This window comes from Natator depressus, chromosome 2 (assembly GCF_965152275.1).
Source record: "Natator depressus isolate rNatDep1 chromosome 2, rNatDep2.hap1, whole genome shotgun sequence".
Taxonomy (NCBI): domain Eukaryota; kingdom Metazoa; phylum Chordata; order Testudines; family Cheloniidae; genus Natator; species Natator depressus.
Genome location: NC_134235.1, coordinates 181,078,125 through 181,654,840, shown reverse-complemented (window position 1 = coordinate 181,654,840; position 576,716 = coordinate 181,078,125). Strand labels below are relative to the sequence as shown.

The 576,716-nt window shown below is 42.1% G+C and overlaps 4 protein-coding genes, 2 long non-coding RNA genes and 1 pseudogene across 55 annotated transcripts in view; 2 read left to right on the top strand and 5 right to left on the bottom strand.

Annotated features, from left to right (window-relative positions):
- The window catches only part of SUSD5 (sushi domain containing 5), a 67,155-nt gene extending 41,596 nt beyond the window's left edge, over nt 1-25,559 (bottom strand). The window contains exons 1-3 of the mRNA XM_074943259.1: nt 25,260-25,559; nt 14,548-14,725; nt 663-781 (exon numbers count right to left, since the gene is read on the bottom strand). Of these exons, the coding sequence (XP_074799360.1) occupies nt 663-781; nt 14,548-14,725; nt 25,260-25,359 (397 nt within the window). The 5' untranslated portion in view covers nt 25,360-25,559. The remainder of the gene's footprint in view (nt 1-662; nt 782-14,547; nt 14,726-25,259) is intronic.
- Nucleotides 20,920-59,888, top strand: LOC141981634 (uncharacterized). Its single transcript, XR_012637869.1, has 4 exons — nt 20,920-21,056; nt 24,872-24,919; nt 25,206-25,321; nt 59,786-59,888. It is a non-coding gene; the product is annotated as an uncharacterized LOC141981634 (long non-coding RNA).
- Nucleotides 53,193-53,890, bottom strand: LOC141983491 (zinc finger and SCAN domain-containing protein 29-like; annotated as a pseudogene).
- Nucleotides 59,889-66,127: 6,239 nt separating the features above from the next.
- FBXL2 (F-box and leucine rich repeat protein 2) lies at nt 66,128-194,823 on the top strand. 2 transcript variants are annotated; one of them, XM_074945488.1, is made up of 15 exons: nt 66,128-66,246; nt 93,570-93,631; nt 139,101-139,155; nt 140,810-140,884; nt 150,003-150,097; nt 152,852-152,920; nt 153,007-153,102; nt 153,401-153,527; nt 153,718-153,792; nt 158,885-159,015; nt 173,401-173,461; nt 177,182-177,226; nt 177,977-178,033; nt 191,068-191,280; nt 192,462-194,818. In XM_074945488.1, exons 1-15 carry the CDS (start codon nt 66,244-66,246, stop codon nt 192,567-192,569), a joined length of 1,272 nt encoding a protein of 423 aa, XP_074801589.1. In that variant the 5' UTR covers nt 66,128-66,243; the 3' UTR covers nt 192,570-194,818. The 2 variants fall into 2 exon arrangements, with proteins under 2 accessions (XP_074801589.1, XP_074801590.1); XM_074945489.1 differs by lacking the exon at nt 153,007-153,102 and having other exon boundaries at nt 192,462-194,823.
- Nucleotides 186,641-190,255, bottom strand: LOC141982917 (uncharacterized). Its single transcript, XR_012638242.1, has 3 exons — nt 189,560-190,255; nt 188,753-188,935; nt 186,641-187,991 (listed from the first exon to the last, which is right to left on the bottom strand). It is a non-coding gene; the product is annotated as an uncharacterized LOC141982917 (long non-coding RNA).
- A 952-nt stretch (nt 194,824-195,775) lies between the features above and the next one.
- On the bottom strand, nt 195,776-255,124 carry UBP1 (upstream binding protein 1). Of its 2 annotated transcripts, XM_074945485.1 has the most exons (16): nt 254,878-255,124; nt 242,295-242,446; nt 233,974-234,050; nt 231,117-231,222; nt 230,405-230,511; nt 228,540-228,692; nt 228,303-228,413; nt 227,650-227,757; nt 212,675-212,778; nt 210,855-210,909; nt 210,527-210,620; nt 203,329-203,419; nt 202,454-202,566; nt 200,086-200,228; nt 198,391-198,442; nt 195,776-196,681 (listed from the first exon to the last, which is right to left on the bottom strand). In XM_074945485.1, exons 1-16 carry the CDS (start codon nt 254,988-254,990, stop codon nt 196,644-196,646), a joined length of 1,617 nt encoding a protein of 538 aa, XP_074801586.1. In that variant the 5' UTR covers nt 254,991-255,124; the 3' UTR covers nt 195,776-196,643. The 2 variants fall into 2 exon arrangements, with proteins under 2 accessions (XP_074801586.1, XP_074801587.1); XM_074945486.1 differs by lacking the exon at nt 227,650-227,757 and having other exon boundaries at nt 195,777-196,681; nt 254,878-255,120.
- Nucleotides 255,125-295,097: 39,973 nt separating this feature from the next.
- Nucleotides 295,098-565,582, bottom strand: CLASP2 (cytoplasmic linker associated protein 2). 48 transcript variants are annotated; one of them, XM_074945431.1, is made up of 43 exons: nt 564,594-565,580; nt 552,179-552,257; nt 539,047-539,150; nt 535,683-535,774; nt 534,398-534,473; nt 530,928-531,025; nt 514,407-514,477; nt 470,455-470,601; nt 448,082-448,161; nt 437,740-437,832; nt 437,196-437,341; nt 433,544-433,679; nt 429,767-429,837; nt 428,417-428,476; nt 425,674-425,751; nt 422,304-422,471; nt 418,199-418,254; nt 416,128-416,301; nt 409,357-409,380; nt 401,041-401,058; nt 398,773-398,874; nt 398,607-398,633; nt 388,932-388,958; nt 383,206-383,376; nt 382,028-382,135; nt 377,153-377,215; nt 376,320-376,426; nt 372,782-372,805; nt 372,057-372,301; nt 368,500-368,563; nt 357,598-357,761; nt 356,942-357,020; nt 356,764-356,814; nt 345,540-345,683; nt 335,403-335,546; nt 329,394-329,500; nt 328,562-328,715; nt 326,046-326,274; nt 316,756-316,949; nt 314,668-314,796; nt 308,789-308,995; nt 301,513-301,629; nt 295,099-298,635 (listed from the first exon to the last, which is right to left on the bottom strand). In XM_074945431.1, exons 1-43 carry the CDS (start codon nt 564,786-564,788, stop codon nt 298,549-298,551), a joined length of 4,710 nt encoding a protein of 1,569 aa, XP_074801532.1. In that variant the 5' UTR covers nt 564,789-565,580; the 3' UTR covers nt 295,099-298,548. The 48 variants fall into 48 exon arrangements, with proteins under 48 accessions (XP_074801547.1, XP_074801562.1, XP_074801532.1 ...); XM_074945433.1 differs by lacking the exon at nt 372,782-372,805 and having other exon boundaries at nt 564,594-565,582; XM_074945440.1 differs by lacking the exon at nt 377,153-377,215.
- Between the last annotated feature and the right edge of the window lie 11,134 nt (nt 565,583-576,716).

The window sequence follows — 576,716 nt, the reverse complement described above, 5'->3', positions numbered from 1 at the left end:
CTGGTGTCTGGAGCCAGCCCTGGTTCATGGGTAATTCCAAAAAAATGTGGGGGGGGGAGGGAATCATTTTGGGTCAAACAGAAAAAATGTTTTGAAATTTTCAGTAAATTAAAAGTAAGAAAAAAAAAGTGGGGGAGGTATTTTGTTCATACTGAAAAGAAAAGTGTTATTTCAATTTTGAGTGTTTTAAAAATAAGTTGGAAGGCAATTTCTAAAGGAACCAAAAAATCAAAACATTTAATTTTGCAAATGTAAATAAATGTTCAGATTCTTGAGATTTTGTTTGTTTTTTGACATGAACAATTTAGCAAACTACTTTGCGAAGTGTTTGTGTTGCTGAATCTGAATTTTTTTGGCAGAAAAAAGTTTTGGACAGAAAGAACTAGCCCAGCTCAGGTTGTAAGATGTGTTATGTGAACACCAAAATGGTTCTGTCAGAAGCTTTGTTGCTGTGTGAACCTGCTAAATTCCCGCAAGAATAAGTTTGACCATCATGTCATGCAACTCATGTCCTTGCAACAGATTCCTCACTTAATGGAGACACACTGTAAGGATTTATTTCGTAAAATTTCCCATCATTGCTCCCACTAGTAGGAAAATTTAAGAAAAAAGTCCTTTTTCCTGGTGACAGTACATTGTTTCAATGACATATTAGTACTGACCTTGATCCTTCACACAAAGTGCATTGTATCTGCCACCTGGAGAGGGATCATTTTCAATGTTAACATCGATAGCTTTCACACTCTGCTGGTTGCTGCCTGTCTTACTGCACACCATTGTCCTAAAATAGAGAAGAAGGAGAAAAAAATCAGAAGTTCTGCAGGAAGTGTACTGCACATATAGGTGAAATTGGTTGGCCTTATATCACTTCAGTCAGGGAATAGCATTGCATCCGTCTTTATATTGTCAGGACTGAACTTCTGAGGAGCTTGCACTGGGGTAGTAATGTGGAAAAGGCCATTCTGGGAAAGAATAGATAAGAGAGACAAGTAATTTTTTAAAATGCCGGGTCATATATTAATTCAAGGCCACAGGAAGCACTAAAAGTTTAGGACTGGCATTTGAAAGAGTGATAGCACATTTCAGTTTGTGCACAGTATGTCTAAACATTGGGACAAATCCCAAGTCCTGCCTAAGGACCATATTTTGCTTCACTTACAACAGTGTAAATCCACAGCAACAATGTTGGCTTCCACAGTGTGCTCTAGATTGAAAACAGTTTAAATCAGAGCAGAATTTGGCCTTCTGTCTTTTTTAGTTCTTTACTCAAGTAAAGAACTCAAGAGCACCCTGTAAAAATCCAGGTAGTGCATTAAAAACAGCAGCTTAGCCAAGGCTGCACAGCTGGTGGCATGGGGCAACCTTGTGAGTATACACAAAGGATCTTGGAGGAGATTATACTTGGGTGGCTAGCCCATGCTGCTGCTTGCGCTGCTGTGACTACACTGCTATTCATAGCATGCTAGCTTGATCAAAGCTAGTGCATATACGTCCGCTTGAGCTGAAAACTGCACAGTGTAGATATACCCTGAGACAGAAAATTGAAGTGACTTGCCTACAATGTTGCAAATCAGTGGCAAACAGGGATTAACTGAACAAACATGATAAAATCCTAAAAGTATTATTTTAATAAATTATTTTCAATTATTGGTGATAATAGGAAATCCTGGAATCTTTACCTAATTTGTACTCAGACAAAACTCCTATTAAATCCATCTCTCTCCCTCTTAGATATGGTGTCTCTACAGAACTAAGAGGAGCAATCAGTAGTATATTATAGATGAAGCTGTTAGCACTGCCTATACTTATGGCTACCCAACACTTACCATTATAAGATCCTATTTTGAGTTGCTTATAATTTTGATTAACTTTACCTGTTCAGGCTGAAACTTCCCATGCTGGTGTCTACCTTAGGCTGAATTTTTTTGGAAAATTTCAGCAAAAATTGGTTTAGACATTTCCAAGGATTAGATTAGGGAAAAATACACTGTTTTGCCCAAGCTAAAAAAAAATCATTGAGAAACTGTAGCACCTTCATGCTTTAGAGAAGGGACATGACATTTTGGCAGGGATACACTAGATGGCAGGGGTCGGTTTTGTTTTCTGTTTTTTGCCATTCTTTTGAAAATCTGCTTGAATTTGGCCAAGTTGAAAGCCTTTGAAAAATCTTTTCCCATATGCTTAGCAGAGACTTGTTAGACTTTGGCAGCTAAGTTCTCCAAAGATTCCATCTTCACTGAGCATGCTCCATCCCAAAGATGCAGGGGCTATCCAATTGTACCACTCTACTTGGCACTGGTGAGACCTCAGCTGGGGTATTGTGTCCAGTTTTAGGCACAACACTTTAAGAAAGATGTGGATAAATAGAGAAATACCAGAGGAGAGCAATAAAAATGCTAAAAGGTTTAGAAAACCTGACCTATGAGGATAGGTTAAAAAGAAAACTGGTTATATTTATTCTTGAAAAAGGTAGCCTGAAGGGAGACTGATAAGTCTTCCTATCATACTTATATGTGTATATGTTTTTACGTGTTCAAAATATTGTTATTCTTAAAAATTCTTTTGAAGGCTTACAAACTTAAAACAATATTAATGAACTATTCAAATATACTACATCACAAAAATTGATGGTCTCATTACTTCCTTTTTAACTTTCTAGAATAGTTAAAAATGTCATTTACGAGTTGATATCAGAATCTAATTTCTGGCACCATAAACAAAATACAAGTTATGTTCATGTAAATATTTCATCATACAGAAGTTCAAAAAAATGAAAACTTGGAAAACCTCATCAGAAAGTCCCCCTCACACACACCCCACATCCCACCCTTCTGATGCATTTTTTCCTCCTGGAAAAACAATACTGCACTTAATGGGCTCATTTTACATAAAAAGCATTCATATGTGTGCGTGTGCATGTGCCTTCACACATGCATGTGTGAGTAGGAAGGAAATCTTTAGATTTTCCCTCCTACTGCATAAGGACATGGTCCTGCCAAGACTTATGCCCATGCTTAACTTTACTATTGAAATAAATGGAATTACTCATGGTAATAAATTAGTCTTGCAACGTCTGTGCCTAGCTGTTTGCTCCTTTCAACTGTAACAATTTGTTTGCATCATTTTATATGCAAACAGAGTCTCACTGAAAGTCAATGGGACAAAAATTAGATTTAACTGCCTAAATCACTTAGGCTTTGCAATGCTGAGCAGCGAAACATCTAAATATCTTTAAAAGTCTGGATCTATGTGTCTAAAGTTTAGTGCCCAAAATCTGAGGCACTCAGAATCAGAGAGTGAAAATTTGCCCCACAGTAAATTCAGTGGGAATTTTGGTCACTCATGATCTCTGAAAATCAATCCATGTCCCTTTGGATAGGACAACACTGGAGCTGGAAGTTGTAATTTCCAGCTCAAGGAGACATACCTGTGCTTGCTCTGATCAAGCCAGAGCACTAAAAACAGAAGGTAGGTGTGGTGGTGCAAGTGGCAGGATGGGCACTGCCCGGAATACAGTCTCATCCAAGACCCTAGATATATATTCACGTGATTAGTGCCACTTGCACCACTCTGGTTAGCACGGATATGTCTGCTCCAGCTGGAAATTACACCTTACATCTCCAGTGTAGGCATACTCTGTGTGTGCCTAAGTAAGGACTCAATGCCTGATCTTAGGCATCCAGTTCTGAAAATTTGAGCCTGCATTTTCTGACTTTTAATCCTCTGTTCTAGCTATTATCCACTACTGCAGCCCAAAGCACTACTAGTCAGTGTGCTATTTCTGGGATAGACTAAAAATTTCTCTTTGGCTGACGGATCCTTGGAATTTTGCTATCATGTCCAAAATAGGATACTGTGAATCATATGTAGGATTGTGTGTTTAAAAAACGAAGTGCTTTTTAATTTTTTTCAGATGCCATATAAAGTTCCTGTGTGGTTTGCTGTTGCAAGGATATAGGTGATGGAAATCTAATATAGTACATTGACTTGTTAATCCTTAGAATAGCATTTATTAGTTACTGTTGATAGAAATAAGACTTAATAAAAAGGCTATGAAGTAAGTAATTTTTACCATTATACACAAAGTAAGATTCCAGTGTGTTTGACCTTTTGAATCCCTTACAAAAAGATCCAAACTGTTGGATTTATAGCTAAACCATGTTCCTTCATTACATTTAAAAAATGAAATGCTCTTCCTGTAGATTAATTCATTCCTGCTTCAAACAAGATTTTAAGTGACACTGCACTTAAGAGTTTAACTTGGTACTGTATATTATAAAATTAGAATTGTGAATTTGTTTTGATTAAAATTGAAAACATCCAGATACAATTTCTCTGGGAATGAAGAAATCCTGTCTCATGTAAATAGGGAAATAACAAAAGCCTATTTGATTCTTCCAATCCCACATTCTCTGTCTGTATGCTTCCTGCATAGAGCCCAATCCTGCAAGGTGCTGAGCATTTCCTATGAGGTGTTGACTGCACTCAACCCCCACTGAGCCCTTCAAATGAGAGGGCTCAGCACCTTATACCATTGGGTTTAAGGATCCAGCAGGCCTATAAAGCCTTACTTGACTGTTTGAAGTCAATAGGCCTACTTGTGTGAGAGTAGCAAAATCAGGCCCTTTTCTGTAAATTCTTTGGGATGGGTATATGTCTTTCTACATGTCTGTAAAGTGCCAACTGCTATAGAAACAGTTATTGGTGAAGCATGTAGCAGAGCTGTTAACAAAAGCTGTACATGTATCTCAATTCTAAAGGGTCATTTTCAGATGCTTGTATCTTTGTTAAACTTTTCCCTTTGGGACTAAAATATATGAATTTATTTTAAAGGGTTTGTGCAAAAACAGCAAAGCTTTGCTGAAATCAGAGCCAGAAAGTGTGAAAATCATATACTTTTCCCATTAATTGTTTGCCACTTTTTTGGAATAGCTCCAGCACTTTCATGGGAGATGGTAAAACTTGAAACACAGTATGTTTTTTATTCACCATTCCCAGTCTTAGAACTATTGCTGCTTAAGAGTCACAATGGTTAAGAGGTTTCAGCGTAGCAGCCGTGTTAGTCTGTATCCGCAAAAAGGAGTATTTGTGGCACCTTAGAGACTAACAAACTTATTTGAGCATAAGCTTTCGTGAGCTACAGCTCACTTCATCGAATGCATGCCACACTCTGAATACGGAATAGAATGGAAGAGGGGGGTCACTCTGCATATGTCTACACTGCAATAAAACCCGTGGCTGGCCCGGGTCAGCTGACTCCAGCTTGCAGGGCTCGGGCTGGGGGGCTATAAAATTGCAGCGTAGACATCTGGGTTCATACTGGAGCCCAGGTTCTGAGACCTCGGGAGGGGGGGTGGGTCCCAGAGGCCAGCATCCAACCCAAGCCTGAAAGTCTACACTACAGTTTTATAGCCCCTCAGCCTGAACCCCATGAGCCCGAGTCAGCTCACTGAGGCCAGCCACAGGTGTTTTATTGCAGTGTAGACATACCCTGTGGGATTTGAATTTGAGTGGATGATTTCAGTTCTGATTTGAGCCCAGATGTATGTGGAATTCTACATCTTTTTAGCATGTCCTTTAGTCTGTTTCTTAGTTCAGTCTGTTGTGTGATTTATACCCAGTTATTTCACAAGTAGGTACAATTTTTCTTCTCTCTGCAGAGGTCTGTGTAACACTTAGATATACATAAAAGGAACAGAATGAGTCAGAATACTGATCAGCCGTAATAATTATGTGTTTTGGTAAACATCTGACCTGGATGTCAGCTATTTCTGAAAACCTCTTACAATACCATGAATACAGAAAAACTGTTCCTCCAATCATCATTAGGGGAAAAAAACATCTATACAATTATTATATAGAGGGCGCCAGTGGTGAGCTGGAGCCAGTTCGCACCAGTTTGCGCGAACCGGTTGTTAAATTTTGAAGCCGGTTTAGAACCGGTTGTTAAAGGGTGGGCAAACTCCAGCCCGCAGGTTACATCTGGCCCACAGGACCGTCCTGTCCGGCCCACCTGAGCTCCCGGCTGGGGAGGCTTCCCTGGCTGAGAATCCCTTTTTAATTTTTACTCACCCGGCCACGCTCCAGGTCTTCGGCAGCACTTTGGCGGCAGGTGCTTCAGTGCTGCCAAAGACCCGGAGAAAGCGAAGGACATGCTGCTGAAGTGCCGCCGAAGACCCAGAGCGACTGAAGGAACCGGTTCTTCAGATTTTGGCAGCTCATCACTGGAGGGCACTAATAACATATTGGATTAAATTCAGATTCCATATGTACATTCCACTTTCTTCCATTGCTCATGACTCTCTCAAACAAATTGTTTTAATTGTTCCTTAGTTACCCGAATGTGAAAAATATATTTTTCCTATATGTTACAATTAACTCACTTATATAAATAACAAAATAGTTTCAAGTAGAAGGTTCACTCTGTGGTTGTCTTGTACATCTCAATTAAAGTAAAAAAATCAAGCCAAATTTGAAGACAAAAAATGGTTCCGTGGTTTTACAGTTACGAGCATTTAGAGATGCCGGTTTCACACGTAGGCATTAGAATTTTTATTTAAGGTTTTTCATGGAGCTTTTAAAATGTTGGTTCTGCCAATCAGCCCTTCAGCTTTAGTGGTGCCCTTAAACTGAGAGTTTAGCTGAGACATGCATATGAGATGAAGGCTTTTTAGTGGCAGTGGTGCTAACTATAGTTCTTGCCCTATTCAAGGAATGTTGAAGTGAATCAAGTGCAGCTTGTAATCTCCCCATGCAAATAGCTCTGGATTTCTTTTTTCATTTTTTCTTTAAGGAAACAAGATAACTAAATATAAAAATACTTCATTGTTAAGCTTGGGAAATCAAGCACGCCCAAGTCAAGAAATTGAAAAGTTAAGGCTGCTTCTGCTGTATTAACTCAGCTAAATTGCACATATGTATTTTCTACTCCTCTTTTACTTGTTAAATGTTAACTTTATTGTGGTTGTGTTGTAGTTTATATCATAAAAGTATCAAATGATCAACCCGGTGGAATTAATGTCCCAAGAGCAATGCTAGTAAGTTTTGATGCCATTCAATAATCATACAATTATGATTAAGACATTTTAGTGTTTGTGGCCTCAAATTAGACATAACTTATTTTTAAAGAGAGTACAGATTTTTTTCACAATATTTTCCCTTCATAGTATCACTATAGGGGAGAATCAGAATTGTTTGAGGATCTTAATTTTGTATTTCCATACTTTAACATGTTTGGAATCTTTGATAGTTTAACCTTACCTTTGAATTCACTGGGTTAGTAATGCTTGCTTTTAGGATAATTGAAAACTTCCTGTGGTGATCTTTTTCCTTCAAACTACCCTCAAGCTTCATTCTGTCTTGCCTTAGTTTTTTGTCTGGGAATAGTTAAGAATGTTTGATTAACGTAATAATGATTATTTTAATGTTATATTGCAGTATAATTATACTTCATCTTTGTTTTATTATATATTTAAAGAAATCTAATCTTTTAAGTTGTATGCAATATACAAGATACAGTATTGTAGTATCAATGACTGTAGAAGGAAGCATGTGGAAGTGGGTTTAACCCTGAAACAAGATTATCTGTAGCCAAATAATGCCCATTTAATCTTGCAGCTTTTACTGGAGGAGGCTAGGGTTTAGCAATGGGTAGGTCTGAGACACTAAGGGTATGTCTACACTGCAATTAAAAAGCCACAGCTGGCCCATTCCATCTGACAGGGGCTTGCAGGGCTCGAGCTAAGGGACTGTTTAATTGCAGTGTAGATGTTCGGACTTGGGCTGCAGCCCTAGCTCTGGGACCCTCCCATCTTGCAGGGTCCTAGAGCCCAGGCTCCAGCCTGAGCCTGACGGTCTACTCCATAATTAAATAGCCCCTTTGCCCGAGTCCCGCGAACCTGAGTCAGCTGGCATGGGCCAGCCATCGGTTTTTAATTGCAGTGTAGATATACCCTAACATGAACAGGCATGAGCTTGTTGCAAGAGGAGGACTTCAGTATGTAGGATGCCATGAATAGTTCTGATGATGTTGAAATGCAGGTGATCAGATGGAGTACTACCTATTTGCCAGTTATTCCTATTATGCTCTCACTCTTATATTGAGAAATACATTTTTTGACATCCACGATGGGGACAGAGTGAGGATATCTGAATGGAGGCATCCTCATTTGCTAGTCAGAGGATGCAGCATGTACCATCTGCTGATTTGACCCTGACCTCAGAAATTGTGATGGCTGGTCCTGTCCAAACTTCTGACAGGACACTCCTTGATCTGTCAGACGAGGAGCACCACATTGACTGTCCCGTTTCTTCCACAGACCACTCCAAGTTAGGAAATTCAACCAGAGAGAAGTGTCAACAACCATGATCCCTTCACCTCGGATTAAAAAAAAAAGACTGAATTCCCTGGTGGTGGGGTGTCGGAGCAGGGCACCTGGGTGATGTGAATTTCCTGACAAACTGTGCCATCATGGTCAAAAAGAGCCATGTCCTTCTTGATAGTGAAAGCCAGTAGGGAACACCTCAGTCTATTGCTGACCAACTTTGTAAAATCCTGCCTCGGGAGGGTCTTCTGCTTCACACATTCTGCCCTCTTAACTGCCAGTTCAATATTCTATTCAAGATATTGTTCTAATCTTTAAATCCCTGATGGGTCTAGGTCTGATCTGTCTCAGAGATCAGCACTGATTCTGTGACACGGGATAACTCTGATCACGAAAGATACTGCAGCTGGGAGTCCCAGAGATGAAATTCAAGTGCTGGAGGCAGGGTGTTCTCGGGGGGGGAGCCCGAGCTGCAGTGTTCCCTGCCAACAAAGATCCGGGTGATCCCAAACCTTACTACTTTTAGGACACAATGTAAGACCCTTCTGTATAGTCAAGCCTTCCAGTAGTGGAGCTATACAAAATGGTTTAGCCTTCTAGACAACAACAACCAACATGATGTGAGGGCAGAGTGAAAAGTCTAGGTCCTATTTTTGGAAAGAAAATATTTTTACATATTTATTTAGTGCCTAGTGCTCCTTTGGGAAATACTTAGATTAGATATTGGCAGCCAGAGCAGAAAAGAAACAGTCTGAATGACTGATTTCATTTTAAATGGAAAAGTCATTGGTTTCGTGACACATCCTTCTCTCCTTCTACCACACACACACACATACCAGAACATTACATCAAGCAATATTATGTGGATCCTTTCATCTCTAGATCACTATTTCAAATTTAGCCCAGGTTGGTAGTGACCAAAAGTTGTTGCCATCTGATAGCAATGCTGCAGTCTTAGTGGGTGGTCACAGTCCAGTTCCGAGTAAATAGATGTCCACAATTGAAATTGGTAATTTCAGCAGATATGTATCAAGGATTCAAAGCCCACAGAAACCCTCTCACTCCCAAAATTGGCTCTTTTTAGGACTGGGGCACATCAGCAGGGCAGCACTGGGGAGCTTGCACTGCCATTGCCTTTTACCTGTTGTGTGGATAAATAGAGGACTTTGGTTTTAAGAGAGATCAAGCCGATGCTTTTCAGGTTACTGTCAGTTTAATTTTTGAAAATCCGTTTTTCACATGCGAAGATTTAGAGTGGTGTTTGGTGGGTTCAAAGGAAAAGCTCACAAACATTTCTAAAATGAATTCTAAAATATTTAGCACCTTCTGGAGATAAGGTAGTATACATTTTTATATTTTAGGAAGTGAAGTGGTGTTAAGTTTTCCAGCCTCCCTGCTGTAATTCTCATTTGTCATCTTGGAATAAGTGCTAATAGCTATTTGCAACAAAATGACACTCTTGTGACATATTTGCCTGTCAGATTAATGACCCAATAAAAGCAGTAAGTGAGCTGCCAGTGAATGAAAGGAAGAAAGAGGTGCAATGCTTTCTGAAGGCATGATGATCTTTTGCAACTACTTTTTGGATTTAAACATTCAATCTGAAAACCCTGTGTGAAGCCCTCCAGCACGGTACAGTATGTTCTTTAGGTTTTCATTCCAGCCTCTTCTTTGTGTTTATTTTTAGGTTTCCGAAAGTTGGAAAATGAACATCCCACAGATTATTCTGTCTTCCTTGAATCTCTGATGATCAAGCATGGTGGGGGCTCACATACAGTATATTATAAAATAGCTGTTCTTTATAGTGAAAACCCTATAATCATTCTCGGTGTTCTGTACTGAAGTTCTCAGGGCAAATATACTCATTCCCAGCCCCTCTCCACAGCTGCCTTTCATCCCCACCAGAGCTGTCATCTCCTTCCCTAATTTTCATTGTCTTCTTGAAGAGAATGAGACCCTTTCCACTCCACCTAGCCCTATGCAGGAGACCTCGGTTCTGTTCCTGGCTCTGCCACTGACTAGCTGGGTGAGCTTGGACAAGTTACTTCACCTCTCTGGGTCTCTCTTTCCCCTTTCTTATCAGCTCTTTGAGGTAGGGGCAGTCTCTTACTATGTCTTTATACAGTGTCTAACACAGTGGGAGTCCTCACCAAAAAAGAGCCCCCCTCAGGTATAAAGCAGAGTAACGGTTTTAAGAGCGACCATTTACTTCATTGAGACTTGCATTTTTTGTTTTCTTTTCTCTAATTCTTAAGAAACACATCTTAATTGTACTTTTCTGTCAGGGTTTGCCATATGACCCTAGTGTCCTATTTTCCCTCATAAAATAAGAGTTACATGTATTCCATATGCTTCAAGACATGCTTTTGTTGTTTGGGGGTTCTTTGTATTCTTCTTAATATTTTACATAGTGAGACCAAGGTTTGGTGCCTAAATTATTTAAACGTCTAAACAGGTGGCCTAATTTTTCAAAAGTGCCGAGGATCCAGCAGTTCCTAGTAATTTTAATGGGAGCTGCTGGTATTCAGTCCTACAGAGCTATTGCATTCTGATGTGCTGCAGCAAACTGCTGTTAATTATGAATAGTTTAGCATTCTTCATAATCACGTACTCAGGGCAAATCCTCAACTGGTGTAAATTGTCATAGCACCATTGACTTCAATGAGCAGTTGAGATCAGCCCGTCAGCCTATTGTGGCTCAGAAAATAGAAAATATTGTTGTCTTCTTGCACCTTTAAAATGCTGACAGTGCTTAGAGGGAAGAATGGGGACACTTCTTGTCTCACCCACCCCACCCATCCCACTTCCTCATTTAATACTACTGAAAAGTTGTATAAAAGGACCCGTTTAATAATCCTGCCATGTACATTGTAGGGATGAAAATAGTTTTCTTGGCTTTCAGGCCTGCAACCTATTTCAGGGACTGGGTTGGTAAGAGAAAAAAAGAAAAAGTTTGAGTGATGGAACCTATCTTATTCCTTTTTTTTTAACTGGATTTTTTTTTAATTTCAAAAGTACTTTAAAATTAATTTTAAACACTTTCATTTGGACAAAAAAGAGTGCCGGAAATAATTACTTTCCTTTGAAGTTTTTTTCATTTATAGTAAAATTTTCTATCCTTTGGAAAAAAATAATGGGAAACTGTATTTTATCATTAAAAATGCATATAGCCCAATGCTATCTAAAATAACTAATAACAGTCACCAAAGCTAATAATTCCCTAAAGTTTAAGAACTTTTAAGGGGACAGTATTCTGTGGAAAAACATAACTTTGTCAACACTAGACACTGACAGTAAATGGGCTAATGTACTTTATTCAAGAGAACTTTGCAAATACAAATTGAAGGAAGCAGTAGAGTAGAGCAAGGTTAAAGAGGTGAGAAACCAGCTGAAGGCAGAGTTCACAAGTTGGAAAGATGTACTTGTGGTTAACTCTCAAAACTAGGAATCAGATGACCTGGGTTCTGTTCCTGGCTTTGCTATGGAATTGCTGTGTGACTTTGAGCAAGTCACTGTTTCTTTCCTATGTTGTTATAATGCACCACTGGCCATAGTATTGTATCTACTGATATGTGCCACATGCAAAAATAAATGTGGCTATGTGTCTGTCCAGGAGGACAGAATTTTGCACTCTTCCATTTTCTTAAGTGGGATTATCATGTTGATGTTGCTGTGCTTCAGTTTCTGCATCTGTAAAATAGGGATAAGACCAACCTATATCTTCTCCTGGGGGAATTCTGCACCAAAACATTAAAAATTCTGTGCACAATATTTTAAAATACTGCATATTTCATTTGTCAAAATAGCACAATATAATTATGCCAGTTTCAATTATTTTGGTGATTTATTTCAAAATACCTGTCAGCAACTATGTCTGTAACAATACAGACAACAAAAAAGATTCAGGAAATATTTTTTGACAAATAGATTCCATACTAGGCATATTAATACAGAACTTTGAGTAATAATTCATTTAAACTACAATACAGAAATATATTTCCTGCACCCCTCAGAAGCAGTGCAAAGGCTTAGGGGAGACAAGGGTAACGGAGGAGCTGAGGGAGAGGGAAGTAATTGCTGCGAAAGAGCCTGGGTGTGAACTTGAAGGTTGTTGGGTGTGGGTGAGTGAAGGATGGATCAGGGGTTTTTTGGGGTAGGGAGGGATTGTTAGGGAGCCTCCACCATGCAGACCTTGGCTGTACACCAGCCTGTTTTATTCAGTCAGGTACAATGGTCCCTGTTCCCATGTGTCAATTTTAGTTATTTTTGTATACAATAGAACTATAGTAAAACACTCTAGATTAAACCAAACCTAACTTAAAGTGTCCCAATCCATACATCATACAGGAAAATACACTTTTTCGCTTGTTGTGAAGATGGTAAACATTCAAAGTCTAGCTTTCAGAAGTGCTGAGCACCTACAACTCCTGTTGAAGTCCATGGGAACTGTGGGTGCTCAGGATCTCTGAAAATGAAGGCCGGATGGTTTACTGTATGAGGGAAGGAAAGAATGGCTTTGTGCTTAACGCACATGATTTGGAGCCAAAAAATCTGGCCTCTGTTCCCATGTCGCTAATGACTACATAGATATGTACCATTAAGTAAGTCTCTATGTCTCAGTTTTCTTAACTATAAAATGAGGGTAACTATACTTCCTTACCTCACATCATATGTTGGGAAGGTTCCTGAATGTTTGCAAAGCACCTTGAAATTCAAAGGCTTTGAAGTGTTACTTACTGCTCTCTTGTTTCCTGAAGAAACTTATTTGACAGTTGAGAACTCTATTTTATTTTTATCAGCTTGCCTGTCCCTGACATAACTATCCAGTCTTTCCCCTTCTTCCATTTTTGTCTTTGTGCTTTTTTTCCATATGGCTTTCCCATATCTGGGACCAGCTCCCTGACCTCATCCACCATGCATTCAACATTCTTCTGAGAGTCTCTCCCTAATACACCCTTCTTAATATTTATTATTTGTTTTGTTATTTTCATAGTGCCCAAAGGTGTACTAGGGTTCCTCACAGAAACGAATAAAAAGACATGGTCCTGTCATAGGGAACTTACACTTAGATATCATGTGACCAGTGAGGGTAACAAACAGGAGGGGATAGGATGAGAAAGAACATTGCTTCAGCAGTATGATCACACAGTGACTCCATTTAAACATGAACACTCAGAGACCTCAAGTGAGATAATGGCCCCGTGATGTTAGGCCCAATAGTTTGGCACCCTTGCCCCAACAATTTTACCATCTAGATAAATTACACCTGTAAATTTTGGTCCACTGATCAAAAATTGTGTAGTTCTTCCCAGTGCCCACAAGAAGTCCATCAATTATCACAGTTATCTAAACCATCAAGATGTCCTCATGCCTAAACTGAGTCACTGTGTGATCATATAGCTGAAGCAATGTCCTTTTTCATCCAATTCCCTCCGGTTTGTTACCCACACTCATCACGTCAGCTCTAAGTGTAAGTTCCCTATGACGGAAACATGTCTTTCAATTTGTTTTTGTGAAGAACCTAACACTCCTTTGGGCACTATAAAAATTAATAATAACTAATACAGTTACGCTGCATGGCCCCATTGACTTCAATGGGCTTTGGATCAGACCCTGTGTTTGTTATTTATTTTGTCCACAGGGTGCCCAACCCTGCACTACTGAAGTCAATAAGAGCTTTTCCATTGACTTCAGTGGCCGCAGGATTGGGCCTGTAAAGTGTAAGGCTCATATCCTCTAAAGCATTTAGGTACCTAACCTAACTCTCAGAATGGGAGTTAAATTGAGGATCTTGGCCTACATTCCTTTAGAGCTTGGTACACTGTTGGTATTCAACAAATAATAGCGAATGACAACATCCAAGATATTGACAGCTAGCTACTCAATATTTTCTGGATTTAAACAAGATATTTTGTGGGCCAAAGGGAATTTGATTGAAACAATGTATTTCTAAGATTAAAAGGAAGATGAATATATTTTAGAACTGTGTATTAGGTGATCTATGTACACTCACATCTCTGCAGCATCAGCTGTACGTGACTGATTTTGTGCAAGGTAACAGCATAGTTAGCTTATCTGAATGAAACACTTGAGACTTGGTTACATAAGCATTTCTTTGTGGCCAGTGTTTCTCGGTAATAATATTACCCAAAGTGGGAAAGCTTGTTTGAGAGCAATCATTCATGCTGGTTAGGTTGGATTTTGCTGTTTCCATTCTCCTTACCCAATGGTACCGTCGGCCAGCCAACCTCTGGTGCATGCGGCAGAAGAACAGTCCACTACAGCCCGTCTCAGTTCCTCTGCAGTGGCTAAGCGAGCACCCAGGTCAGCACACAATTTCTGAGCTGCGGTTAGGTCCAGATCCTGAGAGCTGTTTCTGGATTCAACTGTGAACAACTTCCCTGCAGCACCAAAGACAGACACACATAACAACAAAATGTGTCACATGTCACAGTGTTGTATTAAATAAATACACAAATATATTGTGGATTGTGACAAACCTATCAACTGCAAAATTAAACTTATTTTCTTTTATGATCTCAGTTTAATTTTAACTGAGCTCCTTGATCTTGGGAGCTAGTAACTTAGGCCTAGATCTTCAAAGATATTTAAGTGCCTAATGTCTATTGAAATCAATGGGAACTGGGCATCTAAACACCTTCAAGGATCTGGTCCTTGCTTCTGGCCTGTACCACTAGTAAATTACTACTCCTGTATACAAGCGTGTGCACGCACACATACACATAGCTTGGTTTAGCTACCTTGGTCAGTAATTAGAGAAGTGGGGCTAAGTTTCCACATATTTCTGATCCAGGTGAGTGGCTCCCCTTACTCCTACATGCCTGGATCCAAAGTCTGTACAGCTCTTGAAGTGTAAATAGGGGTTCTTAATCCCTCATATGGGTGTATAGTCAGAGTCAGAATCTATCCCATAGGAACTGGTAACGGAAACCATTACAAAGGCACCTGGATGCCTTACACTTAATTTATAAAATCAATCAAATTTATAAAATAACAAATACCAGTTTAAAAAGCTAGCAGTGTAACTCGCTCTTCCATATCAGCAACAAATTAATTCCCAGTCTCTGCTAGGAAAGGAAAGGTTTCATATACTTTGCAATAACCTGGACCTAAATTCTGCTGCAAATCACCATGGTTTTCATATCATACTGGAGCTGCAGACTGGAAATTATGCAGAACTTTCAAGTACATTTTTAAAAAGTGGAAGGCTTTTATTGAATGAAATATGAAAATGACTAATAGAATCAGCAGAGTATTCCTTACTGTTTGATTTTGTTTTAAACTCAGTTTATTTTACCCTGACTTTAAATTTTCAGTGCACTGTAGATTTTTGTTTTTACAACGCACTCCTGCATTGTGGACTTTATCGGGGTATTAGCTGGAGGTTGTAGCAGTTGGGCAGAGGGCAGGTAGGGTTTTGCATCAAAGGCAGCCTAGGTCATGACTGATTTGTAGAATAAGCATATTTGCTAGATGATTCCGCAAAAAATGATAAGCAGCAAAATAATTAACAATGTTGACATTTACATTTTCATAATAAGGTTTTGAAGTTAACACCCCACTGAGTTAACGCAAGTCTCGGAGCATTTGTTTTTGGATGTCAGCAGACCCAGGAAGACAGCAGTACATCAGATTACAACAGTTTATGTCAGGAAGGGCTTCTTTGTTATCGTAAGTAACATTTTATTTAAATAAAATCTTAGATTCTGCTGCACAATTCGACAGCAATTGGGGCATTAGGTAGCAAATTCCCTCATCCCAGATTACATGGGCCCTGACTAAACTAAATCAGGAATCCTTCAGGTGATCCATCCTACATTGTATGCCAGGCCCATCACCTTCCTCAAGCACTTCTGGCTTTAGCAAACAGATAACCCCAACCTGGATCTAACTAAACTTTGGCTCTAGCAGACTGCTGGCGGGAATAACTTCCAGAGATGTGGCCCTATGACTGACAACATCCTGCCATCAGCAGCAGAGATTTTAACCCAGTAACTGACAATGAGATCAATCAACAGGATAACAATTCCTGCAATGAGAAGTGTTGAGTTATGTTTCAGGTAACACACAGAGACCCCAATCAAAGATTTGGTCTCTAATGTGATAGGCACTGTATATACACCTTGAATTCCCATCAGAAATGAGCTGGAGCCAGGGCAGAGCAGAGACGGCAGCAAGCCTCTACATTTTCTACTACTGAAACTTCTGAATACTTTTCAAAGGCAACAGATAGAGTGCATGGCAGTAATGTAGCCTGATGGTCACAAATATGCAGATGACTGTGTCACGGTCTTCGTCAGAGGAGACGTTGGCAGACCTGCGACCAACTATGGCCTGAAAAAAAGGTGCCACAGCTGCCACCTGAAAATCTAGCAGTGATAATGTCTCCAGTGAGACCTCCAAAGGGAAGAAGAACATGTTTTCACCATCACCATCGGGGATCTCTCCTCCAGCAGGGAATTTGTCCATATTACAAGCCATCACACAGGTCAGCATAGTTGAAGGTCTCTGTTCAGGACTGAGGTGCACCAGCAGAGTTGTCTGGAGCAACCATATGCAGCATCTGGCTTGAGCACTAAGTGTTAGTCCTTCTCCTTAATAAGCACTACTTTCATCCACAAACATTTTAATTAAATGAATAAAGGAAAAGACTAAGTTGGTAAGTGATCAAGCTCCATCAAAATGTAATCTGAGGTAGTGCCGCTCATCGTTAATTTTTTTACCAGCCGTCCCTACCAATTGCAGCTTTGCAGGATTGCAGCAAAGGTTGTTTCCTTTTCCAGCCAACCAAGACTGAGAGCTAAGGGACAACTTTCCTTATTTATTGTTATTAGTGTGCTGGTAATTATGGCTAATCAAGCACTGCTCTTCAATGAGGCTTTATTGAAAATTCTGAAGATTCTGACAACCTATTTAGTTTTTTCGTTTTTTTTTAAATATAATACAGTCCTACCTGTCTGAAAGGTTTTGTGGATGTCCAAAATATTTGGATAAATAGATTTATGGGGAACATGGGACTGATCCATTGTGTTGGGGAAAGTTACTAGGAAGTTTTGATTAGATGGGGTACAAATAAACAAGACTGACCTGGATACCAGATTGACCTATATACTTTTTCTAAAGTTTTCAAGAACATTATGGCTATCTGCCTAGTTTGCAACAAGCGTTCTCAGTTTTATTTGCTTTCTCATTTAAAATGAAATAAAATGAATAAGCTTTAATCCTCTGGTATTTGACTTGCAAGACAGTTGGCATTTCCAATGTGTCTACATCATTCACAGTAGTGTCACATTAGAGCAGTGTTTTGGGGAATGAAAGAAAAAATATACTAGTACACCTACTTGGTAAGTTCCCTTATATAAATCAAAACTACAATATTGATTTTGAATTCCACATCTTATAATGGTGTTACAAAAGTTTTTGGGGCTATTAACATATAATTTTATTTTATAGGTGGGCATTCTTGGGAGCCTCGTCATTTGATAACTGAAATGAATAATCAAATTGTAAAAGTAGCTTTTGGGCAAATTCAACCCTCAAGTATAAAATTGCAGCTCTTAAATCAGTGGATGTTTTTTGCACATATCCCAAGACAGAATCTGGCCTGGAAACATTTCTAATGGAGGGCTTGCAAAATATATATGAATAGAATTTCAAGTGCATCTTTGCCTGTTGAAATTGCAAGCTCTTTAAGGCATGGCCTGCCTTTTTGTTATATGTTTATACAGCACCTAGCACAGCGGGGCTCTGGCCACTGGGCACTAGAGTAATGATAATAATAATTAATAATTAATAAAATTTTGATTTTTCAGGTTGCTGGTTGAAAAGGCTTATCTACATTGAGGATTTTTACACCAGTGTAGTAACTGCTTATGAGCCCTTCACTTTTATCAGGGGCAAATTCATATGCACATAAAATGTAAATGAGGAAAACATTAATGTTCTGGGGGCACGTATACTGACATTAGGGCTGAGAGCTTAACATATTGTGACAGAAGTACTAGATAGATGGAGTTAATCCTTTTGAATTGATAACCTCAGGAGGTTCACATGTTCATTCTGCTTTAGATAGCCTCCTGGAGGTACAGCACAAAAGGCATAGCCCATGGGCTGAGGAGGCAAAGGTGGCTTTAAGCCATCAATATGGCTCTGGCATCAGTTAGTTAGCCACAAGGTGTTCTGTGCACTCAGAGCAGCCCAGAACTCCTCTTAGCATTCTGGTGCTATTCCCCCACCCTTTCTTACTTCTAACATGCTTCCGCACATCTGATCTCTGTCCCACCATGCTCCCACACCAGGGCTGGCCAGGGGGACTAGTGTGGAGACAGAATCCCTCCCTAAATTTTGCATGCTTATTTTTAGCCTGTTCAAACTAGTCACCTCTCTTTGGCCTAGAAATTGATCTGGAATTCTTGTGAAACTTTCTCAAGAGATTTCATGTACTTCTTGGTTCTGGCAAGTTCAGAAATACCGTGAGAATAGTCTTTCTTGCAGTATTTTGGTACTTCCTCTTCAGGTCCCAGCTGAAACCAGGAGGAGTAGAGACATAAACAAACCTTTTTCTAACCTCAAAAAGCTCATTTCAAGTTTTGGGCAAAAATTTGGGTCTCTTCTTCCAATCACTAATCAATAGTAATGGCCTCAGTGCTTTAGTACTCAGGCAAGATTCCTTCTTGAAGTCAGTAGGAGTCTAGCCTTAGTAAACAGTGCAAGACATTAATATTTAATGACTTTCCATTTACAGGCAATGTTTTTCTATACTAAGAGCAGCCAGTTAGATATAGTTGGGAGCATTTTATAAGAAAAGGTGTTATGTCTAGGACCTTTAGAATTTCACAGCACGTAAAGGTCTATCCTGATAGCAGGTATTGTTGGATTCTGTGATGTATGTCTCTCTTTGTGTATGTAAAACATAACAAATCCCATTGTAGTAGATGCTGATTTCTGCTGCAGATTTTTTGTTTTCTCTGTCCTAATGCATAAGACAACACAGTTCACAAAAACACGAGCATATGTATCAAAATTATTAAGTATTTTAAATGGCCTTTGTTTTTGACAATTGTAGTGTTCTTGATGCTTGATTAATTTGCTGCAGTTTGCATCTTATAAAGCAAAGGTAAGTGAGTCGTTTTCACAGTCATTGCATTGGTTTTTTAGCCTCTACTGTAAATGTACTGATATTATTACACTATTCTGTTTTTAGCTTTTGATCTGTTGGAAAAAGAAAAGCTTTGCCAGAAGCTGGGACTGGACGACAGGGAATGGAGGATCGCTCAAAATTGCCCTGTTCATTCCCTCTGAAGCATTTGGCACTGGCCATTATCAGAAAACAGGATACTGGGCTAGATAGACCATTGTTCTGATCCAGTATGGCCATTCTTATGTATGTTCTTATGAAAGTTATTATTTATTATTTGATTAGCATGAATAATATATTCAACACCCTGTAGCGCACAAATGTAAAGATAATATCTGCCCCAAATAGTTTACAGTAAAAATAATGCATTCTGATATATAGAAGACATGGTGCCTTGGAGTATCCAGAGATATATAGATTTTAAGGCCAGAAGAGACCATTATGATAATCTAATCTGCCCTCCTGTGTAACAAAACTTAGCTTTCATCCTGTGACTCCTGTCTCCGGACCAATAATTTGTGGCTGAACTAGAATATGTCAGCTAGAAAGACATCCAATCTTGATTCAAAGACTCCAAGAAATGGAGAATTTACACCTCATTCCTTAGTAATCTGTTCCAATGGTCCTTACATGCACTGTACCTTATTTCCATTTGAAATTTGCTGACTTTAACTTCAATCACTGAACCTTTTTATGCCTTTGTCTGATAGATTAAAGAGCTCTCTACTTCCAGACATCTTCTCCCTCTGCCGGTGATTACAGACATAATCAAATTGCCCTTACCTTTTCTTTGATGAGCTAAATAGATTGAGCTCCTTTGGGTATGACTTAAGGCCAGAACAGACTTTACATTCCTAACATTTCTAAGATAAAAAAAAGCCAAAAATAAAACAACAACAATAAAAAACCCTTTTTCTTTGACCAATACTTTTCAGGCTTTCTTTATGCATTAGAGAAAAGCAAAGCAAGAAAAGCCATAAACTTAGCATTCAAAAAATCCTTTGCAGCTCATTTTTATAGAGGGTTCCCAACCATGGAGCAGTTCCATTGAACAATAATACAGCCCCTTTCCTGCTTAATCTCCAAAAACCAGTAGGCCAGTGGTATGGATTCCTCCAATCCCACCCCCAGTTTGTGCCCATCCAACGTAGACCTGCTGACTCCCCAAAAATGCCCACCTAGTTTGCTGACCCCATGACCTGATGCCAGCAGGCTGGTCCCATAAAGTTATATAACCTGATGAGTCACATCAAACCAGAGGTGGTGACCATTTGGAAATGGAGAGAGGTACATTTTGTGGGGGTCATTATTCCATCTGTAGTGAGAAAGCAATTTTATTGCTGTTTCTATGGCTATGGAGTACAATGGCCTTGGCTGTAATAGCAAGGGTGGAGCGTTCAATTACAGACAGCAAGATTTTGGCAATTATCAGCTGTGCTTGTTCATGAATGGAGAGTTTATTTCTGTAAGGATCTAAAAGGATTGATTGCTTCTCATTTAATTCAAACTGCTTAAAATATTGCATAATTGGAGAAATAGCAAAGTGGGAGACCAACTCTGCAATTCTTACTCAGGTAAATTCAATTTTACGTTCTGTTTTACCATAATAAGGGCTGGATTTTTATTTATTTATTGATGCAGCTGACAAACTTATTTTCTGTGCTTTGTAAATGGAAACCTGAATTGCTTGCGCGTGCTGCTCATGCACAAGTGCCTGGAGATAATAAAACAAAAATAGAATCATAGAGTTTGAGGCCAGAAGAGACCACTAAACCATCTAGAATAGGATAAAGGAAAATTCCCATTCATTCTCGTGGGTTTGATTTACACCCTAAATGTAAAGAATCAGTATCACTTTTTTTTATTATTATTATTATTTTACATTTTTTAAAAATCATTTCCCCTTCCATCTAAATAGATAAAAGCAACAGGAACCAAGTGCTCAGGAGGGAACTGGGAGCTGCCTTTGTCACAGCTTTCTTAATCCATTTTCAGTACAGGAAGTTGCTTCTTATTACTTTCCCCTTATTCTTTGAAATGTATCAGTTTTTCATCTGTCCATTAGTTCCTCTGGCTTTTTTGTTTACTGATGGTTCCATAAGAAGAAACCTCACATTTGAAATAGTGGGGTCTAACCTGCACTCTGTGTGTGTGTGTGTGTGTGTGAACATTAATGACAGTTTTGTAAGCACATATTGAGATGAGAATACTCTCAATTGTATTTGAGAAATGAACCAAAACCCCATATTTGAGTCCCACAAAGCCTAATTTTAGAAACATTAGATATGGTTTGAGGTCAGAATTTTGTAGCTCAGGCCAGTGTCTAATTGTGTCTAACTTTATGGATTCAGAATTCCTGGAATTTCTTCCACTTGCAGTCTATGTACTGACCCAATTAATGAAGTGGATGTAACACAAAACTTAAAAAATAAAATTACTTCTTGCTGGAGCAATTTTGCAAGCTTTTGCCAAAAGTAAACTACTGATGTTCACTTCAATATTATATTAATTGTACTGATTAATTATTGTCATACTGTTACAACATTTTGTTCATCTGACCAAATGTTCTATGGAAAACTACTGTTGGTACATATGGACATTTTGGCAGCTCTGAAAAAGGTAAAACAGAGAGTAAAAGTGTTAATTCTTATACAACTTCCACAGGGCCTGATTCATTTAACTCAGTGTAAATGCAAACTCCAGTTACTCCCCATTTATACTGGTATAGCTGAGGCCAGTCATGATCATAATGACATAGCTAGAATCTCCGTCTTTACAAGGGTGAGGGTTAGAGTTTATTTTGATGTGCAGGTAGTTGTACTAATGCAAGCTATCCATGTAAATTCTTGTACATTCCCTCCATGTACAAATCTGGAATCTACCTGTGATTGTCATGGATGAACAGCCTAAGGGTTTAGTTCTCTACTTACCCTTGTTTTATTCTGTAGTAACTCCACTGACTCTAATGGAGTTGAAATACTCCTGATTTACACCAGTGTAAATTAAAGGATAAATGGTCTTAGGGAAGCTTCTAGCTGATTGACCTCAGTCCAGGTGCCATTAGCAGACACATTTAGGCTATGTCTACACTACACAGCTTTCAGCAACAGGGCTGTGTCACTACAGCCGTGTCGCTAAAAGGCACACAGTGTAGCCGCTGTTTGTCACTCTCCTGCCGACAAAAAACTTCCACCCCCAACGAGCAGTGCTAGTGTTGTCAGCAGGAGAGTGCTCCTGCTGACAAAGAGCTGTTCACACTGGTGCTTTTCGTCAGCAAAACTTTTGTCTTTCTGGAGGTGGGGGTATTTAAAACCTCTGAAAGACAAAAGTTTTGTTGTTCAGTTGCCAGTGTAGACATAGCCTCAACTTATAAAAGTCACACAGAAATCCTAAATTATATTTTATTTTAGCTTCTACCTACATCTTCATGGATTCTAGCTACACCACGTCCATGTGTGTTGTGGTAAACTATTAGTCAAAAGAGATCAAAAAATGCTTGAGGCTTTACACCTCTACCAGGCCTGTATGATCTCTAGTTATATTGTCTACACTATGTCATTATTTGGATGTCAGAGAATAAAGCCAGCGTCTCCCTTAGGGAAATATATTGTAACAAGTTTCTGAGGTTTGCCTATACAGAGACCAGGCTTGGTTTCATGAGGTTTTTACAAAGTATACACTAAATCCCCTGAGCAGTTTGCAAAACATTGTTATTTTTTGTTAAAAGTAACAAATATATATATATTATCCAGAATTGTTCCTTGTCATGTCACCACACACATCTGCAGACCTTACAGAGCAGGAATTGTCTGTAAAATTAAATTTTCATCTATAATTTTCACAAATGAGAAGATGGTTTCCTGTTCAGGCCAGTTCAGAATCTATTATGAAAGGAAATATTGTTCCTGGTTTATACTCTCAGATTTATTTAAACCTGGCAATTCTACATAGTGACATAACTTCACATAAAGTGATTTCTCAGCATTACAGGAGTTGGCTTAAATCACGATATTAAGAAAACACTTTGAATAGCTTGGTAATAATGAACCAACAAGTTTTACAGAATGTCATTTAGAAGAAGTTAAATAAAAATGGAGACTATTTATCATTTTATAATAATGCTTTGCACTTATATTGTTCTTTACATCTTCTTCCCTGTAATTTTTAATTATTTTACCATATCTATGTATATTTCATGTGTAAGATGGATGTGACAAACTATTGAATGCCCATTAAAATATGTCATGAACTCCCTTAAGTAAGCCTTTAAAAATGGTCACTGAAATACTGTTCAACAACATTTTTTCCTCTCTGTGTAAAAGCTCCGAAGCTTGTCTCTCTCACCAGTAAAAGTTGGTCCAATACAAGATATTATCTCACCCACCTTTTCTCTTGGCTATCTCAGAGGAGGTCAGTTTAGGATGGAACCAGAAGCCAGTCATTCCAGACATGCAGTAAGGTCTCTGGGATAGCTACCACTGACTGATACTTAAGAAAAAGCTTTCTTAACCAAGCAAAATAATTATTCTTTTCTCTGTCTCCATGTTTCCAAATATAGTGAAGTATTTTTTCTCCCCACAAAGCAGTTTTGCTATAAGAGGTTCCTTCACTAAAACTGGAATTGCAGTTTTGCAAGCTGCAGTGCTTTGAAAGGATGTGACCTTTCCTTCTTCATTCTTAACTCAATTTCATTGTCACCAAATTTATGACAGTGGGTTCTGCTACATAAACCTTTATTATACACCGCATGCAATAAACGTACACATGCAAGGAAAGTTTGTCTCCATTTTTTCTTCCTTCTCTTATTTCGATTATCAAATGAAATAAATGAAAATCGAAGACAAAAAACTGAGACGAAATATTCTCGGAGCAAAATGAACACATTCTTGTTATTCAATAGTGTTTGTCTTACCATCCTCTGTAATCACATAGCAAACATCAGTGGAATGAGGTTAGTGTACTTAAAAAACTGAAATCAGGCATAACTCTACCCCGATTTTGAGCATGAAGAAACAAGCGTGGCCATTCAGCACTGCTCTCTCCCAGGAAAACAGACTTGTTTTTAAAATAAATCATATTCTTGTTAAGGCAGTTTGATCATTAATTAATCAACCATTAATTAAGGTGAAATAGTTAAAACTGTACAGGCTTTTAGGAAGGAAAAGCATACAGTCCATTCAGATTATTGTCAAACAGCAAAACGGATCATTTCAGGGTAGCTGGTAGCTGGTGCTTTCAGCCAAATTCATGTTCCATTGAAATCACCTCGCAGTGAAATGAAGAAATTTACGCTCATGCAGTAAGGTTGGCAGATGTCTTGAGCGTGTGTAGTAACGGAGAGAAGACGGTACAGGGGAAAGTCTTTGACTTTTGTCTTCCTGTTTTTCAGATACCTGATGCTTACAACCCAGAGGGACCTGTACTGAGGAGATGTCAAGTTCGGTATTTGGGGAGACATTACTGTTTGTGGGAGAAGCTCTCTAAAATTTAACTAATTCTTCTTCTTCTTATCCTGCCTTTTTATTATTTCCCCTGGACAAGTTCCCTGTCACATAATTTTGTTCTAATAACATAATCTCATCTTTATGAGATCTTAATTCCTTTCTCTGTTTAACCCCAGGATATTTGGAGAGTTTCAAAAAATAGTCAAAATCAGACGTTCCTTAACCCGGAATGGGGCGTATATTTAAGTTGTTTTTGTTTAATTTTTGTTTCAATAACAGCATACCAATCGGATTCCACTAATACTAACTCAGCCCGAACTGCATTGAACTCACCATCAGCCTCAACAGAGACGATCTGGAGGAGGAAACAGACAGATCCCATGTACTGGAAAAAGGTGAGTGTGAATCTCTTAGAGCCTGGAGCCATTGCCATGCTATTAAGTCCTCAGCCGCAGGAGGTTGGCTATAAAGGGATTTTATTTCCTCTATGAGCCTCAGTCGCAGGATCGGTGGCGGTGATGATTTCAGTGAGCACTTTCCCTCGGCAGGATCCTGCGTCTTGGGCTTGCACGAAAGGAGGGAGGGATGGGAAAAGAAAGGGAAAGAAAGAGGAATCGTTCGCTTGGCTGCTACAGTGAGAGAGTGGAGGGGGAGGAAAATGTCCCGCCAGCTGGGTTTGGGGAGCGGTTTTATCTGGCCCAATTCTGCAGGGCAGTGCACATGGAGGACCGGTGTTAAAAGTCACATGGCGCTGTCAGTAAATACTTAATGGGTCAGAGTGGAAGAAATATAAAAGCCCAGAGGGAGAGAAAGGGGGAAGCTGCAAGCATCAAGCAGGCGAAATCCCTGCCTGAAAGGAAAAGGGGAGTTAGATAGCGGGTGGTGCTGTGAGTGGTGAGTTCACGGAGGGGCCTTTCGTCTCTGGAGATTTGGGTTCAAATGTATGGAGATTGTGTGGTCGGCACCGCATAATCATCACCACGCAGTTTGGCAGCCTCAGCTCAGAAGAGGTCCAGGTCTGGGATAGCAAGGGGTGCTGTTATCAGGGCTGAGTGCCTGGGCTGAGCAGCGTGGATTCCTAGGGCTGGAGCAGCAGGAGGGATGCTGCAGGTCAGGCTGAGGTGAATTGATTAAATTGTGTGGGAACCCAGGACTGAAAGGGCAGAGCAGAGGCTAGTGCAGGTCAGGAGCCAGGTGCATTCTCTGGAGGTCTGGAGGGGAGGTTGGGGTGAGGGCTGCAGATCAAGATAGAAGTATATCAGCTAGCTATGCACAGACTAACGGGTTAGGGCCGCTCGGGAATGAAGGCCACGCACAGAGCTTTGTGTGGGAAGATTGCAGCTTCTGTCAGCACTCTATGTCCCTTACTGTCAGCACTCCTCGGTCCCTTATTCTCCCGCACCCTAACACGTGCCCAAATAAGACTAAAAGGAAGCCCCCAGGAATGGATGCAGACCGAAAGGGACTGACAGTTGTGCCAGGAGCCATTTCGTGAAATACATAAACGGCACATAGTTTCGTGTTGCTATTGGAACTGAGCAGAGCTCAGAAATGTTGTTTTTCATAGTCTCGTTTGGGGATGGGTTTTTTTCAGCTTCTTAAGATTCCCCTCCCTCCCCCCCCCCCCCCCCCCAGACATGTGAGGTTGGGCAGGAACGCGCAAGCCTGCTGGAGAAACGGAGAGCCATCGAGAGAGGAAACTGCAAGCGGAGGCTAGCGCTGCCTTCCCCCTCCCCCAGTGTAGTAAATGAAAGGGGGCTGATACCTAGCTGCAGTGCAGACTACGTTGCTACTGTGTTGAACCTGCAGAAAGTTATTTTCACAGTCTAGTTGGAATGGCTGAAGCTCAAGAGTCTCTGTGTGTGAGCTTCAAGGGAGACTTTGGTGCTGGATGCCCTAGAAATACCTTAAATAGAATGGATTTGATTAATCTAGATACATAATGCTCTCCCTCAGCATTCTCTCTCTGCGCCTCTCTCTCTCTCTCTGGCGTGTGTGAATTTATCCTTGCAAAGGGTTTTAGATTGATAGCTTTGAAGTCTTCTATTTATGCACAGAAAACACATAGAAGGGAGCTTCTCTACATTGCTCTGCCAAGCTGTCTCAAACCTAACCTGGAAGGACAACCACCACTAGGGGTTAGAAGTTAGGTCAGTTTCCTGCCCATTCAGTCCTTGGCCTAATGTCATTATTTGATAACTTTATTTATTACAGCAAATGTGTGCTAAATATAACAGATATTAATGTACAACATGATAGCAAGGGGGAAAAGAACCTTTTGGAGTTCTTTGGATTTATTCATTTGATTCTTTTACTAATGATGTAGCTACTGAAATAAAACAAACCTGATATTTGCTATTTGTTAACCCTCTAAAGGAGCCTATATTTTGGTAGTCTTACTCATGCAAAAAAAAAAATCCTATTGGCCCCAAAATACATGCATAACTACAGTGTGCAGGATTTGGCCATCTGTCTTAAGACAGAACACCAATGTTTAGGTATAAACTATTTAAATTATTTCAGGGGGGAGCGTGTATATATATATTTGCCTTCTTGGGAACTAGTTTCTCAGCCTGGAATTTTTAAAAAATTCATTAGAAAGTATTAAATTTTAGATCTGCATGAGATAGTAAATAAATGGTATCCTGTACATTTTTAATTTTAAAATCTTTAGATTCTTAACAAACATTCTATTAAACTTTTAAAATCTTTTTGTGCCAAAGGAGAATAAGCATGCCAGTCTGTGGGTGGGTGAAAACAAGATCAGTAAAAAATTCCTTCCTGGCTCCTGCCTCCAAAAGAGGATTTTGCTACTCTTTTAAAATGCTAAATTGAGGATCATCCATCAGACCTGCAGAATTGAGGTGTTACTTGTTTAGTGTGCTGTTAAGCTTTTAAGTATTCCAGAACAATATACCAACAGTGATGATTCACATATATAGCTACATGCAAATATACAGTGCTTAAGTGATATATAAGAACTAGGTATTATTATTAGTAATAATAATAATATTGAGGATGTCCCATTGGTAAAGGGCCCTGGCTTGTCTCTGGGCAATGCAAAGAGTCAGATCACATCTGGAGGAAACAAGAAGCTAGGCTTCACTATGTCCTAACACATGCATATTGTTTTATTGTCAAGACATTTTATCTCCAGCACACATCTGTTAGGGCAGTGGTTCTCAGCCAGTGTTACATGTACACTTGGGAGTATGCAGAGGTCTTCCAGGAGGTACACCAACTCATCTAGATATTTGCCTAGTTTTACAACAGGCTACATAAAAAGCACTAGCTAAGTCAGTACAAACTAAAATTCTATACAGAAAATGACTTGTTTATACTATTCTATATACTACACACTGAAAAGTAAGTACAATATTTATATTCCAGTTGATTTATTTTATAATTATATGATAAAAATGGGAAAATAAGCATTTTTTCAATCATACTGTGCTGTGTCACTTTTGTATTTTTATGTCTGATTTTGTAAGCAAGTAGTTTTTAAGTGAGGTGAAACCTGGGGTACATAAGACAGATCAGCCTCCTGAAAGGGGTACAGTAGTCTGGAAAGGTTAAGAGCCACTGTGTTAGGGCATGTCATAACTTGTACCTTCTAGCCCTTCTCTCCCCCTTATTGGGCAGCCTTTATATATCAAAACCCTATGATTTTCTCTCTTCCTGGTATAGAATCATAGAAATGTAGGGCTGGAAGGGATCTCAAGAAGTCATCAAGTTCAGGCCCCTGTGCTGAGGCAGGACCAAATATATCTAGATCATCCCTGGCAGGTGTTTGTCTAACAACCTGTTCTTAAAAACCTCCAATGACAGGATTCCACAACCTCCCGTGGAAGCCTGTATATAGCATTAGTAGCAAAGACATATCTCTTTTGTCCATTGCTAGGAGAAGGTGATCCATCATGTTAAGGTCTTTCTACATGGTGTGGGATGATCTAATCCAGAATGAAAGGTGTCAAAAATATAATTGTTTCCAGATGGGACTGAAGCTGCTCAATCACCATCTTCTGAATAACCTTTCCCAAAAAGGGAAGATAGAAGGCAAAAATATCAAGAAGGCTGAAACAGTTCATTTACTTGGTCATCACTATATTAGTGAATGGAGACCTCAAGAAAGAAGTGACATCAAGAATAGGAAAGGCATCCACAGCATCCACTAAATTCAACAACATATGGACATGAAAGATACACAGTACCAAAACAAAACAGAATTTTCAACTGGAATGCAATCTCAGTGCTAACGTATGGTAGCAAGAGCTGAAGACCTATTAAAATGTTATCTAGAAAACCAGATGCCTTTGAAAACAAGGGTCTGTGAAAGATTCTAGTCCTTGGATGGAGAGATTTGATCACCAATAGGGTGACCAGACAGCAAGTGTGAAAAATCAGGATGGGAATAGGGGGTTGTCATAACCATACAGCTAAGGGTAGCCTAGAATTCCTCCTTACCTGTAAGGGGTTAAGAAGCTCAGATAACCTGGTTGGCACCTGACCAAAAGGACCAATGGGGAAAGAAGATACTTTCAAATCTTGTGGGTGCTGGGGGGGGGGGGGGGAGGCTTTGTTTTGTGTGTTCTCTTGGGAAGTAGAGAAGCATCAGGTCAGAAAACTGCTTCTATAAACCATCCTAAAAGTCTCTCATATTACAAAAAATGTAAGTAAAAGCCAGGCAAGGCATGTTAGATTATCTTTTGTTTTGCTTGTGAATTTTTCCTTTGCTGGAGGGAGGTTTATTCCCATTTTTTGTAACTTTGAAACTATGCCTAGAGGAAGTCCTGCTGTGTTTTCAAATCTTTTGTTACCCTGTAAAGTTATTTTCCATCCTGATTTTACAGAGGTGATTTTTACCTTTTTTTAAAATAAAATCCTTCTTTTAAGAACCTGACTGATTTCTCTATTGTCCTAAGACCCAGGGGTTTGGGTCTGTGATCACTTTGTAACCAATTGGTTAGGATATTATTCTCAGGCCTCCCCAGGAAAGGGGGTGGAAGGGCTTGGGGGGATATTTTGGGGGAATAGGAACACCAAGTGGTCCTTTCCCTGATTCTTTGTTAAATCACTTGGTGGTGGCAGCGTACCCTCCAAGGGCAAAGAATTTGTGCCTTGGGGAAGTTTTAACCTAAGCTGGTAGAAATAAGCTTAGGGGGTCTTTCATGTGGGTCCCCACATCTGTACCCTCGAGTTCAGAGTGGGGAGGGAACCCTGATAGGGGTAATAGGAGCCTATATAAGAAAAAAAAAAACCAAAATTGGAACTGTCCCTAAAAAATCAGGACATCTGGTCCCCCTAATCACCTATGAGGAGATTTGAGAAATAGTAGTTTTTAGTAGTTAGACAGAGGAATAGAAGCCCGGAAGAGCTGGATTCTATTCTTGATTGTGTCACTGACTCTCAGTGTAACTTCATGTAACCTGTCTGGGCATCTTAATCGATAACTTAGTAATATTTCATTGTTATTGTGGCAAATTTTTACCTTCTGAAGCCTCCAGCATCAGCAATGCCAGAAACAGGATATGAGACAATATAAAAGTGCCTGGCCTTGGATGGCAAATCTTATGTAAAGGGAACTGAAATATCCAACAGACAATGCAGCATTTACATACAAGCACTGCAATGGTGGACATATGGATCCTAAGGGATGTGGAGCCTGTGTGCCTGAGGTACTCGGAAAACTCTGGTAGTACTGTACAACTATTGTATGCATTGATAGTACTGTATGCTGTCAGCTGAAGGTTTTTTTGCAGCTATATCCAAGCTTCTAACCCCCAAAACCAGATGAGAGGGATGAGGGGGAGAGAAAGAGAGAATGATTTCTTTGTTTATAAAATTTGAATTATTAAGCAACAGCAATGGAGACAAACATTTTTCAGTGTGTGGCAGTCAGCAGCAGTCTTTTAGCCACAGGGAGCTTTTTATTTTATTTATACAGAGTGTTTGCACCTCGTTAAATGAAAAGCAGGAACGTGCAGAGGTACCTAAAAGTAATTCAGGGAGCTGCCAAAAATAAAATAAAAAGGCATGTACCCCAGTTTGTGGGTGGTGTGGTGAAAACTGTGTTATGGTTCTGTGAGAATGGGTGTGATTCTTACACTTACATCATGTTGTGCAGGTCAAAGGACATCATGTGACAGGCCAGGACCCACATATAAATCATTGCAATGCAATGTAAACTGTAAAAATCACACTTCATTCCTGGAGGACTGAGCAGACTCAGGGAGAGAAAGCAGAGGATGCCAGGCCAGTAAGCAATAATATTAATAATAATCAATAATTACTAAAAATATAAAGTTCACATGTTTTATTGAGATCAGTTTAATCTGCTGAAGAACATAAATGTACAAGACGCTATCAGGGTTATTTTGTTTGTTTGTTATTAGATTTTTACTTTGCTTTCCTCTCCATTGTTTATAATATCCTCTTAGAAGGTTAAAAGAGATGAAAATCATGCAGCGTTTTAAAAGGTACTTTATTTAACCCGATTGTATCCCCTAGTTCTGTGCACCCTCTGCACATGAATTTCCTCCTCCTGTGTGGAGGTTGGAAGGGTCAGCTACCTCTATTTCATTGTTTCCCCCTTCCCTAGGCCCCGGAAAGGGATTCATTGGGTTCTGGGGATGAGCGGAGGCAGCAAGTGAGTCAGACGAGGAGTGGGCAAGTCAAGGGGATGCATTGCATCCTCCCACTTCCCCTGTGTAACAGTCAGGGCAAAAAGGTAATACAGTTTTGGGCAGGTCCCAACTAGAGCTGGTCGGGAATTTTCTAACAAAATGTTGTTTTGTTGGAAGATGCTGATTCATCAAAACCAAAACTTTTTGTGGCAATATATCAGTTTCTATGGGAGGGTTCCTCAGCTCCAGAATGGAATTTCTTGTCACAAGGACCAAGCGTGAGAGAGAGATCAGAACAGCCAATAATCCAGTGGTTAGGGCACTCACTGAGAAAATTTTTGAAAGGTCTCAGTTTCATCTTGATGCAAAATGGCAAAAAAAAATATGGAGAAAACCATTTTTTACCCAGCTCTAGTCCAAGCCTTGCTGGGAATCCCTTTAAAGGGTCTGTGCGGTGTGGGATATGTGGGCATAGTTTTTGATTGCAGTAGTCTGTCTACATAGCACCCCTGCTGCGGCACAGAGATGTGGAAGTGACTAGAGACCCAGAGCCAGCATGAAGCCACACCTTCCTCCCTAAACAATTGGGGAGAAATATCTGGGAGGAAACTCTCAAACAAAGTATTTCCAGTTTAGCTCCCTGCAGCTACAGGCTTTCTTGCAAGAGGAAGCTATGAGGGCCTCTGTTACAAATTTGGAAGCAGCATGCTCTAGTGGTTAGAAAATAGGACTAGGAGTCTTGGGGCATAAAGCACGTGCAGGTCGTCTGCAATGGGATGGATTTTTGCCTTCAGTTTCTCAATCAGCAAATTGAATATGAGTACTGTCATGGATGGATATAAACTGTTCAGGAAGGACAGGCAGGGCAGAAAAGGTGGGGGAGTTGCACTATATGTAAGGGAGCAGTATGACTGCTCAGAGCTCAAGTATGAAACTGCAGAAAAACCTGAGTGTCTCTGGATTAAGTTTAGAAGTGTGAGCAACAAGGGTGATGTCGTGGTGGGAGTCTGCTTTAGACTACTGGACCAGGGGGATGAAGTGGACGAGGCTGTCTTCCTGCAACTCACGGAAGTTACTAGATCGCAGGCCCTGGTTCTCATGGGAGACTTCAATCACCCTGATATCTGCTGGGTGAACAATACAGCGGTGCACAGACAATCCAAGAAGTTTTTGGAAAGGGTAGGGGACAATTTCCTGGTTCAAGTGCTGGAGGAACCAACTAGGGGCAGAGCTCTTCTTGACCTGCTGCTCACAAACCGGGAAGAATTAGTAGGGGAAACTAAAGTGGATGGGAACCTGGGAGGCAGTGACCATGAGATGGTTGAGTTCAGGATCCTGACACAGGGAAGAAAGGAGAGCAGCAGAATACGGACCCTGGACTTCAGAAAAGCAGACTTTGACTCCCTCAGGGAACTGATGGGCAGGATCCCCTGGGAGAATAACATGAGGGGGAAAGGAATCCAGGAGAGCTGGCTGTATTTTAAAGAATCTTTATTGAGGTTACAGGGACAAACCATCCCGATTTGTAGAAAGAATAGTAAATATGGCAGGTGACCAGCTTGGCTTAAAGTGAAATCCTTGCTGATCTTGAACACAAAAAAGAAGCTTACAAGAAGTGGAAGATTGGACAAATGACCAGGGAAGAGTATAAAAATATTGCTCGGGGATGCAGGAGTGAAATCAGGAAGGCCAAATCACACATGGAGTTGCAGCTAGCAAGAGATGTTAAGAGTAACAAGAAGGGTTTCTTCAGGTATGTTAGCAACAAGAAGAAAGTCAAGGAAAGTGTGGGCCCCTTACTGAATGATGGAGGCAACCTAGTGACAGAGGATGTGGAAAAAGCTAATGTACTCAATGCTTTTTTTGCCTCTGTCTTCACGAACAAGGTCAGCTCCCAGACTACTGCACTGGGCAGCACAGCATGGGGAGGAGGTGACCAGCCCTCCGTGGAGAAAGAAGTGGTTCGGGACTATTTAGAAAAGCTGGATGAGCACAAGTCCATGGGGCCGGATGTGCTGCATCCGAGAGTGGTAAAGGAGTTGGTGGATGTGATTGCAGAGCCATTGGCCATTATCTTTGAAAACTCATGGCGATCCGGGGAAGTCCCGGACGACAGGAAAAAGGCTACTGTAGTGCCCATCTTTGAAAAAGGAAAGAAGGAGGATCCTGGGAACTACAGGCCAGTCAGCCTCACCTCAGTCCCTGGAAAAATCATGGAGCAGGTCCTCAAGGAATCAATTCGGAAGCACTTAGAGGAGAGGAAAGTGATCAGGAACAGTCAGCATGGATTCACCAAGGGCAAGTCATGCCTGACTAATCTAATTGCCTTCTATGACAAGATAACTGGCTCTGTGGATGAGGGGAAAGCGGTGGACATGTTGTTCCTTGACTTTAGCAAAGCTTTTGACATGGTCTCCCACAGTATTCTTGCCAGCAAGTTAAAGAAGTATGGGCTGGATGAATGTACTATAAGGTGGATAGAAAGTTGGCTAGATTGTCGGGCTCAACGGGTAGTGATCAATGGCTCCATGTCTAGTTGGCAGCCGGTATCAAGTGGAGTGCCCAAGGGTCAGTCCTCGGGCCGGTTTTGTTCAGTATCTTCATAAATGATCTGGAGGATGGTGTGGATTGCACCCTCAGCAAGTTTGCAGATGACACTAAACTGGGAGGAGAGGTAGATACGCTGGAGGGTAGGGATAGGATACAGAGGGCCCTAGACAAATTAGAGGTTTGGGCCAAAAGAAATCTGATGAGGTTCAACAAGGACAAGTGCAGAGTCCTGCACTTAGGATGGAAGAACCCCATGCACCGCTGCAGACTAGGGACCGAATGGCTCGGCAGCAGTTCTGCAGAAAAGGACCTAGGGGTTACAATGGACAAGAAGCTGGATATGAGTCAACAGTGTGCCCTTGTTGCCAAGAAGGCCAATGGCATTTTGGGATGTATACGTAGGGGCATTGCCAGCAGATCGAGGGACGTGATCGTTCCCCTCTATTCGACATGGGTGAGGCCTCATCTGGAGTACTGTGTCCAGTTTTGGGTCCCACACTACAAGAAGGATGTGAAAAAATTGGAAAACGTCCAGCGGAGGGCAACAAAAATTACTAGGGGACTGGAACACATGACTTATGAGGAGATGCTGAGGGAGCTGGGATTGTTTAGTCTGCGGAAGGGAAGAATGAGGGGGGATTTGATAGCTGCTTTCAACTACCTGAAAGGGGGTTCCAAAGAGGATCGATCTAGACTGTTCTCAGTGGTAGCTGATGACAGAACAAGGAGTAATGGTCTCAAGTTGCAGTGGGGGAGGTTTAGGTTGGATATTAGGAAAAACTTTTTCACTAGGAGGGTGGTGAAGCACTGGAATGTGTTACCTAGGGAGGTGGTGGAATCTCCTTCCTTAGATATTTTTAAGGTCAGGCTTGACAAAGCCCTGGCTGGGATGATTTAGTTGGGGATTGGTCCTGCTTTGAGCAGGGGGTTGGACTAGATGACCTCCTGAGGTCCCTTCCAACCCTGATATTCTATGATTCTATGATTCTATGAATATAATACTACTCACCTTAGAACCTCATGGATTCTGTTGCATTTGCCAGGGAGTTCACCTCATGCACCAGAATTGTGCTCCAGCATCTCAGTTTTCATTTTTTTAAATAATAGTTTTAGTCCTTTTGGTTGCATACAGAACTTTGAAAATGCAAACAAAGCGTAACCAGTGCAGTGATGCTCACCAAAGTCTGCACACAGCCTGGAACAACAGCCCCACAGCTGTGAGCTGCCCCAATCAGGGCTCTGTGGACTCTGCAATGCCCCGCTTGTGGAATCTGTGATTTTTCTAAGAATTTGTGATATATGCCTCCCCAAACACCTGACATTTTGTTTCTTTGTGTTCCTTCCTTGCTGGACCTTCCTGCAGCAGCCTCTTGCTCTCTAGCTTTTCCTATGAAGGGGAGTTAACCGAATCATAGTGCATGCTCCCTGACTCTGTTCGATGTCCTCTGCTCCTCGGCTCCTGCCAGGGTGGCTCTACCCCTTCATGAAGGGGTTTCTAAGATCACTAATGCCCTGTGGCAGACCCCCCTCTTCCTTGGCCCCATCTCTAAAAGGGCCGAATGCAAGTACTTCGTGCCAACCAAAGGGCATGAGAACTTATACTCCCACCCAGCCCCCAATTCCCTTGTAGCTGAGGCAGTTAACCACAAGGAGAGGCAGGGACAACCTGGGGCCACCCCAAAAATAAAGACTTGAGGAGGATGGATCTTTTTGGATGAAAGGTTTATTCGTCTTCCAGCCTTCAGCTGAGAGTGGCCAACCACGAATCCCTCCTTGGCCAATATGACTTCAATATGTCAGTGAAGCCATGGCCAAGTTCGAAGGGGCGCTCCCTGAGTCTTCCAAGAAGTAGTTCAGAGCGATCCTCAATGAGGGCATGACCTTGGCCAGGGCGGCCCTTCAGGCGGCGTCAGATGCTGTGAATGCTGCTGTCCGCACCATGGCTTCCGCTATCTCCATGTGGCGAGCCTCTTGGCTGCTCTCTCTGGGTTGTCTACCGAGGCTCAGCAGTCATTGCAGGACCTGCCCTTCGACGGCTGGGCCCTATTTGCAGAAAAAACAGATAGCAAATTGCATGGCCTCATGGACTCTGGCACCACCCTAAAAACCCTGGGTCTCTGCGTCCCAGCCCTGGTGCGTAAGCGGTTCAAGCTGCAGCAGCCACGGGGCCAAGGGAGTCAGCCTTGGCAGGACCAGCCCCATAAATGAGCCAAAGGCTACAAGCACCTCCCGAGCCACCCGCCTCCACCCTCTGCCCAGTCGGGCTCGACCTGTAATAATCAGGGGGCCAAACGGTCTCATTGTGCCACAGAGTGCACAGACCCTTGCCTGCCTCAGTGGGATGTGATGAGGAGGCTTGATATTTGTAAATTGTTTTGAAATCTTTTGAAGAAAGGTATTAATAAGAACACTATTTTGCGCTTTTATAATAAATCCTTAAATTATGAAAACTGAAAGTTTTTTAAAAATCTAATTTATTTTCCCCCGTTGATTTCTTTTTTGCATTTCACTCAGCATGGGCAATGAAACTAGAGTAACAAATGTTCTTTCAGGTGTAGTGGTTTGCTTTAAGGAATCCTTTACTTCTCATTAGCAGAGTTAATGCTGCCCTCTAGTGCTGCACAGAGCACTAGGAACCGGGCCTGTATTATAGCAGAAAGAAAAGGAGTACTTGTGGCACCTTAGAGACTAACAAATTTATTTGAGCATAAGCTTTCATGAGCTACGGCTCACTTCATCGGATGCATGCATTGTCAAGGTGCCACAAGTACTCCTTTTCTTTTTGTGGATACAGACTAACACGGCTGCTACGCTGAAACCTGTCATTATAGCAGAGTGGCAGTTGGCTATAGTTAAGATTAAGATTCACTTACTGTTTAAAAGACAACTGTTCTAAGTAGGGTGACCAGATGTCCCTATTTTATAGGGACAGTCCCGATATTATGGGCTTTGTCTTATATAGGCGCCTCTTAATCCCCCCACCCTGTCCTGATTTTTCACACATGCTATCTGGTCACCCTAGTTCTAAGTGTTCTACAAACCACATGCTTTATTTGTCTTGAAATTTACTGTGTCTTATGGGATGTGGGGTAGGATTAATAGTTCAAATGTGTGGTCATTTGAATAAGTGGTTCTTGAGATACAGCTCCCCCGCCACAAATTAGCACTTTACAAAATCACCTGGTTTATATAACATGATTTTGTGCACACCTGGGACTCAAATTATGGCTCTGATTCTCTCCAACCTAATCTGCTTCTTGGGATTTATCTCAGTGTTACACTAGAGAGTTTACAGTGGCACAGCTGTATCGATGCAGCTGCCTCTCTGTAAGATCTCCCATGTAACCACTCTATGCCAACGGGAGAGAGCTCTCCTGTCGACATAATTAAAATACCCCAACGAGTGGTGGTAGCTATGTTGGTGGGAGAGCATTTTCCATCAGCATAGTGCTGTCCACACCGGCGCTTGTGTCGGTGTAATTTATGTCGCTTGGGAGGGTGTTTTTTTCACACTCCTGAGCAGCATAAGTTCTTCTTCGAGTGATTGCTCATGTGCATTCCAGTAGGTTCCAATAGGTAGGCATGCGCCATGTGCATGATCGTTGGAAGGTTTTTCCCCTAGTGGTACCCATCAGGTCAGCTGTGGAGACCCCTGGAGCGGCACCTTTATGGCAGTGTATATAGGTACCTGCCGACCTGCCACCTGCTCAGTTCCTTCTTACCGCCAGTGATGGTCATTGGAGCAGTTCAGTCTCTTGCATTCACAAGCGCCTACCTAGTGGTTCCCTTTTCTTCCTTGTTGTTGTTCTTCATTCTACATAGTTGTTAGTTCGTTATATAGTAGTTTGTGGCTAGTTGGACTTACTTTGGGGGGCTTCCCCCATGCCCTAGTTTCCCCAGGCATCGGGGCATGCCTCGGTCGCAGGGATTTAAGGTGTGCAAGAGGTGTGCAAAACCTGTGCCCACAGGCGATCCACACGCTGTCTGTCTCAAGTGTTTAGGAGAGGGCCATCAGACAGATAAGTGCCCAATTTGCAGGAGCTTCAGACCCAGAACTAAGAGAGAGCAGGACTATCATTTGAAGCTCCTCCTGATGGAGTCGGCCCTCCACCCACAGCCGGCACGGGAAGCGGCACCAGCATCATCAGTGCGCAGCACCCTGGCACCGAGGAAGGACTCCTCCAAGGAGCACCAGTGCTGCTCCCCGACTCGTAAGGCCAGTGCCACCAGGTGGCACCGCTCACATTCCACGGTGCCGCATAAGAAAAAGAAGGCAGACAGGGGACGTTCCCCTGTCAAGAAGCCATGAGGGGACTCCAACAGGGTGCGTCCTCTGGCGGGACACCCACGGTCTGGGCCTCAAGACCCGGCACCGTTGACTCCGACCCCAACAGGAGGCCCGTTGAGTCTGGTGCTGGTGGACTCCCCAGCTCGGGAGGATTTGGAGGAAGAGCTCGACCTTCCCTCCATGCCAGATATCTACGAGGCAGCACGGGACCTCATTGCCATCACGGCTCCGTCCTGGCCCCGCAGGTGCAGGCCCCAGCACCGCAAGCCCAGGCACTGGCAGCAATACCAGCTGCAGCGTCTGTCCCGGCACTGCATGTGGCTCCGCCACCCTTTGCGGCACCTCTGTTTCATCATTGTGGCAAGCCTATGATGTTATGACGCCGCTCACCATCTCCCTAGTACTGCTTCCCTGCACTGTCAGGCTCCGCTGCCCTGTGGTCAGGCACAGACTACTCGTCCGAGTCAGACACCGAATCTTCTGTCTCTTGACGCAGCCACTACCACTCCTGGTCCTGGCACCGGTCCTGGCATCGCAGACCGGTGGAACCATTGGCACCAGCAGTTGCCTGGCTGCCCCAGTGGCAGGGCCCAGTCAAATGGTCCTTTTGGACCCCTTGGGCCTACCATCAGGCTCAGGGTCAGGGCTCCAGGCTGGCATCAGTGGCATCTGCACCACGTGTCCCGCCCTCAGCAACGTCGCTGGCTTGCCACACTCCCAGGGCTTTTGAGGACCCTGCACGAGACAGGGACTCTGGGCTATCACGCTCAGGTGCAGCACCTAAACCAGGGCCATCAGTGACACTAGAGCCACCTCCAGTCATGGGAGGCTCCGAGGTACCTGATCCAGCCTCCAGAGATCCAGAAGGGCAGGAAGACCCTGTCCCACCAGCCTCCTCCTCCTCCTCGCCAGACGAGGCGGTGGCAGGCACCACCACCACCCTACCAGTGATGAACACCAAGGGACACCAGGACCTTCTTAGGAGGGTGGCCCTAAACCTCAATCTCCAGCCAGAAGAGGTCATGGAGGAGTCTGACCTAATGGTGGGTCCTTGCCCCGGGGGGTCCTTCTAGGATGGTCTTGCCCCTAATAAGAACAATCCAAAACATCACTAACTCCGACCTCTATACCGCCCACCGCTAAAGGGGTGGAAAGACTCTATTTTGTGCCGCAGAAAGGGTACAAACACCTTTTCACCCACCCCCAACTGGGGACTCTGGTGGTCGATGCGGCAAATCACAAAGAGCGGCAAGGACAGCCAGGTCCCGCGCCTAAGTCACGGTACGCTAAGAAGCTGGACCTTTTCGGCAGAAAGGTCTACTCTACTCGGGGGCTCCAGCTTCGAGTGGCCAACCAGAAAGCGGTACTCAGCCACTATGCTTTCAACTCTTGGAGCTTGCTGGCAAGCTCCTTGCTGACTTGCGCAAGGAGTTTAGTGCACTCCTTGAGGAGGGGAGGGTGGTCTCCAGAACCTCCCTCCAGGCCGCGTTAGACGTGGCGGACTGGGCGGCTCGGACCATGGCCACTGCTATCACAATGAGGTGCAGTGCGTGGCTCCAGGTCTCTGGGATACCATCTGAGGTCCAGAACACAGTCCAGGACCTCCCCTTTGACTGTGCGGGCCTGTTCGCCCAAAATACAGACTCTCGCCTGCACAGCCTTAAGGACTCGCGGGCAACTTTGAAGTCTTTGGGGATCCACACTCCTGCACCTCAAAGAAAGCTTTTTAAGCCTCAGCCCCCGTCCTGCTTCTACCCTGCTCCTATTCTGGGCCTCCTAGGCAAGACTCGTCAAAGAGGTGGGACAAAAATAATAGGAGGCGCCCGCCACAATCCTCCTCAGGCCAAGGCCAGGATTCAGCCAAACAACCCCCTGTCCCGAAGCCAAACTTTTGAAGATGCGCCTGAGGATGGAGCATCAGTTTCAGTCTCAGATCCTTATCCTCCCTTTGTGAATCAACTCTCCCACTTCTACCATGCTTGGTCCCAGATCACATCAGATCACTGGGTCATCAGCACGGTAGGGGTGGGATATTCTATCCAATTCTGTTCCCTCCCACCCCCCTCCCCGTCCCTCTTCAGGGACCCTTCTCATGAACAACTCTTCTTGCAGGAGGTGCAATCACTTCTCACTCTAGGGGCAATAGAGGAGGTTCCTCAGGAGTTCAGGGGCAAGGGGTTCTACTCCCACTATTTCCTCATCCCCAAGGTCAAGGGTGGGCTCCGGCCTATCCTGGATCTGCAAGACCTCAACACATTCATAAGGAAAGTGAAGTTTTGCATGATCTCTCTGGCCGCCATCATTCCTTCCCTGGATCCAGGGGACTGGTATGCCGCCCTCGACTTGAAAGATGCATACTTCCATATATCCATTATCCCGGCCCACAGACGATTCCAGAGATTCGTGGTCAGTGGCCAGCAGTATCAGTTCAGGGTGCTCCCGTTTGGGCTGTCGGTGGCCCCCCAGGTATTCACTAAGTATATGGTGGTTGTGGCAGCCTTCCTCCGCAAACGTCAGTTGCAAGTAGTCTCGTACCTAGAGGAGTGGCTCATCAAGGCCGAGTCACAAGCATGGGCCTCAGAGCATGTGTCCCTGGCCTGGGCCACATTCTGCAAGCTAGGCCTCACATTGAATGTGCCCAAATCCACACTGGCCCCAATGCAGAGAATAGAATTCATAGGGGCTCTCTTGGACTCCACGCAGGCCAGGGCATTCCTGCCCGAGCTGCGCTTCCAAGCACTCATGGACATTATCGAAAACCTTCGCCGATTTCCCACAACCGTGGCCAGAAATTGCATGAAACTATTGGGGCGTATGGCAGCCTGCACATACATGGTCCAGCATGCCAGGTTATGCCTTCGGCCCCTCCAGGCGTGGTTGGCACGGGTACACAGGCTGGGTAGGGACCCACTGGACATGATAGTTACACTCCCCCCTCCCATCCTCGAGTCTCTCCTTTGGTGGCTGCAACTGCAAGTTGTCTGTGCGGGAATACCCTTTGCCAAACCCCAACCTACGTTATCCCTAGTCACGGATGCCTCGGCTCTCGGTTGGGGAGCGCATCTGGGCAATATCAGAACCCAAGGCCTATGGTCCCACACAGAACTATTGCTGCATATCAACGTAAGGGAGCTGAGGGCAGTTCGTCTGGCCTGGCAAGCATTCCAGGCCCTCCTGCAGGGTGCATGTGTGCATAGGCGCCAACTCCGTGGGTGCTCCACGGTTGGAGCACCCACGGGAAAATTGGTGGGTGCTCTGCACACACCGGCAGCTTGCCCCCCGCCCCCCAGCTCACCTCTGCCTCCTCCCCTGAATGCACCATATCCCGCTTTTCCCCCTAGCTCCCAGCGCTTGCGTCATGAAACAGCTGTTTAGCAGCGGCAAGTGCTGGGAGGGAAGGGGGAGGAGGGGGAGGAGGCTGGGCCGGGGCAGAGATTTGGGGAAGGAGTCCAAAAGGGGCAGGGAAGGGGAGGAGTTGGGGTGGGGACTTTGGGGAAGGGGTTGAATGGGGGCGGGGCAGGGGCAGGAGGGGGTGGGGCGGGGGGTGGAGTCGGGGCAGGGCCGGGGGGCAGGGCAGGAAGCAAGCATCCACCGGCGCAGGAAAAAGTTGGCACCTATACATGTGTGTCGGTGCTACTGACGGATAACACTGCAGCGATGTTCTATATAAACAAACAGGGTGGTGCTCGCTCCTTTCCCCTGTACCAGGAAGCCCTCGAGCTGTGGGATTTTTGCATTGCCCACTCGATACACCTAGAGGCATCGCATCTTCCAGGAGCCCAAAACGAGCTAGCCGATCGTCTCAGCTGCTCGTTTTATGGTCATGAATGGTCCCTCAGGCCAGACATAGTGCACTCGATTTTCCAGAGGTGGGGCTCTCCCTACATAGACCTGTTCTCCACACAGAGCAACAGGAAGTGCTAGCGATTCTGCTCTTTCCTGAACCACAGCCCAGGCTCCATCACGGACGCCTTTCAGCTTTCATGGACCAGTCACCCATTGTACACGTTCCCGCCCTTCCCTCTCATACACAAAGTCCTCTTCAAGACTCGCTGGGACAGGGCTTCCTTGATCCTCATAGCACCAGCGTGGCCCTGCCAGCACTGGTTCACCATGTTGATGAACCTCTCAGTGGAGAGACCAGTAGCACTTCCTGTGTGCCCGACCCTAATCACACAGGACCATGGCCGTCTGCAACACCCCAATCTGGAGTCCCTCCTCCTCATGGCGTGGAAACTCGATGGCTGACCCCTCTTGAGCTTCAGTGTTCAGACCCAGTGAGAGAGGTCCTATTGGGAAGTAGGAAACCCTCCACTCATGCCATGTACCTGGCAAAGTGGAAGCGTTTTTCCATCTGGTCTCTGCAGAGGGGAACCGAACTGCAGCTAGTGCCAATTCTCCTTATTTTGGACTACCTGTTATACCTTAGGTAGGGGCTGGCAATATCATCTCTCAGGGTACACCTGGCTGCCATTTCGGCCTTTCACCCAGGGGCAGCAGGTAGGTCAGTCTTCGGTAATCCCATGGTGGGCAGGTTTCTCAAGGGCTTGGACAGACTTTATCCCCAGGTACAACGGCCCGTTCCCCAGTGGGATCTCAACCTGGTCCTGTCTGCACTCATGGGGCCCCCTTTTGAGCCCATGGCAATCTGCCCTCTTTCCTACCTTTCCTGGAAGGTGGTCTTTCTGGTGGCCATAACCTCGGCCAGAAGGGTATTCGAGCTCAGAGTGCTGACTTCCAAGCCCCGCTATACGGTCTTTTATAAAGACAAGGTGCAGCTACGCCCTCACCCTGCATTTCTGCCAAAGGTAGTCTCCCAGTTTCATGTGAACCAAGACATAGTTTTACCTGTGTTCTTCCCTAAGCCCCATGCCAATAACAGAATGCATGTTCCATTCCCTGGATGTTAGGCGTGCCCTAGCATTCTACATTGGGCACACAAAGCCATTTCGTAAGTCACCACAGCTCTTTATTGCAATTGCAGAAAGGATGAGGAGGCTCCCGATCTCATCCCAGTGCATTTCATCATGGATCACATCCTGTATCAGGACTTGCTACAACTTGGCAAAAATTCCAGCCCCTCTGCTTATGGCATACTCCATGAGAATGCAGGTCTCATCTACAGCATTCCTGGTGCAGGTCCCTATCCAGGACATAGGCAAGGCAGCAACATGGTCTTCCATCCACACCTTCACGTCACACTACGCCATTACCCAACAGACAAGGGACGATGCAACACCTGCCAGCCTGATAGGCCAGGAGCTACAAAGGCTGGGAAGGAGGGGGAGGGAAAAAGCAAAAGCAAGTGGAAGTCCTCGAGTTGGTTACTGACCCAGCCTGTGGTAGGTGAGAAACATATAAGGATTGTATATAGTTAGACGCTGGTGGTGGGAAAAAGCTTAAAGAATAAAGGACACAGGTGTTGCACAGAGCTGAAGTCCCCCTGGACTTATTTGTGAGGGCAATCAGGCCCAGAAGAAGAGGGGCTGGCCCATGACACACTACTACAGCCTAACCAGCTATCCCCCATTTTATATTTGTGCATTTGATTTATTTTCCTTCTTAAGTGTAATGCTTTGCACTTGTCTTGATTGAATTTCATCTTGTTAGTTTTAGACCAATTTGTCAAGGTTATTTTGAATCCTGTCCTCCGAAGTGTTTGCAACCTACAAATTGGTATCCTCCACAAATTTTATAAGCATACTTCCACTCCATTGTAAAAGTCATTAATGAAAATGTTGAATAGTACTGGACCCAGGACAGACTCCCTGGGAGACGCCCTAGATATGTCCTCCCAGTTTGAATGAAAACCATTAACTACTTTTTGAATATGGGCTTTCAATCCACCTTATGGTAGTTTTATCTAGACCAGTGGTTTCCAAACTGTGGGGCATGCCCCCTAGTGGGTAATGGAGGAACATTCAGGAGCGTGTGGCAAGGCCCAGGCTAGCCCCCAAGGGGAAAGAGGACACCATCCAGTCCTGCTCTATCCCCTAGCTCTCCTCCTGCTCCACTCCTTGCCCCACCCCAAGCTGCGGCCCCTGCCTCATCCCCTGGCTCCCGGCCTGGCCACAGCTCCGTACCTGGCTGTGGCCCTGCCTGCTGGCCCGGCTGTGCCTTCACTCCTGGTCATAGCCACAGCTCCAGCTCTGCCCCCAGTCTTGGGCCCCAACTGCAGCCCAGCCCAGCCGCAGCCCCAGCCCTAGCCCTGTTCCCAGCTGTGGCTCTGGCTCCCAGCCCAGCCACAGCTCCAGCCTCAGCCCCTGGCCCCAATTGTGGCCCAGCTCCCAGCCATGGCTCCAGCCACAACCGTGGCCTGGTTCCTAACCCCAGCTCAGGGGCTGGGAGTAGAGGGGTATGGAGTGGGGTAAGGAGGTCATGAGGTAAAAAGTTTGGGGACCACTGATCTAGACTATATTTCCTTAGTTTGCTTATGAAATTGTCCTGTGGGATTGTGTCGAAAGCCTTACTAAAATCTAGATATATCAAGTCAATAGCTCCCCACCACCCATTAGGCCAATAGCCCTATCAAAGAAGGGAATAAGGTTGGTTTGGCATGATTTATTCTTGAAAAATCCATGTTGACTATTACTTATAACCCTATTATTTTCAAGGTGCTTACAAATTGATTGATTAATATTTTGTTCCAGTATCTTTCCAGGTATTGAAGTTAGGCTAACTGGTCTATAATTCCCCAAGTTCTCTTTGTTCCACTTTTTAAAGACAGGTTCTGTGTTTACCCTTTTCCAGTCCTCTGGACCCTCACCCATCCTCCATGAGCTTCAGAGATAATCACTAACAATTCCAAGAATGGATCAGCTAGTTCCTTACATATCCTAAGCCTGGTCTATGCTACAGAATTAGCCCTGGTCTACACTACGAGTTTAGGTCGAATTTAGCAGTGTTAAGTCGATTTAACCCTGCACCCATCCACATGACCAAGCCTGTTTTGTCGACTTAAAGGGCTCTTAAAATCGATTTCTGTACTCCTCCCCGGCGAGGGGTTTAGCGTTAAAATCTACCTTGCTGGGTCAAATTTGGGGTAGTGTAGATGCAATTCGATGGTATTGACCTCTGGGAGCTATCCCAGAGTGCTTCATTGTGACCACTCTGGACAGCACTCTCAACTCAGATGCACTGGCCAGGTAGACAGGAAAAGCCCCAGGAACTTTTGAATTTCATTTCCTGTTTGGCCAGCATGGCGAGCTGATCAGCACAGGTGACCATGCAGAGCTCATCAGCACAGGTGACCATGGAGTCCCAGAATCACAAAAGAGCTCCAGCATGGACCAAACAGGAGGTACTGGATCTGATTGCTGTATGGGGAGAAGAATCCATGCAGGCAGAACTCCGTTCCAAAAGATGAAATGCCAATATATTTGCCAAAATCTCCAAGGGCATGGTGGACAGAGGCTACAACAGGAACACACAGCAGTGCCGTGTGAAAGTTAAGGAGCTGAGGCAAGCCTACCAAAAAACAAAGGATGCAAACAGTTGCTCCGGGTCAGAGCCCCATACATGCCGCTTCTATGATGAGCTGCATGCCATTCTAGGGGGGGCCTCTACCACTACCCCACCACTGTCCATGGACACCTGCAAGGGGAGAGTCTCACGCAACAGAGATGAGGATTTTGTGGATGAGGAAAATGAGGAGGAGGACGTTGAGGATAGCGCACAGCAGGCAAGCGGAGAATCCCTTCTCCCCAGCAGCCAGGAACTGTTCATCACCCTGGAGCCAATACCCTCCCAACCCTTCCAAGGCGGGCTCCTTGACCATGAAGCCGGAGAAGGCACCTCTGGTGAGTGTACCTTTGTAAATAGAATACTGGGTTTAAAAGCAAGAATGTTTAATGATTAATTTGCCCTGAAGACTTGGGATGCTTTTGTGGCCAGTATAGCTACTAGAAAAGTCTGTTAACGTGTCTGGGGATGGAGCGGAAATCCTCCAGGGACAGCTCCATGAAGCTCTCCTTGAGGTACTCTAAAAGCCTTTGCCATGCAGTGGGGGAGGCCCGTTCATGCTGAGCTGTTCGCGTTTGGCTGAGAGGGATCTTCCCTGACACTAGCCACGCAGTGGAGGGGAGGGGGTGAAGCACATGTGCTATGTAATGTGAATCGTTTGATTCAGTGTGAAATAGTCTTCCCTTTGTTCTCCAAAATGTATCTTTTTAAATACTACTCTCCCTTTTTTTCCTTCCGCAGCTGCAAATGTTTCTATGCTCCCACTATCATCTCCGTCCCAGAGGCTAGTGCAGATTAGAAGACGAAAAAAATGCACTTGTGATGACATGTTCTCATAGCTCATGCAGTCCTCCCGCACTGAAAGAGCTCAGCAGAATGCATGGAGGCAAACAATGGCAGAGTCCAGGAAAGCATTAAATGAACGCGATGAAAGGAGGGAGGAACATGCTGAGAGGAGGAAGGATGCAGTGCTGAGCCTAATGGGGGAGCAAACTGACATGCTCTGGCGTCTGGTGGAGCTGCAGGAAAAGCAGCAGGAGCACAGACCGCCGCTGCAGCCCCCGTATAATGCCTGTCCTCCTCCCCAAGTTCCATATCCTCTTCACCCAGACACCCAAGAACGCGGTGGGAGGCTACGGGCACCCAGCCACTCCACCCCAGAGGATTGCTCAAGCAACAGAAGGCTGGTATTCAATAAGCTTTGAACTGTAGTGTGGCGTTGTCCTTCCCTCCTCCCTGCATCCACCACCCCACCCGGTGCTTCCCTCCTCATGCACCCCTCCTGGGCTACCTTGCAAGTTTTTCCCCTATTTGTGTGATGAAATAATAAAGAATGCATGATTTTGAAACAATAATGACTTTATTGCCTCTGAAAGCAGTGATTGAAAGGGGGAGGTTGGTTGGCTTACAGGGAAGTAGAGTCAACAAAGGGGGTGGGTTTTCATCAAGGAGAAACAAACAGAACTGTCACATCATAGCCTGGCCAGTCATGAAACTGGTTTTCAAAGCTTCTCTGATGCGTACCGCGCCCTCCTGTGCTCTTCTAATCGCCCTGGTGTCTGGCTGTGCATAATCTGCCATCAGGCAATTTGCCTCAACCTCCCACCCTGCCATAAATGTCTCCCCCTTACTCTCACAGATATTGTGGAGCACACAGCAAGCAGCAATAACAATGGGAATATTGGTTTCGCTGAGATCTAACCTAGTCAGTAAACTGCGCCAGTGTGCTTTTAAACCTCCAAATGCACATTCTACCACCATTCTGCACTTGCTCAGCCTATAGTTGAATTGCTCCTTACTACTGTCCAGGCTGCCTGTGTACTGCTTCAAGAGCCATGGCATTAAGGGGTAGGCTGGGTTCCCGAGGATAACTATAGGCATTTTAACATCCCCAACGGTAATTTTCTGGTCTGGGAAATTTTCCTGCAGCTGTTCAAACAGACCAGAGTTCCTGAAGACACAAGTGTCATGCACCTTTCCTGGCCATCCCACGTTGATGTCGGTGAAACGTCCCTTGTGATCCACCAGTGTTTGCAGCACCATTGAAAAGGTACCCCTTGCGGTTTACGTACTGGCTTCCAAGGTGGTCCGGTGCCAAGATAGGGATATGCGTTCCGTCTATCGCCCCACCGCAGTTAGGGAACCCCATTGCAGCAAAGCCATCTAGTATGACCTGCACATTTCCCAGAGTCACTACCCCTGATAGCAGCAGCTCAGTGATTGCGTTGGCTACTTGGATCACAGCAGCCCCCACAGTAGATTTGCCAACTCCAAATTGATTCCCCGCTGACTGGTAGCTGTCTGGCATTGCAAGCTTCCAGAGGGCTATCGCCACCTGCTTCTGAACTGTGAGGGCTGCTCTCATCTTGGTATTCTTGCACTTCAGGGCAGGGGAAAGCAAGGCACAAAGTTCCATGAAAGTGCCCTTATGCATGCAAAAGTATCGCATCCACTGGGAATCATCCCAGACCCGCAACACTATACGGTCCCACCAGTCTGTGCTTGTTTCCCGGGCCCAGAATTGGCGTTCCATGGCATGAACCTGCCCCATTACCACCATGATGTCCAAATTGCCAAGGCCCGTGCTTTGAGAGAAGTCTATGTCCATGTCCTGATCACTATTGTGATCGCGCTGTCATTGCCTCCTCGCCTGCTTTTGCAGGTTCTGCACATACTGCAGGATAATGTGCGAGGTGTTTACAATGCTCACAACAGCAGCGATGAGCTGAGCAGGCTCCATGCTTGCCGTGGTATGTCATCTGCAGGAGAGCAGGAGAGTAGAGTTGCAGCGGAAGCGGTGGATGACGACGGATGCCACGAAAATAGATATTTATACAGAACGACGAGAGGACGTGCAAGGTGGATTCATGGGAGCAGGAGAGCAGAGTTGCAGCAGAAGCGGTGGATGATGACGGTTAGCAGTCCTACTGCACCGTCTGCTGACAGCAATATGGTATCTGCACGGGAGAAAAGGCACAAAATGATTGTCTGCTGTTGCTTTCACAGAGGGAGGGGCGACGGACGACATACCCAAAACCACCCGCAGCAATGTTTTTGCCCCATCAGGCATTGGGAGCTCATGCCAGAATTCCAATGGGCAGCGGAGACTGCGGGAACTGTGGGATAGCTATCCACAGGGCAATGCTCCGAAAGTCGATGCTAGCCACAGTACTGTGGACGCACTCCGCCGACTTGATGCGCTTAGTGGGGACACACACAATCGACTGTATAAAATCGCTTCCTAAAAATCGACTTCTATAAATTCAACCTAATTTCGTAGTGTAGACATACCCTTAGGTCAATATAAAGCAGCTTACATTGATCTAGCTCTGTAAGCATCTAAACTAAAATGTAACTCCCACTAATGTAACTTGCCCACGACACCGACTTAACTCCACTGCCCTGAGAGGCATAGCATTTAAGTTGATGTAGTTAGGTCGACGCAGTGTCAATGTAAATACTGTGTTGCTTACATTGATTGTTGCTGCCTTTCAGAAACCATCCCACAATGCTCCACACTGGCAGTTAACTTGGTGCAAGTGCTTCTGGTGTGGACATGCACCACCAACACAAGAAGCATAGTGTGGATGTGTAAAACTGATTCAGTAACTGAGGTGGCTGTATGTCAACGTAACTTAGGTGTATTCAAATTGGTAGGGCCTGACAAAATTCACCCTAAGGGCAAGTCTACACTACAAAATTAAATCAACCTAACTTATCTAAATATTCTTTAACTTGTTCTTTCCTATTCTGTTTTGTGTTTCTTTCCCCTTGTTAATATTAATTGTGTTAAGAATCTGATCACGATTAACCCATTTAGTGAAGACTGAAGCAAAATAAGCATTAAACACCTCAGCCTTTTTGATGTCATCCATTATTAGCTCTTCTTCCGCACTAAGTAGTGTACTTACACTTTCCTTCATCTTTTTTTGTCTGCTAATGTATTTATAGAACCTCTTCTTATTGCCTTTTGTCCTTTGCTAGGTATAACTCATTTTGTGCCTTAGCCTTTCTGATTTTGTTCCTATATGTTTGCACTATTCTTTTCTGTGTTTCCATTTTTTTGTAGGATTTCTTTTTGATTTTCAGGTCACTAAAGAGCTCCTGATGGAGAACTATTGGCCTCTTAGTATTCTTTCTATCTATCCTTTACATAAAGATAGCCTTTAATATTGTCTCTGAGAAACTCCTAGCTCTCCTGAACTCCTATTTCCCTTAGATTTTCTTCCTATGGGACCTTACCTACTAGTTCTCTGAGTTTGTAAATCTGTGTTTTTGAAGTCCATTGTTCTTATTCTGCTGTTCTCTCTCCTTCCTTTGCATAGAATCATGAAATCTATCATTTCATGGTCACTTTCACTCCAATTGCCTTCTACTCTCAGGGTACATCTACAGTACGAAATTATATTGAATTTATGTAAGTTGATTTTTCGGAAGAGATTTTATTCAGTCGATTGTGTGTGTCCCCACTAAGTGCGTGAAGTTGGCGGAGTGCATCCACAGTACCAAGGCTAGCATCGACTCTTGGAGCGGTGCACTGTGGGAAGCTATCCCACAGTTCCCACAGTCTCCACCGCCCATTGGAATTCTGGGTTAAGCTCCCAATCCATGATGGGGCAAAAACAGTCTCGCGGGTGTTTCTGGGTGCATGTCGTCGGTCACTCCTCCCTCCGTGCAAGCTACGGCAGACAATCGTTTTGCGCCTTTTTTCTGCCATTGTCAACTGTACACCACCGCTTCCGCTGCCACTCTGCTCTCCCGCTTTCCTGCAGCAGACGCTGCAGTAGGTCTGCAAAACTCTGCTGTCCTGCAACTCGTACAGAAGGCCTGAAAGCCATCGTAAACGGTACGCCGCCACTTCTGTGGCAACTCTGCTCTCCTGCTCTCCTTTGTTTCACACCTTTTTTCGTGGATTACCCGTGCAGTCGCCATAGCACGGCAATGCACCTTTCCCGGCCATCCCACGTTGATGTCGGTGAAATGTCCCTTGTGATCCACCAGTGCTTGCAGCACCATTGAAAAGGTACCCCTTGCGGTTTACGTACTGGCTGCCAAGGTGGTCCAGTGCCAAGATAGGGATATGCGTTCCGTCTATCACCCCACCACAGTTAGGGAACCCCATCTCAGCAAAGCCATCCACAATGGCCTGCACATTTCCCATAGTCACTACCCTTGATAGCAGCTGGTCAATGATTGCATTGGCTACTTGGATCACAGCAGCCCCCACAGTAGATTTGCCCACCCCAAATTGATTCGCAACTGACCAGAAGCTGTCGGGCATTGCAAGCTTCCAGAGGGCTATCGCCAGTCGCTTCTCAGCTGTGAGGGCTGCTCTCATTTTGGTATCTTTGTACTTCAGGGCAGGGGACAGCGAGTCACAAAGTTTCATGAAAGTGGCCTTACGCATGCAAAAGTTTCGCAGCCACTGGGAATCATCCCAGACCTGCAACACTATACGGTCCCACCAGTCTGTGCTTGTTTCCTGGGCCCAGAATTGGCGTTCCACGGCATGAACCTAGCCCAACGCCACCATGATGACCCAATCACCACATGCCATGCTTCTAGGAATGTCTGTGTCCATGTCCTTATCACTATCATAATCGCGCTGTCGTTGCTTCCTCGCCCGGCTTTGCAGGTTTTGCACATACTGCTGGATAATGTGTGAGGTATTTACAATGGTCACAACTGCAGCGGTGAGCTGAACGGGCTCCATGCATGACACTTGTGTCTTCAGGAACTCTGGTCTGTTTGAACAGCTGCAGGAAGGAACTTACTTCCCAGACCAGAAAATTACTGTTGGGGATGTTGAAATGCCTATAGTTATCCTCGGGGACCCAGCCTACCCCTTAATGCCATGGCTCATGAAGCAGTACACAGGCAGCCTGGACAGTAGTAAGGAGCAGTTCAACTATAGGCTGAGCAAGTGCAGAATGGTGGTAGAATGTGCATTTGGCTGTTTAAAAGCGCACTAGCGTAGTTTACTGACTAGGTTAGATCTCAGCAAAAACAGTATTCCAATTGTAATTGCTGCTTACTGTGTGCTCCACAATATCTGTGAGAGTAAGGAACAGACATTTATGGAGGGGTGGAAGGTTGAGGCAAATCATCTGGTGGCCAATTTCGCACAGCCAGACACCAGTGCGATTAGAAGAGCACAGCAGGGTGCGCTGCGCATCAGAGAAGCTTTGAAAACCAGTTTCATGACTGCCCAGGCTACGGTGTGACAGTTCTGTTTGTTTCTCCTTGATGTTACCCGCCCCCTTTCTTGACTCTAATTGCCTGTAAGCCAATTTACAGGAAAAAATAAATTATTTCAAAACCATGCATTCTTTATTAGTTGATTAAAAACACAGGGAGATAAATCACAAGGTAGCCCAGGTGGGGTGGGGGGGGAGGAGGGAAGGACAAGGCCACACTACAAATCAAAATTTAGGATATGCCAGCCTTCTGCTGCTTTGGCAATCCTCTGGGGTGGAGTGGGTGGGTCCCCGAAGCCTCTCCCCCCACGAGTTCTTGGGCGTCTGGGTGAGGAGGCTATTGAACCTGGGGAGGAGGGAAGGCCATTATACGGGGGCTGCAGTGGCTGTCTGTGTTCTTGCTGCCTTTCCCTCATAAGATCCACCAGACAGCGGAGCACGTCAGTTTGCTCCCCCATCAGCTTGAGCATGGCATCCTGCCTGCTCTCATCGCGCACCTCCTTCCTCTCATCACGGTCATTGATTGTTTGCCGGGACTCTGCCATGGTTTCTCTTCACGCATTCAGCTGGGCTCTATCAGTGCAGGAGGACTGCATGAGCTCAGCAAACATGTCATCCCAAGTGCATTTTTCCTGCCTTCTAATCTGGGCCAGCCTCTGGGACGGAGTTGATGGGGGGCGTTGAAACATTTGCACCTGTGGGAGGAGAAAAAGGGAGGGCAGAAGTTTAAAAGATACATTTTAGAGAACAAAGGGGAGACTGTTTCTCAGTGAAACAAGCAATTCATAGTACACAGCACATGTTATTTCTGTACAAGGTCGCATTTTGCCTTTTATACTGAGTGCCTGCCAGTTTGGTGTGACTGCATCACACGCGGCTGGGCAACAGCATTCAGCTTGCAGGCAGCCATGGTAAACCCGAGGGGCACGCGGGGTTCTGCTTCTTCCACATTCATTGCCATGCTTTCAAACTGCGGCACCCTCCTTTCCCATTCGAAGCAATGCCTGGTGGGTTGGCCATTTAAAAGGAGGGCCTGCCGTCTCTCTGGGATGATCGTTTCACACACACACACCACCCCGTGCCCTTTAGGCCAAACACCAACAGGTCAGCGTGGACAGGTTTCCCCGCACTGCAGAGCTCTGACCCTTTAAGCCAAACGCAAACAGACTTTTCCTGTAGCTGTACTGGACATGAATGCATCCCAAGTCTTCAGGGCAAATGAATCCGTAAACACACTTTCTTTTAAACCATGTATCGTATTTACAAAGGTACCCTCACCAGAAGTGCCTTCTCCAGCGTCATGGTCCCGGAGCCCACCTTGGGAGGGGGTGGAGGGTATTCGCTCCAGGTTGATGAACAGTTCCTGGCTGCCGGGGAGAACGGATTCACTGCTTACTGCCTGTGCAGTGTCGTCCTCCTCCTCCTCTTCCTCCTCCAAAAAGTCATCCTCCCCACTCCGTGAGAGTCCCCCCTTGCAGGTGTCCATGGACAGTGGTGGGCTAGCGGTGGCATCCCCCTGAGAATTGCATGCAGCTCATCGTAGAAGCAGCATGTATGGGGCTGTGACCCGGAGCGCCTGTTTGCCTCTCTAGTCTTTTGGTAGGCTTGCCTGAGCTCCTTGATTTTCACATGGCATGGCTGTGTGTCCCTGGTATAGCCTCTGTCCATCATGCCCCGGGAGATTTTCACAAATATGTTTGCGTTCCTTTTTTTGGAATGGAGTTCTGCCTGAACAGATTCTTCTCCCCAAACAGCAATGAGATCCAGTACCTCCCGCTTGGTCCATGCTGGAGCTCGTTCGCGCTTCTGGGACTGCATGGTCACCTGCACTGGTGAGCTCTGCATGGTCACCTGTGCTAATCAGGTCACCATGCTGGCCAAACAGGAAATGAAATTCAAAAGTTCCCGGGGCTTTTCCTGACTACCTGGCTAGTGCATCTGAGTTGAAAGTGTTGTGCAGAGCGGTCACCATGGACCATTCTAGGATAGCTCCTGGAAGCCAATACCGTTGAATTGCATCCACAGTACCTCAAATATGGAACAGCGATGTCGATTTTAGTGCTACTCCCCTTGCCAAGGTGGAGTACAGAAATCGGTTTTAAGAGACCTAAAAGTCGACAAAACCGAGTTGGTTGTGTGGACTGATTTAGTTTTAATTCGATATAACATGGCTAATTTCAATATAATCGCGTACTGTATACCAGGCCTCAGAGTCACAACCAATTCTTCTCCGTTAGACAGAATCAAGCCTAAAATGGCTGACCCCCCCCATTACTTGCTCCACCTTCTGAGACAAGACGTTGTCCTCAATATATTCCAAGAACTTATTATAGATTTTGTGTTTTGCCATGTTACATTTCCAACAGATGTCTGGGTAGTTAAAGTCCCCCATTACTACCAGTAATTGTGATTTGGATATTTCTGTTATTTGTTCTAGAAAAGGATCATCCACCTTCTCCTCCCAATTTGATGGTCTATTGGACTCCCCTACCATGATGTCACCCCTGTTTTTTCCCCCCTTTATCTTCACCCGGAGACTTTCATCTGATCTGCCTCTCACCTCCTTCTGGACCTCAAAACAAGGAAATATATTCTTGATGATGAATAATGCAACACCATCTGCCTTTTCCCCTGCCTGTCCTTCTTGAACAAGCTATACTCCTCTATACCAATATTTCAGTCATGAGATTTATCCCATCAAGTCTGAGTGATGCCAATTAAGTCATAATCTACTCTGTGTACTAAGACTTCCAGTTCTTCCTGTTTATTTCCCATTCTCCTTGCATTTGTATAAAGCTATCTAAGATGTTAAGCAGAGTCTTCCACTGTGGTAAAATCAATGGAAGCTCCTGGGTATTCAGCAGTTCTGAAATTCAGGCTACTTAGGTGCCTCAATATGGATTTAGGAGCCTAATTTATTTATTCCTGTTTTTAAAACCTTGATTTAAATGTCCATCCACAAATGTTATGTGTACAATTATTTGTATGTGTAACTACTTCATTTGTCTACACAAATGGTGCTTTACATGTAGAAACTGGGTAGATGGGCACCTCTCTGATTTGTGTATACAAACAGATGTTTGCATGACAGATACAGTTAATGCTCATGTAAATTATTACATACAGCTTTTGGTGAACACCTAGAATCTAGTTTTTGGAAACTTTGTGAATTTTTTTTAAATGCAGGGCAATTTTGCATTTCAATGTTCCTTAAAGTTGCTTAATGTGGTGCTTTCATTTAAATTATGTTAAACTAGTATTCTGATGTCCCCAAATTCTCAGGTACCCCAAGCTAATTCTGCAAGCTTGGAGTTGGTGAACATCTGGAAAAGGATGACAGGAATCATGTAAAATCAGGGCTATCTTTCTAGTTGATAAAGGTACATATATGGTCCTCTTGAGAAAGTTATAAAGCTCTGTGACCCTTTCACCTTCTTTCCCCATTGTCCCCACTCCTGCAGTCCCACCCTGTACTCTTGTATTGCATCAATGAATGTCAGGAATGCAGAAAAGGGATCACAGTGGATTATCCCTGAACAATTGTATAAAATCATGGTGAATACATCATAAAGGGTAGATAAGGCGGAACTCCATAAAAAGTAATGTTTTGTAAATGATGATGTAATTTCAATGAAATACAGTACTTTTTCCTCCATCAAATAAAATCATTCTGTTTGCCATCTCTTAAGGATTTATAGAACAGGGCATAAAATTAATTGTTTTCCTATCACATAAAATCAAAGTATACATTAATATGTAGTATAGTAAGGAAATTACTATGTTTGGCCCCAGTCCTGATCCTACTGAAGTCAACGGTAATACTGCCAGAAATGATACAAGATGGGGTCTCCAGTGAATGGATCTCAGGAGTTTTGCATAGTCATGATATTAACTAGTGCTGGTAATGGTAGACGATAAACCAGTCAGCTTAACTGTGGTACCCAAAAATATAATGGAGAAAATCATCAAACAATCAATTTGTAAACACTTAGAATATAATAAGGTGATAAGTAATAGTCAGCATGGATTTATCAAGAACAAATAATGTCAAACCAACTTAATATCCTTCTTTGACAGGGTAATAAGTTTTGTGGATAGGGAGGAACCAGTAGATGTGATATATCTCAACTTTAATAAAGCTTTTGGTGCTCTCTCACATGATCTTTTCTTAATCAAATTAGGAAAATATAGCCTATATGAACCTACTAAAAGTGGGTGCACAACTGGTTGGAAAAGCAAACTTAGAGTAGTTATCAATAGTTCATAGGCAAGCTAGAAGGGCATATCAAGTGGGGTCCTGCAGGGATCTGTCTAAGGTCTGATTCTTTTCAATATCTTCATAAATGATTTGGATAATGTTATATAAGTGTACTCTCTAAAGTTTGCAGATAACACCAAGCTGAGAGGGGCTGCAAGCACTTCGAAGGACAGGATTATACTTCAAAATGAGCTTGACAAACTGGAGAAATGGTCTGAAATGAATAGGATGAAATTCAATGAGGACAAATGCAAAGTTCTCCACTTGGGAAGCAATAATCAATTGCATAAATATAAAATGGGAAATGACTGCCTACGAAGGAGTACTGCAGAAAAGGATCTGGTTCTGCATCACCATATGCATAGTGTCCATGAACTTCTATGAGAGTTCCACACATAGAGCCAAATGCTGGTTTCATCGAAATCAATGTAGTTTTGCTAATTGGCTTCACGGGATCATGATTTTGCCTGCAGAGAAGTTACAGTATCAGGCCCTTTCAGGTATACATTTTAAGGGTTCATTATATTTTTACATACTGTATATTTGTTGTATTTCAGAAGAGGCCTTACTCATGTAAATTGTCTACAATTTCCCAATAAAAGGCCATCCTCGTACAACCACATATTCTTTAGACATGTGCCAGACAAGTAAGGAATAGCTTCTGCTGGATCTGTTTCCTGAGCAGGTTAGCAGCTAAGCTGAAACCTCCATGATTGTGCTAAGAAATCACTTATGATTGATTGGTTGTCAGTGTTTTCCACATAAAATGTAAGTAAGAGAATTTTTTGGAAATTCATGGGCCAAATTCATCCCTGAACTAACTCCATTGACGTCAATGGAGTTATAACAGGGATTAATTTATCTCTGTGACTGTCCAAGAAAGAAGCTGGTAAAGCACAAATATGGATATATTGGCATACCTTTATTATTCTTTTAAATAGATTACAATACCACTGTCTGCAAGATGCAACAATATATTCTGTAGGGATCTATAAATTGTCCTAACAATGTATCCAATCTGAAATTAATGTGATTCCCCTTGTATAATTTATTATACTCTTTATTAATAAGTATTTTAGGGCAGACATCTGAAGAACTTGTTATTAGGACTTTACCAAGATTTAACTTAACAGAAAATAAAAATTATTTTTAGATCCCATGTATTCAATATTTCAAATGTACTTTGTTCCATAAAGATTTGTAGATTATGGGAATTGTTTAAAAATACCGTCTTGGCTTTCATGTTGCATATTTTTCTATGTTGCAAGCATTTTTTGATATGTTGCAATGTTTCCAGTCAGCCATTGGTAACAGATTTAGCAGTTGTTTGTTTTCATAATTCTTGTTCTGTTTGTATGCCATCAGAAATAATTTAGAGACCCATCCTGAAAACACTTGCTACTGGGTGCAGTGCTTATTACCATAGTCCTCCTGAAGGCACTTTACCTGGTTATAAAAGTCTGCAGGAGGTTGCTAGCATTTGTTTGATTTTGGGGAAGACATTCTGACATTACATAGTTTTGCACTACAAGTCTATACCACATTCTAGGTTTCTGTGTTCTATTTCTTACACTGCCTCTAACCTGCTGTTACAAGTCACATAATCTCTTTTCCCTCAGTTTACCCTGGTTTAAAACAGATATAAATTGCATACTTCACTGGGGTATTGTGAGGATTGATTAATTATCTTTTGACAAAATGCTTTGAGATCCTTGGATTGAAAAGCACTATTTTAAAGGTAAAATTTTCAGAAACCTTAGCCTAGCCTTCATTTATGCATGCACAATATTTGCACTCGTAAGTATTTTTATTTGCATTACAGAAGTTGCTAGAGGCCCCAGTCAGGTTCTCATTATGCTGAACATAACGTGTAACAAAAGATGGCCCCTGTCCTAGGGAGCATATACTATAACTTGCACATACATGTCATAGCATTTTTATATGTAAAATCCATTTGTGCTTCATTTGTCCACATAACATGGGTTTGTGTGTGTACATTTTTTTCATTTGTGTGCAAAAGCGTTAGTGTACAGAAATTATGTGTCCAAGTGATTGAGTGTTCAAAGTTGATTGCACACACATACAAATTATGTTTTGAAAATTAGGCCCAATCAATGCAAAGAATCTTTATTTATTTACTTAATATTTTCAATCACCAAAAGCCAATTGTACAGAACACACTATCATACCACAATAAATAATACAAAACAACCTCTTTATCTAGTTGCTTATGCTACATAGAGAAGTTACAGTGAGTTTTGTGGTGTAGCCCTATTCTGAAATATGTAACAGGTAATACCCTTGGGATCTCTGTTATGGAACTTTAAGAATAATTAAACTTGATGAAATATGCAAGGAGATTTAAAAAAAAAGAAAGTAAAGCATTTCCACACCCAATGGAAATTATTAATTTGGGAAGCAAACATTATTGAAATGAGCAATGTTTCTGAACCAGTCAAAGCAATGTAACAAACAACCTCCAGGTTATTCCTTCCTCTAGGCTCTCCAGTATGTCCTGTCTTTTCTGTGTTGTCTGGCCTTTGCCTTATCCAAAGCGTAATGGTTTCAATGGGCTTTGGATCAGGACCGTTGTGTCTTGTAAAGGTGCTTAAGAAATAATAATGGAAATGGTAGAAGGATAAAAATGTCTGTCCTACCAATGTAATGGCAGGTATTTCAAGCATAGAGGTTTTGCCGACGCATTCATACATAATATAGTTCATTGCCCTCTCAAAAGTCTGACATTTTTCTTCTCTTCCACTTCTATCCAGGAAAGTTTCATCATGGTTTACCTTTGATGCCCAAAACAGCTTGATTTTTAGTTTATTTGACCAATGATTATGTTAAGAGAGATTTTTTTTTTCCAGGAGTAAAACCAACTTTATGAGAGTATTCCAAGTGAAATCAGTCTACGTATTTAAGAACCTTGTTAAACATCAGCTTGCTTATATACTGAGACTGTAAACAAGTGTAAACAAATACAAAGAAGCAAAGTGAGCTGCCAGGCAGGCAGTGAAGGAGGCTGAAGAGTGCCCTAGAGAATTAGTATGCCAAGCTTTTAAACAACACACAGTTGGCTGGCAAAAAGATACATAGCATTGCAAAAATGAGACGCAAAGAGAAGTATGGAAATATAAATGATGATCAGGGAGACTGCTGGTAACACCTAAACAAGTGAAGGAGAGATGGAAACAATACTTTGAGAGTCTCTTAAATGAGGTAAATCCCTTTAGGGTGGAGTTGCCAATTTGTAATCCTAATGTGGTGCCTGAACATAAGATAAGAGGAGATGGTGAGAAATGCAGTCCGGGAAATGAAAAATGGTAAGAGTCAGCATGAGTCCCAAATATGGTGAGTTCACTGGGGGAGTGGGTGAGAAGGGGAAATGGGCAAGAAGGGACAAAGCGTCTGGGTGGTTTGCAAAGGGGGTTCCTACAAGCGCCTAGAGACATTATTCTGAATATTGGAATCTTTTTCCACAGCTGGGGTAGTTGAACCCAATATCTCACTCCTGAGGATAACGCAGAATGGAAGGGTACATCTCCTGCATGCATGTGGCTTCAGTCCAGCTCCATATGCTGCTTGCCAGTGTGCCACTCTGGTCCCTGAAGAAATAATCCTGGTTGGTGCAGCAAAGTTTCCTACAGCGGGGAATAAACAAGGCAGTTCTGCCAAGGAACCTGCAGCAGAGGATTGCAGAATACCTACAGGAAAGTTTCTTAGAGTTCTCTATGGAGGATTCCCAAGACATCCCGGTGTACATTAACAAACTGTTCCACTGGGCCCCCACTGAATAGCTGCATTGGCTCTGTTTTTAATTTCTGTTCCTTATCCCTCTTCTACCATATAACAAAGTACATGACAGCTCAATCTCTTCTCACTATGCAGTATCAAAGCAAAATGTGTGCTTACCAGAGCTTGTGTCCCCTGCTTCATGTGCACCAGAGTCGGAGTGGTTAGACCCCTTTGGAGTCAAAAAGAGGTCCTGACACACTGCACCACAAGACGACCCTGTCGTGTGTTCATATCCTCCTCCAACTCCACTCCCTCGTCTAACACTTTGTCCTCAGGGTTGACTCTGCTGGCTGCTGCCTCCAATCCCCTTGAAGTATCCATGGGGCTCTTGACAGTGGAGGTGGGGTCACTGCAAAGGATGGCATGTCTTCAGTGCCGCACCAGAGCGACGGTTGGCCTCCTTTGCTTTGTGGTATGCCTGCCTCAGCTCCTTGATCTTAGTACGACACTGCTGCGTGTTCTTTTCATGCCCCTTCTCCTGCATGCCACTAGCAATTCACCTGTAAGTATCAAAGTTCCTAAGGCTGGAGCGAAGCCTCCTCTCCCCACAGATCCAACAGTTCTGCTGTACTCCACGCTGAAGTGTGTCTGCGGCAGAAAGCCAGCATGGTCAGTTGGGAAGATGGTGTGTGAACTGTCCAGGCCAAGCAAACAGGAAGAGGAATTTCAAAAATTCCCTGACCTTTACACAGGGGAGGAGTGCATATCTGTGTAACTTCACAGCAGTGGAGTTCAAACTCCTGACAAGAACGGTCATGATGAGCATTGTGGGACACCTCCTGGAGGCCAAGCTAAGTGAGTGCACTGTCGACACTGACGCTGTGTCGCTCTAACTACGGGTATGTCTTCACAACCTGCCGCATCGGCGGGCAGTGATCGATCCAGCGGGGATAGATTTATTGCGTCTAGTCTAGATGCAATAAATCGACCCCCAAGCGCTCTCCCGTTGACTCCTGTACTCCAGCACCACAAGAGGCGCAGGCAGAGTCGACGGGGGAGTGGCAGCAGTTGACTCACCACGGTGGAGACACCACGGTAAGTCCATCTAAGTACGTTGCTATTAACATAGCTGAAGTTGAGTAACTTAAATCGATTCCCTCCTCCCCCAGTGTAGACCAGGGCTTAGTTGCAAAAATCCCTATGCCTCCCATTGAGGTGGTTTTATTATGTCGGTGTAGTAGGGGAGTTACATCGGTGGGAGGAGCATTTCAGTATGTACACCTCCACTGTTTTGTCAATGAAAATTTACTTTTGTTGACAAAACTGTATAGTGTAGACAAGGCCTTAGTCAACTGTGCAGGTCTTTCTTACAGGAGGAGTGAAATAGTTAACAATTTTGACATCTGAATTATCACTGCGTGTCTGAGTTAACACCTCACTGAGATGAATGGAACAGTTCACACATCAGAGCTATTGGTCTAAGGTCTCCTAAATATCTCCGCATCATTTCTACTTGGTTCACATTTCTGAGGTTTTCTCCCAACTATAAGAGCTAGAGACTTTTAAAAAAAATTTGAACCATACAAAATGAACATGGCGTATATTAAATGGATTAAAAGATGGCTAACTGATAGGTTTCAAAATAATACTGTAAACAGGGAATGATAATCAAGCAGGTGTGTTTCTAGTGGGGTGCCACAGGAATGCTATTTAACATTGTTATTAGTGACCTGTAAGAAAACAAAATTATCACTGATGAATTTGCAGATGAGAGAAAAATTGGGGGAGTGATAAATAATGAAGAGGGGAGTTCACTGGATCTGGATCACTTGGTAAACTGATTGCACACAAACACTATGCATTTTAATGTGGCTAAATGTATACACCTATGAACAAAGAATGCAGGCCATACTTACAACATGGGGGATTCTATACTGGGAAGCAGTGACTCTGAAAAAGACTTGGGGGTTATGGGGGATAATCAGTCAAACATGAGCTCGCTGTGCGACGCTGTGGCCAAAACAGCTAATGTGATCCTTGGGTGGATAAAAGGGAATCTTGAATAGGAGCAGAGAGGTTATTTTACATCTGTATTTGGCATTGGTGTGACTGCTGGAATACTGTGTCCAATTGTGTTGTCCACACTTTGAAAAGAATGTTAATAAATTGGAGAGTGTTCAGAGGAGGTCCATGAGAATGATTAAAGAATTAGAAAATAGGCCTTATAGTGAGCTCATTCTATTAAGTTTAGCAAAGAGACAGTTAAGGGGTGACTTCAGCATAGTCTATAACTATCTACATGAAGAACAAAACTTTAATAATATGTTCTTCAATCTAGCAGTCACAGACAATGGTATAACTCAGTCCAATGGCTGGAAGTTGAAGCTCGACAAATTCAGACTGGAAATAAGGTGTACATTTTTAACAGTGAGGATAGTAAATCATTGGAACAGTTTACCAAGGATTATGGTGGATTCTTCATCACTCACAATTTTTAAATCAATACTGGATCTTTTTTTAAAAGATCTGCTCTAGGAATTATTTTAGGGAAGGTCTATGGCCTGTGCTTTACAGGAGGACAGACTAGATGATCACAATGGTCCCTTCTGACCTTGGAATCTATGAATCTATTAAATGAAAATTCAGATTCTGGAAAACAAGAGATTGGCTTTAGAAAGGTAGCCGTATGGTGTGTGCATGTGTAACCCACGTGCCTAATAGGAAGATATCTCTTTAAGAGGTCTATGGTGGGAGGCTGGGTAGGACTGAGTTGTGTCTGGGTCTTTGTTGCTAGGCAGACTTAGCACTCCACACCCAGAAGTTGCTGGAATTGGGTATGTTAGTTTTGGATATGCTCCACTAGGTTCCCTGTTGCTGGGATCAGACTCCATGAGGGCAAGTAATCAAGGCAGCTACTTTGCAAAAGGCCATATGCCCTGTGCGAGTTGAGAGAAGCTGAACCCAGGAGTAGAAAGCAGGCTGTTTACCTTAACTCTGATGCATTTTGAAGTAGGTTAGTGATTATTGTTAACCCTCCAACAGGAAAGCATGGGCAATGTTAATCATAGAAAGGGGAAATTGGGAGGGAAAATTCATTTTTTATTTTAATTGTACACTTTGAATGTTGTTTGATTTTAGCCAAACTGTTTTAGTTAAATTGTCTCAGCTAGTCTGATTCACCAACTTCTCTTTAATATGATAATGAGGAAAGAGTTGTTGGGGACACTGGGGCATGGCCACTAGGTAACTCGAGGGGATGGAAGACCATGAGTGTCGATGAAGCCCCCTCACACTAGGCCCAAGTGTCCTTGGCCCACCCCCTCCTGCCTGGAGGCACTTGCAGCAGCTCTGCGTACTAGGCCCAAGTGTCGTTGGCCCCCCCAGCCTGGAGGCACTCACAGCAGTTATGCTGAGGATCTGCAACAATGTGTTGCAGAGTCAGACTGCCTGAAACTAAACAAGGCCAAACAGGGCAGATATGGAAGAAAAATGCTGAATAAAGCAGCTTTATGTATAGTTTAACAAATGATACAAAAAACAAGGGAACTAGCTGGTAACTGGATTCGCTGACTATATGGATACTTAGGGCAGCTGGCTATTGGATAAGTATGCTGAAGAAAGGATGTATAAAAGCCTGTGTAACTTCCTGCTCTGTGTGCAGGATTTGAGATTCTATTCTCCCTGTACCTTTTTGAAGCGTCAAATAAACTTTTCTGCTTCTCCACCCCGTTGTGATTATTGGGTGAAGCACACCGGGTAGCGAACCAACCCCTGCTGTTGTTTTGCCTCTCAGCACTGGGTGCCGGCAACAGAGTCATTTATATTTTGCTACTCTCAGTTTCGTATTTTCTTGTAACAGGTATTTAAAAAAATATATATACATAACTGAGTGGTTGATAATCTGTTAGCTGACTGGCTAACAATGATTTCAGCAGAGGAAGTGGAAGAGTCTGCTTGGATTGCAGCTGAAGATTCCTACAAGCAAATGGAAGGAAGATTTTTCTTTTGACTCAGCAGATTGTATAGATTTGGTGATCAAAGACTCTAACTGAGACTCAAGTGCGCTCAACGAAAACTTTTGGGAACTCTGAGTTTCTTCTCACTGTGTTTCTGTGGGGACTGACCTGTTTAGATTTAGTTTTCTTTAAGTTTATGTATAACTAAAGATAATAGCCATGATATGTTGTAAACATTGTTATTATTATTTGTTTTTTTCTTTATGTTAAGATTTATAATGTTGATACTTAATTCTTTTTGTTCTTTTGGAGATTTGAATGTGGGGAGGGAGGTTGACCCTGTGCAATCCTTGCTGAAAATTCTTAGGCTGAATTCTGGGTCTGCAGCTGCTTTTCTATGGGAGTTGGATTTAGGGTAGCCAACCCTCCTGGATTGGCTGGGAGTCTATCGGAATCAGCATTGATCTCCCTGTGGCTATTGAAAGCAATCCAGGAGATTTTAATAAGCTGCTAAAAGTCTGGTCTGTGGCGCAGAGGGGCCAAGACAAGCTCCCTACCTGCCCTGGTTCCGTGCGACTCCTGGAAGCGACCGACACGTCCCTTGGGCTCCTAGGCAAGTGGTGGCCAGGGGGTCTCTGTGTGCTGCCTGGAGCGCTGACTCTGCAGTTCCCATTGGCCGGGGAGCTGCGGGGGCGATGCCTGCAGGCAGGGGCAGCGTGCAGAGCTGCCTGGCTGCCCATGAACCTAGGAGCCGGACATGCCAGTTGTTTCTGGGAGCCACTTGAGGTAAGCGCTGTCCAGCCAGAGCCCTCACCTCCTCTTGCACCCCAACCCCTTCCCACACTCTAAACCCCTCGGCCTCAGCCCAGAGCCCTCTCCTGCCCCCCAACCCCCAGCCCCAGCATGGTGAAAGTGAGTGAGGGTGGGGTAGAGCAAGCGACGGGGCAGGGGGAGTGAATGCGGACGGGGTCTCAGAGAAGGGGCAGGGCAGGGCAAGGCAAGGATGTTTGGGTTTGTGCAATTAGAAAATTGGCAACCATAGCTGGGATTTTTAAGCTCTAGAGAAGGGCAATGAAATGAACTCTAGCCCACCCAAAGGTTACACAGGCTACTTCCCTATGGACTCTGGCTTAGTGTATACAAAACTAATTGTATTGTTAATCAATGTAAAGGAAATGAATAAAAATCCATTCCTAAGTGGGAATAGTGAGTTCGTGTATTTCTTTTGTGGTCTTTTGTTTCTTAAAAATGTAAAGGTCAAGATGGACCAACACCTGCTAAGACCTATTGTCTCTACCAGCCTCATCTCCCAGATTTCAGACTTTAGGCCCTAGCAAGACACCCGCAAGGACCCCAAATGGATGTAAGGTGCAAGGGTCCTATGGGAATGTTATCATGGGCTTTAATGCTAGTTTTATGCAGAGGGTACCCACACTATCCTGTCATTACTTAGCCCTTGAGCCATCTTAAGGTGCTGAGGGTCAGTGAAGTGATGTTTTTGGCTCAAAAGCTTCTCTCTCTCTCTCTCTCTCTCTCTCTAATAGAAGTTGGTCCAATAAAAGATATTCCCTCCCCCCAACCCCCATCTTTCCTATCGTGGGGGAGACCCCTACACTGCTTATTAGAGGGTCTCTTTCAAATCCTGAGAGTGAAAACCCTTGGAGGGCAGGCACCTGGAAATCCTGGCGAGGCACAAAGGAGTTCCCAACGGGCCCTCTGCTCTTACACATCTTTGGTACAGGATTACACAGTCACAAGGTGCCAGGCTCTCGGGGACAGGGAGAAACCGCCCGTCCGCCTGGCCCAGGAACGCGCTCGGCTCTGGGACTCCCGCACCTCCTTTGCTTAGCGCCTATGAGACGTGGCGCGTCCCCTCCCGCAGCGGCTCATTGTGGCGAGCGGCAGAGACCTCTAGGGGGCGCTGCGGCCAGCAGAGTGTCCGCCAGCCACCCTGCATTCAAGCCGCGTGTCCTCTCCCGCCCCTCCCAACTCCGTCGGGCTCCGCCTCCCCGCAGATACGTGACCTCTGATGTGGACACGTGACACCCCGACCCCACCCCTCTCTCTTCCATCTCCGCCCCTTCGGGTCACGTGAAGGGGATGGGCCGAATCAGCAAGGGTGTTCCCGGTCACGTGCCCCACTAGACTCGCCCACTGGGTTCGGCTTCTCGCGCAGGCTGTGCACCTGGCAGTTGCTGCTCTGGGCTCGTTGTCACCAGGACAACCGGCCCCGCCGTAGCGCGTCTGCCATGGTGAGTGTCTTCCCTCCCCCGACTCCGCGACTCGAGCGCCCTGGCTGGGGGGAAGGCTCAGTGTTGGGGGGAGGGGTGCGGTGCGGGGGGAAGACTGAAGGGTGGGGGGTGCGGTGCGAGGGGGAAGGCTGAGGCGTGTGGGGAGGTGGGAGGGGAAGGCTGAGGCGTGTGGGGGGTGGTGGGAAGGGGAAGGCTGAAGGGGGAGGGGTACAGTGCAGGGGAGGAAGGCTGAAGGGTGGGGGTGCGGTGCGAGGGGGAAGGCTGAGGAGTGTGGGGGGAGGTGGGAGGGGAAGGCTGAGGCGTGTGGGGGTGGTGCGAAGGGGAAAGCTGAGGGGAGGTGGGGGGAGGGGTACAGTGCGGGGGGGGAAGGCTGAGGGGTGTGGCGAGGAGGGGTGCCGTGTGGGGGGAAGGCTGAGGGGTGTTGGGGGGGAGGGGAGGAGCCGGGGTGAGTGAGAAGGGGTTGCGGTGAGTGAGTAGGAGGGAAGGGAATGGGGGTATGTTTATGTCCTGGGAGGGCTGTGTGCACTGTGGTATGTATCTCTGTGTTTGAGGAGGAAGGTGTGAGTATGAAGCCCTTTTCCACTGACTCCTAGAAGGGATCCCGAATCTCAGTTGTTTTCACTGTGGTTGCTTCCTGTTGAAGGGGAGCAAAGCTCTGCCATTCTTTGATATACTTGAGGATACTCTTGTTTTCTAAGGCAGAAGGTTGCATAACGAGAGATCTGTACAGGTTTAATCAAATGTGGTATATGCACAGAGGTCGTATATAATCCTGTAATGTCCTCATATGTGTAAAAAATATAAATGGTAGGAGGAGCTCTAGGAAGAAGAGAGGTGTGGATGTATCTTGTGTGTTGTTGCCTTTGATTCTCTATAGGGCTTTTAGTTAGTGATAACTGGTGAAAGGTTTCTTTCCTTTTCCTGCACACCCAAGCATTTCCATCCTCTCTTCCTTCTCTCCAACCCTGCTACTAGTCTGTACATTTTAAATGTGTATTCATTTAAAAGAAACAAAAAATAAAAAGCTATTGGGGAAAAAAGGAGATTTCCTTTGGCTGCAGTACACTGTTCTTCTGTGTAATCATTTTTGTTTCTGGGAGGAAAACAGTTAATTGTGGAGGCCTTCTTTACACTAGGTTTGATTTGGAAATCTCCATTACACCACCACTAGACAGACTTCAGATGTTTGCTGACACTTTTCCCACCTTTTCATGTAGTGCTGCTGAGAGCAGTATTCGATGACCTGATGTGCACCCTTTCCACTTCCCCCTCCAAAAATGTGTCCTGTCTACACTGGTGTTTCCATTATCACTTCCAACAGAGGAGCTGCATTGATGGAGTGCTTCCAAATAAGTCTAAAATAGGCACAACTCATCTTCTAAATGTAGGGAAAACTAAGATTTTGAAAATAAAACGTTAACGTTGTATAAATGAATGTATTGTGTAAGTAGATGCCTTCTAGCTACTGAGATTCAATTATAGACTTTCTTTGAAGAATGTTGTAAGGGATTTTCCCTCTTTGCTGGTGGTAGAGGTTCTAATTAAAAAAAGTTTTTTGCAGTCTCATTGCAACAGACATGCGATTTGGAAAGTAAACAGGCAATGTAGTTCACAGGTGAAATCAAGTTAATGATGCTAGATAAGCCCTCTTGCTGTTCTAATTTGAGTCTAGTTGTTGGGCAGCCCCATACTTTTAATTGGAAGGCTAATGAAAAAGGTCTATTAATGAATGGAATATATTGTTTTTAATTTTCCAGTATTCACTGTGTGAACACTTTTACATGGACCATTCTCTTTATAAAGATTATAACAAGTAAAGCGGCTGTTTCCCCACTTTCTTTCAGATCTGCATAATTTCAATAGTTTGCTGTTAAATCGAATGAGCAAGAAATTATGTTGACCAGTTAACACCAGGTGTTAAAATGATGAAACAATGATGTTCCCTGCAAAATAGTAAAAGGGAAGTAAATTAGGGCTATAGAAGTGCCTTTAGAGTTAATCTGAGATAAGGTAGGGCTGCTAAATGTGGAAACCTGTGTTTTGTTTTGTTTTTTTTTAATGAGAGCCAGAGTCAGATTTCCACTGATACACAGCAGCTCTTTTAGCTTGGTCTAGAAAAGCAACACTAATTTCAGAATTATAGCAGTGTTGTTTTGAATGGTAATCTTAGATCACTCGAGTGGTGAATATTAGCAGTCTTTCAGGTGCTTTGTGAACTAAAAGTCAATAACTTGGTATAATTTGTTAACTAGATGTACAATAATTCTGCCCTTGTTCATGTGAGTTTTTGGATACAGAAAAGGAAGATGACAAAGAGTTGAGTGAGATGGATTTCATAATTAGTGAGTTTTTTCATAATGATTCATCTTGGAGCTCTTTCAGCCAATTAGCCACTCAGTTCATGTACATTCCTTACAATACATATTTCTCATAGATTTCTAATTTCATTCTCTAGTGAAATGCCACATCTGTTTGTTTCTAATAACCTTTTTATTTCCTATTTAAAATTAATTTCCCTGTTCTGAGAGTACTTACGCATTTTGTAAAACTGATTTTTCCAGTTGTCATCTGAAATAGTGACGTAATCCAGCTTTCCTGTTTTAACTCATGCAAAGTTGGAGTTTAGTGATATTTTAAAAAGTTCTCTCTTTTAAAGAGTGCAATATTTTATTGATAGTTTATGAAGAACAAAGCCTGCTGTCTGATCCATTGCTCAATATTGTAAAATGCTATGAATGTGAGAGGATGTGCAAATGACATGTTTTCATGCAGCTGAAGTTGATGTTAGACTATTTTTGATCCTTGGGATTTGATTATTATAGTCCCTGTGATCAGCATTCTGGTGCAGATTGCTTCTGAAACTGGATACCATAACAAGTATTCATTTTGTACTTATAAAGTTTCTTGAATGGTCAATGGAAATATCTTCAAATATTTGAAATCCAGATTCAGGTGTATACAAGTTTTTAATTTTAGTCTACTCAATTTATCATTATTGATCAGAACAGAAAATCAAACTAATGGAATCTGATAACAGATGCAAGAGAGGTTCTAGAATCATGCAACACTATTAGATGATCAAAATTATTAATTGCAGTTAGTGTGACTTTTCAATTTAATCAGCTGAATCTAAAAAGATTCAAAACATTAACAAATTGCTGTTGCTAAAATCAAACCAAATACTGTAAAATGGGAAATTGTTGAGGTTTTGTTATAATTTGAGAATAATATCCCATTTTAAAAGCTGAAATAGGAAATTAAAACAGATTTGTAATTTACGACTCGTTTTTGGTAGATTCCTTGTTTGTTTTATTTGGGGAAGGACAGCCCATTAAAGATATATCTTTGATTTAAAGAACTATAAAACAGTTGAGTGTGTTTGTACATTGGGACTAAATTTTTTGCCATTAGATATGTGCTTTAAAGATACGATTTGTTTTGTTTTGGGGGGGAATATATTAGAATATATGCATAGCAAGTGTGTGAGTTTATATATACACTCTCTCTCTTAGTGAATATGACTTCTCTGCCAGAATTGCTGCTTTTAAATCAATAACAAAATTATTTCAATGGCTTCCAGAATTCAGTGGCTGTGGAATCTAACCCTAAATCTGGAATAAAAGTTATCATTTTTATACATGGAGTTTGACCTTAACCTACGTCGCCTTATTGGGAGGCATGAACGTGCTCCGATGTGGAAGACCGCTCACTTGAATAACATGCTGTTATTCGTTAAATACTGAATGCTGCTCTGAGTACTAACTTACTTCATGGGTATGGTTTCTCAGGAGTTGATTGACAATGTCAGATCAGCATAATCCCTTTAAAAGAAAACACAGGTTTTCAGTATGTTTATTGGAGCTCTACTGTAGGGCATTTCCTGATTCTAGGTAATAATGCTCCCAGCAGAGTTCTGGCCATTACTAGAGAGGGCTAAAATCAGATTCCTCCATTCTTTCTTTGGAGCACAAGGAAAGGTAAAAGCCCAATCAAGACACAGATAAGGACCAACATTTACAAAAGACAGTTTTGTGTTTTCTTCTGCTTTACAATAGAGTAATCCAATAGTTGCCAAGTGCCACTTTGAATTTATATTACTTTTTAATTTTTTGAACACTTCTTAAGGTTCAGGGTGCAACTTGTTTTTTATTGTCACCCTGACTCCTCATGTGGTTATGTCACCTCCCATCGTTGTCTACAGTACACTTGCCTTTAGGAAAAGAACTGTGTGGGAGTACACAAGGCTTTAAATATCACTTTCTGAATTTCTGTGAAAAGATGCTTCTTGATTGGGGAAAAATATTTCCTGCTCCAGTGGTTTTTTTTTTTTTTCCTATCCTGTTTCAGACTGAAACAAGGATTTTTTTTGCTCTGTTGGATTTGATTAGTGATAAACTGGCTAACCAGTTCTGTCCTGAAAATCTAAATCAATAAGCAGCCATCAGCAGCTCTGCATAATTGCTAAACTCAGTCAGTATTCCAGACTTTTGTCTCTAAGGTCTGGTTTACACCTGAAAAGTATATCAACTCAGCTACATGAGTCAGGGCTGTGAAAAGTTTATGCCCCATGTGATGTAGTTAGGTGGATATAACCCCACTATAGATGCAGCTAGATTGACTAAGAGTCTTCCGCCAACATAGCTACTGCTTCTTTGGGAGGTGGATTGCCTACATCAATGGAAAACATTTTCTCTCGATGTAGAAAGCATCCATGCTACAGCAGCACTGCTGCAGCACCATAGTGCTGCTACTGTAATGTAGACATGGCCTTAGGCTTTGTCTACACTAGAGATTTTTTGACAAAAGAAAGCTTTGATGCCAGAACAGTGGAGGTGTACAAGCTGCAATGCCACTTTTGGTGACAAAACTCTCCTGTTTTGCCAACAAAATAAAACTACCTCAATGAGAGATATAGAGCTTTTTGCAACAAAGTTTTGTCCACAAAGTGCCAGTGTAGACACCGTGCATGGTTTTGTCGCTGTAAATAGCTCCAGGAGGTGTCCCACAATGCCCATCCTGACCACTCTGGTCAGCAGTTTGAACTCTGCTGCCCTGCAGCTGGGCAAACAAGCATCCACCCCTCCCCCCTTTAAAGGCTTGGGAATTTTTGAAATTTCACTTCCTGTTTGCTTGGCCCGAGAGCTCATGTCGCATCTTCCCAGCTGGCCACGGCAGCTCCATGTGGCAAACGCTCTCCCACTTAGACCACTGCAGAGTTGTTGGATCTGCTGGGTATATGGGAAAAGGAGGCTGTCCAGTCCCAGCTCCGCTCCAGCTGTAGGAACTTCAATACCTATGGGCAGATTTCTTGTGGCTTGTGTGAGAAGGTCTATGATTGGGACACGGTGCAGTGCATAGCAAAGATAAAGGAGCTGAGCCAGGCGTACCAGAAGGCAAGGGAGGCAAACCATCACTCCGCTGCTGCACCCAAGAGCTGCCGCTTCTACAAGGAGCTGGACGCCATCCTCTGCAATGATCCCACCTCTACCTCCAAGAGGCTCATGGACGCTTTGGTGGGATTGGAGGCAGAGGACAGTGGACCTAACCCCAAGGATGAAGTTGTGGACAAGGAGATGGAGTTGGAGGACGTTGTGGAGCCCACTGCAGGGTGGTCCGGTACCACGTGAGTCAGGAACTCTCTTCTACTCTGGAGGGGTGTAGCCAGTCCCAGCACTCAGTCTCCGGCAAGCATGATGCAGGAGCGGAGACCCCGGTAAGTAATCTTTTTGAGTTGATGCTGTTTGGTTACATGGCGTACAGCTGTCCTTTGCTCTGAATACTGTAGAAGTGGGTGAAGGAAGGGATAGAAATTTACAAGACTAGCTGTGTTTCATTGTGCTCCACATTTCCCTGCGCAGCTAAGCAGTGTGGTGAACTGTGTATTGATGCACACTGAGATTTCACGGGAACCCTCCAGAGAGATCTCTAGGAAACTTTCCTGGGGGTACTTGGTGATCCTTTGCTGAAGGTTCCTTGGGAAAGCTGCTTTGCTCCTTCCCCCATTGTAGGAAACTTTCCTGTGCCACTCTGCAATCGCTTGTGCAGGGACCAAAGCAGCACACAGGCGAGCAGCATAGGGACTGGGTCTGAACCCAGACACGTGCAGTAGATGTATCTTTGCTCACCCTGAGGAGTGAGATCGGCTTCAGTGACCCCTGCCTGTGGAAAATGGTGGCAGAATTTAAAATATTGTCCCCAGTTGCTTTTACTGATCCCCTGAAAGCATCACTAACACCCTTGCCCCATTTTGAATGCCCACCCAGGCCAAACTCACCATGTTTAGGGTTCAGAGTAGAAGCCGTGTTAGTCTGTATCTGCAAAAAGGACAGGAGTACTTGTGGCACCTTAGAGACTAACAAATTTATTAGAGCATAAGCTTTCATGGGCTACAGCCCTCTTCATCGGATGCATAGAATGGAACATATAGTAAGATATACACATACACGCATACAGATAAGTTGGAAGTTACCGTTACAAACTGTGAGAGGCTAATTAGTTAAGATGAGCTATTATCAGTAGGAGAAAAAACCTTTTGTAGTGATGATCAAGATGGCCCATTTAGACAGTTGACAAGAAGGTGTGAGGATACTTAAGGAAATAGATTCAATATGTGTAATGACCCAGCCACTCCCAGTCTCCATTCAAACCCAAGTTAATGGTATCAGTTTGCATATTAATTCAAGATCAGCAGTTTCTTGTTGGAGTCTGTTTTTGAAGCTTTTCTGTTGCAAAATTGCCACCCTTAAATCTTTTACTGAGTGGTCAGAGAGGTTGAAGTGTTCTCCTACCGGTTTTTGAATGTTATGATTCCTGATGTCACATTTGTGTCCATTTATTCTTTTGCGTAGAGACATCCGGTTTGGCCAGTGTACATGACAGAGGGGCATTGCTGGCACATGATGGCATATATCACATTGGTAGATGTGCAGGTGAACGAGCCCCATGATGGCGTGGCTAATGTGGTTAGGTCCTATGATGGTGTCACTTGAATAAATATGTGGACAGAGTTGGCATCGGGCTTTGTTGCAAGGATAGGTTCCTTGGTTAGTGTGTTTGTTGTGTGGTGTGTGGTTGCTAGTGAGTATTTGCTTCAGGTTGTGGGGGCTGTCTATAAGCGACAACTGGTCTGTCTCCCAAGATCTGTGAGAGTTTAGGGTGTTCGTTGAGATGTGTGCATGCCAAGGGACGGAGAGAAAGTGATAAGAGGTGTATTTTACTGTAATGATTCAGTGCTGTGAGTGAACTAACAATCATGCTTCTGTGAATTTTCTTGTGCTTCTGCAGATGTGGCCTTCAAGGGAACCCCCTGCACACTGGCAGAGCGCCTCTGCCAGATAAGGAAGCAACCAAGACAGAGCAAGGAGGACATGTTCAGAAAGGTGCTCCAATCCTCCGAGTTAGAAAAAAGAGAGCACCATGGAACTGAGAGAAATGGAAAGACGGGATAGAAAGTATAGTGAGGAGTGCATTTGAAAGGCCCATGAGCAGATAAGTGATAGAGGAGCAAACAGAGATGTTGAAGTCCCTAATCACACTCCAGGCAGAATAGATGCATGCCCGCCCCCCCTTTCAGCCTATACAGAACTGTTTTCCATGCCTTCCCCAAACTCCTCCCATACATTCCTTGCAACTTCCCCGAACATCTCGATATCCTGTTCACTCCAGCCCTTGAGACACCTTCCAAAATGATAGCTGGATTTATGCACAGCTATGAGAGCCTCCACTGCTCAGCACTCTTACCTCCATTCCCACCAACCCTTTCGTGTGAGTTAATTGGTGTTTAATAAAAACAAACTCTCTGAAAGATAACCAGTCTTTATTTGTGTCCTACATGTAGTGATTGCTGCTGCTGGTAACATATACATGGATTCTAATAATTTGCTTACTACAAATCCCAGTCAGGAATCATCACAAGTGCTAGGCCAAATAAGATGACTGAGCTTAATGATGCATGGCAGATTGCTGTATAGAAAAAGCAGATTACTGGTGCTCATTGTAAGAATGTTGCCTCAAAGCCTCCCTGATTCGAATTGCTCCTCCTTGTGCCCCTCTAATAGCCCTTTTATTAGGCTGCTCGAAATCAGCAGCCAGGTGATATGCCTTGGAGCGCCACTCAGGGCAAACTTTTCACCCTTAGCCTCCTAAAGATTATGGAGCATGCAACTATGACCATTGAAGTGTGTTCCTCACTTAGATCTAACCCGCATGAAGGCAGCACCAGCACATTTTTAATCTGCCAAAGGCACATTCCACAGTCATTCTGCACCTACTCAACCTGTTGTTGGAGCACTCGTTGCTACTGTCCAGGTTTCCCTGTAAGACTTCATGAGCCGTGGGAGTAAGGGGTATGCTGCGTATCCCAAGATCACTATGGACATTTCAGCATCCCCCCAGTGTAATCTTTTGGTCTGGAAAGAAAGTCCCTTGCTTGCAGCTTTCTGTAGAGGCCAGTGTTCTTGAAGACGTGTGCATCATGCACCTTCACAGACCACCCCACATTGATATCCGTGAAACACCCGTGTGATCCACAAGCACCTACAATACCATGGAGAAGTGCCTCTTTCTATTGATGTATTCTGTCACAAAATGGTCCAAGGCCAAAATTGGACTATGCATTCCATATGTTGCCCTGCTGCAGTTACGGAATCCCATTTTCGCAAAGCCATGCACTGTTTCAGAGCACTTTGCAGAGAGTCATGTGATTAGCAGAATGTGATTAATGGCGCTGCACTCTTGTGTTAATGCAGCCCCCACAGTTGACTTCCTGACTCCAAACTGATTCGTGCCTGACTGGTAGCAGTCTGGGGTTGCCAGCTTCCACACAGTGATCTCTATATGCTTCTTCATTGAGAGGGCAGCTCTCATTTTGGTGTCCTTGTGCCTCAGGGCTGGAGTGAGTTCCGCACACAGTTCCAGGAAGGTGGCTTTCTGCATTCAAAAGTTCTGAAGCCGCTGCTCGTCATCCCAGACCTGCATAGCAATGCAATCCCCCCACTCAGTGCTTGTTTCCTGAGCCCAAAACCGATGTCCACTGTGTGCAGCTGCTCCATGAATGCCAAAAGTAATCTGGTGTTGCTTCTTTCCATCGCACAAAGCAGGTCAGGCAACTCTGATTCCTGGTAAGATTGGTAGCTCATGATTAACTGCATTACCATCTGTGATGTGTTAATAACAGTGACCACAACAGTAGAGAGCAGTGCAGGATCCATCCTTTCACACAGAGATGGCGGGCACACCATAAACAGGGGCCATTGAAAAATGCTTTAAAAAAAGTCAGACTGTGGAATGCTGGGCCAGAAAATAATGCATCATGGGACGTTGACTCAACATCCATAATGTGCTGCGATCCACTCTGTCTTCCCACAAGTCCTAGCTGCAGAAGGTGGCAAGTAGCACACTGGGATAGGTACCCACAGTGCACTGCTCTCACTGTCGATGGTAGAGCACCAAGTGTGGACGTGCTCTGCCAACAGAGAGCGTAATGTGAACATACAATGATAAAATTATAGCGCTTTTTGATAGTCGACATAACTTTTGTCAAAAAAAACTCTGTAGTGTAGACAGCCTTAGGGGCTGATACTGAGGTCAGAGCTTCACTAAGGAAAAAATCTCCTTCCATTTTATGACTTCAGTTTGCTGTGGAATAGGAATGCTACTCAAAAGTAAAGGGATATAATATTTTAGTGTGCTTGCAATTCTGAAACTTGTCTCTATTTATATTGGGGTTAGGGCAAGAATAATTAGGATCTTTTATTTCTAGTATTCAAAGCCTTGGAATTTAGACAAAGGTCAACTGTGTAGAAAGTTACATAAAAGTTGTGCATTTCCTCCAATTCTCAATTTCTTACTTTTGTTGGAGTGTTTTAAAAATAGTTTTTGAAAGCTTGAGTCTGATCCTGCTCCCAGTGATGTCAGTCAGAATTTCTATTTTGTGATTTCTCTGTGATTATGAAAAGGTGCCCTTGTAACTGAGGGCCATTATATTATAGGCAGAGTGAGTATACCGTTGTGACTGTGCCTCAGTGGGTTACAACTGAGACTACCAAATTCAGGACAAACTGCTAAGAAAGAGGGCAGGCACAACCCAAAACTGGTGGTTATTCTTCCATAAGATATACCACACCAGCAACAAAAGTAAACTTCTATCTCACCACATTGAATTTCTGACTTGTTAGCCAGCCTCCTTAGAGACACGACTTAATGATGGGTGGTTATTTAAAACCAATTTCATCAACCAAGGGGGGGTTCTGCTCTCAAAGGAGCAGCCACATACCCAGGTCAATATATAACTCAGATCTGACCCAATGATCATGCTGATGCCAATCCTTTAGTATCTAATATCTAAAGGTTTATTTATAAGAAGAAAGAAGTGAGAGCTAAAATTGGTTAAGGGACTCAAATACATACAACAATTGCAAAGTTATTAGATCAGGTTTGAAGCAGTAATGCGTAAACTGCTGGCTCAAGTTAAGTCTCTGGTTGCTTCAGATGAGTGGAAGGTCCTCAGTCATTTGGTTAGAATGCTCCCATTAGTATGAGTCCATAGTCCAGAGATCAGAACAGGAAAGAGGCAAAATGGAGTTGTTTCCCGTGCCTTTTAGCTTTTGCCATGTGGAGGGAAACTCATTGTTTCAAGCAAAGCCCTCAGCACAGTTTGTGGAAAAGTACAGGCACGAGATGGAGTTCAGTATCACATGATCTAGTCACATGTCCTTGGATGCTTCAATGAGTCATAGCAGAGCCATTACCCATATTTTAGCTACAATCCTCCACAGGAAAGCCCATTAGGTGGGGATAGGCTTCTACTATGGCCCATTGTGTTTGTTGATGGGCCATTAACTTGAATACTCCATTCACAATGTGCTGCCTAGACTGTATGTAAATTACCTTGTGGGTATTACCACTGGAACAAACATATTTGAAATGCAGGTACATAGTCAATATTAATAACTTCAGATACAAAAATGATACATGCATACAATCATTCAGCAAATCATAACTTTTCATTGACACCTTACATGACATACTTTGTACAAGAGATGTTGCAATTATATAACAAGATCATATAATGCTCTACATGGTCATATTTTAATCAGATAATGTCACAACTGTGGGTTGTGGGAGTGCAAGGTTCACCCTACCCTGCTCATTCAGATTCCTGTTCTGAAAGGACTGCCTCTAGGGGTAAGAGTAATAGGACACTACCAGTTCAATCCTTGCTCTCAGTATCAACAAGGATGTGAGTTACAGTGGTGAATTTGTAAAGTGGATCAGTAGTGATTTGGAGTGTGGTCAGAGCAGCTTCTTCTGAAACCTAAGGGACAGTTGGGATGACTTATCTGCTTCTGGGGTTCAGTCATTCTCTGGATAGTGCAGAATCATCCCTGTAATGAATGACACTTTTATATCTGAGGCTCAGAAAAAATATTTTTGAAGAATATATGCTCTTTGCTTCTGAAATGTAATAAGCTATTTTTCAAAAAATCTTCTGTGGGAGGGATTCTGCCCCCTCCCTATTGCTGCCTTGACCTTATAGGGACAATCAAGTTGAATTGCATGTGAGCTGCCTCATCCCCAGAGCTGTGCATTAGAAATGTATGGAGGCATGCTGTTTACATGAGATGGGTACAACTGACCATCAACAAAACTCCTGCACTCAACAGCACTTTGTGTAAACAAAAAAAAAATTGAAGTTATTTTTAGTCTATTTTTTCAGTCATAATCTTAAGGGTCATTTGTTTAAAGCAAAGCAAAACAAAACATGTAAATAAACTTTCCAGGTTCAAATGTCCCTTTAATCTCTGCCAGCACATAGCAGATTACTTATATTGAAATTTGTACTTGTTGTTTTTCAGGAATAATGTGTAAACATTTCAGCAAGTATTAAACATGAGCAATACAAGAGTAGAAGAGTAATGCAAGAACAAGGGGACATTGGATTAAATTAAAAAGTGGGAAATTCAAAACAGATAATACAAAATACTTTCCCACAAACATGTAATTAAACTGTGGCTCTCAATGCCAGAGGAAGTCATTGAAACCAAGAACTTAACACCATTCAGAAAACAATTGGATATTTATATAGATATTAAAAATATCCAAAAATCACATTGCAACAGATGTGAGAACTCAGAGTGTAAGTTCAACTACTATATTTAAATGTGCAAGAGAAGCATGGACTTCCAGAGTAATAAGTATAAAATGGGTTTTCTGGGAAATCACTAGGGACTAGTTTATGCAAATTACACAACTGCAGTTATGCAAAAACCCAGCGTCTTGAAGCTCCATCCTGAGGATAGGACCATTGACTAGTGATTACCTGTTCCTGGAGACTGGACATCAGCAGCCTGAACTGTATAAAGAAATAGTTGAACTGTCCAGTTGGTGTCTGGTTCCTGATCTAAACACTGATATGAACTTGTAATCAAGGGGGCAAACTCAGTTTTGGGGTTTGAAAGACTGATATCTACCAGAGTCCTACATTGGACTTAGAGATGACCTCTGGTAATCTTTCAGCATGCATGTAGGTTTTTAGGTGTTTTCTTTGTAATACTTTTGCCCTAAGAATACATGTAATATGCTTTGAAGACTGGTTGGTAATTGGTGTACAGTATGCTAGCCCTTGGAGAAAGAGATAACCACAGGTGCTGATACCAGGTCAGACCTGCTTCAAACTCGTATTGAAGTGCAGAAGGATTGCAAGCCTAAACCCCTGGTCTGAAGGAGGAAAGAAATGGGTTTCTGCCCCCAGAGAGGTGATGGCTGGGAAGCCCAAAACCTTAAGTGGGTGCCTTCAAGGAAGACCTGGGGTGTTTGTGTCAAAGATGCACTTAACCCTGAAACTATGACAATCATAAGTAATGACAGTAACTTTAAAACTTGTGCTTTAGGGCTTAAACAAATCCCTAATTATTAGACATCAGGTTGAAATCTTTGTGTGGGGATAGATTATTTCACATATGCCGATTGCAGAGTTATTATGCTGGTCTCTGGAGACAGGATACTGGATGAGATGGGCCACTGGTCTGATCCAGTATGCGATGTCCTATATTAAAGATGTGCCCACTTATTTTGCCTCCCTCCTTGTTTATGAGAGAGAGAGTAGATTTATAGGTTACGGGAAAATTTTTTGAGAGCCCATTATTTAAAATACTGGTAACACAGTACTGATGTGGATTCTGTAGTACTAGGAACAGGTCTGAGGTCCACAACTGAAACACATAGGCCACCAAACAGTCAAATGGTACTAAATATTGATTATTACTGACCTAGACTGCTTTTGAATCAGTTACCTAATTATTCACAGCTCTCTCCTGAAAAGTTAACACAGTAATGGTGAAAAATGTATATAACTTTCAGTATGATTGCCTCTTCATGCCTCTTCAGCTTATATCAATGTGTGCAAGGCTAACGTGCTGAATAAGCCCTTTCTTTGCAGTTTAAATGAATTATGGTGCTGTTTAAATAACTTTGTGAAAGTATATTAGATATCTAGAGCAAGTTAAGATGACTGCTATATCTAGTAGTTCTTCCCTCTCTGCACCAAGATTACTCTGTTAAAGCATCTGTTCCTGAGTGCTGGAACCAATGGTCCTGCTCCCTAGCCTGACTCCCTTGTAGCCTAAACACACCCTCTCCCAGAACTCCACCCAAAGGTGTGAACATTCTGGGTTAACTTTTAACACTCTCAGGAGGCCTGTGGTAAGTGTAAAGCATACAGCACATTCTTTGCCCAGAGTCTAACACATTATTGCTCTTTAGTAGGCTGAGATATACACAGGTCCATACAAAATAATAAACCCTATACACACTTCCCTACCTGTTTTCACACCACTCCAGAGCATGCTTTGGGATGGAGGCTCGATCCTCTGGGTTGTTCAGATCCTTCTGCTGCAGAGCACGGTTTGTGTGTTGAAACATGGAGTCTTCTCCCCCAGCTCATCTCCTCTCACTTTGGCTGTCTGTGTGTGCTCTTCCTTCCCTTCCTCCTGCCCAAACTTCCTTCCAACACCTAGCTTTCTTTGTTCTGTGTTTCAGTAACTTTCCACTCTGCCAGCCCTCCTCTCCTCCCTTCCCCAAGATCAGAGGAGGAAGTGTCTTCTCCCAACAAACTCTCTTAGCATATTTGTCGAGCAGTCATGAAGATTCAGTTATCCCTCATTGTCCACAGTTTGGTATGTACCTGCAGCAGCTCTTGTCTGCAAAGATGTATACATATACTACTAGGGGAATTCTGCGCCAAAAAATTATGCGCACAGTATTTTAAAATTCTGCATATTTTATTTGTCAAAATAACTGTATATTCACACCAGTTTCAATTATTTTGGTAATTTATTTCAAAATATGTCCCAACAGCTATGTCTGTAACAGTACAGACACAAAATAATTCCTCCAGGAATAGAAAGTTAAGGAAAACCCCACGACAACCCAGTTCCTGTTTCTCTGTCCCCAACCCCACCTAGAGCCCAGTAGGGGGCCGGACACCCCTCCCCATCCCCCCAGAGCCCAGCTGCTTGGCGCCCTCCAGTCCAGACACTCGCATGCACCCCCTACCCTCCAGATCGCAGCCGTGGGGCCCCCCCAGCCAGACACTCGCATGCACACCCTCCCTATCAGCTGCGGTCCCTCCCCAGTCCAGACACTCTCATGTACTCCCTACCCCTGCCCCTCAGAGTCCAGCCACGGGGCATCCCCTAGCCCAGACACTCGCATCCCCACCTCCGCCAGACGCCAGGTGTGGGCCCCCCTTTCCTAACACTCGCACCCTCTCCCCACAGAATGTTTAAATTTATCTGAAATTCTGATTATCAATAGTTTCTGATTGCCGCCTCCTCCCAATACATTTGGATAATCTGGTATTATAAGTACAATAACCTTCTTTCCACTATACTGGAAAAGAGAGTCTAGGGGGATATCTGGTCTTGGTTACTGTGGGTGTTTTACATGTTCTAAAATAATTTGATAATCTGAGTGGTATGCATTTTGAGTAGAACTGAAGAAAGAGCTTTCTTGAGCTCTGGTGGCAGTAGATAATTGTGGTTACTGTTAGGTATTTATACTGTATTCATCACCAGAGTATCTGAACACCTGATTTAAACAATAATACTGATGCCACGTGTCATACATATAAAGGGAAGGGTAACAACCTTTATATATGCAGTAACATCAAATCCCTCCTGGCCAGAGGTACAGAATCACTTAACTGTAAGGGTTAATCAGTTCCATTAACCTAGTTGGCACCTGACCAGAAGGACCAATGGGGAAAGACGATACTTTCAAATCTGGGAGGGGGGGCGGAGGTTTTGTTTGCTCTCTGTGTGTTCCGTCTTGAGACAAAGAGAGAGACCAAGCAAGTAATCCAGCTTCTACTGAAATGATACATCTAAAATTGCGGTAATTGTAAGCAATGGCCAGGAAATGCGTTAGATTATCTTTTGTTTTAGCTTGTGAATTTTCCCTGTGCTAAGAGGGAGGTTTATTCTTGTTTTTTGTAACTTTGAAGTTTTGCCTAGAGGGGAATCCTCTGTGTTCTAAATCTTATTACCCTGTAAAATTACCTTCCATCCTGATTTTACAGAGGTGCTTCTTTTACTTTTTTCTTTATAATAAAGTTCTGCTTTTAAGAACCTGATTGGTTTTTAGTGTCCTAAAAACCCAAGGATCTGGTCTGTGCTCACCTTGTTTACCTATTTGGTTGGTATATGATTCTCAAGCCTCCCCAAGAAAGGGGGTGAAGGGACTTGGGGGGATATTTTGGGGAAACAGGAACTCTAAGTGGTCCTTTTCCTGAATCTTTGTCTCGCTCACTTGGTGGTGGCAGCAGTACCATCCAAGGACAAGGAAGGATTTGTGCCTTGGGGAAGTTTTTAACCTAAGCTGGTAGAAATAAGCTTAGGGGGTCTTTCATGTGGGTTTCCACATCTGTACCCCAGAGTTCAGAGTGGGGAGGGAGCCCTGACATCATGAAAAAAAATAAAAATTATATAAAATATTGTCATAACAGGGGTACGAAAAAGGAGATATTTGTAAATCTGACTAACTAAATGTTTATGGCTTACAAGGCAACTAATCTGAGTCTAAGGCCAGGTCTACACTAAAAACTTAGGTCGACATAAGCCGCGTTAAATCGATCTAATAATTTATGTATCTACACTACTGAGTCCCTTCCGCCGACCTAAGTGGCCTGTAAAGCCGACTTCTGTACCCCACCTCTGCAAGAGGCATAGTGCTTGATTCGACACCCATGGGTTGACATGGGGATAGTGTAAACACTGTGTTGTGTAATTTGAATGAAATTGGCCTCCAGGAGGTGTCCCATAGTGTTCCGCTCTGACTGCTCTGGAGAGCACTTTGAACTCCACTGCACGTCAGCCAGGTACACAGGAAATAGTCGCTCCCCTGTTAAAGACCCAGGAACTTTTGAATTTTCATTTCCTGTTTGATCAGTGTGGAGAGCTCGCCAGCACAGCTGATCACGGAGACTTAAGGCCGCAAACACGCTCCAGCATGGAGTACACAGGAGATAGTGGAACTTATTGCTGTGTGGGGAGAAGAGTCTGTGCAGGGAGCTCCGATCCAGCAGAAGAAACGCTGATATCTATGCCAAGATTGCACAGGGCAAGGGGGAGAAGGGCTACACTAGGGAGACTCAGCAGTGCCGCATGAAAATAAAGGAGCTTTGGCAAGCGTACCAGAAGACAACGGAGGCCAACAGTCGTTCTGGTTCTGCCCCACAGACGTGCTGCTTTTATGAGGAGCTGCATGCGATTCTTGGCAGCGACCTTACCACTACCCCAAAATGATCTGTGGATACCTCCCAAGAACCCCGGGCAATCTTGAGCAACAATGAGGACATTGTTGACAAGGAAGAGGAGGAGGAGAATCTGAGGCAGGCAAATGGAGGATCGATCCTCCTCGACAGCCAAGAACTGTTTTTAACCCTGGAGCCCATCCCTTCACAGGAGCAGTTGGCAGTGGAGCGTGATGCCGGGGAAGGCACATCTGATGAGTACACATTTCCAATCAAGCTGTAGGGGTTATGTGCTATTATTTTTTATGTTAAATCTGAACAAAAAAGTAGGTGTAGTGGGTATTGTTGGCACTCCAGCTACGCAGAGGGTGCTCTTCAAAAAAGACTGTTTATGTGCACAGAGATGACCCAGGAATCCTCCTTGGAGATCTCTAGGAAGATTTCATGAAGGTTCTCATGAAGGGCTGCCTTATTTCGTCCACCATGGTAGGACACTTTCCCACGCCACTCCAGTATTAACTCTGTTGGCATCATTGCAACACACACTATTGCAACATAAGGACCAGGTCTGTACCCAGACGCTTGCAGCATCTGCTCCCTTGCAGCTTCTGTTACCCTCAGGAGAGTGATATCACACAGAATCACCTAGGGGAAACGGGGAAAGTCTTCATTGCTAGCCCTTAAACCACAAACAATTCAACAAGTAATTGGCCCCGTTTGGTGAAATCTGGGTCACACAACCACGCTTTCCCAAATATACCATGGTTGTGGTTGGAAGGGATCACTGTGTATTGCAAGCAGCATTTAAAAAAAAGGGGGGGGGCTGTGGTAGCGGCTTCCTGTTTGTCTCCATCACCCCCCCCCAAACCCAGTGTTGCTTCTGTAAAAAATGAACTATTTGGGGGGCTTTATGCTGGTGCCTGTCCTCAAGCACCATCCAGGGGAAAGGGGGCTTTTCTCAAGTTCCAGCCTTTGATTGCAAGGATGTTTTCACAAAAGCAGCAGCAGAAGACCTCTCGCCCATGCCTCGTTGCCTTACTCACCCTGGCTAGAGCAGCAAACTGACTCTTGCAATAACCGGCAGTTGTGATTACGTTGTGGCTTGCAGTGAAGTGTACTAGAGGTGTTTTTTTTAATTAAAAATATTAACTGTGCACCAGTAACAATGTATGCACTGTCAATGCTACCCTTGCGAGTTGCATTCCTTGCAGCTGAAACCTTGTCCATTGATGCATCCTCCACACCGGGACAGAGACATTTTGAGATTAGAAGGCAGAAAAAGAAGACTTGGGAGGACATGTTCAATGAGTTAATGCGCGCCTTCGAGAGTGACAAGATGGAGGTCAGACTATGGAGGATTACACTGTCCGACAACCTGGACGTGGAGAGGGACAGGAGAACATGCAGGGAACAAGAGCATGCCACATGGGAAGAGATTCTGCAGATTATGAAGGAGCAATCAGACATGTTGAGGCGTCTGCTTGAGGTTCAAGAAAGGCAGCTGCTGGATACTAGAGTCCCTCTGCAGCCTATGCTGGACCTGATGCCATCATCGCCCAGTTCTACATCCTCCTCCCTGAAACGTTCTGTGAGGTGGGGGGGGAAGTTCGCTATCCCTTGCACTCAATAGCAGGGGAGGATCCAAGGACCAGAAGGTGCCCATTCCCACACCTTTGTTATTGCAGTGCATCTGTAAGCAAGCTGTCCTTGTCCTCCCTTCCCCCCCAGTGTTATCAGTCCTTTTGCCCCAGGTTATTTTAGTCTTCTTTGCTGTCTCTGTGTGTTTGTGTGCATAGTAAATCCTAATGGATTGAGGAGAAAAGGCTCTTTATTAATTGAACACACAGTGGTTGATCGGGGTGGAGTTTACAGGGAGGAAAATGCAATAGAGGGGACAGTTTGGTAAGGAACAACACAGATAAGTATCACATTACTCTGGCTCATTGCTGAAACTGTTTTTCAAAGCCACATGGAGACGCAGAGCCCCTCGATGTGCTCTTCTTATTGCCCTGGTGTCTGGCTGCTCAAAATTGGCTGCCAGGCAATCTGCCTCAACCCCTGACCTTGGCAGAAACTTTTCTCCCTTTGCCTTATAGATGTTATGGAGCACACAGCAGACAGCAATAACAATGGGGATATTGCTTTCACTGAAGTCTAGCTGAGAAAGCAAACAATGCCAGTGACCTTTTAAATACATTCCACCATCATGCTGCACTTCCTCGGCCTATGGTTGAATGGGTCCTTACTGCTGTCCAGGCTGCCTTTGTACAGCTTCATGAACCATCAGAGCAAGGGTTGGGCTGGGTCTCTGGGGATCATGATTGGCATTTCAACATCACCAATGGTTCTTTTGCAGTCTGAAAAAGAGAGTCCCTGGTTGCAGCTTTCTGAAGACCTGTGTTCCTAAAAATGCACGCATCATGCACCTTTTCTGACCATCCAATATTGATGTTGGTGAAATGCCCCTGTGATCCACCGGTGCTTGCAACACCATTGAGAAGTACCCCTTTCGGTTTATATGCTCTTTGGCAAAGTGGTCTGGTGCCAAGACAGGGATATGTATTCCATCTATCGCCCCACCACAGTTAGTGGGTGTTTTTGCTGTGATGGGTTCCCTATGTCCTGCATGTTGCCCAGAATTTCACTACCCTCTTTGCAGAAGTGTGTTGATGGCCATGAAAACTTGGATCACAACAGATCCCACAGTAGATTTACTCACTCCAAATTGATGCCCCGCTGATGGGTAGCAGTCTGGTGGCTTCCACAGAGCTATCGCCACTCGCTTCTCCACTGTCGGAGCAGCTCTCATTTTAGTATAGCTGCACTTCAGGGCTGGGGAAAGCCCTTCACATAGTTCCTGGAAAGTGGCCTTATGTATTCGAAAGGTCTGCAGCCCTTGCTTGTCATCCCATAGCTGCATAACGATGCGGTCCCACCAGTCAGTGCTTGTTTCATGGGCCCAGAAATGGCACTCAACCATGTCAAGGTGATGAGTGACTGTCACCGGCAACTGCGAATTGCTCTGCTCTGTCTTCCAGCAGGGCTGCTTGCATGGCATCACATAGTTCCGTGTGGTGGCTCCTGTATTAGCTGTGTAAATACTGCAGTATAAGGCTCGAGGTGTTTGTAATGCTCACAACAACAGCGTACAACTGAGCAGGGTCCATGCTTTTCATGCTATGGTGTCCACGCGGATAATCCAGGCTTACAAAAAAAGATGTGAAAAAGGCTTGGTTTGTTTGCTGTTGATTTCAGGGAGGGAGGTAAGTGCATCATGGGAGGCTAACGCCATGTTCCCGTAACCACCCGTGCCTATGTTTTGGTCCCATAAGGCATTGCAAGCCCAACCCAAAATTCCACTTGGCTACGTGCACTATGGGATAGCTACCCACAGTGCAGTGCTCCGTGCGTCGATGCAAGCCCTGGTAGTGAGGATGCACTTTGCGGACACAATGAGTAGTGTTGACATGCAAAATCGACTTGCTTAAATTGGAGGCTCGATGTCGACTTACATGCAGTTGACTTAACTTTGTAGTGTAGACATGGCCTTAAGGGTAAGACTAGACCTGTCAAACTTGTTTTGAAGCTGGAATTGTTTAATCAGCAATTTAGTGGCAGGCTCCTTTTCCCCAAATAAGTACTGTTTGCCCGAGACCAAACTAATGAGTCTGGCAGGGAATGGGTTTGTAGGGCTTGGGAGATTCTTATAAATGAATAAGAAAGTGTGCATGATGCTTTGTTTTTACTTGGTTGCTAGAACTATGATTCAGGAATTAATATTTTTGTCTTTTGTGTTGGTATTAGGAGTAGACAGTGCCTTGGAGGTTTTCAGCTGCAGCCAACCACCATTTTTTGTGTAAATTTCAGTGTGTGAAAACAATAGGCTGATGTCCAGGTCCTTATCTTACCTGTGCACCTTCCTTTGACATATGATGCATACTCATCCACTTGCTGGCTCTCTTATATATTATATACTGTCCTCCATAATGTTTAACTTAAAGAGCTGTGGTACCCATTCCACTAAAAATGCCAAGTTTCAGAGTAGCAGCCGTGTTAGTCTGTATTCGCAGAAAGAAAAGGAGCTGTAGCTCACGAAAGCTTATGCTCAAATAAATTTGTTAGTCTCTAAGGTGCCACAAGTACTCCTTTTCTTTTTTTAAAAATGACAAGTTATTTGTCTCCACTATCTTTGAAAGGCTATCAGCCTGAATTTTTTTCACATGGTGCTGGTGTTAGAGGTTGTCTTGTTTTCCATAATTTTTTCTTATTGTTTATGCAAGAAGCTTTTATCATATATTCTCATTTAGTTGTAATGAGATTTCATCATGCTCTCAACTGTTTGGGTTTGGTATAAATTACTACAGTTCTGTTTTCAGTATAAGCAATCAGATTATATGTCTGTTCTCTTGACCAGCACTCCTGTTGAAGCCTGGATGCTGTTACATTTATTTTGGAATAGCCTTCCAAGAGAAGCAGTGGGGGCAAAAGACCTATCTGGCTTTAAGATTAAACTCGATAAGTTTATGGAGGAGATGGTATGATGGGATAACGTGATTTTGGTAATTAATCTTTAAATATTCATGGTAAATAGGCCAAATGGCCTGTGATGGGATGTTAGATGGGGTGGGATCTGAGTTACTACAGAAAATTCTTTCCTGGGTATCTGGCTGGTGAATCTTGCCCATATGCTCAGGGTTTAGCTGATCGCCATATTTGGGGTCGGGAAGGAATTTTCCTCCAGGGCAGATTGGAAGAGGCCCTGGAGGTTTTTCACCTTCCTCTGTAGCATGGGGCACGGGTCACTTGCTGGAGGATTCTCTGCTCCTTGAAGTCTTTAAACCACGATTTGAGGACTTCAATAGCTCAGACATAGGTGAGAGGTTTTTCGCAGGAGTGGGTGGGTGAGATTCTGTGGCCTGCGTTGTGCAGAAGGTCGGACTAGATGATAATAATGGTCCCTTCTGACCTTAATATCTATGAATCTATCTATTTATTAATATTATTCAGAATGGCAGGAAATGATTCTGTTTGTCTGCCTAAATCTGCTGCATCATTTACTTGTCAGGTTCAAGTGGGGATCCATGGTGTCTGATTTCTAATGTATAGTAAAGAAAAATACTGTCTTTTTTTATCTGTTTGCCAACTTTGTGTATAGACGGTTTCACTATGCTATTATTGGTTAATTTAATCACTCTCATGAACTGCCTTTGGGGGAGCTAATCTACTCTCTTGTCAGTATCTGCAAGTGGTAATTCACCAGCAGCAAAGCACAATTAGAACAGGCAGCAATCAGACAAGTGGACAGAAATGGAGGGGAGAGAGCAGAGAGAGGTTCTGCAGCATGTTTGTTGCAGTTCTGAACATCAACAAAAGAATACTTAACCATTTTAAAGAGGATTTTCAGTAAATACTGTTTATAGGGTGCTCTATTTAAATACTTATTTTTAAAAATTCAGTATGATAGTGTCCCTATAAATATTAAATAATATACCCTTCTACTAAAATAGGCAGTTGTTGGGACACTCAAAATACAAACAGCTTATTGCATTGCAATGCTTATCCTACTTGTGACTACCTCATAGATTTGATGCTGTTAACATACTGGAATATTTAACATTTAAGTGATTTGCTATCAAGTTTGCTGTTATGTCAATAGCAGGGGAAGGGAAGTTTATGCATTTAATTTCAATATCCTATCTCCTTTGGTTTCTACTACACTGACCCTTCCTTAGTTTTGTTCGTAACTTCACAACTGCTCTTTCAGCCATGCCTTGGTAGATCCTTTTGCCCCTCCTTCCCTGTCTCTCTCCCACCCACTACAACTGATCAGTCTCCTTCCCTACGTGCCCCGCCCAGTGGGTGACTTCTGCTCCTGTAGTCTAATGTCATCTCAATATCAGTGACTCAGTGCCCCTTCTCTTCTCCATACTTTCTCTATCACAGTTGACAACTCCACTCTTTACCTGGTCATATCAGTGGGGTTATCTCTGATTCAAATTGATTACAGTTAATTTACCAATTTGAAAAATTGGCAGGACCAGATGTTATTCATCCAAAGGCTCTTAGGAATTCGAGCTTCACAGAGCTCTTCTTCAGGTCTGGGGAAGTTAACCAGAGTGGTTAAGCTAAATTCAAGTTGGGACAGATTGTTAAGTGCAGGGGGTTCATGCATAATGTAGGTGACCACTTAAAATGAACTGGGCAATTAATGGTTATCAGGCAGTAGTGCACGTTGCAAATGGTTGTAATGAGCCATGAAACCAGTGGTGCCTCTATTTAGTCCATGGTTTTTAATGTCTGTATACAGAATGAAGAAGACTGAGGGATCTATATCAGCTGAAGTTTGTAAAAGTTACTTTTTTTCTTACTTAATTTTTTTGTATTCCTGTTATACAACAGTTAACTATTACATATGAAAATTTCGAAACATTAAAGGTGACGCTGCACGATCCTGACACCACAAACTGCAAGAGTAATTTTGTAGGTAGTTTTGGCATTCTTTAAAAAACTGTCTTTTAAAGAAAACTGGTGCTCTAAGTACTTGAGGCCTGTAGGCAAACATTTTCTTACTTGGGTATAGTTTCCATTCTTAATCTCTTATTTTAACAGATTGCATCTGTTCCAAGTCAGAAATAATCATGCACGTATACTGTATTTGTTTATTTCAGTAAGAAAATAGCTGCTTTGACTTAATTGATTTTATTAGGTTTGCAGGACATGTTTACAGAGGCAATAAACTTTTTTTTTTCTTCTTCAGGCTTTCACATCAATAAGTTAATTAAATTCTAGTTAAAGAATTCTACCTCACTTGTCCCATGACTACACCTGTAGTATGTATTAGTTGGGGTAGGATTACTGGTCAATGGATGAGCAAGAGAGCGTAACTTGACTTTTGGATATCGGGAACTTGAGGTTTTAAAAAGTTTTTTTGCTTGCAGAGTGAGCAGATTTGATCTTGGTGTCCTTGAATCACAGATGTGGAGCCCTGCATAATACCATTTTTGTAGATCTTTTAAAATATATTTTTCAGAGTAAAAGAGCACTTTAAGTGTTTATTTTCATTCAGCTACATATTCTGCATCCACAAAAACAATACTATATTATATGACATTTGCTACTGAGGCACACAAGAATACATATTATGTAAAGAAAACTTTGTAACAGAATGACTGAGGTATGACTTACTTTTCATTAACAGATGTACTATGTAAGTGGATACTTCACGTGTAGTTGAACCACTCATGGAGGTTAACTTTCTTATGTGCAATACTAAAAGTTGAACATTTTTTCCATTATAAACCAGGATTCCTGAAGATTAATGTCTTGGCCACCATAGATGACTTTGGGCTGAAATGTGATGTACAATTTGTCAATCTAGCTGTAAATTTAAAAAAATCCATCTCATAAGTATTTTTTCCTTGCAGCGTTGCCAGAAATTTTGAATGCAGTTTTAGATTTTTAAGATCTAAAAGAGGAATTGCTTAGTTCCCCAAATTTGTAGTATGTCTTTAATAATGATATGGCTTTTTGATACAGAAAGTGATAGACAATTAAAAATTGCTGAAGTACTGAGCCATGTGTTTTAGCTGCTTTAAATATGTATTAATATTCTGATGCCTTATTTACTTAAATGCCATGCTGCATTTGCATAACAAGTGTGTGCCCATATTAATGGACATGTGGGGAATTATTAGGTTAAAGGGTAAATAAATGTCAGCATTTGCATACAACAAAATAGTGGCACATATATGTAAATTGGTGGTTCGATCCTACATAACAAGAAGAAGTGTCATTCTTTCAGCCTCATTCTTCTTTGGTGTTACAGTTCTTCTGGAAGAATTTTGCAGATATAGAATTATGAAGTGGTGGTGTAGTTAAGGCCCCAGACTGTAAATCAGGAGATCTGGGTTCAGTTCTCAGGTTTTCTCTGTGCTTCAGTTCCCCATCTGTAAGACAGGAATAATTCTTTCTTTCTCTCACTCTTTGACTGTCTTGTCTATTTGTATTAAGTTCTTTGCTGCAAGGATTATTTCTTACTATCTGTATTAACTACATCTAGCCTAATAGGGCCTCAGTCTTGTTTGGTTCTTTTAAATGCTGCTATAATACAAATTAGTAGATGATTATGTGTTATGGGCTACTTACCACGTTAGCGGCTAAAAAATGACACTGACATATGTGTATTTAATCTCAAGGCTTCTGAAGCAATAAAGCACCTCAGGCACTGATATTTGAGGTCTATAGTGTTTCAGTGCAAGGCTGAAAATAATCACCCAACAGCAGTGATCTGATGGTTAGAAATAATCAAAGATTAGGGTGAGTGTATGGTCAGCCCTGCTGGAGTTGCTCTCAGCCCTGAGAGTAAAATCTACAGTCCATCATTTCCTGGGTAGCAGGGGCTGGCCCACTGGAACCGTGATCAATGTGCAGTCTGACATCTGAAAGGACAGTAATTCATAATAATTCCAACAGCATCTCAGAACTGGAAATCTTCCATGTGATGTTTTAGTCTGTGTACACCCACAGAGTCTTTCTCCAGAGCAGGGGTGGCCAACCTGAGCCTGAGAAGGAGCCAGAATTTACCAATGTACGTTGCCAAAGAGCCACAGTAATACGTCAGCAGCCCCCCAGCAGCTTCCCCCACCCTCTCCCAGCGTCTCCCACCCACCAGCAGCCCCGCCAGTCAGTGCCTTCCCCTCCCCGCACCGCCCTATCAGCTGTTTTGTGGCATGCAGGAGGCTCTGGGCAGAGGGGGGGGAGGAGTGAGGGCAGGCTCAGGGGAGGGGGCGGAAAGGGGTGGAGTGGGGGCAGGGCCTGTGACAGAGCCAGGGGTTGAGCAGTGAGCACCCCCTGGCACATTGGAAAGTTGGCGCCTGTAGCTCCAGCCTTGGAGTTGGTATGTATACAAGGAGCAGCATATTAACTTCTGAAGAGCTGCATGTGGCTCCTGAGCCACAGTTTGGCCACCCCTGCTCCAGAGCCACAAGAAATGGAATGGATGCTTAAATAAACTTGCATCTGCTGTTTGCCCCAGTACACATTGCAAGCAAGGACAGAAAAAAATCATACTCCTCTTCATTTTTATAAGAGTGGTGGATCATACAATGCTTACCTGGCCTGTGTGTGCCAAAATTGGGCTGGCAGCATTATCTAGCTAGGTCTCAGAGACCTGGGTAACAATCCATGATGGAATCAGGAGTCGTAGCAGCCTTATTCAGACCTAGTAGTGTGTGTGTGTGTGTGTGTTTGTGTGTTATGGGTAAGGCTAAGATTATGTAACAGAGGTCTCATAAGACATGGAATCCGTGACTTCCAGAGACCTATGTGCCGTTTTCCACTTCAGTCCTGGGGCAGCAGGGCAGGAGCTGTCAGCCGGGGGGGACTCCACTGCTCCCAGCAGGCGGGGGAGGGACACGGACCCTGGAGCCACAGCAGTGGTGGGTGCTGGACCCCCTTCCATCCCCATTTTGTCACAGTTATTTTTAGTAGAAGTCAGGGACAAGTCATGGGCGTCCATGAATTTTTGTTTATTGCCTAAAAAGAAAAGGAGTACTAGTGGCACCTTAGAGACTAACAAATTTATTTGAGCATAAGCTTTCGTGAGCTACAGCTCACTTCATCGGATGCATAATATATATATATATAACTGCAGTCATGAGAAATCCCCTAGCTACCACCTGAGCTGGAACAAGAACTGTACCAGGGGAAAGGATTCGACCCAAACTAGGAAGGAGTCCAGTCTGTGATAGAAGCTTATTGAAACATCTCTGAGGGATACTGAAGGGGGACAACACACCTGAAAGAATCATGGTGAACCAGTGACAGTTATCCACTGACAGGACAACCACAAGAGTATAGCATGGTCTCCATACCCAGGCTGAAAACACAAGTGACCAGGAAAAAGGAAATCCGAGGACACACTGTGATGTCAGGTTTCAGAGTAACAGCCATGTTAGTCTGTATTCGCAAAAAGAAAAGGAGTACTTGTGGCACCTTAGAGACTAACCAATTTATTTGAGCATGAGCTTTCGTGAGCTACAGCTCACTTCATCGGATGCATGTCAGTGACTCACCAATTCCTCCCCCCTCCCCGCTCTCCTGCTGGTAATAGCTCACCTTAAGTGTTCACTCTCCTTACAGTGTGTATGGTAACACCCATTGTTTCATGTTCTCTATGCATATAAATCTCCCCACTGTATTTTCCACTGAATGCATCTGATGAAGTGAGCTGTAGCTCACGAAAGCTTATGCTCAAATAAATTTGTTAGTCTCCAAGGTGCCACTAGTACTCCTTTTCTTTTTGCGAATACAGACTAACACGGCTGCTACTCTGAAACCTGTTTATTGCCTGTGACCTGTCTGTGACTTTTATTAAAAATAACTGTGACAAAATCTTAGCTTAATTATCGGTATCAAAAGGAGGCTATTAGATACTAGGTATAGTGATGTCGCCTAAACTTGCAGAATTTGTTGAGTTAAAAAAAAAAAAGAGAGAGAGACACAATGCATGGATTTTCTTCTTGGCCTAATGAACTAGTGTTTTTTTCATAATGTACTTTGTTTCTTTTTTCAGGTTTTCTCAAACAATGATGAAGCCCTCATTAACAAAAAGTTACCCAAAGAACTTCTGTTAAGGTAATTCTAGTTAACTTGTGCATAAAGAGTTACAATTTGAATGTGATGCTTAGATTTGTGTGGCTTAGTGAAATGAAATATACTGTTCTTATGTAAGTCTGTGATTCAAAATAAATAGTTCATCTGATTTTATTTTTTGACAGTCCTTGAACTTACATTTTATTCTGAATGGAGAATGTAGCAAAATATATGGCTTTGCTCCGGAAATCTGTTTTAAAGTATGGTAATTACATTATACTGTTAAGTGCCAATTTATGCATTGGTAATCTGGTCATATTATCAGATAAAGCAGTAAGAGACTATATTTGGAAAGCTTCGGTTGATACAGGATTCTTAAAAAAACAAAAAAACCCAAACTTTTGGGGATCTAACAAAAGTGCGGATATTGTTTGTCTGCTCTGTTAACTGCATATTGAATAGACTAAAAACTTTTCCTTGTCACACAGTATTACCTTCATATTCTATATGAATAGCATTCTGTTCTTAATGCAATTATTCCAGTGGCTGTTTGGGCTTTTTGTTATAAAATCTCTTTTGTTATTAAAAATAAATGAAAACATGAAAGCTTTCAAAAATTTCTTTTAATGAGACACCTCCTGTAACTGTGTTTTTGTTGCTGTGTGCTACATATAGTTCAAGCAGACTGGGAATGAAAAGAGAGAACAAGCAGACTGAGATTTTATTCATGCTAATTCAGCCAGCCTTAGACTTGCTGGAGTGTTGTTGTCTCTTCTGGACAGGCTCAAAGTGGTCAGGAGTTAGCTACAGTGTATGCTCAAAAAATACAATATGTGGTTAAAGAATTGATGGATGTCCCAGCTCTCACACCTGAGTTGAACTTTATTTCAAATAAAACTTTAACCACCTATAATGACAACATCCAGTGCTGAAATATCTGAAGACATTCCATTTTTGTATGAAGCCAAACCTGGCCTGAAACAGACAGCTCAGTAGTTTGCTTGACATGGTTGTAGTTCTCATTACAGCACTTCCTTTATGCTAACTTGTCAATATATACTTTGGTGCAGTTGCCATTCTTTGTGGTGGTGTCACTAGAATTGAGTTCACACTACATCCTTCATACATTGAAGAGAGGCATAGGTTAACCAATGTGTCCTCACGTCCTTCCTAATTTTAAATGGAAGAATGTTTGCAATGCTTTGTATTTTCTATCTTGTTTTAAAAGGACTGTTCCCAAAATATTATGCATGCTTCAAATGTGTCCATTTGCTAGAACACTGCTATTCTTGTGGCATCAAAGAAACTAATTTATGTTTAAAGAAATTAGACTAATTTTTTTCAAGTAAGCTTGAATTTTCTTTGAGGGAAAAATTAATTCTTCACAGTGAACGTGGTGTAGCTTGCATCTACAGACTTGTTAGAAAATCTCTGGCTGTTATATTAACACACAGCACATAGCACAGTGTGCTATATTAATACATTTTAAAATATTTCACGTCTGCATATGAACTTTCAATTTGTCAACATTTTTTATTGTCATAAGTATTTTTCACATCTTGAAATTGCAGAGATTTGATATGAGAACAAATTTCTAACAATTTCATTTTGTATTGTTGCATTCCAAACTTGTGACCCAGAGGCCCATTAGTGCCAGCTGTCAGAAGGTTCAAAGTTCTGTAACAGCAATTCCTAACAGGCCTGACAAATTCACTATAGCTAGCACACTGCTTTCATGGTATTTATCCATAAATTATGTCATGTGAAGTCTCTAATAAAAGTTTCTCATACTGATCCTCAGAATGATTGTGACATGTATGTACAGATGATATTTAAGGAGTTGTGTGTATGTACTGAAAATACAGTGTAAAGTCTATATCCAAGGCAGAGTTGACAAAGGGGTTTCTGCAAAACAAAGGATGTATATTCACCTTTCTGCCTTGGTTCACGTGTAAATTAAACATCGTAAGCCAACACCATGGAAGCCAAGCCTTGTTAGCATACAAAGTCAACATGAGAATATGAAGTCCTCCTGGAGACAGCACACCAGGGAATAGGGGGACTTCTTAACTCTGGGGACAAACAATGACTTTGAGAAATGTAAGGGTAAGGCAAAAAGACACCTCTTTATCCTGTACCTGAGGAAGTAATCAGGGAGTGTGATCACATTCATGATAACCGGATCCCAACCTGCGCTGTTTGAAAGCACTGTGAAAGACTTCTGACGTGAGAGAAACTTCTTTAGGCAGAAAGTTAGCCTGTTAAGTTTAATGTCGAGAAAGTATACACTGATTTTGTTTTATATGTAACGTTCTGTTTCCATTATCTGTACTCACGATCTCTTAAGTCTTAACCTTTGATGACAAACTTTATGATTAGGGCCCTACTTGAATTGCAGGATGATTGCCAAAAAAATTGAGGCTGAGTTGTGGACAAGTAACAATGGACCTTATTATTTGTGATAGTAAAGTCCATTATTACTTTTCCACAGGTTTCCACTGTTGGCCGCCTGGGGGCTGAGAGTGGGGACTCCCACTGTCAAAATTGCTATGGAAGCTTAATATTGTGGAATCCACAATTTCTGCAGTATAGCAAGTTAAGTAGAGTCTTACTTATGATTTGCTTTCACTGTAAATATAGCTCAGTGCTGTGATATTATATAGGAGCTTATCCTCAGTTGAGTCAAACAAGCTGGTGTGTACACTATTCTCTTGAGGATAGCAAACTTGGTATTTCTGTGAGTAGCCAGTGATGGGTTGGATATCACAGGGGAATGCTTCAAAGGGGCTTGGGGGTTGGGGTGTACCTATTGCTGACCTGCAAAGCAAAGTGAGGGCTACCATTGCCCCAAAGAGATTCTGTCCATGGCTAGCAGTTTCGTGGTGTCAGGATGCTGGCACACATTTAAGCATGAGCAAGCCTGTCTCTCACTGAAGGCAGGAGGGTAACAAGGTGACCCTCAGTCTTAGGCACCCTAAGAAAGCATCATAACTGTATGTGGACTGCTTGTTAAAATATAATTTGTCCTGTCCTCCTTCTAGCAGATACTTACATCTTAAGATCTGTCATGTTCCTGAGATAACTGCACATCTGACCCTCTCATGCCCTTCTTGAGCGCATCCCACGTAAGTCTCAGGCCTCATCTTTCTTGTGGCAGGATCTCACAAGTCTCTCCCTCCAGACCAGGGACTTAAGCAGCAGACTTCTGCAATTCATTATGATTATCTCAGCAGGTCTGACTTTAATTAGCACCTGCAGTCCAGTAATTAGCCATTGTTCACTAAGCAAAGTACTGTTTGTTGAGAACAAAAACATTACAGAGAAATCATGTAATACAAACAATAAACAGTTTACATGTAGGTCTAGCTTACCAGGCAGTCACCCATTTTCCACATGGAGACCCTGATAGAATTCATGTATTTCAGGCCCGTTCTGTAGGGCCTGTCTCTTGTACAGAGTTTTCTATCAGTTCTTGGATAGAGTGGTGAGTGACTTCTCTCCCTAGGTCAGGGCAGTAACTTTATATGGCTTCAGTTTCTCTATCTGTGAGGCCTCTTGAACCAGGTCATACCAGTATATGCTATTTTCCCAGGGAAAAAGACTTCTACAGATTTGTTACCTGCATAAGGGATTTGCATTAATTACCACCCCAGTGATTTTATTTCATTCAGAAACTAATTTTTAGCTTATTCATTGAGCCAGCAATGCAATTATGAGCCCGTTCATAAAGATACACATAACATTTATAAAGTTGATACAGTGATCTTTGAATAGTCCATGTGCCCATTGTATCTTCAGAGTAAGATTCTGAGTCTCATGACTTCCCATTTCCTTTTTCAGTTCTGCATTCCAAATATGGCCGCCTTTATTATGGCAATAACCAACCACATAACTGTACCAGGTATCTTTCCTGATGCCTCAAGACCACTGCTGTCACACCTGGGGGGAAAGTAAGCTGGTACGGTGTATAGGTAAAAAGTGGCTGGCGGTACTGGTCTGTACTCAGCTGATGTTAAAGCGCTGCCGCGGCAGGGCTTTAAGGTCCTAGTTAAAGCGCTGCCCCTTTTGTGCCCCTCCCCAATCAGTGGCCCTGCCCCAGGGGTGGCACAAAAGGGGCAGCGACATTAAAGTGCTGTGGCAGCAAAGGACCATGCTTTAATGTCGTTGACCCTTTTGCACCCCCCTTGGGCTGCCGATGGGGTGGGGGCAAAAGGAGCAGCTGCCCCGGGGCTGCGATTTAAAAGGGCCTGTAGCTCCGGGTCGGCGGCTGCTACTGCAGCAGCTGCCAGAGCCCCAGGCCCTTTAAATCGCCGTTGGAGCCCCGGGCGGTGCGGGCCAGGCAGTGTGGATGGGCTGGCTGGGGGAAGCTAACCCCCAGTCCTGCCCCTTCTTCCCGAGGCCCCACCCCTTCTTCCCAAGGCCCCGCCCCTTCCAAGGGCTGGAGCTGGCCCCCATACCGTTAAGTGTTGAATGTTACTTTCGTGCCTAGTCACACCCCACTTATCAAAATTCCTTTCCTGCACCTTTTTCCTTGCAGCCACTATTCCCTTCCGAAATAATATTTTCTTAGCTAATCACCTAACAACCAATCAATCATTTCCAGTGTGTAGTCTGCCTGTTTTACAGTATAGATATTGATTTGATGTGCAGTCAGTCATACAAATGTAGTGCTGGAAGGCACCTCAAGAGGTCATATAATCCAGCCCACTGTGCTAAGACAGGACAAAGTAAGCATGGACATTTCTGGACAGGTTTTTGGCTGTTCTTAAACTCCAATGACGGGGATTCCACAATCTCCCTTTGAAGCCTAGGTCAGTAGGAGAACCTCAAAGATATGGACACCAGAGTTACGAACTGACTGGTCAGTCACACACCTCATTTGGAACCGGAAGTGAGCAACTGGAAGTAAACAATCAGGCAGCAGCGGAGAAAAATACAACCAGGTACTGTACCTCTATTGCATCTTAAAGGTAGGCACATCTGGGCTTTCACGGCACTCTTGTTAAGAAACTGGCTCTGAGCCTGTCGCCTGCAGTCTCTCCAGGTGCACTATCAGCCTCGGGGGCTAAAACCAGCTGCCTGTGAGCCCCCAGTCCACGCAGTCTGCTCTGAGGAGCATCCTGTCCCGCTCACAGTGACACAGGGGCAGCAGTTCCTCTGCCACCTTCTAGCAGGACTCGCTGAGCCCCCACTGCCAGCCCAAGGCAGCCTGAGCAGGGAGAGCAGGAGCAGCACTGGGGTCTGCACCACTTTCCTGTAATCTGTGGGCACTGTTTCCGCCCCCCGCCCCCCTTCGGCCCGGAGGGGAACAAGCTTGCACAGGTCACTCCAAACCCGGGAAAGAAGCTGGCACAGACCGAGCTGCTGAGGCGGCAAGGGGCAGGAGCTGCTGCTCTTGCAGCTGGAGCTGAACCTGGCCTGGAGCTTGAGCTGCTGGAGCCATAGGCGCTGACTCCGTGGGTGCTCTGGGGCTGGAGCACCCACAGGAAAAAAATGGGTAGCCCCCCGATCAGCTCTCCCGCCACCCCACCCAGTGCCTCCTGCTCGCCTGCGGGCCCTGTGGATCAGTGCAACCCCACCCTACCCACGCCTCCCACTCACCGTGATCAGCTGTTTTGTGGCGTGCAGGCAGGAGGCTTGGGGGGATGGGGGAGGAGCGAGGGCATGACGCACTCGGGGGAGGGGATGGAACTGGGCAGGAAGAGGCAGAGTGGTGCAAGGTGGGGCCTTGGGAGAAGGTGTGGAATGGGGGCAGGGCCTGGGGCAGAGCCGGGGGTCAAGCACTTCCTGGCACTTTGGAAAGTCAGCACATGTGGCCGGGGCCTGAGCTGCTGCTGGCATGCTGCACTCTGGAGGAGCATCTCAGTTTTAAAGAGCTGCAGCCTGCACCGTGTGCCCACTGAAGTGACTCAAGCTTTGTCCGCAGCTGTGCTCCTGAGTTTGAGGGGTGGGGAAGGAACGGGCACTAGTGGCAGACTCTTGGCCACTCCCTGCTGCGTGCTTCCTCTGGAGCATGGCAGGCAGTGCAGAGAGCAGGGCGAGCCTCGGGGAGAGGTGGCTGTGGGCTGGGGCTTGTAGCACCAAGGGTACAGGGCAGGCCCACCAGGGTGAGCCCAAGGCAAGAAATAGGAGTAGGGGAGGGAGCTGCTTGCTAACCAGGCAGTGCTACCACATTCTTCTTTGGGTACTTGCACATGTCTTCACCCACATAGGTTTGTGTGCACCCTGAGCACAGTTAACAGAAATTTTTTTGTATTCATCAGGTCGGCTCTAGTGCCCTCTGTGAAGGGCCGTCCTGACCCCGTTCCCATTCAGTCCCTTCTTACTGCACGTGATGTTGGCTGGAATCCTTCATTGCCTAGGCAATTCTCTCCTAGTGGTTTTTCATACCAGTTTTAGTGTAAATAGTTGTTATAGTTAGTGGTTAGAGTAGTTTTTAGTAGTTCTAGGTTTGAGATAGCTTGGACGCCTCCGCACTTAACTTGCAGGCTTGTCTGCCTTCCCGGTGCTGGGGCATGCCTTGGTTGCCGGGTTTCAAGCCCTGCACTGCTTGTGGTAAGCCTGTGCCTTTGAGCGACCCTCACTCGAACTGTCTCAAGTGCCTGGGGGAAAGCTCATAGGAAAGACCACTGCCAAATCTGCTGGGACTTCAGGTTCCAGACCAAAAACGACCAAGAAGCCTGACTGAAGGTCCTCCACATGGATGCAGCCTTAAGACCGGCTTTGGAGCCGCGCTTGGACTGAACACTAAGTACCTCAGCTTCGGTGCGGAGTGCTCCTCCAGTGACCCAGGACTCTCCGTGCTGATCACCGTCCCTGGTTCCTAAGCAGAAGTACCACAAGCAATAAGAGAAGACCAGATTTCCGGTGCTGAAATCGAAGGGAGACAGGGAAAGAGATGTCGGCAACTTCAGTGCCACAGCAAGCTCCTCAGACACCTACAAAAGAGTGACCTCAGTTTAGACAACGCACCAGTCAGTTTGCGGTGCCATCAACTCCTGAGATGTTCACAGTGGCTAGGGACCTTCTCACCCTACTCGTACTAGGATCCCCAGAGGGTCAAGACTTGGCACCGCCGGTGCCACCTGTGGCAGGAAGCCACACCCTGAACCTCACCCAGTGGCGTAACCGCTGTCTAGGGGGGGGAAACCCCTGTTATCAACCACGAGATCACCTCATCAACCATCTCTGGCACCGAGCAGCACAGCGCCGACCCTGAGCACCATAGCTCAGAGTCTTCACTGGAGGTCGTATTCCCCTCCTCAACATAGCATAACATTTTGTAGTTGTGCATTTGATTTTTTCCTTCCTAAGTGCAAAGTACTTCACTTATCTTTATTTAATTTAATCTTGTTGATTTCAGACCAGTTCTCCAATTTTTAAGGTTATTTTGAATTCAAATCTTGTCCTCCAGTGTGCTAGCAACCCTCCCGGTTTGGTGTCATCCACAAATTTTATAAGTATATTTTCTAAGTCACTAATGACAATATCAAATAGTAACAGACCCACAACAGACACCTGTGGGACCCTGCAAGAAACTCCTACCAGTTTGACAGCAAATCATTGATAACTACTCTTTGAGTATGGGCTTTCAGTCAGTTATGCATGCATCTTATAGTATTTTCATCTAAACCACATTTACCTAGTTTGCTGATGAGAATGTCCTGTTAGACTGTGTTGAAAGCCTTAGTAAAATCAAGATGTCTCACATCTACAACTTCCCCCCCATCCACTAGGCCAGTAACCTTGTCAAAGAGAAAATTAGGTTGGTTTGGCATGATTTGTTCTTCGCAAATCTGTGTGGACTACTGCTTATAATGTATTATCCTGTAGGTGCTTACAAATTGATTGCTCAATAATTTGTTCCGGTATCTTTCCAGGTATTAAAGTTAGGCTGATTTGTCTATAACTTCCCAGGTTGTGTTTGTTCTCTGTTTTAAAGGTAGGTAGTATATTTGCCCTTCTCCAGTCCACTGGGACCTCACCCATCTTTCATGAGTTCTTGAAGGTAATTTCAAAAATATTTCCAAGATTGCTTCAGCTAGTTCCTTAAGTACTCTGGGGTGAATTTTGTCTGCCAAATTGAATACATCTAACTTATCTAAATATTTTTTAACCTGTTTTCCCCTATTCTGTCTTGTGTTCCTTCCCCCTTGTTATTAATACTAATTGTCGAGTATCTGGTCATCATTACTCTTTTTAGTGAAGATTGAAGCAAAATAGGCATTAAACACCTCTGCCTTTTTGGTGTCATCTATTGTTAGTTCTCCTTCTCTGCTTAGAAGTGGATGTACACTTTCCTTTGGCTTTCTCTGGTTGCTAATGTGTATATATAGAAACTCTTCTTATTACCTTTTATGTTTCCTTGTTAGGCATAGTTCATTTTGTGCCTTAACCTTCCTGATTTTATCCTTACATGCTTGCACTATTCTTTTGTACTTATCTTTAGCAATTTGTCCAAGTATCCACATATTGTAGGATTCCTTTTTGATTTTAAGGTCATTAATCTTCTGTTCCACTTCCCAAAATTATATAATGCCAGTGAAACTACAGAAAATGGTCTCCCATGTCAATCTGAGAATTTCCGATTTTGAAAACAGATTTTGGCTGTTCGGTATAAAGAAGTGTGTCTTATTTATAGGGTTTAATTTTTTTTTCTATGGGGTGTGTCAACTACCAACATGGCCAACATGTACTGTTCTTAAAGAACTGTTTTGATGATGTGGTAAAGATCATACCTTCTAAAATGTATATAATTATCTGTTTAACCAAGAATAAGCATTTATTTGAAGTCTTATAAATTTATGAACCAAAAATAGTGTAATTAATATTGACATCAACCAGCAGCATTCAGAAAGTTCAGTTAAGATAACTAACGTTCTCCAAAATATACACAGTCTGAAAAACCAAAAGCACAGGTTGTGTCTGTGTGTAGTGTTCAATTTTTTTATTGTTTTTCGGTATTACTACACCATAAGAGACTCCAAATTGCTCTACAGACTATAATTAACATCCTCATTATTTTTCACTAAATTAATTCTATATCACCTCCTTTAATTAAGGAGTAATTCAATCTTAGTAGAAAGACTTTGCTCACTGTTTAGGAATTAGTAAGTACTGCTGAAAGTAAAGTGATATCAAACGCTCTATTGCTAGTTGTCATAACAAAATTAGTTATTCTCCCATTTATAGTTATTTATAACAATGTGATATTGACCGTTCTCTATTTTCCACATGTACAAAAAAAAGTAATGTTTAAAAATAAAAGCTATTGTATTTTCTTACCATATTGATATATTTGGACTGTATAAACAGAAGACAATCAAAATCTTGTTTTTATTCATATTGAATTCTTTTTTCTTTAAACTTAGCTTGTTTCATGAAACTACTTATCTCCCTATCCTCATGAAAATTTCACGTAAAACTCCACTTCTAACTTAGTATTTAGGAGAAGCAGGTGCCAGTTAAAAAAATAGCTTCTAAGATGTTCAGCTACGACAGAGTAACCAAGCGATCTTCTTACCGGATATGTTGTGCTTCATTACCATGCTCCCCTCACTTGTGTCGCATCTGAAATTAGACTGTAATCTTTTCAGGGTAAGGACTGTCTTTATATTTGATTTACAAAGTACCTAGCACACTTTATTGTAAATAACAGAAAAGTTCAGCCTTACTGAGTGGGGGAAAGGTCTGTCTGAGGTGGAAACCAAACAGACCTCTTCAAGTCATTGGATGCAGACACAGAGGATTGGGCAGGGCAACAAGAAGACATCTGGAGGGAATGAGTGTCTCCAAGAAGACAGTCTTTGTATGGAGGGATGTCATAAATATAAAGGGAAGGGTAACCACCTTTCTGTATACAGTGCTATAAAATCCTTTCCTTTCACCTGTAAAGGGTTAAGAAGCTAAGGTAACCTCGCTGGCACCTGACCCAAAATGACCAATGAGGGGACAAGATACTTTCAAATCTGGAGGGGGGGACAAAGGGTTTTGTCTGTCTGTGTGATACCTTTGCTGGGAACAGATCAAGGATGCAAGTCTTCCAACTTCTGTAAAGTTAGTAAGTAATCTAGCTAGAAAATGCATTAGATTTTCTTTCATTTTTTGGCTTGTAAAATTCCCTGTGCTGGAGGGAATGTATATTCCTGTTTTTGTGTCTTTTTGTAACTTAAGGTTTTGCCTAGAGGAATTCTCTATGTTTTGAATCTGATTACCCTGTAAAGTATTTACCATCCTGATTTTACAGAGGTGATTCTTTTCTTTAAATAAAATTCTTCTTTTAAGAACCTGCTTGATCTTTCATTGTTCTTAAGATCCAAGGGTTTGGGTCTGTGTTCACCTGTACCAATTGGTGAGGATATTATTATCAAGCCTTCCCCAGGAAAGGGGGTGTAGGGCTGGGGGGGGGTATTTTGGGGGAAGACGTCTCCAAGTGGTCTCTTTCCCTGTTCTTTGTTTAAATCTCTTGGTGTTGGCAGTGTATCAGGTTTTTAACCTAAGCTGGTTCCCAAGGCAAGAAAGAAATCTGTGCCTTGGGGAAATTTTAACCTAAGCTGGTAAGAATAAGCTTAGGGGTCTTTCATGCAGGTACCCACATCTGTGCCCTAGAGTTCAGAGTGGGGAAGGAACCGTGACAAGGGATATCATTGTTTCAATTCCAGGTGGGAAGGAGGCTGATCTATGTGGAGAGTGGTCTACTTTGTGTACCTGTTCTTGTTTAATGACATTATGATCTTAAACCGATATTTGGGTAGACTTATTCTGCAAAGAAAACAAGCTGCTTTTATAATTGTTAATTGCTGCTTAATGCCATTGTCGAAGCCAAAAGAAAAATTACCACATTTGTCAGCTGTTGTGTTGTTAGTTTGCCACTTGGCCAGGGACATTCTTTTCCTTGTGCTATTGTATTGTTGGGGACCAGACCAGCTGCTGGCCTGCTCCCTGACTGATTGTCTAGCAGCGCAGTTAGTGAGCCCTTTGCTGCTTTGGACCTGACAGTGGCCTTAACCCCCCTTAGTTGCTGGTTTATCAGCCCTGCTTAGAAGCCTAGCCCCCACAGCAGACCAGCAGCTGCTGAACACATACCAGGCCCACAGCTGTTCTTGCCCTTGTTTGGTCCCTGCTCCTGCTTATTTTAGTCCCTGCGCCTGCTTTGTTCCACTCCTTATTCCAGCGCCTGCTCCAGCCTGCTTCCAGTCCCTGCTCCCCTCTGGCCTCAGACTTCTGGCTTCAATCCCCAGCTCTGCTTCTGGCTTACGATTCTTACCCTCTAATTCTGGCATTCAGCTTCTGTCTCTCCGGTATTGATCCCTGGCCAGGGCCGGCTCCAGCGTTTTTGCCGCCCCAAGTGACAAAAAAAGAAAACAAAAAACCTTGCTGCCGAACATGGAGGTGGAGTGATGGTGTGGCCGCTGAATTGCTGCCGGTGACCGAAGAAGAGTCGCGTCCCTACCGCCGAATTGCCACCGAGCGTGAAACGTGCTGTGACGGAGTGGATGCCGAATTCTCGCTGCCGCCGAGGGCGGATTGCTGCCCCAGAGCCCAACGTCCTGCCGCCCCTTTACATTTGCCGCCCCAGGCACCTAATTGGTTCGCGGGTGCCTGGAGCTAGCCTTGTCCCTGGCTCTGCCTCTGGCTTAGGACTCTGGTTTACCCTCTGGCTCTGGCATGTGGCTTCTGTCTCTTTTTGGTACTGATCCTTGGCTTATTTCCTGGACTCTGCCTACCTTCGCTCTAGCTCTTAACCGGTAGGCAGAACTCTTGCTGCCACCACCATGCCTGACTGTCTATGGCCTGGTCAGTTACATATATATTAGGAAAAGTGAAAGGTTAATGAATATTTAATTTCATAATTGAGTAAGAATATCGGAGAGGTACTTAGTATCTAATTTAAAAAGTATCTTCATACAACTGTAGTTAGTGCTTTTTCTTTTTCTTTTTCTCTGTATGTATGGTAAAACATTATTTGATTATTCAGTTTATCAGTTACTCTAATACAGGGGTACATCTGAGAAATAGGTTTCTTAACCCCAAAGTATAATGGCAGAAGTTATAAGTCAAATCCAAGACGTTATTGTAAATCTAGACGCAACTACTTTTCTATTGAGATGGCACAACCTTCAACTGCTAATACTCAAGAAGGAATTAAAGACATCTGAATTGTTAATTACAGGAGATATTTTTCTGTTGGTAATAGTAACTTTGACTTGCTGGAAAAATGAAAGGATTTTTTTAGTCTTAAGCTAAAATTTTAATTAAAGCATTAGAAATTAACCCCTTCAAATAGTATAGTTATAGTAGTCTTGTGAAACTGTTTTTGAAAATATTTTAAAAATGTGATGTGTATTTAATACAATGAATATAACAGTATATGATTGAAAAAGGAAGCATGTCTATTACTTACAATTTTGGCAAGAAAAGAGAGGTGACAAAGGTTTTTTGGGAAAAAAAAGTTTATTATTTGAAGTGCTGACATTGTAATAAGACTGAAAACACACTGCCCCAGAAACAAACAATGGACTTGCTTTGAAAGGCCTTTTTGAAAGAGTATAAACCAGGGCTCGGCAACCTATGGCACGTGTGCCAAAGACGGCACGCGAGCCGATTTTTAATGGCACGCTGCTGCCTGCCGAGTCTCAGCCACCAGCCCCGCTCAGCCCGCTGCTGAACCCAGGTCGGGACCCAAGCAGGTATTGTGCCATTAAAAATCCTTCCGCCCCGGCCCATTCTTCTCTGCCTCCCCTCACCCCCGGGCAGGGTGAAGAAGCTTGGTCTTGCCGGCTGCTACTGCAAGTCAGGCAAGCTCTCCCTCCTCTGCTTCTTCTCCCAGCATGCTGGGTTCCTGCCCCTCTTCTTCTCCCTCCCTGCCACCGATCAGCTGGTGGCCCTTGTGCGGGAGGGGGAGAAGCGGAGCCGCAGCACTCTCACTGCTCTGGGGAGGAGGCAGAGAAGAGGTAGGGACGGGGCCTAGGGGAAGGGGGGGTGGAATCAGGGCATATCCCTTCCAGCCCCCTGCCATGAGCCACTCAGGGCTCTGCCCTGACCCCTGCACCCCCACCCCAGGACCCCAGCCCTGACTCCAGCACCCCCTACACATACCCAGCCCCCCTACCCCTTGCCCTGACTCCTGCACCCCCCTCACATACCCAGCCCCCCCACACTCCATGTCCTGACTCTTGCACCCCCCACATTCCCACCCCCATCCTGAGCACCAAACGGGAGCTCCTGCACCCTCCCCTCCACCCCCCCCACATTCCCACCTGCACCTCTCGCACCAAATGGGAGCTGCCCAGGTAAGCACTCCACCCCCAAACCTCCTTCCCCAACCCTGAGCCCCCTCCCTCATTCTAGCTCCTGGCCAAACCCTACACCCCAACCCCCAGCCTGCTCCTTCACCCCCAGCCCTGTGCTCAGTGCACTCCCACCCTCAGCTCAGTGTAGAGAGAAAGGAAGAGAATGGGCTAGAACCAGGGAGAAGGTAGGTACCCACTCTATGTGGGCAGGGCTGGGATCCCAGACCGGCAGCAGGCTGAGCCAGGCCGGCAGCCGGGATCCTGGCTGGCAGGAGCCGGCGGACGGAACCCCAGACCGGCAGCAGGCTGAGCCGCTCAGCGCACTGCTGGTCTGGAGTCCCGGCTGCCGGCCCCACTCAGCCCGCTGCCACTCTGGGGTTCTGCCGGCCCCTTGCTGGTCTGGGGTCCTGGCCACCGACCCCGCTCAGCCTGCTGCCGGCCTAGGTGAATGGAACCACAGGCCAGCAGTGGGCTGAGCGGGCCGGCGGCGTAAGATCAGCATTTTAATTTAATTTTAAATGAAGCTTCTTAAACATTTTGAAAACCTCTTTTACTTTACATACGACAATAGTTTAGTTATATAATATATAGACTTACAGAGAGAGACCTAAAAAACGTTAAAATTTATTACTGGCACGCGAAACCTTAAATTAAAATGAAGACTCTGCACACCACTTCTGAAAGGTTGCCGACCCCTGCTATAGACATATCTATACAGGAGAGAATACCTTTTGAAGTAATTGATTCTGGATACACATAGATTCTAAGGCTAGAAGAGACCACTGTGATTGTCTAGTCTGACCTTCTTTATAACACAGGCCATAGAGCTTCCCCAAAATAATTCCTAGAGCAAATCTTTTAGTAAAACATCCAATCTTGATTTAAATATTGTCAGTGATGAAGAATCCACCACAACTGTTGGTAGATTGTTCCGTTGGTTAATTACGCTCACGATTAAAAATTTATGCCTTATTTCCAGTTTGAATATATCTAGCTTCAGCTTCCAGTCATTGATCACATTATACCTCTCTCTGTTAGACTGAAGAGCCCATTGTTAAATATTTGTTCCCCATGTGCGTACTTATAGACTGTAATCAAAGTCGCCCCTGAATTTTCTCCTTATTATAGATGGACCACCTTAAATCACACTGTAAGGCATATTTTCTAATCCTTTAATAATTCTCATGGCTCTCCTCTGAACACTGTTCAAGGTATCAACATCCTTCTTAAGTTGTGGACAGTGGAACCAGACACAGTGTTCCAGCAGCAGTCACAGTAGTGCCAAGTACAGAGGTAAAATAACCTCTCTACTTCTACTGGAGATTTCTGTTTATGCATCCTAAAATTGCATTAGCTCTTTTGGCCATAGCATCACACTAGGAGCTCATATTCTGCTGATTATCCCCCACAACCCTCAAATCTTTTTCAGAGTCACAGCTTCCAAGGATAGAGTCCTCTATCCTGTAAGTATGGCCTACATTCTTTGTTCCCAGATATATATATTTCCATTTAGCCATATAAAACACACACAGTTTGCTTGCACTCCATTTACCAAGCAGTCTAGATTTCTCTGAATCACTGATCTGTCCTCTACATTATTTACTTCTCCCCCAATTTATGTGTCATCTGCAAACTTTATCTGTGATTTTGTTTTCTTCCAGGCCATTAATAAAAATGTTTAGATAGTGTAGGGCCAAGAACAGATCCCTGTGAGACCCCACTGGAAATAGACCTGCTTGATGACAATTCCCCATTTACAGTTACGTTTTGAAACCTATCAGTTATCCAGTTTTTAACCTATTTAATGTGTGCTGTGTTAATTTTGTATCATTCTAGTTTTTAATCAAAATATCACATCATCAAGTCAAACGCCTTACAGAAGTCTAAGTATATTACATCATTACTTTTACCTTTATCAACCAAACTTGTAATCTTGTCTAAAAAAGATATGAAGTTAGTTTGACAGGCTCTATTTAACATAAACCCATGTTGATTTGCATAAATTACACTAGCCTTCGTTAGTTCATTATTAATTGAGTGTCATATCAGCCACTCTATTATCTTGCCTGGGATCAATGTAAGGCTGACAGACTTATAATTACCCGGGTCATCCTGTTTACCCTTTTAGAAAATTGACACAATAGCTTTCTTTCAGACTTCTGGAACTTCCCCAGTGCTCCCAAGACTTACTGATAATCAACATTAGCTGTCCAGTGTGTTCCTCAGCCAGCTCCTTTAAAATTCTTGAATGCAAGTTATCTGGGCCTGCTGATTTAAAAAAGTCTAACTTTAGTAGTTTCTGTTTAACATCCTCTAGAGATACTAGTGGAATGGAAAGAGAGTTTTCACCATATAATGAGACTGCATCATCTGTTTTTCCCTAAATACGGAATAGAAATATTGTATTTATTGAATACCTCTGCCTTTTCTGCATTATTATTGATGATTCTACCATTTCCATCGAGCAATGGACCAATACCATTATCAGGAGTCTTTTCACTCTTAATATATTTTAAAATTCCTTATTGTCCTTAATTCTGCTGGCCATAAATTTCTACTTGTGTCCGTTGGCTTCCATTATACATTTTCTACAATTCCTAACTTCTGATTTATGTTCATTACTATCAGCTTTCTATTTCTTCCATTTGTGTGTGCGCGTGCACACACACACACATACAGAGCTACCTTCACTTCCCCTATAAACCAGGGTAGTTTTTTTAACCAGCACATCCTTCTTCCACAGTTGTGGAATTGTGGCTTTTTGGGCATCTTGTAAGGTGTTCTTAATGATTCCCAATTATTATTCACATTTTTCTGATTGAATTCTTCCTCCCAGCTGATTTGGCTCATAATTGTTTTCAGCTTTGTGAAATTGGCCCTGTTAAAGCACCGAGTATGTATATTACTGGTCTGGACTTTATTCTGCTTGCATGTTATAAGTGTGATCAAGTTATGATCACTTGTACCTAAGCTACCATTCAGTTTTAGTTCTATGATCAATTCCTCTTCATATGTTAGGACAAGGTCTAATGTAGAATTCCCCTGTGTCGGCTGCAACACTTTGAGTTGGGAAGGCAACTCTTTTTGAGTTAGGAAATTATCATCTATCATGTTTAGAAATTCCAAGGGTGTTTTAGTACTGGCAGCATGAGACCTCCAGCATATGTCACTCAAATTGAAGTTCCACATGATCTCAGATTTTTTTGTACAGATTGTAGATAAGAAGTGTTCATCTTGTTTCCAAATGTGATTTGATGGTCTGTAGTAGACACCAACTAGTACCCCTTCTTCTGGTTTATTTGTTAGGACATGGATCCGTAAGCATTCAAGATGATTTTCTTCTGAGTTATCTGTGACTCGCAAACAAGTATAAGGCCATTTTTGATGTAGAGTGCAACTTCTCCTCCTCTTTTGCCCACTCGGTCCTTTCTAAATAGGTTATAATCATTGATTTTAACTTTTCAGTTGTGTGAATCACCCCACCTGGTTTCAATAATACCAGCTAGATCAAATTTATGCTCATGAATGAGCAATTCCCATTCCTACTGTTTGTTATCCATGTTCATAGTATTAGCATATAGGCAATTCAGGAATTTCTTCTCTTCATGTCCTTTTTTAAATTTTGTTCTCAAGATCTGTTTTGTGCTGAGTGTTCATATCTTTCCTTTTTTTACCCTCTCCTGTTGCTATTAGTTTAACCCACTCCTGACTACTCTGGCCAGCCTCTCCCCAAGGAGATTGGTCCCCCTTCTACTGAGGTGACGACCATACAGCCTTCTCTCTCCATAGTAGGTAGATCAATGTTCCACAAAACCAAAGCCCTGCACCCTACACCACTTACCTAGCTAGGGTGAACTTTCTACTCCTGGGGGCATTCTGTGCCACAAAATAAAATATTCTGTATTTTAAAATACTGCAAAATTCTGCAAGTTTTATTTGTCAAAACAATACTACATAATCACACCAGTTTCAATTATTTTGGTAATTTATTTCAAAATACCTGTCACCAAGTATGTCTGTAACAATACAGACCCACACAAAAATTTCCCCAGGAGTAGAGAGTTAAACCCCTATGACAACCCAGTTCCTGTTTCTCTACCCCCTTCTCCCCCCACGCCCCCCAGAGCCCAACTAGGGGGTCAGACACCCACAACCCCTCCCCCTCAGAACCCAGCCCTGGGGGTCCCCCCAGCCCAGATAACTGCACCCCCCCCCGAGCCCAGATAACTGCAATTCCTCCCTCCAGAGCCCAGCCATGGGGTCCCTTAGCCCAAATACCCGCACCCCCTCCCCCCCAAGAGCCCAGCCGCAGGGTCCCCCTCGCCCAGATACCACACTCCTCCCCACCCAATCCCACTGTAGGGCCCCCTCCCCAGCCCAGACACCACCCCCTCCCTCCCAGAGCCCAACTGCAGGGCCCCCTTTGCCCAGATACCCACACCCCCTCCCCGCAGAGACCAGCTGCAGGGTTCCTCTTCCCCCCCAGAGCCCAGCCGTGCACCCCAGCCCAGACATCCGCTCTCTACCCCTCAGAGCTTTGGGTCTCAGGCTTGTGTGGAGTTTCCTGCATGCTGCTGTCTCCTTCCCTCTAGCTCCCTCCCCTGCCCCCGGCGGTGTCTTTTATGTGTAAGTTGGACTCTGCCAGGTCCAGCAACCCCTAGTGGTGGCCAGCAGCACTGGAGCCCATTTCTGTGGGGGGAAAGGAAATTCTGTGTGCACAACATTAATTTCTGCAAAATTCTGCATTGCATAGTGGCACAGAATTCCCCCAGGAGTAACTTTCAGAATTTTCCGCCTTCTGTCATCTTTTTCTTGTGGGACAGGAGGGATCTCAGAAAAGATTGCTTAGATATCCTTCTTCAACATGTTTTTGAGTTCCCTGAAGTCATCTGTGAGATATCCTGCAACATAGTGTCATTAGTGCTGATATGAACCATCACCAATGGATCCTTGCTTATAGATTTCAGAAGCTTATCCAATCTTAGAGTGACATCTTGTGTCCTACCTCCAGGAAGGCAGCACATTGTCCTGTTGTCCACCTGTCCCTTGCAGAATTTTCTTTCGATTCTTTTGACTATTGATTCTCCAACAAGAATAGTCTGTCTTGGATGATTGGAAAACTCTTTGCAGGTAAGCTTGATTTTCATACAGGTTGGTCTGAGCTGCCATCCACACGTATCCTCTACATTTTATGTTCCCTTAGACCTGTTGGATCTTGAGTTATCATCCATAGTTTCCATGCTCAGGACCTGATATTGATTTAAAACTTCTAACTGTGTAGAATTCCCTGTTCTCTGTTGGCCATAGTCTGCCTAACCTCATCTGTCTCCAACCATGTAGAATGCTGCCATGACTTCTTGCCTCTGGTGGTTACAAATTACCAGGCCTCCTCTCTGACTTCCTCTCTCACTGATTCCTTTGTGGCCAGCTCCATTCTTCCTTGAATCTGAGGTATTGGTGTTTCATGAACTTGGTTGTCTAGGAACTCTTCAGCTTCTTTGATTCTTAGTAGTTTCGCAACTTGTCCCTCCAATTCATGAATCTTTTCTTTCAGCACAGCCCCAACTCACACTTTATGCACAGGAAATGCTTCTGTCTTCAAGCAGAAAAGAGAACGTGGGACATCTGTTGTGGGTCACCACCATTCCATCGCTTTTTATACCAAGTTTCCCTTGCTTAGGTAGGCTCCGACCCTGACCACCAAGTAGTGATTAACCACACAGACTTCAAACAGCTGGGCTGATGAAAGGTCCAGGGGCTAGAGTCTCATGGCCTTTAGCAAGGCACTGAACAAAGGTCAAGGGCTTACTAATAAAGCCTAACCTAGCCTGAAGTAGTCTTCCTCAGTTTTCCTAGTTTTCACACTTTATTTTTTTATTTTGACGTGTAAGCTTGAGAGTCAAGAAGGGAAAACCACAGTCAATATCTGTAGGAAACAGCTCTTCCTTTGTTACTTAAATTATGCTTTTCAGTTCCTTCATGACTCCAAGTTACCGATCTTTATAAACTCTGCCAAAAACATAGATTCAGCTACATGCCCTACAAAACGTTGGGCTATCCAAAGGTAAGCAATCCAAAACAGATACTTATGCTTGGGTCTCGTACCTTAGGCATCAGAGTCAAAATTGGCCTATCCAGCTAAAGGTTTACAATCCGCAAAAGAAATACATCCACGGGACCCAAGTGGGTAGATGGACTCTCCTTTTGACAACTGCTAGTGATTTTTCTTGTATGTGAGAGTATACTGCTCTTGAAGTGCCTTACTAAATGGTACATAGGCTTCCATGTTCTGTTCCTGTTCATACTCTCATTACTTCAACTTGCCATTCTGTTCAGTTTTTCCTTATTACTTCTGTTATTGGAAAGAGGAAAAATTGATAGAGGCATAAAGTGAACTAAAGTGTAGTGTTACAATTTGTATTTAAGTGGTATATTATCATACTGATGTTAATCATTTTAAATTGTTTCCTGTCTCTTTTCAGAGTGATCTCTGGGGCAGGATACAGTAAGAAATGTCATAATGCACTTAGTGTTTCTTATCTATCTTAGTTACTTATATGGCCCCCGTCACTTTAGTATCTCTGAGTGCCTCATTATCTTTAATGTATTTATCCTCACAACACTCCTGTAAGATAGAGGAGTGCTTTTACCCTCATTTTACTGATGGGGAACTGAGGCACAGAGAGGCTAAGTGGCATACCCAAGGTCACACAAGAAGTCTCTGGAGCAGGTTATTGAACCCAGGTTTCACAAGTGCTGGAACTGCTAGAGCATTCTGCCTCTCCTATGATCCTCTCTTGTTTTATTCCTTGCATAGAAATAGAAGTTAGTCAGATCTCTGAACTTAAGTGATTATTTTATAGGTTTATGCACTCCAGTGCTGTAGCCAGAAGAGAAACTGTTAGGAATAAAACATTAAATTAAATTCTAAAGGCCTTTGCAAGATCTGACTTTAATGATCAGTTTGCTAAATTCATTTGTCCAATCAAATTTCTTGTTCTCAAGGCCCTAAATGCAACTCTGACCTTGTCTATTGTATTTCCTTTGCTGTCTCTGCTCTCCTTGTGATGTTAGCCAGAGCATCCCTTCATCTTTTGCTACTCCTATCTGTGTTTCTTGTTCCCTGCTCTCATGTCTGAAACACCATACAAGTTCCAGTTCACTAAGCCATTATACTCTCTTCATTCATATCCAACCTAATAACAGTTCTTCCTTGTCACTTTCAAAAACTGTGTTAAACAGTTTTTAAATAGTGGAACTGAATATGTAACCCTGGTGCTTCCTCATGGTATCATCCTTATTGTTAATCCCATTAGGGTATTTACTGTGTAAAACACCTATTTGTTCTATAAAGCACATAGTATGTTTTCTAGGGTGCTGTATAAACAATAATAAAGGGACACTGTGGATTTAATATAGTAATTTCAATATATTTAGTTAAGAGTAGCTTCAGAAGCTTTATCTGTCTGTTAGCTTGCCAGTTTTTGTCATTTTATAACCATGATTTCCTTAAAAAAAAAAAATTACCCCCACCCCCAAACAAAATCATCTCACACTTCCTTGGTGCAGTCTGAAAGACCCATGCAAACAGAAGGACTAAGTAACTGAGGGTATGTCTACACTACGAAATTAGGTCGATTTTATAAAAGTTGATCTTTAGAAAGCAATTTTATACGGTCGATTGTGTATGTCCCCACTAAGTGCAGAAGGTCAGTGGAGTGCATCCTCAATACCGTGGCTAGCATCGACTCACGGAGTGGTGCACTGTGGATAGCTATCCCACAGTCCCCGCTGCCCATTGGAATTCTGGGTTAAGCTCCCAATGCTTGATGGGGCAAAAACATTGTCGCAGGTGGTTTTGGGTACATGTCGTCAGTCTCCCCTCCCTCCCTCCTTGAAAGCAATGGCAAACAGTCATTTCACACCTTTTTTCCTGGGTTACCTGTGCAGACGCCATAGCATGGCAAACATGGAGCCTGCTCAGTTCAGCGGTGCTGTTGTGAGCATTGTAAACACCTTGTGCATTATCCTGCAGTATGTGCAGAGCCTTGCTAGGAGACACCTGTGAGGACTATTGTGAAGAGGACATGGACACAGACATTCCTGAAAGCACAGGTTGTGGCAATTGGGACATCATGGCAGCAGTGGGGCAGGTTGATATAGTGGAATGCCAATTCTGGGCCCGGCAAACAAGCACAGACTGGTGGGACCGCATACTGTTGCAGGTATGGGATGATTCCCAGTGGCTGCGAAACTTTTGCATGCGTAAGGCCACTTTCATGGAACTTTGTGAGTTGCTTTCCCCCGCCCTGAAGCGCAGGAATACCAAGATGAGACCTGCCCTGATAGTTGAGAAGCGAGTGGCGACAACCCTGTGGAAGCTTGCAACGCCTGACTGCTACCGGTCAATCGAGAATCAATTCGGAGTGGGCAAATCTACCGTGGGGGCTGCTGTGATCCAAATAGCCAAAGCAATCAGTGACCTTCTGTTAACAAGGGTAGTGACTCTGGGAAATGTGCAGGTCATAGTGGATGACTTTGCTGCAATGAGTTTCCCTAACTGTGGTGGGGCGATAGACGGAACTGATATCCCTATCTTGGCACCGGACCACCTTGCCAACCAGTACATAAACTGCAAGGGGTACTTCTCAATGGTGCTGCAAGCACTGGTGGATCACAATGGACGTTTCACCAACATCAACGTGGGATGGCCGGGAAAGGTGCATGACGCTCGCATCTTTAGGAACTCTGGGCTGTTCACACAGCTGCAAGAAGGGACTTACTTCCCAGACCAGAAAATTACCTTTGGGGATGTTGAAATGCCAATAGTTATCCTTGGGGACCCAGCCTACTCCTTGCTCTCATGGCTCATGAATCCGTACACAGGCAGCCTGGACAGTATTAAGGAGCAGTTCAACCGTAGGCTGAGCAAGTGCAGAATGGTGGTAGAATGTGCCTTTGGACGTTTAAAAGCTCACTGGCACTGTTTAATGACTAGGTTAGACCTCAGCACAACCAATATTCCCATTGGTGTTGCTGCTTGCTGTGTGCTCCATAATATTTGTGAGAGTAAGGGGGAGACATTTACGGCAGGGTGGGAGGTTGAGGCAAATTGTCGGCCAGTTTTGAACAGCCAGACACCAGAGCAATTAGAAGAGCACAGGTAGGTGTGCTGACATCAGAAAGGCTTTGAAAAACAGTTTAATGAATGGCCAGGCTACAGTGTGACATTTGTGTGTGTTTCTCCTTGACGCAAAACCGCCCCTTCGTGGAATTTACTTCCCTGTAAGCCAATCCCCCTCCCTTCTTCAACCACAGTTGGCAAAGGAAATAAAGTCCCTATTGTTTTGAATCCATGCATTCTTTATTAATTATTTTTAAAAAGGGAGATCACTGGCAAGGTAGCCCGGGTGGGATGGGGGAGGAGGGAAGGACAAGGCTGCATTGCTTATTGTAGCCACACTACAAATCAAAGCTGTTCGCATGACAGCCTTCTGTTGCTTGGGCCATTCTCTGGAGTGGAGTGGCTGGGTGCCTGGAGCCTCCCCCTTGCGTTCTTGGGCATCTGGGTGAGGAGGATATGAACTTGGCGAGGAGGGCAGGAGGGTTATACAATGGATGCAGGGGCGGTCTGTGTTCTTGTTGCCTTTCCTGCAGCTCCACCAGATGCCGGATCATGTCAGTTTGCTCCCCAATTAGTCTCAGCATCTCCTCCTGCGTGTTCTGATCATGCTCACTGAATGCTTTCCTGGTCTCTGCCACCAAATGCCTCCATGCATTCAGCTGTGTCCTATCAGTGCGGGAGGGCCGCATGAGATCGGAAAACATGTCATCGCAGGTGCATTTTTTTTTTTGCCTTCCAATCTGTGATAACCTCAGGGACGGAGTTGATACGGGGAGTATAGAAACATTTGCACCTGCAGGGGGATAAAAAGGGAGAGTAAAATTTAAGAATATAAATTTCTGAGAACAAAAGGGAGACTTTCACAGTGAAACAAGCAATTCACAGCAGACAGCACATGTGCTTTAGGTACAAGGTCGCATTTTGCTTCTTATATTGAGTGCCTGCCGGTATGGTGACACATCACACATGGCTGGGCAACAGAATTCCGTTTCCAGGCAGCCATGGTAAGCCAAAGGGTACGCAGGGTTGGCTTCTTCCGCCTTCATAACATATGGGAATGGTTTCAAACTGCAACACCCTCCTTTGCCATAGCAAGCAATGCCGATTGGGTTTGCCATTTAAAAGGAGGGGCTGCGGATTTGGGTTGGAAGCGCAGCACACCCCTCCTCCCACCGCATGGCTATTCTCCTGGATGATCTGGAGAATCATCTTTAGCCAAGCCCAAAAAGCCCAGCATGAACGGGGTCCTTTACTGTTCCCTTACAAAAATTCCCCTATTTCAGCCTGGTGACCATGAATGATACCACTCTCCTGAGGCTGACACAGAAAGATAAAGACCGAATGTTACATGAATGTGACCAAAACTCAGGACCATTCGCTGCCATGCTTTGTGCTGCAGTGATTCCAGACTACTTGCTATTTGCTTGGCGTGGTAAAGTGTCCTATCGTGGAGGATGAAATAAGGCAGCCCTCCCCAGAAACCTCTGCAAAGGCTCTCAGAGTACTTCCAGGAGAGTTTCATGGAGATGTCCCTGGAGGATTCCCGCTTCATCCCCGGGCATGTTAACAGACTTTACCAGTAGCTGTACTGGCCACGAATGCATCCCAATTCTTCAGGGCAAATCAAACATGAAACACAATTACTTTTAACCCCTGTAGTGTAGTTACAAATATGCACTGACCAGAGGTGCCTTCTCCGCCTTCAGGGTCCAGGAACCTGGCTTGGGAGGGTATTGGCTCCAGGGTGGTGAAAAGATCCTGGCTGCCAGGGAGAATGGATTCTCCGCTTGCCTGCTGCGCATTCTCCTCCTCTTCCTCATCCACAAAATCCTCCTCCGTGTTGCGTGAGACTCCTCCCTTGCAGGTGTCCACGGACAGTGATGGGGTACTGGTAGGGTCCCCCCTAGAATAGCATGCTGCTGATCATAGAAGCGGCATATATGGGGCTTTGACCCAGAGAGACCGTATGCCTTCTTTGTCTTGTAGTAGGCTTGCCTGAGCTCCTTAACTTTCACATGGCACTGCTGTGTGTCCCTCGTGTAGCCTCTCTCCACCATGTCCTGTGTGTTTTTGGCATATATATTAGCATTTCTTCTTTTTGATTGGAGTTCTGCCTGCACAGATCTGCTCCCCATACAGCAATCAGATCCAGTGTCTCCCGTTTGCTCCATGGTGGAGCTCATTTGCGATTCTGGGAGTGCCTGGTCACCTGTGCTGCTGAGCTTGTCACGCTGACCAAACAGGAAATTAAATTTAAAAGTTCCCGGGGCTTTTCCTGTGTACTTGGCTAGTGCATCAGAGTTGAAAGTACTGTCCAGAGTGGTCATGTTGGAGCACTCTGGGATAGCTCCCAGAAGCCAATACCGTCGAATTGCACAACGCTGCATCTGCACTACCCCAAATTTGGCCCAAGAAGGTCGATTTTAGTGCTGCTCCCCTCGTCGTGGAGGAGTACAGCAGTCGATTTTAAGAGCCTTTTAGGTTGACGGAACGGGGTTGGTTGTGTAGTTACATTGCTTATAAAATCGACCTAACGTGGCTAAATTCGACCTAACCTCGTCGTGTAGACCAGGGCTCAGTGTACTGGAGAAGTGAAATTGAAGTTGATGTACCTTTAACAGTCCTAGTATACTTACGTGCATTCTATCATCGTTGTCTGGCTTAATTCTTAATGCAGGAAAAGCATTTTAAGCTGTTATCTTAAGCCTGGTCTTCACATAATTTTTGTATCCATTTAATGGAAATACTATTTAGTGATATAAGCACCTTTTATGCTGGTATAACTGCACTCTCACGGGGGAATTGAACCAACTTTACATGTGTTTAGAACTGATAGTTGTTAAATCAGTACAAAAACTGTGTAGACAAGCCATATAGACCACCCTGTTAGGTAAGGTCTTTTTGTGATTTGGTTTTATGCATGTATATATATTCTAAAACATAACCAGTCTTTTCACAAGAATTAAAAATGGCTTTGTTGGGACTTCAGCATTCCCATAGCTCTGTTCACCATTCAAACCAGAACATGAAACAGTGTCTTGTTTTATTTGAGTCTATTGAAGTAGGAAAATGAAACAGCATAAGTGGTTGACAAGTAAATCATCTTTGTAGGAACATTGTAGGATAGTCTAGATGTCAAACACCTATTTTAAACATTTTTAAATTACCACAAACCGCTATGATAAATATAACTGTATGCGTGGTCTGAAACTTACTTGTCTAATACTTACAATGCTGAAAGACTGTGTGCATAGATTATCTTACAAAATGCATAGCTGAAAATATCACTTTAGTCACATTGGCATATGGGATGCTTCTCGGAATATGATTGGTTTATCTATGAAATTCAGGCACTACATATTGTTTCATATGATGTGCTTTTTTTATCTGTTAATCCATATATTGAGAGTCTTCAAAAGTGGTAAAATGCTAGTCTCTTAACCACTCCTTCCTCAATCTTGTGCGGTCAGTGAGAATTTATTTTGTTTTAGTTCCCAAATGCACTAATATTTCCCAGATTTTTTCACTCAGTTTTATTGAAGCCCTGTTTACTGTGTAACATTGTAGAGTAAATTAAACGGCTTTTAAATAACATGACAAATATTGACTTTTCAGACTTTTCTCTCACTTGTCCTGATGAAGACAATTCACATAATTAACTTTTTTTGATATGAGGTTTGTTTTTAAAAGCTCATTACTCTTTTCCCTTCCATTGCCATCCCATCATTTTTTTTTTTTTGGTCAAATGTACATATTTCAGATAAACTCTTATTAATACATAATATGTAAATAATGCCAAATGGCTATGGAGAAACTTCTGTAGCTTATCAGCTGCTAAAAAGCAATGATCCATTGTCTCTCACCTTTTTTGGAATAAAAAGAAATTTATACCCATGGTGATTATTTGCAAAAGATACTGGTTCCTACTTACATAATCCTCACTTGCCTATTCTGTTCCCTTGGGATTCAGTCTGCTCCCACTGAAGTTAGTGATAAAACTCATTAACTTCAAAGGTGTGATCCTGTACCATTTGAGTTGTTTTTAACTGAAACGTCATAGAAAGTTAACTGGCAGCTGGAAACCAGAGCAGACCACTGGCCACAAATAAACTGGTAGTGTTACTCTGACAAAATCTAGCAAAAACAAAAACAAAATTAATGCAACCAAAAGCTGCACTAAACAAAGACATCATGTTCTCTGTGTGTTCTTCATCTATGCTCTGAAGGACACCATACTTGGCCTCAGGTGGACTGCCAGCAAGAGTGATTATCTGACCTGCCAGTAGGAGTGATTATCTACAGTTTAGCTAGTGAGCTTCTGATTAGTCAGGATTGGGTCAAAGTAGGAATATAATGTAAAGAACAAGAATTCCAGGTCAATTTCTTTTGCAGATTTTCTCCATTGCTGTTGAACCCTATCATCTGTCTTAGTTTAGACCCTCTATTTAATTTTTTTTATAAGAGAATAGATTTTCTAATGCAAAAATCTATGAATTGTCTCCAGGCTGGAATTCCTGCCACCTTTATACGGAGCGTCTGTGTTGGTCTTATTTTCAGTTGCAAGTTGATCAATTAGTGCTTAGCAATTCATGTCCTTTTTTGTTGTTGTTGTTAATTCTTATTGTAAAAACGCTTCACGCACGGTACTAACAAATCTTGATATTAAAACAAAAATCAAAATGAATAAAAAGGAATATACGTAAATGACAAGCTGATACATTAGGTATTGAAAAAACATTGATTTACTCAAAATCCTGTGTTTAATGCTATGTCTTTCTATTCTGAAAAGTAGAACTGAAATTGTAGAGATCCATATTTATTTTCCACTGAATGCATCCGATGAAGTGAGCTGTAGCTCACGAAAGCTTATGCTCAAATAAATTGGTTAGTCTCTAAAGTGCCACAAGTACTCCTTTTCTTTTTGCAGATACAGACTAACATGGCTGCTACTCTGAAACCTATATTTATTTTCTGTTATTTTGGTTAAATATGCTCAGTTAACAAGTAAAGTTTTTTTTCTAACTGTCAGCCTTGAAATTCTACCTGGGCTCCATGAATCAACCTGGGTTTTTTTTTATCACTGATGGTAAAGGTTCTGCGGGGTAAAGCAGACCCTACTTTACAATTCTGTTGATGATGCAGCTCACTTTCTTATTTTAGTTGGCTCTACAGGCCTAAAAGGAATAAAAAGCGGTATAAGCTTTTTTTGGTCATTTAAGCAAGTGAGAAGCTTTTTATTCCTTTTATTTTTAGTTTTTTTAAGAAAGAACATGCTGGAGCAGAATGGGAGACACAATACAGATCTATAAAATGTAACAGATAGGTATGAAAACAAGAGAAATCAAACACAAATGTGGAATCTACTAACTTAACAGGAGAAATGTGTATGTGCATGGGTGTATGTGTAGAAATGATCAATGAAATTGTTTTTAATTGTTCACTTTATTAATGTAACTTCATAAGCAAAGTTTTATGAATGAAACAACATTAATTCATAAAACCGGTTACCCCAATAACTGGCTAATTGAGTTTCACTTTCAATCCAATTGCTGCTTAAATCACTGAAACTTGCACTGTTTCAACATTGTAACATCTGTTCACTGTTTGTCATTTATTATATTTGTCTATATTGAAACTTCTGTTCCCTGTTTGCCATTCCTTACACTTGTCCATATTGTAACTCAAACTCCATTTTAACTTGTCCCAAACTCCATTTTAAAATGCTCACTTCATTTTTGCTAAACCCTGCTGTAATCTTATTAGTTTAGTTTAGATGTGTGAATGAAGTATGTATGGATGATGGAATCAACCTCAAGCCCCAGCCTGTCCTGATGAAATAAAGTGTAAACACCAACGGCTGAAGATGCAGACAACAGCCCTGACAAAGCAAGAAGAGTCCACGCTAAAAAGAAAAGAACAAAAGTACAATTGAAGAAACATCAAAGCCAGGTCCTAGGCTGAAAGTCATGTCTGCAATTGACAGGTGATCAATCACACCGAACCCAGAGGCAGCATGACACAGCAAGACTTATAGGCTCTGGATTCAAACTAAAGCCTACAAAAAAGGATGGGTGAGATGGAAGACTTTGGAGGGTAACATTCCGCTGCCAACATGGAAGGGGATCAGTGCATGCCCAACAGAGACCCAGTTTTTCCTTGTGCCTGGCTTTCCTGGCCAGTTAGCAGCCACAAGCTACGAACCCAAGCCACGAACTCAAGCTACATTTAGGACTGGTAACTATACAGCAGCTGCAGAACATTTGGGGGGTGTGTGTGTGTGTGTGTATACATAGGTATTAGATATTAGTTATTGGTCTTAAATCAAATTGTGGCGTTATAATAAACGTGACATCTTGTCTTGTCCCCTGAAACGATCCTATGTAGTGTTGTCTGCATAACATATGTGTATGTGTATATATATTAGGGCTGTCGATTAATCACAGTTAACTCACACGATTGACTCAAAAAAATTAAGCACGATAAAAAAATTAATCGCAATTAATTGCACTGTTAAACAATATAATACCCATTGAAATTTATTAAATATTTTTGGATGTTTTTCTATATTTTCAAATATATTGATTTCAATTACAACACAGAATACAAAGTGTACAGTGCTCACTTTATATTATTTTTATTACAAACATTTGCACAGTAAAAATGATAAAATAAATAGTATTTTTCAATTCATTTCATACAAGTACTGTAGTGCAGTCTCTTTATCATGAAAGTGCAACTTACAAATGTAGGGTTTTTTGTTACAGAACTCCACTCAAAACCAAAACAATATAAAACTTTAGAGCCTACAAGTCCACTCAGTCCTACTTCTTGTTCAGCCAATCGCTAAGAGAAACAAGTTTGTTTACATTTACGGGAGATAATGCTGCCCACTTCTTAATTACAATGTCACCTGAAAGTGAGAACAGGCATTCGCCTGGCATTGTTACAGCTGGCGTTGCAAGATATTTATGTTCCAGATACGCTAAAGATTCATATGCCTCTTCATGCTTCTGCCATCGTTCCAGAGGGCATGCTTCCATGCTGATGACACTCATTAAAAAAATAATGCGTTAATTAAATTTGTGACTGAACTCCTTGGTGGAGAATTGTATGTCTCCTGTTCTGTTTTACCTGCGTTCTGCCATATATTTCATGTTATAGCAATCTCGGATGATGACCCAGCACATGTTCGTTTTAAGAACACTTTCACTGCAGATTTGACAAAACGCAAAGAAGGTACCAATGTGAGGTTTCTAAAGATAGTTACAGCACTCAACCCAAGATTTAAGAATCTGAAGTGCCTTCCAAAATCTGATCTAGACGGGGTGTGGAGCATGCTTTCAGAAGTCTGAAAAGAGCAACACTCTGATGTGGAAACTACAGAACCTGAACCACCAAAAAAGAAAATCAGCTTTCTTCTGGTGGCATTTAACTCAGATGATGAAAATGAGCATGCGCCTATCTGCACTACTTTGGATTTTTATTGAGCAGAACCCATCATCAGTATGGACTCATGTCCCCTGGAATGGTGGTTGAAGCATCAAGGGACATATGAATCTTTAGTGCATCTGGCATGTAAATACCTTGTGATGCCGGCTACAACAGTGCCATGCAAATGCCTATTCTCACCTTCAGGTGACATTGTAAACAAGAAGTAGGCAGCATTATCTTCTGAAAATGTAAACAAACTTGTGTGTCACTGAGCGATTGGCTGAACAAGAAGTAGGACTGATTGGACTTGTAGGCTCTGAAGTTTTACATTGTTTTATTTTTGAATGCAGGTTTTTTTTGTACATAAATTCTACATTTGTAAGTTCAACTTTCATGATAAAGAGATTGCACTATTGTACTTGTATTAGGTGAATTGAAAAATACTATTTCTTTTGTTTTTTACAATGCAAATATTTGTAATCAAAAGTAAATATAAAGTGAGCACTGTACGCTTTGTATTCTGATATTGAAATCAATATATTTGAAAATGTAGAAAACATCCAAAAATATATAAATAAATGGTATTCTATTATTGTTTAACAGCACGATTAATTATGGTTAATTTTTTTTTATTGCTGGACAGCCCTAATATATATATCCTAATAAAGTGAAGCATTTGTATTTGTCCTCATGGATGTTTGAGAAATTATTTTATTCATAGTCTAACAGAAGCCTGATTTTTAAAAAAATCCTAGTTATTTTCATATCTGAGTTTCTCCATGTGTCTCAGACTCTTTTAACTCAATTAATATTAGGTGGCTGTTTCCTTTTTTTTCAGTATTCAGTTAAAGATAATCTTTCCCCAACCAGAAGATAAGAAATTAGTCTGGAGTAGTTTTTCAGTAGGTCAGCTCTTTTCCTACCGGAGTTTGAAAGAGAACTAGTTGGGCAGTCTAGATCAAGTGGTTTCAGAAGCTTAATCTAAGATAGACGAGAAATTGGCCATCTTTGAACCTTCCCACCAGGTATGGAGAAAGGTATATTTTCTCATGCAGTTTCTAACAGGCATCATAGAAACTTTAATATATGTTTTTTTTTATTTGAGAGCAAGAAAGATACCACTGAAACATCACCTTTTTTTTAATGGCAACACATATTCAGCGTAGATGAGGTAACTGCAAGCATATTTTTTCACCAATTTTGTATTACTATAGAGGGAAACTCTCAGAGTACTTTTATGGGAATTTTGGGTGAAAGAGAAAACAGACCATAGGTGACAGGATTTCTAGGTATCTAGCTGTAAGCATTTTGATTGCTATGATCCTACAAATACTGGAGAGAAAGTTACAGTCGATGAGATACTTTTAAAACTGTATTATAAGGGGTAGAAAAATCGATATCAAATAGATCACTGCCAGGTACATAAGCTCTATATTTAGGTGTTTTATGTTTTACTTTGCCCATTTAAATTTAAACTTAAGAATCTTTGAGTTCACTGGTCAAGGCCTAGTTCCATCACTTTGGAGCCTTAATAATTTACCTTGAAACTGGAAACCACCTTAAAACTCCACAATTTCTGCTTAACAGCAGGTATCAAAACTGAGGTTTCAGATGTCTCCAATAAAACATTATTAGCATATAAAGCTCATTTATTCTCCGAGCCTCTAGTTTATGTGCCAGGAATGCCACTCTTGTTCCTAGTTATCCGTGCAAAGAGTTCTGTCAATACAGCGAAAAGAAGTAACAAAGGATACTCTTGCCCAGTTCCACTGTGCAAAACAATTAATTTGTTTTAGTGCCCAAACTATAACCTTGCCTGTGGAGTGTTGTGTAGTAACTTAGTCTGGTGCATTATATCCCCCAGATTTATGCTTTGAATTGCCCCCTTTAAATAATTCAACAACTTGATTAAAAACTTTTCTTCATATTAGGGACCTTCAACTGAGCTCAATGGATCATTCCAGCCGACCTCTTATATTGTGTGCCAGTTGATGCCTTGAAAAGAACAGGTCTGATCTCTGTTCACCAATCTAGGTAAGATAGGTTCTATCCTCGTAGCTGGAACTTTGGCAAAAATCTTATCATCCAAGTTAAGAATAAAATTAGTTGAAACATACAATGTTGTGGAAATGACAGGCTTGCTGTAGCTGTTCTGTGAGCCACAGTAGGCTCATAGCACTGCCCAGGGAGACTGCTGTAAATTTACAGGCCCTCAGGGTTATCAAAGTTACACTGTGGGCCTTTCCAGCCCTCACCACAGCCCAGGATCGTGAGGACACAAAGGTGGTTTGAAGTCACCTTAGCTCCTCTACCCTTGGGCTGTGAGTTCTGGGCTGCTCCTCTTAGAGGCACAGCACAGGATCACACCCTATGCCTTTTTGAAAAGTAACACTTAAATGGATGACCTCTAATAATAAGTTCCATGACTATATTTTTAGAAAGCATTTGTGGGAATTTTCAGTTTTTTATTTCTGCCTTAATGTGTTCCTTTGAATCCTTTTTTTTCTAGAGGCAGTACTAACTAATGAGTTTCCCTCTTGGAAACACTCCCATGAGCTTCCCAACCAATATCACTGGAGGCCATAGGTACTGGATCTGGGGGTGCTGCTGCACCCTCTGACTTGAAGTGGTTTCCATTGTATTCAGGGTTTACAGTTTGGTTCAATAACTCTCAGCACCCCCACTATAAAAATTGTTCCAGTACTCCTGTTGGAAAGTTCTAAATTTTTTAGTTTGAAATATATTTGAGGTTCTTTTCTAAAGTCACTACCTTTGAGCAGTAGGAAATCAAGTATACCTAATTTTTGCCGCTCAGTTTTTCTGACCTGTCTGAAGTTGGATTAAGTATTGCTTTTTAGTTGTATTCCAGTGTGTTTTTACTTGTGAACTGAACAAATTTGAAAAGCCATTAAAAGTCAGTGGAGATGGAACCTATTATAATGCCTTTTGTGCTCAGCTTTCAGACTACAGCTGCACTTCAGCTTTGATCTGCTTAACTTAGTGGGTTTCCATTGTGTGTAGAATTGATACTGCATTCATTTCATATATATATATACAACATTTCTGATACTCTGTACTTGGTCATAAGATGGACTGAGCAGATGGAGTATTAAATCCTTTTCTCAAATATATTGTTAGAGCTTTTGGAACTTTAGATGTTAAAGCTGTAGTTACTGTACATATTGAGGTTTAATGTTACAGTATACATTAATTTTATGAGTAAGCAAAAACATTATTTTAGGGCATTGTAATGTGGGGCTCTGTACTCTTTAAAAGCAGTGTCTGAACTATAAATAGAGACATCGGTCTTACAGTATAAGGAAAAGTTGATTAAAACAAAGGCTTAATGGTATCAATAGGGTCAGCTGTGATGCCCCCTGGAGTTCTGTGCCCATGCGTCGGTATATTATGTGCCACCGGTCCTACGCTCTCTCACTTCCTTCTTACCACCTGTGACAGTTGGTTGGAGTGCCTGGTCTTGCATAGCAAAAGAGTTAGCGGTTCTTAACAGCCGATTGTTGTTCCCTTTCTGTTTAGTTTTAGGTACTTAATTAGCATTTTAAGTAAGTGATTAGCATTTTAAGCAGTTGTTAGTTTAGTGGTTAGAGACCTGCCTGGGACTTCGCTCTGGAGTGGAGCATGCCCCGTTCCCCAGGCTTAAGCTGTGTTTGTCATGCAACAGGCCGATGCCTATCAGTGACCCTCACAGCAGCTGTCAAAATGCTTGGGGGAATCCCATATAAAAGATAAGTGCAGGATTTGTAAAAACTTTCATCCCAGAACCCAAAAGGAGAGGGACATCCGCTTGAGAACCCTCCTGAGAGCCGTCTTGGAAGCCTTGTGGGGTACCGATGATACCAGTTCCATACTCCCTGTGGCCGACTCGGACAAACCGCCAGCACTGGGCTCGGAACTGAGGAATCCACCGTGGGGACAACTCAACAGGCACAAACGCCCAAAGAGCCATCTCCAGAAAGGAAGGGGGAACCCTCTTTCCTGACGGAGGCTGTGCTGTGCCCAGTGTCGCAGCCTTCCTGACTGGATTCTGCTCGTAGCACCTCAGCATTGGTGCAGAGCACCCCGCCGGCACCAGGATCCTACTGGCACCACCCCCCCCTTGCCAGTGCCCAAGAAGCAGCCGAAGAAAAAAGGCTCGCTGGCACCGTCCAAAGAGGGGAAGGGGACTTTGGGCAAAGGACCCAGTTCAGGCCACATGCCCGCCCCAGAGCTACAAGGGAGTACCATTAAGATCGGACCCCCTAGCCCAGCCAAGGATCTGCCTCTGACTCCTGGGAGTGGTAGGGGATATCCTGGCTTCCATAGCGACCTTCGTTGTCTGGGACGGCCCAAGCGGCCAAAGACCTGGTGGTCCTAACGGTACTGCAAATGTTGTGCCAGGTGCCGGAAATGGCTAAGGCCCTGCAGCCCAAGGGCAAGCCGGTCATGGGACCTCGCCAAAGGGCAGGGGAGTACCATTGGTCCCTGGATCGCAGGCATTCATCCCTGTCCCCATAGCCTAGGACACCAGTCCCATAACCCTGGTCGCTGGCTATATGGCATAGGTTTCCAGCACTGCACTCGCCTTCCATGAGGTATGGATCACCGGAATCAAGGCACTAGTCCCCACACTCCTGATAACAACCAGCCTCCTACCTAAGAACACCTTGGTGCAGATCTATCACCCAGGAGGTCTCGTAGGTGCCGATCACCACCGTTGTGGGACTACTCACCATTGCGGCACCGATCTCTGCTGCCTCGGTACCACTTGAGGAAAAGGCGGCAATCCCCGCCCTCTAGACATTGGTCTCTGGCAAGAGTTAGTTGGCACATGCAGGCCTCCACAGCCCCACTGTTGTCACTGGAAGGGGACTGGTCTGAGTTGGAGCCGGGGTTCAGCCCTTTGCCAAGTGGGGTACAAATCCCTGTCAGCCCATGAGACCAGCATGACGCCGGCGGCGTGGCAGCAGGGACAGTAGCCTGCTCAATGGCTGTCTTGGAGGCCTTCGGGGGGGTGTACCGGTGATGCCAGTTCTATATTCTCATCGCTCCTCTGTGGCCGCCTCGAACAAACCGCCAGCACCAGGTTCGGAACACGGTGAGGAATCCACTGTGGGGACAACTCAACAGGTGCAAACGCCCAAAGACCTGTCTCCAGAAAGGTAGGGGGAACCCTCCCTCCCCCGTGTTGCCCTCATCATCTTCGTTGACAGATGAAACGGTGGCCAGGCCCTCCCGGTCTGGCAGTCCCCCCGACGACTTTAAGGAGCACCAGGCTCTCCTTAAAAGGATGGCTACCAACTTGAACCTTGAAATCAAAGAGCTGGAGGAACAATCAGACGACTTGTTCAATGTCATATTGTCCTCCACCCCAGCCCACATTGCACTACCTGTCCATCCAGGGGTCCTAAAGATTGTTAAAACACTGTGTCAGACCCCATCTTCAATTCCACCCACGTTCAAAAGAGTGGAAAAGAAGTATTTCGTCCCTGCAAAGGGGTTTGAAGATCTCTATATGCACCCACCAGCGGAGTCGTTCGTCATGTCCACAGTTAACGAGCGGGCCAGGTAGGGCCAGGTGAGTGGAACATCAAAAAATAAAGATGCCAAACAACTAGATCTCTTTGGCAGAAAGGTTTAGTCGATGGCCAGCCTACAATTCCGGGTATCCAACCACCAAATCCTGTTGGGCAGGTACAATTTTAATTTATGGGACTCCCTTATGAAGTTCAGGGAGGCCCTTCCACAGGAACTGGCCCTCAAGTTTGCCATGAGCCTGGAGGAGGGCAAAGCGGTGGTGAAGGGTGCCCTCCAGATGGCCTGGGACACTACAGACTCAGCCCTCGGGGTGGTTGCCTCAGTAGTGGCCATGAGGTGCAGCTCTTGGCTACAGTCTTTGGGTTATCCCAATAGATGCAGGCCACAATCCAGGACCTCCCGTCTGAGGGCGCGCGGGGCTCTTTGAGCTCACTGATGCAAGGCTGTATGGCCTGAAAGCCTGCAGTCGCTGGGCCTCCACACTACACAGTAGGCCAGAAAGCAGTTCTGGCCTCCTCCTCCTCCATCTCGGTCCTGGGGATCTTCCCAGCAGGTGTCCTACAGGAGAAAGCGCAAAGGCAAAGGGTTTAAGTGCCGCTGCCCTTCGTCTTCTTGCTCACCGGCTCAACCTGGCCCTTTGAAACACCACGGGTGCCAGAGACAGTGTTTTGAAGGTGTGACTGGGGACAGTGCCCCAGTCAAGTACCTGGATCCACCCTCCTGTTCTTTCCTCAACCGCCTACTCCCCTTCCAATTGGCATGGTTGTAAGTGACATCAGACCGTTGGGTGCTCAACACAATATCCTTGGGCTACACCCTACAGTTCTCAACTGCCCCTCCCTTTCCCCTCCCTCTTCAGGGACCCTTCTCACGTGCAATTTGCTCAGGAGGTGGAAAACCACCTAAGGCTGCGCGCGGTGGAGGAGGTCCCTCGGGATATGAAGGGAAAAGGATTCTACTCCCGGTATTTCCTAATCCCGAAAGCAAAAGGGGGCTTAAGACCCATCCTGGACCTGCGTTGCCTCAAAAAGCATTTCAAGAACTTGAAGTTTTGCATGTTCCAGGAGACTGGAACACTGCCCTCAATTTGAATGATGCATTTTTCCATTTTCCCAGGATGCAGCTGGTTCCTGTTTTGTGTTTGGCTAGTGCCATGTCCAATTCACGGTGCTGCTCTTTGGTCTCTCGTCAGCCCCGAGAGTGTTCACAAAGTGCATGGCACCAGTGGATGCTTACCTGAGGTGTTGGGGTGTTCAAATTTACCCGTACCTCAACAACTGGCTGATCAAGAGTCGGTCTTGGCATCAGGTGAGGCGGCACCTTGGGCTGGTGTGCTCCATATGTTGCGATCTAGGTCTATTGATAAATGAGAAAAAATCAAAGTTAGTTCCGGTGTAATGCATAGAGTTCATAGGAGCGGTTCTTGACTCTACTCGGGCCAGGGCCTTCCTCCCTGAAGCCCAGTTCTGCGTGATGTCAGACCTAATCTCACATATGCAAACCCACTCTCTCACCACCGCTCACATGTGTTTGAGGCTGTTGGGCCACTTGGTGGCCTGCACTTACATGATTCGGCATGCATGGCTCCATCTCAGGCCCCTACAGGCATGGTTGGCATTGTTCTATGTCCCCAACAAACACAACATAGACCAGTTAGTCAAGGTTCCGGACCACATACTGTCGTCGCTTGCTTGGTGATTAGACCTGCATTGGTGTTGGAGGGAGTCCCCTTTGTGGACCCAACCCGGAAAAATCATGGAGCAGGTCCTCAAGGAATCAATCCTGAAGCACTTACACGAGAGGAAAGTGATCAGGAACAGTCAGCATGGATTCACCAAGGGAAGATCATGCCTGACTAATCTAATCGCCTTCTATGATGAGATTACTGATTCTGTGGATGAAGGGAAAACAGTGGATGTATTGTTTCTTGACTTTAGCAAAGCTTTTGACACGGTCTCCCACAGTATTCTTGTCAGCAAGTTAAAGACGTATGGGCTGGATGAATGTACTATAAGGTGGGTAGAAAGTTGGCTAGATTGTCGGGCTCAACGGGTAGTGATCAATGGCTCCATGTCTAGTTGGCAGCCGGTGTCAAGTGGAGTGCCCCAGGGGTCGGTCCTGGGGCCGGTTTTGTTCAATATCTTCATAAATGATCTGGAGGATGGTGTGGATTGCACTCTCAGCAAATTTGCGGATGATACTAAACTGGGAGGAGTGGTAGATACGCTGGAGGGCAGAGATAGGATACAGAGGGACCTAGTCAAATTGGAGGATTGGGCCAAAAGAAACCTGATGAGGTTCAATAAGGATAAGTGCAGGGTCCTGCACTTAGGACGGAAGAACCCAATGCACAGCTACAGACTAGGGACCGAATGGCTAGGCAGCAGTTCTGCGGAAAAGGACCTAGGGGTTACAGTGGACGAGAAGCTGGATATGAGTCAGCAGTGTGCCCTTGTTGCCAAGAAGGCCAATGGCATTTTGGGATGTATAAGTAGGGGCATAGCGAGCAGATCGAGGGACGTGATCGTTCCCCTCTATTCGACATTGGTGAGGCCTCATCTGGTTTCTGTGTCCAGTTTTGGGCCCCACACTACAAGAAGGATGTGGATAAATTGGAGAGAGTCCAGCGAAGGGCAACAAAAATGATTAGGGGACTGGAACACATGACTTATGAGGAGAGGCTGAGGGAACTGGGATTGTTTAGTCTGCAGAAGAGAAGAATGAGGGGGGATTTGATAGCTGCTTTCAACTACCTGAGAGGTGGTTCCAGAGAGGATGGTTCTAGACTATTCTCAGTGGTAGAAGAGGACAGGACAAGGAGTAATGGTCTCAAGTTGCAGTGGGGGAGGTTTAGGTTGGATATTAGGAAAAACTTTTTCACTAGGAGGGTGGTGAAACACTGGAATGCGTTACCTAGGGAGGTGGTAGAATTTCCTTCCTTGGAAGTTTTTAAGGTCAGGCTTGACAAAGCCTTGGCTGGGATGATTTGATTGGGGATTGGTCCTGCTTTGAGCAGGGGGTTGGACTAGATGACCTCCTGAAGTCCCTTCCAACCCTGATATTCTATGATTCTATGAACCCCGTCGGTCACCCTGGTTTCCGATGCTTTGGATCTGGGGTGGGAATTCCATCTGGACGACCTCGGCACGCAAGGTCGTTGGTTGAGTCATGCTCACTTCTTACACATAAATGTCAAGGAGCTCAAAGTGATAAGCCTGGCCTGTTAACATTTCCTGCCTCATATAAAAGGGTGGTTCAAGTTCTGATGGCCAATATTGCCACTATGTTCTATACCAAAAAGCAGGGTGGAGCCTGGTCCTCAGCCCTTTGCCAAGAAGCCATCAGGCTCTGGAATTTTCTATGTTCAGCACGCCATTCATCTCATGGCCGCTCACCTCCCAGGGACAGGAACACTCTGGCAGATCACCTCAGCAGGACCATCTTGTCTTGCCACAAGTGGTCGCTCCATCTTGAGTTAGTCAGCATCATTTTCCAAAGGTGGAGGACTCCCCAGGTGGACTTGTTTGCATCCAGGCACAACAGAAAGTGCCATGCTTTCTGTTCGATTCGGGGGAGCTGACAGAGGCACCCTGTTGAACGTTTTCCTGCTCCTGTGGTCGGGGGCTATGGTGTATGCCTTCCTTCCAGTGTCATTAATTCACAGAGTTCTCATGAAGATCAAGCAGGACAGAGCAAAAGTAATCCTCATTGTGCCGGCTTAGCTGCGCCAGCACTTGTTTGGCACATTGCTGGACCTCTTGGTGGCTGCCTTGTTACAGCTACCACTCTGGCCAGACCTATAGTCTCAAAACAATGGCAGACTGTTGCATCCGAACCTGACAGCGTTGCACCTGATGTCCTGGCTGCTGCATGGTTGAATGTGGATGAGCGACTGTGCTCAGCCGGTGTCCAGGTCCTGCGGGGCAAGAGAAAACCCTCTACTGGAGCAACCTTTCTGGCCAAATGGAAACAGTTTATATGCCCGACTTCAGATAAAGGCATTCGATCCGAGAGGCCCTCAATGCATTTAATCCTGGATTACCTCCTGCATCTTCAACTCCAGGGTCTGTCTCTTTCATCTGTTAAGGTCCACTTGGCCTCTATTTCGGCCTTTCATCCTCCACTCGAGAGCAGGTCAGTTTTCACCCACAACATGACGGTCAGGTTCCTCAAGGGCCTAGTGTACCTATACCCTCACGTAGGGACCCCATTCCTCTGTGGGACCTAAATCTTGTGCTGTCGCGACTCACGGGAGCACCCTTCGATCCTCTGGCTTCCTGATCCCTCCTCCTTCTCTCCTGGAAGGTCGCTTTCTTGGTGGCAATAACATCTTCCCGCAGGGTCTTCGAGTTTAAGGCACTTACCTCGGAGCCGCCCTACACACTGTTTTACAAGGACAAGGTCCAACTTCGACCACATCCGGCCTTTCTACCCAAGGTTGTTTCGTTTTTTAATATGACTTAGGACGTATTCTTATCTGTATTCTTTCCTCAACCTCATAAGTTGGCGGAGGAGCGCAGATTGCACTCGCTCGATGTCAAAAGGGTGCTAGCCTTCTACATGGAGAGGACCAAGTCTTTTCATAAGTCGCTGCAGTTATTTGTCGCAGTGGCTGACAGGATGAAAGATCATCCAGAGTCAGTCCAGAGGATCTCGATTTGGATTACTGCGTGTATCTGCTACTGCTACAACCAGGCCAAGGTGCCCCCTCCGGCGATTGTAACTGCCCAGTCAACCAGGGCACAAGCCTCTTCGGCAGCTTTCCTAGCCCAAGTGCTGATCCAGGATATCTGCAAGGCTGCCACCTAGTCATCCGTCCACACGTTTACATCGTATTATGCGCTTATCCAGCAAGCTCGAGACGATGCTGGCTTTGGTAATGCAGTATTGCAAGCTGTATGACTGTGAACTCCTTCACACAACTCACAGTCAACCTGTGTAACTCGTTGTCAGGGGATGTTGTGACAGCCAAAAGCATAACGGGGTTCAAAAGAGAATTAGATAATTTCATGGAGGATAGGTCCATCAATGGCTGTTTGCCAAGATGGGCAGGGATGCAACTCAATGCTCTGAATGTCCCTAGCTCCTGACTGCCAGAAGCTAGGAGTGGACAATGGGTGATGGATCGCTCAATGATTGCATGTTCTGTTCATTCCATGTGAAACCCCTAGTATTAGCTACTGTCAGAAGGCAAGATATTGGGCTAGATGGAACATTGGTCTGACCCAGTATGGCCATTCTTATGAGATCATGTCATTGCATCATGCTTGTTATAAACAGGCCTATTTCTTGGATACACTAAAAAGGTCAGCATCCGTAGTTTAAAGGTAGATTTAAAAAGATCCCCCGAGAACAGAACAGAACCATATGTTGGGGATTGGTCCTGCTTTGAGCAGGGGGTTGGACTAGATGACCTCCTGAGGTCCCTTCCAATCCTGATATTCTATGATTCTATGATTCATATATTGGAAGGGATGGTACCAGGGAAGGGACACTACAAGTACAAGTATAATTAAGTTTGCCAAGAAAAGGGAGGGGAAGAGGGAGCTCTGTTGGCGTGTGGAGCTAGGGGTTAGGAAAAGAAGGGGGTTCTATCGGCGTATAGAACTGTAGTTGTGGGAGGGGAAGAGGAAAACTCTATTGGCATATACAAATAAGCCCAACTGGTGTGAAGGGGTTCGAAGTATGGTTAAACTCTATCGGCGTATAAAAATAGCCCAGTCAATGTAAAGGGCTTCAAAATATGCTTGCTTGTTTAGCCCCAATAAACCCATCAAATTGCCTGCAAACTGAACTCTGAACTGTTATTTTCCAGCAAACTAAAACTAAAAGGGAAGAGGGAGCTGGACCCCTGTCAACACTGCACAGCAACAGTAGCTGCCTTTGATGCTTACTAGGCACAAACTACACAGTATCCACAGTGCCCTATAAAAATGGATATTTATTTTCACCTATCAGGAAAAATTGAGTATACAGTTTAAGACTCAAGGCTGATGTCAGCTTTTTCAGATGCATCTGTACTGAAAATGACATAACCAGGGTAAAAAGAAAAAAGAAAAGGAGTACTTGTGGCACCTTAGAGACTAACCAGTTTATTTGAGCATGAGCTTTCGTGAGCTACAGCTCACTTCATCGGATGCATAGCTCACGAAAGCTCATGCTCAAATAAACTGGTTAGTCTCTAAGGTGCCACAAGTACTCCTTTTCTTTTTTCTTTTTACGAATACAGACTAACATGGCTGTTACTCTATAACCAGGGTAAACATTATAAAAATTAAACCTTAAAAGGTGAATGGCAATTTTCGGTTTCAAATATCCATACACTTTCAACTTTGATATTTCTCACCATCCACAGTCCAGAGTTCGATTAGTTAGTGAATGGAGTGAAGAGGTACTCCTAAGAGATATCACTGAAATATACTATGAATATTTGTGTTTTGACTAAGTCAGTCACATCTCACCTTTGCTGCGTCTTGATATTTGGATTTATAGTTTGTGCCATCACTCCAGGCGTAAGAACAATACAGATTTTCAAATGCATTCAAAAATAATAATCCGAATTAATATGGGGGGAAAAACTACTCCCAAATCAGCCAAAGAAAAGAGAAAACTGGTACTGCCCCAATTCAGACCACTTCTTTAGAACAAAACAAAGTAAATAGTTCTTGCATTGTGCCCAGAAAGATGTCAAATTTGGGCTCTCTTAGACCAAAATTTGGGTCGGTGGTGTATGCATGTACATGTTTGATACTTTTGTTTATTTTGTTTTTAAGGCAAATGGTGCACCTATGCATAGCACAAGTTAGCACTAGAAAATCTATTTTTGTAGAGAATGAATAATTACTGTATGCAGGGCTGGTTTTGACAAGTTGCAGAAACTTTGATTTCAGGTGGCCCCAAGTTGAGAGGAGTCCTCAGGGGGCTGGGAGGAGAGGCTGTTTTGCCTATGTTCAACTCAGCTTCTCACTCCATACCTTACACAGTATGATGTGTTGAAGTAATGTAAAGAACTATCCACCCAGATCAGCCCATTGGTTCAGATATGGAGCTGTCCAGGAGAACAGAGAATCTATGCAACATGAACTTCATTTCCAGCACCCCTGTGCTAATCCGTGTCTAAGTACTAAGAGGAAATTAATCTTCCTGCTGGCTGCATTAACTTCTGCATAGCTCTGGTTGTGAAGGACAGGTGTGCTGCAGGTCTATCAGCTGTCCTATTGTGTATATTTTACATTTGAAACAAACAAAAAAAACACTTAAGTGCTGGGAAGTCAGAGAGAGTCTGTACTTCTCAATCTTTTTTTCATTCAGACGCCAAAGTCCTTTTTCTGGCTGTCTCTGGCTAATTCTGTTAAGGAATTGTCCGCTAAGGAAGAGTCAGTGTAAAAGTACACAGTGTTTTGCAAGTGCATAAAGGACAAAGCCCTTACTCTGAGGAACTCAAATCGAACTTGAACAAATTTAATATGTATTTAAATTCAGATGCAAGATAGCATGTAAACTTTGTTAGTGATTGCATCAGATTTGTGAGGCTTCATGAATGATGTAGATTTTTATGGCAGGATTAGAAGGCTACAAAAGAAATTACTTGGTGTTAGGAATTATAAAGCTCCTCTACTCAAAAGGGCCTTTAAAATCATTTTAAAACTGCAGTGTGGTAGAGACAAGTGGAGAGGTTAGAGAGAACTGGACAGAGGGAAGGAGGAAAAATAGGAGAATAGGCGGAAATGAGAGTAGCTTTTGCCATGGTTGACTGTTGACTTTGAGCACATTGGATTCTGTTCATTTCACGGAGTCTCTTGCTGTCATTCCCAAGACTTTATTTGCTATATTTTGCACTTGAGCTAGGTGAGAAATTACTTAGACTCTGTTGTTGAGAAGGAGATGGCATTAATTGTCTAATTTGGCATTCATTCCGCAAACACAGTGGGAGAAGGGAGTCCCTATTTAGGATAGAGATTAGCCAACTCCAAGAGGCCTGGAACCTGATCAGAAGCCTACTTGAAGTTACTGAGGGCTTTTCCATTGACTTCAGTGAACTCTGAATGAGACATTTATAGCAGTATCTGCAGAAACAAATTTCTGTTAGATTGGTCAATAATACGGAAGGCAGATAATTGACTTTTCAAGATGATATGAATGAAATAAGCAAGAAGAATTGAAATCTTTTCGCTTAATATTTCAAGCAAAAAGAATGGCAGTGGATAAATTATGGCATTGGTGAAATGACTCATAGCAATTATAGCTAAACATGTCAATGGTATCTCATGCTATCAGCTATAATACATAACAATTGCATAGCATTTTACATCTTCAGAGTGCTGACAAGCATTAATGCCTGTAAAGAAAAGGTGAGGTATGATGCATATATTCTGTTGCCATTATTTAAGTTGTCTGTTTCATGGGGACAACTTGGCTGACTTCCAAAGATGGTAGAAAAGTTGACTTGATCAGATAAAACTAAAAACTTCTCCAATTGAAGGTTAAATCAAAGAGAATCTCCTTGTAATGCAAAGCAACTCCCTGTAGAAAGTTTTCTCTGCTAAAATAATGGCCAACTGCCAGAGGAAAAAGAAATAAAAGCCTAACTGTATGTTTGCCCTTTGTGTTCTTTCCTTCTTTTAAAAGAGAGTATTGATGTATTAATGTGCACCATCATAAATAGTGATTATCATTAGGACAAACTATTAGAGAATTCAAAGTAATGGGATCTACAAACTCCTTTCCCCTTCTCCTGTTCCCAGATCTCTGTATAATGTTACCTGTGACAAAATGAATAAGACTAGTATGAAAGCCAAAACACTCCTCCTCCTCTCCCTTCAAAACAAGAGTGCCCCAAAATGGTTTGTCACCGCCCTTTATTTTTGACTAGATAGAATGTGAAGGCAAATTTACTGAAATAATTTGGAAAACTGTTTTGAAATGCGCATGTATAAATCTGAGACCTTCGAAATCCATTCACATGGTGTTGGTATTTAGTTTTATAAAGTGCCTTGAGCTTCAAATGGGTATTCCAATCACAATAAATATTGTCAAAAATGCTTTTTTTGTAAAATGCAATTCATACCTTAGAAGGGTGCTCATTCTTCTGAGTTTGCATGGTAAATGGATTTATTTTAATTCATGTATATTTTTATGTATTGATAAATACAATGTGTTCAAATGTGATAATGGAATATCAGGAAAGACCATTTTGAAACCTGGGTGTCTAAAATTAGGCATCCAAGTGGCATTTGTAGATCCTGTCAACTTCCATGGGTACTGAACTGAACATTTGGCAACTTATTTAGGTTCCTAATTATGGGTTTAGGTGCCTTGATTTAAGCTTCGAAGTTTGAAAATGTTGGTCAGATTTTTTTAGATCATTTTTATTAATCATCATCTCTTCACCAATAAATCAACTGTATTTACTCATCGGTGTTAAGGTTTTAGTACAAGATGATACTGATAGCAAGTTAAGATTTTCATAATTTTGAGCATAAAAAAGGTTGATGGCCTCGTGAGCAGGTAATGTTTTTTAACTTTAGTATATATTCTTGTGAGTGATTGTTGTAGAAAATAGTTTTGGAAAAGAATCTGCATTTTTGTGCTTACACCAATATCCTTTCCTCCCCTGAGAACATCCCCTGAGCTGTCTTTATTGATCTTTGGAACTTGTGTTCATCTTGCCAGTGCAAATCTCCTTCAGAACTGAACAGTTAGAGTACGCAGGTTTACAGAAATGGTATCGTGTTTAGATAGTAATGGTGAATACTGAACTCCTGTGTCATTCTTTCTTATAGAGTAAACCTAATTTTTTTAAATGATTGAATTTCACAGGCTTAGTAAGCAGTATGTGACCTATTAGAAAACTGGACTGTTTTTCTTCAATAGTATTTAGATTTTTCAACTGGGGGCTGATCAAAAATAGCATATGTATCCTATTTCCAAATGATTGTTCTTAGTCAGTGTATATATAACTGTTGTCAGCCTATCCAGTACAATTTTGTAGTATTGCAGAGTTAAATTTAATTTAGCTTTTTATGTAACTTGAATTTTTTCCTATGATTATGAAACTGTGAGCCTGTATATTAGACTGGATTAGTAATAAAACATCAGCATAATTTGATTCTGTTCCTTTTCTTCCTAGAATATTTTCCTTCTTGGATATTGTTACTTTGTGCCGATGTGCGCAAGTTTCTAAGGTACAGTATTTGCTTTACTTGGGTCATTTTGTGCATTGGGAAGGACTAATTACCAGCAAAAAATGAGCTTTAGATTAGGCTCTTAGAAATCAAAGGGAATCTTACCATTGACTTTGAGCAATGGATAAGAAACTGAGCACCCAATCCTGCAATCAGATATGCAGAATGAATCACGTGTGTCTGGAGTTTTCTCTTAAGGGGTGGCGGGGTCGGGGCAAGAGATGAACAATGATACATGCTTTGTATCTGCAGAAAGAATTAGGCCTTTTTTGGCATAGTGGCATTTGCTATTTAAAGTTTGTGACTTTATAACACTATTTTTCAGAAGTATTTTGTGCTTAAAAGTCCATGTAGCTCTGTTAATATTCAACATATGTTTAAGAAGTGTATCCATGGTGTTTGTCAAATGCTGAAGGTATTAAGTAAATCTACTACTAATAGAGAAAACGGCATTCATGTGAAGACAATTGAAAAGGCATATCTAAATACATCTTTATGTTCATCTGGGTGGTTTTGCTTGAATTAAAATAAAATAGATTTTATTCTTACATGAAGTGTGTAAAAAACAAACTTTATATGCAACCAAACTACCATAGTGAACTTTTTTCTGTATTATTTCAAAAGTCAGGCTTTTAAATCTTCACTTTTTTTTTTCAGTGAAATTCAAAACTTTTTTTTCTAATTCAGAACATAACTCTTTTATTCCTGCTTCCATCCCACCCAGAACTGTGATTTAATAAGCTAAGCAGCATCAATCTTGGTCAATAGCTCCAGCTAAAACCTAGGGTGCGGCAGAAAATAATGCTGATGAATCAGTAGGTGGTATTCTTCCGTCTGAGTCAGTATTGAACTGGTTGGGTAACCACGTGTCCCAGCAGTTTCTATTGAATAAGGAGCTCCTTTTCACTTTCTAGCCTGAACTGTTGTGTAGAGATGATGTGTGCTGTTTAACAGCTGCCATGTTTCACCCCAGTGGTGATGAAGAAATTTGTGTGCGTGTGCGTACTATATAATAAAATATGGTCCAATCCTGAGAGGGGCTGAATGCCTCCATTCCCATGAAAATAGGGAGGTTCAGAAGCCAGCATCTTGCAGAAGATTCTGCTCCTCTCAGGACTGAGCCAATAGTTTGTAAAGGTTATAAAGAATTTTGGAGTTGAAAACCTCTATATAAATACATTTATTTCAGTGTTCCCAGCTCTTCCTTTTTATTCTTTGACTAGAAGCAGCTAAGTTTTAAATTCTTCTTCTTTACATACAGCTCTAATAAAAATAATTTATTGAACAATGAACTTACTAAAATTGCTTTAAATGATGAGGTTAAAATTCTGACATTATACTCTGTATGTGTGTGGCTTGCATTTAAGTCAATGTTCATGCACGTATCCATGGGCAGAATTTGGCCCTTACAGTCTGAAAACATGCAATCCCAGGATTTAAAAGAATCAGTCCAGCAAAATCTGTTTTTAGCCATCTGCTTTTTCATAAGCCTCAATGCCTAAATTACTTTTGATTTACATACAAAGTAATGCATTCTGAAGGAATACTTGTGTCATGTCTGTGATTTCAAGACACTCATACTATAGTGATGAGGGGAGGGCTATATAAGTACCTGATAGAGAAGATTTATTAAACATACGTATGTTTTTTCTAGGCATGGAATGTCTTGGCTCTGGATGGAAGTAACTGGCAAAGAATAGATCTTTTTAACTTTCAGACAGATATAGAGGTTAGTACTATAGTTTTTTTTTTTTTGTCTTTACATTGGATGTTAAAAGCATAAACTGTCTTAATTATCCCAGAGACCTTATTCAAAGTACAAATATCTCAGTCTTAAAATACAAGATGGTAATGCTGTGAAGGAACAGTTGGAAAAAGCAGATAATTGTATTTGGCTCACTTTTTACCTTGGAATTGTGTCTGAGTTTTGATCTTCAGCTAAGTGACAAATAATTTATTTATTTTGGTTTAAGTAATTCATGTGCACACATTGTTCACAAAAGGTAGGGATTGACTGTTCTGGAGACTCAAGACTTCTGTTCATAAAACAGGTATCATACAGACAGTGAAAATGTCCCTCTAAGGTTCCTCAGTCTTGACTGAGACCCTCAGAATTACTTCTGGGAGTGAGAGGGTAGTTTAATTTCCATGTCTGTTGGCTCTCTGGCCTCCCAGCTGAGAGCGCCATTTACAGTACAGACCCGTTTACGCGCGGATGTCGGGAGTCAAGCCACCATGACTGCATGTTAACAGACTGCAGGTTAAGAGGGCCATGCTGAAAAAAGTGTCTATGATTCACCTAGAAAAAAACGCTGTTATTTTCTGCTCTTTCTGGCTCGCGCTTTTTTTCTTTCTTATGAAGTCTGTCATTCGCCGCAGATGAATGATTTAGATATTTTCCACATTTTGTGCCTCCATAAATCTTACAACAGTTTCTACAGCACTAAGGGCTTCTGTGGGCGAAATTTTGACCTTTTCAACGACATCCTCGCCATCACTTTCGCGGTCTGACGTAGTCTCGCAGCCCATTAATATTTCTTCCTCGGACAGAAATTCTGAAGTTGGGCAATCTTCATCCATCTCCAGCCACTCAGTAATGATTTCCGGCAACGTATCCAAACTAAAATCTTTTATCATTTGAAAGAGAAGTTTACCTTTATCCTCTTTTGTCTGTGTGCATGTTTGTAGGACGTCTTCTTCCAAAAATCCTTCAAAGTCTGGCTCTAAATCAGTGCCACTGCTGGAGTTTTCCAAGTCTGAGCCATCTTTGACAGAAAAGGCATCACTGAGAGCCTTCATCATCCCAAACTTTTTTAACTAAATAAATAATTTCCTTCATGTTTAACTGTTTCAGGAATTCAGAAACGCCTGAAGATGTGCATGACACGATCGCCAAAATCAGTTCCCGTCGATAATTGTTTTTAAAATTCTGAATAATGCCCTGGTCTAAAGGTTGAATTTTTGATGTTGTGTTGAATGGTAGGTATATATACAAATTTTTCCATCACTCGATACCAGTGATTTGGCTGGAGGATGGGCTGGACAATTGTCAAATAGCAAAAGTGCTTTGGCTTCGAGTTTCTTCGACTGCAGATGCTTACAAACAGCTGGAACAAAGCTGTTGTGGAACCAGTCGTTGAAAATGTGTCTTGTCATCCAAGCATTTTTGCTGTTAGCATATATTACTGGCAGTTTGGCTCTGTTGAGGTGATTAAAGCAGCCAGGGTTATGAAAGCGGCCAACGAGAAGAGGGGCAAGCGTATGGCTGCCCATCTTATTACTACAAAAAAGAAGAGTCACACGATCTTTTATCTTTTTAAATCCAGCTGTTTTCTGTGTCTCGTATTTAAAGGCTAAAGTTTTATCAGGTAGCAGTTTTGCAAATAAAGCTGTTTCATCACAATTATAAAGTTCTTCTTCATGGTAGTCTTCATTTTGTAAAATAGATTTTAACTCAGCGGGAAATGCGTTTGTGGCCGATTCATTGGCTGATCGGCTTTCTCCAGAAATCGATACCTGCACTATGCCATGACGCTTTTTAAAACGAATTATAAACCCCTTGGTGGCTTAGAATGATTCATCCCCCGTTAAATTTCCAAATTTTGTCGCTTGGGCTTGAAGAATTGGCCCACTTAGCGGCATTCCTTTCAGCCTTTCCTGAGCAAATCACGTGTGCATGGCTTTGTTTATTGTGGGTTTTGCTGAATAGTGCGCACATTTTTGCTTAAGCCCCGTGGCAGAATCGATATTTTGTACAAAGCCATTCAGTTTAGATTAGTTTTTTAGCCATCCTCAGAGAGTAGATTCGGCAGTCTCAATATCTTTTGAAACTTTGACCTGGGTTTCTCCGCTATTTACTTGATCTATTGCAGCTAGCTTTTCTTCTACAGTGTAGGAACGCTGACGCTTGCCCTCTGCCATTATATTAGGCCTACGGTTAAAATTTTCTAATGTATGTAACAAAAAATGACCTCTTTTGAATGTTTTTAGTGTTGAGAGAAATTTAAGAACCAATCCTATGGAAAATTACTTCACTGACCCATTAATGGTATATTTACTGAGTCATATTAGGAATTAAAACCCAGAAGAAAATAGTCTCATTCTCCTCTGGCATGCTTGCCCCATATTTAAATTCGTCTTACATGAATAAAATCTATATGGTGATCATTGGATAAATTTTGCTAAACATTGTCGAAACATACAAAGCATAGAAATTCACTAATTTAACTTAGAGGTAAATTCTGTCAACAGCACTTTGAAACTTCATTGTCAGCTTCTTTTTGGTACTTTAAAAGCCAACAATAGATGTTGGTTATTATGAGGATCTGTACTAAAGTGGAGAACAGATTCCAGAGCCTGCAAGCATTTAAACATATCTGTACAGGTTGGGAGGGATTAACTGCTACTCCTGTTTATTCGCACATAGAAGGCTGAAAATATTTTTGTTTCTTATTTGCTGAGCAGTAATAAATGTATTTTAGAACTATGAGCTTTCTATCTGATAAAAGTATATGATGCTTGAAGGTTCTGTTTTTTAGAAGGATAGTACTGGATTATTATGCTTTTGGTTTGGGACATACGTTTTTCATATGCTGTAGTTTTTCTAATTCTTTGATTATGTAATGGATTTGTAGCATAACCTATGTGCTACAAGGCAGTATTGTGTTCTTGATGTGTCCTGGGACAACCATGTTATAACCTGGTCGCAGGATGTAGTTGGTTTTCAGTATAGATTATCCCTTTATCATTTAGATTTAGAACAATACAGTGGCTGCTATACTTTGAATTTCAGCTCAATAGTAATTTAAATTTACCTTTTAATTCATTTATTCACTGTTTATCTAAGGCACACTAAAAAACTTTTTAAAAGTAGTTTTAATAGAATATTAAACAGACACCCACCCAGGGCCAGTGATCTCAGAAGAAGAAATACAGCTCTTTTGATGTCTTTCCATCTCAAAACAGCATCTGTTTGGATTACTGTGTTTGAGGACCACAAATTGCAAAGTCCCTGTACACACGATCTTTTGCTCAGCATGACTTCACAATATGCCCTTGTTGGCATCATATACACCATCGAACAATATCAAAGACTTGAGTCTGCCATTGGGTTAAGATAGTACATTGTTTTGTAATGTATAAAACAAATATACGTATTGATCTTGTATACATAATACCAGAGAAAAAACAATAGACTACCTTACCTTTATAAGCGTCTGTCTTAAGGATTTATCAATCTTATGCCAAAGAGTGTGTGCTGGGGTGTGGTGCTGAATGCTAGCTGGCGATGGTGAGGGAATTGCACTTTGCTGGTCTCATAAACAAACATCAGGAAAAAAGTAAATTTAAAATAATGCGCCAAAATACCTCATGTTTTATTCAGGGCATTTAATTCTTAATACTGAAACTGCCTGTCTGTTTTTAAATACATTTGAAGACAGTGACGGATTAGCCACTGGGTCAACAGGGCCTGTTCCCAGGGGCCCCAGCCAATTGGGGGCTCCGGAAAAATGGGCTCACCTGCACCCCGACCCACTCAGCCTGCCTGGCGCTCCTGCCGGGGAGTAGGGGTAAGCCCCCTGTGCCCCAACCCTGCTCCCTGACAAGAGCGCAGTGCAGATGGGGGAAGTCCCCGCGCGCCCCAACCCCACTCCTCGGCAGGAGCATTGGTTGGGCGGAGCAGGGCAAGTCCCCGTGCCCCGACCCTATTTCCCTGGCGGGGGGACTGCAGGCAGAAGGGGTGGGGAGGGGCCGCCACTTGCTCTGTCCCCAGGCCCCACAAAAGCTTAATTCACCTGTTTACAGATCATCGCTGCAGCATAGTCTTTCAAAGGGTCCTTAATTCATCCTCTAAGCTTGTGCCAAGCAAATTGACTAAAACTGTGGAAAAGAATAGAATTATCAGACACACAGCTGAACACGATATGTTGGGGAAGAGTCAGCACGGCTTTTGTAAAGGGACATCATGCCTCACCAATCTATTAGAATTCTTTGACCTCTGTGACTTGAACCTGCGGCATATGGGAGCTACGAGGCCCCCCGCTGCCCGTGGTGCCTGGGAACTGTGCGGGCCCCAAGCTCCACGCCGCTGCAGGTGGCGGGGTTGCCCCGCAGTTCCCAGCCACCGTGGACGGCGGGGGTGTCCCGAGCTTGGAGCCACAAGCAGTGGGGGACCCCCCCGAGGTGGCATGGGGACCCCCCAACTCCCCATTTTGTCATGCATGTTTTTAGTAAAAGTCACAGATAGGCCACGGGCTTCCATGAATTTTTCTTTATTGCCTGTGACCCCTCCGTTACTTTTACTAAAAATATGCATGACAAAAACTTAGCCTTACTCATAAATAAGGATACATTTTAGTCACAGATATTTTTAGTAGAAGTCATGGACAGGTCACGGGCAGGAAACAAAAATTCATGGACCATGACCTGTCCATGACTTGTACTATACACCCCTAACTAAAACTTGGGCTGCGGGTGCTCTGGGGGAGCATCCAGGAGCTCCGCACGTTTTGGAGGAGGTGGCCTGGAACCACCTGCTGGTGCTGGGGGCGGGGGCAGGCTGCGGCATGCAGCCTGGGACCCCTGCTGGTGCCGGGAGGCATGGTTGGCAGGGCTGGCAGGTTCCCTGCCCGGCTCCATGCAGCTCCCTGGAAGAAGCCAGCATGTCCCTGCAGCTCCTAGGGGGAGGGAAGGCTAGGGGGGCTCCGTGTGCTGCCCCCGCCACAAGTGCCGTCTCCGCAGCTCCCGTTGGCCGGGAACCACAGCCAAGGGGAGCTGCAGGGGCGGTGCCTGCAGGGACATGCTGGCCACTTCTGGAGAGCCCCTCCCCGAGGTAAGCATTGCCCCGAATCTCAAGCCCCTACCCCAGCCCTGAGCCCCCTCCCACAGCCAAACTGCTGCTGCTGGCCCAGGGGCTGCCTGAGCCCCAGAGCCAGTCACACTGGCTGCTGCAGAAGTCACAGAGGTCATGGAATCCGTGACTTCCGTGACAGACACGCAGCCTTCCTCATAAATGTTCTGGAAAAGGGCATAAATAGGGTGGTGACGAAGTTTGAAGACAGTACAAAATTACTGCACTTAATGCAGTGGTGGTGTAGCTGTGTTGATCCCAGGATATTGGAGAGGGAAGATGGGTGAGGTAATATATTTTATTGGATCAACTTCTGTTAGTGAGAGAAACAAGCTTTCAAGCTTACAGAGAACTCTTCTTCAGGTCTGGGAAACTGACTCAAAGTGTCACTGCCAAATACAAGTATTTGAACAGACTGTTTAGCATAAGCAGATAACTCACATTTCAAGGGATTATTCAAGGTGACGAGGCCCGTTAACACTCCTCCATTTATAGGGAGGAAAGGGAAGGGGAGAGACACAACTGGGGGTGGGAGTTGTTAGTGGGTTACAGTTTGTTGTAGTAAGTCATAAACCCAGTGTCTCTATTCCGTCTATGATTTTTAGTGTCTAGCAAAGTTATGAATTTAAGCTTTCAGGCTCATCTTTTGAAAGTGTTGTGCAGGTTTCCTTTTAGGATGAGGACTGATAGATCAGGTACAGAGTGATCACTTTATGAAAAGTGTTCACCCACAAGTGACAGTGTTTTTGTCTTTTATCAATTTTCTGTGTGAGTTCATTTGAGAGCATAGTGATTGTCTGGTCTCACCCACATTGTTGCTATTGGGGCAGTTAGTGCCCTGGATGAGGTACACCAAATGCTTTGATAAGGATGTGTCGGACCCATGGATCTTGAAAGGTGTGTGGGGGGTGGGGGGTGGGGGGGGGCTGTTGATCATTGTAGCTGTGGAGATATGTCTGCAGGGTTTGCATCTGTTGTTCTGGCAGGGTGTGGTGCCACTTTGAGTTGATGTGTACCGCTCTGGGTGGAGCTTGCTTCTGATGATGAGCTTGGAGAGATTAGGGGTTGTTTGAAGGCCATACTTGATGCAGACCCCATCCTGAAAGAAAATTTTCCCTGAACCCCCTCTTCTGAACTGTTCACCTTAGAAAAGAGACTAAGAGGGGATTTGCTAGAGGTCTATAAAATTAGAAATGGTGTGGAGGAAGTGTTGTTATCCCTTTACATAAACCCCCCCCAAAAAACAGGGGTCCCCCAATGAAATTCATATACAGCATGTTTAAAACCAAACATAAGGAAGTACTTCGCACACTGTACAGTCAACCTGTTGAACTCGTTTCCAGAGGATATTGGGAAGGTCAAGTTTAATGGATTCAAAAAAGAATTAGAGAAGTTCATGAAGGGTATGTCCAATCAACAGCTATTAGCCAAGATGGTCAGGGATGCAATCCCATGTTGTGGGTGTCCCTAAACCTCTTGACAGCCAGAAAGTGGGAGTGGTCAACAAGGGATGGAATCACTAAATAATTGCCCTGTTCTGTTCGTTCCTTCTGAAGCATCTGGGCATTGGCCACTGTTAAAAAACAGGATAGTCCACTAGATCAATTAGTGGTCTGACCCAGTATGGCCATTCCGATGTTTTCTTGTCTAAGCTTTTGTGGATCCAGATTGGGTAGTTAGACATACCAGATTTGTGCAGACAAATATGGTTTTTACATATGCAAGTTTAGTCATGAAAATTCATGTGCAAAATTTCAGGTAAGTCTTTAGAATATATTTTTGAAAGTTTGTCCCACAAGGCAGTAATTATAGCTAGTCGTGTTAAAAATCATGTGGATATATTTAAATTTGTAGATTCATAATCTATACTGTGAGGCCACTAATGAAGTGGGACTGTATTTCAAGAAGAACTATATGTTGCCTTTCTCTTATCTGAAAGATATTTTCAATACAGAATCAATAACTGATGCAACATATTTTTAATAACTTTCATCATGAGGCAACTTTTAGTATGAGATTTATAATTCAATTTAAGCCTTGTGCACAATGGCCCTGGGGCCATGTGCACTGGGGCCATGTCATTATGACCCATTGGTTCACAACTCTGTGGCCAACCATATACAACTTAGTTGGTAATATTTTGAACATTCCTAAAACAGTTGGGTTTGGAAAATTTAAAATATATTTTATTTGTGCATCTTTTAACTTTAGATTAAATCTGAAATATTATTGTTCTGGAGCTTTTTCTTCAATAATTACATGTTACAGTTGGCATTTGTGCATTTTCGTGGTTTATGTATCTACACTATATTCCATTTATTTTGGTGATGTTTTTTCTTCTTTTCATTAGAGGTAATTAGCTTCAGTTAGGAAGCAGTTGTGACTAATCAGAGCCTAGATTAAAAAAATCACAGCATCTCAGGAAGTGTATTATCAAATTTAGTTTGTCGTCTTTACTCTAGAAATCGTATAGAATTTAAACATTCTGTTACTTAACAATGAGAAATGATGCCTCATAATAGAGCAAAATGTTTTCACATAATGTTAGCCAGTACGTTTGGATTAGCAGTGAATAATAAAATATTAAAAATACTGTATTTGGGGAAGTTGTGTGTTTGCCTGTATTTCAGTATAACTTTATTAGTTATTAAAGTTTTAATTGCTCCCTTAAAATTATTCCACTTTGTAAGTATTTAGCAAAGTGGTGGTGTGGTCAACAATATACAATGCTTCTGCCTTTTGGTATAAACTAATGTAGGGTTCTCAAACTTCATTGCACCGCGACCCCCTTCTGACAATAAAAATTACTACACGACCCCAGGAGGGGGGGACCGAAGCCTGAGCCCACCCGAGCCCCATCACCCCAGGCGGGGGGCCAAAGCTGAAGCTCTAGGGCTGCAGCCCTAGGCAGGCAGGGGGCCTGTAACCTGAGCCCCGCCATCCAGGGCTGAAGCCCTTGGGCTTTGGCCCTAGGCAGTGGGGCTTGGACTTCAGCCACAGGTGGTGGGGCTTGGGCTTGGGCTTCAGCCCTGGACCCCAGCAAGTCTAACAGCAGCCCATGCCCATTAAAACAGGGTTGAGACCCACTTTGGGATCCCGAACCACAGTTTGAGAACCGCTGAACTAATGTATCCCCCTCCCCCCCCCACTAAAAAAAAAAAAATCAGGGTGAAAGAGAGGGGTGTAATACCATAATTCTCTTTAAGGGACATTTTTTAACGGTAATGCTATTTTCAGTCTGCATGTTGAATCATGCCATTCAGTTGAGAGACATGAATAAATAGTGTTCTGGAGCAAATGCCTGTAAGTTTAGAAATGCAGAGAGGTGTATAAAGTATGTGTATCTTTGAGGACTTAAACCTAAGCTTAGCAGTAATAATCAGATTTTGTAAACACAGGTGTGAGCCCCATAGTTAAGCTGACCTAACTCCCGGAGTAGATGCGGCTAGGTCAAAGGAAGGATTCTTCTGTCGACCTAGGTACTGCCGCTTGGAGAAGCGGATTAGCTACAGTGAAAAAATCCCTTCTGTTGCTGTAGGAAACGTTTACCATATGGCATTACAGGAGCACAGCTGCAGTGCTGTAGCGCCTGTAGTGTAGACAAGGTCTTAAATATATAATAACTCAATGGGATGACTAATGTGCATTAGTGTTTGCAGGATTGGGGCCTAAGTGTACAAGTATCTGTTTCAAAAAACTTTGTTTCAGCAATATATTACCATTGAGTTTTGCTGAAGCAAATAGTAGTTCTTTTCACCAGATTGCCTGAAGTCTCAGTCCAAAACCACTGAAGTGAGCGGGAGTTTGGCCATTTACTTCAATTGGAGTTGGTACAGATCTTTAGTGAGCAAGTACTTTTTTCCTTACATACTTTAGAAATCTCCTTCTGGAGGAGGATGGCAGGGGTGGGAACTCAGCATTGAGATTTTGTATTTGTTTATAATATTAGGTGTGTCAAAACAGCATTTATTAAAACTTTATTTTTATATGGTTTAAGGGTCGTGTGGTGGAAAATATTTCCAAAAGGTGTGGTGGGTTCCTGAGACAGCTTAGTTTGAGAGGATGTCTTGGTGTTGGAGACTCCGCTTTGAAGTAAGTAATCTATCCACAACTTGATTTAGACATCTTTGTACAAATCTTTCTGACTTATTGTAATCACTCAATGTGAATTCCAGTTTGGGCAGAGAATAGTTAATATTTTCTTGAAATGAATTAAGTAATGAGAAGAGTGAGAGATCATTTTTAGTTTTCCCAGCTATTACTGATTTTGAATATTTTAAATGCTTAACAATGGAACATATTTTTGCTGACTAGTTGTTTGCACCTGGAAAAAAAAAAGTTTTCTGGAGTAAGTATTCAACAAATTTGTGGTGAACAGTTTATTTCTTTCCTTTTCATGACTAGTCTTAAAAGATAAACTATGTTTTCTCAATAGAAGCCTTGTTGCTTTTAAATAGCTAAGCCATATATAGAACTAACCAAATTTTCTTTTCAACATAAAAAAAAAAGTTGGCAAGAAACAATGCATTCTTTTCAAAATGAAAAACCCATACTAGTAACAGAATTTCTTTATAAAGAGTAGGGGAAAAAGCAAGAAGCAACCAAATTTTCTGTTTCAAATAGAACATGCTCTGCTTTGTAAAACAAAGTTATTGCTGGAATCAGTTAAAAATTTCCTATTTAAAATGAAAAATTATGTTGGAATCAATAAAAATATAAAACTTACAACAAAAATCATGTAGGAACAAAACAACGTCTTTTAAGGAAAAAAGCCATGTTTTATAAAAGGAAAGCTTGTTTTCCAGAGCGTAAAAAGGAAAGGAAAAGACCAGTTAAACCTAACATTAATATTCTCTATGAAGATGTCTGGAAACTTTTTCAACCTTTACAACTGTTTTAAAAACTGAATAACTTTATAATTTACTAAAATATTCTCAAGAGGAAACCTTAGTTTTTCCTTATTTTTTTTTTTTCCAGTGAGAAGCTCTTATCCTTCTGGAATAACTTACTTTACATCAATTATCTGCACTGTAACTTTGACATCTTAGCGTGCTTCCATTTGGATGAGCCGTGAGGCCCATAGCAGAGAAGTGAGATGGGCCATAATTTCATTTAAGAGTACTTAAATAACCTCACTGAGTCTCTTCAAATCCTGAGGCTGGTTTAGTCTTTTTTCAAATGTTGGGATTTGTTGAGAGAATCAGGTTCCCTACCATCCCTGCCCCTTCCCTGTTATGAATACTAACAGTGTTGACATTTATAACTGTTTATTTGTGGTTCAGATTACAGGCAGGTGCTGAAAAGATGTATGAGGTTATACAGATAAATTAAACAAGTACACAGAATATTCATGAGCTCATTCAAGTAAATGATGCAAACAGGAAATAACAGAGAGTTAGATGACATGGTTTACATGCTGGTGGCCCGCGTACACTAGTGTTTCCACAGTGACTACCATTGGTGGAGCTGCACTGGTGACAGCAACTAGTGGGAAAAGGCTGTAGTCTGTATACACTCCAAGTCAGAGAAAATCCAATAAATAGTAAGTGATCTAAGCTTTCTTTAGGGAAATAGTTAGGAAGTGCTGTTCTGTTTTCAGATCTGCTTTCTCACCCCTTTTGTTTTACCATGCTTATGTTAAAAATAATTCCCAGTCACTGAAAGAGGTGTCAGATGCATAAATATTGCTTAGTTGAGGTACCTGTATCCACACATGGGTTTTGCAGGACACAATTTTCCCAATAGGTTTACTATTCCTACAGTTTATTGCAGACTGGAGAAAATGTTGAGAGTAATCTACAGAAGTCTCGTTTGTCTCATAAATGTAAGTTTCCCTCCAGTAAATACTTAAACTTTGGAATAGCCGTTTTGAAGATTCAAGTGGAAACTATCAACCATATAACTACAAGCTGTTTCCTCTCTCCCCCAGCCCCCTTGTTTTCAATCCACATTGAAGAGCCAGCAACTATTACCAGCGGTGTGTGTAGTCGCATCTGTTAACCAAGGCAAAACTCCAGGCAAAGCTGTTCTTGTGTGTGTGCCTCCAACTGTGCCCATAAAATTAATAAAGTTGGAGGAAACCTAGATATAAAAATACTGTTCTCAAATGCTGTGTAGCTGTAAATTTTCTTTTCATCTGTGCAGTCTGATATTTATGCATTTCCTCCAGGTAATTAGGGTAATGTTCTATACAGGTTTTTAACACGATAGTGACAACAATCATCTTTACAATTCAGACCCAGCTGATGGTAGTACTTCATCCAGTTGCATATATTATAGTTTATGAATGACCAAAGTATAGGTCTAGGGGACCTACATGGATAATCCAGTAGCTTCAGGGCCTCATCCTGTAGCCTGCTGGGCATCTTCACTTCCCGTTGACTTAGGAAGGATCGGCCCCTAATGTGACCCATTTGAGGATTCAGTAATACAACAGAAAAATGAGTGATCCTCTGCCCAGCGGCTTAACTAGAGTCAAATATCCAAATGTGGTGATACTTGCTCTCTCCTGTTCCTGTTAATGTTTTGAGTTAATAGGTGTAAAGCAGGACAGATCTAGGAGACAACAGAAGTAGACTTCTCCCTAAAATCAAGTTTGAGGGAAAATGATGGGAACTACATTGGTTTTGCCAGTTAACAGAGACAAAAACTTACAAAAGAACTCTGGCAAAAGAAAGAAGCAGCCCCTGTGACAATTTGATCTGAAATTTACTTTGTGGCCCACATCTCAAGGTTGTTGGCTGTTTCTGTATATTAGATGAAGAGGTTGAGGGGAGAGTGCGCTCTAGTGGCTGAATTATAACTTGCTCCATATAAAATTTCATTAACTTTTTATTGCTGTTTTAGGACATTTGCACAGAACTGTAGAAACATTGAACATTTAAATCTAAACGGATGTACAAAAATTACTGACAGGTAAGTGAAAGGCTTTTTTCATGTGATAGTGAAATTTGAAAAAAGAAGTAGCTGAAGATATTTTTAGAGTGTCTGCTGTTTTGCAGCACGTGTTATAGCCTTAGCAAATTCTGTTCCAAGCTGAAACATCTGGATCTGACATCGTGTGTATCTATTACAAACAGCTCTTTGAAAGGTTTAAGGTAAGAATATTTATTCATGTTAAAAGACTATTTTGAAGAACATTTACTGAAATCACAAATTTCTCAATATGTCTTGAAACTTAATACTATGTATCAGCCTCATATATGCACTATACCTAGCATTTCTAAAGGTGTAATGTATAGTGCTTATGTGTGGTCTTTTTCCATGTCTTTTCTGTAGAGCCCTGGCACAGTTCTCCATCATGAATTTGTAACACAATGTTTCATTTGGGTTTTTCACTGTTATCACCATTCTAAGGTTGGATTTAACTTTATGCATTTTTTCAAATTCTTCCAGTGAGGGTTGCAGAAATCTGGAACATTTGAATCTTTCCTGGTGTGATCAGATTACGAAGGATGGTATTGAAGCACTGGTGAAAGGGTGCAGTGGACTAAAAGCACTGTTTCTTAGAGGTTGCACACAGGTACATAACTGCTTGCGTGTCAAGACAATCCTTTAGGAGTACATTTTATATTTTGGTATTTTGAAAACCTCCCTGAATTTAGATGATGATGTTTTTGTTTTAGTGTTTTTTGTTTTTAACACTATAAGGTGTGTACATTTGTAGTGCTACTTTTAATGCCTTCCTTGCTATTTTTTTTTCATTAATACAGTTGGAAGACGAAGCACTGAAACACATTCAAAATCACTGTCGTGAACTTGTAATCCTGAACTTGCAGTCATGCACAGTATGTATTTTAAGCTTTGAAAGAGTCCATTCTACTTTTATAGCACCTTTTATCTAAGGATCTCAAAATGTTTTTCAGACATAGATGAATTCAAGTCTTATGCTTTTGAATAGTTGGGAGAGCACGTTTCTACAAGTCACAGAATATTTCAGTCACAGTGTTGATAAAATAGCTGAGTGGAACATGGCCTCTGCTGCCTGGAGGCCATAAACCAGCTGAATATTTCCACAGCTGAATGAAGATTTGGAACCTTTGGCTTTCCATTATTTTTAGTTGTAGATAGCTTTAGCTTTTAACTAGTAACTGGAATCAGTCAACTACCATGGGCTGTATACAATCAAAGTAACCATGCAGTCTTACTGATGTTATGTTATCCCTGTTCTTCCAGGCCCCAAGCCCCAAAGTCTGTCATCTGTGGTCCATTTTTAATTGTAAGTTCTTTGGGCAGAGACCATGTCTATGAGGTGCTAAACACATTCTTGTGTGCTGGATAGTTTAAAAAAAAAAATCTAGTAGCATTACAGCTGCTAGATTATGCTAGGACAGTCCTTGATAGCAGGAGAGAAAAGCATACATTCTCAACATAATATGGAGGGATTTAGTTGCTCATTTACCTATGAATGGAAATTGCTGCTGTTTATCTAATTCAGTGGATCCCACACTGCACTGAAAATATATTTGTTTTATGGTATCATTTTATAAGCCTGATTTACTCCAATCTAACTCTGTAAGATGGGGGAAGTCTCCTTTTTGTCTGAAATTTCTAATGGTTACTTTCAGAGAAGAGAATTGAAAAAAAAAAAAAGAGAGAGAAACGGGAGATGAATTGGCCCATCCGTTCTTTGGTTACAGAACTATGAAAAACTGTAGTTTTTTACTTTTGAAAAAGTTTTCTGCTGTTTATTGCAAGAGCATATCACAAAAACTACTTGGTCTGAAACCTTCAAATCTGTTTTATTCATTATTCCTCAATGAGTACTCCAGCATGGGACCATTTGTATTAAGGTTTGATGGGAAATTGTGGACTTATTAGATGCTAAAGTCTTAAATATCTTAGAACACTGCAAACATTACAAGCTATATTAGAAGTCTTGCAGTAGTTAAAAACTTTGTGAATGCAGAGCTTGTGCCTTCCATGAGATGAATGTCTAGGTTGTGACGGTGAGGCAATTTCCATTACAATCCTTACTTCTTTCAGTCTCTAACTTTCTTAAAAAATAGCAAAAACAACTTATCCATTTCTTCTTGAAGTTTTGCATGCTTATTTTCTTTAAAGGTCCAGGTTGGAAATGGAGCTTTTCTCCTTTTTTATTTGCCATATAAAGGAGGTCTGAACTTTTTTTTCCTGTTTGAATCTGAGTTTGCTGCAGGACCTCTGGGAAGTCTCATGGATGTTTATTGTGAACTCTAACATCTTAACTGAAGGGACAAGGGTATAGAAGCTTTTAACAGTCTTTCTGCATCTAAAATGTTAGTCACATAATTAGATGTTACTACAACAAAACCCAAGAAGTCTGACTAAGAATCTGTCCCTCTCAGTTGCTCAGCTGCTAAACATTCAGTGTCTAAACTTTTGTGATATCACCGTTCCACTATTTCTTCAGCTTATATGGGATCTGAATTCAAACTCAAAAATAATTCAGTATTCTTTGGCAATCTGGCTTCTAAAATGGGACCCTCATAATTGATTTTTTTGTCCTCTGTAAGATTTAATGCATAGGACTTTTTTTTTGAGATTGGGTGTCTAATTTGACTATTTGAACTTCTGGAGTTCTGCAGAATGTAGAGATTCTTCAATTGCTGCTTGAAGAGTTGGGATAACCTTTCTAATCCAAGAGGTACGCTTCAAAGAACTTAAAAGCTTTGCATTCAAAAGCAGAATAGATAAAATCTATAAAACTAAATTTGATTGAATGAATATGCATTCACCACAAGTGTTTAGAAGCTTCATGGAATAGTTTCTAAGCTTCATAAATCAAATATCTTTAGTTCAAGTAGCATAATACATCCGCAGAGATTGTAAACCTCAGTAAGACAAATATTCTGATTCAAGGAATTAAGAAGCTTCACAAAACAATGGGCCAGATCCTGGGATGTGGCTAGCCTACATGGAGGACCAGTCTGGGGGCCTTACCTGGTCTTGATGTAGCTCTATGCAGGCTGGTCCCTCAGCAACTGTTAGACTAGCTCAGTGGTCTCCAACCTTTCTACTCACAAGATCACTTTTTGAATTTAAGTGCAACCCAGGATCTACCCCACCCCTTCCCTGAGGCCCTGCCCCACTCACTCCATCCTTTCCCTCTCCGTCGCTCACTCTCCCCCCCACCCTCACTCACTTTCACCGGGCTGGGGCAGGGGGTTCGGGTTCGGGAGGGGGTGTGGGCTCTGCCCTGGGGTCAAGGGGTTCAGCATGTGGGAGGGGGCTCCAGGCTGAGCCTGGGGCAGGGGGTTGGTGTGCAGGAGGGGGTGAGGGGTGCAAGCTCTGGAAGGAGTTTGGGTTCAGGAAGGGGTACATGGCTCTGCACGCTGCCCCTCTCTGCAGGCACCATCCCCGCAGCTCCCATTGCTCATAGTTCCCCGTTCCCGGCCAATGGGAGCTGTGGGGGTGGTGCTTGCAGGCAGGAACAGCACACAGATTCCCCTGTCCCCTCTCTCCCCCGGGGCCGCAGGGGCGTGGGGCTGGGGCAGGCAGGGAGCCTGCCGTAGCGACAGCTCCGCTGCACTGCCAGACTTTTAGTGGCCAGAGATCGTGATTGACTGGGAGAGTCTCCAGGATGGACCAGTCGATTGTGATCGACTGGTTGGTGACAACTGGACTAGTCTGAATTCTGTGCTAACTTACACTAGGTTACAACAGCCACAGGGGGCCCCAATGTGCTGCTGAAGATCCAGGGTAGTGCATGACATTCCATGCCCGCTCATCTTCTCTGCTGTATTAGTACTTGAAAGTATGAGTTTTATAAGAGCCCCTACGTTGACTCTGTCACTGGAAGATTACCTTTACAGTAGGGTAATTCTCTGTAAGCTCGTTGTCAGTTTTGGGGCATATTGGACTGGTAGTTTTGCACTGCTTTGAAGAATCTGGCTCAATAGCTTACTGCTACGAAGCATGTTCTCAGAGGTACTGGTGCAGCCTGTTGCTTACATGGTTCACAGGTTAGCACTATGGAGCTTACTAAACTCAGAAGTGCGATCCATCCCTAACGAGATTTGCAGGTTCATTTTTGTGGTTCTTCGAAGTTAGCATGGCATTGACTTGGTAATAAAGTGAACTGGCATTGCCCATGGAGATTATTATTATACCTCATATTCAAGAGGTATTGTATTCAGAATTTATATGGTCTGTGGATTGCAAACATCTTTATGAGCACTGTGGATTTAATTATGCTCTTTCATGAAAAGGATCTAGGTGCTGTGAAATCTTGGATAATTTCAGAGAGAGGGGGTTTGGTTTACAAATTAATGTAGGATTAATGTATCCTTCTCCAGTGGTCACCGAGTCAAGTTCAATTATCTTCTTACTACTGTCACAATAATATCATTTTCAAAGACAAAAATAAGAAAAATTCTAGATAGTTGGCGCCAAGTAAAATAATAGGAGCCATTCACTCAAGAATTTAAGATATACGCTCTTGCTACAATGCCAGAAGGTACAGGACCAATATTAAGTCTAAAATGGTTCAGTATGTCTATCAAATTAAAATGGTTCAAGATGGAAACTCTAAAATCTGTTCTCCTGTCTGTGGATCCAGGAGGATTTACATCAGGTGTAGCTATGAGGTGTACCTGTTTTTTAATCTGCTAGTATTCTGGAATCATGAAAACTGCTTCAGGTTTTCAGATGGGAAAATATAGTATATTACCAATGCATATCTTTCTGGGCTGTGCTAATCTAAGTTCCAAGACTGTTTTTTGGGGTGTTTTTGGTTTGGGGTTTTTTTTTGCTACCTAAAGTAATGTTTGTGGTAGTGGTTAGCTTCAGAAATAAGGTCATATAAACATATCTAGATGATAGGCTCATAAAAACAATAAACACAGTCATCTCAAAAGGCAGGAGAAATCACTGTTTTCATCACATGGGAATAACAATCAAAAGAGGAATGAGCTTGTATTAACACAAAGGATAATTTATTTGGAAGATGTTAAGTTACCAAAGTAGGAAAAACACTTCTTTCAGACAGGAGGATCCAGAAGAACTGACACAATTCATCTTGTTTCTAAATATTATAATCTTTCATTGTGTCCTAGAAGACTATTCATATCATGCGTGCAACTAGTATTGAGGAGCTGTTTTCAATTAGGCCTGTTTCAGAAAATGACCATGCAAATTCAACAGCAAGCAATTCAGAACATAAGTTAGTTCTCTCTATCAGAGTGGCTAAACCAGAACACTATAATGAAAGATTAACTCAAAGGACAGGGAAATGAGAGGTCTAGGTTCTTTTCCTGGGTCTGCTGCAGGCTTCCTGGGTAATTTGGGGCAAATCTCTGTATTTCAACATACCTTCTGTAAAATGGGGATAAGGAATAGCTGCTGACCTGTAATTCTGTTTCTTTGAATATACCATACAATAGGATTCCCACTCTTGGGTTTTGCATCCCCAGTGCAAGACAGGTGGTAATCACTGTTAGTTTTTGGCAGTCTGTGGCATTGGGCATGCGCCCTCCCTCATCTTTCATTCTAACTGCTAGTGCCTCAACTCCCTCTAGACATTTCTTAGTAAATCCCTAAATTTGTGGGAAGGAAAAGCTCCCCTAAAAATACAAACTGCATGTGATTGAAAATTAAAATATTTACCATATGAAAACCATGCCAAGGATGGGAGAAAACCCAGCTTCATGCTGCCTTAGAACAGAATCTCAAATCTACAAAAAGATGTGGGTGAGCAGGAATCCTATGTGGTGATTGTCTCAAAGAAGCAGTGTGTGCTTTCTTGGTGTGTGATTTCCTGCTGATGTTTTGTGGATGAAAATAGACAACTTATCATGGTTGCACACTGTTGATCTGATGTCATATTGCATGGCTCTATTTTTATTCCTAGACAAATTACTTGATAGCAGGATAAACTTCAACCTTTTTTATTTGTTGCAGCAAATTTCAGATGAAGGCATTGTAAAAATTTGTAGAGGATGCCACAGACTTCAGTCACTGTGTGTTTCTGGTTGTAGCAACCTTACAGATGCTTCTCTCACAGCCCTTGGTCTAAACTGTCCGAGATTGAAGTGAGTATGTCACAGTTTTTGTATTCATCATTGGCCTGATCCTGGGAGATTAAGTTTCTCCTATGAAATTCTGAGCACCTTCAACTTCCATTGATTTCCATTGGAGTTAAGGGTGTTCAGCATCAGGGCAAAACCCCAACCCCTGCATATCATGTGAAAAGAGGAAAAAGAATTAAGTTACTAACTGACTCTATATTACTTCATAGATACATACAAAGGATCCTCAGCTGCTGTGAGTTGTCATATGACAATTTCCATGAGCTGAGGATCTGTCCAATAGATACTACATTTTATGGCTCAGTATCTTCTTCTTTTGCCTTACAAATAGTACTGTAAATCATACCTGAAATACTTAACTAGAACTACACTAAGATGACATTTTAGGTGTGTTTTGCCATTAGTATGCTATGCTGCCCAGCATTGTTAGACTTAAATGCACAATGGGCTAAACTGTCATCTACACCCAGTATCTGATGGGCACAGCTGAGGTGGGGTGGCTCAAAATGAAGCTAGTTGCAACTCCCTGATCCTCTGTCTTGTTCTTTCCTGGCACTAGTGTACTTAGAATAGCCTTTAGGTCCAATATGCCAGCCAAGAATAGCTACAGTATAGTAGCACTTGGGCTACACCTCTCCCTCCTTCAGATTGTAATGCCCTTACGCTGAGGGTTGCAGTGGGAATGGCACAGGTGTTGGCCATGCCTGCTCTAAAGTCAGCTGGTGATTCTCCCACAATGGGGCAATGCTCAGCTCTAGAGATGTTTTTGCTTTTGGCCCCTTTACACCACCAGAGCAACACAGAGGGTCTGGAACAAGGAAAATAGTCTGGTTCAGTATATCTGAATTTATCTTCATAATGCTATTACTATAAGTAAATTATCTGCCAATTCAGAAATAATATAAATTTGCTATTAACTTTTTATATTATAGTGGTATTAGCTGCACTTTGCCCGCTATATGAACCAAAATAATTTCATGTAACTCTTAATGCTAAGGAAACTTTCTCTAAAGGGTAAGTATTCACTATAGTTTCCTTTCCTTGGGTTCCCTACTTTCCTTAAAGTGATATATGGTATCAAGAGTGATCTCAAGCCACAAACCTCTATGTGCATGTTAGGTGCTGCAATTATGGGCAGTTCCAACACAGATTTTATTTCACCAACCACGAAAATGCAGCCGTCTCAGGAGTGAAATATAGCTACTTGACAGTGTATGGTAACACTGCACAGTTAATCCTCATTTCTCAATATTTTGAAGAATCTGTTTAACGCAGAAATGGATATCTGCCTCCACCCTAGTCATGAAGAAGATTTCTGTTATGGGGCAACTCTAATTAAAAGTGTAAGATATTTTCCTTTTAAGGTTGATTTTTTAATACAAAAATATTAAGCTTCTTAAGATGAAGTTAAAACCTTAATTATGACAGAAACAGATTCAAGAGTCATAACAGTTCTTAGGGATGCTGACCAATTAAACTTTAATTATGGACCATTAAGGAAAATATATATATCAGTAAACTTTGTATCAAAATCCTGCCTCATACTGAGAATGAGGGGCGATCAGCAGGTTATCTCAAGTGCTTATATATGAATGCACAAAGCCTTGGAAACAAGCAGGAAGAACTGGAGGTCCTGGTGATGTCAGGGAATTATGACGTGATTGGAATAACAGAGACTTGGTGGGATAACTCACATGACTGGAGTACTCTCATGGATGGTTATAAACTGTTCAGGAAGGACAGGCAGGGCAGAAAAGGTGGGGGAGTAGCACTGTATGTAAGGGAGCAGTATGACTGCTCAGAGCTCCGGTACGAAACTGCAGAAAAACCTGAGTGTCTCTGGATTAAGTTTAGAAGTGTGAGTAACAAGAGTGATGTGGTGGTGGGAGTCTGCTATAGACCACCGGATCAGGGGGATGAGGTGGATGAGGCTTTCTTCCGGCAACTCGCAGAAGCTACTAGATCGCACGCCCTGGTTCTCATGGGTGACTTTAATTTTCCTGATATTTGCTGGGAGAGCAATACAGCGGTGCATAGACAATCCAGGAAGTTTTTGGAAAGCGTAGGGGACAATTTCCTGGTGCAAGTGCTAGACGAGCCAACTGGGGGGGGGGGGGGGGCTTTTCTTGACCTGCTGCTCACAAACAGGGAAGAATTAGTAGGGGAAGCAAAAGTGGATGGGAATCTGGGAGGCAGTGACCATGAGATGGTCGAGTTCAGGATCCTGACACAGGGAAGAAAGGTAAGCAGCAGGATACGGACCCTGGACTTCAGGAAAGCAGACTTCGACTCCCTCAGGGAGCGGATGGGTAGGATCCCCTGGGGGACTAACATGAAGGGGAAAGGAGTCCAGGAGAGCTGGCTGTATTTCAGGGAATCCCTGTTGAGGTTACAGGGACAAACCATCCCGATGAGTCGAAAGAATAGTAAATATGGCAGGCGACCAGCTTGGCTTAATGGTGAAATCCTAGCGGATCTTAAACATAAAAAAGAAGCTTACAAGAAGTGGAAGGTTGGACATATGACCAGGGAAGAGTATAAAAATATTGCTCGGGCATGTAGGAATGAAATCAGGTGGGCCAAATCGCACCTGGAACTGCAGCTAGCAAGAGATGTCAAGAGTAACAAGAGGGGTTTCTTCAGGTATGTTGGCAACAAGAAGAAAGCCAAGGAAAGTGTGGGCCCCTTACTGAATGAGGGAGGCAACCTAGTGACAGAGGATGTGGAAAAAGCTAATGTGCTCAATGCTTTTTTTGCCTCTGTCTTCACTAACAAGGACAGCTCCCAGACTGCTGCGCTGGGCATTGCAACATGGGGAGTAGATGGCCAGCCCTCTGTGGAGAAAGAGGTGGTTAGGGACTATTTAGAAAAGCTGGACGTGCACAAGTCCATGGGGCCGGACGAGTTGCATCCGAGAGTGCTAAAGGAATTGGCGGCTGTGATTGCAGAGCCATTGGCCATTATCTTTGAAAACTCATGGCGAACGGGGGAAGTCCCGGATGACTGGAAAAAGGCTAATGTAGTGCCAATCTTTAAAAAAGGGAAGAAGGAGGATCCTGGGAACTACAGGCCAGTCAGCCTCACCTCAGTCCCCGGAAAAATCATGGAGCAGGTCCTCAAGGAATCAATCCTGAAGCACTTACACGAGAGGAAAGTGATCAGGAACAGTCAGCATGGATTCACCAAGGGAAGGTCATGCCTGACTAATCTAATCGCCTTCTATGATGAGATTACTGATTTTGTGGATGAAGGGAAAGCAGTGGATGTATTGTTTCTTGACTTTAGCAAAGCTTTTGACACGGTCTCCCACAGTATTCCTGTCAGCAAGTTAAAGAAGTATGGGCTGGATGAATGTACTATAAGGTGGGTAGAAAGTTGGCTAGATTGTCGGGCTCAACGGGTAGTGATCAATGGCTCCATGTCTAGTTGGCAGCCGGTGTCAAGTGGAGTGCCCCAAGGGTCAGTCCTGGGGCCGGTTTTGTTCAGTATCTTCATAAATGATCTGGAGGATGGTGTGGATTGCACTCTCAGCAAATTTGCGGATGATACTAAACTGGGAGGAGTGGTAGATACGCTGGAGGGCAGAGATAGGATACAGAGGGACCTAGTCAAATTGGAGGATTGGGCCAAAAGAAACCTGATGAGGTTCAATAAGGATAAGTGCAGGGTCCTGCACTTAGGATGGAAGAATCCAATGCACCGCTACAGACTAGGGACCGAATGGCTAGGCAGCAGTTCTGCGGAAAAGGACCTAGGGGTTACAGTGGACGAGAAGCTGGATATGAGTCAGCAGTGTGCCCTTGTTGCCAAGAAGGCCAATGGCATTTTGGGATGTATAAGTAGGGGCATAGCGAGCAGATCGAGGGACGTGATCGTTCCCCTCTATTCGACATTGGTGAGGCCTCATCTGGAGTACTGTGTCCAGTTTTGGGCCCCACACTACAAGAAGGATGTGGATAAATTGGAGAGAGTCCAGCGAAGGGCAACAAAAATGATTAGGGGACTGGAACATATGACTTATGAGGAGAGGCTGAGGGAACTGGGATTGTTTAGTCTGCAGAAGAGAAGAATGAGGGGGGATTTGATAGCTGCTTTCAGCTACCTGAGAGGTGGTTCCAGAGAGGATGGTTCTAGACTATTCTCAGTGGTAGAAGATGACAGGACAAGGAGTAATGGTCTCAAGTTGCAGTGGGGGAGGTTTAGGTTGGATATTAGGAAAAACTTTTTCACTAGGAGGGTGGTGAAACACTGGAATGCGTTACCTAGGGAGGTGGTAGAATCTCCTTCCTTGGAAGTTTTTAAGGTCAGGCTTGACAAAGCCTTGGCTGGGATGATTTGATTGGGGATTGGTCCTGCTTTGAGCAGGGGGTTGGACTAGATGACCTCCTGAGGTCCCTTCCAACCCTGATATTCTATGATTCTATGAAAAAGAATTCTGACAAACTATATTTGGATGCCAGTATTGTATGTAATTACCATGCACATTATGCCATGTTCATTTTTAACCTGATTGATAGGAAAAAAAAAAGAGCTTTTGTTTAATTTACAAAGACTCTCCTCAAGTCAATGTCTGTATCTGATCCAAATTTGACTGCTTATGCAAATAGCTATGAGTGCTTATGTATGCTCTTGCTTCAGTCACAAGAGTATTTTCAAACTGGGTTGTCACACTCCTTAGAAAGCTAAACCCATTGCCACTAGTTAGGACAAATCTGAGTCTCTCTCTCTCTCTCTAACTGATGTCAGAAAAATACAGGTACTTTGAAATCATTCCTGGCTCACTTTCTAAGGCAAAGAAAGAGGCCTAAAAAACCAGTCCCACACTCCTCCTTTCAAGGGAAAGACAACTCTCATGAGAAATCTCTCAAGAAAAATGTAAGGAAGCATCTAGCGCGGGGCACCATAAAATGTACTGCTAGCTAAGCAAGCTTGATTTACTATCCTGTAGCTTGTTAGTCTCCCTCAGTGCCACACGGGGACAGGCTTCAGCCATTTCTCATACAGTAACAAGATATTAGCAAGGAAAATGAATCTGACAAAATGATCCCCATAGATCCGTCTCTCATCCAAAGTAAGGATAATGCAAATTGCCATAGACTGAGCTTCAAGACTATGTACTAAAATTGTACTGTATTAAAATTTTCATGTTGGGGAATCAATTGGAGGTACAATTCCCTTCTTCTTTGTACCTCCTAAATGACATCTTCTCAAGAACTAGAAAACCTGCACAAACTTTCGAACTCCCTTCCCAAAATTGGATCAGCTGATCTACTCACTGGCCAATTTAGGGGCAGGCCTTATAAGAATATTTGCTATCCAGAGATCAGTCTTACAACTCCGCATGCTGTTCTCAGGCTTTCTGCAGAATTACCATTTGTTAGTGCTCCCCTCTCCCCACTGTGTGGATCTTGTCTCTGGCACATGACAGATCAGATGTTAGAAGTTCAAAGCTCCACCCTACCAGCTGGTGCCACATGACTTCCTGCCCAATCCAGTGGCCAATAACTTCTAGCCAGTTTCCTTTCTTTCCATATAATGGTTCAGAGCTCCATTCAGCAGCTGTTCTATATTTGGTGCTTACCTGGTTAGATATCCCTTTCCACCTCTCTTCCCTCAGCTAAGTGCTGATATTCAATTTTTTTGTATTTTTTTTCTATTTTCTTTTAAAGAAAATGTTGGTATTTGTCTAAGTTCAGCTGGTTTGCTGATGTGACCCTGCACTAGTCTTCCATAATGTCTTTGTTTGGCTTGGCTTATCCAAGGTGACAGTTCAGGTTATTGTTAGTGGGTTTTTTCCCTCCAGTTCAAGTTGCCTTAACAGGAATGGAGAAACTCCACACTGGCTTCCAGAGATGCCTCAACAGACAAATGCCTGCCAACAGTGAACATGTCTGGTCTTTGTACTGCCTGAGGGATGATCATGACTTGCATGAGGTGTGGGATCTGCTGTAGGTTATCACTTTGAGCCATCAGATCCTCTGACAAGTGCTTTGGTCTCTGTAACCGGGCTCAGACTCACTGGCGGCAGCTCCTGCTGGTCGTCTCAGGGAATTAACATTCCAGCCTCCGGAGCGCCCTTTTCAGGCCGGTGTCTCGCTGCCACTGCTGGCCCCCATGTCCCTCTCAGGACCCCGGTGCACCTTTACCTGCTGCCCCCTGGCAGTACCCCCACAGTTCTGGGTCTCCCCCTCCCAGGGGAACCCGCCCCCACTATCCCCACTTTGCCTCAGTCTTAGGCTACTGCCAGTCACCAACTAGCCCCTGCTTCCTGGGGCAGACTGCAGTATAAGCCACTCATCACAGGCGAGGGGTTTGGACCTGCTGCCTCTGCCTACCTGTGGCTGCCCCTGCAACTCCCGTACCTAATAGGCCTTCCCAGGCCTGCAGCCTGGGGCTTTCCTAGGCCAGAGCTCCCCGGCTCCCTTGGCCTTTCCCCAGCCCTGCTCCAAACTAGGTCCTCTATTCCGGTCTCTGCAGCCAGGTCCCTCCCTCTTAGGGCTAGAGAGGGAGTTCCTCTGCTCCTGGCTTCCCTGGCTTTTATAAGGCCCGCTGGTCTGTTTGGGGCGTGGCCCCCAGCTATGGCTGCTCTGCCGATCAGCCCAGCTTTTCCCCTGCCCCAGCCCTCTCCCAGGGCTGTTTTAGGCCCTTCAAGGCAGGAGCGGGTGGCCACCCCGCTACAGTCTCCTTCAGGGTTCCCCAGATGTCTGAAACTAGTTTGGTTTGTAAAGTCTGATGGAAGAAATTCTCAAGGAGAGCAGAGTTGAGTGTGACTGCATATAAGACTGGTACATCAAAGCAGAGCTATGATGAGCTGAAGGGCCCTGGTGATGTTTAACTCCAGTTCAGAGACTGAGGCATTGAAGCATCTTGGAAGCAGAGATAGAGTCATATGTCTTGGTGGGGAGGCACATTAAATCCCCTTGATGCCTGTGTGCCAGGATGTCCTGGATCTCAGCTCTTTCCAACTCCTCTCTCTGTTTGCAATTAATCTAGTTGCTGGGACCACCTCAAGAGGCTGGGAACAAAAATGTACTATGGTGGTTAAACTCAGATCATGATTGCCAGTGCCTTGCTTCTTATTCACGCTCTTAGCATCTATTTCTCTCTCTACTTTAGGAAAGAGTAAGGAATCCAATGAATCAAAAAGGTGCTTTGGCAATGCATGCACCCTCTCTTGAGGAGAAAGGGAAGAAAACCGTTCAAATATCACCAACTCTGCATACTTCTAAGTAGAAAATATCCTATGTACTTAATAGAGTAAAATCAGCATTCAATGATCTACTATAGCTGAAAAGGGGGGAATAGTTTATGTTTCCTGTTCAACTGCATATGACAATGGCAGGTGTAGCCATATAGTGCTCTCTCTCACACACACTTAGACCTTTCATTAACGGTTGTTAACCACCTATGATGAGCTGCTCAGGATCACAGAACATGGACTTAACAAGCCTATAAAGGATTGCTCATGGATGTTCAATATAGCCCTTTTGAGAGAAGAGGGTTCCTGTATTACAGAGAGTATTTACTCAGTGACCCTACACTGGGTAGACTTGGGAAGGAGATGAGATTCTGAGGCATTTCTGAGTAGTGCTTTATGGTTAGCACTTTGAAACACACAACTACTTAAACCTTACCTGTGTAAGGATTATTTAGAATGATCTCAGTCAAGAATTGTATTAATCATAAATGCATTCTGACACACACGTGACATTAGGCAGCCTTCAGTGATAGTTCTACTCTTACAAGGCAGTCATGGCTGCTCCCTATGCAGTGCTATTAGACCAGGTGTCATGAATGAATTAAAATTTCATCTATAATATCTATTTCCAAGTTGAGTTACAACTCTTTCCTCCCTCTGGTTTGTCTTACATAGCTTGGAATCTCTCACTGTGTCTGTCTGTCCTGGTTTTTCTTTTTCGGTTTCCTTAGCAGAGGTACCTCACTTTACCTCTGTAGTTTCCAAAGAGTATCACTATTCTGAGGATGCTTACCTTGGAAGAAAGAGAAAATTACTTAACTGTAATTGTAGTTTCCTAAAAACAGTGTCCTCAGATCTTCACCAAGAGTGCACCATAACTCAGTTCCAGTATCTATGTATCTGTCGTACACCACTGCCAGTTAAGATGGCCACTCACCTGCATCCCCCTCCAAAACTAGTCACAGTATAAAGAAATAAACAGAGAAAATGTCAGCCACTGCCTAGAAAGGATTTCACTAGACCGCCGCATCAAATCTGGTGCAATCAGCAAAACAGACCAACACCAGAACCTCACTCACCCTCATGCTTATCAGTGCAATGTCTGTGATCAGTATGCCCCAGTATTATTGCCCAACCTAATCTGCATCATGGCTCCCTAGCTGAATGACACAGTAGGACAGCTGTTAGCTCACCTCTCCACACCCCGTCATTAGATCCAGGGACAACAAATCTGAAGGTGGAATTGCCATTCTTTTCCTTTCTCACCCACTGCTGCCCGTGCACCAGTGTTCAGTGCTTTTCAACCAGATGTGTAGCAAGTAAGTTGCGTGATTGCTCTTTCTTTTTAAAGCATATCCCATCACTTTGCATGTTTTTATGTTATGGAGCATTAGAGAAGAGGTTTGCAGGGTTGGTGAGAGGCAGAGGTAACACACATAATTAGAATTGAAAAAAGATTAGTGGTATGCAAACAAAGAAAGGGATAACACATGGGTGATCCTAAAACATGTTTCCCCTTATGCTTGACATTCTAAATAATTTTCGCACCAGTTATGTGTTTGCTCTATCCAGGCTTTCATTAAGGATTGCTAATCACCTATGATGAGCTGCTCAAAACTACAGAAGAGGAGGTTATTTACTGTAACTGGAGCTTTCTTTGAGATGTGTGGTCCCTATTTGGATTCCAAACGTGGGTGTGCGTGTGTGCCCTGTGCTGGAGCCGGAACAGTTTTTTTAGTAGTGTCCATTAACCCACAAGCACATCGTCCGCATGCTCACATCCGAGGCTATAAGAGGCCATGTGGGTTGCTGGTGCTCCAGTATCCCTCTTACCGGCTAGCAAAGTAGGCCATAGCAGAGGCAATGGAGGGTGGGTATTGGAAGCCAAATAGGCCCGACATCTCAAGTTGGAGAAGGTAGTTCAGGAGGATAGGAATGGAGATGGAGTCTAGTGGCTGATGTTGTCAGCGTGCCCAGGTGGTGAAACACTTCTATTTCACCTGATAGCGGACGCTGGTGGGTGGCTTCCTGCTGTGCTTGAGAATGTCATGCACTGGGGTGGAGCATGCTCTGTTTGCTTGCGAGCTCCATCCAAATACCGTGGGATGGACCAGGCTCAGGTTGCGATGTCAGAGTCGGCCTAGCGTCTGTATGAGGAGATCTGGGTGAGGGCAGAGGTGGATCCGGTGATGAGCAGAGAGGTGGAGGAGGTCCATGAACCAATGTTGGCAAGGCCAAAAGAGGACTATCTGTATGAACGTCACTTGTTCCCATCGAATCTTGTGCAGGAGGGGAATGGGTAGAAAGGCATAGTGGACTTCACTGGGGGGGCAGGAGAAAGTCATCGCCCTGTGAGTCTATCCCAAGTGTTGCTCTGGAACAAAAGAGGGGGAGGTTTTGGTTCTTGTCGGTCACGAACAGGTCCCGATGCCAGGTGCCCCAGCAGTGGAATTCTGAGCATAGTGTGGGATTGTGTAGTTCCCACTCGTGGTTAGCATAGAAGGACCGGCTGAGCATGACCTGCCAAGCATGTCCGCGAGGGAGTTGCTGGCGCCTGGAAGGTACATGGCCTGTATCATGACATTTTATCTGATACATCATTCCAGAGTTGGATGGCCTCCACACACAGAGGGGGCAATCTGGCACTGCCTTGCTTGTTGATATATAAAATTGCCACCATGTTGTCGGATAGCAGTTGAATGTGATGTGATTGTATAAGGGGAAGGAATGTCTGACAGGCAAAATGGACAGCTCGCAAAACCAGGATGTTGATATGCATCCTGGCCACTCTTGGTGTCCAGAGGCCCTGGGCCGTATGAGCATCCAGGTGGGCACCCCAACCTGTAAGGGGGTGTCCATAGTTAGAGTGGTGCAGGAGGCAGGAGGTGTAACAGGGTGCCTATCAGTACCTTGGGCAAGTCAGTCTACCAGGTGAGGGAGGCCAGGATGAAACAGAGGAGAGGGACGGACTTGTCCAAGGGGTCTGTCTGCGGTTTGTAGATTGATCTGATCTATAATTGAAGGCAGTGCATATGGAGGTGGGCATAGGGAATTATAGAGGTGCAGGCTGCCATGTGATCGAAGAGGGAGAGGCATTCGTGGATGCAGGTGTGTGGTTTGTGGCATAAAGTGATGAGAGAAGTAAAGATGGTAAACCGATCTGCCAGGAGGAAAGCCTGGCCCACCAGAGTGTCCAGGCATGCCCCAATAAATAAATAAATATCGCAAAGAGTCTGGATAGCTCAGAGGAGGTGGTTGCCTGACGTTGCCAGTAGGAGCCAGTCGTCTAGGCAGGGAAACCCGGAGTGGCGGAGGCATAGCATGTGGGCTGTGACAATGGTGAAGACTTTTGTGAATACATATGGATTGGTGGCGATACCGAAGGGAAGGTCATGGAACTGATAGTGGGAGTGACCAACCGTAAAGTGGAGAAACTTCCAATGAGAAAGAGGAATTCTATAGAGTACCCCTGGTGAATGATGTCCAGTACCCAGTGGTCTGTGATGATCTTGCCCCAATTGTGGGGAAAGAGGGCAAGACGGAGGGGTAGGGAGACATTTACGGATCTTGGTGAGAGTGTCAAAATTGTTGCTTAGACTGACATAGCAGGAGGGTTGAGAGAGCAGAGGTTATAGTGGCAGAATAATGGGGCTATTGAGCATGCTGCTGATGTCATGATAGCACTTGTTGTCTTTGGAAGTAGAGAGGGAAGAGGCTGGGGTGTAAATGCCAAGTGACTGCAGAGTGGCGCGAGAGCCTTTGAGTGAGTGCAGGGACTCTTCCGTCCTGTCACTAAAAAGTTTCTGGTTATCGAAGGGGAGGTCCTCAAGAGAGGTCTGGACAGTTGGAGCAAGGATTCACGTTGTAGTATGACTCCGGTCACCAGGGAGCGTGAGGTGATGTCAGCAGCATCACCCACTGCCTGGAGGCTCACCTTAGTAACCAGTTTGCCCTCATCAAATAGTGTCTGGAACTCATGTTGTTTGTCTGGCAGAAGAAAACCCTGAAACTATGAAAGTTTGGAGTATGTGAGAAAGTTGTACTTTGCCAACATGGCCTCGTAATTGGTGATGCAGAACTGGTCCAGCTTCTTCGCCGCTCTGTCTGGGGTTTCGTGAGTGTGTGTAAGGGTGGACTTTAGGTGGTGTTGGTGAGTGCATTCCATCGCCACGTGAACCGCCAGTGAGTTGGGGGTGGGGGAGTGAAAAGGAAGTCTGTTCCTTTCGATGGGACGAAGTAGCATCACTCTGCTGCTTAAAGGAGTAGGGTGTATACCAGTGTATGCCAGACCAACTGTGCTGGTTGCAGCATGGCTTCATGGATGTGGAGGGCAGTGCGGGAGGGTCCCGGCAGTTTCAGGATATTCTGGACCTGGTTTAATGTGTCCTGATCTTCCTCCACTAGGAGGCCAAGAGCTGCTGAAGCAGGTTGTGGTATTGTTTATGGTCATCCAGCGGGGAGAGGGAAGGCAGAATTAGTGCCTCATCTGGTGACAATGAGGCTACAGTGGGACTGGTGGTACGGATAGTACCGGCTGTACTGTAGCATCCTCTGGTTTGTTGTCAACTGAGAAAGGCCTGGTGTGTGGCCGGGGAAGGTTGGTAAGAGGCTACCAGTGGTAGTCCACAGTCCTGGTAACAGTCCCAAGAAGGCCAGTGAGGCCAAGTGTACAGGTTGCCAGGCATTGGCAGGCACCAGGGATAGTGGAGCCATGTGTTGGAAGTAAGGTCATACACCAGTAGATAGGATGATCGGTGCCTGGGATATGTGCAGGTGAGAATGAGGGAATCCAGCTCTGAAAAGTCCTCTGAGTTGGAGGACGGGTCCAATAGGGGCAGAGCCGCCGGTGCAGGGTGGGTGGAAGATATGCATCGTGCTGGGAAAAGAAGGAAGGGTTCATCCACCAGAGAAGGGAGCTCGGTGGTGGCTGGGGGACCAGACAGTAGCGGGGAACCTGGGAACATATGGGAGCAACAGCTCCGCAGTAGGCATCAGTGGTTCCAGGTGTGCAGGGACCTATGCATGGTGGCCTGGAGGGGCCTGGCATCATCAATGGTACCAGAAGTGATGAGGGAGCCGGACCAGTGACCAGGGCCGGAGGCGACACCAGCGGATCGGATCGGTACTTCAACTTATGCTCCGTCTGGGGTTTCTTGGGAGCTGGAGCAGTTGGGTCGGTGCATGACTTCTCACCCGACCCAACTGCTCCAGGAAGTGTTGCCATGCCTTCATGGCTCAGGAAGGCAACACTATGGTTAGGGGCAGTCCCTGTTGGGGAGCCAACTTTACGCCCATGTCCATGTTTCTTAAGCTCACAGTGGGCTGCTGCGGCGGTACCCCTGGGTTTGGTGCCTTGGACAAAGATGGAGGGGCACTCATTGGTGGTGATGGGAGTCATTCCGGCAGATCTGCCAGTCTGGATCTGACTGCGCACGTGCGCACATAAGCTCCTCCATTAGAAACCTATGAAGGCGAAGTTCTCTCACTTCTCTCATTCTGAGCAGAAATGAGCGGCAGATGGAGCAGCAGGTGATGACGTGAGCTTTGCTGAGGCAGTAGAGGCACGGTTGGTGCTTGTCACTCACAGAGAAGGAATGCAGTCAAGAAGCACAGTTTTTGAAGCTGGTTGCCAGGGCATAATCCCTGGAGGGAGGATCTCCCTGATGGGGGAAGGGTCCAATGAGGATAGTAATCAACTAGGAATCTAAACAATAATATCTACACTATAAACAACTATATACAACTCTATCTACTGGAAAAACAGCCAAGCATCTCTTTTAGCAAGGCTAGGAGCACTGAGGAACAGGGATTCTGACTCTGGCCATGCGACGATAAGAGGGAACTGGAGCGGTGTCAACCTTCACGGCCTCTGATCGCCTCAGATGCGAGCATGTGGATGACCCACACTGATGTGCAGGTCAACGCAAACTACTACAAAAACTGCACACCCATGTTTGGAATCCATGTAAGGACCATCACTTGAAGAAGAATGTGGGCCTGAGAAGCCTATGAAGGTCATATGGATGTTCAATATAACCCTATTGACAGAAGAGGGTTTCTGTACTAAGAGAGTATTTACTCAGTGACCCCACTGAGAGGGAGATGAGATTTTGAGGCATTTCTGAATAGTGCTTTATGGTTAGCACTTTGAAAACTAGATGTGTAATGCATTATGGTAGAAAGGCATATTTGGTAGCCTACCTCTAAGCTTTGATACCTATGCTAGTTTATACTGAGAAATCTAAATCAGCAGTCTCCTAGTCTATTTCCTTTATCTCTCCTTTATGAATTTGTGTGTGTCAAACATAAAGGAAATGGCTGTTGTGTTGAATGGGAGAGTTTGTGCACGTGGTTACTCTGTGACATTCTCTCCTTGTTAGTCTCGCTACTCACTACCACCTGCTTAGTGTAAACTTGAACAAGGGAAGAGCGGAAGTACTACAATGAAAACTATACGTACTGGTATTGTTTGTCATAGTTTCCTTTTTTCTCTTATCTTACTTCACTCACACCTCTCCTAAGGGACTGCTTCTCAGGTAATGAGTTTTTTTCCCAATATATTTCTATATCTGCTTCTGGAAGATTGAATCAGGTAGGTTTGGCTTTATGTTTTGGCTTTGACAGCTATTTGTCTCCTTGCTTTTTGATACCTGAAGCCAAAATGCTTAATGTAAGAACTTGACAATAAATAGAACATTGGAGGCACATTGTGAAGGCTTGACCTGCACTTTCCTAAATTCCTCCCTGTACTCTTTCTGTACTCTTCCACAATATACAAACTCAACAAACTGTCTAACGCATTTATTTCTTTGTGTATCGGGAATAAGATATGCAGTGAAAATGGTATTTTTCCAAATACAGTTTTAGAATTACAATAAGTATATACATAGCCTTAGAAGTGCAAGAATTCACTGTAAATTTTTTTCTTTACAAATGTCCATAAGTATAATTTTTAATTGTACATAATTTAATTGTGCTATGTAGCCTGAACATCTTTCTGATTAGCTCAATCAAAAATTAGTCCTGCCTTTTTTAAAATTGCAAAATGCTATGAAAATGGACTTATGACTTTGGTTCTAAATCAGTTTTATGTTACAATATATTGACAATATATTGAAATAAAAAGAAATAATTGCTTTTCATTACTGTATCAGTAATATTTTTATGTTGAAAACAATTATTTTTTTCAGGATTTTGGAAGCTGCAAGATGTTCCCACCTGACGGATGCAGGTTTTACACTTTTAGCACGGGTAAGGATTATTTTAAAAATGTACAGTTTACCTAATTTTCACTGCTACTGTACATATCTGAATTTATCCAGTCATGCTGGGGAGGATGAGAAGAAAGTAGAGTAGAAGGGAGGCTCCTTACAGGAGGTGGCCAGAAAAGAACCAAAAGAATTGATTTTATTTCTGGAACGTAATTACAAATAACTGGAGCTTGGAATATTTTTTAGAGTGGCTTTCTCCCTTCCCCGCCCCTGCTCTTCTAATTTTTTTCTAAAAATGCATTTAAATGTAGTCACCTGTATTTTTCATACATAGAACAATAATTTTAAAGCCAAAAGCTATAAAATATAATGCAAGCAGGCTTCCTAAGTACAGAAAGTCTCCTTATAGCAGATTGTTCTGTGTGTCAGTTATTGCTGCAAAATATATCTAGATAATATTTTCAATTAAGCCTTAACTCATGCCTATTGACTTCAGTGACACCTCTATAGCGCTTAAAGTTAGATGCAGACTTACTGTGTTGATTTAGGGACTGGATGGAACTGAATATTTAAAGGAAAAAGGTTTCTGTTTTAATGGATCTAATTTTTGTTTCACTCTTTTATAACATTTGTAAGGTTTATTTTTAAATATAACGAAGCACAAAAATGGTTTTATTTAAATAGGAGTCGTGTAACAAACATTTGATATGAACAAGAGCTATTTTAGTTCCATGGACATAGGGGGCAGCTGGGAGGGTACTCTCTAGACCTTTGGAACATGCTTCCTTATCAGGGCTGTAACATCCCGAATTTGTTAGCATGTGCAGGGTTTGGTAGGGCTGGATAATAGTGCTATGTGATCTATATGGGGAGGTCAGTTAGTTCTTGTTGTATTTATGTTGTCTCTGGGTTATTTGATTTTATTGCAGTAATTTTGGGGCCTGTTAAGTATTTCTTTCCCACATTTCAGAGTAGCAGCTGTGTTAGTCTGTATTCGCAAAAAGAAAAGGAGTACTTGTGGCACCTTAAAGACTAACAAATTTATTTGAGCATAAGCTTTCGTGAGCTACAGCTCACTTCATCGGATGCATTTTTCTCCTTTTCTTTCCCACATTGTGGCTTGTTCCATACAAGTACTCAGACAACACTGCTGCTATGTTCTGCCTTAACAAGCATGTAGGTACCAGATCAGACCTCTTTTGCCAAGAAGCAATGAACCTCTGGTCTTTTTGCATCAAGAACACAATTTTGCTCAAAACAGCTCACCTTCCTGGGTCTCAGAACTGTCTAGTGCACCATTTCAGGAGATTGTTCAGAAGAGATTACAAATGGTCCCCTCAGACCTGACATAGCAGAGTCCATTTTTCAGATGTGGGGAATGCCAGAAATGGACATGGTTATTACCTGACAGAACAGGAAATGTCACCAGTTCTGTTTCAGGATGAGTGTTGGTTCAGGGTGTGTATTAGATGCCTTTCTACTATCCTGAAAGGGGAAACTTTTTAATGCTTCCCTCCCACACCCCCAAGTCCCTGGCTTCCCTCCCACACCCCCAAGTCCCTGTGGTGCTGAGAGTGGTGGGCAAACTCAGGCAAGATCATGCTGTTTAATTTTGATAGCAGCAGCCTGGCCTTGATAGCATTGGTTTTCAGACCTGTTAAACCTTTCAGTTTGAAATCCCATAATCCAGGGATGGCCAACCTGAGCCTGAGAAGGAGCCAGAATTTACCAGTGTACATTGCCAAAGAGCCACAGTAATACATCGGCAGCCCCCCCATCAGCTCCTGCCCCCCACTCCCAGCACTTCCCGCCCACCGGCAGTCCCGCTGATCAGTGCCTCCCCCGCCCTCCCCGCACCTCCTGATCAGCTGTTTTGTGGGGGGCAGGAGGCTTTGGTGAGGAGAGGGAGGAGCGAGGGCACTGCAGGCTCAGGGGATGGGGCAAGAAGGGGTGAAGTGGGGGCAGAGGCAGGGGTTGAGCAGTGAGCACACCTGTAGCTCCACCCCCAGAGTAGGTGCCTATATAAGGAGCTGCATATTAACTTTTGAAGAGCTGCATGTGGCCCCGGAGCCACAGGTTGGCCACCCTTGCCATAATCCTTCCTCGGGTCCCAGACATAGTGTCCCAGAACCATGGCCAAACTGCATCCCAACCCTCTTAGCCTGAACCTGATTGGTTATGTTCAGTGGTTAACTACTCAGGAGTCTACTTGTTCTATTGCAATGTGAAATATTCTTTTGATAGCGGAAAGCCCTCCACTAGGTACACTTCATAAAATGGAAGATGTTTTCTGTGTGGTCCCAGCAGAAAGATACCTTTCATTTATGGGTTCCCATTCAGTTTATTCTTCACTACCTGCTTCACATAAAGGAGAAATGTCTTTCTGTCAGTGCCTTGCGGGTTAATCCGGCTGCTATCTTAACCCTTTCATCTATAGGATAGTGGAATGCTGTTTTCTTCAACCCTATAACTGTAAAGTTCTTGAAAGGTTTGGGTAGGCTTTTCCCATGTATTTGAGACCCAACTCCATTCTGGGAGCTAAATTTGGTTCTGTCAGTTTTAATGGGGCCCCCTTTGAACCTATTGCTACATGCTCATTGTTTCACCTCTTGATGAATGTAGCATGCCAGGTAGCTATTACTTTGGCCAGGAGAACTTTAGGCTTTGATGGCTGACCTTCCTTAGATATTATTTTACAAGGACAAAGTTGGTTTGCATCAACACCCTAAATTTCTCTCTCAAGTGCTTTTGGATTTTCATATGCATCAGACTTTACTTATCAGCTTTTTCCCTCCAAACCTCACTCACGCAAAGTTGAGGAAAAGCTCCATACTTAGATGTTTGCAGAGCTGTGGCTTCCTGCCTGGACAGGACTAAAGAGTTTAGGACACTGCAGTTATTAGCTGCCTCTGCTGATAGGGTGAAAGGATAGCCCGTTACATCACAGAAGATCTCTTCCTGGATCTCCTCCCTCCCACATCCGTGTAATGATATTGCCAATGGTCCATGACCTCAAAGTGTTTTAGCACGCTCTACAAGAGGTCAAGCAGCTTTGGCTGCTTTCCTGGGTCATGTTCCCATCAGTGACATTTGCAAGACTGTCTCTTGGTCATCTGCTCATATGTTCGTTGCTCAGTATGCTGTCTCCCAGGCCTCTAGGTACAATGCTAAGTTTGGGAGAGTGGGTGCTGCAGTCCTTGTTTAAGTAGACTCTGATACGCTCCTCCATCAGACTGCTATTAGCCACCTAAAGTGAAATGGACATGTGCAATCACGCAAAGAAGAAAACACGGTTCCGTACTTGTTCAGTAACTATTGTTCTTTGAGAACTATTGTTCATGTGTTCATTCCACGACCTTTCCTCCTTCCCTTGTACATCGGAGGTACAGCAAATACTTGCTTCCAGTGTGAAGGAACTGAGGGAGGAGTCAGAGCAGCTCCATATTGTTATACTTTCAGCTAGCAGCACAAGCGTGCAGAGGTCACATGTGCTGCCCTAACAAGTTGTGCCTAAAGTGGTATGGACATCTGCAGTGCATCTTAAAGAACAACAATTACCGAATAGGTATGTAACCATTTTTATAATGGCAAAAGCATGCATGGATACCTGAAACACTGTAATAATCAAATGTTCTTTCTCCCTTTGTCTGTGCCCCAGTATTAATGGTGATGCAGTTAGGACTATCTGTTAGAATTCAAGATCAAACTGCCACCCTTCCTCTTACTTGTGGTATTTTTTTGTTTTATTTTAATTTTTTAGAATTGCCATGAACTGGAAAAGATGGACTTAGAAGAGTGCATTCTGGTGAGAATCAGTTTTACAAGGAGTATTCATCATAAGTCCATTATAAGAAACTGTAATGCCATTCAGAACATCAGTGCTTTGTGGATTTTTTTGTTTTTTGTTTCTGATAGTAAATGCAGATAATTATTGGGAGGTCTGTATAAAGGGGAATTCAAAAAAAGGTGATTACAAACATTTATCCATTTCCCAGAGAAGTGTCTAATAAACCAGTTTATTTCAGAACCTTCATCTGGCAGAGAGAAATGCCTAACTTTGATGTAGGGATTGGGTTACAAACCTGTTGTTTATGGTATCAAATGATAAAAATGAGCAAAGGAACAAAACGTGGCAGAGTGTACTGGACCTTTAAGAAGGTCTACAAAAATCACTCTTTTGGGAAAAGGGTGGCGGGTTTTTTTTCATCTCACGTCTTCTCTGACAATTGGCAAGGTAACTAAATCTATCCAAATAGCTTGGTGGTAGACTCAGTTCAATTCAGCATGAAGTGACAGTTTTTCTGAAAGCTACCATGTTTTAAGCTCTTCATCCATCTGTTCAGATAAAATTTGGGAAAAGGGGAAGACTTTATTTTTTATCCTCTTTATGGGTTTATAGATCAGAAGGGTATGAATGGAATAAAATTAAACCCCAGTGTACATGTTAAGCTACTTGAACAAAGTGGATTTTTTTCAGCTAGTCAGCTCTATTATTATGTATAAGCCAGTCTATAACTTTGCATTTATGTAGCCAATTGTTTTGTTTCTTCTCTAGATAACCGATAACACATTGATACAACTTTCCGTTCACTGTCCTAAACTGCAAGCATTGGTGAGTTTAACTCTTATAATGTATCTATTAATGAAATATTTTTAAAAAAACATACAAAATAAGGATTAGCTCTCAGCCTGTAGCTACTAGTTTTTTGTTGTGTTGCAACACTGTACAATTTATACTTTTTTACAAAATATGTTTTATATGAAGCTTATTTCTAAAACTGTTTTAAATATGGCATCAAGTACTGTAAGTAGGTTGTCTCAAAGCAACCCATGAATCCCAACATAATCAGAAAAAAGGCTTAAATGTTATAAGGAACCTGTAACCGTCCTTTACTTGTGAGCAATTAGTCAGAATAAAAAGCTACATGAGACAGTTTAAAAATATTTAAAGATGCTCTCTTACATATTTTACCTCTAAAGATTTTTCTAGGAAATCATGAAATTTTAATATACAGTATATTTTGAAACAGATCAAATGATTAATTAAAAAAAGGATAATTGCTTAGCAAAAGTGTATACAGATATGGCCCAATCCTGTAAACAGTCGTGTGTGATTTTCGCAGCAGTGGGTTTATAGTATCTAATGTCAGTTTTTGTTGCCTACATTTTCAAAAGTGACTAGGGATTTTGGGTACCTCATTTTTAAAGAATCCAACTTGAGATATTTTATTGGATCTGATTTTCATAGGGTGGGTGCTCATTTTCTGAAAATCAGGTCACTTAAAGTGACTCAGATTGGCCACTTTGAAATTGAGGTACCCCAAATCACTAGTGGGTTTTGAAAATTTAGGCCTAGTCATTTGGAGCCAACTGTCACACTACCATTTGGCATAAGGAAGGGTGTTGTATTTCATGTGTGGCAGGTCACTGTTCACTATGATATACTGCCTTAAATCTACCTGAAGAAAAGAGATATACTTTATAATCTATGCTTAGGAGGGATTAAGGAAATGTTTACTTCTTCGTTAATTGCGTGGCCATGTCATTGACTTCCTCCGCACCCTCAGCTCGAGGAAGTGTGTTACTAAGGCAGCAGCAGGCTCAGGAAGAGATTTGGCTTTAAAAAGGAACCGAATTTACTACTATATGCAGATTAATCATTCAGTCCCATTCCTAGGTCATAATTCCACACACTGTACGCTTTAGTTCAGTGAATTAAGTAGTCTACCAATCAGACAAGGAACTGTTTACATGTGAGCCTTTATAAGAATATTTTGCCTTTGTGTGCCACGGTATTGAAAATGGCTTCAGTCCAATCTCTGAATCTTTATAGGATCATTTATATCCAAATATATTTTAAACTGCACAAATCTGGGTCAGTCAATCCAAAATATTCATTGGCTTCCTATTAAATAGTGGACTTGAACATATATTGTAATTTAGAAATCACATTCAGTAGAGGGAATCTACTTTTTAAAGAATTATTGTTCCATTTGATTGTCTCATTGTAACCTTACTTAGACTGTATCAAATTATCTATTTGGTATGACTAGAGATAGCATTTTATAAAGAACTCTTGATAAAGCCATCTGTCCCTGTGGCTGGGAACGATATGCTATAGCATCACTTACTTGAAATGGAAAAGGAAGTTTAGAAATTAAACGCAGTTTAGGGATCAAAATGAATGGAGAGGAGTAATTACTATAGAAATCACAGCATTGTATTCTTTTTTATATCATAATCCCATTTATAACCAGTCCTCCTTAGGTACATACAGGAATTTTTTGTGCCTCTCCCAGTACTTCAAAGGAGATGTCATAGGAATTAGCAGTCATGGTTTCTGGATGTTATTCCTCCTTTAACAATCTACTTCACAGGTAATAGGATTGTGATATCCTGTGTCTCAGACAACCGCTGCTGACCTACTTGGAGGTCACAGTCCATTGGCTGAGAACCGGTACAATGTTAATATATATTTTGGCATCTTTATAATACAGAAGGCATGTATTCTGTGATTGTTTAGTAATAAAAATTCAATTTCCTGCCCAATGCTATCCTGTGTGTAGCAGAGAACATTACAAAATGTTCAGGCAGATTGTGTAACGAACACCATCAGGTGAATTGGGAGTGGGGGGAAGCTCACTAATCTTAATTTAAAGTTTTAAATTAATTCACTTTAGCTATGCTGTGAACTCTTTGTGATTGCTTTCTGTGAACATTTATCCAATTGAGCGTTAGTGGCACAAATATTTACAAAGTGCATTTCAAAGTTGCAGAAATCAAATTTTAAATTCACCAGTATTTATATTGGAAGTGTTTCCTTACAGAGCAAATCAGGGAACAGAGACACACACTTACTTGGCAGAATTCAAACACTCCAATACTTTATCTAATCAATTCGTAGAAGTTCAGAAGCATTTGACAGTTTTATGTGATTTTTTTAAACAAATAAATACACTAGAGAAATTGTAATTGGCCTATGGATATTCCATCAGCAGAAAAATAATATCTCATCAGTTATTTTGTTTATACTGTTTGTTAATAATTCATTGTTCAGCTAGCTCAACAAATTTTGTCTTAATTTAATTGGTACATAGCATTTATTTCTAAATAGCAAACCAAAATGTTGACCAGCCCTCTTTATTCTAAGATTTTAAAACTGTAAACCTGACACTTTCTACCTTGTTAACTATGTCCACCAGATTTATCAAGTCTGAAGTATCTTGTGCTTTAATACAGAATATTACATTAGGTATCAGAGTAGCAGCCGTGTTAGTCTGTATTTGCAAAAAGAAAAGGAGTACTTGTGGCACCTTAGAGACTAACCAATTTATTGTATGTTTGCCCCATAAATTCTATGAATTTAGCTGTCTATCCTGTTTGTCTTATTCAGTTTCAAGTCACTGGAGTACAATCTCTCAGGAAACCTGAATTTTATAAGCTGCTTATTTCATAGGATGTGAAACTCTCTTAATTAGCCAGTAGACTGTTGCAATAGCCAAAAGGTCACATTTGTCTTCATATAACCATCCCTCCTTCCTTGAAACCACAGGTCTGTTATAAATAGACTTTGCGGTGGGGGACACAAACCCCCATGCTTTTAACCCTTAGATGCCTGATAATTTCCAGGTTGCCAGCCAAATAAGTGCTCAGGAGGATATGTATACAAGTATATACAGAGAGAAGGCAAACATGAGATCCAAAACATCCAAAGACTGAACCGGAGATAAGAATGTAAACACAGACCTTAAGATAAGAGAGAGTTGACAGGAGTAAGCACTTTCATTTTGTGACTTTTAAAAAATAATAATATATGCATATATTACATGATGTGCTAATACAAAACACATCAATAATGCTGCACCCTGTTGGGTGAAGAAAATGAAAATACAACACAAAGCAGCTGGAATTGAAGAGGAAATGCTGAGATGGTTCCTCTGGAGAAGTGGATGAAATCCCCCTTTGCTCCATCAGACTGATTCAGTGAAAGTTCTAGAGCTGGAGAGTTCTGAGTCCTCCCTCTCTTTCTGGTTTCTGTTTTTCCCCTTTACTCAAAGTTGCAAAGGAAGAACAGATGAGGAGGATGCTACTCACACCGGAGGTGGGCAAACTACGGCCCGTGGGCCGGACTGTCCTGCCCGGCCCTTGAGCTCCCAGCTGGGAAGGCTAGCTCCTGGTCCTTCCCCTGCAGCCTCAGCTCACCATGCTGCCAGGGCTCTGGGCAGCAGGGCTGCGAGAGAAGCCAGGTGTAGTGTATTAAATTGTTCTCTGTAGGAATGTGCTACTTATGGTGTACTACTTAACAGCTGCCAGTCCTGGTGCTCTGAGCAGCATGGTAAGGGGGTGAGGAGTGGGGGGATTGGATAAGGGGCAGGGAGTCCCAGGGGACAGTCAGGGGACAGGGAGCAAGGGGGGGAGGTTTGGGGAGGGGGGCAGTCAGGGGAGAGGGGGGTTGGATAGGCATGGGAATCCGGGGGGGCCTGTCAGGGGGCGGGGGTGGGGATAGGGCACTCAGGGACCAGGAGGGGTTGGATAGGAGGTGGGCTCTCAGGGGGCAGTGGTCCTGGGAGGGGGCGGTCAGGGGACAAGAAGCAGTGGGGGTTGGATGGGTCAGGGGTTCTCAGGGGAGGCAGTCAGGGGGTGAGAAGTGGGAGGGGATGGATGGGGCCAGGGGCCAGGCTGTTTGGGGAGATACAGCCTTCCCTACCCAGGTGTAGTGTATTAAATTGTTCCCTGTAGGAATGTGCTACTTACAGTGTACTACTCTCCATATAGTTTCAGAACCCCGATGTGGCCCTCAGGCCAAAAAGTTTGCCCACCCCTGATATACAGGCTAGTGTCTGCCTGTTAATGGCCAAGAATCCCTCATAAACCAAAGCAAGTACATAAGGGTTTGCCACAGCAGGACGGATTGATTTAAATCAGAGGTGGTCAAACTGAGGGGCAGGGGACAAGAAGCTTTAGGTGGGGAAAAAACATATTTTGCACATTTTACCCACAGCAGTGAATAACTAGCAAAGCTGATTCTTCCAGACATATCAGGTCCTTATTTGCTATGACGCAGTGTGCACATTTAATTGTAAGTATTGACCACAATCACAGTGTTGCTTTTGCTCTTATTACAGTGGATCGGTGGCTCTGTTTGAATCAATGCCTTACTGTTTTTAATATTTAGTGAGAGCTGCATGTTGAATTTTTTTTAAAACGGTCTATGTACTTGTGTGGTGGTGGGGAGCCTAAACTACTCAGACACAAAGAAGGGGGGAACAATCAAATCAGTTTGAGAACCACTGATTTAAATCAAAAAGTTTCAAATTATCACTGTAAATCATGATTTAAATAAGCAACTTTAATTTATTTTAATTGTGATTTGTAGTTGTACTTTTTAAAGTTATTTTGCTAAGCAAAGGTTCATTACCAATAAAGGTTGGTAACCATTAAAATATGTATGCAACTATAAACTTCACACTAAATTAGGTACTTTTTGTTAATCAGGAGGATACAATTTATCTATACGCCTTTATTTAAGCAATTATATAGCTTAATTTACCTTTATTCAGATTCTTAATTTTTACAGAAAATGATGATTGGTGCATTTCTTATTTACTAGATGGTGTATGCAGTGTAGTTGTAGCCGTGTTGGTTCAAGGATATTAGAGAGACAAGGTGTGGTTGAGGTAATATCTTTCAGTGGACCAACTTCTGTTGGTGAGAGAGACAAGTTTTCAAGCCACAATGAAAGAAAGATATTACTTCACCCACCTTGTCAAGCTCTATTTGGATGGAAATTCAAATTCAGTTAAAATACACCATTTAATTTTTTTAATAAATAAAACTACCTTAAAAGCGCTGAATACGTAAGAAAATCAGTTTATCAAAACATGTTTTCCATTTAAAACTGATTTATTAAACAAAGAAAATATCTGTATTAGTAACTGGAAACAAGCAGTTCAATTCATTATGTCCTTCAGATTTTAGAACTGATAGATCTCATTCTTTCACACCTAATTTTTATTCATTGATTAGAAGAGGAAAACAAGCTGTTCTGCTTTTTCAGCTCTCAGTTGGTTTCTTAACTTTGAATGAACTAGACCTTGAACTGAACTTGTTGAATAAACTGAAATGAAGCAAATATACTCTCTGTATCCGCAGAAGAGACTAATTGCTGTCAAAAGTTGACTAGCACTTTAATAAACTCTGGTTCCAGGTGCTTAGCCAGAGATTTCCCCCAGTTCAGTGGTTTGACTTTCTTTAAATCTTGGCAGAAAACATACTGCTTAATATTATTTTTTTTATTTAATTTAAATGATTTTAAGATTATAGTAAATTTAGTGCTTACAATAGGTTGTCATTTCAAAGTGGATTTTTAATAGGTTTATTTTAAAATAACCTTATTTTTATTTTTTAAATACATTTTTATCCAGCTAGTGCCAGACTAGTAGTCCTCAAAATTTGTTGTCCTGCTGGAGTAAAAGGTCTAACATGCTGCAGGCTGAGGTAAGGATACAGGTAGCTCATAGCTCTCCCAATTGTTGGATCTGAACTTTCAGTGGGAGGTGGCTGGATCTAAAGGACTGTTAAGAGCTGCTGTTTGCCTTTGGTGAGGATTTTGAAAGTGTACCCACTTTCCATTCACTGCCAAGGGTCTCCACACCAGAGTTGCTCTGACAGAAGCTCTCTCTAGACAAGGAAAAAGGCACACAGAGCAGATAGCTGGTAGTCTATGGACAATTCATGGTGCTGAGCTGGGTCAGAGCTCAGAGTGAAAGATGGAATCAACTCAACACATCAAGACTTTCTGCAGAGGTGATGACAGTGCAGAGCATTTGTTTTATAGGTAGCTGACAATGGCCTCAAAGTATCTGCAGTGAAAATTCAAGGGTGTCTTGTTATCCTGACAATGCTTCTGTGAAGGTCATGAATCCTCTGAAAGAGGCAGGAACCAGCTCAGCTTGAAATGGTTTTCTGGAGTGGGGGACTTGAGGCTTTTTCCATTCTCTTCAAACGTGAGAGGTAAACATATGCAAGCTGGCATCTTTTAAGGGAATGCCAGTGCTTTGAATGCTTGAAATACAATTCTTAAACCTACTCTTACCACCTTCAGTATAAGGCCTGTGTCAGTAAGTCCTAGGTGAAAAAACTATAGTTTTATAAGTAAATAAAAGCTAAAACAAAAGGCTGAGGAGAAAACTCTCCCAAAAGAGCAGTAGTTCTTTGAATGCTTGCTCATGTGTATACCACAGTAGGTGTGCACGCGCGCCATGTGCACCGGTGCCAGAAGTTTTTCCCTTAGCAGTACCCATGGGGGGGGGGAGCACCGCTGCAACCCCTGGAGTGGCACCTCTATATCACGCTATAAGGGGAGCCGTGAGGTCCCCCCACCCTCAGTTTCTTCTTGCTGCCAGTGAAGGCACGTCTTGCTCCAGCATTGCTGCAGCCTTTCCAGTTGATCTTAGTGGTACCTTTAGCTAGTTGTTAGTAACTCGTGGAAAGTAGTTTCTCCGTTCTTAGCTTCAAGGCAGACGACTCCTATCGCTGTTCCATGCCAAGGAGTGATTCACTGCTTGGGCGAAACTCACGTGAGTGAATGCTGTAAGATCTGCAGATCTTTCAAGCTGCGCACTAAGACAGAGAGAGACATCAGGCTTCTCGCTCTCCTCATGGAATCAGCACTCACTCCAACTCCGGTACGCTGTGCGGACTCGACACCGGCACCACATGGTCGGTGCGCAGCGAAGCCCTCTCCACCAGTCGGCACCGTTCCCCTTCCAAGAAACGAAGAGCTAGACTTCGCAGCGGCGCCAAGAGAAGGAAGGGGGAAGAGGCTGGTCCCAGGTTGGGCAGCCCTCGGTCTGTCCCTGTCCCCCCCCAGCCCCCAGGCTCGAAATCTCTGACTTGTGCCGAGCGGAGTAGCCCGGCAGCGCCGACACACGCCTCTCCCGCGGTCAGGATGCCGTAGACGCTGGAGGCTCTACAGGCCATACGAGACATTCTGAGCCTGCTGGTGCCTGGGGCACTGCTGGTGGCAGGCCCCTGGTCCCGAGGCAAACCACTGCTGGGCGCTCGACAGGCCTCCCCAGCACAGCGCAGCTCTCACTCTGAAGACCACTCTCTGTCTTGTTCAGTATGCAGCAACTGGTCCACGCGCAGCTCACGTCCACTACCCTCGATGCCAACCAGGGTTCCATCCAGGCAGGAGTCCCCGGGTCCCTCCACGCTATGCAGCAGCGGATGCAGGCACTGAGATAGGTGTCGAAGGCGCTCCTCTTCACGATGCAGCTATCGTAGCCGGTCTCAGCGTGACCAGCGTAAACGCTCCCGCTTGATCTCCCGCTCTGTCAGGCGTCGCACACGGGGCTCCTGCCGCACGTCACTGGCATCGCAGCTCCAGGCGCCAAAGCGAGTCTTGGGACAGTACTTCCGGCGGGTACCAGTCCTTGACGTCGAGGTCCCTGTCCCATGGAAGACAGCATCGTAGGCACTGCCGCTCCTATGGTACTGTTCGGTCGGTGGTGACCTCCGCCTCGGCACCCAGCTGCCCCTCACTGGGCCATACCGCTCAACCGGCGCGGATAGCGCCACCGTGCCCGCAGCATGGACAGTGGCAAGGAGCCCCATGGCAGGGACAATGGTGTCAATGGGCACCGTGGCCGTCGATGCCCACCCAGGCAGGAACCCAAGGGCGTCCGAGGCCCCGTTGGCCTTGCTATCTAGGCAGAGCGACAAGTGGACAGGTCATGAGTTGCTGGCTCCGCGCCTGGACTCCGACGTGGGGGTTGATCCCCCGGCACCGGCTGAGGCCCACAACCCTGTGCCGGCCTCCTCTCCTGCACTGGATGACACCATCACATTACCGCTGCCCTCTGCTCCACAGGAAGACTTCAGGGCGCATCAAGACCTGCTAAAGCGGGTGGTGTCAAGCCTCCAGCTGCAGGCCAAGGAGATGGAGGGCTCGTCTGATTCCCTCTTTAATGTACTGTCCCCCTCGGTGCCTGGCTGTGTGGCTTTACCCCTTCACCAAGGAGTAGCCAACATCTCCAGCGCCTTGTGGCTAACGCCTGCCTCTCTAGCCCCGATTTCCAAGAAGGCTGAGAGGAAGTATTTTGTGTCAGCCAAGAACCATGAATACCTCTACTCCCACCCAGCACCTAACTCTCTGGTGGTGGAATCTGTGAACCACCGGGAGCAGCAGGGCCAGCCCGCACCCACCCCCAAGAATAAAGACACCAGGAGACTAGACTCTTTTGGTAGAAAACTTTACTCCTCTTCGAGTTCCAGCTCAGGGTGGCCAACCATCAGGCCTTACTGTGCCGATATGATTTTAATTTCTGGGAGTCCCTGCCAAAGTTCGAGCCACTCCTCCCAGAGCGGGATAGGAAGGACTTTAAGGCATTGGTGGACAAGGGGGCGATGACAGCCAAAGCTGCCCTGCAGGCAGCATCGGACGCGGCAGATACAGCAGCTCACTCGATGGCCTCCCCAATCTCCATGCGCAGGACATCATGGCTCCTCCTGTCCAGGTTTTCGGCGGAGGCCCAGTCCCTCATGCAGGACCTGCCGTTAGACGGGAAAGCCCTGTTCGCCGAACAGATGGATGTCAGGCTGCATAGGATGAAAGACTCTCGCACCACCCTGCAGACCTTGGGCCTATACATCCCTCCGGCTAAGGACAATGCCAAACCGCAGATGTCAGCTCTTTACAGAGCAGATATGAGCCCCCTTACAAGAGGCCAAGAGACCAAAAGCGCTGGCTTCAGTGACAGTCCCGCTCTGCCCCACAGCCTGGGCCCTCTAAAGGCAAGAGGCAAGAAAAGAAGCGGTTTTGACTATTTGCAGGGGGGCACCAGGGTAGTTGCCATGGAAACCCCCCACTAATAAAGTTTGTGTTCAGCAACCGATTTTCTGCCTTCCATGGGGAATGGTCACGAATAATCTCGGACCGCTGGGTCCTCAACACCATTTCCAAGGGCTACATGTTGCAGTTCGGTTCACCCCCGCCCAACCACCCCCCGTCCCTGGCGGGCTCAGGGGACCCTGAGCACATTCACCTCCTAGGTCAGGAGGTGGAACGGCTACTACGGCTGGGGGCGGAGGAGAGAGTGCCAGTAGAGTTCCAGGGCAGGGGCTTCTACTCCCAATATTTCCTGATCCCAAAGGCGAAAGGGAGTCTCAGGCCCATCCTAGATCTGCGGAATCTCAGTTGGTTTATGGTCCACTCCAAGTTCCGCATGGCGTCCCTGGCTTCTATTATCCTCTCCCTGGACTCGGGGGACTGGTACACGGCCCTGGACCTTCAGGACACGTATTTCCAGATCCATGTTTTTGAAGGGCACAGGCGCTTCCTCCATTTCCTGGTGGAGCCCGACCATTACCAGTTCACGGTTCTCCCGGTTAGCCTATCCACAGTGCGCAGGGTATTCACAAAGTGTATGGCGGTGGCGGCAGCCTACCACAGACGAGAAGGGGTCCAGATGTTCCCATATCTGGACGATTGGCTTCTCAAGGGCAACTCACTGTCTCAGGTGAGGGCCCGTGTGGATCTGCTCCTGTCTACATGCGCCAGTCTCAGCCTGTTGGTAAACGAGACCAAATCAATGCTGGTCCCGATGCAGCGCATAGAATTCATATGGGCACTACTGGACTCCTTAAGGACCACAGCCTCTCTCCCAGTGGGCAGGTTTGAAACCCTCAAAGGTCTCATCGCCTCGGTCACGGCTTTTCCGATGACAACAGCAAGGGCATGCCTTCAGATCCTGGGACACATGGCGGCATGCACGTATGTGGCCCCTCCGGCTATGGCTAGCCTCCCACTTCTCTCAAGCACGGGACGGCCTGGACAAGCTCCTCACGGTACCGACCCTGGTAACTGCCTCCCTACAATGGTAGTCCTCCCTGGGCAACATGCTTCAAGGGGTTCCTTTCTGGGAGACAGCCCCGTCAATAGACCTGGTGTCTGATGCGTCGGACTTGGGCTGGGGAGTCCACATAGGGAACGTGCAAACCCAAGGGATGTCGTCAACCTTGGACGTGTGCCTCCACATAAATGTCAGGGAGCTCAGGGTGATACGGTTCGCGTGTGTGGCTTTCATCACGCAGCTTCACGGCAAGGTGGTCAGAGTCCTTACGGACAACACCGCTGCGATGTTCTACATCAACAGGCAACGTAGCGCACGGTCCTCAGCTGGGAAGCCCTGAGCTTATGGGAGTTCTGTATAGCCCATGACATCTGAGGGCTTTCCGCCTACCGGGCGCCCGCAATGCACAGGCCGATTGCCTCAACAGGGTTTTCTCCCCCCATTACGAGTGGTCGCTCCACTCGGAGGTCACTCACCGGCTCTTCCGAGAGTGGGGAATTCCCCACGTGAACCTGTTTGCGACCCGCCAGAACCGGCGTTGCCCCCTGTTTTGTTCCGGGGTGGGGTTGGGAAGGGACGCGATCTCAGATGTCTTCCTCCTGCAGTGGTCGGACCAGCTTTTCTATGCTTTTCCACCATTTCCCCTTATAGGCAAGGTTCTAGAAAAGTGAAAACAGACAAGGCACGTATCATCCTGAGCTCCCCAGCCTGGCCCCATCAACACCGGTACTTGACCCTACTGGACCTGTTGGCGGCCCCTCCGAGGAGGTTGCCGCTTCACCCAGACCTCCTCTCCCAGAACGGGGGCCGCCTCCTTCATCCCAATCTGGCCACTCTTCACCTGACAGCGTGGCTGCTCAGTGGCTAGACGAGGAGGAGAGGAGGTGTTCTGAGGAAGTCAGGCGGGTCCTCCTGGAAAGTAGGATGCCGTCCACATGCTGGACGTACCTGGCGAAGTGGTCCAGATTTTCCAGGTGGATGAGGGAGCGAGGAGTCTCCCCATTGTCTACACCGCTCCAGCTTATCCTTGAGTACCTCCTGTCCCTTAGGACCCAAGGGCTGGCACCTGCCTCTGTCAGTACACTTGGCGGCCATATCGGCCTTCCACCCGCCGGTGCAAGGGCACTCTGTCTTCTCCCATACTGTGACCTCCCGCTACCTGAGAGGTTGGCCATTCATTCCTGTATGCTAGATCCCCTGTACTGCAATGGGACCTAAACCTGGTGGTGTCCTGCCTCACGGGGCCTCCCTTTGAATCCTGAGCCACGTGTTCCTGGTCTCACCTCTCCGAGAAGGTAGCCTTCCCTGTAGCAATCACGTCGGCCCAACGTGTCTCAGAGCTCAGGGCCTTGACCTCGGAACCTCCACGTACAGTCTTCCACAAGGATAAGGTCTAACTTCGCCCACACCCTGCATTCCTCCCAAAGGTAGTCTCCGCCTTCCATATGGAACAGGACATCTTCCTTCCCATGCTCTGTCCCAAGCCCCATTCCTTCAATGAGGAACGCCGCCTCCACACACTCAATGTACGCAGGGCACTGGCTTTCTACCTGGATCGGATTAAACTGTTCTGTAAATCCTCGCAACTCTTTGTTGCCTCGGCCGAGCATATGAAGGGGCAGCCTATTTCCACCCAGCGCCTTCTTGCTGGATCACCTCATGCATACGCATGTGCTATGATCTGGCAGGGGTTCCCCTGCCACCAATCGTCAGGGCGCACTCAACGAGGGCTCAGGCCTCGTTAGCTGCCTAAGTAGCCCATGTCCCTATCCAGGACATCTGTAGGGCTGCCACCTGGTCTTCAGTTCACACATTCACTGTGCACTATGCAATAGTCTCCCAAACTAGGGATGACGCCGGGTTCGGCAGAGCAGTACATCCAGGAACTTGGGAACTCCTACCCACCTCCAACAGATATAGCTTGGAATCACCTACTGTGGAATACACATGAGCAAGCACTCGAAGAGAGTTACCTGTTTCATAACTGGTATTCTTTGAGATGTGTTGCTCATGTCTATTCCACATCCTGCCCTCTTTCCCCTCTGTTGGAGTTGTCCGGCAAGAAGGAACTGAGGGTGGGGGGAGCTTGTAGCTCCCCACTCCCCTTATAGCATGATATAGAGGCACCACTCCAGGGGTAGCAGCAGTGCTTCCCCCCCCTCACCCCCCGGGTACTGCTAAGGGAAAAACTTCTGGCACCGGTGCACATGGCGTGCACGGACACCTGCAGTGGAATAGACATGAGCAACATGTCTCGAAGAACACCAGTTACAGAACAGGTAACTGTCTTTTACTTCAACATAGTAACTGGGTCTTTGAGGTGATCGCTTGCATGGATACACAGAGTATGCACGAATACATGCATGCAGTGTTCATGTGGCTTATCACAGACACCCAGCTGTGCAACAACCTAAATAGAATTTCTACATCTCTAGAGAGCAAAGGGGGAGTGCTGAGTTTGGCCGTTGCTACAAAGTGCCTTCCCTGGGTCTGTAATGATGAAGTCAAATTATGATTTAAGTGCGTCTTTCTGACTGCTGTGACCCTAAGCTGCTCATTTTGGCAACTGCTTCTCCTGCTCTTCAGGTTTAAGGAGATAGCATTTTAAATATGCCTCTTAGTGCCATTTCATTACTAATCCTTTTGCAGAAGCTAACAGTACAAGTATTTTGAACAGGGTAATCCAAATAGAGTCGCTTGAGGTTGTTCCTAGTCCTGATCATTACCACTGGACATAATAATTAAAAAAAAAGCGTGGACTGAAACATTACATTGTCCTTTTGTCTTGTAGAGCTTATCTCACTGTGAACTGATCACAGATGATGGGATTCTGCATCTGAGCAACAGTACCTGTGGTCATGAAAGGCTCCAGGTCCTCGAGTTAGACAACTGTCTTCTTATCACCGATGTGACCCTAGAGCACCTGGAGAACTGCCACAGTTTGGAGAGAATTGAGTTATATGACTGTCAGCAAGTCACACGAGCAGGAATCAAAAGAATAAGAGTATGTGTTGTGTTTTTAGAGGTTCAGCTTTGGGAAAGAGTCATTTGTGCAATCAGGGGAGCCTGATCCTATCGGATACACTTACAGTAGCTTAACAGAGTTTTCATCCTACCTTCCCTTGCTTTGGACTAAGGATGTTGATTAACATACTTTATAAGATCCCCAGCTTTAGGCATTAGAAGTACCATGGGTATATGATCAAAAATCACCACCCAGTGCCTAATTCCATTTTTAGTCCAAGCTACTGTTGGTATCAGAATAATTGTCCATGCTGATCTTTTCCTCCCACTGATGTAGAGTCCAGCTGTAGCTCTTTGTTTATTTTCTAATGTTTGTTTCCCATTCCCTCAGGGTTTTGTTAAGTGACGGTTGTGTTTTTGTAGGACTGTAGAATTCTTTAAATTCTACCAACCATGCATACTCATTACAATGCAGATATAAATGAAGCATAGGACATTTGGACAGTAGGGGCAGTTAAGCCTGTGGATCTACCTAGTAACAGCAGACCTAACATCCCCTGCCCTTGCAGTATCTGTCTCCCCTCCTCTATGTAACTCCCTGTGTTTTAAGCACAGGAATTTTTCTGCTGAGCATGTGGCAGCATTTAGGGCATAGTGCTGATCCATGGACACAGTAATGCTGTGCTAATTCACTTTCAAATTAATCAGTTTGCACCGATGAAGTCTGCCTCTCGCCCTTGCAGGAGCTGCTAAAGGTACCACCACTCCCTCCCCTGCTGATTTCTGGGCTGAGGTACGCATGGTTGTAGGGGAGACATATAATTAAAAGTCTTGCTTCTATTTCTTCACTGGCAAGAAATCCACCCTCTAGTGATTAACAGCAGAATGAAAGTTAGCCAGCCCACATCTGCAGTGTAAATACCAGTTCAACAGTCACTGATACACTGAGATTTAAGATGATAGCTTTTGGATGAGTGAATGGCCAGGTTCTAGATTATTACAGTGCCTCAACTTGTCCAGTTTTACTGGACATAAGCACTGGGACTTGGCATCCACGTAATGCAGGGTAAACCATTTTTTAAAACATGGCTTGCCTGGATGCACTATCTGTAGATATGAACAGGAAGAAAAGCCTTGACAGTAGTGTGATCTGTCAGCAATAGTTTGGTTTTGCCCTTCATACTTTGTGGTTACATTTTTCATTTGAATTTTCATCTACAGGCTCATTTACCTGATGTGAAAGTTCACGCCTACTTTGCTCCAGTCACCCCTCCTCCTTCTGTAGGAGGAAGTCGACAGCGACTCTGCAGGTGCTGCATTATTCTTTGACAGTAGGAGCATCAGCAAAGGAAGATTGTGGAAACAAAATCAGACTGCAAGTGGCTTGCAGAGTGTCAGTTTCTTAACTGCCGTAGGAGTGATGTTGCCGTCATCCAATTTTGTGCTGGTACTGACTCAAAGGTGTTTTCACAGGTAAAAAGTCTTAATGTTACATGCGGATGTGGAGTAACTGATGCTCTTTTTTTTTTTTTTTAATTACATCTACTCCACCATCCCTGCTGTTGATAGGACAATCCAAGTACCATTTGCTAATGTGGACTGGGGTATTGCAGAGTTGCAGATGCTCAGTGAAAGCCCCAACTCTGTACACCTCACTAAACTGGAATATTAGTTCCTATTTGTAAGCATAATTCAGGGTCTCAATCCAGCATGAGAGTCCAAACTGCTCAATTGTACAATACACACAACCAATTACATCATCAGGTTTAAGGACAAATCAGCTTTAGCAGAAGTTGACCAAAAAAGGGAAAGTAATCATGAAAAATAGCTTCCTATTTTGCTACAGTTTTTAATTTCTACAAAAACTCCCCACCATGTTAAGAGGTAGTAAACCTCCAGAAAACTATTTAATTTAATTTAAACTTTGTTTTATACGAAAGAGCACTCCTCAAATTGTTGAATATTTCTCTAAAGAGTCTTAAGTGTTACCAAGTAGGTTAGGCTAAGAAAGGTATGGCAGTTTGTGCCCTGTACACAGGTCTTTTTATATGCTCTAGCTGAGTAGGTAGAGCTGTTTACACTATAGTGGCTGAAAGAATATTTGTGTATGGTACTTATACTTCCCGCATTGCATCTCCCCATTTAATATATTTAGTCCTAAACAGCAGCTTGGGGGGGGGGGGGGTATTACTGCCTTTTTTACAGAGTTAACTTAATTTGCCCTAGGTCATATCCTAAATCTGTGACAAAGCAAGGAACTGAATGCTAGGCTCCTGCATCCCAGGCCCGTACCCTAACCAATGAGCTGAGTGGTTATCAACCTGTGGTCTATTCAGATTTCCAAAGGGGTCTGCAACTGAAAAAAGGTTGAAAATCACTGGGTTAAGTAATTTAATGTAGTTGACATGGCTGAGCAGATTAAGAGCCCAAACAAGCAGTGGTTTTTGTTTCCTTAAAGAAGGAAAGTTTTGAAGCCAAACTTTTCAGAAACAGAGAGCGTTCAACATGACAATTACATTAATACCTTTAACCTTTTTTTAATCTGGTAGGGTGACATCATGGCCTCATTGACATCAGTAGGCCAGAATTTCAGCTGTAGATTTAAGCCTTCTACAAAGGAGAGTGAAATCTGAATGTAAAACTACAAGTCTAAGGGGGAAGCTACATTTTTAGTGTGTACGGCATCTCTCTATATACTCACTTAGGTACCCAAGCTCAACATTAGCCCTTGAAAGGAAAATATCTTGGGCTTAAAAAAGACTGGTCAACTGATATAGTGTTTAAGTCCTGAAAATGATGTAATGTCATTTGACAAAAACTAATAGACATTCCCCCCCTTAATGGTAAGGCAATATTTCCAGTATGTGTAGCCTAAGCTGTTGGCAAAACATAGCTGAATGCAGTGTGTACATTTACACCTCACCCTTAAAACTGATCTTAATCTGGAATGTTTACAACTATGTTTTAAAACGTTAATGTGAAAATTTAAGGCAGCTTTTGACAGCTGCACTTCTGTTGTATGCAGATCTGTGAACTTAAGATACTGACATAGCTGAAAATCTATATGAATATGGTATAAAGACCTAGTATTAAACTTTGGGGGGTTCAGCTTTGCAGCAACAGCAAAAATTCCTGGATTAGTTTTCATATTATGTATATACTTGTATTATCAAGATTCCCATTTATGGAATTTTCTTAGCAGAACATTGGGGGAAGACCAAAATTAAATGTGAACTCAGTGCAACTTGTCAGAATGAGTAGTTGTGTGTTGCCTTAGGTTTGGCTCATTTTTATGGATCTTATTGTGAGGGCATTAAAGTTGTACAAAAACCAAAATTTAACATATGCCTACACTAAGAAAAATGATATAGGAAACAAATAAACAATCAGCTGATAATTTACTTGAACTTCTGTTTCACTGAAAGCCATTAATATTTTACTCTTTAAAAAAAAGTATGTGGTTTTGGTCAAGCTGAAATTAATTAGTTCTTTCAATTTGTTTTCTAAAATATTGCTGGGGAGCTGAATTATCTGCTCTGAAGTGCATTGCTCCTACTAACAATGTTAATTCTATCTTAGCAGAAAAATAAGCACATTTACAAAATTATTGAAAAACATTTATTATACTTAAATTGAAATGTGTACATCTTAAAATAAAAGCAATTTGCTGGTGCCATAATTTAATTCCAATTTCAAGTGAGCTGGACAAACTACTATACACTTCCTTTAAATTTAGTTGGATACTTTCCAATCAAGGATTTTTCCACTCTTTTAAAACATTTGGGATTTGAAAATGGTGCTGAGGTGAAATGACAACTGTCAGTTCAATAAACTACCAATACCCAAAGATGAACAATTTATAGGCAGAAGAAACTTGAACTTAAGTCCACAAAATTCCATTTTATCAGTGTAGAAAAACATTTGTTTGCAGAATTGCTACAGCTTTAAAAAGGCTTTCTTGGTAAGCACTTAACCCAGCTAAAGAAGGAATTAAATCATATCAAAGTAGCATTTTGCATGTTGTAGTAGTTTTTGTTCTCTATAAATGATTTCGCACTACAGCATTCAAAACTTTCAAATTGATTTAAAGGGAGGGGGGATACTGTGAGTAAAAGGGGGATTTTTCTGCCTTTGAAAAATCTTCCCCAAAGTACCAAAATAATAATACATACTCATAAGTGGACATTAATATTAAATGTTTGAATAGCAGTGCCATACATTTGACAATTTCAAGGAAAAACTCAATTTTGAAAAGCACATTGCCTGTTTCAAAAATAAGTATTTGGTCATATGGAAGAGGCACTGTAAGAAAAAAATTTACAGTATCAATCTGAGAATAAAGAAATCACAGAAAAGGTCAAGATACCTGCCCATAAAGAGTGATTATAGCAAGACATACCTGCTACTAAAGAGATTAAGTGGTGTATATTTAGTGTTTCTTGAGCAATGTAATTGACAGTACTTAAAGCTGTGTTGTAGCCCCTTGGTGCCAGTGGGTCACATTTCCCCCCCAAAAACCAACCCCCCCCCCCATCATTACTGGCAGTTTGTTGTTTTTAAATCCACCATTTTAAAAAGCAAAAAAAACCAAAAAAAAAAAAAAACAACCACCCTGCAGCAATGCTTCTTAGAGAAACTGGAAACTAAAAATTAAGGATGCATAGGCAATTATTTTTCCATTAAATTTGTTAAAAGCAAAACAATTACTTCGTACCCCACAGGATTTATGTTAATCCTTTCAACAAGGTACTGTCAATAATGCAGTTTGCTGCATGCATATATTGCATCTGGCTAGGACTTATTAAAATCCTGTTCTGGCATTTACATTTCTTACATACACAATTTACACAGGGAAGCTGTTTTGACAGCTTCCCTCTCAAAGACCCAACAACCTGATCACTATCATCTTAACTACTCATCTCCACACAGATTACTATGTGCTCTGCTAACATCAAAAAATAAAATCAGCATAAGATACAAGCAAGTAATAGACAAACTGGCACAGAAAGGTAAATGCCCCAGAATAAGTTTACATTCATCTCCAAACTGGACACAGTATAATAGGAAAGCAATACTGCTTCTAGAAACTGTATCTACTGGCCATAATTTGCCTTTTCAGTAAAGGGCAAGCACCTTTGCTTATATTGTCTTCCATGCCTGTACATAGGCTGTCATGGCATTATACCTCTTATGAGGACACTTAGCTATGGCAGTGATAAGAAAGTTCACCTATCAAACAACTCATTAGAAAGGTCTTGTGTTTTCAATATGAAACATTTTATATGGTGAAGTCCAATCCTAAGAGTTTTTGGATGTTCTTCATCGTCATTAAGCATGACTTCATTCTGCATTGGAATATCAGTCCAGTATATATCCTCTCTCTCTATATATATATATATGACATCATTTCAGAATTATATGGAAACCTTCACCATTTTCAGCTGCAGAGAAGAAAAAGGACAGGTTTAGATGAAAGAATGGCATCCCTTTACCCAAGACCCCAGCCACTGAAGATACTAACCAGTGTATTAAAACAGTCTAAAATTCATGTAAGTTATTGACACTCATATTGAAAAGCAAACTTTTAACTACTAATTTGATACTGTGTTATCGTATGACCTGACCATTTTGGGAATAAAAACAGCAAACTTTCCCAGCAGAACACATTCTGCACCACTTTCCAACAATACTGACACACTAATAACTTAAGCTCAAATTATCTTGAATGTAATTTTAAATATCTAGACACTTGCTTTGCTACTTTTATTTCTAGTACTTTTGTTCCCATTTCAATGCATGCAGTCCTCCTACTTTCCTGTTTTTGATCTCTCTCATCAGTTCTGGGTTAGTTATCCTAAAATAAAGCAGGTAAATTAGCAAAACAAGTGTGTGAATATATAGAATAGGAAACCCATTTGCCCTGTAGCCCAGAACATCAGGATGCAAATAAAGCCGTGGGCCTTTTGAAACAAATGCAGTAGATAGTTACTGAACTTCTGAAAAATATTTTTCAAAATAATGTTAATATCCATAGAAGAGTGCAGATTCACTAGGAGTAGAAATTAGTGACTGAATATATTTATAGACACAACACCACAAAATTTTGGGGGAAAAGCTGGATTTATGACAGATGCCTGCTGCTATTTTTTATTTTTAGCCAGAAGATCTAAATGTAAGAGAGATCTGATTAATGACAAGCCACAGAGACAAACCTCCTGGTATGATGTTAAGAGACCCCCTACAAATAAATTTTTAACACCTTGTAGATGTAAAAGTGATGAATCCAAGGCATTTGAATGTGTTATGTATTAGCTGTAAGACATTGTATATAGTGCGCAAATATGGAAGGAATAGGGGCTGGAAAACACATCTGAGGCATGTAAGCAACACCAGGAAGTGTGAGACCACCAGGCTAGGGATAGTGATGAAGCAAGCTGGAAAGCAGGAAGAAGTATGCATGTAATGCCAGCCTAAGCATGTGCAGCCACTAAATGATTTTTTTTTTAGTTTTATACAAATGTGAATTGGGACAGCCAGCTAGAGTAGCATATACACCAAGATCACAAGAGGGATTCGTAGCAACCCTACCTAAAATAATGCTCTATCTGTTGGCTCTCTAACCTTTGTAAATTTGTTCTGCATCAGGCTGCAACCTTCAATTTTTATTACCCACTGTGGTATATTTCTATCTTTGAAACTTTAAAATACATCCCTATATAACTTAAAGTACTGTTGGAGTATCTCGAACACCAGTGAGCACTGATACAACAGTGCTTTAGAATCACACTTAAATCCTGTGAACTGTTAGTTTTAAAGTGACGTTTGGGGATTAGATTTGGATCAGGTTACTTCACTCAAATTTTCAAGACAGCTATACTGGCATGAATTTATATCTAATAAGTAACAATCTCTAGATGAAGCTTTATCTAAAAGAAAAAGCATTAGACCTTTCATATGATAAAAATCTCTTAATTTGGAGTTGAAAGCAATAGTTTCCACCTCTTTCCCTCAAGTCATTTTACTTGGCTGCACTGTTACTTGTCTGTAGAAACAACACTGCTGGCATGTCTATGAGCAAAACTCTGCCTCTTAGTTAAAATCTAGAAGCTATTTAGACCAGTTATCTCCATTATTACAAACAATAATATACCTTTTATTGCGGTGACTAAGAAGCAACTCTCATCTTGAAAGTTCTGAACCATCTAGAAAGAAAAAGGAGATATTAAAATCCCAATTTTGTACCATCTAGGACAGGAGTGGGCAAACATTTTGGCCTGAGGGCCATATATGGGTGGGGAAATTCCATGAATGTAGGGTTGGGGCAGGGAGGGAGTACAGTGTGCAGGAATGGGTGCAGGAGGGGGCTTAGTGCAGGGGGTTCGGGCGCTTACCTGGAGCAGCTCCAGGGTGGCAGCGGTGTGCAGCAGGGCTAAGGCAGGCTCCCTGCCTGCCCTGGCCGTGCGCTGCTCCCAGAAGCTGCCCACACCACATCCCTGCCACCTCACAGGGGAGGGGTGGGGTGGAGACCGAGGGCTCCACCCACTACCATTGCCTGCAGGTACCTCCCCCGAAGCTCCCATTGGCCGCAGTTCCCCCTTCCCGGCCAATGGGAGCTGCCAGGGGTTGTGCCTACAGGCAAGAGCAATACACAATGCCCTCTGCCCCCCCCAGGGGTGCAGGGACATTGTGCCAGCCACTTCTGGGAGCGGTGTAGAGCCCGCGGTGCCACAGGGATGGCAATCCCACGGCCCGGATCCAAAGCCCTGATAGGCCGCATCCAGCCCGCAGGCCATAGTTTGCCCACCCCTGATCTAGGAGGCCAGCAAGCCAGTTAAGCAATTTGAATACCAAAGTGATCCATAAATATTTCTAAACAGGCACTCTATGCAACTATTTTCATAATATTTTTCTCAGTATATGTAGTTATAGACAAAATATATTAGTACAACGTACTAGATTTCCCCAAAAGGAGCTACTAAAATGTCAAAGTATAAGTACAAGCATAATTTTTTGATATTTCATTTACAACATCACTACTTAAAGGGCTCCAGCATTATGTGGCTAGGATCTTTGTCTGCATGAACTGCTTAAGTAATTTGCAGCTAACAATAAACCTTGCTACTTGCATACTATGTTTCTTCAATATGTATCTAGACAAGATGACAAATTGCATCTCATAATTAACTGCCTACATAGTAAATCTCATTCCCATAATCTTTCAGTTCTTAAATTACTAATTGTGAGGAAGAGATAAATTACACAAACCAAAGTGTCAGTTAACTCTTCGATTTTTTTTTTTTTTTTTTTACACTGTTGCAAGGTAAAGACTTCATATTATTACAATTGATGTACATGCAACATCATGAAAATATTAATGTTCAAATATTATATACTACTGGGACCTTCTCTCAGATCCCTTGTGCCCTAGTCATTACTATACTGCCAGTAATGAATTCTGTACTAGGATAACCGCTCACACCATAATCTGGTTAAGCCACATTCTACTCTGAGTTTCATGGAATGTCTTTTTGACCTTTGGGAGTGAAGAAAGGAGAACTTCAATCTTTCGTTCCAGTCACACTGTTGCTATGAAAAACACAAGGTCTAAGTATCAGAAGACATTAAGGGTGTGCTACATACTCTGCAAGAGAAAAAAGCAGTGCTGCTCAGAGAAACCTGCCTAAAGAAAGTGTGGATACAAATGTGTTTTAAAATAAACCACAACTCTTAACTTAAAACTTACCAACTTTTAATTTGTAAACTTGTCAGTTTTGAAATAACAATTTATTTTAAAAAGCAAATGAAACAATGGAAAAGTTTTTAAAAAACAAAAAAATTTCGTTACCTGATCACTAACGAGGATGTGGATACCAGTAGGACCCTGCCTGTAAACCTGATTAATCTGATGCAAAGGAATATTAAACACCAAAGCAAGCTTGCGAGTGACTTCTGAGGCTGCCATTTCTTCTAAGTAGATTGCATGATAAACTAGAAGAAAAAAGCTTTTTACTTTTAATAAGAATTATACTGTCATTGATAATCATTTAGGTGAAAACACATTTCTGTAAGGTTGTAAAATTTACATCCCCCCACTTTAAAGTTCACTTTTTTTTTGGTTGGTTTTAAACTGTTCTTGGTCTGCAGTACCTTCTTAGAAACTTGAATACCTTTTTCTACAGTGCTGTCCTTTGGCAAACACTGATTCTTCCCATTCTCTAGTTCATTCATGTGCACAAACCACCATGACTTTTCCTTCAATCTCGTCAGAGTGATCAATTTTCAGCACAGTTCTATGAATAGGGCTAGTTTGCGTTTGTTTTGATACTGAAACAACCTTCAAAGCATCCGTAGGACAAATTTTACAGTATCATGTATAAAATTACCTTTAAAAAATCCATTTTAGTTCTGCTACAAAAATTACTGGAAAACTTTTAAACCATCACATTATCTACCATATTCTATTTTTAAGGCAGATAATAAATTTGGCCTGAGCTACAAGACTGTAATCACTTTGCTTCATGAGTTTTCTTACAAAGAAAGCTCTCTATGGAGTCCACCCAGATGATTTCCCCCTTAATCTCCCCCTTCAATTTTATATAACTTGATATGGTAAAAGTGAGGGTGTACAGCAAAATAAACCATGGTCACAGTTTCTTATTTTCCAAACAGCAGCATGGCTGTGGGCAGTTTAATGCTTGGTTTTGAATGTTACAGATTTATACAATTGTGGGTTCCCAGAGATGAAAATTAAAAAAAAACTTTATACCAATGTCACTTAACAACTGATATCAATCTTTGGTCAGATTTGTTGTACATGTTGCTGGGAATGCTCTAATAAATGAAAAGAGGCAGAAGTGTCTAGCAGTTACATATTTGGATATGCCCTCCCCCCCTTCTTTTTTCACAGCAATTTTGAACCTTAGACGTGTTAGCCATTATCAAATTTAATGAGAAACTACACTTATCCAAGAGGAAGTTCTAGCTTATTTAACATAGGACATACAGTAGAACCTCAGAGTTACAAACACCTCGGGAATGGAGGTTGTTTGTAACTCTAAACAAAATGTTGTGGTTGTTCTTTCAAAAGTTTCACAACTGAACAGTGACGTCATACAGCTCTGAAACTTTACTATGCAGAAAAAATGCTGCTTTCCCTTTATTTTTTTAGTAATTTATTTTTTAACACAGTACTGTACTCGCTGCTTTTTTGGGTGTGGGGGGTGTCTGCTGCTGCCTGATAGCGTACTTCTGGTTCCAATGAGATATGTGGTTGATTAGGTAGTTCGTAACTCCAAGGTTCTACTGTACTCCATACAGATACTGCCTCTCTCTGCCCCAGTTTCCTGGCTGGGAAACATTTAAGTGCTGGTATACGATCTTCAGCCAGTCATACCAACCCAACCCCCCCCCCAGCCCCACCCCCAATCAGATTTCCTGTGGAAAGTCTCCACTCTCTCCAAAAAGTTGATGTAAGTGAAAGAGAAGTGTAGCTTCAGGTAGTTCCAGTGACTAATAATAGAAGCAACGTGGATTTACTTGTTCTTTAATGTGATTGCTCTGTAATGTACTAAGTCACATTCTCAGTAGTGGTGGAAACAGAGCCGTTACCTGCCAGACAAACACTAGTAAGATCACATGCTTTAATACACTCCTCAGCTATTTTTCCTTATCCAAACCACACTAGTTTCATTTCAAGTATATAAAGTCCTATCAGTTTGAAATGGATATGAACATAAGTTCCTTCAATTACAGTTGTACATTCACCTAAAGTGAATTTCTTGGCAGACCACCATGGATCATTTGAATGCTCATTAACTACATTATCCATGCAACAAAAACAAAACCTTAGATTTTTTTTCAAGCCACTTAAAAGCCTAGTTTATATTAAATTTTCTGTTCTTGAAGGTGTGATGTGTACCACCATAGAAGCACATCTACCACTTCTGGCTTATAGTCTTAAGAGTGCAGTCATCTCTGCAATGCTAAAACTGTGTCACCATTAATCCACTTTCCTCTGCATATTCACTTTCTGGATACGTTTTTATTGATGCTATGCACATGAGTAAAGCCACAATTCTAGCAGTTTATAAATTAGTCTAAACTATTATATTTCATTGAAAATCTATTCTCAGCTCCTCTTTTTCCTCTCCTCGTGTTTATTTCAAACCTTTCATTGCTTAGTAAGTTATAAAGAGAGCACTGTGTGATCATACCATATATTGCACCATTGCTGTTATCACCATTGGCTGCATCTTGCTGCCTTTCCAGTTGTATGCTCCTCAGTGGCTCCTGGCAGACATAGATGGTTAAACGGGGCCTAACAGACCTGCAATTTACAAAGGATACATATAATTTTAAAAACAAACACACTTGTCCAAAAACGGTGTGAAGGATTTATATCTATCTTATTTCAGTTTCCTTGCATTAACAATGGGTATTTAAAATTTCGCTGCTTTACAAGCTATTTAAAAACAAACAAAAAACCCCTCATACAAACTGTCACCAGTGGCTTAATCTAATGATCTAGTCTCAGAACCATTGAGATGCCAGATGCTGGTAAATTTAATTTTAAAAATTAATTCAACAATTTAAAATCAGACACAAGACTTGCTTACAACGGAATCCTGGAACACAGCTACTGAATAGCAATAATTACAGCTCTTATAAAGACAGTATGTTACTAAATATATATTATCAGTTTCGTTTGTCATTAGAATTCTGTATTTGTTAATTATTTAGCAGCCATGACCTCAAAAAATTTAGGTTCTTTATAGCTCACCTAAATGAGAAGTTTTGTCTCTTGGCAACAAACCCATCCGTCTTCAAGAAATCAGTACTGCCCAACTGCATTGCTACCAGTCTTACAGTCTACCTTTGAACTCATCAGTGCCTGCATCATATCTGTAGCCTGCCCTGAAGGTGTACACAAAACAGTCTTCTTTTGAGCACATTACTGCCAACTCCTGAGACAGCTAAACAGGCATATGCCAACCTAATTCTCAATTCATATCTCCCAAATCCCCTATTCTAAGAAAGGCACATTACTGTGATTGGACAAAAACACTTAAATGTAAACTTGGCATTTTACCTGGATTTCAGTGCATTATATAGCCGAATACCATCGGCTGGACCACAGATTTGTACCAGGTCCTCTCTTGTCAGCTTTAATAAATCAGCACCTGGAGAAATTCAGAAGAGCAGGATTTAGCTAGTTTCTTTTAGGACAAGGAAGCTCAAAAGAATCCAATATTCATTAAAAACAAGTTACAAAATTGGCCCTTGAAAAACAATGCAACTCTGCAAGATAAACATCAACAGCAAAGGCTAAGATGATTTTGATAACACTGCAAAACACACAAGAAATAATTACCTGATTTTCAGAGAAAGTAGCACCCCTAGCTCCAGCTTAATTCAGCACCCTTGAAAATCAGGTAATATGACTGCAAAATGTCACCGGTTTTAGTAAAAATGGTTTTAAAATACTAGACTGCTCTATAGATAAATCATAGTTTAACTGGCTTAAGAAAAAGTTAAGAGATTTACACCTGGGCTAATGTTTCAGTCAGATGCAAAATGGAGGAAAAAATACACCAATAGGAGTATTGTTTTATCACGGCCTGCTGATCCTTATATTGTAGTATAGCTTTTGTGATACCATTTATTTTAGACTGTGTGCACTGAAAATGCTCTGGTTACATTGCTGTTCACTAGAAAAACCTATGCATATCAGAAAATCTGGATGAAAAAGAAGTTCCTCTGACACCCACCACAGTCGCTAGATGTCCATATGTTAACTGTATCAAGAACCTCAGAGAGCAGGGCTTCAGCATATATTTACCAAATTCTGGCAACATGTAATGCTATGCCACAAGATCAGCTGCTGTCTACTTTACCTCCAACCTTCTCTAATTTGAGTCAGTTACCAAAGAACAGTCTCACAAATGGTATCAAGATCCACATTTACAGAGGAATAACTATTTCTACCATCTGCCAAACAATAAAAAGACCACAATATTAAGTGCAGTTCTACTCTGAAAAGTGATTATGCAAAAATGGCACCTTCCTAATAGACACAGCTGCATCCTAGGGTGTATTCAGAGTCAGATCATCTTACATGACAATTCCCCCCCCTCCCCATTTTTTAATCCTATTAGCCTTGCAGAGCCAACACAGCAGTAACATAACATGTTCAATTCCATTTCTTTCTTGTGCAACAGAATTGTGTATTGAATTCTGATTTTAAGGCTTATGTCCCCCTGCAAATGTACTGAAAAAGAGGTTACGCAGATGTCACTGAGGGCATAGTCTGAAAATTCAGCTCCAGCTTGGCAGAGGTACTTCAGGGTCTTGATGTGTAGTGGAGAAGATGGTGCAGAAAGGTCTACATTTATTAGACACTGGGGATTTTTTTAGCCAAGGGAAACTATACAGAAGGAGTGACTCCATCTTAATCAAAATGGAACCAGACTGATGGCACAAAATAAATGAGGTTTTTGACTGAGTTTTTAAACTAGGAGCTTGGGGGAAGAGGACAGGAGCCAAGCAGTACAGAGACATCTTTCAAAGATATCAGTAATTATAAGGAATAGTACTATGTAGCCAATAAAGGGTAGCACAAAATGCAACTGATCTAGAAGAGGGACAGGAAAACCAGAGGAAACTTTTGAGAAATAAAAGAAGAATAATAGAATAATAATAAAAACAAAATGTCAAAAAAAAAAACAAAAACCCACAACAACCTTACAAGTGTTTATGTACAAATGAGAAGCTAAAAAAGCAAAAGTAAGTCAACTAGAATTCCTCAGAACAAAAGACGATTCTGATATAATAGATATTAGAGATGTGGAATGACAAAAGTTAGAATACTGTAATACCAGGCTATAAACTATGTAAGACAGACTAGGCCAATTAGGTAGAGTAGTCTTGCATCTTAAGGATTCCATAGAGTCTAGTGAGATAATCATTCTAAGCGAGAGGACCATGCACTTGAATTTGTATTGATATGAATCCTAAGCTTTAAGAATGTAAATATATTAGTACAGCTATGTTATTGGCCTCTGGATCAAGAAAGGAAACCTAATGCAGAATGTTGAGAGAACACAGAGGCAGCAAAACTTAAAAAAAAGTAAAGTGAGAGTTCAACTATTCACATATAAACTAAATGGCACAATGGGGCAAAGTTTAGAGAAACACTTTCAACATTTTAAGCGATTTCTTATTTCTGGAACGCAAGAGGAGAGGCTATTCTCAACTTACACTCAAATAACACACAAGAGTTAGTTCGAAAGTGTCATTAGCTGTGCTGCTAAGTAATAGACTGATCACAATAGAATTAGAGTCAAAATTCTAGGGGGATGCAAGATACCAAAAAGTGACACACTGACAGTTTCAGAAAGACCGATTTTAATAGAATGAGAGTAGTCAAAAAGTCCCTAAAGGCAAAACTTAAAGAAAGTAAAATCCTTAGAAGTGGCATGCATACTAAAGAAAACAATAGACTCGGACGACCTGCATGCCACTGAACAAAAAGGGAACCAGGCAGTAAAGTGTAAAGCAGCATGGTGAAATTATAAGGTTCATGAAGTTACTTGAACCAAAACAGCTATCCTTCAAAATTTGGAAATTTGACGCTAGTCAGACAGCAGCATAAATTATAGCAGGCAAGAAGAGCCAAAATGGATTTCAAAGAGCAAATAGCTAAATATGTAAAAACGAACAAAAAGTTTAGTACATCAGAAGCAGAAAGATTGCAAAAGAATCAGTGAGATCTGCTAGATCACTACAGACTAAAGAGAACAAGAAGGCATATACGAGTCAGAGACCACCAGAGAAGAAAGGCATCCAGCAACAAGTCTGGGTTTATATTTTCTCTGGAATAGAAGTTTGTGCATTTGGTATTGTCTTCTGTGAACAATGAGGGGTTCTTAATTGATGGAATATGAGATCTAAAACATACTTCAGCTACCACTCATATTTGACCACTGCATGCCTCCATAAAATGTCTCCCAGGTTGAGGACGACCTCTGGGAGGTGTATACACAATGGGATAATCCTGTAGTGATGGCACTGTTTCTAGAGCCTGATGGCTTCCTGGTACAGAGGGGATTACCACATTCCTCCCTGTTTGTATATAGTGCATAGCAGACATGTCTGTGAGGATTGGTACCATGGAATTCCAAAGGAGGACAGGAACACTATGCAGGCTAGACTGATGGCCCTCAGCTTCAAGATGGTCAAATATAATCACAGATCCTGGACCCACGTGTCTTGCACCTGCAGGTGGTTCATGAGGCCATCCCACCCTGTTCCTGGATTGTTTGTGATAAATGTCAGTCAGGGAGGGGACAGAGTCAGATCCCTTTCTGTATGTTCACTGGATCCAGCCACATCAGCTCTTGTAGGATGTGGGACAGGACTGTGACTTTTTTGTTCACGTGGTGTCCAGACAGGGCATACACAGACCTTAGCCACAGTTGTAAGGGCTGAAGATGAATTCTGGCAAGCAGTGTTACATATGTACATGGCAACATAAGGCCTAAGATCTCCAGACATGCACACACAATCATAGTTGGGTTTGACTACAGGTAGTTTACCATCAACTGGTGACACTGGACTCTGCTCTATGGCAGGTAGACTGACTAATAGGGAGTTGATCACAGCTCCTATAAACCCTCTCATCTGAGATGTTGTTGGGGATTATTTCTCATTACTCATGTGGAGTTCTAGTTGGGGGAACAGAGAGAAAACTTATCCAAGGCTGTTGCACTCTCCTGTTGGGATCTGCATCTGATCAGCCTGTCATCCAAGTAAGGATAGACATGGATTCCCTCTCCTCAAATATGTTCCTACTACTGCCTTGCACTCTAGCTGCCACGAAGACACTGAAGGGCCATGGTGTCTGTATTTGTTGAGTCTCCTCAGGTCTAAGGTAAGAAGGGGAAGGTCTTCATCCTCTTTGGAATTAGGAAATACTGAGAGTAGAAGCCTCTTCCCTTGCATTCCTTTGGAACTTCCTCTATGGTTCCTAAAAGCAATGAGGCCACCTCTGATTGCACGAGAGGGGCAGAGAAGTGGTGGGTGGGGTCAAGAGTGGAATTAGATGGGGTAGCCATGGAAAGGATCTCTGACACCCATCTGTCTGATATAATGGCAGACCATGCCCAGTGGAACAGGGACGGTGGCTTTGGAAGGTAATGGTCATTTGACCAGTTCTGATGTGGTTCCCAGCTGTGCAATCAAATTTGCTGGCATGTCATAGGAGCGGTGTGCATTGCTGAAGAGGAAGAAGGTTGGCGCCCCCCTCTGTCATACCGTGGTATTTTCTGTGCCTGGTATTCAGGATGCCTCTGCTGGTATGCAGGCATCCAAGGCCTCATCTGCAGGTGAGGACTGTATGGCTTGTGATATGGGGCTGGAGTGCAATTCCTCAGGGAATTTAAGGTGGCCTTTGAGTCTTAATGAGTACAGAGCACTCTGCTGGCTAAAGGGCTCTGTGCCCACAAAGGTTAAGTCTTCATTGTGACTTTTACCTCTCTCGGGATACCCAATACTTGGAGCCACAAAGTTCTGCACATCACTGTGGTTACCACAGATCTCACCACAGTGCTGGAGATGTTCATTGTGACTTGGTGTGTCATCCAGGCTACCAGTTGACACAACCTCAACCCTTGATTATGTTTCTTACCACCTCTCTGGCATCTTGTGGAACACTGCAAGAAGGGGGGAGGGGGTCACCTTGTACTATGTTAAGAAGTTATATTAGGCCAGTAAGACCTGGCAGTTGGCTGCATGCAATTGTAGAGAGAGGCAGAAAAGTGAGACTTTCTCCCAAAGAGGTCAAGCCTTTTCAAGTCCAGGTCTTGGATGGTACTCTTGCTCAACTTAGATTTTTCCTGTACCACGAACACTACTAAAAAGCCTGGGTTGGAGTGAGTACAGAAACACTCAAACCTTGTTAAAGGTATTTGGTACCTCTTCTCAACCTGTTTCATGGTGGGCATTATTGTGGCTGGCACCTGCCACAGGGCCTGGTTGGGTCAAGCAGCCCCTTCTTTCTTGGGATGGTAATATTATCCAGGCCAAGAACTGATAGGATGTCATATAATTTGGTATTTCTCTTCTACCACTGCTGTCTCTGTCTCCAGAGGGAGTTCCTAGAACATTTTAAAGTCATTAGGCATTGGTACCAATGCCAAGGATACTGCCTTTTCAGGAGATGAAGCTAAGAGGTTCCTTAGGTGGCAATATGGGGTGCTGGTGTTGCTCTGCCCTAGGATCTGGTTCCTCCCAATATTCCAGCATACATGGTCTAGCCAGAGATGCTGACTGGGAACGTGACCTCTTCCTCTATTACAGTGAAGACCGGTTCCCCAATGCCTGAGATGGTGGCATTACTGTTGACTCTTGGGCATTGACCAGTCCACTGCCAGTCTTGTGGTGGTGGCTGATCCCTGTAGGGGATTCTGGCAAGCCACTCCATGGTATTGACCTCCAATCTGAGGAGAGGGGGTTCTCAGCTTGAAGATGGGGAGAATGTATGCTCAGGTTATAGTGAGGAGGAGATGACCTCCTTTACGAGCAACAACAACTTACATGGCACTCTCAGTACCACGGTCTGTACCAGTAGCAGCAGGTGCTTCGGCACTGGTGGTTTTTCCAAGTCTACCTTGGGCTCATTCACCATGGTTGGTGTCAATGCTGAGGGGGTAGGTCCTGGAGCCAGGGTCAGTGCTGGTGTGGTCTTGGGTGCCACAGGCTGCTCCATTTCCCTAGCCCTCAATGCAATGCAAGACCTGGTGGATTTCTCTGCAGAGGCTTTGCATTACCTGTCTTTATGGGAGGACACCAAAAGTTCTGTCTGGAGTCTCTACCACTATGGTTTAAGCAACCTGTTGGTGCTAGACTTCGACGCTGTAGTTGGTGGTCCCTGTTTTGATGCTGATATGTGCTTTGGTGCCATAGCAGCTGTACCCTGTTTCTTTTGTGGTGCTGTTTTGTTCACACTGGTATCTTGTCTGCTGCAGAGGGTGCTGAATGAGCCTGACTTGTCCTCTAGCAGGATTTGGAACTTGTCTCCTCAGGCCCTAAGACAGACCTTTATGGATTGTTCTGGAAAGTGGCATTTGAACCTTGTGTCTTATGACTTAACATAATCTAGCAAGAAACATCAGGCACATCGAACATCTTCTTGGTATGTGTGATTCTCCAAGGCAGAAGAGACACCTACTGCATTAAATCTTCTAGGGGGACTAGTCCAGCGCAGCATGAACAGGACTTGAAGCCTGCAGGTTTCAAGTCTGTCATGTTAAGGAGCTCTTTAGAGGGCGGGTTGACCTCCAATATCCCAGCAGTTGAAGAGGAAGGTAATCAAAGGAGTTCTGAAGAAGTTCACAAGATTTGAAGAAGGTTGAGCCACATCTATGGTCAGACATTCACCGTGTTCCATTTTGCTGCCACGGGTGGTAAGAACGGACTGGCTATTCCATTCTTTATGCGCTCACATGGGAGCATGGTGTGGCACAGGGTGTACATGAAGCCCCAACAGACACTGCTACTCAAGAAATTCCAGTCACATGCATGTCTACAGTGGGATCTACACTGACACATGCTCTAAGAACAAGGGAGATTTCAATAAAATGGAGAAGTAGCAAATTCAAAACCAATGAAAAAAAACTTCTTCACACACCATATGAAACTAGAACTCACTGCTACATTGTGTTGTTGAAGCCAAAAATACTAACATTCAAAAAGTGATCAGCTATACATATGAAGAATAATAATATCCAGAGTTGTTTTAGTTAATGCTAACAAATTTTGGGAAGAGATTAAGCCTCATGCTTTAGGGCTTAAACCAATCTAACTACTAGGAATTAGGAGGAGACCTAACTGGGGAAAAGACGGGCTTACATTATCTTGCACCTTCCTCTGAAGCACATGGTGCTGACCAATGTTAGAGACAGGACACTGAACTAGGCAGACCACGGATCTAATCCAGTGTGTCAATTCATTTTCTTCCTAAATAAGGAGTGAATCAGCATTTAATTGAGTCTGTGAACCATTATTACCGGTGGTAATGCAGAAGAAAGAACCCAGTTTCACTTTCAGTGTCAGGTGGAGTTTGTAGAGCTGGCAGTTAAAGGCAGTTTTTTCCCTGTAAACTGAATGTTTGGCCTAGAAATCAGAAAGACAGTAACTATTCAACCCCATTTTTACAGAGTAATTTTTCAGAGAAGACTCTTACTCAAAACTTGAGGGAAAACTCTAAATAGACATTAAAAAAAAAATACCTGAGAAATTTGAAAAAAGCCTTGTATAGGTAGAGAACCTATGTTTGAGTAACCACTGCTGAGTTTCCTGGATTGTGGCTGAAGGATGAAGTTGCTGTGAGAAACAGGGTTGAAGATGACAATTTTGATGTTAATTTTTTTTTAATAAAACAAATAAAATCAACTATTTTTTTACATTATTAAAAACAATTAAGTATCTAATTTCCTTTCATCAGAACACAGCAATAATGAAATCAGTATGAATCGCCTCCACTTCACCGATTATTCAGCAATTAGGTACAAGGTTTGCATTGTGTAATGAAGACCAAACAGGAAACTAGATACTCACATCTCCAGACCCTTGAGAAGTTCCATCTCCTTGATGATTTGGGGAGGAAGAATTGCTATGGTGGAGAGGTGGAACAAAAATAATGATATTACTGGATTTTTAAAAGTTAAGAGAATAAAACCATTCAAGCATGATTGATAAAAGTAACCTTCAATTTCCAAAATGATAAAAAAAATCCCTATTTTATGGCAGCAGCATGATTCCTAGGTTAAAGACCACTTAGGGAATAAACTGGTCTGGTGGAGATATGCTGTAAGAAAGAGGAATATCATCACTTAGACTGTGCAAATCACTTGGTTCCTAATCTAATCCCTGCTAGTCAACTGAAAAAGCAGCACCCATAATAAACTCACACATCCAACCATCTATCTTAAAAGGAAGAAATGAATAGTGGTCACAGGATTGAAGAGGTAAGAGAGGTGCTGTCCATCCTCTGATGCACAGGTCAGTCACAAAAAAGGTAGAGATGCCAGGATCAGCTTTCTGAACACCCTGAAAAAAATTAGTGGTTCTCCTGAATGTTGCATTAGTGACAGTAAATTACACCAATATTTTACATTTATATAGCATCTTTCAACCCAGTTGCTTGTATTTTATACATATGGCACCACTGCAGAGGCCTCTGACAAGGAGGGCATCAGTCAGCCAGAGCAAAACATGAGATAGAATAGTAGGCTAACCTCTACTCTTACGTAACATTCAGCTCAGATAGGTTCCGTTTTTAAAGTCTAATCTGAAAGACTGATATAGATACTGGCCTGGAGTTCTATTCTGAGGCTTAGACTTAAGGATGTGCCAGCCATACCAAAATGTGAAACACATGTCTACAAGACAAATGAAATATTTAAAACCTGATATTTAGATTACTAAGCAATCCTTTCCAGCAGAGCCTATAGGTTTCAGAGCTAATGTGTGTACTTTTTAAAGCTTTTCTCTGCAGAAAACACTTCTGTCAAACATTCTTCTTCCCCCCCCCAACACCCCCATTAGGCCAGGTCTGAAGAGTAAAATCTGTAATCTGTCACTGTCATGGCGTCTCCTTCCCAAACACCATCATAAGCAAAGAGATGCATATTAAATGTTTTCTGTAAGTGCTTCAACTACAGCACCTACTGCCAGTAAGCCACCACTCTTGAAGATAAAAAAGTAGAAAGACAAAAGAAAAACATGGAGAGAAAGACAACACTCTTGATCATAAATCTTCCCCTAGGTCCCTCATCTTTAGTTGTGCTATCTCACCTGACTCCCCTTGGTTTAAATGAAGGAAGTAAGATTGATTAACTACTTAGCAGCTATTCCTGGTATTTCACTTTGAATTTCTTAGATTGGATTTACTGTAATACCCCCTTCTCTTACAGGAATACATTATAGTGGTACAAGCACTTTTATACCAATATTACTGTCCACACGAGAGGGGGCTGTACTGCTATAACTTCACTGATACAGTTTAAGTGGTCCGACTTTCGTGTAGATAAGGCCTTAGCAAGTACTTTTCCTTTTAACTGGGATACTTACTATTAATTGTGCTAGGGTCAATAAATTAAAGTTTCCAGCAGTGGATACTGAGGAGGGAAAATATGATTCCTGGGGCTGGAGGAATAATTTTACAATTGAAAAAAATGCCAAAAGTATCGGAGTTCTGAAAAATGTTGGCCAAAGTTTTACATTCCCCCCCCCCCCCTTGCAGCTTAATTTTGGGGATTGGTAGTCAAGCTTTCATATTTATATATGATCTACATTCAAATTAAAGGAAAATGCTTTAAACATAAGATTGATTTTTTTAAAAATACCTCAGATTAAACTACAGAAAAGAAACTTACCTGTCTGGGACACTGTAGGTACTATGTTGAGCAGAGGTAAAAGTTGGTGTTGGGGTAGGGCTGTTGTTTACAAATGCCGTAGGAGTATCAGGCCATGGTGAGCACTGATGATACAGAAAAGAATTAAACAATACATTTATTCTAAAACCTGTGTCACTTTGGCATGTAGTCCTACACTCAGAAGTCCTGAATTCACTCTTGTAGAATTTTAACCTTAATTTTAATTACGTTTCCTCCACCCCACTTGTTCCATGCATGTATCTGATCCTGACCAGGAATTTTAACTAAAACAAAGCTTTTTTTTTCTGTTCCATGAAGGAAATTCCTATTTATTAACAACTTGATTATTGCTTTCTAATGACACAATGAAGGTGGTGATGATGGAGCTGATGGAAGGACTGCAGAGATTATTCAGTTAATAAAAAAATTTTTAAAAAATGAACACATCTGAAATCTGCACAAAACCACCCCAGTAGGCTGCAAATGGCTACAGAAGGTTCAGGAATAGTGAGTATAAGCAAAGCGGAGAAACTAGATTTCAGAATGGCACTCAGTCAAAAAGCTTAAGATGTGCCTACCCTGACAGTGCTTACATCAGCTGTTACTCTGAGATGTCTAGCAGTATTTCTTTTTCAAACTATCATTCTTTGGACTGAAATTTAAAAGTTATTTAGTATATGACTAAATTGATGCCCCCATGCAGTTTTGCTTTCTCTTAAGTTTCATAATAAGCTGGGAGTTTTATTCATGAAGTAACTCATCACAAGCATTTTACTGATAAACCCACTGTCAAGTTAGGTCAATTTTTTAAAAATCTACCAGCCAGGATAAAGGCCCTTTAAAATGACACTGGTTTTAGTGCTCCAAATGCTTTATCACAATCTATTAAAAATTAAATTAGTTTTTAAAAAAGATTTAGGTTTTAATAAAGAAACGTGCAAGGACAAATGGATAAACTCTAAAACAAGCAGCCAAAGAAAGATTAAATGAACTGAAGGTCAAGACCATGCTAGACATGCCAACACAGGTTTCTGATACACTCTTCATGATTGTCCGTTAACCCAAATATCAGCTAAAGTTTCTTTAAGGCAGTTTTTAAAGCTATTTGTTGAGAAGCAAGAGCTAAACAGTGAGTCCCAGAATTTAACAGGAGTCTACACTTCAAAATGGAAGATTCAGTGAACTTGAAATGCCTCAGAGGTTTGAGTACTGAAAGGTCCTTTTATCGACTAGGAACCACAACAACATGAGAAAAATCTTATGCTGCTACACATTTTTTGGACATGCTTATTAATGGTTTTGTACGAGAAGTCTGGGCTTTCACTTGCCAGCAATGGGTACACCAAAAATCCTAAAACCGGTTAACATAGAGACACTGGCTTGGGGCCTCAAAAGCTGGAAAACTTGGAAATCACATATAAAGTGGACTCACTCTAGAGGGGGATTTGTGATCTTATCACTTTATTAATACAAAGAATGTCACATTGTTACCGTGTACAGATATAGCCAATGCTGGCATACTAGACTGCGACTTCACGCATACTAAACATGATCGTTCACTGTTACCTGGTACTCCCCCACCCATTCTGTCATATCTACCTGACGTCTCTCATCATAAACTAAGACTAAGCTCTCAGGGACAAGGACTCCATTATATGCGTCTACAGTACCTAACACAATGGGGCTTTGATCCCTAATGGTGAGCTCTAGGTACGACCACAATACAAATAATAAAACTAACGAGCCACCTATTTCTCTAGCACTAAGAGGAAAGTTTAGAGAGTGGAAGGCTTCTGACATCCCTAAAACATGACATGGCCAGGATACCACCTCCTGCCTGTGCTCTAGTGAGGCAATTTTCTGTATATACTTACCACTGGGACATTGTCTTTTGAACTGTTTTGATTTTAATACAACTTGTAGTGAATTTCTTTAGTTAAAGCTGCCAAAGATTTTTTAATTTTAACTTTTTAGCATTTACACCAAATCAGAATAACCTGAGACTCTGGAGTTCTGGAAGTAACATTGTACAGTGGGCTTTTGACTAACTTTAAGGAGAAATAAAAAAACCACTCAGTTCAGTTGGGACAGTGGGGTAATTTCCTTTGAAGATTCTCAAATTCTCAACCCCCAAAGTTCAAGAGACTTCACTACAAATAAGACAAGAATTACATCTGTCTTACTCTTTGGCTGCTTTCCTGAAGTAGTGTTGTTCAAAAAACCTGAATTTTCTGACACCATAATTTGTGATAAAATACTATGTGATAGGGCCCTACCAAATTTGTGGTCCATTTTGGTCAATTTCAGGGCCACAGGATTTTAAAGACCTAAAATTTCATGATTTCAGCTATTTAAATCTGAAATTTCATAGTGTGGTAATTGTAGGGATCCTGACCCAAAAAGGAGTTATGGAGGCGGGGTGGTGGTGGGGAAGGTGTTGCAAAGTATTGTAGGGGGGATTGCAGTACTGCCACCCTTACTTCTGTGCTGCTGCTAGCGGAGGTGCTGCCTTCAGAGCTGGGTCCTCAGTCAGCAGTTGCCACACTCCAGCCACTCAGCTCTGAAGGCAGTAGCGCAGAAGTAAAGATGATATGTATGGTATTGCCACCCTTACTTCTGTGCTGCTGCTGGCCGGGCGCTGCCTTTAGAGCCGGGCGCCCAGCCAACAGCCACTGCTCTCCAGCCACCCAGCTCTGAAGGCAGTGCAGAAGGGTGGCAATGCCATGACCCCCCCCTAAAATAACCTTGTAACTCCACTGCAACTCGCTTTTGGGTCAGGACCCCCAATCTGAGAAATGCTGGCCTCCCCTGTGAAATCTGTATAGTATAGGGTAAAAGCGCACAAAACACCAGATTTCACGGTCCGTGACACGTTTTTCGTGGCTGTGAATTTGGTAGGGCCCTAGTGATAATGCTTACTCAGTCTTTTTCCAGTACTCTGAACATAGTTACAACATATTTGTTTTGCTTAAATTTTCAAGGTTCCCCCCACAAAATGAGGAATATTTAGTCAAGTGATTAAAAAAATTAATCGCTCGATTAATCGCACTGTTAAACAATAAAATACCATTTATTTAAATATTTGTGGATGTTTTCTACATTTTCAAATATATTGATTTCTATTACACAGAATACAAAGTGTACAGTGCTCATTTTATATTATTTTATTAGATATTTGCATTGTAAAAATGAAAAGAGCATTTTTCAATTCACCACATACAAGTACTGTAGTGCAATCTCTATCGTGAAAGCACAACTTACAAATGTAGATTTTGTTACATAATTGCACTCAAAAACAAAACAATGTAAAACTTTAGAACCTGCAAGTCCACTCAGTCCTATTTCTTGCTCAGCCAATCGCTTTGAGAAACAAGTTTGTTTACATTTACGGAAGATACTGCTGACTGCTTCTTATTGACAATGTCACCTGAAAGTAAGAACAGGCGTTCGTTCGCGTGGCTCTTTTGTAGCCAGCGTTGCAAGGACCGTTCCAGATATGCTAAACATTCATATGCCCCTTCATGCTTTGGCCACCATTCCAGAGGACATGCTTCCATACTGATGATGTTCCTTAAAAAAAAATTTTATTAAATTTGTGACTGAATTCCTTGGGGGAGAATTGTATGCCTCCTGTTCTGTTCTACCCACATTCTGCCACGTTATAGTTGTCTCAGATGATGACCAGCATATGTTCGCTTTAAGAACACTTTCACAGCAGATTTGACAAAATGCAAAGAAGGTACCAATGTGAGATTTCTAAGGATAGATCCAGCACTCGACCCAAGGTTTCAGAATCTGAAGTGCCTTCCAAAATCTGAGCGGGACGAGGTGTGGAGCATGCTTTCAGAAGTCTGAAAAGAGCAACACTCAGATATGGAAACTACAGAACCCGAACCATCGAAAAAGAAAATCAACCTTCTGCTGGTGGCATTTGACTCAGATGATGAAAATGAAAAGGCATTGGTCTGCTCTGTTTTGGATCGTTATCGAACAAAACCAGTCATCAGCATGGACACATGTTTTCTGGAATGGTGGTTGTAGCAGGAAGGGACATGAATCTTTAGTGCATCTGGCATGTAAATATCTTGTGACGCCGGCTACAACTGCACCATGCTGTTCTCACTTTCAAGTGACATTGTAAACAAGAAGTGGGCAGCATTATCTCCTGCAAATTGTAACCAAACTTGTTTGTCTGAGCGATTTGCTGACGTAGGACTGAGTGGACTAGTAGGCTCTGAAGTCTTACATGGTTATTTTTTGTACATAATTCTACATTTGTAAGTTCAACTTTCATGATAAAGAGATTCCATTAGTACTTGTATTAGGTGAACTGAAATATACTATTTATCATTTTTACAGTGCAAATATTTGTAATAAAAAATATAAAGTGAGCATTGTATACTTTGCATTCTGTTCTAATAGAAATCAATATATCTGAAAATGTAGAAAAACATCCAAAAATATTTAATAAATTTCAATTAGTATTCTATTGTTTAACAGTGCGATTCATCAAGATTAATTTGAGTTAATTGCATGAGTTAACTGCGATTGACAGCCCTAATAGTTACACAATATGCACATTAAGAGTTGTATGCTGCTCTCACTGTACCACTTTACATTAAGCCATGCTGCAATTACTGTTCATAATATATTAAGATGATCAAGAAAATGAATATATGAGACAGCCAGTCAGAGGCAAGACAAGGATATTTGTGTCCACCACTGCACAGTAAAGTGGTTGCTACTTATCAAACATCTTCTGTTTGATATCAAAATAGTAAAACAAATTATATCCCTAATTTCAACCAATTCAACGGCCTAATATTTATTCACCCTTACTTTCTCTTAAGCCACTGACTTCAGACTATGGAGTCTCACATGAACTTCATTTCTCTTTAAAAAGCCTTGTTTATAGAAAGTTTTTTTTGTATCAGAATGGATTAAATATTACATGACAACAGCAAGATAGAGGTCAGCATTGTTATGTACAACTGTGTCGTCTTGCAGAAGAACCAGAAATATTTTCCAACAAGCCAGAGTTGCTTTGATCATATCTGCAATAACTAAAAATGTTATCCATGGAACAATCCTTCATTATTCCATTTTGTAATATGCCAGGGTGGATAAAAATCAATTATAAAAAAAAAATCAGATTTTTTGGATAAAATGCTTTTTGAGGGGGAAAAAAACCTATCTAAAGATAGTTTTAACTAAGATACATTATAGCTCAAAGATATCTTGTCATGGAATAGGGATTATAAATTCTAATTCTGTAGTATGAGACAATATATTCATGTAATGAAGAAAAGTTTTGTAAATGAGTTCCAATAGTTCATGGATTAGGGACCCAATCTTATCGGGTTCCAGGGGCTTCTGTATAGATTATTTAGGTTAATCTTTCTATCTACCCAATTGGACTCAGTGCTCAGTCTGGAAGATACCATCAGAGATGCTTAGTTTTGCAGTTCTCAAACTGTGGATTTGTGTCTCCAGAGGTAACATGCTTGTTAACAGCAAAAAAATGTTTTTAAATAAACATATAAATAAATAACTAGCTAGCTAGAGGTGAGAAATAACAGACCTCAACCCTATTGTCCCTCTGCAAATTTGTGTACACAGAGTCAATCCCTTACCTCTCCCTAAAAGTGCAAAGTTTCAAAAAGTTCAATGAATAGAAGATTATTGGGGCGAAAGAGATCTGGACAATGAGAAGTCTAGAGAGAAAAGTGAGGACGGAGGGACAGGCAGTAAAAACAAAAGTGAAATTGTTTGAGCAGCACATACCAGAAGTCTTGAGGTCTTTCCGAGTATAGCCTTCATTGGATTTGAGATCCAGAAGGGAAAACCTATAATGGTAGCCTGCCGTAAAAGAGACCCAGTTTGGGAATATTTTAATGAAGTTCCTCTACCTGTGGATAAGACAGGCATGCATGCAAAATGCAAACAGTGCAACAAAGAAATGCAAGGCCTCGTTGCCCGAATGAAACATCATAAGAAGTGTTCCTTCTCAGGAGGAAGCTGCGTTGAAGATGATGAAAGGAACATGTCTGAACATGCAGGATCTTCAAGTTGGTAAACTTTTATTTCATACTTCTTTCTTAAGGACTGGCTGTCTTCCTTCTGGACTATTCTTGAATTCTCATGTTTGTGCAAAAAATATAGTTGTTACTCTACGGTACAGTTAGATGCAGTTGTGATAAAAAATAAAAAGCGGACATTGTAAAAGGAAGATCTGCCTATCTCACCTTTAAAGTAGTACTGAGTGTCAGTGAATGCAATGAGTAATACTAAATGAGCAGTATGGGAATAATAATTAAATAACTGCATTGACTTATTTTGTTTAGGAGAATCTATCCTCAACATACAGGATTCTGAAGACTATCCACCTTCACGATCACCACCATTTTCTATAGTTTCAGAGTTATCTGCCAATGATAGTGTTTCAGTCACATCATATATGTCACATAGCCACAGTATATCACTTGTAGCAAAAAATTTCCATCATCCAGAAACAACCATAGATAAGTTTGTGATAAGAACCAGCAGATGACAAAAAGAGGTAATTGATGAAAAAATTGCCCGGTTTGTTTATGCAACAAACTCCTTTCTGTATGATTGAGAACCCACACTTCATTAACATGGTTCAGTCATCAAGACCAGGATATAAGCCACCCAACAGAACAGATGTCACAGGCAAATTGCTGGATAAAGTATGAAAGAGAAATAGAGCAGTGTGCAAAAGGTCTAGAGGGTGAAATTGTTAACCTGAGTCTTGATGGGTGGAGCAATGTCCACCATGATCCAGTTGTATGTGCTTGTGTGACAACAGAAGAAGGGAATGTCTTCCTTCCAAACAACCGATACATCAAGAAATGCACACACAGCAAAATACTTACAAGAAGTAGCAGTAAAAGCTATAACAAACTGTGGAAAAAACCTCAAATGTCTAGTACGCAGCTTGGTCACAGACAAGGCTGCAAATATATCCAATATGAGAAGAAATTATTTAGAAGAGAGTCCCAAGCTAACAACATACGGTTGCAGTGCTCATTTGATGCACCTCCTAGCCAAAGACTTCAGTGTTCCAGAAATGAAGGCTAATGTTGTTGAAATTGCAAAATACTTCCTTAACAACTTTACAGCAGCCGCTCTGAAAAAAGTGGGAGGAACCAAGCTAACTCTCCCACAAGACGTGCGCTGGAACTTAGTAGGGGACTGTTTTGAGCACTGTATCAAGAAATGGCCTAATCTGATGAGAGTTGGTGAACAAAAACGGGAAAAAATAAGATGGCACTCTCAAAGCCAAAGTTCTCAACGTTAGGCTTCAGAGAAATGCTGAACACATGCCGAGTACTCTGAAAACTTTTTCTGAAGCCTTGAGCAAATTGCAGGGAAATATCTGTTTTATTGCTGATGCCATTGAAATTTGGAAGGCACTGAGTGAGATCTTAAAAAGAGAAATATGCAATGACAGAGTTAAATTACATGTATTAAAAAAACAAATGGAACAAGCACTATCTCCAGCTCGTCTTGCAAATATTCTCAATATTCGGTACCAGGGTCAAACCTTAACTGCTGAAGAAGAGGAGTTGGCTCTGACATGGACATCCAGCCATCATCCCTCCATAATGCCAACAATAATAAATTTCAGAGCTAAGGGTGAACCATTCAAGAAATACAGATTTGCTGATGACGTTTTAAAGACAGTCACACCAGTGAACTGGTGGAAATAACTTAAGCACTTGGATTCAGAGACTGTTGAAGTGATCATCTCACTTTTAACAGCAGTAGCTTCTTCTGCCAGTGTAGAAAGAATATTTTTCTTCTTTTGGACTAATTCATTCCAAATTGAGAAATCGTTTGGGACCTGAAAAAGCAGGAAAGCTTGCTTTACTTTTCCAGATTATGAACAAACAGGAAAATGAGGGTGAAGACAACTGAGTTAGCTGCAGAAGTCAATATTTTCTCATGTTGACCTGGCTGACAGTCGATTTAATTTTTTTTTTTTAAATATTTCATTTAACTATTTTAGTTAAACAATTTTAATAAAAACAAACCTGATTGAAAAAAACTTAATGTTTAACTAAAATTCAAAAATTCATATGCTTGTTTTGTTAAAATATTATAGGTTTGATGTTGAAGAAAAAATGCAGAATACATAACACTATTGTTTTAGTTAAAGAAAACAATTTAAATGTCTGTCTGGTGATGTTCTCCTCCTAATACAACATGGCAAGAAAATCCTCCAAATATTAATGATTAACCTGTTGAATTGGAGATATTTATGAAGTCATTGGGAGGTGAACTATCTGCTTCAATTACTTTTGGTAAATGAAATAAACAATCATTCATTTTCTGATATAACTGTAAAACTAATCTGAAAAGTTTTCAAAATAAATCACTTAAAAATGTATAGTATGTACCTTCTAAAAATGAAACCTACATCTATCTCTGAGTTGTGAAAAATATGTATTAAGGTATGTATAACAACCAACAAGAATGCACTTTTATGTGGAAATCCATGATTCAATCGAGTCTTCCTGACTAGTGATTTAAATCAGGATTTAAATCAAATCCACCCTGTTAAGACTCATTCTCAGTTGCTTGGAAATAGAATTGCAAGAGCATGCTTTAATTTTTGAGATTCTGGGGTCCAAGTATGCCTGACCGAAGAGCCTCAATTTCCTTCACAGGAACATAAGGTCCTGTTGAATAAAGCTATCAGAAATAAAGCTGCTTGGTTGACAGTATTTCTTTTAAATACAGTTTAAATATCAAAGGACATGATAATCAAGCAGCATTACAGAGAATTTTACAAATTACAGGGTTGGGATGTTGATAAGAATTCTCCCCAAACAGAAAAGATATTCTGTTACAGGATCCAGTCTGTGCAAGGAGAGAAAGACCATTAGTCATTTTGAGTTCTTTTCCCACCCAAGCAGTAGTTTGTTGTAAATCTCTAGTTTGGAGTCTCATTCCAGCAATCAAACCCAAATTCTGCTCCATATAGTTAATCTCAGCAACTAAAGTTGCTAGTGAAATTTTGTTCAAGTTTTTGCAGTCTGAAGCTTCAGCAGCTCATCAATCTGAGGGATGAAAATTGTTGAGATACACATACGGTTATAATTGCCTAATTTTGCAAATGACCGAACTCTCATCTTCTCTGTTGCCCTTTGCTAAGAGCTCTGTTTTTTCTCTTGGGAATTGTGATCTATTAAGTGACCATTCATAATTCCCATTCATAATGAGGGCTTCTAGAAGCAGTGTGGAGTATGTTTTCTGTTTATTCCCAGCTATTGCACAAAAATTTTCCTCGAGAGTTGCATGGAATGTGGCATTAGCATGTTCTGCCTCTTTCATTTTCTCTAGTAGGTTAAAGAAGATAATCTACATATTGAAGAATAAATGTAGATTTTAAAAGATACTTTAAGAGGTAATTCGGCAGAACCTGAACTTGTCCTGTGCCTGTTCTTGTCTTAATAAACTTCTGAACCACTCCCAAGGCATCAGTTGCATTCAAATGTTGCTCGGTCCCAGCTAGAGGTCTGACTGCAGACCTCTTAAATTCACTCCTGGGAGAGGGCAGAATATTCCAACCAAGTGTAGCGCCCGCCCCCCGCAACTTCTCTTATGTATACATTTCCTCCCTTTGCTCCGCCCCTAATTAACACACCTTACTGCCCATACCATGAATAAAGGTGCCACCAATTAACCATCAGCAAATAACTAAAAGCCAGAATTAGACAATTTAACTATTTTCCAGTCTTCCAATGGGCAGCTGCAGAGCTGCCTTCGTTCCTGTTACCAGATAATACTATACAAATAGAATCATACAGTATCAGGTTTGGAAGGTACCTCAGGAGATCTAGTCCAACCCCCTGCTCAAAGCAGGACCAGTCCCCAATTTTTGCCCCAGATCCCTAAATGGCCCACTCAAGGATTGAACTCTCAACCCTGGGTTTAGCAGGCCAACGCTCAAACTACTGAGCTATCCCTCCCCCTCTTTTAATCAACACTTAAAAGAATGCTCAGATCTCTAAAATAAGGGCAACTGAGTGGACAAGAAAAACCAACTCTGTAGTGTGCACCCTGAAGGTAGGTTCTCTTTTCCTAACCTTCCTTGGAATGTTCAACTCAAAGGGATCATAATACAGACATAGTGTGTTTATTTAACCCTTCAACAGATAAACCCTTATGCCATAGCAGGCTGCCCTCCACAATAGATAAGGTAAGGTAATAGGAGGAGAATATTGGCCAGTAAGGGCTTCCCATTGCAGCTGGAGGGCCCCCCTGAGGTTTTCCAGATTAATCAGTCCTTCAGTTTCCTAAAGACCTGGGGTGATGGGTTCACAGCTTTCTTCGGTCATTTTCTTACCATTTGCTTGCATTACAGAATTATGCAAATTCAGAACTACACGGGCATTCTGAAATATTAATTGAAACTGAAGTTAGCTGAACAGCTTTGGCAGGAACATGATGAAATAGTTAACCAAGATCTGAAGTCCCAGGTGCTTGGAGACCAACTTACAAGATGAGACTCAAAAGGGATGCCAAGTAAGAGGGCACCTTTCGTATTATTCTTTTGATATAAACGTTTCAAATGTTTTGGTTAAGAACTGAGGTTTTTGCCAAATGAAACTCCTCCATGCTATAGAAAGTGAAATTTCTAAAAAAAAAAAAATAAAATAAAAAGCAAGCAGCACTGAAGTGACCCTGACAGCAGTCCTGTCTGAACTCAGGATTACAGAGAGGATACTACTGTACAAATTTGGAGATCATATTCTGATGGATTTATTGCAGCCTTGGAATAAGGATGCTGGAATTCCCCTTTGACTTAGGCAATGGACAAAGATACATTTGCAAATGAGAAGGAACATGACTAAGACTCTGGTTCCTTTCATTATATCATGGCTCAGACCTTGGACAAAAGGATTAACCTTAAGAGGACCTAGAAGCCCATGCTCAGATTCTTAAATTTCATAATCTGAGCTAAGTAATTCCCCAAAAGTAGTATTCTGCTCAGAGAAAACAGAAAGACTGCTCTTGACAAAATCTGGACCAAATCCATTGTCAGAAAAAACAAACAGTAAGTACTAAGAGATGCTGCCATACTACAGGGGGAAGCCCCAAATACCTCACAGGTAGGGCCTTGAGAAGTTGCCATCTGATCTAAAATGAAGACAGCCTTGGAGAAAGAAGGCTCAACATCATCTTCCAAGGTTTGTAACTACCTTTTTAAAGGTCCAGGATGTGTTAGAGAGCCATTTGCACACAGATGCCCCTGCACACAAACTCTTAAGCACTGCAGATACCTTCTAGTTCATCAGGTCCTTTGGAGCCACTTCCCAGAGCTGTTTTCTCCCTACTCCCAAAACACTGAAATTCACTCTGAATTTAGGTTTTGAGAAGGTACAAAGTTACCTAAAAAGTCAAAGATTGTGGGTCCTGGGAGAAGTCCACTCCCTATCCAAAGTATCATAACTACAGCAATGAACAAAGAAAGAATTAGAGGCCTTTTTATGACTACCCTAAATAAGATCCTTATTCTCAGGAACAAAGTCACTTTTCAGATTTAAGAGTGTGCTGCTTGATCAGCATGACTATTTATAGAGCCCCCATAATGGCATGTCAAAGAACATATAAAAATATAGGGTTCCTGTCCCAAATAGCTTTTAGTCTAACATGACTATATACAATTAAAAATTCTGTTCGTGTAGTAAGTTACTTTAAACACAGAGCCAGAAAATGAGGAAGTTACTGTCTCCATAATGCTAAATCAGCTATGCTGCACATCCTGTACTTTTGGCATTTAACTTGAATATATTAAAAGATACATTTAAGAACAAACAAGCATAAAGAAGTACGAGGTACATGCTATAGAGCCAACCAAAGGTTACTATGATAACCTTAAAATTAAGTGTAACCCACACATATGCTTTATACTGCATCATTTGGCTTTGTTTCTCCAGAGGAGCAGAAGAGAATGCAGCAGTGTGGAGGAAGGAGATACGGTAACATGGAGGATCTTACTTGGATACCGAGTGTCTGCACACGTGCAGAGAGTAGGGCATAGTAACTCAGAAAGACCCAGAAACTTCCAGAACAGAGTAGTAGTTATCAGACACTCATTACCTGTTCTGAGGCTGTATAGAAAGTTCTCACTGTGGGCTACTCACCAGCAACCATACTCTAGTCACCCTCGGAGAGCTGAGCCAATCATAAAGCATTAGAAGAGGTGGTCATAAACAGAGGTGCTAAAAGTGATTGACACAGAACGAAGAGATTATCTGCTGTGAGGGCTGGGTCCCAAGCCCTGATCCACTTTGGACATGGGCTGCAGATTTCCGTTTCCTCACAACTGAGAGTACCTGTCAGCTATTAACCCAAGGCTTACAATGCTGCTAGCTGTGGAGGCCCACATTGTTTGCTGACAGGGTTCTGAAGTGTTTGAAAGGACTGAACTGCTGCCATTTCTCAAGCTCTGAAGAGTCCAGGTGACATACTGTGGTTACGCTACAAAGAGCGAGAAAGCACCTGTTTGAAGATCAGAGGGGAATGTGTTTTGATAGGTGCACTAATGTACAGAAAACATTATGTTAAAACCTTGTATTTGAATGTTTGTAACAGAAATAAAAGGGGGAAGTCTGTATAAGGAACACCAGCAGACTACGGTTTAATAGCTTTTATTTAAAAATTATTCACAGCATTCCAAATACTATTTACCATGTTATGTGCATTAAATGTTTGTTTTACTAAGAAAAGGTATGGTACTCTCTCTGAAGCTGACTGGGAACTATTCGTATCCATTTATCAAGGTTTACATAAAATAGCCCTGAATTTTAACTGTCATGTTTTTTGAAGTCATTAAAAGACAGAACTCTAGCCTGGGCTTCAGCAAAGAGCTAAGCTGAGGTGCAGTATAGTTAGACACAATATTGCATGAGCAGCCCATGTTTCCCATTACATAAACACCAAGTCAAAAAGTGAAGCGTACTATGAACTGAAGTTTTTGTAGTTTAATTTTGTATTTCAATTAACTTTTGTTTAAAAGAATTAAGCTCTGTACAGTACAAGCCTTACACTTGCAAAACTTAACATTCAGCATATTATAAACTCCACATTTGCAAAGATTATAAAGTTTGAGGAGTATGGCTCATAACATAGAGCCCTTTAATCATTGAAAGCTTTCAGCCTTTAGTTCTACATGACCTCCCTTGAGGCAGAGAGGACATGAGTTGAAGGATTAAAACAACAACAAGTGTCTCCTGGGCTTAAAGAGTGTTGACTACAAGGGAAGAAAGGGCAGTGAAGACCTAATGAAATCATTATGAAAAGGGCTAGGTCTATTTTTGCCAAATGTAAGGGAAGTTCTATCTTTCTCTTCTAGAGACTAAGCTCTGGCTTTCCAGCACTTAAGAGGGATGCAAACTGGAGAGCTCCTTCCCACAGGACGACACCTGCCTGACAACTAGCAGCAGCAGCAACATGCACTTAGCAGGAGGCCACATCCAAAGAGAGATTCACTGAGTACAGGGAGAAAAAACTCCCTGGGCATTACCATACTCTAAAATACCTAATTTAGTCAGAAAGGAAAAAGATGAAAAAAACAAACACTGGAAGTTGAGCCTTGCCGTCTGGAAGAGCTGCCTCCACCTAATTAGAAATGTTAACATGCTTTATAAGGAGAGACATGTTGAGCACCAATTTTCTTTTCCTGTATACATCTGCTGATGGACATCCTGCCCAACAGCAGAAGAATGTCTGGGTTGACAAGGATACTGCAGAAGAAATGTAACAGTTTCAGCTAAGGAACTACATATTCCAGGTTGCCAGTATTTTACTATGAACTTGAAGTAATTCCAGACAGCCCAGTGTTTACTACAGCATCAAGTAAAACAAAATTCTCTAAAGAATTCATCCTACTGTTTACAGTGCTCGCTTTATTATAGTGCCTCAGTTGTGTGTGGCATTTCATAATGAAAGAATGAACAGGTCCCTTGCCTTGAGAAATGTACAAGCTGAATTTTGAATAGCACACAAAGGGATGACAAAGTGGGGAAGGGAATACTGATAGACAAAAGTCAGCTAATTGTCACATAAGTGATTTTGAGGAAGAGGGGTCAAGGAAATACGAACAAAACTTGCTTGTTCAGTGAATTAAGTCAAATAATTGACTTTCACGGGTGGACATTAACATATGACCAAAAATTCACCAAGAGGCAGATGCAGGACCATGACTTGCCCAAACAAATAAGTTGCTAAGATCTACCTTAGAAATAAAGATATCGGAAAATATTTATCATTCACCATAAGTGTCATTTTAAACACCTGGCAGGTTAAAACTTGATAGGGAAGGTGTAAAATATACATATTTACCTCTTTTAAGCAGATAGATACAGGATTAAACAGAGGGTCCACATTCTGTGAGAAAAGTAGTGCTCAATAACATTAAGCCTCGCTGTATCTGACTTAAGCATGAGGAGAACAAGATGCAAATGGCCAAAGGAAACAAAGTAATACCACTATAAACAACCTCTCTGCAACAATACATGGGGCTTTAAAAGTACAGATGTATATGGAAACTTACATTAAACACAGGTGGAAATATGGGACAAAACATACATGCTTTAACTAAATTTTGCTATTACCTTTACTTTCACTGATTACATATATATAAAGAAAGCAAATAGCTTTTAAAAAACATCTAGCTATTTCAATAAAGAAATGCAGGTGTAAACTGAAAGCTCTTGGGTTTTTTAAAAAGAGTCACGCAGTCCCTCTTCAACAATTTGTCTTAAGTGTTAGATTTAGGAAGCATTCCTCACTGAAACAGAGTAATTGGTGTAAACAAGAGTGAATGAAATTAAGCCAAGGCAGTCAAAATATGTTTTTATTTTTGATCATGGAAGTTTCTCCTATATCTAACACTGCACAAGGTATCTTGCACAATGAAAAGGTAAGCAGAAGTCCCTTACAGTGCCTCGCTTTGCCAGAGAATCACCGCAGTCTGCTGGCAAAGTCCGCTTGCTGGACTTTTTCTGCTCATGTTCAACTGCATCTTCAATTATAGGCTCAAGCCTCATCTGGACAAACACCAAAGATTTGGATCAATTTCTTTTCATTATACAGTGAGGAAAGATCTAAAAGCCTTTTAAAAACTTTTGCAATCTTTAGAAAACTGTATAGAACTCACTGGTGTTTAAATAAAAAGAAAATGCAAAAACCCAGTGAGGCTCTAGCCATAAACTCAGTAGTCTCTAAAAGTAGGGTTTTGAGCTCAAATTTGAAATGTATAAATAAATCCTAAACCCCAGGTTTTGTTTTTTAGCTGCAAGGTTTTTAGATCTGTACATGAGACTTGTTTTAGAATTTAGCACAAACAGTGCTCTATCCAAGGGTATTTGAGTACCATATCTACTATACAGCCAAGTGAAATTTATCAGCAGAATCTTAAAGGTTACTTGTGTTTTTCTTTGGGACAAGTTTGTTATATTAAAAAGCCTACCTTTGTCTATATGTTTATGCTGTAATTCTCCCCCCTTTTTAAGAATATAATTTACTGCTAATATTTCATATATTGTATCTAGATAATTTTTCTTCATAAATACATGCAGTTCCATCTTGTTACCTCTGTGAGGATTGTGGTGTCATACGAAGGTTGATACTTTTCTTTTTCATGTGCAGTTCGCTTCTCCATCTTTTCTCTGTCTGTTTTCTGTTTCCTGTCTGCTCCTTTTGGCTAAAAATGAATAGTTACATGAGCAAGCAGACAGAAAACAGCTTTGCAACTGAAATATGGGCCTAAAAATCAGCCATTATAATGTAAACAAAAAATTTACTTGGGACCATTATTTACAACTATTACCTTAAAAACTTTAATTTGGCAGCTGGCTGAATGCAAATGATCTGTGTATTCTCCATTTTCAGTCTGCTTAAAAGTGTCAACCTGAATCCTAAAAGGAACTCCTTTTTCACCTCCATGTTTACGTGGGGTAAATTCAGTGCTGATGCAATGTACCTGAAAAACAAAGTGAAGCTGTATTCCATTCTGGGCATATTCTTAATTCTTTTGCCACCAACATTATATAAATTTCTCTGACAGGGTGAGCAACAATTTATGGCTTATTCAGGAAATGAAACTGGAAATCCAAGGCAGGTAAGAACAAATTCCTGTATCTTTGCCAGCCGCACAGGCTTGGAAGTCAGTTAATAGGGACAGGTTTAAACCTATCAGTACATCACCTATATAATCCCAAAAAAGTAATACTTTAACTCCTATATCTTTCACAAAATTAAAGAACTGTTGTGGATCCTCATCAAATGTAACTAAAATAATCCCTCTCAAGTTCTCATACAGGATCTTAAGACAAATATAAGAGCAGAACAACTACATGAATCATGATGAATAAATTCAAAGATTTTTCCAGTGTACAATGGTATAATTTAGCTAGCCTGAACAGTAAGATTTTCTTTAATATAATGTCTTGCAATTTCTATCAAAACCATTTACTGGAACGATTTTTAAATCTGATTTGAGGCTGGGATTTTCAAAGAGGATGCTAATGGAGGTAGGTGCCCAAGTGTCAATGAATGGCAGTGGGAATTGATACCTAACTCCCTACAGCTTTTTTGAAAATATCAGAATAAAGGCTTTGGGTTTAATGAGACATGTGAATATCACGGCAGTAAAAAAGTCCAGTAAGAACAGAGTGCTATACTAGGAAACAATACAACAGTTACAATGTTGTAGGGCATTAAATACTTAGTATATCACCAATGCCACCACACTGCACACTCCCACCTTCCAAACAGTAAGAGTCGACTAAGCTTTTCTTCATGCTGTTAGCACATCCTGCACGGTTGAAAATATAACTGTACAAACAAACGTAAAATGGATGGCTCATTACACACTCTTTACTCCCTTGCAGCAAAGCCTGACATGGAAGCAGACATTGTAACAATTGTGTAATTCCTTGACAAAAGGAAGAATTATTACTGTCAAGGTACAGTAGCACAACATTATTTACTGCCAACGTGGAAACAATCTACCTGATTTAGCAGGCTAAGGAATATTGCCACCTCTCGCTTTGCACTTTTTCTTCATACCAATGCCTGATTTTTGAGACAAAATTATCCAGAAGGAAGACTACAGCATAATACAAAGGATTCTAATGAAATCTAATTCCATGGAATAAATCACTTAGAAAAAAAACCTGTCTTGAATATAATAAAAAACAAACAAACAATCTTATCAATCAGGTAAGTAAGAACTGAAAATCTGCTTTGAAATCCAGTGATTTCAAATGATTTCTCTATTGGTAAAGCAGATTCAGTCCTATGTGTGTGTCCTCATACAGGGGCCCTATTAACTGGAACTGAAGTAACAGTTATTTACAAAAACTGCTTTGAAAATACACCTCCCTAAATATTTATCCATACAAGATGCAAGAGGTAATCATTAATTTTCAGTTAAAACACACTTTCATATTCATTTTATTGATCGGTTTTAAAAAGCTGCTTCTGTTCTAAGCTATGTTTAAAACCCTCATATCAAGATGAAAACTCAGCTAGCATCACCTACAGAAGAAGCAGTTGCATGGATCTAAGTTTCCAAAAATGATGGATCTATAAAGGAAAGAATCACATAGCACACATTCATACACATACCATCACATTCATGACCCGACAAAGACCAAATCAGTACACATCCAGTAAAGCAAAATTTCAAACCTGTATAAAGGCAGATGTACGCTTTCCAGGATCCCACAGAAATTCAACTGCATTGAGCTGGCTTGGATTTGTCTTTAGATCAATTACTCCAACAGACATTGGAATATCTACATAAAAATGAAAGTATATGCTATAGGAACACAGCGAGGATTTGAATGGTTTGTTTCGAATAAAAACCCATTAATCTGCAAACTCATCTACAGTGAAATGTACTGTAAATTACCACACAAGGGATGACAAAAATTGGTTGTTTAATGACATTGATCTTCTGATAAAGATGGAGATGTGTACTTAATTTCTGGGGAATAATGTGAGGTGGTCTCATGGGTTTTACTGTAAATCTTATGAAATCTGCAATAATTACATTTTTACAGTATATTAGCAATAAAGATGTTTCTCTCATGTTCCCCTGACTACCAGAACACATTTTGCTCTCAAAGAACAAAAGGGTTATTAATTGAATTATTTAGTGTTGCTGTTGTTTTCTGTAATGTTAGATGAAGGCCATTAGAGGTTTTCATGGAAAATTCACAATGTAACATTATTGAAAACATTTATATAAATCTCAAGTATCCTAACACAACAAGCAGCACACAGACATTGGTATGTATGCTTTTGCTATCCCCACTGTTGAGATATAAATTGATGCTATTCATATAAAGACTGAGTCTCTTATTTTAACCCTAGATAATAAGGGAACTGAGAGACGTACCTAAGTCAAGAAGTCTGTCCCCAGGGCGATTCCACTTCCAACCTTCCAGTTGCTGGTGCTCTGTATATTGCAACCTTCTGTCATGGAACACAACTCTTATGATACTCTAGTCAGAGGACGAAAGTTAAAGATGAGTCTTAGAATCAGTACACATTAAAGAGGAGATTGAAATATTAAAAACATTCTGAAATATGTACCAGTGATAAATACCACACACTTGTAGAACAAAATCAATGGGAAGCACCTAATCCAACTTTATTTAGTATAAAGTCTCAGAACACTTTAGACTAAGTAATACAGAAACAAAAGGTGTAAAGAAGGAACAAGAAACAGAGTATGGTTCAGCTGCAATATGAAGTGAAATGGAGAGCTGAAGCAGACACTGCCCAAAAAGGCTGTTGCCGATTATGTGAACTGCAGAGGATAAGGCTCTCACACAGCACAGTGGCCAAATTACATGGATAGAGTGAGGCAAGCATTAGGAAAATCACAGAACAGGTCAACCAGAAAGGTTATAACTTCAGTTTCACTCACTCTGAATAGCACTAATCTATGGTTTGAACCAAATTTATAACAGAATTTGCTGGAAAAATCAGAAATAAAGGTAACATCCTGCAGTAATCCACAAAAGTCAATATTTAAACTTAAATGAGTCACCTAAAAATCTGCAAAAAAGTATTTTGTACAATTTCTAAACAGGAGTGCATTAGCTGAAATATTTAAAGTATAATTGTGACTCCAACAGTTCAGAAAATTAATAAATGGATAAATCAATGTGTTTGTGTAAAAAAGGTGTATTACTAGATAAACATTAAGACCTTGTACTACACAAGGAGGACTTCAATTTATAGTTAGCACTGACAAACTGCCAATTCTAGAACTATTCCCACTCTTCTAGATACAATATTCATCTAAAAGATTACAAAAAGGACACCATTACTTTGAAATCTAGACATTTTTTTAAGAAGTTAAAAATAGGTTTCAAATACTATGCATGCCCCTGAGTAGCCCTGCTAAATTCTGTGGTTTTACAACCACATCTCTCTCTCAAAAAATAAAAAAAAGTCTCTCTGCCCAGTTGTGTGAACATGTACAGGAACAGGGAAAGTTACTATACAGGGGGAAAGAGAAATTGGCGGTTCACAAAGGGCTGCCAAATGCCCAAAGCACTCAAATACAGTGTTTTGGTTTAATTCATATCCTTGCCTTGCGTTACCTTCGGCAAGACACTTAGGATCTGTTTTTCTAAGGTGATGAGTACTCACAGCTTCCAACTGACTTCAGCTGAAGTTGCAGGTGTTCAGCACTTCTGAAAAAAATCAAGCCCATAAATCTTTGTGCTTCAGCTTCCTCTATCTGCAAAATGCGATAACTGACAGCAAAACACAAAGCTTTATACAGGACAGAGTCAAAGTGCTAATTTCATACTTTCAGACGTTTAGGTTTCTTGAAGTTTAACTTCAGCTCTGAATTCCAAAGGGCTTTTGTCTGTTTTTTGTTTCAACTACAACAGTCTTGTACATTAAAAAAAAAAAAAACAAAAAACCAGTAAGTTATGACGTACTCTCAATATTAATTTTAAACAATGATTGTGTCTGGTTTCCTCATTGTTTTCTTTTTAAATATTTATGACAGCTACAGGGAGGTAAGGAGAACACCCTGCAAAGCTTCTAAGTAAAAGGGAAGTGGGAGCTCATGGAAGCCATCTGGGAATTAGGTCCAGAGACCTGCATGACTGATTGATCCTCTGGTGCCAGAGAAAGTATGCAGAGCTCTGTAAGCTACCTATGCTGGGCTCCTGCTGATGCCTGCTACCTTGCACTTTGCAAATTCTAAAGCCCTTTAACTGGCTTACAATAGAAAGCAAGTCTTCAATCTTAACTATGGAGCAGCTACTGTTCTCCCTAATAATGCTCAACTGTGATTAAAAAAAGTTAAGGACAGATATTACTATTTGTTATTCAGAGCAGACACTGTACAGTCACGATCAAAGTAATCAAAATAACGAAGTCTCTATCCCAAAGAGACTGAATCCTGCAAGATAGAAGATGGGTTGCAATGGAAATCTAAAGAGGTGAGACACCATTTAGGGTTTTTTAAAACTGCCTTCTTATGGGCCTTCCTATATACATATAGGATGTTCTTCTCTTCTGTCAGCAGGGCAGGTCAGTTGAAAGTAAAAACCAAATATGCAGACCAAAAGAATATCTGATTTTTAGAACCACCATCTTGATAGCATTCCTTCAAAATATGAACAGCTTCCATACCAGGGGAGACTACAAAGATTAGGACTGTTTAGTTTAGAAAAAAAAGACAGGCAACTAAAATGGGATATGATAGCAGTCTAAACAAATATGACTAGTGTGGAAAAAGTGAATAGACAAATGTTATTTTCCCTTTCCCACAATGCAACAGCTTCCATAACCCTGATCATCTTTGTTGCTCTTCTCTGAACCTTTTCCAGTTCCACTATATCCTTTGAGATGGGGCGACTATAAGTGGACAGAGTATGCAACATGTGTGCACACCATGGATTTAAGATACCACTTAAGTGTTATGTCAAGTCACTCAGATTTGATTTTATCCAGCCATGTTAACTAGAAGGAAAATACTTAATTTTCCTTTAATATTCCCTGGCTCCCAACCAGACTAAGCTATGAGGTTTTCAACCTGCAGGTTGTGACTGCTTCTACTTTCTTTATAGTTAGATTAAGAGGCTTGGGGGAGAAAGGGTTCCAAATTTTTTTCCTGTTGTAATGTGGAGTAAGAGTAGAAAAAAAGTTGAAAACCACTGGACTAACTTGGCAACCAGCAGCAATCTCTCATTACTATTATCTAGAGAACAACTCTACTTCACCTTCACTAGCTTTCCACTGGTCTCCGGCATGTCTCCAATCTTCCGATTCTCTAGCATCCGTATTTCATAGGACTGACCTTTAGAGAAAAAAGTTTGTATCAATGATACGGTGACATACAAAGCCTCTCTCTCTGTTTAACGCAGAGAACATTTGGTTTATATTCAGCATGTTGTAGTAACATAAGGTTAAGGAACTCTCATAGGGAGTTTTCAGTTTCTAGCTGGTTGCATAAGAATAAAGTGAAACTTTTACAGTATTGCTGAAACTACTGATACTTCCAAACCCTAGGTATCCTACTTTATGTCTAGTGCAAGTGTTTATTCCTATTTGGCAGAAAGGAACATAGACCACACCGAAATATGAATTCCTTTTTTATCTGAAATAGCTGAAAGGCAGTATGTTGATGACAAAATAGAATATTCTCACAAGTGCCATGTATACCGTTTACAGCTGCATTTATGTACTGATTGCCTGTATTTTAACTTGCCTTAAACACATGCTGCCTATGGGGTAAAATCCCTTCCTATAACTTTCTAAAAGTGGCAGTCTTTAGAAGAGTTATTTCAATAAGCAAGAGCTTGATGAATCATGCTATGCTTTACTGAGTTTTTCTCAGTACAAAAGAAGCTAGGAGCAATTTATCTAAAACTGATAAGGAGCATTTTTCCTCCTAGACTGAAACACTACATATTTGGCAAGGCTAAATTTGTTCCTATTCAAGGAGGCAGGAGTAAACAGAGATCTTAAAAGGTTCACTAGGATGCACTGCATTTGCTCCACCATTTTGAGTTCTCCTAAACTTTATTCCCCAACATCAACTGCACAAACATTACATTTGCTGGCTTGTTTTACCAGATACCACCAGCAAAGGCTATATGCGAAAAGCATCAGCTTTACATCCTTCATAAACAGTGAAAGAGCAGAACAAGTAATTTGAGAATCAATTCCTCATCCCACACTCATGCCGCTGCTCCATAACTTTTAGGAAGAAATTACTCCTGACTATGAGCTTCCAGTTAAAAAAGCATGACACTTAGTGTACACCAGAACCCTTTATTTTTATTATATATATATTCTACACACACATGCTGGTGGTCTTTCACATTGTAAGCACTTTATGATGTTATGTGTACCAGAGAAGGAAAATGGAAAGCAGATCAAGCATTTGTTACAGTAAATCTAGTAGTTTAAAATGTTACAGTATTCAGTAAATTGGAAAATGAATCCATACTATTCCTAAAAACAGTTTCCTTTCTTTCTTAAATACCCTTTGCTACCTCTTCTTTCAATCACACCTAGTAGTCTATTTTTTGTTGAAATCGAAGTCAAATGTATCTTTTTCTTTGTTCTAACAAAATTTAAGGCCAGGTCTACACATACAGCACTGCAATGGTGCAGCTGTACCTATACTGGGGGAATTTTATATAGAGTGTTTTGAGCACACATCCACTCGTACAGTTAGAAGGGCACTGGGAGGAGCACTGGTCTTACTGGCTGCCTCTTCCTGGACTCCATCTCCACTCTTCATACCACCAGAGTAAAGGCAACATAACAAGGAGGTCCCTGGGTCTATCATAAACACACAAAAATCAAACCTTCCTTTGCCTTCACAGAAGCTATTAGGCAAGCAGTGTTAAGGAAGCCAAAGAACTTTGTTTTCATGCGGTATGCTTACCCTTCATAGCATTCACATGAAATCTGTGGATCAAACAACATTCTGGAGTCTATCCATCCAACCCACATCCTATTGCAAAGCACACAACTCAGAAAATTCCCACCTACAGCTCTAAGCCACTACCCTAACAGATTTACTCAGTAAATCTTAATTTTACCTCTTTCATCTGAGCCTTTCAAAATCCCAGGAGGCAATAACCAGGACCGTTTCAATATCTGAGGTTATGTCTACACTACAAAGTTAAGTTGACCTTAGTTATGTTGACGTACAGCCACCGCTGTAATTAAACTGCTGTTGCATGTCCACACTATGCTCCTTATGTCAGTGGAGCGCATCCACAGTAGCAGCTCTTGCACTGACACAGAGAGCAGTGCACCGTGGGTAGCTATCCCACTGTGCAACTGGCCGCAGGTTGTTTTGGGAAGGGTTTGCAATGCCTCATGGGGACAGGCTCAATGTCACATGATGCAGGTTTCTCAATCCCATCATTCCATGGGCATCCTACTAGGTTTCTAGCTGATTTTCAACTGCTCTGGTAACCTGTGGGCCAGCCATCTCTGCCAGAAAGTATGGATCCTGCACTGTCCTTAAGTATTTTGCTGAGTGTTATGAACACCAGGCTATAAAAGAGGAGCTCAACAGGGAGCTATTTGGCTGAGGGAGGCTTTGAAGGAGCATTTTAACAATGAACCACAGTAATGTGTTGCTGTAGGGTGCTGAGCCTGGTATCGTTTGTTTGCATTGTGTTACCTCCTCCATCCATCAGAAAGTTAACCCTACGCAATTGACATCTGTTTGAAAATGTGAATGCCAGCGATGTCTGTTTTTACTTGTCCAGGGAACGTTAATTCTGTTTCTTTTCATTCTTCCTTAAAACCATGCCTCTTTTCCCAGAGGCAGAGGTTAAGCACCCCGACTGCTCCTCCCTTCAACTCCACAATCCTGATCCCAGACTCCTCCTTGTAGAAGCAGCATGTCTGCAGCTCTGCACCACAGTGACTATTTGCCTTCTGCTATGCCTGCCGCAGCTCTGACTTTTTACACAGCGCCACTGCATGTCCCTATTATAGGGCTTCTCCTCCAGTCCCCGAACAAGTTCCTGTGGCTGGAGCGGAGCTCTGCCTGCAGTGCCGCCTCTCCCCACAGACCCAGGGGATCCAGCACCTCCCGTATACTCCTGGCAGGAGCACGTTTGCTGCGTGGAGCTGGCATGCTCAGCTGGGCAGTAGCTATATGAGCTCTCCACACCGAGCAAAGAGAGCAATTTCAAAGCTTCCTGTGGTTTTAAAAGGATAGGGGTGCATGCCTGTATACTGGCTGCAGAGCAGCGGAGTTCAAAACGGTGACCAGAACGGTCACAGTGAGCATTGTGGGACACCTCCTGGAGGCCATAGGGTGACATAAGCAACACAGTGTCTACACTGACACTATGTCATCCTAAGTGCTTCGCCTCTTGTCAAGGTGGTTTTATTATGTCGGCACAGTAGAAGAGTAAAAACTAACAGGAGGAACATTGCAGTGTGTACACCTCCATAGTTATGTCGACGTAGGCTGCCTTACGTTGCCTTAACTTTGTAGTGTAGGCAAGCCCGGAGAGGTTTCAGTCAGCACCAACTGAGAATCAGACTTGCCTATATCACCTTGTCAGCTGGTCAGGTTGGATGAAGCATTATGTAATTAAGAGTAAAGTCTGGGTTTATCTAAGGATTACGTTAGCAGATGCCATATCTAGCAGATTCAGGGCAAACCTTGCCATGCTTTGGCATTCCCTAACCACATATTCAGGACAACCAGTGATGTATGAAACTAAGACATAACTGACAATCAGCTAAATTCACAGCTCAGTTCCTTTGCTTAGATACTACAGTGACTGGTACCATATTAACACCCAAGATGCATAGAATTCACTTAGATTTAAATCACTGAAAGTTTTAATGTATACTCACACCCAGTAATCTAATCAAACATTACACGTTACTACATTTACTCCAAAGAAGTCCAGGAGCAAAGCTTTTAGTGCTTGAATGTTGTTACACGGAAAATCAGACCATGTCGTCAAATACTGAGACTGACTGTGGCCAGTACCAGACGCTTCAAAGAAAAATGTAAGAACATTGCAATGGACAATTATGGAATAATTTTTCCATAGGAAGAAGTTTTGTCTGAACCCTTTCAATTAGTGGTTGGTCTATCCCAGAAACTTTAATCAAGTATTTATAAAGACAAATAACTTTAAACATTTGGATTCCAAAACACTAGCTTAGAGGATCAAAAGAAATGTATGACTAGCCAACAAAGCTATTTACAAAACTACACAAAGCTGTAACAATTTATATTTCTTTTAGACTAAGCTCTTTAGGGCAAGGACCTCATATCTACTAACCTTGTTCAACACCTAGCACAACACAGCCCCCTCATAATATTGCCCATTGCTTCTATAATAAATTTAGGTATTTTCCTGAACTATTCATAAAAAAATTACATATATTCTTCATGGAGATACCAGTGATGGAAATGCAATCTGAAAGACCCAGACAGGATAGTCCCACACAAATTCCCTTTCACATTCTGTACTTAGAGCCCAAACAATGTACTTACATGTAAAATATTTTCTTAGAAGCATTTATTTCAGTTAAATCCTTCTTGATTATATGTGGCCCCTTCCATCTTGGAAGATCCAAAACAAATACATGCAGTACACACATACCCCACTCCAAATACTGTAAGGTCAGAAGGGAGCATTATGATCTAATCAGACCTCTTACATAACACAGAGAATATATTATGGTCTTGTATTCAAATCACGTAAAAACTGCTATTACTCTCAAGATGCTTAAAACAAATACAGAAGGAGCAGGTTATAAACACCACAAGATGAGATCCATAGTGACCTTATTCATGTGGAAATCCGAAGATATCATCTGTCATCATGCCAGTATTAAATGTAGATACAGTCTGTATACGTAGATTCTGGCCTCAGACAGTTAAAAACATTTCTATCTACTAACTTGAATTTCAACAGCACAGTCTCATGCAACTTAAACATGTCCTAACACAAGCACTAAGATCAACTAACAGACATAGCAGGAATAAGAAGAACTGGAGCAGGGGATGAAGGCAAATATCAAAAAAAGGAGAACAAGGAGGAGCACAGTGGTGGGTGTATCAGTCACTCACTTCAAATAAGGTTTCAAAATAAGTTTACTGCATTTATCAAGGTCTTTTAATAGCCTACTAGAAAGGTCATGAAAGGATAACTTTAGGTACACTAAAAAGGGTTCCTGAAGGGATGAACTTGAGGGGAGGAGAGGGAATAACCTTGGAACTTACAAGATATTGTGAAGGTGAACCACCACTCAGAACAATTTACCTTCACCCTTTCCGAAAACTGCAAGAGTAAAACGAACAGTTTACTTAGACCTCACACCAAAGGAAACTTCCTAACCCTGCTTAGTTGTTCTGTTACCCTTTTTAAATTTTAATAGATAGCATACAAAGATAAACTTACTACACGGAAGAATTTAGTAACAGTAAAACTGTCTCACATACAAACACAGAAGGCTGGTATCAGTGAATGGCAAAAAAAAAAAAGTCAAGACATTTTATTTATATAGAAATGCTGAACTCTGACAATTTGTTCACAGATTTAAAGCCTGTACCAGTTCACGCAAAATATTGGACCAAAACTGCAAAACCAACAAACAGCAAACAAATGGGAATATCACTGGAAAGAAATCAAATTCTCCTTGCCTTTTCCTTTAATCAAAACAATAAGCACCAAACCATCATATGATGTGGAAATAACAAAATGCAAAAGGCTACCTTCTTGCAGCAAAAAGCATAAGGTATTAGTAGACTGCTAATGGCTTATATCAGTGGTTCTCAAACTTTTTTTTCACGGACCACTTGAAAATTGCCGAGGGTCTCGGTGGACCACCTATTGATCTTTCCAAATGCTGTTTATAATGTTGGCTAACTATTGTAAAGCGCTTTGGATAAAAGCGCTATATATATAAAAAACAACAACTTTATAATTAACTTTTTTGTTCTACAAATAAAAGCACACAACTCATATTTTATTATCAGTAGTCTTACCTTTCTAATGCAACGGATGTGCCCGCTCTCCCCACTGCGGCAGCCCCTGAGCTGGGGCTGGGAAGGAGGCCGTCTCTCCCTGGCACCACAGCCCTGGAGCTGTGGAAAGTTGCCTCTTTCTCTGGCCACCGCAGCCCTGCATGTCCCAAATTTCCCCCACTCTGTCTTCTCACCCCACTGCCCCCTCCCACCTACCCTTTATTGCCCTCCAAGGCCACCACCTCACCTTACACGTGTCTCTTCTCCAGGGTCCAGGCACCTGATTAGTGGAGCCATGACTGTGCAGCTCCACTAATTAAGTGGGTGGCCCTTCATTCTCTTATGTGCGGCCGCCCAGACACGCACCTTAGAGGGAACTCTCTGTGGACCACCTGAATGGAGCTCACGGACCACAGTTTGAGAACCTCTGGCTTATAGGTTTTATTTTTAACTTACCCACTATGGCAGCATTTCTTCCCTTAAGCTCAGCAAGAGAAAAACTTCCCAAGTTTGTCTACTCGCTGGTGAAGTTTAGTGGAAAGGCCTTCCCCAGATCTTTCTATCATAGGCTACTAGATAAAATGGCGAGACTCGCATGACAAATAATCTAACTGGCTTCCTATAAGTGAGAGACAGACAGTAAAGTACTTTATTTTGGTGTTATTGTGTAAACGTTTGCCCAGATAGAATATTCTGCATTTACCTTTCAAATATACATTAGTCATAAATAGCTTTCCAACACCTGACAGTAACCTACATTGTTACACAGATGTTTGAGCCCTGGCTAACTGCCATTTAAGATCACAATGATTTTAACTTTTGAAGTATCTCAAAAAACAAACACTCAATACAAACAGCCAAGTAACTAACCTAACCAACCATATATAAAAAAGGACACCACCTTAAAGTCTAGTCAATTTTTTCAATTTTAATTAAAATTAGTTTCAGATAGTAACATCTGTCCCTATGTCTCCTTCCCCATTTGGGGGCATTTACAAATCACATTTTCATACTCTTAAAAATGATGTCTCTTTCCTTTATTGTTGGGTGAAAAACCACACAAAGAGAAACTGATCAGCTAGAAAGGGGAGACAATTAAACCTATTATATATAAAATGTTGTCAAATGCATGAAGTTAAAAAAATTGTGAAGTATCCCACCTATACCAAATCTTTCTATTTATATCCATTTTGAGTGCTACCTACAGGTACAAAAAAATTCACAATATCCTTTAAAATGTGAAATAACACTTCACTTTCATATTAGTACGGTAGCAGGTCTTTTAAGCTTGATTTTCTAGTTCATTACATATAAGTAAGCTTGACCTTTGTTTTCCATGAAGCAAAATAATTTCAGTATCTTTTTCCAATAACTTGCAGAGTCTCCTCTCAGTAGTGGTATTTCTTCTATCCCTACACATTCCCCTCCCAGAAGGATTCCCTCCGCCTTTAAACTTAAATATTAAATTTTTAGATTTCTCTGGCTTTAGGTGCTCCTACTGCTTTGTAGCTACCAAAATACTTTTCTAGAGTAATACCTAAAAGATTACTTTACTGTTTTGGGTGCACTTTTAACCTTCTGGATGTTTAGTTACTACCCTCTGCATATATGCTGGCTTCTCCAACTCCTCTGCCCCCAACCCTGAAATTTCATGATGCATTTTGTTACCACCTCTTCTTACCTGTTCTTAGATTGTCCCAGTGGTCTAGTGCTTGGGCTTTAAGTTTAAGGTAGAAGGAGACTTCCTAGGAAGCCAATGGGGAACAGAACATTAAAATACGATCGGTAGTGGCAAGTCCTATCTGATCCCTATGTAGCGGTTGCGAAAGCCTTATTTTAGTAGCATCCTGTGCAGTCTTGAGAGTTACTCATCTAATGAGGATTTGCTTATGTATCCCTCCACAAGCAGAAACGCAGAATGACGAATCAGATATCTGTGACATCAATATCAAGATTTTCATAATTGGGTGCCTGTAGTTAGATGCCTGCCTACCTACCTCATTTTCTACAGTGTGAAGCACCAAGCAGCTCCCACTGAAGTCAACTTGAACATTAGACATGCTGTAACTTTTTAGTAATGTCATAACAGAAGTGATAGAATACAGCCCCAGGCCACTTTCATCATATAACTGCAGACCAAAGAAATGATCCAACTGTAGGTTTTTGTTGTTGGTAAATTCAAGCAATTTGTATTAAACTATCAAAGAATATGTAGATAAAAGCAAATATGATGCAATGCACATTTATTTTTTTAATTAAAAAAAAGCATATTTACACATTGCCCTTAGACCATGGTAAATTGTTGAAATGGACCTATGTCACAAGGGTCGGACATACTGGCATGCATGCCGGTCAGGAAAGACATAAGAGGAATACCATAAGCACTGCTAGATGTCACTGAAATTGACAGCCAAAGCTATAAGCTGTAAGCAGAAACCTCCCCCAGCACTCTTGGTCTTTCATTTTCACATGGAAATTCTAAAGATGAAGATATCATCCCTATACTTTCCAGCATCCCAACATTCATCAAGCTACATCCACAGTAAACATATGCAGAAGACGCATACTAACCTTGGTTCAAGTAAGTAAGAGTTTCATCATGCAATTTGACTGCTGGAGATGTTGCAGCACACATAACATATTGAAACGGTGGATGTTTGGTCTCACTGTCTGGTGGAAGGCTGGAATCTTCCTGCTTGAAAATTGGCAGTGCCAAAACATCACTGAAACAAAAACCCGACAATGTCAGTCTGAAAGAAGCATGCATTTATCTTACAAAGCAAAGGCAAAATCAGAACCACCACCACCACAGGAAAAATATTTTCAAAAAGCTGAGTGGATAAAAATCAATTAAAAAAAATCAGAAATATATTTAAATCAGATTTTTTAAAAATCAAATAGAGATTAAATTTTTAAAAATAAATCTATTTAAATGATAATCTATTATAAGGCCTACATTTACCATAATCTAATAATTTAAATTAAAATTAAAAAATATTAAGCCGTACATGTCTGCTGCAAAGTTTTAAAGAAAGTCAAACCACTCAACTGATTGAAGTTACTGGCCAAGCCCCGGGAACCAGGGTTTGCTGAAGTGCTAAATCAGCTTTTGATAGCAGTAGCCTCTTGTGCAGGTTCAGAGAGAATGTTTTCTTCATTGCAGTTCATTTAACTAGTCACTGACTAGATCAGGGTGGCTAACCTGTGGCTCTGGAGCCACATGTGGTTCTTCAGAGGTTAATATGCGGCTGCTTGCATATGCGCTGACTCCGGGACTGGGGCTACAGACACCAACTTTCCAGTGTGCCAGGGAGCGCTCACTGTTCAACTCCCTGCTCTGTCCCAGGCCCTGCCCCCACTCTACCCTTTCCTCCAACGCCCCCGCCCCTTCCCCCAAACATGCTGTGCTCTCCCTCCTCCCCCATGCCCCCCAGAGCCTCCTGCCCATGCAAAACAGCTGATCACAGTAGGCAGGAGGCATGGGGGGAGGGGGCGGAGCTGATGTGGCGCTGCTGACATATTATTGTGGCTCTTCGGCAATGTACATTGGTAAATTCTGGCTCCTTCTCAGGCTCAGGTTGGCCACCCCTGGACTAGATCATTCAAAGTTAAGAAACTAAACAGAGCTGATCCAGTGGAAAAACTTGTTTTCCCCTTCCAATGTATGAATAAAACTGAGGTGTATAGAAGAATGAGATCTGCTAGTTTTAGACTCTGGTGGAGCTGGACAGATGGAAGCGAGACACAGGAAGTTTTCCCCAAAACTACCAATGCAGATAAGACTAGGTCTAGAACTGGGGAGGGAGTCATGAGACATGGTTTCTATTCTTTCATCTGCCACTAATATACTTTGACCTTCTGAAGTCACTGGACTGCTCTGCTTCAGTTTCTCCATCTGGGAAGCAAGGTTAAGAGATTATGCCTATTTGAATGGTTCTAAGAGATATATTGCTTATGGGTTCACACTCCTAAGTGAAAAAACTCTAAGCTCAAATTTCTAAAGCCATTATAGTTGCAATAAGAAGAGAGTTTTGTCACAGCGCCTACAATACAACTTGTTATCTCAAGCACCTAAACCAACAGTCCCTTTCCTAGTGAAATTACTGCCAAACAGACAGAGACAAACAGAAACTATCTACATTATAAATTGGAAACAGACTGTAACCAAGTTCCTGGAGGTTCTATTAGAAGTACAGCACAGACAAGGTTTAAAGGGACAAGTAACGAGTGAAACTTCAGCAGCCAAAGACAGTAAGAAGGGTTACTGGAGGAAGTTAGGACGCCAAGCTTCAAAGTTAACATCAAGAAAGAAAGAAGTTTGTGGCCTGCTTTACTGTACGTACACTAAATTGGTAAGATGATTTACCTTGCCAGTGTGGCAATCACAGACAATACGGCTAAGAAAATACAAAAGAATCCAACTGAAGGCTCCTGTTCTGCCCATAATTTTGAACAAAGGTTGGTGGCAGTCACTTAGACACATCTAGGTGAATCTTCCTACTCAGGCCACCTTCAATATGGATGCAGCTACCAAGCATGTATTTTCATTTAAGTGTTTAGTAAATTCTGCTGATTCTTGTCTAAAACAGCCAACTCTAGGTATATAAAGGCTTTCCCAGATCAAGAAAAGGAACAGAAAGCGATGAAAGAAAATACATTAGAACCTCAGAATTACAAACACCAGAACTGCAAACTGACCAGTCAACCACACACCTCATTTGGAACCAGAAGTATATAATCAAGCAGCAGGGACCAAAAAAAAAAAAAAAAAAAAAGCAAATACAGTACAGTACTGTGTTAAACGTAAACTACTAAAAAAAAGGAAAGCAGCATTTTCTTCTGCATAGTAGAGTTTCAAAGCTGTATTAAATCAATGTTCAGTTGTAAAAATTTTTGAAAGAAAAGCCACAACATTTTGTTCAGAGTTGTGAACAACCTCGATATCCGAGGTGTTCATAACTTTGAGGTTCTACTGTAATGGAAAGTGTTTAACTCAAGATATCTTTAGACCATTAGTTTAAAAGCTGAAGACAGATGGAGAGACGCCATCTGCCCCACAATCCACAAGGATATCCCATAAGGCATGCAATCCTTTTGAGGGGAAATGGAAGGCAAAAACAACAATACCCAGGTAACAGTAACCTCACACTCAGAACTGAAAAAAGTTCAGATAATTTTAGAATCTAGAGGTGCCATATTAAAAAAAAATTATTGTTGCAAGGTAGCAACTTGTGCCATTGTTAAAATATTGTTCACATACACATGGTCTACATATAGTGGAAAGCACCTTTCAGGAAAAGATGTATTATTTCAAATATGTTGAAGGCCAGAAGGGCCCATTTATGATACTCTACTCTGATCTGCTGCACAACACAGGTCTCAGAAATTTACTCCATAATTCTTGCAACAAAGCCATAACTTCTGATTAAGCCACAGCTTCTTTTTTAAAAAGACAATTTCGTTTTAAAGACTTCAAGTGACGGAGAATCCACTACACTTTCAGTTATTTGTTCAAATAGATAATTACCATCACTTAAACATGTCTTTTTTTCTACCTGCAAGAGATGGCGATTAACAATATACAACTACTGTTTGAGATCTATCAGTTAGCAACTTTTTAAAATTCATTTAATATGTACTACATTGTTTTTTGTGCTGAGGAATTATCAGAAGCCGAGAATCTGGCATTTGGTGCTGACAATGTCAGAATCCAGGAACCAATGCTTATCAATGGCAAAGAGCTTCTAAATAATTAAAGGTGAACTGGATAAATCCAATGAAAATTTAGTTAAGCCCAGAAAATACAAACTGAATGCCTCCAGCAGCCAGACAGTACAGATGTAGGTTAATAGCTTAGCTTTAAAAATAAAACAGAAGATACTTAGAAGGAAGCTCCTTCTCCCACCGCCCCAAGGTAAATTAAATTAATTTCCTTGTATAAGCCTTCCATACTCTGGTTAGTGGTGGCATTCAGTATGCATCCATGCATGAATTGTTTTTGTTTTAGCTTTACAAATCGCCTTTAAGGCTAGCTGCTATTCAAATTTTTCTCCACAATAATTGAGGAAGCAATGCTATTTACCACTCACAGTTTTTATGACTGAATATTCCCACAGGTTTTATTTAACGCAGAGACAGGGTTGGAAACCATACCCACATGGAAAGAATCCATAACTTCATAGACCAGTAAACCTCAGTTACAATTTGTAAGAGTCTGGCTAAAAAAAAAATTGCTAAAGCTTTTAGGAAGGACTGGTTTAAATCAAAGTGATTTAAATTGCCAATTATAATAATGATTTAAACCAGCAAGCAGAAACCTTGATATAAGCCTTCATTTTTAATCTCTTTTTACATTTGCACTTTTTAATTTTTCTAAAGAAAAGTTCATTCTCATTTGTTAATCATTAAAACGTTGCTTTGCAATTAAATTTAACTAACTTCACACTAAGTTTTATGCTTTTTGCTAACCAGGATACAATGTATTTCTAAATACAATTTAGAACTTCAGTAGTAAACATGTACTGCTTGAACACTGGTCCCTTCCACCCCTGGTATTTATTATGGATGGCAAGATGGATGGATGACTATAAGATGCCCAGATCTATGACAGTATCTTCCTCTTTGGCTGTTAGGCATCTACCCTGGTACTTTGTGTTGTGCATACTAGCAAGAAAATTAGGTGGAATAAATGCTTGCTCCATCTGCTTGCTCACTGACTGCAAAATTTAAATTTGTTGTTGGATATCCTGCAGTGTTGCTTGAAGGTCTTTCCAAATTTCAACAGCATCAGCAATAGATCAACTATCTTTCTGCAATTCGTCCAAGGCTACAGAAACAGGTTTCAGTATATTTAGCATATCTTCTACATTTCTCTGCAGTCTTATGTTCAGTCTTACGTTGATTACTTTTGGCTGCTATAGTTCCATCTATTTTGCCCTGCTTTTCTTCACAAATTTTCATCTGCCTAGGCAAGTTTTTAATAAACAGCTCAAAATAGTCAACCTCTGAATTCCATCTTGCATCACTGGGGAGAATTAGTTTTGATCCTCCTCCTGTCTTCAGTGAAGCAGAAGCAAAGTGACTTGCAGAAGTATTTTACAGTTTCAAAAATTTGTTTTATTCCTGGACTATGTACATGTTTGACACTACACCCATCTATTACAGGTTTCAGGTTCACTTTATTATCCTCTTCTAGGTTTCTTACCTTAATTCAACATATTTTTATTTATACGTTACCATAAGCTTAGCACCTAAGTCAAAATTTCAAATTGAATTTTAAACAGGCTTATTTTTTAAAGAAAATAAAACAAAAAATCTGATTTCAATAAAAAGCATAGGTTTTTTTAACCACTCTAGACACTCTACACTTTTCACACAGGTGGCAGTCATAATCTCTACTTTTTGCCAAGAAAACTCTCATTTTACAGGCAACCTTAATTCTGACACAGATTCATAGATATTAAGGTCAGAAGGGACCATTATGATCATCTAGTCTGACCTCCTGCACAATGCAGGCCACAGAATCTCACCCACCCACTCCTGCAATAAACCTCTCACCTATGTCTGAGCTATTGAAGTCCTTCCTTACTCTTTTCATCCCCCTTCTACTGAATATTTGCATTTAACTCATTGCTTATATGTAATACCAATTCTTTTAGTATCAGGAATGAAGACTGATCTTTACACAGGCAAATATAAATGTCAGAACAGTAAGCCATAGCATCAATCTTCTAACTTTTGAGTGCAAGATTTTATCACCTTAAAAATGTGGAAGTTTTTTATATATATATATATATATATATATATATATAAATAAATAAATAAATAAATAAATAAAATATATATATAAAAATACCACTTTTTATTAATGTGCCTATTCTCCAATAGAGAAAATCAGAATGGCTGAACTCCAAAGAGCTTGAATATTTGCTTCAAGCAAACAATGCCCAACTTTATGCTTCAGACAATTTTGTCTTCACATCCTTCCCACAGTGACCTCTATCTTCTTCTATGCCAGCCCTACACCTGGAAACGTCTTCCTTGCGTGGTCCACAAGGTCACCTCCCTTTCCAAATACAAATCCCTTCTGAACTACTTCCTCTGTGAAGAAAACAACTGTCTGCCAAGGCCACAGAGCAATTGGGGAGTTGTCATATTTATATAAACAAAAAATCATTTTATCAAGAATTTTATCATCAAAAGTGACTCTTTATAGCTGACCACTCTTAATTTTGTTTGTTTTAGATCAAACGATCTTTTCAAGCATCACTTTTTATGTCGTATGCAGTGCATTTATATCCAGCTTGTAGTCCAGAGGTCACTTGTGGCCTTTGAGGCTCTAAATTGTGACTTCTGAGGGTGAATGTATGTATTAATGAGTATTTGATAAGGTAAAACTTGTGTTCCCACAGCCAAGCTCTGCAATGTTAAAATAAGTGCTTGAATCAGCCACATAACTACAAGAAGGGGGTAGAAAGCATCACATCCCCAAATCCTCCCAAAGCTTCTTTCCCTGCAGCCCAAGGAACAGCTCTGATGAGAGTTGGGAGCACTCAGAGTAAGCAGCCCCTAGCCCTTCCCTGTAGCAGCTGCTCAGAAAGTCCCCTGCTGCACTACAGAGGAGAGGACAATAACACTGGCTACTCCACTGCCTTCTTCCCTGACAGGCTGCGGGAGCTTCAGAGACAGCAGGATGGAAACTCAACTGGCTATGAGCCTGAGCCAAGGAGAGCACCTAGCAAAGGATGGCTCCCCTTTCTCATACAACCCACAGCAACCCAGGAAAAGGAGCAAGGAGAATCTGAGAATCAGCCACCAGTTAAATCTCCCTCATTCTCTGCCCATCTCAGCACAGGTTAGAGAAACCAGTTGGCTGCCCCAACTTGTGCCAGCTGGTTATGGTCATGGGATCAATGCCATCTGGGGATACTGAAAAGCAGTATGCAACAGCCACTCTGCTCCCCACACACACCTTTCATCAGGGGTTGTAAGGAGGGAGGCATAGGAGTTAGCTAGGCAAGCTCAACAGAATCTGTCTTAAAGTACTAGCTGTGTCTCCTGGGCCTTTTAGAAATGTGTTCAGCCATTAGGCTGAAAAGGTTGGACACCACTGATCTAGAACACAGGGGTCTTTACCATAAATAAAAATGTACAACAGAACAAAAGATGTAAACAAATTTATCATTCTATAAAAAAGGTATTTGTAATATGTAATGCATATTGTTTTATGTATGACATTTTTATACTATACATTTTTAGATCGTAAGTTCTTCAGGACATGGATTGTGTCTATGTTTTGCCAGCACCCAGTATAACGAAACTGCAATCCTAATTGGAGCAGGACTTTTTGGCTCTACCACAATAAAAATAAGGTTATATTCACATAAATTGTGCTTTACATTTGTATGTGGAAGAAAATAGCTGAACACAAAAAATAATATTTAAAGAAAAGAAGTGCAAAAGTTGTTTCTCAAACTGGGGTCCGTGGGCCCCACTTAACTCCCCCCACCCCCCCGTGCCTCCTGCATGCTGGGGAACAGCTGTTCAGCAGCATGCAGGAGGCACCGGGTGGGAGGGGGAGAAGTGGGGACAGGGTGCACTGAGCAAGGGGGCGGAAAGAAAGGGGAAGAGGGACAGACGGGGTGGAGCCTTGGGGGGAAGGGGCAGGGCCTGGGCCTTAGTGAGGGGCTTGATGGTCCCCGAAAAATTTAAAATCAAAAGGGGGGTCCTCGGGTTGCTAAAGCTTGAGAATTGCTGACTTAGAAAATTTGGTGTGAGTAACTATACAAGTCTGGACAAAGATTCAAGATGGTTTAGAAAGCGATGTAATGTTACAGGAACTATATTAAACAGTAATTTGATCTGTCAAAAGTAACAGTGCCCACAAGTACATAGGAGAAGAGCGGACTGAATCACTTGCCTATATTTTTTACTTTGTTAGTGCAGAGCTTGAAAAGTTTATCAGGCATCTAAAGAGCTATGAGACAAACATATCAGCCAGACACCAACAAAACTGACAAGGGGAGGGTGGACCCCCAACTGTGAGATCCAAACACACACACACACCATTAGTGGGGAATTGGACTGGGAGTCCTAGCCAGCTAGTGTCCATGGATCTTGTTCAATTGCAAGGCCTCTGCTTAGCAAGGGAATAGATTATTTTTGAAGTTCCACAAATCTCCAACACCCCAGGCTGTAAGGAGCTCCCTCAGATACTGTCAGGGTGAAAGAGTGACTGTTAATTTAAGCTCCCCAACCTCCATTCTTTGTTCTGATTCTTACTCCCAAGAAGAGACCCAGTTCCAACCCCAAGGCCACTCCTAACTTTCCCAAGCTGCAGCAAAGTCAAGATGAACAGATCCTTTAAGGGCTTGTCTACAACTGGAAATACACTGAAATAGCTGTACCAGAATAGTTATTTTGGTATAAACTTTGGTGTGAAGACTCTTGTTCCAGAGTAAGAGTACTTTTTCCTGATTTAGCGTAATCCATTTCTAGAATAAAGATCTGCACATGGGGTTTATACCAAAGTAACTATTTCAGAACAGCTGTTCTGGTAAATTTCCAAAGGTAGACAAAACCTTAGTTTCTCTACCGCACACAAAGTTTTGAATAGTAGCAATTTAACTGACAAGCATTACACTTCCCACATGAATTTACGTGATTTCTTTTTCTAGCCCACTGTTAATGGCTATAGTTGGCTCTCAGTTAAAGCGTTTAAATATACAAATCCCCAAATGGTAGGCCATATTTTGGCAGGTAAGTTATGAATACTGAAAACTGTAGTTTTTAAACAGAATTAGCCAGTTATGAAAAAACTAAGTATAAAACATGAAAAAAAACTATATTAGTAATCTGATTTCATTTAATTGAAGGCTCAAGGCTCTTATGATATGGAAAGAAAAAAATTCTCATTCCACCACAGAAACAGTGAGTAGTTTCTTAGATAAACATTTTCTCTCTTGACACAGCCTTCACTACCCGATGCCTTATTAAAAAAAAAAAAAAAAAACCCCAACAACAAAAAAATACCTCATTTACCCCAAAAGAACCAAATTTATTACATCTGGATTACGTTAACCCTCTTTCAGACTATTAAGCATTTACAGAGGTTATGCAGTTTTCATAGGGCTGCAGAACTATACTGGTTTTGGTCATGAACTTTGACAGGACCTGCTTTAAAAGCAGTTAATGTCATGTTTCTGTGGGAGTATCATACCTAGTATAGTTACTTGTAACAGGCAAAATTATCATCACTGAAAGAACTTAGCAAAAAATATTTGATTCCGCCCCTCAGTTCAGGGGTGTGTGTACACACACACACACACACACACACACACACACACACTTAACAGCGCTAGGTACATATCAAGTGCCACTGTTTCATATGTAGAGTCAGTTTCTCTGTAGCATAAAAGATGCTTAAACAGATGATCAGAAAAAGATGTTTTAAATATATTTTTAAATTTCATGATCTACTATTTGAAGAGTATCATTAAAACCTGGAAATTTTTAAAATTAGTCAATTTCAGGTTGACAACATCTCTTTAAAACCTGCTGTCATTGATCAATAGACATCCACATTTATTATATTTGGATAAATGCTGGACTGGCTGACAACTTATACTTATGGACATAAACTGACCATCAACTTGAGTGAGAATCCCCACATAGAAAAATAGTGTTCAGGTGACCAAATTCATAAAGTCCAGCCACAAGGAAGTTTGTGTGGAAGGTTGTTTTTTTATGAGAGTATCCATTTTTGAGAGCTCATTCTTTATCTTTCCCTGTTTGCTGTAGAGGATGTTTATCAGGTGGTTCTGCAGTTTCTTTGAGAGCATGTGGCACAAGCTGTCAGCATAGTCTGTGTGGTATGTAGATTGTAATGGATTTTTTACCTTCAGTCCTTTTGGTACGATGTCTATCTGTTTGCATTTGGAAAGGAAGATGTCTGTCTGTCTGTATCTGTACAAGTTTTTTCATGCAGTTGATAGATTTCCACTCCATACGGCTAAATGCAGTGCCTTGCATAATGACAGGTTTCAGAGTAACAGCCGTGTTACATCGGATACATCCGATGAAGTGAGCTGTAGCTCACAAAAGCTTATGCTCAAATAGATTTGTTAGTCTCTAAGGTGCCACAAGTACTCCTTTTCTTTTTGCGAATACAGACTAACACGGCTGTTACTCTGAAACCAAATATATAATGAAGACTGGCAATGGGGCAGGAAGCCCATGCTAGTCTTCCTTTAGAGGGGCAGGAAGCACATGCTAGTCTTCCTTTAGAGGGGCAGAGCATGGACATATGATCTAGAGGCTTACTTCTATATAGCAAGCCTATTTTTCCAAAAGATGAATACATTCTTCTGTCACTTCCTTCCAGAGATTACGAATATTGGACTTCTCATAAGAAAACAGGCACAACAGAATGAGACTCATATGGTCACATTCTTTACATTCCATCACTTGCTTTTATTTTTCCATTTATGTCACCATCATTAACCCAAATCATACCCTATGTCCTACTGCAGGTACAACACCCAACGTATCTGTTGTTGGTACCTAAAAACCCAGCATATTTGGGTAACTGACTCTGAACTTTACCCAAAGAATAATACAATTAGATAATTCCTTTGATCATATGCTTTGGGATGAAAATTGCAAAATAATGCTAATGTTTTTGCCCATAGGTTATCCAAAAATACTTATTTTGTGCTTTATTGTAACCCTAAAAGTATATGCAATATTGACTTTAAATTCTTACATACAACTCACACATTTTTAATTTAAAAATGTTTTAAGTGCTGCTGCTATGGCTACTATTTGAGTGATAACTTCTTATGAGATCATGATTTATATCATCTATAAACAGCTAAATCTCAGGATGGGTACCCAACACGCAGGAAGATGTGGCTGGGAAAAGAGGAGCATTAGCATAGTAAGGAATAGATTCACAGGATGCAGCAGTACTGGAGCTAAGAAACAATACCATTCAATATGAAGCATTAAAATCTATAAGCATGGAAGGAGAAGCATCATAAACAAGGCTCAGATCAGAATTCCTCAGAAAGATAATACAAAGAACCAGAAGAGAATGCATTTTAACATGACTACTCAAAAGTCTGTTTTTTAAACCTATAACACACCTTTTCTTTCAAACAAAACAAAGAAAATGCACCAAAAAATGGGCATATAAAATCAGCTGACGTTTGAGAGGAAGCATGAACAATAATCTTAAAAAATAAAGAAAAAGGAGAATGAGTTAATGCTAGCCAGACTGGTTACAGGGAATAAGAAGTGTTTAAAAACATACCTGAGAGAAGAGCAACCAAACGACTAATAAGCTTCAGGAAATAAATGATTAAAAAAAATAATTTAACTAAGAAAAACAAACAGATGGACAATAAGAAAATAGACCTCACAGAAATAATTTATTACAAAAACAGCTCAGGCAAGCGCTGCAGGCCCTACACCACTTGGCACACAACTTCATCCCCATGAAATGAAGCATCTCAGATCTTGACAGAAAGATGGGCTACTACACAGGAGAGCTGAGTGAATAAATACCAACAACCTCAAGTGGAAAGGAGCTACCTGTGAATTTGATGATTAAAAAAAAAAAAAAAAAAAAAAAGAGTATCTAATTTTTCAGATTGGCAGACCTTTAACAAAAATTGCTATTTTAAAAGTGCAGGTAAGTGAGTTAAATGAAAATCACCTTAAAAGGTATACACACTAGAATACCTGGACTTTGAAGACCACTCAGAAGCTTCCGCTAATGTTCAGTTTTGCCACACACCTTCTGATTAGGGTAAGCTACCAAGAATATATAAACACCTGTGCTTTACATACTGTATTCGATACCAATTCTTTTGTGGATTAAATTCAAGGTACTTGTTACTTGACAAAACCTTAAACTGACAAAACCTTAAACTGAATAAAATCCAGTTATCACATATGCACCAGTACGTAATCTGTTTTTATCAAAATACTTTGTCTGGTCCAAAGATGATGTGCACAGAAGGACACCATTCTCAACAGCAGGCCCTCACCTCTGAAATTAGGTCCTACTGGATACATGTCCACGCCTGGTTGCCTTTACTGCCCAATATGAGATCTGTCTCTGTCTAAGCTTTCCCAACCAAGTTCTGGAACCTCTTGGCACTGGCTAGGTTTTCCACTACTCCATCTTTGCCCTTCAAGGTTGGCTAGATTGGTGTTACTAGTAAAGGGGGGAAGATGGAATATAATCTATTTATTCTAAATAAACATTTAAATTTGAAGTGCACCCAGATGCCATCGTGATGGGCACCTTAAACACTTTCAGAGGAAAACAACACCTAGAAGCCCATAACGGGGAAATATACCTAATGAGAACAGACTGTAAAACTGGGTATGAATTGGAAAAGTGACTTGGTAGAAAAAAAACAAACAATAAAAGCCATCGCTATTTTAGGTTGCACAGAGACAGTCACTATTATTAAGTAAAAGATGAGCTACCTAATAAAAGTACAACTAGATACTATGCTGAAAAAAATGCTATTACAGAGCTCATTTAAGAGCAATAAAAGTTATCAGGGAACTGGAAGAGATAGTTAATGAAACATTAAACAACAGCTTAACTGAGTAACACCTATTCTGGGAAACATGACGGACTACCACTCTGAAGGATGCAAAAAACCAAGAAAGGTAGATTTAGGGTAGACCACAGATCTACAACTTCACTTTGGAAAGACTTCTTAATAGGGAATGTTCCCAGGTTGCAGAAGTCCCATCCCTGGAGACGTTTAAAGCTAAGCTGCACAAGAGCAACCCTATACTAGTCTCTGCAAACATGGGCTACTCTAGACGGTGCCATCTGCCCGTCCGCGTCCCCACCCCAGCACACGTTACTGGGGTATGTCGGTACCGTCTCTGTTCGAAGGAATAACGCCCAAGGCGGGCTCTGCGCCCATGCTGGAGGAGGAAGGGACTGCGATCTGGCTGCTCTCTGCCACACAGGCGCTTCCTCCCCCCCTGCAGCGGGCACACACTGCTCTGGTGCCTAACATGTGGCCAGGCACCGGGAGCGCCGCAGCAGCGGTAGGTGCAACACTGACTGCGGAGCGGGGCCTGCCTGGCCGCGACGGGCCGGGGAGCGCAGCGGGGCGGGTACCTCATGCTGTAGGCGCTGGCTCCCAGCTCCTGCCCAATGCCGGAGAGGCTGGCATCGAAGTCGTGCGCCAGCCCGGACTCGATCACTTCATCCATCTTCAGCACCCACGCCATCTTCCGCCGCTCGGCGCGGCCGGAGGGGAGGAGTAGACCCGCCGCCGCCGCTGTTACTCCTGTGGGAGGCGGTGACTCGGCGGGGGCGGGTAGGGCCCGGGGGAGGCGCCGAGAGCCCGGGAGAGGAAGGGGAGAGTCCGCGTTCAGCCCCGCGGGGGCCCTTTCCCCGCGGCAGCAGCACCAGGGCGCGGAGCCGCTCTCAGCATCCTGCGCTCGCCCGGCCGCCGCGTGGGGCCCGGGGCCCGGCGGCCTCGGCCCGGACACAGCAAGGGGCCGCCGCCGGCCGAGCTCCGACCCAGCCCAGCGGCGGGTGCCGCATCGTTCACGGGAGAAGAGGCAGCAGCACCGCTCCCCGCCCGGGGACCCGCCGCCGGCTACAGCCCAAGCGAGGACCCGGCGCCAGCACCGCTTCCCTCCCGGCCCCGCTGCCGCTGTCCCCGTGTCCCGGGCCAGGCTCCGAGAGGCGGCCCTGCTCCCTGTCAGGCGCTTGGGGGACTGGGCTCTTCTGGGGTCTCCACTCCAGCGCGGCTACAGAACCTATACTAACATGGCGGTTGGCTACTTCCCCTTCCCCGTTCAGGTCCCCGGGCGGGGCTTAGCCATAGCGAGAGGGAAGATTGGCTAGAGCTTGTTGGCGGGCAGCAGGACTGTCCAATTGGGACCTCCAAGAAAGGCAAAGTAGACGGTAGCCAATCAAAAGGCAGTGCCCCACGCCTCGCGATAAGCCTTTGGGGCGTGCAGGGAACTGTTGTCGCCATGGTGACCAGTATTACAGCCCGCCCTCATTGACGACGCTGATTTGTGACGTATGTGCACGGACAGCGCTTGCGTTAACCCTGCCCTCGCTACTGGTTGGAGCCTAAGACTGACCGCTGCAGAAACCAATCCATGCTGGAAAAGGAAACGGGCGGCAGTAGGGCGACACGCAAAGGAAGCTCCGCAGAGCAGCTTGGGTAAGTCATTGCCTGGGGCGGGGCCTGACTCTCAGGGAGCCTGTGGGCTACAGCAAGGGTGGGGCTGAGAGAGCGTCCAGTTCAGTGCACGGGGGAGACAGCGTGTCATTCCCCACCCCCCCCACCCGCAGGGAGCGCTGTGCCTTGGGTCTGGTGCAGTGATGTACCTCCCCCTCGTCTCCCCTAGGATGACCAAAGAGCAAGGGGGGGGGGGGGGGCAATAGGCACCTAAAAAGACAAAGCACCAAATATTGTAACTGTCCCTGTAAAATCAGAACATTTGGGCATCTTCATCTCCTACAATAGTCAACTAGTTACAGGCAGCTATTACCCACTCTAGAATGAAAAGTGTAAACAGTTATATATATATATATATATATATATATATATATATATATATATATATAAATAAAAGGAAGCAAATTAACAATAAGAAACAAATGCTTATTTAGAGCTAGGTCAGCTCACTAGGTATTGGTTTACTGAACACCACTGACAGCCTACTGCTGAGGTACTACTAAAATATACTGGATAAAATACTACTCAAAAATCAAGAGAAAGGGTAGTTCTAAAGCCAACTAATACATAAGCTGTAAAAAGAACTTGAACTGACAGCAAGCCTTTGGAGAGCTTTGGAATATTGTGCTGGGTTTAAGGAAGGACTTCTAAAAATTGTAAGGATAGAGAAACATGGCAAAAGAGGTAGGAATGTTAAAATATCACAGTATACTGAAGTCATGAGGCCTTACACAGATACCAGATTCAGAATCCTTGAAGAGAACAGAAATAAAACAGAAAATGCAAATTTTTATCGAGGGACAGAGGTTGTGATGGCTTGGGATACAATATTCATTTTCCAGATAACTTTGTAAATGTGTGTTCATCTAGAAAGAAAAAATATATATAATGGAACTTGCACACATTACTCCAAAACACAAGCCACTACTGCTAATTCAGTTTATTGGGCCAAATGTTGGGTGCATGAATATGCCTTCTCCCAAGGCTCTCCCTTTCCCTCAGGTGGAACGGCATAGATCCCAAACCCAAAATAAGGTTTCCCTTGATTGTAATAACTAGAGCCATCTACAAAGAAATGATACCTTTTGAAGGAATCTTTCTACTGAATCAATGGTAGAAAAAGCTTCCTTTTCGCCTTCCCCCTTAAACTCAATTGGTCAGTATCCGGACACACGTGGCTCCCCTTGGTGCAGTAGGTCAGTTGGTAACACCTATGGTGTTCTAACAGGGAGTGTGTGATGAGTGTAATAGGATTGGGCTGAGGTTAATCAGGAAAGAAAAATGTTGTATGACCCAATTAGTGGCCAGAAAGTAACTTTTCACAATTGTCATATTGAGCTCTACTGGTGACATTAAATGTGAGGCATAGGCCACAGGTCTGATTTTCCCATGCCTCTCTTGTGAAGCCACAACTGCCAACCCATTAACATTCACCGCCACCTCCAGCTGATAAAGTGTCAGGATTTGGAGTGATCAACACTGGAGCCATGACAATGGCCTTTCAACGGGGACACTGCTTCTGTGCATTGCTCAGTTCATTCCCATTGAACACACTTCTGTAGCACGTGGTACAAGGTACCTAAGTAGAAGCAAAATTGGGAATGAAATCTCTGTGGTACCCAGTCAAACCCAGAAAGGATCTTAAAGCCACTGGATCCTTCGGTTGAGGCAATTTTTGGATTGTATCCACTTTCTGTTGCACTTGGGTTCTACCCCATTTTGTCAGGGTGAGACCTAAGAAAGAGATACGAGAGGCCACTAACAGTGCCTTAGCAGGATTGCACTTCAAGCCTACTTTCTTTATGATCTGCAGGAGCTCCTCCAAGCCTTTCCAGATGCTACTTCTTGGGATGGGTCACTAGACAAAATCTGCGTACTAGAATAGAACCATTATTGGTTTAGAAAATTGTGACAGTACCTGCCTAATTTGAACATGAAATAACGCAGGGGAATTTTTGTACCCCTGGTATAAATGGTTCCAGGAATATTGGACCCCCTGAAAACTAAACACAAACCAGTACTGGGAAATGTTGGCCAGTATAACATCCAAAAGTTATTGCTGATGTTGAGGAAAGTAAACGCTGTTGCCTCTGGATCAAAGGACTTAATGAGATCTGGCAGCTTGCCCACCATAGGGGCACAAGTAGGTGACCTGATTTAGGCATCCCTAATCAATGGTTAGATGCCAGGTACCATCTGGTTTCTTAACAGACCAAATAGGGGAATTGGCAAAGTAAGTACATCTATGTAGAACTCACTGGGTCAGAAAGGACTTAATAGTCTTGTCTATGTATCCTTTGGCTTGATCTGGGTAAAGATATTGTTTTGGGGCTGGTACATTTCCTCCTTCCAAAACAATAATGACGGTCATACATCCACAGTCAAGTTTGTGTTTGGCAAAGGCATCCGCATGCTTGAAAAGTAAAGTCTGTAACTCGGGTTGGTCTACATGCTCTGCCACTATTTTGTTCAAGTTATATCTCTATGGTTCCGGTTCCTCTGCTAGAGGCATCTTGCCACATTCAGGCATGATCACCGGCGGATAATCCATTGCCGACTCTGTAGTATGACACAAGAGGAAGTTACTTACCTCATGCAGTAACAATGGTTCTTTGAGATGTGTCTTCCTTAGGAAGCGCCACAGTAGATTTTAGGTAGCAGTGTCCCTTCAACCCACTCATGTGTTCTCCTCTTTCATGATCTGCCTTGAGGCTATCTAGCAGTGCACAGGCAAACCCTCCCTCAGTTCCTTCTCTACAGCAAAACCCCTTATGGAGAACTCTGAAGTAGAGGGGAGTAGGGTAGGTTGTGGAGCACCCATAGGGGGACATCTCTAAGAACCATTGTTACTACACAAGGTAACTTCCTCTTCTTCAAGTAGTATCCCTATGGGTGCTTCACTGTAGGTGATTTCACAGCAGTATTACCCATGGAGGGCTGGGGCTTGGGAGTGGAGTCTGTTACTAGAGAGAGTACTAGGAAGCCAAAGATGACATCAGAGGCCGAATCTCCAGTGATCGCATAATGTTCTGCGAAAGTGTGGGCAGAGGCCCACGTCACTGCTCTGCAGATTTCCAAGATAGGGACAGGTTTAAGGAATGCAACAGAAGTAGAAATTAACCTTGTGCAATGTGTACAGATTCCAGATGGAGGCAACAGGTTTGTGCCCTTCATAACACTGATTAATGCAAACAGACTGACACACTGTACCTTGGGGGAACACCGAACACCCCCATGTTCAGCCTTATAATATGATTGTGTACTATTCAATGCAAAGTTTGTCATGTCGGGTGTCTTCGGAAGGCTCATAATGTACTGAGCATTGTTGTTATAGTAATAGTTGTTATAGTAATGTTGTAGGTTGTAATTTCATGTATATAATTATGAGGCTGAAAATGTGTCCTCATGGCTTAAAGCAAGCCCAAGCAAAAACTCTCCAAGAGCAGAGGGGAAGTTCACACCTCATCAGGGCATGTATGGGACAAACCCAGTCCAGCCTCAGAGAAACAAAGGATCTGTTGGACTCTCAAGTGAGTCACCCCCCTCCCTTTGGTCAGTTTGGGACTGCGATGAGGTAATACTCACCTGACTCTGAAGGGGGGGCAAAGCCAAGAGGGAAGAAAGGACATGATAAAAGGGAGAGACATTTGCCATGCTCTTCCTCTCTCTCCCACCTCCATCTACAGACATCACGACCAAAGCGATTGAAGCACTGATCAAACCAGCCAGCCCTTCAGACAGGTTGTGAGAAGCATCTTTAAGTTTGTAAAGGGCACTGAAAGTGTTGAGATCAGCTTAGAATGCTGATCTGACCAAATCTGACTCATTGGGCTTTAACTTATAATCACTTAAAATCTATCTTTTTAATTAATAAATTTGTTTATTCTACCTGAAGCAGTGCGTTTGGTTTGAGGAGTGTCAGAGACTCTCCTTGGGATAACAAGCCTGGTATATATCAATTTCTTTGTTAAATTGACAAACTAATATAAGCTTGAGGCAACACCACCTCAGGAAGGGACGAGGGTGTAATGTCTGCCAGGGAGGGAAGTGTCCAGGTTGTTGGCTGCCCGCAGGTCACAGCTGAACTGGAGACAAACCCGGCTCTAGGGAGCATAGAGAAATGTGTCCCAGAGGAGAACCCAGAGAAGCGGCAGGGGATCTCAGAAATAACTGAGGTGGGTGAGGATTCCTGTGACTCTGTACCACAGGGAAGCAGTGTGCTTCCAAGTATGGGAGGGGCTGAGACCAGCTTCTTTCTAGCAGAAGGCAACGTGCCCTCAGGCGCAGGGGGCAGGAGAGGTATTGTCAGTGATTAAGGAAACTGTCCCAGTTCTTAGCTGGCAGAGTTTTGCAGATGAACAAGAGACAGAACCCTTCCAAGGGAGCACAGAGAAATGTGTCTTAGGAGGTGGCCCAGAGGAGGAAACTGGGGAAGGAATAATGGGGGTAAGGAATGTCTCCTCACTAGTCACTTGGGGCAGGATGCCCAGGACACTATGAGGATGGCTGGGTCAGCATCTGTGCACCCAGGCACTCAGCCTGTGACCCAGGTTTTGAGAAGGAACTGTGTAACAAGCCTGCTACATATCAATTTCTTTGTTAAATTTACGATCTAATATAAACTTGCAGAGTCCAGCCGGCATAACTGGACACTGCAAGACAGAGGTTCCTAAGGTTGTGTCTGGGACCGGAGATATTGGCTAGTGTCTTTCGGTTGCAAGTAGCTGGGAGCGGCTTACATGCCAGAGGCTGTGCGTGAACAGCAGAGCAGGGTAAGGCTGGCTTCCAGAGTTGAGGATTGGCCTGACCTAGCAGATCACCGGTCCAGATAACAGCAGAGGGGAACGTCACAGAGACCCATTTGGATAGTTTTTGAGCTGATATTGCAGAGCTTTTGGATCTTTCTGTGAACAAAAGGAAGAATTATGGGGACTTCCTGAAGTTCTTAGCCCTGTCCGCATAGAATGCTAGTGCTCTTCTAACATCTAGCATATGCAGAATTGCCTCCCTGTTGTCACGATGTGGCTTTAGGGAAAAAAACAGGAAGATGCTTCTGTTGATTCATATAGAAAGCTGAGGCAACTTTAGGGAGAAACTTGGGATGCAGCCTCAGTTACTTTTTCTTTAAAAAAGACCATGTATGGTGGGTTTGCCATTAGGGCCCCCATTTTTCCTATGCACCTATCTGAGGTGATGGCAATTAGAAATGTTGTCTTAATGGACAGGTGTGAGAGAGAGAGAGTTGCCATGGGCTCAAACGGAGGTCTAAGTCAAAACTCTGAGAACTAGGTTAAGATCATAGGTTGGAGCAGGTGGTCTCACGTGCAGGAAGAGATTTCCAATGCCCTTAAGGAATCTACGCATCAGCGGGTAAGCGAACAACAGAGTATCCGTCTATCTGATGGTGGAAAGCCATTACGGCCACAAGATGTACTGTAAAGGTGCTGAGTGAGAGTTCTGACCTTTTGAGGTCTAAAATGTAGTGTAAAATAAGAGGGAGGGAAGATGAGGTTGGATGCTTAGAATGACACCAAACTTTTAATCATTCCCATTTTTGTAGATAAGTACATCAGAGATCAACTTTAGTCTGTACAGCAACACGTCTTTCTCCTCATCAGACCATTCTATCTCTAAGTCTTGGAACAAAGAAGGAGCCAGGCTTAGAGGTGGAGGATGCAGACAGGGGTGAAGGATCAGCCCGTCACTTTGAAAGTGCATGTCGGGAATGTGCCAAAGAGGAACCAGAGGACATATTGCTATCTGTGTCAATTAAAGGAACCAGACATGTCTTGGCCAGAAGGGGGCAATCAGAATAACTCTCACTTTGGCTCGTCAAATTTTCAACAGGATCTTGGATAGAAGAGGAAATGGAAGACAGACATACAAGAGGTCCCTGTTCCATAGGAAGATGAGAGCGTCACCCAGTGAATGTTTCCCCAGGCTGGCCCTGGAACAGTAATGAGGACATTTCTTGTTCCGGTAAATAGCAAAGAGATCTGTAGTTGGGGTTCCCCAAAGGGCAAATATGTCTTGAAGCACCTCTGAGCTCAGTTCCTATTTGTAGTCATGAGAAAAGTTCCAGCTGAGACTGTTGGCTGTCATCTTCTGTATTCCTAGTAGACAGACAGCTGAGATGAGCACACTGCGATGGATGCACCAATTCCAAAGTTTGAATGCTTCTTTGCAGAGGGAAGGACATCAGGCACCTAAGTTCCCTCTAAGCTGTGCAGCCGGCAATCAAGGGCCACACAGGTGGGGAGAGGCGCCTCTCCCCCGGCCCCAGGCTACTGCAGCGAGAGAGGGCTGGGGGGAGTCCTCTCTCCCTGCCACAGCCCTGGGGCAGCCTGCACCCCAAACCTCTCATCCCTGGACCCCCCAGCCGGAGCCCTCACCCCCCACGCCCCTGCACCCTAACCCTCTGCCCCAGTCCTGAGCCCCATCCCACACCCTGAACCCCTCATCCCTGGCCCCACCCCAGAGCCTTCATCCCCAGCCGGAGCCCTCACCTGCTGCACCCCAAACCCGTGCCCCAGCCCTGAGCCCCCTCCCGCACCCCAAACCCGTGCCCCAGCCCGAGCCCTCACCTGCTGCACCCCAAACCCCTGCCCCAGCCCGAGCCCTCACCTGCTGCACTCCAAACCCCTGCCCCAGCCCAAGCCCCCTCCTGCACCCCAAACCCGTGCCCCACCCCAGAGCCCCCTCCCGCACCCCAAACCCAAGCCCCACCCGAGCCTACACCCCCAGCCAGAGCCCTCATCCCCCCACATCCCAACCCTCTGCCCTAGCCCTGAGCCCCCTCCTGCTCCCCAAGCCCCTCAGCCCCAACACCGCCACACATTACCTCCATATTTGTGTACATAACAAAATTCATTCCACACATGGATGTAAAAAATTAGAGAGAACATTGTCAGGCACCCTCATGGCAATTTATATAAAACATAAAGAGCATATTATTTATCATGAACTTTGTGTGGGTGTTCTTGATGAAAGGCAGAAAGTGTGCAAAGACGTTTCTGATGGCCCTTAGCTCCAAAAGATTGATGTGGAGGATTGATTTTGTGGGAGTCCACTTGCCTTGAACCTTGCAGTCGTGTAGGTCAGCTTCCCACCCTTTTAGAGAGGCATCCCTCATTAGAGTCCGCGTCGGTGACGGCTGCACGAATGGAACGCCTGCTCTAACATTGGATGGGTCTTTCCAGCAGTCCAGGGAGTGCTTTACTGTGGAGCACAGTGATAGCAGTCTGGTTAGTCTGTCCCTATTTGGGGAATAGAGAGAAGTGAGCCACATCTGAACACACCTCATGAACATCCGGGCATTTGGGGTGATGAAGTTGCATGCTTCCAATATGACCTAGCAGCTGCAGGCAGTTCCTGGCTGATGTTTGAGGGCCAACCTGGATGGGACTCATAAGGGCAGTGAGTCTGTGTAGTGGGAGGAATGCTCTCACTTGTACAACGTCGAGGTCAGTTCTGATAAACTCCAGTCACTGTACCGGGGTCAGTGTTGATTTCTGTAAGTTGAGCTGTAGACCCAGCTGCACATATGTGTGCGTGGTCATCTGAGTGGCTCATATGGCATCCTGAAACGAGGGAGGCCTGAGGAGGCAGTCATCTAAGCACGGGAAAATCACAATGACCAATGTTTGCAGGTGTGCAGCTACAACAGAGAGAACCTTGGAGAATGCTCTGGATGCAGACGAGAGGTTGAATGGGAGCACTCTGTACTGACAATGGTCCTGCCCAAAGGTAAACCATAGGAATCTCCTGTGCAATGGTCATATCAAAATGTGGAAGTAGCCATCTTGTAGGTTGAGGGCCAAAAACCAATCTTGCTGTAGAGCTGGAATAATGGCTGCTGCATGACCCTCTTGAACTTCTGCACCTTCACATATTTGTTTAATGCTTTTAAATCTAGAATGGGCCTCCAACCTTCCTTTGCCTTGGGAATCAGGAAATAACAGGAGTAAAACCCTTTGCCCCTGAGTTGTGCAGGGACTGGTTCTATGGCCAGTAGGCATAACAGATGATCTGTTTCCTGGTGAAGTCAGTTCTTGTGAGAAGGGTCCCTGCAGAGGGATGGGGAAGGAGGGTGGGAATGGGAGAGGGACATGCATTCAGATGTATTGTGGGTTTCTCTCTTCAGGTTGCAGAAACTTGTTCCTCTCCTATCCCCACATCAATTTCAGTCCCTAAGTCCAGATATCACCAAGAGCACTACACCAAGTTGTAATTCAACATATATGAGGAGGAGTACTCAATTTTGGTAGTTAGGGCTGCAACTCTTTATCCCAAACCATAATGTATCAGTACCTCAGTACTAATAGTTTTATCCCCTCAACCTCTTGACCCCTCTCAGCAGAATTACAGCCTTACAGAAGGCACTTGTAAGCATTTACTCACTAGAGTAAACAAAGTAGTTTTCATTTCAAAATTTACACAAAAGATGGGCCAAACAGCCGTAAGCGTCGGCCTCTTGCAGGGTCTCAAGAGCTGGGATACACACCGGCTCTTGTCTTGAAAGCCAAGTGTACCACAGCTGAGGAAGTCTTGTAGGGGTGCTTAAGCAGCTAAGGCTTCATTGGCCCGAACACCTAGTGAATCCAAATATGCCCTACCCCAGTTGCTTTCAGGGGCTCTCTGCAGGGCTCCAGACTGTCTGCCTCTGTGACCGCCCTCTCCCAATTACCATGGAGCTCTCCCTCGCTGGTAATCCATCATCCCCTGGCCAGGAGGTCAGGGGCAGTTGCAGAATCTTGTCTGACATTAGCAGATTCACCTCATTAATTCATTATATAACTCAAACTCTTAATTCAGGGCAGCAAGAGCAAGCACACACACCAGGAGCTCATTCACTATATCCTGTCAGGAGAATTTCTCATCTTGCTTTTCCCTCTATTATTCTCTTAGTTTCTTCTTTTGCTCACTCCCTCTTTCTTTATTTTTCACTTTCACTGCATTTACACTTTCCTCACTCTCCTTCTCAGGGAGGTCCTGCTGCTATCACTACACTCTAGATTTCTCGCTCACCAACTGCTCAGTTCCAGATGTCATCTATGAAACCTTCTGATACCAACATTAATTTTTTCCCAACTGTTAAAGGCATGTGGCTGACACAGCTTAGGGACCCTAATGACTCCTCGTGCATCCCTAATGATTGGTTACCTATGTGATGTATGTAGCTATGAAACTGTGATGCCTTTTGTTTTCTGTGTATTGTTAATTTAAACGTATATCCATAGACACCGACTCCGTGGGTGCTCCGGGGCTGGAGTACCCAAAGGGAAAAATTAGTGGGTGCTCTGCACCCCCTGGCAGCCAAGCTCCCCTCACCTCGAACCCCACCTCCACCTCCTCCTCCCCTGAGCTTGCCGCATCCCCGCTCCTCTGCCTACCTCCCGCTCCCAGTGTTCCTGCCCGGCCACTGCCAAACAGCTGTTTGGCAGCATTAGCAAGCTCTGGGAGGGTGGGGAAGGAGCGGGAACGTGGCACACTCGGGGAGGAGGCAGTGCCGGGGCAGGGATTTGGGGAAAGGGTTGGAATGGGGGCAGGGCAGGGGCAGGAAGAGGCGGGGCCTCATGGAAAGGGTGGAGTGGAGGCAGTGCCTGTGGAAGAGGAGGCATTGAGCACCCACGGGAAAGAGGGGAAGTTGGCGCCTATGTGTATATCATCCCCGCTCTGAGAATAGTGAGTAGCAGCCGTTTTGTTTTTTAGAGCTCAGACCAGACTTTCAGACAAGACACACCGTGGTCTTTCTCCTGGAGACTTTACTTCTGTTCTCTCACATATTGTATTTCAATGTGGCCAATTCTTGTAATGTTACTGTAATGCTTATGATACCTGCTGTGTTTCTTAAATCCTTAGCTACTCAAATTATATGATTTTAATGAAAGCTGAGATTCTCACAAAGAAAAAATAAGTTTCTAGCCCTCGTTGTGGAGAAAAGTTTGAAAACATGAACTCTAATGGTTCAAAAGGCAAATAAAAAAAAACCCCAGAATTTGTAAACCCGCCTCATGATTTTTGGGGGCCTGATGCATGATTTTTGAATGCCTGGGATTGGCAATACTATTATTGTTTTCTTACTGCAAAAATAAACAGCATTCAGACAAAGAAACTGTTACTCACTGTAACTGTGCTTCTTCAAGATGCGATGCAGACACATACTCCACTTAGGTGTGTGCGCGCCCAGTGTGCCAGAGCCAGAGACTTTTGCTGAGCAATACCTACAGAGGGGTGGCACTTGCCGTAGGCGCCGACTTCCCCTCTGCCCGGTGGGTGCTTGACTCGCCCTGACCCCATTCCACCCTTTCCCCAAAGTCCCTGTCCCCATTCCACCCCATTCCCCCAAGTCCCCGCCCCTGCCCCGCCTCCTCCCCTGAGCGTGCCGCATCCCTGTTCTTCCCCCTCCTTTCCAGAAAATCTTAAGTGCCGCCACAGAGCTGTTAGGCGGCGGGGGTGGAAAGGGCTGGGAGGGAGGGGGAGGAGCAGGGACATGGTGCGTTTGGTGGGGGAGGAGGCGGCGAGGGGGGAGCTTGGCTGCCGGTGGGTGCGGGGCACCAGCTAATTTTCACCAGCTCCAGCCCCAGAGCACCCACAGAGTCAGCACTTATAGCACTTGCGCCTCATGGCTGTCTCCCTTCCCCTGACTATATATGAGGCAGCACCATCCCGACCCCACTCAGTTCCTCTGCAACAAAAGCCCCTGAGAGGAAACTCTGATGCAGAGAGAACAGAGGGTGTGTCATGGAATACACATTTGCATCACATCTCAAAGAGCTACAGTTAGAGTAAGTAATGGTTTCTTCTTTGAGTCGATGCAGATGTGTAGTCCACTTAAGTGACTCGCGAGCATTCCCCAGTCTGGAGGCAGGGCTTGGAGTCTACTGCAATAGGGATCACAGGACCACCCTTCCGAGGTCTGTGTCTGCTCTGGAAGATGCGGTAATAGCATAATGGTCTGTAAACGTATGTATGGACGACCACATGGCTGTCCTGCATATGTCCAATATGGAAATGTCACTGAGGAACGCTGTTGATGTTGCTTCTGCCCTCGTGGAGAGAGCCCGTATCCACCAAGGAGGCGTAGCCAAAGCTATCTCATACACAGCTTTGATACAGGATGTTATCCCTCTAGAGATGGTCTGTGCAGAGACCTCTTGGTTCCTTCATGCGGTCCGCATGAGACATGAACACAAGTTGTGGGTGTGATCACAGCATTGCCTTATCCTTGGAGAACTGAGTGTAAGGCGGCTCAGCCATTAGGGCCTGCAACTCTCATACTCTTCTTGCTGATATGATGGCTATCAGGAACATGGTTTTCAGAGACATGGGGGCCAGTGGGTAGGATGCAAGGGGCTCTAACGGAGGGCCCATCAGAGCTGCAAGAACTTTGTGTAGGTCCCAAAACAGAACCATGTTTTTGGACTGGAGGATGTAAGTAGAGAAGCCCTTTCAGAAATCTGATCACCATGGCATTGGAAAAAACTGACTTCCCTTGTATCAGGGGATGGAACACTGATATTGCTGCCAAATGCACCTTCAGTGAGCACAAGGCCTGATTTCTGAAGATGTTACAGGTACTCCAAGATGTCCTGGATGGAAGCTTCTGTGGTTGGGTCCCATTGGCCAATGACCACACCAAAAACCTCTTCCATTTTGCTAACTAGGCCAGTGCTAATGGAGGACTTCCTACTGTTGAGTAGGACACTTTGGACAGCCTCTGAGCACTGTTCTTCCTCTTCATTTAGCCATGCAGCAGCCATACTGTGAGGTGCAGGGAGCTGATTGCAGGATGGAGGGTGCAGCTGTGGTTCTGAGTGAGCAGATAGGGATGGAGAGGAAGCAATATGGGAGGCTGAATTGACAGAGGAAGGAGATCTGAGAACCAGCACTGTCTTCGCCATGCTGGAGCAATGAGGATGAGCTTGACCCAATCTGCTTTGAGCTTTAGGACGACCTCAGGAATGACTGGAATAAGTGGAAGGGCATACAAAAGATGCAGACAACCAGCTGCAGTGAAAGGTATCGGAGGGGGAGCCCCAGCTGAGGCCCTCTTGAGAGCAGAATAGTCGACGTTTCCTGTTTTCCCTCGTCACAAACAGATTGATTGTGAGGCTGCCCCATGTTGCAAAGATGACCTGGAGAATACTCTCCTTCACTCATGGCACAGGGAGAAAACCCTGCTGAGATGGTCCATGAGACTATTTTGAACCCCTGGAAAATGTATTGCTACTGGGATGATGTCTTCTTTGATGCAAAATTTCAACAGGTTGATCACCCTCAGGCAGAGTAACCTGGAATGCACCGCCTCTTGCTCATTCACATAGTACATCATGGTAGTATTGTCAGTGAGTATGTGAACCAATGAGTATCTGATGTGGTCCTGGAAGGCACGACATGCATTGTGGATGGCCCAAAGTTCCAGCATATTGATATGAAGTGAGGCTTCCTGTTCCAGCCACAAGCCCTGCACCCTCCACGAGTCCAGATGCGCCCGCTAACCCAGAAGGGAAGTATTAGTAACCACTGACTTAGTCAGAGAGGGCAGAGTGAAGGGGACTCCTTGGCACACATTGCATGGGGACTCCCACCAGCACAAGGAATTTAGGACTGGTTGAGGAAGGTGAATCAATCTGTCCAGGTAATGCAGGGCAGAGGAGTAAACCATCCTGAGCCACATCTCAAGAAGGCGCACGCGCAACCTGGTGAACTTGACCTCTTGTGTGCAAGCGGACATGTGGCTCCACAGGCTCAGACACAAACGGACTGAGAGGGAGATCTTGTGCAAGTGCACTGAGTGCACACTGGTTAACCGGGGACTGGCTCTGCAGCTACAATGGGGGGATGGAGTAGAAAGTTTAAGCTTAGTATGTAAATAGTCATAATTTAGAAGTGACTGAGTGTTCCAATGAAAACTGGATTTGATTTAACCAAATTACAAAATTTAGGAAATCATATACTGTGCACATGTAGCACATTCTGTGTGCATTTCCTCATAAGATCTCAGTTCTACAAGCTAACTCTTATACCGAGAAAGAGTCCCACTAAATTTGTGACACAGGAGGGGTCTGAACTAAATCATACTGCAGGATTGGAGTCTAAACTCAAACTACTCAGTGAGGCTAAGAACAGGAACAAAGGGGTCGAGGGAGGGTTCTATGTACTTTATAAGGTGCGCAGGAGGGAACTCCACTCTTGGATACATCTTTAGAACTCTGCAGCACCTACAATTCACAGGAGAGGAGCTCTCTCTTCCAGACCTCCTGTGGCCCAGGAATCAGGGTGTTCTGGTGATGACAGTTCAGCAGTACCAGACCGGAATTTATTCACATTATGAAAAAAATGTGTAAGAACAAAATTCCTTTATATGTTTATATTTTCCCCACATTTCATTTCTTAAAATAAATAAATAAATAAATTCCACATGGAAAAAAACAGGGATTGGTCCTGGGCCCAGTTCTGTTCAACATCTTCATAAATGATTTAGGTAATAGTATAGAGAGTACACTTATAAAGTTTGCAGATGATACCAAGTTGGGAGGGGTTGCAAGTACTTTGGAGGATAGGAATAAAATTCAAAATGATCTGGACAAACTGGAGAAATGGTCTGAAGTAAACAAAATGACATTGAGTATGGACAAATGGAAAGTACTCCACTTAATCCCTTGCGCACATACAAAATGGGAAATGACTGCCTGGGAAGGAGTACTGCAGAAAGGGATCTGGGGGTTATAGTGGATCAGAAGTTAAATATGAGTCAACAGTGTAACACCATTGCAAAAAAAGCGAACATCATTCTGGGCTATAACAAGAAGTTATAACACTAGCAAGAGTGTTATAAGCAAGGCACGAGAAGTAATTCTTCCGCTCTACTCAATGCTGATTAGGCCTCAACTGGAGTAGTGTGTCCAATTCTGGGCACCACATTTAAGGAGAGATGTGGACAAACTGGAGAAAGTCCAGAGGAGAGCAACAAAAATGATTAAAGGTCTAGAAAACATGACCTATTAGGAAAGATTGAAAAAAACTGGGTTTGTTTAGTCTGGAGAAGAGAAGATTGAGGGGGTGACATGGTAACAGTTTTCAAGTACATAAAAGGTTGTTACAAGGAGGAGGGTGAAAACATTTTCTTGTTAACCTCTGAGAATAGGACAAGAAGCAATGGGCTTAAATTACAGTAAAGGAAGTTTAGGTTGGACATTAGGAAAAACTTCCCGTCAGCGTGGTTAAGCACTGGAATAAATTGCCTAGGGAGGTTGTGGACTCTCTGTCATTAGAGGGTTTTAAGAACAGGTTAGACATACAGGAATGGTTTAGTTATTACTTAGTCCTGCCTTGAGTGCAGGGGACTGGACTAGATGATCTATTGAGGTCCCTTCCAGTCCTATGCTTCTATGATTAAGAGAGCACTGAGGTTGCACAATTAAGCGTGGAGTTGGGAAATTGCACACTCAAGCTGCACTCTGCCTCCTTATGCATAGCCATTACAATTCAGTCTTTAATTACATGATCACATACTATTTCTCAAACATACTTTTTTCCCCTACAACCTTAGATGTAACATGTGTATGCCAGTGAATCAGTAAAAAATATTTAGGAACAGCACACAGCAAACACTACCTACATCACTTATTACATAAAACACATACTAGGAGAACACGGGTCTTTGTCCCACTCTAATGGTTTGCCTATATAAGAGGTTTATGAGCTTTCCACTACCGGACTTAGTCCTTTAGCTTAAGTGCCAGAGGCTCATGCTTTTTATTGTGAAGGTGCAGGATTCATACCCTCCTCCCCACCAAACTGAGGTCAGTAATATACAGATTAAGGGTAACAATCAAGAGTAATAGTGAAAAATTGCTAGTATACATAGGCCATCTGAGTTTACATCTAAAGGTACGTCTATACTTACAGCAGCATGTAGAGTACAGACCTGCACGCTCAGCTAGCCTGGGTATAAATAGCAGCTTAGATAGTGAGGCATGGCTTCGGCAAGTGAAGTAGAGTGTCCTACATGCCTGAACTCTAGAGTATACACACTACATGGCTCTCTACACAGCCAAGCAGGGCCTCCCACGTCTAACTGCTATTTTTAGCAGTGTAGTATCCTGCTGCCTCCCCACTGCCAGAGCCTTTCACTGCCACGTGTAGCTATGCAGCACAGTGAGCATGGATGCAGCTTTTCCTTGCAGTGTGACAGGTAGCTACACAAACCCTACATACCGCCGCCATCTAGTCAAGGTCTGATAGCTGTATAATTAACTACTTCAGCTCGTCAATTGCCCTAAGGAAAGCTGTGCTCTGTTCCTGCATGAAAAGAAAATGTAGCGAGTATCTGGTTGTCGCCTAAAGGCCTGATCCTATTGCCATTGGTTTCAGGATCAGACCACTGATTATTAACATAAGAGAGATGACTATTTATATAAAAAGTAGTAATAATTTAAGATATACTGATAACGCAGATAGCGTAAGTATACAACACCACCACCACCCACCCGCACAGAGTTTAGTAATATAACAGATTGCTACATATGTATCCCTAAGGTCAAAGAAAAGATTTTATGAAATATAATTGAGAAATAATGTGGATCATGTAGTTACAGACTTTCATAATGCATTCTCACATGGGAGCAGCCTGAACTTTCAATCGAGTCTGTGTAGCTGCACCGCTGCTTCCTCAGGGAACCCTGTTGACTTCCAGTTCCAGGCCGGGGCCCCACAATTCAGCAGGGGTCTGCCAGTGCAGAGCAACTTGCAGGATTGTAACCTAAATTTGAGCAGGCTGCCTTGACTTTTTCATTTCCTGACTATTTTTGAGTACTTAACACTGCAGCTTAGGCCCTGTTTCTGAAAAGATCTATGCATGTGCTTTCTTTAACACATGTGAGTAGCCCTTCTGTACAGGACCTCACCCATTACATTGTATGTTTGTTAATATAGTACAGGAAAACTCTTATTAGCCAAATTCCTATTACTTGAATTTCAGATCCCCTGAAATTTTTGTATTGAAATGAATTTTAATTATATAAAATCCCACTGAATGATTCTGGTGATTCTGTAACAGACCATCTGAATTCCACTTTTTTGTTATCAGGATCCAAATATGGATTTCTTTTTTACATTTCTAATCATGTAAATTTATAAACACATTTCTAATAGAAACATCTTATTCAATAGTCCAAAAAGGATAAATGTAAAATTGTTGTGATATAAAATAGCATTTTACACAGTCTGAGAATTTTCAGAAACATATTTTAAGATATGTATATAATATAAACCTTTAGTAAAGGAACACTATATTCAACACCACTGTAAATTAAAGTTTATTCCGAATAAAAGTAAACCAAGTTATAAATTGTGATTCAAATACAATAGGCAAGACTATCCTGAGACACTGTACTTATCTGAGTTCTTCTAAAAGCTTTTACTCCTTTTATTAGAAATATTAATTTTTAGTTTTAAACAGCTTGAATACCAGAAAATATTTAATTTCTGAAGAGGTAAAGCAAATTCATAGCCTGTGGAAGGATTCTGAAGAAACTGGCTATATATTGCATCAGAATTTCACTATGTACGATTTCCATTGGCATGTGTTGAACTTTACATTATACCCTCCCACACATACTTTTGCTGCAGATCAATTGAATTTCCATAAATAATATGCACTTCCACAGTAGACATGAAATCTCAGTGTTTTTATGAATTTATAGGGTTATTCCATATACATAAAAACCCACACACTTCATATAAACTGGATATGGAATTAGCCCATATTGTATGTTTCAATTGTTGTAAATTAAATTTTATGATTAGTTATATACATACGCACACGTGTATAAATATTTATAAATATATTTAGTGGCAAAATATCGATATTCCTGTTATTAGCATATGTATTGTGGTATGGTTTGCAAAAACAATGACGTTCTAGTAATGAAAGACTCCACTACAGAGACTGCTATTAAATCTTTTCTGGTAAATGGAATAAAGCCACCAGATTTCTTATACTGGATTACTGGATTTGGAGGGTATATTTCACTTTCTTCTATACATGTACTTTTTTGGAAAAAAAAACCCCTCATTTTTTAAAAATGAAGAACCCCTGTCCATTGTTTCCTTACCGCAGAGAGTTGCTGTTACTGGTGGGATACTGGTGATGATGATAGTGTTCAGGCTGGTTGTGCCAGAAAAGCATTTAAGGATGAGATGATGCACTGTGCTCTACTAAGAGATGGTCACTGCTGTGATGAGGAAGAAGAAAAGCAAAGTCAGAAATAAATTCAGATTAAAGCTGTTGGTTGATTTCCTCTTACACTGTTAAATTCAGCTGTTGCTAGTGAGTTTGCCAGGGGTCACTGTCCCTGGGGCAGGAAGGCAGGCAGCAGTAGTGCGACAGCTGTTTCTCCCTGTACCCTCCTCCCCCCGCTCTCCACCAGTTTGTTTTGCTCTCAGCTGCCATGTTTTATTACTAGCTATGCTGTCATCAGGTGCAGCCCAGACTTCAGCAGCATCCAGCTACTGATCTCCTCCCCTCTATTCCTCACTCTCAATGCTTCCCTGTGCAGAGTTGCTGCCACTTCACTACGGATGAGGATAAAGGAAAAATGAAAGTAGCTTTTGATCTCTCCCCAACAAGGCATGGGAAGCTGCAGACCCCAGTGTTATATTTGCAGCTCTCCCTTTGTGCAGTCCATTAAAGATACTTGATCAACATAAACAACAAAAGTATTGCTGAAATGAGAGAAATGGGAAGCCTTAGGCATCTGTCTGAGGCAGATAGAATGCACTGAATATTTGCCTAGGATCTGCCTTCTCTATAGTGTTTGATACTTTATCCCTTGTATCTATTCACTGTCTACATGTTTCAATGGCAGGCTACTACATAGTGTAACACGATTCTACCATCTCTTTCCTCTCCCCTAGGGTTAAGCATATTTTTTTTAATCAAAAGTTATCATTTCTGATTATTTAACAAAATAGTTCCTATTTGGAACACGAAAAGTCTCTCGTTTCAATCTCTTAATGCATTGATTTTAGTGGTTCTTCCTCTCTTTGGATCTACATTGCTAGTCTTTACCTCTAATGCTTTTTTCTTATTCGTCTTTTTCACAAATATAGTTTAGAACTCCTGTGTTAGACCCAAAATATTCTAGCCAAAGGTGTAGACAGCCAAGCACCACGATGAGGCTTGGCAGAATTCAGAATTCAATTTTTATTTTTAATAAGTTTGACCAATATATATGATGCTTATTTTTAACCTTTTTATTTTTATCGATTTAAATGTTCACATTTGCACAAAATTATGGAAATTAAGCATTTCATCTTCTTCCCTCCTTCACAGTTACAGGAAATTATGGGGGGAGGTCAGGCAACTGTGGGGGTGTCAGACAATTATTTAATGACAGTAGATGTTGAGAGTAAAAAAGTTAAAGCTTTATAAGCCATCAAAAACACAAATTGTCAACATCACATGTCAAAATATACAAAGAAACCAGCCTTAAATCAAAATCTAATAAGCTCTCAAGCAGCATTTTTCTTTTATTCCTTATGTATACATTTCAATTATTACCGATGGAACTATTTTTTCATCGGTTTGTGTGTGTCCGGTGAATTCAAAATTTATCCGCATTTACCAATAAAAATCTAATCCTTCCCAGGCCTAACCATGATGTACAGTTTTAACTGCCTGCAGATATTAATTGAGCCCTGTATTAATACCAGGCTAGATCTATCTGCACCACTGTGTAAGACCTTGATTCTGACTTCAACAGAAGTCAGAGGTGCTCATCAGCACCTCATATAATCATGTCATAGGCAAGCATTTGTGCACATGCCAACTTTAACCATGTGGTAAAACAACATACTTCAATGAGACTGCTAATGTGCTGGCACTTAAATGTTTGGTTGCATCAGGGCCTCTGTGGTTACACGATATGTAGCAGTGTGCATGTATATTACAAGTGGGGGACGGGGGGGAAATGAGCCAGTGTAGGTAAAAATTTCAAATACTATGAGCCCAACTCCCATTCAAGTCAATAAAGGAATAGATGCTTCAGACTGTATTATTTACGTATATTACAATTCAGTGAACCATTATATGTTTAGTCTTTTTAAAATACATATGAAAACCTAAAGAGTACCATTGATACATAATATGATGGTCTAAAATTAGAGGAGTATTGTCTAGAGATTATAGTATGAAACCTGGGACTCAGAATATTTAGTTTCCAATTCCCAGCCTGTGTAATCCTTTGTAAAATGGGAATAATTCTTCTTTAGCTCACAGGGGTGTTGAGAGTATTGATTCATTGTTCATAGTGTATTAAGATCCTCAGAGGAAAGGTACTATAAAAACTGCGAAGTAAAATGCTATTGTGGTACAACAGAACACTGAGCAATAGCATATGGAACAGTCTAGCTGATCAGTGGTTACTATTTCAATACTTTCTTCTAATTAAAATTCCTCTGTTTTGACTCATTGTTATAGCAAAATAGCATAACAATATATCAGCACTTATCGCCAACCAAATGTTAGTTACTTTGTATTGGGATAAACTATTCTGCCTCCAACTTTAATTTATTTACTCCTCTTCGGAGTACTGCGGTATGAAAAACTGCACACACTTCCTATTGCTCTTGACTAACCTCTAAACATAAAGGAAAGCTGTTATTTTTTTAACAACTTTCATTCTTGCCTGTCCTGATGTTTGGAGACAAATAAGAATGAACATACATACAGTAAGTTCTTAGCCTTGTCCTGTTTATTGTTTGAGGACTTTTCTTGTTTTATAGCACTTCTTGGGAAGGCTATAAGCCACATACATTTCTTCAAAGGAGCACTGTATACATCAACAACAAAGCATTGTTTATTTAAAACACCTTTAACTATAAAGCTTATGTTTTGTAAACAAAGATTCAGATCCAAGATGTGAGAATGTTTTGTGAATAGGTGGACATGTAGTTCTGTACGTGCTTCAGTGACAGTGTATGAAAGTTTTAATGGCTGAATTTTTCCCCAGGAGTTTGACTCAAATGTGATGCTGTCTACGTATGTGTAAGGCTAAGATTTTGTCACAGTTATTTTTCGTAAAAGTCAGGGACAGGTCACAGGCAACAAACAAAAATTAACAGAAAAATATTCACCTATCCCAGACTTTTACTAGAAATACCCTGGGTGGGAGTGATGGGGGACAAACAGCGCCGCCGGGGTTTGCAGCTGCTCCTGCGGCAGGGGCTGACAGCAGCTTTTCCAGCTCCAGGAGCACTCATCCAACCTCAGCTGCTGCTCCTGCTAGCCGTGGACTGCTGTTCTGGCAGCCCTGACACTGGCCGCCAGTCAGCTGTTCAGTCAGCTGCTGCTCCAGCAGCCCCCAGGGCTGACAGTTGCTCCAGCCCTGCCCCAGAAGAAGTCATGGAGATCCCGGAAAGTCATGGAATCCGTGACCACTGTGACAGAACTGTAGCCGTACCTATGTGTCATTCTGAGTCTGTGGAATCCATTTGTATGTGGAACCAGTAGACTGATCAAAGCCTTCAGCTGATTATTAGATTGCTCTTTTTTATGAAACTACAGTTAGAACATAAGAACAGCCATACTGGGTCAGACCAATGGTCCATCTAGCCCAGTATCTTGTCTTCCAACAGTGGCCAGCACCAGATCCTTCAGAGGGAATGAAAACAACAGGGCACTTTTGAGTGATTCGGCTTCTGGCAGTTGGAGGTTTGGACACTAAATACTCACTGAGATTTAAAACTGAATATTTATAACAATTACTGTATTCAAACCACATTGAAGAGCTTAGGAAATGATGTAAATTTCCATCATTAAACCAGTGAAGAGCAGTTTATAATCCATCTAGCTGTGGCTGGATGATGCAGACATTTTGAAGCTTATTTTTACAATTTACTTAATTGTAATTTAAGCAACTTTTACTGCAATGGAAAGATGTTGGGCTGACGGTCCTAGAAACTTCAATTCTATTTAAACACAGAACTTGTATGCACGGGCAGCAGCAGTGTGGCACAGTTCTTCAACTGTAATGTGGGGTGGACCGGGCCTGGAGGTGAGAAAGTAGTTCTATTTCTGTCTGTCCCCATTCAGTCTTTGGGCTTTTTCTTGAAATTGTCCGAAACTACTGCCAATTATGATGGCAGTTTTGGGATGGAGATACCTATCAGTTAGGCACTGGTTTGAGACTATGGTCTAATTTCGCATATGCTACCGAATAACCATCAGGTAATCATGATATTAGGCATTAGCCTAGACTGGATTTGAATTGGGAATACAGAGAAGTAAATGGGATTGTAGCTTATTCCTTGTGGCCTGAAACATCCAGTCCCTCAATTAATGTATTTCTGGATATGTGAATGATGTAGTCCTTTCTCAGTAACTGAAATGTCTCTACCACGTAACATTTTGCTAATGTAGTTAGATGGTACTCTATTCTTCGCTACTGAAAAATGCAGAAAGTCCATCTGGAAGATGTATGTCTTTATAAACAGAGCTCCCATTTCTCTTTTCATATGGAGGATTCTGAATCTTTAGCCATAAGGGTTCAAAGTTCAAGAAAGCTTTAAAACATTTCTCTTTTGTGAACATATAAGTCGGGACAAACTCAGAAGTAATATTTTTAAAGGGATGATTTCCATTAGCACAGCGGTTCTCAAATTGGGGGGTTCAACATATATTCGGGGGGGGAGGGGGTGTGAGATGCATTAGGGAAAAAAATAACTTACTGTGCACGTTTGGAACTGGGCGGCTGAAGAGCAGCGGCTGCTGGCAGGGCGCTCACCTCTGAAGGCAGCCACAGGTGGCAACTTTTGGCAGCACTTGTGGGTGCTCACCCCCCGACCCCCACCCACCCCTATTGGATCCCTCCCCAAATCCCCGCCTCCTCCCCCAAGCACACCGCATTCCCCCTCCTCCCCCCTCCCTCCCAGGCTTGCCACGTGAAACAACTATTTCGTGGTGCAAGCGCTGGGAGGGAGGGGGGAGGAGCAGGACCCAGCGGCGTGTTCAGGGGAGGAGGTGGCGGAGTGGAGCGGAGGCAGAGGTGAGCTGGGGCGCGGGGGCAAGCTGCCGGTGGCTGCAGAGCACCCACTAATTTTTCCCCGTGGGTGCTCCAGCCCCAGAGCACCCACTACTCTCCACTCTGCCTTCAGTGCTGGGCAGTCAGAGAGCAGCGGCTGCCAGCCAGGCACTAGGGGCATAAAGAATTACAGATACAAAGAAAGGGGCCGCGATCAAATATATTTGAGAACCACTGCATTAGTGAACCAAAGATTCACCCACTGACATAGCTTGCATAAAACCCACTAATAAGCTTCTGCCAGGTCCACTAAGAATAGACGCTTCCTTGGACGGACTGCAGCTTTGTTAGAGTGAGGAACAAATGCTTTGGCTTGTCTCTGTTCATCATGTGTAATCATGTTTCCCACTTAATTTTTTACAAGAGAATTTTGAGACATACAGGATTTCTCTGAAGAATTAACTGTTGTCTAGGGTGAAAGCCAGAGCTGGTGCCCAGCCATTGAATTAGCTGCCTTGGCTCTTGCTGCCAACCTCCTGAAATCCATAGATCAACCAGCCACTAATACAGTGCTTAGGGACATCTGATTTACTACAAACTTGAATTCATCATGGTTCTGGAGGGCAATGCTTTTTAGGTAATTGCACCACAACATTATGGCCTACGCAAAGCATGTGACAGCCAGGGAGACTCTACGGGCTGCTGAAGAAGATTCAGATATCTCTTGTAAGAGCGGCTTCTTCTCCAAGTGCTTGTCCATATGTATTCCACTCTCATGTCCTTGAGATCAGTCATTTGGCCAGCAGTGTCTGTTGGGGGTGCACACATGCACGCAGTGTCCTCATGCTCCTATACTGCGGGCACAATGGCCAAAGTGGCCCAACCGCCAATCAGTCTCTTCTCACTGCCTGTGGCAGCAAGATGGGGCTCCTCAGTGTCTGCATCTTCTCACATTCCTATTTGTTCTTACCTGTAAATAATTGTGAATATATTGAGTTATAACTGCCCATTGGCAGATGTTTTTCTCTCACTACTTTTGGAAGTTTTTACTTCCTTATTTTATTTTGTTTCTTTTCTGATGGAATTTTCTGGTACTGGGATTTATTAATGCCCCACCTTAAGTCTCCTGGATTTAAGTATTGATACACGCCTACGAGATGGCAATTCCAGTAAATGAGAGGCATACTAGATGCCTCTTTTGTTTAGAGGAAGCATGTGTCCCTCCAATTCTTAATTCTCCAAAGTACTCAGAAAGGTCAGAAAAAATGCTGGCAGGGTCATGATAGCTCCTGCCTGGTTGAGCCCCTTGTGGTACCTGGAGTTGATGATCTTATCAAGTTGTCCACTGAACCCATTACTCCTTCCGCCAGACTTAACATCTAATGGCCATGGGAATATCTTGCATTCTCCCTCCATCTCATGGCCTGGTTACTGGATGGATGTCAGACAGAGAGATTGTATTAAGGTGATGTCCAAAACATTCCACTGCAAAGTAGAAAAGATTCAAACTAGACAAGTCTATGCTGCCAATTGGATAAAATTTGGGATCTGGTGTGGTCAGTATCAACTACTATGGGTTGACTCTCAAAATCTTGCTGTCTTGGACTATTTATGGTCACTAAAAAGCTCTGGACTATCAGTTAGCTCTAAGAGAGTGCACCTAGCAGCCATTTCGGCATATCATCCTCTCCTGCTGAAAGCTACAGATCTTTTGGCAGGCCTCCCTATACTGTATTTCACAGGGTTGAATTATTACTCAGACTCTATCCCAAGTTCTTACGTCAGGTAGTTATGGACTGTCATTTAAATCAAAATGATTGCTCTACCGATATTCTTCCCTAACCTGCACTCTCACCCAGGGGAGGTTAGACGGCATGCTTCGGATGTTCATAGGGCTCTGTGGATCAAATCCTTTAGCTCTTCACTTAAACTATTTGTAACATTTGTGGACAAAATGAAGGGTCAGATGACATTAGCCCAGGGGTCACCCAAATGGGTTTTGGGATGCATTAAAATCTGCTAAAAATTAGCTTGTTTAGTTTCCCAGATCAGTTTAGGGCTTACTCCACTAGGCCCCAGGCATTTTCTGTGGCTTCCTTGACAAGCATACCTATCAGACATCTGCAAGGCACATACTTGCAGTTCAATACACACTTTTACTAAACACTACTCCTGGGTAGAATCATTGAGGCCTGATGCTTCTTTTGCCAGAACTGTGCCACGATCTAAGTGGACGCCAAGCACCCCAACCCACCCTCCTTTCCATCACCCCCCTTTCCATCCTTTCTAGGATTCTGCAAGAATGGAGAATTTACAGACAAGCATGCAATGAAGAGAAAAAAGTTACTTCATTTACAGTAACTGGAGTTCTTTTGAGATGTGTTGTCTATGTATCCTACAACCTGCTCTCCTTCCCTGCTACTTTGGAGTCCTATAATTCCAGATTCTGCAATGGTGAAGGAACTGAGTGGCAATTGGGCCACTCAGTCCTTTATGTCAGATCCTGCTCCAGGTAACTCAATTACCATTTAATAACCTAGCATAGGAGACTGGCTTTTATTGGATTTGAGGATTCAGAGGGAGTTTGGGATTTACCCCTGATATGTCCTAACAGTTAGTGAGGATGGTCCTACTTTCTGAGTCTTAATCGCTGAAGATGACTGACAGACTCCCCTCTGGGGGGGAGTGTGTGTCAGTCGGGGGAAGCAGAAGCTACAATGAGCCATCTGAGCACCTTCCCATGGCACAGCAAGTGCTCATGGGCTGGGAGCACTTATGATACAACTCCACTTCTTTGGCTCCTGAAAGGTCTCTTTGCAACTGGAGCATCTTTTGGCCTTTGGCTTGCTCTGTTTCTCTTGCTGAGAGGAGCATGGGGCAGAGAGGTGTTCAGCCAGGGAACTTACTCAGAGCGAGGGTGAGAGAGAAGAGGAGAGGTTCTGCTTGTTTTAAGTAAGATTTGCAATGGATAAGGCAAGAGCTCCGAACCATTGCTGTTTGTATTGCTGGAGGCTCATGGCCAAGTCTGAACTGCCTGCAGTATTTTCAGGAAAAGAGGTGCAGCTCAAAAAGTCTGACAGACAGATCACGACCAAGAGAGGAGGTTTCCAGCAAGAAGTGAGGCAAAATTCCTGTTTGTAGGCAAAACATTTCCAGAACTTAGATGGAGTTGGCAGTGACATTAATTACAGATTACACAAGTACCATGATTCACTTACAGAGGTGAATGTTTAGGTTCTATGTTACACTGTTACTTGTAGGTGGATCTCTGTTTATTATCAGCAACAATTTAATAAGAAATCTATACAGATCCTTGATAATAGCGTTAATTGAAATTACGTGTTGAGAGAATTTGGGAAAGTAGTTGTCATGTAGACATACCCTTAGACTCCAACAAGCCACCAAGCGATTGCTCTGTGTCAAGGAAGGGCTGAATATTGCATGGAGGAGGATAGGGGCAGGTGAAGGGGAAAAACACAGATTGATGAGATAGAAGAGAACTCTATCCCCATTTCTCCTGCCCTCCCTTCTTCCATTTAATGATATTTTAAGGAAACAATGGAGAAAATTCCTACAGCAGTAACTAATAAAAAAATAATAAAAAGCTATTTTCAAAACAGAATACTGACTGAAATCATTTGCAGCAATACTGTTTCCAAAGAAAATTAGAAAGTGCAAAATTAACAATGCCAAATACAAAACATAAGAGTACAACACAGCCTGTAAATGCAGAAGTGAAAATTTAAGTACATAGAAACAATATTTGTACCTTGACTTAATTTATATTGAACAAAAGATATGAAAGAATACATTATGAACTATACAAATGTGAAATAGCTACGTAACATCTATATTTAGCTTTTTACAATACCAACTTAGAATGATAGTTTAGTTTAGTTTCTGACTTGGACAGAAGTACATTTTTGCACCATAAAAGTACTTAGTTCTCAAGCAGAATTATAAGACAATGAATAGTGCATATAAAATGTCAAATTTTGGTTCTTTCAAGATGTGGGGTCTATTTCCCCCAAGTAGGAATGTTAGGTACCTATCAAAAGGATAATAAACTTAATGAGATTCATTAGGGTCTGAATAAAATGTTTAAAAAAATTCAAGTTTAACAATTAAACTCCATATAACAGTTGATAACATTTTCCCTCTCTCTCTCTCTCTCTCTCTCATGGTAATATAGGGTATATAGTGTTTTATGGAACCTCCTTTAAGGGAACAAATAGGATTGGTGGGTTCAAAAAGGTTTCACTTAATGGTTTCAGGTATGGTTACATTTGTTATTTGAGGGATGAAGAAACTAAAGGCTTGTCTACATAGGAAAGTTATAACTTGCTGTAAGAGTGACTTTTTTCAGTTTTGCTAAAACCCTTCCCAAGTGGCATAGGCTCAACTGGAAAAGCCTCTCTTATACTGGAATAAAGGTCCACTTATACCAGAATAAGTGTCCACAGGGGGTATTATACAAGCATAACTATATCAGTTTAAATTCACACCTTAGGTTATACTAGTTTAATTTTCCTGTGTAGAAAAGCCCTAAGTCCCCAGCCATGTAACAGGATCTACCACCACAGAACCCTAACTTCAATAGGACTTCATGCATGTACAGGGGTCCATGCTTGTGGATCCCAATACAAGACTGAGAGCTAAGAAAATAAATTTGTGACCCTAATTATGCTATATCCATTTAGGAAATGAACAATTTAAAAAAATGGTTACCTACATTTTGTAATTGTTCTTCGAGATGTGTTGCTCATGTCCATTCCATTCTAGGTGTGCTAATCTTTAGTGGCACAGAGAGAAAGTATTAAACACTTGTGTAATTTCCATCAAGTATAAAGTTTCTGCAGATGTTAGTGTGTTTAGAAACCTTTGTACCTGTGTATGAACTGAGACTGTTTCAGAGAAGTGGCAATGGAATAAATAAAGGCTATGTAGAGCGTTCTGGGGAATATCCTGGAGGGAAAAAAATAAAATACGTGCCTCTTTTGGTACAAATTGGCACATCCCACAGAGAAAAAATTTGCTTCTCAAACATATCTTTATCTGGCAAGGGATTAGAAAGGCAACTGAACTCCATCAAACTTAGAAAGTTCCCATGCACTCCATCTCCTTCATTTTGAACACTGCTTTGTAAATAAGCACTATGTACAATTGATTATTTTATGTTCTTATGTATCCAGTTATTCTTCGAGTGCTTACTCGATTCCATTCTAGGTGTGCGCACACGCACGTGCACGGCCATCAGAGATTTTTGCCCTAGCGGTACCCGTAGGGCCGGCTGTAGCACCCTCCAGAGTGCCGCATTCATGCGACGGTATATCAGGCACTGCCGGCCCTACACCCTCTCAGTTCCTTTTTGCTGACAGCTCCAACAGAGGGGCAGGAGGGCGGGGAACTATGTTGACTTACGGAATAGTCGCGTTCTATCGATGTAGAAGGCCAGCGCCCATCTGACGTCCAGCGTATAGAACCTGAGCTCCTCATCTGATGCGTGAGGCTTCAGACAGAGAACTGGTAAATAAATGTCCTGGCCTGTGTGGAACTGGGAAACAACCTTGGGCAGAAAAGCCAGATGCGGGTGCAGCTGGACCTTGTCCTTATGGAAGACAATATAGAGCTTCAGGTGAATGCCCTGATCTTGGACACCTGCTGTGCTGATGTTACAGTGACCAAGAACACCACCTTCCAGGAAAGGAGCAGGAGGGAGCAGGAAGCTCGGGGTTCAAAAGGAGGGACCATGAGCTTTGAGAAAAACCAGATTCAGGTCCCACGGGGGAACCGGGTCTCGGACATGCGGGTATAGGTGCTCTAGACCTTTCAGGAATCATGCCACCATGGGATGGGCAAAGACAGACCGGCCCTGAAGCGGAGGATAAAACGCAGAAATGGCCGCCAGGTGCACCTTGACCGAAGACAGCGACAAGCCCTGGAGCTTTAGATGCAGCAAATAGTCCAGGATGTCCTGCAATGTCCTCAGGACGAACGCACTTGTTGAAGGTCCAACATGCAAAGCGTTTCCACTTGGCCACATAGGTAGCCCGGGTGGAAGGCTTCCTGCTGCCCAGCAGGACCTGTTGGACCACCGTGGAGCACTCTTGCTTGTCCGTGCTTAGCCATGGAGCAGCCATGCTGTTAGGTGCAGTGATGCCAGGTTCAGGTGCAGCAGATTGCTGTGGTTCTGGGACAGCAGATCAGGATGGAGAGGGTAACTGCAGTGGATAGGCCACGGAAAGACTCAGCAGCATGCTGAACCAGTGCTGGTAAGACCACGCTGGCGCAATGAGAATGACCTTCGCTGTGTCTTGCTTCACCTTTAGCAGGACTCTGTGGATAAGTGGCACTGGCAGAAAGGCATACATCAGTGCTTCCAACCATGGGAGCAGGAAGGCATCCGACAGGGAACCCTTGTCCTTGCCGTATAGGGAGCAGAACATGTGGCACTTCCTTGTTCTGCCATCGGAAGATCAGGTTGGCCATCTCCGGATGGAGTGACCACTCGTGATGAGAGGAGAAAGTCCTGCTGAGGTGATCTGCCAGGACGTTCCTGGTTCCAGGTAAGTAAGTGGCCACGAGGTGGATGGCATTCTGCACACAAAGGTCCCAGAGGCTGAGTGCCCCTTGACATGGGGCCAAGGATCTGGCGCTGCCCTGTCTGTTGATGTAATATATTGTGACCGTGTTATCTGTGAGGACCTGCACCACCTTGCCTTTCAGGTGGGGCAAAAACGCCTGACAGGCCAGGTGCACCACCTTGAGCTCCCTGATGTTCATATGAAGAGCTAAGTCATGCTCCATCCAGCAACCCTGGATGCTGAGCTCACCCAGGTGGCCTCCCCAGCCCAGATTGGACATGTCCAAGACCAGGGTGAGTGATGGAGATGGGGACACAAAAGGAACTCCCCACAGCACTAACTTGGGGTCTAGCCACCAGTTCAAGGACAAGAGGACAAGGTCAGCACCGTAACCGCTCAGTCTAGGGGGTGCCCACTGGGAAAGTAGACCGTTGCTAGCCACGTTTGCAGGGGTCGCAGATCATAGAATCACAAAATATCAGGGTTGGAAGGGACCTCAAGAGGTCATCTAGTCCAACCCCCTGCTCAAAGCAGGACCAATCCCAAACTAACTCATCCGAGCCAGGGCTTTGTCAAGCCTGACCTTAAAAACCTCTAAGGAAGGAGATTCCACCACCTCCCTAGGTAACCCATTCCAGTGTTTCACCACCCTCCTAGTGAAAAAGTTTTTCCTAATATCCAACCTAAACCTCCCCCACTGCAACTTGAGACCATTACTCCTTGTTCTGTCATCTGCTACCACTGAGAACAGTCTAGAGCCATCCTCTTTGGAACCCCCTTTCAGGTAGTTGAAAGCAACTATCAAATCCCCCCTCATTCTTCTCTTCTGCAGACTAGATAATCCCAGTTCCCTCAGCCTCTCAAGTCATGTGTTCCAGCCCACTAATCATTTTTGTTGCCCTCTGCTGGACTCTTTCCAATTTTTCCACATCCTTCTTGCAGTGCGGAGCCCAAAACTGGACACAGCACTCCAGATGAGGCCTCACCAATGCCGAATAAAGGGGAATGATCACGTCCCTTGATCTGCTGGCAGTGCTCCCACTTATACAGCCCCAAATGCTGTTAGCCTTCTTGGCAACAAGGGCACACTGTGGACTCATATCCAGCTTCTCGTCCACTGTAACCCCTAGGTCCTTTTCTGCAGAACTGCTGCCAACCCATTTGGTCCCTAGTCTGTAGCGGTGCATGGGGTTCTTCCATCCTAAGTGCAGGACTCTGCATTTGTCCTTGTTGAACCTCATCAGATTTCTTTTGGCCCAATCCTCTAATTTGTCTAGGTCCTTCTGTATCCTATCCCTACCCTCCAGCATATCTACCACTCCTCCCAGTTTAGTGTCATCTGCAAACTTGCTGAGGGTGCAATCCACGCCACCCTCCAGATCATTAATGAAGATATTGAACAAAACTGGTCCCAGGACCGACCCTTGGGGCATTCTGCTTGGTACTGGCTGCCAACTAGACATGGAGCCATTGATCACTACCCGTTGAGCCCGATGATCTAGCCATCTTTCTAGCTAGCTTTCTATCCACCTTATAGTCCATTCATCCAGCCCATACTTCTTTAACTTGCTGGCAAGAATACTGTGGGAGAACATATCAAAAGCTTTGCTAAAGTCAAGGAATAACAAGTCCACTGCTTTCTCCTCATCCACAGAGCCAGTTATCTCATCATAGAAGGCAATTAGGTTAGTCAGGCATGACTTGCTCTTGGTGAATCCATGCTGACTGTTCCTGATCACTTTCCTCAACTTGAAGTGCTTCAAAATTGATTCCTTGAGGACCTGCTCCATTATTTTTCCAGGGTCTGAGGTGAGGCTGACTGGCCTGTAGTTTCCTGGATCCTCCTTCTTCCCTTTTTTAAACATGGGCACTACATTAGCCTTTTTTTAGTCCCCTAGTCATCTGGGACCTCCCCTGATCGCCATGAGTTTTCAAAGATAATGGCCAATGGCTCTGCAATCACATCCGCCAAGTCCTTTAGCACCCTCGGATGCAGTGCATCCAGCCCCATGGACTTGTGCTCATCCAGCTTTTCTAAATAGTCCTGAACCATTTGATGAAGCCGGGCGTGCCTGACCATGTACGTTCACGCTGCCATGTGGCCCATCAGCCGTAGGCCAGTGTGGTCTACAGTGATCGGATGTCTCCTCACGTGGGCAATGATACACACCATGGCCTGAAAGCACGCTTCCGGAAGATAGGCCCTGGCTCACGTGGAATCGAGAACCACTTCGATAAACTCTATGTGCTGGACCGGCGTTAACGTGGACTTTTCTGTGCTTATCAACAGGCCCAGGTCGTTGCAAAGGGAGCGTACCATATCGAGGTTTCTCCGCACCTGTACCGGAGATCTGCCCTTGATGAGCCAGTCATCAAGGTACGGAAAGATCTGGACCCCCCCGGCGTCTGAGGTAAGCCGTTACAGGCGCCATGCATTTTTTTAACGCCCTGGGGGCCGAGGCCAAAGGGTAGCGCCATGAACTGGAAGTGGTGCCCTGTCACTAAGAAACGCAAGAACCATCTGTGTCCTGGAAATATGGAGACATGGAAGTAAGTGTCCTTTAAGTCGAGAGTGACGTACCAGTCCCCTGGATCCAGGGAAGGGATAATAGAGCCAGGAGATCATGTGGAACTTCAAGTTCTTGAGAGACTTGCTCAGGCCACAGAAGTCCAGGATGGGTCTGAGGCCCCGCTTGGTCTTTGGGATTAGGAAGTATTGGGAGTAGAATCCTCTTCCTTCCATGTCCCAAGGAACCGGCTTCACAACCCCCAACTGCAGGAGCTTGTCGACCTCCTGAACCAGGAGTTGCTTGTGAGAAGGGTCCCTGAAGAGGGACAGGGAAGCAGGGGAGCGGAAAGGTGGGGTATCCACAAACTGTAGTGTATAGCCCCAAGCTACTGTGTCCAGGACCCAGGGGTCTGAGGTAACCCACAACCAGGCCAATTAGTAGGGAGAAAGGCAGTTGAGGAAAGGATGGGAAGGATCCGGCCAGCTGACTGGGGCTCTCAAGCACACCCTCAAAACAATCTCTTTTGGCCCCCTGGGTGCTTAGCGGGTCCAGGCTGGGTTGGCAAGCAAGAGAAGGAAGGGCAGTGACTGCTAAACCTGGTGTCCCTTCTCCTTGCAGATCCCTGATGTGCTTGCCAAGGCCTCGATGGTGGTGGAGGCCGGAATGGCTTTCGGGCAGACTGCAGGGTATGCATGCCCAATGAGCAAAACGTAGCTCTAGTGTCCTTCAACCTGTGTAGCCTGGCATCCGTTTAATTGGAGAAGAGCCCAACTCTGTCAAAGGGAAGGTCCTGAATTGAGGCCTTCATCTCCTGGTAAAGACCCGCTGCTTGGAGCCAGGAGCTTCGTCACATAACCACCGCCAATGCGACCGCCCTCATTGCTGAGTCCCAAGCCATTTGCAGGGAACATATGGCTGCCATGGTCCCTTCCTCTACCAGGTGTGACAAAGTTCTTCCTCTGCCTTGGTGGGTCCTGTGCTTATTGGCGGATTTGCTTGCCTCAGAGGTTCGCGGCAGCCCTCAGTTTGGCCACTTTCGTGGCTCAAAACTGCTGTTCACTCACTTAGCCTCATCGCTGGCCAGCATGGAGAAAAGAAAGAAAAATCCCCGCAGTCTCTGCTGATCCACCTAGTGGATCGGGGAACAGGCCAGAGACCTTCCCCTCTGGTGGAACCCACAATCCAGTTCAGCTCCTCCGGTATCAAGTAGGGAGTTGGAGGGATGGGGGGAACCTGGGCCCGCCCTCTACTCCGGGTTCCAGCCCAGGGCCCTGTGGATTGCAGCTGTCTACAGTGGCTCCTGTAACAGCTGCGTGACAGCTACAGCTCCTGGCCGCCTCCGAATACCTTCTTTATTCTCACCACAGGACCTTCCTCCTGATGTCTGATAATGCTTGTACTTCTCAGTCTTCCAGTAGTACGCCTTCTCACTCTCAGCTTCTTGCACCTCTTGGTCCCAGCTCCTCACACGCACACCACAAACTGAAGTGAGCTCCTTTTTAAAACCCAGGTTCCCTGATTATCCTGCCTATCTTAATTGATTCTTACAGCTTCTTGATTGGCTGCAGGTGCTCTAATCAACCTGTCTGCCTTAATTGTTTCCAGAAAGTTCCTGATTGTTCTGGCACCTTCCCTGTTACCTTACCCAGGGAAAACGGACCTACTTAACCTGGGGCTAATATATCTGCCTTCTATCACTCTCCTGTAGCCATCTGGCCTGACCCTGTCACACAGGGTACCACACTCCTGAGCCTGACCCTGAGGGAAGGAGTCCTGGAACTTCTGGAGGCTGTCCCAGAAGTTAAAATTGTGTTGGCCCAGCAGGGCCTGATGATTCGCCACCCGGAATCGTAAGCTGGCTGTTGAATACATTTTTCTGCCAAATAAATCAAGTTTATCGGCTTCTTTGTTCTTGGGGGTAGAGGCGATGGGGACCTGCTTATCCTACTTGTTGGCTGCCAACACAACCAGCGAGCCCGAGGGAGTGTGGGTATACAAGTACTCAAAACCTTTGGCTGGCACACCGGAACGCCCCATGCGCCTCAATACAGCCACGGTGTTGGCCACTGGCCTTGCTGCCACTGCGGTGCAGTGGATGGCAGAGTAATTTCTGGTGCCCAGTCCGATCACAGAGACCAGAGCGATGGGCTGAACTGGGCCTCCGCCCCAGAGGAACCACTCTCCAGTGACCAGGGAGGAGCCGTCGACGCCTGGGTCTGCTTACTGGTTGTGGCTAGTGGTGAGCGCTGACCAGGTGTGATCAGTGGCTATACTGGGGAGAATGGTCCCGGTGCCAGGGAGATCGGCGTCAGTGGGAACGGTGCTGCGGAGACCGGTAACATGAGGGGCGAGTGGTTCCATGGTGCTGGCGATCAAGACCAACCTCTAGATGTGGATCCGTGAGAAGGCGAACGGTGCCCGTCATAATATGGGGAGCATCAACTTCGCACTGGGGAATAACGTCTTGGCGTCCGGGGTGGGAGAGTTTGGGCGACTGGTGGCACGGTTGCAACCTGCCACAGGATTGCTTGTCCAGAGACCTACAGCGCTCCCCCACCCCTAGAGGGGTCTTAACAGCTGGCTAGCCCTCTCAGGGCGCCTTAGCTTGGTCCTGTGGCAACGGAGACATCACAGGAGGTGGTGGAGACCTGTGCTTTCTGCGCCTTGGCTTGCAATGACGATGGTGCAGGCAGGATGGTGGGTCCCATACTGCTCACCAGAATCAGTGACAGACCTTTAAGAGTGCTAAGAGCCCCAGCCAGGGAGGCATACTCTGGAGAAGGTTGGTGGACAGGCCCAATCCCTCTACTGGATGACCCCAGGGGCCTTCTTGCCTGGTGCTGGCAAGTGCTTCTTCGCCTTCTTCTTCAGCACTGGTGCCGGCACCAAGAGGTGCGGGTGCCGGTGGTGCACTGCACACGGAGGCCAAAGTACTCGGTGCAGCCTGCATAGAGGGCTCGGAAGCCGGGAGGAGAGCGGATTTCACCAGGAGATCCCTGAGGCAAATGTCCCTCTCCTTCTGGATGAGAGGCCGAAAGTTCTTACAGATCTGGCAACGCTCCTTGATTTGTGATTCCCCCAAGCACTTAAGGCAGCTATTGTGGTGGTCACTCACAGGCATAGGCCTGCCACAGACTGAGCAGGGCTTAAATTCGGGAGCTTGGGGCAAAGTGCCCGCTGGGAACTTAACTATCAGCTAACTATGCACTTAACAACTACTTAACACTAACTACAATCGAATAAAGGCCTGAAGTCCAACGGGAGAAACCGTTAGCTCTTGACAAGCAAGAGAGGCGCTCTGACTGACACCATGGACTGTAAGAAGGAACTGAGAGGGCGTGGCCTGGCAGCACCTGGATATACCGCGGCATGAGCACGGCACTGTAGAGGGCACTACAGTCGGCCCTATGGGTTACGCTGAGGCAAGCTGACGGCCGCGCATGTGGGCGGGCGCACACCTAGAATGGAATCAACATGAGCAAGCACTTGAATAATAACTGGATACATAAGAACATAAAACAATCAACTGTACATAGTGCTTATTTACAAAGCAATGTTCAAAATGAAGCAGATGGAGTACACAGGAACTTTCCAAGTCTTTGATGGAGTTCAGTTGCCTTTCTAATCCCTTGCCAGTGAGGACTCATTCTTAGATTATAAGGGTACATTTGATAAGCAAATTTTTTGTCTGTAGAACGTGCCAATTTGCACCAAAAGTGGCATGTATTTTACTTTTTTCCCCTCCAGAAGGATATTCCCCAGAACTCTCTACATTGCCTTTATTTATTCCATTGCCACTTCCCTGAAACAGGCTCAGTTCAAACACAGATACAAAGATTTCTAAACACACTAACATCTGCAGAAACTTTATACTTGATGGAAATTACACAATGTTTAATACTTTATCTCTGTGCCTCTAAACATTAGCACATTTAGCATACTATACCTTTTATAATATTTTCTCAAAGAATTTGAAGAGCAACTAGCAAAAGACACAAAAACTAACTGGAAATTTTTTTTAAAGTACAACACAAGCAGGAAGTCTGCCAAACCATCAGTGGAGCCGCTGGACAACTGAGGTGCTAAAGGAGCACTCAAGGAAGACAAGGCCATTGCAGAGATGCTAAATGAATTCTTTGCATCAGTCTTCACTGCAGAGGATGTGAGGGAGATTCCCACACCTAAGCCATTCTTTTTAGGTGACAAATCTGAGAACTGTCCCAGATTAAGGTGTTGATAGAGGAGTTTTTGGAACAAATTGATAAATTAAAGAATAATAAGTCACCAGGACGTGATGGTATTCACCCAAACATTCTGAAAGAGCTCAAATATGCAATTGTAGAACTACTAACTATGGTATGTAGCCTATTGCTTAAATCAGCTTCTGTACCAGATGACTGGAGAATAGCTAATATAACACTCATGTTTAAAAAAGGCTCCAGAGGTGAACCTGGCAATTACAGACTAGTAAGCCTAACTTCAGTACCACGCAAACTGGCTGAAACTATAGTAAAGAACAGAATTATCAGACACACAGATGAACACGAGGTCGGTGAAGAGTCAACACAGCTTTTGTTAAGGGAAATCATGCATCACTAATCTATTAGAATTCTTTGAGGATGTCAACAAACGTGGACAAAGGTGATCCAGTGGACATACTGTACTTGGACTTTCAGAAAGTCTTTGGACAAGGTCCCACACCAAAGGCTTGTAAGCAATTATGGGATAATAGGGCAGCTCCTCTCATGGATCAGTAACTGGTTACGATAGGAAAACAAAGGGCATGAATAAATGGTCAATTTTCACAGAGGAGAGAGATAAAGATTGGGGTCCCACAAGGATCTGTACTGGGACAAGTGCTGTTCAACATACTCTTAAATTATCTGGAAAAAAAGGTAAACAGTGAGGTGGCAAATTTTGCAGACAGTTCTAAACTACTCAAGATAGTTAAGTCCACAGCTGACTGCGAAGCGTTACAAATTAGCGGTTACTACTCCAGAAAGATCTTCGGGTCGTCATGGATGGTTCTCTGAAAATATCTGCTCAATGTGCAGCGGAAGTCAAAAAAGCTAGGACTGTGAGGAACTATTAGGAAGGGGATAGAAAGTAACACAGAATATACCATAATGCCACTATATAAATCCATAGTACACCCACATTTTGAATACTGTGTGCAGTTCTGGTTGGTCCATCTTAAAAATCTATTAGAATTGGAAAAAATACAGAGGGCCAATAAAAATTATTAGGAGTATGGAACAGTTTCCGTATGAGGAGAGATTAAAAAGACTGGAACTCTTCATCTTAGAAAAGAGATTAAGAGTGGGTATGATAAAGGTCTATAAAATAATGGTGCGGAGAAAGTGATTAGGAAAGCGTTAATTACCACTTCACATAAACCAGGAGTCTCCCAATGAAATTAATAGGCAGCAGATTTAAAACAAACATAAGGAAGTACTTCTTCATACAATGCACAGTCAACCTGTGGAACTTGTTGCCAGGGGATGTTGTGAAGCCCAAAAATATAACTGGGTTCAAAAAAGAACGAGAAGTTCATGGAGAATAGGTCCATCAATGGCTCTTAGCCAAGATGATCATCATGACAAAACCCCATACTCTCTCTGTCACTAAACCTCTGCCTACTAGATGCTGAGACTGGACGACAGGGGATGGATCACTTGGTAATTGCCCTGTTCTGTTCACGCCCTCTGAAGCATCTAGCATCGGCCACTGTTGGAAGCCGGGATACTGGGCTAGATGGACCATTGGTCTTACCCACCATGGCCATTCTTATGTTCTTATCAGTCACTACTGCTTAACAGTAACAGACCACTGATAGTTTTTTAAAGAATGCTTTTGTAAATATCACTATAGGAATTTTCCAACTAAATCATCCCATAATATATATTTTACTAAAACTTGTGAATACAATCAATTTTCACTGGTGATTTTTTGACAGTGGTCTCTGATCAAAGTTTCAGAATTAATCATTTAAGAACTCTAAAACTAGTTATAAAAAGTGTATACTCTTGCAATAGTTTCTCAGAGGATCTAGCTTGATTACAAACCTCTTTGAAATCTGACAGTATTAAAATAATTGTTCAGCTTTGTCTTATGGGAGTTAAATAATGTGGCAGTCACAGTCTGAATAAACTTGGAAGTTTCCCACCTGGAAATTTGCTTCAGTACTTAACAGGGAGTAAGCATTACTGTCCCAATCATCTTCTGAAACTGCTTATATAGCTGGGGTTAGCCAAGGTGTAAAACTTTCTTTGGGACAGTGTTTTCATAAATATACATACAGAAATGCTTTATACTTATAACAAAAGTAAGAGGAAAAGGATTTCTTCTTGCTTGCCTGACTGTCAATTATCTGTTCCAGCTTTCCAAATTCAGGATGGGGTCTCCAGAAGAGGTATGGATGGTAAGAGGAAGAGACTGGCTGTGTTATCTCCTAATCCACTGCAGAGGGAGACAAACCTGGCTAAAAGGTCTTGTGGAGAAAAATGGCACTTGTTAACGTGGATACCAAATTAGAGCTTGTGTCAGGGAAAGAAGCCAATGTGAAATGCTCTGTTAATCTATAAAACAAATAAGGCCTGGGCCGCCTCAAATGTTCCCACATGACTACATCAAAACGCCTCAGACTGACTTGAAGAAATGATCTCTAATGGTGAGAGGATATTGCAATTTCTACCCAATCAGTCCATGGCATGTGTACAGAAATTATCAGCACAGGAGCTCAATGTGATGCAGACAGCATTTTTTGAAATATAAATATTTATATGTAGGAGCTAGACAGACTACTAATTTATTTCACAAATACATCTCACTTAGTCACCAAATATCAATCTCTCATCATTAACCTGGAGTGGACTTTGACTGGCAACCTAGGCTCTGTATTCCATTACCAGTCCCCTAATCTATGAAACAGTGATATTCTGGCTATTTTCAACAGTTTTAGGCTGAGTTCATTCTGAACTCAACATTAACCTCCATAATTTTGGAAGGTTTACATGAGACTGAAACAGTCCACAAACACGTATTTGGGGCATTTGTAAATGACAAACATTTATTAAAGGTGTGCAGTGAAATTTTCAGTGTATAAGGTATTAAGAAGCATAAAGATTCAAATGGGGCTTCTATATCCTGTAAGTCCTTCTGAAAATCTTCCCTGTATTTAGGTAGACAAACTTTTTAAAATTATATATCATTCAATGAATTTTAAGAGAACAATTTTGATCAATGAGGTATATCTTTTCAGTCTACATAGTTGCATGCCTGGAAAGGTTGGGGGCAAAATTTACACTGGACAATTAGGTATTTATTTACAATTTATTTCGAAGAAAATTTTTATGAAAACAAACTAATTAAAAATTCAGTGGTACTAGACTATTTTATGATAGTTGCAATTGCAAAACTGGTAAGAGTTTGCTAAAATGGAAAAACACTAGTTGTCATTCTCCTGATAACCTTGCTGGTCACAAATTCCCCACTTTATTTCCTTCTTGCTTAGTTTAATGTTTACCATATTCTAAATCTATGGCTCAAAATATTTGACCTTGCCACAACAACATTACCACAACAAACAGAAAATTCCTGTTACCATTAAGCATCAAATACATTTATTGCTGCGTAATTCACCAGACTTACTCCTCAGTCTGGCTTTGCCTTGCATGTATTTGTTTTCAAAAGGAAAACATTATGTTTGAAATTTATAATTGAGAATTCTTCTAAAATGCTTCCTTTACTGAAAATTGACAGTTGGGGTTTGTCTTCAATAGTCTTTTTACCTTGAATTACTTTATTGCCAATTAATTCAAGGTAACTAACACGTTTGTAAAGGCTAGCATGGATATTCCTGAAATATTTTTTCCCAGAACACAAGTATTTAACCCTTATCCTAGGACTCAGCCCTTAAAACACTGAGAACAAATCTGTAGTCTGTAGTTTTTAAAGAAACATTTTAAACAAAATTAAAAATCAACACAATTTAAGTTTACAGTGTGCCTTCAACTAATTACCCCAACTTCCTGGCTGGGGCTTAGGTTGAGCACAACACAACAATCAAATTTTATTTTATGACAATTGGCATGTCAAATCACCTTTACATTTATTATTCTGACTCTGGATATATTGTGGTTTCATTTTTACATTCAACTGCAAAATATAGATATTCTACCCCCAAAATCAAACTTTTTAAGAACCACAGGTACAATACAATGTCTTCCAGCTTAAAAGTTTTGCATTATAACCTTACAAAGAAAGAAAGGCTATTAAGAGATGACATCATCCTTAGAACTATCTGAACTTTTTGCTGACCAACAACACTGTAAAATTTCTTTTCACTGCACTACATCTTTATGTGCATTCATTAGAGATCTCCAGTTTAACATGTATAAGACACCATTGATTACAGTTGCAATTAAACCGAACTAGCTTTTATTTACAATCTAGGAAATAAAGCCCAAGTAAAGGATTATTGTAGCTTGTCCAATGTTAATGGGAGCAGCATGCATTTTTATTGTAAACTTCCACACTCCTATCCTATGATTAAATGAATACAAAACATCCTTTTCACAGGAAAGTGCGTGCTCAGCAATCTGTTCCCTGTGACTAGCAGATATGGTCAAGTTGATATCAGGTCACTACTGATAAATTTAAAATGTTTAAAAAATTTTAAATTTATGTTTAGTTTTTTTAGGACATGGGATGTTTAAATATGGTGTGACACATGACTGTGGTCCAAGCTTCTTATAAAAACAAGATTTCTTTGTCTCTGTGAAGATAAACAATTCCTCCCCACCGCCAAAAAAGTAAAGAACCAACTTTTAGCCTTGCTATCTGTGTACCGAACATTCTCTCTCTCTCTCTCTCTCTCAAAGGGACTGATTTTTATTTTTTTTTCCCTGTCCACACCATTAAGGAAAAAAAGAGTTATAACATTAGGCCATAAACATATTTAAAGAGGATTATTTTTTTAGTGTAAATGGGACAGACTCCATGTTCGGAAAGAATGGAAACAGCAAAGTCCTCCTGAGGTCAAGCCTTAAAAGAACAATCTTCAGAACCAACAGAATTAAGACCTTATACATGCACACTTATGAAGAAAGGTTAAAGTAGAGCTGTTAAACTGTAATCTGAGTGACAATTTTAAAAAACAGGGGTTTTCTGTACCACTGAAATAAAGATAGCAAAATCCTTTATAAAAAATGGGATACTTAGAATGTCTAACAAAGCAGCATTCTGCACACACAGCAATTATGCAGAATCTTTTGAAACCAATATTGGTGCCTATGACATCTATAATCTTTCATATAACATGATTAAATAAAACAGAAAAATAGCCTGTATACATTGTTAATTTTTTTTCAAGTAATGTTATGTACATTTTATTGCCAGTATATGCACAATGGTAAGCAAAGAACTATAAATACACAATGTAGTTAAACAGTAGAAAACAAAGAGAATGTTGCACACAAGGGAGGAGAGAAAGGGGAGACACTACTTTCCTGATGCAGCTGCTAAAAAAAAGGGCCAGTGACAAATAATGAGAATTTTCCTTTTTTAAAGTTTTTACATACATTTCTACATTTCCCCCTGCCCAAAGAAAACAAATCTCTGCAACAACAGCAAACTGCTTCTTTAATAACCATGTCTCAACTTTCTCTGTCAGTTTCACTTCTGATTAAGTGAAAATGACCTCTCAAAGAATGTAATTGCAAGTATCCAGCTCCACTTTTATTCAGTTTTGTCTTTCAAGGTAACTAGCAATTGAAGTACACTAGCAGTTCCTTATATTTGGCTACATGATAAAGAACAGGGCTTTGAATACACAGTAGCAAATGGTGATTTGAAAAAATAATTAAAAAAAGATTTCTATAGACAGTTTTTCCACAAGACACTATGGGCAGCAGCTCAGTCAAAAGTAATCACCCTGAAGAAGTAGAGAGAATTTTAGTCTAGCACAGAACATCATCCTTGGCACTGCTATTTTCTCTCTTACCAGGACACATTTCCTAAAACTAGACCATACCATAGTAAAAAAAACCCAGGTTCCATCATTCCTGGACAGGGTGCTGTTTTACCCCATCTCTCAGCTAAGTAGCTTGTTAATTACATCTGAGAAACAGAAGACATTCAGGGACATATATTTACTTGATTTTTGTTCTCTCTTTCCGTTATCATAAATACAAAGAAGCATTATTAACAATAAACTAAAATTTGAAAAATAAAACAACAACTTGAAAACATTTTCACGCCTTAATCCAGATGGGTCTTGATGATGCTATTCAAGAAAACCATGCAAATAATTTGGTGCATCTTTCCCAATTCATCCAAAACATTTTTTTTTGAAAAAGTGGCAAGATTCATAGTGCTTGTGATTCTCCCCCAACCCTAAAAATTCAGTGCAGAATGTTGTAGTGCTTTTAAAAAGACAACCAATGAACTGCACTGTTGTCATATACCCCCCCATGTGAGTTACAATACAACACTACTGGTTCCAGCAACTAGGTTGAGAGGAAACATTCTAGTGATAAAGATAAATACATACTGAGCATGCTTGGGCAGAGCACTCCACTCTGAGGCATCCTGCTTAAAGAAAGGATGGTGACAAGGATGCTTCAGGTCCATAAAGTAATTGTTTTCTCTGCTGCTAGAAAGCAGGTTGTCACACTATCACCAGTTCTGCAACACTGGACCCTGAACTGGGCTGTCTTCCACATTAGGATGTGCTAGCTGTACTAGTCCTCTATTGCTCACACTAAATTCTTATTTATGGGACAAACATACAACCAATGAACAATATCACTTTCAAAGAACTGGATCAATCCAGTTTTTTTATGGGCATAATTCTCATATTCCAGAATATCCCAAACAAGATGCAAATATGATGATGTACCACCAACACAGTGACTGAGTCTAGTTGCAGTTCAGACTAGTCCTGCCTTATTTCATATAATTTCTTCTTTCTAGGAAAGGATAGGATATTTAAACAAAACTGCAATAAAAATGGCATGTTATTCTGCAGCCAAAAATAAAAAAGCAAAACAATTTAGATTTTAACTTTTAAAGCTTAAAGCATTCCTGTTTAATTAGCATTTTTAAAAATTCTTCTTAAATACAGTCATAACACTGGTAAAAGTTAATGGGAAGACACACAGAGGAGTGCGAACAGGAAAAGTGATGGGTTAGATTTTTAAAATTTATTGTGTTTTGACCAGCTGATATTAATACTGTTTTCTCTTTGGATTTGAATAATTCTACTGCAACAGTTGCATGCAGGCTGAGGGGTAGCCATCAGTTTAAAAAACAAAAAACAAAAAACCCAAAACAAAACAAAAAACAAACTGGGAAGGGGGAAAAAAAAAAAAGAGTTCCAAAGGTGTGCATGAGAATTTTCCTTTCACTGATATCAGAGTGCCTGTCCTTTCTTTAGGAGACCTGGTTCACTGTCGTCAGTTTCATTAGCTTTGTCCAGAAACATCTGCTACTGTGTCACCTGCTCCAGAGCCTGTTTGTGCACGTTTGATGTAAAGGTTCAATAATTTCATCTGCAGATTTAATTCAGAAATGCATTTGTTTAACATTTATCAGAAACAGTTTAATAGTAAAAATTCTAAAACAGTCTATCAGCATGGGTAAGAATACAGTGAAGAAAGTTCTAACTAAAGCTGAGTGAATAATAGTCTTTTTGCTTCGCTGGTAATTCTGAAACACCCAAAAAAATTTTGTTTCAGGTCAAACTGAAAATGAATATTTTTGGCGAATCAAAAAGTCTGAAAAATTTAGAGTAAAGTTGAAACAAAACGTTTCAGTTTAACCCAACATTTTTCATTTCAGTTTTGGGCAGTTTTACAAAAATAAAGGACTAGAGTCACAAAATGCCTGGGGGAGAGGAGAGGGGAGAAGAGGACCTCTTTAAAAACCTCTAGCCCAGTGTACTCCTTGGGGAATTCTGCAGCAAAAAATTAAAAATTCTGCCCACAATATTTTAAAATTCTGCAAATTTTATTTTTCAGAATAACACTATATAATCGTGCCAGTTTCAACTGGTAATTTGTTTCAAAACAGCTGTCAGCAAGTATGTCTGTAACAATACAGACACACACAAAATTTCCCCCAGAAGTAGAGTGTTCAAGAAACCCCTACAATAACCCAGTTCCTGTTTTTCCACCCCCTCCTCCCTTCCGAGCCCAGCCGGGGGCCAGACACTCACACCTCCTCCCCCACAGAGCCCAGCCATGCCTCCTCCCAGCCAAGACACCCTACAATAACCCAGTTCCAGTTTCTCTGCCCCCTCCTCCCTCCAGAGCCCAGCCGGGGGGCCAGACACTCACATCTTCCCCCGCCCCCCAGAGCCCAGCCATGCCTCCTCCCAACCAAGACACCCATACTTCCTCCCTCTTGAGCCCCTCCCCGACACTCACACCCCCTATCCCCCAGAGTCCAGGAATCCAGAGGGAGAAACAGCCTGATGCTGGGTCCTAGGCTTGGATGGAGTTTCCCCACGTGCCATTACTTCTTTCCTTCAGGGTGTTCTGGGAACTGCAGCTGCTGGTAACCCTCCAATTCCCCCTTCCTCCCTCTCCCCCTGCCTTGTCTTCTATTTGTGAGCTGGGCTCTGCCAGGTCCAGCAGTCCCTAGTGGTGGCCAACAGCTCTGAGCCTATTTCTGTGGGGAGCGGAAGGAAATTCTGTGTCCACAACATTATTTTCTGCAACATTCTGCTTTGCACAGTGGCACAGAATTCCCCCAGGAGTAGCCCAGTGGTTAGGGTCTCTCCTGAGACATGGGAGACCCAGGTTCAATTCTCCTGATGTGGAGCAGGAACTTGAACTGGGGGGTCTCCCACATCCAAGGTGGATGACCTAACCACCTGGCTATAGAGTAATTCTCACACTCTCTCCCTGGCCCAATGATTACCCATTGTCATTTATAGTAGATATTCATGGTCATTTATGACAATAGATAGTCATTTTGCCAGGGAAAGAGAGTGAGAACGACTCTTGTGTGGTGGTTAGGGCACCCAACCTAGGATGTGAGAGATCCAAGTACAAGTCACTGATCCTCATGAGGTAGAGGGAATTGAACCCGAGTTTCCCACACTCAGCACAGTACCCTAAACCATTAAGCTAAAGATTATAAGGGAGGTCTAAGTAACCAAAAATATTCATCCAACTTTAATAACTGAGCTGTTTTCCCTTCACTGAAAGTAAAAATCTTTAGGTGGTGAATTTAAAATAAAGGAAGAAGTATCTTTTTATGTACCTGCAAATGAAAACCTCAAAACAGACCAACATTCTTCACAAGGAGTTATTGCTCAAGTTATATTAAACGCACACAAAAAAGGGGGAGCTGAAGTAGTTGAGCTGGGGTTAATGTTGTTTATTCCTCAATTTTAGAGGCACTGTGAATAAGCTGGTGTTATCTGTATCAGAAAAAACCCATTTTGATTCTAGTCGCTGGTAGGGTGTTGGGAGCCCTTAATGCTCAGGGTAAGTGGGGTTTTCTATTCCCTAAAAAATCCTCTGTTTTGGGTCACCTTAGGTAAAACCATGTAAAATAAAAGCAGGCAATATCCACAGAGTTGAAGTTTTGGATCTTATCATGCATCATAATACATAAAAGTGAGTCATCTTATGTATTTCCGAGGACAAGATCATATATAATTAATGTTCAATTATCTCTTTTTAAATTAAAATTTTCTGCAAATGTGCAGCCATCCAAAAAGATGCAGTAAAGATTTTCTGTTTTTCAAGTAATATAAAAATAAAATGTACTAAAAAGGTTGTGGCACGCAAATTAATTAAGGAGAACAGAGAGAAGCATAATTGGTTTATTTACTTCTAATGCGTATTTATCTCCCACTAAACAATGAAATTTTCAAAAGGCAACCACCATATGGAGCAATGGTGGAGATGAAAGTCAGCACACTGATTATGTTCACTGTGGAATTACCTACCATCTTGTATAATATATACACAACATTAAGTCAATACACTGATTTTGAAGGTGTACTCTCAACCATCTTAAGGATGTTTATGCAAAGGTTCCTTAATCTAATTTTTCAAGGAGAATTTTTTTTTTTATATTTTGAGGCACAGTTGTGCTTTTGAGCTAATTTATAATATAACCAAATCTAATCTAACACAGCAAAACATGGGACCTAATTCAGCATTTCTTATAAATCAGTGAGAACTTCACTTGCATGAAGATTGGATTTATGATTTGCATATTTTTGAGTCTCGCATATTTTTAAGTCTCACGTATGAAAGTCACCTTGATCCTCTCTGCTTGCTAGAAGCTTCAGCATCCTGGGTTATTATTCCTTCAGATATATATTTTCTTAGTTTTAATAGTTGCTCACACTGTAAACATATACATGCAATTAGGGACTAGGATTTCTGTAAATGGCATCCTCCACTTACTTTACTGCCTGTGAGTTGACTGAGATGTGGTTTTAGTTCATCACCAATTACTGCATGAATAGCTACAAGGCAGAAAACACAAGCCTTACGAACACTGCTCTCCGAATTATCATAACCCTGGAAAGCAAGGAAATTAACATTAATAGCTAGCATATGATTAAAATTCCAAGAGAGGTTTCTTTTTATAGATACATTCCCCCCCAAAAATAAATCACACTAAATGAACGGTAAGGTTACTAAGAGAAGCACTCCAAAGTTAGAAAATGCCAAAATTAAACTTGCCCAAATAAAGAGGTTATTTATCAGTAACTGTTGTTCTTTGAGAGTCACCTCTGTGCATTTACACTTGTGGAATATGGTGCCCCAAGCATAGAACTGTGGAACTGCCTTGAAAACACTTGTCCATTGACAGGTTTCAGAGTAGCAGCCGTGTTAGTCTGTATTCGCAAAAAGAAAAGGCGTTCTTGTGGCACCTTAGAGACTAACAAATGTATTTGAGCATAAGCTTTCGTGAGCGCATCCGATGAAGTGAGCTGTAGCTCATGAAAGCTTATGCTCAAATAAATTTGTTAGCCTCTAAGGTGCCACAAGTACTCCTTTTCTTCTTGTCCATTGAGAAGCACGAGAGATCTTGCATGTGTGCAACATCATTTTCCTACTCGACAAGAATGCGTCCACCAACCACCTCAATTCCTTCTCTCTAACTGTTGAGTCTGGATGTTATATAGAACTCTGAGGTAGAGAGGAAGGGAGTACGTAGTATAAATATACAGAGGTGACTTCTGAAGAACAATAGTTACTGGTTAGTAATCTCTTTCTTCATCAAGAGTCTCTGTAAACTCCCACTTGTGGGATATCAGCAGGATGATGGTGGGTGAGGAGTTCTTAGTTAAATATGGACTGTTGTGCTACTCTCCCAAACTGAGCATCTGAATGCAACTCTAAGGGCATGTCTACACTTACCTCTGGAGCGAACGATCCAGCGGGGGTCAATTTATCGTGTCCAGTGAAGACGCAATAAATCAACCGCCGAGCGCTCTCCCGTCGACTCCGGTACTCCACCAGAGTGGGACGCATAGGCAGAGTTGACAGGGCAGCGGCAGCAGTCGACCTACTGCAGTGAAGACACTGCGGTAAGTAGCTCTAAGTACGTCGACTTCAGCTACGCTACTTTCGTAGCTGAAGTTGTGTAACTTAGACCAATTTAGCTCGCGCCCCCACAGTGTAGACCAGGCCTAAGGCTGAGGAGCAGTGCTTTGTGAAAGTGTGCACTGAACTCCAACTTGCTGCTTTACAAGTCTCCATGAGGGGATCCTTACTAAGGCACGCCATAGAAGCTGTGTTGGTTCTCATGGACAGGGACTTAAAACCACAGGATACTGATTTTCCAGATAAAATGTAGCAGTGTTCCTTACATCTCCGAATCCAATGTGAAAGTCTGTTTGGTAATGAGTACTTCCTGACATTTCTTCCCATATGCTACCCATAACCTACTGGATTTTCTAAAGGGCTTGATCTTTTACAGGTAAAAACAGAGCACCCTCTTTACATCTAGGGTATGGAGAAAAAGTTTTCCCAGGGTGGAAATGGGGAAGAACGCAGTGAGAGAAACATACTGAGATTGGTGGCAATCTGAGACCACTTTAGGCACAAAACTGGGATGGGGCTTCATTATGTAGCAGACACAAAAGCACTAAGCTCAGTCCCCTTCCGAGCAGATGTAATTGCTGTAAGAAAGGCCATTTTGATCAATAAATGTTCAAGAGACGCTTAAGCAAGAGGGTCAACCTATCAGTTCTGTTAAGGCAAGATTTATGTTCCATGAAGGTGGGGGCTGCCTAATGGGGGCAAATGCATTTACCATGCTCATAAGTAACTTAGCGACAACAAGATGAAAGAGGATGTTTGTCCTTAACGTAACCGCGGCAAGTAGATACCTTAAAGAAGCTAAGGATAAGCCCTGAGACATCAGGTATAGAACTCTAGCTGTGCAGGAATCCCAGCTCAGGATGGCGTGAGTCCTCTACCAGTGGCCCAGATTCTAAACCTTTTCCATTTTTGTTTACAGCATTTTATGGTAGAACCTTTCATGGATTGTAGGAGGATGGCCTGCATCCTCCAAGAGGAGAAATGATCCACGTAAGTCAACAGCTTATCCTCCACACTGTAAGGGGAGTGTCTGGGTTGGGTTGCACAATCCTTTCTTGCTGTTGAGACAGGAGGGCTGAAGACAGAGGCAATAAGTACAGTGTTTCTCTGACTAGCTTCAGGGGATCAGAATACTAACGATCACAAGGCCCCATTGTGAGGCCTATGCCAGCTGACTCAGGCTTGTGGGGCTCAGGCTGCAGCCCAAGCTCTGGGACCCTCCCACCACTCTGGGTCCTGAGCCTGGGCTCCAGCCCAAGCCCAGAAGGCTACCCTGCAATTAAACAGCCCCAAAGCCCAAACCTGGGCCAGTCGTGGGTTTTTATTGCAGTGTAGACATACCTCTTGGGGCTATTAACAGGAAGTTGGTGCTGTCCAGCAGAAACATTTCAGAGACAGCACTTACTTGTGTGCATTTGTGCAATATGCTTGCCATTTGTTCTGTTTGCAAGCATACCGGACTATTACCCTGTAGCTCCTTCTGCAAAATATGGCACTGGTTAGTGCTGGTTTCAAGGACCACTCAAGTTGATCCTGAGACCTCCTGCTGAGGAAGTCTGCCTTCGTGTTCTCCCCAGCAAGATGCAAGAGCTACTGGGTGGATTTGGACCTGCATGCACCACATCCAAAATTTTCTTGCCTCCACTAAGAATGCATTCTTCCCTGTTTATTGCTGAAGTATGTGGCCGTGGTGTTGTCTGTAAGCACCTGTACTACATGATGATGCAGAGATAGCTGAAAAGCTTTGAGGGATCACTGCAGTGCACTGAGTTCCAGTAAACTCGTATGAAGTCTGGACTCCCAGGTGTTCTAAAGGCCACATACCTGATGGTCTAGGCCAGCAGTTCTCAAATTGTGGGTCGGGACCCCATTTTATTGGGGTTGCCAGGGCTGACTTAGACTTTCTGGGGCCCAGAACCAAAGCCCGAGGGCTTCAGCCCTGGGCATCGGGACTCAAGTTACAGGCCCCCTGCCTGGGGCTGAAGTCTTTGGGCTTTGCCCTCCCTGCCCATCTGGGAGCTCGGGCTGGCTCAGGCTTCAACCAGGGGGGAGTAATTTTCATTGTCCAAAGGGGGTCGCGGTGCCATGAAGTTTGAGAACCCCTGGTCTTGGCAAAATGCACACACCAGTCTAGACTGGAGGCAATGATGGCAACTGATGTGGGGAGCAAAGGATACCTCTCCCCCGCCCCCAGTGGCTGTTGTCCTTGTTTTCTCACCAATCAAGCTGTTGAGCACTCTAGGAGGAACAGTCTCCTTCAAAGGTCATGTACATTTGGTGTGTAATGATCTGTTCATGTTCACGCAAGCAAAGAATGAGATGTTGGTCAAAAAGGCTATCAGCTCTAATAGCCTTAGGAATATTTGTCTACCTATATTGGGACAACTGGCTGCTAAGCACCGCTCACAACAGGGCTTTTCCTCAGTGACTACTCTCAGAGAACAACTGGTACAGACCACAATTTCCCCTGGATGTCTGAGGAGTGCATCAACTACCAGAAGGTGCTTGGTGAAGACTTTCAGTGTTGTGGACAAGCCAACAGGAAAGACTGAACTGATAATATCACATCTCCACACAGTGCCTCAGGCCCTTGAAGCAAATGTTGTCTGCCACATGAAAGTAAGCACTCTTTAAGTTGACAGTCACACACTAATCTCCCTGGAACAAGGAAAGGATAGCGTCCCCTGGAGTTAGCGTCATGAGCTTGAATTTTCTTATGTACTTGTTGAGGTTTCTGAGGTCCAGAATGGGTGTCAGACTGTCATTCTTCTTGGGGATCAGGAAATAGATGTAAAATCCTTTCCCTTGGTGTTGCGAAGGAACCTCAACTTTGGCTCTCTTCTTAAGAAGGGAATCCGCATCTTACAAAGGGATTCTCTCCTATGAGAGGTCCCCAAAGAGGGAGGTAACCACATGGTTGCTTGTGCAACCCTATTTCTGGAATTTCCTAACCTTTGAGAGCTTGACGTCACAACTGTAATGCCCATTTATGTTTCTTTAAAATGTAACTTCCTAATTCTTTTAAACATTCCCCACCAAATATTGTGGAATCAGACTGACCCCCAACTTAACTCATCAACAGAGTTTGGACCAGTCGGTCCACAGACATCTACTACTTGAGCTCACGGAGTAACTGGCAGCAGCAGCAGGTTGACATCCTCCATGTGGACCAACACTAGAGTAGGATGACACACACACTTTGCCAGTAGGTTTCACAGCCGACAGCAGAAGAATGCAGACTCAGGACTACCAGATTAAGTTCCAGGTTCTGAAGGGAGTGTTTGCTAGTGGTTAGAGACCCTTTTCCCTGTTTCACTCAGCCTCTCCCTGTCCTCTTCTGTTCTTAGCCTCTCTTCTCCAGCTTCTTCCCCCCCATCCCCATCTGGCTCCTATCCCCCAATTCTGCTCTTATTCCTTCCCTGGCTCCTGCTCTTACCCCCATTCCTCTATTCCTGCCCTTCCCCAGCTCCCGCTGTCTGTATCCCACTCTTCACTTCTATCTTCCTGCGGAGCTGGGCTAGAATATACCGAGTACCGGTGGAATCTTTGGAGAATTTAGCTAAAGTCTAACAAGCTTCTCCAGATCATGAGCAAATAGAAGTGTTCTGAGGTTCAGAACCTGTCCAAATATGGGCAAGTTTTCATGGGGATAGCAAAAAAAGGCATCCCTCACAAGAGGGCAACTCCTCCCGCCTCAACAGGACCAAATTTCAAGTCCTTGGTCCAAAGCATGGAGCAAAATAGTTACAGGATTTTTTTTTTTTAAATGGGCAAAACAATGCACTTTCCCCTAATCTATTTCTTGGAAACGGCTGAATCATTTTTACTAAAACTCCCCTCCCTGACCAAAAAAACAAAACCAAAAACCAAACAAACACACATGCCTGAGACACTTAGCACGAAAAATTTCAGTCCAAACTGTTAAGTTTAGCAAAATTATAAGTAACTGAAAACAGGTTCTTATAATGGAAAGTATCTGGCAACCTTACCTGTGGCAACATTTTCTGCACTTCCTATAAGGAGGGTTATGATGGCACTGTAAAAGTATCTTTTGTGCCAAAAAAGTAATATTGGAAAGAAGCACAGCTGAACTGGTACAACACTTTCCATTTTAATACACAGGTTAACATAAAGCAAAGTTTAAAAACATTTAAGCTATACTTCAGTCTGCCCTATCCAAACCTCAGCTCGGCTATGAGACCATTTGGGTATGTCTACAGTGCAATAAAATATCCATGGCTGGCCCGTGTCAGCTGACTTGGGACTCACGGGGGCTTGGGCTGGGAGGGCTATAAAATTGCTGTATAGATGTTTGGGCTCAGGCTGGAGTCTGGGCCCCTCCCCGTCATGGGATCTCAGAGCCTGAGTCAGGTGGCACAGGCCGGTCACAGATGTTTTATTGCAGTATAGACACGTTTGTGGCCCTGTCTTCTCTTTTCTTTCTCATTTTTAAAACAGTGGATTTTATAAAAAAGAAAATAAAAATTATTTTAAAGGAACAGAGAAAAATATTACATGGTATCTAAATATACAAAGCATTTAAACTGAATTAGTAGAGCCAATTTAAGTCACCCAAATGTAGGATAAGATCCTGCAATGTGCTGAGCATCTAATAGGTGATACTCAGAACCTCACTGGATCAAGATTCTTAATGATTTAGCAGAGATCAGCATGCGAACCATAAATATGATGACTGCATAATATTATTTATTTAACATGAACCAGGACTTCTCAAATGTTAATTTCAATGTATATCATCACCGGCCACTAGATTAAGAAATGTGAAATCTTCCTGAAAATAAAGTGTCACTAAAATGGTTTCAAATCATCTAATCTATTCTAAAGGCTGAAAACGTGTTGCACCTAGATAAATGTTTTTTAATGTTTCTAAGATCTTAGGGCTTCCGTGCATTGTGGTCTGTTGAAGTAAATGAAAGCCATTTCTAATCAACGGCACAATTAAAAACTGCAAATAACTAAATTCAGTAAGATGACTGCTAGATTATTCTGCACATCAATACAAAACCAGACTTCAGTTGCCCCAAAGCAGATTCTCCAATGTTTTCATTCTTTGGTCAACTTTACACAAAAAAAGTCACCTAGTAGACTCTCTTTCCAAAAACCCAATCCTGCCCCCCTCGTTCTTAAAATATTTAATTTTAAGAAATGAAGCGAGAGCTTTACAGGGCAGTTTTGAAACACAGATTGAGAACCACTACTTAAAAGTAATCTAATAATAGCCCCAAAATCTGAAATTTAATATAATAGTTTTATTCTTTAGGGACACATTAAATTTTAATGTATCTTCTTAAAGTCCTAGACAGTTATCATTAATTTTAGCTGACTGAGAATCAGAATGACGTTGCTCCAAACAACAAAGATAGTTTGGACCTATCTCTGAGCACCCCATTGTGGTTTCTTTTCCGAGGGTCTCCTGTGTTTGGGACCTGGGCCTCTGGCAGATTCCTTTAAAGTGCTGCTTTTGCCAGGGCAATAATGTCCTTCACCAGCATTGAAACAAATACAGCAAACCCCAAAGGCTTCCCTTTGGTCCGCCTTTCCAACAAAAATAGACTCCACTATAAATACCACTGGACCTGTCTCACCTCTGCTGGGTTTGAAGTTTCAGCCTCTCCATTTCTCTGTTCTTCCCTGTGACTCAATCTCCTGAGAGAAACTTCCTGCGAGTACTGCCCCTTCACTGGGCTCACTACATAGCTAATGCTGTCTCCTGCAATTATACCTTTCTCCCACTCCCCACCCTTCCTTATACAGCCTCTCCTCCCAAGAGATTGTCACACACTCTTTCTTTTGAGTTCCTCCCTCAACCTGACTACGCCCTCTCCAGGTATACCAGATGGAGCTCTCAAGCTCTCTCTAACCATTCCTGGGCCAGCGTGGGCTTTGTATACCCCATCACAAGGCCACAAATGCAACCATCTACTACCCAAATCAAAAAGAAAAGGAGTACTTGTGGCACCTTAGAGACTAACAAATTTATCTGAGCATAAGCTTTCGTGAGCTACAGCTCACTTCATCGGATCAAAGTTTTCCATGAGAGCTGAGTGATATGCTAAAGAGATTTAAACTTCTGGCTTAATTCTTTACATCTGCTATGGTTTCTTACCTGTATTAGACCTGGCACAATCTCTGGTAAAAGCTGAGCAAGCGTTTCTTTAGATACTCTCTCTATCACTTTTGTCTGCATTTTGATTGCAGCCAGATTAATGGGGTAATCTGCAGTTTGGATAATGGGACAAAGTACTTTGATGCACTGATCTGGGCTAATGGAAGTCGCCAGCATTGAAGCAGCTTCTTCAGCAGATCTCACCACCTAAAAAAAGATTAAATAAAACAATGGAGAAAATAGTTTTAAAAAAAGCTTGTGCAGTCTAAATTCTGACAGTTCTGCTCTTGAACCTTGCAGTGAAATCAATATATTTTTATTTAGTTTTATTTACAGCTCTACAGTACTGTAAAATGATTTGGACTGGAAGAGACCATTGGAAACAAATTTTCAAAAATCCTCAGCACCCAGCAGTTCCTAAATGGAAGCGGCTCTTCTGAAAATGTGGGTAATAATCTAGGCCTAACCTCTGCATTGTGGCAATACAGACATCAACATTCCCCAAGTCTCCCTGGCAATAGGTGCTGAGTCAAGCCTGGAATCTCTTTAGTGATTGCTATTCCACATTCACCCTTGACAGACTGCTGAAGTCTCAGTTAATATTTTTAACACACAATTTCCCTACTGTAACTCTCTACTTCTTCAAAAAGAAAAGGAGTACTTGTGGCACCTCAGGCCTGGTCTACACTTAGTACCCTGGCCAGTCATGAAACTGGTTTTCAAAGCTTCTTTGATGCACCTCGCTTCCTGCGGTGCTCTTCTAACCGCCCTGGTGTCTGGCTGTGCGTATTCAGCGGCCAGGCGATTTGCATCAACCTCCCATCCCGCCATAAACGTCTCCCCCTTATTCTCACAGAGATTGTGGAGCACACAGCAAGCAGCAATAACAATGGGAATACTGGTTTCGCTGAGGTCTGAGCGAGTCAGTAAACTGCGCCAGCAACCCTTTAAACGTCCAAATGCACACTCTACCACCATTCTGCACTTGCTCAGCCTATAGTTGAACAGCTCCTTACTACTGTCCAGCGTGCCTGTGTACGGCTTCATGAGCCAGGGCATTAAGGGGTAGGCTGGGTCCCCAAGGATAACTACAGGCATTTCAACATCCCCAATAGTTATTTTCTGGTCTGGGAAGTAAATCCCTTCCTGCAGCCATTTAAACAGACCAGAGTTCCTGAAGACACGAGCATCATGAACCTTTCCTGGCCATCCCATGTTGATGTCGGTGAAACGTACCTTGTGATCCACCAGTGCTTGCAGCACCATTGAAAAGTAGCCCTTGCAGTTTATGTACTGGCTGCCCTGGTGGTCTGGTCCCAAGATAGGAATATGCGTTCCATCTATAACCCCACCACAGTTAGGGAATCCCATTGCAACAAAGCCATCCACTATGACCTGCACATTTCCCAGAGTCACCACCTTTGACAGCAGCAGCTCAATGATTGCGTTAGCTACGTGCACCACAGCAACCCCCACAGTAGATTTGTCCACTCCAAATTGATTACCAACTGACCGGTAGCCGTCTGCCGTTGCAAGCTTCCACAGGGCTATTGCCACTTGCTTGTGAACTGTGCGGGCTGCTCTCATGTTGGTATTCTTGTGCTTCAGGGTAGGGGAAAGCAGGTCACAAAGTTCCATGAAAGTGCCCTTACACATGCGAAAGTTTCGCAGCCACTGGGAATCATCCCATACCTGCAACCCTATGCGGTCCCACCACTCTGTGCTTGTTTCCCGGGCCCAAAATCAGCATTCCACGGCATGAGCCTGCCCCAGTAACACCATGATCTCCGAATTGCTGGGGACCGCGGTTTTAGAGAAATCTGTGTTCATGTCCTCATCACCGCGCTGCCGCTGCCTTCTCGCCTGGTTTTTCAGGTGCTGGTTCTGCATAAACTGCATGATAATGCGCGAGGTGTTTACAATGGTCATAACTGCTGCGGTGAGCTGAACGGGCTTCATGCTTGCTGTGCTATGGCGTCTGCTTGGGCAATCCAGGGAAAAGGGCGCAAAACGATTGTCTGCCGTTGCTCTGACGGAGGGAGGGGCAACTGACAACATGGCTTACAGCGTTGGCTTACAGGGAATTAAAATCAACAAAGGCGGTGGCTTTGCATCAAGGAGAAACAGAATGGCCCCCTCAAGAATAGAACTCAAAACCCTGGGTTTAGCAGGCTGTTGATTTCATGGAAGGAGGAAGAAAGGGAGGAGAAAACGAATACAAAACAAATCTGGTCTATTTCTTGTTTTGATCCACTTCATCTATCTTTATACATCTTGCTGGCAGAAGACGGTGCAGTATGACTGCTAGCCGTCGTCATCTCCTGGCTGCTCATTAGAAGACGGTGCAGTAGGACTGCCAGCAGAACTGAATTGCCATGAGACGAAACTTAAAAGGGAAATGACCTGGCTGAGTCACTCCCATGTTTGCCCAGTCGCCCCGACCGACCTCACCGAGGTCAGCTAAAAGAGCACCCTGGAGTATGGCGACGATGGCTACCAGTCATACTGCACTGTCTGCTGCCAAAAGGCAATGAGCTGCTGCTGTGTAGCAATGCAGTACCGTGTCTGCCAGCACCCAGGAGACATACGGTGACTGTGAGCTGAGTGGGCTCCATGCTTGCCCTGGTATGGCATCTGCACAGGTAACCCAGGAAAAAAGGTGCGAAACGATTGTCTGCCATTGCTTTCACAGAGGGAGGAAGGGAGGGAAGGGGGGGCCTGACGATATGTACCCAGAACCACCCATGACAATGTTTTTGCCCCACCAGGCATTGCAATTTCTACCCAGAATTCAAATGGGCAGCGGGAACTGTGGGATAGCTACCCACAGTGCAACGCTCTGGAAGTCGACGGTTGCCTCAGTACTGTGGACGCACTCTGCCGACTAAATGCACTTAGCGCATTTGTGTGGGGTCACACACAATCAACTGTATAAAAACGCTTTCTACAAAACCGAATTCTATAAATTCAACCTAATTTCGTAGTGTAGACATGGCCTTAGAGACTAACTAATTTATTTAAGCATAAGCTTAGTCGCTAAGGTGCCACAAGTACTCCTTTTCTTTTTGCGGATACAGACTAACACGGCTGCTAGTCTCTACTTCTTGTAGGTCCTTGCTGATCAGAGAGACAGATTTTCCATTCATTCAAGAAAATTATTTTAGAACAGCACATACATTTTTACGTTGACTAGAAGTCTAGAAGTTACGCATAAAAGTTAGAAATTAAGTCTAGAAGTTAGGCATAAAAGTTAGAAAAAAAATAGTTGACGATTCTGGTGCTAATTTTTGCTAATAGAGGATTTAGTAAGGGAACAAAACAGTAATTAGTTGTGTGCTAACAGCTTGCAGATCAAGAGGATGTGGATACAAATGTGGATATTGGACAGGTTTCTACCCTAAAAGGCATGCTTCTGCAACTGTGCTCCCTGCTGGATGGCACTACACACAGCCAGGTTTGTGATGTACACAGTGCTGCTTGCTACGTGAAGCTCTAGAATGTCCCCCTTCACTGGTTGCTTCTGGGAGGGGGTAGGGTGAGTTTGAACTCGCATGCCAGGACTTGCACTTTCTCTGTCCACTTCCAGGGAAGTAGGAGGGGTGAATGCACCAATACTCTCCCTGCCACTTCTGGCGATTGTGTGCGGGGACTCACGGGATTGGTGAGGAGGAAGAGTCTACAAAGCTCTCGTTCTGTCCCCAACTCTGCCCCCCTTTCTCCCTTTGTTTCTCTCTTTCATGAACACAGCTAGGGAAAGGGTGTGGAATGGGGAAGTGAAAATGGCCCTCCTTGATGATCACTTTAGATAAGCTGTTACGAGCAGGACAGTGGGGTGGGAGGAAGTTTTGTTTCATGGTCTCTGTGTGTATATAATGTCTTCTGCAGTTTCCACAATATGCTATGCATCCGATGAAGTGAGCTGTAGCTCACGAAAGCTCATGCTCAAATAAACTGGTTAGTCTCTAAGGTGCCACAAGTACTCCTTTTCTTTTTTCTTTTTAAGTGATGGAGAGAATGTAATAATGAATATAATGTATGGAATAAATGGGGAGGGAAGAAAAAGAGGAAACAATGAGAGACTAATGTGAGAGGGCAGGGGCGTGGGAGAGATTTCAGTCACAAGTTTCAAAAACTTGAGCTCAGGCAATCAATTAGTTCCACACAGTGTAAAAAAAAATTTGGAAAAAAAACATTGGTGAAAGTTAAGTTTTAAAAAATGAGAGGAATGTTTACTTCTTTCTTTGCCTGCCGACCTCAAAAGCAATATTTATGTGAATTGCTTAATTTTATGTAGAGTTGCCAACTTTCTAATCGCACAAAACTGAACACTCTTGCCCCGCCCCTGTCCCAAGGCCCCACCCCTTCTCTGAGGCCACCCTCCCCACTCACTTCATCCCCATCCCTCTGTCGCTTGCTCTCACCCACCCTTGCTCACTTTCACTGGGCTGGAGCAACGGGTTCGGGTGAGGGTTCTTGGGTGGGGCCAGGGGTGCGGGCTCCAGGAGGGAGTTTGGGTGTGGGGGGGGCCTCAGGGTTGGGGCAGCAGATTCAGGGTGCGGGCTCCGGGTGGCGCTTACCTCAGGCGACTCCCCAGAAGTGGTGAAATGTCCCTCAGCTCCTAGGCGCAGGGACAGCCAGGTGGCTCTGTGCACTACCTCTGCCCACAGGGGCCTCCCCCGCCTCTCCCATTGGCTGCGGTTCCCGGCCAGTGGAAGCTGTGGAGCTGGCGCTCGGGACAGGGGCAGCGTGCAGAGTCCCCCTGAAATTACTTGTCTCCCCCAACACTCTACCCAGCCACTAATTGGCCAAAGATACCAGGTAGGGAAAAAGCTGAGGTCCCATGCTGCACTGATTCCAGTGGCAGGGTAGCGTTCTTCTGTTTGAAGGGGCATGTTTAAAGCTGCATGACCCCCGGGACTGCACAAACAGTTTAAAACCATGAAGTCGCACTATTCACAGCACATATGTTACAGCAAACAACATGTCAAGGAATTTCTAAAGTGTTGGTATCTTTATGCATAATTGAGAGCATTTCTGTATATTATTAAAATGGATTATCAATGGATTACCAGGCTCTGGATTAACCATGTTGCTACAAAACATTTTAGAATTCATCAATGACACAGAACCTGGTAATTCTATCTCTGATCATCATATATGATGTTTGCAACAACACCATGCCATACAAATAGATTCTCATAGGGTTTTCCATTGACATCTTTCATTTACTTTTAAAGAGCTGCTACATCTCCAGGTGGCATACTAGACACAACTTGCAGTCAGATTAATTTAGTTGTTTTAGAGACATACTAAAATGATGACAACCATGATATTTGCTCCTTTTCTTCTGTTTACAAAAATTATATCAAGATGTATCTTTTTTCACCTTTCCCTCTGTTGAACTAGATGTAGCATACATTTAATGCTTCTGCTTTTCTGAGAAATACACTTTGAAAAGCAAAAACATGATGGTGATGATACAATATAAAAATGTTTCCCTGTGTACACATTTCTTCCAGGACCTATAGCTTAAAAGGAAGGTAATCTCCTTTATCCTTCTAGTAGTCCTGAAAGAGATCCATCTGATGCTCATAGTTAGTTGGGTGCATGTGTCTCTCATTTGGGGACAATAGCTAAGTAGGAATCCATTTTATTTGGGTTGAAATTGTGCATTTCAGGGTCCATAAATCAGTAATTCTTCCTACTATAACATGCCTTTATTAACCAATATTTACTGAATCCTTGACTATCAAACCAATTACTTCCCCACTGGCATTTGAATCATTTATCAAGCATATTCTTTGAACGTTACATTTGATTTGTGCTTTGACATGTGTCACATCCTCAAATACACAAAACACACAGAGCCGCTTACTAACCTCCTTATGAGGATCCTTATGAGCTTCTAGTGTCTTCATGATTGTAAGCTCTGCATAATTTTTAAATCTTGCTGGTTGGTTCCTTAGAATTTCTCTTAAAACTTTCAATGCCAAAGCTCTGATTGCATGCTAAAGGTTAAATATTGTACATAATTGAGTTATTTCTCTTTGAACAGACAATGTGCTTTTAATATTAGCTCAGCAATTGGACACAAACTTGTCTGATAGTGGAAATATAATGTAAATTATAATATGCTCCCCCCAAATGCATACAGTACAAGCCTATTCATTCAAGTTCGAAGCACATGGAACTATCAGAAAAATCTTTACAGCATCCCAACCCATATTTTCACCCCCTCTCTATACATATATCTTACATGGTGTTATGAAGTTTTTACTAAGCAATGTATGTAGATGCAATGTATGCCTGCAAAATCACAAGCAACATATGCAGATCATCCCAAGCGAGTGCTAATAAAACCTTTACACAACATTACCACCATATTTTGTCTAAACCACTTATTTTACCAAAAAATGGCTTAGAAATATTTTAGTTTTCAAAAATGTTATTGCAATTTTTGAGTACCTCTGATTGAGAAGACACGTCTACTTACAAGTCTAACTATGGCATACTAATTATAGTAAGTCTAATTATACAAAACTGAAAGGGACTTGCCAATTATAACAACTACATTTTAGAAACCTCCAAAAGTACTTAAAATGTATTTCCTATACATAATGTTGTATGTGTTTTAGGATTTTATACCTTGGAACATAGCAGGGGCCAGCAAAAGCTGTTTCATATCCTCCCAGAAAGCTAGGGAAACCTCCTTTCCAAAAGAGGAGAATATGGGATAGGAGGGAGATGTATACACTAGGGATGTAAAATATTCAATGGTTAAATGGTTAACTGGTAAGTGTTAGTCTTACCATTAACCCACCGTAACTGTTAATCCGCTTCGTGCAGGTCTTCAACCAGTTCTCCTGCAACAGAGACTGATCCAAGCCCCAGCTGTGCTGGCAGGAGCGGCTCCCAGCCCAGTTGGGGGCGGGGGGGGGAGGGGGAGAAGGGGTGTGTAAAGTAGTCCCCGGCCTCCCAGTGCCACTGGAAGGGTTCGGCTGCGGAGGCGGATGGCGCACTGGTCAGTGAAGGGAAGGAAAGCTGCTGCTGGGGTGGCATAGAGTGACTGCGTTGGCCGCATCGGGACAAACTAGGTACCTGGTCCCCTCTCCTTTTAATTGGCTATCCGGTTAAAGAATATAATTTTATAGTTTAAATGGTGATCTTTCTAAACGATATTTACGTCCGTATTATACACACACTTCTTATTTAGACATTTTTTAAAGGCAAGCTTTGCATGGCCCACTTAGAAGGTGATCTACAAATAAGAATACTTTGAATTTCATAGTAATTAGCTGAATACCCCCAAGCCTAAGGTAAAAAAAGGATGAGCAACCAATTTTAAGCTTCCATAACTCCCACCCCACAGTTCAAACGAATAGTACCCACTGTGTATAATATGCATTATACTGTCATCCACCACAAAAATCACCTGAAACATGAAGCCAGTATAGGAAGCAGGGGAGGGAGAACCAGAGAAATACCCTTTTGATACAAAAGGGTGTATATTTTTCAATTATTTTTTATTTTCTTTTTTTAAATTGCTAGCTCAACATAAATATGTAGTATGGAGAAAAAGCCATGTACCTGACCCCTATCCAGTCCATTACCAGATGCTAGATTGTATATGCCTAATGCACAGAACACTGGACAGAGTTGGAGTCAACAAGACTGGACACTGGGAGAACCCAAAAGACAAAAAAACCCTGTAAAGTAAACATGACGACTGCCTCTTTTTACTTTTTGGGGCACTGAGATTATTTGAAATTTAATGGCATTTTCTTAGTCCCATTTGTAGATTGTCATTAAAAAGTATTTTACTGCTACCTGGTACTTGTCTATCCCCTCCTAGAGATACCATTTAAACGCAATATGAATTTCATCCATGTGAAGTGTTATTGAAGAATGGACCCTAATGTCAAAAGCAATTTCCGTGCACGGTCAACTTTGGGTTAGTCTGAACTTACCTCTTTGTCCCCAAGAGTTTCAAGTAACAGAAGTAGTATCGTTTTGAAGTGCTCATCCCAAACACCAAAGGACTCTTCTTGAGTCAATTTCATAAGCTCATACAAAGCAGCCTTTCTTTCTTCAACTCTCTCATTATGGTTTGACAATTCCTTCAGTAACTCTGCAACCAGATCAGAATGGTCCATGGGAGGCTCTATTAAAAAGGAATAAATGGACATATTCCTCAAACTGTAGAGGTGATAAAAAGTAACTCCTATCACATAATGCAGTGATACTTTCTAGGCTGATAGGCCTTAAAACTATTTTCTTTTCCTCAGCTCTGTCTGCAAGGACATTTTTACTCTCAAAATGAACACAAATACTGTATTTTCAGTGTGGTCAGCATTCCTGAGCAACAAATGTCTGGTATCATGGCAAAAAACAACTTGCAAATGAACTGACTGCAGCTTGAATCTTCCAATGACTGAACAGGTATGTGAAGCTGATTAGACTAAGAATTCCACAGGGCTGCTGCTGCTGAGGCTGTTGTCCCTAGGACAAGCTCTCTCTGTGTAGGAGAATTTAAAAAATATACGGGAGGGATACCATAATGATGAGCAAGGCATGAATAACTAGACTGATACTTATACAGACTGGGCAGTCAACCCAAGATGCCTGCAAAACTTCAATAAAACCTGGTCTCCAATGTGAATTCAAATATCAAGTTGTTGTCTTTACTTCGTTACCAAATAGTAAGACATCTCTGGCCTTTGAAAAGGGAACTCTTCTGCCTGTGTCTTGCTGTCCAGGTAGAAGATTAAGAACCTCACAGTACTTTTGAAGGAAAAAAGGTAAAAGATACAAACAAAAAAATCTCTCTCTCAAATAAACTTCTATTTTACAAGGCACATAATGGAAGGAGTCAAATTTTCTCACATCTGCAAAACATGGCAATTAAGCAGAGACAGTCCTGTACCTTTCTCTAGGACTATTTTATGTTGACACTAAGCTACAAGTGAAATATTTCTGCAACAAAATTTGTTATGACATCACATATAGATAAATCACATGTTAATCAGTCTTTGAGTTTATTATTACATTATTACTCTTTAGTAACAATAAGTCACTTCAGGGAGACTAAACTAGGAAAAAGTGATTTCATTAGAGCTGTGTAAATTTTCACCATCTACTGAATATTTTAGATCAAAACTTTTTCTGCAGTGCACAAAACAGAACTCCACTTGTTCTATTTATCCTCTGTTTTGGATGAATAGCCAAGGACATAGATACATGAAAACAAAAATGGTTTATTCAAGTAGTCCCTTCTCCCCTTCATCCATAAATGAGTATGTTAGAGTTTATATGACTAATAATGCATGCTTGCAAATTCTATAAATAGACCATTAATGTTCACCTAAGGGATACACAAACTGTTTTTTGCCTCAACCCTATGATAGTCATTAATTAGTACAGAGGACTGGAACAGAGAATACTTTTACTAAATATGATTATTTTTAGTGCCAAGGCCACATTAGTCCTACCACACACACTGAAGGTAAGTTCCCATGATAAATTTTATTATTGGGAACACATACTGACATTATATTAGGGAAACGAGGCATATACTCTGCCCTGACAGGTTAATTCCACAGTATAAATTTCATCAGCATGATATTCTCATCAACCTTGCTGATGTCACACATTCAAAGGTTATTGCATAAGTTCATGTCCTAAGAAATTTAGCAGTTTTTGAAGGATTGACATTGTATAATAGTGCTCTGGTACCAAACAAATAAATTAAATGCATAGTATGAATTGGTAGCTAATGCAATGCTAATTTTTTTAAAAGGCTCCAGAGGCGATCATGCAAATTACAGTGCGCTAAGCATAACTTCAATACCAGGCAAAATGGTTGAAACTATAGTAAAGAACATGGGCGGTGGGTGAAGCTTCCACTTGGAGAGGCAGTAGCTCCCCAGACAGCCTCTTCTGCCTGTGGACCCACCCATACTCCATCCCTGCTCTCCCCCAAGCCCCACCCCCTCCCCACTGTCTCTCTCCTCTCTTCCCTCACCCTCCCTGCTCACCACGTGCGCATCCCCTTCCAGCCAAATCCCTGAAACCAAGCAAATGAAAAAAACAACATATTTGAAAAAAGCCCTTCACTTTTCTGCAATTTCTTTCTAAAGAAAATGGAGCATGTTTTCCACTGTGTGCCAGATGGTGTTTGAACATGCAAAAGGTACCTAATTAAAAGCACTAAACTTGGGAATAAAAAATGTCAGTCACAGGTTTTTTGATATACCCTGATAGCTGACATGCAGGCAGCCCGCAAAATGGCCTTTTCAAGTGCCCTGACCCCCTCATGGATCCTGGAGAACATATAATGGAAGCAGCAGTTAAAGCTAATTGAGAAATCTCTGTCCTTTCTTCACACAATAAAACAAGGTGTCAGTCCTCACTCTCAGCTGGCAATTTCACCGACAGGAAGAAAATGGCAGGAATCAGACTGCAAAATCTGCCACCTCATTTTCACTTCTTCACACAAACAAGTTTGAGCAGTTCCTATGTTTATTGTTTAAACAGCAGTAAGCACCTCAGGCAATGAATAAGAACTGCCAAGATGAGTGGCTGCTGCAGCTAGAGATGAATCCTGGAAGTAAAGTAAAAGCTCACTGCTACTTTAAAAACAATAATACCCGCTTAGCTCACAGAACCAAGGCGGCAAAAAGTCCTACTGAGGCAGCATGGTGGTGCCAGATTTATGGACCAGACCAGCAGATCCTATATCCCCAGGGGTGAAGGAACCAAATCCCCAGTCCCATTCTCATGAGAAACTGGCCACCAGGCAAATGTAATCAATCTCCCATCCCCTGAAAAGAGTTCAGTCTTATCCTACCAATGCCTCCTCTCCTCCCTGCTACCATACCAGTATGGCCATTCTTATGTTATGCTAAAAAAAATCCAGCATGCCTGTCCAATTTTTTTGAATACTAATGTTTGACAGACATTAGGAACATTAACAATGTTACTATGATGGAATGATCAATGCAAGTAAAGTCAGTAGTTTCATTCAATTTACTAAAATTACCAGAAACACCATGTCCTAAGTGGTGAAAGAGGTCACTCTGTAATACGATAACACCCTGCTAAATAGAGAGATCTGATGATTTTTTACTTCTGACAGAATTCTGTGCCCCTGTGGTGGTGCAGAATTCATATGGCCCGCATATTTCTGTGCCCCCCATGCAGAAAAATGCAAATCTGCGGTGGGATACGCGCCTCTTCCCCAGCAGCCCAGGCAGCACTTCTGTTCCAGAGTGCCCAGAGCAGCCTCAGAGATGCAAATCACTGCAGGGGGAGAGGGGCTGGGCGTGTGTCCCTGTGGGGAAGATAATATCTGTCGGGGGCAGAGCTGGGCGTGCATGCCTGCCAACAAGCGAGATAGACTCTGTCCCTCTTGCTAGCTACTGCGGCTCACCAGGGGTGTGCAGGGGTAGGTCTTTTTATTATGGAGGAGGAAGGCTCTTTCCCAGAGCCAGAATGTAGCAGCCTGCCTGCTAGTTAATAGATCTCATTCTCTGAGTCAGAAATGTAGCAGCCTGCCTGCATAGTAACATTGTTAATGTTCCGATTGTTGGTTAACTGTTCCCATTCTTAGTCCATTCCCCCAGGAGCATAAAACCTGTAAATGTTTTAAGGACCTTACATTGCCACAGTGATGTAAAGCCTTATAAATGACAGTAAGGGAATCAGCTAGGAAGATCTATGTGCCTTCTCACATTTTTCCTGTGCCAAAGTGGCACAATGGGATTAGATTACAGCTCAGGATTTATTTTACTTACCCACTAAAAAAAAAAAAAAAAAAAAAAAAGGACTTTGAGGACAAATAAAATGTTTACCAAGCAGTCAATAAAATGTCAGGACTATCAGAAGAGGAAGTTACTCACCTTGTGCAGTAACGATGGTTCTTCACTTTAGGTGCCTGTGTGCCCTTGCACCTCTAATCGAGATTTTTGGCAGCAGTGTCCTGTTGAGCCCGCACGTGTGCTCTCCCTGCCTCATGGTCTGCCTTGAGGCTATTTAGCACTGCATGGGCGAACCCCCTTCACTTCCTTCTCTACCACGCAGCCCTATAGAGAACTCCGAAGTAGAGGGGAGGAGGGTGGGTTGTGGAGCACCCATAGGAACACACATCTCTAAGAACCATCGTTACTGCACGAGTTTCTTCTTCTTCTTCTTCGAATAGTGTCCCTATGGGTGCTCCACTTTAGGGGACTCCCAAGCAGTACCCACCACTGGAGGCTGGAACTTCGGAGTGGAATCTTTTACTACAGAGAGTACTGTGGAGTTGAAGATGGTGTCAGCGGCCAAATCTTCAGTGATCGCATAATGTTCTGCGAAAGTATGGGCAGAGGCCCAAGTCGTTGCTCTATAGATTGCTGAGATAGGGGTATCCCTACGGAACGTGACTGAGGTAGAAACTGACCTCGTGGAGTGCGTATGGACTATGGACAGAAGCAAGTTGCGCCCTTGATAAGTGATTAATGCAACTAGAGACCCATCTGGATAGTCTTTGAGGCACTATCACAGAGCTTTTGGATCTTTCTGTGGATGAAAGGAAGAGTTTAGGGGATTTCCTGAAGTCCTTAGTCCTGTCCAAGTAGAATGCTAATGTCCTTCTAATATCTAGCATACGCACAACTGTCTCCCAGTAGTTACAATGTGGTTTTGGGAAAAAACAGGGAGATAGATCTGTTGATTCATATGGAAAGTGCAGAAAAAGTAGGGAGAAACTTGGGATACGGCCTTAGAGTTACTTTACCTTAAAAAAAAAAAAAAAAAAAAAAAGGAAAAAAGAAAAAGGCCGTGAATGGTGGATGTGCTATCAGGGCCGCTATTTCTCCTGTGAGCCTAGCTGACGTGATGGCAATTAGAAATGCTGTCTTCATGGACAGGTGTAAGAGAGAACAAGTTGCCCTGGACTCGGAGGGAGGGCTAGTCAAAGCCCTGAGAACTAGATTAAAGTCCCAGGCTGCAGCGGGTGGTGTCACATGGGGGGTGGGGGGAGAGAGATTCCCAATGCCCTTAAAGAATCTACACATTAGTGGGTGAGCAAACATCAAGTGGGAAGCCGTTTTCACCACGAGATGTACCTTAAGTGAGCTGAGTGAGAGTTTCAAATGTAGTGCAAAATCAGAGGGAGGAAAGATGAGGTTGGGTCTGTGTGTTTGGAATGACACAAACTTGCAGTCGCTTCCATTTTGTAGATAAGTATGTCGGGTGGTCAACTTGTGGCTGTGTTGCAACATGTCTTTCAGCTTGTCAGAGCATTCTGCCTCTAAGCCTTGGAACTAAGAAGGAGCCAAGCCTGGAGGTGGAGGACCTGCGGGTTGGGGTGAAGGGTCAGCCCACTGTTTTGAGAGAGCGGGTGAGGAATGGGCTGAAGAGAAACAGGAGGGCATATTGCCATCTGTGTCAGGTAAGGGAGCCAGACTTGTCATGGTCAAGAGGGGAAATCAGAATAACTCTCGCTTTGTTTCGTTGAATTTTCAACAGAATCTTGGATAGAGTGGGAAACTGGGAAAAGACATACAAGTGGGCCCTGTCCCATGGGAAGATGAGGGCAACTGCCAGTGAATGTTTCCCCAGGCCGGCCCTGGAGCAGTAACAAGGACCCTTCTTGTGCCGTTAAGTAGTGAAGAGATCCATAGGCAGGGTTCCCCAAAGGGTGGATATATCTTGAAGCACCTCTGAATTCAGTACACACTCATTGTCATGAGAAAATTCCAACTGAGACTGTTGGTTGTCACATTCTGTATCCCTGGTAGATAGACAGTTGAGATGAGCACATTGTGATGGGTGCATCAATTCCAAAGATTGAATGCTATCTTGTAGAGGGAGGGCGATCTGGCAGCTCCTTGGTGGTTTATACAAAACATACATGTCATATTAAGTCCATCATGACCTTTGTGTGTTGCTTTTGATGAAAGGCAGTGTGCGCGCACAGGCACTCCTGACAGCCCTTAGCCCCACAAGAGTGATATGGAAGGTCATTTTTGTGGAAGGCCATTTGTCCTGAACTTTGTTGTTGTGTAGGTGAGCTCCCCAGCATATTAAGGAGACATGTGTCCCAGGATGGTGAATGTGGGTAGTGAGAGGAGCGCTCTTGCTCATACTGCATCAGGTTGGTGCTGATAAAGTCCAGTAACTGTACCAGGGTAAGTATGCCACTACCATGATGAGAACGTTGGAGAAGACCCTGTGTGGGGCAGTCTGTACTGATAACGATCCTGCCCCAAAGGTAAGCAGTAGGAAATCTCCTGTACGATGGCTGTATTGAGATATGGAAGTAGGCACCCTGTAGGTTCAGGGCTAGAAATCAATCTCTTCGCTCTAGAGCTGGTCCTAACTGCTGTGAAGTAGGGTAAGGTGACTTCTGAGTGGCGTGACAGGTGTATAGATAGCAGCTGATGCTGTAAGGTATCATTGTTCAGGACCTCAACCAGCTCATCAGAAGTGCTTATAAGAGGCAGTTTGAGAGGTCATGGACTGGGGTGCAGACTGTTCCTACTTTTGAGCCCTGGGCCTCTTACACTGTGGCTCATAACAGCACTGAGATGGTGGGTATTGAGAAGATTGAGACCTGTGGTGTGGTTGAGAGGTACATCTTCTCTTCTGTCCCACAGTGTAGATTCCTAAGGAGCGTAACGTGGTCCGAGAATCCTTCAGGATGTGGAGAGAAAAATCTATCTTCTCTGCAAAGAGTATGGCCCTTCAAACTGGAAGTCTGTAGCTCTTTGGGCAATCTAGAGAGGCGTAGCCAACCAAAAAACCCCACAACCCACCTCAGTACCACTGTCATGGAGACTGGGCGGGAAGCTGTAACAGCTACATCCAATGGTGTCTCTAGGATCAGTGTGGCCATTAACTGACTGTCTCTAAGAATGGTCTGAATCTGTTCTTTTTGTATTTCCAGTAATGTTCCAGAAACATACTGGGTTTCCCATAATTAATAAAATTGTATTTGGCCACGTAAATAGTAAAACATGAACATTGGCCATTTACTTACCCCAACCATCACTTGGTAAAAAGCTATGTCAATAAGTAGAACTGCACTTAGGTTAGATCCAGTACATATCATATCTTTTTATCTTACATAAAATATAATTGAAGACTGACAGTGGCTGTTAATGCTGACAACTAGCTATATAAATGGTGACGTTTCAAGAAAATAAAGCTGAATAAGAGTAAATTTTTCAAGTAGAGAATCTCGTAAATCTCACTCTGAGTGCAATTACTAAATCTGAATACAAACAATGCCAGAGAGTGTATTGTTTTCTTTCAGGTAGTTCCTATGGCAAATCATTGCTTCATAACAGAACTACAGTTGAGACAGAAGCAAGAAATCCCTTCTCACCAGGCTCTAATAACATAATAAAGATTAGACTATAACTGAATACTCATTTCAAAATATTCGCTATCTCTGAAGCAATACTGTAACAATCCCCCCTACCAGTTTTTCTGCATTGCCATCACATTTTAAAAGGTTTCCTTGAGATTTTCAGTAAGGTGTACAGCATGTACAATTGGGAGTGTCAAGAGGCCAGGGGACTTTTGCTGGTGTATGCTCAATGTTAAAGAAAAGTGAAAAGTTAAGACTTCATTACAAATCTGTGTATTCAACTTAATATGAAATAATTTCATCATGGACAAAATCACAAAATAACTTTTCTACATACTTGAATTTGTTTCTGAGCATGGATAGCAGTTTATAAGGTAAACACCATTAGAATTAGACTTTAAAACCTTTTATAAATTTATTTTTAATGAACATGAGGTACTTATCAAAATGAAAGAGTAATTCAAATAATTTACAATTTTACTTAAGTGTCTCAGGTCTACGTGGTAGGACAGTGAAGACTGTTTGCCAGCCACTAGTAAACTTATACATGTACTACAAGCTTCCTTCTCCTATACTTAAAGAGGAATCTCTCCACTGGTCCACAATCCACTGCTATTGCCCATCTACCATTTAGCTGTGCATATTCTAAACTGGAACGGAATACCAAAAGCCACAACTGTTCCCTATCCAGTTGTTAAACCACCATTCCCTCCAACCCAAGCAACTTCAATACAAAAATGGGCACACTGAATATCTGGGGGTAATGTAAAATAAATTGAATATAATATCAATATAAATAAATAACAGAGGATACTATACTGATTGACATGGATGAAAAAGTAGTGATTAAGAGAGGGCAAGGTAGACAAAGCAGTGCTGCATAATCCTGGGGACACTGCTACATATGGACATGCTTCAAACCAAACTCTCAATAGGGTGATATCTTAATGGTCATCATCTTTTTGTTTCAAGAATGTGGGGCCAGATCCTCACCTGGTCATCAGTGTTTTGCCTCAATTCAGACCAGTTAATAATTGGGAACATAAAGTTCACAGCCAGTACCATATCTCTAGAAAATGTTATTATAAGCTACAGAATTGGATAAGAAAAATGAGCAAGAAAGAATGAGTGAAGGAAACAAATGCAAAATAAAACATTTGGTTATAAACATTACAAGAAAATATATTGGAAAAGATTAAAATTTAGCTTAACAAGCTTATAAAGCAGCAAGCTGAATATCTATGTCAACATGGTCTGACTACAGCCTCCTTTTTCAGCACATGCATTTAAAAAAATGTTTAGTCAACACAAAATACCCCAGACTTGTGTTTCAAATAAAAATATTTCACCACCAAAACTCTGTGCTGTTAATCTTTCTTGTAGCCAAAACTAGTTTTACATAATGAAAAAAGAAACTGGGTAATCACAAAGATCTTTTTTTCCCTTGACAAACTGAAAAAAATTAGATAAAGCAACATATCTACAAATTTTTCTTCTTTTTGGACTGTCATGCACTAAAATATACTTACTACAACTTAAGTCCAAATATATAGTATACGCTACAGTTAGCAATTCTCTTATTCCAGTCCCTTACTTTTCCTATAACTTTGTATTTATGAGGAAGAACATTAATACTGGAGTATTCCATTACATTGCAATTCTGTCTGATAGCTTTTGTAACACTGCTTGCTTTTCACAATATTCAGATAGGATTTGCTATTCAATAAACCTAGTCCGAAAAACATGATTTATTGCATCAGCAGTCCGGTTCCTTCAGATACTTTTATGTATAGCTAATTTAGCTCAGCCTCTATTTACTACATGAAAACCTTAAAGACTATACGCAACAAATGTAGACAAATCTTACGATTTCCCCTCTAATAAAGAATGTAATCTAGAACTTACCGTCAGGAAATTGCTCTGCATCATCATCAAACATAGCTTCTTTCAAAGCAGATTTGTTAAAAGAACTGATACTATCCGAGTAATTGTACGGGTTATAATCTCGTGAACGTGGAGAAGAGTGGGGAGGCATTGTGTTAAGTAATGATGTTTTGTTATCAAGAGCTGTTCGGCCTGTATCAATTGCACCACCTCCTGCTCTTAGATCCGCTATTCCAGAGCCACTGCAAATCTGCCAGGAAAAAATAAAAACACCCCTCCCCATAAACATATTTAATATCTCACTCACTTTGTAGTTCACTGTTCCTCTTAGGTTAACAGTAGCAAATAATAGTCTTCTCTACATAGGGAAGTTAGTGTGCAGCAACCTGGGTGTAAATTTACCACACTCTGGCTACTCTACACTAATTCTTTTGTGGAGACTCCTATTGTGCACTAAAAGTGCTCTTTATACTTTAAAATCCAGTACACTAAAGGGTAGTAAGCTAAAGCGCTTGATGGCCCTCTTAGCACACAGTAACAGTGTCCACATGTGGGGGTTGTACAGAGTAGGCAGTGTGCTGTAAATGCACACCCTAAAATTGCTGTGGGCTAAGTTCTCATGTAGACAATATCAAAGACAAGCTACAAAGTTTGCAAGGTTCCACTGGTGCCACAGAGTACCAACTAACATCTTAAATTGGCTCATTGTTTCTCAACACTTATGGCTTATGTAAATGAACACTTAGTTTGCGGCAGGCTGAGTTGTAAACCTACCCTATACTACTTTGCCGTTCACTAAGTGTCCATCTGAACCCTGCTGCCATGCATTGAGCACCCTAGGGCAGAGGTTCTCAAACTGTGGTCCATGGACCACCAGTGGTCAGCGGACCACCAGTGGTCAGCAAGCTCCATTCAGGTGGTCCGTGGATAGTTCCCTCTAAGATGCACGCCTGGGCGGCCGCACACAAAAGAATGAAGAGCCACCTACCAAATTAGTGGAGCCGCTCAGGCATGGCTCCACTAATTAGGTGCCTGGACCCTGGAGAAGATGCACATGTTTGGTGAGGTGGTGGCCTTGGGGGGGAATAGGGGGTAGGTGAGAGGGGGAAGTGGGGTGAGAAGAGGGGGTGAGGGGAATTTGGGATGTGCAGGGCTGTGGCGGCCAGAGAAAGAGGTGACTTTCCCCAGCTCCAGGACTGCGGCTGTCGGAGAGAGACAGCCCTCCTTCCCAGCCCCAGCTTGGGGGCTGCTGCGGTGCGGGAGAGACCCCCCCACTCCTTCCCAGCCCCTGCTCGGGGCTGCCACAGCAGGGGAGAGAGGGCACATTCATCATATTAGAAAGGTAAGACTACTGATATTAAAATATGAGTTGTGTGGTTTTATTTGTAGAACAGTAAAAGGCTAATTATTATTAAGTTTTTTCTTATATAGTACTTTTATCCAAAGCTCTTTACAACAGTTAGCTATTGGTACAAACAACATTTGGAAAGATCATTAAGTGGTCCGCCGAGACCCTCAGCAATTTTGAAGTGATCCACAAAAAAAAAAAAGTTTGAGAACCACTGCCCTAGGGAACTTTTAGTGCACAGAAGTAGGGTCCAAACAAACTCCTAGACGCACAGCACGCTAGTGCGGGATAGATTTAAACGCTACTTTGCTGTGAACTAAGTGTTCATTGAGACAAGCCTCAGAAAGCTTAGCTTTCGTCTCAAATGGTGAGTATGAACATTGCCTAAAACGGACTTAGGTGTTTGAACACAAAAACAGCAACATTTTCATAGAGGAAGCCTAAAGTTAGGTACTTAAATCCATATTTAAGCACCTAAATAATTGGCCTTATTTTCAGTTCTATTGAACCTGATTTTCAGAACCATAGACACCCAAGTTTGAAAATTTTGCCCACAGCTTTTAGACACTATAAAGCATTTGTTTGGACTTGCTCCTTTTGAGGGACACACATCAAAAGGTGCCTAGAATTCTTTTTACTCAAAGTTTTGCTCTCTGGAAGAGATTTAATGAAGTACATATTTTATTCAAATGATATTATTCAGGGACAGAAATCATACAGTCTCCTTCCAGTACAACAGCAAGAATATAAAGCAGACCGTTCAGTCTAAAACAGGTAACACTAATAAGCAGCTGCAAGTTAAAACTAAAGCCATAGTCCAACAGGCTTTAAAGTGCTGGCATTCTACACAGACTTGATTAGCAGCATGGCTTTTTGTACTTAAAATTTGACATCTCTAACATAAACAGGTTACTTTACTTTAAGACCAGGAGTACAATTTTCAAAAGCACCTAAGTCACTTAAGTAGCCTTAGTCCCATTTTCAAAAGGTTGATAAGCATGGATAGGCATTTAAGAGCTTGAGTCTCACTGAAAGTCAACAGGATTTAGGATCCTAAAGGCCTACGGCACTTTTGAAAATGGTACTTAGGTGCTCTGAAAATTCTACCCTTGATACACAAATCCATTTAAAGAGATAATTCAGCTGTACTAAATCAGCTCCTCGCGTTGGCTGTCATTCAAACACTCACTGAATCACCATCGTCCTTTTTGGAATCCCGTTTCACAGGCTCATTCATATCTTCCTGACTACGGAAACTGAAGTTCTGAATGGCTTCAGTGACTCCACGAAGAGAACTATAAATATCTTCAGAATTCATGTTTTCTGTGTCATAATCGAATGCACTGTAGATCCAGGGAAACATGGAAGAAGGGGATAAAAAGGTTCAATTTATTTTCTGGTATTTTACTGAGAGTGAGGCCACAGGAGTGGAACCACACTCCTGTGTGATCTGTGGTGGCTGCCTCTCAATGGCACCCCTCCCCTCCTTTGATAAGGAGACCACCAATGACTGATACTTGGGACTTCTTCAAGTGGTGGAACTGGATGGCCAACAAGGGGTCTGCTTATTTAGGAACAACAGCAGGAGGAAGCAGACTGTTGCTCCATTCTCTACTGCTGAAAGTATTGATGCCTTGAGCTTCTGCAGAGTTTCTCTATTAAATATAAAGTATAAACTACTATAGTGAACTTGCCTACAATTTTAACATTTAAAACTTCAAACTACTAAATCCATCACCATCAAAAACATGACCTATGAAATCCTCTAGAGTGGTAGAAATGGCAGTTAAGCTGTAGAGCATTTCATTGGTTAGTGCCTTTTACCCTCCAAAATTTTAAGTTGTCTGGTGATTAGTTCGAGCTAATAGTTTTTAATAAGTGATTATTCTAAGTATCCAGTGGTTGATTTAACTGGGTAAAAGTCTTTCTGCACTTTTTGATGGGTTTGGAATTCAGGAGAACACACAAAAAACCCATAACACCAAGTTATCATGTAAAGTTATAATGTAGCCTTATATTACCTTGGTGACAAAGTATTCTGTGATGTATTGGTTGGGGAAGTGAGAGGACTGGACCAACTGGCTGGTGAACGTGGCGTAGGTCTTGTTAAAGGACTTCCCATTGACCCCTATGAAAAAATGGTATTCTAGTAAAAAATAATATTTCCTTTTAAATTTATGTTATATTTAATTTTTAACACCAGAAAAGTTCTGAGATTAGCTAGCTAGATATAAAAACAACGAGGAGCCCTTGTGGCACCTTAGAGACTAACAAATTTATTTGGACATAAGCTTTCATGGGCTAAAACCCACGTCATCAGATGCATGGAGTGGAAAATACAGTAGAGAGGTATAAATATACAGCATATGAAAAGATGGGAGTTGCCTTACCATGTGGAGGGGTCAGTGCTAACGAGCCAATTCAAATAAGGTGGAAGTGGGCTATTCTCAAAAGTTAACAAGAAGGGGTGGAAATCACTTCTGTAGTGCTAATGAGGCCAATGTAATCAAGGTGGCCCATTTCAAACAGTTAACAAGAAGGTGTGAGTATCAGCAAGTCTGTTATTGAGTGTCCAGGGATATATGCCATCATGTGCCAGCAATGCCCCTCTGCCATGTACATTGCCCAAACCGGACAGTCTCTACGCAAAAGAATAAATGGACACAAATCTGACATCAAGAATTATAACATTAAAAAACCAGTAGGAGAACACTTCAGTCTCCCTGGACACTCAATAACAGACTTAAAAGTGGCAATTCTTCAACAAAAAAACTGCAAAAACAGACTCCAACGAGAAACTGCAGAATTGGAATTAATTTGCAAATTGGACACTATCAAATTAGGCCTGAGTAAAGACTGGGAGTGGATTGGTCACTACAAAAACTAATTTCTCCTTGCTGATACTCACACCTTCTTGTTAACTGTTAAAATGGGCCACCTTGATTACACTGGCCTCATTAGCACTACAAAAGTGATTTCCACCCCCTTCTTGTCGACTGTTGAGAATAGCCCACTTCCACCTTAATTGAATTTTCTCACTAGCACTGATCCCTCACTTGGTAAGGCAACTCCCATCTTTTCATATGCTGTGTATTTATACCTCTCTACTGTATTTTCCACTCCATGCATCTGATGAAGTGGGTTTTAACCCACGAAAGCTTATGCCCAAATAAATTTGTTAGTCTCCAAGGTGACACAAGGACTCCTCGTTTTTGCTGATAACGACTAACATGGATACCACTCTGAAACCTAGCGAGATATAAGTAATTTCAGTAACTAAAGAAATAGGCATGAGATATATTACTGTTTGTGAAAGTTAAGAGCACCAAGAGCTAACATGATCAGTTTACTTAAAAGTAATAATGCTGAGAATTCTCAACTTTTTGAAATATATATACACACACCTCTTTTTAAAATAACATTGTTAACTATAAATTAAAGGAGACTCCAAATTAGAAGCCACTTGCAAATAAATAAAACCAAACTTAATAATAAAATAATAATAATAATAATTATTATTATAAAAAACTAGTTACCTACCTTTGCATAACTGTTCTTCGAGATGCGTTGATCATGTTCATTCCAAGGAGGTGTGCGCATGCCGTGTGCACAGCTGACATAAGGAGTTTCCCCTAGCAGTACCCATCGGGTTGGCTGTGGAGCTTGCTGGAGTTGTGCTTTCAGGGCGGTGTATATAGGTCCCTGTGAATCCGTCGCCTCTTCAGTTTCTTCGAAGTACTCTGATAGAGGGGCAGGCAGGTGCTTCTTGGAACAGACATGAGCAACATCTCGAAGAACAACAGTTACGAGAAGGTAGCTAACTGTTTTTTCTTCTTCAAGTGCTTGCTCATGTCGATTCCAAATAGGTGACTCCCAAGCATCTCCTAGGAGAAGGGGGCGGAGCTTAACGGGTCGCAGACTGCAGCACTGCTCTGCCAAATGCGGCATCGTCTCTGGCCTGCTGCGTAAAGGCGCAGTGCGATGTAAAGGTGTGGATCGATAACCACATCGCTGCCTTGCAGATATTTTGAATAGGGACTTGTGCTAGGAATGCCACTGAGGATGCCTGGCCCATGTGGAATATGCCATCAGCGCAGGGGGCAGGTATCTTTGCCAGGTCGTAGCATGCCGTGATGCAGGCCATGATTCATGAAGAGATTCTTTGGGAAGACACTGGAAGCCCCTTCATTTGCTTTACAATCTCAATGAAGAGTTATCTTGATTTCCCAAATGGTTTCATTCTTTTGATGTAAAAGGCTAACACTTATCTGACATCCAGGGAGTGAAACATTCACTCCCAGTTGCTAGCATGCGGCTTAGGAAAGAACACTGGAAGAAATATATCCTGGTTCACGTGGAATTGTGAAACTAACTTTGGGAGAAAAGGTGGGTGGGGTGCAACTGCAGCTTGTCCTTACAGAAGATAGTATATGGGAGCTCAGAAGTTAAGGCCTTAAGCTCAGACACTCTCCTAGCTGAAGTTATAGCCACCAAGAATGCTACTTTCCAGGAAAGGTAGAGAAGAGATCATGTTGCTAGGGGCTCAAAGGGAGGACCCATCAGTCTTGAGAGTACCAGGTTGAGATCCCATGGTGGGATTGGCTGTCTGGAGGGTACAGTCTATCTAGTCCTTTGAGGAAGCAGCCAACCATAGGATTAGCGAAAACCGGCTGGCCAGCCAAATCGGGATGGAAAACCGAGATAGCGGCCAGGTGCACCTTTATTGACGACATTGACAGGCTCTGCTGTTTCGAATGTAGTAAATAGTCCAGGATAAAGGGAACTGATGACTGTAAAGGTGGAGTTTCCTTTTGTAATGACCAAATAGATAATCTCTTCCACTTAGCCAAATAAGTGGCTCTAGTGGATGGTTTCCTACTAGCAAGGAGAACCTCCCCAACATGAACATGTGAGCTCCAAGGGGTTTAGCCACGGAGTTTCCAAGCCATGAGATGGAGAGACTCTAGATTGGGATGCTGGAGGTGGCTGTGGTCCTGCGTGATCAAGACCGGGACCGGGACCAGGGGCAAGGTTATGGGCGTGTCCACCAACAGGCCTAGGGGCAAGGTGAACCAGTGTTGATGTGGCCATGCTGATGCTATTAAGATCACTGACCTTTTGCAGGACCTTGTATACAAGTGGGAAGGGCGGGAATGCATACAGCAGGTGATCCTTCTAAGTGAGGGGAAAAGCGTCCGTGAGCGAGCCCTGGGTGTGATTCAGGTAGGAATAAAACTGCTGACACTTTCTGTTGTGCCTTGTTGAGAACAAGTCTATCTGGGGAAACCCCCATCGTTGGAAGATGTTGATCATGACATCTGGAAGGACAGACTACTCATGATTGTGAACGGACCTGCTAAGATGATCAGCCAGCTTGTTCTGAGAGCCCGGAATGTATAATGCCTCGAGATGTATCGAGTGGGCAATGCAGAAGTCCTACAGTTTGACAGCTTCCTGGCATAGGGGAGAGGAGCGAGCAGCCTGTCTGTTTATATAGAACATCACTGTTGTATTGTCGGTCAATACCGATACACATCTGCTCTCCAGATGGGTTTGGAATGTCTGGCAAGTGAAGCAAACCGCTCTTAGCTCCCTGACGTTGATGTGCAGTGAAAGTTCTGCCGGGGACCAGAGACCTTGAGTCCTCAGTCTTCCTAGATGCGCCCTCCCCCGGCCCCCAATCCCATTGCCGATGCCTCCGTGACTAGAGACAGCAAGGGTTGGAGCCTGGGGAAGGTTACTCCTGCACACACCGCTTGCGGGTTGAGCCACCACAGGAGGGACTCAATAACTGGAGGAGGAATAGTGACTATCATATCTAGGTGGTCTCGGTTTGGCCTGTATACTGAGGCCAGCCAGGCCTATAGAGCCAGTGTCTCGCGTGCTGAACTACATACGTACAAGCAGCCACATGACCGAGCAGCTTCAGGCAATTTCTTGCCATAGTAGTGGGGTATCATTGTAAGCCCCCTAATGGCACCCATGGTCAGAAAACGTAATTCCGGAAGGACTGCTGTGGCTTGACCTGAGTCTAGGAGAGCTCCGATGAACTCTATCCTCTGAGTGCAGGTTAGAGTTGACTGTGTCACATTCAGTATCAGCCTGAGCCTGTCAAAAGTCAACCGTACCACGTTCACATGCTCCTCCACCTGAGCTCTGGTGCAGCACTTGATTAGCAGGTCATCTAGGTATGGGAATACTTGTACCTGTTGCCTCCTCAAGAAGGCATCTACGACCTACATGCATTTGGTGAACACCCAACGGGCCGCCGATAGCCCGAAGGGGAGAACCATAAACTAATAATGGGTGGTGTTGACCACAAAATGGAGGAACCGCCTGTGGGACAGGAATATCGACACATGAAAGTATGTGTCCTTCAAGTTGAGGGGGGGCGTACCAGTCCTCCAGATCCAGGGAGGAGATAATGGAAGCCAGGGAGACCATGAAGAACTTTAACTTTTTCATGAATCTGTTGAGGTTTCACAGGTCTAGAATAGGCCTGAGCCTGCCCCTGCTTTCGGGATTAGGAAATATTGGGAATAAAACCCCTTGCCCCAGAAATTCTGAGGGACCTCCTCTACTGTTCCAGCTTATAGGAGCGTTTGTAATTCCTGTATGAAAAGTTGCTTGTGAGAAGGGTCCCTGAAGAGGGAAGGGGAATGGGTGGGAGGGATGGAACAGAATTTGAGAGAATATCCCAATTCGACCATGCATACGACACATTGATCCAAGGTGATCTGGGCCCAGGCATGGTAGAAATGGGATAGACAGTTCATGAAATGGGGGAAAGTATCCGGGATTTTGCCTGGTGCGTCACCCCCAGGTGCGCCTTCAAAAGTTTTGCTTGGGGTCAGAAGACTGCCTCACCGAGCCCTGGCTCTGGGTGGAAGAGGGCTGAGGTGGCCTCCTCCTATTATTTCTGCCCTGCTTCCTGTTGTAATCCTGTCTAGGATGAGTTGGGCAGAAGCATGGGGGACGCTGAGGTTTGAAATGTTTCCTTTGTGGGGCTAGTGTATGGTGCCAAGAGATTTTAATGTCACTTGCAAGTCTTTGAGACTGGAGCTTAGAGTCCATTTGCTCCAAGAACAGCCCTGATCCATCGAAGGGCAAGTCCTGAATTGTTTTTTGGACCTCATGTGAGAGGCCTGAACTCTGCAGCCACGAGCTCCTTCACATGGCTATACTGGTTGACTTCGTGCGGGTTGCCGAGTCTGCTGAGTCAAGTGTGGCTTGCAATGAGGTCCTTGCTATAAACTTGCCCTCTTTGATGATGACCCTAAACTCTGACTGGGATTCAGCTGGAAGCAACTCTTTAAACTTAGAGAGTGTTCCAAGAATTGAAATTGTAGTGGCTGGTTGGAAATCTGAAGCTGGAGCCCTCTGTTAGAGTAGACCTTTCAGCCAAAGAGGTTCAGCTTCTTTGCCTCCTTAGATTTTGAGTCCGATGTGGGCTGTGCCGGCTGAGGATGGAGAGATGACTCTATGAGGAGGAGTTTTAACCTAAAGTCTCTCTCCTTTTTGGTTCTTGGGCGGAAATCTTGGCAAATCTTGTACCTGTTGGTCTGTTGGGCCTTCCCCAAGCACTTTAAGCAAGAGTTGTTGGGGTCACCATGGGCATAGGCTTCTGGCAGGACCCGCAGTGGGGGAAACCCCAACAGAAACATATCTAACTATAAAAACCACTTGAAACACTAACACTAAGTTAACTATTTACAGATACAAAGAGAAAGACCACTAGAGGATCGAGAAAAACGCAGCTCCAAAGACTGTCACGGGGGGTAAGAAGGAACTGAAGAGACGGCGGGTTGGCAGGGACCTATATACACCACCACGAAGGCACAACTCCAGGGGGCTCCACAGCCGACCCGACGGGTATGGCTAGAGGAAAGTCTTCTGACGACTCTACGCAGCGCACGCACACCTACTTGGAATTGATATGAGCAAGCCCTGGAAGAAGAACAACCTATATTAAGATGAAGATGAAAGTATGTATCAGTAACTTCAGAGCCAAAAAAAAAAAGCGTAAATACCTGACCACCATTGCCCGTATTCCGGAGATGGTTGTGGAGAAGCTTTGTTGCTCCATCCTGAAATGTTTTTGGTAAAGCACCCAGTAACATTGTGAACTCTGGGGTATTTAGTTCAAATAGGGCAATCAGCACTGACTGTGCAGCCTAGAGCAAAAAAATATTAATGAAAACTATATGTGAATTTTTGTTTTAAAAATGTTAGATATTGAAAATTGCTTTATTTTACCAGTAAGGATTCCAGAGAAAGGAGTAATCAAAAAAGATGGCAGAAATGCAATGTTGATTACCTATTTTAATTAGATAAAAACTTCAAGAATAAAGGAATCGGCAGACATGATTAAAAAACCAACAATGGACATCTGCTGGTCACACACTGATGACCCTGGTCAGGAATCCTCAGCCTTTTACTTCCCATGATCCTCCTAGCAACAAGTCATTTTGAGATATTCTCCCAGAGTGCTTTGTGCTTGTAACAACAGACAAATTAAATGACAAAGAAAATGGCATAATGACTTATAAGTGATTTTGGCATTGAAACAGAATCATTTCCAAATGACAGAAGACTCATATTTAGCAGTATACCTCAGACATGATGGGAGCCAGCTTGCTATACCTGCCTCTTCCCCAGAAACTTTCTGGTGAGCTCTCAGGTGGTTGTGACCCACAAGTTTATCAGCTGAGAATCCTTATTTTTTATTTTAAAATTTAGCAAATAGATGTGTTAACCTGGAGAACAGTAGGCATAGTTCTGTGGTCTGATCATAGGTCTTTAACTTACACAGACTCCCCCAAGATCACATGGGGAGTCATTTAAACTCTTTCTTCCTCAGTTTCCCTTATCTATAAAAAATGAACAATAACCTTGTGAGGTAAATGTCATTAGAATTAATTTAGCAAATTGGAAAACACTTTGAAGATTAAAAGTAAAATTTGAAATATTAATATTAGAGCGTCTGCCTTGCTGCATAATTTTTCTGATTTTAAGTTTTTATCAGTTAGGCAATTTATAGATCCTCCCCACATTTAGGGAGTAAATACTCGTTTTTAAACTGGTGTTTTAAAATTGTTTTCCTTGACTTGTATCAAAAGCACATCTTTTAATGACAGTAGAATGTAATTAGTTATGCAGTGTATTTTTTAGCTAACTTTTTTTTAGCTGATTTAGTATCATTTACACAATTTAGTCAGTGCTGATTAGAGGACTGCCATGCACTGGACAGAACCAGCACCTAATGTTTGAAAAAATGATAGACAACTTGCTTAAGTACCAAAATATTTAAACAAGTAATTTAGAAAATTCTTTCAGATATTTATTTCTCTCTTTTTCTCTCCAGAGTAATGAACTGTAGTAACTTTAAATTAAGTGGAAAGCTAACATTGAAAACATACATCAGCACATATTCATGGTTGTGTTTAAATATAATTAAGTAAAATATTAAAATCTTAAACATAAATTTGCTGTGAACAACTGCTCTTCACTGGTGAATGGCTACATGTTTAAACCTCTTTCTCATTCCTGTCCTAGTCTCTTCACTTCAATGCAATTTGAGTTAATAAAAACCAAAGGGAAACTGATAGATTCATCAACTCCTAACTGGTTAGACTAGAAGCGATTCATTGATCTCTTTGCCAGTTGAGACATAAATCCCCCCAGAACTCTAAAGTTTCCAGATTGTACCTGTTGCTAATCTTATATGTAACCTTGTGTTATCACTGTCATTCTTATCTTCTCTCTCTTCTCTATTGTATTCTAAGCCCTTACCCCCAGGCATCATTCAAAATGATTTAGAATTTAAGCTTTCTGGGGTAGAACTGTATTTTATACTGGTACAGAGCCCATCACTATAAGGCTCGTATCCTGCCATCTCGAGGTAGTGCGGCTTCTAATTATGCACATTTGGCTACTGAAGGCGACTTTGAGAAGTAGCATGTGTCAACATGTTCCTATAATCGGGGGTCAAATTGGGAAATAAAAATGGTATTCCCAAGGTCTGCCCACAAATGAAGTTTTATTTTGGTGTCTCAGGTGGAGCTACATTCACAGCAGATTTTCATAATGTGATTGTCTGGTTTTTTTTTCTTACATGCTTTGACCACCAAAGAGTTATCAGTTTTGATGTTTAATTCATCATTATTTTGCTTCATAGTAAACCAACCCTCTCGCAACTATTGTTTCAGGCTGGCTGTATACTGATGCACATATCACTGCTTTGGTTTATGTACTATTGCCCTTAAAAATTTGACCTTTGAAACTAGGCTGCTAGAGACTTTTCATTAAAAAAAACAAAAACAAACCCAAAATAAAACTCAAAACACAACTGAGATTCTGGAGCACAGAATGCTAGCCTCCAGAGAAAAGTCCCAGTTCAATGACCAATAGCAAATGGTCATTTGGAAATGCTCACACTGGGAAAAGGTCATTTGTACAAAGTAGGTGGAAAAAAGCTGCTTTGTTTTAATATAATAGAAAAGTTCATTTAAAAAAGTTACCACCTATTAAAAATAGAGAAAGTTGCTGTGAATGTTTATGATATATCTAATTTTTCATTCAAATCTATTTAAGTGAAAACCATTTAAAAACCATAGTTTAATAATGTCAGGATATCACTTTCAAATATTTATTGGTGTAATCTTGAAGCTCAGGGCAACTGGCTATTGCAAGTGGCTCTCTGATGGTAACAAAAACTAGGATGAGAAGAGGTAATTATATGTAGTGTTCCAGATGATAAAGCTCATTGGCAGCTCTTCCATGATTCAGTTAACTATTGACATAAGAACCCATACGAGAGATTTTAATCATCAGATCAGATAGAATGCCACGTGCCTTACGACTTAAACTTTACTGATTTAGGTGAAAGAGACCCCTGAATATAAAGCTCTAGAAAAGTGTTATCAGGTCTTGAAAAATTCACTAGCTCAGGGTGAATATGAAACTTCTCTGGGCAAGTGCCACCAAACCCTACAGAATCTTAAGCTTTCATTTAAAAAAAGATAAAGTCCAGGTTTTTCAAAAATGATGCCTAAAGTTAGGTTTCTAAATAATTATTTATGGATCTACTGGATGGTCACGACTCCTCAAAAAAATCAGGCACTTTAGGTGCCTAAAATATGAACATAGGAACCTAACTTCAGGCACCCGTTTCTGAAATGATTGGCTTATGTTTCTAGGCTTCGGCGGTTTTGAAGTTAAATTCCCAAATGCGAACCAAGCGCAAAGTGAATTAATGCTGTCTCCCTTAGTCAGCAGTCTGCTCCTGTACCTCCCATGCTTAAAACTTTGCCAAGGGAAAGCAGAATGAAAATTGACCAGAGTCTGACCAGTTTCCATTAATGTTATTAAGAGTCCTGTGTGCAGCTCTGAGATCTACAAGAATAGGGTCATACTTCATTCTGCTGGTGCTTGAAAGCTCTGAGCAGAAGCAGAGGCAAGCACTGGAGCTAGCTGATGCAGGCGAGGAATCAAAAAAGGAGACTGAGATGGAGTCAAGTACTGCAAAATCCCACCTAGCCTTGTAACAACTAAGGTTTTGGGGAGGAAGGACAGCGTGGGAGAAGAGAACCAGAGTACGCATGTCTCCTCTTCCTTTCCAGCAGCTGCGGCGTTTAATGACTGATAACCTAAGCCGCTCTAACACCTAAACAGAGGCAAATCTGAACGATAATTAGCATTATGAGACACCACCCAGGAGGAATACCATCATCAACTTCCCCCTTCCAAGATGCTAGAGGGACTGGTTTCTCATTTGGGCACTGCCTATGGGCAGTAAGACCCCCAGTGTTTTACATTAGTTTGTGGCTAGTAGATGTCTGACATTTTCAAACATGAGAAATCAGAACAGAGAAATACTGCAGCAAGATTCTGGAGGGAGAAGCAGAAGAAATGTGGTGAGAGAAAAATACTGAAGAGGAGGTAAAGGGAGAGAGACAGTTGCGGAGGACAAAAAAAAGTAAACAATAAAGATAACGCAAGATTAGACACAGTATGATCTACTACAGTAAGAAAAAGCGAAGTTTAACCAGGAATGGAAATAAGACAGGAACCAAAACAAGTGAGACGAAAAAAGTAGACTTGCTGAATACTTGGAGATTATATTACTGTATTTGCATTTCACTGGTATTTGCCAAATAATTTATTTGACAAATATACTGTGTGTCAAACTACTCTTGCAAATATAGTCTTTGAAAAATACCACTGAAACTTGCCAAACATTGTTTAAAAATGCTTTTCTATTAATTTTATTCCTTCCAAAATGTGTTAGCATTAAATGTAATAATTCTGGATATTCTTGTTATCCATATAAATGCCCAAGTCATAGAATCATAGAATATCAGGGTTGGAAGAGACCTCAGGAGGTCATCTAGTCCAACCCCCTTCTCAAAGCAGGACCAACCCCAACTAAATCATCCCAGCCAGGGCTTTGTCAAGCCAGGCCTTAAAATTTCTAAGGATGGAGATTCCACCACCTCCCTAAGTAACCCATTCCAGTGCTTCACCACCCCCCTAGTGAAATAGTTTTCCCTAATATCCAACCTAGACCTTCCCCACTGCAACTTGAGATCATTGCTCCTTGTTCTGTCATCTGTCACCAGTGAGAACAGCCAAGCTCCATCCTCTTTGGAATGCCCTTCAGGTAGTTGAAAGCAGCTATCAAATCCCCCCTCACTCTTCTCTTCTGCAGAGTAAATAAGCCCAGATCCCTCAGCCTCTCCTCATAAGTCATGTGCCCCAGCCCGCTAATCATTTTCCTTGACTGCTGCTGGGCTCTCTCCAATTTGTCCACATCCTTTCTGGAGTGGGGGACCCAAAACTGGACGCAATACTCCAGATGTGGCCTCACCAGTGCCGAATAGAGGGGAATAATCACTTCCCTCAATCTGCTGGCAACGCTCCTACTAATGCAGACCAATATGTTGTTAGCCTTCTTGGCAACAAGGGCACATTGTTGACTCATATCCAGCTTCTTGTCCACAGTAATCCCCAGGTGCTTTTCTGCAGAACTACCGCTGAGCCAGTCGGTCCCCAGCCGGTAGCAGTGCATGGAATTCTTCCATCCTAAATGCAGGACTCTGCACTTGTCCTTGATGAACCTCATCAGATTTCTTTTGGCCCAATCCTCCAATTTGTCTAGGTCACACTGGACCCTATCCCTACCCTCCAGCATATCTACCTCTCCCCCCAGTTTAGTGTCATCCATGAACATGCTGAGGGTGCAATCCATCCCATCATCCAGATCATTAATGACTATGTTTGACAAAACCGGCCCCAGGACCGACCCCTGGGGTACTCCGCTTGATACCGGCTGCCAACTTAGACATTGAACCGTTGATAACTACCCGTTGAGCCCGATGATCTAGCCAGCTTTCTATCCACCTTACAGTCCATTCATCCAATCCATACTTTTTAAACTCTTTGAATCTCTCTAATATCAGGCTTCAACAACATCTTGTGGCAATGAGTATTACTGTCTTACTACATGCTGAATGAAAAAGCATTTACTTTTAGCATTTTTTAAATTTCGTACTTTTTAGTTTGATTGAATGTCCTCTTATTCTTGTGTTATGAGACAGAGAGCAGAAGCTTCCAACCTACTTTCTCTATGCTATTTCTTATTATATGTTGCACACAAAAAACTATGTTAAAAGAACATCAGTGTTACAAAGTCAAGTACTCAAAAGTAAGGAAATGCCAGCACAATCTTAATTCTGCCCCCCAGTGCACATGTATTATGACACAATCTTTAATTACATGGTCACATACTATTTTTTCCACAAGGCCCATGCCTCATTCAGTACACGTGATGGATAGTGCTTACTTAATGAGGAGCTATTCAATATTTTGCTTTCTAGTCATTGCTCAATGTGTGGCCCCATGCTTTTACTGCACACTATTGGAACTGCTCTCAAGACAGAATTATTAATTTCCTCATGGGCTTTTCTATGGCACTTAGATACTATAGTGATGAGTGCTTCACATAAACATTAATTTTAACTTCACAACACTCCGTTGAGATGAGGGGGTATTACTCCCATTTTACAGATGGGGAACTGAGGCAGCAAGATTAAGGTAAAAAGTTACCACTAATCTGAGAAGACTGGGCCCTGATTTTTCACAGTATTAAGCACTTTATATGGTCAAAACACAGCTTTCCACAGAATTAATCATTGCTGTTAGTGCTCAACACTTCAGCATATCAGATCACAGAGTCTCAAGCTGGGCATCCAACCAAGCTGTGACATCTCTGCTCTTGATTCTAATGCCCAACATCACCCTGGAATGGACCACCTGGGAGTAGCAATTACAAGAAAAGTCCTTTTAAACCCCCACAGCCCTGGGCTGGAGCACATTCTCTTTCTGTGAGGATGGTGCATGCTCAGTCTGGTGAGCACGAGGAGCTGTGAGCTGTTTAAGCATGCTCAGCGAGGATGGAATCTTTGGAGATTTTAGCTGCCAAAATCAGCCATGTGCAAACTACAATTTTCAAAGGCTTATAACTTGGCCAAATTTGGGCAGATTTTCACAGGGACAGCAAAAGGAATATCCATGACACAAACAAACACCCCTGCCAAATTTCAAGCCCCTGCTCCAAAGCCCATGGACACTAATGTTGTTCAAAGAAATGGTCACCAGAAAAATTTTTAACATGGGCAAAATGTATTTCTGCATTACCTCATTCTTGGAAATGGCTGAACAGTTTTGGCTGAATTTTTCCAAAAATATTCAGCCTGAGGAAGACACCCAGCATGTAAAATTTCAGTCCAAAAACTCAAAGCTTGGCAAATTTATAAGCAACTGGAAAACAGGGCACTGGGGCAGGAAACGTTAGGAATCTTTAATAACAGAATTTGTTTCCAGCTACTTTTATCATATCCCCCCTAATAATCTCTTTCTTTTAAGGTAAACAATCCCAATTTTTTTCACTTTCTTTGTAGGAATTTATCCATACCTCTAACAATTTGTTATTCTCTGAACCCCTTATAATTCTGCAATATCCTTTATGAGAAGGGGTGACCAGAATGGCACACAGTATTCCAGATGAGGCTGTACCACCGATTTGTATCATGGCATTATAATATTTTCCACATTATTCAACATGCCATTCCTTATGCACCCTAACATAATGCTTGCTTTTTTGACCATAGCTACACATTAAACAGAAGTCTTCGTTAAGCTTTACATAATGATTGCCAGTCCCTTTCTTGAGTTGATACTGTTAATTGAGAACCTTGTGAGGTCTAAAAGTAGTTTACGTCTTCCCGCCAGCGTGCACTGCTTTGCATTTGTTAACACTGAACTTCATTTGCCATCATGTTGACCATTCATCAAACTTGGTTAAGTCACACTCTGAAGTTCTTCAACCTTCTCTAGACTTGAATAACTGATTAACTTTGTGTCATCTGCAAATTTTGCTACCTCATTTTTTTTTTAAATACACTCTTTCTAGGTCATTACTAAACATATTAAAACACTGAAACTAATATGGAATCTTGAGGCCCATTGTTAACTTTTTACCATGAAGAAAACTGACCATCTATTCCTATAATTTTTTCCCTGTCTCTTAGATAATTTTTGCCCATGGTACTATTTAGCCTCTCATCCCAAGACTAGTTAGTTTTTTTGGTAGCCTCTTGTGAGAAACCTTGCCAAAGATTTCTTGAAAGTCTATATAAATAAGAAAGTTGACCAACAATCCATTACAATTAAACGAAGGACAAAACAAACTTTTATTTCTCTTAAATTTCAGGAGGTATGGTAGCATAAGTATTTTTCACATGGTTAGTATGTTTCATCCTTGGACTTGTAGGTTTGGGTTAAGTTTTCAAACTGATTATTATTTATTATTAGTGTTCCTTAATGGGCTCTAGTTAGTGTTATTATGTAACCAAGTTACAGGAGAATAAATTTCTGAAAATGTTTGAAAAAAATATTTAAAACTGTAACAGACAAAAAGGGTTTACATGTAGTTCATTTAAAAACAACTGCTGGATATCAGCATATATCATACAAAATTAGAAAAGGATTCAAATACCTCATCTTTTACTAAAATGACTCCCTCCCCTTTTATAAAGTTAGTTAAAAAAAGGTGGGGGGAGTGATAAGCAACTTCAATGAAGTCTTAATGGTTAAAGAATATTATGCTTGTCTGGAGAACACCTGCTTGACCAACTTTTTGCCATATACTGCTCTACATTTTGATGACTGAGTAGACTGATGAGATCCTCCTCACTATTTTAATGAGCAGTTTAATTCAGCTGATTGTCCAGTAAGCAGGAGCACTTGTTAGACTCCCCCACATCCTTTGTTTTCAATATCTCCAGATTCTCAGTAGCTTAACAGACTAGGAGTTTCAGCATGACCTGGGAGGACAAGGAAAGCTAAGAAAAGGGATTTGAAGAAGAGTCTGGACAGAGCTGGTGCAACAGGTAAAGTACATGATTTTGGGAGCAGTGTTTTGGATGGACTGATGGACAATAAGGCTAGAGTTAGGCAAGTAGGGATTGCTCAGTTGAGGTGATAAAGCCTTGGACAAGACTCAACAATGCGAATGGCAAGGAATGATGGACTTTTTTGAGCAGTTGAGGAAAAAATAGGATTCAACAGTTACTGTAAATGGAAAGGGGGGGGAGAAGTGGAAAGAATGATTGAAAGAGGACACCGAAATTAAGAACATAATTGAATATCATAAACCTATATGCTAATACAATACTCGCCTTTTAAAAAAGTTACTTTCCATTTTCTTGCTAAATGATGATCTAGTTCACAGAGAAATGTACCAAGTTTCCTAAAGTTCAGCACCAATTTTTGTTTGCACACAACGAATGAAGTTTCTTTTTACAGACTTTGTGAAATCTGCTCTTTTTGTAAATTTGTATACTTTTACACGCTTATGGGAGAAAAATGATACTAAGACAGTCAGCGCCAGAGGGACAACGATGATGGTGGAGTTTCTAACAGGAATAGAAAAGGGTAGGTTGAGGAGAAATTATTTTAATGTAGGTTAGTAATAGGTCCGCCATGAAGAAAAAGCGAGAAAGAGCAGAGGTAGATCTACAAATGATCAGCAAAGAACAGATAATTGTAATCATGTGATCAGACTATGTCTCCCCAGCAAAAGACAAAAAAAGAGAGAGAGGTGCCAAGCTCTAAGGGAGGGAGAAGCTGTCAAAGGAGCAGTCAGAGAAGTCTCTAAAGTCTGGTGGTGGGAAGTTGGCATTAAATCTCAAGAAGAAAGGGGTCACCCAAAAGATAAACAACACAGAATAATCTGTTAGTGAAAACCAAATCTCTTCTTTTTAATCAATTTTTTACTGGGAAACAAACCCCCTCTCACTTCCTGCAAAAAATCTCTGTAGAATGTGTATTTTAGTTTTCCACAGCAAATGTTACCAACAGTAGCTTTTGTATGAAGAGTTCTTTGATGCCAAAGTAGTAGTTTTATTAAAATGTCAGCTTCCTATTGTCACCAACTCAACAATTACTCCTTAAATCCTTTTGTCAAATACAAAGAATGTGCAAAACCAGATGCAAACATTCAACCAGATGAACTATAATTTTAGTTTCTTACTCACCCCTCCTGTGATCAATGTATTATTACGGGGCTAGAGAGTGGCCTTTGTTGCAGTAATATTAGTTAAAGCTGTATAGAGACGGCCACTTAAGTAAATTTAACTGTCATACCAAGTGTTTTAAACAATAGTATTCCTTTTACCCTAAGATAGGTTCCTCCCAACCACCTAAAATATAACTAGTACTGTCTAGAGTTTAAATTGTATAACATTTAAGCTCAAATATTTTTTAAAAAACACCTTTATCTTAGTCTAGACAAGACTTTATTTTATCTATTTTGACACGACATGCTTTAATGTAATCTGTGTATCGTGAAATGGAGTAGGTTCTCCATACTTTTAAAGAATGAACCTACAAAGAATTTTTTGTAGGATTCTTTTGTTGGAAAAATTGTCAAATTACAAAACCCTAAGAGATTTTTTTTGTTAAAGCATTAGTTAGGAATATGGTAACAACCCACATACAAATACCTCCTAACTCTGATATGACAATCAGAACAAGTTTCAGCTTTAAAAACTACTGAAGAAAAACTGTGAAAGACTAACTACATATTTTAGCATGAATGGACATACCTTCCTAACATCTGAACTTTTCGGTTCTGTTGTCCAGGTGATGATCCGAGATACCGCCAGCCTAGTTTCACTTGAATTTACGAAATCCCCTGGGTCCATCTGCTGTGCAAGAGTCTCTATGTATTTAAGAATTGCAACTTTAACCTGCAAAGGTAAGCAGAGTCAGGTAAATAGATAAAAACAAAAGTGTGCTGCAAATGTGAGTGTACTCAAGAAACAGGGTTCTAGTTATTTAGAACAAATAATCCAGAATGCTAATATAATGGGACAAAATGATACTTTTTTAAAGTGAATTAAATATTGGCAATTTTATCAGAAGTCTTTTAGCTGATTTTAAAACCAATTACCTGGAGTCAATGTTTTTGTTTAATATCCATATCATATCTATAATCTGTAAACAAATCTTCTGTACTAACAGACATCTTAATTCTCACTAACATTAAATAAAAATACTAGCATACTGCATGTGCAAGTGTTTAGCCATTCACTTTGTATTTAGTTTGTTTATACTTGGCATAGGGAGCACCACCTGATGAACTGGAGAAGATATATACAGATGTAATTAGCTTCTTCCAGTAAACTGTATACAATTTGCACTCAGAATCCCCTGGCAGTCCCTTTAGCAGCAGAAATCTATGCTGAGCATTGAACATCTTTGTTAGGGGATAAATTTTGTAAAACATCTTCCTATTAAAAACAAACCATAAGGGAAATATAACTGTTACAATAAAGCAGTGCCAGTAAGTAAGCAACAATACACATGGCAATCAGTACACACACTTTTCTTTGACGGAATTCATTACATTAATGAATGCCAGTGTGTTTATGAATAGGCAAAAATGAGACAAGGAAACGGGGTGGGTGATTATTTGGATGATCTGGTTTAACTTTTTAGCTGTTTCTATCTCCATTAACTCTGGTGCTAGATTTGAGATTATGCACAGTAAAATCTGAAAGATTTTTTAAAAAAATGTGTTTGTGGCTTGCACTGATAACTGTTCTGAATAAACTTGGATCATTTAAAAGCTTCCCTCAGTCATCCTAATATTTCAGATATATAAAAAATAAAGCGTGTCAATGCACTGAGTGACAAACATGTTAGTGGCAGGCAATGAAACTAGATGTAATTTAGCCATATTAATTTTTTCTCCCTCATGCTGGCTGTTAAGTCTTGCCTTCTTTGAAGTTACACATAACCCAAGAATTGAAGCTTTCTGTGATACATAAGTCAAAGGAAAATACTGCTGAGAACCTGGCAGCTAAAATTTTTTCTTTTGAGATACAAATCTTAAAACTATTTATATTTTGCAAAATGTAGATTTCAAAACACATACTAAAAACAAAACATCTCCGTTCTAATATCCAATCAAATATAATTGTGTGCGTATACTGTTTCCTCCCGCACAAGGCTAATGAGCATTTTTGTGTCATTTTTGTGACATTGCTGTGTCCATCTGCTAATGATATCTTAAATGTACATATACCTTTAAAATCAGATGCTGCAATTAGAAACCAATGATAACACGGTGCAAAAATGCACCCAGCTATCTGTACACAAAAATTCCTAAAAACAAGATATAAGGTTTACTAACAGTTAAAAACTGTGAAGAAAAGCACTCCCAATGGAAGTAGAGTCAAACTGTCTTCAGGAAAGATGGTGGCCCCTATGCGGTCTACAGACCGGGAGGAGTACTGAATAGCAGGTGAGCAGAACTAGGAACCATCTAAAGGGCAGCTTGTGACCTCAGTCCCATTATGAACAATAAAAGATGGCAGTCATTTTGAAAGAGGTTAGTTCTTCATGAACTTTTTTTTGAAAGAGAACATTATTCTTCGGTGTCTGGAAACTTTCTATGTTGAAGAACAAGAAAAGATGACCATTAGAGATATGTTACTTACATTGTACAGTGACTGGAGTTCTTCAAGATGTTTGTCTCTATGGGTGCTCCACTTCAGGCAGGCATACTCCCTTTGAGCCTTTTGATTGGGGACTTTTGGTAGTGTCAATTCAGTCCGCACATGTGCCCTAGCTAACCTTGTGCCCTCTATTGAGGGTATATAGGACAGTGTCAGATGAGCTACCCTCAATTCCTTCTCTACCACACAGTCCCGCAAAGGAAAGACTCCAAAGCAGAGGGGAAATATGGCAGGTAGTCGAGGACAAAAGACAAATGACTTGAAGAACTCCAGTTACTGTGTAAGGTAAGTAACTTCTTCTTTGAGTAATGTCCCTATGGGTGCTCCACTTTAGGTGATTCCTGAGCAGTACTCCCTAAAGGAGATGGGTGCTTTGGAGTGCAGTCTACAACTGCTGAAGAACAGCAGTACCAAAAGCAGCATCTGCCCTAAAGGCATGCATGAAAGTGTAATGTTTTGAGAAGGTGTGAATCAAAGCCCATATGGCAGCTTTGCAGATTTCTGCAATGGGAACATTTAATAAAGATAGCGACAAACACTGATTTTGTAGAAAGGACTATAACCTGAGGAGAAGGACAGACATTAGTCACCTCATAGAAAAAAAGAATGCAGCCAGAAACCACTCAGTCTTTGGGGTGAGAGTGGGGTCCCTTTAACTCTGTCCATGAAAGAGACAAATAATCTTGGGGAGACCCTAAAGGGGTTAGTCCTGTCCAAATAAAAAGAACTAATGTTCTCCTGGCATCTAAGGTGTAAAGACTGCCTTATTCTCTAGTCTGGTGAGGCTTAGCATAAAAAGTGGCAGCTGAACATCCTGACTGATATGGAAATCCAAGGTTACCATAGGTAAAAACTAAGGATGTGGCCAGAGAAGTACCTTTTCTTTATAAAAACAAAAAATGGTGTGGCGGGCTCAGACATAAGAGTCCCTAGCTCGATTCTGCCAAACGAGGTAATAGCCACCAAAACGGCACTCTTCATGGACAACTGGTGAAGGGAACACCTAGCTAGTGACTCAAAGGGTGGTTTCATTAGAGAACTGATTCAAATCCCACATTGGGGTGGGTTCAGTGACATGGGGAAAAAGGTTCATTAACCCTCTGATGAATCAAGATGTGGTACGGTGAGCAAATGTTGAAAACCCTTCAACTGGGCAATGGAAAGCTGTGACAACTGTTAAATGGATGGAACTCAGAGAGACACCTGAGTTCTTCAAACCAAAAGATAATCCAGAATGTCCAATAGGGAATAGTCAAAAGGGGACAGATGCCACTGGGTATGCCACTGGTGGAATCTCTTCCATTTCTGTAGGTATGCTTTCCTAGTACGAGCCCTCCTACTGTTCAGCAACACCTCTTGTACTTCTTTCAAACAGGTAAGATACATTTAGAAGCCAACCCTTAAGGCGAGTGCTGCGAGGTTGAGATTAATTTTCCCCAAGTCTTGAGCCAGCAAGTCATTATTAAGTGTAATGGTGGATGAGAGAGGAAGGGAACCAAAGTACAGGAACAATATTTGTCTTGGCCATGCTGATGCAAATGTTTTCTGTTGGTGGCAGTGGTGAAGAGATCTATTCCCAGATAGCCCCAAATAAGTTATCTCCCCCTTAAGTGAGTTCCCATTTGTGATCCTGGCAGAAGTACCTGCTCAGTTTGTCTGTTATGGTATTCTGGAGACCTGGTAAGTATGGCTGAGATGAAGATTTGATGGGCAATGCACCAGTTCCACAGCTTTAGAGCTTCTACACAAAAAGAGGATCTTGCTCCTCTCTGGTGACTTATGTAGTCGATGCTGGTCCTATTGTCTGTCATAATTCTGATGGATTGCCTCTTGATCATAGCTGGATAATATTTGCATGCATATTTGACTGCTTTGAGCTTCACCAAGTTGATATGGAGAGTAGATTCCCAAGCAGTATATTTGTCTTCAATGGTATGAATGAAGATGCGCTGCCCATCCTATTAGCGTGTGCATCTATTTCTATGGTCACCGTGGGGGGAGGCAGTGTGAAGGGGAATCCTGTGCAGACCACGTATGGAACTTTCCACCAATCTAGTGGTTTTAAGTCCTTTCAAGGGATCGACGCTTAGGCTAGGGGAGTGATTCCCCTGCTTGTTTACACGTATTTAAGCTAGCTCTCACTGAGATAGTGTACCCGCGGCAGCACGGGTAGCAACAGGAGATGCATGGCTGAGCCCTGCCAAGTACATATCCACTTTTTTTAGATGGGTTTGTACTTGGCATGGCGTAGCTGTGCTTCTGTTTCCACTGCCCATGCTATCGTGGCTATACTACTATTTATATTTGAGCTAGCTTGATAAGAGCTACCGTGAGTATCTATAATCACCATACATCTAGATCGAGGCACCATGTCAGATGTATCCAGGGAGGCTTGCAACGAAGTCCTTGCCAACAGTTGTACTTCTGTGACGATCACTTGAAATTGCTCTCACTGCTTTTGTGGTAAGTGGTCAATAAAAGAATTGATCTTTCCACAATTAATGTAATTATATTTTGTGAGTATGGCTTGATAATTGACTATTCTAAATTGTAACAACACAGAAGAGCAACATTTGGAGCCAAACAAGTCTAGCTGTTATTGATCCTTGTCCTGTGGGGTGGATCTAGAGCAGTGTTGTCTATTTCATTCGTTCACACCATCAATCACCAGTGAGTTCAGGGCTGGGTGCGTGAACAGGAGCGCATAACCCTTGGCAGGAACACAGTATTTCTCATCTGTCCTCTTACAAGTTGGGAGTACAATAGCTGGGGTTTACCAAGTTGTTCTGGCTGGTTCCAGCAAAGCCATGTTTACAGATAAGGCTAACCTACCAGAGGAGGCAGTATGGAGAACAACTATTAGTTTGTGTTCAATCTCACGAGTCCAAAGGGATATGAATTTTTTTCCCCATCAGTTCCTGGAACTGCTTGACATTATCTGCATACGATGGTGGTGAAAGCATTATTGCATCACAGGGTGGAGAGGAAGAGATGTTAGTCTGTACTGCAGCTTCCTCATTAGCCCTTTTTTCCTGATCCTCAAAGGATTATTCCTGGAGAGACTGACAGAGAAGAATACATGATGTCTTCTCTGATGCTCCCCACAAGTGGAACTGGGTGCTCTGGAGAGTTGCTCCATATAGGCTGCCCACAGATCCTAAAATGACTATTTCCCTATATAGGAAAGGGAGGGGGCAGGGAGAGTAACTCATGGTTGTTCAAACCAGGAAAAGTGCAAGGTGACCCATGCCTTGAAGTTTCCCTCACAGACCAAGTGTCAAGAGACTGAGCTCTAGGTTGATAACTGAGCAAACACTGGACAGTAATTGGAGGGTCAGAGGAGCTGCCCTTGTCATTTACTAGAGAAGGGGTTCTCAACCTTTTTCTTTCTGAGCCCCTTCCCCAACATGGTATAAAAACTCCAGGGCCCACCTGCGTCACAACTATTTTTCAGCCCCACTGCAGCAAGGCTCAAGCTTTGGTTTTCTGCCCTGGGCTGAACCAGTCTCGTGTGGCCCTGCTCACAGCCCCCCAAGGGGGCCATGGACCCCTGGTTAAGAACTGCTGCTCTAGAGGGGAGGAAGAAGATGGGGCATTGAAATATGGAGTATGTCTGCCCTAGATTGTACCAGAGAACGTGCCATTACCAAGGGGTGATGTGATACTAGAGACAGGCAAGGTTCTTGTACCAAGAGTCTTTCCTCAACCATCAGCACAGGGGCTCCATGTTCAGGCATATGAACCTGAAGCGGAGCACCCATAGGGACATCACCTGAAGAAGAATCTAAAATTTTATTGAAGAAAAAAAAACAAAAACCAAAAAAAAAACCATACTACCCATTGTACCATATCTATGCAAGATTCACCTCTCTTCCAATTTTTGATAGACATACAACTCCTGAAATGAGATCATTCTGGACCCCCCCTCCCCCCCCCAAAAATGTGTGCGCGTGCGTATATAAGAGTGCTACATTTTGTAAAGAACCCAATTTCAAATTAATTTTATTCTCAGATAATTCATTCAGTACTGAAAGAATTATACACTGTAGGTTTGGGGAAGACACAGTGTATTCTTCACATGCTTGCTTTAAGTACAAAGCTCAACTCAAATTTAAATACTTCCCCTGTCCCCCCAAACAAGTACCTTCATGCTTTTTACCATGCCGCCTCTCAATTGTGGTAGACACTCCCTGTATGCAAAGCTGCCTCATTATCTTCCTTCAAATTCCCCCTTAAAACTCTCCTTTGATGTGATGCCTACAAAAAACTTGACAACTATTACTGGTATTCTGAGACCACGCCTATCACAATGACCAATATTGTCTTATTGTTTCCTTGTGCTCCCCCATGATCTGTCCGTATCCATCTGTTGTCTCCTGTCTTATATTTGGATTGTAAGCTCATTAGGGCAGGGACCATATTCTTGTTCTTTGTACAGAATCTAGCACAATGGGGTCCTGGCCCATGACTAATGCTCCTAGGCACTATAGTAATACAAATAAATAATAATTAATAATAATAATCAGGAAGCTGTTACCAGCACCTCCATAATATTGTAATTACTCATACATAAACAAGCCACATTTTAAACTATTGTAGAGCATTTAACAAATAGCTTTCCACATGAGGCCACAGATGAGATGTCTTTGGCTCTGTTGCCAACTAAATGCTGGCAGCACTAAGTTGTGTATCTCTTTCTAAAGATTCAAAAAATGCCATTATTTATATGTCACAATACCTACACAAGAGATCAGTTCTTGGATAAAGAGTAGCTGGCTGAAACTCACCCTAGACTGAGCCCCCACCTCTCAGAGCCCCCTTTCCCCTCATTATGCTTACTATAATGACAATATATGGGAATGTGTAATGCTGACTAGCCATTACTTATTTTTAAACAATTAACACACTTATGTCTGGCTTAAGTGGAAATATGTTACCAATCCCTTCTCATGTGGTCCTCTACATGTCCTGCTCATGAAGAGGACAGCTGATTGTGGTCACCAAGAAATTTTGCAAGAAAGCATTCACCTCAGACTGGAATCTTGTACTCTGACCTCCGATTGAGATAAATTATTGGTCCATGATGAGTACAGCCAACATGTTAAAATCTCTAACTGAACATGGATGGTCCCTGAGGCGAAGCAAGCGGACACTGAACCCTCAAAAGACTCTAAGAATATGGAAAGAAAGGGAGGGGTGGAGGCTCTCACACAAACGACACCTGAAGTTGTATCCTGCTCTCTTCCCTGGACCAGACAAGGAGAAGAGAAAGACCCTAACCATCAGATAAACCAGGGTTCTCAAACTCAAATCACCATGAGGGTCACATGAGGACTAGTATATTGGCCCGAGGGCTGCATCACTGAAACCTCTTCATACAACGATACGAAAGTATAGTCAAAAATGAAAAAAATGAAGAATAATATAGTATGTTATTAAAAGTCACTGTATTAACTTTTTAAAAACTGTAATGCGAAGAGGGGTTTTAATAAAATATAAACAGCTGTAACTATTCCTTATGTGGTCTGTAACACTGATGATGATCTACACTAACAGTCTATCAACATAGCTGTAACGGCAGGAACTTTTTAAAGTAATTTTTCATACAAAATACGTTGCCACTTTTAACAAACGTTCTTCCCAACTACTCACAGCAAAGAATCAAACATGCTGAACTTCATACCTCAGACTGCTCATCTAGTTCATGAGGCCCTGCCCCTGACCTGCCTTTTCCCACCCCCATTCCAACCCCTTCCCCAAATCTCCACCCCAGCCCTGTCTCCTCCCCTGAGTGTGCCGAATCCCCGCTCCTCCCTCCTGGAAAGTCTTAAGTGCTGCCAAACAGGGGGCGGGGAGGAGAACTTGGCTGCCGGTGGAGTCGGTGCCTATGGCGGGCCGCAGGAAATAACTCTGCGGGCAGCCGCGTCTTTGAGACCCCTGAGTTAAACAAAGCCTGAAGTTACTTCCCCACATGCAAAACAAGCTGAAGTTATTTGCAACAACTAATTCTCAACTAAAATCAACCATATAATTTAGAGACTCTAAGAAGCCAATGATGTGAAAGTGTTTTCGTGTAGATTTTTAGAAATGTCTGAATTCTCCAACTTTCCAGTAGAGACAGGGTTGTATGTGTGTGTCACTAGCAGTTTCTACAGGTAGACACTAAAAAACACAAATCTGTTATTAGTACAAAACGTTAGTTTGGGTTAAAAGCTCCAAAGCTGATAAGTGCTTGATTTAAGAATCACTTTTGCATTTATGTAACAGTGTCAGGAAGACAACAGACACTATTAGTGTAGAAAGGGGAATAAGCTAAGTAAATAGTTTTTAACATAGGTTGTACGTTCAGAGAAACTTAAGGTGGAACACTAAAGTGGGAAACTACACAGAAATCATTCTAAGTGCTATATTTCCTTAAAACAAGAGTCCGCTTCTGTCTTTAGCAAACTCTTAGCTCAATTGATTGGATTTAAGAAAGGTTTTTGTCTTTACATTTCTTGTGAAGTAATGAAGTTATTCTTTTATTAATCTTATACATTGATTTAATTAATCATTATAGTAACTGGGGAGGAGCCAGATAAATTGAACCACTGATTTATTGACTGTATTTCAATTGTAATCTTGAGCTGATCATTGCACTGTGTTAGATTAGATTAGTTTAGGGAAATAGGAAGTAAATTAATTAGTAACATATATCACTTATTTGTATTTGTTTTCTTATTTTTGTAATAAATCCGTAAAAGCATACTAGAATGGCTCCTCTCTCAAAACTTCAATCTGGGAAAACAACTTACTTAGAGGTAAAGGTAAATACACTGAGTAGTCCTGGTCATGCATTTTATTTATTTGATTAAAATCCTGTTCAAACTACTACATAAGCATGATGCATTTGCCAAAATGGTCCTACATCATTTATCACTGTCCCTGATCAAGTAATATTTGCTAAAAACCTTCATTTTTTCCTTCCAGACCTGGCCAGTATTTTTTATGTATCTGTCACCTTCAAACTGTATTTCTTTAATTCATTGTATGTGAAACTGAATGTGAAAATACTGTAAAGACACTAGCTGGTACAAAACCTGGCTGTCTGCCCCCTACTTGGACTGGGTCTGCAGAAGCACATCATTCCTGTTTTCTGGATCCCCCACTGGCTCCCAAGTCTACCTCTGAGGCCAGTTCAATGTCCTGCTTCTAATTTTCAAAGCCATTAATGGGTCATGTCCCAGCTTCAACAGAAACCATATCACTATGAACCATGGAGACAGCTGTGCTCCTTTGAACAAAACACAGAACACAAAGTCCAGGACACACAGTGTGTGAGCCAGAGTCAAGGCACTCTTGGCTCAGGGAGATGTGTCTGTAAAACAAATTCCAGAAGAGATGAGCTATCCAGAATCTGATGACTAGTAGGTCATGCTAAAAGACTTTCCTCTTTGATACAGTTTTGCCATCATAACAAGAATGATATTTCCAACAAACTCCACTCCCTCTCACCGGTACATAACCATCCCTTCAAGAAGAGTTTCTGAAAACCAGAGAAGGGAGAAGAGCTGGACTCCATCAAGTTCAAAAGGAATCTTGCTATGCCAATCCAATTAACTCTAGGAAGCAGTCTGGAACTATGGGGATCGGTACCAGTACAAAATACTAACACAGGTAGGTAGAATCCTTAACACTATTACTATATTACATTTTTGATTACTTCTAATAAATATGTTCTCTGGCTCTTCAGTGATAGTAGTAAGTTTTACGAAGAAGTTGAGGGGTAGGGAATGGGGTATGATAAGTTCTTGGATTTTTGAAGACAACATTATTGCCTGTTAACGGCACACTTTACAAAAAAGGTAATATTTAAAAAATTCTTTAAAAATCTGTTTGAAACTACTCATATTGAGACAATCATTTGAAGCCACAGCTCTAAGAAAGAGGTGGCTTCTCCAGCCAACGTCTATTAGAGAAATCTTATATTTCTCTAACACTGATGAATCTTTATGATAACTGCTCAATATTGGTTCCCTAAATCAGTCTTTTTTTTTTTTAAACTTTCTTCTCTGTCATCAGGAGAATGGTCTTGGCCTTGGCTTCCTCGGTCTTAACCTCTGGCTCCAAGTCTTTAAGGAATTCCACTCTTTGGACCTCATCCTCATACCGGAAGTCCATGCTTTCTTTCAAATCTACAGCATAAGCTTCACAAAAGGGAGCATATTGTGCTTTAGTAATTACATCAGAATTTTATGGAGAAAGTAACTCTCAGCAATCGACGCATTAATCTTCCTGCAATAAACCTCTGTCTTAAGGACATGTTACAGAACAAATTGTGAGATTTCATTACTACTTCATCTGTTTTCTTCAACAACTCTGATCAGATCATGAGATAGCAGCCGCTGTTTAATACACCACCACAACGTAATAGTAGTCAAAGTATGAACTGTCCTCAGAGTGAGTAATAGTATACATTTTACTGTGCTGCAAACAAAAAAACAAAAACAAAAACAAAAAATGAGGTATTTGCATGTGACTTCAGCCCCACTGTGTACAGGAAAAAAGTGTAATCTTGTGCATTGTTATGTTGCATAACATTCCAAATTGTGTAAAAATTTTTCGTGCAGGACAGAGCAGAAAATTCCAGTTTCGTATATGCTTGTTATTTCCCCAATTTGCCTTATTTGTAAATCTTATTAGGATTTACAGCATTTATACCAAAGTCAACCTTTTCTCCAATTGTACACGTCCTACAGAAATCAGTTAATTTTAGGTTGTACCACCATTTCTATGTCAACATATTCGTAAGCTGTGAAAATGCGTGCATATATAATGCAACACATTACTTTTAGAAAAGCTTAACAAATAAAATAATGCACTAAATATAAAAGTAATATGTTTTTGAATGAAAATTTAGGTACATGTGTTAATATTAACATTATTTAAATTTTAAATATGCCCATAACCTACAAGATGAAAGTAGTTTAGGGAAAAACCTTCATTGTCAGAACTACATCCAGAAAAGAAGATTGGGAAATCACAAACATAAAATGAGAAAAGACTTGATAGAGTGAGTTTGCATAACCAGCTTGGTGTTAGGCGGCCACATTTTTGTTGCTTCTGTATTCACTGAAGTGTGGTCTTATCAGGGCTGTTTTTGCAACAAATGCTCTGAAACTAGTATATCACTTGAACTTGAATATCTGCATGCTTAAAGTTTCTTGCAAAGGTTAGTAGCCATAGACGGATGCATACAAATAAAAATTATCAAACATTGTAAAGTTTTTACATAGGGTTAAAAAAGGCAATAATGCAGACAAAAAACCTTGGAGCTCCAAAAAGAGCGAAGCTGGTCCTGCAGCGCTGGCTTGACTGTCTGAAAGTTTATAAAAACAAAATCCACCAAGTGAAAACCTTTTTTGCAATACAAATTCAAATAGTAAGAGAAAGCAAATTTCTATCAACAAATATTTTATTTGCAATTTAGACTTGTAAATTCTTACCTTCAAGCTGGGTGTTTGGGTCTGGTCGACAGTGAATCTCATTAAAATACTGAATTGGAGATCGTTTGGAAAAGATTCCCTGCAAAATAAAGAAATCAGGCAAAATGCATTACTTGCACAGGGCACGCATTTAGTAACTGTAGAGGTGGTCGCTCTAACTTAAAGGCTCTCTCTATATTAACTAATCAAAACTTCATCTCCCTTTCAAACTACAATATACGCCTACTTGTTTTAATCACTGGGTAGATATGCTATATCATACTTTCAGAAACATTCAGCTAACGTAGAAAGAACATATATCAAAAGTTCTTACTACTTCCAAGCAATTACATCTGATAACATGTAAGACAAACTAAAACTCTCTCAAGAGTGTATGGCTTATTAAATCCAATCCTGCTAGGATGTGCATTTCATAATCTACAAAACTGATTCTGTATTCATCTTTCAATGTTAAGCATTCAAAACGGCCGGGACAATTTGAATTCTTTAAATTAGCTGATATTTAGAAAACCACCATTACTACATTTGTTACATTTTAAAGCCATCAACAGATTCTGTTTTGGGGCCAATATCCTTACAGTACAGTAAGAGAGGTGTGGGAATATACTCTGGTGCCAATCAAAATTACATGCACATTTTTGTCAGCAATGTATTACCTTGTGACATCAAGTGCCTTTTGAACTTTTGCTTGTACAGACCCAAGCAAATCAGCACCCATTTTCTTCAACAGCTGTGTCAACAACACAAACAGCCAATCCTGTAGATCTTCTTTATGGACCTGGATGAAGTCGACCAAGGTCTCCAAAAACATGCTGAACACCTAAAAGAGGCAGAGAAGGGAAAAAGAGAGAGGGGTGGGGGGAAGAAAAGGAAATGACATTGACCTGTGTTGAAATCACAAATGATGAAGAAAGCAGTAGGGGAATCAAAGGCAAACAGAGGCAGTGATTTGCAGCCAAGCAGGAAAACAATCTGTCTTGCTTTTCATTGGTCTCCGTGATACAAGAGAATATTGCTATTCAACTTCAGCTGAAGTTTGACAATTAGCTATTCCATGCAGTATCATTGGGTAAAGAAATGTTTACTGTGATGGCTGGCACAACTTTATTTTTTAAATTTAAAATTCTTTCCACTTCAAGATTTATGTAATTAAGTCAGTTCTACGTTGACAATAAAATTGGCTTCTCTTTTTAAAAAAAAGCAAAGAGGCCACAGAAAGCTTAATTAAAATATGAGCTGTGGAGATCTGCATCAAGAGAATGCTTGTTCCTTTCCACAGAAGATTTGGAGAATGGAACAGGCTCCTCTGTTCTTGCAGCATTCTGAAACAAATTATTCACACCAGTAGAGGAAAAACGGCAGTACATTTTTGATTATGATGTTCTTTGGAAATATATGGAATGTTAATCTTTCTAAAAACATATTAGCTACTATCTATGACATTTTGGAAGAGTGGTGTTGGGAAGCAAATATTCATGAAAATGATCTATGAGTACATTTATGCTGCATGGTGCCCCTCCCACCCGCCATAGCAGCAATTCTCAGAGTCCAGGTCAACTGACTTGGGCTTGTGGGGCTCATGCTCTGGGTCTTAAAATAGCAGCACAGATGCTCCCACTTGGGCTGGGGCCTGGGCTCTGAAACTCAGCCAGGATCTCAGAGCCTGGGCTCCAGACCGAGTGGGAACATCTACACTATTTTCAGCTCTACTAGCCCAAGACCTATGAGCCTAAGTCGGTTGACCCGGGCTGAGAATTGCTGCTGCATTTTTTTATCCAGTGTAGATGCACCCTATGTCAATCTGTATATTGCAAACTGCACCAAATGTAAGTGTGGATGACAATTTTTTTTTTTTTTTTTTTTTTTTTTTTTTACAAATTTCTAAACTTATAGTACAACCTTAAGATCAAGAAGTATTTTAGGGTTGGGGTTTTTTTTTTAAGTGTATGTATATAAAATTTACCGCTAGGTGGCATTATTTTTCTTTTTAGGACCTTTCACTAGCTTTTGGATTTATGTGTGCTTATGCTGGAGTGGAACATACATGTTCTAGATATACAATTTGTATGTATTCTGCCAGAATTCCAGCCTAATCTAGGCCATAACACATACTGTTGCATAAGTTCACTAAAATTACTTTTTAACACCGATGTCATAAGGTCATTAAGGTAAATATACCCAACACACTAAAGGTGCAAATCCATATGATTAGTTTACAAGTGTCCGTTATTAGGTATTTGAGGCTGGCACTTGATTAATAGGCACTGGATGCCATATACATTCAAATTCTCTCAGGATCCTACAGACACCAAACAGTATAATCTTCAGGACTACTTTAAATATTTTAACTATTAAAAACCATCTTCCTGTCCCAAATAGGTAAAAGGTTCCTCAAGAGAAAACATTTTCTTCCCCCTCTAAAATGAAATATTGTAGGGTATATTCTCCTCCCTTCCATCTATTGTCCTTGATGTTTCTCTCACTGGGTGAAGGCTGAACATTACTCCAGTGCTGCTCCTGGTCGGGCAGTTACGCAAGAACCACATTAGAAGATCCCCACACCCAGCACTCCTACCCACTGATAACTCCAGGGCACTGAAAACAAGAAAATAAGCTATCAAGCTCAAGACTTTAACTCCGATTCCACATAAGCAACAGCACACAGATTTCTGTGTAGGCCATTCTAAATGTGTTTTGCAGAATTATTATATCTGTACATACAAATCTCCAAACAGTAGTACTAGAAAGTCAAATGATCAAATTATGTCAATTAATCTGTCTGAGTTACATATAACTATAAGCAAACTGGATTTGTAACAGGGCTTTCCAAGTGCCTTTTCTTTGTCCCAGAAACTCCATTAGATTTGGCTGAAATACCAACCGTTAAAATATCACTATTTCCCTGCTGTCACTTGCATTCTTCAGGAATATTTTGGCAACATGTTAAAATAACAGAACATGAGCATTCTAAAGAGCTGGACCCATGCTGCCACCGCAGCAGTGCACACATCCCTGGGAATACCAAAACAGCTGTCAAAATAGCTATAGTGGGGAAAAGGGTGATAAGAGGGCCAAGCTGGTCTCCCCCCAGGCCCAACACAGAGCTCTAGTTGCCCATCTTTACCTTTTTCCTCTTTAAACACAAAACAACAAACCTAGAAAATTACTACAAAAAACTGTTTTAAAGAGTGTTACTTCAATTGAAAAGTTGAGCACGCAAAAGTTCGGAAATATGATATTTAACATCACCCGGGGAATTCTGCTCCCTGTACATGTACATTATAGTAAGGGTAAAATTGTAATTTGAAATTTTGATAATCCATGGGCCTTAAATTTCTACATAGACTTATAAAAACTCTAGAAAATGGGACTTGGGTGCTTTTGAAAATTTTATCCACAGTCCTTTATTACATGATCCCATACTCCACTCCCCTCACCCCCAGGACCCCTGCCTCAGTGCACAGGATGGATGCCCAAGGAGGAAAAATTAAGGGTTTATGGTTAACCTTACATCAGGCATTTCCTAACTTTTGAGCATTTAACTTTGGAATCTAAACAACACCTTTAAAGTAGCATTTCTGTTTGTAAATATAAATATATATATATATATAGATATATCTATATATAGAGAGAGATATAGATATATAGATAGGATGTGCAACATGGCTGAATTAAGATTGCTCTCTCCGCTGTAATATTTGGAACTACCTGACTTCTGAATATTTGTTTCTCAAACTTAACCGTATGTTAACACTACCTTTTTTTTGTTTTGCATTGTAGAAATTCATTAGTCTACACCAGCTTCCATTGGTCTCAGAAAATGGTTTAACAGCAATGGTTGAACACAACTTTTTTTTTGCTAGGGAAAACATAGCCAACCCCAAAAAGGTGTGTTGACGTTGCAGACCAGGTATTAGACACTACGATTTGGGTATTTATTGATTTCGTGCATTCCCACTATAGCCAGGGGACTAAATAAGGAACACAGCACAGATTAAAACTATTGTTCCCTAAAGGAGGGAGTGCTTCCATGGAAACACTGCCTGCCTTTCCTCATTGCCACACAAAACTGTTAAGGGCAAGAATTTAGCAAGACTGAAAAAAGGAAAGGATACTGGACATTGCTACAGACAGCAAGAATATCTGGAATTGTCATAGTTTATGATAAATTATAGAAGGGATATTAAATAACATTTTTCAGGACTTAAGCCAGTATCTAACTATAGAAAAGGATGAAACCTAATGTTGGAGAAAGATTACCACACAACTGCCCACTGCATGGTTCTTATACCTTCCTCTGAAGCTCACTGATCACCCTCATAGAAAGGTTACTGGACTAAATGGACCTCAAGTCTAATGCGGTATGGCAATTCTTATGTCCTTTCCAAGGGGATGAATTTTCCTGTTGCTGTTATGGCCCTTCATGATGAAGGGAGGTGAAATTTACCTCTCCTTTTACCAATGGAGAATTCATCTAGCCCAATTTATTAAATGTGAGGGAAGGGGAAAACTCTGCTAATGTCATGCTTGAGAATTAAATGTACAAAAGGACTTTATGAAGTTATGGTTTCCACAGCAACTATAAATCTGACACCAGCACATACTTAATATTTTGTACTGCTGTGTACACATCTATACCATTATATACATGCAGTGTGATAGAGTTAGAATTGCTGGGGAAATTACAGCTTTCAATTTGTACATTTTCAATTCTCAACCATGATATTACATTAAGTGTTTTGTCTGAGTTTCCTTCCTTAAAAAAAAAAAAAAAAAGAAGAAGAAGCTTGGTTGGAGGGGAAAACTCAAAGAAAATTGTGACTGATCTTTGTGAAGCAAGATTCATGTCGTACAGTGCATGTGAATTTTCAAGTTCAGTTATTCTGAAGTTGAAGAAATAATGTAAAGATAGTCACAAAATTATTTGCTCTGTCTTACTACTTGTAAATACATATATGTACACACACAAGTTTAAAATCAAGCACACTATTACATCAAATGTACTTTCATAAGGACAAGATGCATATTTCAGTTTGTTGGACGTCATAGAAAAGGAAGAAATTAATTTTATAAGGGACTACTGGAAAAAAAGTCAAAATTACTGTTTTATTGGTGGATACCTCTTTTGCTACCAGTTAGCAGAATCTAAATTTGCATACTATTATACTGTCACAGGGTACGCTGGCCTTTTAAGAGGATTCTGACTCAGCTTCAACTGTGCTAGGCTTAGGTTACCTCCCCTAAGAGAAAGGCACAAGGGGTCACCATTAGGGGAGAATCTGACTAGAAACTAGGTTTTCTGGGGAATATCAGGGCAGCCTGAATTCAGTCAGAGTATGGAAAAAAAGCTTGCTGGGGAGGTGACAACTCTTCAGAGCTCCCAGGCAAAAGGCCTAGAAGAGAGAACTGCAAGAACAGTACCAGCTTGTTGAGGGACAAGCGTCAGCTGAGGGACCTGCAAGGAGAAAGAAATGTAAAGGATTTAGAACATTGAGGTTTGTTAGGAAGGGGAAGCCCCGGTAAAGGACAGGAAGAACTTTTAAGCCAAGATGGAGGGTTATGTGGATCTCAAAGCCCATTATAAACTGAATGGACTAAATGAACCCATAAAAGAAGGCTGGAAGATTGTGTATATTATTTTATGGTACTAAGCCACACCCAGAAGAGGAAGCAGTATTGTGAAAACATGAGATACGGTGTTTTGTTTGACACATGACAGAAGGGAAAACTGAGGAAGGTGCAGGGCCAAAGCCAGACTTCTCTACACAAAGGCTTTCAAAGGCCTGCAGCAAACAATGGAAGTGTTATGAGCTTCTTAACAAAAAGGTCACAAGAATCTATTATAATGAGAAGTTTAACGCAAATTAAATACAGCGGTCACTACCAGCTCTCCCTATATAATAGTAGTTGTTAATAACAATAATATTCTAATATTTACATTTAACAATGCAAACAGAAATATGAAACACAACATATATAAAGCACAAACAACTATTATGGGAAACCTTAACTTCTGAGTGCTTGATACTCCATCATAACAATTAATTGTGGATTTTTTTTTTGTGGTTTTTAAAGATTAAGAAATTGAGCCAGGAGCTGACAAACTCTGCTTTCTTTGTCACAGGAGCTCATAAATTTCTTGATCTGGAGTTTATTTGGTTTGGTGCCTCTTATACTGAAATCTGCAGGCTGAATAAGTTGGTTAAACATTTATATGCTCATAGAGCACCTCAGATTGCCCAAAATAAATGTTCATATTAAATTTAATGAATTATCTTCAAACCTTGTCTTGTCTAAGTCTCCCCCGCCCTGGCTCCCAAAAAACCCTAAAACTAAAAACCCACACACCTCTGAATCTGAGACAAAGCATGGACAATTTGTTTGAGAAACTTATATGAGCATCAAAACAAAAGAGTGAGATTAGAGTGGAAGCTAGAATTCAAACTTTAATTATAGTGGGAACAATCCACACATGCTATAGTTTCTCTAGATACAGTCTTTGTTTTCATGATTCAATTTTAAATTCTGAAATCAGTCATCTTAATCACATGTTGATAGTGGAGAAATAAACAGATACTGTAAGAAAAAATAACTATAATTGAGATCTTTCTTTAAAATGAATTAAGTTTCAGATGCGCCAATCACCACAATGTAGAACAGGAGTGCATAACCAAATAAGGTCAGTTCATTAGTAGAAAAAACACATCTCAAAACATTACCACGCATAATTCTATATGAATTGTGAAAGGCTTGACACTGCATGAACTCTTTGGGGGAGGAAAAAAATAGAGAAAAAGCGTTAATTTCACAATCATGCAATAAGGTTAGGTTTCCAGCAAATATTGATCCAACTTACTCTCTAAAGAGAGTTCCAACACAGGGGACAGCATGCAAAAAGAAAAAAGGGGAAAAAAGATAAAAACACACAAATTAGTTGCCATCAATGCAAAGTTCCTGTATGGAAGAAAAAAACACAAAAAATAAAAAAGGTATTTCAAACTTGCACAGTAAATTTAAAATTATGTTTCTAACTGTTCTTAGAATAGTTTGGAAATAAGCAGTTGGTTTGCTCCCGTTTATTTTTCTCCTTAAAACCAATTTTTTTTCCAGAAGAACACCACAACATTAATTTTTCCCTATGCAATTCCTTGTACAGTGACTCCTCACTTAAAATCATCCCGATTAACGTTGTTACCTGCTGATCAATTAGGGAATATGCTCATTTAAAATTGTACAATGCTCCCTTACAATGTTGTTTGACAGTCGCCTGCTTTGTCCACTGCTTGCAGGAAGAGCAGCCAGTTGCAGCTAGCTGGTGGGGCCTGGAACCAGGGTGGACCGGCAGCCCCACTATCAGCTCCCCGCTCCCCTAAGTTGTCTGTGCAGCAGCTGCTCAGCAGGCTACCAATTGCCGGCAGTTCAGCTGTCCCTCCCTCCCCCCCCCCACTGCCATGTGCTGCTCCTACCCTCTGTCTTGGGAGCTCCTGCTTGCTATGCAGAGGGGGGCTAATGTCAGGGAGTCCCTCTCCCCCCTACTCCTGCCCCCCGCTTACCCCGTCTCCATATGGAGCAGGGTGGGGACAGGACAGGGCTCAGGATGGAAGGACCGCATCTGCTGTCTCAACTTCCGGATCTTTTAAAAGGGAATGTACTTAGAGTTGGGTCAGCATACTTAAAGGGGCAATGCGCATCTCTCTCTCCCACACACAGGGTGTGTGTCTCTGTCTGCCATGCTATCTCTCCTCCTTCCATTCGTGCTGCCTTGTAGAGCAGGGGTCTCAAACTCAAATGACCACGAGGGCCACATGAGGACTAGTACATTGGCCCGAGGGCCGTACCACTGACCACACCCCCCTGCTGCCCTGGTCTCGCCCCCTCTCCACTCCTTCCCCACCTCTTCCCTGCCCCCATTCCAACCTCTTCCCTGCCCCCATTCCAACCCCTTCCCTGAAATCCCCACCCCAACTCCACCCCCTCCCTGCCCCCAGGGGGTGCAGGAGGGGTGCAGGATGCAGCAGGAGGCTCAGGGCAGGGGGTTGGGGTGCAGGAGGGGTGCAGGGTGTGGCAGGGGGCTCAGGGAAGGGGGTCGGGGTGTGGGTGCAGCAGGGGCCTCAGGGAAGGGGGTCGGGGTGTGGGGTGCAGTAGGGGGCTCAGCTACACGAGGAGTTTGAGGGGCGGGTGCGGCCCAGCCACTCTGGGAAGCAGCCGGGACCTGGGGGAGGGGGGGCCACAGGGGTCTGTGTGTCACCCTGGCAGCTCCTCCAAGTACCTCCCCTGAAGCTCCCATTTGCCAGGAACGGGGAACTGTGGCCAATGGGAGCTTCGGGGGAAGTACCTGGAGGAGCGGCCAGGGTAACACACAGACCCCTGTGCACTCCCACCCCCCCCCCCCGCCAGGTCCCGGCCGCTTCCCAGAGCAGGACGGAGGCAGGGCAGGCAGGCAGGAAGGGAGCCTGCCCTGTCCCCGGTGTGCGCCAAGCCGGAGCCACTCTAGGTAAATGCTGGAGGGGGTGGGGGGGCCATGGGGAGCTGGCGGACCGGAGAAAATAGCCCAGCCCGCAGGTTTGAGACCCCTGTTGTAGAGTGTGAGGTTACATTAACAACAATGTATTAACTCTTGAGGGCTCAGCTGATTGCTAGTTCTTCATTTAGTAGTAAGACATTCGCTGGGAAATATACCACCCTCTAAATTCACCACCTCAACCAAGCTCCACAATCATCATTGCTGTGTACAGTATTAAATTGTTTGTTTAAAACTTATACTGTATGTGTGTGTGTGTGTAGTTTTTTGTCTGGTGAAAAAAATTTCCCTGGAACGTAACCCCTCCTATTGACATTAATTCTTATGGGGAAACTGGATTCGCTTAACATCGTTTCGCTTAAAGTCGCCTTTTTCAGGAACATAACTACAATGTTAAACGAGGAGTTACTGTACTTAGGTTAAAGACGTACTGGAACACATTAAAAAAATTAGACATTCACATCTTTACATACTGTAGTTATAATCATTCCTGTAGAAGCTGGGAGAAAAACTCTTGGAAAAGATTTTATATGGTCACCTCACACATAAATATAAAAACCTAATTGTCCATTAACTCTTTGATGCTTAAAGTTGGGGTATCCTGCTGTGAAATGTGCTGCTGGACAATTAATGGTTGGAAATATCCAGTGGTGGCAGCACAGTCAGTGATTGGAACTAGGAGTTAATTGTAAATATTTTTAAGTCACTACTGTACAGTTACAAACTTTGGTTTAGTTATAATATGGATGATACCTCAGTTTACAAAACAAAACGTGTTATTATATCAATGTGTCCAGTAAACATGAAAAGAAGAGATATATTATATACGTATGGAACGCGATAATTTTTTATGACATCTCAGTGTCTATTTTAAAGTAATCTTCATTCCAAAAAAGATGTCATGCATGCTTATAATGTCACTTCTGGTTTTTTTGTACATTCTTGTCATGAAATAATTTGAATGCTATATTTCGCATATACAATTTCAAGCTGGAATACTTTTAATTCTGCATATTTTGCAAAGGAAAGTAAGTTTTTAATATAAAGAAAATTTTCACACATTAGTTCAATATACGAACTGATGTAAAGTTTGTACATCCAGCAGCCAAACTCTTATTAACTAGCTTCCAAGTCAAATAGTGACAAAAATCAGCAATATGCCATTTCATCAACATTGGTATATTTATGGAATTTACATAAATGCTCTAGAGATCGATACTGCTAAAAGAAAACTGTATATGCATGACCAAGCAAAATAATGCTTAAGTTTACACAAGATGCTTATCTCATACATTTACTGCTTTGCTTCAGCAGTACCCACCACATTATCGATCTCCTGGAATTCTATATTTTTCAGTACTTTTTTGGGGGGGTCATTCTCTCTTCCTCCCCTCTTCTACTTCGGGCTGTTCACTTGATCTCTCTGGGGCATCTATTCTTCAACTTTTTCCATTTTCACTGCTTCATCCTCTCTTGACTTCCTATGATCCTCAAGGCCTTTTCGCTTCATGTTCAGGCCTCTGTTCTCATGTGTACCCCAAAACTCCCAAATTTCTAATCTTGCCACAGGTGGCTACTACTCTGCCTTATCCGTAAAAAGGGCAAACAGCAGACAAACTTTGACAAGTTAATTTGGTGCTTTACTGTTACTTTAAATTAGTCAGGATTTCAGTACAGTCAACGTATCACCCAGTTCTGAAGGTTTATCAAGTGTACATTAACATTTTTATAGGCATTTTTCAGTATTCTATTAGCAGCAGCCATCAGTTGACATATTTATAGTAGAGTTGTAAAATACTGAGATGAACTACTTTCTGTTTTGCTGTGAAACTTTATGAGTGTTTTGCTATCACTTAATCAATACTGATAGATTGATAGAAGTTATCTCAGACAAAATGAGTACTTATTACTTTCAATAGGCAGAATATCTACAATTCAAGATAAGTCCTAAATTATAAATAAACATGAAGTTTTAAAAATGTTTTATATTTATTTTCATATCAGCAACTGTACTGCTGTGCCCAGTTGTCTGAGACATTTCACTTTAAGTTCATTAATGGAGCATTAAATAAGGCACAGTGGTCCATCTACTTGAGAGACATAGAGAGAGAGAGAGAAGGCAAACAACCAAAACTGAAAATATAACCCACAAGTAGAGATTCAGTAAAATAAGCTAGTTAAAATTGCTCTTAGAAACCCAAAAGAATATTATAATTGTTACAGTGTCATCCTGATTTATGAGGTACTGGTTCATATTTGCCTTGTAAAAAGTCATATAATGTGAACAAAACATGATATTGATTTATTATTGATAGCAATATATTCTTTACGTGTATTTTACTAAATATTAATAACCATATAAACTATCTATAGAGCCTTAATTTCCAACCAGTCATTTATCAATGAGAATAAAGGAAGACACACACTATAATGCATTATCACTCAAAAACATATAAGCTAGAAAGCATCTGAAATATACACTTGGGGTTGCTAATCAGCCTCATTTTGTACAATTTAACTGAAATATTTCTTGCATCAGATAAACTCAATATATTCCTGAGTGAGAATCACTTTTCATTTTACCTTTGCAAGAAACACTATGAGCTTATAAGAATATTTAAAAATGTTGAACACTCTCTAAATGTTGAATAAATTTCTATTTACATACAATAAATTAGTATTTACTTTATCTCAATTATCCTGTATCAATAAAAGAAAAAGAACTTGTTTCAAATCTCAAATTAAGTGGATCAAAGCACCAGTTTCCTTACATTCTACCAATTAACATTATCAGTGAAAATTAAGAACACATACCTATGCCTCACCACCTGTTTGCAAAGAGTTCCTAAATAACTCATATGACTACCTCTCACAATTCAATGCTTATAATACACCTTTATGGCAAATATTTTAAGTGTGCAAATGAATACTTACTAATATCATTTACAGAAATTGTTCTGTAGTATTAATCTACAAGATTTCAATGTGCTGACTACAAGTAAACAGAGGAATATCAAAAGAAAAAAATAAAACATACCTTGCTATGAGGGTCAGCAAACATCCTTGTGAAGATTTCACACAATCTTTTCAATTCAACACGACTGTTAAAATGATGTAACAATTAATTAGTCAACTATGGGCTACCGTAAGGAATTCTTTTAAAAGGACACAGACTGGATACTTCAAGCCCAAAGTTCAGGTTAAGAGGTTTTGAAAAACACCTTTTCAATAGAAATATTTCATTTTTGCTTGAAATCTAATTTGAAGTTTAACTTCAGTTTAAACATTCTTACGCACTATATGCAACCAAAATAACATAGCATTGTACTAGTACAGAACAACCAGTGAAACTGACTACAAGCCAAAGTGAAAGTGGTAGCTATTAAACATCTCAAATAATACAGGTCATTTTAAAATTTTCAGTTTTAATAATCTAATGTTAATACAGATAAAATTTATTTTTAAATATGACTTAATCCAATAATGTCCCTTTATAGTAACACTTATAAAACGTTATATAACCAAAACATTGTTTAAATTTCCACTTATGACAACTAAAATATGAAACAGGGTATATTTAGAGACATTCTTAGTCTTTAGGGATATGTCTACAAAGTAGCTAGGAAGGTGCTTCCCAAAGCAAGTAGACAGACATGAGCTAGTTCTGCTTGAGCTAGCATGCTAAGAATAGCAGTGTAGCCATGAAAGCAATTGATGGAGGCTCAGGGTATCCATTCTATATACCCAGAGGGACAGGTGGCATTGTACTGTACTCAAGTGGCAAGTCCATGCCACAGCCTGGCCCGCTGTGGCCACACTGCTATTTTTAGTGCGCTACCTTGAGCGGAGCTGGTGTATGTCTGTCTACCTGTGCTGGGAAGCACCCTCTCAGCAGCTGTGTAGATATACCCTAGAAGTATCAAACAGTTTCTGCTGAACACAGGATTGCATCTCCAGTTGACACAAATTAGGACTCCACAGATTAGGAATTTTTCTGTCTTGTGGAGCTCTTAGTTTAAATTTGGTCTCTAATGCTATTAAATAAGGACTTCTATCACTATTTATTATTTCTTTAGTGCCACCAATAATTTCAACACCGTACAAGGTTCCCAGATAAAAATTATGTTAAACTAGAACATATATCAGTAACTTAAAGATAAAAATGTTACCGGGATGTTGTAATTATCCCCCATATAAGCAATACAAACCCAGAAAAATAAGAGTTAAGAGTAAATTTAAAAGAAATCGAAACATGTTAAGGTATGGGAACGCTGTTAAGTAAACAAAAAAACCTTAACTCTGCTTTGTAAAGATATCATTGTGATGACTAACATTTATGAATAGTGCATTACAGTCCCAGATTAAACTAAACTGATTTTTAAAGACATCTGATAATTTTTTTTAAATGCTTCCATCATGGTGTCATTACAAGGCAGAGATAAGGTTGTTTGGGTGCCTTAACTTTGTATTTATATATTTTAACATGTTTGGATTTTTTTTAGATTTAATCTTAAATCTGAATCTCTTAAGTTTCTACTGCTTGTTTTTTGGGATACTTACATGTAAGGTTTTTCCTTACATTACTAATATACAGTCAAACTTAACTACAATTTAATCTAAGTTCTTATCTATGATTCACTTTAAAAAAAAACCTTCATACTTGCTCACTAAACAAAAAATCCCACCAATAGTGTTAACCATGTGGTATTTCTATTGATTTGAAGAGCTGCAGCATAACCCCAAGATCTATATTTTATTTAAACTTTTCTGACCAGATTAACCAGCATGCGCTGGATGCCCTACTCACTTTGGAGGACCACAAAACAGACAGAACATACATACCAGCTTTTCCCTCCTTCTTGTTCCTTCCCCAATTTCCCCTTTCTCCTATGCTCCAAATTCCCCTGCACATCGCCCCTCAATACTTCCCCTCCTGCTCTCCCTGTTGAGTAAATCTGGTACAAGGGTATTTAAAAAAAATTTTTTTTTAAGACTAACAGTCACTTTTGCCATTATTTTTCATAACTGAGCATTTCTTCTTTAACAGGAGCTAAAGAATAGTGTTCTTCTACAAATAATTTCTTCAAGATATGCCCTTTTCAAAATGGCTCCCATCTTCTATTGTACTCAATGAAACAACAGCCACAGCTGTCCTAAGCTGCCTTTTTGAAGTAACCACTAGCTCCCTGAAAATAGCATAGTGTAGGCCTAGCTTGACAGAAGTAACTTGCCTCATTTCTTAGTGGGCATGACTGGGAAGGTGAATGGAAAGTTAAGTTGTAAACAGATGCTTGACAAGCAGTATGCTGGAGTCGGGATGTCTGTGCTAGCTAAAATAAGCAGCAAAACCCTAATGCTAGTGACAATGGACAAGATAAACCTGGAATGTGAAGATCATGTTCTGCATGAACAGCACATGGACAGAACATGCTGCACAGGGATTGGTTCCTGCAAAATAACCAAGCCAATCCAAAAATATGTGATGTGATGTAATGTATAGAAAATGCAATGTAACGTGTAAATGTATATAAAAAGAGGTTTTCTGTGCAACTCTGGATGTGTGGTACGCCCTAAATCCAACCCCTATGTTTGAGTCTGATTAACGCAGTGTAGCTTTGCTGTATGCCAAATACAGGAACCTGAGCGACAAAATCTGGTGTCAAACTGAGTGATTTGGATCCCAGAGAACTGGATGAAGTGTTCTCCCAGAACTAGACAAAGTGTTCTGGATAAGCCAAGTGGAAACACTTTCAGGGGGAATCCCAACACATAAGAATCCTCACTCTTCCGTGAGGGTAGCTTGGCTTAACTCTCCATTCTGAGCAATGGGAGATGGTGGCTATTTCCAGAATTTCAACTCTCGATAGCTTAAGAGTATTGGGATGAGGGACAAGGATCTCTGGTACTTATTGTACAGGTAAAAGGGTTTAAGCATGTTTTCTTCCTGGTTTGAGGCCAGTTTTTGCAGTTTCTTCTGTGTCTGCAAGTACCTTGTCCTCCTCCTTGCTAAAAGAATTTGTCACTGGTGAATTTTACACAGTTCATACCGTCTGATTTGTGTGAATCTAATATCTAGATCTACATTCACAGGTTCCTCCAGGCTACGTCAATGAAAGACATGGACCTTGCTCTGGGCATCCACAAATGTGTATGCCAGGAAAGTAGCAGCTAAGAAAATCTTACTTAAAGTCAACATTTTCAGCAAGTAAAAACTTTAGGTTTTTTAGCTGTGTTTCCGAAAAATTGTCCCAAGAAAGCAAGAAATTAGATACTGTTTTTTACAGGGTGATAAGTGATGCACCTAATCTTATAAATATAATACATGCCAAGAAACTGATCATAATCATTTTTGTCCATTTACAGGATAATGCAAAGAGATCTCACAGAAACACTGCAATCTGCATTATTTATTCAGAAGAATATACTACTTCGCTTATTTCAGTAATTTGAAATTCCAATTCTACTTGTAATACAATGAAGGCTACATCAACACATAAAGCTGACTGAGAAAATGAGCGTCAGCTGCAAAACAGTGGCCCTGCTCCTCCCCGCCCCCGCAGGAAAACCGTTCTTGTGTAAGAGACATTTTCTTACCTTAAAGTCCTCTGATTTTTTAATAAATTCTGTAGACCTAGAAGACCTTCTTTTCTTTCTGACCAGTTGGAGCTAGCACAGCGATTGAGGACCTCTGCCACATCTTCTGTCTGCCGCATATATGTAGGTATGCTGCCATTGCGAGAGCTGTATGATCTTTCTGAACAGGCACTGGATGCATCACTGTTGGCATCATCATCGGAGTACATTCCATACGACTCGTACCTCCTTCGTACAGGCTTTTTCTATCACATACAGACTCCCAGATTAGCAATGATCACAAAGAGGTGTCAAACTTTGTATTTGCACAAACTTAGATCTATACAAAGGCTAACACCTTCACTGATCACCTGCATTGACGTTATGGCTCCAATTTCATTGTTCTACAAGTCAAGCAACATTAATATCTTAACGCCAGATTGATTATATAGAATTCCAAAAGTAAAAATGAAGCAAATAGCACATTACAGGTTATCCACCTAATCAATTTTCTTCTGTATAAGTTTTACTTGTGAAAAATACAAATATTTATCATAATAGAGGGAGAACAGAGATATTGAAATTTAGTCATGTCACTCAACCTTACACAACTTCAAACAATATCGAGTTTAAAATGACATTTTCTATTACTTCTTTATTTATATTTAGTTTTGTACAATCTTAGTACATACTATATTAAAATGTTAAACTATCAGAAGTAAGGGGAAAACAGTGGATTTCTATACCTTAGTCCGTATGTCTCCTAAGAGCTGATAGCAGTAAATTATTAAAGAGAAACAGAGAAATTGAGAACATTGAGGATAATTGCCATGTACTAGAACTATAACTAATTTTCATTATGGTATCACCTGTCAGTAGAAACAGTTTTTTGTTTTTTTTTTAATATATTGAAGACAATGGCTATTAGCATGCAACTTTATTTATTCTTTGCCCTCACTATCGCTGGTATAAAATATGTAACACTGCCATATCATGCATTACCAATAAGAAATTTTACTCCGGCTATACTTTTCCAGAAAAATACATCATAATATAATTTTTTAGGTCTTCACAAACAAAGATAAGACACAAACTTCCCTGCTTAAAGCTTTCTGGCTCTCTTATACAATGGTAATTCATCTTGAGGACCCTGTTATGTACAGTCAACTATCTCAGCACCAACCAAACCAATGTTCCTGGTTTTGGAATTTTTTGTCAACATGTTTTCCCCCCTTTTTCTATTGTGGAAGTTTTCTGACCAGCTCTGCTCTCAGCATCTGGAAACTTCCACCCAATTCTGGAATTGCAAAGACTCCCTATAGAAGCAAATTACAGAATGCCTTATAAGAAGTAATTTTAAAATACAAAAAACAAACAAACAAAAACAATAAACACCCTCCTCCCCCCCCAAAATAACCAAAAACATGAAACCCAAACAGGCCAAGGGATTAAGAAAAACAGACTTATCACCCTAGAGGAAAAAAACCACACCTCTGCAAAAGAAACCTGGTACCAAACTCTGAATCAGAGGTGTGCAGTGAGAATCCTGGTTTTTTGTTTTTTTGTTTTTTTTTTGAGGGGGCGGCTTATTAATTATATGCTAGAAATAACTTGTTAAAGAGCCACGTGAATCACATGATCAAGCTCTGCTGAGATACTTCTTTAAATTCAACTGATCCATGATAGCCCAAAACAGTTGCCAAATAAACGGCAATGCAATAAACCTGCCTCGCAATTGAAATGGTAGTATAGCAGTTCTGTGGGGTGGGGGAGTGAATTAGGTCCATTTACATTACAAATATTTTATATTTACAAATAGATGTCATGACACTGGAGTTCTATCTTTTCAAGAACCTGAAGAGGGACAGACTCCTGTACTGCATCAGAGCAAAATAAACTCAAAGCCAGATTCTCATCCAAATGGATAGTCACTACCAATTAGAGCAAGACTGGGGACCACCCATGCCAGGGGCATTGCTACAAGAAGTTATGGTGGATAGACGTACAGATGACATTTCCTTCTCCAGTGGCTGGAGAGGCATTCCTTATTAGTGTGATCTCCTAGTACCAGAAGCACATAACTGGAAGTTTCTCATTCAGGTGGGCAGCCTTCTAAAACCTCAGTGAGTGAAACAGTAGCAGAAGACAAAATTCAGGAACAGACATTCATAAACCTGACTCCCTCTAAGTCACCACCCTCCCATCACACACACGGACAAACCGAATCTTAATTGTTCTTATCCATGAAGCTGACAGAAAGTTCTGCACTATCAGAGGTACTGGACAGTTTCTGAGTGTAGGTAGCCAGGATTTACCAAACTGTCGGTCACACTCTGAACAGTTTTGCTTGACAGGATTTCAGATGCAATGGAGGAAGGGGAGAAAATTTTCTTGACTTCTATCTCAGCCAAGGTACAGGTATAGGAGTTTTAAAAAGCTATGATACAATAACTTTGACTCAGAGTGGTTTCTGCCAACCTATGTCCTCCAAACATTTAATCTATAAAGCACAATGACCGATGAAAGTAATGGACAGGAAAGAAACAAAGCAAGGAGTCACTTAACTGATGACTTTATGAATATAAGTGGCATACTACAGGCCCTCGACAGAATAGGATTTCAATGCAAATTATTTTTCCTTTGAGAACTCAAAACTGGATCCAACAGTATTTAAATGCCTGCAGTTTGTTTGCACATTGTTTAAAACACTATTTAAAAAAACCAACACCAATCTGTCTGCCATAAAACTGTGGAAGTTCCACACAGCAGTTAGATACCTTGGCAACAGATGCCTTAAATACGTATCAACATGCTAAATACCAACTTGAGACAAAACACAGTAGACCTCCTTTGATTTCAGGTTAATCTGAATTTGAACATTTGCTAATGTGAAATTAAGGCTAACAAAATACAGAAACAACAAAAAAGTAAAATATGCCTAGACCTGACTTGATTTAAAAAAGGAAGAAAGTAAAGAAAATCCCTTCAAAATATTAAATCAACTTTTTATTTTTGGGTCGTTAAAGATATCAAAGAAAGGTAAATAAGTGGGACTGGCTGGAAATTCACTAATGGAACTTCTTTCATCAGAAAGCGTCAATTAGTTGAAATTGAGACATCTGTGGGACTGTGTCCATTTTGTTAACATTCCGATGGAAAATCAGGCATGTTTCCAATAGAAACCCACCTACCTGTTTTTCTGCCAGCTTGTTCGCTGGGCTCCTTGGCAGCCCAGCTGGAGATAATTGTGGAGCCCAGACTTCCATGCTCCTGGCTCCCAGGCTTGCAGCTCTTTGGCAGCTCCCGCTAGCTTGCCTAATTGGGCACTGCAGAGCTGAGGCCTCTTGAGAAGGTGAGCTGCCAGTTCCCTGTCTGACTGATTCACCCCCTGGCCAGCTCCCCACAAAATATTTTAAGTTTTTTTACCCAATTCTGCTATAGAATGGAAATTTTTTCAAAATCTAGACTTCTTCATGGAACAAAAATCTCAATGCTGCTTAGCTCCAGTAAACAGGTTCTTCATTTTTTGTATAACAGGCAAAATACATTTAGATACTAGAAAGCATAGGATAAATATGACATTACCAAATTTATATGCATATATATTTATTTTCCGGTTGTGTTGTGCTGATCTACAAGGTAAAGAGGTGTCCTATTATCCATGTATTAATAGGTTTAAAGCTGTGGTATCAATTTGACAGTCATTATCATGGCAAATCCCAAACGGATCTCCTTGCAGACTGAGTATCATGTGGATCGGTAAACTTGACAATAGCTGGGATATCAAACTATAGCCAAGTCTGTCTTCGAATAACAAGTCCGCCTTTTGTTCTACAGAGTTACAATGGCAGAGCAACTTAACTTTCAACATTTGTTTTTATTTTTTAAATTTCCGTAGTTAACATAATTCTGAGCCAAGACATAGAAAATGGAAACCAGACCCAAAGAATCTACAATCTAGAGAAGATATTGGAACAGTTTCAGATTTTGGACACATCACTAATTTGCTTGTTCAGAGCTTTAGTTTTTATTCAAAGAGAAACAAATTTCAATCACTCGTCTTGTATTACACTAGCTGTTCATGCTATCATTTAATCAAAATTCCACTTCAATGAGCTAGCTCAGGTAAACAAATGTAATTTCAAACCTAAGGAACTAAAACTGCTTCACAGTTCAGAATGCATATAAACACATATAAATTGTATATTATATATATATCTACATAAGTGATCACACAATTCAAAGTTTATAGTTTACTTAAAATGATAAATGGAGGATTCTTACCAATGCATCTGCTACTGCTTCTTCTACATCAGAACCTGTGTTCAGAACTCTCATAGCACTAACCGATGATGACAATCTACTTGACTGACTGATCCCAAAACCTGTACCTGTCATAACAGAATAAGAAAATAATAAAAATTTCAATCTGAAAAGCAACATGGAAAATAGAATTTTAGTCACTTAAAAAAACCCAACCAGAAGGATAGTAACTGACAAGTGCTCCAATCTACTTCAATTCTTTTTTTAAATTTTCAGTTAAATGAAATTATGTGGCAATTATTTGATTTGTATTTCTGCAGCAAAAGAATGGGAAAAATAAACTAAAATTAATCAATGATTAAATAGAATATTTGATAAATATTTGTACTATGAGAGAAAGGAATCAAGAGACTCAACTGAGGCGTTGGGACTGCATTACAGAGCTATTTTTCTTTTGAAGAGCACCTGTTAAAATATATTAATCATTTTGGGTTTTTTTAATTATTTTTTTAAATAAAAAGCAAATATAAAAGGAAGGCTACCAACAGTGCTATGTTAGAGAACTACATGCATAAAAAGTGCTACAAATACCAAATAATAAGAAACTAAAATAAAATACATCTGCCAGCAAAAATAACTGTAAATACATTGTTGTGGGGGGTTGGGGGGGCGCGGAGGGTTGACCTTGGGAAAGAAAAACTTGCAATACGTACACATCTACCTTGATTATCAAAAACACAGAACTCAAATTAATGTAAATAATGGTTTTTAAAAATGGATTGTAAGGAAAACCAAATGGGAAAAAATATCCAGGATGACTGCACAGATGACAGCAAAGTGTACTCATCCTTCACCTGTAGCCCCATATACTTCTGGGGTGTAGAGGGCACCAGTAGATCTGGAGTGATGCCTGGAAGCTGCAATAACAGGATCATATAAACCCTATCTATTATCATGGAAGCAAGATACAGTGATAACTGTATAGATAAAGAGAATACTTTTTAGGAAACAGATGTAGCAATACTGCACGAAATTGAACAAATTGACAGAGAAAACATGAAATAAAGTTTCAGAAAACAAGTCCCTCAACTACATAACAGTGGCTTATTGTACAGAAGCCAATTCATGCTGAAGAAAATTAAAAGCAAACATTCCCTTTTTTAATTCAAAGCAAAACACACATATACACCCCTATACGAACCTTTCCAAAAAAGCTCACTGAGTCTGTATCTTAACTGCAAAGTTAACTTGACTTGTCTACCCTGGAGGGCCTAGCTTGAATGACAGCAGCCACACTGCAAAATAATACTTGAGCTGCACAGACTAATTAGATTACTGCACAGAGTTATTGTATTAACAGCTGACAAGTTGTGCTAGCTTGAGCTGTAGCCTATACCCTGGAAAGGCTAGCTAACTCAAGTTAAAATTACCACTAGGCTCAAATTAATGTTTTTTTGGTGCCTGGATAAAAAAAATGATTTAAAAAGTGTTGTGGTTTTTTTTTTAATAAATCACTTTTAATTTAATTTTAAAAAATAAAGTATTAAAAATAAACCTTTCTAAAGTTACATTTGAAAATAAAACCTCTATTAAGGTCTAAATTTACAATTATTCTACTTAAATAAATAAATATATGCTAAATCAATTAGTCTCTTCAAACTTTAATGAGATTAAAGAGTGCTGCTTTTTAAATTACATTTAGAATCAGGTGAAAATCTCTTTAATTTCTGAAGTCAACTCAAGTTTTATAAATACGTCACAATGTCAGGTACTGCATTAAGGATCTGTATTATTTTCAGTCTTTACAATGGAGTGCATATTGGTACAGGTTGAACCTCTCTAATCCGGCACTCCCTGGTCCAGCAACATCCATGGTCCAGCATAGGCACCAACTCCGTGGGTGCTCTGGGGCTGGAGCACCCACAAGGAAAAATTAGTGGGAGCGGAGCATTCATCAATGCCAAGCGCCAAGCTCCCCCCCTCCCCTCTTGCATGCTGATGGCCCCAAGCTTACCAACTCCTCCTCCTCCTCCCTCCCAGCGCTGATGGAGCACCACAAACAGCTGATTCAGAACGTTCAAGCTTCAGGAAGGATGGGAGGACCTGGGGTCGGAGGCTGGGACCCTGGGCGAGGGGCTAGGATGGGGTGGGCAAACTTTTTGGCCCGAGGGCCACATTGGGGTTGCGAAACTGTATGGAGGGCAGGGTAGGGAAGGCTGTGCCTCTCCAAACAGCCTGGCCCCCGCCCCCTATCCGCCCCTCCCACTTCCTGCCCTCTAACTGCCCCCTTCAGAAACCCAACTCATCCAACCCCCCCCTGCTCCTTGTCCCCTGACTGCCCCCGCCCCGGAACGCCACCCCCTATCCAACCCCCCCTGCTCCCTGTCCCCTGACTGCCCCGACCCCTATCCACCCCCAACAACCTCCCTGGGACTCCCACCGCAATCCAACCACCCCGTCCCCTGACTGCCCCAACCCCTATCCACATCCCCTGACAGGCGCCCCTCCCTCCCTGCTCGCTGATTTAAATAATGAATAAAATCTGTTATTTAAATCAATCAGTCCTGGTATGGACAGGACTCGAGTTATGGGTAACATTCCACTTATAACTTTACAGTGAAGACAAGCCGCCTTAGTATGCAATAGATGACATTTTTTCATTGTATTTTTTGTAATCCACTCAGCAATGATTAATATATTTTGCATCAACATAAATATGCTTATGTTATTTAACTATGAAGTATGGTTTCTTCTCCCCCACTAACTATATTATTGGATGCTTGGTTCTTTGGCAATCATATGCCAGCATACTTGACTAGACACTCAGCAGCACAAAAGACAACAAAAAATCAATGGCAGCGACACATGCTATCTGCAGGGCTTTGAACACATGCAATATTGGGACCAATTTCTCTATAATCTTCCACTGAAAATTCAATTCTTCCACTCAAGATATGAATTAAGAGTTCGTAATATCACTAGGAATTCTATTTAAAACAACCTCTCTCTCCACAAATACATCAAACAAGCAAGCCAAAAATATGCTAAAATATGGCTGTAACGTATTATAACAGGTAAAGGTGACTTTATTCCACGATCTCGTCTTCAAGAGTGTTCTTTGTACTCCTGATATTATAATGGATCATCTCGAATTACTTAATTTGGTTATTATTCTACCAAATTTTTAAAGATTTGTTATAATGATAAATGTTGAAAAGGACTAAAAAATAATGTACTTTCTGGTCAAAAGAAGTTAGAAGGCAATCTTGAAAAACATAAACCTTTAAAATTAACTGTATATAATAAATCAATAATCACTTGTTTCTCAGAGCAGTGAATTAAAATAGGTGCCCCCTCCCTCACTTCTTTGATATCAGCATCTGTAATCCCACTGTGATGTGGGATTACAAAAAGGTTTATACATAGAGATGGCATAAACTTGGGACATTACACAAACAAAATATTCTTTTTTGGGAGCCATTAACAACACTCTACAGTTGTAGAAGGGTTATATGTAAAACTGTCACATACATTATAAAAGAAAACTAATCACTGAGACAATTGATTTACTTAAATCTACGTTCCACTGGAATCAGTGGAAACTTCGAGAAAATAAGGTCTGCAGAATTATTTAAAGAAATACATTTTTGACAATAGACTAATTATATGGAAGAAGACAAACTGGCTTAACTAATCACTAGGGAAATTTGAAAACAAAAATCAGGAAATAGAAAGGTAAGAAGTCCTGTGATATTTATTTCAGGAACAGACATTTTTACTAAATCTTGATTTCCATAGAGGTTATTCTACATTCTTGATACAAGCAATAGATACAACCTACTCGTGGTATTTGGCATCTGAACACAGAGGTTAAAAACTTCATTAACAACAACAGAAATAACATTTCAAGTAACAGCTCTCCCAGTAACCCAATGTCTAACAACAACATTATGGAGTTATTTTAATAACGATGTCTTAAAAATATGGAGCATTTGGCTTGGCATAACATGTCAATTATATACAAGATGCAAGCAATTAAACTGTTCAAATTCAAGCAAAAGCAGCACAGAAGTATCTGAAAACACTCTGCTTTTTGAAAACATATATGTAATACCCCACAGAACCTATCAGTTGCATTCTAATGAAGAGTTGACTAGTGGATCCTATATAACTTGCTCATTCATTAGGTTTCCTGATTAAATAGCATCTGGTTAAATTAGCATCTGATACTGAGACAGCTTCCATTTATTTACCCAACTCTTTGCCAGTAAAAATACGACTGACAGGAGCAAACTGCCTTAACAGCCCAAAATAAGGATCAGACTTTCAGATGCTAATAAGGAACATACTGGGGTGCCTCAATTTGAGGCTGAAAATAGAGTAAAGATCTTAATATTTTGGGAGTGAGCTGAGGAATTGGAAGCAAGGTATCTTTGCTGTAGACTATACTGAACTGGGAAGAAATAAAAAAGGAACTAAAAATCTATTATAAATTCATACAAAGTAGGTAAATTTCAAATAGAACATTCAAGTGATACATTTTCTACCTTACAGAAGGAGCCCAAAACCAACTAAAATAATCTTTTCAAGACAAGTTTGCTACCTAAATCATAGGCAACTTTCATCCAGATGTAACGATTTATGATTAGAATCTACTGATTTTTTTTTTTTTTTAAAGCCAGCTATGTGCTTCCTGTACTTCCATTTGGGTTTTGTAAAGAGATGTCAGTTTGACACTTGCAAATATTTTAAGAGTCAGGCCAGTAAATTGCAGTATTACATGTGAAAGCTGTGTCATTGTTTACAGTAGCTCTAGGAAAGAAGTCTGAAGCATCTGTGTTTGTGCAAATCTGAAATGTAAAGAAGTTGCCAGCCTCCTCTCCCCCATATAACGACCTATGTTAATTGTGCATTATGCTGTTTTTGAGACATTTAAAGTAGGTTTCAAAACTGGATTTAGGTTCACCCACTCTGGCAAGAGCCCTTACTATTTGCTTCCATTTATTTCCAAAAAATGTAGAGACTATTCTTACAGTAAAAGTCTGCTCTGAAAAATGACTGCATGAAACTGGCATCTTCTAACTCAATGGATCTGCTATCCATTTGCACCGAGATTCATACTGACTTACTTTAGCGACAAAAAATAGAATTTTAATTTTTTTTGTTTTACTTCTATTAGCACTAGAGTGACAATATAGCAATAGTTTTTTCTTTTCCATCAATAGAATTGTTTAGTAACTGCACTATAATTCCTATTATTCCTGTAATATAAAACCAGTTATCAATCCGCTCTATCTGATCCAGGGACCAGGAAGAAAACCCCAGGTTTTGAGCACAAGAAAACCGAGTCACAGTAAGGTTTTTATTTATATGTAAGCATTTGATATTGAAATCAAGACAAAAACCTATAATCTTACAATGCCATTTTTACAGTCACTTTTTTGAGCAGAACTGCTCTTTCTAAAGCCTCAATCTAGGAACTGTGTGGTGAGGTTATCTTCCCGGGTTCTTGGTGTAAAGGATAAGACTAACACCAGTGTGACATTTACTTTTTTAATGTGCATTTCATTCACTTGTTGATTGATACTCTAGCAAAGTAAATGGCAAATGAGTCCAAAGGAAGGGAAAATAATGGTTACCTACTATAAGCTAAATGAAGAAGACATGGGTTCATTAGATGCAGATAATGAAAGGCATAAATAGGCACAACAAAGTCTCCAAGTACTTACCAAGGGGTGGAAAAGAGCGGACAGGGCTTGTGTCCCTGCTACTTTCACGGCTGGCCTCCCGACTGCACCCCTGACTCACACTAGGTCGAGGAATGCGGCTGCCTCGTGCTAGTATGATTCAGTGTACAGAGAAACAGCAGCACAGAAAGGGAGAAGACACAAGAAAAGTTGTAGTTTTAATGTAATTTTGTTTGTGCAATAAATCAGATCAATTATGTATTTCTAAGAACAGACGTTGCCTCTATTCATGTAGCACTACAGTATTATCTTCTGACATTCTATGAATTTGACAAATTGCACTAAATGAAGCCAGTTCAGATGAAAGTATCTTCTTCACAACATAAACTAACGTGAATTTGGAACCTCTCTAAAGAAAGTTGAAAAATGCTTTAAAAGGATGGTAACTTTTTTCAGATTACAGTTGAAACATTGATCAGTAAGTACAGCCTGTGAAGAGCATACAAACAGTAGTTCATTCAGAACTTACTCAGTTTAGTTCCAGCTAATCTTTCTTTTTTAATGTGGAAATAAATGTTGCTTTTGCTACACTAGAGTACAGTACAACAATCTATTTAAAAAGGGGGAAATAATTCAGTTTAAGGTAAAGGTAAGGTAAAATTAAATAAAAATACTACAGAAAATCAGGTTACGGATAGCAGTAACCTCAGTTTTATTTACTGACATATTTCAAGAGAGTATAGATAATTGAGTTATACCATGAGGCTGTACTTGGGGGAAATATTAAGCATAATACATTCATTTTTACACCACACACACAATATAAAACAAGTATTTAAAGGATGCTAATTGTCTTGATGTCTTCTTCCCAGTTTTCAGTGTTTCCAGGCTGCCATAAAGATTTTGAGGGTTCCCAACAACGCTGAATATTTATAGGGGCCCGATTCACTTGCTCCTTCCTCTTTTTGGGAGGAGTTTAAGAGTAAGCATGGAGGCATAGATCAGTGCATTTCGAGAACAGCAAACTTCATAGTCCCACCTTAAATATGAAGTGTGTTGCAAATCGTTGGCCTCCTTTGGAAGTTGGCTCTGCAGGTCCCCAGTCAGATTTTATAGTTTCAATTATATGTTTTCCAACCCCATCATCTGTAACTAGGCACTAAATGCATAAAGTAACATCATCTGTAAAGAAACCTCAGAGGTTACTTGATCGTTCTTACCTACTGACAATCTAGAAGGACTTGCTTCCCTACTGCATCCTTGGCTTCGTGGGATCTTGCTCCGTTTTTGTGCTGTTGCTGGATTGACTAACACTCTCTGAACCCCTGTGTTCATAGTTGAAAGTGCAGTTGTAGTCAAAACTCTTCCAGGAGATCCAGATCGACTACCAGCTGAAGGCAAAATAAGTAAAAATAAGTAACTTCAGATAAATAGCAAGGATAAAAAGACAGAAAAACAACATGTTTGAAATGGTTCGAAAAAACAGTTTGGAAGAACTTACAAGATAAAATGTAAAATTTGAGAAAATCTGTAAGATCTACATCTAGTCTTAAAAATGAAGCACCTCTCACAAGGTATAGATAAAAATATCTGTGCAAGTCTGAAAACTTTATCACGGTATTTAGGACTATATGAGCACCATAGCAAGCAATTGTAACCGCACACCAAAAATATTATTCTTTTCACTAGTATTTACAAAAGCTGAATATTTCCAATATTCCTGAATGTGAAGATTGAGAGGTTACTTACCTTACAGCAATTTGAGTTCAAGACGTTTTGTCCCTATGGGTGCTCCACCCTAGGACATATGCAAGCCCATGCACTCTTGATTTGAGACTGCAAAGTAGTGTCTGTGAGCCCCGCCTCTACAGAGTGGTTCCTCCTGCTCTGAACGAGTGCATTTAGGGAGACGTCACCCTGCCACCACTCAGTTACCTTGAAAGCGAAGCTGAATTCCACAGAAGAGGGGAAGGAGGGCCAGAGGTGGAGCACATTTAAGGACAAAACGTCCCAAAGAACTCAAGTTACTGTAAGGAAGTAACCTTTCCTTCTTCTTCGAGAATATGTCCCTATGGGTGCTCCATTGTAGGAGACACCCAAGCAGAAGCTCAATGAAGAGGTAGGTCCAGGACATACAAAAAAACTGCATTACCGAATGAGTTATCTCGGGAAGCAGGTAAGATGAAGTAATGTTTGGTAAAGCCATGTACAGAAGACCAAATAGCAGTCCTGCAGATTTCTGCTCTGGCAACATCCTTCAGTGGAGTTACAGATCTGGACTGAGCACTAATGGAATGTGCTGTTACTCTGTGAACACCAGCATTTTCAGAGCAGGTCAGGATGCATTCAAAACCCACTTAGACAGTCCGTGTGGAAATCGGTTGACCCTTCATCCTATCTGCAATTGATACAAATAGTCTGGGAGATACCCGGAATGGTTTAGATAGAAAGAAAGGGCCCTCCTGACATTCAGCAGACAAAGGCTTGATTCTTCTCTGGAGGCACAAGGTTTGAGCAGAAAACTGGTAGGCGAATTTCCTGGTTAATGTCATATTCCAAGGGAGGAATATAACGTCTGGGAGGAAGCAAGGATGGGGATGTAATATAGTCTTGTCTTTGTAGAAGGTGGTATATGGTGGGTCCACCAGGAGATCTTCCCACTCACCCATTCACCTTCCTGAGGTGAAGGCAATTAGGTACAAAATTTTGGGGTGAGAGAGCAGGTTGCCATTGGTTTGAAGGGGGATTTTTTTTAGGGCACTCAAAATCAGGTTGAAATCCCACTTGGGAGCCTGCTGTCTAATAGGTAGAAACAAGTTGTATATGCCTTGAAGAAATCTGGTTTCTGTAGGGTGGGCCAAAGACTGAGAAGCCCTGAATAGATGAGTGGAAGGCTGTGATGATGACAGATGTACTCTGATAGAGCTCATTGAGAAACCCTATGTTTTTAATTCAAATAGGCAGCCCAGGATGTTAGAAAGCAGAACTTTCTAGGCTTTAGAAGATATGAGGGAGCACAATGATTGGAAGTGCTTGCACCTTTGCAAGCAAGTTTTATGAGTACTAGTCTTTCTACTAGATAAGAAAACTGACTAAACTCTATCCAAAAAGGTCAATTCCATGCTTGAGAGTCACTGAGCAGCCAGGTTTTCAGATTCAGGGAGAAGGGGATGGGATGGATGAAGACCTCTGTCAATAGGTCTTTTGTAATAGGAAATCTGAGCAATGTTACCTCCAAGAGGTGGATGAGGTTTGAGTACCACACCTGTCTCAGCCAAGCAGGTAATACGAAGCTAGCCCTCACTCCTTGAGAAGAATCTTGAGGATTAATGATATAGGTAGGAAGCACGAAGAAGGGAACAAGGCCATGTTGTTATCAGGGCATTCCCCAGAGAGTCATGGCTGTAACTTCCATTGGAGTAGAACAGGAAACATTTCATTTTGTTCGGGGTAGCAAAGAGGTCTACCCACCGGTATACCTCAGGTCTGGCAGATCCTGTGGAAGACAGAGTCCTTGATTCATGATCTTGCCAGAAGTGGCTGCTCAAGGAGTCTGCGATTGTATTGTGCGACCTGGTAAACAGGCTGCCGATATTTCTATCTGATGAGAGAGAGACCAGATTCCAGCCTTAATGACTATGCACATAAGGACTGGGGTCTTGCTCTGCCCTGGCAATTGACATAATACATCGGTGCCCCTTTGTCCAGCATTACTCCAGCATGACTGAGTGACTTTGTATGGTGAGAGAGAAGTGTTGGCAAGCATATCGATCTGTTTTTAACTCCAGGACACTGATTTGGAGCACTGATTTCTGTGCTAAGTCTCCCTGTAGATGAGCTCCCATCCCAAAGATACATATATTATGAGGGTCTTCAAAGGTGCTGGATACAAGAATGGGGTTCCAATACAGACCCTCCATCATGTAAGACAGTCCAACACCTTCTAAGGCATTGTGATACTTTAGGAAAGGCTGCGTCAGTCTGGAATATACGCTGTCCTTATCCACGTATAGAAGCAACCTGAGGTGCATCCTCACATGGGGTGTCACATGCCTGGGGGCTGACATGCGGCCTAAGACCTATAGACAAATTCTCACTGTTGTTTGAGGGCTACACTGCAATGCTGAGATTCGGTTGGATAAGGTGAAGAATCTCTCCTCAGTAGGTAGGATCTTGCTGTTGTGAAGTCCAGAGTAACTCCTATAAAGTCTCCTCTCTGTACTGCAGATAGCGTGTATTTTTTGTGGTTGATGTGGAGTCCCAAAGATGGGAATAGTGTTTAATGGTCTGGACATTGCTGCCTGGACCTCTGTTCACCAATTCTTAGACTTCCTCTAGTGGGATCTGAAGTGAATCCACTAGCCTTTTCATGAGATCCAGGAAAGCTAAAATCATCAGCATAGGAGGGCAGTGGTGGCAATAGCACCTCATTTGGAGATGAAGAGGACTTTAGAGATGGAGGTGAGATCTCCTCAGCCTGAGACTCTTGCTCCTCCTGTACACTTTTTTTATTGTCCAGGGCTGTAAAGCAACTGTGACTGAGGCAGTCTGCAACATAGAAGCTAATGTACTGGGACTTGGAGGGGGAAAAGCATATGCCTCCAGAGCTAGGGCAAGTCCTACTAACAGGAGCTTAAGTCTAGTCTTCCTGTCCTCTTGGATCTGCCTTTGAAATCCAGACGAACCTTGCATTTAGAAGGGTTGTGACTTGTGAGAGTCCCCCCAAACACCACAGGCAGCTCAAGTGTCCATCAATATGGGGAAAGGGCTTGTGGCAAGTCTCAACCCCTGGGGTTTGGGGCATAGCAAATTGTGCTCCAACACAAAACAGAAGATGGAAGAAGAGGGGAAGAAGTCCTCCTGCCCCCAACCAACGCAACAATTGCTACGCAAAATAAAGGTAACAATGAAAACAGATAACTAAAAGGAATTACTGAAACAAATAAATGAAGTAAAGAATTCACAAAGTGAAGGTAGGAAGCTGAATACAGCAGACTCTTTTGAGTCACAAGTGGCTGAAAAGGAACTTTGTGGTGGCAGGCTTGCAACTCCTTATGTTCCCTGTTTAAAGCACGAGGCATCTCTCTGCGCATGCCCACGGACGCTTCACAGTCTTTGATTGAGAGTGCACAGGCATATGCACATCCTATGGTGGGGCACCCAGTGGGATTATATAGTAGAACAACAACAGTGTGTTCATTTTTAAAATTATATGGGACTGTTGGTCACATATTGCTGTTTTCTGAACCACCAATAGTTAAACCAAATAGATAATTTTGTTCTGTAACATCCCTGGACTGATCACCTTGGTTTTCACAACACAACAAATAACTATTGTATTTTCTAAACATGTAAAAGATGAAGTAGGCCGTGGTATTTCTTCAAATCCTACTCTCTTGGAGCCCAATCATCTAACACTGACTGTAGACAATGGAAAGACTCCCACTGACTTCCATGGAAGTTATTCTAAAAATTCAATTTAGAAAGCTTTTTTTTCAACCTTTGGAACACATTATGAAAAAACACACCTGATCAAGATGTTAAAATTCTTTGTTGAAGTGTCTTAGCAAATTTTATTCATAAAAATTATACATTTATTAGAAATTTGATCTTTGATTTTAACATATTGCATCCACTGGAAGAAATTGGTCACTTTTAACTAGACTATCTTCATCCTTCGAAGTTTCAGCTGTGGGGAACTTACATTTTAATACCTAACAAATGGTACATTCATATCCCTTACTGATACTCTAATTAAAACTGTATTTTATAGCAATAATCAGTTTAACTATATGTCATTGTTGCCAAATGCAGAATAAAAACAATTTCACCTAAAAATCTTAATTAAAAAGCAAAGCTATTTTTAACCAAAATCAGCTTAGTGAAATGAAGCCTATAATAATTTTTCTAGCCCTGTTTAAAAGAAGAAAACAGTGTAAGCATAGGAACGCTATAAGATGTCTATTAGCTTAAGTACATTTCATAGTACTCTTACATTACAAGGACTACCACTGTCAACCAAAAAGCAAAGATGCTATAACAATAAAAAGTCCACAGGCATATTTTAGGACCACAAGATGATTAAAGCTTGATAGCAAGAAATGACTGAAAAAATGTGCGTGTGTGGGGGAGGAGACTGAAAACAATGCACCATGCATAAACTATATGATTTGTTGGTTGAATTGAGACTTGAAATGATTATTTAGCAAAATGCCCTTTTCTATCTATGGGCCTATTCAGCAAAAATGAGACATGCAATATTGTGCAGCACGAAGTCATGAACCTAGCTTCTGTTACTGAGATGAACAGATGACATTTCTAGCTTCTGTTACTGAGATAAACAGACGACATTTCTACCAGCTTTGTGTAGTTTTGTGAGAATTAAGAGCTCATGCAGAGCCTCTGCATATCATTCAGACCATCCCAATTGACTCAGGAAGACCTGGCAGAATACAGAATAACGGTCTTCTGTACTAGAGAATTTCCAGCAGATTCCCTGAAGTAGCTTGCAAAACCTGACAATCCTTTACCCTTCCCCTTCGCTAAATGCAAAAAGTGTGCTTGATCAATATAAAGTTATATACATCACTCTGCTGTGTATAGATGTTTGTTACATCTGCTTGACCACTACTGTGTGGTACACTGGACTCTCCTAACATGTTCAGCGAAATCTGGTATCTTCAGAACTGTCCACCTTACACACAGTAGCATGAGCAGTTGCAGATTTAAGCAATCAGTGCTATTTTGATAGTGGAAGAAAAAAGTTACAAAGATGATACTCCACAGTTACAAAGAAGAAATGTTTTTTCCTTCTAAGAATTACATTAAAGTAAGTAGTCGTAGGACCATGGAAAGTGAGCTGGAATTTCTGCTGAATAGGGTTCTATGTTAGGGATATGTAGACAAATGATCAAACAACAATGCACACACAAATTTTGAGTCTTACCACCAATGGGGTTAGCAGACTGTGATCCTGAACAAGTGTAAAAGGCAGGATTAGGGTAAAGGTTTACAATCCATGAAGAGGGAGGGAGCAGAGCAGATTAAAAATGGATGGCAAATGGAAACAAGAAAGCTTTAGTCAGTTCACACAGGAGAAAAAAAGCCACAAAAGTGTTATGCAAAAAGCAAGGCATTTTAGTAGCTTCCATAACTAAAGAATTAGGTTCAGATGCTTGTGTATAAATCAGATGAAGCAAAGCTGCAAAAGCAAATTACAAGTTTCCATCTTTCTAACTGCATAATACTAAAGAATTACATTATTTTCAATTAAATATGAACTCAACTTTCACAATATATTCAAGTATTATTAGACTGCAAAAAAATAAAAGATTTAAAAACCGAAGAAAGCAATTTTCATGAAAGACCACAAATATTTTCTTATTCAAGACAAAAACAGTGATGGAAAATTTGGCTGGGAGTGGGGTGGGTGATCAAAACAGCTCCAAAAGGGGAAGCACAGGTACTGGAACACATTTGTAATCTGACAAGACACTTTCAGATAATTATAAAATGAGTCAAAAAGTTTAAACTTAACTAAATGTTGTCACTCTAACTTTCTATTATTTCCTTTATTATAATCCGTCTGAGGGTTAAAAGCAATTTTTCAAATCAGAAAATTTATTCTTTTTCTCTAATAGAGATAAACATAGTAACACCATGCAAACCCTCATAAATTAGCCAGAACCAAACTGAAAACAAGAGTAGCAACTTTTCTATTCATGACTTAACCGCAGTACAGATCTGTATACATGTATTTAATACGACTGTCTATTTACAAATAACTCTGAGGGTGGGAGTAGGAGGAAAGTTCCTCCAAAATCCCTAGTTACAATTATGTATTTCCCCCCCCCCAAAAAAAACTACCTAACCTTGCGAGTGCAAGTACGAGTCAAATATTGTAGCCTTTAAACCCATATCCTTGAAACTTGAAGTACATCTGTATCCCTAAATTTGCACAATGGTTTTGGTTTCAAAAGAACTTATCCCGCCAGATGAGACAATAATGTATTGTTTTAAAATGACTTATTTTTAAAATATGGAAACTTGGTCTAAGACAACAGAAGGGGAACGCTGTACTACAATTGTTTGTAAAAGGTGGGAATCTAAGTCTAATATGTAACCCATTATAAAATGGTCTGACTAGTCTGGAACTTTTCACTCACAGTTTCATGTCAATAATTCTCATTTAAATTAGAATTTTAGAAAAATTATGCCACAAAACGTCAGGCACACTTGTGCTTCAGTTGCCCCTCTCCTGTGAACTTTTATTTATATTGGAATTGGAAAAAGGTTCAGAAAAGGACAACAAAAATTATTAGGGGCCTGGAACGGCTTTCATATGAGGAGAGATTAATAAGTCTGGGATTTTTCAGCTTGGAAAAGACGACGACAAAGCGGGGGGGATATGATAGAGGTCTATAAAATCATGACTGGTGTGGACAAAGTAAATAAGAAAGAATTATTTACTCCTTCTCATAACACAAGAATTAGGGGTCACCAAATTAAATGAATAGGCAGCAGGTTTAAAACAAACAAAAGGAAGTATTTCTTCATACAAAGTACAGTCAACTTGTGGAAATCTTTGCCAGAGGATGTTGTGACGGCCAAGACTATAACAGGGTTCAAAAAAGAACTAGATAAATTCATGGAGGATAGGTCCATCAATGGCTATTAGCCAGGATGGGCAGGGATGGTGTCCCTAGCCTCTGTTTGCCAGAAGTGAAGAATGGGCAACAATGGGAATGGATCATTTGATGATGAGCTGTTCTGTTCATTCCCTCTGGGGCACCTGGCGTTGGCCACTGTCGAAAGACAGGATATTGGGCTGGATGGACCTTTGGTCTGACCCAGTATGGCCGTTCTTAAGTTATGTTCTTATGTTTATTTGCTTTACTAGTCCTCTTTTACATTGTCTAGGAATTCTTATTTGTCACACTCCTGAGATTTGTAAACAATGAGCTCTGCTGAAGGATTAAGCTCCGAGTGGAAGGACGGCTGCCAGTTGGGGGGGATTTATTTTTCTATACCACCATATGTAAAGCCATACAATTATTTCAGTAGAACATCAGGGAGTTCTACCCAACTCATCCCTTCAGGCTCTGATCCAGACAGAAAGTGAGTTCTTTTGCAAACCACCACTATTACCAGTAAAATACAATTTAAATGCTTCAGTTTACATTTTATTGAATGTGAAGAATTAATTAGCTAAAACTGAATTAAGAGTACAAACCTCTTAACAGTGACCACCTCTGTAGAAACTGAATATCCATCAATGATTTAGGCATAACCTTTTTTTACCATTTATTTTGAGTAATTTCCCATCAAAATTTCTTGATTAATAAAGCTCTTTTATGGGAATTTATTAGAAGTATAATGCATATGTCTGTTGATCTTTCGATTTTGTAAAAGCTTGTTTTCACAGAATCTGCAAATTCTGGGCCAAGTTTGACCAGCATCCCTTTGAAAATAAAAAGGCCTTCAGGAAATTGTTACTGAAAAATTAATGCAAACTTATAGTAAGGAAGATTTGATAACCAAATGAATTTGTTCGCTTTTAATTTCGTCAATTCCATGACTATCTAAAGAAGGGTATGTTATGGACTAATGACCTTTTAAAGTTACTATACTTTCTGTGCATTTTAAAGCATCATTCTACTCTGAAAAGTGGTTAAAATTATATGGGGGGATGTCGTATGTCTCACCATTTTCATAACAAGCTTGCCAACTTTACTCACAAAAAGTTTACATACTGACTACTGGCACCTGACCAGTATTTGTTTGTCCTGTCCTGATAACTGCATAGTAATTAGCCATATATAAGTGCAGGTGCATGTTTGAAAATCAGGCCCCAAATTGCTAATTTAAAAAAAATGTTTAGTACAAAAATGCATACGGAGTGGAATGGGATAACTTTTTTTTAAATCAAAACTGATAATGTAAAAAGATTCCCCCCCCCCCATTTAATGACCACATATATTTAGGTGTGGCAGAATCTGATTTTTTAAATAATTTTCATGGATAATATTGTTTATTTTTAAGCATTATTTTATCAAATTATATTTTCATAGTTGTGCATAATTATGGGTTTCAAGCATTTTTTTATTTTTTATCAATTTTAAATGTTTACAATTGTGGGAAATTAAGGGGGGGGTGTAAGACAATGGGGAGTCAGACAATAATTTAACTACAACAGATGCTGAGATTCAAAAAAGAGATGGTTACTTACCTGTAACTGGACGGGCTTCGAGATGTGTGTTCTCTATCTGTACTCCACTGAGGGTTTTGCATGCGCACCATGTGTCTGGAGCTGGAGAATTTGAAAGTAGTATCCGTTGGTCCGCGCATGTGCTTTGGTTCACCTCATAGTTTCATCCAAGGTGATAAAAGGGCAATGTGGATTAACAGCATCTCCAATTCTTTCTCCACCACGAATCCAACAGATACATAGCAGAGGGGAAGGACGGTGGAAAGTGGAATACAGATAGGGACCACACATCTCAAAGAACCTCCAGTTACAAGTAAATAACTTCCTCCTCTTCTTTGAGTGATGGTCCCTACTGTATTCAACTGAGAGTGATTAATAAGGAGTACCTAAATCGGAGGAGGATGCAAGGATGAAGATAGAACTGTTGAGCAGAGGATTGCTGTGCTGAAGGAGGAATCTGCTGTCAAGTCCTGACCTTGAGTTTTTCTGCTACTGCCACCAACAGTCTGGGGGAGTTCCTGATGAGGCTTGTCCTCTGTAGGTAGAAGGCCAAGACCCATCGGATGTCTAGGGAGTAGAGTCATCCTTCCTCTGCAGATGTGTGTGGCTTCGGGAAGAAAACAGGTAAGTGAATGGATTAATGTGAAACTGGGAGATGACCATTGGTAGAAATCTGGGATGCAGGGAGACTCCATCTTTATGGAAAATCATGAAAGGGGGTTCAACAATCTTGGACCCAAGTTCACTGACCCTTTTCGCAAAAGTGATAGCAACAAGAAAGGCGACTTTCATTGAAAGGAGGAACACAGAACATGATGCCAACGGTTCAAAGGGTGGTTTTGTTGTACAAATAGAACTAGGTTAAGATCCCACTGGGGAGCGAAGGGTTTGATGGGCGGGAAGGTTCTGATGAGGCCCTTCCAGAAACTAACAGCTAACGGGTGTGTAATGACGGAGTGCCCTTCCATTGGGGGAGGGAGAAGAGTGGAAGGTGCTAATCGCAGCTAGGTGGACTTCTAGAGAGATGAGGGTGAGATCCGATGCCTTCAAGGACAGGAGGTAATCCAGGAGGAGGGGGATCTCCACCAATTCTGGGGGAAGTTCCTTTTGCTAGGCCCAACAGGCAAAACATTTCTGTTTGGCCCAGTAACAGTGTCTACTGGATTCTTTCCTGCTGCTGGAGAGGATGTTTTGCATGTCTGCGGAACAGGCCGGTTCTAGAGAAGATGCCCAATCAAATAAAACGCTGTGAGGTGGAGCACCTATGGATTGGGATGTCTATCTAGCTGTTGTAGTGCATCAGCAGATCAGGGACGGTGGGGATGGGAATTGATGGACAGGTGGTTGGGAAACTAGAATTGCCTGGGTCAGCAGGGGGCTATCAGAATGACTGTTGCTCTGTCTTGTCTGATCTTGTGGAACACTTGTGGTAGGAGCAATAGAGGAGATGAGGAATAGTTATCTTGGTCTGACCAGGACAGTATGAGAGCATTGCTCTGAGAGTGGTGACTGAGACCTCCCCAGAGCAATACATGTTGCATTTTCTGTTTATGTGAGAGGTGAAGAGGTCTCTGGTTGGCATCCCTCATTGGTTGAAGATGTAGTGAGTTATGCAGATGTGGTGTTCCCACTTGTGGTCGATTGCAAACTGCCTGATAATCAAGTCCGCAATCATGTTGTGCGTCCCTGGAAGAGAGTCTACAGACAAGAGGGTGATGAACCAATTCCAGAGGTTGACTGCTTCTACACATAGAACAGCTGACCTTTGCCTCCGTTTGTTGATGTGGAAAACAGTGGCAGTGTTGTCCGACATGATAAGAACATGATGGGAACAGATAAAAGGGAGAAAGTCTTTTCTTACAGCCTGGGTGTGTGCTCCCCAGTCTATGGGGGATGCATTGGTGATGATCATCTTGTCTGGGAAGGAGGGGAACAGCTATGCAGACATGATGTGGTTCCATCCACCACTGGAGGGACTGTCAGCACGAGGTCCATGGCGTGATGGCTGGGCGAGTAAACAGTCTGAACCAAATCTGGAGGCAGCGAAGGTGGAGTTGAGTGAAGGCGGTGACATATGTACAAGAAGCCATGTGGCCAAGGAGAGACAAACAAGTCCTGGCAGGGACATAAGGATCGTTAGCGATGCAAGTTATGAGTTCTCTCAGTGTATGGAATCTACCCTTTGGTAGGTTGGCCTGTGCTATGACTGAGTTGATGGGACCCCTATAAAATCTGGGGATTGTGTGGGGTCCAAGATTGATTTTTCAACATTGAGACTGACCCCAAGGGACAAAAGAAGGCTGAGCAACATGGAGGTTCAAACTTAGGCTTTGCATCTGGACTGAGCAGCCAGGGGCCAGTTGTCGAAATATGGGACTACCAGGACTCCATGACGTCTGATGTAGGCCACCATGACTGCAAAAACCTTGATGACAACGCTGGGAGCAGTAGTTAGTATGAAAGGGAGAACCCTGTTTTGGAAATGGAACAGACCGTGATCATCAGGAATCATCTGTGGGCTGGATGGATGTCTATGTGAGAGTGTCTTGCATATTGAGAGCCCACAAGCCTTTTTCCAGAGATGGGATGATTGCTGCTAGTGTGGCCATACAAAACTTGGGCTTGCGAATGAAGTGACTGAAAAGCCGGAGGTCTAGAATTAGTCTCTGTCCGCCTTTCTTCTCGGGTATCAGGAAGTAAATTGAACAGAATACGGTCCCGTGATATTCCAGGGAAACACGATCTATCACTCCCCATTGTAGAAAGGAGTTCACTTCTTGGGTGAGGATGCTGTTGTAAGAGTGGTCCCTAAGGAGGGATCAGGGGGCTGTGGAGGAGGTAGCATGATGAATTCGATCATACAGCCATGGTGGACGACATTTAGCACCCATGTCTGTTATTGCACTCCAAGCTTAGAAAAAGAGTGCCTCTGAAGGGGGTAAGATGGTTGCATGGCAGTACGCAAAATGGCTGACGGCTCTCTAGAATATCTTAGAAATACCTTTTAGCTGGGGGTTGCATCTGCAAGGAGGAAGCCTGTGAAGGTGGTCCCAGAGGGTGGGATCTCTGTCTTTTGTCTTGTCAGTGGAGGCCCATAAGGCCTCTGGTGGAAAAACTGGGAGGACCTGTAGCATTGTGTGGGTGGCAGGTAGTGGAGCTTATACTTCGGAGCAGGCATAAAAATAGCCAGTGAACATAGTGTTGTTCTGGAGTCTTTGAGAGTATGAAGGGAATCATCTGTCTTTTGATTAAAAAGATGGGATTCATTAAAAGGGAAGTCTTCTATAGTGTTCTGTACCTCCTGAGGGAAAACACAGGAGTGGAGCCACGATCCCCTCCACATGACTATGCTTGCAGCAATAGTCCTAAGTAGTAGTATCTGCCACAACCACCACTGATTGGAGCATTGTTCTTGCCACCCGCTTCCCTTTCTCTATGATCACCTGGAAATGAGCCCACTCTTGTGGAGGATGTTTGTCAGCAAATGCCTCCAGTTTGCCATAATTCGGGAAAACATATTTGGCTAGTAATACTTGATAGCTCAAAATCCTGAATTGGAGACTGACCAAGGAAAAGACCTTACAGCCCAAAAGGTCCAACTGCTTGCCCTCTCTCATGGATGATGTGGAAGGTGGGTGTTGTTGCCTGGACTGTTCAGTTGCTGCTTGAACCACAAATGGGTTTGGGGGGGGTGGATGAGAAAAGAAACTAAGACCCCTTAGCTGGAACATAACATTGGTTTTCTGCCCCCTTGGAGGCAGGTGTGCATGTGGCTATTGTGTGCCATACTATCCTAAAGGGTTCAAGGACGGCATCGATAGGCAGTGTGACACTAGTTGGTGCAGATGAATGGAGGATATCCAGGAGTTTATGCTGTATATGCTGGATTTCCTCCAAGGGGATGTGAAGCTCCCCCACCAGGAGATCCCGGAATTACCTAAAGGCAAAGGGGACGCTGAAGTCATTGCCTTGTCTCGGGAAGAGGAAGGGAATCTCTCTGATTCCAGTGGCACTGTTGGAACCGGGCTGAAGGGCTTTTCTTCCAAGATTGGATCTGAGCTTCTACTCAATGGCCCCTTTGACAGGGAGACAGGTAAAGTCTCTCTTGTGGACCAGGTGAGTTCTGAGAGGGAAGTATTGGGACCATGGCTCCCAATAAGGCCAGTATGCTCAGTCTGGAGGGAACTGAGGCAGATCCCCTGGCATGGGGAACCAGTGGGTCCATAGTGGTTGCATTGTATGGTATTGCATGATCCAGACTGCCTTGTCAAATACCCGTACTGCTCTCGGGGACTGATGGTCCCTTTCCATCATCCAACTCTTCCAAAGATGAGAAGGTGGACTACAGTTTCTTCAGTGGTACCATCGGAGTCGGCAGACGTGTGTAGACCGTTGGAGCAGGAGGCAAGGGGTGGCATGTCATGAGGGGGAGAAAGAGTCTCCCTAGAGGTTGAGGGTCCCATCATGCAAGGCAATCTCGGTTCCTCTAAAATGAAGATATCCTGGGGCTCGCGTGCTCTTCCCAATCTCCCTGATGTTAGGGGTAAGTGGTGGTGGAGTAGTGGACTTCCCTGGACCGAATGGGTCCCATACTTTATGGGGTGCCAATGTTGACAGTACCTGCAGTTTGGTACCTGAGACCATCTGATCCCCTTGCTTCTGGGACTTCTTTTCTTGTTTATGCACTTTAGAGTGTGCGCTCTCTCCATGACTCAAGCTCATGGAAGCAGCATCCCCTTTCTTTGTTTTCAAGGAAGACTTAACGCCACGCTTATGGGAACGCTTCCTTACCTCCAGACTAGTCCCTGGTGTGGAGTCCATAGTGGTGGATCTAGACTCAGTAGCAGGAGATGCACCCCTAGCTGTTTCAGGTCGATGCACTAGGGTGGGGCGGGGTAGATTTCCCCGGCCAGAGTCCAAGCGAGGCCTCATGGAGACTTCCATAAGGTGCTTCCAGAAGCAAAGGCCCCAACCTTTTCGGGTACAGCTGCGGAAAGACTGGCAAATATTGCACCGTGATGTAATGTGGGCTTCTCCCAAGCAGTAGAGGCAGCACTGGTGTTTGTCACTGACTGAGAAGGAACACGGGCAGGAGGCACAGAATTTGAAGCCCAGAGTCTTAGGCATTGTACCCGCGTGAGAGTACGGGGAAGAGCAGGAGGGACAGTAGAGAAAACACCCCCCTAAAACTATCTATCCTAATCACAAACATTACGATAAACTATGACAAAACAGCTAAAAACACTATAAATTGCAAAAATTCTAAAACTATGTACAACAATATTTTTAAAGGTGCTTCAGAGACAAGGACACTGAAAGTTCTGATCTGGACCAGGTGGTGATGAGAAGGAACTGAAGACGAGGATGCTCTGCCTCGCCTTTTATCACCTCTGACAAAACCATGAGGCAAACCAGGGTTCACGCATGGACCAATGGACACTACTTTCAAATTCTCTGGCTCTGGATGCATGCGTAAACCCTCAGTGGAATACAATAGAGACCATCACTCGAAGAAGTTAAATGTTTATAACTGTTAAAAAACAAACTGTCAACATCACATGTCAAAATATGCAAAGTAAATATCCTTAAGTCAAACACTAATAAATTTTCAAACAGCATTTTTCTTAGTGTCTGTCTGTAAGTTTTAATCATCATCATCATCAGTGCAAATATTTTTTCATTGGTTTATATGTGTACAGCGAAATAGACATTTACTGATAAATATCTAATCCTTCCAAACCTACACATATTGTCGATTTCAAACCTGAAGAATGCACTGTCATTTCACAATTTTAGAAATCATTTAAAGCCTAGATAGCATAAATCACTTTTAAACATTGTATATTTTAAACCAGCACCTTCGCTCCAAAATTAAACTATTTCTATTGCTGCTGAGGTAGAAAAAAGTCCCAGTGAAAAACCCTCAGTGAAGAATTTAAAAAGAAACATTAAATGCAAAACAACAGGAAATTTGAGGAGTAAAGATACTGGTGATACTTGGGAAACTAGAGTGCACTCACGTGAGAATGGCAGTGTCTACTTTATCGTGAAAGGTGGAGGGGAAAACACAATTACTGAATTATACTTTTAGACTATTATTAACTAAAAATATAAGAGGATTCGGGTACCGAAGAACTAGGATTTTCAGGTCATCTATAAGTACAAAAAGACACCACCCACTTAACCTAATTTCTGGTATTACATTTCTAAGTATTCTAGATAGTTAGTACAGAAGGTTTTGTTGAGGTTTTTTTAAGATTACAAACTGGCCTCAGTGGTAGATTTAATTTCCTGTTACACAACCTATTTCCCATTAGCCCTAATTTTTCTCCAAAAGAGTATGACAACACAAATCATCAAAGATTTCAAAAGCATGCAAATACTACTGACCCAAAACACCGAAAAAAAAAATACCTTCATTTTTGTCTGGCGATGATGAACCTAAGGCACAGAACAACAACTCAGTATGCAGCTTATGTTTTTTAAATAAGCTTTGACCATAGCCATTGGTCAATGAATGTATGCTAAGCATATGGCCTATCTTTTTATCAAGTATTACTGATAAATGAACAATACATACGCTGAGACTGAGAGACCACTTTCGTTCGACTACGTCCTCTAGAATCGGTCTTTGAATTTCCAATTCCAACAGAAGGTGTTGAAAGCTTTGTTCGTATACGACCTATAAAGTAAAAATGACATTAAGAAAATAGTCTTCGTCATGAACAGAGATCTCATAGTGTTAATGAATATTTTATTACGTTGCTATAGTTGAAAACTGAAGATTTACATACTGGAAAACTCAATTATCCAAACCTCACTTGAAAAAAAAAAACAATTCATAGTAGAAAATTAAATACCGCAATAGATTTAACTGCAAGTTAAGAAACAAACACTTTTCTTTTTGACTGTAAGGACTTCAATAAAGAATTTATATACGATCAATTTTTAAAATTAAAACTAATTCGTCTTCATCAACACCAAATTAGATAACTCTAGTTTTCTCCAGAAATACACTGATTTTATATTTTTTAAAAGTAAAGCTTATGAAGTGAGAGTCAAGGAAAATATTTTATAATTTAAGAGGAGAGAAGTACCTAATGTAACAAATATCAAACTCTACTCACTACTACTTGAAAGCTATAATTTTACTAACTTTCCTTTTTCGTCCTCTAGGTAACAAAACCAACCCTGGCTATCTTTTGAACAAGCCACTGAGGATTCTTGCCAACAATTCTGAGCAGCACTGCTCCGTTTTTCAGAGACCTGCCATCTAATTTCTCTGTACCTCAGGATACCACTATACTCATGACCATGGATGTGGACACAAAAGTAATTCTTTATACTTTATAGCACCTTCCATACAAGGTTTTCAAAAGAACTTTGCAAAGACTAATGAATAAGTCTCAACATCCATATGAGGTAGAGAAATACTACCCTTGTTTTACAGAACGAAGAACTGAGACACAGAGATTTTAAGGACTTGTCTGAAGTTACTCAGGAAGTCTATGGCAGAACCCAAATAGAATTCAGCTCTCTCAAGACTGCCAACCGATAAGATCATCTTTTGTGTGACATCATCTCTACTCCTCAATGTTTAGACAACACAATGAAATTACCAAAGAAGGGAGGATTCCAACAGTATGAATGACAGTTAATAGGCAGATTACTCTTAAAAGTGACAGGTTTCAGAATAACAGCCGTGTTAGCTGTAGCTCACGAAAGTTTATGCTCAAATAAATTGGTTAGTCTCTAAGGTGCCACAAGTACTCCTTTTCTTTTTTCTTAAAAGTGAATAGCCAGAATTCTGTATACAGGTCCTAAACCAACATGACAGCCCTACACAAAAACAAAACCTAGAAACAATGAGTTGGACACAATTTTGGAAGGTTGCAAGAAGAAACTGCTTGAGAAGTGACATTCTAGCACAACAATTTATTCAATTTAAGACTGCATTAACTTTAACAATAAAAAAGTTTTGCAGACATATAGGGTCAATCCTTGACCCAGAAGAATTAGGCACACAGGCTCATTATATCTAGTTTCCAGCCCCTTTAGGCTTTCCACAGCAGGATTTCAAGACCAGCCAAGTTAATATTATTCATCCAAGTAGAGGGAACAGTCCACAGAAGAAAGTCTATGGGAAGAGAGCCAGGATAAAGGAGGTTATTCACTTAGCTACTAGAAAGCAATGTATTATCATTACTGGTTAAATTGACTGGGACAAACTCTACCCTCAGTCACCCCATGCATTGACAACATTTTCCCCACTAATTGTAATGAGGTTTCAGGGTTTCTGTGCAGAATCTGGCCCAGAGAGTTTAGGAATATAGTGCACCACCAATTTGGTTGATGCTGAATTATCACTAAAGGTCTGATGTAATTTCCAGTAAAATAAAAAACAAAAATCTTTTTGAATGTTATGAGGCAATGTTTTCTAGTGCTAGCTTAGAAGGGTTTTAACAATACATTTTAATATGTTCTTCCATGTTCCAAATAGATAATTAATAATAGCACCTGCTTCCTGAGTGTGAGCACATCTGTCAACAGATGAGTTTTTCCTATTAGCTTATAATTTAAAAGATCAAAACATAATACTCCTGTAATTTTATAGTAAAATGTTAAGCAATGACATTTTTATTGAAAATGATTGCCTGAGAACCAAAATCACAATGCAAAAGAATTTACAAAAATATACTTCAATAACCAAATATTAGATGTGTCAGCCAAATGGAATGACCCCCAACCACCACAATGAGCTAATTCTACTTCTAGAACTTAGTTCGTATAAATGAAAGCATGAAGATGAAAGTATTTGCTATTCTAACAAAAGATTAATTTTTCTTACCATCTTCAGAAGCTGTTCCTAATAGAAAAAATAATAAAACAATGATATTCCAAACAGCACTATTCTTTGATTCAATTCCTTTTCATTCCTACTTATATGAAATTAGAGTACCTTGACAAAATATGTTTATGTAAGAATGGATCTTAACCTCTGCTCTCTTGCACTGCAACTCCATCATTAAACTACAATGGAAAGCCAAAGGCTACATTGTGAGATGATTGTATAAATACATAATGCACTCCTAGACGCCAAACTTTCTTTGAAAAACCATGGAATATCAAAGAAAAATTGAAGTTTTAATCATGCATATGAGTTTAAGACAATTAGGTAGCATGTCAAGAACAGACTTTGATATCAAGCATACTATCATAACCAACTGCTAAGGAAAGTCGGTGACATATGCACATGGTGCACATTTGCATATAGAATTCCAATACAAGCTCCAGGTTGAAGTAAGCAATACAGACCCAGTGCATTAAACGTTGGGCAGAGAGAAGCTGATGGAAGATGTTAGAAAGGAAGATTCATTCAAACAAAATTCAAGCTGATGCCTCAAAAAATGTACACCATTTTAGACCAAGTCCTGCCTGGAAGAGTGAGCTGTGAGAAAAACAAGGTTACTGAAAATGGGTCACAGTTGGAGTGTGTAGGCTAGTTTAATGAGGCAAAGTATACCAATACATGACAGTTACGACAAAATCTGAGGTAAAACACACATCAATGCCCTGAAAACCAAAGCGTGGGAAGAGGAGAAAAGCTGTCCAAGCACCATTTCTCCACCCCGCACTGAGGCTCCCTTGAAACCATGGTCTGCAGATTCTGCGTGAATATATTCGGGAAGTGACAGGATTTGTAAAAATATTCCCGCTATTGGTTGGTAATTTTTTTCTAATCCAATGCTGTTTCTGAATACTGAGATGACTATAGTAATCAAAAAAGCCATTCAGCATCTTTACCTCATCTAGAGGTTGTGGGAGGTTAATTCTCTCTGCAAACCTTGCTAGGACTGTGCATGCTTTTGCTGCTTCTAGACTGAGCTACTCTATACACTTTATTTACAGCAGGATCACCACTGAAACCTCAGAAGCTACAGCTAGTACAAACTGCAACCCTCCTGTCTTTTAAAGTGCCACCCTATCCTAATAATGACTTTTTTTAAATCGAGTTTTGGGAGTGTCTCTCAGTTTTCCAAATCAAGTTTGCCCAGCTTGCATATAAATATTTTTTTTAAAAATTGCCAGTGCTGCAAATTCATCCTGACTCTTATCAAGTTGTGTTTATTCCATCTTGCAAATCATCACAAGTAACAGAAGTCCTGAAGAGCAAATTATGTCTTCAGATATATCTGAGTAGTCCCATTCTCTTCTAGACACCTTTGAAAATCCACTAAAGACCACAGGGTTGCACAGGTCTACCTGACAGCAGAACTTGGCCTGCAGAGCCCAGATTACTTGTGATGATACACAAAATGGAAAAAACAAACAAACAAAAAAACCAGCTTGACTGCAAGAGTTCAGGGTGAATATGGGATGCTGCTAATTATAAAAGTTATATGCAACCTAATCAAATTTTGATTTGGAAATCAGAGAAAAGAATACAGAACCGTCCAATATTGTTTAATAGGGCTGACCAATACCTTATGGAATTTGGACTGCTATAAGCAAAAAGTGACAGTTACTTACCTGTAACTGGAGTTCAAGAGGGCTCTGCATATTCCCAGTTATAGGTAATGAATCACCTTGTGGCAGCAGCCTTTTTTAGCTATATCAGCTAGAGTGCTCTCGCATCCCCCCTCCACTTGGCGTCCCAAAGCACAGAGGGAAAGGCTATAAAGGGGACAGAGCACCCTTTGCTCCTTAGTTCCTTCCACCATACAGCCAGAGAAGATAATTATAAGAACTCTGACAGAGAGGGGAAAGAGGGTGGGAACTGTGAATATGCAGCGCCATCTCAAAGAACTCCAGTGACAGGTAAGTAACCTTCATTTCTTCTTTGAGTGGCTCCGCATATTCCAACTTATAGGATAGATTGATAAGCAGTGCTGAGACTTGAGCAGAGTCTGGAGATGGGAACAGAGTCCTAGTTGAATAAAGACTGAAGTATCACCTTGCCAAACCCAACATCCGCTCTAGAAACTAAATTCAGAGGACAATGCTTGGTGAAGGTGTGTACAAATATCTGGGTTGCAGCTCTGAAGATCTCAGCAACTGGCATCAGCCTCAGTCAAGCAAAGGAAGTAGCCACAGCTGTAGCATAATGTGTTCTGATTGAAGCAGGCACAGGAACTCTCACTAGCATATCACTCAAAGATACAGAAGCTTGATTCACCATGAAATAGTCTGGGAAGAACCCATAATGCCTCATAATATTCTTGGCATATGAGAAGAACAGTCTAGAAGTTTTGAATGTGGAAATCAGCTACCACCTTATGCAAGAACTAAGGATCACGTCTAAAGACTACCTTTTCCTTCTGAAACTAGAGTAAAAGGTGGATCAGACATGAGTGCATTCAGTTCACTCACTCTACTGGCTGATGTAATGACAATAATTAAAGCAGCTTTCAGGAATAAATGATGTAACAAATACTTCAGCTATGGGCTCAAAGAGGGATTTCATCGAAGTGGTGAAGACCAAACCGAGGTCCCAAGAAGGGATGCGTTTTTTAGCAGAAGGGTACACATTTGACAAACCTTTCATAACCTTTTTACGTGAAGCATGAACAAAGAGCAATCTATCATCAACTCAAATATGATATGTGGAGATGGACGCCAAAGGAACCTTTATCAATGAATTAAATAGGATCAGGCTTCCTCTTAATTCCATGCCTGAAATCTAGACCATTTGGGACAGTCAGTTTCTTGTAGACTGTTTCCTGGATTTAACCACTATATACTGCACAGATGAAGAACATGACTGCTCAAGTGCAGACAGAGTCAAAGTCTGTTCACCCATCCCATCAGATGAAGGGTCTGCAGGTCCGGGTGAAAAATCCTGCTCCCCTTCTTCCACAGAAGATCTGGAGACAGGGGGAGATGTATAAAGACTTTGCCGGACAATTGTGGACCACTGCAGATGTGTCCAAGCCAGGGCAATCAGTATTATTCCTTGCTCTGTCCAGATGTATCTTCCTTGTCACCTTTTGTATCGGGGAAAAGGAGGCATATATCAAACCCCTCCAACAGTGCAGAAGAAAAGCACCCAAGAAAGACAGACTATCCTTACTTACTCTAGAACAGAAAAGATGACACTTTTTCTGATTAATCTTGTCGTGAACCGGTACACAATTGGTTGACGCCATCTGGAAAAAAGGGTCTGAACTAACTGGTCCTTCAGGAAGGCATTCCTGCTGAAGCAATCTGCAACTACAGTCAGGCCGCGATTTACATATTTTTTTTGTTTTGTTTTGGCACGGTTTCATTTATGCATGGTCAATTAATTGTGACCCTTTATATTTGTACACAGTAGGGATTCACTTTTACATGGTGCAGTGCTGTTGCCAAGATGCACAAATCAGTGGCATAGCCAGGACCCTACACTGGGTGGGCCCCAACTTTGGGTGGGTGGGTAACGATGGGGGCGGGGGAGGGAAGGCAGGAGGGATGGGGCACCTCCCCCTCCCCCTCTTCAGCCAGCCTTGTGGGGGCCATTGAAATGCTGGCCTGGGGCCCCAGGTGTGGGGTCAAGGTGCAGGGGCTTGAACCGCTCCACCCATCTGGCACTCCAGCCAAGGAGTGGAGTCCAGGGCTTGCCCCACTCTGCCCAGCACGTCTGCCAGGGAGCGGGGTCGGGAGCTTGCCCCAGTCTGCCTGCCCGGCGCTCCAGCTGGGGAGCAGGGTCGGGGGCCTTACCCCGTTCCATCCGCCTGGCCTTCCAGCTAGGAAGCAGGCAAGCCTCCACGCCCCAAGCCCGCTCCCTGGCTGGAGCGCCAGACAGGTGGAGAGGGGCGAGCCCTAGAGCCCACTCCCCAGCTAGAACACCGGGTGGAGCAGTGTAAGCCTCCAACCCCGCTCTCTGGCTGGAGCGCCGGGTGGACAGGAGGAGTGGAGCAAGCCCCCAACCCCACTCTCTGGCAGGAGAGCCAGGCGGTTGGGCAGAGCAGTGCAAGCCCCTGCGCTCCAACCCTCTGCCCCAGGAGCATGCCTGGGGGGTTCTTGTCAGAGTGTCCATGGCCCCCCGCACAGCTGCCTGGAGGTGGTGAGTGGAGGCATCCCCGATCCTTCCTGCCTCCCCTCCTCCATCCCGTCATTGCCCATCCCACTACTCCACACTCCCCAACCTTCCCAGATGAACCCTCAGAGTTCTGACTTCAATAACATGATAATACTGATACTGTATCAAGTTCATCCTCAACATGAATAAAGGTTAGTACCTGTATTGTAGTAATTTTGAATTTCATTAAATTTTTTAAATAAAACCTGTAGTACTATACTGTATGTATAAATTAGGGAGGTCATCTCGTGAGCCTAAAACCTAAACCCTTATTTCCCATAGACCCTTGGTATCTTTTTTACATGATTTCTATTTGCACGGTGTTTTTTTAAGAACATAACCACAGTGTAACTCAAGGCCTGACTTTACAGTGTCTTTCCCGGAAAAATGTATTGCTACACAAACGTCCTGACGGATGCACCAATTCCACAGTTTTACTGCCCACGCAGAAGGGGTGGTATGAGCACCCACCTGTCTGATGATATAATACACTGCTGACATATTGTCCACTACTACTTGCGTGACCTTCCCTTGAAAGTGAGTGAGGAACAATCTGAGGGTCAGATGAACAGCTCTTAGTTCCAGTACGTTGATGTGCAACGTTCTTGAGAAGACAAATGTCCTTAAACCATTAAGTGGTTCAATGTCCCCATAACTTTTGGATGATGCATACGAAATCACTGTCTGGGATGGATCGGAGGGATTGAACTGTATACCTTTGAGCTCGTTGGTCCTGTCTGACTACCAGTCTACTGAGGTTATAATGTTCTGGGGCATCATGAGCAATGTGCAATATCATCTGCATAGATGAATTTACGGGATTATGTGACCAGAATGTCGCTGGTATAGGGACTGAATAGTGCAGGTGCTAAAACAGATCCTTGTGGGAGGCCACTGTTCAATCTCTGTGATTTGCTAGCCGATTCACCAACATGTACAGTGAATCTTCTATTACTCGGCATCTTAATGAGGAGAGTATTGTTGATTATCATTAGCTTTCTCATGCCAACTTCAGCCAGAGACCTTTGAGCCATACAGTATTATATGCGGAAGAAAGGTCAATTAATCCTGCAGCTGTTTTTAATTTTAACTGATAGATTTCACAGATTCTATGCAGCTGGTTAAGGCCAGTACCCGGCCCAGGTTCTTCAGGAATTCTGGATATATTCCATCCATTCCTATTGCTTTCCTGGGCTTAGTGTTGAAGAGACCTTTGTCTGTTTAATCTACTGTTAAGGGCAGAAAGGGGTGAATACAACTGGCACTACTTTATTGAGCAGTAAAGTTGTTTGTGGACTTGCTGCCTTATGTCTTTATCCACCGGCACATGGGAGCTGGCAATCAACTATGCAACAATGGCACCTGCACTTACTTGGAGCAGTTTGCAAGCTGCTGGAGCTACCCTGCCTAATTTCTCAAATTCATAATTGGGGATGAAGGTGAGGATTCATGAACTGAAGGCACATGCCTCCCCTCTTGCGTGCCATGCACTTCAAAAATCCGAGACATGCTCCGGAGCTAGAGGTGGACTAGGGCCATCACCGTGGCGGAACTCTTTGGAACTAGGAAGGTACTTGGGGTCAAGACAGGAGCAAGATCTGGCTGTGACACTGAATCCAATGGTCCACATGGGCTTATCTCCCTCACTGCTGTGACTGGGGATGGGGCTGATCTCCACTTAGGAACCATAGCAGTGCTATCTGAAATAAGCAGAACCAATAACTCTGATGCATGGGAACTGGCACTGCTAACACTGGCAGTCTTGGTCCTGTGCTTCTTTTTCCTCAGTGCCACAGCATCTCAGGCTGACGATCCTTGTTCAGAGGTACCACTCATGTCCATCTTCCAGATCCTGGAGGATGCAGTCAGAGCCAATTCTGCAGCTGTGGGGGCCCAGTCAGAGTTGGACCATTGTAAGACATGAGATACTGCACTGGTGAGGGCGGCCAGACTGGTCCTTGATATTTTCTCTATAACCGAGGTGGAGGGATGTGATCACATAGGCCTTGATTTGGACACACATGTCCTTGAAGGTTTGAAGGGGAGAGGCACAGGAACCAATCCAGCCCTGTCAGATGATGTGGCTTTTTGAAACCCTGGAGTCTGCTGGAACCTCCAGAGACCACCAGCACAGAGGTCGGTAGTCCTTGGAAGCAAAGTCAGACCTTAAGAGGGTCTAACCTTAAGGGCCTCCTTAAAGCAGTAGTTGGAGATGAATCTTCCCATCCTGGAGGGCTCTGGGGTAAGGGTCCAGCAAATCAAACACCCAGATGGCGAGTGGCCTTCACATAGACACTTTAGGGACATGTCATCATCTGATACCAGGAAAATGGCTGGACAGAAAGCGCATCTCTTAAATCAGGTTCCTTTGGCTTTCTCGATTCCACCATTCTTCAGAACCGGGGAAGTACCCTAACTGTTAGTAGCTAACTGAAAGCTAACACTAACTAATTTTGAAGAGAAAACTCTTGGCTTCAAGGAACTGGAGAGTTCACAGCAATCCTGGCATTAATTGGAAGGAACAGAGGTGAGAAGGGCATTCCACCCATTTTATAGCCTCCACCTTCGGTGCATCAGGATGCCAACTGGAGGGATGGGGTGCAAGAGCGCTCTAGCTGATATTCCTGCAGGTGGATTCTACTGCAAGGCAACACAAATGGGTGCAACACCCATAAATGGGAATATGCAAAGCCACTTGAAGAACGTCATTTGTACTCCATGATCTTTACTGGCTTACAATTAGCTGCAAAGTGCAATTCACCATGCTGGTTATCCATAATTCTTCAAATGGTTTGGGATTCTGGTATTTTACTAATCTCTTCTCCTGTGTGCCACCTAACTGCATTTTCAATGGACACCTTGGTTCTGGAATTCAATCCCTCTTGAAGTCTCCTAGACTCTGATGGCCTTTACGATGTGGTTCAGAATGAGTGTGTATTTAATATGATTATTTGCTCATCTGACTCAATAACGGATGAAAAGATAGGGATGACGGTAGGGAATGGTGCTTGCTTTGTTGATAGTAGCTATTGTTCCTCATTTTTCTAAACACTGGGATATAGTTACAATACACGTGGAAAAAGTTTATATAAAGAGCTTTCAGCATCTTTCAAGCCAACATGGCCAATGATAACATCTTTGAGCAAATATCAAACTCAGCTATTATGGCAAGGCAGGAAGCAGATGAAGCACTAGTTCTAGCTACTTATTGGAAGCATCTAGCTGTAGCATAGTAACAATTGCTAGAAGAATTCTGCTTCTCAGAAGGCCTTTTCAATTATGACAGGAGATATAGCGGACAACTAGCTAAAGACGGTTTAATACATAGCTAGAACAAATAAATACTAAAATGCAATTTGAGGGAAAGTCTATAAACCTTTAAAACATTCTGTTAAACATGCTGGAGGCTATGTAATCCATGAATGTAGGCCTACTCAGCAATAATTATCTTTAAAAAGAATTAATTTAATTAAAGTTGACAGTGTCTTGTTAAACGTCTCCTAATTTGACTATTTTAAAATATAGGTACGGACAGAGCACTCTTTACATAATACATCTGATTTTTAAAAGATCTAAAATATTTTACAATAATTTTCTGCTCCCTTATTGATGTTTATAAAGGTCTTCTTCACAAAAAAGAAACTGACTGACAATACAGGAGAAATCGTGAAACCCCTGAACCTCTGAAACACAAGGTACTGCCAAATACACAAACTTTTCACAGTACCATATACAAAACTTTAAAGATTAAGTTTTCAAGTTGATGGTACCCTAGCTGGTAAAGTCAGCAACTAAATAAAGAAGGACAAAAGCTTCTATTCACAATGATTGGTCATTACAGAAATAACATCAGATTTAAGATAAACGAAGTTTCTTTTAAAGCTGGACACCTGACATCCATAATGTCAAGATATATTGACAAATACAGTAATAATACGAAAGACAACCACTTTAAGACTAAAATTAGTGTACAGAGGGGTTAATGAAGACATTTTGCATATTAATCAATAGAGCTGTGCAGTACAAACATCAAGAACTTTACATTAAATGCAATTTCCAAAAATGTTTTAATAGGATTAGAAGAGAGCAGACAAAACAAGTTCTTACCATCCATCTTGTCAGAAGTATCCTCTTTGTTGAAAGAGCAGGCAAAGAAACAGGGAAAACTTAGTGTGTTAGAATGAAGACTTTCATAACAGAGAGTCATAAAACATTCATTAAAGAAACTATATTAACAGTAAACACTGCAAACATCTGTAGATCTAATTCATGTGTGTAAACTCTAGAAAAGTCAGTGGTTCCCAACCTAATGTATGCAAAAATATAAGATAGGGTACAAGACCCCCTCAAAAAGATGTGGAACCTATTTGCATTATCTAGATTTGAGCAAACTCTGGAAGCAAAGGTTATGAACTTTTTCAGGATACATCAATTGCTTGGTGCTCAACAGTCAATGAGAATTCAAATTTACATACATTTAATAGTATTACTGAACCACAATGACCCCACTTCTGAAATTCTGCCACTTAACTTGAAACCTCAGAAGGGGAGGCAGTAGAAATTTAAGAAAAAACAGGCCAGCACAGTAAAGACAGAAAAAAAGGAAGGTTGACTAGTACATACAGCTTAAAAGCAATTAAAGATTTTTCTACTCATTTGGCATGGAGTGTGGTGTATTGCAAAAAAGGAGCACCCAGATTTTGAGTATAATATACGGAAAATAAAGACTGAGTACCACTACAATACTTACTAGTGCAGTGTTTCTCAAATGTGGCCACTATGGCTGCATGCAGCCACCAGAGTTTTTTTCCTGCGACCACAACAGCCTCTTGTGAAGAGATGGGGGAGGGGGAAAAGCAGTGGCCCCGCCCTGAAGCGCTCAGGGGTGGGCTTCAGCCTCCCCCCCGGTTCAGCCAGAGGCTCGGGCGACAGGCTATAGTCCCCCCTCACCTGGCTGCAGCTGTAGGACTCTGGCAGGGGGCTTCAGCTGCAGGCCTCCTGAGGTGGGCTTCAGCACCCACCCTCCCACCAACTTCAGGGCTTTGGGTTTCAGCCTCCCCATAGTAGCAGGGCTCTGCCTGCGGGCTTGGAGCTTCAGCCCACCCCTGACTCCACCCATGGGGCTCTGGCTCTGGGCTTCTGCAGGGCCGGCCTTACCCAGCGCTGTGGTCCAGAGGCAAAAAATGGGGTGAGCCTGGGGTCTGAGACCATGGAAGGGAGCCCAAGGCAATCCGGGAGGGGGGGGGAAGCAATGGGGCCAGGAAGGCAGCGGGGGGCCAGGGGCACCAAATTATAACTGTAAATTATTTTTACTATTGAGTCTACAAAAAACCCTACAACAATCAATTACAATGATTTGGACACGTAAATATGCATATTTATTTGTTTTTCCTGAAGTTACTTAAGTATTTTAGGAAAAAAATTGTCAGACCGTCCACCAACCAGAGTTGGTGGCTGCACTCAGAGGCTGCCAAAAAATTTGTTGTGAGAACCCCTGTACTAGTGAGATATGTATAATCCGCTGAATGTTGCTTATAAGGATGCTAGTAATTTCAGGCCTCACAGCAGAACTAACCTCAAAATGGCTAAAGTCTGGCAGAGAATGTCTTCCTGATTCTATAGCTACAAAAACAAACATATGTTCTAATACAGTAACAGCACAGGGAAGATCCTTTTTCATCAATAATCAACAAGCAATGACAGGTAGAGGTAAGTAGAGACCTGTGTGCTCCGATAAGTTGGTCCTGATTTCTACAGCTACTTTAAATTTAAAAAAAAGATTCTAATTAAATAATTAAATATGTACACGAATAACACTATCAGTACAGTGGCCCTGGTATTTATTTTTATATTAAACTCTCCACATGGAAAGATATGGAAACCAAACTGGAAGCAGGATAAGCACATTTGTAGGACATTTCTGGTAAGATGCTCAGCAATGAAATAATTAACAAATTTGCCCATTTAAACAGTCATTTTAGGTTTCAACCACCCCACTGAGATGAAAGGGACAGTTTACTCAGTACTGTTTCATGCTGCCAGCACATTCTGGCATGCTACATTGCTTCGGTTTACACTCAGTTCATATTTTCAAAGGTATCTTCTTAACTAAGAGTACTAGATTATTTATTTATTTTCAAGAGCTGAGACTCTGGAGCACCTTCCTGCGAGGCAGATCCTAGGGTGAATCCACAGCCAGCAAATATATGCATCCCAGGTCACACATCTTTAGAAGGGGCAGGCACATACCACCCACTGTAGTAGTTTACTAAGTTTTAGAATTCTGAATCTTCAGAAATTCTTATCAGTCATGCTGCAAGCATAGACCCAGAAATGGTAATTTCTTGAAAAACATTTTATTTTAAGAGGTTATTGTAAAAAAAACAAAACAAAAACAAAAACAAAAAAACCCGATGAAATAAATTTAAAACATAAAAAGTAGACAGTGTTCTCTTAATATTTTACAGAAACATAGAAAAGGGGACTTTGAGAGGTTATCAAATTCATCCCCTGCACTGAGGAAGGCCTAAGTAAACCTAGACCATCCCTGACAGTTGTCTGACCAACCTGTTCTTAAAAACCTCCAAAGGCACGGCTTCCACAACCACCCTTAGAAACCTAATTCCAGGGTTTAACTACCCTTATACGGTACATCTACACAGCAACTAGACACCCAGGGCTGGACCATGCTAGCCAACTCAGGCTCATGGAGCTTAGGATGTGGACCTATTTAACTGCTATGTGGACGGTCAGGCTCAGGCTGGACCCTGTGGTCTGGGAGGATCCCAGAGCTCTCAAGTGTAGTACTCAGCACTTGTCTTTACTGAATTTCATCTTGCTGATTTTAGGCCAACTCTCTAATTTGTCAAGGTTACTTTGAATTCTAATCCTTTCCTTCAAAGTGCTTGCAACCCCTCCCAGCCTCGTGTCACCTGCAAATTCTATAAGCACACACTCCACTACATTATCATGGTCATTAGTGAAAATATTGAATAGGACCAGATGCAGGACTATCCCTGCGGGACACCACTAGATACGTCCTCCCCAATTTGACTGAGAACCATTGAGAACTATATTTTGAATATGGTTTATTAACCAGCCTGTGCACCCACCCTCATCTAGATCACATTTCCCTAGTTTGCTTATGAGATCATCATGTGGGACTGTATCAAAAGCCTTACTAAAATCAAGATCTTGTCTACTGCTTCCTGCTTATCAGCTACACCAGTAACCCTGTCAAACAAGGAAATCACATTGGTTTGGCATGATTTGTTCTTGACAAATCCATTTATTGAAGGATTCCTTTTAGTTTTCAAGTCATTAAAGAGCTCCTGATGGAGCCATACTGGCCTCTCATTATTATTCCTATCTTTCCTTCACATCAGTATAGTAGGCAGTTATGCATTTAATATTCTCTCTATGAGAAGCTGCCAGCTATTCTGAACATAGTTTAAGACCTATTTACAAGGAACCCACATGTGACAAGGAAAATAAAAAAATGTATAATCGTAATTATATGCTGAGAACAATAAAGAAAAAATATTTTGCAGTATGTGGTACATTTTTCTTACTCTCCCCTCATCCCTTCTTTCCTTCACAATTCTAAGACTGTTACATTTTCAGTTTATAAACACTATATTTTTAAAAGTATAAGGATACCATAATAAACTCCAATACCTCAGCCTATTAGTGCTATTACGATACTACGCAGATTCAGACACACCATAAATAAGAATGTGATACCATAGACAAAAATAAAAATATGTAGAATTTTAAATTATATTTCTTGTGTAAGTTTTCTCTATTAATTGAATCTATTGTTTGGCATTACCAGAACACAAAGAAAGGGCTGAAACAATCTTTTTACAATTATTTCTTAATTATAAGAACGCTTTCTAATTTGCATTACTAGTTAACACTAATCATTCAGAGAAAGAGAATAAGACAAAATAATAGCTATTCCATTTGGACTAATGTACATTCATATTCTGTTTTACCTTTAACCCCCTAGACCAATGTCATGAACAGTATTATCGGAATTCTTCCATCAAATATACATCTCAATGTTCATTTTTCAATTTTAATCTAAGAAGGTGTGACAGAATGTACCCGTGTCCACACCCTACACACTACTGTAATAATCTTTGTAGAATGTATGCCTTGTGAAGTATCATTTGAAAACTCAATTTGGTGGTCACTATTGTCATAAAATGTTTGTGGCAACACTGCATGTGAAGTTATAAGATTCCACTGTGTGGTGTTATTAACATGTTCCAAACTAAGGTTGGCAAACAGGTCTGTCTCAAACAAAGGAACGTGTGCTCTACTTCATTTTCATTTATGCAGTAAACAGAGCCATCAAGCAGGAAGTGAAACAAAGGAAACTGAAATGCTTCCCCATAGTCTTTTGTCTCTTGTTACCCAGCGGAAAATGGTTTTCAAGAGGGGAACAGCAACTCCAAAAAGGAGGGACAAACACCCCCAGGCACCCCTCTTTCTCTCTCTGCCCATCACATTCACAGCACCAGAAGTGACAAAAGAAGCATTTGTTGGACACTGGGAGAAGGGGTGCTGACCTAAGAAGTTTGGTCAGTGAGACTGCTGAAGGCATGTGGTGAGAAAACTTGGCTTTGAATTTAACATAGTTTGTTAAGTTAGGCACCAATTGCATTTTATCTTATTTTTCTTGTAAACATTTCTGACTTTTATGCTTCATTACTTGTACTCACTTAAAATCTCTCTCTTTGTACTTAATAAACTTGTGGGGTTGTTTTTTTTAATCTAATCCAATGTGTTTAAAATGAAGTGTCTGGGAAATTCCATTTGGGGTGGCAGGTTGTGTGCATATTATTTCTATTAAAGAAATAATGGACTTTATATAATGTGTATGGTCCAGGAGAAGACTGGGCAGTACAGGGCATACATTTCTGGGGGGAAATCTAAGACTAGGAGTGTGTTGGGGAAACCCTGCAGTATAACCCAGGCTGGTAAGAGCCAAGGTGTGGCTGACTGGCTGCAGTAGACAGACAGATATAGCTGGGATTGACTTACATGCTGGAGGCTGATTGTGAGCAGTCTCTAAGCTGGAGGCTACAGCAGCAAACCATTGTAAAGGGCATCCCAGGTTAGAGGGTAACACAGCTACTCATTAGTCTGGAATGTGCCCCAGGTATGTCACAAAGGGATAGGTTGGTTTGTTTTTTAAAAAGACTCCAAATGACAGTTGCCAGCGAGACAATACTTTCCAGCTAATCAAAGCAAGATTTAAAGAATATGTTGGAACGGATCCTGAATGCATCCACTAAAAGAATAGCTATGAAACTAACAGCACGAGTAAATCCTCCTCCTAGTCATTCCCCTGCATACAACTGCCAGCATTTACCCTCTTGAAAATTTGTGTGTTCTTTTAAACTCCTATCTAGGAGGTGTTGGGAATGAAATATGTAGTCCTTTATATGTTCTGAAAGCACAACACTGTTCTAACCAAAAAATTTATTTTTTCTGTTTAATTTAGCAGAAGACCAAAGTAATCCTTTCACTTTATCATAGGCAGGATAACGTCATTCTTCTGTATCTCTTCCTCCAACACTATTTTAATTTGACCTTTTCTTTTTCTTTCTTCTGTCTCTACCATGCCTCTTTCCTTTGCTCTTCCCTCCCACAATGCTTGTAGAGTAAGGCTAAATCTCTGCCTTGCCTTGAGCCCTGAAGAAGAACGTGTTGTTGTTGCATCCAGGAGCAGATCATGGACAGATTATGACTCAGAGTTCATGTTTGGAGTTCGCAACACTTCTAGCATCCAACACCAGAAGTGCTATCAGTGATAGACCTCTCCTCAGACAGATATCATGGTAGCACTTCTTACATCTAACAAACAGAAGTAGTGTTACTCATTGACAAAAATGCAACTTAGGTGAAAATATACACAGCAGTGCTGGAAAACCAACTCTTCCAAACCAACACTGTACACAATTGTATAGAACAGTGAAAAATATGGAATACAGCTTGAAACATTTCACCATGCCTTAGTTACAAAAGTATTTTAGATTTTTTTTTTTTAAATAAAATGGGAATTTGAGATTTCTAACAGTGATTCATATATTGCCTCTAAAATTTGACAGAAACCATGACTGCTCCCTTCTTCTGAAAGCTTTTGCAGTCCATTTATCTGCCGCTGGAGATCAGAATGAGAGTGTCTCATATACTTTAAGAGCATAATGAAAACACTCTTTGCACTGACCTTCTTCTTCGATAATGGAAGCTCTAAAGCAGTGTTTCCCAGACTTGGGACACTGTTTGTTCAGGGAAAGCCCCTGGCAGGCCGGCCAGTTTGTTTACTTGCCGTGTCAGCAGGTTCAGCCGATCGCGGCTCCCACTGGCTGTGGTTCGCTGCTCCAGGCCAATGGGGGCTGCAGGAAGTGGTGGCCGGTATGTCCCTCGGCCCGCACTGCTTCCTGCAGCCCTCATTGGCCTGCTGCAGCGAACCATGGCCAGTGGGAGCCGTGATCTGCCAAACTTGCGGACGTGGCAGGTAAACAAACCAGCCCGACGCGCCAGGGGCTTTCCCTGTACAAGTGGTGTCCCAAGTTTGGGAAACACTGCTCTAAAGCATCAAGAACACCTCCATGCCTCAAAATTAGCTCTCTCTTAAAATCATCCATAGAAACCCAGTTTAATCAAAAAATGGAGCCAAGACAATAACTCCTAGTCAGACAATATTGATGCCTCTTAATTCATGCACTTGGTGCCTAGGTACTACTATTATGAGTGCACCAAATATCCATACACAGTACTTTCCAATAACGAAAGTATTTTTTCATTACCATTTACTTTCTATGAACTCCAAGAAATAGTTTACAGTAAAACAGAATCTCTCACCTAGTGAAGCATAGGATCCAGGAGGTAGACCAGCAGCAGACAAGCGCCCAGCTCCTGTTGGCTGTCCAGCAGCATGGCGTGCCTTTGCACCTGCAGCAGCATTAACATCAATGTCACTGCGGGACCTCTGCAGTGTTCCTGGACTTGGAGCAGTCTTGCTGCTACTTCCTGAAACTAAAAAGGGTAAAGATGGTAAAATTAAATCTAAATTAAGCCCACTTATTATCAAAAGTTTGGTTAAGATTTTCCATCTCTATCCAGTATATGGTCTTATAAACCATAAGGTTAACTTGATTCAATACATTCAATACAATCCTAAATAATATAAAAAGTAACTATATTAAGAGAAGGCTAAGGTTGCAAAATCAAGCCCACAAAAGGTACTAAAATGACAGAATTGTGGTTGCCTGTGCACCCTTAATTCGGCCCCTCTGTGTGCCTGTATTACGATATAATCTTTAATTACAGAATCACATACTATTTTTTCCAGTAGGACCCCTGCCTTATTCAGTGCATAGAATAGACAGTGCTCACGGAAGGGGGATCATTCATTTATTTTATCTTCCTCATTCAATGCATTGTCACAGGCCTTATTTAATATACACCATTCCATCTTCCTGCCCTGTGCACAAAGTACAAAAGCACTAATTTCCACATAAGCAGTTTTGTGGTCCATTCATCATAGTATCCAAGTGCTTCATAAACATTAATTTATCTTCACATTATCTGTGAGATTAGGTGATATTATCATCTCCAGTTTCCAACTGAAGAACTGAGGCAAAGAGATAAGGACAAATTTGTCCACTGATTTAAAATGCGCAACTTGATGCAACTAGGACCAGATTTTTAAGAGTACTTAGCATTTTTCTAGCACTTTATATATTCACAGCACAGCTCTAGTTCACTTCAGTTATGGCTGTGAGTGTTCAGCATTTCTGCAAATCAGACAACTGGGTCTCAAGTTTGGCATCCAGAAAATGAGAAACAGAATTAATGGCCACCCGTAAAAAAGTGTGGTTTAAGTGACTTAGACAGCATCAAATAGGATCTCTGTGACAGAAACAGGGATAGAATTTGATTTTCCAGGGCACAATTCAACTACCTTGCCTATGAGACCATCCTTTCTCTTCCTGTAGTCTCCTGCCTCACTCAAAACACTGTTCCAATTTCTGCAATAGATTAAGCAAAAGTCCTACAGACAACAACAGTCTCATTCACTACACAACCCTGACTCATTCCCTGATCAGGTCCATCTTGCTCACTGAATGATGCAGTGGTCCTGTATAAAAGAACAGTATAAAGATTCTTATCAATGCATACACACAAGATGGTAAATTAAGGTAGCACAGGTAACTTAAATTCTTGCATTTAAACACCCTTTGAACTTTACAGTTTCAACCTAATATGGGTGGGGGGGTTGTTGTTTTTTAAAATCTATTTATTTATTTAGAAAGTTTAACAGGTTTACAAATCACGGTCATGTAAATATCAGAAACAAACGGATAATTACAACAGTGAGTTTATTTTTTTTGTTTAGAGAAAAATTACGTAGCAATATAATCCTCAAATCTCACTAACAGAATGTTACCTTATTACAGAGTGAGCCTCCTTATACAATCCAGGATGTGATATTTCTGGTAACTTTATTAAACTGAGTGAAACTACCAAATGCTCATATTTATCAAATCAGGCATGTCTATCAAACATTAATATTAAGACAATTGGCAGGTGTGCATTTTTTTGGCAGGCAAACATACTTTAAGCATTGAATAAATGGTAGCCACGTATCTAAGGGTCTATTTTTGCTGGGTACATAGATAACTGATGTGTTCATTTTTTTATTACAGAAAAAATAGAGTCTTACAATGAAAAATGATAGCAGTCTAAACTATAGGTGGAACTGGTATCAATGCATATAGTAATACAATTCTGTATCCGAATAAACAGAAAAATACAAAAAAAATCTTAAATTATGGCTAAGTCTAATTTAAAATAGGAACATAACTTTCTAGATGGTCAATTTATAAGAAACAAGTCTATTTGTGTGGATTGTATAGCAATGAGAGCATACCTCTGCCAGCTATACTTGCTGGGCTGGCTGTGGACCATTTAGAAGATAAAGGACGACTGAAAGAAAAGCAAACAATAACTCTATTAGTAAGAAATGAAAATTACGAAAACACTTTTCAGTCCTTCATCTTTTTACCTCCATTTTCTGTTTCTACTTTCTGGAGCGTTTTCATGTAACACACATACTATATAGAACGACCCATAAAGCATGCTCATCCTAATACATCATCTGCTTTTGCACATTACAAAGTTAATTCCTTGCTATAGTATTATTTAATACTTTGGTGACTGCAGACATAATATAAACCCTTTAATATAAACTGCAGGCATACAGAACTATCAAGATCCATCCAGAAGCTTGAGGAAAATATGTTGGGTGCTGAAGGTGGCTCGATTCGGTTTCTCTTGCTTTGCTTTCCACACCTCCTCACACATAAACCCCACTTTTAAAAAAAAATCTCTTCTGAACCTACTCCCTGCTCCAACTCTTGTTCTACATTTTCTTCCAATCCTGCCTTGGTGAGTAGTACTGCACAAACAAAATTTTCTGGTCCACTCCTCTCCCTCAATCACTAATTGTCAACTCTCTCCTCTGCCTGACACACACAGGCACAGAGTAAGGAGCCAAAAACCAGTTCTCTTGTTCTCAAGAGCAAGGAACACTCCCTTTATGAGTGCTCAGCCTCCAGTTCTGGCTATATGCTTCACAAGCGAGAAAAGGAGAGACTAAAAGACAAAAGGAGACTGGTAGAACACTAACAAAACGTGGAGACATCTGGCGGCAGGATATTTGTTCACTGATTCATCTATAGGCATTTCTATGTTAGGACACAGCTTGGAGGAGAAAAACACAAACACAATAATCTGATGAGGTTCAACAAGGATAAGTGCAGGGTCCTGCACTTAGGACAGAAGAATCCAGTGCACCGCTACAGACTAGGGACCGAATGGCTCGGCAGCAGTTCTGCGGAAAAGGACCTAGGGGTTACAGTGGACGAGAAGCTGGATATGAGTCAGCAGTGTGCCCTTGTTGCCAAGAAGGCCAATGGCATTTTGGGATGTATAAGTAGGGGCATTGCCAGCAGATCGAGGGACGTGATCGTTCCCCTCTATTCGACATTGGTGAGGCCTCATCTGGAGTACTGTGTCCAGTTTTGGGCCCCACACTACAAGAAGGATGTGGAGAAATTGGAGAGAGTCCAGCGAAGGGCAACAAAAATGATTAGGGGACTGGAACACATGACTTATGAGGAGAGGCTGAGGGAACTGGGATTGTTTAGTCTGCAGAAGAGAAGAATGAGGGGGGATTTGATAGCTGCTTTCAACTACCTGAGAGGTGGTTCCAAAGAGGATGGTTCTAGACTATTCTCAGTGGTAGAAGATGACAGGACAAGGAGTAATGGTCTCAAGTTGCAGTGGAGGAGGTTTAGGTTGGATATTAGGAAAAACTTTTTCACTAGGAGGGTGGTGAAGCACTGGAATGCATTAACTAGGGAGGTGGTAGAATCTCCTTCCTTAGAAGTTTTTAAGGTCAGGCTTGACAAAGCCCTGGCTGGGATGATTTAATTGCGGATTGGTCTGCTTTGAGCAGGGGTTTGGATTAGATGACCTCCTGAGGTCCCTTCCAACCCTGATATTCTATGATTCTATGAATATTCTATTACTCAAGACAAATATATACAGCTCCTAAGCTTTAAGTTGGCTGGCAGTATGGTAGGGCTTGTACTGTGCTGGTACATGACAGTATGGTGTACTGACACCTGTGTCAAGTTGCTATATTGCTTTTATAAGAAAATCTTTAGCTGTTTCGGTTGCAAAGAAAACCTCAAATATGCAAGTACTTAAGTGATGCAGAGATTTCTATACAAGTGCGCAGAGCCTGGAATAATAGCTCTGAAAGGTTGTGAATTGACCCATGCATTTGATTCAGAAGATAATTCAGATGTCCAGTGATAATTTAAATGTCAGAATTAACTATTTCATTCCTCATGTGAGAAAGGAAATGGAGATCGCAGATCTGCACAATTTACTGGAAGTGACATCTCATTTTTGTGACACAGCTAGGTGGTGTTTGGAAGATACTGCCATTTATTTTAGCCAACTAAACTTAAGGAGCCAAGCAGAGCATATTCAGCCCCAGTGAGCGGGAGCCAAGCTCAGGAAGCCCAGTGGAGTTTAGTCAGGAGGCCCAATTTTATTTTGAACACTTGCACAATCTAATTTAATGTCTTTTTTTTTTTTAAGTGACTCACATGGGTGAAGCTTATTTTGTGAGCAGAACTTAGAAGAGTACTCTCCGCAACTCCCCACACAATTCTACCCCTAACTGCCACGATCATAAACGTTAAAACAGCATAGTCAGGAAGGTAAACTAGATAAGTGCTGGTCTCGGAGTAGCTTGATTAGTATGTTGCAAATCTTCCCTTTCTGAAGTGATCTAATTAATTTAATTTAAATCAGTTTCCTTGTAAGATTAAAGGAATCCATTTACCAAGCTTTGTAAAGCTTCTAAAATAACAGACATGATAACTGAAAAAAAGAAAATATTTAGTTCTCAACTCCTTTGGCTACTGGATGAACTACACAGGACTTTTTTTCCATGACAAAAAATTATAACATTAATAGTAGAGGCTAAATGGGGGGGGTGGGGCAATGTGACATTTAAAACTAAAAATCTTTCTAACTTTTAAAATTCTCCTTTTGTAGGTAATCAAAATTTCACATCAAAAATTTACTTTACAATCTTGCGAATCTCTTTTTAGTAAGGATGCTGGCAGAAGTAATATCACTTATTCATAGAACAATAGTGCCCACAGTATACTGTACAATTAATCTTGGGCCCAAAGGATCTGTAAGATTTATATTTATTTAAGATTCTTGTAAGTTAATAATGTTGAAAATCACAGAGAATCACATATACTGGTAAAAGGTGACATACTGATTTGGCAGACTCTCAAGCTCAGTGTAGGGAAGAGGGAAGTGAACAATCACAATAAAAGCCAGAGTAGTAACTTCAGGGTAAAAAGGTAAAAAATCACTCATTTGTTTTTATTTCAACTGCTTTTAATATTCGTACTTCCTCCTCTAGCTCCCAACATTCCTACACAATTTACCTTAAATAGTTTGGGAGTTACATGGCTTCCAAAACACAGATGTAAAGCTACTACCCAGCAATGGTAAGTCCTTTGATAAGATTCTATCTTATCCATAATTCAATATTCAGTCCACATGCAACCCTTCAAGTTTCATGAACGAATTACTAATGAAGTTCCTAGTAGTGATTATGCATTAGCTTAAGCAAAGGGTAAGCAAACCATCTGTGAATGTACATATTCATTGTTGAAGATACAGTGTTGCCAACACCATTTCCTATAAATTTCTATTTAAAAATGTTTAGATAATTACAAATGACATATTGCAGCTAAAATTTGGCATAGATAAAGGGAAGGGACTCAATTTTTAAGGCTACCAGCCAAAAGTATTGCTGCCGAAAAATTAACATTTCAGTGTTTGGGTGGGCATTTTTTCTACTCCCCTTTGGCCCACAAACAAAATCAGTGAAATCAAGTTAACTCATTTAGGAAATCACTTATCTAGACTAAGGTCTTGAGAGTTTCGGTTTCCCAAAATTTGGCACCATTAGCAGATTGGTCCTGAGAACTGAAGTGGTATATTTGTTTTCCACACAGATTTCTTTTGTAGCCTATAGAAGATGTGATCTAAGAACAGAACCTCATATGTTCGGGATGTCTTCCATAATTTGAAGGATAGAACCGCCACATACTACTCTTTCCATCACCACATGCAGCTTCTATTTATGAAGCAAGGCCAGTCCTTTTCCAATGAGGCTTCTAAATGAAGAGAAGGTGTACCTATTGAGGATAGCAGTACTGTGTCAATTTCAGCTAAGTGCCAATTTCAACTTCATTTTGGCAATTAGAACAATGCTGAAAAAGAAAACTGAAGCAGTAATTGAGAAGATAAAATTAACTCATTTTTGTTCATCATGGAACTCACACTACTCCATTGTTCAGATGAAGTGTAGGCACATTAGAACCAGACAATTTTTATTCTTTCAGACTGGGAATCATTTAAGTGACACTTACTTGAGACTCTCCTGTGAACTTGAAGATGACCTGTCTGACTGAGGGAGAGATGCTATACTGCCAGAATTCTTCAAGTAAGTCTGGAGACTTCTTTGATATGATGGCTCAAGGTTATTGTACAGGGCCTCTGCCTCACCAGGAAAGTGACTTCTAAGACCCAGGTAAGTCCTACAAAACAAAAGAATAGCCAGGTAGAATTGTTACAGGGTTTGTTTTTTGTTTGTTATTTTTTTTTTTTAAACTACAAAGAAAAAATGAAAATCCAGCTGTGACACAGGCTAGAAAGGGTTACACAACTAGCAGGCTAATTGACCCAAATTCAACCTTTAGAAACACATTAAAAAGTATGTAAATGGTAACTAGGGCCATTTCATGTTATATAGACTAGAGCTTTGAAATGGAAACCTGTATTGTTAGAGAATTAGAGGTAATACTAATTGAATGTGTTTACTTATATCTTGCTAATGTTAACCATGTAAACAGACAGTTTCTATTGATTCAGAGATCAAAAGGGAGTATTAACATTTAGATGAAACTTGGGTGTGACAACGTCATTGCCTATACTTCACTTTGAAGTTAGTCGTAAACCTTCTATGAACTGCTTAATTAATAATTATCTTATACTAATCAATGTAGCCAACAACCAGTGATGCTTAGGAAAGAGAAAGTTACTTCAAAAGACTGTTGTTCACACAAGGACTGCAGGCTGGCAAGAGGCTGCAAAAAATCTCTATAAAAACTCTTGGGACCTGATCCTTTCATCTCAAATTTGCTTATGCTTCATCGGGGGAGCTTGGACCACAAGACTGAGATCTCCAGTGCCATCTGGATCACCCTGACATTGAACATTGGACTGAACCTATGGACTAATTCTAAAAGAACTCTGTACAACTCTAAAGCTCACCATCTCCATTACGAAATTGACCTAACAACAACTTTCATGTCTGTATGTATAATGATCTTTTAAATCAGTAGTTTCTCTTTTCTTTGTTAGTAAATTTTAGTTTAGTTAATAAGAAATGGGCTACAAGCATGTGTTTGGATAAGATCTGAAATATTCATTAACTTGGTGGGTAATGTGTCCGATCTTTTGGGAATCGTAGAACTTTTCAGATGATGAACAAGATTTTCAATACACCTCATCATATTTGACTTGGCTGTCTGGTTGGGAGCCCAAAGACTGGGTTGTTTTTAGGGAACTGTTTTTGGCTTCTGGGTAACCAGTAAGGTACTGCAGAAGCTGTTCTGTTGTTGGGTTGGTAAATCTAAGAAACAGAATAACCACCAGCCTTGGGGATTCTCTGCCCCATTCTTTGCAGTTTGCCCTAATTGAGCAATCTCAGCGTGGCTCCCCCGGGGACCCCAGTCACACCAGCACTGAAATATGTGCTGAATGCTTCCCCACTAGCCAGGTTATGGAGGCATCTAGCACGAAAGTCTGAACTAATCTTTCCAAAATAACTTCTGTCCTCCCATCATATTCTCTGTGAAACTCTTTTGATATTTCCTGCTCACTGAAGATACCCCAGAATACACCATCAAATATTAGCAGCCAATAGTATCTGTGATGTCACAGAATGATCCAGTTTAAGAAACTTTCAGTGAACCAGCAAAATAAAAAGGGCTTTTCTCAAAAGGGAATGTTTTTTTTAAATGTTAGTTAAGATTTATGGTGATTTAATTTTGCTTCAAAGTTTGCCTTTGAAGTAAATTATTATTTTGGAAATCAGAAGGTGATTGAGAAATAACATTGAGAAATACTAGATATTGATTCTGCATTTTAAACAGATGTACTTTTCATGTAATTCAGAATTCATTGCACATTACCCAAATGTAAAAGACTGGCCTCGTGGCATAGCAGCAGTGGTCTGCCTTAACGGTCTACAGCCAAACTAAAGCAGCCATCAGAAGTGAATTTAGCCATCCCCAGTTCCATTTATCACAATCAGGTGAAGATTTCAAATCCTAACTGGGACCATTTGAATGCTAACAATAAGTACTGGAAATTTTATTTTCACTGTTAGGCAGAGTGGTACAGTGGAGAGGCTACAGGACTGCACTCAGGACACCTGGGTTCTATTCCTGGCTCTGCCACTGACCTGCTGGGTGACCTTGGGCAAGTCACTTCACCTCTCTGTGCCTCTATCAGGCAGATGGGGCTCATCCACCAGCACAGACAGTTCACCTAGGAGAAGGAAAACTCTGATTTCAAACCAAATGTTCCGTCAGGCCTGGCCAGCTAGTTTGTGAAAATTGTGCCAATCACACATGTTCCATGGGTCTGTACCACCACCGGCTGACAGGCAAAGTAGGAGTAATTTTGTCTTCCCTGCTCAGTGTTCTTTAAATGAAAGCAAGGAAATTAAATGTCACAAAGCTATGTTGATGCACATTATGTTCACAGATTTAATCTACCAAAAGGAAATAAACTTATGGTTCTTTAAGAAACTCTCACATTGCACACACAGTACATTTTTCAGTTTATATTTAACAGTAACTAGAAATTAAAAGTGTGTGCTATGTGAGGTAGTGCTGCAATAAGAATTTTAACTTTTTCACTTACTAAACTTTGAGCATTTAAATCTGTAAACTTAGTATCTGATGAAGGGTATTTTTGTGCATTTGGTTTTAATGGATTTGAATGAGATTATGAAAAGAGTAAGGGCTGAACACTAGCTTTATCCATTAATTTTCAGTTTTATTTCTTATACTTGTGTTTTATTCTTGTGTAACTGTATGACTCCATATATGACAAGCAGTGAACCACCTATAGAAAAAAGAATCTTTTGTAACAGAAAATAATAATCATTATTGTCACAAAGAAGGGCAGATTCCAAGTTAAAACCTTGCATGAAAAAAGATACCAATTTTAAATGGTCATTTTCATGCTACTTATATGCTTCCTTATTATATTTCAAAGGACTGTTCGTTACCTTTATTGACAAAATATAGATAAGTATAATTTATTTTATTTTGTTGTCCCTGCAGAAAACAGGCATAGGAGGATGAGCAGAATTATTTTCTGTTTTAACAAAAGAACTGTTAGTTGTTCAATGATTTTTTGTACTAACGGATGTAAGGGACCGATTAGGCAGAAATACTGATCTATAATACTTCTATTTTACTGACGTCATCAGATTTTCGAAAACAAAAACCAGTAACTGTTCTAAGCTTTACTAAATTAGGTAGGGAGTTTTGCATGGAAACAAATGTTCATTTTGGTATTATATTAAATGATCAATTTCAACCAGATTATTCAGAGATTAACAGTTAAATACCTTAAGAATACTACAATACATAGACTTCCGTCCCCTTGGTATAAAATGTCGAATCTTTCAACCAAGGTTACAAGTTCACTCAAAATTCTTACTTTCTTGCCTCCACTCTTGCCTCAGCATCAGCATCATGAATGCCCTTCTTGATGGTTTCAACCAAGACAGTTGCATGCCTAGAAGACAAACATATCTCATATTAGTTTTTACTATTACAAATTTAATTATATCTAAGTAATTACATACTTGTTAATTCATTTTCTCTAAGTCATACAGAGTACATCTACATTGCAATTAAAAACCCACAGCACCAAGTTTCGGAGCTGGGTCAAATAACTTAGGCTCAAGGGGCTCAAGCTGTAGGGCTAAAAATTGCAGTATAGACATTTAGGCTCAGGCTAGAGTCTGAGCTCTGAGACCTGTCCCCCTCGCGGGGACTCAGAGCCCAGGCTCCAGCCTAAGCCCAAAACATCTACACTGCAATTTTTAGCCCCACAGCATGAGTCAACTGACCTGGACCTGCTGCGGCTGTGCCAAAGGTCTTTTATTATACTGTAGACCAACCCACAGTGATCCTGATATTGGGCCTGGACCTTCCTTCTAGCAGATGCAAGTCACGAAAGGCATCAGAGCCATAATGGCATAACAATCCCTTTTTAAGATGCACAGGTAGGCTGTCAGGCCCCAGCTATTCCTGCTTCGGAAGATGGAATCTGTGCCTGCTTGCTGACTAGGGCCCATTGTTAAAGACAGGTATGCTTGAAAGTAGCTTTCAACTTTAAGGAGATGCATGTATAGTAAAGAAATCAATATATTGAACAGTGATAGAAAATAGGCTAATAAACCCTTCTCTTATCTTGAATAAGTACAAAGATAAAGTGTCTGTCCATTGTATTCCTTAAAAATTAGTTTTTGAATAATCAGTCTTTTGAAACAATCAATCAATTACTGCAGAATAAAAATACCATACTACTGGATTGAAAATGATTATTTACTCAAAAATACTGTACTACTAGTTGAAAGCAAAGAATTCTCATTACTTATAAGTTATCACCACAGTATTAGGAAAGGATGATCTTCCATTTAAGTTATGGGACAAGAATTTAGGAGGTTAGGTTCAGTTCCCAGCTCTGCTACAGACTTCCTATGTGACCTTAGGCAAATCATTTAATCGCTCTGTACCTCAGCTCCCCATCTGTGAAAAATACTACTTTTCCTACCTCACCAGAGTGTTAATGAGGTTAAATACATTTAAGTCTGTAGATGCTCAGATACTACCCTGATTATGGTGATTAAGTACCTAGCTTAATATGTTTTATTTACATCCTTTTCAGAGTGGATTTAAAATAACTGAATACTGTCAGTCAGTATAATACCTATCAAATACTGTCACAGCAAAATAGTGATTTTGTCTTTTCTTAGGGAACTGAGATATATTTTTACCTCTCTGATTGAACATGCTAGCAATACATAGTCTATTGTGTATCACTGAGTAAAGTGTAAAATATTTTCCAGCTCATTTTACTGTAGACTAATCTAGGCCACTGGTGCGTAACATACTTTTCCTTAGAAAAAATATTCAGTCACAGTATTTCCAACATCATGATCCTATTTTGCACTCTATACAAAAAAGTTGTGTAACTGTTTAGTTTATCGGGAGAGAAGATAGAACAATCTTGCATCTATGCAGCCAAACACACAGATTGTACAACAATACCAATCTGGAAAGCACTTCTGGTAATAACAAGATTGAATTTTGTATTATTTCCTTTTTTTTCTAAGGTTAGGATTAAAATTCCAGAGACACTGTATCATCAGAACCTAATTTGTAACCATTATTTATTGAAGGAATAGTAATAATGTTTTAAAGAAACTGCAGGTCCTTCTTGCATCCCCCCCCCCCCCCCCAAAAAAAAACCATAGCTAACATCTCAACAACCAAATTACAATTAAAATCACTAGAACATTGATTAATACAAACACTAATGGAAGTCCTGAGTTTTCATAATCCGTGTAGGAAAGGCTACAAAAAAACATGGGCCGAGGGCAACAGAGGCCCCGACCACAAAAAAGGAGGAGGGAACACCCCCCACCCGCCAAGCACACGTTTGGACTATAAAATAAATGAAAAGCTAACTAACAAAAAGAAATACTTCATAAAATAATAAACAAGCTGTGTAGCTATATAGCAGATACCACAACACTGTCTCAAGCTGCAAGCAGTTGAGGAGGACCATCACTCCCTATATATACTTGTAATGGAGCATACAGATGAGTAGGTCAAAGGCACGGTCATGAGGGTATGCTGACAAAAAGTTTGATGTAAAGTGCATGGGTGTGCACACATAGGACATACAACACCTGTAGGGACAATAACTTGAAGAAAAATAGGTTCTCGTCAAAATACAGTTGTTTTACTGGAGCATAAATTTATGTTTTCATCACATTAATGCTAAGAGAAACAATAGGCGGGACACAGGTGAGAGATTTTTCGCAGGAGTGGGTGGGTGACATGGTGTGGCCTGCATTGTGCAGGAGGTCGGACTAGATGATCATAATAGTCCCTTCTGACCTTAGTATCTATGAATACAAAATTTAAACAAACCTTTTAATTTCAGGTAAGTATTTGTATACCAGTTCTAAATCCCAAGGTAAGTTTAAACAGCAGCAATAAAACACTGATAGGACAATTCATAAGAGCAAATAGACTTTTACTCTGTATAACTATACTATTTCACAAATTAGTTAAGTGGTCTAGTTGTAGGATTCAAATGAAGGATTTTTCTTCTGAAATTCACTGAAAACTTTTCTAGATGACAAAAAGGAACACACTGCTCCTACCTTTCCAGTGAATGAGTCTGCCACTCCTGCAGTAACAGGTCTAAAAATTCGAAGGAGCGTCTAAAAACAAAATAGAAAAAAAATTTTTTTTTAAACCTGCAGTTCTTTACTTTGCTGAAATAATAGGTGATAGCTTTGTTCTTTTTCCTCCTGGAAAATAATAACTGCATATAATAAAATATCTCACACTTAACATACTAGGAAATTGTTTGGCTTCTTATGTTGTAATGGTAGAAAATTTTATTACTTTGCACATTGCATATAAGTGGTAAAATATAAACAATCACATTACATTTTAAAAAGCAGAAATGGTTCATATGACCACTTGACGTTCAACAGGCGTTACTACAAATACATCCGCTTTAACATGTTGAGCACAAAAGGCCCACCAGCTAAGTCAAATGGCAATTCCCCAGTGAGAAAAATCAACCACACCAAACCTGTTGAGGAGAAGGAGGCTGGTGGGTTTTCGACAAGACAGCAAGTCCTGTTCCTTGCTTGGTAGAATCATCTTTTGTAACAGTCTGTAGCTAGCTGGTGTCTTATAAATTTAAAAGTCCAATCACCAATGCACTGAAAGATGCAAGGAACTTTCCATCTTTTTATCCCCCTGCAGAAACTTCTGACTGCTTCAAGTGGAGGAGGGTCTCTGCTACTCTATCCCTCCCCTGCTCCACAGAAGGGCAGGTCTCACTACTCCATTGAAGCCCTTCAGGGAGCTGTAAGAGTGGGAGGCAAAAATCTATAATGCTTCTAAGCTGCCCCTTCCCCCATGAATAACCTCTGTGTCTGCCTCTGCTGCTATTCACAGATTTAGAAAGTAGTGGCATTAGCACAAAAATGACATAAATTTGATACATTCACAGTTGCTCAGTGGGTTCTGAACCGCAGCAGCAAAACTGACCAGAGTAATGTTAATTTCAGTCTACTGCTGCTTAGGAAATCTATGGCAGCAAAAGCACTGGAGCTCTGCAGTCTTGGAAAAAACTTTATTTATTTACATTTAGGTTCCATTTGGAAGGTTACTTTTGCGTAAAATAAGCTTGAAACTTAAAAAAAAATAAAAAATCAAAGCTTCAATTCTGCAGAAATTGAAAGTTGAGGCCCCCTCACATATTTGCTATGGAAAGTTTTTCACTCATTACCAGCATGTGGACAAGTGGCTTACTTTGTTGAATCTCAATTATCTGTAGTGCGTGGTAGCATATTAGATAATAGATTTTCACATTATATCTACAGTGACTGCAATAAAAATATACTATTTTGAAGATAATTTTGCTAGTAGTCTATTATAAAATTAAGGAATACAAACTAACAGTTTTAATAATTTGTTATTTATAAAATACTCACCTCCTGACAGCAACTGATTTTGAAGTACAGTTGCTTGTTATTAAAGGTATGAGTCTGGGCACATGGGTATGCTGAAAAAAATCCATAAATGTTATAACACAACATAGCCAATGCCAAAAACATTCCTGAAATCAGAGTGCTAAATTTCAAATGAACATAGTAAATAATTTTTCAGCAACAGATAAAATAATGATAATAAAATATAGGATTTAAAATGTTAATTGTTTAATCCAAATTTAGAATGTGTGTAAAAGTACACTTTCCTAACTAGGTCATGAACATATGTAAAATTAAGATATAAAAAAAATCTAAGGAAAAACATTTTTGACCATAACCCAATTTTCTCATTTATGTAACATTTAGCCACCAAAAGAAACCTTTGAAGGCTCAAATGTACCATATCTGTTTCTCCACAGAAAATCTAAATTGATGTTGCTTCCATACAATTTCAGATATTCTAATCAACACCTTTAATGAAACAGCAACAGATACGACAGTGAGGTATACAAGTAAAACATTAAAGCAGAAAAGTAAATGATGGTACTTTGGAACGTTTTATGGGTATCATTTTGCTAGAATCAAGAGAGGTCATTTTGTTAAAAGATTAAATTTACCTCATTGCCAAATATATAACTGAAGTAATAACTACATGTAATATATCTAGAGCCCTACCAAATTCATGGCTGTGAAAAACATGTCAAGGACCATGAAATCAGACCCTCCCCTGTGAAATCTAGCTATTGGAAGGGGTGGGGGAATGGCAGGGCTGGGGTGCCCCAGCCGCGAGCTCCTACCATTCACCAGGCTCCAGCTGCTAGTCCACCAAGCCAGGGAGGGAACGGGACTTCCTCTTCGCCTGCATGGCCGCTCTCGGGGGCAGATCAGACACACCTTCCGGTACCTTACCCAGCTGTAGGAAGCTCTGTGGCTGCTGCCAGCAGCACAGGGCAGATCAGACCCACCTCCATAAACTTCCCCCAGCTGCAGAAAGCTATGCGGCTGCTGCCTTCAGAGCTGGAATCTGAAAGCAGCGCAGTCCTGGAGCTTCCTGCAGCTGGGGGAGGTAACCCAAAGGTGGGTCTGATCTCCCCCCTAGAGCAGCTGTGCAGAGCTAGAGGAAGTCCTCTCCAGCCTGGCCAGGTCTAGCAGCTAGGAGCCCACAGCATGGGCGCTCCCAGCACCACCTCCACGTCCAGGAATCTCCCCCAGCTGCAGGAAGCTGCATGGCTGCTGCCTTCAGAGACCAGTTTTGAAAGAAGGGCAGAAGTGATGGTGGCAATCCGATGATCCCCCTACATCAGCTTTGCGACCCCCGCCCCCACCACAACCCTCTTTTGGGTCAGGACCCCCCAGTTACAACACCATGACATTTCAGATATAAACACTGAAAATGTGAAACTGAACAATTTAAAACCCTCTGCCCATGAAACTGATCAGAATGGACCATGAATTTGGTAGGGTTGTAAATATATCCCATGTAAAAGTAAATTAACCTATTAAATGCATATGAAAATATGCAAGACAGTGCCTAGTAAAGCATGCAGAAGTGTAGCATAAAAAGTAAACTGTTATAAAGTAATATAAAGACTGCATGGCCTTTTTTAAACTGTATTATCAGCAACCCATTCAGTGCATGGTATTTTTTTCCCGTAGCTTGCGAATGTGACACATGACCATGTGAACCTCTCATAACAGCAGGATTCTTCTCACTTTTCAATGCACTGCCTACTTTCAACATTAAAAATATAGAAAATTACACAGACATAGAAAATTCCAGACAGCAACTGATTTGTTGTATTTTTCACTTAACATTGACTTTTAAAAATTAATATCAATTCATTAGTACTTTGTACTGTTTTCATCAATGAATAAGGGCATGTGATCAACATATAAGGCATGTGGTAATGAGACCCTACTGGGGAAGGAACACGATGTTTTAAATAGAGGCAACAGCCTTGTTTTACAATATTTGGTCTCTAGAGCTATTTACATCATGACACAGGCCTTTCAGAAAAATACATTACAGAGGAATTAGAAAAATGCACAAAATTATTTAGGTAATCAAATATTTCTGAAATACATGGAACATTGGCCTAGGGCTTCCTTTAAATTGGACTTCAAGATTGCATTAATAAGACAGCTTTAATGTTGTCCACAGATACATTTATTTTTAACAAAATCCCACTTCAACAGCTTAAACACTGGAGCCAGTGCTCAACTGCCTGAGCTAAGTCCCACCTCTCTGGTGGTGGAAAAGATTCCTCACCCTGATTTCCACTCTTGCCATGATCTGCTTCTAGTGGTTTTCAAAGGGAAAACAGACTACACTAAGCACTGACAAGGCAGGGAATAGGAAACACAATGAAAGGGCAAACAAGACTGGAGGTGGGAGTAAATCTCCTTAAGCCCATTCAGTGACTGAAGCTGCTGCAGAATAAGTGGGATCTCTCACTAACAGCACAAGACACCAGTACCCCAGCATCTATGCTGGCAGCCAGCTGGTTTTTAGGAGATGTTCGAAGTGTTAGCTTTGACCTATTAAGTCCTAAATAGCCTGGGACCTGCCCCGACAGATCACCTCCCCCCCAAGTACCCTACCGCCATGAATAATATCAGTCAAGGTGCTTGACCCTTCGTGATTAGAGAGACAAGTCAGAGGGTAGGGTGTTTTCTGTGAGGGTCCTTTGGCTCATTTCCAGTGTCTGGTACAAAAGAGCTCAAATCTGATGACCTTAAAGGCACACTGCAAAAGCTATCTGTTTGATAAGGCTTAGGGGCACACTGGGATGGGAATTATTTGACTGTCAAATTTATTACCTGGTATGTTATCATCTGTTATTCTTATGTGGACGTAAGTTTAAGCATGGTCATAAGCCTTTTCTCCCATCAAATTGCTATAAGCAAATCATTGGTTATATTCACTTTTTGTATCTTACCCCCTGACACCTAACTAGCCTGATACATAGTTTGGCTTCTGTGAGCAACCAGAAATAGTTATTTTGGGGTGTACAGACACCCCAATTCATGCCATTGTAACTGGAAAAACTACTCCCTCCTCCTCTCCCAACTGTGCAGTTAGACATCCCAGAATGCTCTGGAAGACCACCACCCATGGTCCTTAGCACAAGCAGTTGTTCCTTGTTCTAACAGACAGCTGCCCAGGATGTCCCAGAATACTCCATGGTTAGGAAGAGTACTAGGTGTGGATGCCACAGAAGCACTTGTAGCTAGTTAAGCTGAGTGGCTCTCTAACAGTTTACAAAAACAAACAACCCCAGCTCCAGCTGCAGTGTGGATAAGGTCAGTGTAAAACAGTAAGTACTACTTGTAAAAGCTAAAGAGGGTCAGAGCTTTTTATATATAAACTACAGACAGTCCGATTTTTTTTATTTAAATAAAATGGATGTTTTGATTACTAGCGAATCCACAGTTTAATTCACTTTGCCATTCCCTCAAGATAATGTTATTTCTTGGTATACACTTAACAGATAGCCCAGCCTCGCAAAACAGTCATGAAAATGCACTTGCCCTTCACAATATCTCCTCACCCTCCCTTTACCATGATGGTGGTGATGGATGATGAATAAAGACATTTTGTTCATCTGTCAAAAAGATTACTTGTCCAGGGCAAAGCTTACAGTTCAGTCTTTAAAACAATGACTATGTAAATATGGAATATATATTAAACTGGCAACAGATTTTTGCTGGGAGTGACTAGCTGAGTAGAGTTACTTTTTATCAAACAAATCTATAAAATACCATCAGAGGAATACCTACACGAATGACAAATCTGATTGCAGCACAGCCAGAAGTTGCCATAACTTTGGCGCTGTTAGGGACCAGATTAAAAAGAGTAGGCACAATGGCTTCAGCCCCATGGTCAAACTTGTTTCCCAAAACTGTTGAAAGATGACTGTTCAGGAAATGAAATAAAATTAGTTAATAAAAATAATTTTATGGCCTCAAAATAAGAAATGGAAAGTTAATCACACATTTTTAAGACTGATTTTTCCAAACAATGGCTATAATAGTAATTAATTTACGTTTTTCCAAATCTATGGAAGTTTTCATTCTTCCTAATAAGAAAACATTCACGCAATTCATGAACAACACATTGTTTACCTTGCAGACAACTTGAAAGTTTAAACATTAATAAGTAATTTTCTCTCTCAGACTTAGGCTTCCTCACAATTAAGATTACATATAAAATATCACATTTAAAAACCTGAAGTTTAAATGTGTACAGTTACTTAGGACTTACAGTGTTATTTTTGTTTCTCACCATACCATGACAGTATAAACTTGGAAAACAAAACATTCATGTGACTATTCTCAAGGACATGAAGCATTCATTGTAAATGCAATATATTAAAATTGAAATCTAAAAGTAATTTAACACAGTATTTATTCTAATGACATTAAGTGACATTTTGAGTTTTACATAATAATTTATCCTGCCATAGGCAAACTATAAAATGTGTCATAGTTACCCATGCATGAAATCTGCAGTCCCTCCCCATCTCATTTATTCAAGGGTTGTGGCCATAAGTTCAGAGTAGATGATGATTTCCATACTCATAGCAATTTAACTCTCCACTGCTCAGAGCAAAGGTTTCACCAGTGCAGAGCAAATGCAAGATGCGCTTGTAATCAGAAGCAAGTGACATGCTGAGTACCAAAGGGTTAAATAATGTATTTTGTGAAGACGCATTTAAAAGGAAGAGTGCCTGTCTACTCTGTGGTAAAATATGGATTTTTTTTCTTAATTTGTTGAGGGAAAGCCCCCAACACCACAGAAAAAAATGTTTACTTCTGTTTGTGCATCTCTGAGAATACCATGAACATTAAATTAGGGCTGTCAAGCAATTAAAAAAATTAATTGTGATTAATCACACTATTAAACAACATTAGAATACTATTTATTTTAAATATTCTCGAATGTTTACTACATCTTCAAATATATTAATCTCAATTACAACACAAAACAAAGTGTACAGTGCTCACTTTATATTTATTTTTGAATACAAATATTTGCACTGTAAAAAAACCCAGAAATTTTTCAATTCACCTCATACAAGTACTGTAGTGCAATCTCTTTACCATGAAAGTTAAACTTACAAATGTAGACTTATGTACCAAAAAATAACTGCATTCAAAAATAAAATAATGTAAAACTTTAGAGCCTACAAGTCCACTCAGTCCTACTTCTTGGTCAGCCAATCACTAAGACAAACAAGGTTGGTTACAATTTGGAGGAGATAACGCTGCCTGCTTCTTGTTTACAATGTCACCTGAAAGTGAGAACAGGCATTCGCATGGCAGTGTTGTAGCTGGCGTTGCAAGATATTTACATGCCAGATGCATTAAAGATTCATATGTTCCTTCATGCTTCAACCATCATTCCATAGGACATGTTTCCATGCCGATGATGGGTTCTGCTTGATAATGATCCAAAGCAGTGCGTACTGACGCATGTTCATTTTCATCATCTGAGTCAGATGCCACCAGCAGAAGGTTGATTTTCTTTGTTGAGTTCTGTAGTTTCCACATCAGAGTGTTGCTTTTTAAAGACTTCTAAAAGCATGCTCACCTCATCCCGCTCAGATTTTGGAAGGCACTTCAGACTCTTAAACCTTGGGTTGAGTGCTGTAGTTATTTTTAGAAATCTCACATTGGTACCTTCTTTGTGTTTTGTCAAATCTGCTGTGAAAGTGTTCTTAAAATGAATAACATGCTGGGTCATCATCCGAGACTGTTATAACATGAAATATATGCAGAATGCGGGTAAAACAGAGCAGGAGACATACAATTCTCCCCCCAAGGAGTAGAGTCACGAATTTAATTCATGCAGTATTTTTTTAATGAGCATCATCAACAAGGAAGCATGTCCTCTGGAATGGAGGCCGAAGCATGGAAGGGGCATACAAATGTTTAGCATATCTGACATGTAAATACCTTGTGATGCTGGCTATAAAAGTGCAATGCAAACGCCTGTTCTCACTTTCAGGTGACACTGTAAATAAGAACTAGGCAGCAGTATCTCCCGTCAATGTAAACAAACTTGTTTGTTTTAGCGATTGGCAGAATAAGTAGCAGCACTGAATGGACTTGTAGGCTCTAAAGTTTTACACTATTTTGTTTTTGAGTGCAGTTATATAATCAAAAAAAATCTGCATTTGTAAGTTACACTTTCACAATAAAGAGATTGCATTTCAGTACTTGTATGAGGTGAACTGAAAAATACTATTTCTTTGGTTTATCATTTTTACAGTGCATATATTTGTAATTAAAAAAATCATAATATAAAGTGTGCACTTTGTATTTGGTGTTGTAACTGAAATCAATATTGAAAATGTAGAAAAACATCCAAAAATATTTAATACATTTCAATTGGTATTCTATTTAGTGCGATTGTGATTAATTTTTTAAATTGCGATTAACTTTTTGAGTTAATGGTGTGAGTTAACTGTGATTAACTGACAGCTCTACATTAAATATATTTGACCACTTACATGTATATATATGATATGATATTGAAGTTCCTCATTTTACTTCTATTTTCAATCAATTGACTAGACTATTAAATGTAAGAGCCTGCTCCTGAAAATGCTACTGGGCACAGTGCTTGTTACCATGAGTAGTCACACTGAAGTCATGGTAACAAGCACGCAGGAGTAAGTGTTTTCAGGCTTGGAACCCAAGTTTATGAGTAAACAGTGATGACTGTAATGTGTAAACACATCCACTTTGGTTATCAAAAGGACTGAAATGCATAACTCAAATGATGGCTCATTTGATTTGGTATAAGTGATTTTCTTTTCTATGAAAGAATTGCACTTATGATCTAAAGAGAACATAAACTTTGTCCCAACCTAAGTGAATATACACTGAAGGTCACGCAAGACTTCATCTGCTGTTCAAAAAAAATAAGTTTGACAAGGCATTATCCAAATATAAAGCACATGAATTATTCTCAATAGAAAATTCAAATGAAACGCTAACATGACTATTAATATGCTTAATTCACAATACATTCATGCACCTTTTCAGAACAGCTTTAGTAAATTACTAAGTGTAAAAATATTTCATTTACTAAAATATTCCCCTGCTCTTCCATATAAACCCTCTCTTTTCAAGCTGATCTCTTATTCAGCCAAGGTATAGCATATCTTCTACATCATGGAATATACCCACAGTTACAATGAAGAGTGCTGCCTTAGATTATATGCATTGTTCTATAGCTTCAGATCCTGACTTCACTCTCCAAACAGGTATCATACACAGGAACTCAACACAGATATTTAGCTGATGGTGCATTTGCACAGCTGAGACTTTTTTTTTTAAAATCTTGATGTTATTAGCCATATACCTTATTTTAGATCTAGTGCCATTTAAAACTGAGGTCATACAAAACTAAGCAAGTACTTACGCTACAGTAATGCATGCTTCTCTAACCACCTGGGATCTGAGATCCTTAGCTGATAATTTAAAAGCTCCATCCAACAACCGTAGATGCTGGAAAAAGCAGTCATATTGTGCAGCGCCAGCAACAAGCAGCGACCGAACCTTCTTGAGCTACAACAAAATTAAGACAGTTATCCTGACTGCACAGACACAGAGGTTTTAAAATACGTAAAGCCTAAAGACAAGTGTCGCTACCTGCAAGGCACATATACATGTGTGTGTGCACATAATTTTGTGCATACACACACAGACTCAGAAGAGGTCCTTTGGAAAAATTACCACTTAAACACTGTTAGAAATATATTTCTATATATATTCTGGTTATTTTTTTCAAACTGATATTGTAAGAATACACAAACACCATTTAAAAATATGAGAAACAATTCAATCTTTAAAAGTGTATCTAACATGAAAAATTCTTGAATTAATCTTAATTGTAAATACTTCACCATTTTGTGAAAGCTTTTTTAGAACAATGTTTGGACAATCTATTTGGATAAAAAACATACCGCACTGGCTCGCTGATCCCAGTCATGTTTATCATCTGAGAGAATTTCCCTGATTTTGTTTAATGTTTCTTCAAGCTCCCGACTGGAATAGATCTGTTTAAAAACAAATAAAGTGTAGACTTAATATTTCCATAAAAACAACAAGGAGTCCGGTGGCACCTTAAAGACTAACAGATTTATTTGAGCATAAGCTTTCATGGCTAAAAACCCCACTTCTTCAGATGCATGGAGTGAAAAATACAGATGCAGACATAAATACACTGACACATGAAGAGAAGGGAGTTACCTCATGAGTGGAGAAACAGTGTTGACAGGGCCAATTTGATCAGGGTGGATGTAGTCCACTCCCAATAATAGATGAGGAGGTGTCAATTCCAGAAGAGGCAAAACTGCTTTTGTAATGAGCCAGCCACTCCCAGTCCCTATTCAAGCCCAAATTAATGGTGTTAAATTTGCAAATGACAGTCCCTGCGTAAAAGAATAAATGGACACAAATCAGACATCAGGAATGGTAACATACAAAAACCAGTGGGAGAACACTTCAATCTTCCTGGACATTCTGTAACAGATTTGAAAGTAGCTATACTTGAACAAAACAGACTTAAAAGAGAAACAGAAGAACTAAAATTCATTTGCAAATTTAACACCATTAATTTGGGCCTGAATAGAGACTGGGAGTGGCTGGCTCATTACAAAAGCAGTTTTGCCTCTCCTGGAATTGACACCTCCTCATCTCTTCATGTGTCAGTATATTTATGTCTGCATCTGTAATTTTCACTCCATGCATCTGAAGAAGTGGGGTTTTTACCCATGAAAGCTTACGCTCAAATTAATCTGTTAGACTTTAAGGTGCCACCGGACTCCTTGTTGTTTTTGTGGATACAGACTAACACTGTATCAGCTATCCCCTGATACTTAATATTTCCATGTTTACCTGAGGAAAGAGACAACAACTGAACTATAATTTTGAAAACATTAAGGACAAAATTTCACATAGGCAGCTTGTAATGCAGTGTCCATTTTAGCACAAATTTTTATTTATATACATAACTGTCATTCAAGGCCTTCTAATACAAACGTTTAACATTGATTTTGTAATAAACATTTTATCTCAGGAAAGATTTCAGTCTCAGTCTATAGAACAAGTAAATCACCAACCCCAGTGACTTACTAATTTTAGTAATTTAATTTTTTGATTCAGCTACAATTCAACATGAGTGAAATGTTTAGGCAGTAGGTCAATATGATATTGTGTTTAAATTTCAATCTAATTTCCCAGGATGAATATAAAATTGTTCTATTATGGAAATAATATTGGGGCAGGGACTTCTTTTTCTTATGTGTATATAGTACACATATAGAGCCCTGACTGAATTGCTAGGCACTCTACGACACAAATAAAACCAACAATTTGTTTGAAAAATACTTTAAGAATCTCAGTAACATCTATGTGAGGAATATGTATATTAGTGATGCTTAGCTAGAATTGGGTTTTTTTCAATGTTCCTTTTGTACATTCCTTTAATAAATGCATTTAGTACATGTATTACATTTTTTAAAAATACATTTTGAAGAAGGCCTATATTTTCAGTTTGGGTTACCTTTTCACCTTTAAAAAAAAAAGTTTGACTGACCAACAAATCAACAACTCGACAAAACAAAAATCAACTTGTTAATTAATGTTGTCAATTCCATAGTTCACATATAAGGAAGATTTCACAAGGAGGAAAATTAGAAGCTTAAGAAAATTTTTGTGATGAAAGCACCCACTTTCATATACAACCAAGTTAATGAAGTCCTTCTGATTTCTCTACTCCAGCGTTTCCCAAACTGTGTTCCACATGATGTGAATAGGTGTTCCGCGAAAGAATCTAGAATTTAATTTTGACTCTTGCACTTGATTTTTGTACTACTTTATACGCGCTTTCCAGATAGAAATTGTTAGTTCAAGTTATTTTAAATTTGTATTTTTGCTTTGTTTTATAAAATATATTTGAGCATAAATAACGCAATTTATTTGAAAACCAAAAGACTACAAAATAATAAGTGTTCCGTAATAGGCTAAAAAGTGTTCCATGGCTAAAAAAGTTTGGGAAACGCTGCTCTACTCCATCCCCTACACTCACATACCCTTCTCTACTCCCCAGGATCTAACCAGAACATGCTGCTTTCTACCTTCATGAAACATGCTAAATTGAAGTTCAGGTTTTTCTCCAGACAACAGAGGGAAGTAGGTCAGAGACAGAGCTTTGAGTAAGTTCCTCTTAAGCAACTTGCAATAATTTTTTGACAAATTTTGTTGTTGCTGGAAAATGGTAGTATGTTGAAAACTGAGGTCGCTTACTGTAGTAGAAGTCTAGACCGGGATGGCCAAATTTGCTGACCCTCCGAGCCGCATATGACAATCTTCAGAAGTTCGAGAGCTGAGGCCCACCTCTGGCGATGTGTGAGGAGGACACGTGGGGTCATGTGCTGCCAGGCCCCCTCCCTGCACTGCAGCTACTGGAGCTGGCAATCTGGGGGCTTTGCCTTGGGTAGAGGTAACGGGAAACAGCTGGGAGCTGCAGAGAGAGACGCTTCTTTTGCTGCTGCCTCTCCCCAAGGAGCTAAAGCAGAGGCCCCTCCGTGCAGCTCCCAGCTGTTTGCCGCTACCTTTCCACACAGAGCTAACATCTGGGAGCGGAAGGGAAGGGATGCTGAGCGAAAGAGGAAGGTGAAACTGGGGGTGTGTGACTCAAGTTATTGGGAGGGCCAAACCTGTTAATTGTCATGCCCCCCCCCCCCCAACAGGCACCAGTCATTTCTGTCAGAAGCCCCAAGCTCCCCCCACCCCCCCAGTCTGGTAGGCAGAAAAGGCGGGGGGGGGGGAAGGGGGGAAGAGAGGAGGAGCCACACTAACTGTAAAAGAGCCGTACGCAGCTCACGAGCCAGTTTGGCCACCCCGGTCTAGACTAATGCATAATGTCTTGTAAAGGCATATATGGAGCTCCAGGTTACCCCCCTACATACATCTAGCAAAGGTACGTCTTACAGAGATGCTGCAGAGGTTGCTTGAGCTCTAATTGAATGGACTTTCACCTCCTCCATGCAGCCTGAGATCCATTTAAAGAGTCTCTGCACAGACAGACCTTTACACCTCGATCACTCTACTACGATAATAAAAAGCCTAGGTGTTTTTCTAATTTCTTTTGTTCTTTGCAGATAAAAGGCCATCAGACATCTAGGGACTGAAGCCTTCTCTCTGCATCAGAGGCATGTGGTTTGGGGGAAAAATTCTGATAAATGAATAGTCTGATACCTGTGAAACTTTGAAATGACTTTAGGAATGGAGGCAAAGACAGACTTTATGGAAGATGGTGGATCTATCATGAGTGCTCCCAGCTTGCTCATCCTCCTGGCTGATGTGATGGTGACTAGGAAGACAACTTTCATCCAGAGATGGGATAAAGAACAGGTGGCTAATGGTTCGAAGTGAGATTTGATGAGAACCAGAAAGATGAGGTTGAGGTCCCACTGAAGTGTTGGTTTCACCATTGCTGGAAAAGTTCTAATAAGTCTCTTCAGGAATCTAGTCATCATGGGCTGAGTACAGATAATCCTCAATTAGAGGATGAAAAGCTCTGATTGCTGCAGGTGTACCTGAAGGGAACTGATTGAGAGGCCTGATGTCTTACAGGTAAGTAGGTATTCTACAAAAACAGGGATTCCAGAGGATCTGGAGATGGCTGGGTGTTGTTGTAACCAAGAAGAGAAGTACTTCCATTTGGTCAAAGAGCTTCTCTTGGTAGAGGCCTTCCTCTGGTTAAGAATGGATTGAACTGCCACTGAACATGTATGCTCTGCATCTGATCCCTATTCAAATACCACACCTTGAGATGTAGTGGTCCTGGGCTGGGGTGCCTGACTGTAGCATTGTCGTTGTGTCAGCAGACCTTGAAGTGGTCAGATGTTGATGGGAGGATGGGGGTGAAAATCTCAGGAGTTCCAAGAACCAGAACTGTTTCGGCCAGTTGGGCACAACGAGGCTTACCCAAGCCCAGTTCTTCCACAGGGCTTCCTATATTAGGGGGATGGGAGGAAAATGTATCTGAGGTGGTCTGTCCAGGGTAGCAACAGGGCATCGTCCTTTGAGCTGCAGCCCAGAGTTGCTCTAGCGCAATACAGGAGTAGTTCCTTGTACTTTTGCAAGATGAAAAGATCCCAAAATGGTGTTTCCCACTGGTTGGGGATCTTGTTCAGAACAGAATCATGAACCTCCCATTTGTGGCCTGTGAAAAAATGCCTACTGAGACTGAGTGCTAGTGAGTTCCATGCACATGATAGGTATACTGCTGAGAGGGTTATGTGGCTTCCGATAGTCAATCTCTACACACAGAGGGATCTTGCTCCCCCTTGTTTATGTAGAAGACAGTCATCATATTATCCAGCATTACTTGGATATGCCAGGATTGGATGAGTGACATCCAAAGTGTTGCTGGCCCAATGGACCGCTCTGAATTCTAGTAAATTAATATGCACCCTGGTCTCCTGAAGAGTCCACGTGCCTTCTGCAGTATGATTGTTCATCTGGGCTCCCCAGGGGTAACAACAGTCTTCTCAGGTGAAGGTGTGAGGAAAGGAACTCCTACCTGAATTTCTCCAGTGACCTGCTTTATCAGATCATTAATGGCATCAAATCTCCCAATGGGGAAATAGGCTCTTACTGTAGTCGAGTCTAGGTGGCTCCTAATAAATCTATGGATCTTGTGGGCATTAAAGTAGACTTTTCGTGATTGACAACAAGTTCAGGAAGCAAGAAGACTGAATAGGAATAGAGTTGCCGGCCAGACTTCCCTGGTGGGAAGTGGTTCTCTGGGTAGCTGTATTCTGAAGGAGGCAGACTGATCTAATACCTCTTGTGGGTTCTATCTATGGTTGTTTTCCTCAGAGTGGGAGGGAAGCATCATCTGGAACGACAGATTTTCTTGATGAAATAACAGGCTTCTGCTCTACTGGAAGTGACATCGATACCAATGGGAGGAGGATGTGAGTTGTGGACACATTAGGAGAGGATCCTCTTCCTCTCTAGGTTATTTCTTCAGGTGTAGGGATCTCTCCAAGGAGATCCAGGACCAACAAAAGAGGATATTGTGGATACAACAGAGTGAAAATATCCTCAAATGAGGTAAAGGTTTTGGTCCTCCCTGATGTCTGGGGAACCCCTGAGAAGTGGATTGGGAGATCCCGGTCTAGTACTCAAAGGATCCCACACAGAGTATGTCGGAACCATTGAATGGAGTCCCAAGGTGGAACTCCCAGATGGGTCTGGTTGGTACCCGCCTTTTGGCTTGTGGGAAGAAGCCAAAACTGGGACGGTCAGATCTTTCTTCATTCGCACTTCGCCTTCTTAGGCAAACCTGAATGGCAGGTTTATGCAGACCTAACTCCCTAGGAGCTGCGCACGAGGACTCACCCTTGGACTGAGATGGGGAGGGATCCTTTTTCTTAAGAGGCAGATCTGGATGGGGATCTGTCCTTATATCTATGGTCATGTTTCCTGCTCTCACGTGAGGATTTCGAGGCTTAACAGTCTTACTGTCTACTCCAGAGATCATGCTCGGAGCAGCACTGCTTGCAATCTGAGGCCACTATAAAGGAGGTCTACTGGCCCGGATACGAATACAGCCTCATAGCCTGCTCCACGAGGTGCTTCCATATATGGAGCTCTTGTCTTTCACGAGTTCAAGGAGCAAAGGAGTGGCAGAAACTGCATTTGCAAGCCCCAGATTCCAGTCCCTGCCTCGAATCAGAAAGGGAAGGGACCTGAACATGGGTCATTCGCCTCCAAAATGAGTGTCCTAACCACCTGGGTGGCTACAGGCAATGTTAGGGAGGGATGGGTGCTCTCTCAAGTTTCTTCATGAAAAAGTTCAAAGGGCCTTGTTTTTGTTCCATATTGAAACAAAAAATTTCAAAATCCTTTGTGAAATGAAATTCCTGTTTTCCAACTGGCTCTAACAACATAGTCATCCTGGCTTCACTGTAAAAAAAAAAATCAGCAAAATTCACACAGAAGCATACATGAGTTTACAACTGTTCTTTAGGTGACGTACGGAACAAAAAACAAAGCTAATTTCTTCTAGAGAACAGAAATATAGGAGTGATCAACATTATTATTTGTATTACTGTAGCACCGAGGAGCCCTAGTCATGGACCAGGACCCCACTGTGCTAAGCACTGTACAACACAGAATGAAAAAAACAGTTCCTGCCCCAAAGAGCTTATGTTTTAAGCATAAGACACGAGATACAGACAGACCAACAGGAAAGTACAATGAAACAACGAGACAATATTGGTCAGCATCATGTGGTCTCAGCACCTAACTGTTGTCAAGTTTTTTGTAGGCCTCTCAGCAAAGGAGAATTTTAACAAGTATTTTCATGAAGGATAATGAGTAAGTTTAGCAGATTCTTATGGGAAGCATTTCCCAGGCACGAGAGGCAGCACGGGAGAAAGGTGCTTGTTTCAAAAACTAACCAACGGGTGATGGAGGCTGACATTGTGGACAAATCTGAAAGGGGAGTCAACCTTTGGATAAGGATGAACCAAAACAGCCTGGCCCAAGGTCAGTAAAGTCTAGTGGAGAGATCAAGCCGTGAGACTACATGAGAGACAGAGGCTGCATTGTCTAGCTTTGCTGTTCATTTCTCTCGCGTTTTGTGTGCATTTGTCTTGTTCTGTGTTTTAGGAAACAGGGTTGGACTCTTAGAAAAGCAGCAACAGCTCCAGTCTCTCTCACTCAACTTCTCCTTTCTCCAAAAGGACAGTTATTACTACCATCTTTAATACCAGCTGAGACATGGGTGGGCAATAATTTTTGCAGAGGGACCACTCCACGAAGTCGTCATGGGCTGCACATTTCTACTATATTAATGGAGGGAGTGCGGGGTCTGGGAGGGAGTTTGGGTGCAGGAGGGAGCTCCAGACTGGTGCAGAGTGTTGGGGTGCAGGAGAGAGTGAGCAGTGTGGGCTCTGGGAGGGAGTTTGGTGCAGGAGGGGGCTCCGGGCTGAGGCAGGGGATTGGGGTGCAGGAGGGGGTTCTGACCAGGGGCAGGGGTCTGCGGTGCAAGAGGGGGTGCGAGGTGCAGGCTCTGGCGGGGAGGCACTTACCACAGGCAGCTCCCAGCTGGCAGCACAGTGAGGCGCTTAAGTGCCTGCCGTGACCCCATGCCACTCCTGGAAGTGGCTGGTTGCTAGCACCATGTCACGTCTCTGTGCGTCCCTTGGGGGAAGGGGAGCAGCGGGTCTCCATGAGCTGCCTGCGCCCACAAGCAATGCCCCCGCAGCTCCCATTGGCCAGTTTTGTGAGGACAGTGCTGGGGGCTGGCATAGAGCACGGAGCCACCTCCCCTCCCTGCCCCCCGCCAGGGGCATGCAGAGACATGCCATCAGCAGCAGCTTGCCACTTCTGGGAGTGGTGTGGCAGCCTGCCTGAGCGCCCCACTGTGCCGTGGGACTTATAGCAGCGTGGAGATCACAAGGGGGCAGCCAAAGAGCTGGCGGGCCGGAGAGAAATGTTAGACAGGCCGGATCCGGCCCGGAGCCGTATTTTGCCCACCCCTGATCAAAGAGACTGTCAAACAGGGTTTTTCCTTCTAAAGACTATCTCCAGCTAATGGGAAAGGGAACAGGGCATGCTGTTAAAATGAAAGCTTTATTTAATGCTTTACATTTCAAATGCTTTAACTATTTTTCCTTCTTTTCTGTATATTTAATAAAAGGTTAAAAGGATTTTTAATGGAGTGTTGCAACGGTACTAAACAGGCTGAGGTCTATGTATACCAAACCTTGTTTAACACTACTGTCCCAACATGTACTGCTTGCTAAAGGTATGTCTATGCTGCAGCTGGGAGTGAGCCGCCCAGTTGAGGCAGACAGACTAGTGTTAGCGGGGTTCACTCTAATGCACTAAAAATAGCTCTGAGGATATGATGGAACTGGAGGAGACTCTGGCTAGCCACCTGAACTCAAACCAAATCTACCTTACCTCATGGATCCATGCCTGGGTGGCTAGCCTGAGCCTCTGCCAGTGTCGGAACGTCCACACAGCTATTTTTAGCATGCTAGAACAAGCCCCACTAACCGGAGTCTTTCCACCTCAGCCAGGATGCTCACTCCCAGCTGCAGTGTAGATATACCCTAAAACTCTCCAACTCTTAGTGTACTGGGAGTACACACATCTGAAGTAGAATATACATGTGCACAAGCACTTGCAGGAGAAAATATTCATATTTAGTCTGCCTGCTACCAAATTACATTTAGAGAGGCATCCTCATTCCAGTCACAATATGCAGTTGTGGGAAATGGTCAATACACATGACACTTTTTTGTCTTTTGGCAGGGAGACCATCTCAATTGCCATGCTAACATCATGAACCGCTATCCCGACCTGTACAACCCATAGAGGGTGATCTGTTTCAATTAGATTCTGATATTTACCATTTGGATACTCTTGAGTCATTAGAAGAATCTGTCTGGGATAATAAGTGTTATAGAACCAATACAGATTGACCACACCCTGTGCTGCAGAGCATGGCCCTTTCCAACATAGTGGGGATAAATGCTAATAAGAAAGAGTGGTGTATTTGCATTCAAAATCATCCATGCAGTAGCAAGATGTAAATGGTGGGGGGGTGGACAAAAACAAAACACTCTTGCAGCATAAGGGTTGAAATTCTGCAAAGATTTGCTTACGGGTGGGGCCAGGGTGTTATGGAGATACCGGCAATAAACTATTCCCTTCACAAAAATGGGCAGCTGCATCTTTGCCTGCAGATATTCCCAGAAGCAAACCTAACAAACAGCTGTGTTGTCATATGGAAAGAACACTGTACACCACTGTGGGTCAGTCATACAGAGGATCCTTTATGGTGGTCACAACCTGCAATGAGTTCTCAGTGTTCTACTATACGTTGGGGGTTTAGGTAATTTTTTTCCAACAAGAGTGCACTTAACAGATGGCCCAACCACCAAAAGCACCAAATACCCATAGTTCAGCACTCTGATAATTCAGAACACTTAATTAAAGGTCAGATATTAGAAAGAACTCAGCACCCCTCATTTAGGCACTCAGGTAAGAGGGAAGACTTTTCAAAAAAGTTCTGTTAGAGATGAGCACTTTCGACAATCTGTCTGTGTGTGCTAGATTCAGGTCCCAAATTTTAGACACCCAACTTCGAAAACATTAGCCTTGCTTTTTAAAACCATTTGTCTAGTTCAGCATTTAATAAAGTTACAACCCTAGATTTTCCATAAAATCATGTCTGTCTTTCATTCACATCATGTATCGGCATTAAACATGTAAAATAACACTTCAATGAGAACAAGGTCACTTCTCTCAGCAGTTACTGGTAAAGATTAGTAAAACTACAATGGGCTTGAACCTGAAAAGGAAAAATAAAGGTTAATTAGTAACTAATAGTTGAAACAAACAGTTTCCAAGAGAGGCTAGGAAATAACCATCAATGGAAAACTTAAGGACTAATTTGACACTATTTACGAGGAACAATGCAATGATGATGGAATCGATCCTACTAGGACGCAAAACTGGACTCAATTATACATTTGCACTTATTTCCAAAGCGAAAATTTCCATGATTAGCTGCTGTATCCACAAAATACATATTTTCACCTTTTTTTTTTTTTTTAAAAAGAGGGTACCTGTATTCATATGATAGGGATCGTGACACAGAACGTTTACATGTTCATTTTGAATGCAAGTAATGACAGACATATGTAAACACAGGCATTGTATGAGTGTATTAAACAATTCCTAAAGTTAATGTCTGGGTAAATTGTAATCCACTATTCACGAAGAACAAAGGAAATTAGCAATGTGAATCAAACTTCTTGTCAACTTATTTTAAAAATCAAACCCTCCATGACTCAAATTACACAAGAAAGCTGTTAACAAAAATACAAACAAACCTATTTTAGGTTTTTTAATACACTCAGCACAAACTGTCCTTTGCCTATGTTAGAAATAATATTAATGCCCTAGACCAGACCAATATACCAAAGTTCAGTGCAGAACAAATCTTATAGCTAACTTCTAATTCTAGCCTAAAAATATAATGGAAGCCAACACCCATTTTTAGTATGTATGTGCAGGCACTTGCAATAATTCGAAGGTGAAATGTTAACAATACCCAGCTAAGGCGGATCATTTCATGACAACAAAGCATAATTAGAAAAAAATTAACGATTAAAGAGGCTTTTTGACATACAGTATTGCAAATCAAAACACATAAAAATAAGACATTTCTTCTGAAAATAAAATTGAGTACGAATGACAATGTCTTACCTGTACAGAAGGAACATCTGTAAATGCCTTAATAAAATCATCTTCATCGACGGCTCCAGCTCCTCCTTCTTTAGATGCACCTATGTAAATTTTAAAACAAAAAACTGCTTAATGTTGTCTAATACATTTCAAATTTACAAAGATTTTCCAGTTCAAATATATTCAATTTATATTTAACTTTAGTTACAGTGTAATCTTTAGTACCTGGTAAGGCAAGGTGATAAATTTCATAGAACTGATAAACACGGAATTTCTACTATATAGGAAATTTTAATATTCTAACATCTGTTTTCATCTGGACAGAATCAAAATACCAAAACTTTTCACAAAATACTAAGTTACAAAAAATTTTGATGTGGGAATGTCAAATTTCTGACATTTTCAACCAAAACAAAATAATTCAACATCCTCAAACTGAGACATTTAAATTTGTTAACCGAATATAAAATATTTTTTCCATTTTACCATAGAAAAAAAATTTCCCCACAAAAGTCAACATTTTACAGTGAAAACATTCATTTTTGCTGAAACCACATTTTCTGCCAAAAAAATCCCCTGAACATTTCCAACCTGCTCTAATATTTAATCCCTAGAATACCCATCACCATACAACATGCTAGTACAGAATGCCTCCACTATCTACTGAAATAAAACAGGTTTTCCTTGAACATGTATCACACAATAAACTAATAGTGGATTTAAAAATCCTATTTAAAGTAAATTTGTTAGTCTCTAAGAAAAGGAGTACTTGTGGCACCTTAGAGACTAACCAATTTATTTGAGCATAAGCTTTCGTGAGCTACAGCTCACTTCATCAGATGCATACTGTGGAAAATACAGAAGATGTTTTTATACACACAAACCATGAAAAATTGGGTGTTTATCACTACAAAAGGTTTTCTCTCCCCCCCACCCCACTCTCCCGCTGGTAATAGCTTATATAAAGTGATCACTCTCCTTACAATGTGTATGATAATCAAGGTGGGCCATTTCCAGCACAAATCCAGGTTTTGTCCCCCACTCCCACCCCACCCTCCTGTTGGTAATAGCTTATCTAAAGTGATCACTCTCCTTACAATGTGTATGATAATCAAGGTGGGCCATTTCCAGCACAAATCCAGGGTTTAACAAGAACATCTGAGGAATGGGGGGGGGGGGGGAAGGAATAAACAAGGGGAAATAGGTTACTTTTTATAATGAATCAACCATTCCCAGTCTCTATTCAAGCCTAAGTTAATTGTATCCAATTTGCAAATTAATTCCAATTCAGCAGTCTCTCGCTGGAGTCTGAAGTTTTTTTGTTGAAGGATAGTCACTTTGAGATCAGAAATCGAGTGACCAGAGAGACTGAAGCGTTCTCCGACTGGTTTATGAATGTTATAATTCTTGACATCTGATTTGTGTCCATTTATTCTTTTACGTAGAGACTGTCCAGTTTGACCAATGTACATGGCAGAGGGGCATTGCTGGCACATGATGGCATATATCACATTGGTAGATGTGCAGGTGAACGAGCCTCTGATAGCGTGGCTGATGTTATTAGGCCCTGTGATGGTGTCCCCTGAATAGATATGTGGGCACAGTTGGCAACGGGCTTTGTTGCAAGGATAGGTTCCTGGGTTAGTGGTTCTGTTGTGTGGTATGTGGTTGCTGGTGAGTATTCGCTTCAGGCTGGGGGGCTGTCTGTAGGCAAGGACTGGCCTGTCTCCCAAGATTTGTGAGAGTGTTGGGTCGTCCTTCAGGATAGGTTGTAGATCCTTGATAATGCGTTGGAGGGATTTTAGTTGGGGGCTGAAGGTGACGGCTAGTGGCATTCTGTTATTTTCTTTGTTAGGCCTGTCCTGTAGTCGGTGACTTCTGGGAACTCTTCTGGCTCTGTCAATCTGTTTCTTCACTTCCGCAGGTGGGTACTGTAGTTGTAAGAATGCTTGATAGAGATCTTGTAGGTGTTTGTCTCTGTCTGAGGGGTTGGAACAAATGCGGTTGTATCGCAGAGCTTGGCTGTAGACAATGGATCGTGTGGTGTGGTCAGGGCGAAAGCTGGAGGCATGTAGGTAGGAATAGCGGTCAGTGGGTTTACGGTATAGGGTGGTGTTGATGTGACCATCGTTTATTAGCACTGTAGTGTCCAGGAAGTGGATCTCATGTGTGGACTGGACCAGGCTGAGGTTGATGGTGGGATGGAAATTGTTGAAATCATGGTGGAATTCCTCAAGGGCTTCTTTTCCATGGGTCCAGATGATGAAGATGTCATCTATATAGCGCAAGTAGAGTAGGGGCATTAGGTGGGGCCATGAGAGACTGCTGAATTGGAATTAATTTGCAAATTGGATACAATTAACTTAGGCTTGAATAGAGACACCGCATGGCCCCACAGTATGCCAACATTTTTATGACAAACACCTACAAGATCTCAGAAAACCTGGATTTGTGCTGGAAATGGTCCACCTTGATTATCATACACATTGTAAGGAGAGTGATCACTTTAGATAAACTATTACCAACAGGAGAGTGGTTTTGGGGCAGGGGGGGGGGAGAAAACCTGGATTTGTGCTGGAAATGGCCCACCTTGATTATCATACACATTGTAAGGAGAGTGATCACTTTAGATAAGCTATTACCAGCAGGAGAGTGGGGTGGGGGGAGAGAAAACCTTTTGTAGTGATAAACACCCAATTTTTCATGGTCTGTATGTATAAAAACATCTTCTGTATTTTCCACAGTATGCATCTGATGAAGTGAGCTGTAGCTCACGAAAGCTTATGCTCAAATAAATTGGTTAGTCTCTAAGGTGCCACAAGTAGTCCTTTTCTTTTTGCGAATACAGACCAACACGGCTGCTACTCTGAAACTTTTCATTTTAAGTAATTCCCCTGTTATGAAGATTCAAAATATAGGGCCGATCTTGCAGCCATTCCACAATGCCCACTAAAGTCAAGGGAAAGCTGCATGTAGAAAGACTAGACTAATTGTGATCATTTCAATACACAGCAATAACACACACAAGTGAAAACAAACAAAAAAAGTTTAAGAAACAAGCTAAAACTAACAATCTAACCATGTGCTCAAAAGGCTGTCTGAGCTTATCTACTTATACTTTTGAAATAAAATTTTAAAGATCACATGGTACCATAGTTTATAGAGGGCTTCTGTAGTTTGTTACCAAAATAAAATTATTCAGTAACACTTTCAAACAGTAACTCCATAAGGTTCCTATCAACATTCCTTTTTCAGAATTATGCAACAAATATTGTTTTAACAGCAGAGACAATATCTGATGTCGAGCAGAAAAGCAGCATAGACTCAATAGTTTACACATAAAAAGTAAGTATTATTATTTTGCTACTTGTAACCCAAAAGCAGTAGAGATCCTGAAATAGCCCCATCCCTTTTTCAGCCAGGCAGTCAAAGGCCCTTTGGAAAATCTACATACTTTATTGGTGCACTGTAGTTCCCTTGGTCCTACCCTACTGACCAATATTGGTGTGATGATGTTATTGGCTGACAAAAGCATCAGATCACTGTATTTAGCATGAGTTGCAATTAAGTGCTTGGCAGAACTGCATTAAGATACAAGAAGTTTCACCTTTCTTTAAATGGGATGAGCAATTTTCTACTAGCTTAAGAAGAGAGCTGGAGACTGGTTAATGACTGTGATTCTTATTTCCACTTTAATTTTTCTGGATAACAATAGCTGGTATGCTGGACCAACTGTGAGAAGGGTCCTTACTAAGAGCACAGTAGCTATGCCAAATTGTTGGAGGCTATTGAGGGTGAAAACTGATTGTCTTCAGCCTTCCTCTAATAATATCTACATTTCCTGATCTTCCTCCAGTGGGAGTCTAGTCTTTCTGTTGAATCCTGAGAATGTGCAGGCAGAAAATTGTAACAGTTCTTATTCATGAACTGTACTCTTCCTTGTTCAGTATTGGTAATAGGGGACATCATATCAAATAGTTTTTCCTGAATTTCCCCCCTACCACTTTGTCTAAGGACTCCCCCCAAGAAGAGTCCCTCCCAGAAATGGAGTGGAGCTCACTAATTACCCAGACAAGTAGTTTCTCTTTCATGCCTGGAGCCACAAGCATCTCCTAGTTAGTGTGTTAGAAACCACAACCACGGAGGAAAACCTGACAGAATCCATTGTGGCATTCATTACATATTATGCTGTGATTGAAATTTTATTAAGGATGGCCTAAAAGCTTGTCCTGGGGCAGCAATAGTTCTTTTAGATTCTCAAACTAGATCATGATTACCCCTACTTAGAAAATATCTGATGAGGCTTGCACACACTTAGCAGGTGCCTCATAAAAGAAAACCAAGTCAAAACTGTTTTGGCAAGAATTCTCCTTCCGAGAGTAATAATTTCCATGCTTGATGCTGCCAGAGCAACATGTAATTTTGTAAGTTAGGTCAGGGACAGTGCTATATTTGAGTAAAACTTCATCACTACTTTATTCATTTGCCTACCCTTTGCTGGTTGCTCCCATTCTGATTTGATTGCTTTCCTTGGATCATTCTTGTTCCTTCAGGGAAAGTAATCCTGGTTGGAGGAATTTGTTTGAATTTTGCTCAGCGGTTGGTTCACACCCAAGACCAGGGCGACTTGGCTGGTCATCTTCATTCTTACTGGGGAACGAGAATGCCTGTTCTAAGCATTAGCTCCAGATTATTCAGTGCCTGAAAATGGACAATTTCTTTAATTCAGAAGTGAAGAACTAGAGATGGAGATCCTATGCATCTTGAATTTCTTGCTGCACTTCCTGAGTGTGTGGAGGTTGTTTTTTTTTAGATTTAGGAAAATAAGTTTATTCAGAATAAGAATCCCTTGCCTTTAAGAGCTTGTCTACAATGGCAATTTACAGCGCTGCAACTTTCTCGCTTAAAGATGTGAAAAAACACCCCCCTGAGCACAGCAAGTTTCAGTGCTGTAAAGCGCCAATGTAGACAGTGCACCAGCGCTGGGAGCCGAGCTCCTAGTTCTGGTAGCGTCACCCCTCATGGAGGTGGTTTTTTAAGAGCGCTGGGAGAGAGCTGTGACCACACAAGCCACATTAAAGCACTGCCATGGCAGCACTTTAGCGTTGCCAGTGTAGACTAGCTCTAAGGGGGTTTTAGCATTTGGTATTTTAAGGAATTCATTAGCCCTAGTAGTGATGGATCAACTCTAACCCAAATTACATATTGGTAGCATTTGAATAGCAGGCTGAAGCACCAGGAACAAATCCTGCTTTTGCCATAAAGGTTTGACAGCATAATTTAGGCTGTCGTTTAGGAATGGAGATGGCTCCTGAGGTGCTTGGGATCTGACACAGGGCCGAGGAAAGCAAGTCTTACTTCCTGGACAGTACTAGAAGAGCAATCTTCTTCAAGTTACCAGATTTCTTGCCTTGTGTGTGTCTCTAGGACTCTTCCTTTGAAGTATGTTTCACCTGTTCTGCCATCAACATGGAAGGCTTTGAGTTTACACACTATTTTTCAAAGACTCAGTGTACAAAAATGTGCCAAGTGCTATGCAGGAATTTCTGAACCTTTTGTGAGAAGGATGCCTGCTGACTCCACAAACAAGGTAGAATCTCAACAAATTGGGTGCTTCTGTTATATAAAAGCTGCCTTTGATAAGACTGCCCATTCTCTACCAACCTGATGCTGGCTATACAGCTTCCCCAGACAGAGACTCCCTACTGTGAAGTGAAAGAGAGGGAAGAAGACAACAGTACAGAGGAGGAGAAGGAGAAAGGTGAAAAGAAGTGGGAAGGAGTCTCTTGAGTTCTTCCAAAAGCAAATACAGTCCAAATAAAATGGGAGTTCTAGAGTTGCTATCCCCAGTTCCTGCAGAGAAAGGAACCTCTCATTACTAAGTACTGGAATGAGTTCTATTATTTTTGCCATCATGTCTTCATAGCTCTAGCTGCTTCTAAAGACTTCAGAAATGGAGCTCAATACATGAGAAAAGGTCAGTGGACATGTCAATCCATGAGTGACTTTTTTGGTAACATTTTTGTTTTGAATAAATGCATAGAGTCAATTTAAAACCACACTTCTGACTGAAAATAGTTTACTATTGTTACAATACCTATGAGTACTGTAATAAAAGTGAGAAAAAAGTTGTTTGTTTTTAATTTGCATATATACCACCACTGGATATTAGTTTCACAGTATCCCCTTTATTCAATATCTCCTCTTTGAATGGATGCATCCGTGAAAAAATCATTTTTTTAAAATAGGAAAATGTCACTGAAAAAACTCACAAAAATTGGTAGTGGAATTTAGGGCAGCTGTAGTCCTTGAAACTACTTCTAACTCATTTTTTCCCTCTTAAATGGTCACCCTAAAAAACAGAGTTCCTGGAATCAGAAATATGTTCAATCCAAAATGTAATTCCCAAATGCAGAGATAAATATGCCAATGAACTTTGCCAGAGAGTGGTATTGGACAATAGCTCTTCATCCCTAAAGGTTTTGTAGTTCCACATCTTATTTCGCCCCCCTTCTTCAACATGTACTTGGAGAGGATTAGTAAGGTGTGGGCTCCAGTGTTTTCAGTACCCTTGAAAACACCCAGCCCTCCAACTGTATCTCACCTAACTGAACAAGTGCTGTCAAACATCTGGCCCAGTGTCTGTCTGAGACTGGAATGGGAGTGAAGGCTTTGTCTGTCTGAAGCTCCATCTGGCCAAGACTGTGGTGATACTAGCAGTTGGGATGAAGCAACAGGAAGATATGGCAAAGAGCATATCTAATCTTCTGACTGAATTTATGTGCCTGCCATTTGTCAGTAGTTTGCAGTTTAGGAATTACTTCATTCCTAGCTGCCATTAGACAACCACACAGAAGCAATGACGAGAATGGTTTTTTCCATCTTGTCTGACTTGGAAATTGTACCTATTTCTTTCATATGGAGACCTTGCTACTGGAATTCATGCCTTCCTCATCTCACTAGCACCGCAATACACTCTAATTAACACACCTTAAATACACTTAAAAACTGGTTGAAGAACACAACAGCCAACGTATTAAATAGTTTCTGTCAGTCGCAACGGCTTGATGTCTAGCTGGCAGCCAAAATCAAGCGGAGTGCCCCAGGGGTCAGTTTTGTTCAACATTTTCATTAATGATCTGGATGATGGTATGGATTTCACCCTCAGCAAGTTTGCAGATGACACTAAGCTGGGGGGAGAGGTAGATACGCTGAAGGGTAGGGTTAGGGTCCAGGGTGACCTAGACAAATTGGAGGATTGGGCCAAAAGAAATCTGTTGAGGTTCAACAAGGACAAGTGCAGAGTCCTGCACTTAGGATGGAAGAATCCCATGCACTGCTACAGGCTGGGGACCGACTGGCTCAGCGGCAGTTCTGCAGAAAAGGATCTGGGGATTACAGTGGATGAGAAGCTCGATATGAGTCAACAGTGTGCCCTTGTTGCCAAGAAGGCTAACGGCATATTGGGCTGCACTAGTAGGAGCACTGCCAGTGGATCGAGGGAAGTTATTATTCCCCTCTATTCGGCACTGGTGAGGCCGCATCTGGAGTACTGCATCCAGTTTTGGGGCCCCCACTACAGAAAGGATGTAGAAAAATTGGAGCGAGTCCAGCGGAGGGCAACGAAAATGATTAGGGGGCTGGGGCACATGACTTATGAGGAGAGGCGAAGGGAACTGGGCTTATTTAGTCTGCAGAAGAGAAGAGTGAGGGGGGATTTGATAGCAGCCTTCAACTACCTGAAGGGGGGTTCCAAAGAGGATGGAGCTTGGCTGTTCTCAGTGGTGGAAGATGACAGAACAAGGAGCAATGGCCTCAAGTTGCAGTGGGGTAGGTCTAGGTTGGATATTAGGAAAATCTATTTCACTAGGAGGGTGATGAAGCACTGGAATGGGTTACCCTAGGGAGGTGGTGGAATCTCCAGCCTTAGAGGTTTTTAAGGCCTGGCTTGACAAAGCCCTGGCTGGGATGATTTAGTTGGGGTTGGTCCTGCTTTGAGCAGGGGGTTGAACTAGATGACCTTCTGAGGTCTCTTCCAACCCTCATCTTCTATGATTCTAACATACATCACAAGTTTCCCATGATCTGAACTGGTTGCCTTTTGATTCCAGAGTAGAAGTTAAGATGTTGGTTTTGGCCTATAAAGTTCTAAATGGCTTAAGTTTCGCCTGCTCGAGAGAAACTCCCATTTCCAGATGCCAAACCACCACAGATACAATTAATGGAGGCTCTGGAGTTACATTCTCCATTGGTCTGAAATACACCAAATTTGTAGACTTTTAGAACAAACTGCAAGCCTATTTCACAGGCTTTTGGGAAGTATGGAGTAAAGTTTATACTGAACACAGATTTCATCTCTTCAAAACTTTTCAGTCTTCTCTTAAATAATCACTGAATCAGCTAAATCAACTTGATATACGTAAAGGGCTTGGCATATTCACATAAATTACATGCAAGAACACAACTTTCAAAGAACATTATTGAAGTTGCAAAGTTAATGTTAAGATTCCTTCCCCACTCTGAACTCTAGGGTACAGATGTGGGGACCTGCATGAAAACCTCCTAAGCTTACTTTTACCAGCTTAGGTTAAAACTTCCCCAAGGTACAAAATTATTTTACCCTTGGATTTCCACTGCCACCACCAAACTTTATCTGGGTTTACTGGGAAAACGTAGTTTAGACACGTCTTCCCCCCCAAAATCCTCCCAACCCTTGCACCCCACTTCCTGGGGAAGGTTTGGTAAAAATCCTCACCAATTTGCATAGGTGACCACAGACCCAAACCCTTGGATCTTAAAACAATGAAAAAGCATTCAGTTTTCTTACAAGAAGACTTTTAATAGAAGTAAAGGAATCACCTCTGTAAAATCAGGATGGTAGATACCTTACAAGGTAATTAGATTCAAAACATAAAGAATCCCTCTAGGCAAAACCGTAAGTTACAAAAAAGACACACAGACAGGAATAGTCATTCTATTCAGCACAGCTCTTTTCTCAGCCATTTAAAGAAATCATAATCTAACACATACCTAGCTAGATTACTTACTAAAAGTTCTAAGACTCCATTCCTGTTCTGTCCCTGGCAAAAGCAGCATACAGACAGACACAGACCCTTTGTTTTTCCTCCCTCCTCCCAGCTTTTGAAAGTATCTTGGCTCCTCATTGGTCATTTTGGTCAGGTGCCAGAGAGGTTACCTTTAGCTTCTTAACCCTTTACAGGTAAGAGGATTTTTCCTCTGGCCAGGAGGGATTTTAAAGGGGTTTACCCTTCCCTTTATATTTATGACAGTTAAGCACTCAAAAGTTGAGAAATGCCAGAATTAAGGTTACCTGTGCAACCTTAATTTAGTACTCTTGTACATATGCATTTTTATATAGTCTAATTACATCATTACATACTATTTTTTCCATAGAACCCCTGCCTCCTTCAGTCCTCAAAACAGACAGTGCCCATTTAATGAGAAGTTGTTCAATATTTTGCTTCGTCTTCGACATTCCATATGTGGCTCTATGCCTTTGAATAGTGTGCAGTAAATAACGGTGGGCTGTAAATGGAGCTATTAATTTCTTAATAGGCTTTTGCTACAGTTCTCATCACCACAGTATTTGAGTGCTTCCCAAACATTAATTTATCTTCACAACTCACCTGTGAGATGACTGGGTATTAGCTCCATTTTACAGATGGCAAACTGAGACACACAAAGATCAGTGTCAAAAGTATCTATTAATTTTGGGTGCGCAACTTCAGACACTTAGGACCTTAATATATTCAAAGTACAGCTTCCACTGACTTCAATTGCAGCTGTGAATGATCAACATGTCTGCAAATCAGACCCTAGAGTCCTAAGTTGAGCAATTAAAAATTATTATGCAATTAGCGATCACTTGTGAAAAGTTCGCTTTAAGTGACTTGCCCAGAATCACAAAAGTTATATGTGGCAGAGGCAGGAATAGAATTACATTCTCCAGGATGGCATTCAGCTGACATACCTATAAGACCATCCCTTCTTTTCATGCAATCCTGTGCCTCATTCACCTTACAACTTCCAACTTCCGCAACAACTGAGGCAGGGATCCTACAGACAATAGTCTCTTTCAGTACACTACTGTGATTCATCCCCAAAGCAGGGTAGAAAAAAATAGCATGTGAACATGTAATTAAGGACATGCACTATCTCAGTCTCCCTCTGAGGGCTTCTCATCCAATCTCTGTCCCTTCTCCTCCCCCAGCTCCTTGTCTCTTTTCCCTGCCAGTCCCAGTTCCCCCTTGGACCATGGCTCCTTGTCAGATCAGTCTCCCTCCCTCCCAATACTGGTTCCCAGTCCCAGTTTCCTCCCTAGCTCCTCAGCTGCTCTCAATTAATTTTCCCCTTCCACACATTGTCTCCCCTCATTTCCCTCCGTGGCCTCCAGACCTAGAATCTGGCCCCCACCAGCTTCCAGTCCCAGTCTTCACCCCTGCCCCCGGGCACCTTATTCCCATCTACTCCCCGGCCCTTCCTTATAATGCCTTATGTCGAGCTCTTGTCTCTTTAGCATTTGAATCAGACTGCTTCCTCTTCCACACTGCCTGGGTACCAGCAGTGGGGATCACTGACAGCACAGAGATGGATGCCTGCTGACTCCACAAACAAGGTAGGATCCCAACAACTGGGGTGCTTCTGTGAGATAAAAGCTCCCTGCTCTCAATTCTGGTGTCTGGCCCCAATCCAGCAGAGAGCAGCCATTACTTAGAAGTAAGGCTTTACCCCTGTAGCCCTGGGCTAAAGCATGCTCACTTACTCTATCCAGGGGGGTGTTGCATGCACTGTCCGGTTCGCACTAGGAGCTGTGAGGGGATGAAGCATGCTCAGTGAGGCTAGACTCTACAGAGATTTTGACTTTTAAGCTCTAGAAAATATCTACTGAGCAAATGCTAACTGAAATTTTTCAAAGGCTTGTAACTTGGCTAGGTCTGGGTATATTTCACAGGGATGGCAAATCATACAACCCTGACAGAGGCCACCCCAATGCCAAATTTCAAGCTCCTGTTCCAAAGCACGGGCCCCTGGAGCTTTCCAAAGGCAGATACCGGATTTTTTTAAAAAATATTTAAAAAAACCAAAAGTTTTCCCTATCATTTTTACCCCACCATCATTCTGGCTGACCCCTTCCCTGCAAAAAAAAAAAAAAAAAAAACAAAACAAAACAAAACCAATCAGCCTGAAGCAGGCAACTGGCATAGAAAATTTCAGCCCAAATTATTGAAGTTTGACAAAGTTATAAGCAACTGAATATGGGGTCTTATAATGGAAAGTGTCTTGCAATCTTAAAAGACGGAGATGATGTTACCAGGCCCACCAGAAGGAGAAGTAGGTAGCCACCACATCTGACATACTGTTGTAAAATGTACTTAAAGATGATCTGTGACCCTGCATTTAAAAACATAAAATGGCAGAATATGGCATTAACCACAGGATACATGACAAAAACAACAAATGTGCTTCAGTCTCAGGTTCTAGGGGTGTGTCTGTGCGGATTTGTTCTTGTGCTTTTTCAGGGAGTTTCTTGAGCAGATGGTGTAGTTTCTTTTGGTAACCCTCAGTGGGATCAGAGGGTAATGGCTTGTAGAATGTGGTGGTGGAGAGCTGCCTAGCAGCCTCTGTTAGGGGGCTTATTCCTTCACCCACTTACTTCCCTGGTTCTTCTCGCATGAACAGAGAGCAACAATACCCGAAGTCCAAAGGTGCAAACAATTCGATGTTTATTGGGGTGAACTTCCAGCAAGCATGATTCCAGTTTCCTTCCTTAGTATCCTCCTTCCCAGCTCTGACACCACAGAGCCTTACACCTGTGTCCCTGTTCCCATTTCTCCCTTTAGCCAAACAGGATTCCAGTTTCCTTACTCCCATTCCCTGTTCCCATTTCCCCCTTTAGCAAAACATGGTTCCAATTTCCTTACCCTCATTCCCTGTTCCCATTTCCCCCTTTAGCAAAACATGGTTCCAATTTCTCCACCCCCATACCCTGTTCCCATCTCTCCCTCACACACACCCACCCCCTCCCACCAAGGCCCACTCACTTCCTCATTGACTACAGGTTATATAGTAAAACTTGAGTTCTGCTTAGCTATACCTTAACCAATCATTTTCCTGAAATTTAACTAACCAATCCTAACATATTGTGTAACCAATTATATCCCACCACCTTAATTAGTTTACACCCAGCAAAAATAATTATACAGCAGACAGGAACAATCACAGAACCAGACAGAGATTATACAGACAAACAATAGCAAAGTGGGAACTATAATGACAAAACAATACAGAAGTGAGGATTTCACATTCCAGTATTGATAAGTGAGTTCTTGCCAGACAGGATGCTGTTTCCTTTTACATTTTCTAGGCACTTCCCTTTCTCTGGAGGTGATAGGAATACAATCCTGTCCTGATAATGCCTAACAGCCCAATAGCACCTTCTTTCAATGTGACTAGTTTGGAATGTGAGGATGTGACCTGTCGCTTCCTAGCTTATGGCTGCCTCTGCTGCTTAGCCAAAGGCCTTAGCCTAAGAACAGGACCTCAGACTGTCACAGTAAGAGAAGGCCCTTACACCAGCAGACAGTGATTTTGATTCTTTCTTTTATACTTCTAGAACTAGCCAAGTGATAAGAATACACCTAAATTCTTAGAGTACAGGCCTTTACAGACAGGCCTGAATATCTATATCCTAACAGCCTCTTGTTCATATTCTGACCTATTCATGATGACGACAGCACCTCCTTTGTCAGCCTTTTTGATTATGATGTCAGAGCTGTTTCTGAGGCTGTGGATTGCAACAAAGCCTGTTGCCAACTGTGTCCATATATCTATTCAGGGGACACCATCATAGGTGGGCCTAATCACATCAGCCACACTATCAGAGGCTCGTTCACCTGCACATCTACCAATGTGATATATGCCATCATGTGCCAGCAATGCCCCTCTGCCATGTACACTGGACAAACTGGACAGTCTCTACGTAAAAGAATAAAGGGACACAAATCAGACCTCAAGCATTATAACATTCAAAAACCAGTCGGAGAACACTTCAATCTCTCTGGTCACTCGATTACAGACCTAAAAGTGGCAATTCTTCAACAAAAAAACTTCAAAAACAGACTCCAAAGAGAGACTGCTGAATTGGAATTAATTTGCAAACTGGACACCATTACATTAGGCTTGAATAAAGACTGGGAGTGGATGTGTCATTACACAAAGTAAAACTATTTCCCCATATTTATTTCTTCCCCCCCCCCGCTGTTCCTCACAGGTTCTTGTCAACTGCTGGAAATGGCCCACCTTGATTATCACTACAAAAGGTTTTTTTTCTCTCCTGCTGGTAATAGCTCCCCTTACCTGATTACTCTCTTCACAGTGTGTATGGTAACACCCATTGTTCCATGTTCTCTGTGTATATAAAATCTCCCCACTGTATTTTCCACTGCATGCATCCGATGAAGTGAGTTGTAGCTCACAAAAGCTTATGCTCAAATAAATTGGTTAGTCTCTAGGGTGCCACAAGTACTCCTTTTCTTTTTGCGGATACAGACTAACACGGCTGCTACTCTGAAACCTGCCATTACTTCAGTTTACTATAAGTCAGTAAGGAATGGATTTAAGATAAACCTAGTAAGTCATTCAGACTGATACAGGAGTGTCCACAGAATCTTTTGTATTGGTTTAACTATATTGGTTTAAAAGCCAGTTCAATTTATACCCAAGAAAGTTACACTGGTAGATTAGCCTTTATGTTTGTCTAAAGCCTTGCTTAAGAACAAGCTAGCACTGGATTAGCTAAAGGTACAGTTTTAAATCAATGTTATTAAAGTGTTGTGTAAATACTTTTTACACTCTGGTTTAATTCTCTAAGAAAAAAATCAAACTTAACTAAAATCAACCACCCTTAAACTTAAGTGAAACAAAATTAAATAGCAAGAACTTCTTGAGCTGAGTTTATACGCATTTCTTCCCCAATTTTGTAATCTTAATTACTATAGGCAATGCAGGTAGCAACACCTATTAAGGTTGCCCAACACTGCTCATTATAAGACTATTTTCAGTTCCTTATAACTTTGCCAAATTTGAACCATTTGGGCTGAGATTTACCATGCTGGGTGTCTGCCTACGGCTGATATAGGTTTCAGCTAAAATGGTTCAGCTGTTTCTGAGAATAAGATTGTAGACAAATATATTTTCTCCATGTTAAAGAAAAAATCTTATATTTTTACTGAGAAGCTCACGCACTTTCATGCTTTGAAGCATAGACTTGAAAATTTGGCAGGTAGTTGGCTGCCTTTGTGACTGAGGTGTGCTTTTTGCTGTTCCTGTGAAATGCCTCTCAAATATAAGCCTCTGAAAAATCTGATTTCACTCATGCGCTGCAGAGACTTTAGAGGTTGTCAACTAACTTCTCTAAAGACTCCGCTTGCACTGGACATGCCCTGTTCCCTCACAGTTCCCATGTGCCAACCACACTGTGCATGCACCATCCCCACCAAGTGACTGAGCATCTTGAATCCCAGGGCAGCAGAGGCTGAGTAGGAGTTTTCATGCAACTGTTCATCCCAGCTGCTGCAGGAAGCTGTGGCACTGGGCACAGAACCTGAGAGCAGGGGCTCTGTCTATCCTGTGCTCTGAATGCCCCCACTGGTATTCAGCTGATCCCATCCAGTTTAAGATTAGAAATTAAGTAGCGTAAAACTCAAGTATTGCACGTGATCACATTAAAAAGCTACATTATAAGAATATTAAGGTTGGAAAGTCAAGCACAGTGAGGTAAGTGTATGAACTTCATTTTCTTAGTAGAAAAACTAAGGCACAGAGAGATGACTTGGGTCCAAGAGATCTCACAGCTTTACCACGTGAAAAACAAGTTACTTATGGGGCATTAGACATGCAGCCTTTGATTACAACCAAGTGAAGATAGCCAACATGAATCAACTGGAAGTAGTAAAGAAACCTATTGCCACTGGTTCCAATAAAAGACATAACTTGTTGGGACAAGAGTCAGGTCACGGGCATAAAAACTCAAGTGCTCTTGCTAGAGGTTGCTAAAAAAAAATCCCAGGAGTCTTTTTATTTTTATATATATAATTACACATACATATGCACACACACACGGAATTCAGACACAATTTTTACCACTAAAAAATGAAACAAATCGTGTTTAAACTATGTAAAAAATACTTTAACTCCTGTTATAATAGACATAAAATTTCTTTCTAGCCCTCATCTGAATTTAAGCATTACAAGTTTTAAAGTGTTTTCCCGCAAATTACCTCAGTCTATTTTTTCTACCCTATCCCACCTGCAACAAAGTAGATTTTACCCGCTCCCATTGTTATAGTAGTGGTTCCTGCGGGATCCCAGTCCTGCTGCAGGGCTCTTCTGTGAACAGATAGGACATAGTTTGCCTACTGAAGAGCTGGTGAATGCTGCCTCACATATGGACCACCACTTTGATTTAGCTTGGTGTTCGCAGGAGAGCTCAGCCATGCTGAAGGGGGATGGGCTGAAGAATCTTGAAAGGGAGGGGTTGCCGTGCCAGAATAAGTGGGCTGACAACCCCCACACTGCTAATTACCCCATCCAGGAGAGGAGGATGAGAAGCAAAAATGAATATAGAAGTAAGCTGGCAAAAGAAGTGGTCAGGAGCAAAGCAAACCAACACTAACTACTGCCATAAAGGCAGAAGATTTGATGGCAAGCTGGAGGAGGAGGCGCGGCCGACATGGGCTACATTAGAACATTACGAACTGTAAAAAGGAGGGCAACAGCTCATAAGTCTCAAAATTGTGGGAGACAGTGGGCTGCAGAAAAGAGACCATGGCTATTGCTCAGATATTGTTTGACAAATTTAGCTCTTTTTCCATGTCACCAAAGAATAAAGAAAAAGGAGACAGTTACACATATCCTCAGATTAAATCTTCTATTACTACTAAGGGCAAGTCTGCACAACAAAATTAAGTCACCCTAAGCTGCGTCGACACACAGCCACTGCAATAATTAATTTGCTTTTGCATATCCATGCTAAGGTCCTTTTGCCGGTGGTGTGCATCCTCACAAGCAGCACTTGCAGCGAAGCAGAGAGCAGTGCACCATGGGTAGCTATCCCACTATGCAATTTGCCACTATCTGGCATAGGCTGCTTTGAGAATGGTTTGCAAAGCCTCATGGGGGCAAATGAGTCACGCAAGGGTGACTACGAACATGGTTTCAACAGCCCATGTTGCTGTTTTCTCCATCCCATAATATTATCTGCATCCCATAATGTTTTGCATCTCCTTTCAAAAGCCCCACAAACCCATGCATCTGCCATCTCTGTGAGAAGCATGGATCCAGCACTGCTCTTCAGTGGTTTGTTGACCGTTACGAACACAACACGCCTGGTCCTTCAGCATTTTAAGAGTTGCCAGAGAAGCCGCGAGGGCTATGACAATGCCTTGCAGGCTGCCTTGCTGACGGATGTAGAAAGAAACAATTCAAGGTTGTTGTTGGCATTCGGAGCAGTTGCAGATGGTGGAGCACTGGTTCTGGGCCCGAGAAACAAGCATAGACTGGTGCGATCGCATCATTATGCAGGTTTGGGATGACGAGTAGCGGCTGCAGAACTTTTGGAAGCACAAGGACACGTTAATGGAACTGTGTGCGGAGCTTGCCCCAACCCTCCGGCACAGAGACACCAAAAAGAGCTGCACTCACGATGAAGAAGCAATCGCTGTGTGAAAGCTGGCCAAGCAAGATTGCTAACGATCAGTCGGGAATCAATTTGGAGTTGGGAAATCCACCGTGGGGGTTGCTGTGATGCAAATGTGCAGGCCCATTAATTGGGTCTTGCTGCAAAGGACTGTAACATTTAAAGTGTAGTACATTCTGAGTGGTTCTGCAGCAATGGGGTTTCTGAACTGTGGTGGGGTGATAGATGGCATGCTTATCCCTATTTTGGCATCAGACAACCGTGCCAACGAGTACATCAACAGAAAGAGCAACTTTTCTATGGTATTGCAAGCACTGGTGGATCACCAGAGATGTTTTACCAACACCAATGTGGGATGGTCAGGGATGGTGCCTTACACATGATTTTTAAAAACATAGGGCTATTCAGAAAGATGCAACCAGAGACTTTCTTTCCAGACTGGCGGATTTCCATTGGGGATATGGAAACACCAATAGTGATCCTTGGCTCATGAAGCCGTACACCAGCCACCTCGACAGCAGCAAGGAACGCTTCAACTACACGCTCAGCAGGTACAGAATGGCTGTTGAATGTGCCTTTGGCCGTTTTTAAGGGCACTGGCACTGTCTACTCACGCAATTAGACTTTAGTGAAAAAAATATTCCCATGGTTATAGCTGCCTGCTGTGTGTGTCATAATAACTGTGAAGCAATGTTTCCACCAGGGTGGAGCACAGACGTGGAATGCCTGGCTGCTGATTTTGAGCAGCCAGATATTAGGGTTATAAGAAGAGCTCAACAGGGAGCTATAAAGCTCAGGGAGGCTTTGAAAGATGATTTCAATAGTGAGCCACAGTAATGTGTTGTTGTTGTAGTGTGCTTTGCTGGGCATTGTTTTTTAGAACCCTGGTACGAACCTTGTAAAAAGTGCTCTGTGTGTGATCACATAATATTGTGAATGCACCTATTGCTATTATCTTTTAAAGATGTCAGCCCCCGCCACCTTATGCTGTCAACTAATAAAGATGAATTAATTTTCCATAAACAAACTTTTATTCCAAACATATGCAAACAAAAACAATTGTAACTGAATGAAACTATATAAATACAGGGAAAAGAACCTTTGAAAGGGAAAGAACATTCGTTCTCATTTCAAACAATACACCAACAGTCTCTCTCTCAGGTCAGAGAACGTGTGGCTGTGATTGTCTGTACTCTTTCCTCAGGATGGCGGGGTAGCGGTACTGCAGCAGCCCTGGAACATATGGGGTGGGTGGGATGGGTAGGGAGGTCCCAGAATGCAGTTATCGATAGGCTGCAGTGGGAGATGACCACCACAGGTGACTTAGACCAGAAGGTCTGTAAGAGTCTCCAGCATGTCCGTCCGGTCTTGAGAAGCACTGTCACGTCTTGCTGCATCTGTCCTTTAGCAGCACGTTTCTCCTCTCCGCACTCTCCTTTCCCATTCTGTCCAGAAGGGTGCTCCTCCAAGCAGAGGCTTGCAGGATCTCTTGGAACATATCGTCCCATGCTCTCTTTCTTTTCCTCCTTATCTGGCTGAACCACTCCACTGGTGTGGATGGCGAGACCCCTCAAAGCCACATTTCCAGCTAAAAAAGACACCATGCACAGAGGTACTATTGAGAGTGTTTTCACTCCCCTTGATCCACAAAAGTTACAACTACTACAGTCTCACTTGCACTTGGGATTCATAGAGCACGGTGGCAGTTGCAGCCATAGTGAGTACAGCTCAGGGAGAAGGGGGCAATTTGGGACAGTAAGTGTGGGGGAGCATATGGGCACCAGCATATGTCGAATAGGGCAAATGAACTGAATGCTGGCACCGTTTTCCACAGGTGGTGGTGATTTTAGCTGGTATCTCACTCCTAAGGGTAACTCCTGAAAGGGAACACCCCCTGCATGCGTCTGGCCGCAGACTGGGTCCATATGCTGCTAGCCTGTGTGCTGAAATGGTGCTAGCTGAAGTAATTACTGACTGGCTTGGGAAAGTGTCCTACCATGGTGGAAAAAATAAAACAGCCCTCCCCAAAACCTTCAGCAGAGTCCTGGAGGTAGTCTGCAGTCAAGTTTCCTTGAGATCTCTAGTTTCCTTGAGGATTCATGGGACATCCTGGTGCGCATAAACAAACTATTTTTTTGCCTCTGCCTCACTATATAGGAGAATGAGAAGCAGATAGCAACTCTACCTCTATTGATTATTTCACTACATCTTCTACCCTGATTAAAAAGTAGTAAATGAACTGCAATATCAAAGCAAACTGCACGCTTATCAGAAGTTCCTTCCCCTACATCAGGCTTGCCAGTGCTGTACGGTAGGGACTGGCTCGACTGCTCCAGCGTCAGAAAGAGTTCCTGGCTTGACACACCACTGAATCCTCCAGTCACCTGTTCCCCATACTCCTCCTCCGTTTCCTCATCCAATACCTCCTCGTCACTGTGCAATACAGGGGCCCCCCCGAAGTATCCACAGGGCTCTTGGCAGTTGGGCCTCCCCAAAGGATGGCGTGCAGTCTCTTGTAGAAGCAACATGTTTTCAGCTCTGCTCCAGAGTGACTGTTAGACTCCTTTGCCTTCTGGTACACCTGCTGCAGCTCTTTGATTTTCATGTGCACTGCTGCATATCCTTGTTGTAGCCATTCTCCCCATATCCTGAGCGATCTGCTCGTAGATATTGGCATTTCTACTGCTGGATCAGAGCTATGCCTGCACAGTCTTTTTCCCCACAAACCCAGGAGATCCACTACCTCTGTGTACTCCAGGTAGGAGGGCATTTGCTACGTGGCGCTGGCATGGTCAGCTGGGCAGTTGCTATGTGAGCTCTCCACGCAGTGCAAACAGGTAATGGAATTTAACTACATTGACCTAAGTGCTACGCCTCTTGTGGAGGTCAAGTTATTAAGTCGGCATAATGGTTGAGTTACATTGGCGGGAGCAACATTCTTGTGTAGACGCTTACAGAGGTAGGTTGATGTAAACTGCCTTGCATCAATCTAATTCTGTAGTGTAGACCAGGGCTAATTTTCTTCTTTTAGAGGCAACACTTCCTTTTCGCATAACCAAGGTGACAAAAAAATCCTTAGCCTGATTACAGTAAACAAGACACAACCAAAACAAAACCAAAAAAGCCAAGAACCCCTGTCATCTTTAGCAGCCTGAAATGAATGGGAACAGTATGTGTGTACTAGGAATATTTTTGCATTCACAGTAATTGTATAAAGAAAAGGAGGACTTGTGGCACCTTAGAGACTAACAAATCTATTTGAGCATAAGCTTTCGTGAGCTACAGCTCACTTCATGGATGAAGTGAGCTGTAGCTCACGAAAGCTTGTGCTCAAATAGATTTGTTAGTCTCTAAGGTGCCACAAGTCCTCCTTTTATTTTTGCGGATACAGACTAACACGGCTGCTACTCTGAAACCAGTAACTGTATAATCTTTCTCTGAGAGAAGACTAAGTTATTCCATCAGATATGCCAGCCTACAGTTTTTTTAAAACATATTCAAAACCTTGACTACAGGTATGTGGGGGATAGCTCGGAGGGGGGATAGCTCAGTGGTTTGAGCATTGACCTGCTAAACCCAGGTTTGTGAGTTCAATCCTTGAGGAGGCCATTTAGGGATGGGGCAAAAATTGGGGACTGGTCCTGCTTTGAACAGGGGGTTGGACTAGATGACCTCCTGAGGTCCTTTACAACCCTGATATTCTATGATTCTATGATTCTATACAGAAAGAGAGAGAAGAAACATCTTTACGGTTTCCAGAACTGAAAAAGGAAGACCAATAGAAAAGGCAAATATATAAAGCAAAGTAACTGTTACATTTATTTTTGACGTGTCTCAATTTTGATAAACTAGTGCTATTACTTTTGTACAGTCTAATTTCCTGTAACTTGTTTTTTAAAGTGTGGCAGTCAATCGGGAAAATGAAGAAAGCAAAATAAAGTTTCAGCAATTTAAAATTTATTATTTTATAGTTAATATTTCTTCTGTGATGAAGTTTTAGATAGTTCAGTAGAGTGGTTAACTGTTTACTATACTAATAGAGTGGCAACAGTTAACAGAATTACAGTTTTAAAAGCTTGGTAAGAACTTTGCAACGGAGGGAATTTGGATCTTAAAACTTCAGTTCTAGTACCACATCTGTGTAACAATTGAAAAGAAAAAAAAATAGTCCAATGCTCTTAATTTACAAACCTGTTCCTTTTAAAAATCAGTTTATCATAAAAAGGACCTACAAAGGACCTAAAAAACTAAATTTTTTAATTAAGTCTAGATACCCATACGAAATGTCCACAAGAACCAGCATGAGAAAGGTATTCAGCAAAAAAAAGTAAATATTAAGCGACTGTAAAAAATAAAAGTGTGAAATCCTTCTGTTTACGTACTTCCTGGTTCACTCTGACATCATCGTAAATTGAACTGTTATGCCAGTACATATGATGTCACCTTTTGGGAATATCTTCAGTGAACAAGAAAGTATTAAGATTATATTGGAAGGGAGAAAATATATACATTAGTTGTATCTTATTGGTATGCTAATGAACCTCACAACTTGGTTGGTGAGTACATGTAAATCATATATCAGTGCTAATTCATTTTCACTGGGCAGTTCACATTTAACAATGTTAGATGAGCAACCTAGAATTGAAAAAAATCTTGCAGACAGGTTCTAGCAAACAAAACAGTGATGCTTATCTGAAAAAACCAACACTATTAAAAATAATTAGCTATTCATAGCTTTTAATATCTAAAAACTGACATATTAAAAAAATTTCACTCTCAGCAGGCTGAAATCAGATCCTTTTAATTTTCAGGTACTTCAAAGCAGAAATGGAAATAAATGTTTTCCCAAACTATATCATTTGCTGAATACATGAGTGGGCAAATATGACAACTGTCATCCTTCTAGCAGTAAATATTCACTTTTATTCTTAAATAAAATGGTCGAAAAAAAGTAATAATTACGTTTCTGGTTAGATCTTAGATACAGAATTGGAATGAACTCCATGCAATGAGTCTGATACCACAGATCACAAACAGATTTCTCTAACCGAAATGATTAACTTCCATACATAATAAGAACAAGCTATGTACTGCTTACTTCTATTACACATAAGTCATGATAACAGTTTTGTATATTGCCCAGCTTTTTCTGTTTTTCAATATACTTCACAGTTATTGTAGCCAGTTTAAGAAGGCAAAAAACTCTAAAGGTGTACTACATACACACGCCCCTCTGTTTTGTTGAGGTACATGAAGGTTCTTCAACCATTTGAAAAAGGTGTGGGCCTCCATTACAACTTGAATTCTACAAATCTATTGCAGATTTCATAAGCATGTTTTTTGCAATAATTGGTTGTCCTGGGAGTTAACAGAGACCCACACATCTATTCAGAGCTTTCATCAATCTGATTTCCACCTTCAACATGTTCATTTGATTTATGACACCCATTCTATGACAGATAAACATTTGTAGCCCTTTATGTGTTAACTGTATGCTTACATACCCACATATATAGCAGCTAAAGTACTGCATCCATTGAATAAGCAAAACCAAGAACTCATTAATAAAGCTTTGTTAATTGTATATAAACAATCATCCTCCAAAGTTATTTGATTTGTGCTCACTATGTCAGGATTGGAGGAAAAGCATATCAGAATGTGAGTAGATTTATATTACCTCCAACCTTAGGCCCACCAGCTGAACCTGGTTTTCTTGCACTGTTTGAAGGATTCCCGAGTTTTTTAGGTGCAGGAACCTTGAAAGCTGAAGCAGCTGACGATGGCCTATTTCCATCCACTGACTCCTCATCATCAAAGCTTTTATCTACAAAAGGATGCATAAAAGAAATTTACTTATGAGAACAGAGGGTTTTTTTAAAAATTGCTCTGCTGCACTTTTCACAGAAATTTAACAAAAGATCAAATAAAAATTAATACTAATTATTTTGCCCTTTGTCTATGGCATGGGAAACAGATGACAAAGAAAAATAAAAAGCATTTTAATACCACAAGATTTTATACAATACTGCCTTTGGATTCGCAATTATTATAGTATTAAACACAAAAATGAATCCTACATATTCAACATCACAAAAAGAAAAATTCTCTGCACAGTTTAAATGTGTCCTGTCCATCATCTTCCCAAAAATGAATATAATTTTCAGTTCATTCCAGGCTATCCAAGAGCAATGCTTCTCCCTTTTCCTCTACTCATGCATGCATTTTCTGCTACACATCCTCCCATAATGTGTCTACCAACACTCCGTCTTATTCCTTCCACCCAGATCTTGCAACTTACAATCACAGATCCGCTTGCAGATCAACCGCCTCATTCCTCTGATAGCTCTTAATTCCCCTCACACTAGGATGCTCCCAACACCTCACATGACCACACACAATAGATTCTCAATACCAATCAAAGATTCTATCCAAAACTGTCAGAAAACACCATAGCTCCACCACTGAGATTTGTGCCGGCATCTTCCTCTCTCTTCCCTGCACTAGGTGCTGAAACAACCAATCAGCTTCAAGGTGACATCATTTTCTGGTAGCCACTGCCAGATGAAAAGGTGAAAATTCTTCATACATATAAATTCATTCCCCCACACACAATATTTGCAGCCACAATTTCAACCCTTTAAAAATTTCATACCCATACTTTGCTCGAGGGTTTTCACACACACCCCAAAAATACAAGGGCTTGTCTTTTGTTCAGTCAAGTCAGAAACTCATCTCCAGCTAACAGTTAAAATATTCTCAAAAGGATGTGCTGCACTTGGTTTTTAAATTATTTTTTTAATAAAAAAGAATTCCAGAAGCAAACTGCGACCATTTTGTAATTAATTTAGTAGAAAAAGCTGAATTTATCTAGAGCCCTGCAATGCATGTAAAAACAAATCTGTAGTTCATATCATAAACAAGATGGGTGAGGCTGACACAGCTGCATAACAATGATATAAGCCAATTTAGCACATATTTCTTCACTGGAATCTGCCATTTCTAAAAAATATCACAGCACTGCTTTTATTTCAGGAATTTTAATGTTTATTTAACCTTGGTGTACACTGAATGGCAAACTGTTCCCTATAAAATGAGCTATATTTAAAAAGAATCTCCTGGGGGAAGACACATTCACTATCATATCAAAGCAAACATGTTTTTCCAAATGGCATTTATAGCGACAGCTGATGTAAAAACACTGAACATTCTAGGGTTTACTTTAGTTTCCTAACGACAGTATGACTTCAGAAATATTTTTGTTTAACCAAAACAACTTATAGCACTATTAAACCTCTACTTTCATTTACAATCAAAAACCCAGAAAATATCAGTAACTGTGTATCTGAAAATTTTCTCCAACATGCTTATTTCCTTTCAACCACCATTTAAGAGAATGTGATTAAGAATACTTCTGTGTATGGATATGTAAGCAAATCAGAATGCAAGAGGAAGGGCAGTGAAGAAACACACACTATTCCATGAGTTTCCATGGAAACAGTACTCAGTCCTCACACAAGAACTGGGAGAATACACTTCAGTTCTAACTAAGAAAAGACACTGATTTAACTCTTAGTGTCTTAAAAATGTAATTGTAAACATCACCATTTTAAAAAAAAAACTTTTACATCCGTTAATCTAATCACAAGATTAAGTTTTATAAACTTAATGCTGCATGAAATAAATGTTAATGGTAGCGATTAACACTGAGGATTCTGACTCAGGGAAACAACGTAACTTCAAAATAGTATTAAAAACAGGCTGTAGATGAAGCCAATTTTTAACGTCTTTTTTAAAACAATACGATGAATAGCCACCTAAAATTTCTTAAATTATGATACCAGAAGTAGCTGATTATTAAAATTTAACTCTAAATTTTTCACTGTTAATACATACATACTGCATTTTTTTCAGCTTTGACTGTGAAAACAGGCTAGACTTTCATATTGTCAGTCAAAAGAACAATACCGCAGTCTGAGTTGCAAATATTGTATGAGAAAGCAATTTTTATAAAAAATAAAACTGTTTCCAGTGCAATTAAAAAGTAATAGTAAGATTTCTGCTGATTTTACATTTGTAAAGGTTCTTATTCCAGGGTATATATGAAGCTTCAGGAACTTTAAAAAGAATATTGGACAGATTTCTACTAAAAATGCACACAAATTACTCTATAATCTTACAAATACATAAATTGAATATGAAACAATACCTAGTTTAATAAGAAATTTTAAATCTAAGATAAAATAATTACATTTAAGATTTTATAATATATGAAGTCAAAATTTAATTATAGTTTTTTATAGGAATTGCAACTTTCCCCTAGCCTTTTGTGTATTTATGCTTTTGTGTCTCTGGATTTTATTAACAATATAACCCCCATTGATCTTTAGGGAGGCTCCAGTTCTAGAAAGACATACAACAGCATTTGCATATATCCGAAGCTTCAAATCTGTGTTTACAGAAATTGTTACAGGCTTATATAAATGTATTACATTTGCTTCAAGTATTATGTAAAATTCACATTTTTCACACGTATATATACACAGACATTTGAGTACCTAATCATGAAAATAAATACACCTGTATATATTTCCGTCTGCAACACTCTGGATTTGGGCATCTTTTTCAGCAGGGCATAATTCCACAAAAATCAGCTGAGTGGAATCCACCTACTCCTGGCCATAATTTAGCCTACTGCGTACAGCTGAAACACTGCATCTGGTCATCTTGAGATTAGCAGCCCTGGTGGAGTCATGTCTATGCATGCAGTTTTCAAATTTATTTCATTATTTTTCATTTTTAAATTCATTTCACTATTTCCAAGTCAAATTTCTTCACTAAGTATAGGAACTTGCAATAACTGGGGATAATTAAGTTGCAAAGGAAATGGAGAATTAATGGGGTGAAAGATTTCAAATTTCAGTCATTTCTCTCACTGCAGTTTGGTGACTCAGCAACTTTATTTTAAATCAATACAGGTGAGCTATTTAAAGAAGAGAAAGGGAGTCAGGGCTTGTCTATACAGTGGGGTAATGCACTCTAGGAGGGTATGATTTCTAAAGCGCAATAATGTGTTATGCAGAGAAGGTCAATGTAGACCCTGCTGGTGTGCACTAAAGGTTCATTACAGTGCATTAACGTACTACTTCAAACACCACATTAAAGCACACTAGCAGTATCGACATGGATCAATTCATGAGCAACGTGTTAGTACACTTTAGAAATTACATTCCCATACAGTGCATTACCCCACCATGTAGACAAGCCTTTAGGCACCCAACACCCCATTGAAATTCAGTGACAGTTGGGTACCTAATTAAAATCCAGACATGGCAATTAGCATGGACTGACTGTCCTGAGTTGTTCTTGCTGCCCATGACTATTATACCATATACAGTATGTAATGAGCCACCTGGCACCTGTGAAGTCCTGTATATTTCTACAATACAGGCTGAACAACTGAAAGCAACAACAAGCGCAGAATGAGTTTGACAGTTTCTAATAGCTGGAGGAAGAGTATGCCACAGATCAAGCACATAATCACAGAACACTAGCTTCTATCATCATGAGATTAAATTCAGGGCAGAGTAAATAGGCAATTGTCTGACTATACCGAAAGAAGGCCAGGAGACACTGGATGTGGTTTAATGAGGCTGCAACATTATTAACAACTGTCTGGGAGTACCTGGCAGATAAAGAGTGTACAGTGTCAGTAACTCCATGATCATTTCAATATCTACCCGGGGGGCTTCCATCAGTCCCCCCTTTTTTTTCCAACCAGGTCCCAGCCAACACACTGCTGGGCCCTTACCATTCCCACCCCTTCAAATGAAGGGTAAGGTGTGCTATAAAGGAGGAGGGGAAGGTCGTCTTCCTGCTGTTCCAGTCATAGAAGCCACAAACCTCCATGTTTCTGTCCCTTTAACAAAAACCTCCTTTAAATCCTTTACCAAACCATTTATCTGATCACTGTTTCCCTTCCCTACGGAGCACCTGCACTGGATATCTGCCCCTCGTTTACAGAATGAGTTGCGACATCATAGTCTAACCTCCGTTCCATGCTCGCCACAAATAAGACCCGCCCAAACTCACAGTGGGGAAAATAATCCCCCCATTTTTCCTTGGCCAACCTGGTGGTGAGGGAAAAATTCCTTCCTAGCCCCCACAAGAAAGGAGTAGGTAAGCAGAGTGCCTACAGCAGATCCTGACCAAATCTGGTATTTTACCACTTTCAAGGGTCCAGGTAAAAGAGGGCTTCCCCTGCCCTGCTTGCATCTACGTACTCTCCGCCCTCTTCCAGTCAGCTGGGAGGGATGAGTCAGCATCCTCAGGCAACATTTATGCCCCTGCCCTTAAAGAGGTATATCCCTTTCCCCAGCAAGTCAGACAATGCCCTTCCCCCACTTAAGGTGTGTTGCGGTCATTGGTCAAGTTGGATCTTACAGGCCAATTTTGCAAATAAACTCAAAAAAGATCAGAGCAAATGTTACAGACCAAGTCCATATGAAGTCTTAAACACCAATTCAAATTAAAAAAAAAAAATCAATGTGACTTCGATAGAAATCAATGGAAAGTTTTTAAAATAAGACTAATATGCTGTAATCCTGAGGTAGTGGTACTTGTGAGCTTTTAAACTGCCAAATTTTGAACATGCAACATGTGATTTAAAAGGCATTCAGATATACCAGAAAATAAGCAGCTACAATTGACCTTGATATTCACAAATAATTCAAGATCTTTCCCAAAACCTATTGTTTCAAAGTAACATTATTACATAGAGCAAGATGATGTTTTCATTATAAAACAATGAGGGATATGTAGAAGTCTGGGAACAGCAGAATAATGAAATCTTTTAATAATAGAATAAAGTATCAACATTGTTTTGTCAAAGGGAACTGACAAGGACGACAGGACTACTCAGCTGTTACCAAAATATAAACTATTCTAGTTGGCCTTAAATTCATATCATTATTTGATATATCTTGTATCAGTCACTATAGCTTTGCAGAGATTGATCTCGTCTGTGCAGAGAGCCGAAGATCTCCCTTCCCTCTTGTTTCTTGATATAGAAAATCGTGGCGGTGGTGTCTGACAAGATGAGGACATGATGAGAGTGAATGAGTGGGAGAGAGGATTTGCATGCCTTTCACACTGCTCAAAGATTCAGGATATTGATGTGCATCCTGGATTCACAATGCATCCACATGCCTTGCCCCGTGTGGTTGTCCATACAAGCTCCCCAGCCTACCAGGGTCACGCTGGTGATAATTCTGCTCTGAGAGAAGGAAAGAAAGGGAACTCCCAGGTGCATGTGATGTGGGTCTGTCCATGACAGAAGGGATGACAGTACCTTGGCCGGAAATGTCAAGCCTGAGGTCCACAGAGTGGCAGTTCAGCGAGTGCACAGACAGGAGCCACGTCTAAAGGCAGCAAAAATGAAGTCTTGCACAAAGGGATCATGTAGGTGCAAGCCATGTAGCCCAAAAGAGACAGGCAAGTCCTGACTGGTATATGTAGGTTGTTCATGATGTGAGATATGATGGCGTTCATCACCCCAAACCTGTCTGTGGGCAGGTATGCCAGTGCCATGATAGAATTTATGGTAGCCCCAATGAAGTCTAGTGACTGCATGGTGTTAAGGATCAATTTTTCAATGTTGACGCTGACTCCAAGTGAAACGAGGAAGTCGAGTAGTTTGGAGGTTGATACAAGGGCTTCCCGGCAGGGCTTGGCTGCCAGGAGCCAGTTGTCGGGGTATGGAAAAACAAGAAAACCATAACACCTGATGTGAGCTGCTACTATGGAAAATACTTTGGTGAAGACTCTGGGAGCGGTAACTATTCCGAAGGAAAGTACTTAGTACTGGAAATCAGCACACACCATAAATCTGAGAAAACGTCTTTGGGTGGGATGAATGTCAACATGGAAGTAAGTGTCCTTCATATCGAGAGCCGTAAACCACATGCCTTTTTCTAGGAATGGAATTATAACTGCCAGCAGTACCATGTGAAACCTGAGTTTGCAGATGAAGCGATTGAGGTGGCAGAGGCTGGTGATTGGTCTCCAACTGCCCTTTTTTGGGGGGAGGGGGTGGGAACCAGGAAGTAAGTGGAGTAGAACCCTGTTCCTTGAAATTCCAGAGGAATGTGCTCTATTACTCCCCAATGCAATAAGGAGTTCACTTCTTGGGCGAGAATACTGTCATGACAGTGGTCCCCAAAGGGGGATGAGGAGGGAGGGTTTGGAGGAGATAGTGTGACAAACTTGATTGTATGGCCGTGGCCAATGACATTAAGCACCCATCTGTCCATTAGTATTGCACTCCACGAGTGATAAAAGAGAGAGGGGTCGCAAGGTGTTAGGTCTGTGGCTGGCGGCTCTTGAGCTTGTATCAAAAATACTTCTTGGCCTCAGGCTGGGTTTGAGACGAGGAAGCCAGCGAGGCAAGATGGCATTTTTGTGGTGGTTTGTAAGGCCTCTAGTGATAGAACTGAGGAGACCTGTACCTGTGTGTGGATGATGGGCAGTGGAACTTCCTTTTTGGGGCATGAGTGCATATGCCCAACCAGCAGAGGGTAGCCAGAGAATCTTTCAATGTATATAAAGACTCATCTGTCTTGTGGTTGTAAAGATGGGATTTCTCAAAGGGGAGGTACTTGATGGTGTTCTGGATCTCCCTAGGAAAACCAGAAGCATGAAGCCAGGATTCCCTATGCATCATGACAGCTGTGGCCATGGCCCCAGAGGAGGTATCAGCTGTGTCTATTGTCGACTGGAGGGCAGTTCTAGCTTTGAGTTTCCCTTCCTTGACAAGGGTTTGGAAGCAGGTTATATTAGGGCATATTCAGCCTATAGTGCTTGATAATTGCCAATCAAGAATTGCAAACTGGAGGAAGAGAAGATTTTCCTCCCCAGAAGATTGAGGCACTTCCATTCCTTGCCCCCAGTAGATGGAGGGTGTTGCTGCTTGGTCCTCTCTGAAGCAGTCTGAACCATCCGCAAGTTCAGAGCAAGGTGAGAGAAGAGGAATTCTGACCCCTTGGTTGGGACACAGTAACATTTCTCAGTTCCTTTAGGCTAGAACATGTGGCTATAGTATGCCATCCAGCTCTGGCTGGAACCAATATGGCATTGTTAGTTGGGAGCGCTATTCTCGCAGGCGCTGAGGTGTGTAGGATATCCAGGAGCTTACACAGAGTCTTGAATGTCCTCCAGTGGGATGTGTAATTCTCCCTCAACTCTCCTTAGAAGCTCCTGGAACTCTAGGAAGTCACCTGGTGGGGAGGGAGATAATGTAGTTACCCTTTCATCCGGTGAGGAGGATGGGAACCCTAGTCGGCTCCAGTAGAACTGCCAGGACCAGGGTGTAAAATTCTTCCTCTGCTATTGGATTTATGAACCTGTCTGATAGGGAAGCAGGAAGTGATTCTCTTGCAGGTCAGGCAGGTTCTGAGAGAGGATACTGTGCCCAGGGCCCCAATATGGTCAGTAAACCAGATCCACCAGAGGTTGCAGAGGGCCCCATGGCATGGGGTAACAGTGGTTCTGAGGAGGATATGGCGGTAGCAGTTCCCTCGGATATGCATGTCTCAGTGATGGTGTATAGGAGCAGTATGGAAGAGGTTGTTCTTCTCCTGGTTCTGATTCATCAGAAGGGGAGAAGGCGGACTCTGGTTCTAATGGCGGCACTGTTGGAGCCGATGGAACCGAATATAGTACCTGTGAGGAGGGCAAGAGACCCTATATCCTGGGCTAGTGGTGGGCAAACTTTTTGGCCCAAAGGCCACATCTGGGAATAGAAATTGTATGGCGGGCCATGAATGCTCACAAAATTGGGGTTCAGGTGCAGAAAGGGGTAAGGGCTCTGGTTGGGGGTGCAGGCTCCAGGGTGGGGCCAGAAATTAGGAGTTCAGGGTGCAGAAGGGGGCGCTGGGGTGGGGGAGTTGGGTTCAAGGGGGGTGCGGGTTCCAGCTGGGGATGCAGGCTCTGGGGATGAGCAGTTTGGGGTATAGGAGGGGGCTTTGGGCTGGGACCAAGGAGTTCGGCAGGTGGGAGGGGATCAGGGCTGGGGCAGGGGTTGGGGAGCAGGAAGGGGTGTTGGCTCCGGCGTGCAGGAGAGTGCTCCGAGCTGGGATCGAGGGGTTCAGAGGGCAGGAGGAGGATCAGGGCTGGGGCAAGGGGTTGGGGCGTGGAGGTAAGGACTGCCCGGAACCTGCACCCAAGTGGCTCCCGGAAGCAGTGGCATGTCCCTTTTCTGGCTCCTACACGGAGGCGCAGCCAGGCGGCTCTGCATGCTGCCCTGTCTGCAGGCACCGCCCCTGCAGCTCCCACTGGCTGTGCAATGTGCAGAGCAGAGCCCCCTGGCTGCTCCTATGCATAGGAGCTGGAGCGGGGCCATGTCTCTGCTTCCAGGAGCCGCATGGAGCAGCCCCCAACCCTGCTCCACGGCTGAAGCGCCAGAGCAGGGCAAGCACCAGACCCCGCTCTCCAGGGGGAGCTTGCGGGCCGGATTAAAATGGCTGGCAAGACAGATCTGGCCCGTGGGCCATAGTTTTCCCACTCCTGCCCCAGGCACATCCCATGGAGGAGATATGATCTCCCTGGAAGGGAGGGACCCAACAAAGGAGGGGACACTGGGTCAGATAAGGCAAAGACCTCTTGGGATTCAGCCATGGATCAGGATCTTCCCAGGGTGAGGGGCACTCTTTCCTTCCCAGACATCAGTACTGGCACTAATGACTTTCCCTGAAGTTCTCATGCCTTGTGGGGTGCCAGTGATGGCAGTACTGGCGGTTCAATGCCCGGGACAGTTGGCTCCCATAGTTTCTGAGTCTTCTTCTCATGCCTGTGGCATCTGGAATGAGCTCAATCCCCGAGCTAGTAGAGGGAATGTCCATTTTCTTGGACTTAGATGAAGATGTAGCTACATGCTTGTAGGAGTGCTTTCAAACTTCCTGATTAAGCCCCCAACCTGGGGTCAGTGGGGGTGATCCTACCAGCACTGGAATTGGATGTAGTAGCAGGAAGCAAGCTCCTCACTGAATCAAGCCGATGTACACAGGGGGTTCCCCGGCCTAAGTCCACATGCAGTCTCATGGCCAGCTCTTCAGAGATGAAGGTCTCAGCCTTCTCGGGTTCGTCTGGGAAAGGATTAGCAAATACTACCCCTAGCCACGATGTGAGCTTCTCCCAGGCAGTAGAGGCAGCGTTGATGGTCATCGCTGACCAAAAAGGATGGTGGGCATGAGGCACAAAGTTTCAAGCCCGGGGTACTGGGCATAGTCCAGCACCCACACAGGTTCAGTGTGGGGAAAAAAACCCAAAGCTATTTTAAAACTAACGTAACTATTAACTAGGAAAGACAAACTAGTAAAACTGCAGATAAAACTGGTAAAAGTAACGACAACTATGATCTTTTTGAAATGTGTCACAGACATGGTCACTGAAAGTTCCAACCAGACCATGCAGCTGTGAGAAGGAACTGGGGATGCAGTCAGTCCACCCCACCCTTTATCGTTGTTTTGGTATCCTGATATCCATTTGGATAGTTTCTGTTTTGAGATGGTTTGGTCTAGGTGATTTTCTAAATGTTTTTGTTCTTTCAATGCTCTGCAAACATCTAATATGTGGAGTGAGGCCTCTTTCCCATCCACATGTGGCTTAGGAAAAAATACCGGTAAGTAAAATAGGTTGGTTTAAATGAAAGGGGGAGGTGACTTTGGGTATGAAGTTAGGATGCAGTCATAGGATTACTTTATTTTTAAAGGTTTCAGAGTAACAGCCGTGTTAGTCTGTATTCGTAAAAAGAAAAAAGAAAAGGAGTACTTGTGGCACCTTAGAGACTAACCAGTTTATTTGAGCATGAGCTTTCGTGAGCTACAGCTCACTTCATCGGATGCATAGCATATCGTGGAAACTGCAGAAGACATTATATACACACAGAGACCATGAAACAAAACTTCCTCCCACCCCACTGTCCTGCTGCTAACAGCTTATCTAAAGTGATCATCAAGTGATCATCAAGGAAGGCCATTTCCAGCACAAATCAAGGTTTTCTCACTCTTCCCCCCCACACACACACACACAGACACACATACAAACTCACTCTCCTGCTGGTAATAGCCCATCCCTCTTTGAAACCTCTCTTTATAATGCGCATGATAATCAAGGTGGGTCATTTCCAGCACTAATCCAGGTTTTCTCACCCCCCCCCACACACACACACCCCCTCCAAAAACCACACACACAAACTCACTCTCCTGCTGGCAATAGCTCATCTTACAATGTGCACAGCAATAATCCAAGTTTAACCAGAACGTCTTGGGGGGGGGGGGGGGTTGTAGGAAAAAAACAAGGGGAGATAGGCTACCTTGCATAATGACTTAGCCACTCCCAGTCTCTATTCAAGCCCAAATTAATAGTATCCAATTTGCAAATGAATTCCAATTCAGCAGTTTCTCGCTGGAGTCTGGATTTGAAGTTTTTTTGCTTTAAGATAGCGACCCTCATGTCTGTGATTGCGTGACCAGAGAGATTGAAGTGTTCTCCGACTGGTTTATGAATGTTATAATTCTTAACATCTGATTTGTGTCCATTTATTCTTTTACGTAGAGACTGTCCAGTTTGACCAATGTACATGGCAGAGGGGCATTGCTGGCACATGATGGCATATATCACATTGGTGGATGTGCAGGTGAACGAGCCTCTGATAGTGTGGCTGATGTTGTTAGGCCCTGTGATGGTGTTCCCTGAATAGATATGTGGGCACAGTTGGCAACGGGCTTTGTTGCAAGGATAGGTTCCTGGGTTAGTGGTTCTGTTGTGTGGTATGTGGTTGTTGGTGAGTATTCGCTTCAGGTTGGGGGGCTGTCTGTAGGCAAGGACTGGCCTTTCTCCCAAGATTTGTGAGAGTGTTGGGTCATCCTTCAGGATAGGTTGTAGATCCTTAATAATGCGTTGGAGGGGTTTTAGTTGGGGGCTGAAGGTGACGGCTAGTGGCGTTCTGTTATTTTCTTTGTTAGGCCTGTCCTGTAGTAGGTGACTTCTGGGAACTCTTCTGGCTCTATCAATCTGTTTCTTCACTTCCGCAGGTGGGTATTGTAGTTGTAAGAATGCTTGATAGAGATCTTGTAGGTGTTTGTCTCTGTCTGAGGGGTTGGAGCAAATGCGGTTGTATCGCAGAGCTTGGCTGTAGACGATGGATCGTGTGGTGTGGTCAGGGTGAAAGCTGGAGGCATGTAGGTAGGAATAGCGGTCAGTAGGTTTCCGGTATAGGGTGGTGTTGATGTGACCATCGTTTATTAGCACTGTAGTGTCCAGGAAGTGGATCTCATGTGTGGACTGGACCAGGCTGAGGTTGATGGTGGGATGGAAATTGTTGAAATCATGGTGGAATTCCTCAAGGGCTTCTTTTCCATGGGTCCAGATGATGAAGATGTCATCAATATAGCGCAAGTAAAGTAGGGGCGTTAGGGGACGAGAGCTGAGGAAGTGTTGTTCTAAATCAGCCATAAAAATGTTGGCATACTGTGGGGCCATGCGGGTACCCATAGCAGTGCCGCTGATCTGAAGGTATACATTGTTCCCAAATGTAAAATAGTTATGGGTAAGGACAAAGTCACAAAGTTCAGCCACCAGGTTAGCCGTGACATTATCGGGGATAGTGTTCTTGATGGCTTGTAGTCCATCTTTGTGTGGAATGTTGGTGGAGAGGGCTTCTACATCCATAGTGGCCAGGATGGTGTTATCAGGAAGATCACCAATGGATTGTAGTTTCCTCAGGAAGTCAGTGGTGTCTCGAAGGTAGCTGGGAGCGCTGGTAGCGTAGGGCCTGAGGAGTGAGTCTACATAGCCGGACAATCCTGCTGTCAGGGTGCCAATGCCTGAGATGATGGGGCGTCCAGGATTTCCAGGTTTATGGATCTTGGGTAGTAGATAGAATATCCCAGGTCGGGGTTCCAGGGGTGTGTCTGTGCTGATTTGATCTTGCGCTTTTTCAGGAAGTTTCTTGAGCAAATGCTGTAGATGCTTTTGGTAACTCTCAGTGGGATCAGAGGGTAATGGCTTGTAGAAAGTGGTGTTGGAGAGCTGCCGAGCAGCCTCTTGTTCATATTCCGACCTATTCATGATGACAACAGCACCTCCTTTGTCAGCCTTTTTGATTATGATGTCAGAGTTGTTTCTGAGGCTGTGGATGGCATTGTGTTCTGCACGGCTGAGGTTATGGGGCAAGTGATGCTGCTTTTCCACAATTTCAGCCCGTGCACGTCGGCGGAAGCACTCTATGTAGAAGTCCAGTCTGCTGTTTCGACCTTCAGGAGGAGTCCACCTAGAATCCTTCTTTTTGTAATGTTGGTAGGCAGGCCTCTGTGGATCACCAACACCACTTTCTACAAGCCATTACCCTCTGATCCCACTGAGAGTTACCAAAAGCATCTACAGCATTTGCTCAAGAAACTTCCTGAAAAAGCGCAAGATCAAATCAGCACAGACACACCCCTGGAACCCCGACCTGGGATATTCTATCTACTACCCAAGATCCATAAACCTGGAAATCCTGGACGCCCCATCATCTCAGGCATTGGCACCCTGACAGCAGGATTGTCCGGCTATGTAGACTCACTCCTCAGGCCCTACGCTACCAGCACTCCCAGCTACCTTCGAGACACCACTGACTTCCTGAGGAAACTACAATCCATTGGTGATCTTCCTGATAACACCATCCTGGCCACTATGGATGTAGAAGCCCTCTCCACCAACATTCCACACAAAGATGGACTACAAGCCATCAAGAACACTATCCCCGATAATGTCACGGCTAACCTGGTGGCTGAACTTTGTGACTTTGTCCTTACCCATAACTATTTTACATTTGGGGACAATGTATACCTTCAGATCAGCGGCACTGCTATGGGTACCCGCATGGCCCCACAGTATGCCAACACTTTTATGGCTGATTTAGAACAACGCTTCCTCAGCTCTCGTCCCCTAACGCCCCTACTTTACTTGCGCTATATTGATGACATCTTCATCATCTGGACCCATGGAAAAGAAGCCCTTGAGGAATTCCACCATGATTTCAACAATTTCCATCCCACCATCAACCTCAGCCTGGTCCAGTCCACACATGAGATCCACTTCCTGGACACTACAGTGCTAATAAACGATGGTCACATCAACACCACCCTATACCGGAAACCTACTGACCGCTATTCCTACCTACATGCCTCCAGCTTTCACCCTGACCACACCACACGATCCATCGTCTACAGCCAAGCTCTGCGATACAACCGCATTTGCTCCAACCCCTCAGACAGAGACAAACACCTACAAGATCTCTATCAAGCATTCTTACAACTACAATACCCACCTGCGGAAGTGAAGAAACAGATTGATAGAGCCAGAAGAGTTCCCAGAAGTCACCTACTACAGGACAGGCCTAACAAAGAAAATAACAGAACGCCACTAGCCGTCACCTTCAGCCCCCAACTAAAACCCCTCCAACGCATTATTAAGGATCTACAACCTATCCTGAAGGATGACCCAACACTCTCACAAATCTTGGGAGAAAGGCCAGTCCTTGCCTACAGACAGCCCCCCAACCTGAAGCGAATACTCACCAACAACCACATACCACACAACAGAACCACTAACCCAGGAACCTATCCTTGCAACAAAGCCCGTTGCCAACTGTGCCCACATATCTATTCAGGGAACACCATCACAGGGCCTAACAACATCAGCCACACTATCAGAGGCTCGTTCACCTGCACATCCACCAATGTGATATATGCCATCATGTGCCAGCAATGCCCCTCTGCCATGTACATTGGTCAAACTGGACAGTCTCTACGTAAAAGAATAAATGGACACAAATCAGATGTTAAGAATTATAACATTCATAAACCAGTCGGAGAACACTTCAATCTCTCTGGTCACGCAATCACAGACATGAGGGTCGCTATCTTAAAGCAAAAAAACTTCAAATCCAGACTCCAGCGAGAAACTGCTGAATTGGAATTCATTTGCAAATTGGATACTATTAATTTGGGCTTGAATAGAGACTGGGAGTGGCTAAGTCATTATGCAAGGTAGCCTATCTCCCCTTGTTTTTTTCCTACAACCCCCCCCCCCCCCCCAAGACGTTCTGGTTAAACTTGGATTATTGCTGTGCACATTGTAAGATGAGCTATTGCCAGCAGGAGAGTGAGTTTGTGTGTGTGGTTTTTGGAGGGGGTGTGTGTGTGTGGGGGGGGGTGAGAAAACCTGGATTAGTGCTGGAAATGACCCACCTTGATTATCATGCGCATTATAAAGAGAGGTTTCAAAGAGGGATGGGCTATTACCAGCAGGAGAGTGAGTTTGTATGTGTGTCTGTGGGGGGGGGGGGGGGGGAAGAGTGAGAAAACCTTGATTTGTGCTGGAAATGGCCTTCCTTGATGATCACTTGATGATCACTTTAGATAAGCTGTTAGCAGCAGGACAGTGGGGTGGGAGGAAGTTTTGTTTCATGGTCTCTGTGTGTATATAATGTCTTCTGCAGTTTCCACGATATGCTATGCATCCGATGAAGTGAGCTGTAGCTCACGAAAGCTCATGCTCAAATAAACTGGTTAGTCTCTAAGGTGCCACAAGTACTCCTTTATTTTTAAAGAATGTTGTATAAGGTGGGTGTGCCATTAGGGGACCAAATTCTCCCACCCGTCCGGCAGATGTGATGGCAATGAGAAAAGCCACCTTCATGGTTAAGTGCAACAAAAAGCAGGTTGCAACCACAGATGTCGCGATGGATCGTGCTGCCCGTGTCTGCAGAGTCAAGGAAGGCCTGGAGGGCCATCCTGGTGATGAGAGACCCTTCAGAAATGTTTGCACTGTTCTTTTTTGTCATCTGGTAAATTTTCAATAAAAGTTGACATTTTGGAGTACAGATTGTGTGTATATTTGGCTAGAAGGGCCACGTAGTTGGCTATGTGGAACTGAAGTATAGCAGAGGAGTAAGCTATCTGCCCGAAAAGGTGTCGCTTTTTCCAGTCCTTATTGTATGGGGTCATTCGAGAGTGGTGTTGTTTCTCCCTTTGATTGACCACCCCTACTACTGAAGAGTTTGGTGCAGGGTGTGTAAATAGGAACTCAGCCCCTTTTGCAGGCATGTAACAATTTTTGTCGTATCTTTTACATGAGGGTGGTACTGTAGCAAGTGTCTGCCAGATTATTTTTGCAGGTTCCATGATTGCATCATTAATTGGCAGAGCTATCTTTGCCGATGGGGATGCCTGGAGTATGTCTGTGAGCTTGTATTGGGCTTCTGGTAGCTGAGCCAACAAAACGTCCACAGATTCAGCAACCCTTTTGAAGAGGTCCTGAAAGGATTTGAAATCATCCCCCATGGTGGTCACATTATGGTTTTGTCCGGTGACAAAGATGAGAGGTGAATAGGTGACAAAGTCTCATGTTCGGCTGTGTCGTCAGGTTCCTCAGTGTCTTCCTCTTGCGTTTCTGAGGGTGCTGGGACAGTTAGTGAAGGGGACAGGGATGTTCTGGACCTAGGTGGGTTATGGAGCCTGCAGTTTTGGGCCCTATATATTGCCCATGTATCCCAGTATGACCAGTTAGGTGGGAATAGTATGGGGGACGGTGCCTAGGAGTGATCATATCATCGTTGTATATCTGCAGATGGTTGGTGATGAGATGGTCGGTGATGAGATGGTCCTGGCTTGGGTGAAGAGAGGTGAGGAGTATATATTACTGCATCATCTTCCTCTTCCTCATCGCTGGAGATTGGGGGGTGGGGGCTGATCTGCAGTAATGAAAGGGGAGTAGTCATCTGGGTTGGTACTGATCTGGATGGGGCATCCTCCATGCCGAGTAAAGGAGATTCAGGCGTTGAGGCCATTATCAGGTCCGCATGCCTCAGGAATTGCTGCAGAACCATGAAGCTCAGTGCCAGATACAGCTTTGTGGACAGACCAGGAGCATGAGTTGAAGCTGTGAGGCATAGGTACAGCAGGTGGTGCCATTGTAGTGCTCCGTGCCAAGATCTTCTTCAGTTCTTTGGGTGCCAAGCTGGAAGGTTTCACTTTAGCGTGCGAACCTCCATAAGAGCTTGCCTGCATAGGGTCTTTAGCTTTTTGGGAACTGTCAGCGTCGGACGTTCACAGTGCCTCACAGTCCAGCGCTCTCAGAGCGGTCAGTACCAGGGCAGATTTTTCAGTTGGAGATCACTTTCTTTTAAGCGATTCTCAGTGCAGGGATGTCTGCGACCACTTTTGGTAGCTTTTCTAGGAGTAGGCTCTTTGGCAGCCATCGTTCAAGTGAAACACCCCTGTCAGAGTCTGCTGCTGACGACCACTGGCCGGGGGTGACCCGGACTTTAGGTCAGAGGCTGGCCTGAGGGATTTCCCCAGCATGAGGAGCTTCAGTTGGAGATCCCTGGCTTTTCTTGTCCTAGCTGTTAGTTTTCTGCAGTGTGGGCACTTTTGAGTAACATGCATCTCGCCAAGGCAGCAGACACTGAGTGTGACCGTCAGAGACTGGTATGGAGAGTCTGCAAGTCAGGCAGCATTTAAAGCCAGGTGAGCCGACCATGCATGAGACAGTCAGTCTCAGAGGAAAAAAAGGGATAAACTCTGTTTGAGGCTAAGGATGTACACCTGCAAGAGAGGTAGGGGTAGACAGGGATTGTAAAGGGATTTTTTTTTTTTTAAATTTTTTTAAAGAAATTATGGTAAGGCAAGTGGATAGCGAAACTAACTACAACTAAGCTAAAACTATCAGTATGAACTATCTATTATAAATCTTATCAGCGGTAAGAGAGGGCTCTGCTAATCGCTCCGACTCAAGCCAAAGACGGTAGAGAAGGAACTGGGGGACGGCTGGCTGCGCACCACTATGTAACCACTCCGAGTGGCGTGAGATGGCTACACCGTGTGCGCGACCCAACCAGGCACTGCTACTACAAATCTACGATTACGAGTGCAGGGCGTCACGACACCTAAAATGGAGCACCCACAAGGACACTCCTCAAAGAAGAAAAACTGATATCCACTGCAAGCCATAGCTGTTGTGGGACATAAGTTAAGCAGGTGTTTGTATTAATTTATCACCATCTTCCTGATTATGTTTAATTCTCATATGAAGAAGAGTGTGGGAGCAAGAGAATGGTATAATTCTTGCACTGCTTTGACAGTTATAAAAACATCTCACATATGAAAGCATTTTCTGTTGATCTGTTGAAATTACACAATTTTGTAACAATCCTAGTAAAGAAGAAAAATCACAGTGGGTTTAACAGAAGAAATATTCTATTACATAAACGTCACGGAGGTCTGCGGGGTCCTAACAATATGAGGACGATTGGAATAGGAAGCATGTGCATGGGGGACCATGAGTAGGCTGAGAACACAAAGGAGTTGTCTCAATATAATCTTCCTGCATTCTCTCTGTTCTCAAGCTGCATCTTCATTATCAGTTTCTCTTTCCCTGGATAGTTTAATGAATATTTTTCCTATGGCATATTCCTACAGTAGTTAAAGGGCTCTGCCCTGTTTTGCCTTGGTCCAGTACAAGGCACTGAAGAGAGGTTACTATCCTTTTCATTTGCTGCATTGAGCACAATATCTGTCTCAGCATGGCCTACTGAAAAATCAGAACAAAAATGGAAGGGGGAGTTAAAGTATGGCTTTGACTGTCTACGTGCTGCAGATCTGGAGTTCAATGCACATATGGATTTTTCATCCATTGTTAATTACAGGCTCTGGGAAATTGCTGATGAAATACAATGTACATTTTTCCTGAACTTCACCTTGCCATGCTCATTCTTGCTTGGAGTTCTTGAGGGAGAATGACAAATTACAATACCACTGCTGGAAACACAGTTTATCAAAGATTCTTAACTCAGTTCTTTGGGGCAACTTTACTTTGGTTGGTTTGTAATAGATTTGGTAACACACTATAGTAAATATGTTCTCTCCCCCCTCCCACAGTATATCTTTAATAAATATATCCCCGTCTCCTCCTCGAGTATTTCTTTGCCATATTCCAAACTACTCTGATAAACCTGGATTCAGATTTCACATAAAGATAAGCATGGCTGACACATTCCTCTTTCACCGTACTTCAGTTGATTTTGACGGAATGCAGTAAAAATATGCTTTGCCTGATAACCAGGATGCAAATTTGGAGAAGTGGTTGCCACAGAGTAGTTACACAGACAACAGGAACTTGGTGAGATTAAATCCAAGTGTCAATAACAGGACCTGGCATGCTGAATCGCATCTTCCTCCCAAACTCATCAGCACCTTACCAGTACCACATGCTCATTAGCATTAAACACATCATCTCTTCTTCCTCCTACACATCCAATCTTCAACATTCCATCACTTTTCCCTCTATAACACTGGCAAAAAGATAACCTTTCCTCTCTATTCCTACCAAAGAAGTCTTTCTCCATGTCATTGCTTGCAAGTTTACCACACACCTCAACCCCAATTATTAAGCATGGTAAAGAGAGAGAAGCACGTGCACTACATTCTCAAGCAACAAAAAGTTAAACCCACTGCAATTTTACGACAAAACAGTTATGTACTGTGTTCTCCTTTCTTCATCACAATAGTCAATACTATTACTTTCATTCGGTCTAATCTGGGGGTTCTTTCACTCAGCACTTTCAACACACACACACACACACCTTGTCTCCAAATCCTTCCACAAAACATCTTTACAGTCCTGCCTTTCCTCAGTCCCCAAAGCTAAAATTCCTCTTGCATCTTGACCAATGTGATCTCCTCCTCTCTTGCTTTGCCAAATGCAATCCAGCCACAGCAACTTTATTCAAAACACTGCTAAGAATCTTTCTGGCTTGTTACCCTGACAAAACATCTCATGATAAAATCAGTGTTAATATTTACAAACACAGCTTCCATAAATCATTATTTTTTTTATTACTAAAATTACAACATGTTTTCAACAATATCTGTGCAGACAGGCTAAATTGATCTTTCACAGCCTCAATTAATAGAGTAATTATAGACCATTTCAAAGGAGAAGTTAAATAAAATCAAACTCAAGTTTGCACAGATGCTGAAAGTGTGAACTAGCATATCAATTTATGAATAAAAGCATTCGTCTAGTAACAAAATGAATGTTTTTGTTTCCCTTATTTTAAAGGGATATTATAGTATGAGATTTTTTAACATACACAGCATGCTAAAAAAAAAAAACGAACAACGAACAAGCTTGAAGAGTAATCTAATTGGCAGTTTGAAGCCATGCCACAATGAACAGTCATGCACATGTTAAAAATTGTTAACCTCCTTTGATCAATGTGGCAGATAGTTGGGAAGGGGAGAAGGAAGGAAGCCAATTTATTTTTATTTGTTTTAATTCACTTTAAATTAGGGATGGGATAAATATTTTTATTCAGTATTGGAATACCAAAATATGAATATCATATAGAGGGAAGGGCAGATTGCTATGGTGTTAAAGATATATTACAATATGGCTGTACCAACAGTTATGGCCTAATTTGCCTTACACAAGCTAGTGTGAAAAGATGTATTGCACAGACACTGGAAAATTCCAGTCTCAGCTGCAAGAACCCAAAAATTAATATCTCATTCCCTGATTGGATAGTGAGAGAGGATGACTCATTTTAGCTAGACATCTTAAACCTTTGTAAGTATGGATCACCATCTCACCGGTTCACACCAGCACCTCCAAGAAAAGGAACAACTTTGGACCACCAAAACGAAATAGGATAAAACAACCTGTCTCCTTCAGCAGATCACTTTCCAAAAGCTGAAGACACCTGGAAGGGAGAAGACTACAGTCCTGGGTGGCCACCTGAGAGTCCTCCTTGCGACACCAAGTACCTATCTCAGACAGACACCTTTAACTGTCTCTTTCTATTTTCCAGCAATTCACATTGCCGGCTAGTGCACAAGAAAAAGACTACAGTCGTGTCCATCCTTCGCTCCACCCGTGTCTGCAGTGTCAACTCCTGCTGTGAAGAACAACTGAGCTAAAAGCTGATGGCTGGAGAAAGTTCTGGCAATAAGTAACACAGAGACCTTCTCTTGGGTAATGACCCAAATCAGTCAACTGATTACTCCCTGAAACTGGGTTCTTAACTAGTAAGGAAGCACACATGCTTGTGTTTTAAAGATTGTCAAAGAGTTACAGTGTATGACCTTGTTTTGTAACAGGTTCCAATCAAGATTGTAGCTTTGAAGCAGAACAGGTTATTGTTAACTAAGATTGTAGAACACTGTACATGTGTACCATAGTTAATGATTTCAAGCTTCCTTTCAAGGTCTAGGTGTATACAAATATAAGAGGACACCAAGTGTGTAAGCTTCTTGAACTGTCCTCAGTCTATGCAGTCTGTCAAATGCAGGAGTGTCTCTCCGGTAGTTAGTTTTAATCTAATCCTGGGGCTAATATAATTGGAAAATAAGTTAAAAGGTTTGACTATTATAAATCCATTGGGAAGGAGACCTTGGTAAATTGGCATGTAAGTAATTAACCAAATTGTCTTGTGAGCTGGCCTGTTTTTTCTCTGTTGTGTTAACGCCACCAGAGATGATGATCAGTTGGCACAAGTGAGGCCCTATTCTGAGGAACTCTTGGTCAAAAATCTAAACAAAGTCACCTTCCCCAGACAGCAACTGAGTATAAGTGTTATTTTCTATTGTGGTTGTGTAATTTAATTCTGAAAACCTGAATGGCTAATATGACCAACCTTTCTGCTTTTCTGTTTACTGAATCATAGACCAATACTATTTTTGTCTTCTTATACATCCTATACTATTAGCTCTGTTAAGGATAAAACTTCACCTTTGTGAACATAAAACAAAAAACTATAGAACTAAATTAAATTTTCAACTCCTTTTTTTCCCAGGAGTTAAGCAGTCAAAATTAAAAGACCCCTAAGAAAGGTGATATGGGCCATCAGTTAAGCAGTTGCTTAATGAAGGTTTGTTTTATACCTTATCTTTCTTATACCACTCTACATACAGGGGTTTTCAGACTCAGGCCTAATCTACACTAAAAAGTTCGGCCTTATGGATAGCTGGCAAAACCCTTCAAGTGTAGGTAAAGCTGATATTGGCCAAAAAGAAAAAAAAGTGTTTTTGCCAATACAGATTATACCAGTTTGGTAAGCAAAATAAACTACTCCAACTAAAGCACCTTTATACCAGTATATCTGCATCTACACGAAGGCTTTTGCCAACATACAAATTTTGCAAAAAACCCCCACACCTCTAGCTAACATTGTTATGCCAGCAAAAGTTTCTAGTCTAGACCTAGCCTAACGCACACCAGTACAATTCCCACTGAAAGATGCCAAACAGTTCAGGCTCTAGTTAACTATTCCCAAACCCAGTCCCTCTTCCCAAAAAGCATCAATAGTCTAAGCTTCTCTGGGTTTGTTTGTTTAAATGAATAGAAAACATTTCAAATGTATAATTTTTTAATTATTTGTAAAGACTTTTTGGTTAACATATATTCCCATTATTTTTAAAAATGAAAGCTAATAGACAGAAGAAAATATGCCAATGGCCGCAAAAATGACACCATATGTGTTGCAAACTTGAGACTATTTAAATATTTATTGGTTCACAAATTACAAATACTTGTTTTAGACACACACAAAGTCTTTTTTAAAAAATGTGTCTTAAGAGACTACAAGGACTTGTTCTTCAAAGGAAGCTATTACAGAATGGTCCATTTTTGCTTTCCCCATAGCAACTTGTATGCTATTTTGTCTGTTTGGGGGTGGTGGGGATATTCTATAAAAGCCATACAAAATCCTGTACTCAATCCTTTAAAGCTAAAATACTTCTAATGTAATCATGTGGTATGTTCAGTGGAGTTTATGGCTCAGACAGGCAAAGTTGTAAAGAACTTTCACACCTAAACAAGGTATTCTAAATTGACCTATATCAATAAGGACTAAGGGGTCTTACCATCTGATTATTCGATAACTGGGACCCTGTATAATAATGGGGAGGCTTGTAAGCTACTCTTATTTCTTAGATCATAAACAACCAGCCTTGCCTTTACACAGCAACTACACAGCTGGTCAGAAGTAAGGCCACTTGAAACAAGTGTCACAGAAAATCCATGCTAGCGTGTGGATGTGGGTTCTCTCTCCATAGATCTGTGGAATTTCCCATGTTTTCTTCAAAATTTAACATATGTTCCTATCCTAAAATGTTATTTAATATCAACAGCAATTTCTTCCTCAACAGATTTGCTCCTTAGTTCTGTACAGCTAGAAAGCTATTGGAGACTGAGCTGGGCCAGACTTCTCTCATCCCACTGGGGTTCCACAAATATAACTGAGGGCAGAACATGGCTCACAGAAACACGATTGCTGTAGATTATACATGCGTCAAACAATAGCTGTCAACTTTCAGATCTCATATTGAGTTTGCAGGGTTAGCTATTCAAAATAATCAGATTATATTTTGAAAACAGAGTAAATTTCATATGAAAGTCACTAAAAGAAACAGCAATGCCCCAAACACCATTTTTACTGTTATTTTGCACTTAAAATCTAAGTTTCTTGTCAGTCCTAAAAAGGACTATTAAACAGGATTTACATTCTGCCTTGGTGAGACTGCAGGTAGAAACACTAGCTCTAGAAAAGTCTGAACTGCCCCATTTTACATAATGAGTGTTGACTTTGTTACCTCATAATAACCATTTAAAACTTAAAATTAGCTATTTCACTGCTGGTAATCTCTGCTAGAGGTATCTAGATGGTATGCATCAGTGTGGCTAAATTAATTGAAAAAAATGTTTCACCAGAATAAGGTAAATTTTAAAATACAAATATAGAGAATGCTGTAACATGTACATGGTGTGTCCTCAATCCCTCTTCCCCCCAAGTACTCTGGAAAGGAAGATCATCATCTAAGAGCACTATAAACTTGCCAGAAGGAGGGGATGGAAAGAGGTACAGGAATTACAAGGTCTCTGCAGGAAAATTTTGAGGAGGGAAACAAAAGCTGTCAGGGTTGAGGTTGTTTGTTTTTTAAAAAACGACAAGATCGAAATATATAAATTTTATTTAGAAGTTATTCAAATACATAGTTTTTGAAGGAAGTAGTTTTTCGTATGTGCTTTGAGTTAATTCGCTTTAAAAATGCTGCAGATTTCTCCCAATTCCAGTTGCCCTAGTTTTACATCACCCCTTACATATTGTACTAGAGAGAATAATTAAACGGCTCCAATTATAATAGATAAAGGCTTAAAAATTAAGTAGGCCCTACCTATAGGAGATGTATTTTGCGTGAACCATTTCCTATTCTGCTCTAATATCCTCAACTATTTTTTTAATTAAAAGGGTGAGATGCAGAGCAAAACAGATTTTTTCAAAGTTTTTGAAAATTAAAGCTTTGAAATAAACATGGATGTTTTAAGGCTAGAAAAGATGCTAAATAAGGCGAGGCAGAAATTAAAAAATTTTCTCCCCATATAATTTGGCCTAAATTTTCAGAAGTGACTAGTACTTTTCCCTGCCCAACTAGACTCACCTTAATGTGGCCTGATTTTCAGAGGATGAGTGTTCAGCGCAATGAAAAGGCAGACTAGAAAACTGACAGCAGAAACAAGGATTTGCCAGAATATTTTAGAAACCTCTAGTTCGGTCAGGTTCCACTGTGTTTAAAAAAAAAAAAAAAAACACTTAGGAATAAGAAAGATGCTGACTACTCTTATATTCTAGCCCTGTGCTCTTCGCAACATTTCTAGAAGAGAGGTTCCTCAGCACATGCCATTCTGTCCCACCTGCCTTTCTCTCAACATACATACTGCTAAGTGTTCTTCTTGCTACACAACTTGTATATTTACCCTCTGAATGAGAAAGTTAAGGACTTGAGAATAGGGGAAATTTTTCAAACAAAGCCACAGAATTAACTGAGGGATTTCCCCCCTATTTTTATCCTTTTTATTTATTTAAATACAATTCCTGTGCAACTTAGTGTTTCCATAGATAGGAATAAGTAGAATTTGTGATAAAGAATTAAGCGTTTAATTCACTCATCAAGAAATCTTATATTTAAAACATTATATATACACACCAAAAGCAATAATTTTGAATTACTCTAATTCCACAAAGATTGTTTACACTTTTATAGTATTCTGAATAATTTCCCTCACTGTATCATGAAATACAAATGTTTTACGTCTGGAGCTATGGGAACTTGTCAGAATACATTTTCCTTTTTCTTCCAGTTACTTTGCTACTCAGGGTATAATTATTAATTACACATAAAAAATTAGAAAAAGGAAGAAGTTACATTCATATTAATATTTGTAAATAGATATGCTTATTTGTTCAATAAATTATTTCTAACTAAAATTTTAGCTCAATAAATCTTCATACTCCCTTTGGTCTCGTTTACACCACACTTTTTTCCTTCAAGTTCTTACACTGTTGCTAGCCCCTGTGCAGCTACATTGCTGGCAGGAATTGTAGGTGCCCTAGTATAGTCAAGGTGCCAGCAGCAACCAGCATGCCAATCATCATGAGATTGATCCTTGTTCCATTAGAGTCAATGGGAGTTTTTCTTCTAACTTGTACTCGAGCAGGATCAAACCTGATGTCATCCAGACCCGCCCTGCAGCTCCAGACAGGATGGTTAAAATGCCAGCCACCTTGGAGCCTTTTACAACATTAGTGCTTCCAGCATTGCTAACACTGAGGGAGCTGCAGCAGTGGTAGCAACGGAAGGATATTTTAGGGAAAAAACTAGTGTGTAAGCACAATTAACATGTGTGGGGCGGGGTGGCGGCGGAGAGTGGGGTAGGGAACATCATGTTTATAAAAGAACTGAACTGAAGTGGGAATTTACTGATTTATTTCCACTATCTGCAATATATTTTTTAGAAAGTGAGCTGGGGCTGGTCCTTAGCAACATAGCTATGTCCCATAAATATACTGTAGTACAAGCATGAAGAAAAGATTATTATACCCCTCTTTCACATAAAGTGAAAATATGTTGTCTGGGAACCGACTTCTCTCCAAATGAAATAACTTCTAGGCTATGTCCATTTTTGATGTGCATTCCCATTGGATGCTTTTAAAAATTACAATAAAATCTTCAAATATATGTAAAGCTACATAAATCTTTAATGTAAAATATTTACAACCAGAAATAAAATATCATTAAACTGTACAGCATCCAAATTTTACAGAAAGCAGTAAATCAGATTAAGGACTTACTAAAGTCACTGCTGTTTAAGAAAGAATATCAGGGTACAGTAAGATAAGAGATAACTGCACTTGTGCTCTAGGATTACGTATGTATTAATACAATAATATTTTTAAAAGTAAGGAAAAGCATAAATTGTTACATATATTTCAAGTATATTTAGTTAGATTTAAAGGTAAATTTCCATATTCCCCAAACCAATTGTGCATGCACTTAACTTTATACTCAGAGTTCATACATTCTGGCATTTGACAACTGACAAAAGTTAACACTGAAGTATCTTGTAAGTAAGATGGAATTCTATTAAGAAATCCCATTGATCAGCAGATACATTTCCCCTTATATTTTAATTCTTGTGTGTGGCACAACAAAAGTAAAGTATAATAAAATACATTAGAGTGGACAAGTGTGTTCTCTCACAAATCTATTATGTTTTTAGATAGTACAATATGTTTGACCTATTATCTGAGGAAAATCAGAGTGTGGCTTTAATCCCCTCCCCACTTTCACAGATCTAATTTTATCTGTGAATGAATTTTTATCCATATCCCAATTTTTCTGTTCAAATCTGAGCAAGGCAGCCCAGTGCCTTTGAAATGACAAAAACTACTGCACTAATTAGCAACCAACATTGTGACAAAATCTTGACGAAACCACTGAAGTACAAACTAGGAAGAAGGGTGTGTACCACCCTAAATTGATGATGTAGTACACAACAAGTATATTAGCTACATACTAAAAGCCCTAATCTGGTTACCAGCAGATAAAGACAGCTGTATTATCCTCTTCAAGCAACAGCTCACAAGAAATCCAGTACCAAAAACAGTTCTTGACTTATTCTCCTCAGCAGCCTCAGAACCTGATTTGCAAAGCAATCATGCACCTACAATCACCTAAATATGTGAAATGCCTTCAGAAATAAGACACAGTGTTATTGTCATGTTGGCACTCTTTTCATACACTGAAAATTGAAACATTTATGTTGTCTGAGATATACTGTAATTTTTTTTTTAGATTTGCATACAAACAAAACACTGGAGAGCTTGAGACAACTGACTTGAAAATAAACAAAAACCCCTAACTCTCCCCCACATCCATTACGGTGATTAAAACTGTAAATGTAAATAAGATTATAGCTCAAAATTTAGTAATCACATATTTTAAATATACCTTTCTGTTTGTATTCTGGGCAAAACTGCAGAATTGCCAAAAACCTACTACAATAAGCCAGACTGCCCACCAAAGATTCATTTCTGAAATACCAGTATCCCACATAAAATTTGTAAGATAATCACCTTATCTTTACAATATATCTATAGCTGAACTTTAATATCAGATATCGCAGGGTTTGCTTTTAATCCAATTTGAAGCTGATTCAACAGTACAAATTCAGGAAAGTGAATTTAATAAATATTCTCTGTATTTGTAGAACATTTTCCAGAATTTTAACATAGGTCTTCACAAATTTCAAATAAACAAAATCAATATTCCGACTGACTTAGTGAAATATATTTCCTTCTCTTTCTTGCAAAAGAAAAAAAGTTTATATTCTGTAGCATGAGGATTTAAAACCAGGATTACATTTAGTTTCTTAAAAATATATTCAAAGTGTTTACTAGCAAACAGGCACAAGTTATCTAGAACACACAAAACCAACATGGCAAAATCTAAATTTAAATTATTAAAAAGGATCAAGTTTACTGCAGTTACAAATGTTTTCTTTATCCTAATCATTCCACTATGCAATATCAGAAGACTGAATTCCTCATAAATGTATCAAGCAGTATATTTAAGCAAGACAAACTGCTACATAATCATCCTACACATTGTTAATTGTATCTGACATTATTGTTCAAAGCTCCTACACAGAATGTCAGCTGCCTGCTTGAACAGTACTTTGTTCTTAGTTCTTGTGTTAATGACGAATGAATTTATACAGAAAAGAGCTCCACAACAACCCCCAACTCTATAAACCTGCATTCATCATAGAGCTGCAAAAATCCTGTAGCCTTGTTGAGGGAATATGGTTATTTGTTAACATGCTCCGGCTTGTGCCCTTGAACTGTAAGTTACCACAAACCATTTTTATAATATGCATGAGAGATACCTTACATGAAAAACAAATATAATTAAAGGTACACCATATAAAAACCTGAGTGAAACTGTTTACAATCTGCTGAGTTCCATAAATAAAACCATGATCTTTTTCTGAAGAAAATAATGGAGCTTGCCGGTGTTACAGAAAAGAAGTAAAACAACAGTGTTTAAAGGTCAAAATCAATTTGAATCAATGGTGTGGGGACGGAGGGAGAGGAAGTGTCCCTCATGCTCAAGAAAAAAAAAATCTAACAAGTGTAACTGGAATAGTTTTTCTTTTATGTTAATAAGTAATAGACAATATTTCTAGAAATATAATACAGCCATTTTAACTGCTATTCTGATTGCAATACTGTACTAGCTGAAAAGGTGAATATCAAAAAGCTCAATTCTACAGAAAACTTTCAGGGTGACTTAGAAAAGGAGAACATCTCTTTCAGGATTCACATGTAGACTTTTAGCAAGGTTAAAGTATAAGCTTGTCTTCTAAGACATTTTTTTAAAAGTATACATATGCATATTCACACACAGAACCACATAAATATTTAAATTAAATTAAATTTGAGTATTGAGATATAAAAATTTATTGTAAGTCAGATAAGCCTTTTAAAAGTCTGTCTGAACAATCAGAAGAAGGTTACCAAGGCTATCCAGTTATACAAGCACCTGAGGAAAAACTGCAAAAGTAAACAAAGCCAAGCAATGCCACATTTTTATCCACATGCACTATATCTAATCAAAGTATAACCAACTTATTGCATCTATCTTGTAATACTGGTCCATTCATAATGGTTTATGTAACAATGCTATTATAGCTGAAGAAAATACAGCAGCACTTGCCACTTATTTCCTGTATTTATATTTTAGCTCTAAAAGTAAACCATTGGTTTGGTTACGTTTTTTTCTTCTCCTTTTACATGTTTTTTATTAACACAGTAGATTCAGCAGATGTCACCCAGTTCTGTTAAGATAAACACTTAGGTAGTAGCATTTTTTCTATTTGTTGGACAGAAGTGTCAACACAAAATGCACATGGGAAACATTTAACCTATTTAAAATAACTATTCCAATTACAGAAAATGCCACAAAAGTCCAAAGACCTGATTTTAAAATAAAAAATTACCAAAATATTTTATTAAGGTTAAAATTTTTAGTGTCTAAAGAAACCCTTTAGGTGTTTGTATTATCCTGCATGATGGGACTTCAGCTGATGCTAAGCACATCAGGATAAGATGTCAACCTGCATACTGAAGACTTTGATGCACTTAATATGGTCAAACCTTGCTTCAAAAGGATCAGTTTTTGCTCCAGAAGCTGTCTTCTCACTATAAAGCATTTGGATATTTCCCCATCATTTACATGCACACGACACATCCTCTTCAGCCCCATTCCCCCCAACCACCACACAAAATAATGACATACTTAAGTATTTGGCTTGCAAATCAAATTGCTATTCTCTATTTTATCAGTTTAAATACACTAAAAATGGCAAAGCTACAAAAAACAATTAGTCCACAGAAAACATACATTAGTATTTGTCCAAAATATTTTAAAGATTAAAAGGTGGTTTCAGCTAACACAAGCGTACACAAAAAGTGGACATGTATAACCATAAAATCTTACTCACCATCCCCAACAGCCATTATACAATTTAGACGCTACCGGGAGCTTTCTGAATGAACCAACAGATCAAGTAACAGCAACTATATGAGTGACTGTAGGTGCCTGCGCCACCCTCAATCCAGTGCAGCATAAAGACAGAGTACTGGGTGACCCTGTCAGATCTGCAGTTCTATGCTGCAATAGCCAACAGCTGCTACACCATTTCAAAATACAAGTCCTACCTCTTGCAGAAAACTGCTTTCAAACTAGCATATCCAGTATCATTCTATCTTAAACAATAATGGTGCACAGACTGGCAGATTTCGGTTCTTTTTTTCCTCCACTATACGAAGGGTCTGGCCTGTTTTTTATTTAAATAAATCTCTTATAGCCAATGAACATTGTCCCATAGAAAGCATTTAATGCAATCATCAAAACACAAGGCATGTGTTCAGTAATCACCTTCTGCATCTACTCCCTAAAGATGCCTTTGCAGTCAGTGACCATCACATGATCTGATAGATTATCTGATTTGCATCTTTTAAAAGGCATTCTTATGCTTTTATAATTATCTTTTACTATTTACAAATAGAAAACAAGAAGCACACAAATAATATTCCAAATCTTCTCAATTAACCTCTTATTGTGTAAAAATATTTTGGTTGCTGTAAACAAATCACGTCAAAGGCAGTTTGTCAAAGGCTTTTCTGTGTGCACAAAAGCTGTGTCACATTAAGCAAGAATTGCTTCTGGTAGAGACAGACAGAAATTCAATTAACCATGCAGCTGCAGAGAGTCTGTAATATACCTTTTGTCAAAAAGAAACAAAACAGTTTTATTTTCCAGTACCATACAGACAGACAAGTGCTTCCTAGCAGAAAAGATCAAAAATGCATGCAAATCTGCCTCCATGCAGGAAGAACATAGCTATTTGTTTCCTTATTTACAAGAACGCCACTTCATGCTACTCAACTACATACAAAGAAAAAACAATCCGATTTTTATATAAAATTTGTGCCCAAAAAAGTGATACAAGGTTCTTCTAATTTGATATTGAAGTCCCTTTATTAAAATAGGCATCTTTAAGATGACAACTTGCAAACTTTTTTTTTTTTTTTTTTTTAAAGCAAACTGCTTTAAGAGATATATGCACAATAATCTAATTTGGGGCATTCAAATCTACTTGAAACTTAAGAAAATCTTTCCCTTTCTTTTCAAATGAGACCTGCAACAGATTGCTCGCTCCCACTTGATACATATAGACTGCAACGGTGTCGTATCTACCAAAGAAGTCTACTGGAAAAGTGAGTTATTTCCACTTATTTTCCTTAGTTATTTTTTAATATTCTTACATTCCATATGACATAATATAAGAATATAGGTATAAAGAGTGTAATATTGTAAAAATGTACTAAATGTGTAAGTAGTTAAAAGGTACACTACCTATATTTTTTTAAACAAAAACTGATCCCAACAAACACCCAATTTGTTTCCTATGGCATGGTAGACAAACCTAAAAGAAGAGGTGCTTCAAGTGTAATATGCATTTAACTGTGGAATAATTTTAAATATCTCAAATATGAAGGGGGGGGCACTGATTTGCTGAGGACAGTTCTGAACAATTTTAATTAAAATTACATCAGTGAGAGGTGCAGGTATTCAGCAACTCTGGAAGAAAAAATATTCAGGCCAAGGGTCTTTTTTTATATTTTGTCACGGGGTTACATTAACCTGTCTCAGCTAATGTCTTGCTGATCAATAGTTTTTGATGCCTAAAACTATTAGCTAGCTAGGACAACAACGAAAACTAAAAATCACATGACTACCTCTTGGCCACTTGGATTGTGTTTGCTAGTCATAAAATGAATGTAATAATTTACATCACACATATAGCCACGACAGTCTCAGCAAATGCCTGCATTTCCCAAACCTTTATATAAATGCATTTTGTACCACATTTGGGAGCTTTGCGAATATCAGTAACATCAATGCTTCCACAGCAACTATACTTACAGGGAGACAATAGCAGAGAGAAACACAGGAAAAGATTAAAAATAATCAAAATAAGTGGCAAAACAAATATATTTGTGATGTGAGATACTATAAAGTTTTTATTGACACTTGTTTGGAAAAACCTATATAACTCATCCATCGCCTCTCCACTCATCTCTGTCCTAAAATTGTAATATAGAAAGCTTTAACACACCACCTCATACTATCACATTTTATTTTTATAAAATGGGCATTATGAGTGGAGACATGCTATTAAGTGGGATAACTGCAAAGATTGTGTCTAGACAGCCAATTCAGATTACCCTCAAATCTTTTCGCCCACTGAAGAGGAGAAAGAATAGAGAACGTTAAGTTGGGGTTTTTTTTTTTTTTTTTTAATTACTTTTACTTTAAATTCCCTCTTCTCAGCATTTACATTTCCCAACTAGAAGTCTGTCAGATCCTCAAAGAAATCATATTTACAAACCTCAGCCAGCAGAACAAGTGTTCTAACAGCTCTAGTGTTGGCTGTCGCTCCTGTTTCCATGGAAATGGTCAATTATTCGCTGAAAATGGGGAGGTGCTTTAAATCACCTTCTCCAGATTGAAGCGATACAACATTGATTTCCATGGGAATGAAGGAGAGTAAAAGCTGGCAGTAAACCTATGAGTTGGTATAACTGACAAAAATTTATACCACCATAGTACTAAGCACAAAACTGCAATATTAATACTACAAATGTAAACAAAAACCCAAATCACAAAGGTAAAGGTTTTCATAGTAGCTAATTCATCCATATTATATATGCTGCAGAAAAGATGCCTATTTCTATCACCTACCAAATAGCTGACTGACAGAAGATAAGAAAGAAACCACTGAATGATTGCAGTACTACTCGAGGCATAGCCAGGAAAAGAAAAGCTCAGTTGAAGACAGAATGAATGGTACAACATCAGTTAAGGTTGGAGACAAGTGGGATCAAGACCCTTGATAAAAGCAAAAACACTATATATCCCTGCCTCGGCTCTCTTGCTAGTCTATGCAAGACCTTTCATTCTTCCCTTCCTTCCCTTGGCTTCTGAGACTCCGTTCCTTTACCCCAATTATTGTTGCTTCACTGCCCATTTCAGTGGGTCCTCCTCAGCTGTCTCACCTCACGAGGATCCCACATAATTCTGTCCGTGGTCCACTCCTCTTCTCCTGCTACATCCTTTCCCTTAGTGATTTCACCTCGTCACATGTCTGATTGTTGCCTTTACGTCATTAAACTTGTCATCATCCTCCTAACTCTCTCTGTCCAAAATCCCCTGTCTTGGCTTCTATATAATTCTTCTGAATCATAGCATCAATTTAAAGTTGACAAAACCAGAACTTCATTTATCCACAAAACCCTCTCTGCCTCTCTTTACCATTGACTTCACCACAACACCCATCCTTGAAGTAGAAAAGATGTGGATTGAAATTATATAGGTTATTTAGTGCAAGGGCGTGTGAGAACACTTATGCTGGAATCAGAGTGGCTCGTGTCAACACAGACTTGTACTGAAATAACTATGTAATTTCACACCTTTTGTTATTCTGGTGCAACTTTGTGTGTAGACCAGGCCTCAGATTACTTTTTTAGGCTAGCATTTGGGTTAGGGTGGTTGAAACTGATGCTATCAGATTTTTGCTTTGTTTTTTGTTCTTTTTTTGGAAGGATGGGGAAACAACGTGATAGGGCAGGAGATGAAAGAGAGTTCACATCCACAGAAAATTTTATGTCAGCTCTAACTCTGTTTCTTCTTATTCAATGCAACAGAGATGTTATTTGGTAGAAACACAGCCCATAAGGTTTTAAAAGGGAAAAGACTGGGGTTATTTATTTGGCTTGTTTATGGTTTGATAAAGAAGCCTGTAACATTTTTGAAAAAAAGTTCAGAGATTCTTAAAGCAAATTTAATTCTACTTTGTTCTTTGAGATGTGGTGTTCATGTCCATTCCAATACCCACCCTTCTACCCCCCTGTTGGACCAGCCAGCAAGAAGGAACTGAGGGGATGGCGGGTTGACAGGGCCCTATATCCAGCGCCATAAAGGCGCAACCCCAGGGGGTGCCTGAGCCAATGGATAGTGCTAGGGGAAAAACTTTCTGGCTGCTGTGCACGTGGTGCATGCATACCTAATTGGAATGTACATGAACACCACATGAACACTCGAAGAACAGTTACGAGAAGGTAAGTAACCATTTTTTAATGCTTATGCACCTTGGTGAAGGATTTTGAGATCCTATGGATGGCAAATGCCATATGAGTGCAAATTATTACATTCCTTTCAACTCTGTCATCATGGAGGCAAAATCTCTGCATTAAATATGTACTTCAGCATATTTCTGGTCATGCCCAAATGTTTTCTTCTCAGTTTAGCAGGATTCAGTACTCTGCCGGATGAGGTCTGAGCTTAACCTAGTCCTTATAGAACACCGTGTACAGAAGCTCAGAAGTTAGTGCCTTGAGCTCCAACACTCTGCTGACTGATGTTATCGCTACCAGGAATGTCATCTTGTATGAGAGATACAGCAAGGAACATGGCTCCAGCAGTTCAAAGGGCAGCCCCATCAGTCTGGAAAGGACCAGGTTAAGATCCCAGGCTGGGACAGACTGTTGTGCATGAGAGTAGAGTCTGTCAAGACCCGTTAGGAAACGACTCACCATCGGGCTGACAAAGTCCGATCGACCCTGCACACCTGAATGGAAGGCCGAGATAGCGGGCAGGTGTACCTTTAATGATGACAGGGTAAACCCTTTCTGTTTGAGGTGGAGAATGTAATCTAATATGACAGGTATAGATGCTAGAGTTGGACATGGAAGGTATTGTGAAGACCAAACTGAGAATCTCTTCCACTTGGCCAGGTTTCCTACTACCAAGGAGGACTTGTTTGGCTGGGTCCGAACATGCAAGCTCCATCGGATTCAGCAATGGAGCTTCCAAGCCATTAGGTGCAGCAATTCAAGGTTCAGGTGCTGGAGACAGCCATGATCCTGACTTATCAAATCCAGGAAGAATGGCAGGGTGATTGGGGCTTCCATGGATATTTCCAGGAGAGACGTGTACCAGTGCTGACGGGCCCAGGATGGAGCTATTAATATCACCGAGGCCTTGTCCCTCCAAACCTTGAGGAGCACTTTGCGAACCAGAAATTGGGGAGGAAACGTGTACAAGAGATGTCCCTTCCAGAGAAGGAGGAACGTATCCATGATGGAGCTTGGGCTGTGATTCAAGAAGGAGCAAAACTTCAGGAACTTCCTGTTGCGTTGCATGGCAAACAAGTCTATCTGGGGAAACCCCCACTCTTGGAAGACAGTGTTCACGACATCCGGGCGTAAGGACAGATTCGTGGCCATGAAAGGACCTGCTGAGACAGTCCGCCAACTCGTTCTGTACTTCGAGGAGGTACAATGCCTCCAGGTGTATTGAGTGAGTTATGCAAAAGTCCCACAGTCTGAGGGCTTCCTAGCACAGGGGAGAGGAGCGTGCATCCCAGTCTGTTTATATAAAAAATTGCTGTTGTATTGTCATAACCAATACACAATTCCCTTCCAGATGAACTTGGAATGTTTGGCATGCTAGGTGGACCACTCTCAGCTCCCTGACGTTGATGTGAAGTGAGAGCTCTGCTTGAGACCAGAGGCCCTGTGTCCTGAGGTCTCCCAAGACTGCATCCCACCCCAACGCTGACACGTCCATCACCAGTGAGAGAGCTGGTTGTGGTCTGGTGAAGGGAACCCAGGCGCACATGGCCTGTGATTCAAGCCACTGCAGGAGGGAGTCGAGGACAGGACGTGGTAGAGTGACAACCTCGTCTAGACCATCCCAAACCAGGCAATACACCGAGGCCAGCCACGCCTGAAGAGGCCAGAATCTCAGCCTGGCGTGTTCTACTACATAGCTATAAACAGCCACGTGACCCAGAAGCTTTAGGCAATTCCTTCCTGTGGTGGTAGAGAACTGCCTGAGGCTTTGAATGATGTCACCCAGGGATGGGAACCACAATTCCGGGACATACCCCCCGGCCTGTGTAAAGTCCAATACGGCCCCTATAAACTCTGTGCGCTGCACAGCGTATAGGGTTGATTTTTGTACATTCAGAAGGCGGCACAAGTCATCGAAAGTAGCCCTTATGAAGGTGACTTGTGCCTGCACTTATGCCCTGGAGCGGCCCTTGATTAACCAGTCATTGAGGTACGGAAGATTTCCACACAACGCTTGTACAGGAACACAGCCACAACTGCCATGCACTGGGTAAATACTTGAGGAGCCACCAACAGGCTGAAAGGGATGACTGTGAACTGGTAATGATTGTGGTTCACCATGAACCTGAGGTACCTTCTGTGGGACGGCATGATTGAAATATGAAAGTAAGCATTCTTCAAGTCGAGGGCAGCATACCAGTCCCTGGATCCAAGGAAGGAATAATGGAGACCAAAGAAACCATGCGGAACTTCAGTTTCTCCATGAACCTGTTGAGATGTCGCACGTCTAGGATGGGCCTGAGGCTGCCTTTGGCTTTCGGTATTAAGAAAAACTGGGAATAGAAACCCTTGCCCCTTAGCGCCTGAGGAAACTCTGCCACTGCCCCCAGCATTGGAAGTGAGTGCACCTCCTGCACAAGGAGTTGCTCGTGAGAAGGGTCCCTGAAGAGGGACGGGGAAGTGGGGGTGGAAGGGCAGAAGGGTAGAGAATTGGAGGGACTATTCCCTTTCTACCGTGCAGAGTACCCAGCAATCTCATGTAATACGGGCCCACGCAGGTTAGAAAGGGGACAGCTGGCACGAAAAGGTATCCAGTATCCAGACTGGCGCGTCGCCCCTGGGCACATCTTCAAAAGTTCTGCTTCTGGCCAGAGGACTGCTTTTGTCTGACCAGAGCCCTGGCCTGACAAAGGATGAGGCCTCCTTCTATTGTTTCTGTTCCGCCTGCGGAAGAAGTCTTGCCTATTTTGCTGCTGGTAAAAATGAGGCAGGGACTGCAGCAAAATAGGCAAGACTTCTTCCACAGGCGGAACAGAAACAATAGAAGGAGGCCTCATCCTTTGTCAGGCCAGGGCTCTGATCAGACAAAGCGGTCCTCTGGCCAGAAGCAGAACTTTTGAAGATGTGCCCAGGGGCGACGCGCCAGTCTGGATACTGGATACCTTTTCGTGCCAGCTGTCCCCTTTCTACCCTGCGTGGGCCCGTATTACACGAGATCGCTGGGTACTCTGCACGGTAGAAAGGGAATAGTCCCTCCAATTCTCTACCCTTCTGCCCTTCCACCCCCACTTCCCCGTCCCTCTTTCATATTTCCTTTGATCAGCCGGAGTATGAAGGCCGAGGAACATGAGGGTGACCCAAGTCCTTCAGGTTATGGAGCCAGGAGTCTGTTTTCTCTGAAATCAGGGCCGAACCCTCAAAGAGGAGGTCCTGTATTGTCTGCTGGACCTCGTAAGGGAGACTAGAGACCTGCAGACAGGAGCTCCTTTTCATGGCTATCCCTGAGGCCACAGTGTGGGATGCTGAGTCAGCCACATCAAGGGCTGCCTGCAGCAAAGCACGAGCAACCAGTTACCCTTCCTCCACGAGTGAGGAAAACTCCACCCTAGAGTCCTCTGGTAACAGCTCCGCAAACTTGGCCATCGCTCTGCAGGTGTTGTAGGTGTACCTACTGAGGACAGTCTGGTGGTTAGATATATGGAGCTGGATACATTTTCGTCCCAAAGAGGTCCAATTTTTTTGCTTCCCAATTTTTTGTGGACAGGCGTTCGCACTCCCTCTCATTCGCCGCAGTCACCACTAGGGAGTCCGGCCGGTTGTGTTCCCTGTAAGCTGCATGCTTGGGCAGCTGCCCATGAGAGAGTCAAATGACACCCAGCTGATTAGCAGAGCACACACAGCTGGCACCATGTGTTCAGGTGCTTTCCCCCCCCCACATTGCTCTGTCCTGCAGCTGCTCCCAGGACCTTCCTGCTGGCTGTGCACAGTGGGGGAAGTAGAGGGGAGGCGCTGATGTCAGTGTGTCCTTCTCCCCCCACCCCTGTACCCTATCTCTGCAGGCAGGGAGAGGGGACAGCCTGGCTCAAGACTCAGAGCTGCTGTGGTGAATGCTGAGTGACTGAGCGCCTTTCTTAAACAGGCAGTGCACTGTTTGAGATTTCCCCAGTAGCGTGCCCACACAGTCTCTGGGTCACGCACGCACACAGGGTCTCTGGGTCACAAACTGTCTATGGGTCACGCACGCGCACAGAGTCTCTGGGTCACACGCACATACACACCCACCACACAGACAGTTTCTTTCACACTCCCCTCCAACCACATACTTGTATTATTATCGTTGTTACTTCTCGGTACTTCCTGCAATGCACATATATTCTCTGTAATTTTATTCTTTCGAAGTGTGTTATTTTTGTGTTTTGACTGGTCTATGCATTTCATAATTTTTATTTCTTTTACACTTAAATTTAATTTTGAGTAGCGAGTTCTAAAACGCCTAACCTGTCCTGGCTAGAGTAATTATCCCAATGGCAACTTTTTAAAAATATACATTAATTCTAGGGTTTTTGTTTCTACTGGTGTCGCACATCCAGACATACCTTGATGCACATAAAATGTATTCTGCACATGGATGGAAAAAATTAGAGGGAACATTGCCGGCAGGGTAGATGGGTATAAAGGTACTCATAGCCTCTAGAACAGTGGTCTCCAACCTTTTTACGCCCCAGATCACTTTTTCAATTTAAGGGCAACCCAGGATCTACCCTTCCCCTTCCCTGAGGCCCCGCCCATTCAATCCTTCCCTCTTCCCATCGCTCGCTCACCCCCACCCTCACTCACTTTCACCAGGCTGGGGCAGGGGGGTGTGTTCAGGAGGAGGGGCCCAAGGGGTTTGCAGTATGGGAGGGGGCTCTGGGTGCAGGAGGGGGTACTGGGGCAAAGGTGAAGAAGGGTCAAGGCTGGGGCAGTGAGGTCAGGGTGCAGGAGGTGTGCTGGCTCTGGGAGGAGGCTCAAGGTGCAGGAGGGGCTTCAGAGTGCAAAAGGGGGTATGTGGCGCTGGCTCTGGGAGGGGGCTCAGGGTTGGGGTGCAGCCTCCCGCCGGGCGGCACTTACCTCGGGCAGTTCCCTGTCAGCAGCGCAGTGAGGCTAAGGCAGGCTCCCTGCCTGCCCCGGCCCCACACTGCTCCCGGAAGGGGCCAACGCGCCCCTGAGGCCCCTGGGGAGAGAAGAGTGGGGTACAAGGGGCTCTGCGCACTGCCCCTCTTTGCAGGCACCGCCCCCAAAGCTCCCATTGGCCACAGTTCCCCATTCCCGGCCAATGGGAGCTGCGGGGTTAGTTCTTGCATGCAGGAGCAGCGCACGGAGACCCCTGCCATGGGGTGTGCTGGCTGCTTCCAGGAGCAGCGTAGGGCCATGGCAGGCAGGGAGCCTGCCTTACTGGCAGCCCCACTGCACTGCCGCAGCCAGAGATCACGATCAACTGGGAGACTCCCCATGAAAGACCAGCTGGTCGCACTCGAAGGGTTGGTGACCACTGCGCTAGAGGGAACAAGGTACTTTCACTCATTTCTCTTTGCAAAGAGGCAGGAGTCTGCCAGAGAGTTTTAGTGCTGTCACTAATTGTTTTCGTAACAGGAGGGACCCAAAGGGGCCAGTATGTCGATCATAGGGTCCGATGCCTCCACCACCTCCTCAGCCTGGATTGCCAGGTTCTGTGCCACCCTCCTGAGAAGTTGTTGGAGCACTCTGCTATCCTCCAGAGCAGGGGCCGTTGACGTTCCTGTAACTGCCTCATCAGGCGAGGATGAGGCCCTGGCTACAAGCGAGTCCTGTTCCCTGCCCTTGGCACCGAGGGGATCTCGGGGCACTCAGTGTTCCGGTGCGGCCCCTCGTGCCAGAGCTGGCGCAGTTGATGGCAACGATGTCAGTGCCAGTGCGGTTGATGTGGACGCTGGTATCAGTGTAGGCGTTGCCAACTGCGTCAGTGCCAGTGCAGTAATACCCTGGTCGCGCTGGGATGGTGGAGCAGAAAAAGTAGCTGACACAACGGAAGCCGACTTAAAGTAGGACTGTTGGTTCTGGCTCTGGTGGAAAGCCTCGGGGGTCCAAAAAGGCCACTGAGCAGGGGGCTACCACTGATTCGGCCACGGAGCCAGCTGGTGTCATCTCCGCCTGTCCAATCTGGAGCTCCTGCTTCTCCTGGATACGGATTGAAAGGACTCCACTTCCAATTCTGAGGACTCTGTACAGGAGGACCAGGGAGGAGCGGTGCCACTCGGTTCCGGAAAATGTCATCTAGGGTTAGGTGACCGATGAGGCTCTGCCGTGCATGTGCTCGTCAATGGCACCGGAGACTGGGGTCGAGGGAATGGCAACTGGCGCAGAATTGTTGTGGGTTTACCCCTAGATGGCACCGGGGACCTCACATCCTGTCCCATCTCAGACCGGGAAAGGGAGGAGGGCAGCACCGTGAGGGCGATAAGGTCTCTTGCCACCTTGAATGCCTCCGGCACGTATGGTATCCATAGATCACAGCCCTCACTGACCAGTGAAAGATTGGGGGCCTGGACTCGACCGGTCCCATGTAGGGGCAGGAGTCGACGTGACCCTTGAAGCTGAGACCGAATTTGCGCGGCCCGACATGGGTCTCATGGCGGCGGGCTCCTTTTGCGCCCATCTGGGCATAGGGCAGCAACCCCTTTCAGGTCTATTTTTCTTATGAGGCACCGGTGAATGTGAGCAGTGCTAGCTCCTGTCCTGTCGGTGCCGAGGGTCTCTACTTGAGTCCTTCCTCGGCACCGATTCATGCGCCAGCAGTGCCAGTGCGCTCCACACGGATGATGAGCTGCTCGGGGTTGGCTCCGTCAACCCAGGGTCCAATTGCGGATGGAGAGCTGCTTCCATGAGGATTAACTTGAGACACTGATCTCTCCCCTTCCGTGTCCTTGGACAGAAACTTCTGCAAATTTTGCAGCTTTCTTTTTGATGAGCTTCCCCCAAACACTTTAAACAAGAAGAATGGGGGGTCGCTCTTGGGCATAAGCTTGCCACAGGCTTGGCAGGGTTTACAACCCAGAGACCGAGGCATGCCCTGGTACCAGGAAGAAAGTGGAGGGGAACCCCCAAATGAAACTTGTATGTAAAACTACTCTCTACTATATAAACTAACTATATACAAGAATGAAACTTCAACTACTAGAGAGACGCCTGCCAAAGCAAGAGCAAGCATTCCGGCTAACCATCACGGGAGGTAAGAAGGAAATGAGGGCGTGGTGGGTCAGCAAGGCCCTATAACCGGCACTGTAAAGGCACGACCCCAAGAGGCGTCTGAGCCGAGCCGACAGATACGGCTGGGGGGAAAACACAGCGTGTGCGCACCTAACTGGAATGGACATGAACAAGCACTCAAAGAATGCCTGTGTTTTACAGAAAAGATAACCAAGATTCAGAGATGTTAAACAACCTGCTTAAAGTCAGATAAAAAGACTGAGGCAAAGCTCAGAACAGAATACAGGAGTCCAATAAGAAGTGCACTATAATGGTAAATCTACAATGCATGCTTGTAGTGGGTTGTGTTGCATGCCCAATGTCACAATCCCCCGCTTCATCGACACGCAAATCCACATAAGAGGTGAGCTGAACCTGAGCTGGTGTGTTCAGCTGGGTGTATGGGGAAAGAATGTGTGTTGAGCTACGATATGCACCTTCCCCACCCACCCACTTTGTAACATGGACCTTCAGAAGTGAGACTGGCTAATATACACCCACATGCGCATGAGTCAGGACATAGGTGCATACTGCTGTGTAGACATACCCCAAGGCAGTGGTTCTCAACCTATTTATCATTGCACGCCTCATCCAATACTACCTATATGGCTCTGAGGATGTCACATGACCACAGCTGTGTGCTGATCGGGCTGCAAGCGGCCCATGGGCCACGGATTGAGAACCACTGCCCTAAGGTTATGTATACGCTGCAATGTAAGCCCAGGGTTAGTAGAACTCAAATTAGCAGACCATGGGTTTTGTTAACGTGGGGCTTCGGCATCTAGACTCATTTCTAACTCCAGGTTAGGAACTGTTAAACCAGGAATGGGCAAACTTTTTGGCCCGAGGACCACATCTGGGTGGGGAAATTGCATGCAGGGTCATGAATGTAGGGCTGGGGCAGAGGGTTGGGGTGCGGAAGGGAGTGCAGGGTGTGAGAGGGGGTGCAGTATGCAGGAAGGGGCTCAGGGCAAGGGGTTGGAGAGCAACAGGGTTGTGGGGTGTACGAAGGGTCTCAGGGAAGGGGGTTGGGGTGCAGGAGGGTGCTCAGAGCAGGGAGCTCAGAGCAAGGGGTTGGAGTGCAGGAAGATGCAGGGTGCAGCAGGGGACGCAGGGCAGGGGGTTGGGGTGCAGGAGGGGTGCGGCAGAGAGTTGGGGTGCAGGATGGGTTCAGGGTGGAGGCTCCGGGGTAGCAGCGGCGCGCAGCAGGGCTAAGGAGGGCTCCCTGCCTGTCCTGGCCCTGCCACTCCCGGAAGCGGCTGGCAGCACATCCCTGTGGCCCCTGGGGAGGGGGGGGGGGGCGGGGGACCATGGGTCAGCGCGATTTGTATGTAGACAGAAGGCTGGTGAAGACTTGAGCTTCGTTTGAACGCTAGGCTTACACTGCAGTGTAGACATATCCTAAATGTATTGATATATATATCACTCCCACTCAAGTGCTCAATCTACTAGACTACAGCTCTCCTCAGAAAGGTTGACATTTTCTCCATATTTATTAAAAAAAAGATATGCAAAATGTCACTCTGAAAACTTCTCAAGCGGTATCTATTTCATAGCAAAATAAATTTGTTTACCGCATTAGTGGTCATTTATAGGCCTGCTTTTACAATACAGTTTATGGAAAAGAAGTTTTCCAACGGGGATTTGTTGAAAACAAATTAAGCGATCCCTCTCTAGAGAATATCTTTTACTGTTCTACAAGACCTTTAAGATTTAGGTGCATCTCATGATGTAGCACACCTAAACCCCAGGGAAATAGAGAATAAGGGGCAGAGGGAAAAGATGTAGATACAATTCATAGGGACGCAGGTTTTCTAAAGTCTTCTGCTTTCATTTAGACTAGATATGGTAATTTCAGAAGTGAATACATCGTGTGGCAAAATGGCCAATGTTGGTATGAGGAGTCGTGCGCTTTTCTTGGTGGGGGGCTAGGATGCCACCCCTTGTCCCTGGTCTTTGGGCGCCTAAGGCCCCGCTAGTGACCCAGGAAGGTGGTAGAGAAGGAAAGCGGGGAAGGGGTCTGGGTTTGCTCCTCACTCTGAGCCCAGCCCCTCTCAACCCCTACGGGTTTCTTACCCTCTGCCCCCTTGGGTAGGGTTACCCTGGGTCCTTTCTCCTTCCTTGTACCAACCCTGACTGCCTGAAGCAGGGGTTTTTTATTAGGTTCCTGACAGGTTCCTCCAATTAGCCTGTAGTAACCTTTCCTAGTCCACAGGGAACCACACCTTAATTAGCCTACAGCTTATTTATCTCCCCTCTACCACTCTCCCACTGCTCCCTGGCCCTGCTGTATCACAATACTACTTTTTGGAAAATGCATTTATATATAATAAAACAGGGTGAAATTAACTCTAATTTCTTTACTTTTTAAAATTATATTAGAATGCCCTTTTAAGGCAATCTAGGTTTGTCACAAAAAACAACGATCAGAAAAATCCTATAAATATAAATCAGGATTTTCTTTCATCTGAGACACAACAAGAATGATAAAAGCTACAAAAAACAGTTTTACTGAAGCCACTGGTGCAGCACCTTTTTAGTTGCAGTATTAATTTTTATAATTGGCTTTCACTTAAAACACAAAGCTCAAAGTAATTTGTTAATTAAAACAATGAATGATGCTTCTGTTCTTTCACTACAACCAAAACACTACACTAGAACCACAAGGTGGAATTTACAACAGGAATTCAATGCACACCAGTTTACTTCACTGAACTGACTCAAAACTAACAGTGAAGTAAATTGCTAGTACAGTGAACTTGAGTAACATCACAGAGTCCTTACTTCAACACACGCCAAGTTTTCTAATAGCTACAACAGTTTCAAAATGCTCTTACAATTGCTTATAGACACTGAAATTTTTTTCTTTTAAAGAAAAAAGACTGTCCGTATATTTGTGTTTAATTCCTGGAGAGAGACATGATCTAAGTTAAATATACGTAATGTATGAAAATGTAATAAGGAATTACACACACTTATTTAGATCGCTATTCTGAAATCTCCTCATTACCCCTTACTAAGCACAAAAGTAATTATTCTGAATATATTTTGAGGACAAATTGCTACAGTGGTGCTGCAAAACTAGCCATTTTTACCAACTTCACACTGCAATGGTGCAGAGATGTAAGTAATGAAATTATTGCTACCACTGCCAGTCATTTTAACCATTCACATAGTGGGGTACAAGAGTGCTGTGCAGAAAAAGATATTAACAATGACTTCAAGAAAAGACCATCAGTATGAGAGAGTAAGCATTTGTTAGAATTACACTAATGTCTAACTTTAAGATTGTGGCTTAAATGCATATTTGTACAACAGTTCTTAACCTGAACTTCACTTTTATAATGCTAGTAGTTCCACAAAACAGATTACAGTGCTTAATAAAGGTTAAATCTGAGTTACAATAACCTCCGACTTTGAATAGCAATATATAGTTGCATACTTACCACTGATGTTACTTAAAATCATATTTCCAGAGTCTCTCACTTCATCAAATTTTGCAAATATTGTTTGTAACCTGGAAATAAGGGAAAAGATCAATTTTAACGTCTATGTGAATGAAGTAGGGATATTTCCCCAACCCCCAAAATGAAAAATAAAAACTAAACTCCAACTCAGTTCTAACTGTGTTTTCTTCATGAGCAGATTTATAGATGAATGGTTGAAACTAAAGCTGTTTATTATTCCAGCCAGCAGAAATCTATGGAAACAACGTCTGAACAACTTTTCCTCTTGAATAAATTCAGCATATTCAAACAAAAACAAAATTCACTTAGCAATTAACATTGTATATTCCAAATAACATGATTTAAAAAAAACAGAAGTCTATTACTACATTACATTTATATTAATGGCATACATTAGGCTTTATGTGAACATACTAGCATATTTATGTAAAGCTCTAAAAAGTAATTATTTTAAAGTAGGGGGTATACTGTAAAAATTAAGGATAAGATTGAATTTATTTGGAGGCAATTAACAGATTTCTCAAAAATCTCTGTTTTATTTTAATAAAACTACTGTTCGTAAGAGTAGTTTTGCTTTCCAGTAGCAGGAAAAAAGTAGTTATATTTCACATTCAAAACATACTAAACATTTTACTCTTATTAAAGTAAAAGGTAACAATATTTTATGTAGGATTACAAAAATAACAGAAATATGCTGAGTGCTCTAAGTGCATGTAAATAGACAGTAAAAGAAACTACAGTAAAAGCTCTGTTATCCGGCACTTTACCAACCGGAAAGCTCTATAAACCAGCATTTCTGATCTTCATTGAAACCCCAGTTTATAGTCCAGTTGGCGTGGGGCCGGAAGGCTCCCTATCTGGCTCCATGTGGTTCCCCAAAAGCGGAGACATGTCCCTGCTGCTCCTAGGTGGAGGAACGGCCACGAGGGGTTCACGGGGGAAGGGGCGTGCACTCTGGCAGGGAGTTTGGGTGCAGGAGGGGGGCTCAGGGCAGGCTGGCGTGCAGGAGGGGTTTCGGGGTGCTGGACCGGGTGGTGCTCACCTTGGGCAGCTCCCCGCAAGCAGCAACATGTCCCTACTGCTCCTACGAGGAGGCACACTGCCCCAGTCCCAAGCACTGGCTCCACAGCTCCCATTGGCCGGGAACTAAGGCCAGCGGGAGCTGTGGGGGCGGCGCCTGCAGGTGGAGGCAGCAAGCAGAGCAGCCTAGCTGCACCTCCAACTAGGAGCAGCAGGGACATGTCACCATTTGCAGTGAGCGTCACCCAGATCTGGCACCCACAGCCTCTCCCGCGCCCCAGCCCAGAGCTCCCACCCAGGCCCAAATTCCTTCCCTATTAACTAACTGGAATTTCTGACTTATCGGCACCCCCATTTCCGCAACATGCCGGATAACAAAACTTTTCCTCTATTCAGTTAGTATCGTCCATATTCTTCATTTAGTCCAGAGTGCTATGAGATAAAATGTACTTGTATCTATGTATTACTGAAACAGACAAAAGTGAAAGCAATGGATGGCAATTGCAGTTTAATATAAAATAATTAAAATCATATTTACATTTTCCAGGCTTGGAATATATCAGTATAATATGTCAACCTTTTACAAAAAGAATAGAGCACAGAATAATTAGGTACCTCTAAACTAGTGACTGTACACTTGTCCATACACCTAGCTGTGTCATAATCCCCTTACGGTCACATCTCAACCCCAGAATCATGTAAGTAGAAGGGAGCAAGGGGAGTAGAGGGCAGTAAACTAGTACACCTGAGGGGTAAGTACATGCCTTGGCTGTGAGAGTCGTAAAGGGTAACAAGAAAACATTCTACAAATACGTTAGAAGCAAGAGGAGGACCAAAGACAGAGTAGGCCCATTACTCAATGGGACGGGGGGGCGGAGGGAAACAATAACAGAAAATGTGGAAATGGCATAAGTGCTTAATGACTTCTTTGTTTCAGATTTCACCAAGAAGGTTGCTGGTGACTGGACGTGTAACAGTGAATGCCAGTCAAAATGAGGTAGGATCAGAGGCTAAAATAGGGGAAGAACAAGTTAAAAATTACTTGGACAAATTAGATGTCTTCAAGTCACCAGGGCCTGATGAAATGCATCCTAGTATACTCAAGGAGCTGACTGAGGCGATATCTGAGCCATAAGCGATCATCTTTGAAAAGTCATGGAAGACGGGAGAGATTCCAGAAGACTGGAAAAGGGCAAATATAGTGCCAATGTATAAAAAGGGGAAAAAGGACAACCCAGGAAATTACAGACCAGTCAGCTTAACTTCTGTACCCGGAAAGATAATGGAGCAAATAATTAAGCAATCGATGTGCAAATGTTTAGAAGATAACATAAGTAACAGTCAGCATGGATTTGTCAAGAACAAATCGTGTCAAACCAACCTGATAAGTTTTCTTTGACGGGTAACAAGCCTTGTGGATGGGGGGAAGCAGTAGACATGGTATATCTTGACTGCAGTAAAGTCTCACATGATCTTCTCAAACAAACTAGGGAAATGTAAGCTAGATGGAGCTACTATAAGGTGAGAGCAAAACTGGTTGGAAAAACTGTTCCCAGAAAGTTATCAGTGGTTCACAGTCATGCTGGAAGGGCATAACAAGCGGGATCCCTCAGGGATCAGTTCTGGGTCCAGTTCTGTTCAACATTTTCATCAGTGATTTAGATTATGGCATAGAGAGTACACTTATAAAGTCTGCGGATGATACCAAGCTGGGAAGAGTTGCAAGTGTTTTGGAGGATAGGATTATAATTCAAAATGATCTGGACGAAGTGGAGAAATGGTCTGAAGTAAATGAGATGAAATTCAAGAAGGACAAATGCAAAGTACTCCACTTAGGAAGGAACAATCAGTTGCACACATACAAAATGGGAAATGACTGCCTAGGAAGGAGTACTGTGGAAAGGGATCTGGGGGTCATACTAGACCACAAGCTAAATATGAGTCAACACTGTAACGCTGTTGCAAAAAAAGCAAACATCGTTCTGGAACGTATTAGTAGGAGTGTTGTAAGCAAGACACGAGAAGTAATTCTTCCGCTCTAGTCCACGCTGATTAGGCCTCAACTGGAGTAGTGTGTCCAGTTCTGGGAGCCACATTTCAAGAAGGATGTGGACAAATTGGAGAGAGTCCAGAGAAGAGCGACAAAAATGATTAAAAGTCTAGATAACATGACCTATGAGGGAAGACTGAAAAAAAACTGGGTTTGTTTAGTCTGGAAAAGAGAAGACTGAGAGGGGACATGATAACCATTTTCAAGTACATAAAAGGTTGTTACAAGGAGGAGAGAGAAAAATTGTTCTCTTAACCTCTGAGGATAGGACAAGAAGCAATGGGCTTAAATTGCAGCAAAGGAGGTTAAGGTTGGACATTAGGAAAACACTTCCTGTCAGGGTAGGTAAGCACTGGAATAAATTGCGTAGGGAGATTGCAGAATCTCCATCATTGGAGATTTTTAAGAGCAAGCTAGACAAACACCTGTCATGGATGGTCTAGATAATCCTTAGTCTTGTCATGAGTGCAAGGAACTGGACTAGATGACCTCTTGAGGTCCTTTCCAGTCCTATGATTCTATGTAGAGGGGTAGGAGGGTGGGTTGTGAAATGAACAAGTGGAACACATCTTGAAGCACAACAATTACAAAAGGTTAATAATCGCATTCCACTCTAGGTGACTTCCAAGCAGTTAAATAGGCGGAGGAATCAGAGTTCACATACACAAAGACAGCAGTACAGCTCGACCAAATCTGGCTTCATCTCTTGAATGTTGACTGATGGCGTAATGGGAGGGTGTGCACTAAAGACAGGTTGCTGTTTTACACATTTCCTGAATAGAGCTCTGCACTAAAAATGCTTCCGAGGATGCTTGCAATCTTGTGGAATGATCAGTCAGGTTAGCTGGCAACAAAACACCTGCCTGAACATAAAAAATACATGAAATTATCCAGGACAAAACTGCCTGTGAAGATATTGGGAGACCTTTCATCCTGTCTTCTATAACCACAAACAGTTGGGTGGACCTCCAGAATGGTTTAGTTCTTTTTATGTAGAAAGTTAGAATCTGTCTAACATCCAATGAGTGAAGACATTATTCACTCCTATTTGCATGGGGTTTCATGTAAAAGACACGTAGGTAAATTGCCTGATTGCTTTGAAAATGTGAAACCATTTTCAGGAGAAAATTGGGGTGAGGACGTAAATACATCTTATCTTTAAAGAAGACTGTGTACGGTGACTCTGATGTCAGAACACGAAGTTCTGAGCAATCATCAAAGCAATATGATAGAACCCATACTGTGGCCTTGTAGGGAGCAGAATTGCTGACACTTTGTGTTGTATCTGTTTGCAAATAAGTCTATTCGGGGAGCATCCCACTGCTGGAAAATGTCTCTCGCCACATCCAGAAAAACAGAACACTCATTGTTACTGGAGAAATACCTGCTGAGGTGATCTGCTAGCTCAGTCTGTGCCTCTGAAAGATAAGAGGTCTCAAGATTGATTGAATAGGCTATGCAAAATTCCCATAGCTGCACTGCTTCCTGACAAAGGAGGGAAGAGCGAGCGCCTCCTTGCCTGTTGAGATAAAACATGGCTGCAGTGTTGTCTGTGAGACAAAAGTTTCTACCCCTAATGTGGGGCAGAAAGGTCTGTCTGGCAAGGCAAACCTCTCTGAGTTCCCTGATGTTTATGTGAAGGGAAAGTTCTGCCAAAGACCGAAGACCCTGAGTTCTGAGGGGCTGTAGGTGAGCTCCCCATCCTAACACTGACACATCTGAGACCAAACTCATTGACAGTTTTGGGTGTATAAAGGGAATGTCCACGCAAACGATAAGATGATCCAACCATCAATTTAGGGACAGGAGAACATGTGGAGGTACGCAAGTACAGTGTCCAGATGGCTTTAGCTTGGTGAATACACTGATCTGGAGGGATCTGGGATGCAGCCTTGCGTATTGTACCACATATGTGCACAAGGCCATATGACCTAGGAGCCTCATACAATTTCAGGCTATTGTGATTGGATGACATTTGAGATGCACTACCAGGGATTGGATTGGTTGGAATTGAATCTCTGGGAGGTAGGCCCTGGCCTGGGTAGAGTACAGCACAGCACAGCCCAAACAAACTCTATCCTTTGCACTGGAAAGAGGGTAGACTTAATTTATCAGAAGGCCTATTGCCTTGAATGTCAACTGGATAAGTCGAACGTTGGACCCTACCTAAGCCCTGGAGCAGCCCTTGACTAGCCAGTCACGTAGATAAGGGTAGATCTACACCCTTAAGGTCCTCAAGAAAGCTACCACTACTGCCATACATTTTGTGAACACCCAAGGAGCTGCAGACAGGCCGAACAGGGGTACCATGAATTGGCAGTGTAAGTGGTTCACTATGGTATATTGACACATGAAAATTAACATCTCTTAAATTGAGGGTGGCATACCAGCCTCCGAGATCCTGAGCGGGGATAATGTATGCCAGGGTGACCATGCGGAACTTTATCTTGTTGACATTGTGGTTGAGTTGCTAAAGGTATAATATAGGTCTGAGACCTCCCTTGTCTTTCGGAATTAGGAAATAATGGGAGTAGAACCCCTTTCCTCAAATTCCACAGAACCTCTTCCATGGCTCCCACCCAAAGAAGAGACTGAACCTCCTGGACCAAAAGTTCTTCATGAGAGGGGTCCCTGAAGATGAACGATGAGGGACAGTGGGAAGGAGGATTAGAAATAAACTGGAGGGTGTATCCTACTTCTACTGTGCTCGATATAAAACCCAAGGGACTTAACGGTTGCTCTTGAGTCTTTGTCCATGAAGCTTCAAATCTGTCTGCTACAAAAAGTGCAAAGCTCCTTCGAAAGGCGGATCCTGAATAGTCTTGTTGGACCACCTATGAGGCCCTCGCCACTGATTGTTCCTTGTCCACTAGTGAAGAGGACTCTTGCCTGGCCTCTTGTGGGAGCAAGTCTTTGAAGTTTTGCATGGAGTCCCACATTAAAATCGTATCTGCCCAGCAGCATCTGCTGGTTTGTGATTTTGAGCTATAACCCCATGATAGAATAAACTTTCCTACTGAACAAGTCTAATTTGTTGAGTCCGTGGTGGTACCCTGATGACCCTCTCTCATTGACAGCAGATGCCAACAGGGATCTCGGGGGGGGAGGGAGGGATGGGGAGGTGTAAAGGAACTCAACCTTGGGTGGGAACATAGTATTTTTGTTCAGCCCTTTCTGAAGTAGGGGGAAGGGATGCAAGAGACTTAATTGAATCTATAACACCCTCACTTTTGAAGGGCCCACAGTGGCTAACATGTCAACCAGGCTCCAGGAAGACAGATACTCTCACTACCTCCATCTGTATGCCCAGATCTAAGGCCACTTTCTAACTGTTGGTATGCCCTTTAGTCATCCGGGGAGACTGTCTTGTCAGGAGGAGGCCAGCACTAGACGTGGGTGCTCTTTCTCCATTTCTGCTTCTGTAGTACCAAGGCAAAGAAGTGCTTTGACTTAGATATTATTCTACTCTGACCCCTATAACTGGCAATCTTTGGTGCCAGGAATCGCCGCCTTTCGGCAGGGTGTTTCTTATGCCTTTTCTAGGCACTAAGCATGGTGATCAGTGACAGGACTCCGGTACAACAGAAGCAGCACTTCTGACTAGCACAGAGACACTTGGTGCCGAGTCTGACTGGCCTGGCTCAGATGGAGGTCTCAGTGCCACCTCAATGAGCAGAAACATCAGCCTGGCCTCCCAATCCTCCTTTGTGCAAGGCTTAAAATCCTTGCAGATCTGGCAATAGTCCCCAATATGACCTTGCCCCAGGCACTTCAAATAGCTTGAGTGTGGGTCACACAGGGGCATAGCCTTGTTGCAAGAGGTGCAGAGCTTGACTCCTGGTGACCAAGGCATTCTCCAGCATCAGGAAACAGACAAAAAGCCCCGAAAAACATGGTAACTAATTTATTAAACTTCACTAAAACTAACTACGTACAACAAAGAAAGTCCACTGAAAGAACTTGCGAATGCAAGGAGAGTAGTTCCAGTGACCATCACAGGCAGTAAGAAGGAACTGAGAGGATGCGGGGTCAGCTGGGTGTTTATACCGGTACTAAAGTTGCACGGCAACAGAGGACACTTGAGCCACCGAGACCGGTACCACAGAGGGAAAAATTACGGTAACTGTGGGTGGGCACGCGCACACCTAGAGAAGAATGCACATGTGCAATCACTGGAAGAAGAACTCTGCTTATGGGAGCCACTCACGGGATCACACCATTACTTGCCTTGCAAACCTGCACAATCACGACCCCAACAGTGGACTTCCCAGCCTGTCTGCACTGGTATGGCTTTCCTCAATCAAATGTTCTAGCACTGGAAGTGTGGTACAAGCTCCTCACACAGCTCCACGAAGGTCTTTTTCCTCATTCAGAAGTTCTGAAGCCACTGCTCGTCATCCCAGGTTTCCAAAACAATTTGATCCTATTACACTGTGGTGATTCTCCTGTACCAGAAGCAACCGTTCATCTGTGGGAAATACTGGAAATCACCATATCTGTTTCAAGGGACCTGAACGGAATGTCACTCAACTTCATGGCCTCCCATCTTTGGCGTATCAGAAAGTTCTGCCTAGATTCCACCCGGCATCTTGCTGGTCACCTACGCTGTTGCATAAATATTAGTCCCACAATAAGGAGCAAGAGTAGAGCCAGATGATCATTCAGTTGCTCCATCTCTTCCATATAGTTTGGCAGGAGGGAAAGGTGAGCAGGAATTGCCACTGGCCAATGTGTGAAGGCGGTAGCTAGTACCAAGACCACACAGCCAAGTGGTTCCTAGATCATCTCCTGCGATGCACAGTACCCCGGAATACTGGCCCTGAAATGACAGCGCTAACATTGGCTAACAAAAGCAGCAGTGTGAATGTGGGAATATGTGTTTAGAAAGCATTCTGCCCATATCCAGCACAGCATACGTGGACATTTGGTGTGGGTATGAAGAACACGTATGGGTGTGTAAATGGTCATCTACCCTGTTATGCACATAAGTGTACATGTAGTCTGAGATTTAAGTGACATTACTGAAAGTATAGCAGTGGCAAATGTCAGGTATACATGAAAGAATGAGACAAAACCCTGAGTTACTACCCATAATAGTATCATACCTTTTATGGAATTTTCACATGTACCATTTGACCTTACTAGCAATTAGTAAATTTAGATATCCCTACGGAAATGCTGGCAACCTTCTTGTGAAATTTAATGCCACATGGTATTACTTACCCTCTAAAACTTACTAAGATTAAATAAGGGTGAGATGTTTATGCAAAACCGAAGAGACGTATATCTATTCTAGAATAAAACTTCAATGGTTTATTAGTCCTTATACTTCAGGACAGAAACTGATGGCTAGATGGGTTTCGGAAGAAATCTGCCTCCACGGAATAACATTGCACAACCGGAGACTGATTTTTATGCCTTTCTCTGAATCATTCTTCATACTGATAGCCACTGTTAGACACAGTATACCCAACTAAATGGATCAATGGTCTAGTCTCAATATGGTAACTGAGTCTAACATAAGCCTCAATTTTAGATGTAATACTAGTTACCTTGAATCCTAGTTTTAAGCACAACCATAACTTACATGACACCTTGTGCAGCTGTACATTTACACAACTCAATTACAGCCAAATGTCAACAGTTCCCAACAACATATTACTTCATACAAAACGTATGTTAAAAGAATAAATACTTCCTAGTCACCAATCGATTTGCGCATTGAATGAGGCAGTCTTATTTAAAAAACAGTATTTTATCATGTAATTGAAAACTATCACCTTGCATACACACATGAAGGCAGAATTAACACTGCAGGAGCAAACTTAACTTGGCATTTCCTGGCTTATGAATGCATCACTTTTCCTCACTGTTCAACATGTGGGCCCATTCACTGTACACAATTCAACCTCTGTAATTCATGATGAAAGTTGCCTTTCGACCCTCACCTCATTCATTGCATACCCATTTCATTCACCATCCAACCTGCACACTGAATAATGAATAAATCACGTGGTTAAAAAAAGTATTCATATACTCAAAGAACATATCCATGGTGTATAAAGAACCAAGGACAAAGTTATCAACATGTGGAAAACCTTAACTTTGGCATTTTCTGACTTTGCAATCTTAACATACTTTTAACCTAGAATATACCTTTTAAAAAAATCAAATAACTTAATATTTTTATATTGAACTATTTACTACACAGCAGTGGAATGCTCCACCCTGTCCTGCTCTCCATGTGTACTCACTGAGAAGGCACAATATATGATTATACAGAATGAGGTAGAGACCTGCCACATTTCATACAGTTCTTCACATATATATTATATTATATAAGGCAGTGTTCCATATCCAATATTCTTGGGGGGCGGGGAAGATTGTGTGTGTTTTACGACCTTAACTCCACCTTATCCAAAATTTTATCTAATTTTTCTTTTGCAGTAGGTTTGCACAGTTTTTCTGATTTACCCGCACAACTCTTCATTTTGGAACAGTCACTTCACTGTAATCATCAGAACAAGAACAATATGTTTGAGGCAACAGTAATTCACAAAAACCATACATTATGCTGCTTTAATTTTGAACCTCACATTTTTAATTAGGTCACACTGTGAGCTCAAAGAAATTTTTACGAAAGCATTTCAAGCTGCAAGTTCATAAAAAAATTAATACACTATACAGAATAACTACATTCAATTCTTTTCATGTTGGTTCAACCACCTATGCACATTTAAATAATTTTTAAGCAAGTGTTTTTTCCAAGATTCTCTTTACATACATGCACTGACACAACTATTCTATTTTCTTTTGGGTTTAACAAGAGTGTCTACATGGGGAGTTACACCAACATAGCTAGAGTAATAATTATACTGCTAGAATTCTGTTGATTAATATCCCCACATAGACAAGCCCTGAAATATCCCTAATTTCACCTCTGGCAGGCTATACTGGAATGAAAATTTATCCTAGATTTGGCAGCAACTCTTTCTAAGTAAGATGTAATTTAATACTTCAGTGCTGAAGGGTCAATTATTGCCACCTCTTGCATTTTACATCGGTCTTTCCCTTTATCATGTATGTGCTGGTTATTTTTCTTGTCTATATTTTTAGCCCAGAAAGTTCACATGCTAATGTTACTATAACCCATTTCAGGGTGGATAAAAATCAATTTTTTTTTTATTTAAAATAGGTTTTTTCCTCAAAAAGCATTTTATCAAAAAAATCCAATCTAAAGATAGTTTCAATTAAGATACATTATAGCTCAAAGATATCTCATCATGGAATAGGGATTATAAATTCTAATTCTATAGTATGAGATAATATATTCATGTAATGTTGAAGAAAAGTTTTGTAAATGAGTTCCAATAGTTCATGGATTAGGGACCCAATCTTATCGGGTTCCAGGGGCTTCTGTATAGATTATTTAGGTTAATCTTTCTATCTACCCAATGGGACTCAGTGCTCAGTCTGGAAGATACCATCAGAGATGCTTAGTTTTGCAGTTTTCAAATTTTGGATTTGTGTCTCCAGAGATAACATGCTTGTTAACAGCAAAAAATGTTTTTAAATAAATAAATATATAAATAAATAACTAGCTAGCTAGAGGTGAGAAATAACAGGCCTCAACCCTACTGTCCCTCTGCAAATTTGTGTACACAGAGTCAATCCCTTACCTCTCCCTAAAAGTGCAAAGTTTCAAAAAGTTAAATGAATAGAAGATTGTTGGGGCGAAAGAGATCTGGACAATGAGAAGTCTGGAGATAAATGTGAGAACGGAGGGACAGGCAGTATAAACAAAAGTGACACTGTTTGAGCAGCATATTCCAGAAGTCTTGAGGTCTTTCTGCATGTAGCCTTCATTGGATTTGAGATCTACCATACCCTTTTCTCACCAGAAGGGAAAACCTATAATGGTAGCCTGCTGTAAAAGGGACCCAGTTTGGGAATATTTTAATGAAGTTCCTCTACCTGTGGATAAGACAGGCATGCGTGCAAAATGCAAACAGTGCAACAAAGAAATGCAAGGCCTAGTTGCCTGAATGAAACAATATCATGAGAAGTGTTCCTTCTCAGGAGGAAGCTGTGTTGAAGATGATGAAAGGAACATGTCTGAACATGCAGGATCTTCAGGTTGGTAAACTTTTTATTCCATACTTCTTCCTTAAGGACTGGCTGTCTTCCTTCTGGACTATTCTTGAATTCTCATGTTTGAGCAAAAAATATAGTTGTTACTCTATGGTACTATCATTTTAGATGCAGTTGTGATAAAAAAATAAATAGCTGAAATAGGCAAATCTTCCTTTTATAATTTCACCTTTAAAGTAGTACTGAGTGTCAGTGAATGCAATGAGTAATACTAAGTGAGCAGTATGGGAATAATAATTAAATAACTACATTGACTTATTTTGTTTAAGAGAATCCATCCTCAACATACAGGATTCTGAAGACTATCCACCTGCAAGATCACCATCATTTTCTATAGTTTCAGAGTTATCTACCAATGATTGTGTTTCAGTCACATCATGTATGTCACACAGCCACAGTATATCACTTGTAGCAAAAAGAAAAAAAATCTCCATCATTCAGAAACAACCACAGATAAGTTTGTGACAAGAACCAGCAGACTACTAAAAGAGGTAATTGATGAAAAAATTGCCCGGTTTGTTTATGCAACAAACTCTCCTTTCTGTATGATTGAGAACCCACACTTCATTAACATGATTCAGTCATTAAGACCAGGATACAGGCCACCCAATAGAACAGATGTCACAGGCAAATTGCTGGATAAAGTGTATGAAAGAGAAACTGAGCAGTGTGCAAAAGGTCTAGAGGGTAAAATTGTTAACCTGAGTCTTGATGGGTGGAGCAACGTCCACAATGATCCTGTTGTATGTGCTTGTGTGACATCAGAAGAAGGGAATGTCTTCCTTACAGAAACATCAATATATCAGGAAATGCACACAAAGCAGAATACTTATAAGTAGCAGCAGTAAGAGCTATAACAAACTGTGAAAAAAAAATGCAAATGTCTAGTACACAGCTTGGTCACAGACAATGCTGCAAATGTATCCAAGATGAGAAGAAATTATTTAGAAGAGAGTCCCAAGCTAACATATGGTTGCAGTGCTCATTTGATGCACCTCCTAACCAAAGACTTCAGTGTTCCAGAAATAAAGGCTAACGTTAAAATTGCAAAATACTTCCACAACTACTTTGCAGCAGCTGTTCTGAAAAAAGTGGAAGGAACCAAGCTAACTCTCCCACAAGACGTGAGATGGAACTCAGTAGTGGACTGCTTTGAGCACTACATCAAGAACTGGCCTAATCTGATGACACTTTGCGAACAAAATTGTGAAAAAACAGATGGCACTGTCACAGCCAAAGTTCTCAACACTGGGCTTAAGAGAAATGCTGAACACATGCTGAGTAACCTGAAGCCTATTTCTGGAGCCTTGAACAAAATGCAGGGAAATAGCTGTTCTATTGCTGATGCTGTTGAAATTTGGAAGGCACTGAGTGAGATCTTAAAAAGAGAAATATGCAGTGACAGAGTTAAATTACAAGTATTAAAAAAACAAATGGGACAAGCACTATCTCCAGCTCATTGTCTTGCAAATATTCTCAATACTTGGTACCAGGGTCAAACCTTAACCGCCATCATCCCTCCATAATGCAAACTATAATAAACTTCAGAGCTAAGGGTAAACCATTCAAGAAATATATGTTTGCTGATGTTTTAAAGAAAGTCACACCAGTGAACTGGTGGAATTCACTTAAGCACTTGGATTCAGAGACCGCTGAAGTGATAATCTCCCTTTTAACAGCAGTAGCTTCTTCTGCTGTTGTAGAAAGAATATTTTCTTCCTTTGGACTAATTCATGCCAAATTCAGAAATCATTGGGAACCTGAAAAAGCAGGAAATCTTGATTTTCTTTCCAGATTATGAACAAACAGGAAAATGAAGGTGAAGATGACTGAGTTAGCTGCAGAAGCCAATATTTTAAGTTTCTCATGTTGACCTGGCTGATGTTGATTTAATTTTTGTTTTTTAAATTTCATTTAACTATTTTAGTTTAAAAGAATTTTAACAAAAACAAACCTGATTTTAAAAAACATGAATGTTTAAATTCAAAAATTCATATGCTTCTTTGGTTAATATTTTAAGGTTTGCTGTTGAAGAAAAAAATCCAGAATACATAACTTTGTTGTTTTAGTTCAACAAATTTAAATGTCTCTCTGGTGATGTTCTCCTCCTAATACAGCATGGCAAGAAAATCCTCCAAATATTAATGATTAACCTGTTGAATTGGAGATAGTTCACCTCCCAATGACTTCATAAATATCTGCTTCAATTACATTCGGTAAATGAAATAACCAAACAATCATTCATTTTCTGATATAGCTGTAAAACTAATCTGAAAAGTTTTCAGAATAAATCACTTTAAAAATATATAATGAGTACCTTCTAAAAATGAAACCTACATCTATCTCTGAGTTGTGAAGAATATGTATTAAGGTTATAACAACCAACAAGAATGCACTTTTATGTAGAAATCCATGATTAAATTGAGTCTTTCTGACTAGTGATTTAAATCAAATCCACCCTGACCCATTCTATACGTGAACAGGACACTATATTCCACAATTAAGCGTGCGCCACAATCTACAGCCTTCATTTTTAAAAAGTGGCTCTCTTTCATTCATGGGTGAGAAGATAACTCTCAATGCAAACTTATACTGAGTTGTCCTCCCAAGTATGCAGACCGCCTGAAACAAAGAGCTCTGAAAGGTTTAAGCTGTGTCATTTATTTCAGTGGGGTAATCTCTGAAGCCTGAATGGTGGAAATTTAAAAACAAAATTATTTCAGCAAAGTACCCAACACCTATGTGTTTACCTCATAACTGAAACCACCCAAGCCTTTTTTTGTGTCAAAAGCCCCAACAATGCCCTCAACACATCTGTCAAAATTCCCAGCTTCCCTTCAACTTCTTGGATACAATTATGAGTTGCCAATACAAAAATCTGTGGCACGCAGAAATCTGTGATGGATTAGTAAAATAAACTGCATTTCGTATTACAACAAACACAAGAAGGTGTACTGTACTGACTGTATTGGTCTTCAGGTTTAATTCAATAAAAATCTCCATTACTTCATTTCAATGAAATGTTGCAGACTTTCCCATTTGCCTTAGAAACCAGGGTCTTAACACAGAATTTAGATTCAGCCTGGCAGACGGTGCAAACAACCTTGTATACAAATTACCCTGCAACAACTGAGAGCTGTACTTTACGTGAAAATTTTTAAGTTTTTATAAAGCCCCTCCATATTTAATGGAAAAATGAACCACCAAACAGACATAAAACAAACCCCAAAACACAGATTACTGGACCTTTTAAATCTAGTGGAATCTTAATTAGAGGTGTTACAAACTTTGTTTGGCATTATCTACATGTGATACGCCCCGTACATTAATGAAGTTACACAAAATTTCTTACAAACTGCGCTTAATTAACTTTCCTGCCTTCCTCAACTTAGGACACAAGCATTGCTTTGCCAGTGCTTTAGAGCAGAGTGAACTGAAGCATCATCTGTAAGATTTTACATGAATAATTTTTTATGCAAACTAAGCAGGTACACACACACTCACAATAAAACAATACGGACATTCTAAACTATATATATGTACAAATACTAAAGGGAAACATTTTCAGTTACGTATTAACTTTACAACTTCATGATCCACTTTGTAAGTCACTGTCATAACGGAATAGTTGAGAAGCGCTGAATGAGTCAATTTAAAGTAGTTGTATTCAAACTGTAGACCATCTATAGTACTTTAAAATAATGAAAGTTACTCATCCACACAGCAGTAAAAATAAGTTTCTATAAGAGTAATGATCAGCTGTCAGACTCTCAATATGATAAAGATTGGCCTTCACCATTTACAAACAGAACTGAGAACCATGTCAGTCTAAACCAGCATAGAACTACCAGGATTATTTAACATTTGTCTTTCCTGAGTTTTGCTACTGGAATAGACAGGCACACAGAAAATGATAGCTTTATGTTGAGGGGAATGATTTCATCTCCCCTCTTTGATCCAGCGACCACTTGCAAGAGCTACTACTGTATTCTCCTTGCATGCCAGATACAGAATGGCAGTAAAATGTTTTGTGGGACAGAGCCAACTCCCCTCCCCTGAAGGGCTTCATAACAAGCACCAGTACTTCTCTGCTAGTTTTTGCAAAACATGATGGTCCAACTGCCTGTTTGAACCAGGAAAACCTTTTGGGAAAACAGGAAGCTGTTGGTCCTACGTGTATCCACTCACCTCAGGTACATTTACATGCAGATGCTGCTCCTGGAGAAACCAAGTTCCCTGAGAGTGGAATATTTGTGTGTGGTTTACCCATTTCAAAATGGACACATCCATAGTCACTACAATTTAAAAGGTAGGAATTCGGAAATACGTTCCTAATTGCAGTTTGTCCCTGGACTGTCACCAGGATAGAGAGACCAAAAGATACATTTTATCTGGGTAATAAATTAAGTCCCTTTGATGTTTGCTTCCACTTGGAACTTAAGGTCCACTGAGGTTGCCTCTCATGAAAATGTGGAGGAGACGGGTACTAGGAATATAGCTGCAGTCATCAGATCCACCATTTGCAGCATGGTCTTAACTGTCACCTATTAGCTTATGCTTATTCTTTCTATCAGAATGGGGATGCCTTGAATCCTGTCTTGACACAGGAAGGGGTTCAGTTGAGCCATGTCTTGCTCCTACCTATTCCAATTACCTGGTGCGGACAAGCTGAGACTTTGGATAGTTTAATATCAACTCTTGAACTGTTTGGGAATATGAATTAAGCAACTCTTTCAAATCTCTCCAGCTTTTGTACTCTTAATCCTTAAGAAAGAAATCCTTCTGCTAATATGTTAGAATTAGAACAGGTTAAATAATATTTGTAGAATAGTTTACTAGATGATTTCCAAATATTTTCCAATAAATAATTTCTCACACAACTATTCACCCAAATTTACAGTTGGACACAATATATTTGAATAATTTGTTCAAAGTTCATTATGATTTTTTTTATTACATTAAAGGATTTTTCCCCATTATTTGCCCAGGTCTACTTTAAAAAAAATCTGATTTGATTGTTGGATGTAAAGCTGTTTGCATCACATAGGCCATGCATCTTCCAGCAGAAAAGATGAAGTAAGGAGTTTTCAATTCTGGTTACGTATAATTTGTTACATAACAAGCAGAATTAGGAACAGCAATGATGTTATAATATAAACAAAAGGAATTGACAGACGGTGTAAAAAATGGCACTGCATATTGAACAGCAGCAGGATTTTAATGCATTCTAGGCACTGATCAAAATAATTAAGTGGTCAAAATTAAAAAAAATTACTTACCTTGCAGAGGGAATTCCCCTCTTATTAAGGTCTGCTCTTACTTTCTCTCCTACATGTCTATAAATCTCCACAATTGCCAATAATGCAGCATCTCTCACCTGTGAATGCATATTTAATTAAGATTTTTAAAAAATTATAGATCATATTTGACGTAACACAATGAATAAGCAATCTTCCAGAGCCCCTATGACAACCAAACATGCAGGTTTGCCCCACAAATAGTTGGAAGCATGAGGATGGAAGAGGTGGCTAACAAAAAGTTATTTCAAGGACCTTTCCAGCCATTCCCCATTCAATTAGCCTACCACACCTGGGATGCGGCCTGGGGTTAATTAGTAGAACCAACTGGCTATGAAGAAGTTGATTCTCCTATAAAGAGCAGCAGGAAGCAGCAAAGACGGGGGAATGCTTAGAAAGCTGTAGAAAGACTACAAAAAGAGTGAGAAAGGCTTCTGCAGAGAAAATCTTGAGACCAGGGAAGTCACTTCAGTTATGGGGGCGGGAAGGCTGGAAGTAGCCTGCTAAGGAAGGAACGACCCTGAGACACCAGGGGAGTTTGAGGCTGTGGCCAGCTTAAAGCTGGGGGAAGGCTTTTGTGTTCAGTTTTGAACTCTAAGTTAATAAACCATACCCTAAAGCAGGGTTGTTTCACTGGACTCTCAAAAGCCAAGAAACCCCCTTAAAAGGGGGAAGGGGAAGGAGGAGACTGAGGCAGGCCCACCTGCAGAGTGACCTCTAGCCAAGAGGGGGCACCGGGGAGGTGGCCATCCCAGTGACACTACAAACAGAAACACTGGAGGGGATGACACAGATATCAAACGGGTGGGGTGGGGGAAGTAATTTCTTCAAAGTCCTATTACACTAGATCAACAATCCCAAACATTATTCCATATATTCTGATCAAATAGTGCTGGTTCCTCTGTTGCCAGCTGCTTCTAATCCAGTTTTGCTTTTCACCATAAATAAGAACCTGATTGCCTGAAAAGGCAGCCAGAAACAAGCAAGAGCCAGCCTTCCTGCCTCCACTAATAGCACTACTTCAAAGAATCACAGGTAGGGAAAGAATAAGGGGACCAGCTAATAGAGAAATATATGCAGAGAAGGAATGGGGGAAGAGAAAGAAGAAAGAGTATCTCCAAAAACTACATCATACCTATCATATTAAAGATAGATAAAACAAACAATTCCTTAATACTGTATTACTATTCCATGTAAAGTATTAATGTACTTGGTTCAGGAACCCTATTGATCGGTGAACAGAAAAGCAGGTGGTCCACAACACACTCACTTTATTAAGATATGTCCCATACCATGACTTTTTTTTTTTTTTTTTTTTTTTTTTTTTAAACAAAAGAGCCACAAAATGCCAGAGCTTCTTTCAGACTTCAAAACAACTCCCTATGCTATTAGGAGACAGGAATCCAGCCTAATTGAAAGCAAAAGCATATAAATTAGATGGAAGACCTATTATCTAGTCCAGGGGCGGGCAAACTTTTTAGCCTTACGGCTGCATTGGGTTTCAGAAATTATATGGAGGGCAGGTTAGGGGAGGCTGTGCCTCCGCTAACAGCCAGGATTAGCCCAGCCCCCGCCCCCCCCCGATCCGACCCCCCATGCTTTTCACCCCGACAGCCCACCCGGGACCCCTGCCCCATCCACACCTCCTGCTCTCTGTCCCCCTAAACGCCCCTGGACCCCCCCCGCCTAACTGCCCCCCCGTCCCATCCAACCACCTCTTCTCTCTGACCGCCCCAGACCCCCCACCCCTAACTGCCCCCCACCACCCCATCCAACCTCCATCCTTCCTCACTGCACCCCCTCCAGGGACCCCTGCCCCATCCAACCAGCCTTCTCCCTGACCGCCCCCAGAACCCCTGCCCCCCATTCAACCCCCCCATTCCCTGCCCACTGACCACCCTGACCCCTATCCACCCCCCCTTCCCCCCGGCTCCTGACCACCCCCCGAACTCCCCTGCCCTCTATCCAACCCCCCTCACCACGCTGCCTGGAGCACTGGTGGCACGGCTGCACCAGGACAGGCAGCCGCGTCGCCCAACTGGAGCCAGCCACGCACCGCACAGCACAGAGCACCGGGTCAGGCCAGGCTCTGCAGCTGCGCTGCCCCAGGAGCTTGCAGCCCCGCTGCCCACAGCATTGGCGCAGTGAGCTGAGGCTGTGGGGGTTGGGCTGGGGGCTAGCCTCCCAGGCCAGGAGCTCAGGGGCCAGGCAGAACGGTCCCGCTGGCTGGATGTGGCCCGCAGGCTGTAGTTTGCCCACCTCTAATCTAGTCCGTACCCTATCAAAACTTTTTTTCTTACTGTATTTTCTAGTGCTTTGTCAAGTCCTATTTTAAACAAACCACAAGTGAGGCTTCAACCACTTCAATCTGAAGGCTATTCAATCGTGCAGATGTCACCATTCAGAACTTTTCTCCTCATTTTCATTTTAGCGATCTCTTTGCTTAATTTCATCTCCTTACTAGCTGTAGTTAAAGCTATGTTTATGTCATGGAGGTCATGGAATCCGTGACTTCAGAAATCTCTGTGACATTCTCTGGGGCTGCAGAATTCTAGAGCTGGTAGCCAGCGGGAACCTGGCAGGGTTCCAGGACAGACAACACCAATGACAGGCAACAGGGGGCCCCCTTCAAGGTTCCAGCGACAGGTGACATACACCTGAGGGGGCCCTCCTCAGGGTTCCAGCAACGAGCAAGAGCCTAGCACAGGGAGGGGAACGCCTCGGGCGAGCAGCTGGGGGTGTCCAGTTTTCTCTTTGGGAAATATGGTCACCCCTGCAGCTTCCAGCCACCGTAGGTGGAGAGGGGACTCCCTGAAGCTTCCAGGGGGAAACTACTGAGCCGCAGCAGCAAAAGTCACAGACAGGTCACGGCTTCTGCGAATTTTTGTTTATTACCTGCGACATGTCCATGACTTTTATTAAAAATAACCCTGACAAAATCTTAGCCTTGGCTATAGTCCTTGTACTTCCCTAAATATCTCGCCTCACCTGTCTGCATTCTGCAAGATGTGTTCACTTTGTACTTGTTATGTTTCCTTAGTCAATTAGTCAAGCTATACAAATTTCATTTTAATCTTCCGTCTGAGGTTAATCCTTCCTGTCATTCAATTATTTTTGTTGCTTTTCTCTGAATATGTTCTACAGAAAATGACTATCAAACAGTGATTTGATTTAAGCTACTGGAGACAGGAAACAAATGAGATGAGAGAGCCAACAGGCCCCACGGAGGCAGGCACACCATAACGGTTCCCCCACAACACTGTGTCCATCTGGCAACACATAAGGCTCAGTGAGAAAAAAGCCAACAGGTAAGGCTTGAATAGGTGGAATTAAAAGACAGCATAAAAAAGATCCATAAAGATTTTTCTTTAAGGACATAACATCAATTTACCATCTTTTTTTAATATCAAAACGCACACTGTACAAGTAATATATAGCAATAAAATCCTTACCTGACTATTGGAGTCTCCAGACAAGATGCATAAGTGTGGTACCAACTTACTGAGGATTAGTGGTTGTGCACCATAACTAAAAATGAAATAAATCAATTAAGAAAGAGAAACACACTTTTTCCACACCAAAACAGAAGTTTTACTTTGTAGCTTAACATCGCTAAAGTAAACATTTTCATGGATCCCCAGCTCTTGGCGCGCATATATATATATATATATATATATATATACACATATATATATATATATATATATATATATATATATATATACACACACACACACACACACACACACAGAGAGTATGTGTATACACACACACAGAGTGTGTGTGTGTGTGTGTGTGTGTGTGTGTGTGTGTGTATATATATATATAAAAAAATGTATGTATTGTGACATGGTCGGGCCAGATGGCTACAGGAGAGTAACAGAAGTCAGATATATTAGCCCCATGCTAAGTAGGTCCCTTTTCCCTGGGTAAGGTAACAGGGAAGGTTCCAGAACAATCAGGAACCTTCTGGAGACAATTAAGACAGGCTGATTAGAACACCTGCAGCCAATCAAGAAGCTGCTAGAATCAATTAAGGCAGGCTAATCAGGGCACCTGGGTTTTAAAAAGGAGCACACTTCAGTTTGTGGTGTGTGTGTGTGAGGAGGTGGGAGCAAGAGGCACTAGGAGCTGAGAGTTAGAACGCGGACTTTTGGAGGACTGAGGTGTACAAGCATTATCAGACACCAGGAGGAAGGTCCTATGGTGAGGATAAAGAAGGTGTTGGGAGGAGGCCATGGGAAAGTAGCCCAGGGAGTTGTAGCTGTCACACAGCTGTTCCAGGAGGCACACTAGACAGCTGCATTCCACAGGGCCCTGGGCTGGAACCCGGAGTACAGGGCAGGCCCAGGTTCCCTCCAGATCCTCTCAACTCCTGGTCAGACACAGGAGGAGTCGACCTGGACTGTGGGTTCAGAAAAACGGCCAAGCTGAGGGCTGCCGTGAAGCTCCAAGGCGAGCAAATCCGCCAATAAGTGCAAGACCCACCAAGGTAGAGCAGGAACTTTGTCACAGTATACATACACACATGCACGCACATGCCAAAAGAACATTCTTTCAGCTAACTCCAGAAAGCTTGGACGAGTCAATTGCTCAGATCATCCAATTTAGTAAGAGCATTTTTTAAATGCATCAGGCACCTTAAAGTATAAATTCAGATGGAAAAGTCATTCAGAAACAAACAGGATAGAATACTAATTTTAATATTTTATGTCTCCATAAAAACAAGATGCTTACATATTTAAGGTTGCAACGAGACACAAACATACTCCTTCTCGGGATCGGTAGTTCTTGTGTTTAAAACCAACAGCAAGACGGTCCCAAATACACTATTAAAACAAAAACAATTGCTTTGAATCACTAGTAGCACAATGCAACCTGTTCACTGTCTATAATGATGTTTAAATCAAAACTTCATCAGAAACTATTGATATGATGAGAATATTCTGAAGTTTTGTTTTGTAAAGTAGAGGAAAGTTTTGAACAAAAATGAGGTTTTTGGGGTTTTTTTTAAAACAGGCTTTACAACATGGAACACTAACCAACTCCGCCTCCTCTCCCAATCATTGGATTATTTACAATAAGCAACAGAAAATATCTCACACCAGAAACATTTCTAAAATGGTTTGTCTTTATACACTCCCAATATTTAATTCCCCTAATTCTATATATTTTGAAATATTTTTCCTTTTGTAACTCAACTGCAAAGGCAACGCAAAACTTTAAAACTTACTACTGTGGCTTAAAGCAAAGGTTTTTCTTTATTCATTTTGTCCAATAGTTTACTTATTTCCCAATCAAAATCTCCTCCCATTCCCAGTTTTTAGTCTCTTCCAGTACTCATTCTTCTACACTTGCATTAAATTTCTTCTGCATTTCTTCATTTAATATTTTAATTTTTTCCCCATTCATTTATCTTGGTTCTATTTTCTCTCCAATTCCATTTGTCTCTTCTTCTCAGTATACTTTGTGTTGATCTCTTGCCATTTCTTTTAGTATGAATTTCTTACACTAAACAATCCCTCATCTGCTCTCCTGCATGTCATTTTTCATTGTCTTTTATCTGTCTTTATTCATTCCCTTCTCGTTTTATCATTTTTAATTCTCCATTTTCCAGGAGTTCTGGAGCTCTATCTCACACAGTTAATGCTGCAACTTAGAGCTTACAAAACTCTGGAATTCCAGTGATATTTAAAAGCAAGTGCATAGACTCAAACTGCAAGCCCCTTCAGCTGCAATGCTGCCATCTTTGAGCAGGCATCTGAGAATGTCGCCTAGCAACGACTGCACACTGCCTGAGGAATAGCATATTTTTCAGTGTATGCAGCATTCTATAATTAAGCCTCTCCAAGTACCACAATTCTGATGTAGCACAATTACACCAAACAGCACACTGTGGCATACCTATGTAAACTATTCAAATTGTATTCGTGTTACTGAAAGCAACAATGCTAATCAAAAAGAGGTAGTGTAAGAAGTATAAACACTAGATAACATCCTTTTTCATTATTATGTAGCACATTTTAGAATAGCTATAAAAGGTTACAGTAATCAACATTTTTAAATAAATTTTCACTTGAAAAATCTTACATTTTACCTTGTATAAATTGTAAAGAGAACAAACTAGAGAAGACAAGCACTACTTGCTTGCCAAAATAGCACAGGTGAACAATAAAGCATACGCTGGCAAGAAAGAAAACATCCATCTCCAACTAGCCCATCTTCTGAGGTAAAAGAGAAAATAAGGAAGTCTTCTTGCCAGACAGACAAACAAGAAATAGGCAGAGAAGTAACTGCAAGACATTGTAGGGTAGTAAAACAAACATCTTCAAACAGAAATTTAGGATTATTTAGGCTACCCCCTCCACTACCACTCATCCCTCCAAAAAGGAAGTTAATCACATAGGTCTCTGAGAAATCTGCTCTCTAGCAATAGTTAACATCTCCTTCTCGTATTTGGTTTACCAAACCCATGCATTTACTGGCTGTATTTTTAAAATTATGTTACTATATCTTCCCATGTTTTGTTCTCTATTTTATTGCTTTGGGGTTTTTTGTATTTTATTTACTTTTCAGAAATAAGCATCCTCAACATCTCAATGTAAGAAAAGGGGGTTTACGAGCAAGCAACTCAACAGTTCCTAGGGAACAGGCTATTACAGAAGTGATGAAATGCTCAGTAAGAAACACATGCGACTAAGTCTTTTTTGGTTGAGGAAAAGGGACAGGAGGAGTGCAGGAAAGAACTATGCATTTTTAAGGTTGCTTAAATCACACCAGAATACTTTTTGTCTCACAAATTTTCAAACATTCTCTCTAGTTGTGGACGCGATTTGTAGATCCAAGTTCCCTGCACATTCATCCCCACGTCTCTGAACAAACATATGCCAGTTTTAGAGGTTTAAAGTACCTTGCTCTGGTTTCCAAAACGAAAAGAGTCTCCCTATTCATCTCCATATCTAAACTTATAAAGAGGGTTTCCTTAAGAGGGAATTAGTAGTAGTTGAGTAACAATAGCATTCCTATTGATGACCCCTGTTCCAAGACTCCGCAATAATACTGCTTAAGTGATAAATCCTATTAGGCAATCTTTCATTTTTCAGACTTACATTAATAGGAGTCTTACAGAACCACCCAGAAGACCCAACCATAAACAGAGTCCCGTTGTGCAAGGCACTGCATAAACACATAGTAAAAGACAGTTTCTGACTCAAGGAACTTACAGTCTATGGCTATGTCTACACTGCACCTTCGTCTGTAAAGCTTTTTGTCACTAAGGGGTGTGAAAAAACACCCCCCCCCCCGACCAACAAAAGTTTGACTGACAAAAATCACCTGTGTAGACAGTGCTTTGTCGGCAGGTGATGCTCTCCTGCCGACAAAACTACTGACCCTTGTTGGGGGTGGTTTTATTTGTCGGCAGGCAAGAGCTCTCCTGCCGACAAAGAGCAGCCACACTGTGTACCTTACAGCGGCACGGCTGTAGCGGAACAGCCATGCCACTGTAAGGTGCACAGTGTAGACATAGCTTAAGTACACAAAACAGACAAAAGATGGAAAGCATTTTTAGCCCATTTTATACGTAGGGAACTGAAGCTCAGGGAGATTAACTGCTTTGCCCAAGGTCAGGCAGGAAGTATGTGGCAGATCCAGGAACCCAGATTTTCTGAGCTGTAATCCAGTGTCTTAACCACAAGACTATCCTTATGTGGATGTGGATGTATTATTCACCCTATAGGCTTTTAATTAATTTGATTTTGGGGAAGTTGAGGGTCAAGCTTATTTCCATTGTATTAATTAAAATTCAAGCCCATCTGGAAGTTTCAAACATGTTTAATTAAAATACTTCTGCCATCCTGGTACGAAAACATCTGCTTTTGATTTATATAACGTAAAAACAGTATGTTTAGTGTCAGAGTTATATCTTCAGTTAAAGCAAAACAATCCAATATTGTTTACACATTAAAACAATGATCCAGCTAAAACTTGCACACGCACTTAACAACTGACTTCATTGGAATGACTTGTGTTTCAAGTTAAGATCACATGTAAATGTTTGTAAGATCAGAGCCTAACTCTGAATTTCCAGAAGTGGTCATACCATTGGTGGTGCTGCCTGGTCCATTAATTTCAATATAAGAGTCTGTGCTTGCTCTCGAACTTGGTCTTTGGCATCTCCCATTCGATCAATCAATGCTAGAAGAACTAGAGGACCAAAAAAAGGATTAACAAAATATGTATTAATCAATTTAAAACTAACAAGTTTATAAGAAATGTTTCTTAGAGAAGAATTAAGATTTTTCTAGTTCAAAAATCAAGACACGACTGAAAACAAGTCCAAAACAAGTCCAAAATATTTTCAAGAAAGATTTTTCAAAAAAAATTATTTAAATGAGTCGCTAATCAGTTTTCTGTCACACATGTTTAAGAACAATGAGTTGGACTGGAATTAAGAAGCAGAATGCTATCAAAATAACTAAGCCACAGATATTATTTCCCTTCTTGCCAACTATATACATTACTTCAGTTTGATCTTCAAAAAGAATGTCAGACAAAAGGCTTCTCAGCCGATATTACTTTATAAGGATAAGGCCTTTTCTGCAGCCATATTGTAAGGCCTGGTGCCAAAGGTATCCGTCTGCAACCAGATTAAAAGAGCAGCCAACTAGCAGCCATTAGCTGAGAAGTAGGAAGTCACATCCTCACGTTACATCTAAATTACATTAAAACAATGTGACAACAGGCTGTTAAGGAGACGACCCTGTCCTAGTAGCACCCACTATCACCAGACAAAGAAACAGATCTTAAGATGGTTAAAGAAAACTTAGTCGGATAGCATCCTGTCTGTCAAGAAATCACTTATCAATAGTTTTCAGAGTAGCAGCCGTGTTAGTCTGTGTCCGCAAAAAGAAAAGGAGGACTTGTGGCACCTTCGAGACTAACAAATTTATTTGAGCATAAGCTTTCGTGAGCTACAGCTCACTTCATCTGATGAAAGCTGTAGCTCACGAAAGCTTATGCTCAGGAGCCACAAGTCCTCCTTTTCTTTTATCAATAGTTGTGGTTGTGAAATCCTCATTTCTTTATTGTTTTGTCATTATGGTCCCCACTCCCCTATTGTTTATCTGTAGGGTATGTGTCTGGTTCTTTAATTGTTTCTGTCTGTTACATAATCATTTTTGCTAGGTGTAACTTAATTACGGTGGTGGGGTAGGATTGGTTAGAGAATTTTGTTACCCTATGTTAGAACTGGTTAGTAAAATTTTAGTATAATGATTGGTTAAGGTACAGCTAAAAAGGACTCAAATTTCACTATTTAAACTGGGGTCCAAAAGGAAGCTCTTTGGGAACCAACTGTGATGTTGGACTCCATATGATTTTATGAAAACATGATAATGAGTGTGAATATAATGTAACTGGAATATGCTTCATGCACAATCTCTCTTATAAGGTATCACTACAAATCTTATCTACTGAGTGTGGTCATCCTATTTGTATAAATGTATCATTCTTGTATCTGAAACTAGAAATATGAAATATAACTCTGAGGTCCTATTGTAATTATCCAAAGTGTGGGCCATTAATGGTGGTCTGGAATCTTGATGGCTCCCATCAACTAGGGCAACTGGTTGTAAATGACTGCTTACTTGCAAGACTTCCTGTGAGTCAGACCAGAAAGAATGAAGGCTTTGGGCCTCACAGGATGTGACGATGGCACCTGGTACTGGAATTCATCTTAAACCTGGTGCTTTTCCATTTAGGAGGAGGGATGGGGATCCAGAGACACAAAAAAGATTCCCGCTTTGTGCCAAAGCTATATAAGCAGGTGAAACAGAACAAAGGAAGTTCCAGTCATGGGAAATCCCCTAGTTACCACCTGAGGTGAGGCTAACAAGAACCGCACCAGGGAAAGGATTGGGCCCAGACTAGGAAGGATTCCAGTCTGTGAAAGAAGCTTATTGGAACACCTCTGAGGGTGAGATTTTCTCTGTAATCAGTTTCTTAATGTATTAGGCTTAGACTTGCATGTTTTGTTTTATTTTGCTTGGGAACGTCCTTTGTTCTGTCTGTTATTACTTGGAACCACTTAAATCCTACTTTTTATGTTTAATAAAATCACTTTTGCTTATTAAATTAACCCACAGTAAGTAATTAATACCTGGGGGAGCAAACAGCTGTGCATCTCTCTGTTATCAGTGTTATAGAGGGCGGACAATTTACGAATTTACCCTGTATAAGCTTTATACAGAGTAAAACGGATTCATTTGGGGTTTGGATCCCATTGGGAGCTGGGTGTCTTGGTGCTGGAAACACGAGCACTTGCTAAGCCGTTTTCAGTTAAGTCTGCAGCTTGTCTGAGTCTGTGTTGCAGCAGATTAACTTATCTAGCTCAACAAGACAGGGTTCTGGAGGCCCAAACGGGCAGTGAAAAGGGGCTTAGAGGTAGTCTCAGCACATCAGGTGACAGTCCGAAGGGAGTCTCTGTGACCAAACCCGAGACACCAACTCCAGGACACAGCCCCAAAGATCAGAGCTGCCAGACCTCAACTATCTGCCAATGACAGCGTGCAGAAACTGGAGTCCCCCAGATGGACCTGATCCTGATTGACCATCAAGAAAAGTTCATCTGTCTTATTGGGAGTGGTGAGAATTGTGTATGTAGCGTGTGCAGTCTGGTTTGGTGACTGTTAATATAGAGAGGTTATGTAGCATATTACTGTGTAAGGCTCTTTCACTGGTAAAAGGTCCTGCACACCTAGAGAAGCAGTATACATCCAGAGCTCTATGTATTGGGAAAGGGTGTGGGTACTTAAAATTGACCAAGTTAGTTACACCCTGAGCCCTATGAATTGGGTAAGGGTAGGTGCTTTTTGACTGGAGCCTACGGACTGGGAAGAGGTAGGGTGCCCTAAGGTGTGCAGGTAACACTTCAGAAATAGAACATTTTGCCAGACCTCAAAAAGCTAGCCTGGAAATTGTTTTTAGATGCGGGTTTCTTCTAATTATGCATGCCATTTTCAGTAATTCCCTCAACTTTATATTTCTAGGCATAACAATTATTAAAATCTATACAGAATGACAAAATGTATTATTGAAATAAGGTTCTATCTTCCACAAGAATCAGGGTACAAGAAGGCACAATATTAAGCACAAGCAAACTTAATACTATTTAATAGAAATAATGTGACTATCTTCAAGTCCTAAATTCAACAAGCTGTAATGGAAATAAATATCAGACCTGTAAAATCTTTGATTAGCTGTGTTACCTAATTGCAACTTACATTTGATTAAAAGGCAGCAACACAACAGAGTTTTAAGGTTATGCAGCAACCTCCTGGGTGAACTGCTAGACCAAAACTATGCAAGTTATCTTGCTATGCTGATTCCCAGTACTCTGTTCATAACCTAAATGTGTTCTGTAGCAGACTCATTCTCTCCTATCCAATGATCTCAGACAACTTCTTCAAAGCCAAAGGGGCTAACACATAGAAGGCTCTGCCTGCAGCTCTCTCTCAAGAGTGTTGATCACAGCTGTGGTGGTATGATTGAGAGAGAGCCAGTCTCTCAGTTAAGCAGCTACCAACTCATCTAGTGCTTTTTAGTTCATATCCAACTCCTGGAACTCCACCTGGAAGTCACTGTGATCTAAAATCTACTATGGGTACCTGACGAGTTACACTGCTGCTTCTGGGCCAACTTCAGTTTCTGAGCTAAAGAATAGATGAGGCTAAAAGAGACCATTATGATCTAGCCTTACCTTCTGCATAATTCAGGCCACAGAACCCCACCCAGAGTTGTTCTTCAGCCCAGACCTGAAGGAGAGCTCTGTGCAAGCTCAAGTTTATCTCTATGACCAACAGAAGCTGGTCTCTCTAACATCCTGGGACCAAGAGGGTTACAACAATGCTGCATACAACAGTGGGAGATGACTGTTATTACTAAAAAGAGGGGAGATTGCCAGCTGCCTCTTCAGCTTGAGCAGCTACTGCTATTCTGAGTAAGACGCATGGGAAGAGGGGAGGGCTCACAGAGGGCTCTGTACTGCAAAGATCCCACTACCCCACCACAGGGTCTGCTGGGGTGGCTGATGGCAGGGGCCAATACACTTAGCCTTCTGCTTGGCAGATTGATCTTGGCAAGGCCACCCAATACAAGAGACCAACAACGTAGCAGGGAGCTTCTCACAGGTCTTCAGACTGCCCAGGACATCACTGCTCCTTAGCCCACTGCTCTTCTTTTGGAAGATAGGGTCTGGGACCAGAAGACTGAAATCTCAGCTTCATGACACCTCAGCAGAGGGTACTATGTGCATAAGGCCTCCTTCCATTGCAGCAGCAGACTATGGTATAAGCATAAATTCATTTTTGGGGAGGACACTGCCTAGCATTATTTGGGGGGGAAGGGAGGATTAATGTATTAAGTAATGGATGTGTGGCCTTTGGGAAGACACAGGGTTAGCCAGCACAAGAGCAAGGTCTTCAACCATAAAGTTGATGAGCATGTATGTTACCAGCAGGAGACCAGAAAGAAGGGGGGCACAGCGCAGGGCACAAGTAAATGTCAGCTTTTTGACTAGGCTTAGGGCTTGTCTACACTACTCACCAGATCAGTGGGCAGTGATCGATCCAGCAGGGGTCGATTTATCATGTCTAGTATAGATGCAAGAAATCGACCGCTGAGCGCTCTCCCGTTGACTCCGGTACTCCACCAGAACGAGAAGGGCAAGCGGAGTCGACGGGAGAGTATCAGCTGTTGACTTACCGCAGTGAAGACACCGTGGTAAGCAGATCTAAGTACATCACGTAAGCTATGCTATTCATGTAGCTGAAGTTGCATATCTTAGATTAACCCTGTGCGGTAGTGTAAACAAGCCCTTAAACTATTGCAGACATATTTCAAGCAATGATGGTGATTAGAATCAAATCAAAATCAAGAAAGTCATTCAAGAACATTTTATTTGATGTCATACATTTTTATGCATCATATTTGTTTTTTTAATTATCACTACATCATTTGGGCAGATGTCTTCACTGAGCTGTTCATCCACAATAGATCTAAAAGCAGATGAAGTTAGCTGAGAGCCTATCATTCTGGAAGGAAGCATTTCAAGAAAAACTGATTCTCAACAGTAAGAGACACCCGATTGGCAAGTGTAGGAATCTAAGAGCTTTAAAACAACACAGTAAAAAATAGAAAGCAGCAGCAGTGCCCCAGGCTGCTCCCCTCCCGCCCCGGAGCAGCAGCGGCTCCCCGGGGCCCCCCTAGACCACCTAAGATTTAGTCAGGGGTATTCTTAGTACAAGTCATGGACAGGTCACAGGATGTGAATTTTTGTTTTATTTCCCATTATAGTACAAATCATGGACAGGTAAATACCCCGACTAAATCTTAGCCTTACTAATAGCCACTGATGGACCTATCCTTAGAGCCCTGCGCAGATACAAAATTTATGTCCACAGATGCAGATATCCGCAGATATAAATCAGCATCCCTGGAGTTGCAGGGCTGTACTGGGAACCACAATGTCCAAAGCAGCAGCCTGCTGCCACACCCAGGACTCAGCACCCCACGCCAGCAGCTCCTCCAGCATGGCTATACTGCCCCCAACCCCACCCAATGCACTAACGCAACCAGGAACAGCTGCCAGCGAGCAGGGTTGGGGCCAGTACAGCCATGCTGGAGGAGCTGCCGGCTCGGGGCGCTGGCTCCTGGGAGTGGCAGCCTGATTGGAACCACAGTGGCGAAAGCAGCAGCCTATCAGGCCGCCACTCCCAGGAGCCAGCACCCCGAGCCGGCAGCTCCTCCAGCATGGCTATACTGCCCCCACCCCCACCCAATGCATAACGCAACCAGGGACAGCTGCCAGTGAGCAGGGTTGGGGCCAGTACAGCCATGCTGGAGGAGCTGCTGGCTTGGGGCGCTGGCTCCTGGGAGTGGCGGCCTGATAGGCTGCTGCTTTCGCCACTGTGGTTCCCAGTAGATCCCTACAGCACCACACATACTGATTTATATCTGCAGATATAAATTTGTTATCTGTGCAGGGCTCTACCAATCCTCCATGAACTTATCTAGTTCTTTTCTGAATTCTCAAAAAGAAAAGGAGTAATTGTGGCACCTTAATCGTTAGTCTCGAAGGTGCCACAAGTACTCTTTTTCTTTTCGTGAATATAGACTAACATGGCTCCTTCTCTGAAACCTTTTTGACTTCTGTTACAGTTTTGGCCTTCATAACATCTCCAACAACAAGTTCCACAGGTTGACTCTGTGTGGTGTGAAATACTTCCTTTTGTATGTTTTAAACTACTGCCTATTAATTTCATTAAGTGACCCCTAGTTCTTGTGTTATGTGAAGGAGTAAATAACATTTCCTTACTCACTTTCTCTGCACCAGTCAAGAATTTATAGACCTCTATGATATCCTCTCTCAGTCATCTCTTTTCCAAGATGAAAAGTCCCAGTCTTTTTAAACTCTCCTCATATGGAAGCCGTTCCATACCGCTAATAATTTTTGTTGCTCTTCTCTGTACCTTTTCCAATTCTAATACATCTTTTTTGAGATGGGGAGACCAGATCGACATGCAATATTCAAGATGTGGGCATACCATGGATTTATACAGTGGCATTATGATATTTGTTTTATCTATCCCTTTCTTAACAGTTCCTAACATTGTTACTTTTGACTGTTGCTGCATGTTGAGTAGATGTTTTCAGAGAACTATCCACAGTGACTCCAAGATCTCTTTCTTGAGTGGTAACAGCTAATTTATACCCCACCGTTTTGTATGGATAGTTCGGATTATGTTTTCTAAGGTGCCCTTATCCACACTGAATTTCATCTGCCGCTGTGTTGTGAGATCCCTTTGTAATTCTTCACAGTCTGCTTTGGACTCCACTATCTTGCGTAATTTTGTACCATCTGCAAATTTTCCACCTTACCGTTTACCCTTTTTTCCACATCATTTATAAATATGTTGAACAGCACTGGTCCCAGTACAGACTCCTGGGGGACACCAAAATTTACCTCTCTCTATTCTGAAAACTGTACATTTATTCTTACCCTTTGTTTCCTATCTTTTAACCAGTTATTGATACGTGGGAGGACCTTCCCTCTTATCCAATGACTGCTTATCCTACAACATGTTACAGAAAACTTAAATATCCAGCATCTGCTGTCTCACTCTGAAGCAAGCAACAACTATATATAACCTTAAAGGATTATTCTCATCTACTAGCCCATATTAAGCATTTCCTTTTCATTAAAAGTATTAAGACTGTTTTGTTTATCAAAATTATAAGTAAAATGTTAACAAGTAGATTTGGTACCTGGGATGGTAAAATATATAAATTTTCAAGCTGTTATAATAAAATGAGGTTTTTACACAGTGCTTAAAATGATTTCTGGTTCATTCTGTTTCTCCCTTACTCAGTTTGCAGATTCTTAAGATGTATTTCATGACAAGTCCTGTAAGGCTGCACATGGAATTTAACAGGAAATATATCACAGCCTCAAGACCAATTTAATAAACACAGAAAAGTCTCTTGTAAATTAAAGCTAAAATTATCTAACAGATTGTGGAATGCAAGTGAAGAAGTTTGTTCAAGGCAGGGTTTCATATTTAGTAAGAAAGGTTGGATATATTAATTAGTCCTCTATTGTTCTTTACTCTCTCCATTTTCTGTGGCAACAACAAAAGAATTTCTAACTACATTTTGATGTTACGTTGGTTCCATATTAACAAATATTGAACTATTAGGTGAGGAAGAGCAACATTCAAGCAGGATATGATTTAGGCCAAGATTTTAAAAAATGGCTAGCAATTTTGAAAGCCTCAATTTTCTGAGAACCTACTCTCTGAAAATCAGGCCCCTTTCATGAGTCTCAACTTGGTTACAGAAAAATTGAGGCACCCAGAATCACTAGTCACTTCTGCACACCCTAGTCTTAACTTTGACGGTATGTTAGAAAGCTATAGTCTTTATTAAGTACTCTCAGAACAACGTTTTTTTTTCCCCCAAAAGGAGGCAAAACCATTAACCTCATCCCTCAAATTAATTCCTACCCCTTCCTCTAACCACAATCACTGTACTGAAGAATCTCAGCAGTTCACAGATGTTGGGACTCTTATTTGGCTGTGAACAGTGCAGCATAGAAAAAACAGAGTTAACTCTGGTGAACGAGGACTTACACAGAGTTTCAAAGCACTATTTTTGTGACATTTCTTCATACATTTATTCTTATTTTTTGTCCTCTTATGTACCACTCCTTTAAAAATACTTCAATCATTTTTGCAAGCCATGGAATGTGGTGGAAAAAATAGAAATGCATGTTTATGTAATCTCTGTATTTTGTTTTAATCACATCTTCATGAAGTAGTTGTTAAATTACACTAGAGCCCTACACTGTTTCAAAGACAGACACTTCTTAAAAAATGCTGCTTAATTTGCTTCATTTCTCCAGAACATACCTCTCTGTTCTTATGAATTACCAGGTATCCTTAGACTTCTACAATCATCTCTTTGGTAGTGAAACAGTTCAATCACCTTCAATGAAGGTATTTATAAAAATCATTTCAGCATTTCATCTCTCAAAACTCCCAGAAATATCAATATTGATGATAGCTGCAAAGAATGTGTAATATGGTTAATCTGAAAAGAAAGGGTAAAACACACTCACTACAATGCAAGATTGTTGCCTAGGAAATTGAATTCATTCTCCTTTACCCTATGGTATACCTCCATACAAAGGTTACTAATGTGCAATTCAGGTCATATTAAAATGCCTGTGTTAGTGACCCTGGCTAAAACTAATTTATGGGATACAGGTGGTTCATAAAGCTATATAGGTAACAATGCATTTGTTTTGCTTTCACTCCTCAGCAAAACCCTTGTTTATTCTTAAGTGAGCAAATGTCTTAAATGACAGTTATTCCCCTTGCCTCACCTTTAAAGAACTACATTCCAATGTAACTGCAGGCCCATGTTTTGACAGGTTATGCTTAGGTAATGCGTTAGGTCAGTTATTACTGGGAGTGTAAGTATCATGCATAGGAACATTCCAATATCTCAAAAAGACAAGGCATGAAGTGAGAAAATGCAGGATTTTTTTGGCATATGACAAACCCTTCAATTTCTTATTTCATTAAAGAAAATAATATATACCAAAAAAGCAGACTGTAATTTCCAGTTGGGATAAGGCGGATTTAAAAAATACCCAACACCATTATATAAAAAAATAGTACCAATTTAATCTCACAATAATGGGACAGAATGGTGCTTAATATAGTAAGTGACCATACTTGAGTACATTAAGACTGTGACACTGTTTTCGAGTAAGAATGGCAAACCACAAAGACTACTTCCTGGAGTATATAAATGAAGAAAAAGAAGAGGGGGAAGTTAATGGTTTGCATCAGCATTTTCAATTTTCAAAGTAATATTTAAGAGTTGATTGGAAAAGCTCTCTCCATCTCTAATCTGTATGTATGATGAGATCCAGCAAAGTCATAGATTGAAAGAGGCATATTAGAGAACATATACATTTGCTAAGAAAAAGACTCAGTGTTGCTATAGCCATCTTGTCTTCTATTTGGAGATCTTATGCTTTTCTCTCTCCCTTAATATTCTCCTGCCTAGTAATAGGAGCCCTCCCTCACTCCCCATATCACACTGCCAGCCTGAAGTGTAAATCTGCAATACACAACCGGCCATCAGCCCACATCATGAACTATGACCATAACAGGCAGTGCCATATCTGTTAAAATGTCACAGCTGGAGTTTGCAAAGAATCATAATTTTGATTCTTTCCCACTGCTTGACCATGGGAGCTTTGGGTTCAGCCACAAAGTTTATAGGATGATTTCCTAGTCCTACACCCTCTCAAGTAAGCAGTACTGCTATTCATAGAGCCGAGATATGGATTTGAAATATTTTCTTCTATAACCCAGACTGTTTAAACACAGTATGGTCACACCCAAGAGAGCGTTATTTGACTAGGTCAGGCTTAGTTATGCATAAGTGTGCAAGACGCTTTTAACACTGAATATACAGTGCAACAACATAGCAGTGTTTTACAGAGAGATGGCTGAAAAGAGAAACTACTACCGATACTCTGAAACCTGTTACTAGGGTAATGTAATTCAGGTCTCTTTCCTTCTTCATTAACAACCACAGAAGTGATTTTGCACATGGATGGACTGGAGAAAAACTGGCTCTTGGTTAAACTCATTTCTCATCAACCTGGCATATAAACAGTGAATACACATAAAGGCAAAAGTTCTGTCCTCTCCTGGAATTCCCATGGTTCTCCCAAAGCAGATTTCACATGGCAATTTAAGGCCTGCTCTACATAAAGTAGAAGCGGTTTAACTGAAGCTGCAATTTTAAGTGGAATTAAACTGGTGAAAGTTGAGTTTAGACAAGCTCTCATGCTCAACTTGGATAAAATGCATCACAGGTGGGCTGGGGAAAACTTATCAGCATCTACTTATGCTGTTTGCACCGAGCAGATACGCAGGGTTCACAGCTTAGGGTAGAGTGGCATTATTTTTATTCCAACATAGTAAAATATTTAAATTGTAAACTCTTCTGAGCAAAGACTTGACTTACATATCTGTTCAACTGTGTACACCAAAAGTACGATATAAAAATAAATAAAAAAAATAAAAATCACATTAAAGCCCAGGTTTAATCCTGAGATGATGGAAAGCAAGGCCTTCTCCAATGAAGATTTATTGCATAACTCCAGAACGCTCCCTAAATGTAAGACAAATATATCTGAGACATCTTTCAGGACAAGTTGCAAGACTTAGTCGTTTCTTACATTAAGCATGTTTCTTATATTAAGTATATTGTGTGTTGTCTTATTGTATGATGGAAAGTGTTCATGCTCTAGGATTTAGAAAGCTGCCTTTTTATCATGTTTTCAATTATATTTTAAAGCTCCCAGATGCATGTACTTATAGGCATCTACAAATTAATATTTATACTATTTACTGTTCTGCATTGTCAAAATCGGCAACGACTCAAAATCTTAGTGCGACATTGAGCTCCTGACCTTCTGGCCCAGAGGTGAGAGCTACCAACTAAGGGTATGTCTACACTATGAAATTAGGTCGATATTATAGAAGTTGATTTTTAGAAATCGATTTTATACAGTTGATTGTGTATGTCCACACTAAGCACATTAAGTCGGCGGAGTGCATCCTCACTACCGTGGCTAGCATCGACTGATGGAGAGGTGCACTGTGGGTAGCTATCCCACAGTTCCTGCAGTCTCTGCCACCCACTGGAATTCTGGGTTAAGCTCCCTGCCTGATGGGGCAAACACATTGTTGTGGATGGTTTTGGGTACATGTCATTAGTCACCCCTCCCTCCGTGAAAGGAGCAGCAGACAATTGTTTCGCGCCTTTTTTCCGACCAGATGCCATACCACGGCAAGCGTGCAGCCTGCTCAGCTCAGCTCACCGACACCACCGCTGTTGTGTCCTGGGTGCTGCTGGCAGCAGACAGTATAGTAGGTCTGCTAACCATTGTCATCCACTGCTTCCCCTGCAACTCTGCTCTCCTGCAGCTCAGGGGATCCATTCTGGTCCTCCCGCGTGCTGCTAATCGTCGTCATACACCGCTTCCGCTGCAACTCTGCTCTCCTGCTATTGTCTCAATAGCAAATTTCTCCATGTTGTCTGTCATGGGCTCCCGGGTACATGTGTTCTTCCTCAGGAAATGTCATCCTCCACCGCTTCCACTGAAACTCTGCTCTCATGAATCCACCTCGCAGGTCCTCTCGTCGTTCTCTATAAATATCTATTCTCGTGGCATCCGTCTTTAGCCACCACTTCCGCTGCAACTCTGCTCTCCCGCAGACGTCATACCACGGCAAGCATGGAGCCTGCTCAGATCACCGCAGCAGTTATGAGCATCGTAAACACCTCACGCATTATCCTGCAGCATGTACAGAACCAGAACCTGTAAAAGCAGGCGAGGAGGAGACGGCACCGCGATGACGAGAGCGATGAGGACATGGACACAGACTTCTCTCAAAGCACGAGCCCCAGCAATTTGGACATCCTGGTGGCAATGGGGCAGGCTCATGCCGTGGAACGCCGATTCTGGGCTCGGGAAACAAGTACAGACTGGTGGGACCGCATAGTGTTGTGGGTCTGGGATGATTCCCAGTGGCTGCGAAACTTTCGCATGCGTAAGGGCACTTTCATGGAACTCTGTGACTTGCTTTCCCCTGCCCTGAAGCACAAGAATACCAAGAGGAGAGCAGCCCTCAGAGTTCAGAAGCAAGTGACGATAGCCCTCTGGAAGCTTGCAACGCCAGACAGCTACCGGTCAGCGGGAAATCAATTTGGAGTGGGCAAATCTACTGTTGGGGCTGCTGTGATGCAAGTAGCCGATGCAATCACTGAGCTGCTGCTATCAAGGGTGGTGACTCTGGGAAATGTGCAGGTCATAGTGGATGGCTTTGCTGCAGTGGGATTCCCTAACTGTGGTGGGGCCATAGACAGAACGCATATCCCTATCTTGGGACCGGACCACCTTGGCATCCAGTACGTAAACCGCAAGGGGTACTTTTCAATGGTGCTGCAAGCATTGGTGGATCACAAGGGATGTTTCACCGACATCAACGTGGGATGGCCAGGAAAGGTACACGACGCTCACATCGTTAGAATTCTGGTCTGTTTGAACAGCTGCAGGAAGGGACTTACTTCCCAGACCAGAAAATAACTGTTGGGGATGTTGAAATGCCTATAGTTATCCTTGGGGACCCAGCCTATCCCTTAACGCCATGGCTCATGAAGCCATACACAGGCTTGTACAAATAGAAACTGCAATTTATTAATGCAATACAATCAAGTTGTCACACAACTTTAGATAATGGAGAACAGTAAACAACTGTGTAGCAAGAAATTAATGACAAAAAATTCTTGGAATCTTGAAGAATCACAATATAGCTGTCTTAAAATATTAAGGTAAAGTACATACTTATATTAATTTGTCAATATTATGTATGTATAAGTCAACCCCTAATGGGGCATACAGGCCCTCATCCTGCAGATATATGCTTTTTAGTGTGAGTTTACCTGATTAGGGTGATAGTTACTACCAAAAGTTCAGCCATTTGTCAGATACAGTTGCTAAAATAAGAATGTTTACTAAGAAAACAGCACTTTTTTCCTACATTTTTCTTTGAAGGAAAAGGAGAATTGACTGGTACTTCACTCACCAGTTGGTACATAGGATTTAAAGTGTCCTGATAGTCTGTCAACAAAGGCACCTAGGACATCTAATCCAACTAACGCCACCTGTAGAAAATAAAAGAAAGTATTAGATATATATAGTATATCACTAGACAGTTCTTTAAAATATATTCTAATCTGTCTATAAATACCTAGGCTGGCAACTGATGTAGTCACCCATATTGAACCATCAGATCAATATTCGAATTAGAGAGCTGACAATTACTTTCTAAAGGTTTTATATAAGGTGAATAATTTTAATACTATATTTAGGCTCGATCTAGTATGTTTACATAATACGCTGCACTTTGGATTTTTCAGTACCTTTTGCATTCTTCAGCCAAAAGGGAGCAATTTTTAGGAATGCAACAATTTTCACCTATAATGGATTTAAACTCAAATGAGTCATGTAATTTTTGCATTTGTAATTGACAATGATTTACTTAAAATTCATTTGCTAAAGGAACAACAGATACAGTCAGTAGCAGACGTAGAAACATAATTGATGTCAGGTTCCCAGCCCTATGATCACTCTAGGTCACATGACCTCTGGACTAAAGAGGTCATTTTTAAAAGCATTCTGGCCAGCTGTCTAGGCATTTCACTATGCAGTTGAAAGCACACGTGGACATCCTATCTTTAACCATGAAGATCACTTAGTAATATCTTATTGTACTTGCCAGAACTTTCAAGTGCTTTTAAGATTATTTCTATTCCTGTTTCCCAATCTTAAAATTAATCACGCAATTAAAAAAAAAATTGTGATTAATCATGCAATTAAAAAAATTTAGCCAAACACTCAGGGATGCCAGGACGAAGGTAAAACATTCAAATTATAAAATACTTCTCTAACAATCACTTTGCTTCAGCAAGCTGGAAGAACCTATAAAGAAGGAGAAGCGATATCATCATTTGGCCTCTCTCCCCCGCCAACTCCATGAAAGCACGTCTGGTAGAGAAAGATTTGGAATGGCGGAGATGGTCCCAGCCTGGAAAGGAGAATCCTAGCTTGTTAAGGCACTATACCATCAGGGTGAGAGACTCCTTGATTCAAATCCTGTCTAGTTTATAGAACTCAGATTGCAATTTTAACTTTTATTTCTTAGGTAACCAACTGATCTGTATGTTTATTACTTATGATCACTTAAAAATCTATCTTTCTGTAGTTACTAAATCTGTTTAATATTTTACCTAAAACAGTGTGTTTTGGTTGAAGTGCTTGGGAAATCTGTTTAGCATACAAAAGCTGGTGCACATCCTCTCCACATTGAGGGATGGGCAGAATGGGTACGAACTTACACTGGTCAGGCTTCTGACCAAGGCAGGATGATACAGCTCTGGGGTCCTGGGCTGGGGATCTGTGGGAATTCGCTGGACTCTCTCTATTGTTAGTTCATGAGTGGGTAGGAGAAACATTCATTTAACTCAGCTGCATGTATCCCTGCCTTTAGATGGCTGTGTATGTGCAGTAGCTGGAGAGGTTTGCAGCTTGTCACAGCATCACAGTGTGAGAGAGCGCCCAGGTTGGTACACCAGAAGGCTCAGCAGTACCCCAGTTTCAGGTTGCACCCTGGGGAACCCGTCACACACAGCAAAAGTAGTCAACATAGGACTTAAGTGAAATGTAGAAGATAAGCTTAATATACTGAAACCTGTTTCCAAAGCTTTGGACAATCTACAGAAATACAGCTGCTCTATTGCTGATGCTGTTGAAATTTGGAAATAATTTTAAGCAACGCTGCAGGAAGCAACACTTAAAGTTAAATTTCAGGCACTGAAGAAGCAAATGGAGCAAGCACTCACCCACCTCATTTTCTTGCCAATATCCTCAACACAAATTACCAGGGTAGATGCCTAACTCCTGAAGAGAACGATGCTATTATAACATGGACATCTACACTCAGCCATCAAATCACATCAACCATAATTATTTTCAAGGTTGGAGTTGAACCATTCAAGTGGTATATGTTTGCTGCTGAAGTTTTAAAAAGTCAAGGCACTGAACTGGTGTAAGTAATTTGTTATGCACCTGGAATCAGATTTTACTGAAGCGCTAAACCAGCTTTTGACATCAGTAGTCTCTTCCGCAGATACAAAGAAAATACTGTCCTGGACATGTAACAGTCAAGATGTAAGGGATGTGGTTTTATTAGGCTGCATCTTTATTAATTTAACTATTCTGGGAACTATCCAGCAATAATTCACAGTGTGGGTCATGATTCCTTTCTAATTGTTTCCAGATGGTGAAGAGCTGCAGTCAGCCTTCAGGCACACACAAAACTGATCCCCAACCTGTTGCTTGGACCCCAAACACCCTCCTCTATATGATGGTCAAGAGGCAAGAGAAAGGGAGTTGTCTCTTCAGAGTACCAGATATTAGGAGCCCCAAATCCATTACACAGCCTCTTTGCAGGATGCCTTCCACTCTAATTCACTTCCAATTTATCAAGGAACAGACCACCCATGAAATCAGTACCCGCACTGCACACCTGACATGTGCTAAACTATGACAACACTAACATTACCTTCTGATGTACACCACAGGGTCACTGAGCTCCTGCTAGGAAGGTGAAAACCAGCCATCCAGGCCAATCCAGCAGTGAGAAAAACTTCTCCCCAATCCCAAAAAAGGAAACTAGCACAACTTCCTCACCAGACCAAAAAAACAGGGGTGGGATGGTGAGTGCTGCTAATTTAGGTGTGACATTGGTTCAAGATGGAGAAACAGAGTTTATGTACCTTCCCCCATGCAGGCGGGGGCCAATGGCTTACATGAGTCCCACCAGCCTACCCACCTAGCCAGATGATTACGTCCTGCCCTAACCATCCCTAGTCTGCAGCCACATCAAGAGGGTGACCCCTTAAAGGGGCCACTATATTTCTTTCCCACCAGCTAAGACTTTTCTGCTTTGGAGCAAAATGTTCTGACCTTCAGCTCAACAGCTTCTTGTGGTGGACATCATCCAGCTAGCACGTCAGCTATCCAACTTCATCTGAATATTGTTCTGTGAGACACAGGCAGGGTAGATAAGATGAAGAGGGGCTGTATTGAAATGATCATCAGATCTGAATATCAGAACTACCTTGGGCTAGAATCATAATCATCAGTCCTGTGCTATGTAATATCTTCCTCAGAACCCTCGGTATCACAGGGATTGGTGGAAAGGCATACAATTAGCTTAAATGTCTGAGGGATGAGAAAATGTCTGTCAGGAAGCCCTGGACTTGCACGCCCTCTGAAATAAAATGTGACATTTGTTCTGGTCTACGGGGCAAAGAGGTCTATTGATAGACATCCCCACTTATGAAACATGTTCTGTAGGACTGTCTTTGGGGGCCACTCATGGTTGCCTGAGAACTGCCTGCTGATCTGCCAACATATTCTGAACACTGGGAAGGTACAGAGCCACTGGTGTGATCTAATTCAGAGTGCACCAATCCCAAAGTCAAAATGGCCTCCTAAGAGAGTAGAGACAATCTTGCTGTCTCATCTGCTGGCATAATGCCTAGTTGCGATGATGTTACGTGGATCTATGGAGTTCGGCTAGGAATGCTTTGCATGCCAGGTGGATGGCTCTGAGCTGTAGGTGGATTAGAAGCAGAGAGAGGACCTATGTTTACCTTATGTATTTTGAGTTTGAAGGTAATCTAGATGAACTCCCTATCCCTAAATGGAAGTGTGTGTCACCAGCGTCTTAGTAAGTACAGGTACTCCATTCCATACCTGAAGAGGTCTTTCCACCAGTTTTATGAGTTCTTCCTGGTCTGTGAATATCACTGTTCATGTGATGCCTGCTGGACAGACACACCGATTTCAACTGCTCCTGCATGGAGCATAGGTGAGGTCTGGCAAATCACATCACATCACATCACATAGGTGTATCAGGCCATGCGTCCCAAGAGTCTGAGGCATTACTCCTAGTGTCTTGGGGTAATCTTTAAGTTGGTTGATGAGGTTCATCATCATTTGGAATCTTTCTTATGGTAAAATCACTGATCTGGAATCTAACACTGCTCCAATGAACTATGCTTTGAGTCAGAGTAAGCATGAACGTCTCTGTTGATTTTAAAGCCCAGGGCAGTGAGGAGTTTTAAGAGTTCTTGGATCAAGTTGGTCACTTGCTGAGGTGGTCTTCCTCAAATCAGTTAGTTGTTGATACATGGGTAGACCCGGATTTCTTGTCTCCTTAGACAAGCTGCCATGACTGCCAAGCACTTGGTGAATACTCTGTGCTGTGGAAAGATCAGAGACTGTATTGCTAGTGAGATGTTCTTAGTAGTAATCTGAGATATTTCCATTTGGCTGGATGAATGGAGTTGTGAAAATAGGAGCTTCTGGGTTGAGAGCCACAAGCCAGTCATAAGGATCTAATGAGGGAATAAGTTCACAATCCTGAACTTGAAACAGTGGATAATTTGTTGAGACGTGAAAGGTCCAGAATGCGCTGCCCACCCTTTTTTTCTTGGGATGAGAAAATAATGGGAATAAAAACCTTTGCCCCTGAATTCTAAAGGCACCTCCTTTACTGCTCTAAGTTGTAGAAGGGCATCCACCTCTTTTTGTAACAGTATCCTGTGAAAAAAGTCCCTGAAAAGGGATGGGGAAGAGGGTAAGGGACATGAAAGGACTGAAATTGGATAGAATAGCCCTTGTTTACAATTTCCAGGACACACTGGTCATAAATGATCAAGTCCAGACTTCCGAAAAATAAAAGGCAGCTGCTGGTTGGGTGAGGAGGGGAGAGAAGGGAATCAATCCTCAAGAGATTCTGCTCGACTCTCAACACAGGTATCGAACCAACTGCCTGGCTGAAGAGCTGCATCTTCAGAGGAATAAACTAAAGGGTCACCTACACTGAACTTTCTTTCTCGGTGGCTCTAAGGTCTTCTGGGTTTGGTAATAGTACTGAGCAGAGGGAAGTTGCCTGAAGCAAGATTACTGTCCTTGGGGCTGGAACATTTAGGTCCAGTGAACATGAAGTAGCCATGGAGTCCTTTAACGAACAGTGGTCCTCATTTGTTACAGGGTTCACTGCCCTCAAAAGGAAGGTCCTTGACTGTAATTTGGACCACGTTGAGGATCCCCGACACCTGGAACGAGGAAGACCTCATGGCCACCAAAGTTGTCATAGTATGTATGACCATATCAGGCACATACAACACAGCCTGTAGGAAAGTGCGGCCTATCAACTGACCCTCAGTTACAATGACTTTCAATTCCTCTCCATGTTCCTGTGGTGGCTTGTCTATGAATTGAGACAGCTTTTCCCAGTTCAAGTAGTTGAATCCGTCTGGACCCGCTCGTTATGTACACAGGAGGCTAACCCAAGCTGCCATGCAAGGCTACCGAAGGCTACACTGTTATTATTGGCACACTATCTTAAGCGCACAGCTAGCACGTCTGTCTATGCAACCTGGGATGCACGCTTCCTGCTGCAACGTAAATGTATCCTTGGAGAATAGGGCTCGATAATTATCCATGCACATCTGGAGGCTGGCCAATGAGTAAACCTTGCTCCTAAAGAGGCCTAGTTTCTTCAGGTCCTTCTTTTTGGATGTGGACATGGGAGGTCCTTACTGTTTTGAACACTCCTTGGCCACAGCCACTATAAGCAAACCTAGTACTGAGTGGGAATTAAACTATTCAAACCCCTTGGAAGAGACATTTGGTCTACCCACTTGCATGTGGCCAGTATTGATGATGGAATATGCCATAGGTTATATGCAGGCTCCAAAAGTCCTTCATTTATTCGCATAGCAGACCTGCTGAGCAAAGAAGCGCACAGAGCCTCTGCAAAGCATCTGATGAGGTCCTGGAATGCCTTTTTCTCCTGTCTTTTCAGGATCTGAGACTACACTAATTCACCTAGCTGGAATGGTCTATATTGCCTCTTTGCAGAGGAGGAGGAGGATCTAATCCTGGGGACAACAGATGATGTAGGATTGTGTACATAAGGCTGTACATCCCAGGGCATCCAGTAAGGCCAACACTGCTAAGGATAGGAGCACTAAAGTGGGGAACAAATAAGAGGGGTACCAAGAGGGATGCTCTCAGAGTATCATGTCTTGTCCTACTACCCCTTACAGAATTCTCCCTAGATTCTCACCTGTCTTGGATCAGCAGTGCCCATTTATCCATCAACAATAGAGAGAAGATAACAAAACTGTCAAAACAAAAATAACCAATACAAATACAGGAAGTCAAGAAGCAACTGTGGATCAAAAAAATATCCACTGATTAACCCCCTCATACTAGAATTAGCCTGAGATTTAAAAGATGCTACAAAAGCTACTCATTGTTTTGAACAATTAAAGGATTTGTTTTTAATGTATATACAACATACAGCTTCATCCCAACAGACAGCAAGAAAAGACAGCAAGCTTTGTCACCCAAAAATTATATCCTAAGAGGATAGCAACTCAAATTTCTAAATGTTTAGAAAAAACACTGATCACCGGGAAACATCCTTGCAGATTTTCATAAGAGCTGACATTTCTCCCTCAAACATTACACTATCTTTGACAGAATGAGTACCAAAATCTCAAAGCAGATTCCTAGATTAGTTATCTAGCTGAAAAACAGAATAATTTGATCCACCTGGCAAAAGAGAAGTTGAAGGGTTTTGTGGTCCTTCCATGTGGCTTAAAACACAAGGCAGAACTTCCACAAATTAGAATAGCTAATATGAAGGCTACAGTGCAGGTTACTCACAGAAAATGAAAATATATTTCTCACTGGTCAAAAGGCTTATGACCCAAATAAAGGAAAAGAGATCAATTGCTTTTTGCAAAGTTTAGAATGCTGAACTGGGCTTAGTGCAGGAATGGTCTGTAGAGATCACTTTACCTACAAAAGTGAAAATAAGAATCTACAATGAAATAGAAAGTCTACAATCCTTTCTCATGGCTTTCACTCTGGCAGGAAGATTACCTCGAGTGTCAGAAAACGGGGAGACACCAGAGACAGCTATTACAGCAGGTCTAAGGACCCGAAGTGTCACTTTAGAACATCCTAACTCCACAACTATTAGTGAAAGATAAGAGCCAAAATTACAAAGGAGTGAAAAATACAACTGAACATGGCAATAGAAGAAAACAGGGTGCGTGGCACAATACAGTATTGAGACAAACTGAAGTAAAGCTTTTTAGACTTTGTGAAAAAACCTTGTATCAGGAACTCTAGGATTACTTTTATGGAAACAAAAAGACTACTTGTTTTTGCCCCTCGATTGAGGCTAGAATCTACAAATGATTCAGTAACCCCAGTACTGAATGCTTATTCTGGTTCCAGAAGAGGCACTTCATACAATGGAGATGAGGCAGAACCAAGGGAAACTATTTTATCAGAGATCTGTAGAGTTTAAGACAAGAAAGGACAATTAGATCATCTAGTCTGATCTCCTATATATCGCACAGTCCATTACATTTCACCCAGTTACTCCTGTATTGGGGCCCAAAAACTTGTGTTTGGCTAAAGTATATCTTCCAGAGAGGGGCATGCAGTCTTTATATGACTACGTCAAGAGATCCTTGATAATCTGATCCAATGGTCAATTACCATAATTGCTACAAAACTGTGCCTTATTTTCAGTTAGAATGTGTCTGACTATGGCTTCCAGACATTGGTTCTTGTTGTCTCTCTCTGTTAGATTAAAGAGCCCTTTGGTGCTTGATATTTTCTCCCCGTGAAGGTACCTACACACTAATCAAGTAACTAAGGAATTTTTTCCAGCCCTCAAATCTTTTGTGGCTCTTTTCTGCACCCTTTTCAAATTTGTCAACATGCTTTTTAAAACATGGATACCAGAACTGTCTCACCAATGCCATAAAGACTAAATCTTCTCCCTATTCCTGTTCGCTACACCCCTGTTACACATCCAAATGTAGCATTAGCCTTTTTTGCCATAGCATCTGAGTCGGAACTTACATTCAGTTGCTTGTTCACTATGATCCCTAAATCCTTTTCATAGTTCTTGCTTACCAGGATGTATTCCCCCCTTTTGTAGGTATGGCCTGCATTTCTTGTTCCTAAATGTATAACTTTACATTTAGCTGTATGGTTCCAGCTCTGTATGACTGCCTGTCATCATTATTTACCATTCTGCCAACGTTACATAATCTGCAAATTTTATCCTCGCTAACTTTATAGTTACTTCAGATCACGGATGTAAATGATGAATAGCTTCAGATCCCTGTGGATGCCCACTAGAAACACCCTCATTCAATGATAGTTCCCCTTTGACAACTACTTTTGAGATGTGAGTTGGCCAGTTCTTTATCTATTTAACTTGTGCTCTATTGATATTCTCCTAACATTTTAATCAGAATATCGTGTAATACTATCAAATGCATTACAAAAGTAAGTATATTACGTCCATGCAGCTACCTTTCTCAACTAAATTTGTAATCTCATCAAAACATGAAATCAAGTTTGACAACACCTATTTTCTGTAAAACTATGTTGACTAGCATTAACTATATTCCTATCCTTGAATACTTTATCAGTTTAATCCGTTATCAGTTTTTCCATCATTTTGCCCAGGATTTATGTCAGGCTAACTGGCCTACAGTTATCTGGGTCATCCCACTTGCCCTTTTCGAATACTGACACAACATTTAGCATTCTTCCAGTCTTCTGAAATTTCCCCCATATTCCAAAATTTATTAAAAATCATCATCAGACCAAAGACTGCAGCCAACTCTTAGGATTCTTTGGTGCAAGTTATCTGGCCCTGCTGATTTAAAAATGTATATCCCTATTAGATGTTAACTAACATTCTCAATTACTAATGGACTGGAAAGCACTTTATCATATGATAGGAGTACCTCATCCTGCTTCTTTCCACATACAAGACAGATATTTACTGAACACTTCTGCCTTTTCTGCATCATTAGGGCTCCGTGTTTGCCACAGAGGTTGCGGAAGTCACAGATGCCATCATTTCCTGAGACCCTCCGTGACTTCTACAGCAGCCAGTGTGACTGACCCGAGGACAGCCCAAGCAGCTGGTCCTGGGGACAGCCACACCAGACACTGTTGGGAGCGGCTCTGCAGCCAGCTGCTCGGGCAGCCCCACAGCCAGCTGCACGGGGCAGCTGGCTCTAGGAACCATTGGAGCAGCAGCGAATGCAGCTGGCCCCGGGAGCAACGGCAGAAGCCGCAGCTCGGGGGCTTCCCCACACACATGCAGCTGGGGCCGCAGGCTTCCCCACAAAAAAATTAAATCGGGGTACAGTAACTCCTCACTTAACGTTGTAGTTATGTTCCTGAAAAATGCTACTTTAAGCGAAACGATGTTAAGCGAATCCAATTTCCCCATAAGAATTAATGTAAATAGAAGGTTTTTTTCCCCCTCAGTTTCGCTGCTGCAAGGAAGATGACTAGTGTCTTGGCAATTCATTCTACTGATGCAGCAGCAACCACGCTGAGATTGTGTATCTGTGGTCTCATGAATCCAACACCTTATCAGTTTACATTCAGTTCACAGCTCAAAAAGTCATGAAGGGCACACTTTAAATGACTCTGTACTGAAGGATTAAGATTTTTTTAATGCATTCAACATTGAAAGAATCAAGATGACAGTCCCTTGGAAAATGAATAAAATCATTCTTACACAATTAACCTGTGGAATTCATTAACACAGGACTATCATTCAAGCCAAGAGTCTAGTATGATTAAAAAAACTTAAAACAGTTAAATGGATAACTTCCGCTGTTGCATCAGATAAAATAACTCCTCAAGCTCAAGGAGAAAATTTTTAATCTTCCTTTAAAGCATCTTGTGGTGACCATCATAGACAGGCTACTGGATTAACTGAGCAATTGGACTAGTCCAGTATTGCAATTCCTACTACCCTTGTGTTGATGTAACATACTTGTTTTATTTTGTTTCTGAAGGGTGGGGTGGGGAGGGAATTCTGCCCTTTGTGTGTATAAAACTCAATGTCAATAGGAGTAATGTGCACGAAGGGAACGCAAAACTGAATTCTAATTAGCCTGCAAGCCTTTTACATTATTAAAGTCTATTAAGCTCTGTAAGAGCCCTATTTGTACAGTACAGTATTTGATCATTTAGAATACTACATATTTCTTGCCTTTCTACCAGTCTTAAACAAGGCACCCAGTCATCTTTACATCTAAAGGAAACAGAACATTCTGATGTGAGAAAGAAATTACACTTTGAAAAGAGCATTATTTATCTGTAGCTAATGGTATCTTTTATGAGCTTTTACACAGAACACACAGAGGTGATGCTTGTCTTTGTTGCCTATCTTAAGTGTACACTTTTTTTAAATTACCATCCTGCTAAGAAAAATGTTATCAGTTGCTCGTCATCCAAACTGAAAGCATTATATCTTTCAAACCTACCCAATTTTGCTATGTGCCTATATGAAATATCTCTACCCTAAAATAAGGAATTTAAGGCCAAGAACACAAAATTATGCTAAATATTTAATAAGGAGCCATCTCTACACTAACATGACCTGTAATAATTGATGTGCTTGTGAAAATAGCTGAAACTGATAGTGTTCAGAGCTCAATCCTAAAAACAGGCGTAAATGTTATAAAATAATTCACAGATCTGTAATGTCTATAAATGCTAAAAAAAAGTTTAATTACTGTGCCACCATCACAAACATGTACTACTATACTGTACAAACTGCTCTGATATTTGCCTGTTGAGCTGTAATCTTCAATGAACTATTGAAGCAACAGAACTAATTTGAGAGGCACTTCAAAATGACTGATAAAGTCGAAACTACCCCTGCAAACAAAAACAAAAAACCCTGATGCTCCCTTAACAGACTTGAGTCCAGCACTATGGAGCAACACTGCCACCAGCTGACTGAAGCGCAAAGCAACTGCAGTTAAGCAGAAAAGGAGTACTTGTGGCACATTAGAGACTAAAGAATAAATGGACACAAATCACATGTCAAGAATTATAACGTTCATAAGCCAGTCGGAGAACACTTCAATCTCTCTGGTCACGCAATTACAGACATGAATTCGCTATCTTACAACAAAAAAAAACTTCAAATCCAGACTCCAGCGAGAAACTGCTGAATTGGAATTCATTTGCAAATTGGATACTATTAATTTAGGCTTAAATAGAGACTGGGAGTGGCTAAGTCATTATGCAAGGTAGCCTATTTCCCCTTGTTTTTTCCTACCCCCCCCCCCCCAAGACGTTCTGGTTAAACTTGGATTTATGCTGGAAATGGCCCACCTTGATTATCATACACATTGTAAGGAGAGTGGTCAGTTTGGATGAGCTATTACCAGCAGGAGAGTGAGTTTGGGGGGGGGGGGGGGGCGGAGGGTGAGAAAACCTGGATTTGTGCTGGAAATGGCCCAACTTGATCATCATACACATTGTAAGGAGAGTGATCACTTTAGATAAGCTATTACCAGCAGGAGAGTGGGGTGGGAGGAGGTATTCTTTCATGGTCTCCGTGTATATAATGTCTTCTGCAGCTTCCACAGTATGCATCCGATGAAGTGAGCTGTAGCTCATGAAAGCTTATGCTCAAATAAATTGGTTAGTCTCTAAGGTGCCACAAGTACTCCTTTTCTTTTTGCAGATACAGACTAACAGCTACTACTCTGAAACCTGCAGTTAAACAGTCGCCCAAGTGGACAATATGACGATGTTGCCAGTGTTTCTCCTGGGCATCCAAAAGCAAGAGAATTGACTACATTCACTCCATGCACCCAGAATTAGCACTTTCTTGTACACTTTAGCTAAAGATACATAAAGAAAAATGTGAAACATGGGTCATCACAAACCTCCAGAAAGATACAACATAACTATTCATACTGAGAAAACTATACAAAAGATGGCATGGATAAACTCAAATTTACACTTGGACCCTGAAACAGCAATCACTAGTTAACCCCTATAAAATACACATTTAGTGAAAGATCACTTGTATGGCCTACAAAAAATAAAGGCAACCCCATAAAATATGTACCTGAGTGAATATAGGGCATATGGAATGGGAGGGGTCAAAAATCAGGATGACAAAATGTGAGAAAACATAATCAAGAACCACACCAAAAAAAAAAAAAAAAAAGAGATGCACCAAAACATCTCTCCATAAATTACTTTTCTTACTGCAATATTTTAAATGACAAATGCTAGTACTATTTTTATCCAACATGAAAGCAGAAAATATGAACACCTCTTATAGGCCAGAAATACGCTGTAAAACAATCTTTCCAACTAACAAAATCCACTTTTCTGAAAAACCTCTCTTTGTGGAAGGAAGAAAGAAACGAGATATGATAGGCAAGAAAAACTGGGGTCCTGTTCTGCTCATTTATGATTTAAAGATAATTAAGAGCATCATCCCTTTTTAACATGAAAAATCCTGTTACAACCACTGCACAAAACATTCTTACCTTAAAATTACTAGAGTTAACCCATCCTGTTAATTCGTCAATCACTTTATCAAGGCGCTGCTGATCCTGCTCTAGGTCAGTGGATTTACTGGGGTCAGCCAGATACTCCAGCAATTCTTGGCCGATTTGCATCCTGCGGCTCACATCTTTCTGCTGTACCTGATCATAGAAATAGTCCATATTGCCAGACTCCATCGTGGATTTGAACGAAAAAGTTTATTAGGAGAAGAATCAAACTGCTTCAATACCAAAAACAAGACACACACACACAAAGTGAGGGGTGGCGTGGGGAGAAGTGCCCAGCTGGAAAAGTAGCCGCCAACGTTTCACCTCCTTCTCCTGTTCTTCTCCGCAGACAAACCGGCCAGGTGAATACAAGGCCTTTAACCGAGAAACACACGAACAAAAATCCTTTCAAATGCATTAAATTAAATCTCCAGTGATTCCCTTGTGAGGCTGCTGGTGACGCAGTCGGGGAGGGGATGTTTGCAGGATCCTCTGATTTCGGGGAACTGTTTTTTATTCAAGTTTTCAGTGTTTTTCACTATTTCCCCCAAGTTTCCTTTCTTGCGAAGTTCCAACTGGGGGCGTCAGGGCCACAGGCACTTTCTGAGGAGATCCCCAGAGGCCGGCGGTGAAGCTGCTGGCGTCTCTCCCCAGCCCGCAGGCCCGGCACGGACCCGCCGCCGCCGCTCAGCGCAGTGGGCAGCGGCTCCTCGTCGCCAATCGCAGCCGGAAGCAGCGGCGGGGCCGGAGCGGAACTTTCATGCTCCCTGGCCCGGGGATGGATGCGGCTCCGCGTCCCCGCCCCCGGTCTAAACTTCAGCCGCTCCGGACTCGCCCCGCAGCGGCCCTGGCGCGTCCTCCGCTCGGTCTTCGCTGAGAGGGTGGGGGGCGGCAGCCGCGGGACCCCGCGGGCTCGCTCAGGCGCTTCTCCTGCCTGCGGCGGTTCCTCGGTCCCGTGGAAGGTTGCGTCCCCAGCCCCGGCCCGCCCGGCGCCCGCCTCCGGGTGTCACTCACCCTCCGGGCCCCGCCTTGCTCCTCCCAGAGCCGCCGCCAGCTCCTCCGCGCCGCCGGGCTACTCTCAGGGCGCGCGACACGCCCGCGCGCACGCCTGTGGCGGCGGCAGCTCCCAGTACCGAGCCCGGCTCGCTCCCCGCGGCGCCGGCCCTCCGCTGGCACAAGTCCAACTCACAGAAACCCGCGTGCGCGCGATACAGCGTCCCCTGCCTGACCTCCGCCTCTTTTCCCGCCTCGCGCTGCAGCGTGCGCGCGCTCCGCCCTCTCCCTGACTCGCGCGGCAGGGCGCGCGCGTGGTCTTGCGGCTCCACCTTTACAGCCGTCAGCAGGCGCATGCGCTTGTCGGCTGCGGGCTGCTGAGGTTGCGACTGTTCGGCCACCACCTCCCCAGGAAGAGGAGCGAAGGTCCTTCCCTTTCTTTACGTGCCTCCGCAGGGCCTGTGTACAGCGCTTTTCCTCAATAATCAGCTGGCGGGCTGAGTCGGGGAAGAGAGAAATCGCGGAGGATAAAGCCGGCTGGACCGAGGTGAAACGGTCTGAAAGCGGCTGTGGCTGTCAGGCAGTGCAGGAGACACCCCTTGGGAGGGGTCCTGCGGCTGCTTTAAAAGCCCCGGCGCGCAGCTAACTTCCCTGCGGCAGCCGTGCGCTCATTGCTGCAGTCCCCGGGGGCCGGGCGGAGGCGGGATAAGAGGGCAGCGCACGCCAGCGAAAGCGGGGGGAGGCGGAGGCAACAGCAACAATCCCCCCCATGAGCGAGCGGGGGACCCAGGGTTAACCGTTTGCATGAGCAGAGAGTCCCTCGAGAGGCGGGCTGAGTGAGCTGCACTCTGGCAGCCCTACCGCCGGCTCGGCGGACACGTTCTCCAGCTGCAAAGCCAAAGTCATGGAGCACTGTAGCGCGGGCAGGGGTCAAATGGGGTCCAGACAGTCCCCCTGGCCCCAGAGCTGAGATTTCCGCTCTCCACCACCGCCACCCTGGGTACGAGCAGCATTGCCGGGGGGGGGGAGAAACTACAAGGAAGAATCTGGGCCAGCCCTGGTGCAGGAGCAGTGCAAGCAGGGAGGTGACCCTGATGTTTTATGTATGTGGTGCAGTTGTCGCCTTGGCAGTCCCAGGATATTAGAGACGCAAGCTGGGTGAGGTAATACTAGTCCAAGAAGAGCTATTACCTCACCTTGTCTCACTGATGTTTTATATCAAACAGATTGCAGAGCTCTCTCCCCAGTGCTGATTGGCTCTCATCCCCTCCTTTTGTCGTTCTTTCCATCCAGCCGTTCTCAAACTTCTTTGCACTGCTACCCCCTTGTCGACCCCAGGAGGGGAGGCCTGCTGCCGTGGGGGGGGATGCTGAAGTCCAAGGGCTTGTCTTCATCTCTAGGCTGGGGGGGGGGGGCTATAACCCCCTGGGCTTTGGCTTCAGCTCTGGACAGTGGGGCTCAGGCTTCTGCTGCAAACCTGGGTCCCAGAAAGTCTAATACCAGCCCTGGTTACCCTATTAAAACGGGGTCTCAACTCACAGTTTGAGAACTGATAGCTAATTCCCTCCCAGTAGAACCCCACTGAAAGACAGGGGCATGGACACTTTTTTATTGGGTGGGAGGGGTGAGCATTAAAAAGTAATAAAAAAAGAGCTGTTGCATATTGCTTTAATGAGTAGGTTTGTACCATGACTAAACTTGTCCACTTTATTAAAGTGAGATAAATGAGCTTCTGTTCCAAACTCAGTGTTTCCTTTATTTATTAATGCAAACCATAGACACCCCCCAACCCCGAGTTGTCTACACCCATAAGGATTGAGGGACACTCTCCCCTCCCGCCAAAAAAAGCAGGAATGAACATGACAGTTGCTGTCACCACATAGTTCACTCTGGTTATGGGTTCATTCCTATCCTTTGTCTGTCTTGTCTACTTCTATGGTACATTCTTTGGGGCAGAGGGTACAATGCCTAGCATAATGGTCCTCTGTTCTTGGTTGGTTGCTAAGCACGATCATCATAAACACAAATAAAAATAGGGTAAGTTCATTTGTTTAAATTAAAGCTGATTGTAATTCTAAATTTGAGAAGACTATGATCTCCCCATCAAGATAGCTTCGCAGTTTCATGCGGTTTTAAGTAGCGCCTAATTTGGGTGTGACTGGGTGTTTGCTATCCTAGCTGTGAAGTTTGTATTAGCTAAGATTAACTAGGTAATGAAAACTTTTGGTGCAGTTTTTAAATTGCTTTTATTATAAATGAGCCTTGAGAGACTAATTGATAGGTGCATCTTATCAGTGGATAAAATAAATATACAAACAAGAAAAAAAAAAAAACCAGCTCCTGAACTAGGATATTCCTCAGTGCAGTACTTGGGAGTTGTGAAGTTCCATAGTGCTGCACAAGTAAGTAAAAATAGTACATTCCTTATTTTTTCCAGATGTATTAAAAGATTAGCTGACTAGATTTTGCTTAATTTTCCAAAAATGCACTGTTGGGCTACCACTACTTGTAGAATGTTTCAGTCCATCAGACAAATTTTTGGAAAAAGCAGAGTTTGAAACTCAACTTTCATTATAGTCTCACAGGAGCCAAGTTGTTTTCATAGCTGAAAGTATTAGCTTGCCTCCCAAGAGAAGCCTTCTGTGTTCAGTTTGTTCAGTTCAGGGCCCTGTGAAAGGATCTCATTCTCAGTCAGGTGATTGTCATCTTTGAACTCGAATCTGCCTTTTGATATGCAAACTGTGGTAAAACCTGATGCATTTATGCATCCATGCAGCGTAGCTTTTTTAGAAAACACTTGTCCCATGCACCTGAGTTCAAGATCAAATTCTCAGTCAGTCTTTCTTTTGGATTGGAGGTACAGATGAAGAACATTATTACAACACCCAGAAGTTAAAAATCATTAGGTAAACCACACTAACACTATGAGGTGGATTTCCAACCTGAATTGCACATCTATTCCTACTGTACCCACCCCCATCCCATACAAGTGTGTTACAGAACCACAGCATGTCCTAAAAAAAGGCAGAAAATGTATAGAAAAATATTCTGGGGGTGGGAACAGTAAATGTAGTACTCTTTCTTAGTTTGGGACAAGAGGGTTCTCCCTGGGGTGCCACCTGGCACTGGGGTACCTCTGAGCCTCCCTGACCCAGCCTGAGCTCCCTTTTACACTGAGACAAGCTGCCAAGCTCTCTCCAAGCTCCAGACTGCACTTACACCAGCACACATACAGGTAGGGACACACCCAGCTGCAGTTACATGCAGCCCCTATGACCAGCTACTGCATGGGAAGGCTCCAGCTATGGTATTTCCCAGCTACTCAGGCACGCACCCCCTCTGGAGTGTAAACGCAAAATTATACAGTCTTGCGCAGCACAGGGAACTGTACAGCGTAAGTCATGAAGTTCACCCCCCTCCCTCAATGTGGAGAAGTATATGCAACAGTTTTCTGCCTGAGTTATGACTCCCACACACTGGTTTTAGAAAAAACAAAACCAAGTTTATTAACTACAAAAAATAGATTAAGTGATAAGGAATAGCAAACAGATCAAAGCAAATAAACAAAAATCCCAAACTAAGCTTAATATACTTCATATATTGGATATGAATAGCAAACTCTCACCCTCAGCGATGATACAAGCAGGCTGTATATTCTTAAGGGGCAAGCTGCACTTGTTTACAGCTTGGAATCTCCAGATGTTCCATTTGCAGGCTAAAAATCCCTTTAGCCTGGGTCTAGCACTTCCCCCCAGTTCAGTCTTTTTTCCTCAGATGTTTCCAGGAGTCTTCTTGGGTGGGGGAAGTCAGTAAAGAACCCAAATGACATCACTCCCCTGCCTTCTAGAGCTTTTGCATATGGCAGGAACCCTTTGTTTCAGAACTTGGTTCCCATGCCAGCCAGTGAAAAAATACTGATATCCCAAGATGGAGTCCAGCACCAGGTGATCTGGTCACATGTCCCTGTAGTGCCACAGCGGCCATTACTTGAAGGCTGGTTGTAGCTTTCTCAGGAAGGCTCCCCAGGTGGGAGATAAGCTTCTCCTAAGGCTTATTGTTTTCCTAATGGCCCTTTAACTTCAATGGGCCCTTCCCAGCCAGCCATCTAGACTCAGAGCCTATTGCCCAGGAGGAGCTACATGTGAAAGATAGGTTTCAGAGTAGCAGCCCTGTTAGTCTGTATCTGTAAAAAGAAAAGGAGTTCTTGTGGCACCTTAGAGACTAACACAGTCAATATTCATAACTTTGGATATACAAAGTATGCATGCATGCAAATAGAATAATCATTCAGCTAATCATAATCTTTCCAATGACATCTCACATGACTTATCTTGCATAAAATACATCATAACCATGCCATAATCATATAATATCACTGTGAAGAATATGGGGTGCAGTGTCACCCCTTGACACTGGGGTGCAGTATGACATCCAGTGTCAAGGGTGTCATACTTCATACTCAGTTTTATCATACTTTCCTTACTAGCAATAGATTAAGTAGCCTGAAACCTTGTGCAAACTAGCTCTTAAACTTCAACTCAGTCCTTCCACTGGGCCTGTCATAATCTTTCCAACAATCCAACTACTTCCATTGACATCCTGTCTCCTTTGACAAGTCAGGCAATTCCTTCCAACAAGCAGCCATTTACAGTACTTCTAACCCAGTCTATGAAAGAATCATTCTGTCATATTTAGGAAGAGCTTAGTCTTCATTCAGTAATACCAAATTAAAATCATGATAATCTGTATTTGAAGGTGCTGACAGACGATAACTTAGAATCACTGTATTCGTAAATTTCTCATAATTTTAAGCAGATACAATATTTGACACTAAGCTTACAGTGATCTATGAGCATGTTTTCTTTTTCCCCCACTTTCCTCTCAGATTCATGAGCAATTGTGATGGTAGTATACAAGAGTCTCTTACTCATAATGATGTGACAAACTGCTTATTTAATATCTCAGATGGTATCCTGGAAACATTTATCACATTCTTTTATTATTTTAGTTAGATAAAGCAAAGAGTCCTATCTGAATTCAGGCATCCTTTCTCACCCTGATTTCATGATGTAAAGTACGATGGGAATATTGTGCTATTAGGTTTTAAGCAGAAATTAGTCAAGAGTTCTGCTTAAAAACTGACAGCATGATATGAGCCCATGTAATAGCCTCTCTCGGTAGCTTGAATGTATTCAGTAATACTTTTTACTCATCTCTGTATTTGATCTATGTTTCTCTCATTGAGTACCATCTTACTTAGCAGCTTTTCCTACTAGTTGCTCTTTTCTTTCATCATTTGTAACAGGATAAAGTTGGATAACTTCAGACTATTTTATCTGTGTTGGAGATATTTAGTTTAAAAACACCCTTTGATATTCTCATTTTAAAATGAGAAGGGACATAATAGAGAATTGGTTAATGCTGTCTTGAGTATAATTTCAAAATCAGTGTGCCAAGGAAAGTTCTTTGGATAATGTTTCAAGCTAGTTAAAAGACTGCCAATTCCTTCACAAAATGTTCAACGTGAATTGAGCTGAAATTGTGTTTTCAACTGTTGATATATCATCACTAAGGGTTCATGCTCTGATTTCTAACTCTACCTTCTGAACAGAGGTTTACACCCTGCATGCCACCCAAATACCACAAAAGCACCTGCTTCAGTATGGGGGAGGAAGGAGAAGAACCCTCCAACCGCACACCCCTAGTTGCCCCCTATTACCCCACACTGGAACCCATACTAGATGGGAACCATATCCTGAAAGAAATCTTTCCTGAACTCCCTCTTTTGGCCTTCAAACAACTACTCCTGAGGGCATTCTGCACCAAAAAATTAAAAATTCTGCGCCCCGTACTTGAAAATTCTGCAGGTTTTATTTTTCAGTAAATTAATGCAGAGGCTTCAGCATGGCAGTGGGGAGCACAGGCCACTGGCTCCATAAAGGTGGGAAATCACCCTGCAGCCCCTCTACCCCTCACCACCAGGGCACGGACTCAGTGGTGAGGTTGCACCTGACCCTGACACAGCACAAGGCCTGGGCCTGCCCCTCTGTGGCAGGTGTACCGGGTGTGGGGCAGACAGGCTCAACCCAGCAGGATTCAAGTGTAGAGGGGCTCATTGTGGGGGGATCCAGGTGTGGGGTGAGAGGATTCTGTGTGGGACAATCTGGGTGCAGGCAGCGCAGTGTGGGGTCTAGGTGTGAGGGGATCTGGATGCACAGAGGCTTGTGCGTGTGTGTGTGTGGAGGTTCTAGGTGCAATGGGACTGCAGGGGCTTCCAGGTGGTTGGGGCTCAGCAGAGGGGTCTGGGTGTGGGGGTATCAACAGGGGTGCTGCGGGAGTGGGGGTTTGGGTGCAGCTAGTTGGGGGTCAGTAGCATGGGGGTCTGGAAGTGGGGGCTCAGGGTGGTGCAGGGGGGTGGGACTTATCAGGGTCGGGGTTTGAGTGCAGGGAGCTCAGTGGGGGTCTGGAGGCACGGGATCTGTCCAGATGAAGGGGTTGAGGTTCAGTGGGGCTGGGGTTCAGGTATGGAGGGCAAGGGGGGTTCTGAGTGTATGGGGTGAGGCTTGGCACCAGTGTCTGGGTACGCAGGAATTGGGCAGATGGGGGAGCAGCTCCCTGTACAGTGACCCCTCCCCCCGCAGCTGAGGCGCAATGGGGGCAGGAAGCAGGGCAGGATGCTGAGCTTCTTTGCAGGGGAAGAGAAAGTCCCATCCTCTCCTGCCTCCAGCCCAGCTGGGACTAGCAGCTGATCCCGGCTCAGGGTAGGAGCCACTGGCTGAGGTGTCCCCAGCTCTATGGTGATTTACCTCTCCGCTGGCTGCTCCAGGTTCCTGAAATAATGTACCTGCGCAGCTAAGGAGTGGTGCGTGACTGCTCTTGCAGCTTCCCTGTCAGAAAGTCATTTTTCTGCAGGGAAGCAAAGAAATCTGCAGGCGACAAGAATTCTGCGCATGCGCAGAATTCCCCCAGGAGTAACACCCGAACCTCTCCAAGCTCATCAGAAGCAAGCTCCCCCAGAACAGGACATACCAACTCAAAGTGGCACCAGGCCCTGTCAGAAAAACAGATGCAAAATCTGTAGATGCATCTCTACTACTACAGTGATTAGGGCTAAGATTTTGTCACTGATATTTTTAGTTAAAGTCAGGGAGAGGTCACAGACAATAAACCAAAATTCACAGAACCCCATGACCTGTCCCTGACTTTTACTAAAAATATCCCTGCCAAAGTGGGAGCTGGGCAGCTGCTAGGGGACCCCCACCCCCGGTGGCTAGGCAGCTGCTGGGGTCCTCCTGCTGCCTGGTGGCTGTGAACTGCGGTGGTGGGGGTGGGGTGAGGCTGACAGCTCCAGCCCCATTGCCCCAGGGCTGAAGTGAAAAATGTCACAGAGGTCTCTGGAAGTCACGGATTCCATGACTTCCTTGACAATCGTAGTCTTAAGGATGATCCATACCTCCCACAATATATTTTTCAAGACCCATGGATCCTACACATGCCTGTCACAACATGTAGTGTACCTCAGTTGGGGCATTTTATGCCCAATAACAACCATGTGAAACAACGCAATCACTATGCTCTCAAAATATAATCACACAGAAAAATGATAAGACAAAAATGCCATGTCACCTGTGAGTGAATACTTTTCACAAAATGGGCACTTGATATCTGACCTCTCAGTCCTCATCTTCGAAGGAAACCTGCACAACAGCTTAAAAAGATGAGCCTGAGAGATCCTCGTAACTTTGCTAGACACTAAAAATCATGAACTCAATAAAGACACTGGATTTATGGGTTATTACAACAATCTGTAACCTATTAACACTCCTTTGTCCTAGAACTGCAGAGGTGTTAACTGCCCACTTCCCTTGAATGGTCTCTTGCAACATGTGTTAACTCCTTATGCTAAACAATCTGTTCCACCTTGTATTTAGCTGTGACACTCTGAGTACCTTTCCCAGATCTGAAGAAGAGCTCTGTGTAACCCCTGGCAGAGGGGCAGGCCTACCGAAACCTCGGCACACCGACGGGTTTCCGTGTCCGACAGACACCCGAGGACACCATCCAAGAGATCTTACAGGATGCCTCCAAGATCGACACCTCACTGCTAGCACCGTGGCAAAAGATAAACGCCCTGAACACCTTCCTGATCCCCCACATCTCGTTCGTCCTAAGGGGATCCGCCGTGGCAAAGGTACCCCTCAACAAGGCAGACAAGATCATCCGGCAGCTGGTGAAGAAGTGGTTATTCCTTCCCCAGAGAGCCAGCAACGAGCTAGTCTATATCACACACAGGCATGGCGGTGCCAATGTCCCCCGCATGGGTGACCTGTGTGACATCGCGGTGATCACCCACACCTTCTGCCTGCTGACGTGTCCTGACGCCATGGTAAGGAGCATCGCAGCAAAAGCCCTCCGTGACGCAACACAAAAGCGGATCGGTAGAGCCCCCTCCAACCAAGACACCGCCAGCTTCCTGAGCTGTTCCCTGGATGGCGAACTTGGCTGAGACGGGGGCGACATCGCTTCACTGTGGTCCCGCGCCCGCAATGCCATGCACCGCCTGGGGAAGCGCATTGGCTGCCGCTGGGAGTCCTGGTGCCGCAGATCAGGTCTGAGGACAACACCATCGTCACTCTGAGCGCCGGGGCCTGCTGGAGAGGACCCTGAAGGCAGCCATCCACTTGCTGTACATAGAAGCCGTGAAGCGTAAGCCGGACCAGGGAAAAGCCTTCGAACTGACCAGCAAGTGGGACGCCAGCAACCACTTCCTCGCCGGGGGCGGCTTCACCTGCTTCGCCGACTGGCGGTTCATCCACCGCGCCCGGCTCAACTGCGTCCCGCTCAACGGAGCCGTCCGCCACGGGAACCGAGACAAGTGTTGCGGGAAGTGCGGCTACTCCAACGAGCCCCTGCCCCACGTCCTGTGCAGCTGCAAGCCCCACTCCAGAGCCTGGCAGCTGCGCCACAACGCCATCCAGAACCGCCTGGTGAAAGCCATCGCACCGCGCCTGGGGGAGGTCGCCGTGAACTGCGCCATCCCCGGTACCGACAGCCCGCTGCGACCCGACGTGGTCGTCACCGACGAGGCCCAGAAAAAGATCATCCTCGTCGACATCACGGTCCCCTTCAAGAACAGGACCCCGGCCTTCCGAGAAGCCCGAGCTCGGAAACTGGAAAAATATGCCTCTCTGGCCGACCCCCTGAGAGCGAAGGGCTACGAGGTGCAGCTGGATGCCCTGATCGTCGGAGCCCTGGGCGCTTGGGACCCCTGCAACGAGCGTGTGCTGCGGACCTGCGGGATCAGTAGACGCTACGCACAGCTCATGCGGCGCCTCATGGTCTCGGACACCATCTGATGGTCCAGGGACATCTACATCGAGCACATCACCGGCCACCGACAGTACCAGGAGGAGTGAGCTGGTACGACATTGTGTACCCACTGTGGGAAAGGGACTGAGAGGCTTTCCCCATTGGACCGTATGAACTGGAACCATAAACCCACTGAACATTAAATCCCACCAAATGAGGGTAGACCCATCCCCACCATTGTATCCACTCACTATACTCCGCACCTGAACATAGCCGTTATGTGGATAACTTACCCCCATATCTCAATGTCTGTACTCTGACCGGTTAAACTTTTACCCCCAGTCGGGGAGATTGCAGATTATTATGTAATCCTTACTCCACCAGCTCCTAAATCGAATTTCGCACCCCTTGATAATCTGTACCTTATCCCCTGACAACCAGAAACTTCTATGCTTGAACTCTGTACCGTTTCTTATTTCAACATTATCTTAATAAAATTATTAAATCTGAAAGCTTGTCTCTTCCACCAACAGAAATTGGTCCAATAAAAGATATTACCTCACTCACCTTGTCTCTTGAATTGAAACTCATATTATAGATGTTTTGACATTTTTGAACACAAATGCTTGCTTGTGAAATGTTCAAAAATTCAAACTTGTAGTCTGATGTTTTTCCTCTGTTGCATTAAATAAATTTACTTTAAATATTTGGGGACAGATTAATATCTGGTATAACTCCCCTGTTTTCAGTGGATTACTTCATGCATGAATTTGGCCCTTAGTGTCAAACATTTTTAGACATGTACACAATTATAATGTTACAAACTTGGTTTTGAGGTACCTTTAATTATTTGCTTTTCTGATTTCTCATATACATGTCAGATTCTTTTTACAATGGTTCAGGAAACTCTCATCACAAAGTTCTGGGTAAAGAAGAGCAATATACATTTGTTACAGACACAAGTATATAGAGCAAAAAGAAAACAATGTCAAGTGGTTACTTGTTTATAAATTCACTCTGTTCTATCTTGTCAATATTTACATATTCATTGTTCAGGGTATTGTATATGTAAATAATGCTGTGCATCACTTTGTTTACTGTGAGAAAAAGAAAAGGAGGACTTGTGGCACCTTAGAGACTAACAAATTTATTTGAGCATAAGCTTTAGTGAGCTACAGCTCACTTCATCTTACCTTGCATAATGACTTAGCCACTCCCAGTCTCTATTCAAGCCTAAGTTAATTGTATCCAATTTGCAAATTAATTCCAATTCAGCAGTCTCTCGCTGGAGTCTGGATTTGAAGTTTTTCTGTTGTAATATCGCAACTTTCATGTCTGTAATCGCGTGACCAGAGAGATTGAAGTGTTCTCCAACTGGTTTATGAATGTTATAATTCTTGCCATCTGATTTGTGTCCATTTATTCTTTTACGTAGAGACTGTCCAGTTTGACCAATGTACATGGCAGAGGGGCATTGCTGGCACATGATGGCATATATCACATTGGTAGATGTGCAGGTGAATGAGCCTCTGATAGCGTGGCTGATGTTATTAGGCCCTGTGATGGTGTCCCCTGAATAGATATGTGGGCACAGTTGGCAACGGGCTTTGTTGCAAGGATAGGTTCCTGGGTTAGTGGTTCTGTTGTGTGGTATGTGGTTGCTGGTGAGTATTCGCTTCAGGCTGGGGGGCTGTCTGTAGGCAAGGACTGACCTGTCTCCCAAGATTTGTGAGAGTGTTGGGTCGTCCTTCAGGATAGGGTGTAGATCCTTGATAATGCGTTGGAGGGGTTTTAGTTGGGGGCTGAAGGTGACGG

Excerpts from the sequence above, each read along its gene's own strand:
- CLASP2 (XM_074945431.1), bottom strand. The coding sequence starts at position 564,788 with ATGGAGTCTGGCAATATGGACTATTTCTATGATCAGGTACAGCAGAAA. Across the intron at positions 416,302-418,198 it reads AGCAAGTATAGCTGGCAGAG|TTTCAGGAAGTAGCAGCAAG; the intron begins GTATGCTCTCAT and ends TACCCTTTTTAG. Across the intron at positions 335,547-345,539 it reads AAAGTTCAGATGTTAGGAAG|GCTGCACAGTCAGTGCTGAT; the intron begins GTATGTCCATTC and ends TTTTTGCTCTAG.
- FBXL2 (XM_074945488.1), top strand. Across the intron at positions 153,528-153,717 it reads TTCTTAGAGGTTGCACACAG|TTGGAAGACGAAGCACTGAA; the intron begins GTACATAACTGC and ends TCATTAATACAG. Across the intron at positions 178,034-191,067 it reads GTCCTAAACTGCAAGCATTG|AGCTTATCTCACTGTGAACT; the intron begins GTGAGTTTAACT and ends TTTGTCTTGTAG.
- UBP1 (XM_074945485.1), bottom strand. The coding sequence starts at position 254,990 with ATGGCGTGGGTGCTGAAGATGGATGAAGTGATCGAGTCCGGGCTGGCG. Across the intron at positions 242,447-254,877 it reads GCCAGCGCCTACAGCATGAG|TGATGTTTTGGCACTGCCAA; the intron begins GTACCCGCCCCG and ends TTTTTGTTTCAG. Across the intron at positions 202,567-203,328 it reads TATAATGCACTGAAATCCAG|GTCTGTTAGGCCCCGTTTAA; the intron begins GTAAAATGCCAA and ends TGTAAATTGCAG.